This window comes from Homo sapiens, chromosome 2 (genome assembly GCF_000001405.40).
Source record: "Homo sapiens chromosome 2, GRCh38.p14 Primary Assembly".
NCBI lineage: Eukaryota > Metazoa > Chordata > Mammalia > Primates > Hominidae > Homo > Homo sapiens.
Genome location: NC_000002.12, coordinates 179,407,435 through 179,940,328, shown reverse-complemented (window position 1 = coordinate 179,940,328; position 532,894 = coordinate 179,407,435). Strand labels below are relative to the sequence as shown.

Here is a 532,894-nt window from a genome sequence, read left to right as displayed (position 1 = left end):
ACCTTTTACTTTGCTAACCTCAGTAATCCCCGCTAGCTAAATTGCTCTAAAACTTTTGTCAAGTTTTAGTTCTGCATTTCATTGGCCTACTCCCTCCTTGTAATCCAGGGATGTAAAATACAATTCGTTTTTCCTAAAATCTGCATATTTTCTAATCTCCTGCAATTGGTTCCACCAATCTCCCATCACCTGAGTTTTCATTGCTAGTCTATATCCAAATCACCAAATTGCTTTGGAAAACTTTGGCATGCACCCCTATCTTCCCACACAAACTGCTGTCACCATAGTTCTGGCCCTTTTTACTTTTTCTTTTCTGTTTCAACTGTTAGACAATAGTTTATTGTTTATCTCTGCTGTGTGTCATATACTATGCTAGTTGCTGAGGATATAGCCATGAGCAACGGGGACCTCTTCTCAGTTGAGCCTAAATTATTACAGGAGGAAGCAGAAAATAGTCAAGTTTTTTAAAAAATAAAAACTTATACTTTGAAAAATGTTAGCCATTCAGAAAAGCTGAGAGACCACTTAGGTATCATCTACCTAGATTCAGATTAATCGAAAGCATTATTTTCATCTTGTCACTGCCTTATACATTGAAGCAATGACTCTTCCAGCCCATAGGATAAATGTAAATTTCCACCCTGTTACTTTAGTTTCTTTAAAGTCCAAGTTCAACCTGTGTTTTCTTAATGTTTGCTCTAGGAGCTGCCATCCTTTAAGCAAGACGATGTGACAGGCTTGTCAGTGTCTGATTTTTACAGGAACAACTGTAAGGTAAGAGATATCCCAATTTTACAGCTTGCACGCTGGTGTTTACCCAGCTAAGACATGGCAGAGCCAGGACTGCATCAGCCACGTGATCCCGCTTGACAAATGAAAACGTTTTTTGCTGATTGCCTTGCTGCACAAACACTGCTGGACAGGGCTGGTTATTTACTGTCCTGAAAAGACATTGTTCTTTCTCATCTCTGGATGTCTGCCTCCAGTGTACCCTCCACTTGAAATATCCTTTTCTGTTTGCCTATCCAAATCTTTCAAAATTCAGCACATCTTCCTTGCTACTCTCATAAAAGTAAGCAATTCAAGCCCCATGTGTTAAAAGACCCTGTAATCAGTACTTAATGCATTGTGTATTGAGATCATTTTTATCATTTATCCTTTTTTTAAAATTTCAGCTTTTATTTTATTTTATTTTATTTTTTTCGAGACAGAGTCTCACTCTGTCGCCCAAGCTGGAGTGCAGCGGTGTGATCTTGGCTCACTGCAACCTCCGCCTCCCAGGTTCAGGTGGTTCTCCTGCCTCAGCCTCCCAAGCAGCTGAGATTACAGGCATCTGCCACCATGTCTGGCTAATTTTTGTATTTTTAGTAGAGATGGGGTTTCACCACGTTGGCGAGGCTGGTCTCAAACTCCCGACCTCATGATCTGCCTGCCTCGGCCTCCCAAACTGCTGGGATTACAGGCGTGAGCCACCCTGACTGGCCTCAGCTTTTATTTTAGATATGGGGATACACGTGTAGGACTGTTACATGGGTATGTGAGACCCAGGTAATGAGCTAGTACCCAATAGGTAGTTTTTCGACTTATGCTGCCATCCCCATCCCCTCCCTCCCCTCTCTAGTAGTCTGTGGTGTCTATTGTTCCAATGTTTATGTCCATATTAGCTCCCACTTACGACCGAGAAATGTGGTATTTGGTTTCTGTTCCTGTTATCTGCTTAGGATAATGGCCACTGGCTGCATCCATGTTGCGACAAAGGACATAATTTCATTTTTTATGGCTGTGTAATATTCCATGGTGTGTGTGTATCATGTTTGTTTTATCCAATCCACCATTGATGGACACCTAGGTTGATTCCACATCTTTGCTGTTGTGAATAGCATGGTGATGATGATATGAGTGTGTGTGTCTTTTTGGTATAATAATCTACATTATTTTGGGCATATATACCCAGTCATGGGATTGCTGGGCCAAATGATAGCTCTGTTTTATGTTCTCTGAGAAATCTCCAAACTGCTTTCCACAGTGGCTGAAGTAATTTACGTTCCCACCAACAGTGTGTAAGTGTTCTGTTTTCTCAGCCTCGTCAGCACCTGTTGTTTTTTTTTTACTTTTAATAATAGCCATTCTAACTGGTATGACATGGTATCTCATTGTGGTTTTGATTTGCATTTCTCTGATGATTGTGATATGGAGCATTTTTTTCATGTTTGTTGGTCACTTGAATGTCTCCTTTTGAGAAGTACCTGTCCATGTCTTTTGCCCATTTTTTAATGGGGTTATTTATATTTTGCTTGTTGATTTGTTTAAATTCCTTATAGATTCTGGATATTAGACCTCTGTCAGATGCATAATTTGTGAATATTTTCTCCCATTCTATAGGTTATCTGTTTACTCTGTTGATGATTTATTTTGTTCAATAAATGGTGCTGGGATAACTGGCTAGCCATATTCAGAGGAATGAAACTAGACTCTTACTTTTTACAAACTTTTTTACAAAAATTTTGCAAAAATTACCTAAAGATGGATTAAAGATTTAAGTGTAAGACCTCAATTTATAAACGTCCTAGAAGAAAAGCTAGGAAACACCCTTATCATTTATCTTACCCCCTCAAGCAGATTATACAATCATTGGGGGCAGGGGTTTTGTCTTAAACATTGCCTTTCCCTCTGCATCTTGCCATAGGCCAGAGTTTCTTAACCTCAGCACTGTTGACATTTTGCACCAGTTGATTATTTGTTGTATGGGGCTATCCTATGCAACATGGGATATTCAGCAGTGATCCTGGCATTACCTGCTAGATGCCAAGAGTACAAATCTCCCAGTCCTGTAGTACATCTCCAGATACTGCCAATTATGCCCTGGGAGGAAAGATTGTCCCAGTTCATTACCATTGTCATAGACCTAACATTTAGGAATTACTCCAGTGGATGGCAATGATGGTGCTTGTCCTACACAGCATCACTTTTGTATACTCAAATAAAGCTCTGTAGACTTATATTGCCCTCTTGTTTTTGTGAGGACAAAATTTGTTTTAAATGAGGAACTCATTTAATAGAGTGGTGTACAGCAATGTTCCAACTGTTTTTATTTGTCAAGATACTTTGATATTCTAGGGAAATAAGTAGGTTTTCTGCAAATATAAGCATTATTATTTGCCTGTTAATATGATTGTCCCATACAGGTTCTGGTTTCTTACTGTAGCTGTAACCAACTTTTATCTGAGGGACAACTAGCTGTGACTATTGAATTATTTTAATGCTATGTTAGAGAATTAGATAATTAGGTTATCTAATACCTGAATACCTTCATTTTGTTATGTCTGTATTTTTTAATGTTTTAATAGACTTAATTTTTTAAAGCAATTTTAGGTTCACAGCAATATTGAGCAAAAGGTACAGAGATTTCCCAGGTACGCTTTGCTCCTTACGTGTGCATAGCCTCCCCATTATCAACAACCCCCACCAGGGGGTGCATTTGCTACAATTGGCAAACCTACATTGACACATCATCACCCAAAGTCCATAGGTTACCTTGGAAGGTTCACTCTTGCAAGAACCTTAATTTTTTTTTTAACCATCTTTTTATTTGTAAAGACAGGGTTTTGCTATGTTGCCCAGGCTGGTCTCAAACTCCTGGGCTCAAGTGTTCCCCCCGCCTCAGCCTCCCAAGTAGCTAGAACTGCAGGCACATACCACCTCACACAGCTAACACCTTAATTTTTGATCAGACACTTCAGTGACAGTCAAGTGGTTGTTAAAGTGAATTACCTAGTTGTTTTATCAGTAATTTCATGGATTACGATACCTAAAAGATTGAGCAAATGAGATTGAATCAACTGCAAGTCAGCTTCTCTCCTGGTAACAGGAAATCCTGGAATGAGTATCTTTGGTATGAGTTAGGAGTCATTGTGAGTTCCATTCTTTATATAGCACCCTATTTTGTTTAACCATAGATCTTCCCTGCCCTAAAACTATTTTTGTGACTAATATATGTGAAGCCCCTGTGAGAGCTGTACTGAACATTTGCTGCTTTTTTGTCTGAGGATTGTTCCTCTCTCTGATGAAATGATTCTAGTGAACCAGCTAACAAAATAACTTTCTGGCCTGGCCACTCCTAGTACCCCATTCCCCTGGGCACTGTAATTGGTTCAGGAAGGAGCATATGACCTAAGCTGGGCCACAAGGAGTTCTTCTCTCGTAGTTTTTCAATTTGGCCATGAAACACATGGCCATGTCTAAAGGCATAGCAGAGCAGGAAGGGTGTTTATTGCAGCTGGAGCAGTCACTGACCCATAGAAAAAGGTAGGGTGCAGTAGGAGAGGATTAGTGCAGCTCAAAAGGAAGCAGGGCCCAGAGAGAGGAGCAGAATCTGAACAATTTTGTTTGAGTCCCTGAATTGAGTTGTGGCTGAAGTTAGCCTCCCAGTTATATGAGCCAATGAATCCTCTTTCTACTTAAGCTACTTTGGTTTGGATTGGTACCACTTGCACTAAAAGTATCTGTATTAATTCAAGGATTTTCCTGTTGATGGATAGTTTGAATCATTTGGTACAATCAGCTATTCCCACCATCCTATACTTTTGCTTGCATACTTCTGCTTGCAGCTCTTTAACTGTAGATGGAAATAAGTACAGACTCAATAAAGATGCCTATGGAAAAAATACAATAAAGGACCTTTGGGTGTCTCTTAATATTTTATGGAAACATCTAAATGAGAGATTTTTAGATGAGGTTGATTGTTTCACTAGAAATCACTGCTCCATTTTTATAAATTACAGAGAATCTCTCCTTTAACAGCACCCTTCCTGGGCTTTGAAATGCACTGCACAGGTGCAACAATTCAATTCACAAACAAAAATTGGTTTTATATTACCAGTGAGAAGGACTAAGCATAGCTATTTTGGGAGTTGTAATACCTCCTTTAAGCCACAAAGATACTTGAGCACATTACCTTAACAACCAATGTATTCTGGAGATCATTTTAGAATATGAAATACTGAACAGCAGGAACGTTGTGAACATTTTCAATCTTCTTACACAATATAAATGTAGTCTGAAAATCCCATTATACACAAGTACAACAAATACATACAGACCCTTAAAATACAGGAAAGAATGTGAAAAATAAGTATTATCACCATTCCTCAAGTTTCTAGAACAATTTTACTCTTCTCCTTAATATAATTTTTTGTCCAGAAAAGGGAAAGACTAAACTCATGGATAGTTATCCAAAGGAGAGAAGAGAAAATTGTTTGTGGTAAATGAAAGATGCTGCCTACAGTAGCACAAATAATCCCATTCATGGCTACCAGCTTGCTACGCATTGCTTACTTATGCTGCAGGCAACTATTGTTGAAATGACAGGAGGACAGGAAGGCATGAGAAAGGGGCAGACAGCTACTGATGAAAGAGTCATCAACTACTGTAGATACTTCTTGGAGATTGGAAGTTGAATTTTACATTTCTTTATATCCCCAGGTTTAATAAAAAAATTGCTTGTAGGTGTTCAATAAACATTTGATGAATGAATGGGGAACAGTTCAGTTATTTTCCTTGAATCCTAGGCAGGATGATTTGATACACTTTGGATTCTTGAGGTTTTATGAAATTTTAAATGCAAGGCAAACTACTATTTACCCAATTGAAGTCCAAATGTAAGCATTTTATGGTAAACCAGGAGAAAGTAGAAGGCAAAAATGCATTAGCTTAAAACCTAGGACACCAAAATGAAGATCAAATGTATGCATGAAAGTGTGTTAAAGAAAATCATTGCCCTGCCCTGCAGATGCTATCCTGGACTTGCCAGCCCCATAGACACAGTTGCTGTGCTGTGCCTGTACTATTGGAGCAAAGAAAAAGTGGCTATTTCTATGCTCAGTGTTCACAAACCAGTGAGCACTAAGAATGGTTTATAGCCTGACATTTCTTAGAAAAGAAGAAGAAGAAAACTGTTGCATAGTATCAGCTAAATTTGGACATAAATGTTTCCTATGATTCAGTAATTCTTTTTTTTCTTTTTCTTTTTTTTTTTTTTTTTGAGGCACCATCTCGGCTCACTGCAACCTCCACCTCCTGGGTTCAAGCACTTCTCCTTCCTCAGCCTCCTGAGTAGCTGAGATTACAGGCATCTGTCATCACACCTGGCTGATTTTTGTATTTCTTTTAGATACGGGGTTTTACCATGTTGGCCCAGCTGGTCTCAAACTCCTGACCTCATGATCCACCCGCCTCAGCTTCCCAAAGTGCTGGGATTACAGGCGTGAGCCACTGTGCTTGACCTGATTCAGCAATTCTACTCTTAGATATTTATTCAATAAAAATGTGCACACAGGTGCAACAAAAGAAATGCACAACAGCCAAAATTGAAAATAACCCAAACATTCAAATTTGTGTTATATTCATGCAATGGAATATACTATACAGTAATGAAAGTGATAAAACCACAGCTACATGCAATAACATGAATGTGTCTAACAAGCATATATGCTGAATACAGAAGTCAGACAAAGGAATGCACATTATACGATCCCATCTACACGAAGTTGTAAAACAGGCAAAACTAATAGAGTCAGAATAGTGGTTACCTTTGAGAAGGAGAGTGGGGTAATGTTGAAGAAGGGATAAATGTTGGGAAAAAACTACTGGGGTGTCAGTAATATTCTCTTCTCAGACATAAGTGTTGGTTACACAAGTGTATTCATTTTACATTGAATTGTGAATCCTTAGGATTTGTACACCTTCTGTTCAGTAGAAATAGCAAAAGAAGCTATCTAAAAGTCTCCTAGAATAACCTTTGCTTTTGACCTTCTTTTCAACTCAAATACAGCTGAAATTGTTGCCTCATCTTAACTGTAGACAAAGATGCATGAAGTGGGAGATTATAACATGGCCACAAATTTCTCTAATTCCTCTTATCATCAAGAGATATACTCCTTATCATCAAGAGATATACTCCTTATCATCAAGAGATATACTCCTTCACTTCACCCTTGGTACCAAAATAGATACCCAATACCAAATCTGAGTTTTTATCTGAACCATAATTAGAATTTCAACTTTTTTACCCCAGGAATATTTTTTCACACCTCTGTGAGAGGTTTAAATCCAGCATATGACTTAATTTGACCAATGGAACATTAGCAAGTATGATGCATGCAGAAGCTCGAATAGTTCTTGTGCATAGAGGATTGGCCTCTCCTGATGCTGGATATCCTTTCGTCACCAAGAGAATGAGCCCCAGTTAGCTTGCTGGATGATGAGAGATCATGGCCATTTTTCTAACCAACATTGGGCCAACTGCCACACACAGTAGTAAACCCACTTCAGACCAGTCAGCCTGCCAAGTGCCAGAAATGTGAGTGAGCCTTGAGCTGTCTGGCACTGACCAGAAGGACACCCAGCCAACTCTCAGAACTTCAAGAACTAATAAATGTTTGCTCTTTTAAGCCACTAGTTTTAGAGTATTTATTAATAGTTTGCTACACAACAAAAGCTGTCTGATACAAAAAATAATCCCTGAACTTTTTGCACAGCAACTAGTGTAACACCGCATAATGTTATAAACTTAAATTTATTTAATCATGAGAGAGATTTCTTCTTCTGGTCTTTTCTCCTAAGTAGTCAGTTTTGCAACCTAAAACCTCAATATTTAGCTTCACAAATGTTAAATGTTTAAAATGCCTCTTTCATTGTTTTTGTCATTGTCAGTTTTGTTTTGTTTTATATATTAGCCTCTTTGAAGGCTTCAGGAATGACCTTCAGATATGTTAAGGTTTTCCCTGAAAGCCATGGTATTACTGTTTCTATCACCATGGTTTAGAAAATAACCGTCAAAACTTGTTCAGCAGCTGCATGATTTCTTTTTAATGGATACATTTTCTGTCAGAGAAATGTTGAACAAATTGGCTATGGAGGGTTGTGGAATCTCCTATAAGCCTTTGAAAGAAAGAATTCTCTCTTATTTGAGCATGTAAGGCATCTCCTGTTTGTTTGAGCTCTTGGTCCCTACTGACCCTATGGTTTTATTGTATGCCAAAATGCAACATAAAGAAGAAGGCCAAGGCTGGGCACAGTGGCTCACGTCTGTAATCCCACCACTTTGGGAGGCCAAGGCAGGCAGATCACCTGAGGTCAGGAGTTCGAGACCAGCCTGGCCAACATGGTGAAACCCCATCTCTAGTAAAAATACCAAAAATTAGCCAGGCGTAATGGTGGGCACCTGTAATCCCAGCTACTCAGGAGGCTGAGACAGGAGAATCTCGTGAACGCATGACGTGGAGGTGCAGTAAGCTGAGATCATGCCAGCCTGGGCAACAAGAGCAAAACTCTGTCTCCAAAAAAAAAAAAAAAAAAGAAAGAAGAAGAAGAAGAAGAAGAGCATCTCTGCAGTGTAGCAGGACTGCTGTCCTACCAATTAAGAACATTAATTTTTATAATGTTCTTAACTCTAAGAGACTTGTGGTTCATAATCTGGGTTTTTAGGAGAATCCTCTGTATAATCAATCAGCTCTGTTGGCTGTGTCATTGTAGGCGATGCCCCTATCTCTTGGTTACTGTTCATCTGGTGTGTATTACTGATCAGAAGTGTAGGGTGGAGGAGATTCTGGTGAATGGTTAACATACTATATGGACACAATAAAAAACCCAACCTAAGTATATGCTCTACTGATAGAGGCGCAATAGTATCACCTTTAAAAAACAACTAGGAGTAGTGTAGGGAATGCTGCTATCTTGCTTTTCTGTTGGTCTCAAGTACTTTAATCTGAAAAGGGTAAAAACAAGTTTATGTGGTGGATGTTTTGAAATATTAAGTGATACGGTTCTCTTTCTCCTTCCATCTCCCCATTATTTTCTATTACCCAGTACTCCCTTTCTGCTTTTAAGTTATTAGACAGGGGGCCACATTGTGCTCACTGGGAGATGTCCCTATAGAACCAGAGAACAAAGATGTCAAGTCTTGGCTTTTGAGTTTCAAAAGCTGTAGTACAAGAGTAAGTCAGAGATACCTGGAGAAGAATGTTATGAGGCAGAATTCATTTTTATAACTCCAATTTAAGATAAGATTTCTCTAAACTTCAAGGGAGAACAGATGACCCCATATAAATTTGAAGTTGTCAAAGTTAATGCTATGGTTTGGCTGTGTCCCTACCCAAATCTCGAATTGAATTGTATCTCCCAAAATTGCCACATGTTATGCGAGGGACCCAGGGGGAGGTAATTGAATCATGGGGGCCAGTCTTTCCCCTGCTATTCTCGTGATAGTGAATGTGTCTCACCAAGATCTGATGGGTTTATCAGGGGTTTCTGCTTTTGCCTCTTCCTTATTTTTCTCTTGCTGCCACCATGTATGAAGTGTCTTTCACCTCCTGCCATGATTCTGAGGCTTCCCCAACCATGTGGAACTATAAATCCAATTAAACCTCTTTTTATTCCCAATTTTGGGTATGTCTTTATCAGCAGCGTGAAAACAAACTAACACAGTAAATTGATACCAGTAGAGTGGGGCATTGCTGAAAAGATACCTGAAAATGTGGAAGCGACTTTGGAACTGGGTATCACGTAGAGGCTGGAACAGTTTGGAGGGCTCAGAAGAAGTTAGGAAAATGTAAGAAAATTTGAAACTCCCTAGAGACTTGTTGAATGGCTTTGACCAAAAGCCTGATAATGATATGGACAATAAGGTCCAGGCTGAGGTAGTCTCAGATGGAGATAAGGAACTTGTTAGGTACTGGAGCAAAGGTGACTCTTGACTTTTGTTATGTTGTAACAAAGAGACTGGTGGCATTTTACCCCTGCCCTAGAGATCTGTGGAACTTTGAACTTCAGAGAGATGATTTAGGGTATCTGGCGGAAGAAATTTCTAAGCAGCAAAGCATTCAAAAGGTGACTTGGGTGCTGCTAAAGCATTCCATTTTAAAAGGGAAACAGAGCATAAAAGTTCAGAAAATTTGTAGCCTGACGATGCAGTAGAAAAGAAAAACTTAGTTTTTGAGAAGAAATTCAAGCCAGCTCTAGAAATTTGCATAAGTAGCAAGGAGCCTTAACCCCAAGACCATGGGGAAAATGTCTCCAGGCCATGTCAGACAACTTCCCAGAAGCCCCTCCCACACAGGCCCAGAGGCTCAGGAGGAAAAAATGGTTTTGTGGGCCGGGCCTGGGGTCCCCATGCTGTATGTAGCCTAGGGACCTGGTGCCCTGTGTTCCAGCCACTTCAGCCATGGCTGAAAGGGGCCAATGTAGAGCTCAGGCTGTGGCTTCAGAGGGTGGAAGCCCCAAGCCTTGGCAGCTTCCATGTGATGTTGAGCCTGTGGGTGCACGGAAGTCAAGAATTGAGGTTTGAGAACCTCCACCTAGATTTCAGAAGATGTATGGAAATGCCTGGATGCCCAGGCAAAAATTTGCTACAGGGGCAGGGCACTCATGGAGAACCTCTGCTAGGGCAGTGAGGAAAAGAAATGTGGGGTTGGAGCCCCCACACAGAGTCCCTACTGGGGCACTGCCTAGTGGAGCTGTGAGAAGAGGGCCAAGATCCTCCAGACCCCAAAATGGTAGATTCACTGGCAGCTTGTCCCATGCACCTGGAAAAGCCACAATCAGTGCCAGCCCATGAAAGCAGCCAGGAAGGAGGCTGTACCCTGAAAAGCGACAGGGGAGGAGCTGCCCAAGTCCATAGGAACCCACCTCTTGCATCAGTGTGACCCAGATGCAAGACATGGCATCAAAGGAGATCATTTTGGAGCTTAAAGGTTTGACTGCCCTGCTGGAATTCGGACTTACATTGGCCCTGTAACCCCTTTTTTTTGGCCAATTTATCCCATTTGGAATGGCTGTATTTACCCAATACCTATACCCCCATTGTATCTAGGAAGTAACTTGTTTGCTTTTGATTTTACAGGCTTATAGGTGGAAGGGACTTGCCTTGTCTTGGATGAGACTTTGGACTGTGGACTTTTAGGTTAATGCTGAAATGAGTTAAGACTTTGGGGGACTATTGGGAAGGCATGATTGGTTTTGAAATGTGAGGACATGAGATCTGGCAGGGCCAAGGGTGGAATGATATGCTTTTCCTGTGTCCCCACCCAAATCTCAACTTGAATTGTATCTCCCAGAATTCCTACATGTTGTGGGACAGACCCAGGGGGAGGTAATTGAATCATTGGGGCTGGTCTTTTCTGTGCTATTCTCATGATGGTGAATAAGTCTCATGAGATCTGATGAGTTTATCAGGGGTTTCCACTTTTGCTTCTTCCTCATTTTTCTCTTGCTGCCACCATGTAAGAAGTGCCTTTTGGCAGGGCGCCATGGCTCATGCCTATAATCCCAGCACTTTGGGAGGCCAAAGTGGGTGGATCACAAGGTCAGGAGATTGAGACCATCCTGGCCAACATGATAAAACATCGTCTCTACTAAAAATACAAAAATTAGCTAAGCATGGTGGCACATGCCTGTAATCCCAGCTACTCAGGTGGCTGAGGCAGGAAAATTGCTTGAACCTGGGAGGCGGAGGTTGTGGTGAGCCAAGATTGTGCCACTGCACTCCTGCCTGGTAACAGAGCTAGACTCTGTCTCAAAAAAAAAAAAAAAAAAAAAAGTGCCTTTTGCTTCCCAACATGATTCTGAGGCCTCCCCAGTATGTGGAACTGTAAGTCCAATTAAACCTCTTTTTGTTCCCAGTTTTTGGTATGTCTTTATCAGCTGCATGAAAACAAACTAATACAGTTAAGGAGGCTTGTATTCTGCTGCCCCTCTTGGTTGCCTAGAAAAGGACAAGCCCCACAGAATTCTTTGTATCACCATAGCACTAGAGAGTAGGTTAGAAATTTCTGAATATAATGAATAGACAGAAGAATCGTAGGAAGTCTTAGAGTCCTTGTAAGACTCAACCAGGAGACGGAAGTAGCCAAAAGACTTTTCTGTGAAGATGACACTGAGAACCTGTGAATTTGTGATGCTGGGCTTCATAACAAGGAGGAAAAAAACACAGCAGCAGATATAATGTGGAACCCATGACTAGAGGACTAATGAAAACTCAGACACTGCTGGATTTTCCAGTGTAGAAGAGTGATGATAACTGAAATATTTCAAGATAGGCCCATGACAATCAGGAATGAGACACTCAACCTAGGGGAGAAAATGAAGAGCAAGAAAATAATGAATTCACTGGATTTACCCAAAATTGACTAGATTAACTTTTCTACTACTAAACAGAAAAGAATTCAAAATAGGTGTTGAATGCAAACAAAACTGTATACCTTATGATCTAGAGCAGAGGGGTTGTAACAATAATGCAGGGCCAGATCATGAAGAGCATCGTTAACTGTGCTATGGGGAGTCATTGAAGGGCTTCAAAGACAGGGACTTACAGGATCAGCTCTGTGATTTAGTGTTTCTCTCTAAGCAATGTGCAGGCTGGATTAAAGAACAGGCATATTAGAGGAAGGTGCCTAAGTGACAGAGTAGGTGGTGGGGAGTCATTGGGAGAGAGATGATTCATTGTTGAGGGACTTGCTTAGGATAAGGTTTAATTACACTAGATCTAATTTCTATGATAGGACACAAAACTTCTATTATATTGAAAGTAACTTTATCAAGAAAAGATTGAGAATCTCTAGGATCAAATCCAAGTTAATGTAATCATAATCCTGCCTGGATATAGGAGAAATAACATAAATTTATCTGAAGAACTTAATTTTGTATAGGAAGATTTAAGAGATAGTCTTATGTTATTTGAATATGTATACTAGCTCCTTTGCATCCACTTAGGGTGTAGAATATAGAAAGTCACAAGGAAACATTGCTCCTACCCTAATAAGAATGAAAGGGGATAACAAATTCATAGGTTTGATTCAGCAAAAGAGCTGAGGATGCAAGAAAAGACTAATGAACTAAATCAAAGTGAGAGAAGAAATCCTCAGCTACTCCATCCTTGTAGAAAAGCTGGAGGAGGAGGAAGCTGCCACAAAAGCAAATAAGAAGAAAATGGCTGAGCTTTTTAACATATTTTTAAAAGCCAAATAAAGGCTGGTATGATGATTCAGAAACCCTAAGTGGCCCATATACAAAGACAGTTTGCTCGTTTCAGATGTTTTCCAAAGGCCTCCACTGAGTCATTGCTGGCAAGATTGGGGAAGGACAGAGAAGTGGAGAGATCTATCCTTCAGAAGCACAGGCTAAAGTATGAAGGAAGACAGGAGAATGGAGGGAATTCCATAAAGCACTATGGGCCTGAGAATGGGGAGCTTTCTATGGTTGGGTGAGGGGTAGGACACTTGTGAGAGATGTCACTGCTCTTCTTAGATACAGGTGTTCTGGGCCTGCTGAAACCTGAAGGTAAAGCAGGACAACTGCGAGAAAACTTCCAGGCATTTCAGGCCTCACAAGTTTAAAGCAGCAGCCTACTGGAGCTGAGAGATAAATTAAAGAGCTGACAGATAATCCCCTGAAAAACAGGTGCACTAGGCATACCAAAGGCTAAAGTCAGGGAAAGAGAACTTAGGCAAACTCTCCAATTACTCAAATCTCAAGCTGTGCTAAAGGGAATATTCTAATCCTACCCTCAAACCTTTGAAGTCTGTGCTGAACTAAATCTAGAGCATCAGAAAGTCTATACTCATCTCAATTACAGATAGTTTAAACTTCTCTCATTAACAGCCTGACTGAAAAGAAGGTACCCTTTTCTAAGTGAAAGTTTTATTTGCTTTCATCTCTATTCCTTTATACACAATGTTAGCATTTAATGAAAATTATGAGATACACAAGCAAGTAAAATGACTCATAATCAAGAAAGAAAATAGCCACTTGAATAAGACCCAAAGATGATCGAAATGTTGAACCTATCAAAGTGTTTAAAATAATCATGATAAACTAGCTAATGGTACTAGTAGAAAAGGTGAATAGTATTTGTGAAAAGATAGGAAATAACAGAAAAGCTGTAAAAACTATTTTTAAAAGAGCCTAGATATGAAAAAATATGATGACAAAGATGAAGAATTATTTTGTGGGCTTACAAGCCCAGAGTACATACCACAAGAATGATTTTGTGTACTTGAAGATAGGTCAATAGGAATTATATAAACTGATACAAAGTGAAAAATGAGAGAGGAAAAAGTGGAACACATGTCTGAGATAAGTGAAACAATATAAAATGATCAATCATACATGTAATTTGAGTTATAGAAAGAGAACAAAGAGAATGAGGTCAAAAATCCTAAACTGATGAAAATCCTCAGTGCACGTATTCAAGAAACTCAGCAAACTCTAAGCTGAATAAATACAAATTAAATTACACATAGGCACATCATAGTCAAACTGCTAAAAGAATCCAAGATAAAATGAACATCTTAAAAGCAGCCAGAAAGTAGAAAACACATTGCATACAGATTAATGACAATAAGAATGTTGACAGACTACTCATTAGAAACAACTGAAGGCTAGAAGACAATGGAACAATAGCTTCTAAGTGCTGAAAGAGTAAAACTACAATCTAGTATTCTATACCCAGCAAAAGAATCTTCAAGCATGAAGGTGAAATAAAGACATTTGCACATGTAGAAAATATGGAACGATATTCCTCTTTATCAGACCTGCAATTAAATTAATCCTAAGAGAATTTCTTAAGACTGAAGAAAAAATATTCCAGAGAGGAAAGGTACCAGATAAAAATTACCAAATAGAAATATATGTATATTCAAATTTCATTTAAAAACTATTGGTTGTTTAAATAAAAATTAATAGCAGTATATTATGGGATTCATAGCATAAATAAAAGTTGAATGTGTGAAAAGAATAGCACAAAGTGAGGGAGGGCAGTAATTAGAAGTTCTTTGTTGTAAGCTGCTTATGCTATCGATGAAGTCATAAATTAATTGCGAAGATATACTATGAAAGATAAAGATGCAGTCAGTCTTAGTCGACTCAGGCTGCCATAACAAAATATAGTAGACTGGATGGCTTAAACAACTGACATTTATTTCTTATAGTTCTGGGGGTTGAGAAGTTCAAGATCAAGGTGCCAGCCAATTTTGTTCCTGGTGAAGGCTCTCTTCCTGGCTACTTTCTCACTATGTCCCCATACAGTGGAGAGAGAAAGCAAGCAAGTTCTCTGGTCTCTTCTTACAATGGTAATAACTATATCACGAGGACCCCACCCTCATGACCTCATTTAAGCCTAATTACCTTTCAAAAGCCTCATCTCCAAATACTAACACATTGGGGGTTAGAGTTTCAATATATGAATTTTGAGGGAACACAATTCAGTCCATATAGTTGTGAATTGTAATCTCCACAAAGAGGTGCAACTAAAAAGTCAATTGAGAAGCTAAAATAGAATATATTATAAAAGACTTGATTCACTCAAGAGATGATAGAAACAGATATAAAGAGAAAATGGGACAGATAGAAAAAAAATCACAAACATGATAGAATTAAACACAAACACATCAATAATTGCATGAAAGATAAATGGAGTAGTGAGCTTTTCAGTTAAGTGAAAGCCAGTCTAGATAATTCAGACTCAATTATGCTATTTATCAGTAATAAATTTTACCTGTAAAGACACAAACAGAAAGTAAAAGAATGGAAAAGATATGTAATGCATATACTAAACATAAAGAAACTGGTATGGCTATCTAAATATCAAACTCTGTAAAACAGAGTATTCCTAGATAAAAGAGGAATATTTCATAATAATAAAAGAGGAGATAATGTCTACGCACCTAATATAAAGCTCCTAAATGCTTGAAGTAATAGTGTGAAATAGATGCAAAAATATAGTTGGAGATTTTAATACCTCAGTAATCCATAGAGCAATTGGGTAAAAAAATTAAGAAAGATATAGAAGATTAGAGAAACTCTATGAACTAAATTCACCTAATTTAGTTATAAAATAACCAAACCAAAACAATACAACTATTCTCAATTGCACATGGAAAATGTATCAAGATAGACAATACTGGGCCACAAAACAAGTTGTAATAAATTTCAGCGATTAAAATAATACAGAATATATTTCTCTGACCACCATAGTATTAAGCTAGATTAATAACAGTAAAATATCTAGAGAATCTTCAAATATTTGGAAAATAAACAAATTTTTAAGTAACTCATGGATCAAAGAAGAAATCACAAGAGAAGTAAAAAAATATTTAGCAATGAAATGGCAATTAGAATATAGCATTTGAAAATTTGTGGCATACATACTAAAGCTGAACTTAGAGATTAATCTATGGCTTTAAATGCTTATATTAGAAAAAAGAAATATATACACTAAATGATTTATGCTTTCAATTTAAGGAGCTAGAAAAATCAGAACAAATAAACACAATATAAGTAAAAGAAGTAATTTGAAATTAGTAAAGTAGAAAATGGACACAAACAAAAAAATGAACTATAAAAAATTGGTTCTTTGAAAAGATTAATGGACATTACAAATTATACAGATGTTAAAGCACAAAAAGGGACATTATAAACAATTTTACACCAATAATTTAAACAACCTCAGTACATAGACAAATTTCAAATGTCAAATTACAAAAATGAACATGACAGTGTATTGAAAACCTCCACAGCCTTATACCTATCAAAGAAATTAAAACCTTCATTTGAAACAGAATATAAAACTTGCACAGTTTCAGAAAATACAGGAAGAAGAGATGCTTCCCAAATTGCTTTAGGAGGCCAGATTGCCCCTGTATCAAGACCATACCAGGACATTCAAGGAGAGAAAATTTCAGCCCACTACCTACACAAGAATGGTTAAAATGAAAGACCAACCATACCAAATGTTGGCAAAGAGTGAATCAGCCAAAACTATCATACAGTCATGGTGGAAATATAATATAATATGATATAACCACTTTAAGAAATTGTTAGCAGTTGTTTTAAAAGCTAAATATACATTTACTTTATGATCCTGTAATTCCACACCTATGTAATCCAAAAGGATTTAAAATATATTGTTCACCAAGCTTCATACAAAAATGCCTATAGTAGCTTTATAATAGCTAAAACCTGGAATCATCCCCAAGTAGTCATCAACATAAAAATGAATATGCAAATAGTGGTGTAAAATAGAATATTTAAGAAACACTATGTTCAATGAAAGAAGCTAGACATAAGAATAAATATTCTTGATAAATATTCATGATTCTAGAAAAATCAAATCTAGTTAATGGTAACAGAAATCAGGACAGTAGTTGGATGGCATTAAGGGTTGAGGGGCAGGGCCACAAGGGAAATTTCTGAGGTGATGGAAGTAATTTATATCTTTATAGGTATTTGAATTACATAGTTGCATGAATTTGTCAAAATCAAGCAAACTTTGTACTTAATAACTGCATTTTACTGTATATCAATTATAGCTCAATAAATATGGCTGGAAACAAAAGATACTTATGACAATGTATTTATTAGTAGTATTATTATTTTGAGACATGGTCTAGCTCTGTCGCTCAGGTTGGAGTGCAGTGGTGTGATCTCTGCTCACTGCAGCCTGGACCTCCCAGGCTCAGTGATCCTCCCACCTCAGCCCCCTGGGTTGCTGAGACTAAAGGTGTGCACCACCACACCCGGCTAATTTTTTATTTTTTGTGGAGATGGGGTTTCGCCATTTTTCCAGGCTGGTATCAAACTCCTGAGCTCGAGAGATCCACCTGCCTCAGGCTCCTAAAGTGCTGGGATTACAGGTGTGAACCACTGCGCCCAGCCTGACAATTTATTTTCGATAAGTAAAATTTACTAATAAAGTTACATTTTTCAAATAGAAAGTATTCAGCCTTAAATATATTACAAAATAGCTTATTGTTTGTGTTAGAAAAATTGAAGCAACTTTCAATAAGATTATTTTAAAATTTTTATCTTTTTGTTTCTATTAAATGATTTTGCAAACTGTCATTTTGTAGCAGGTCAAATTTGGGACTTTAGAAAGTCTTTTGTCTGTCTTTAAGATTTGATTAATTACCTAGTTATTTAAAATGCTCTGGGCCAGGCTCAGTGGCTCATGCCTGTAATCTCAGCACTTTGGGAGGCTGAGGCGGGCAGATTGCTTGAGCTCAGGAGTTCAAGACCAGTCGGGGCAACATGGAAAATCCCATCTCTACCAAAAATACAAAAATTAGCTGGGTGTGGTGGTGCATGCCTGTAATTCCAGTTACTCAGGAGGCTGAGGTGGGAGGATAACTTGAGTCAGGGGAGGTCGAGGATGCAGTGAAACAAGATTGCGCTACTGCATTCCAGCCTAGGTGACCCAGCGAGACCCTGTATCAAAAAATAAAATAAAATGCTTTGAAGCCTAAACAAATTCTTTAAAAACCTACCAGTGTCAGTGCCTCTCTTACCAATGGGCCTCATTCTAACCTTTCTATACACACAGTAAGTAAAAAATTAAATCAATCTTGTCTCTGCCACAGACACTGTTTGAAACAAGTTTAAGCCTCAGCAGTCTTATTATAATTTTACCAGTCCCAGACCTCTAATTAATTTGTCATTAAATACAATTAAGAAACTGAAGTAATTCAGTTTAAGAATCTGCATAGGTTTTAAAGAGTAATTAAAAGGCTTCCTTAATTCATTAGAAACCAGAGAAAAATTGGAACCCAAAGGAGCCTTCTCACTTTGGTATGTAATATTTTAAAAATATATCTATTTATCTGTAAATAAAAGAGAAGGTCCGAGATAATAGGATCATCCAAGTTTGCTATTTTATGCAAAGATATTTATCATGTTGGAAAAAGATATGCTTCTTTTTTTAAGTGTGTTTATCATTATGTTTTTATTATAAATTTAATAGTCTCATGAAGTAATATTTCAGTATGAGAAAAGATGGGAAAATAAAATAGCCATAGTCTCATGAGTCAAATGCAGTTATAGTTAACACTGTGGAGTATTTCCTTTCCAGCTACTTTAAAAATGGTTTTTATTCAATATTGACAACTTAAAAAGGAGTATTTCTAATATACTTTAAGGCATAAGAACAATAAAAAAGAGCACCTGTACCCATCACCAATCTTAAGAAATAGAATGTTCTAGTATCTTTGAAGCCCTAAGTACCCCCACTTTATCCATGCCTCAATTTATCTCATAGGTAACCATTATCCTAAATTTGATATTTATATTCTCGTGTTTTTATTTATGGATTTACCACACATCTATTCCCTTTATCTTCCTACTATACTTCTTAATATGGCTTACGTATTTGTGACCTCTTTGTCTCATTTTTGCTGCATTCTAGAGACTTCTATTAAATCTGCCTTCTGATATTTCTAATTATCTCTTCAGCTGTGTCTAATATTCTGTTTAACCTGTCCACTGAATTTTAAATTTTTATTACTTTATTCTTATTTCTAGAATTTCCATTTGTTTTCCTTGAGTCTCTTTATCATTTTAATATACTCTCATTTCCTTCTCAGATTTACAATATTCTTTTATTTCTTTAAGTATTGAATATATTGTTTATGTTTAATTTTGTGCCTAGATTATATTTAAAATTTTTGCATGATTAATTTTGCTGTTTGTTTTTTCTTACTCAAGCTGCCATATTTTCATGAGTGTTATTTTTATTTGTTAATGTGAGCTAATATTTATTTCTGCTAATTTTTGAGGCCAAATTGTAGATGTGTTTCCACAGAAAGAATGTATGTTTGACAGAATTGCCATTTGACCCAGCAATCTTATTATTGGGTATATACCCAAGGGAAAATAAACCATTCTGCCATAAAGACACATGCACACGTATGTTTATTGCAGCACTATTCACAATAGCAAAGACATGGAATCAACCTAAATGCCTATCAACAGTAGACTGGATAAAGAAAATGTGGTACATACACACCATGTAATAGTATGCAGCCATAAAAAAAGAACAAGATCATGTCCTTTGCAGCAACATGGATGGAGCTAGATGCCATTATCCTAGGCAAATTAACATAGGAAGAGAAAGCCAAATACTACATGTTCTTACTTATAAGTGGGAGCTGAACAATGAGAACACATGAACACAGGGAGGGGAACAATACACACTGGAGCCTATTTGAGTGTGGAGGGTGGGAGGAGTGGGAGTACCTATTGAGTTCTATGCTTATTACCCCAGTGATGAAATTATCTGTACACCAAACCCCTGTGACACACAGTTTGCCTATATAACAAACCTGTATATGTACTTATATAAGAAACCTGTACATGTAAATAAAAGTTTAAAATAAAATAAAACAAAAAATAAATTCAAAGGAACTTAAAAAATATATGTTTGAATCATCCAGACACCTGGGGATACTATCAACTTGGACACTTTCAAATTCAAATTTTGGCTTAAAGTTTTGTGGACCACACTGGCAGTATGAATTTTAGGTCCTAAAATGTTTATGAGGGTGAGCTTGTGGTTTAATTTTCAAGAAGGCTCTTTTGCTCTCCACTCAGCATCAATTTGTTTCCTTGATGATTCCTTCTGTGGAGTAGGCTTATCTCTGCTCCTCTCTTATACCAAGTATGCAGCTCTTTGGGGTCCAGCTTTATGTGGGATCTACAATTAGACTCTCCATCTTCTACAGGATCCTGTGACTTTTTTTCCCTAAACTTCGCTCAGTAATGTGTTGGTAAATGCTTAAGGGCTACCTGTCTGATAAAAACATTCTGATTTGTAGTATTTGCCAATTTCTGTGTTGTAAATACATGCCAATTTCAAGCTACCAAAGTGATGTCACTGAACGTGAAGATGGGAAAAGATGAGTACAATCAGTTCTTGCGGCCAGTAATAAGCAGCTCCACCACACCACTGCTTACACTTGGCATAGCTATGAAAAATGAAGCTACATTCACCACGACTTGGCATATCTCTCTGATATGGTTTGGCTGTGTCCCCACCCAAATCTCATCTTGAATTATAGCTCCCATAATTCCCATGTGTCCTGGGAGGGACCTCATGGGAGGTAATTGAATCATGGGGGTGGGTCTTTCCCATGCTTTTCTCGTGATAGTGAGTAAGTCTCACGAGATCTGATGGTTTTATAAATGGGAGCTCCCCTTCACAAGCCCTCTTGCCTGATGCCCATGTAAGACTTAACCTTTGCACCTCATTCACCTTCAGCCATGATTGTGAGGCCTCACCAGCCATATAGAACTGTGATTCAATTAAACCTCTTTCCTTTATAAATTACCCAGTCTTGGGTATGTCTTTATTAGCAGTGTGAGAACAAACTAATACACTCTCAGAGTAAAAGACATTTGAGTAATTGTTTACCTACCTGAATTTCCATTATGACTTTGTTTTAGGCTTCTGTACATCTCTACCAGTTTGACAATATGTCTTAAAAGGAGAAGCTTACTTTGATCATTCTATTTGTTGTTTAGCCCAAAATTTCTTGTTTTCAGCAAAAGGGCCGGTTAGGGTAACTAGTCAGCCTTATTGCCAAAAATAGAAGTTCTATTCTTGGCCATCTTCTTCTCTTTTAAAAATTCAATTTTTTGCTTTTGTGTCCATAAAGATAATACATGTTAATTATAGAACACTTGAGAAATATGCAAAAGTACATAGAATAATATTAAAACTATCTGTAAGTTCATAACCGAGAGCAAAGTATTGATGACATTTGGGTGCTTATCTTTCTAATCTTTATAATATGTGTGTTCACTTAAATATTTCTGTGTGTTTTTAGCTAATGTGCATCATGGTGTATCTACTATTTTGAAATCTGGTTTTCTTTTTTGAGACGGAGTCTCGCTTTGTTGCCCAGGCTAGAGTGCAGTGGCATGATCTCTGGCTCACTGCAACCTCCGCCTGCCGGGTTCAAGGGATTCTCCTGCCTCGGCCTCCTGAGTAGCTGGGATTACAGGCGTGTACCACCACACCTGGCTAATTTTTATATTTTTTTGTTTTTTTATTTTTTTTGAGACGGAGTTTTGCTCTTGTTGCCCAGGCTGGAGTGCAATGGCATGATCTCCAGCTCACTGCAACCTCCGCCTTGCAGGTTCAAGCGATTCTTCTGCCCCAGCCTCCTGAGTAGCTGGGACTACAGGCACGCGCCACCACGCCTGGCTAATTTTTGTATTTTTAGTAGAGACAGGGTTTCACCATATTGGCCAGGCTGGTCTCGAACTCCTGAGCCCAAGTGATCCACCTGTCTCGGCCTCCCAAAGTGCTGGGATTACAGGCATGAACCACTGCACCTGGCCAAAATCTGGTTTTTACTTCTTTATATGATTTAATTGATTTTTCTCATCTTTAAATGTTTCTCTTCAACTCATTTTTATGGCTGCATTATGTTCTCTCACATGCATGAGCCAGAATGGCTGATCATGTATATTGTTTCTGTGTTTTCCCCATAAAAAATAATGCTGAAATGAACATAAAAGATGTATTTCTGGTCATCTTTCCAGGGCAATACATTTTTTTCCTCCCACCTTGGAATTGAGACAATTTTCCTATGTGGTGTTAGACTATTTTCTCCCTTTCTTATTTCTGCCTTACTCAGCTGTATCTCATTCTGCAACAATTCACTTTTCTCCTATTGTATCTCCACTTCCTCATCATTAATAATGCTATTTATAGAACTATATTTGGCTTTGTCAGCCAAATACATTAGCCATTTAAGAAATGGTGTCTTGAAAAGATATATGGTTAAACGAGAGTTTTAAAAGGCCAAAGAAAAAAAATCTGTTGTCTTTTTTTTTTCCAATTTGGTATTTACTAAAATCAATTTTGACCCTAGATGTTTATGACTCTATTAGATATAGCCACCTTGTAAACTATCAAAAGTATTGCTTCTCAGCAAATAAAGATATTGCCAATCCATTGTGGCCACTTTTGGCAAAGCTATAGAGACAGCAGAATGTGCACTCTCAGTGAAGCCAATGTTTGCAACAGGAGTGAGTCATCAGTTTATGAGAAAGTCCAATGGGGGGTCAGTTCTTTCTTCATGAGCATTCTTCATCTCTCCTGCTGCCCTGTGACTTGTTTGGATTCAATCTCCTTTGGGGCAAATCATCTATCAGGAAAGAAAAAAGCAAGAAGTGAAATAATGACTATAGGTTGACCCTGAGAAATAATAAAATATATATTTTAATATACTACAAACTTGAGGTAGGAAGACTAGGTGATGCTTCCCAAGAAATTGGTGGTCGAAAGAGAACATTCAAGCTGTCATTCTTAATAATGTAATAATAATGGACTATGGAATCTCTCTTATATTAAAACTAAGTCATCTCAACAAGTTAAGCTATAGAAATAAAAGTAACTTCACTTCTCCAAAAGAAATGATTGTTAATCTCATATGAAATCATAGTTTATTTAAATGTCAAGCTTTAGTTGTAGAAGGATTACAGATAATATTCTTGTTGAACTCAATTTTCTTTCTCCCAAGTAAGTGATGTATCTAGAAAGACTCTCTTCAGCCCATTTCCTTCTTCTCTACTCCAAAGCAAGTATCAAATTATCAGTCACATCCCTCATATTCAGTTTCATGTATTCAGACACACAGTACTCAGATACTCAAACATATAACAATGATAAATGATGTTTCTGTTTAACCAATTCTTGTTTACTCTTTACCCAACAACAAAAATAATTTTGTTAATATCAATTGTCCTACAAAGTCCTAATGTAACAGGATTATAGATGATAAGAGCACAGATATTTTTAAGAAAATTTTGATTTGAATCCCAGACTTTCACTAGTTATCTGGGTGACCTTGGTGAAATTGTCTAACATTTATTCAAGTTCTTCATTTGTAAAATGGACATGATGAAGCCAACTTCACAGGTCACCTCCAAAATTAAATGAAGTAATATATGTAAAGTACTTGGCACATTATGAGGATAAGTGTGCTAAATACTTTATTAACTATCAACACCTGTTATACATAGTAACACCCAAGTTCAATTCATCTAATATTCACTGAATACTTACGTTTGAGATAGTGGTTTGGTACACTGGAAGAGTATATGCCACATATTAGACATGAAGCTACCTTCATAAAGTTTATAGTCTAGTTGAGGAACAAGTTTTACACATTTTAAACATGTGCATAACAATGTAAGGCTCTATGTAATCAAAATACAATATGTGACAAAAGCTTTGTTTAGAAAAGTGAGTGAGATCTTTGTGGAAATCTCACTGGAGATCTGAAGAAGTGAGCAGATCTTTTTTTTTTAATTTCCAACTTTTATTTTAAGTTCAGGGGTACATGTGTAGGATGTGCAGGTTTGTTACATAGGTAAATGTGTGCCATGGTGGTCTGCAGCGCAGATCACCCCATCACCCAGATATTAAGCCCATCCACTAGCTAGTCTTCCTGACCCTCTTATCTTTCTGCTTCTCTCCCTCCTGCCAACCCCCACCCCCTACAGGCCCCAGTGTGTGTTGTTCCCCTCTGTGTGTCCATGTGCTCTCATCATTCAGCTCCCACTTATAAGTGAGAACATTTGGTATTTGGTTTTCTGTTCCTGCATTAATTTGCTGAGGATAATGGCCTCCAGCTTTACTCATGTCCCTGCAAAGGACATGATCTCATTCCTTTTATGGCTGTGAGCAGATCTTTTGAAGGAGATGGACTTAAGACTCTGAAAGACATAGTAGAGAGAGTAACAGCTCAGGTGCTAGAGTCAAATAGAACTGATGTGAATTCTAGCTTCTCCACCTCCAGCTGTGTGATCTAGGACACATTATTTAACCTCCCTATTCCTCAGTTTTCCCATCAGCAGCACGGCAAGTACCCCTAGCCATAGATTACTGTGGAATGTTAAGTGAGATTAGGCATTAGTAAGTAGAGTTCTTGACCTATGGTGAGTGCTCTATAAATATTGTGGTGGTGGTGGTGGTGGTAGTAAATACTGTAAATGAGAACAGGGAGGAAAATGAACATAGAAGCAACACAAGGATCAATTTTTAATACACCCTTATGTTGTTATTTATGTACTTGATATAGTTTTAAAGGAAGCAGATAGGAACTTAATAAATATAACTCAAAGGCTGTGATGCTTTATTTGCTATTTTTTAAATCAAACTGTAAAAACGGACTAAAAATTTTTCAGGCTATTTAAATTATTCAATTTAAGTAAGTTTCAGAGCCAAAAGATATTCGTGAATCATTTTAATTCTTTTTTGGGTATATAATTTTTTGAAAACCTTCTGTACCATAATGTTAATGTTTAAATCAATTTGTTTTCTAAAGTTATGTTTCTATTAATAGTTTTTACTTTATTCAATTCCTCTTAAATATTTTCATTTTATGTAATTTTGTCCTTCTTTTAAAAATTATATTTATTGTTCTCATAATAACAAACACACAGTTGAATACAAAACACAAAAGCCATCAACAGTGAAGTTACTAATATACCTTCAAGATAAACATGATTGGATACCAGGCATTTACATCTCTGATGGATAAACTAGATGCAAGTATGTTGAATAATAAAAATGTGTTTTGGTTCTCCATTAAGTTATTGAAAATCCAAAAGGTAAATGTTAGTATATTATAAGGCTTGAATATTCATACATCTCTGATGGATAAACTAGATGCAAGTATGTTGAATAATAAAAATGTGTTTTGGTTCTCCATTAAGTTATTGAAAATCCAAATGGTAAATGTTAGTATATTATAAGGCTTGAATATTCATTATATGCCTTCTATGTTTGTGTTTTTCTCTCACTTGACAAAAATATTATCATTTCCATAACCCTGAATATACCAAATATAATAAAGAAATATTTTTTAAGAATAATTTCATCATTAGAACTCAGCTGCTTTCTTTTAAAACCCAGCCAATTCTTCTTTTAAAAGTTTGGCCCAGGTGCAGTGGCTCATGCCTGTAATTCCAGCATTTTGAGAGGCTGAGGCAGAAGGATCTCTTGAGTCCAGGAGTTTGAGACCAGCTTGGGCAGCATAGTGAGACCTTGTCTCTACAAAATAAAAAAAAAAATTAGCCAGGCATGGTGGTGCATGTCTGTAATCCCAGCTACTTGGGAGGCTGATAAAGGAGGATCACTGGAGTCCCGGAGTTCAGGGTTGCAGTGATGTATGATTACACCACTGTGCTCCAGGCTGTGTCATAAAAAGAGGAACCATTTCTTAAAAAAAAAAAAAAAAAAAAAAAAAAAAAAAGAAGCTTGGATAACATCAGCATTTATTCCCCAATTAATGAAACTCCAATTTTGGAAGTTGAGAAGGAATTATTCAATCCTAAATTCGTAAGATATACTTGAGCAGATGAAAGGGAATTCATCTAGGAGATATAAGCAATGAGTCAAGGTTAGAACACAGCATGAACAGAAGAAAAAGAGAAATAACCAGTCACAGGCGGGGCTAGAGGTGAGGACTTTGTACACTAGAGTGTAAAAGGTGAAGAGGTGCATAGCGTGCACAGGGGCAGCACCAGGAGCAAGATGCATGGAGCCTTCTTGGTGAGCAGAGTCAGTACCAAGCCATGAAGTCGACTGCCACTGGACCCAGTTCAAATGTTTCTTAGCCTCATCACTAATATTGACTTTTAGGCTTTGTCTGATCCCTGACCTTGGATGAAATATTCACCCTCCTAGAAGAAAATCTGATTTTGAGGTGAGTGTAGCAGTTAGGAGTTTTTTATATCTAAGGAGTCTAGGTTTCTATGGACTGAGTGCAGGCTGATTTCTTCAGCTCTTTATTCTCCAGTGGTAATTTTCTTTCTCTGGGGCAAGCCCTTTCAGGTGATAGTTTTGTCCTTGAGTTTGACATTGATAGTTGTTTCTAAAATCCTGGCTCTAAAGATACTCCTTGGTAATCCATTTGAAACGCAAGGAGAAGCACTACTCTTTCAGGTCACTGGGACTACATTTATTGAATTTCTGTTTTAAGGTATTAAATGCTTAGTCAGTCAACATTTACTGAGCACACATGGAGTATCCAGCACTATATTAGAATCTGTAGGCAGACAGAAAAGACATAATAGATAAGGTTCATGCCCTAGAGTAATTTTGATACAGAAAAATAAATGTAAAAAACAAAAGAGCTCTTGAAATGAAACATATAAATGTAAAATTTAATGTAGCACATTCTTGTGTATGTACCACAGTCTACCATTTGTCACTGATATTATGTGTTTAATATTTGTCATACACATACAATGTCTAAGACCCTAGGCTGGTGCCATGATGTTGTAAACTTTGAATATAACACAGCCTGCCTATAAATTGCTCATAATCCAAAAATCGTGGTGACAAATAGACAAGTAATTATGATACTTGTGATGTGCCAAGTAACTGGATCAGATCTCATATTGGTATATTTAACAAAAATAGTATTAGAATAGATAATATTTGTATTGTACCTTAAAAGGTAAGAAAGATGAAATGAGAAAACATATACAGAGGGATTCTAGGTAGAACAAAAACTCAGAAGACAAAAACATAACATCTGTATTAATTATCTAATGCTGTGTAACAAATTTCCCAAAATTTATTTGCTTAGAATATATAATCATTTGCTATATCTCATAGTGTCTAAGAATGAGGAATTTGGGATTGGCTTGGCTGGCTGGTTCTGGTTTGGGGTCCTTAATGAGGTTGTAGTCACATGTCTGCCAGGGCTGCACCCATCTGAAGGTTTGAATGGGTTGGAGGATTTTCTTCAATGATAGCCAACTCATGAGACTGGTAAGTTGGTGCTGGCTATGGCCAGGGGCTTCAATTCTTCAAGTGGTCTATGCATAGGTCACTTTAGTGTCCTCATAGTCTGTGGCTGGCTGGTCAGCAATTCAAGAGACGAATGTGTAAGCTGTGATGCCTTTTATTACCACAGAAGTCACTTCTGTATTTTATTGGTCACACAGGCTAGCACTGATTTAATGTGGAAAGGAGCTTTAGATGAGGATAAAGACCAGGAGGTGAGGTTCACTGGAGACCATATTGGAGACTGGATACAACACCATCTGAAATTAGGATGATTTTAAAATATATATAATAGAGTTGGTTTAGGAAGCACTTGCAGGCCTTTACTGGGAGTTTGCTCATCTACCTTCTCAACTAGAATCTGAGTGCCTTGAAGGCAGAATGGTGACCTTCATTTGTGTTGTTTTTCTCAGTACATAGAATACTGCTTGGTAAATAAAAGACACTTCATATGTGATTCTTGAAGAAGTGAATGAATGAATAAATATGAATGAATATGATCTGAGAGATAAATTAAAAATATCAAAATTACAGGGTGAAGTGTTGATTCAGAAAAGTGTGGGAAGCTACATAAATGAGTCAGGGTCTACACGGAATCTAGAAAAGGAGGCAGATAATTGGAATTGTAGGTGTTAGCCAGTATTAGCCTAAACTTTGTCTGGCAGACATGATTATTCCTATCACTCAGAAAGTCTATTTTATGGTGTAGATGGGGGAGTGTACAGAGGAAATAGTACTCAGAAAAACCATAGAGTTCAGATTATTAACTCTGAATCTGATCTATCACGTCTCTGATAGGTCACTCCAAATTAGCCATCAAACACGCCTGACCTCTAAACATTGTCAAAGGGGTCACTGCACTATGTTTACTGTGGCAGATTGCCACTCTTCACGCTAGAATTTCTTTGGTGAAAATGGCAGAGAATTTGAAGTCAATTATTTGTTGAGCTATCTGTTCTTAACAACCATGACAGGCCAAGGCCAGGCCAGTTGCACTGAAGTCTAAAGTAGATTCTATGGCTCAGCCAGAACCAAAGGAAGACACATGAGATAATATCATTATGATCCATCAAGGAATCCTGAAACTGGAACCTGGAGTGATCACCTGGGTGTTGTAGACTGCTGGGCCCCTGTAACCCTTACCCAGCCTACCCCCTTTTATATAAAGTATTTAATATAAAAGACAGCACATACGTGGGCTTTTTGGACCTGGTGAATTCCTCATTCTGCATAGCTGCCAGGGCATCCCAAGGAGCAAAGGAACCCTGAGAACCACATCCACTCATACCATTGTGTATCTTTCACCTCACATAGCTTGTTTGCTGGTTCTGCACTAAACAAGGAGAAAGCAGTCTTACTTGGGATTGAGGATTCACTGAGCCCTTGAACTTGGATGAGACTTCGTGTTCTGCCCTCACTTCACCCCTGAGCACAGGACTAACTAAATCAAACCCCATTTATGTACAAACATAACTGTAAAGGTACAGAAAATGCAGACTGTTCTTATGTTCCCATAACAAGACGTTAGAGTTGTAGATCATCATTTTTTTCTTTCTCTCTCTTAGTTTATTTAAAGGAAATATTATACTTGTTCCTAATAACTCCATTAAAATAGGAGAGGTGAAATATGTTTTCTTAATGCATAATCTGCCGCTGGCAGGGATGGCATTTTAAGGTAATATCACACTTCTCACTTACATGCTGCCTTCATGAGGTGTGCTAAGAAGCTACCACCTCTCACAGGCAGCAAGTGAGTGGAAGCAAGGCCAGAGAGGACAGGGTATGCAGCCCCTCTGCTGGGGAGTCAGGGCCCCAGGTGAGACTGAGACTAAATGCTTACAGGAGGTAAAACGGAAGCTATGTATTTTCTTTTTCCTTTTTTGAAACATGGCGATTCATGGATGCAGAAGAACTTTGTGTGAGTATTTTCTTTCATTGCTAACAAGGTTACTGAAATCTTTTCAAATAAAAGGGCTAGAATTTGCTTTTGACATTATCATTACTTTTTAAAAGAAGGGAGCAACAAGGTCAGCAATGATTCCCTCTGAAATGGAAATGAAGAGAATCAGCATCTATTCACATACGCCCTCACCCCTCACCCACGCACCCTTGCTCAACTTTTCCCTGCAACCCACACTGCGCTGGAAATAGATCGATAGACTGCTTGTCAGACTTATGCAAGGCTTACAGGCTCTAATCCTCTATCAGACTGATTATCAGAGTGGGAGTCTACCCAAGGGGTTAAGAGTTGAGGTTTCACGGGGTTTCTTAGTACACAAAGAAAATATATGGAGTTGAGATGTTAATCAAACAAAGCAGACTTGGGGCCATAACAGTTTTGGGGTTCTCCATTTCCTGAGTCACCTGGCAGGTGTGCTCTCCTACCCTCTCCCCACAGCAAGTTTAACTTTGTCCCATAGTAAGACAAAGCTCTAAAAGTGATTCTGTCCTATCCAGAGTGTTGCAAATGAACACTGATAACTGATTCAGCACCATGTCAGTGCTGCTCTTGGTCTCTGACTTTGGTAACCCAGGCTTTCAGTGACTACTTTGCTGTCACTGACTCCAGCATCTATGTCCAAGGCATGAGTCCCTGTCCTGGATCTCCCTGAGTGTCCTGCCTGAACGCTGACAAGGTGGTCTCTTTCATGGCTTGCCTGACCTGGCTTAGCCTTCTGACCTCTGGCATTGCTTGTCCTTGTTTCTCAATCTGTTTGCATATCACCATTGCCTAGAGAGGGTGGCAGGTTTTATTTTGTTGTTATAGTTAAACATACATAAGGTAAAATTCACCATTTTGACCATTTTCAAGTATAAAATTCAGTGGCATTAATTACACTGATGTTGTTGTGCAACCGTCACCACTATCCATTGCCAGAATTTTATTTTTTCTCGTTTGAAACTCATTACTCATTAAACACTAATCTCCCTTTCCCCCCTTCATATTCTCTGGAAAACACACCTTTACTTTCTGTCTCTGTGAAATGGACTACTCTAGGTATCTCAGATAAATGATCATACAATATTAGTCCTTTTGCATTTGGTGTTATTTTACTTAGTATTTTCAAGCTTTATTCATGTCATAGCATGTATCAGAACTTAATTTCCTTTTATTGCTGAATAATATTCCTTTGTACGTATATACCACATTTTGTTTAACCATTCACCACTGATGGACATTTGGGTTCTGACCTTTTCACTATTGTGAATAATGCTGCTATGAACATTGGCATAAGATAACCATTTGAGTCCCTGCTTTTAATTCTTTTGACTATATAGCCAGTAGTGAAATTGCTGGTTCATTTGGTAATTCTGTGTTTAATTTTTGGAAGAACCGCCATATCATTTTTCATAGCAGCTGCACCATTTTACATTCCCCATCAGCAATGCACAAGTGTTCCAATTTCTCCACCTCCTTACCAACAGTTATTTTCTGTTTTTTATTTGTTTGCTTGTTTTTCTAATAGCCATCCTAGTGGGTGTGAAATGGTACCCAGGGAGTTTAAAAATTGCCAGTGCTCAGAGATGCTGATTTAATTGTTCAGAGACAAGGCCTTGTCAATAACTTTTTAAAAAAACTTCCCCAGGTGATGTTAATGTACAGCCAGCATTGATAACCTCTAATACATTCTTGACTTATGCTACCTGCCTACTGTCCCATATTCCCACACTGCTTTCCTGGTCTCACAAAAAGAAAGCTTAGAGAAGAATTTACCAAGTATAGACAGCAGTAACTAAGAAGATCTGTCTGCTCCAAGCCCTGTGTTCTGTCTGCTGTATTCCACTGTGCCCTAAAGTGTGATTTTATAGGGTTCCTGATGCACAGTGCCAGCACAGAGCATACTAAACTCTTGTATCTGAATCGTGGGGGTGAATTAGTTTCCCAGGGCTGCCGTAACAAATTACCACAAACTGGATGGCTTAAAACGGTGGAGATTTAGACACTTGGAGTTCTGGATGCCAGAAGTCCAAAATCAAGGAAGGGCTGGGCTGGGTCTTCCTGGAGGCTCTGAGAAAGAATTCCTTTCATGATTTTCTCTTAGGTCTTGGTGACTTCTGGCCATTCTTGGTGTTCTTTGGCTCAAAGATGCATCACTCCAAATTCTGCCTCCATCTGCATGTGGTCCTTCCCTCTCTTTGTGTCTTCTCTTCTTCCGTCTCAGAAAGATACCATTCAATTTAGGACCTCCCCTAAGTCCACGATGATCTCATCTTGAGATGCTTAACTTTATTATGCAAAGATCTTTCTTCCAAAATAAGGTCACATAGACATGTACCAGAGGTTAGAACTTGGACAGTTTTTGGGGGGAGCCCAAGTTCAATCTACTGCACGGAGTTTTCTGTTAGTCTTCCAAATTGCAATCAGTTACATTGTGATTCAAGAGTTCAACATATACCAAAGCTCAATCTGATATAATCAAGGCTGGAATAGGACTTGCATTTAAATCAGAGGGCCAAAGTGATCTGTAATCCCCACGTTCGTTGCAGCATTATTCACAATAGCAAAGTATGAAAATAACCCAACTGTCTATCAACAGATGAATAACACACACATGCCCGCGCACATGCACACACACACGCGCGCACACACACACACACACACACAGAGGAATATTATTCAGCCTTAAAAAAGAAGGAAATTCTGCCATTTGCAACAACATGGATGGACCTGGAAGACATTAAGCTAAGTGAGATAAGCCAGTCACAGAAGACATCTAAAATAGTCAAACATATGCAAGCAGACAGATAATAGAATAGTGGTCCAAGGGAATGAAGTGAGGAAGACATGAAGACTTGTTGTTCAGTGGTATAAAGTTACAGTTATACAAGATGAATGAGTTCCAGAGATCTGCTGTACAACACATTAATACAGTTAGCAAGAAGATATTGTACACTTAAAAATTTAAGAGAGTATATATCAAGTTAAGTGTTCTTACCACAAAAAAGGCAGGGCACAAAGAATCCTTTGGAGGTGATGGGTGATGGATATGTTCATTATCTTGGTGGTGATGACAGCATGAGTGCATTCATGTGTCCAAACTCACCAAATTCTATACGTTAATTATGTGAAGTTTTTGTGTACTAATTATACAATAAAGGCAGGGAAAAAAGAAAGCTGAAGTGGTCACATAAATCTTTGCCTCAGGCCAAATAAGCTGCTTGACATTTTTATTCTGGCCATCACGGGCTCTGACACAAGTCAAGTCCTTAAGATAGTTTGAGACTGCCTTGGAGCCAACAAGGTAGTGCTGAGACCCGAACTCAAGATGCCACAGGAATGCCCAGATTAGAGTTCATATCCTGCTTTCCCTCCCACTTAAAAGCACCTGCCAGAGCATAGGGTGTTGGAAGTATCTCGGGCAAAAATCAGTAGAAGGAACTACTGATAGCATCTCCTGGCTCAAACTTATTCCATCTATTCTACTGCCACCTGATGATTTCAAGGCTTCTTGGAAACTTAAAAGAAAAGAAAAGAAAATATGGAAAAGGACATGGCTGCCTATTCTGTAGAGAGATGGGAGGACTCCTTACTCATCTATCCCACTGATAAGCTAATTTAACTGTCCTGTTTGGACGTGGAAGATTTATCCTGGCCAATTTAGCTAAACCTTTCATAATCTGGGGCAGTTTTAGGGGAGGAAAGTTGCATTTAACCTCATAAATACTTCCACTCTGGACCAGAATCAAGGCAGCCTCACTTTTCCAATGGCGCAGGCATCTGGCATCCCAGGTGTAATCCTGAACTGAATTATTTTCAGTTTTGCAGTGCTTGATAAGGTGTCTGAAGTGAGAGCATTTTGCTTCTCAGCTTTGCAGAGAATTGCACACATGGTTTTCACTCTCATTTTCTTTTGATATTTGAAATGATTTTATTACAAACTATAACTTTTTTATGAGTGACTACATCTGAGAAACTAAACGCAGTCTCCCAGTGGACTCAGCCATTTGTTAAACCATCACAGAATCTCCATGCAGAGGTTTTAAGAAGTGAGAGAGGCAATTTATCAACTCTTCATGCATATTCTCCTGACTGCTGAGGAAATTAAACTTGTTCTCACCTACTGAAACCTCAACACATTTTTATTATACAAATCTAATATGTGTTTAATGCTAACCTGCAATCAATTTACCCATTATGGTGAAATCCTAGTCGTACATTTTTTTCTCATTAGAAGTTTTGTTTTAGCGTATTCATTGATCCAGTTTATGAGTCTGTATCCAATGTTTTTGTAAGTTTACAATTTTTTTTTTACATAAAGCTTCTAATCTGGTCATTTTTATATTTTAATTTCCTATCTTAAGATATTAAATTAGATGGAAAACCTCCAAGTTCAGGAACAATGTCATATTAATCTCTGCCTCCAAGGGCCAAAGGAAGTGCCTGGTTCATAGTAAGTATCCCATAAATGTTTATTGAAATGCACATATTAAAATGCATTTGTGCCTTATATACAACACAGAAGCCTAATCCATTCTGCATTTTATCAATTTTTAATAGTTCTAATATGTGCTCTAGTATAAGCCATCTCAGATATCAGCAGGATATTTTAGTTATCTATACATTAAAAAAGAATATCAAAGTTCTCTACATATAAGTGGCTAGTGGATTCATATGAAGGTGTTCTACTTAATTCAGAATTAAACAAATGCAAATTAAAACATCAAGATAATTTTGTCCATCAGCTTGATACAAATGTAAAAGCCTGATAATATTTTGAGCATTTTGATCTGATGAGGGCAATGCCATAAATTGTTGACAGGAATTGAAATAGAAACATAAATTTGGGAGGAAAATGTTCATTCCACTTAAGAGAGCCGTCTAAATGTTGGAAATGAAACCTAGGAAAATAACGATACAAGTCTGTAAATACACATGTACAAACAGCTTTAAACTAAGTAATTTGACACAACAATAAATAATTAAAGCAATTGATAAATCATTTCAATGCCCATCAGTAGAGGCATGAATAAAATCAGTGGTTCATGCAATGGAATATAACACAACCTTTTCAAAAAGCAAGGTAGATCTGCATGGTCTGAAAAGATGATCAGGATATATTGTTAAGTCACAAAATGAATTGTGAAACAATGTGGATATAGAAAAATCCTGTTTTTCATTAGAAAAAAGTGGGTATTGTGTTTGTGTGTGTATGTGTGTGTGTGTACACAAACAGGAAAAGTGGGGAAAGGTAAATATCAAAGTGTTAATAGAGGAAGTCCTAGCTAGAGAAATCAGGCAAGAGTAAGAACTAAAAGATATCCAAATAGTAAAAGAAGTCAAACTCTCTCTCTTCACTAACTATATGATTTTATACCTAGAAAGCCCTAAAGACTCCTCCAAAAGGCTCCTGGAACTGATAAACAACTTCAATAAAGTTTCAGGACACAAAAATCAATGCACAAAAATCAGCATTTCTATACATCAACATTAAAACAGCCAAATCAAGAACACAATCCCATTTACAATAGCTACAAAAAATAAATACCTTGGAATACATATAACTAAAGAGGTGAAAGATTTCTACAAAAAGAACTGCAAAACACTGCTGAAAGATATTATATAGATTACATAAACAAATGGAAAAATATGCCATGCTCATAGATTGAAAGAATCAACATCATTAGAATGGCCAAATTGCCCAAAGTAATCTACAGATTTAAAAATGTTTCTATCAAGCTACCAACACTATTTTTACAAAGCTAGAAAAAGCTATTCTAAAATTCATATGGAGGCAAAAAAAATAAAAGAGCCCAAATATCGAAAGCAATCCTAAGCAAAAGGAACAAAGCTGGAAGAATTACACTACCTGACTTGAAGCTATACTATAAGGCTACAATAACCAAAACAGCATGATACAAAACAGACACATAGGCCAGCAGAACAGAATAGAGAACCCAGAAATAAATCACACACCTGTGGCCACTTGATCACTGATAAAATAAGCAATGGGAAAGGACCCCTTATTTAATAAATGGTTCTGTGAAAGCTGGCTAGCCATAGGTGGAAGAATGAAACTGGACCCCTATATTTCACTAAATATAAAAAGTAACTCAACATGGATTAAAGACTTGTATGTAAGACCTCAAAACTATAAGAATCTTAGAGGAAAACCTAGGAAACATCATTCTGGACATCAGCCTTGGGGAAAAGTTGATGACCAAGTCCTCAAAAGCAATTGCAACAAAAACAAAAATTGACAAATAAAATCTAATTTAACTAAAGAGCTTCTGCACAGAAAAAGAAACTATCAACAGAGTACACAGAATGGGAAAAATATTTGCAAACTATGCATCCATCAGAGGTCTAATTATCCAGAATCTATAAAGAAATTAAACCAATCAACAAGCAAAAGACAAATAACCCCATTCAAAAGTGGGCAAAAGACATGAACAGACACTTCTCAGAAGAGGACATGCAAGTTTCCAACAAACATGGGAAAAAAATGTTCACATCAGTGATCATCAGAGAAATGCAAATTAAACCCACAATGAGATACCATCTCATACCAGTCAGAATGGCTATTACTAAAAATTCAAAAAATAACAGATGCTGGCAAGGCTGCAGAGATAAGGGAATGCTTATACACTGTTGGTGGGAATGTAAATTAGTTCAGCCACTGTGGAAAGCAGTGTGGAGATTTCCCAAAGAACTTAAAACAGAGTATCATTTGATCTGGCAATCCCATTACTGGGTATATATCCAAAATCGTTCTACCAAAAAGATACATGCACTTGCATGTTCATCACAGTACTGTTTATAATAGCAAAGACATGGACTCAACCTAGGTGCCTGTCAACAGTGGATTGGAGGAAGAAAATGTGGTACATATGCACTATGGAATACTATGCAGCCATAAAAAGAATACAATCATGTCATTTTCAGTAACATGGATGCAGCTGGAGGCCATTATCCTAAGCAGATTAACAAAGAAACAGAAAACCAACTACAGTGGGGAAAAAGCCTCAAAGGCATTTCAGAGAACTTTGCAGCAGCCCCTCCCATCACAGACCCAGAGGCTTAGGAGAACAGAATGGTTTTGAGGGTCAGGATCAGAGCCCCACTGCCCTTCACAGCCTCACCTCAGGACACTGCTCCATACATCCCAGTTGCTCCCGCTCCAGCCATGACTCAAAGGGGCCCAGGTGCAGCTCAGTTTGCTACATCAGAAGGGACAAGCCATAAGCCTTGGTGGCTTCCATGTAATGTTAAGCCTTCAGTGCATGGAGTACAAGAGTTGAGTCTTGGGAGCCTCCATCTAGATTTTAGAGGGTGTATGGAAAATCCTGGATGTCCAGGCAGAAACCTGCTGCAGGGGCAGAGCCCTCATAGAGAATCTCTACTAGGGCAATGTGGAGGGGAAATATGGGGTTGGACCACAAGGAATCCCCACTGGGGCACTGCCTAGTGGTGCTGTGAGAAGAGGGCTACTGTCCTCTAGACCCCAGAATGGCAGATCCACTGACAGCTTGCACCCTGCACCTGAAAAGCCATAGACATTCAGTGCCAGTCCTTGAGACCAGCCACAGGGCCTGAAGCCTAAAAAGCCACATGGGTGGAGCTGCCTAAGGCCTTGGGAGCCCACCCCTTGCATCAGTCTGCCCTGGATATGAGACATGGAGTCAAAGAAGATTGTTTTGGAGCTTTAAGATTTAATGACTGCCCTGCTGTGTTTCAGATTTGTGAGGGCCCTGCAGCCCCTTTGTTTTGGCTGATTTCTCCCTTTTGGAATGGCAATGTTTATCCAATGCCTGTATCCCCATTGTATCTTGGAAGTAACTAAATTGTTTTTTATTTTACAGGCTCATAGATAGAAGGGACTTGCCTTGTCTCAGATGAGGCTTGAGATTTTAGACCTTTGAGTTAATGCTGGAATGAATTAAGACGCTGGGGAACTGTTGGGAAGGCATGATTGTGTTTTGAAATATGTGAAGGACTTGAGATTTGGGAGGGGCCATGGGCAAAATGACATGGTTTGGATCTGTGTCCTCACCAAATCTCATGTTGAATTGTAATCCTCAGCGTTGGAGGTGGGGCCTGATGGGAGGTGACTGGATCATGGGGGAAGAGTTCTCATGAATGGTTTAACGCCATCCTCTTTGGTACTGTATAGTGAGTGACTTATCACAAGATCTGGCTGTTTTACCATTGTGGAAGACAGTGTGGCAGTTCCTTAAGGATCTGCAACCAGAAATACCATTTGACCCAACAATCCCATTACTGGGCTTATACCCAAAGGATTATAAAACATTCTACTATAAAGACACATGTACACTCATGTTTATTGCAGCACTATTCACAATAGCAAAGACTTGGAACCAACCCAAATGCCCATCAGTGATAGGCCAGATAAAGAAAATGTGCCACATATACACCATGGAGTACTATGCAGCCATAAAAAAAAAAAAAAAAAAAAAAAAAAAACACCATGGAGTTCATGTCCTTTGCAGGGACATGGATGAAGCTGGAAGCCATAATTCTCAGCAAACTAACACAGGAATGGAAAACCAAACACCATATGTTCTCACTTACAAGTGGGAGTTGAAGAATGAGAACACATGGACACAAGGAAGGAAACATCACACACTGGGGCCTGTCGGGGTGTGGTGGGCAAGGGGAGGGAGAGCATTAGGACAAATAGCTAATGCATGCAGGGCTTAAAAACTAGATGATGGGTTGATAGGTGCAGGAAACCACCATGGCACATGTATACCTATGTAACAAACCTGCACGTTCTACACACGTTTCCCAGAACTTAAAATAAATAATAATAATATACTAGAAAAAAACAACTGATTGTTTTAAAAGTGCATAGCATGTCCCCCACCCTGCACTTGCTCCTGCTCCCACCATGTGAGATACTTATCTCCCCTTTGCCTTCTGCCATGATTGTGAGTTTCCTGAGGACTACCTCCCTAGAAACCAAGCAGATGCCAGCATCATGCTTCCTGTATAGCCTGTGGAACTGTGAGCCCATTAAATCTCTTCTCTTTATAAATTACTAAGTTTCAGATATTTCTTTATAGCAGCATGAGAACAGACTGATACACTGAATTATTATAGATCATACAAACATCGGAGGATTGGTATAGAATAACCTCTTTTAATTTTTATTTTGTTAGAAATATATTTTCCCTTTTCAACCTTTGTGTTAGAGAAATAGAAATAATTTAGAGCATGTGGCTAAATTGGACACAATGATTACTAGAAGATCATTATTTTCTTACGCTTTTTGCCATGGTTTGAATGTGTCCCCCAACATTTGTGTGTTAGAAATTTAATCTCCAGTGTAACAGTGTTGAGTGGTGGGACCTCTAAGAGGTAGTTAGACAGAGCCCTCATGAATGGCTTAATGCTGTTATATTGGGAGTAGATTTCTGATGGAAGGATGAGTTTGGTTTTCTTTCTCACTCTCTCTCATCCTCTCTTGCCTTTCCACCATGGGATGATGCAGCATGAAGACCCTCACCAGATGCTGGCACCATGCTCCTGGACTTTCTAGCCTCCAGAACTGTGAGCCAAATGTATTTCTGTTCATTATAAATTACTAGTCTGTGATATTCTGTTATTGCATCATAAAACAGACTAAGACACGTTTAATATAAATTTCTTGTCACTTATTCTTTAAATCATTTTGAGAAACATTGAGAAGATGCAGGAATCTGGAAGTTATGAAGTCATTAAAAATGGAAGAAGAAAAAATAGGTACGGTCATACACCGCAAAACATTTCAGTCAACAATGGACTGCAGATGAGATGGTGGTCCCATAAGATTATAACGGAACTGAAAAATTTTTATTGCCTGGTGATGTAATAGCCATCAAAACTTCCTAGTGCAACACATTAGTCATGTGTTTATGGTGATCCTCATATAAACAAACCAGCTGTGCTGTGCTGCCAGTTGTACAGAACTATGTACACATACGATTATGTATAGTACATAATACTTGATAATGATAATAAATGGTTGATTTACTTACTATACTATACTTTTTATCATTATTTTACAGTGTTGAACTTCTACTTACAAAAAAAGTTAACGTGTAAAACAACCTCTGGCAGGTTCATCAGGAGGTATTGCAGAAGAAGGCATTGATACAAGGGATAACAGCTTCATGTGGGGTATTGCCCCTGAAAGTCTTCCAGTGGGACAAGGTGAGGTGGAAGACAGTGATATTGATGATTCTGACCCTGTGTTGGCCTAGGGCAATGAATGTGTTTGCAGCTTAGTTTTTAACAAAAAGTTTAAAAATTAAAATAGATAAAAGCTTATAGAATAAGGATATAAACATTGAAATATTTTTATACAGCTGTACAATGTTTTTGTGTTTTAAGCTGTTCTTACAAAAGAGTGAAAAAGTTAAAAACAATTAAAAAGTTTATAAAATAAAAAAGTTACAGTGATATAAGGTCAATTTAATATTAAAGAAAGTTTTAAAAATAAATTTAGTGTAGCCTAAGTGTGCTTTGTTCATAGTCTACAGTAGTGTATAGTAATGTCCTGGGCCTTCACTCAGCACTCACTCACGGACTCACCCAGATCAACTTCCAATTCTGCAAGCTCCATTCTTGGCAAATGCCCTATACAGATGTGCTGTTTGTTTTTATTTTTAATCTTTCATACCATATATTTGTTGTCTCTTTTCTATGTTTAAATACCAAATACTTCTCAGTGTGTCATAATTGCTTACAGTGTTCTGTACAGTAATTATGTGTATAGGTTTGTTGCCTAGGAGCAACAGGCTATACCATAGAGCCTAGGCGTATGGTAGGCTATACCATCTAAGTTTGTGTAAGTACACTCTATGATACTCACACAATGATGACATCACCTAACCATGCATTTCTCCAATTGTATCCCATTGTTAAGGGATGCATGACTCTATTTTAGTGACAGCTGTACAAATCTCAAAGAAAATTGGAGAAGACTAGGGCCAAGATGGAGGGGCTAATAAGTTACAATTTGAGGATGCTTACACTCCTTCATTCATTTAATCAATAATTTTTTATTCAGCATCTACTGTGTCTAATAATGTAGGCACTGTGGCTCAGTGATGGCAAAACAGGCAGGGTCTTGCTGTTAAGTGCCTTGAGCACTGTGGGGGCATCATGATCCACTCGTTCACCACTTCCTGCCAACCACCCTCCTGCTTCACAAGGTCCCTGCTCCTGTGAAGCTAGTGAGAATAGTCACAATACAGTTGATGAGAAAATAACTATATGGTATTTTAGATAGTGGTCAGAATTATAAAGAAAATAAAGCAGAGGCAATGATGGGAGTAACTGAGATGAGTTGGGTTTATGTGGGTACTTTAGACAGAGGGTTCAGGGAAGGGCTTTCTGGGAAGGGACGTTTGCCCTGAGTTCCAAGTGTTGGAAAGATGATAGCCCTGACATTGGAGAAAATATTCTAGGCAGAAGGAAAAATGTAAGAGCTCTGAAATAACTGTGCTCAGGTGCTGTGGACTGAATTGTGTTCTTCCCCAGAATTCACATGTTGAGGCGTTAGAGGCCAACGTGACTGTATTTTGGCAACAGGGCCTACAAAGTTAAAGGAGGTTGTAAGGCTGAGGCCCTGATACAATAGGGTTAGTGTCCTTATAAGAAGTGACACCAGGGTGCGCTCTCTCTCTCTCTCTCTGCCATGTGAGGACACAGCAATTAAGCAGCTATCTGCAAACCAGGAAGAGGCCTCACTGAGAATGGAACCAGTTGGCATTTTAATTTTGAACCATGAGAAAATAAATTACTGTTGTAAACAGAAAGCCACCCAGCCTGTGGTATTCTGTTATGGTAGTCTGACCGCACTAAAACATCAGTTTAGAATATATTTAAATCAGAGCTTACAGGACTTCCTCACAAATTAAATGTGCAGAGTAGGGGAAAAAAGGTCAAACATAACTTTGAGGGTTTTTTGTTTTTTGTTTTGTTTTGTTTTGTTTTGTTTTTTGCCTGAGTTACTGGGAAGATGTTGATGCATTATTAAGATGGGGGATACCAGGGTGGGGAGAGAGAATATGTGAAGTGGGAGGAAGCAGGATCAGGAGTCTCATTGCTCATTCATTAATGTTAAGATTTCTGCCTGCTACTCATTGCCATGCCATTGGACATATGAGTTAGGGCTCAGGGATGAGAATGGAAAGTTGGGAACCATCAGCATTCCCACCAGGTCTAAAGCTGTGGAACTGGGAGAGATTACCTAGTGACATGTGTCGACAGGGAGTCAGTGGCATTCCAGCATTCTGAGAGAAACCAAAGGAGTAGCCAGTGAAATTAGAAGCTTGTGAGGCAGGGACAGCACAAAAATCAAGAATGGTCCAATTGATGCTAATGTTCTAAGAGGCTGAGTGAGATGAGGAAAGAGATTGAGGACTGGATTTGGCCTATAGAGGTCACAGGGCAACTGGATAACAAAAGTTTCACCGGAATAAGGGAAGCAAAATGTCTGTTTGGAAAGAGTGAAAATGGAAGGTGAAAAAGTGGAGACAGGTTTTATGCAGAACTTTGTTCCAATAGGGAGCAGAAAAATGAAGCCGTAGACAAAAAGAGTGCAGGATCAAGAGACAAATTTAAAAAATATTTTTATGATGGAGAGTTTAAAACATGTACAAAAATAGACCTACTAGTACAGAACCCCCAAGAGTTTTTTTTGTTTTTGTTTTTGTTTTGAGATGGAGTCTCTCTGTCACTCAGGCTGGAGTGCAATTGTGCGGTCTCTGCTGACTGCAACCTCCGTCTCCCGAGTTCAAGTGATTCTCCTGCCTCAGCCCCTCGAGTAGGTGGGATTACAGGCGTGCGCCACCATGCCCAGCTAATTTTTGTAGTTTTAGTAGAGACGAGTTTCACCATGTTGGCCAGGGTGGTCTCGAACTCCTGACCTCAGATAATCTGCCCACCTCGGCCTCCCAAAGTGCTGGGATTACAGGTGTGGGCCACTGTGCCAACCAATAGTTTTAAGAGTTAACATTCTTGTTAATCCGTACTGGTATGCACTTAGCTACTTCCACATTTTTGGGGGGTAGGGGAGGTATATGATGTCTCACTATGTTGCCAAGGCTAGACTCACACTCCTGGGCTCAAGCAATTCTCCCACCTCAGCCTCCTGAGTAGCTAGAATCAAAGACACACACCACTGCACCTGGCTGTATTTCTATATTATTTTGAAGCAAATCCTAAATATCACTAATTTTTCTAGAAACATTTGAAGACTGTATCTCTAAAAGATGAGGACTTTTTGCAATAAATATAATCATAATACCCTTATGACACCTCAAAACAACTAATAATTCCTTAATATCAAATGTCCAAGAAAGGGTTCAAAGTTCAAATTGGCTCATAAATTTTATAATTCTGTAGGATTTGTTTGAATTTTCAAACAAGATTCTACCATTGAAATCCCTTTTGGCTTTCATTGCTGTGTCTTCCTTAATTTTGTTAGTCTATAAATTCTCTCTATCTTTTCCCCCCTTGCAATTTATTTTTGAAGAGACTAGGTTGTTTATTGGTAGTCTAGGTATACCTATAGTCTAGGTATTTGTCTTAGCCTGTTTCTGTTGCTATAACAGAATATCTGAGACTGGGTAACTTATTAAAAACGGAAATTTATTTCTCACAATTCTGGAGGCTGAGAAGTCCAAGATCAAGGTACTGGTAGGTTAGATGTCTGGTTCCATCATGACGCCTTCTGTATTCTCTGGAGAGGAGGAATGCTATGTCCTCACATGGCAGAAAAGCAGCAAGAAGAGAACCTGTGTCCCTCAGAATTCGTGTTTCAAACACTTAATACCCAATGCAGCATTAATTCACTTCCCAACACTTATGCATTGGGTATTTTTTAAAACATGAATTCTGGGGAACACAGTCAGACTATAGCAGAATTTCTTATTAAACTTCTGTGGTTTTGTTTAATATGTTCCTCTTCTTTTGTATTTCCCCAGCATAAACAGTTGGATGAAATAGTTGGATCAGATTCAGGTTTAATTTTTTTTTGTGGGGACGAGATTGTTTCATGGGTGGTGATATGTTTATCCATCAAGAAGAACGTAATGTCTGGTTGCTGCTCTTTCTGTGATGTTAGCAGCCACTGACGCTCGATGCTCCAATATATTCATCAACTAAATATTTCAAAATGGTGACATTCTAATTCTATCCTTCCTTCATCATTTATTAATTTGAATACTTCCTTCATCATTTATTTGCTTAGAGTTTGTTTAAGAAAGGCAGAATAAACATTGAATTCTTTCTCTTTAACAGTTTTGTGGTAGTAAATAAGTTATGTAGTATCCTCTAACAATTAGCAATTTTTAAAATATCGAACTCATGAATTTAAATATATTTAATGTGTTTCAATGTGTTGAAGTTATTATTCTTATTGACACTGAAATCATTCCTGTTTGTGTGCAGGAAAGCTTCTTCAATTTACCATCCTTTGACATGCCCTCATAGTTTATTACAGCTTTCTTGCTATCTGGTATAACAAGCTGTTCTTGGCTCACCTTGTAGAATTATTATCTTACATCTGAAATCATCTATTTCTCCAAGGAGAAGAATCTTTATTTTAAATGAGAGAGGTGGAAGCATATTTGTATATTGATGGAAATAATTCAATTGAGAGGAGAGAATTGCAGGAGCAAATTCCTTGAGTAACGGAGAGAGAATAGGGTAAATGGAACTCGTGGCCTTAGGTTGGAACAGAGACAGCTCATTACTGTAATAGTGCATTGGGCAGAGCAAAATGCTATAGAAATATAAGAGCCATATGGATGATTAGGCAATAAAACTTTGTCTATAATTCTGTGTTAAATCATCACATTTCCCACTTACAAATTCTCTTTTGTTTTTCTATAAATTCCACAATCAAGAAATCACAAAATGTATGAATATCAATGCACTAAATTTTCTAGTTTGTCCATAGATTGTCAAGAATTATTTAAAACTCAAAAGAAAAATACTTAAACATTAAGACTAAAAATTGTTTATATCTAATTATTTTTCTTTTAATGTGCAAACTGGATATTTATTCTTGATATATTTGAAAAACTGAAAAATACTGACATCATGATTTATTTGCTTTTGCTAGTTTGAATCATGACCATAGAAGGATCTTGCTTTAAGCCACAAAGTTCCCAACTAATGAATGTCCTTGACATACAAATGGCAACCCCACCTTGTCAGACTTGACTAAAGAGTTCTCCCCTCTTCTTTTTCTTTATAATCATCCCTCTCTTTGCAGAGCCTATAGCATTTCCCCTTTTCATCATTTCCTTCTCTCATCCATAATGTCCATTCCACTACATTATTAATGCTGTTAAATATTGCCTAGATATAAAAAGTGTGAACTCTCTTCTCTCATCCTTAGGCCTGTTGTAGATGTACTAAGTGAGATTGTTACTCTCGCTCTTCTCCCCACCAGAGTCCTTGTTCCCTACATTTTTGTCCAGCTGGATGGGAAGGCAATTTTGAAGAGACAGGATGGCTTTAAGTAATATCAAAGCCTGAAATACATTCTTTAGTGCATTTCAAGCAGGGGACTGAAAAAGAGGCTTTTAGGGCAAGACCCTGATGATGGAACTGGATAGGAAAGAAAGAGAAATATAGGGAGTAGAAGAGTGCTGCTGGCAAAATTTGCAGTATTGAAATATTGCTTATTACCAACCAGCAAAGATTGCAAGAGGAAACTATTCTCCTTTCTCTTCTTTCTTCCTTTAACATCGAAGGCACTCTGGTCCCAGGATCCTGAAATTGATCTACTTATTAATGGTACTAATATATTGCAGGTCACCAGCATTAGAGTTTAAAAGAATCAGTTTGGAAAACTTGACTAAAACGATTTTGATGGAAACATTTCATTCCAATTTTTCAGTAATCAATTTTCAACTCATCTTTGGAACTCAGCATAATCATAAATTGTAAATACATACATGAGCTGTATGCCAAATTGAATTTTCAAGCTACAAATTAATATCTAATCACTCAGTTTGCAGAAGTATTGACACTGATATTCCTTTAAAACAAGAACTTTGGTATTTGTTTCCAGACCATTAACTACTTGATAGAGGATCTAGGGGTGGGTTAAGCAGTCTAATGCACAAAAGTTGAAAATTGTTAGACAAAGATGAGTGAACAATAAATGTTAAATTATAAGGAGATATGAAAATAGAATTGATTTATTGATCTATATATCTTAGAAACAAATCTATTTGTGAAAATGAAGTAGAGCATTAATTGCTCACCAGGCACATAGTATAATTTTGTTGTTTTTGTTACAGAGAGTAACCAAGTATTTTCCTCTTACAACGTGAAATACTCACCAATATTTTCTTATCCCACTGTACAGATTTGCATATTATTTCATACACTTAATTGAAATGTTTATATATATATATGCATGCTAGTTATGGGAGAAGTTTAGTGTCACTCTATCACATATATCCCAGAGGGTTATTAAAATTTAATGAGCATCGGTTGGTGATAAATCCTAGAGTGATGATTTAAAACAAGATGGCAAAGTAAGGCAGTTAAGCAGGTACTTCGGGAAAATGCAGAGTTGTTTCGCTTGATGCTTCTACGTATTTTTTTAAATTTCCTCTTAGATGTAATCTAATATTTATACCACTGAGTGATTTGAGTGAGATAGAATGATTGGCATTCTGGGAAAAGTCACGGGGCAAAGTTTTTGAGCATAGACCACTCTGTTTAGTGAAGGTAACTTCTATACCGGTTTGTAGGATTGAAAGAGGAAGAAACTGGAGTGTTGGAGATGAAATAGAAGACTCTTGCATTTGCCTAATGAGCAAGAGATGAGGCTCAGAATTAGTGTAGGAGCAATGGAAATGGAAAGAGGGGGTGGTTTCTAGATTTTTACGGGGGTAGGATTGTGATAGCCTAGTGACAGACAGAGGAACACAGGATGGGGGGTGATGCAGAAGCCTCCCACATTTATGCAGAGAAAGAGAAAGGAGAGTTAGAGAAAGGTATTGGGAAGGAGAAAGTTTGAAGAAAGCCGCACAATGTTTCAGAAGTCAAAGGAGGAGAGAGCTTCAAGAAGAGGTCAACAGAAACAAATGATTCAGATAAATACTGTTAGAGGAGGACGAAGAAGACACATGGATTTAACAAGTAGAAAGTTGATGTTAGTTTTTAATAATGGGATGAGACTGGAAGCCAGCTTGTAGCAGGTTGAGGAGTAAAAGAAGTGTTAGCTTGGAGGAAACAAGAGTAAAGAATGATTTTTGAGAAGTGGTGATGAAGTGTAAATGAGAGTAGGTTATAACTCTTTAGGAAGAATAAGGTTGGGAAGATAGTTTTATTAGGATAATGGAAGTGGATTCTAAAAATACAATGAAGAGGTGGGGTAGTAGTCTCTTACATTGGTGACCCCCAATGAACTATATCTCCTGGGATTCATTCCCTGTGTATTCCACTCCCCTTGAATTTGGGATGGCCCTGTGACCAACAGAATGTGATGCTCTTAGACAGTCTTCCAAGCCAAGGTATTAAGAAGACCTGGCAGCTTCTGCTTCTTCTGCTCTTGTATTTTGGAAGAAGGCAGCTGCCATAGAAGAAGTCTGACTACCTGACACCACCCTGCTGTGGGGAAAACCTATGCTATCCATGTGGAACCACCATATGGAGAGAGAGAAAGATGTCCAGCCATCCCCCAGTTGTTCAAGGCACCCCAACTCAGGCACCAGACACAAGTGAAGAAGCCATTTTGGATTTTCCAGCTACAGACGATGCCACTTGATCACAGAGGAGCCCCCACTCTGCCTAAATTGCAGACTTGAGCAAATAAATATTGTTTTAAGCACTGATGGTTTGGGGTGATTGATATGCAGCAATATGTGACTGTAACAAGTGACTTTTTAAAATATGGATGGAGAGGTGTGGAGGGATAGAATAAAGCCCCAAAGAAGGTGAGTGGGCATAGGGTCTGGTGGAAGAACTGGTCATCTTGGAAGCGAGTAAGGACACTGGTTTTCTGAAGCATAAATAATTGAGGGTAGGGAAGGTAAAATGAAATTAAAATTAGATATGGATGGGAGGAAATTGGACCCATCCAAGTTAGACAGTGAGATATTATGTTGAGAATGAAGGCTGCACAAAGAAGCTGAGAGCTGCAGAGGAGAAAAAAGATTGTGAGTGGAATAGAGATTCATTCTGAGATGAGTAAATGGATGGATGGCAGAGGCTGTTAGAGCCCCAGTGAGTGTGATAGTCATGAATTTGTGATCAGGCCAATCAACAAGGCTTGGTGATTATTTGTGCCCATCCTTACTGAGATTGGCTTCCTTCAGTGATTTAAACTATTTAGTTAGGTTACCAGCCATTCCACTTGGTTTAGGGGATTTGGATGCCAGTTATATTAACAAATAGGAAAAATATATAGCCCAACTGAAACTTTTGAGTATTTCAGGTTTTTCAGAGACTCTTCCCAGTTTTGTATTTTAAAAAGCATGGCCCTGTTTCTTGCCCATTTGCAATACTAAAAATGATTTTCATTAGCAATTGCTGAATCATATACCTGAGATTACAGACAATGCTATTTATACTAAAGAAATTGAGTGCACATCTATTTTAGCTTCCTGCCCTATTTTCATACTTTTATCCATTTGGATTTTTGTCCCATATGTTGTCCTTAGCACCGTCTTAAGCTGCTGTCTAGTTATAGCTCAAAAAAACTTCCGTTCCAAATGGGGCTTTATTTCAGTGGGATGGTAGGGGGTGGCGGTGTACTTTCTTTCAATCTATTACTTAACGGACAGATATTGTGAAGATTAATTAGTCAATTATTAAAAGTTCTCTGTGGTAGCAAAACAAGAGTTAGTTTTTATACCCAAGAATTGTAGAGCAACTGGTTTTTTTAGCTCCTTATATGAAAAATAAATTCCTGGAGGGCTTTGGAATGTGGAAATCCAAGGCTGAAGTTATCCAATGACTTTGAGACACTAATAGGAGTTCATGATATCCCCATATCACTACTGAATAAAATCCAGTAGCTTCTACCTGATCCATTGCCTCATCTTGACCTCCAGAGGCTCCCTGCTCCTTTACCTCTTACTTTTCTGAGCCTCAAATTCATGATTAGTTTGATGGCTGGCTTTGAATACTGGGTCCTACTTATTTTTGTGCCAGGACCTAACTGTGTTGGTTCTCTCAGATCTGGCTGCTCAGTCTGACTTTATGATAGACGGCAATCAATGGATCTGAAGTTTCACCCTTTGATACACCTCTCACCAACTAGGGTGTGGCCCCACAATAAGGAAAGAACTTGCTAAGATGCAATATCCATTGACCTGTGCCATGCAATGCCTAGTTCTGTTGCTAAACACAGGGAGTACTCAGTGACATTCAGGTAAGTTTAGCAGCTACTAATTAGGTTTGTTCACCAGAAAGTCCCAACAGGCCATTTAAATGTGACAAGGCAACACAGGTTGTCACGTTAGGGTTGATGAGTAATGTTCCAATTGCATTCAGTGAGGAAATCTAGGTTAGAATTCATTACTGGTTCTTTCATTCATTAGCTAGTAACTGATTTAGGACTTCTTTAGGTTCATACCTATTTGCTGGAAGTTAATATACATTAAGACAAGCATAGAGTCACTATCAACTTAAAGAAATGACAGCCTAAAGGAAATTGAAGTTATATATCATGTTATTTGCTATGGATAAATAAGCTAAGCATTTCAATGGAAACAAAAGCACATTTTTTGCAATCCCAGTCAAACTACATGTTAAATACATTAGGAAGGAGAAAATAGAATCAAACAGATCTATGGCTTGGAAACTGGATTGGCATCAACATAGCTGGAAAATTCAGGCCAAGTTTGAGATGTGCTAAAAAACAAATTTCCTAAAGGGCTGGGAGACTTTGGCATGCAGTGTTAAGCAGTTAAATTCTAGAGCTGTTTCATTTGTGCCAGGTACTTACCATCAGGGACATCAAACTTGCATAACTACACTGCAGTTTTACTACTGAAAATAAACTTTTCTTGGCCTGAAAATGTGTAGAAGGTAAATAGCAAGAAGATGTCAAAACTGCTGTGCAAAAAGCTTAAGGGAAACATTCATAGGATGAAGCTTGAACATAAAGAACTCCTCAAAGACATCTGGCAAAACAATTTTCCTGTAAGAGGTAGCCATTACCTGGTTTGAAACAACAAACCAAGCAAACTTACTTCATGTGAGGCCTTCCAAAACGATAACTAGCAACAAGGATGCCCCAGAGATGGTCATCAGTAGCAACATTGGAACATTTAATTCCTATTATGGTATGAAAATACAACTTTTAATACAATGCTTGGAGTGGATGCTTTTATGCTCCATGTATACACCCCATTCTGGGCAAAGGTGCTCTTTCTCTCAGCTACCTAGGACACGGGCTGCTGGCAACTCAGAGCTGATTCCCTCATGCTCTGTTGAAAAGAGCTGCTTTGCCCAAGGTTATGCCCCCTCCACAGCCCATATCCAGTGACTGGTACAAAGGCCTGCCCTCCTTGTCTTGATTCAGGACAACTCTTAAGGGCCATCCCAGCTTCATATTTTCCCTCCAATACTGTGGAGGCCTCTGTTGCAACTGCCTGGAACTTCTCACTCTGTCTTATTATCCTGCTTTTCTCATGCTCAAAAAGGTGTTGTTCCTGAGAGCTAATGCAATAAACCGCTCACAGGCAAATCTCTCTCAGCGTCTCTTTCCCCAGAATTCAATGTAAGACAATGTTAATCTGATACTAACACTGTGTAATGGGACAGAAATGGCCAATGTACACTTTTTCCCAGCCTTCCTTTCCTCTACTCCTCTAAAGAGGAGTCATACTTTGCCTGCTTCATTTCTTCTCCTGAACCAACCTTCTAGGAGCAGCATACCACATTGTAGAGATTCTATAAAAGGAGAAAGGTGGTAGGGAGAAGGATTATAGTGCTGATGAGATGAGATGCAGGAGAAGCTGTGGCAAATAATAAAAGTATTTGGGATTAAAAGGAGATTTAATAAGAAATATCATTGTGTACAACGTATGAATTGAATTGTTGAGAAATTAATTTTTGTGACTTTACTGTCATTCCATTCTGAGGTTGGATTACATGTGTCACAACTTTTAAGCTTTATATTTGATTATGAGTAACTTCAGCTTTGGGTGTGAACAAATACACCAGCAAAGCCAATATTTTAGGAGTGTTTAAAAATAGGGCAAAGTTTTATATAGTCTGACCTATATTCTTTTAATCCTATGAATTTAAATAAACAAAATATAGATTTATAGGGTTCAGGATTTTAAACAATAGGGTTCATAATAAGATAAAAATAATTAAATAATGTTTTCAACCCTAACAATGAGAGATATCTATCAGGGTAACCCGCCCCCAATATTTCAACATAGGTTCTTTCTATTTTCCCTAAGTGTCGGCCGGTCTGAGAAATAAAGAGAAAGAGTACAAAGAGAGGAATTTTACAGCTGGGCTGCCAGGGGTGACATCACATATCGGTAGGTCCGTAATGCCCCACCTGAGCTGCAAAACCAGCAAGTTTTTATTAAGGATTTCAAAAGGGGAGGGGGTGTACGAACAGGGAGTAGGTCACAAAGATCACATGCTTCTGAGGCCAATAAAGATCACAAGGCGAAGGGCAAAGCAAAGATCACAAGGCAAAGTGCAAAATTAGAATTACTGATGAGGGTCTATGTTCAGCCATGCATGTATTGTCTTGATAAACATCTTAACAGAAAACAGAGTTTGAGAGCAGAGAACCAGTCTGACCAAAATTTACCAGGCTAGAATTTCCCAATCCTAGTAAGCCTGAGGGTACTGCAGGAGACCAGGGTGTATTTCAGTCCTTATCTCAACCGCATAAGATGGACACTTCCAAAGCAGCCGTTTATAGACCTCCCCCCAGGAATGCAATTGTTTTCCTAGGGTCTTAATATTTAACATTCCTCGCTAGAAGGAGAATTAAGTGATATCTCTCCTACTTGCACGTCCATTTATAGGCTCTCTGCAAGAAGAAAAATATGGCTCTTTTTGCCCGACCCCGCAGGCAGTCAGACCTTATGGTTGTCTTCACTTGTTCCCTAAAATTGCTGTAATTCTGTTCTTTTTTAAGGTGCACTGATTTCATATTGTTCAAACACACATGTTTTACAATCAGATTTCATGTTGTTCAAACACACGTTTACAATCAATTTGTACAGCTAACGCAATCATCACAGGTTACGTACAATCTCAGCTTATGAAGATAACAGGATTAAGAGATTAAAGAAAAGACAGGCATAAGAAATTTTAAGAGTATTATTTGGGAAATGATAAATGTCCATGAAATCTTCACAATTTATGTTCAGAGATTGCAGTAAAGACAGGCATAAGAAATTATAAAAGTATTAATTTTGGGAACTGATAAATGTCTATGAAATCTTCACAATTTATGTTCCTCTGCCATGGCTCCAGCCGGTCCCTCCGTTCAGAGTTCCTGACTTCCTGCAACAGACATCTAAACCCCTATTAAAACATCCTTCAAAAACATCTACAAGTGTCAGCCACATACATATGGGAGCTTGAATACCAGTATAATGGTCTATGGGGATTTAGGGACAGGAGGATTGAGACACTCCAGAAATCGGCATTTTAGATATTCAGTAAGTTACAATTATTCTAACGTCTAATACCAATGGCACATAAGTATAATTGTTCAGGCTGGAGTAAGATGCAAGAGCATGTGAAGATAAGTAGAAGTCCCTTTCCTATTAGACTCACAGCCCAGGGACCATGTCCTTATTGGATTCTCTTGAATTGGTTTTGGGTTGGTTGTGAATCAGAGCATCCTGAGTTACAAGACAAATCTTTTTTTTTTTTTTGGCTATTCAAAAAATAGGGGTAGTTAAGAATTATTAGCCAATTTTTCTCAAGATTAAATATTTCTCAAGAATAAGTCTTAAAAATATAGGTAAGTACCTTTAGTGTTACACATAGGACAAGTATTCCAAGTATATCTGATTTCAAGGAACTTGTAGTCATCATGAGCTTCAAGTAAATCTACCAAGATGCTCCAATTTGTCATCTTTCAAGGCCTAATAGACAAGCTTTCCTCTTAAAGATCTCTGTCTCTTTGATTTGGTTGCAAAGACTCCAAATTCAGGGTTGCAGAGCTTATTGGAGGAACTTAGGACAAGAAAACTAAACACCTTTTTCAGAGGAAAGGATAGAGAGTGGTGGGTTGCCCATGTCCATGTCCCCTGTATCTTCAAACCCACACAGAGATCTATTAGGTTATTTTTGAAACTGGTCCCATTTCTGTCCTATGCTCATACCCCTGGCCACCTGTGAAGTTGACCTCCAGAAATCAATACCTATAACTTTAAATTTTATTTAAAAATTTATTTTGGAATCCCAAATTTAAAAAATTGTATCAGAAACATTGACATATACTTTTTATAATGTTATTTGGTACATGATAGGTGTTTATAATTCAGAACAGAAATATGTAGAGGGTTAGTCCTTTGAATCTTACCATTCTTTAAAAAATATATTGAAATACAGCATATGTAACCACAAGTAAGTACTTTTTAAGCGTATAATGCAAGGAATTTTCACACAAGAAACACACTTGGTTAAAGAAACAGAACATTATTGGCACCCAGAAGCCCCTTGTGCCTCCTTCTAGTTGCTGCCCTGCACCAAAGATACTGCTACCTTGACTTTTTACTCCTTAGGTTGGTTTTGAGTGTTTTGTTTTTGCATTGCACATAATTGGATGCAAAAAAAGATGTATTTTTTGAGTCTGGTTTCTTTCTTCACTCAGTATTATTGTATTTATAAGATTTATCCTTATTGCTGCATGTTGCTGTAGATCATTCATTCTTATTGCAAGTATTCCATTGTATGAGAATGCAACATATTTACGCCTTCTTCTAGAAACACTGTCCCTACAACCAGCCACAGAAATCTAATTTTCTACACATGGATATAGAGTGTGAACTAATATATAAGGAAGGGTGAGAGAGTGGGAGGGAGAGAATGATAAACTAACTAATGGGTACAATGTACATTATTTGGATGATGACTTCACCAAAATCCCAGACTTCACTACTAGGCAATATATCCATGTAACAAAGCTGCACTGGTATCCTTTAAATTTATATAAATTTTTTAAAAATCTAATTCTCATTGTTTTGTCTGAATCTCTGGAGCTACTCAATGCTCTGGGGTGGGGACACTAAACTTCCCCAGGCTTTTTATCCCTTTATGACCAAAAAGCCATTCCAGCCCACTTTAAAAACCTAGAGTTGCACTTTCAAAACAGTAGTCCTTGCCCATATGTGACTATTGAACACTTGAAATGGGGGGGCTACTATTATACTATGATTTCAGATGTGCTGCATATGTAAAATACACACTGAATTTCAAAGACTTGCTATGAAAAAATAATTCAATACTTTTTATATTGATTACTTGTTGAAATAATGATTTGGCTATGTTTGACTAAATAAAATATATTCTAGCATTAATTTCACTTTTTTTAACTTTAAAAATGTGGCTACTAGAAAATTTAAAATTAGATGATATTCATTATTTTTTGCAGGGGGTAGTGTTGATCTAGATACCTATCTTATATAGGTGGCTTAGTTATTATTATTATTATTATTATTATTATTATTATTATTATTATTTTGCTAAAAGCTAGAATGTTAGACCAGGTGATCTCCCAAGTTTTTTGTTCAAAAAAATTATCTGAAGGTATACATGTCCACTGGAGCAAATACACGTAATGCCCGATTACTCCTTCCGCAATTTGAAGTTGGTCCAAGTGAGAACCAATGCATACCTGCATAGGATGCGGGTGCTACACATAGGCCTCGGGTAGCAAACGAGCATGGGTATTACATTAAGCACTGTTATCACTTTAATTAAAACTGTGAAAAGAGATGTTGATTATAGAAGTATATGAGGCTAAAATTCATGAGAGGCTTCACATTTTGAGCCTCCATAGGGAAACCAGTTTTCACTTCACTTAACACTGTTTATAGCTGCTGTTTGTTTATATGGAACATGGCAGCTAAAGTTCAAACAATTTACATATAGCAATGTAATTTATATGGAGTCATTTTGCAGGCCAGCTGAATAAAGAGTCAATTAATTTTAAAGTTTTTAGACACGTGTTTAGGTTTTATCATTTACAGACTGCATCTCAGATCAATTCCAAACATTCAAATTAAAGTAGTCTCACAAGTCCCACATCCATAAAGAAATTAAGATAATCCTAGTAAAATAGAAATATATATGTAAGAATTCTTTAAAGTGAAGATATGATTCCTAACAACATAGCTGAATTCCATATTCCACTCATATGAGAGGTTTTATTCTGATATATTGCTTTTAATCTGGTAGAATTGAGGACTGTTGAGCATTTCACTGGGCAGGTAAATTTTTTAATCTTTTGGTACATCTGAGTTTTTATTTTTTTTTACTCATTTTTGTATTCTTCTCCAGTGTCATTATTACTTATTGGTGACAAATACACACGCATGCCTCTTATCTTTAAAGTCAGAAAGCCTTTAAATTATTAACAACCCACAGAAATATGGCCTCTTCATTACGCATTATATTATGTTTCAGATTCCCCATTGCCCTAATCCTTTAATTAAAACTGGTGCAATTTAAATAATTGCAATGATGTTTTCATAATTTTATATTTTAATTGCATTTAAATGATGAATATTTGATGCCGTATATTTGTCAGACAGATAGGAATAAGAATCCTAGTTCACCAAAAGACAGTTACCATGATTTAAACTAGGGAGGCCTGATTAAAAGAATTAGGAAATTAGGCACAACATGTAAATGTGTCCAAGGGGCAAATTCAAGGACTTCATTATAAATACCTTTGTGGGAAAAAGAAAAACCATGCTGATTTCAGAAAGGATTAAATATTGAACAGGCCTCGTGTTTTCATCAGGAAATGATCTGGTTTTAGAATCTCCATTATTTTTTAAGCTACTTTGGGGACTGTTTTAGAAACAGCCTCAGCTTCTGTAGAATGACCCTGTAAGTAATGCACTGACTAGAATTTGTTTTTCTATCACTGGATCTTTACATAAAATCAGCCCATTAAAGTCCTTCTCATCATCTTGAGAAGGAATAGAAAGCATTACTTCAAAGCAAGAATGGGATGAGAGAAACGGATGGCCTGGGTGCTCCTCTGTCCCTGTCCTTGTCACACACAGAGCAGCCTGCCGAGCGGGTGAAGTTCCCACAAGGCCACTGAAGACAGGAAGCAGAGAACACAGCCATTTGGCATTCTTCTGCAGGCAGGAAATGATTGCCTACATAGAATCCAGAAGTGGTACAGCTGGAAAGGCCCTAGAGGTCATCAGCTCCAACTCCTCTCCTTATGGGGGTGCTGAGGTGGCACTCTCGTTACTGCCAGAGCATGATCTGCTTGTAAAGTACATAAAGTCACAGGAAGTAAAATGCGCGCACACACTCCACACACACGTGCGCACTCCCATCCCCCACACTCCCACCCCTGCCCTCTGTTGTCAGTAAATTCTCCCAGGGTGGTATGTAGAGAAGAGGGGAGGGGGCTCTTTACATGGACCTGGGCCTGTCCTTTGAAAAGCAACTCCTGAGAAATCCTCCTGAGGAAATTTTTCAGACCCAGTGCTGCAGTCTTGAGGGGCGGGAGACAGCTCATCTATCTTAAGCCCACAGTTGTCAATAATATGTTTTACGCAAAGAAGGATGTGTACCCTTTTTTATCAGCATTGTCTGTGGCACAAAGGACCCAGGCTTTCTTATTTTGCAATTTATACGCTGCCTGCTTCCAGACAGGCCACGTGTTTGGGTTTGTGTTGCCCTTCTCTTTAGTACCCACATACACGCAGGAAAGGAAAGACTCACCTGGAGAGCGCAGTCGTTAACTTCCAGCAGCCCTAGGATATGACTCCAATTTTTAACAGCAAATTGATACTATTGTCTGATTCAGGGATGAAATTTTCAATCAAAAATACCCCCATCCTATTTTGAGATCACCCTCTAAGTAATAAGCCTTTGAGGTTTGATTGAAAAGGCCAAACTTTTGGGCCACCTCTACAGCCCTCTGCTGTATGTTGCTCTCCCACTTCTGCTTTTCTCATCTCCCAAATCTCCACCCCCTCATTCCCTCTAACACAGGATTTCCCAGCCTCTGTACTATTGGGGCTGGATAATTCTTTCTTGTGGGAGATGTCCTGTGCAATGTGGGATGTTTAGCTACAACCCTAGCCCCTACCCACTGGATTCCAGTAGCACCCCCATCTCCAGTCATGATAATAAAAAATGTCTCCAGGCATTGCTCTCACTCAGAGCCACTGCTCATTGTGTAGGGAGGGGCTGACTGTATAATCCATGATGCCGCATAGGCATAACCTATGCAGGACCTGCGCCACACCTCACAGACTCTTTAGGGATGTCCAGTAAGAAATTCACCAAGTTCTTTTCCTGGTTTCTATGGCCGTGGTGTTTTTCTGTAGCATGCTAAGCATTTCTCTGATGAGGTTGTCCTTATTAAGAACAAGAAGGATCTCCAGAGAGCTATAGATTACTAAAGGAAGTGGAGCATGGGCACTCTTATCAGAAGATTCCCCCCTCTCCCTTCTGCCAGTGACAGAGCACTTCTTAAGCCAGCTGAGCCCTGAGTCGCATCAGAGGAGAGGAAGACTGCTTTGTGCCTAGGGGCCTAGTTCTTGGTTCTAGGGGCTGACCCACTTCCCTGATGGTATCTAAGTTCACTCTTAAAGGCACTGGGGATACATTTTTTGGGAAAAAAACTGTTCACCCCTCTAATACCATGGATTACAAATGTGTGACATCCCAATGAGTAGAAGCTATGAGTACTGGTTTGTCAAACCAACTGATTGTTGATTTCTATCAACCTAAACACATTACCATTTCCTTCCTAGCTAACTCCTTTGGTGAGAACAAGGAGTTCACAAACCAGTGCAGCTAGAGAAGAGGGTGTGTGGGAACAGGAAAAGAGTGGGAGAAGCATTTTGCAGTTTATTAAAATATCAGCACCTGGTTTTTTTTCCTGATACAAAAACAAAAAGCAATGCATATATGCATATGTAAATTCTTCTGTCTTCTGGACCATTTCCCAGTAGTGAAGATGTATATTTTATGAGAATATATATGTAAATCTATATTATATATGTAAATATATATATTTCAGTTTTTAAGCTCAAATTCACAGGGCTGTTGGTAGATTAGCAGGTACACAGATGAGAAAAATATCAGCAGACAGAATCATTTTCTTCCTTCTCTCCTTAATTTCCTTCTTTACATGCTGGAACAGAGCTTCAGTGCTTACAAAGAGATTTTAGAGGCCATTCCAGGTGAGTGCAATGAATAAATGGTAGGACAGAAGAACACCCACTGATATAAAGAGGGGAAAAAAAGCTTCTTTTTAAAATGGCTAGATCTGTTTGTATAACTCAGCATTTCTCCTCCTGGGACCAGGGCTTCTAGCAGGGTCACAGAGATGCTGGTGAGGGGTCATGGAGACTGTGCCCGAAGGGGACCTCCTGCAGCTGTTTGATGGCAACATCTCCAAAGGCAGAGAATCTGAACTGAATTCCATCACTGGCTCCTTTTCCCAGCTCCAGCCTTCTGCTTTCTCTGATGTCAGGAGGGGCATTAGATTCTGATTACTGAATTGTAAATTATAGTATGTTTATAGTAAATGGAGACAGTAAAGCTGTACCTTCGAAGTTTGATAAGATGTTAACAAATCTAAATATGAGAAATTTTTAGCTCTTTCGAAAAAGGAGGGAATTTTTCTTTTAAAGTAGGTATTATGAATCCCAATTCCATGGAGCCATCCTGTTCATGGGATTATATAACCCCCTTGAAATTCAAAATATGCACTTTCCTGAACCAGGTACTGTATCTTTTATTCAATTCTCTAAAGGGTCTGTAATTGTTGAAAGGTTCAGAACCACTGCCTCAGAGGCAGCTATGAGGGTGCTGTCTTTTGTCTAGGATTTTGGCTTGTTTCTTATCCTGTGTGTGTGTGCACGTGTGTGTTTGTTTTTGAGTTTCCTTAGATTTTCATTGGTGTTCCTCTATGAGATGTTTTCTTAGATGATGAGCCAATTTGAGATTAAAGATCCCTGGGGACTGAATTCTTAACTCTAATTGTTTTAGGTCCTGTAGAAAGTTTTTCCATTGAAATTCCACGGTGACTTCCTGTGCAAGGCAATGTTGGACTGAGAAAGAACCTTGGGGGAGGGGGGAAGAAGAGATAGAAAATTAAATACATAAGGCGTACAATCACTTTTGTATCTTTCCTTAAATGTGCCTAAGGTAATTGATTTTCTTCTGGTTTTCTGTTAAGATGCTGCCTTCATGGAAGAGGTATGCAGATCAAATGATACCCAGAGTAAGGATTTGAGACTGAAGGTGACTAACTGACACCAGGACTGGGAAACAGGGCTTTGCCCTCCCACACTGCTGTCCCTGATCACAGCATCTCTATTCCCTTGGATGCTGAAGTCCTGAAACTGGATAGGGAAGAGAATGCACCTCCTCTTCTTTAAGAGGAAAATGATTTTTCACCAATTCATTCTCTGAAGCCAAAGGCCTATTTTTTGACATCCCAGGCTCTGTCCTGCTATGGGACCTCTTGCACTTACTCCCTTTGTCTGGAACACTTATCCCTCAGAAAGTGGCACAGCTCATTCACATCTTTCAACAAATAATGACACAGAAGTCACTTGCTGAGGGAGTTCTTCCCTGGATGTCCTCGTATGTTGAAGTTTCTCTTACATTTTATATTCCTCTTCCCTGATTTATTTTTTCTTTAGCACATATCATTATTTTCTCTGTTCTATATTTCACTTATTCATGTGTTATCTTGTAGAACTTTGCTCCACTAGAATGTAAACTCCATGTAGGCATGAATGTTTTGTTCAATACTAAACTAATAACACATAGAACACTGTCTGGCTCATTGTAGACGATCAATCAATAGTCTTGATTGAATCATACCAAGAGATCTGGGGATAAAACTTGCTTATAAAAAGAGTACTACATGACCTTTAAATCTGCTAATCAGGCAGGCTGGTTTAAGTGGTCCCATAGCCCCTCTGTCTATACCTATCAAAGCACTTGTTACTCACATACCATAATCTTTAGGTTGGCTGTTTGTCTCACCAGGTTAAATTCTGCCAGAGAATGTGGATTATGTCTTTAACTCTGAGAGGAAACCTAGAGCATATAGCAGATACTCAGTAAATATGAAAAAGAATGAGTGAATGAAAAAAATACAAAAACATGCTAAGAACAGCCATTGAGGCAGATGTGAATATCTCATCAAAGGATAGAGAAGTCCTTGGTAAAATACATCCTCATTTGTTTTGATTTAAGAAATTCCTTGGAGAGGAGCTATACAGAGTAGGGAAGAAACTGCGGTCTCTGAAAAAATCTCTGGAAGCACAATTAGGCAGGACAGACAAATCACCTTGGATCAGGCTCAGACTGAAGTGCCCAGGGTGCAGCATGAAGGCGGGGGCCATGCGAGGAGTGAGTGAGAGGTGGAAATAAAAGTTCAGCAGATTTGATGGGTGTAAACCATCAAATCATTTGGAGCAATTTTCTGAGCTGTGGTAAGTGACAAGGGTAAGAATCTTAAGACAGACAGTGGGAGTGATTCCAGGGTGGTTTCCCAACAGGTCCTGGTTTCCACAGTGGTTTTAACCTTTAACATAAAGGTTTGGATATTCCATCTTTCACGTCCACAAAGTGATCACAACCCCAGTGGTATATAACTTCCAGGTCTGAATCCACTGCTTTGGGTTAATGAGACATACTATGACAAGAGACCACTGAAGGTTAATTTTTCAGATTTTTCAGTCTCATCTCCATCAGACCTTGAGCCCTGATACATTGTGGTTGGTACATTTACTCAAACTAGTGTATTCTGTAGCCTTAGCCATCATCTAACCCAGCCTTACAAACAGTCTTGCAAAACTGATATTTTTTAACCAAAATTTCATGGTGATTTTATCATAAAAGTACACCCACAATTAGCACATCTACTTTCCCCCAATCTCCGCAGCATTATTATTTATATCTTTGCAAATGGCATTTCCTTTAGAAAATATGAAGCTATACATCACTTTCCTTCTATAAAATTGTCACTTGTGTTCTAAAAACCTAACACCTTTTATCCTGCTATCTTGGAAAGAAAATATCCACATAACCAAAGCTGATCAAGATTTAGAAATCAGAAGCTGGGTACATCAATCAAGAAGTTTCTGATCCAATACAGAAGGGTTTGTGTTTCTTTTCCTTCATTGTTTTCTTCTAAGCTTTCTCTTTTCATTAAATCACAATGCCAGACAAAGTCAGGGGCATGCTGTGCCCATCATTGTGGCTTATAGATCAAACGAAAGCTGGTATTAATCATCTGGCTTGATTTTGGAACCTATTAATTTCCAAGAACAGAACCGCAATGACACAAGTCTTTTATTCTGTGATCTTATGCAGTGTCATTTCTCTTTTCTTCTCTTAGAGTAAACCTTAGAAAATGTTAGTTATGTAAAACCATTTTAAAGTCAACCATTATCTTTTCACTGGCCAATTAGATATAAGTTTTGTTTAAGAAAACTGTACTTTGCTTCTATTTTCCTCAGGAATCCTTAAAATATACTTGGTGGCCGGATGCGGTGGCTCATGCCTGTAATCCCAGCACTTTGGGAGGCCAAGGTGGGCGGATCACGAGGTCAGCAGATCGAGACCATCCTGGCTAACACGGTGAAACCCCGTCTCTACTAAAAATACAAAAACAAAATTAGCTGGGCATAGTGGCGTGCGCCTGTAGTCCCAGCTACTCGGGAGACTGAGGCGGGAGAATGACGTGAACCTGGGAGGCGGAGCTTGCTGTGAGCCGAGATCGTGCCAGGGCACTCCAGCCCGAGTGACAGAGAGAGACTCCATCTCAAAACAAAACAAATATATATATATATATATATATATATATATGGTACTCCGGGTCTAGGCCTACAATGAGAGGTCAACTTCAGTCTATTTTCTCCTTATTATGAAGAATTTTATGAAGAATAAACCAAGATCTATTCTCAAGTCTGGAATTCACAATCTTTTGGTAAGATAACTTTTTTCCAAAGTCCTTCATGACCTTGAAGTTATGAAAAGAAAGTGATGCAGAAAATAAAATCCCTGAGATACCAAAGTCCTTAGGAGAAATTCTATACATGGTGGATTCTCCATAAATATTGCTCAGTTAATCAGTGAAACTGAGAATGGGGCATACTCTACATCCTCGGCCCTTTTCCTAGAGTAAAGAGGATGGTGTAGCAACTGGGGAATGCTACCAGATATGGCCTCACTACCTCCTGATTGGAACCACTGTGTGGGTAGCTTAATACTGGGTTCTTCTGTTAAAGCTTTATTTCTGGGTAGTATATTGTCAGTGTATTCTTTGGTAATGAAATCTGTACCCTTTTACTTGGTTCCAGATAACATTGTTAAGTTAAATACTGAGTCAGAAAATATGACTCAAATGTTTCTTCATTATGAGGTTAATACAACTCTTAGGTTATAAACAGAACTAAATAAGGACTGGAAAAAGAGATCAGACTTTTTCAACTAGGATTTTAAGCCTGACAGCAATCCTCTGTGCATATGATACTATATAAATTCTAATTTATGAAAGAATTGATTTCTCTTTCGGAGTTATCTATGAAAAAAATTAGCTTTGTCCTCACTGCAAGTTTATTGTTCGTTGAGGTAAGCAAGTGGTAGAAGGACAACGTTAATCTTATTTTGCACCTGGTTTTCACTTCAACTTTTCTCTGCTTCTTCATTTACTGTTATGTTTAATACTAGCTTCTGTTTTTAGCCTGTGGGAGAGGGGAGAAGTGTAAAAGATACTTATAACATCTGTAGCAATGGACAGAAGAATGAATAATAATAGCAAATGTCTACAACATGCCATCTGGTATAAACACAGATGTGTGTTTTCTTTAAATATAAGAATCGTGTACCCTAAAAAGGGAAGATTTACAATGCTCAACAGAAAGTCAAGAGCCCATTCTTCAGTGGTTCTTAATTAACAAGAAGCAGTGCTCCCTGTTAGTTGCCAATTTATTTATACAACTATAGTGGTAGGTACTGCTCATTTCTCCTATGAATTATGAATGTAGAGGTCAAAGTGCTCTCCAAGAACAAAGGAGATACTGGATGAATTCTTTCCTATCAAATATTACATTTTTTTATACCTAGTACAGTAAATTCAAAATTAGAATATTCTGTGTTTCCTCCAAAATCTTGTCATGGAGTTTGAAACCTTCAAAGAAAGTTTAATAAAGAACAAATGAAGGACATTAGGCGGTTTTTATAAAGTTATATAATTTTAATCCTTAACTAAACAATAACCTCTACATAATAAGAGAAGACCATCTGTAAAACCAACAAATAACTTATAGAGAAGATTGCCTTTTTTTGTAAGCATTCATATATTTAGTCCCAATAATGAATTTACCAAACCTACTTAGTTTGTGGAGAATAATTCATGTTTTCTTATTAGGCAACCCACATTTCCTAAATTCAGAGAGATCATGGTGCATCTTAACAGAATAAAAGGCTCTGATGATGTACCTACCACATCTTCGAGAGGAGGTTGCCATCCAAGTTAAATTATTGCAGAGATGAAAATGAAAATATTATTGTGAATATTGGTATTATTGTGAATATTGGTATGTTGAGACTATCTCAAGGACAATCTGGAGGACATTCATGGGCCACTCAGTATGATGAAATGTCTCACGAGCATGGAAAACAATAAAAAAGAGTTATGAAATACCTTCTGTTATGAATGTTCATGAGCTCCACTTAGAAAAGGAAAGAAAAGTCTTGATCTTTTATGAATAGAATATATGCTTAGGAAGATGCCTATTTTTTAATCACCTCAGAACTTTACCTTTCAGTATAATAAAATGCATTTGGCTTGTTTGTCCAGAATAAATTTAATGTTATTTTCAAGGTCTCCTTATTTTCTACTTCTCTTTCTATGGAAAATAAATAATAAAATTGCAAAGCACCTTCTAGTTACTCAAGTATATTAGCTTTCCTTAACAGCCATTATCCCATGTACTATTTGCTTCTGCCATTCTCCCCTATAACAGAGAATAGACATAATTGGAGCTTCATATTCTGCTCGCCACCTACAGGAGCAATTTCCTGCTCACATGGGCACACATGAAGACTGGTGGTAAAGAGAATTCCCACTGAAGTTAGAGATATCCAACAATGGTAACAATCAGGCACTAGGCCTCTAACCTATTGACCTTCTGCTTTTTGTTGGTTCTGTGCTCCAACTCTTTGATTGTCTTCAAGGTTGTGCCTCATTTGGCAGATACCTGCTAACTATGTGCTCATTTGAAATATTCAGGATTAATCTGTAAAACTGACTTTACATAGGTTGTTGAATTGTCTTGTTTTGCTGGCAGTGAAAAAAAAGATACTGAAACAAAATCCAACACAACTGGGCTTCATACATAGAATCCATTTCTCCTGTTTCTGCAAAGATTTATTTTTCATTGTTTCAATAACTTTTGACAAATGAGCACTGGAGGAAAAGTGCTGACAAGTTCAACTTTAGTAGTTCAAATGTTTTCTCAATTTTGAAAACTTACAAAGCATATCTAGAAAAGAAATGATGCAAGACAGTTGTTACAGAATAATTACAGATTTACTCTTAAAGGATAGCAAAATTGCTTATGCACTACATTTAATGAATGTAAGCTCCTTCTACATAGTATAGTTAAAATAAACCATACACACCTCAGAAATGACAGGATGAGATACACTTGTGCCTACAGGGCTCATCATAACACTGCTCTGCTAGATGAAATGACAGAACAGGCAGGGATAAGAGGATCCCCACATTGTTGCTGAAGAAGGTTGCTTTAACTTGAGTAGGTAGAATTCAGACTTAAAAAGATGAGACAACAACTTCTAAACTGATGGAGGAGCTATAAATATTTGGGAAGCCACAAGCAGAAACTCCCAGCTTTGCAAATAGCTATAAGAAATGGGGCAAGTTGTTTTAAACAAAGATTCTCATCTGACTGCAAATCTGAAAAGACAAGGCAACAAAATATATACTTATCAGAGAGTGACTACTGCCTGGCCTTGAGGAGTTATCACTGTATGTGTACAGGACAGAAAGGAGGGGAGTTTCTTGTTCCGCCCTCCTCTTCGGCTGGCCATGCAGATCCTTTAGTTTCTCAATTTACTGGGGCTTTCAAACATGTTGGGCCAACTGACAGTAAGAAATACTGTTTCTATTACAGCCCAGCACATACCTACAAATATGAAACCGTAAAAGTAACCAAAATTAAAGTTCAATAAACTGGCACTTCTTTCTTATTTTTAGTATTTGCCATGCAGGCACTCTATTTTCTACTCTGTGAAACTGTCTTCTATTTCTGTAACAATAGGTAATAATTAAATGTGTAATAAAGATGTCTATACATTACAGGTAAAATTAAATACACATATATTTATCTATATAGATTCATACAGATAATATGATATTATCTATTTAAATAAGTGTTAATCATGACTCTCCAATGGGCTGTGACCACAGTTTGAAAAAAAAAATAAGAAGACACGATGACTCCTTCAACAGCATGAGAAAGCTCTCACAGGAGCTCCACTGCCTCTCACCTTCCAAAGGGGCACCTGGTGCCTTGCCCACATTCTCTCAGTACCCATACATGCCGTTTGTGCTGGCTTCATTTACACTGATTACTCTAAGTGTTCTGACATTTTCTCTTTTGCTCATTTTGTATTCTCAGCTTGAGTGAAAATTAGAACAACAGGGGCCATTCCTGCTTGACTCATGTATCTTCTTTCATAGCTCCTCCCAGGATCTAGCACAGTGTGTCCCTTCCACTGGACTGTTGATAAATGTCATTGACCGTTAAGGCAATTGCATGGCAATGCAGAAGAAGTATAATTTGATTAACTGCAAGTACTTGTAAATGCAGACTTTTTTTTTTCTTAACTAAAGGATTTTTTTTTTTTTTTTTGAGATGGAGTCTCGCTCTGTCACCCAGGCTGGAGTGCAGTGTTGCGATTTCGGCTCACTGCAACCTCCGCCTTCTAGGTTCAAGCAATTCTCCTGCCTCAGCCTCCCTAGCAGCTGGGATTATAGGAGTGCACCAGCACGCCTGGCTAATTTTTGTATTTTTGGTAGAGACGGGGTTTCACCATGCTGGGCAGGCTGGTCTTGAACTCCTGACCTCAGTTGATCCGCCTGCCTTGGCCTCCCAAAGTGCTGGGATTACAGGCATGAGCCACTGCGCCTGGCCAAGAATTTTTGTCTATAAAACGGAAGTAAATATTCAAATGAAAAATATGCACTCTGTCCATGATACTTTCTACCATTTCATTGTTCATTCGTGCCTCGAATATATTTAGTGGTTACTGTTTGCCAGAAATTGCTTTAGAAGCTGGGCATATATAGTCCATGCTCTCAAGTAATGTGGACTACAAGGCAAGTAATAGGTTTTTCTCAGAATTGCAGTTTATTCAAATGAATTGTCAATGTGTCTAATTTTGATTTGGCTGTTGCGGATTTCTTGTGTTTACTTTGTTTCCCTCAATATCATTATATAATCTAAAATATGACCTGGCTTTAAAAAAAATGCTTACCTTACCAAAGGTGCACTCAGTAAATCCCCTTTACTCCCCATCCACTGTAATCTTTGGACTTCAAGTATATAGAATTAATTATAGTCATGGGTTTATGAATACTATCATCATACGTCCATTCAAGACTCATCCATCTGTCTACCTAACTACCTATCGTATCCAAATTGATCTATAGATTTAATATTGTACCAAACATAACAACATACTATAAAGCTATTATAATTAAGGTGGTATTTAAAAGTGTCAATGGTCAGGGACACTACTTTATAAATTGACCAGTGGAACAGAACAGAGGACCTGAGGTAAATTTGTGTACCTTTTTCTTTATGTCAGAGGGGATATTGTAGATCACTGGGGAAAGGAGAGACCATTAAATAAGTTGAGCTAGGAAAAAATATGGATCATCAACATTGACTACAGATGGATTAAGAACTTAAATGTCGAAAGCTAAACTTAAAAATCTTTAGAAGAATACAGGAGAATATCTTTCTAAACTTAGGTACAGAAAATTTGTTTTGTTTTGTTTTTGAGATGGAGTCTTGCTCTGTCGCCCAGGCTGGAGTGCAGTGGCACAATCTTGACTCACTGCAACCTCTGCCAGGGTTCAAGCGATTCTCCTTCTTCAGCCTCCCGAGTAGCTGGGACTATAGGCGCGTGCCACCACGCCCGGCTAATTTTTGTATTTTTAGTAGAGATGGATTTTCACCATATTGGCCAGGCTGGTCTTGAACTCCTGACCTCATGATCTGCCTGAATCTCCTGACCTCCTCAACCTCCCAAAGTGCTGGGATTACAGGCGTGAGCCACCATGCCTGGCCAGATTTCTTAAACATGATACAAAAGTACTAATTTTGGGAAGATTAATAAATTTGACTACTCTAAAATTAAGAACTTGTGCTCATCAAGTCATGTTAAAGAAAAAAAAGACAGGCCAGATACTTGGGGAAAATGTTTGCAGCACACCTAAATGACAAGGATCAGAATTAAACCACATAAAGAATTGCCACAAATTAGAAATGATAAACAGCTGTCTTGTCTTCTATTCTCACCTACTTTCCCCTGCTCTTTTATTTTTGACTCTGATTCCCTTATCCAGCCAAAAACAAATTGGATATTGTCTGAACAAGTTGCTTACTTCTACATCTGTGCCATTTCCTTTAGCTAGACTACTTCTGCCACCACCAGCTGGACCACTGACATTCCATATACTTCTCTTATCATTCCCAAGAACCATCCTTCATGAATTCAACCCATCACTGCTATTCCCTCAGAGTTCATAGGGAATCAATTTAAATTTGGTTGCTATGTTCTCCTCTTCCTCTTCCTCCTCCTCCTCCTATCTCTCCTCCTCCTCCCCCTCCTCTCCCTCCTCCTCCCCCTCCTCCCCCTCCTCCTCCTCCTCCTTCTCCTCTTCCTCCTCCTCCTTCTCCTCCTCCTCCTTCTTGCTCTTCTATAGGCTGGCCTTGAACTCCTTGGCTCAAGCCATCCTCCTGCCTCAGCCTCCTGAGTAGCTGGGACTACAAGCATTCGCCACCATGCCTGGCTTTACATATTCTTTTGAACTGATTTTTTAGACATCCTGTCTACCCTGTTACATTTCAATTTTTCCTAAATATAAGAACTCTTGTGTTACATTCTGTTTTCATGGTCTTCCTTCTGCCTGGATTTTTTATCCCATAGCTTAGCACAGTGTTGTGCACGTGTTGGGTACCTAGCAAGTGAAAGTTTCTTTCATGGACTAACATTGCAAACATAAAGATTTTGCTGAGTTTAATCATAAACTCTTCAAAAGTAGAACAAAATGAAGGTGGATTTATCCAAGGAAGTATAAAGAAAGAAAAAGGCAGCAGTTCACACAAATAAATACCTAACAGAGATCTCAGACAAGTTATGTAGACATATGGAAGAAATTTAAAAATATCCATTTACAAAGAAATTGTGAAGTAGGAAGAAAGCTATGTAAATAAGCCAAATTAAGGAAAAATTACATATTAGGCTAGAGAAAGACAATAAGCAGCAAGTTTCAGAAAACATTTCAAATGGCAGTAAAATGTTCAAACAGGCTGGCAACAAATGAAAGTAAATGACTGGACTAATTAGGGTTATAAGCAAGAGATTGTTTGAAGATAAAAACCCAGATGTGTCTATGCCTCTTTAGAAAAAGCAGGTGGAGAGCTACCTTTTTAAGACAACAATTTTCCTGAAACAACAGGTGTAGGCAGTTTTTTTAAAAAAGTTACCTGCAAGTAAATTAGAGAAGGCAGCAATTTCAGATAACCTGAGTTCATGATTTTTATAAGAAAGGAAGAAGCATCACTGATACAGACACTTAGGTGATACGAGTCATAAGAGTTTCAAAAAGATTAGACTATAACATGATGGGAATTGATCCATCAATTAAAGGTTTTATACGTTGAGCAGTGAATTTAATCTGGGCATTTAAGGTTCTCCAATTTATTTGATTACCCAAAAATATTTGAATAAAGGTAATTATTTGTAAATTAGTACTTCACTGAAACATTACCCTCTTATAGTGAAATACAATAAAATGAGGTTTATCTGCTCTTCAGATAAAGCTTCTGAGTTACTCAGGCACCAAAAGATCCTAATTATAAAGCTGGTTTACATGTAAGGTATGTTTATGACAGGAATCCTAAAGATAGCATTTCAGCACAATGAGGTTCCATCAGTCTCACTCGGGTACCTAAGGTCTGCCATGTACTTTGCGTTGCAACTTCGACAGCAACATTTACTAGATACTAATTCCATATCTAGGGCTGCATGAAGTGCTGTCAGATGAGGTCAGAGAAAGAAAAATGTTTTCAAAGATTCTGCATTCTGTATGCAAGCATGATTGATATAGATGCATCCATTCATTCATTTAGTCAACCATGGAAGGCACCTGGGGTAGAGAGTAAGAAGTGTGGTGGCTTTGGAGTCTGAAAATATGGGAACAAGTCCAGTTTCTGTTATGCACTTGCTGGGTGACCTTGGGCAAACTGAGACTCTCTCTGAGCCTCATCTGATAAATAAAGATGGGGAATTAGGGTTGTGGTGGAATATCTCTTCTACAGGGTTATCGTGAGGATCAGTTTTGATCATATCTATGAAAACACTTTTTCAATCATTGGCAATCTCTAAAGGAAGAAAGGCCAAAGAGGATGAGAACTGAGAAGAAGTCTTGGATTTAAGAATCGATATATCCCTGATGGTGTTGGAAGTGGAAATTTGATTGAGGATGTGATGGGTCTGATTGACGAGACAGTGAGAAAGTGCAGACAGCAAGTGGAGGCAGTTTTTTTTTTCCCCAGGAAGTTTCTTGTTTCCAAAAATAGATTAAACTTTTAAATCACAGATTATGTCTTATATATTTTTATGACTAGCTCCACTCTAACTGTATAGAAGAGTATTATGTGCACACAGACTCTTAAAACATTGGTGAAATAAGTGCTGATGACAAAGGAAAGAACAAAGGAAGACAACAGCTTTAGGTAAAGAAAATTTAAGGAAGTTTTTGTTTTTAGACTTTTCTCATTTTAAAAACAGGACTCTGTTCAATATATTAATTGTAAGAGGTCAGAGTGAATAATGTAAGAAAGATGGAAGGTTTGCAGAGTTGCAGCCATTATCTCAAATGATGGAGCCAGGCAAGAGGAAGTGGGGTCAAGAATACTATGGAGGAAGGCTGTACTGAATGCAACAAGGGAAATTGGCGTTAAGACCACATAGACTAGGCCTTACCTTGGACAGAAAAAGAGAAATTCTGAGTCGTTTCTTGTCATGAGGAAGAAAGCTGATGATGCTCAAGTCAGATGGGTTCTACCTTCCAGGAATGCAAGAGTTAAGCTTTTCCTGCTGAATAGGAGGGTGGGTTGGGGTTTCTGATGTGTTTGAATTTCCATAAGAAGTTAATACGAGATAAGAAATGGATAGTTGAAAAGGACCTGGGGTAGGGATATCAGGATATCAGGAGTGATGAAAAGAGGAGACTGATTGTGAACTATAGGTTAAGAATAGCAGAGTGTGAGGGCTTAGTGGCTAGATAATTTAGTCATTTTTTAGTGCATGCAGGGCAAGAAAGGTATGCTGATGTTCCGCCAAATTTTTACCTCAGACAGCCTGACCTGATGGTATACTTTTTCTTCTTTCAATGGAAGGAGATAAGCAGGGAGCCTGGCTTGCAACTTGAAAATTGTTTACAAGAAATGAACTTTTGAAATAGAGGTGAGGAAAATCAATACGGCAAATTTGGAATTACTATGAAAAAGAAACATTCATAATTGAAATTGTCCAGAGGTGACACAGGTTGTCTTGAGAAACACAAGTTCCCAGCAATAGGGAAGGTCATCTAGGCCAGGTTATACAATAATTGGTTACAATTAAAACAAATGAAATTTAATTCCATTATTTTTTGGATAAGCTTAAGTGGCATTTTACCGCTAACCTAGCTAGGATATGCCTCTTTCTTCTGTGTACAAATGTGTTTTAATATTTGTTGGTTTTTCATTAAATAAAATTAATACATAGATAAGAAGAGATTAAATTTAGGTTTCAAAAACCCTAGGGTGTCAGCAGATATTTAAACTAGCTTGAGTGTCACAAGTCTGCTAAAGCTGATAGTGTATACTACTCATCTCTGCCAATGGCTTTTTGAAAAGCCCTTATTACTTTGATAACAAAAGTTTATCTGTGAATATATTCTACTTATAAAAAGTTTAGTTAATGCATAGTAGGATAATTTATTTTTATTATTTCTCTGTTTTTGGGCACTTAGTTTGCGTCCAAAGTTTCCTTATTCAAACTATGATATAATAAACCCCTTTGTACATACAGCTTTGCTTAGATCTGTTACTGTGACCCTAGAATAACGTGAGATTGCTGTGTTGAAGCACGTGCGCATCAATAAGGTAACTTCCCGAGAGGCTGTATCAATTTACAGTCCCATCAACAATGCATGAGAGAATCCTGGATTGTTTAATAGTCTCGTATAACGTATAACTACATCCTTAATATGATGAAGAAAATAAAATGTAAACTCCTGTCTTCCTAGATTTTTAAATCAGGAAAACTTAACATATGTGAAAGAAACATCGGATGGTATATGCCACAAAATACAATCGTGGAGATGTGTCCATGTATGTATTATGTGACTTATACAGTGTGGTTGAAATGTTGTCAATCAAAATGTTTATAAATCAATTTATATGGATGTGTTTCACATTTCTTTCAATCTTTCAGGCATTGATTTATTTTGCTTTGTTGTGATCATGCTATATTCCAGTTATCTTCTCCTTTTCTATTTTTTTTTTTTTTTTTTTTGAGACGGAGTCTTTTGCTCTGTTGCCCAGGCTGGAGTGCAGTGACGCGATCTCGGCTCGCTGCAACCTCTGCCTCCCAGGTTCACGCCATTCTCTCACCTCAGCCTCCTGAGTAGCTGGGACTACAGGTGCCCACCACCAGGCCCGGCTAATTTTTTCTATTTTTAGTAGAGATGGGGTTTCACCGTGTTAGCCAGGATGGTCTCGATCTCCTGACCTCGTGATCCGCCCGCCTCGGCCTCCCAAAGTGCTGGGATTACAGACGTGAGCCACCACACCTGGCCCTTCTCCTTTTCTTTACACATTATCATTAATAATTTTTCATGTTACTACAAATTTCTAACAAACATCATGTATGAGAATAGCTACATAACATTCCTATAATGAGATGTGTTTAACCATTCCCCTTAGATTGTCTTCAGATTTTCCTATTAATAAAGCTATGATGAATATTTTTGGTGGGCCACTTCCCCCGCATTTAACATTATTTCCATGACATATAGTTCTAGATTGAAATTGCCAACTGAGTCAACAGGAATAATCATTGTAAGAGTTTGATAAATATGGTACACTGCTCTTAGGAAAAGCAGTTGAGCCAATGAATATCAATTCTGCTAGAATTGTTATCTTAATAACTTTTTTAAAGTTTGCTAATTTGATGCTATCTCATGCTATTTTAAATCAATGTTTATTTTTAGCAGGCATGAACGTTATATATACCTTTCCTTTGTCTATAGAAAATAATCCTTTTAATTAATTTCTCAACCTTGGCTATTAATGGACATTTATTTGCTGTGGAAGGCTGTCCTATGTGTTCACATTTATTTGGCAGCATTCTGCCCTTTACAGCATCCCTGACTTGTAATAATCAAAAAATGTCTTCACATACATTGCCAATTATCCCATGGGGAACAAATCAGACCTTGTGAAGAAATTTGTTTAAGCAAATACGTTTTTAAAATGTAGTAAACTACCAATTTAGTTGATCTGTTTTGGAAGTTTAAATGTTTGTATCTAAAGTGAGAAAACTTCATTCATAAGTGTGAAAAAACCGCAAGTGAAGACAGTTCCAAATGTGAAGAGGCTCACAGAGGTCAGTTCAGAAAGTGTCATGATAGTGCCAAAGCTGAACGATAGGGAAACAGAGGCTCAGGAAATTTATTTCAAATGCCCAAGATCACTGTCCAAGAAGATGAAACTAGCATTTTTGTCCTCCGGGCTTCAGATTTTTTCATAACCCCACCCTATTGCTCATGCCACCCCTGCTCCCTGAATTATAATTCAGCTGGGTCCATCTCCTTTAAGAAACCTTTTTCAGAAAATCCACCTGAGCTACAATGATTTCTACCAGTCCCCTAGAATATGCCTATATTAGCATGGAGTTCTTCAGGTAATGTTTGATGTTTAAACGATTGTCACTTATACTCTAGCCTTGATCCTAATGGCTTGAAAACTCTTGAAAGGTGCTTGGATAAAGGGCTCTGTCCACAAAGGACTTCCATAAAATACCATCAATTAGCTCAGCTTCAATAACATTTTGTTTTTTTGTTGTTGTTGTTGCTAGGATTTTGATGGCTCCTTAAACTGGCCAAGTAGTGCCGGCCCCTTATAAAAAGAGGGAAATGAATTTTGGCCAGTAGCTGGAAACTGGAAAACGTGAGCAAAATCTATTTTCAAATTGAAAGGGTTATTAGTATATTATCTTTAATAAAAATGAGAGATGGGAAAAGGGATTGCCGAATTAGAAAATGAGGGAAGGAGCAGGGACCTGACAAGCAAAGTGAAAATGTAACATACTAAAGGGAACACAACAGGGAGATAAGTACTGGATAATAGGACAAGAAGCAACCATTGTTTGGTCTATAGTAAAACCATTATTATTTCTACAGCTTGTAAATTATAAACTCCATGTTGTTTACTATTGTATCCCTGGTGCTTAGTGGAAAGACTTGTATATTAAATACAGAATAATTATTGAAATGATTGAATGACTGCCTGGACCTGGCTTCTTGAAAGTGACTTCTTTTGTTGCAGCAGGAAATCAGATCCTGTCATTTACATGTGTGTGCATAAGACTGAAAAATTCCCAGCTGCATTTAAGCTTGCATTGAATATCTACAGCTGGTTTGGTAGTCCTAGGCACTGAAGGTAGTGCATGAATGCAAACAAAATATAAGAAATAGTTCCTAGCTTTAAGGGTCTGAAAACCTTATTGAAAAGATGAGATAGGAAATAGCTACTATCTTTAGGGAGTTGTTTAGGGAGGTCCAGCTGGTCATCCATAATCAAAAAATGTTGAGAGGTCAAAAGCTACAATGTATTCATAATTTATCAATAAATAGGGGTCTTTCTCCTCAGACTTCTCAACTTCTTTAAGGTAACCCTGCCTTAAGGAAACTAAGTTGAGAATGGCTTCAAAAGCTATGGTGACACTAGCTGTACACGTGAAGAAGAGAAAATGTAAAACCATGTACTATGCAAACGGATACTGAGCTGTTCTTTATAAGGCACTATGTATTAGGTATTATAAAAGACAAAAGAACCAATAGGATAGGATTTCTACTTTCAGCGGAACTTACAGTCTAATCAACACTTTTGATTAACCTCAAGAAGTAGCATACAAAGAACTTTTTACAGCTGAGATAAACTTGGGTTAGAATTGTGGCTCTGCCAATTTGTGATCTTGAGCATATCACAAACTTACTGATTCTCACTTTCCCCATTTGTAAAGTGGTATTAACAATTTCTCCTTCATAGGCTTCTCATAACAATAAAATGAGACAATGCACGTGTACAGTGTCTGGACACAGCATTCTTTGATAAGGGCTAAGTGTTGCCTATTTAGACATTAAAGCTTTTTGAAAGTTATTCAACACAGTAAGCTCAACATTAAATAAACATAGTTTATCTAAAATTATGATATTGGTTAAAATGGAAAACGATTTAAAAATACAATTTGAAATCAAAAGATACTAGTCATTGGGGAGCTTCCACAGTTACTAGGCAGTTATGAGTTACTTGCCCAAGGGAAGGAATTGAAAAACTGAGCCTAGAAAATAATGGAGCATTTTTGAAAGGAGTGTTACTATGTTCAGATTTATAAAAGGTGGAAGAAAAATCAAAATTGCAAATGCAGTTAAGAGAAGATTAATTATTTTATATTTATCTCAGAGCAAAGAGCCAAACTGGGGAATGTGTGTTAACCACAGTAATCACCTTGCAATCTAATCAGGAAAGGATTTGGGGTATTGTAAAATCAGTGTAGTCTTCATCTTGGGGCCCAAGGCAGTGCTGGATTAGGTTTCAAAGGGACAGATGCATAACAAGAAGCACTGTTATTACTGCAAAGCCATGGCTACAGTCTAGAAGGAATACTTTTACAATATTGATCACCTCTGGATATGAAAGATATTACTGCCCCAGAGAGGGGGCATGATGTCACAGCAAAGCACCAATTCCACTAGATCTCAAGAAAGCAAATTTATAGGAGGAAAGAGTGAAAACAAACAGCTCAGTCACACTTGAGAAAAATATTTAAATAATTAAATATCAAGATAATGAAATATCAAAATAAATCATAATGTGTTAAATGTAAAAAAGGAAGATGTATTAGTGAGCAAGGAATTTAAATACATGGCCTTTCTCTGCTAAGAGTATTCAAATAAAAAAGGAAGATGAAAGGGAACCCAATTTCCAGTTAAAAAATAATTATAGGCCAAGAGGACAATTCTTTTTCAAAGAATACTAAAGATTCACATAAAAAGAATTGCCCGACACAGAGAGAGACAAAAAGAATAGCACAGTTTCTCAAGTAGGCTTGAGATGTAAGGAGTTTTATATCCTTTCACCTTCCAAATACATATGCTACAGTTAGATTTTAAACAGATTTAAAAATGAGACAAATGTAAAACACAAATTGACAACTCAGGAACAACTTTCAGATTTACAGTTAAAATAAACTATACTTTTTCACACATTTTTAGAGATATAAGTCTAGGTCAAATTTGGAACTTCTACCTAAAATCATCTCATTAGCCTTAAAAATCTATCAATTCCATTATTTTTTTTCAAACATACAAGAAAATGATACTGAAAACTTACTGATCAATAAATCCCCATTTTTTTGTTACAATTCATTTTTATTTATTTTGAGTGGGCAGACCTCCTTAAGACAATTACTATAAGTGTCTTTGAAGAAATACTTTTTTTTTAACTGAGCCTGAGTTCGGACTGTTAAGAACAAATGTTATAAAACCTCTATCCCATTAATTTCTCACAACATGTGAACATTGAAATAAAATACAGAATTTTCTGACATTCACAAGATATTCAGGCACCCTTGTAAACAAATATAATTTAGTAGCCTATTAAGAAATGGGTTTTCTGCAGTCAAATGCTCCCCACTGAGCTATACCCCTCAACTTTGGGTTTTCTATTCCTAGGTAGTCCAGTTTTCTTCCATTGCAGGAGTGGTTTTCAAAATATGGCACCCTGCCTGGAGAACAGAGTCTCACTGATGGCTGCAAAGTGATCCAAAATGTCTGTAGGGCCTTGTTTTACAATATGACATCTTTAAAAAAAATTTCCGTAGGTTTTTGGGAGACAGGTGGTATTTGGTTTCATGAGTAAGTTCTTTAGTGGTGATTTGTGAGATTTTGGTGCACCCATCACCCGAGTAGTATACATCTTATGTATGAACTCATTTCCATTTCTCATATAGTAAAACTAAGGGAACTATGAAGTCTCCAAATTTGTTGATGTTCCTTGTTATCACCAAGTTCTTTATTCACTGGAAAGTGTAAATTTGTGAATGTAGTTAAAAGGAGTTCGTCTAGCTAAGGTCTTCAATATTTAGGAACTAATGCACTATACACTTCATAAACACAAAAGTAGAAAAAAAACCTTAAATTAATCCCTTTCTGTTATGTTCCTCCTTGATATTTGGGCTCTTTCCTTGATGAACTACCCTTCCAGTGTTGCTGCTATCCTGACCACTTTCCTAACGCCCCGAACCTAGGGCTATAGTTCTCTGAGTCGGTTTACTCCATTACTGCCAGGAGTGAGCCAGAATGTTTCCAGGAAAATGGTGCTTGGAGGCTTTGAGGACAGGAGAATCCCCTATGTCAGATAACACTGTAAAGGCATGTTCAATGACAAATTATACAATAGAAACACATTTGCATCAGAAAATCGAGACAGAAGCTGTTTTTTCTCTATATATTTAAATATTGTGTTTTTAAATTTAATGTTGTTTCCATATTGAAGTGCGTTTACAAAGGAGGCACTGCAATTGTTTTGTGCTTGGGGCTCCAGAGGCCTTAATCCTGCCTTGGCTAAGGACGTGAAGGGCAGGATTCTTAGTCAGTTATGTCACAGGTGAATAATTGGGAGTTGTCTGCATGTATTTTATGCTTCTTTCAGCTGTTAGGAAATGCAACCCTCAAATTATTCTCTGCCGTGAGTCTTAGCTATAGGTGATTAAAAATAGACAGGGAGGAGGGAAGGATATAGTTGCAGTTTGCAGGACATAAAAAATGCACATGCTGCTAAACTGTGCAAGCCACGGAGAACACTTCTCACAGGTGTTCCACTCTGCAGAGGTTACTCATTTGCCTCCAAGTGCAATCCAAGGTGTTGACTGGAGACTTTAAGGGGCCCTCACCCCTTTCTCTGCATCTTAGATTCCTGGAGATATCAATACTTACCTGAGCTCAGAGGCAACCTCGACAACCACGCTGTCCCAACTCTGAAGTGCATGGCACTGGAAGCTGGGTGTTTTTCTCATGGAAGGTTTTTGCCTCTGGAATTTCCTGCTTGTCCCAGTCTGCCAGAGCTCCATCTTACTGACCTTCAGGGACTTGTGAAAGACGTGTTTTCAACATAACCTTTATTGATGACAAGAGACCTTAAGATCATAATTTTGTGAAAGATAATTTAAGCAATTATCATAGCTCATGTTCTTTTGGGTTAAAATGATTGAATTTTGGTGCTGTCCTTCTGTAGCAACTTCAAATAAGGTACAGTTTTAAGAATAAGCACACCAATAAACGTTTGTTCTTAGTATTGAGACTGCCGACCTGGATGTGAAGATATTTGGATTCTAAAAATACAAAAACTGTAAGTCAGATTTATGCCCTTTCTCACGCTGGTACCTCAAATGTGCTGGTGCTTGCAATAACTCTACATTCCAAGGTGCTTAAAAACACAGCCTGCTCCCTTAGAAAGCTCTAGGATGGTGTGATTGTTTGTCACATCTGAAGCCCACCCTGGGAGAACAACATTGGCTTTGGCTGGACGTTAAGATATTTATTCTAGACGATTATGCCAAGACATTAACAGCTGCAGGATTATTTACGTAGTGTCAATCATCTGAGACAAGAACCAAAGAAAAATATTTTAAGATCATCTGGTTAAAAAAAAATCCCTGCTATATAACACAACTCTCTTGTCATTTATGACTATTGAACTTCTCCCCAAAGAAGTAATCTCAGAAAACTGCTCTTTTAAAATTATTTTCCCTTTCTTAAGTGTTCTAAGTGCTTTCCCTTTCAGAACCAAGCACCTTGGCCATGTTTGCACTAATTTTCAGAAGATGCCCTCTACATCAGGGTAACCGATGACAGGTTTTAGTTTTGAAAACTTAAACACGGAAAAGAAATCCGGCGAAAATGAGCCCCCCGCCCACAACCCTTTCAGATCTGCTGCGAGGCTGCGATGCCTTCTTGCGCTCCGGGCCTTCCCGGCTCCGCCAAATATGCCGAAGCTGCTAGCTGTGCTCTGCTAGCCCAGGGGTGGTCAAAGAGGAAAAACAAATAGTTGGTCTGACGATCTCCAAGAAGAGAGTTTCACTCTGGGTTGACTAATATTGGAAGCATCCGCCCCATCGCGGGGCTTGGCATCTAGGCTTTGGGACCTCTGCCATTGCCAAGGATCTCTTCGGGGACCCGAGCCCCCGGGCTGAGGACCGCGGGGGACCCCAGGTCGGGACGGAGCCTCCTCTGGCTCGCTGTGCGCGCACGCCTGGAAAGGCGGGATTTAAGGCAGCGATGCTGCGGGAGGCTCTGCAGTGTCAACGAGCCCCCGAACGGTTCCGCCTCATTCCCTCTCTGTGTGCCTCGCAAGTCTCTGCTTAGTAAACCGTCACAGCTTCGGCGCGCGAGAGTGGCGTTGGCACGTCCAAACCCCGGGGTCCTCGGCCAGGCCAGGGGGGCGGGCGTGCGGCGGGGCCGGGCCGGGCCGGGCGCGCCCAGCGGGCTCCGGGCACACGCCCCTCACCTGGGCGAGGCCCGGTGCGCAGGCGCTCAGCGCGGGGGCAGCGGCCGGGCGCTTAAGCCCGGCGCGGGCAAGAGTTGGACAGTTCAGGGGCCGCGCCGGGCCGAGCTGTCGCCCGCGCCACCTCCACCGCCGCCGCTGCTACCGCCACCGCCACCGCCTGGGCTGCAGCAGATCGCGGGAGAACGTCTGCGCGAAGCCCCGGTGCAGCCCTGGCGGGACCGCAGCAACCACCGGAGCGTGAGCAACAGCTTCCCGGCTGGAGGAGCCACTGCCCCACGCGCCCGCGGCCCGCGCGCCGAGGTAAGCTCTGGGCGCCCAGCCCAGACCGGCGCCCCCGGACTGGGCGCCCTCTGCTTGCCCGGCCCCCGCCCTCCTCCGCAGAGCGAGCCTGCACCTGGGCGCGCCGCCCGAGGGAATGGCCAGGAGCCCCCCTCCCGGTAGAGTTTGCACTTTGTCTCAAGGTCCCACTTGTAGAGGAGGGCGCCCAGGCGCCTGTGGCTTCCACGACCTAATCCTAACTCCTGCGAGTCCCTGGAGTTAGGATTAGGTCGTGGAAGCCACAGGAGCATACTCCTCTGTTCCCCAGGGTAGGCTCCAATTCCCAAGGACGGATGGAGAGGGGAAAGGACGAGGAGAGTGCCCCGCTATGTTTAGCCGCAGCGCCTCGTCACCTGGGCTGGAAGTTTGGGGTTTGTCTTTCTCTCAATGACCGGGAAATGGGTAGTTAGGGGACCGAGGTGTGTGAGGAGGGTAGCGGTCGAAGCTTGGGGTCGTGGGAGAGTTCTGCAGCAGAACCCAGATGAGATGGGGGCAGAGGAGCAGAGAGAAGGTCCCCGAAGTTTGCACTTGTTGGGAGCCCTGACGGGCGGCCTCGGCCACTAAGCGCTGGTGAAGGTGTCAGGGAAGGGTGGGAGGACACTGTGGGACTGCGGAAGGGACGAGGAGAAGGGGAGGGGGAGGACCATCTGTTTCGCCACTGTTATGTGCGGGGGCCTGTGGGGAGAAGGGAGAGCTGGCAGGACGATGCTTCCCTAGACTCTGGAGGACACACAGTTTTTATGGTGAACCTGGATAGGGAGTGCTGTTCTTCAGGGGAAATAAATTGCCAAGAAGTATCCCCCCTCTCCCCACGCCCATGAATACAAAATAACGCAGTTTTGGAATGCTCTCAAAAGTTCTTGGGTTGGGAAACGTCTTCTTTCATTTTCATACAGAGATGAGGTTTGCATTTCCTTTTGGTTTTGCTTTGCTGAGGAATATCACACCAAGGGGAATGCAAACTTTGTCAAGATGTAGTAGCAAAAGATGTTCCTATAGAAGGAACAAAACATTTCTGTTATAGGGCCTAGCCTAAAGCGTGGAAACTGGCAGCGTCCACACAATTCATGAAACGGTAGGAAATGCATTTATCTAATTAAAAAGAGGGCTTTTCATAAAGTCAATAAGCTACATCTTAGGTAAGTTAAAGGCTTTGGCTTGAAAGAACTCCCTTAAATGTTCCAAGGCCAAATTTCACTGGTTTTCAGAGTCCTTTAATCTTATTTTGATGCCATGTGTGCGTTGAGTATGTGCTGCCCCTTCCCTGTAACAGATAAATGCCTTTAGAATGCAAAATACAGCATTGCAAGTTCTGTTACTTGAGGTTTTTAAGATGAAAAAGATGCTTATTTGATCAAAGTGTTGGTTGTTTTTCAGATTCTATATTCCCATAAATTAAATATTTGTGGATTTATAATTTACACTCTTACCTATTTCCAAAAGTGATTTGAGGAAGCTTGGGATAAAAACCACAAATCAGATAGCTATTCTTGTAGATCTCCTTGACCTCTCTTGGATGCATTTGTAGTAAAATGCTTTGGGGAAGGTGAATTCTCCTAACAAAGGAAAAATTACTGTCCATGTTGGAATCATCTTGGTGATACAATGTTTTGCAGCATAGTTTCTTATGTGCTTTGTTTGCAGTATATTATTTTACATTACATAAGTAATGATCTCTTTATAGAAGTTTAATAACCACTAAGTATCATCTATATTGAAAAAAATGTTGATATTTTACAGCATTTTAACAATATACAGATTCACAGAGCAAAAAGAAAACAATGAATTTAATGTATTTTTCTTCAACTGAGGTACAAAGGAAACCAAACGGAGGTGTCTCCTCTATAGTCAAATCAGAGAGGGAATTGTCATTAGTACCTGTCACCCAAATATGGCCAATTAGTGAGACCTGTCAGCAGCTGGAAGATAACTTTAAAAAGTGTAACTATTAAATGAGGATCGATCAAAGCATATCAGGTGCTCTCAGCATTCTTTTTCTCAGGCAAGTGACCTGATTCAGAGAAAAAAAAATCTTTCAAAACAATTCTGAAAGGTGAAATGCCTGTACAGACTAATGCTATGTGGAGTTGGGCACCATGAAAAAGACAAGGATCTTAAGTCCCTGGACTGGCCACCCCGCCTCCCCTGCCCTTAGACTTTTTTTCCAAGCTGAATTTGAAGATATCATTGCTTGATTTTTCATAGCAACAATTTATATTTTAAAAATTGAGCAATTAGCTAACTTCTTACAGGAGTGAGTCTTTGTTCACATAAATAAAGGGCAAAATTTGCTCTGCTGTTCCCATAATATCCTATATGTCTTCAAAGATCTAAAGAACAGGGAGTGTGTGTCTGTCCCAGTTTCCCACCGCTTTTTATGTGTCTCTGGTTTTTATTATAACCCCTCCACGCCGTTTCATTATCTCTATTTTGCCACCACCCCAATTCCTGACTCTGTCCCCACTGTGTCTCAATATGGTCTTTTTACCTTTTCTTCTTCTTTCTTTCTTTTTTTAAAAAAATTTTTGGGGATTTCTCTTGATCTCTGTGGTTTTATAGATTATAGGTTATCTCCTTTTTGCTCTTTTGTATGTTACTTTTTATTCAGTTGTTTCTTTTTATTAGTGCTAGATTATTTCTTCCTGAAGTGACATCCTAGCTCTACTCTCCCTCCAAAATTTTATATTTACATTTTGAACCACCTAAGAGACAGCTTTATATTGCTCTTATGTGCCTCAACTCTACCAGGTTTAAGCTCTAATTAACATCTTTCTCCTAAGTGAACAAGGGTGACTTTGTGTCAATTTTAATATTTCTCCTAGTCACTGATGACCCTCCCAGTATCTTTGCTTTCCACATAAAATTCACAAAGTCCCACAGACTTCATCTCCATGATGCTTTATGATGCCTGCTTCTTCATCTTTCTATTCCCATGGTGGCTATTTTTTTCAGTCTTCTTATCTGTTTCTAGAGGCTGTCACAGTGGCTTCCTGACTCGTTTCCCATCTCCATTCTCTCCCAATTCATTTCACACTTGGTTGTGCAGAATAAGCTTCCCAAAAGAGAACCAAGCTTAATCACTGGCTAGTAAACTTTTCCTTAGTGTCCTACCAAGTGACATATAAACCCCTCCTCAAACAGTGAAGACCCTCTGCAGTCCAGCCTCAAAGTAGCTCTGCATTTTTTTTACTTTGATCTCGTTGGTTGGTTGATCCAGTCATTAATTTATTAATTTATTCAGTGAATATTTGAGTGCCTACTACATGACAAGCACGGCACTAGGTGATAATTTTAAAAGCACCATGTGTATTGGCTCCATGATACATTTCAAATATTATTTTTCAATGTTGGAATCTATTAAAATATAATCTTAAATGGTTGGAATGGGGTCCCAACAATCCCACTAGCTCCCCCTCCCTACCCTTAGTAGTCCTGAGGCATCGTCATAGAGTCCCAAGTCTCCTTGATACAATTTGAGACTTCTCTAGGCTGAAGGCAGTGTTTCCTTAACACAGCAGGTCTCTGAGCTCTGTGTCGTTGCTTATGTTGTTCCCTCTGCTAGGAAGGGCCCTCTCACTTCCCTACAATTATTTCCACTTGTCGAGAGAGTCAGTGCAATTGCACATGCTTCCTGATCTCCCTCTGCACTCCAGCTTTTGCTCCAGCAAACTCTGTTATATTTTGCTTGATCTCTTCCGTGTGGACTACGAGTCAGTGTCTTCCTGATATATATGTGCTTTGTGCATTCTCCCCTAAGGGCACTGCACCAACCTTGCCTAACATGGGACCTTCATTTCCTGAAATACCCAGCTCAGGGCCTGCCATATCATAGGACATCAACAAATAATTTAACTAGTTGGATTGAATTTTACCGAGTTCTGTAGTACCAATTTGTGTAATAACTGTCTTTTATTAACACCTCAACATGGTTTTTATAGTAGAACCAGTGCTTCTTAAACTTTAATGTGCATGTAAATCATTAAGAAAATCTTATTAAAATGCAGATTCTGGTTGAACAAGTTTAGGAATAAGCCCAGGATTATGCCTTTCTCACAAGCTCCCAGGTAATTTTGAAATAGGTGATCCTTGAACCACGCTTTGAGAAGCAAGGTGCAGTAGATGATGCTTAACAGACTTGGGATTTTCTAGCAGCCTCTGCCTCTCTGCCTGGAGATTTTCCTACAGTTTGTTTTTGCTTCAATATTATTTTCTATTTTGAAAGTACTGTGGGCTTGGATATGCTTTCTGAAGCTGAATGGAAGGTTTGTTTATTCCCTTGTATTTTTACCTCATTTTACTGATACATGATTGCAGTTGCTAGTTCTCCTTACTACATTTTTCTCTGGCCAGTTGCGTTGCTTTGTTAAATATTCCTTCTCATTTCCCTATTATTTGCAGATTGCGGATTGTGGCTGTTCTCCTTTCCCACTCTGCTTTGACTTTTTTTTTTTTTTTTTTGTCTCTGCTGTCTCTGTTTCTTAAAATTCTCTTCAGGTGCCTTGGCTGACTCTATGCCCCACCTGTTTTCCTACTGCTTCCAAAATTTTTTAGCAAAAGGAGCACTGAAATAGGGCGCAGGAGACTCAAGCTCTCCTTATTGCTAGGGTGAGATGTTGGGCACAGCTGTTTCTTTTCTGGGCTCCTGTATCACTTGTAGATGAAGGGCGTGGGTTACTTCCTGGGTCTACTTAAGCACTAAAATGCCATGTGGGATCTGCACGTGGGGCAGAAGGAGGAGCAGGTTGAGGGGAGGAAACAAAAATCTTCTGATGATCCCGGTGCTGATGTATGCCCCCGTCTGGTGTTCCTGTTTCAGGTTCCTGTTCTAGATAAACAACTTGAACTTTAGTTGTTATTCTAGCACTAATTGAAGAAATATTCTTATTTCTTAAGAAAATGAATATTCCCTGGTATCCTCTAATCCAGTTGTTCTCACTCCTGGATTCACACTGTAATCACTTCAGGAACTTTAGAAAAACAGTGATGCTCTTAGCCATTTCTAGGGGATGGTTTAATATGTCAGTATTTTAAAAATCTCCCCCTTTCCAGCCTGGATGGAGAACTATAGTACCTGGTCTGTAAAGGCAGTGTAGTGCGGTATTTAGGAATGCAGTGTTTTTCCAAGTCAAACCATGGCTTAGCCACTCACCACCAGATTTGAGAGCTTGGGGCAGGGGTTACTTAACTTCCTTGGCTTTCAATTTCTTCATCTGTGAAATGGGCTGACTTGGTTATAGGATAATGACCCTGGAGCCAGCAGTAGAGTACTGTGCACACTGTGGTTGTTCAAGAAATGGTAGTAGCTGTTTATCACCATAATCATACTATTAAAACTTACACTCACTGCATTGGTTAAGGGTCATCTTGCCTTAGCCAAGTGAACACTTTTCTTGCCCACCCTGGTCAGTTTCAAGATATTCAGCACCATGTAATCAGTCTGAAAAGAAATTTATGAGCATATTTTTTAGAAGTCAGTGAAAAAATACTGAAGAAAGTATATATACTGATACAAAACAATTGCCCTTTTGCTTTTGATCTATTTGGTGCCACATCAACTTTATGATCTCATAAATAGCAGAGATGGATTAAAAGACATATAAACTGGTACAAAAGATGACCAGGCTTTCATACCTACTTTATGAAAAATGACTTAGTCTTTTAACAAAGACAGTTCTATCATCAACAAGTAAAAAAGATTGAAATTCATGGACCTAAGAGAGCATTTTATTTTGGAAATAAAAATGAATGTACAAAGCATTTACATTTCTGAGTTTATAATGGGAAATGGAATTTAAAAATAAGAAAAGCACACAGAGAGAGATATCCTGTGCTATGCAGGCAAAAGCTAATCAACTTTTTCTTTTCTTTTTGGCTGAGATTCTGAAATAGCCATTATGTTATTATGTTATCATTATATCAGCAAAACGAAGATTAGATAAATGGACATAAACAATATTAACTGGGGACCATATTCCACTTTTTTTTTTCTGTACACATCTGAAAATAAATAAAAGAGGTGCTCTGTGATTCCAGTGGGCCTGGCAGAGCTACTCGATCATGATTATCGAGATTGTTATGCTGATATCCTTTGCATGTGAAAGAACTGTAGATGAGTACAGTTTTTCATTGTTTTCTCTTGGAATAAAAAGTTTCATTTCTGTATTTACTTTAGGATCAAGGACAATATTTGCAGTTAAATCTTCACTAACAGCCTAATGTTTATTTTCCATACTGTGATGTGATGTGTACTTTTTTAATAACACAATTAAGAAGACATAATGAAATTTTAAAAAGTAGTTTGAGCTACACTAAGAAAAGGCCCATTGTGAGAGATAATGAGCGAATTCTTCTAAATCTTTGCTTCAGTATACCAGTGTTAAAATTGTGTAAAATTCTACAGAGAGCTGTGATTTTTGATTTGCATTAGTTAAAGAGGTCCATCTGACGGATAGTGTAGTAAATAAGGTTTTCATCGTCTGGAGGCCTGGACTCTTGGTTGGTTTATACTGATTTCAAGCCAGGGCTCAGCTTCAAATTCCTCTTAGGCTTAACAGATTCCTATTCCTGTGAAATAGGTTGGTGCAAAAGTAGTTACAGTTTTTGCCTTTTTTTTTTTATGGCAGCCTAATAATAGGTAAGGATATGGAAATGACTACCATTCATTCAAAGACAATCATTAAATCAGTGTCATTGTATGTTTAGAGTTAAAAGAGATCTTTGTACAAAATCCTCACTGATAAATTAGAAAAATGAGACCCAGAGAATTTAGAATATTTAAAATTTGAGCCTAGGGAAATTAAACATTACAAGTAAGAGTAGAAAACTTCTGGCATTAACACTAGCATTTAAACTTCACAGAGAAATGGTGTAGACCCTGTGATTTCCTTAGATTTGATACTTTGGATGTGAAAAAACTTTTTCTCACAGGCTGAGGGAGAAAAATCTAATGCTTAGAATAAGAGCACAAAAATGCCATTGTTTGTATACAGATACACATACTGGTATATAAATACAGCCATTTCAATTTTATATATATGAAATTTTCTTTAAATAAATTAGCCATTGCACATGTTCTTAGACATCTGGAAATGCTGATGATTAAACACATCTTAGTCCCTGCACGTGATGCACTATTGAAGATGGGAAATAGCAGAGCCTAAATGTCGAGTTTGGTTCTGAAGTCATATTTTGTGGATGCAAATTTCAGTTCTATTTATTAGTTGTGTGACTTTGACTAAGTTACTTAACCTCTCTGTGCTTTCGTTTACCAAGTCTGAGAGATATAATGAAAGAATCTTCCATGGGGTTGTCATCAGATAAAATTAGATAATGCACATAGCATACTTCACAAAGTTCTTGGCACCTACCATACTCATACAGGTAGCCATAATTGTACATTATACAATTTAATTATTAATATTAAATACTTGCAGGTACACTGATTTCTTTGCCAAGATAACTTGTGCAACTCTGACTTTTAAACCTTCAGTTTGAAACTTACTAGGTATTTTTCAATTATATATTTTCTGTTTTCTCATCTGCCTTTCCTTGTTTACTTTAAAAGAACAATGAAATGAAAGAGCATAGAAATGTGGAATTCTAAGCACTACAAGGACTTCTGAAAATTTGTAACCATGTGAAGCACAGGTACACTTGGGTTCTTGAACTTTTGGAAGACCAAGTAACTTAACACATAGCTTCTTGTGAATGAATATGCTTTCTGAACTTGATACACATGTATAAACCTGGAATGCTTGGAAATGACCCAAGTGAGGGAGTGATCCAGGTAGAGAAGCCAGTTTATGTAAACAGGGTCTATATAACTAGGGCAGACTCATTTAAGGACAGTCTTTTTTTCAGGCACTAGAATTGTATTAATAGTTGGATAGTCACCTCTCCTGGGTTCATAGGCATTGGTTTTCACATCTAAATTTGATTTTCTAAATTGGAATATAGAAAGAAAAATAATTTGTAAGAGAAAGATATAATTGGCAAACTATGGGGAGGATTACCAAAGAGCTTAAGTCCATATATACCTCATTACTGCATGTATGGTTCTTAAGGGTCAATCTAACTTTCATAGGAGTAAAATATTTAAGACTCAAAATGAAGAAGGCAAGATATAGTCTCATTCCTCTTTTGCACAGTGGTCTTTTCTCCCATGCATGTGGTCATCAAGCTGGTTCTAAAGCCATCTCTAGTGTAGTCATTATTGGACTTTAGCATGTGAAAGAAGACCTGGGAACTGGCTAAAGATACAGATTCATGGAATTAACCCTTGAAAGCTCTGACTCACTAGGTCTGAGGCAGGACCCAGTAATCTAAGTAAGTATCCCGGGTGATCGACAGACCACACTTGGAGAACACTCCTACCTTAAGTTGCTCTGAGAAATCACCCACATGGATCCCATCATGTGTGAATTCTGGAGAACCAGTCTGTGCTCTCTCATTGGGTATTCACTGGCCTTTACTTACAGGTTTTAGTCCACGATGAGTTTCCATGCCAACGTGAACCACTGGACGCCTGCCGCAGTATCTATGTGAGCTCACTCATGGTATATGGATTCCAGGGCCCAAACCTAACCCTACAAAATCTAAAAGAGGTGGTAGGAGGTGAGGTCCTGGAGCCAGCGATTTTTGGCTCCCAAGATTATAATTATGACTACATAGAGTTTCACCTTTGCCTCCATGACTCACCGTATTTTTGTAACCACATTGATGGCAGTGACCAGGTGGATAGTATTGAGACCACTATGGCTATTGAATGTCAGCAGTGTCTCTCCCCTTGCAAGTCTGCAGGCTGCTTTTTCCTTCTCTGCATCCTAGGAAAAGCAATTTATTCTGTCCTTGTGGTTTTATGGTAAGAAATAGGCTTCTTTCTCTATGGTCCCTTCCTGCCTTCCCTTCTCCGTAGCTGCCAAGTGGAGACTGAGATGACTGTGCCAAATGTACAGATGTGGTGGTGCACATTCGAACTGCTGTTGCCCTGGCAGAGACCTCCTCTTTCAGCCCTTGCAAATCCTTGAAGTCTTTCTTGCCTCACTGTGCATAGCTTACATAAGCAAGGTTTAAATTTGTCGAGAATTTAACAGGTTTTCAGATCTGTTGTCTTTCTTTAATATTGTATTGGAAAATGAACAGTATAATGTACTCATAGCTGGCATGGGTCAAAGGTAGTCTGATCTTTAGGAAAATTTGATTCTTGAAATCACATTTCTGAATTATTAAGAAATTATTAAGAATTATAGCAAGAAAAACTGTTTACTGTGTATGGGTAACAATTCTTCTGAGTCCTTCAGTGTGTACTTCTGTAGATCCATTTACAGTTGCAAGCCATAGAATTTTTTCTTGTTGCTATATGAAATGAACAAAAATGACATTAAAAATTTTGAAGCATCTTGTCATGAATAGCTCTAACTCTGATCATTGATTATTTTAAAATCCAGCAATAGTGTTCTATCATGTGAAATAATGCTTTGTTATCTATAAAACCTCAGAGAGTGATTGAGAGGAGGGTGGCATAAAGTGACAGCTTAGCATTTTCTTGTTGTAGGGTCATGTTATGATTGAACCCTACGTTCAGCCTGATTCAGCCCTCATAGATGTCAGCTTTCTTTTCTTTTTATTTTTTAAGAGACAGGGTCTTGCTCTGTCACCCAGACTGGAATGCAGTGGTGCAATCATATTTCGCTGTAGCCTCCAACTCCTGGACTCAAGTGACCCTTCCACCTCAGCCTACAAAGTAGCTAGGACTACAGGTGTGCACCACTATGGCCAGCTAATTTAGAAAATAATGTACTGGTGATGTCTTGCCGCGTTGCACGGGCTGGTCTTGAACTCCTGGCCTCAAGCAGTCCTCCTGCCTTGTCCTCCCACAGCATTGGGGTTACAGGCGTGAGCCACTGTGTCTGGCCTCAACTTCTTTCTTTAGCTGTAGGGAAGGGCTCAATGGTAACTGAAGAGATTGGTGAAGGGGGTGATTGACATAAAGGTTGACCTACTCAGAAAATGATAAAACCAACCAAATTAAATGTGAGAGGGAACTTTGCATATAGGAGATGTCAGACTTTCCAGATCTTCTTAAGAGGCAAATTACTGGTCACATGGCAAGTTTATCTTCTAACGTTAAGGAAAAAATACAAAAGGCAACATCTGAACTGTTGCATAAGGCTAACTATGGTGGTAATTTGAGGATCCCTCCATGGGATGGATTTTTAAGAGTCTGCAGGGCCTGTGTTTAATTGGAAAGGTCATACCACACTAAGGATCTCTCGGTCTAGCCCACTTTTACTTCTCTCTCAAGCCTTATTATAAGCACGAGAAAGTGTGCACTAGGATCGTGATTTCAACACTTGTTGAAGCCACTCTAAGCAGCCTTGCATGATGAAAGACATACAGCAGAATCTTTGTGAATCTCCCACACCTCCCTGGCTGCTGTTTCTTAACCCCCTTTAGCAAGAGGACAGACAAAGCATGTGCCTCCTCATCCGGTTCCGAATAAGAAGGCTTTGAACAGACATGGTAGTTGCCTGCAAACACTTGAAGGGATGATACGTGGACAAGGAAGTAGATTCATTTTTCCAAAGTTCCAGCAGGCACAACCAGATTCAGTGGGTGGGATCATAGGGAGGCAAATTTCAACTCAATATGAGAAAGAACTTTCAGATGATTCACTGTCCAGTAATGGTATGGCTGCCTTGAAGTTTCATGCTCCCTCTAGCTGAAAATATGTGATGGATGAGAGGATCAGCCACCAGACATAACAGAAGGAATTCCTGCATTGAGTGGAAGCTCAGCTGAGCTGATTGCTACAATCTGTCCCCTTCTTGGCATTATTAATAAAATAATTTGAGGAGTGACTTTAGGGGAGAGGGATATGTAAAAAGAAAGGAAGTGAGAAAGGTGTTCCTGAACTCCTTAAAAGATGATTGAACAATTACTTCACCTTTCCCCCCCAGCTTTTTATTATTTTTCCAGCTTTTGAGCACACTGCACTTATTAAACACCTACTATATGCCACAGCATTATCTCATTTAACAGCAAAAGGCACAGATCCCAGTGTGTTCCCTCTTAGCCAGAGTTCTGCAACTGTTTGCTACCTTTCACACAAGGGTTGAGCTCTGTGGTCATCTTTGGTGACTTCTCACAGGTTGTGCTGCATACCCATCACAGCTGAGCTCAACTCCTTGATAGTCTTTTCATGTTTCTGTTTCACTTTTTCTGTGTTTCTCTTATGGTGCTTGCAATATTAGGTTGTAATGATATGTTTGTGTTGATTTTTCTCACTAGACTGTAAGCTAATTGAGGGCAGACCCCTTGACTTATTTATCAGGTTAATGACTATTCAAGTGTCTAGCAGATAGTAAATGCTAATGTTTATTGACTCAATATTTGATTGCTCCTCTCATCACACCCCTCCCTCAAAAGAAATACCGGTGATAACTTTTATCCTCAACGTTTGAAACTAAAAGGAAAAATACCGGAATATTCTTTCACTTCTGGACCCTACCTTCCCAATACTAATCACATCCTAATTGCTTACCCCACCCATTCTATTTCAGGGATGGAGGGAAAGAATTATGCCAACAAATCTCCAAAATTAGAGAAGAGAAAACCAGCTATTATGCAACTCCTTCATCTCCCCAAATAGATGTGTTGCCTTTGGCATCACTAGTGGAAGGTTGAGGAGGAATCCTCCTGCTTTTAACTAGCTGTGTGACCTGGAACTAGTCCTGTGACCACCTCATTTATTCATTCATGATGATTTTAAGGCTCAGTCAGTCTTAAATTCTGTAATTCATAACCTCGTTTCCCTTCAAAGGTTTTCTGAAGTCCTTTTGTCCTTTTCGTTTGCATGGTATTCTCCTGAATAACCACGAAGCCAGAATGATGCTGATAAGGGAAGCAGTGTTGGGCTTAGAAGTCTGTTTGGGAGGTGGCATTGGGATAAGACTGTATTCTTTGTGATCTGACACCTCCAGATTGAGTCCCTGCTGTACGGCCTTAGGCAAATTATAAACATATTTAAACTGAAGATTCCTGTATTATAAAATGGGCACAATATTATGTATCTCATAGGACTACAAAGACTCAATGAGATAATGTATATTAAGTGTTTTTCCTGTGCCAGAAACATGATAAGCCCTTAGAAACGATAGCTGCTATTATTTGGAAATAGTCCCCTCTCTTTTTTTATTCCTCTTTTCTACAACACCTGAAAGAGACCGACACCCAAGTCCTGAAGAAGCTTCCTTGGCATGGGTTTGCTCTTGATCATCATTTCTTCTTGTTGTAGACTTAGTAGAGGACAGTCAAGGTTCTTCCTGCTGAGGCATTCTGCTCCTACATGTACAATGGCCAAAGGAGCAGCCCATTTCACAGTGGTTGAGACTATATTTATTTTAACATTTGCATGGAAGACACAAATGTTACTGAGGAGACTCTGGAAATGGATGTGGGGTCGTATATCTTAATATCACATAATGTATCTCACCCAGATCAAAATTCCTTTATCTGAAAAGGCTTTGACTGAGCAATGGTGACATAGCAGCTCCTGAGCCTGACAATAAATAGACACCTTATAAAAATTTATGAAGTTCAGGTTGTAAAGAACAAACTGCACATACCGAGTAGTAGCATTCTTATTAAAATAATTTCATCTTTAAGTGTGTTGTCTCTGCTTTGCCTATAATAGAAGCTTGCGCTAGGCTAGACACCTCAACAGCCTATAAACTTTTATATGGGCTTTTGGAAAGGGATGATCGGTTTACAAGATATGATTTTCTTATCTCACCAAATTAGATTATTAGAGATACTGTCCCTGGATGTAAAATTTCAGTCCTGAGTAAACCTGTACCTCTGAGATACTGTGCAGCCTGCTAGCAGAGTGGAAATGGAGCATAATAAATTTGCCCTGAGCCCATTTCTCTCCACATAGCTCCATAATTCATTCTTTGCTTGGTATCCATGACTGCTTTTTTACAGCGAATCAGTCTACATCCAGGCTGGCTCCTTTCATGTGCAGCACCTCCTCCTTGCTCCAGACCTTGCCTCTTGTTATGCTAGACTCCTCTCATGCTTCTTTCTAGAGCTATGTTCCACCATGGACCCTCTGTCCAAGCTGTGCATGATCATATGCCAAGCAGTTACTCTAGTTATAGGCTTCTTTGTTGAAGTAGACTCTTAAAAAGATACTCTGTTTAAAGTGGATTATAACAAATAACAGCATATGTGGACCACATACGTAGGTGCAATGAATATTTCACTTATTCTTTTCTGAGTCTCCTCTGAGGGGTCAGAGAAGGGGTAATCTGCTACTAATACCACATGCTTCTTTACTCTAGTCCCTTCCACAGCATCCATCCATGCGGCCCTGTGACTCCCATGGCTTCTCTCCCTCTCCTCTGGTTCAACGTTGCTTTGGTCCAATGGCATTGCCACTATCTGCTACTACAAAACCAAAAGTGGCTGCAAGGAACTTAGGAAAAGAGAAGGGTTTAGGAAAACTTTCTCCAAGGTGGAGTGGAGACAGCCATACAAAACTGGGAATTAAATACATAGTTTCTGGTCCTGTTTCTACTCTTAATTATTGTGGTGAGATCGGGCAGGGAATTTATCTTTAGTGGACCTCACTTTTGACATGTGTGAAACAAGTAGGAATAGGTACATTTTAAGAGAAAATTGTATTAATTATGAACTATATAGACATGGAAAATTGACCTCTCTCTTTTCTTTTAATTCAATAATTAGGTGTCTTGAGAATAAGCTGGTAGAATCTGGGGCTTTGGAAGAAGAGTTACCAAAATAATTGTGCTATCCTGCAGGGTATAGTGTGGGGACCACTCAGAAATAACTTTGTGTAGAAAGTTATCAGCTATAGCCTGGTCATAGGGCAGGCACATAGCACAGCAGTTTTATGAAGAATATAAGAATAGAATGTGTAGCAGACAAGAAGCAGTGGCACCCAATTTGTCAGTTTTAGGGGAAGAGTATATTTGTGTTCTTCAGCGATTTTAAACACTGTTAACTAAGTAGCTTGTTAAACTTTTTAAGAATGCTTTCACCTGCATTTATTTATTCACATTCTCTTTAACTCTTTGAATTTGGTAAGAGCCTTTATTTCTTGCCTAATTTTATTGTGGAGAAAACTGAAGCACTGACATGCTATAATGTGCTCAAATGGCACAGCTGTATGGTGGCAGAGCAGGAGTCATGTCTCACTGAGGAGCATGGTCTCCTAGCTGCTCTAGGTGAGTCCACGGACCAGCAGCACCAGGATCACTTGGAAGCATGTTAGAAATGCAGAATCTTAGCCCCTGCCTGAAAGCTACAGAATCAGGATCTCTACTTTAAACCTTCAGGGGTTTTGTTTGCACATTAAATTCTGAGAAATACAGTAATCTAGTGGATACTGTTGTCTCCACTAAAGATTCTTCTCTGTTTCTTGCTGGGGGGCCCTCTGGGTTCACTGAGAGGCCAGCCTGTAGAGGGGAAGCATGCCTGAGGTACCCCCAGGACAGCTTTCTGGACTTGGTATGTGAAATAAAACAAAAAGAGTTGTCTTTATTTTCCACGCAGGTAAATGGGCTATTTAGAACCACACAAATAGATAAGCAGGATACGGAATTCTTGTCTCATTCAGAGGCCTTGTGAGTTAGCTCCTGGGCAACCCCGTTTCTAACATCACCACCTTGTGTCGGCAAATTTCCATTTGAAAATATGCAAATGTAACAGAACAAGCCAGCAACATATCTGATTAAACATCTGAGTGATTAGAACAATTTAAATTAAATCTTGTACCTGTGTTTCTAAAATGACTTCAGATGCTGAGACTGTTGAAACACATTCTATTGGTTCATGGTTCCAAATTCTGAAAATAGCCTTTACAGATGTTTTATAAGACTATGGGTCTGAAATGTAAACATAAAAATAACTGAATAGCATCAAATTTGGGACCTAAAAATGCTGTAATTACTATTTTGATAGTCAGCAAAAGTCATCAGCTCCTCCAAGGCGATGACTTTCCATAGCCAACCAAAAGTATGTATTCAGTCATTACCATGTGCAAGTATGCCAGTGAAGAGAATGTAGTCTAAGAGAGAATCTCTGAAACGTCCCCTTTATCTTTCAAAAGAACAGGTTGGCTTTGAAAAAGTCCTGCTAGCCACATGACATGACAACTTTTAATAGTGTCCCGATAATTAAATGGGATGGACAATAGTGATCCATTTTGTTCTAAGATATCCAGACCACCTTAAACATACTTTAAATTCTAGGGCATCTAATATATCAAGTTGTAAATATGGGATAATGGATGATTTTGTTCTTGCATTCCTTAGGAGGTCTCTAGGATCTCCCAAATAGTGAAACTCTTGCCAGTTTCCTATCGTGACCATCTGAAAGGGTCATGTGTACACATGTTGCTTTGCATATACAAGCTCAGAAAATGGAACAAGGGCTGCAAATCTTTGCAAATGAGTTTTGAAAAATATGATGTATGTGATCCATATATTTCTTTTGTATGTGAGGCAGGTGTGACATGCCCTTTGGATGATGACTTTATCCTTGATCCTTGTCCCTGTCAATTTTGGTGGCACTTGCTCTCAGATTTACAAGTAGAATGACATTTTTGTACTGGCAGAGTACCCTGGGTTGAACTGCCTACGCTAACCACAGCCCACCTACTGTTGAGATTTTTCATCTTTTTAGACTGGCATTATATTATGCCACATTGTATATCACTGGTTCTTTAATTTTTTTCTTACCTGTCTTATATCCCCTCACCCTTCTTCAATTTATTGTATTGCACCCAGTCAGCTCATATGACCCACTAAAGAATTGAACTGGGAAAAGGCTGAATATTTAAGTAAACCTGTAGGAATAATTTGCTGTCAGCATATATATTTATATGGAGAAAATATTCTATGATGGACTTCAGTTTATTCTTCTGATCATCTTAAGGCATTTCTACGTGTAGGGCTATTAGAGTAGTTTCTGGATTGAGATAATCAATTGTATTGGAGCATCAGTCTTGTATGGTGTTTGGGTAGTGATCATTATGCTCCTGACATATGGAAAAAAAGAATATCCCAGGTATATGGATACTGTACATGTCACCAAGACAAGGTTACAAAGAAAGACAATGGGATAAATAAGTCCTGGACATGGTTCTTTAAGTTTAATAGTTTATAGATGTTATCACTCACGAGAGAGTTATGATTTTACCCAACGCTCTTTGTATTTGGAGGACCCTTTCTTATTGGATTTTCAAGTTCTGAGAGTGATAGAGCTTGATATAAGTAGTGTTGCCTTCTTTTTTAGGGCCACAATTAAACATCCTGTACATTTTTACTTGCTTGGAGAGTCATATTGATTATTTACTCTCTCTCCCAACCTTTTTGCAGTATCAGTGAATCAAAGGTTTAATTTTTTTTATTCAGATAATTCTTTTGGCTGAACAATTATGATGTTTTCACCTTGGTTTCCTTTTCTTCCTTGCTTCTTTCTTTAATTTTAAATCTTGCTGAAGTAGAAATAACACCAGTGGTAGCAACCAGAGACTATGGGGTGCTTGACTGTGTGTAGTAGTGTTTTAAGCCCAGAACATGTATTATATCATTTAATAGCAAGGCAGACATTATCATAGTCCCCATTTTGAAACTGATGCTTAGAAAGTTGAGAAATCTTTTTAAGTCATAAGACTATAGTGACTGACAGGATATGACTGTGAACCAAGGCCTCATTGACTCTAGAACCCACCTTTATTGTGAGAACCATACTGCAAGAGCAGAAAGGAAATTTAAAAATCATTTAGTTCAAACTATTTTTTTTACAGATGAAGAAATAGGTCAAGAGAAGTTAAATTCTTTACCCAAAGTTCATACAACAAGCAAATGGAGGAGGCGGTTTCAATCGATGTCCGTTTTTAAGGAGGTTACGCAGGCATTTTCTGTTCTATCTAATAGACCAACTTGGATCACGAATCATCTCTGGACCGATCTGCTATAAAAAGGAGTATGGGCTCATTGTACAGAATTGTTCAAAATGGCTTGCTCGCTTCTTTCTGGGGGTTAAGAGGAAGGAATTCTTGTAGCTGGGCAGACTCTGCAAAAGCTGTTCACTGAATGGGGTTGCTGTCTCCCAAGGCTGGAAGCCCAGTTCTAGGCAGACTCCTGCAAAGGGAATTTTCCATGTTATTAGAATTCCTTTTTCCCCTCAAAGTAGATAAAATTCAGGGTGAAACCAGCCTGACTTTATTGTTCTTTACTCAGTCCAGTCTCCAGGCCCTGCCTGTATGTTGAAGGTAGATTGAGTTTGACAGATGGAAAAACAGCAGCAGTCCTGAGACTGGCTGCCAAATGGGACAGAAAAGGAGGTGATCTGATGGGTTGTAGCATTGAACTGGAAGGGCACATATACCAATGCACAAATGAAGACAATGAATGGTGACCCTTCTGAGGAAATAGCAGCATTTTCCATCACTGATTTAACAGCATTGAAGATTTGGAAAAGAGAGAGGCAGTTACTGTGTGAGGTACTGCTTTTGGTATATACCTATGTCACAAGTATATGGATAATATATAACTCAGTTAATATTTATCTTGTGTAGTAATGCTTCTATATAGATGTGTGTCTTGATTGGACTTAAAAAATATTCTATTTTTCTGTTAACAAAATGAATCTAAACTTATTCAAGGAAGGTACGAAGAAAGAAGTTCCGATTCACTGAGATATATATGCAGGTGGAAGGGTGATTGGCTGTGATTTTTACTCTAGATGTACACTTCTTTTCCCTTTCCACATAGGTAGCTAGTTCCCCTGTGCTCCCTTTGCCTCAGGGGAGAGTTGTGTTGCAGAAAGGAAAGAGAAATTGTCCATACTAGAAGAGAAATGGCTTTGGTGTGTTAGAGGCCCCTTGAGGGGATTCTATCCTGGGAGGTAGGAGGAGCAGAGACCTTTGGGAAGGTAAACAGGAAGGTATGAAAGAATGGAAGAGAGAGATTGATTTTCTAAGGTTAATGGATACAATGGTCTGCATCTTTGGAGCACCCTCAATGCTGTGGCAGAGTTTTGGGGTGGGGGCGGTGACACCTAGGGAAGCTGTATATCCCTAGCTTTGGCAAAGAATCCTACAGCACCTGAGGCAGGCTCCCTCCACACCAAAGTCTGGAGAGGCCTTTAGTCCATCAGTTTCCTTTTAAGAATGCAAATCCAAGCATGTTTCCCAGTAAAAGACCACTCCGATGGCTTCTTATCTGCAGGAAATTGACAAGAATATTTTAAGCAGATGAAATAGCATGTGCAAAACTATGAGGCTAACGGCACATGGACTCTACCAGTGACTCTTCATCTGGATCACAGGGGCTTTGCTGAACAGCTGGAGGGAGGGGTAAGGGCTGCTCATGGTGGCCTCGACTGCCATCTGGTGGGGTCTCTGTGGGCCAGTGACATTTTGTAGGAACATATGAATTTTTCAAATAAAATCTTACAAGGAAACTCAATCTATGAAAGAGTTAATCATGGAGAAGCACACCAGAGTTTCATGCCATGCCCTCCCCATACAACCCTGAGTTCTTGAGCATCTCTGTGGGACCATAGCTGTGGATAATGGAAAACTCATATGTGATCAGATTTAAGATTTTATTAGATGAGCACAATGGTGGTATGAAGATACATTAAGGGACAAAGACAGGGAAGTTTAGACTGCATGCAAAGAGACCAGTGAATGAGGAGAAATTTCTGAACACAAACTGGTTTTGTAAAAATAACTTTATTTTTAGTTTCAGTTTCATAGAATAGTGTGAACCTATTTGATCTGATGGCAGAAGTTTAGTTATATTAATAATTCAGGGTCACATTCTCCTTCTCTGACTTGGAACTAATCCCAGGGGTGTTTATATACATAGTAAAAACCACCACTTACTCAAAATTTAATTAAATAAAGAGCAAGTACTTCACAAAATTTAACTCATTTAATTATCATTGTAACCCTGTGTGGTATGTACTGTCATTATCTCCATCTCACAGATATGAGGAAACTGAGGTCCAGAAAGTTGAGTGATTCCTGGGATTTAAAGGTAGGCAGCCTGGCTTCCAGTATGCTCTGGTATCTGTGTTCTTAAGTAATTTAGCTGCAATGTGGAAGTATTTGTGGGGAGTGTGTCATTTTGTTCTTGAGAGTGATCAGTCCTCTCAGGCGTCCATTGCCATTGGGGTGTTTTGCTTTTAATCTCATCTGGTTCTAGGACATCATCCAAGTATGTTGCCCTGGATCTTCTCAAATGATTCTTTCTACTACTCATGACCTGTGCTAGGATAGGAAGAAATTCTCTCTAGGATTTTACCTAAACCAGTGGCTCTCAATGGAGATTTTGCCCCCAGGAGACATTTGGTAATGTCTAGAAACATGTTTAGTAGTTACAACTGGGGATGGGGAGTATGTTACAAGCATCTGGAGGGCAGAGGCCAGGGAAGCTGTTAAATATTCTACAACCCACATGAGGATCCCACAGCAAAAAATTATCCAGACCAAAATATCAATAGTGCTGAGATTGAGAATTCCTAATACAGACACAAATTACATTTCAGCAATTTTATTTGTAAAGTCTTGCTTTCTTCCCAGAGCTCTGTCTTGCTGGGTAGGCACAGGTTCCTTTTGTTCTTAGATCCCACCAAACCATCCTGGGGTTTCTGATTCCTTTTCCTCCATCAGGGCTCAGTGCAGGGCTGGTGAGTGGGTTGGGACCTGGGCCCTCTTAATCTCTTGTATCAAAACTCTCCACTTAATGTCAACCATTTTCCCCCTTTCTTCCTTTTATCTAGTCTGAATATAGAAAGCTTTGCTCCTACTGATCTTAGTCTTTCAAATATATGGCCCATGAATTATTGTTCCCTTAACTTTTGAAATCCAAACTGTAAGAATTGATTACCTTTTTCTCTGCCTTGTACGATGTGATCCCTTTCCTGGGGGCAATACATGCAGAAAGTCAGCAGACTGAAAGAAGTTTTGCAGAAATGCAGAGAAAAACCTTTATTTGTCCATGTCAGCATTTTACAATCTGTATTCTGAGGACCACTGGAGATGTTAATAGGCTTTCTATGAAAAGAGGGAACTTCTCTCTAGGAATTCCCAAGTCATGTAAGCATTCTTTAAAGCTCAGAAAAGCAACCTATTTAAATTTGTTTATCCCAGGGCTTCACAAAGTGTTTGACAAGAAAACTTTTCTTTTTTTCATGGAATCCCTAAGAACATTTTGTGCATAGTTGAGAAATGTTAGTCTATGTGATAAATGTGGCCTTTATCAATGCATTGGCAGAGAGAAGAGTACAGGTTCTCGAGATATTAAAAGTTAGACTCACTAGTACTTGATGAATGATTGGTTATGGGAGGTAAGGAAGCAAGAGAAATCAATGGAAAAATAAATACAGAAACTTCAAAGTTGAAGGAACAAATTTTGTATCATTCCTTATATATCACAAAATATTAGGCACCAGGGATTTTTAAAAGTGTAAACCACCAAATGCTGGTACTGAATTTATCTCTCTCCTGGATTATGGTAATGGCTTTCTAAATGGTCTCCTAGCTTTCATTCACTTCCTTTTCTAATTTCAGCTCCACAAGGTCAACAAAAAAATCTTTCCAAACAAAGACATAATCATGACGTTGCTCTTATCATTGAACTTTGATGGTTCAATTTTGCACAGACAATCCAAGCTCCTTTGCATAGTATTCAGAGGTCCCTGTCAATGTCTTCTTGAATATGGATATATAGAACTTAGGGTGGCAAGAAATGAGGGGCTCTTACTCAGCAAGGCCTCACTGTGTACTGCCAGTGCTTATGTGCCTTTAAGGGACTTTGGGGGACAAGGCAGGCTGTGCCGGGGGATCACACATCTGTTCCTGTCCTGTGTGAATGCCTTGATTCCATATGCATTATAAATATATCTGTAATGTGACCTAATCATAGAATGAAGATGTGTGTGGTCCATCTCTGCCTATGCAGGTATCTTCCATTTGCCCTTCCAGATCGACCCTCACCCTTGTCTACCCTGTGCTCTGGGAAGCTGACCTCTTTGTATTCCTCTGCCCACTGTCTTAACACTTAAAATGGGTTTGGCTAATGAGAAATGTTGGCGGGAGATGGGAGGGAGGGAAGAGATTGAGATCAGGGTGTTTATTCCCCAGATCCCTCCCTGGAAGGGCACCACATCATGGCTGTGTCTTGTGATGGCCTCTGTTTCTCTCAAGGTGGCCTCTCCCACCATATTTTCTCTTCTCCAGGTTTGAGTAACTACCATCTCCTCTTCTCCCCTTGGGCGTAGGGGTGGTAAAACACCCCTTCTTTAGTCCTTGGTTCCTGCAGTATCCTTGTGGCTCCTCTACACTCTGACTGTGTGCTTGTAAATAGTTCTTTAAATAAACCCTCTTCAGACTGCTCCAACTTGAATGTTGTATTTCCTTCCCACTGGGACCCTAACTTATATAGGTGGCCGTCTGAAACACTGAGATTTTTGAGTGTCTGTGAATGGTAAAGATTTAAATGATGAAGAACTAGAATAAACAGATACATTATGAAATGTCCATTTTAATGTTTTACCTCATATTTCAAATATCATAAAATTATGGCATGGAATATTAAGTTTAAAAATAACTTTGAATAAGGATAGTATGCCTTTTCTGGCCCAGAAAGGTCATTTCTTTTGTGATCCATTGACTAATAAAAATTAATGGAAGAGAGCTCCAAGTTGGTGTGAGTGGTGGGGAAGACTCCAACTGCTCACAGTTCTCTCTGGTAAGGTCCTCGAGATTAGGTATGTTGGGAGGTTAATTGGAGTGCAAAGACCCAGGAATCATGTAATGGCTCACTGGCTACAGCTTTTGTAGCTGGTTTTTAATGAATGCCAAATACGCTTTCAAGGATAGGTGAGAGAGGCTGTCAGCTGACTACAGCTAAGCAGTTCTCTTCTGGATCCAGGTGTGAATCTTCTTTAGAAGAATTCTCCAGAAAGAATTCAGATTGAAGGCTGATTCTAGATATTTTTCCTCCTTCAGACTGTTTATAGGATTCTTTGTTTTTCTGAGTTAAGACAGAATATATAGTGCCGGGGCTAAAAGGACCACACTTTTGCAAGGAGCAGCAAAATGCCCCCCCCCCTTTTTTTTTGGTTTACAGTAATAACTCATATTTAGCTCTAGTTTAATTATTATTGGTTCATATTTTAAGCAAAACTTGTATTTTGAAGGTAGTTTTATATAATTTCACCTTTCATGATTCTAGTCATGAAAAAATTACAAATTGCTGATTATTTTTCAGAGAAGAGTGAATAGTGCTTGAATATGACAGACTGGAGATATCATGAAGCTTCCAGTATTCTTGTTAGCTATTTTTTGCTTATAGATCTAGCCATATAGATATTTATATATCTATCTATATATAGCTTTACATCCCAGAGAAGCATGTGCTTTCCTTTCCCGAGGAATCTTGTTTTGGAAATGGCAACATAGCAAGCATTTCCTTTGGAGTTGCAGAGGGGAAGGAGCTGTATGTATTGTAACAATGATACTGGGATGATGTGGAGCAAAGAATAGTAACCAAAAGGATAGTAACCACACCTTCCATGTGATTAGAAGTTAGGCGCTCCATGTGTATGAAGATTGTGGTGTGAGGGGTAAAAAGATAAATCTATTGTATAAGCAGCATTTGCTGTGCAGGCTTTCTTGTTTTGTACAAACTGAAGTACTAGCGTTGTAATCAGTGGTTCATGCTTGGGACATGTGATTAGGGAAGATCCAAGTAATCTTTTGAATATGTTTTTCTCAGACTGTGGTTTCTTTTAGTCTCCCATAGTTATTTGATCATGGAGAGAAATGTTTATCATTTTATTTGAAAAAAAGGATTTAAAAACAAGCACAGCATTGGAACCTTGATCTGTATAACACAAGAATTCTTATTTTATTCACCTCTGTATTCCAGAGTGAAAGACTTTTTTTTCTACACTGGGCCTTGAATAAGAAATATCAGAGATTTATGTTTTTAAAGAATTAATAAATTGTAGGTATATTGTGCACTTAAAATTTTAGTTTCTTTTAGCTGTGATTCTGAAGTAGTATTAAAGTTAAAAGATAAAATTTCAATTATAATGCAACAACTCTGAAAATGCAGCTTATTTTTTTGGTTATTAAATTATAGTGATGATAGAACGTTATTACCTTTCTTCTTTTAAATAACCTTAGTGTTTATATCTAACTCTACTGTTCTCTATGTGTTAGATTACACGCCTTATTTTATAACTATAAAGAGCTTTAAAAGGAAAATAGGCTTGATATTTATTGTTGTGTCTAAGTAAGATAATGAGTGTTTTCTTTTAAAACCATGCAAGCACTTTGTTGTGAGGAGGGCAAATATAAAATGCGTAAACTCGAATACCCTCAAAATACCTTTTAGATGAAGCAGTATATTTGGAGGAGGGAAAACCACGGTGAGTCAGCTGTCTCTTCAGGCTTTGCTTTCAAAACAGTTGCTGACTTGTTTAGTGACCTTGGCCATGTTGGTCTTATTCCATTTTAGTTTTCCTTTTGACAAGTGAATTTCTTTCTACTAACCTGCTTTTCCTGAATGTGCTTTAGAAAAGAGATGCTATATAAATACTAACTAACAATAATACTTTCTATGTCAGGAGTGAATTTCAATCTGAAATGAGAACACAATTTGTTGATATTTCTTTTGACCTTGTAATCCTTACCAAAAATATAAAAGAAATAAAATCCAAGCACATCGTAATGAAGTATGCTAGGGTAAATGATTGATAGTTCATTATCATAGAAATATTATATTCCACATAGTTTACTTTAAATATTGGCAGCTTGAAATTTGGCTTAGCAAATTGGCAGCTTGAAAATCCCTGCTTTATTAGTTAGCAAATGATTCTGAGTTTTATCACATTTTATTGTCAATCTCAGTTTTTAGGTGCCTAGGAATTAAAAATTATATGCTCAGCTGACCCTTTAATTAGCTCTCATTCTGTCTTACGTGATTTATAGCCTGGTGGCTTACATGTAAAAATGATGTATGATTTAATGAGCTGGAAAGGCAGAATAGTTTCCCACCTCTGATCGTTTAATGCTTTTCTCTGGCTGGTGACTGGGGTGCTGGGGGCAAGTGAAGCAGCAATTGGATTCCCTCATTTATTTATTGTTACAAGGACAGGAAGGCCCAGTTTGCTGTGATTGTTTGCAAGTATACTTTTGTTTCATTAGAAAACACAAGGCCGTGCGCGGTGGCTCACGCCTGTAATCCCAGCACTTTGGGAGGCCGAGGCGGGTGGATCATGAGGTCAGGAGATCGAGACCATCCTGGCTAACAAGGTGAAACCCCGTCTCTACTAAAAATACAAAAAATTAGCCGGGCACGGTGGCGGGCGCCTGTAGTCCCAGCTACTCGGGAGGCTGAGGCAGGAGAATGGCGTGAACCCGGGAAGCGGAGCTTGCAGTGAGCCGAGATTGCGCCACTGCAGTCCGCAGTCTGGCCTGGGCGACAGAGCGAGACTCCGTCTCAAAAAAAAAAAAAAAAGAAAACGCAAGAACCTTGATTCAGATATCTTGAAATAGTTTTTTACAAGAAATATGAGAGAGGCTTCTGACTCAAATTCTCTTATTTTACATTTTTATTTTATTGCTCTAAATGCAAATATTCCAGTAGAAGCAATACAGAGTTTAACCTGCAGGGTTTGGCAGTGTTTTAACACTGTGGGTCTATGAAGTCCACAGGTGTTTATGAAATACATTAAACTGAGGATTGGGCTTACAGCAGTGGATAAGAGAGGCAAGATCCCTTCATCAGAGGACAGACAACAAATGATAAGTAAATGCATAAACATGATAATTTCTCACTGTGTAATGTGGTGAGTATTATGGAAAACAACTTTATGAAATTATTTCAGAAACCTCACGTAAGTGGAATCATGCAATATTTTTGTCTTTTGGTGACTGACTTATTTAACCTAGCTTGATATCCTCAAGGTTCATCCATGTTGTTGCCTATTTCAGAATTTCCTTATATTTTTTAAGGCTAAATAGAATTCCATTGTATGTATGTATCACATTTTATTTATCCGTTCACTTATAGGCAATAGTATGTATTATACACTTAACGATTTGTGAAGAGGGTGTATCTCATGTGGAGTGTTCTTACTACAAAATAATAATCATAATAACAACTTTAAACAAGGTGCTCTGAGACATGTGCCAGAAGTGAGGGGCTAGAGTAGAATTGGTGTCAGAGAAAGCCTGCCAAGAGAGTGACACCCCAGCCAGGACCCACATGATATGAAGGGTCTAGAGGCAGAACTTCCCAAGCACAGGGCACAGAGAACACCAGTTCCAGGAAAGAACAAGCTTAACAATAATGACAAACAGAAGAAGGAAGTGGGGATGGGGACTAATGCATAAGGGTGAGAAGAGGTAGGAATTGAGAACTGACAGGGGCAGATAGTGCAGTGGTTGGTATGGCCATAGTGAGGAATGTTAGCAAGCGTCGTATTCCTTAGACCTTTGCCATAGTTTTCCTGGCCCCCCCACCACCAGCACATCGAAGGTGCTATGGTGCACGTATTTAGCTTATGTGTATTCCATTAGGTCTAGGCCCTACCTGAATAATATGGGCTAGAAAGTTCTAAGGCCAGAACATATAAAAAGTGTCCTATTACCTCAAGGGTTTCCACCTTCCCCCTGCCCAACATTTTACTTTGAAAAGTTACAAATAGATGGAAAAGTTGCGTAAACCCTTCACTAGGTTCAACAATTGGAAACAGTTTGCCACTTTTGCTTTATCTCTTTTCTTTCTGTATACACATTTGGTTTTGTTTTTGCTAAAGCGTTTCAAAGCTAGTTGTAGACATCATGACATTTCACCCTTAAATACTTCAGTGTGTATCCGGTCATGTCCAGGAAATTTAACAATACAATACTTCTATCTACTATCCAGCCTATGCTTACATTTTCCAGATAGTCCCAATTTTGTCCTTTATAGCTCATTTTTCTGTTGTCCTATTTCTTTAGTCTCCTCTAATTCAGAGTAGTCCCCCAGCCTTCTTTGTTCCTTATGATATTGACATTTTTGAAGAGACAAGCCAACTGCTCTGCAGAGTATCTCTCAATTTTGACGTGTCTGAAGTTTCCTCCTGAGTAGATTTTGGCTAAATGTATTAGGCATCCTTCATGGGCGTTGTTGTGTCCTTCATAGTATATAATACCAGGAGGCTTATGATGTTAGTTTGTTGATGATATTAAACTTGATTATTTGGTAAAGGTGTATTTGCCAGATTTCCCCATTGTAAAGATATCTTTTTCTCTTTTGCAATCAATAACTAAGATTCTGAATATCTTGTTTTCTAATAGCCTTTCACCTAATGAGGTTAGCATCCACAGGTGCATCTTTCCAGAATCAGTTGTTACTATGGTGGTTGTAAAAATGATGACTCTCCATTTCTCTTGTTCCCTGTACACTCATTATTTGACTTCCCTTTGTGAAGAAAAACTTTCCCCCCGTCTTTCGTTTTAAAATATCAGTATGGACTCAGTAATTTTTAAAAAAGTCATTATTTATCATTCACTCCTATCATAATACATTCTGATGTTGTAATTGTCCCAAATTTGACTAGTAAGAGCCCCTTCAGGCTGATATTTTTAATTAGTTATTGAGCACTCTCCCCAAGCCACTTTTTTTGGTCTAGCTTAGAAGGAGGTTCAGGCTCACTTTGTACTTTCCCTGCTCAAGACCAGTAATCACTGATTTCTCCAAAAGGTTCTGGCTTCTTCTAATGGGGAGTGGTATTTAGAAACCAAAATCTGGGAACTAGCTATGTTTATTACTATGGGGATGTTATTGCTTCCAGGATGGGGGTATCATTGCTTTTAGTACTATTCAGTGCACACACATACATATATAAGATTATGAGTACTTACTGACACCTCTAATTCTAATCCCATACCACAGCATTCTTTTTCTCCTTCCCTCATTCTGTAGCTGTATCTCCTCCCACAGAGAAAACCATGATTCCAATAACATGAATGTATTAATATTTACTTGTTTGTGGCTACAATAACCCACTCCCTAATTTTAGAATTGCTACACCAATATCAATACCAACAACAAACTCACTGAGTTCAAGATCTCTGCAGTTCTTTTTGCCCTTAGAATGTATTTCATTGATGATATAAAGTCATACGCTATGTCCACAAGTTACCTGCATTCTTTTTCTATTTTCTTCTGTACAGTTATGTTATTTATTGGATATATAATTAGGTTCATTTTTTTCTGAGTGAATTCAATTTTAGTTTCTCCCATCCTTTCTTATTTAAATTTAACTTTTTAATATGTAAAACATTAACCTGATTCAAAAGTCAAAAATGTATAAAAAGGCATATTCAGTACTACCAGGTGTTTTAAAAAAATTAGTCATTTTTAGCTTTAAAATGTAATAAGGCAACTGTGTATAGTAACCACCAGTGAATAGGACAGCTTTATCAAACGGCATAAGGGGTATCAGTACATTTGTAGAACTCTAAAGGGCCATCCAAATAATAATTCTTCTTGGTTTGATTCTGCATTATTACTTTCTTCTTTAATTGTAAATCTTTTAAATTTATATCTGAGAGTTGTATACTAATTTTTAGCAGAATACTGTGTATACGTTTTTATTGTTTTTTTAGGTATACATCATCTATAGAGCAGTGTTTTTCTAGCTACCACATCTTATTTGTGAGATCTGAAATAGTTTCAAAGAAAACTTAAAAGAACATTTTATTTGTGTGGTTTTTCTGTGTATTCTCCTGAAATAGTCAAAATATGGGCACATTTGGGGAAACAAAAACTGAAAATTGAAAAATCTGGTCAAATATTCAATTGTGCCTAAATAAAATTATAACCAAGTATCTGATTGAATATATATACACCTATACATACATACATTTATACATATATATACACACATATACATGTACATACACACACTTTTTCTCTGGATACTTTGTCTCTGTATAATAAGGACTATATTAAAAAGTGATATACTCTGAGAAATGTGAAATAATGGGTTGTGCAGATTTTAAAGAAGCTATAAATTAACCTTGAAAAATATTTTATATAACATTGTTATTTTCACCCCAAAGCAGAGGAATTTCGAATGAATAAAACATTTCTTGTTGAAGGTAATGTCAGCAAAATCACTTCAATTCAGCATGGTTCATTTACTCATGCAACAAAAATTAATTGCATAATGTGTATTCGGTTAGGTCTTGACTATTTTCTCTAAGCATATCTTATTTTAATTCTAGGATGCTTTGATTTAGTGTGGAATGTGATGATTATTATAAAATGTATACTTGGCCATTTAAGTTGGTTATTTAAATCATTAGCCTGAAGATCATGCATACCCTGGAATCTCACAGGGTGGCTAGAATGTGGATTTGTAAGCTTTTGAAAATGAGGTGGTGGGTTGCTTGACATCTGGATTTGCTTTCTGACTTGGTAGACTAAGGCAAGATGCCTAGAATAGTGCCCTTTCCTTTCCTAAAACCTAATAATTATTTTTGAAAGTTCCACAAAACTTGCTTTTATCTAAATTCCACTTTTGAAAGGTTTATATACATTAACTTTTTTTACATGCAAATACTGACCCTGGAAGTGTTAAGCTCCTTTCAGTCATTTATACTGTAGTCTGATGCATTTTAATCTGATTGCTTTCCTTCTAAATCCTAGAAGAGCTGTAGTGAGACTGCATTTTAAAAGGAGAAGTGAATCTGTTGTAGCACGTAGGGAACTTCAAGGAATATCCTGGAATGGATGCCTAGTGTCCTGGGGAACCAAGGTGGGAGGAGGGGGAGAGGGCGTGGTAGGAGAAGGAAGATTCCTTTGTAAATATAGCAAAAGGCCAGACTTGTCCAACTCTCATCTTCCTAATCCTGACACAGTTTAATTAATCTGACTGCTGTGCTTGCTACTGAGACTTGTCGATGGAAGGAGGCTCTGCCACATATCCTCAGACCCACAGCTGGATGTTATATGCGGGCAGTCTTGCCTAAATTGAAATGAAACTCCACACCCTATCATAATTTGTTCATGCCTTATGCCTGAACTATTTCTTTCTGTCACAAGAATTAATAATCTTCAAGCTTCCAAATGCATGAATCAGAAAAATAGCAGGGAGTCAGAGATTTTCTCTATCAGTCTCTTTATGAGTCCATAAATTGAGATCTCAAGAGACAGATGTGCTTGGCACAGGAGTGGCAGAGCTTGGACTACAATAATGGCCTCCCCACTCCTGATCCAGGGCTTGGACCCTTTGCCCAAATACCCAGTACTTGCTACTGCTGAACTGACTTTCCTTTCTTCTCTTGGAAGGAGCATTTAAGCAAAGTTATGGGCCCATGAGAGCACTGGTATCTGCTTGCAAGGAGGTTTACTTCTGGAAAATTAGAGATTATATTTTCATTTGATGCACGTATTTCCAAGTGTATGTATTTCTAAAGATAGATTTTTTAAAAACAAAAAATCTTAATTTAGATGATAAGCGATTTTTACCTTTTTTTTTTTTTCAAAGCAACTTGATCCTGTAAGTTTTGGCATCTTAAGTGGAAATGTTCATGCAGTTTTGCTGGATCTTCGCTATGGCAGTAAAATGCAATACAGCACTGTGGTTAAGAGTGCAGAACGGAGTCAGTCAGCCTGCTAACTATTTACTAGCTATGTGAATTGGAGAAAGCTCCTGTTTCCTTAGAAAACAAGGATACCTACCTCATAAGGTTATGTGAGAATTAAATTAGTGTATAAAATTTGCAGCACAGTACCTGGCACTTTGTAAATGCATAGTAACTATTATCTATCATCATTATTATCATAATTATTACTACTGATACTGCCTGGAAAAGGAAGTCCATACAATCCAGGCATTTTTAGTTCAAGATTCATGTGCAACTTCTCTGTTTCCCATTTCATGAGTATTACAAATATTTTTACATATCTTTAACTGCCTGAAAATAAAAAATAAAAGTAATAGACTTTATTTTTAAGAGAAATTTTAGATTTACAGAAAAGTTGAGCAGAAAGTATAGAGAGTTCTTCTGTACTCCCTCTTTTCCCCTCAGTTTCCCTTATTGTTAGCAACTTGCATTGGTATGATCCATTTGTTATAGTTGTTGACACAATGTTGATGCATTATTATTAACTAAAGGCCCTTGTTTGCATTAATGTTCACTCTTTGTGTTGTACAGTCTATGGATTTTGCGAGATACATATTGTCATGTGTATACCATTACAATATCCTACAGAAGAGTTTCACTGCCCCAAAATTCCCATGTTCCACCTATTCATCTCTGCCTCCCCATCCACCGGAAACCACTGATCTTTTATTGTCTCTCTAGTTTTGCCTTTTCCAGAATGTAATATAGTTTGAATCATAGAGTGCATAGCCTTCTCAGATGGGTGTTTTTACTTAGTAATATGCATTTAAAGTCCCACTAAGTCTTTTGTGGCTTGACAGCTCATTTCTTTTTATTGCTGAATAATATTACATTGGATTTACATGTTATCTGTTCACCTTTTGAAGGACATCTAGGTTGCTTTCAAGTTTGGGCAATTCTGAATAAAACCTCCATAATCATTTTTTATGCAGGGTTTTGTGTGGACATAAATTATCAACTCATTTAAGTAAATATCCAGGAGTGCAATTGATGGATCCCATGGTAAGACAATGCTTGGCTTTGTAAGAAACTGCCAACTATTTTTCAAAGTGCCTGAACCATTTTGCATCTCCACAGCAATGAATGAGAGTATCTGTTTCTCCACATCCTTACCAGCATACAGTATGGTCAGTTTTTTAGCCATCCTAACAGAATTTTATTCATAGCTATTCTAATAGATATGTAGTGGTATCTCTTTGTTGTTTTAATTTGCATCTCCCCAGTGACATGATACGGAGTCTTTCAATATGCCTATCATCTGCATATCTTCTTTGGCGAGGTGCCTATGCAGATCATTTTGCTCTTTTTCAGTTGGGCTCTTTTGTTGAGTGTTGAAGAGTTTTTTATATTTTGGATACAAGTTCTTTATCACATATATGTTTTGCTGATATTTTCTTCCAATCTCTGGTTTGTCTTTTCATTCTCTTAAAAATATCTTCTCAGAGCCAAAGTTTTAAATTTCAGTTAAGTTTCTTCTATCATTATTTTTCTTTCATGGATTGTGCTTTTGGTGTTGCATCTAAAAAGTCATATCCAGGCCGGGCGCGGTGGGTCACGCCTGTAATCCCAGCACTTTGGGAGGCCAAGGCGGGCAGATCACGAGGTCAGGAGATCGAGACCATCGTGGCTAACACGGTGAAACCCCGTCTCTACTAAAAATACAAAAAATTGGCCGGGCATGGTGGCGGGCGCCTGTAGTCCCAGCTACTTGGGAGGCTGAGGCAGGAGAGTGGCCTGAACCCAGGAGGCGGAGCTTGCAGTGAGCCGAGATAGCACCACTGCACTCCAGCCTGGGCGACAGAGCAAGACCCTGTCTCAAAAAAAAGAAAAAAAAAGTCATATCCAAACCCAAGGTTACCTAGATTTTCCCCCATGTTATCTTCTAGAAGTTTTATAGTTTTGTGATTTACATTTACTTCTATGATCAATTTTGAGTTAATTTTTGTTAAAGGTGTAAGGTCAATGTCTAGATTATTATTAATATTTTTCTATATGTATGTACAGTTGTTTAATTTTCACTCTGGTAAGTGAATTTACATTATTCTTGGATATATTTATAGGAAGATATTTTAATCACTGAAGACCTAGGAGAATATTGTTTTTCAGCTAATAGTCTCTTCACTATGAAGAGAAATATTATTAGAACATAAAATTGTTTTCTCAGTGAGGTATTTTGACATTTGGTCTTTTACTGTATTTTGGGACGTTTTGGAAAGACTAGAATGGTGTGTATGATTTGGAGCTGGTTGTATTCCTTAATTAAAATGTTTGGTACTGCTCTTGTTTAAATAGTTGTGCTCTCTTAAAACTTTTTTTTTTTTTAATCCATCCCATCCTTTGAGTTACTGGTTTGGAAGATTGTTAAAATGAACCTGGCTTCCTTTCTTTTCTTTTTCTCTTCTTCTTTCTTTCTCATTCTCTTTCTTTCTTTTTAAATCACTGTACTTGGCTAACAAACCTTAACATCTGCTGACATTGTTGATCCTAGGAATAAAAACGTGAGATGATCTCTGGAAATATTTCTAGGCACAGGGCCCAGGCAATCCATAAAACCCATATATTTCAAATCATGCCAGTTTTGTGAAATATTTTCAGAAATACAGTTGTCAGTGATTTGGTTACATAGGCCTGTTTAAAGAAAAGATTTTAAAGTTCTTGAAGTGATTCGTAATTTTCATACTCTCAAACTTCATGAAAACCAGGAGCCTTTTCTTATCCAAATCTTCCCTTTTTGATTGTCTTGGTATTCTTTTTTCCAATAATGTAGCCACTCACATTATGATGGTTTGCTTAGTATTAAACCAAATCATCTGAAACAAAAAGTGAATAAAGGATTTATTTCTTTTAAAAAAATTTACTTAAGCTACAAAGCAGAAATGAGGTCATGTTTTTACTTTTAATAAGGAGTTTTCAAATACAGGCCATTATTGCTAAATGTTGTGTGTAATATGGTGGGCTCATGGTGAAGGAATTAATGGGCAATTTAATGATTAGCATTTGGATTTTGTTTAGCTGTCCTTTGTAGGATGTATTTTTACCTCTTATCCTATTATATAGTTTCCCACATATCATTATCTCACACTTGCCCTCTGTCTAAAAGTATTGACATTACAAAAAATAAATAAGGTAGACCCAGCAATTCCATAGGCATATGTACCTATGTTCCACCAAACACAAGAATGTTCATAGCAGCATCATTTATAACACCCTCAACTGAAAAATACTCAAATATCAATTGATAGTAGACTAGATAAATAAATGATATATTTATAAAATATTCATAAAATGATATATTCATAAAAACACAATACTTTACATAAATGAAAACAAATAATTTACAGTTATACCCAGCAACACAGACAAAACTCACAAAAGAATAAATTCTACATAACTGCATTTATAGGAAGTTTAAAAACAGGCAAATATAACCCATGGTATCAAAAGTCAGGATAGTGGTTACCCTTGAGGCAGGTAATGATTATAAGGGGGCATGAGAAGGCATCTGGGGTTTTGGTAATCTTGTCGATCTTGATGCTAGCTACATGGGACACGTTCACGTCGTGACAATTCATAGGTTCTATGATGTTTGCTTGTATGCATGTATGTTATGTTTTAACAGCATGCTAGAAGAAAGGCAATGTTTACATCAACTTTGGCTCCAGTGAAGGCAGCATTTAATAGGGAGCAGTTAATGATAGGAACCTAGGAAATGCGGGGCAGTTCTGGTTGTAAGAGATATGTGAGGTTTATTTTTTAAAGATTATTTAACATTATTTAAATTATTTACATTTTGCATTTGAGAATTATATTTTTCAAATAAATAATTATTTATATTTACATAAATATAAAACACAGATTTCCCACTGATAGAAATACATAATCATTTCATTAAAATGGTATTTGTGTTGTTATGAAATCAACTATCAGATATTTGAATTAATAGAAGAGAGATCCTTGCTTAAAAGTCTTTTGTGACTTATTGCTTACGGGACAGAATTCTGATTTCCTGGGAAAGAATAGAAGGCCCAAGGTGATCTGGATTCTCCCCAAGTCTATTTACCCCTTCTTCCCCAACCCTCCCTATCACACTGTCTCCAAAATACCCAGCTTCTTGCAGCTCCTCGGACATTGGTTTTTCCACACGAACTAGTCTTTGCTCTAGCTGCTCCTTCTCCCCTGCATGCCTATCATATTTACATATTTCTGACTAATGTATTTCTAGTGCTTAATAAAGTATCTGGTACTTGATGGGATGTCAGTTAATTGAAGACAGCTTGAAGACTCTATCAGTCTCTTATAGTGTACTGTATCATCTTAAATTCTTAGATAATTTTGTGCCTCTTTGTTAGGTTTAAGACTCAGTGTAGGGTGAGTTTCCAGTTTGTCTTTATTCTACTGTAGTATTTAGACCATGCTAGGAACTTAAGTGTGGAATGGACAAAAGATTTGAAGTTTTGAATTGATACAGACACCAAAGTCAACTGGATTTGTCTTTGATGTATGCCTTATAAATTTTTAGCTTCAAATTTACCTTTCTTATTGCATTATTTATAGATGCAAAAGCAGTTGGTATTTATTTTTAGTATATGTTTTGTGGGGAGGTGCTAGGCAGTGAGAGAAATCCAGGCAAGTTAAAGAATTTTTTTTCTGAATAATTTACAAAGCAAATTAAAAAAAAGAATGAAACAAAACCTACCTGTTCATTTTAGGTCCATTTAGATCTATTGTGTGCATTGTGGAGAAATATCTTGCTGCTGACCCCCTGCTTTAAGGGAGAGTGCTGCATAGTTTAAAGGTGCCTATTGGGAGTATTTTCGCTTCTCTGCAGGGCTATCAATAGCCCTCTTTGCTTCACAGAGATGGATGGGGCTGGGGTAAGTGGTGTCTGAGTATTCTAAAAGGAATGAAATCAGTCATCAAGTGAGAGTTAGAATGGTGTCTTTTCATTGTTAACAAGCCAGCCTTCTACCTCTATCCCTGAAGAAAACCCGTGAGGGCATCAAAGCTCTTGCATGCTTTGTTGTTGTTTTATTTGTGGCTTTATAGAGTTGTATCAAGAAACAGAGCACTATCAGTCTTTGTTAAAATACTCCTCCCCTTCCCGATACCTTTCGAAAAGTTTCTTCCTTGTCTATTTAAACATTGAACTCCATTCTTGTTTGACAATTCCAAACCCTAAACTCTGTTGTACGTGAGGGTGGTAGCTGAATTTTCGACAGCTGTTTTTCATAATTTGGTAACTTATTTACCTATTCTCTTCTAATTTTAGGCTCTCATTTGCTGGTCAGGTGGCTCACAGAGGTGATGTAAAAAGGAGGACAAAAGAGGTGTTAAAAAGGAGAATACCCAAAATTTAGTGTCAATAAAGCTGCCGAGCTGAGGAAGGGGATGGCATCAGAATACTGACAATGATTCCTAGAATCATGGGAGGACAGAGATGGGGGGGCAATCCTGAAGTGGTAAACGGGAAGAAAGTTGGGGTTCGCAGATGGTGGAAGCCATGAGTTAAGGAAGGGAGGAGTTGTTGTCATCAGTGGTATTTTACTCCCTCATTTCCTTGAAAATGGCGTCCTATTTCAGAGACTCACAGTGAAGCAAGACTTGACAACACTGTAATGAAACTCCAAGAGGCAGAAAGGTCCATTCTCAGATGGCTTGGTGAGTCATCTTGTGGGGACTTCTGCTTTAAAACATCATTACTCCTTAACTGATAAAGCCTAGGCACAGCTAACTAATCTGAGCTTCAAGATAACCTTACAAGTAATTTGGGAAAGAGGAAATGAGATGCTTTTAAATCTTGCCTTTAAACTGTTAGAATACTGGGGGGTGGTTATTTTGTTAATCTTTATTCTTTAGAAGGAGAAGAATTGTGTTTCTGTAGTAACACATTTTAGACTATCAAAAAAGAAGTGCTTTGACCACTGCTCAAAACCACCAAGTATTTTTTACACTAACTTTAGATTGAGTGAATTTAAAATTTATTTTGATATCTGTCACTCAAAAATTGAAAAACAAAACAAAACAGGAAATGGTGAATAGATAGCCATTGGGAACTAGACTGGCTTTGCTTTTGTAAATGGGGGATTAGGATTCATCTGTCCTATAAAGGACACACAGCATTTAGATTAGACATAATCTGATTGTATTGTAATACAAAGGCCATTCAAGTCAGTTCAGTGTTCAGGGTCTGTAAACACCATATGACCACTGATTGGTCCAGGGGAGAGTATTAACAGAAAGATAATAATGAGTTTTAATCCAAATCCCTAAAGCACAACAGCTGTGGCTTCAAATGAATTTTCTTTCGTATGTTAGAAGCAGTGCTGTGTTTCTTACAACATGATAAATTGAACTATTTCTTTGCTCACACAAAGAGTATGCCTATTTAACTTCACTTTTATTTGATTAGGTACTTCCCTTGTCTCAGATTTCTTTAGGATATACATGTTGCCAAAATGTTTTTTTTTTTTAAATCAGACTACCCACATAAGAGCAAAGCATAAACCAGGCATCTCCTCAGCAAACTAGCTTATATGGCCACCCTGTTTAAAAGTTGTATCTTTAAATATTAAAAAAATTCTCCAATAAAATGATGAAGTCACACTTAAGATATTAGGGAACCATATGCCCTTCCATATGTGTTCAAAATATATGGTGCTTTGGAAATGAAAAAAACAAAAACAAAATTAAACAAAACAAACACAGACCTATGTTCACAATGAGTATTTAAAATGCCAAGTTTATTTAAATATTATTCATAAATTTTATTTTCTTCTTGTCATTTTGAAATGTATTGCATTAGGAAGCATTTATTCTCTGTATTTTTATGTTTTACTAATGTCATTATTCATATTGCACCTACTGTGTAGTGAATGCTATGCTGTTCTGTGTAGGATATTATAAAACATAAAAAGTGCAGAAGAGTCACAATCTGATAAATGTCAAAGATTTACTTTTGTAGTTAACATTTGTTGTCTGACTCCCAAGCACCCTTTCTCTTTCTAAAGTACAGTGCCCCAAATTTTCTGAGCAATTTGGGTAACATAGACTTCTCTTCTAGCTCCAAAAGGGCTCTCATTGGTTTAAGCATCAGTGTGCCCCATCCCTTTAGCCACAGTGATATCTTTTTAGTGATGGTCACATGGACCAGACATGCACAACTGGAGTAGATACTAGCATTTCAATAGAGCTGCTGTAAAAACAGGCTCTGACTTTCCTGCTGGAAGTAGTTGAACTTGTACCCTTAGGAGGTAGGGGAGACCATCTAAAGATTTTTAAAAAGCCTTAGGTGAATACAGCATCTAAGATCTTCATACTAAGGTATGAAGATAGTCTTGGTGACACTGTTCAGCTGGATCAAGCCAAACCCTGTCACTGGAATTTTCCATTACACCAACTAGTAAATACCTGTAATTGCTCAAGCCTTTTAAATTTGAGTTTCAGTTACTTGCAACCAAAAACAATTCTAACTGAAACAAGACTTAAAAATAACTGCAAACCATTGTGTTTGCAAATATTTGGAAACCATCATTTTTGAGAAGAATGACATGCTATTTCAATGATTGACAGAGGAAGATCTTAGAGTTGGATGTTGGGTCATGGAGGTAGAGAAGAATGAACAGTAAAATATAAGAAAAGTTGTCTAAGAATGCCTCTGTCAAAATTATTCTTGGCAGACAAATGCATATTTATAGGAAAATTCATCATCCTACAGGATTTTATTATTTAAAAATATAATTTGAAAATGAGTGAAACATTAAATTCTAGACAATTGGGAGGAAAAAAAATCCTGAAACAAAGTAATACCAATAAACAGAACTTAGGTAGATTAGTATTCTGTACTAAGAGAAAAAATGGGAACAAATAAAAATTTGTGTTAAGGAAAATGTTACTTGATAGTGAACCAAATTTTGACAAAAGGCAAAGGAGGATTTATAAATGAGCTCAGCTTTGTGGCCTTGGATAGCCTGGAAAAGAAAAGTAGGTATAAAATTAAACTTGCTATGTTGAGACACAGCAAACATTTTCATCTTTTTATCTAGAACTAAAATTCACCTGTTTGTGAAACTTGTGCTGCAGCTTTGTAATACAGCATAGCAGTTCTATGTGGTATTTTATGGTAACTGAAGAATTTGATATGGGGGGATAAGACCCAGGCAGAAGAGTAGGTCTCACTTTTTATCACCTCAACTGCTTTATCTCACTCATGGAATCAAGGTTAGTGAATTGGAATATTTTTTCGGCTAGAACTTTCTGACCAGTGCAAAGTTATCTTTGATTCAGCGTGAATTTTGAGCTCTTGAACACTTACTGTTTTTCTCCCCTCCGAAAAGAAGAGAACCCATCTTTAGATGAAAATTTCCAAACAAAGCCTGAAATCTGCTTTGTATCCCTCACAACGGTCAGAGTTATATAATAACTAATAGAACTTTGACATCTTTATAGCTGTTTTTACAGAAAATTTCTACAAAAAGTCCAGGACTGGTATGCCTTATATGTAATGGATGGCTTACTCCCATAAGCACAGAATTCCTATTATTATGTGTTTATTTTTGTGTGCAAAGAATAATTCTTTAGAATGGAAAAAGGTATTCCAATGACGTCATTTTTTAAGGCTTAATGATCTGGGCTCTTTGGCCTTTCACTTAAGGGGGAGATGTGTAGGTTTGCTACCTCTATACCCAAATGGTAAACACATGCCAGCCTCAGTTACAAATTAAAATTCAAAAGTCTAGGGAGGGTCTTTAGGTTCATGATGTGGAGATGACATTCACAGTGCAAATGTCCTCCACAGCTTAGGAGTGGCACTTTCGGTGAGTGCAGGACTCCATCAGACTCTGTTGACCACCAAGGTCTATGTTGCTGCTGTTGCTGCTGATAATTAAGAATATGTTGAATCAGATATAATATTATAATTTTCATCATTATTACCATCATTAAATGGTAGTATTTATTTTTGAATGTTAAAGTACTTTAGCAAAATAAATGTTTTACACGTTAGTGTATTGCCTTTTATAACAGCTAGTTTTGGGTGAAGTGATGTATTAAGCTCTGCTAATTTAAGAAACTAAACAGTGAAATGACCTCCCACTTGGAAAATGTGTGGTTAATAAGTTGACAGGCAATCTACCTCTAAGGGAAGGCTAAGAAAAAGAAGGACAAAAGCCTGTGCTCAATGGACTCCTATTTAACTTATTGCCTTAATAAAATTTGTATTTTAGGAACCTATTGTGTAGGAAATTTTTTTCATGGAGAAACAAGAATATTTTAAATAAGAGTTCTGTTGGCTTCTTTGAAGGTGATCATTTTCTTCAAAAAGAGGAACATAATGTGTTTCTTGCTTTTACTTTTTTACAGAAAACCTTGCACTATGCAGCAGAACATAGTGAATTTTAAGCATATGCTATTGCTAATGAATTATCTCAGCTTTGTCTCTTTGGACACTATAGAAGTACTCTTTTTTCTTGCATCCTATTTTTGTCACTGCAGTCAGATTAATGAATTATGAACTGTACCATTTCATTAGGATAATCAGAATTAAGAGATGATGTTTTCCTTGGGGACTTCTGCTTGGATATATCATTAATCATATTCTGCAATCTATAGTCAAGGCAGAACTGAGAATGCTAGTTTATCTGACATATACTAAGAGGGGAAACAGGTGTCATTTAGTCTATCTTGGGTAAAGCACGTCTTGGTAAAATGGCTAGATAAGGAATGACATCTTAAAATTGCTTCTTATTTAGATCTCTGTCATAGGCCTGAAGAATCTCCTGGGAAACTGTGAAGTGTCCTTACCAAAAGTAAAAGTCATTACTCGAGAGTATTGTTTTTAGTTTTATTTATGGCTTTTAAACCAAGGGGTGTGGTATAAAATGTAAAAGAACGGAACTCTCATTTGGAGGCTTTATTTATTTTCTCTGCAGCTCCTACGTTGTTCTCAACCTCCTGAACTCCCCACTGCATCCTTTGTTGGAGGGAATCCAACTGTCTGAGAGGACATTTTTAATGGGTAATATGAGCATTTCTGATATTAAATGGCTTTAAAGAAATTCACTCACAAAGATCTTTTCAACTGCCCCCAAATGACTCCATTTATGATGACTACTTAAGAAGTGGTATAGATAGTTGGAAAGAGAGGAGGGCATGGCAACAGGAGAGAGAATTCCCTGTGCCCTGACAGTTGGGAGTTTGTGTCCACTGGTCAGCTGCAGGAAGATTTGAGGGCTACCTGTAAAGATTGGCAATTTTTCTTTAATATGTACTTTGAGTAGGAAAAAGAAAAAAGTATTCATTGAAAACTTTTGCCAAAAGTTCCATTCAAATTTTATTAGTTTTGATAGGTTGCTCTGAAGTGCACAAATAGGAAATTTTAGCATTATTTCTAGAATAGGAATATGAAAAATAAATGTGGCATAGTAAGTGTAGACTTACCAATAGCTAATAATGTCATTAAGGTTTTAATGTCTTAGCTAGAACTTCCATTTACAAAACTCCTTTTTCTGACTTAGAATATTTACAAGAAAAAGCAAACATCCACCATTTATCTTCTCTTGTAAAACCCTTGAAATTCATTACTATAAGGAAATTCCTTATAGTAAGTGAGGAAATAAAAAATACAATTATAGCCTTTTAAGAAAATAATCAAAGAAGTAAGTTTCATGTCAAAATTATTCTTGGCAGACAAATGCATATTTATAGAAAAATTCATCACCCTATGAGATTTCATTATTTAAAAATATAATTTGAAAATGAGTGAAACATTAAATTCTAGACAATTGGGAGGAAAAAAAATCCTGAAACAAAGTAATACCAATAAACAGAACTTAGGCAGATAAGAGTATGTTAAGAGTAAAGATAGAACACAGAATTTAATGTTAGAAGATGGAAAAACAATAGAACTGACTAAGCCTGGTTTAAAATCAAACAATGATATGAACATTTGGTAAACTAAATTTTAAAAAGAGAAGGAGAAAGAGAAAATACAAATCAACAAATTTAGAAATGAGAAAAGGGCTATAGTCAGAGTCAAAGAAGATTACAAATTATGCAAATACCTTTATGCAAATATACTTAAAAATTAAGTAATGAAATCTACGTGTTATTCCACATTAACAAAACCAAAGGTACATAGTAAACTGGAAAAGAGATTTTTAAGTAGGTATTATAGAAAATTATCAAACTTTTATTTTAAAAAATTCTTACCACTTAAGAAAACACATCAATGAAAAAAATTTGAGTAGTATATAAATAAATATATGTATATACACACACACATATACACACACATATTCTCATGTACATACATAAACATTCTAAGGGTGTTTGAAAAGTCTGGAAACATAAGATAAACTTATTTTTGACAGTGTGCTAATGACATTTTTTTAAAATGTGCTATGATTTCGATCTATCTCCAGACATCTTGTTAGGGGAAGTACCTCGTGCAATATGTCTAATTGTTAATATGAAAAAAGTATAATACAATCGTATACTACAGTGTGTCCAGAAAGTCTGTAAACCAAGGCAAAAATAGTGTAATAATAGAATTTGACAACATGGCTGCTGTGGACTAAAATGTACCTTTTCCCCATCCTCCCAGAAAGGAGAGGCCAAAAGACCTTTGACCTGTCCTTGAGGTTTGGACACCATCATCTCAATAGTGACTATGACAGACTGAAAGCCATAAGCCCATCCTCAACTTTCGGAGGGCCTGAGCACCTCACAGTGTTCTGCCCATCTTTCCAAGGGGAAAAGTAAAGATTGTCTGTATTTATCTTCTGGGACAGCATTGAATTAGGTTGGCCAAGAAGGAATGAAGTTTCAAGGCTTGGAAGGGGTGGAAAGGTCTCACCCAGAGTTTTGGATTATGAAGCACAGTGGCAGGTCCACTCTGAATCCTGTGGGGCATCCCAGGAAGTGCTAGGGTCTGTGGGTGATAGATGGATGATGTGGTAGAGGGGGAGGTGATGTCATGAGGGAGGCCACTGTGTTCCAGGCACTTAAAGATTCCAAGGTCTGCACTGGCTCGGAAGTGGAGCCACCCACCTGTCCTTGGGGTTTGAAAACCAACATCTCAATGGTGACCACAACATATTGAAAGCCATAAGTCCCTTCTCAAGTTTGCTGAATTTCCTGGTGCTCTCACAGGGCCAGAGCAGGAAAGGGTATGGAATACCAAATAACACTGTTAGCAAATGGATACTCGGAGTCATACTTTATTTGATTTAGAAAAATAAAGCAAGGTGACATTAAGTTCTATTTTGTGGAGTAAATTGTGTGTGTGTGTGTGTGTGTGTGTGTGTGTGTGTGTGTGTATTTATAAACATGCACATATTTATACATATATATCTATGAGGTATTGGCAAAAAAACACCAAAATAATAGCCGAATTCCAAAAAGAAAGCCTACCTTAGTTACTTTCTACCCAGTGAAGAGGCCATTGGAACTGGCACTCTGGGGAAGAGCAGCTCCCCTGGACTAGTTTGATGTTTTTCCAGGTTTATCTTGGGTTTTATAAAATCTGATGAGCATTAGGGCCAGCACTGAGGATGAGAACCTTTCTATTCTTCTTTCCATTGAGTAGACAGACGGTGAGTCACTTGTGTGATGTGTTTCCTCCTAGTCAGCTCTGGATAGTGAGGCCGAACGAACTGACCGGAAGTGTGTTGTGGGAATCAAAAAACAAGTTGTAGTCCAGCATACCGTGTCAGTGCTTCGTGGTACTTAGTTTTGAAAGCTGAAACGTTTCTTGCAATGTTGTATTTTATGATTATGTGTAATATTAACACTCTAGCGAGAGATTAATCATGATTGTTCAGAAATTATCTGTTAAACCTTAATTTAAAATAAAATGATGTTTAATTGAGAGACATCAGTTGTAATACTGATTTAAAGAGCCACTTAGTGAAGGAAAAATTAGTTAATTATATCAGGTTATTTTAAACTGAAAGAAAAATAGCATTCTGCTAACTTATAAAGTGGCAATGTTTAAATTGACTGAATCCTCCATGCCCTGCTGCTAAATCATTTTAGGATATTTTCACACCTAATTTCTACTGAGGTTAATTAACATACTTGGAGGGACCTGTCATTATGTCGGAAAGGCAAATTTTAATAAAACTGCACTTGTATGATTTTTTAAGAAATCTCTCCTACCACATAGGATCCAGGGAAATAAAAAGTCTCTCTAGTTCCTCCTCCCAGATAGATGCTGATATATGCACACCCACACATGCACACACTCACTTGGGCTGACACACACAACATATTACACACATGCAACATACTACACACACACATTCACACACATTCAGTCTGCCACACACAGTCTTCTCCCTTCTCCCCATACATGGTTGCTTGTTTGAGCTGACACATACATAAACACACACACTCTTGCTCAGGCTGACACACCTACACAACATAAAAGTTTGTGTAGCCAACAGTGTTCTACCCACTTTTCCAAGGGGAAAATTGCGTATGCGCATGAACTTTCTCTTTCTCAGATTGACACACATAAACTCACATTGTCTCCTGCAGGCCAACATGCATGCACACACACAGACACACATGCACATGCTCAAGCTGACATGCACACATACCTATGCAGACACACACACAGCCAGTCATGTGAACATAACCACATAGACCCATTCAGATTGACACACACACACACACACACACACAGAGGGTTACACACACAGACAGTGATGTCTACTCACACACAGTTAAGCTCTGGCTTTCTTCCCCGGTGTTTTGTTGCTGACCTCTGACTTTTCTGCCTTTGATTTACATTCTCTTGATCTTTAACTTAGAGGTGGGTGACTCAGACCAATTATTTCATGTGATTACATTTGGAGTGAAATTAATGGTTTTGATACTGGCTCACTTTTATTATTTGCATGTAGTTTAAGAAAACTTCATGGATTTATTCTGCTTTAATATGTGAAAGTGAAAGTTGAGAGATTACATAAGTAGATAAGAAATTGCCTTTTAATATATACCTGGTGAGTCTACAGGGTGAAATGGGAAATTGGCAAACAATATATCATGAAATTCAAGAAACAATTCTCTATTTTGCCAAATTGTAGATCAATGTTCTTATGTCACTTTGTGCTACTTTCAGTTACTTGCTTTCATTGATTATAATAATAAACACTATGCACAATAACAATGATACAATTTAGTATTTCAATAGGAGACAATGAAAAGGTGGGCAGTTGGGTTGCTTTTCTGAAATTGAGAGCTTTCTGTTTGTGAATATATAAGGACAGATATTTGTCCTTCTTCGATTTTCAACAGAACATTGAAAATGCCTAGTGTTATTCACAATGAAGCTTTTACACAATGTGTAAAAGATTGGAAAGCAACATTTGGGACACATCAGATGTTTGTTTCTTGAAGAGAATCTGGAAATCATACTTCTGGGATTTTGTTACTAATGAAGAAAAAGGGAAAAAAATCTTCCATAAACCACACTGGTCCGTTGGTGCATATCTTTTGAAAAGTAAAATGAGATGAGAGAATGGCAATTAGAGTACAGTATATTATATTCTGAAAGGAACAACTAATATTTCTGAAATTTCATGTTTAAAAATGTGAGCTTTTATTTAGATATTTATTTTATTCAGTCACTTTCTTAGTCTTACTAGTTAGATAAGAGAACTTTAGGAAACCGTACCTAGGACAAACATTGAACTTCTATTTGAGGAAGCCCCCATTAGGTATAGTGTTTAGAGAAATTGTCTCCCATGTGGAAACCTAGGCAGAAGATCCTCCTGCTCTCTGCCCTCTTCCCAGGAAGCCTAATCAGGTAGGGCCTTAAGGTCTTCATAAAGACTTTGATTTTTACTCTAAGTGAAATACGAAGTCATTAGAGACTTGTGAGCAGAAGAGTGACATGATCTAACTTACGTTTGTTTTTAAGGAATCACTCCCATTACAATGGGGAGAACAGATTGCAGGGGCTTAACAGATGACGGAAAAGGTCCCTTCGGCGGGGACCAAGGCATTCCAGAGGAGAAATGACTGTGGCTTAAACTAGAATGAAAGTGGAGAGAAGTGATTAGATCCTGGTGTATTTTGAAAACAGGGTAAATAGAATTTGCAGCTCTATTTGAAGTGGGCAAAAAGAAATGGAGACCCGTTGATGATTCCAAGGTTTTTAGCCGAACAGCTTGATGAATGAAGTTTCCGTTTAGTTAAATGGGTAATTTGGGGATGAGGAGTACTTGGGGTGGGGGTTGCTTCTTGGCAGTTTGATAGACATTCAGGTAGAGTAGGCAGTTCTGACTGAGTCTGAAGTTTAGGTGAGACATTGAATCTGCAGGTGTGTGTGTGTGTGTGTGTTATATGTAAGTTGTCAGTGTACAAACATATTTAAAGAAAAGAGCCTGAATGAGATCACCTTGTGAATAAATGGATGTAAGAGGCACAAAGACTGACCCTTGGAGCATTTTAACATTTATAATCAGATAGATGAAAAGGTACCAGCAAAGGCATCTAAGAAGGGTTAATAGTACAGTGGAGTGGTGTCCTGGAAACAAATACATTATAATTTTCAAGAATGAAGGATTCCTAAATGTGTACTGTAACACATAACAAATGTCAAATAACATGAGGACTGTGAATTGACCACTGAATTTGCAAATGTCGGGGGCATTAGTGACCTGGTTAAGCGCTAGAGTAGTGTTGAATGAATCAAAGAATCTAAATCAATGAATCAAGCAATCAATCAAGATATGGCATAGACATGTTAAAAGAATTGTTCTCTGGTAAAGAAGATAGTAACTGTATTTGGTTCCTGAAACAAAATGATTTCATGATCTTGACATGTGTTTAGGTAAACAGAAATACCGGTATAGTTCTTTTCCCTATTTTCAATTAGCTCCTGCTCCCATTCAGTTTCCATAATCTTTATCATTCTTCTCAAGTTCTATTTCAGTCTCAGCTGATGAGCTTCCCTCATGCTTGACTTAGGTAATAAAAGTGAACATCTCCGAGTTCAGTGAATGTTCTGCTCCCATTACCTGCATATAAATCTATCTGTATTTGCACCTCTCCAGTACTTCCTCCTCACAGGTATCAAATGAAAGATGTCCCTCCTAGACAAGTCTCTCTACCTATTCTCTTGATGTCTCTTTTCTGCAGGATCCTGGTGACATTCATTGTTCCTTTCTTTTAAGCCTTTGTCCTCTTCCTCTCTCTATTGCTTCTCCCAGCTCATCGATTTGTTTGCTCATAGCTCTTCCCGTTTTGAAAGCACAGGCCTTTCCCCAATTTGTATTCCCGTCTAACTAGACAAAAACGATAGAGACATACTGTGAAGTATTTTAGAAATAAGGGAATGAAGAATGAAGAAAATCATAATCACCCATAATCTTATTCTCAGAGATGATCATTATGTGTTTACTTAAATTTTTTTATATGCATTTTTACCAACTGTGATGCAACTATATATACACTTTTAAAATCTTCCTTTCATTCAGTTAACATCAGTGTTATTATTTTTCTTCATGTGTTTGTTTATTTCAGCTAGTTAAGGCCATGTAGTAAATTGTATCTCAGAAGTCCTCCAGCCCTGGACTTCATGTACTTTTCCAAAGGCTTGAAATAGTTTAAAAGGTTTCTACATGAAAAGGCCTCCACAACATTTATCCACACAGCCTGAGGGCGCTTCAGTATCTGGACTTGGTGGAGTAGTTTTTGGGGACAAGACCAGGTCGCCACCATTGAGGGCCCTACAGTCCACGGTCTCTATGATGTCGACCATCTCCTGCTTGTCCTCCATGGCCCAGTTAATCTTGTTGTTGCCAGTCCCCAAGACAACCATGATGTGCTTGTTCCTGAAGAAAAACATGATAGTGCATGGATCATATAACTCATACATTTTGTTGAAGTCAGGTACTTTGGTAATATTCACAAGAAAAATAACTGCAAAATCTTTAACCTTCTCAATGATGCTGTACAAGACCTTATCCATTTTCATGCATGTGGGGTCCCAGCCGTGGCCGAAGCGAATGACAGCCATGCAGTCCTCTCCTGGGAGGATGGCCTGGTCCACCTGCCAGCTGCTGTGGAGGTGCAGGAGCATGTGTGACATGATGGCCCACATACTTGCCACTGCCCAAGGCCAGGTGCCAATGAGGGCCCTGCGTGAGAAGCACAGCCGGCCCCTCACTCCCCAGCCCCTTCTGCCCCTGAGGTCCCTGAAGACCCCCAGGGCCTGCCCATAACCCCCCAGCAACACTGGGCCTGCCTCATTCACATAACTTTGTAACACTTTCCACATGTTGTTAAACAGGTTTGTAAATAACTATTTTAAATAGCTAGAGTATTTGATACTGTGGTTATGCTATGATTTATATATTCATTATTTTACTGGATTTTTTAACCTACTTTCTATTTTTGATTTAAATAAAACTAAGGTGAATGTCTTTGTGTATAAATCTTTTACTACATTCCACATTATTTTCTAGGCTAGAGTCTGAAGGAAATTGCTGAGTCAAAGGATGTATACTGTTTTATGACTCTTGTTTGCTATTGCCAGATTGTTTTTAAAAATCATTCTTCCAATTTATATGCCTGCTGGGAAGTGTAAGAATGCCTTTCTCCTGAGATTCTTAACTTTAAAGAGATTTTAAAAGTTGCTTTATGAGACAGTCCTTGCTAATTGGACAATTTAATAAGTGTTATCTAATTTTTTAAACATATTTATTTGACTACTATAGGGTGGATGTCACTTTACCATGTTTACAGTAGTCATTTATTTTTCTATTATGAATTTTCCCTGCTTATCCTTTACCCATCTTCCACCTTCCCTGAAGACGTTTTGGTAGTTTTTTGTTGACTTGTATGATTTATCATATTAATGTTGTCAACCATTTGTCTGTCATAGTGGCTGTAATAATTTTTTCCAGTTTTCTGCCTTTTACTTTCACGCATTTATTAATTAAAAATTTTAGGAGTCAAATGACCAATTTAAAATTAAACTGTCCACAAAATTGGAAGCCCCAAAATAGACCCAAGTAAATAAGATAAACTGGCATATGTTTAAGGTATTTAATACATTGGGGACAGATGTCCAAATCTGGGGGCAAACACTGTTAGAATTCTTTCTCATATGTCATACCAAAATAAATTTCAAGTAGACTAAGATTCAAATGTTAAAAAACCCAAAAGGCATAAGAGCATGTGAAAGAATGTAAGTAGATATTTATATAATCATGAGATAGTGATGATCTTTATCAGTACGTCAATAAAGGTAGAAACCATTAGAGTAAATATTTTTAAATGTGACTAATTTGAAAGCTTCCACACAATAAAAATTAACAAAGATAAAATACAAATGACAAGCAGGAAAAAATAGTTATAAAAATATGGAAACTATTGATTTTGTAAATATTATAGGAGAGCTCTCTTGCAAATAAATTTTAAAATTCCAAATAGAACATTGATCAAAGAACATGAAGGAATAACTTAGAAAAGAAGAAATATTAATGACTAAGAAATATTTAAAAAATCAAACTTTACTAGCTTTCAAAGAAAGTAAAATAAATACATAATCTTTGGAAATATATAAATGTGCTTTGTTTTTGATACTTTCTAGTAAGTGAATGACTCACATACTGAGTCATTCAGTAAGGTCTTTAGGTACTGAGCATAGTACTCAATAGTTTGTCAACCCTTTCCCCCTTCTCTCCCTCTGTGCTCTAGTGGTTGCCGGTTTTTATTGTTGCCATCTTTATTTCCATGAGTACCTAATGTTTAGCTCCCACTTATAAGTGAGAACATGCAATGTTTGGTTTTCAGTTGGTGTGTTACTTCACTTAGATTAATGGCCTCCAGCTGCATCCATATTGTGGCAAAACACATTATTTCATTCCTTTTTTATGGCCACATAGTATTCCATGATGTATGTGTACCGCGTTTCTTTATCCAGTCCACCACTGATGGACACCTAGTTTGAATTCCATGTCTTTGCTATCGTGAACAGTGCTGCAATGAACATGTGAGTACATCAGTGTTTTTGGTAGAAGAATTAATTTTCTTTTGGCTAGATACCCAGTAATGGGATTGCTGGGTTAAACGGTAGTTCTGTTTTAGGTTCTTTGAGAAACCTCCAAACTGCTTTCCCCAGTTGCTGAACGAATTTACATTCCCTCCAACAGTGTATAAGCATTCCCCTTTCTCTGCAACCCCGCCTGCACCTGTTGGTTTTTGACTTTTTAATAATAGCCGTTCTGATTGGTGTAACATAGTGTTGTCATTGTGGTTTTAATTTGCATTTCTCTGATGATTAGTGATATTGAGCATTTTTCATAGTTTATTGGCCACTTGTATGTCTTCTTTTGAGAAATGTCTGTTCATGTCTTTTGCCCATTTTTAAATGGGTTGTTTTTTGCTTGTTCAATTAAGTTCCCTATAGACTGGATATTAGACATTTGTCAGATGCATAGTTTATAAATAAGTTCTTCCCTTTTGTAGGTTGTCTGTTTATTCTGTTGATAGTTTCTTTTGCTGTGTGGAAGGTCTTTATTTTAATTAGGTCCCACTCGTCAATTTTTTTTTGTGTGTGTGGCAGTTGCTTTTGAGGTTTTAGTCATAAATTTTTTCCCAAGGCCAATGTCCAGGATGGTGTTTCCTAGGTTTTTTTCTAGGATTCTTATCGTTTGAGGTCTTACATTTAAATAATCCATGTTGTGTTAATTTTTGTACATGTTAAAATGTAGAGGTCTAGTTTTATTCTTCTTCATATGGCTAGCCAGCTATCTCAGCACCATTTACTGAATAGGGAGTCCTTTTCCCATTGCTTATTTTTGTCAACTTTGTCAAAGATCAAAAGGCTGTAGGTGTGGAGCTTTATTTCTGGGTTCTCTATTCAGTTACATTGATCTGTGAATCTGTTTTTGTACCACACTGTTTTGGTTATTACAGCCATATAGTATAGTTTGAAGTCAGGTAATGCAATATCTATGACTTTGTTCTTTTTGCTTAGGATTGCTTTCAATATTTGGGCTCTTTTTTGGTTCTATATGAATTTAATAATAGTTCTTTTTAGTTCTGTGAAAAATGATGCTGGTAGTGGGATAGAATTAATGTTGACTCTGCAGATTGTTTTGGGTGATATGGTTATTTTAACAATATTAATTCTTCTAACCCATGATCATGGAATATTTTTCCATTTGTACCATCTCTGATTTCTTTCAGCAGTGTTTTGAAGTTATCACTATGAAAATCTTTTACATCCTTGGTTAGATGTATTCCTAGGTATTTTATTTTTGTGTGTGTGGCTATTGTAAATGAGATTGCATTCTTGATTTGGCTCTCAGCTTGAACATTATTGATGTATAGAAATGCTACTGATTTTTCTACATTGATTTTGTGTCTGAAACTTTACTGAAGTCATCTATCAGTTCTGGGAACCTTTTGATGGAGTCTGCAGGGTTTTCTAGGTATAAAATCATATCTTCAGTGAGGAGGGACAGTTTGACTTCTTATATTCCCATTTTCCTTCTTGAATGAAAGCTCACTTAATCTTTATGCACTATCTTGTTATTTCCAAAAGGCCGAGGCATGTTAAAAGCCTCTATTCCACCATCTTGGAAGAGAAAACAACCAAAATTGACTTTTACACCAGTAGTTGAAAGAGAAAATTGGTTTTATTTGTGTTTACTTCCAAAAGTTTTATTTTAATAGAATAAGATATTTTAATAGAATAAGATATTTTGTAGTGATTGGAAATGATGATGATGATGATGACAATGTGGATCCATATTTATTTACATGGAACACACTCCTTAATGTAGAAATTAAAAACTTTAAATTATAAGGCAACTACAATCCCATTCACGAAATAATTTTTGTGATTTTTTGTATATATATTTGTGTCAATGTATATAAACACATACTAAAAAAATAAAGAATATATTCTGAAATGTAACAATATTTTCTCTTGATTGTTAGTAAAATCAACAAACTTTCTTGTTTATTTTTATATGCATTTTAAGATTTCAGATTTTCTCACAAATTACTTTTATAATTATAAAAATGTATTTGCATTTTGAAATTGTCTGTTTTTCTTTTCTTCTTTTTAAAGTCATTTTGCTCTATGCTTAACGTCCTTCCTTTATAAAACAATCACTTAAAAATTTTTTTTAAAAGCTCTTCCTATCTGGAATTTATTTGATATATAGTTTCAGATGAGATTATAAATTCCCCTAAGAAGACAATATTCAAAATAGTTGACCAAGTATTTCAGTAACATTTATTAGATAATTACATATTGACTCCTGATGTTCCCTTTTCAAAGATTACTGACATATATCAATCTTTCTGTTTGAAGATAATTCTGTTCCATTGGTCTCATTATTTTTGTGGTATTACCTCACTCTTTTCATTATTATCTCATTACATTGTATCTTAAAACTGATAAGACAAATGTTATTTTTTTCAGAACATGCTTACATATTTGTTTTTCTGGATGAATGTTAGAATCAGTGGCTTAAAGTCATTTTCCCACAGTTCTTAAGGTATACTGAATAAATATAATTTTTTTTCTCGATAATTCAGGGTCATGATTCATTGTGAATCATCATAAGTATTATAGCATTTTTGTGAGTTATTTAGATACGATGGATTTTTTGCTCGTGTCCCACGTGACCCATTAGGTTTTTCAAAATTTCTGTAATAAATTTGTATTTTTCCCATGTTTCTTTAATGATACTTCCAGATGTCATACTTATGTCTTTTTAAACAGCTTTTATCTGTAGTTGAATCTATGATTAAATTTTTTAGCACTGTATGTAGCATAAGACTCAACGATAGAACTCTGTGACTTGTATTTTGATTGTTCTTGGGTCTTATGTGTATATTTCCTTGGCCATGTTTCATGTAATTTAGATTGCCATGTTAATGACTAGTTAAGTGGGGCATTACTATGTTTGCACGTGAATATGAAGATATACAAAATAGAATAAGCTATAAAGGTAACAGAGCATAATTCAATGGCAAGAAACACAAAGATAGAAGAGAGAGAGTTTTACTGAAACTCTTTACGAGTTCTCTTCATGAGACAAAGTTCTTTACATGCCATAACTTCTTGATCCGTCCTTCCATGTAACTGAATCTCAGATTAGATTACTTTTTCCTGAAACTTAGATGGTGTAATATAAATGAACAGAGTAAGGGGCCAGTAAACTAATACATGGATACTAAGTGATTTTTTTTCTTTGCCCTTGAGCTTTTATGTTTTCATATTCTAGAGGCAGTAATCATAGCTTGACAGCTATCAACCTGATTCAAAATTATTAATCCTGAATGTTTTCTCTTCTACATGGAGGAGAAACTACCAATTCTCTATTAAATGGTAGTTAAAGAATATTTCATTTATCTATTTCACCTATTGTTATCTGTCTGTCCTATGGCATATTTTTCCAGGTTAGGAGGAACACATTGCTGATATTTTCATAAACATGTTGCCACTGACTTTATTTTCCTGTTAATCATAATATGTGTTTTGTTGTTTTTTTGCAAAGCTGTAATGTTATTGCTGTAGTAGAAACAATTTCTTTTGTTAAGGCTCTAAAGGGAGGTAGGACCCATCAAAGTTAAGGGCCTAGACACAGTAACAGATGCTCCTGTAAAGCAATGTTTCTCAAAAAAGGTCTTCGATGAAATATATGTAAATCTCCTCTTTGTCATTTATTTTTGGAATGTTCTCTGTTTTACCACACTTCATTTGTTTTTATATTTTTATTATGAAATACTTGAAATATAGAGACAAGTATACAAACTAGCTTACCACCATGCACCTGCCACCCAATTTTATTAAACCTCAACATATTTGCCTTAGTTATTTTTTTTAGGCCAGCACTACATTACAGCTACAGCTGATGTTTCTGTGTGCCTTTGCTTTATCCCTTTCTCTTCACAGGTAACCATAGCTTTGAATTTAGTGTGTACCATCTCCATTCTTGAGTGTGCACTTTACTTTGCATGCATGTATCATATAAAAATTATAGGCCGGGTGCGGTGGCTCACGCCTGTAATCCCAGCACTTTGGGAGGCCAAGGCGGGCGGATCACAAGGTCAGGAGATCGAGACCATCCTGGCTAACACGGTGAAACCCCGTCTCTACTGAAAATACAAAAAATTAGCCAGGCGTGGCGGCGTGCGCCTGTAGTCCCAGCTGCTGGGGAGGCTAAGGCAGGAGAATGGCGTGAACCTGGGAGGCGGAGCTTGCATTGAGCTGAGATCCCGCCACTGCACTCCAGCCTGGGCGACAGAGCAAGACTCCGTCACAAACAAACAAACAAACAAACAAAAAGAATTATATACGATATTATAAATGATATTTGTATGTTGTTTAACTTTATATAAATGGTAGCCTGCTGTATTCTTTCCTTCCTTCCTTCCTTCCTTCTTTCTTTCTTTCTTTCTTTCTTTCTTTCTTTCTTTCAGACGGAGTCTCGCTCTGTCGCCCAGGTTGGAGTGCAGTGGCGTGATCTCAGCTCACTGCAAGCTCCACCTCCCGGGTTCAGGCCATTCTCCTGCCTCAACCTCCTGAGTAGCTGGGACTACAGGCGCCTGCCACCACGCCCAGCTAATTTTTTGTATTTTTAGTAGAGACGGGGTTTCACCGTGTTAGCCAGGATGGTCTCGATCTCCTGACCTTATGATCCGCCCACCTTGGCCTCCTAAAGTGCTGGGATTACAGGCGTGAGCCACCGCACCTGGCCTTTTTTTACTCTTTTTTGAGGGGCGGGGGAGGGGATGGAGTCTCCCTCTGTCACCCAGGCTGGAGAGCAGTGGTAAGATCTTGGCTCACTGCAACCTCTGCCTCCTGGGTTCAAGCGATTCTCTGGCCTCAGCCTCCCAAGGCACACGCCACAACGCCTAGCTAATTTTTGTATTTTTAGTAGAGATGGTGTTTCACCATGTTGGCCAGGCTGGTCTCGAACTCTTGACCTCAGGTGATCTGCCCACCTCGGCCTCCCAAAGTGCTGGGATTATAGATGTGAGCCACCGTGCCCAGCCTTATTCTTTAATTTACTTTTTAATTTGACATTATAATTTTAGGATTTATCTATGATACAGCTAGTAGTTTCAACTTATTCATTTCAGCTGTTGAATAGCATTCCATTGTGTGAGCATACCAAATTTATCTAGTCATTCACTTATAGACATTTATATAAATGTAAATAATATTTCATATCCATTTACCAATGCAAACATGGTAGAAACGGACATTTCTCTGTTTATTTCCTTGGCAAGTATTTTCTCAACCGTATACCTAGAAGTGAAACTGCTCTGTCATTAAGAATACATATCTTCCGAATGCCTCCTGATAGTGTTTGTACCAATTTATAAGCCCTCTAGAAGCGTATGGATTGCCATTGCTCTACATCCTCATAGTATTCATTGTTAGACTTTTAAATGTTCTGTCGTTCTGTATATGGCGTGAAATTGAATTCTGCAATTTTGTATTTCCCTGATTACTAGTCAGATTGAGCATCTTTTCATGTATCATATGTTTGGAGGCAATAATAGTATTGGGTTAAGAGCTGGATGTAAAAGCCAGATAACTTGGTTTTAAATCTTGACTCTTCTGGGTGACCTTGGGCTTGCCACCATTTTGTGGCTCATTGACAAATTAGGAATAATAATCATACCAACATTGTGGGGTTTTTCTGAGTTAACATGTGAGAATGTCTTACAAGTGTGTTGAGCCTTAAGTAAGATATCAGTGTTACAAAACATTACCAAGATGTGATAAGTGGGGTGTAAAAATTTAGTGATGTAAAATATCAGGTTACGTTATTGAAAGGTTAACGGCTCTAATCAGCCTTATCTGCAAAGACCGGGATGGAAAAATTCTGGGGACTGGGGGAGCCTAGGCTTCCCTTCATGACCTCCATGCCTCACCAACTTCTCCCTCTTCTTATTCAAAAGATAACTTTAGCTGAAGACCCAGGCAGAAGACAAGGAGCCAATTACAAAGCATGAAATATCCTATTATTTAAAATTGAGGGGCATGTTGTCTTAGAATTTTATTATATTATTAACTGTTTGGTTTTTCCTTATGCAAATAGCTTGTTTATCATCTTGTACATTTTGTATTGGGTTATTTGCTTTTTATTATTAATTAGAATGAGTTCTTTACATATTTTGGACATTAATCTGGGTAAATTTATTTTCCCAGTTTCTGGCTTGTCTTTTAACATTGTTTATGGCATTTTTTTGTCTGTTTGTTGGTACAAAATTTAAAATTTTTAGTATGGTTATATTTAACAATCTTCCTTAATGATTTCTGCTTTTTCATCAGGTTTAAGATATTTTTCCCTGTAAGCCAAGCTATTAAAGATACTCTCCCATATTTTCCTCTAAATGTTATGAAGTTTTTGTGTTTTAAAAGCAAAATTCTCTCTGGAATTTATTTTTATGTCTAGCATAATAAGTTAGAGAGCTAATTGTCCAAGCACTATTTATTGTAGGACTCCAGTGTCCTCTTTGTCTATCCATTATGTAAAATGACACTGCCTTTGTTACTGTGTCTTTATAATAGCAGAAGGAGGAGGAACAGCAGCAGTAGCAGCTAACCATTATATAGGTCTTACTGAATGCCAGGCACCATTCTATGTTTTTTACATATTCATTTAATCCTTAACTGGATCCTATGAAGTAGGAACTCTCATTATTTCCATTTTATAAATAAGGAAACTAAGAGGCACAGGCAAGTTAGGTAATTTGCCACATAAACCTATAGCTGGGATTCAAACCCACGCCTTGAAACCAGGAGAAGACACAGACATAAAAAGAAATAATTATAATAATATAATTTGTTAAGTTACAGATTAGAATTATGAGAGCTTAATCTAAGAAATACCTACCCTGTCCAGGAGTTTCATGAATGGTGTTTTGGTTTCATCTTGCTATAACAACCCAAAACTTAGTGGCTTAAAACCACAATCATTTTATTATGCCTTACACATCTATGGGCTAAAATCTATTGAGCATGTGATGATGCCTAGAGTTGCATTCATTTGGGACTTGGCTGGACCGGACCATCCAGGATGTTTCATTCACATGGCTGATGGTTGGTCCTGGCATAGGCTGGGAGCTAATCTGGAGTGTTTAACCAGTACGCCTTGGTTCCCCCCATGTAACCTCTCCATATGGCATGGTTTTTTCCTAGTACAGTGGCCGGGTTCCAAGAACAGAAAGTGAAGACTGAGAATTCTCTTATGGCCTAGGCTTGAGAGTTCCAGGATATCACTTTCACCTCATTCTGTAGTCCAAGCCAGTCCCAAGGCCAGATTCAACATGAGGGAATTGAATTGCCCACCTCTTGATGAGAAGAGTGTCATGAGTATATTGAACTGGAGGAATTGTTGGAAGCCCCTCTAGAGATTATCAATGACAGAGGGCATTGCTCCAAAAGGAAATTTGTTCTGAACTTTGAGGAATGAGAAGGGCTTCACTAGAAAGTATTAGGGGAAGAAGATCCAGGCAGTGGGTAAGAACAGAGGCACAAAGGAGCATAATGTGTTTGGATAGGAGTTTTGTGCTGTGGAGTCACAAGGGATGTAGTTGATAAGGTGTGTTCGAAGTAGTAAGAAAATAATAGCTAAAATTCAAGTGCTCACTGTGTGCCCAGCACATCCTGCTCTTTGAATGATTTATTTCTTTTATCCTCATAACAATCCTGTGAAGGAGAGACTACTATTATCTCAATTTTCTTGACAAGGAAACTGAGGTACAGATAGGTTAAATAACTTGCACATGGTCACATACCTTGAAAGCATCAGAGTTAAATTTGAACACAGGTAATACGCCTTTAGAGTACCTTCTCCCCCACTGCTCCATTCAGGCTCCTGTAGATCATGAAAACGTTTATGCCATATTATATCTTGCCTCCCACAGACTGTGTATGTCATGTTATGGAAATCAGGCTCTGAGTAAGAAACTGGAGCAATCCCACTGGCATTCTAATTGCTGTATTCTTAACACTGGTCCAGATGTCTTAGAAGCACTTGAGTCTTTGAGTCCCTCAGGTGTTGATAGTGGCTCCATGGTTTCAGGAGGTGTAGGTCAAGTGAAGAGGTCTTCCCTCTATGTGAGTACATCTTCTGGTAATGCTGAAGGTGGTATTTGTGAGAAAGCTCAGCCCAGCAATAATGGTAGTAGCAAAACTGACAATAAGGTTCCCTTTGGATACACACAGAGAGAGAAGCAGTTGAAAACAAAAACCAGTGTTGGAGAGAAGCAAAGATGATGATAAGCAGAACAGGGATAAACAGATTTGTGTTGGTAACACAGTTGCCAGAGCTGCTTTGGATCCCAAATGACCTTCCGATCTTGAACCCATTTCTGTCTCTCCAAGCCTGAGTTGAGTTCTTGGGTGCTCTAATTATGTGGTGGAAATGCCTGTCTTTCTTATTTCCAGATACAGGATTATAATCAATCTCCATTGTGTAGCACAACCTGAGTGAATTTTTACTCTTATAATCGAAAGATCCCAACTAAGTTGGATATTTAGTTCTTAGCAGATGCTCTGTTACTGGCTGTATTTTTTTTTTTAAGAAAGGGGCTGAGCCTCTTTACATCTGAATTATCTTTCTTTGATGCTTTATAGACTCTAGTCCAGGGCTTTGCACTCAGTAAATGCTACTGATATTTGCTGATTGATTGTTCTGTCCATTGAGATTTGTAACATGTATGTTGGTCATAGTCAAATAATGATAATGTGCAAAATATCATGCACAGTTTATAAATCTTATAATATCGTGCTTCTACCTCTGAGCTGTTCCATTAATTAGACAAGAGAATTGGTCTAAACATTATTTGAGTCTTTAAAATAATTTTATATAAACAGCTGATGTTTATATTAAGACTGTTTTTTAGATTTAAAAACATTTTTATTCAAAATCAGGCATATATAGTCATGCACTAGTAAAAATGGTCTCAGCAGTTTATTGCTTCCCATGGGTGGCACATTAATACCACACTGATTACTTTGTCTGTTTTTTTGTTAAGTATAACGAAACATTACTGTGGAAATGTTCATATTTACTAAAACTGTGTTACCTTAGAAGACATATGCCCTGTGTCACAAAGATTAATCTACTGAACTATTTATAATATAATAAATGTCATGATGAACAACACTGACTCTGAAGCCAGATTCTCTGAATTTTAATTTCATCCAAATCATGTATGACTTTGGGCAAGTTACTTAAGCTCTCTGGCCTCAGTTTCTTCATCGTAACATGAGGATGATAAAAATGTTTCCCTCACAACAGTATTCTAAAGATTGAATATGTCAACTGTTGAATGAGTTAATTTACTGTTAAAGCACGTGACATGTAGTCAGTGATATGTAAATAAGGCTTAGCTATTGCGTTTTTTTAATTTACTGTTAGTTTCTAAGGCTGGCAAAGACATTTTATTTTAAGTTCCATTTTACCAGTAGTTTTATCTGCCAAACCTTTTGGGTAGCAGTAAAAGAAAGCAGAACAGCAGACCTTATAACAAGCAGCATAGTATCATGGAGAACACTCCTTCTCTGGGACCAGTCACTTTACCTCTCAGAAATTTCCTCTAGTTTTGTAAGTTGTAAGCATGCCTGTTTGAATCACTGTCATTCAGCTTCAAAACAGCTGTACCATTCTAAAGTATCAGAGGGTGACATAATGGTAGAACACAGAACACTTGTAGAAATACTTGAGGAATGAGTCTGTGAGGTTTAATTTGTGCTAAAAATTCATCAACACATCTAGAGCAACGCAAATCTTCCCAAGACAGATGGAGACTGTTTTAAGGTTGGTTTCATGATTCTGATTGGGACTGTTTTAATTTTATCATTGGATACTTCAAATGAAGGGATGAAATGTAGGGTAAATTATTATCTAAAATAGCCCTTCTGTTAAGATGTAGAGAGCAGAATGTGAATTTGAGAGGGGGAAGGAATTAATGTAGTAAATGGGACTGGAGACATTAACAGAAGGGGCTTAGAAAGAGGTGAAGCTAAGGAATGTAGCATTTTAAATGGATGATTTAAAATGATGAATTACATAAACGAACATGCCCAACAGGATGCATAAGGAAGAGTGTGAAGAGGGCTGTCTATTTTAAAGATTGGAATAAGCAGTACATATTTGGAGGGTCTCAGAGTATATAAAGAGATCTGGTTAGCATGGCAGCCAGCTGCTTACCTCTGATGAAATAAGAAATATGCTTAAGCTGAAGTGTAAAGGATTTGGGGTAGGCTTTTTAAACAATAAAGATTGTTAAGCATTGATTTGAATTACGTTATTTCAGTCCTGGTAATACTGAGAAATAGCTTAACTGCTAATCAACCAGAGATGTTCCCATGCAAAGATTAAGTGATGGATCTATGACATCTTAACTACAATTTGGTTTGCTTTATATTTTAGTATTTCATAGCAATTTCTTACTTGAAAGTATAAAATTTTCTCAGACTCTTTCCTTCTGCCACCCTTTGTTTCTGTCAGACATTCTGTAATTTTGTATATTGCAACTTTCCATTTCTTAGTTCCTCCACAGTGCTGTGATTTTGTGTAGATGCATTAGAAGACCACTCTCAGAAAAATGATATGCCTGCCTCTTAAATCACACTCTAAAAATGTGATGTGTAATTGTTCCATTTCATTTTTTATTTTACAAATTTTTATATGGCAGGGGCCGTGATAAGCCCTAGAGGTTCAAAATTGAATTAGGCATAATTTCTCTACCATTGGGATTTACTGTGTAATGGGTTGAAGATAGACATGACTACAATAAAATGCTAGAAGTTATGTAATTGAAATGTGACCTGGCACCTTAGCACAGAGGAGGGAGTTGGGAACTTTGTCTTGGGAGGATGTGTACACCAACAAATATGCCCTCATTCCACATCTAGGTACAGGGAAGTACAGGAAGTACAGGAGATGTACAGGGAGTACATCTAGGTAAGGGGAAGTTACTGGGAACATTTGTCATTGGAGCCTATCTCTACCCCAGACCAGGAGAAACTTGGTCTAAAGCACTGGAAAATACTTTAGATCAACCTTGATCATTATGGTTCATATAATCACTCCTTGGCAAGGCCTCCGTGAGCAGCTACTTCCTAGTAACAACTCCATAGTATGAAGGAGAAATCACAAGTTTTAGCAGAAAAGTGCCTATATTTGCCTCATTACCTCCTGAGGATATTTTGAGATTAGGTAATAAACACAAAAGCACCTAGCAAGAAATAGACACTGAAGAAATATGTATTGAAAGAAAGGAAGGGATACCAAATGGAAGGTGTAGGCTTTGTTTGGATTCTAACTTGAACATACCAACCCTGAGGTGACTATTTTGAAGCAATTAGGAAACTTTGCTTATGAATTGGGTAACAGATGAAATCAAGGAACCACTGGCAACTTTAGAATGGTTGAAATAACATTGTAGTTATGTAAGAAATTGTCTATCCTTTTAAGAGATATAAGCTGAAGTGTGTCTGAAGTCTGAGCTTTGCTTTAAAAGGCTTCAGCAAAACATTAAAGAAGAGATGATGTAAATGTGGCAAATTCTTTATATTGTTAAATCTGAGTGATGGATATGTGGAGGCTCATTGACCTATTCTCTCTGCTTCTGAGTGTGTTTGAAAAGTTTCATAGCTAAACTCCTCTGCTCTTCCTCCCCCAGTGAGTGTTCATAACTAGATTGGTAGCTTAGATATACAAGTATTGGCAGCATGCAAGATTTAATTGAAAAGAAGAAAATAATAGGCAACTGCAAAATTCAGAACTAAAAATTCTATATACAATATATATTTTTATTTTTACATGTGAGCTTAGGTATACCCCTTCAATGTGCAATCCCTAAAGCAGATATCCATTTAAAAGCAGAATGGCAAATTTCCTCAGCTTTGATTTCAAACTGAAATCATGTTCAGAGCTCATAGGCAAGAATGAACAATTTTAATGGATATGATTTGTAGTGTCCAAAAAGGGCAACTATAAATAAATCTCTTATTTATTCCCATTGCTTTATTATTTGCAGAATCACTTTTCAAAGTTTATGTCATATAATATTCTTTCTTTAACAAAGTTTATGCCTGTTTAAAATATTTTCAAAAAATGATTAATTTCATTGTTTTATTTTCCCTTAATATAAAATATAGATACATTTTATTTCCAACTTAGATTACATAAAAGCTTTGGAGATGAATTTTCAGAAATGGGTTTTTATCTGAAGATGTATTTTCTATATTGAATAATCAGAGATGGAATTAAAAGTCACTTGAGATTAGCAGGTTGCTTTATTCGAAAATGTTTTATCTGCTTTTAGAGTTTTAGCTCTTGGATGTCAGATCAAAATTCTGAAGCATGTTCGATTCATTTCAGAATTGAATGTCAAATCCAAAGACAGATATTTATAACTGAGTTCTGCTCAGGCAAAAACTCAGTTTCTGGACTGCCGCTTGGATGATTGCAAAGCTCTCATTCACAGTTGACGTTACCATCATTTTAAACAAACAAATTAAAACTTTGAGATTGGATTTTAGCAAACCAGCCATTTAATTCCCTGCTTATTATGCTTTAAGTTTGCAGAATGCTTTGGGGTCTATATATTGCTTTCAAATAATTATTTTTTCCCACAATAGTACTCTGGCATTGGTGGTAGTATTTTCACTTGACTGTAAGAAAACTGAAGTTCTGAGAAGTGAAATGACTTGCCTAAAGTCATTCAGCTACTTAGCAGTTTAGCTAAGATTTCCATCCAGTTCTTCTGACTACGAGTTTTTCCATTTTAATATTTCTATTATAAATTTCTACAAGCAAGAAACCGGTAAAAAGAAAAATAACTTACATGCTTTTTACATACCAATATTTCAACATTTTAATCAATGGAATATTTGTTCCTGCAGATGCCTAAAGAGGAGATGAAAATTCATCTACTAATTTTCAGCAGATTTTAATGTAAAGGAATACAACACTGACTCTAGCAGAAATAGCCAGCTTTTAAAAAAAGTAGATTATGGTTGTTCCCTTTTAACATTGATGCCTTAAATGAAAGCTTGAGGTATGCTTTTAAAACTAATCATCAATGGATATTTCACCATGAAGCAGGACACCTTTTTCGTTCGACTATGTTGCTGAATCAGTATAATCATTATATAGTTGTATATAATTATGTAATTGTATAATTAACAATAGAATTCAGTATAAATGAGAAAAGCTGTACAATGCAGGAACTATTGAGTAAAATAAGCATGACAAATAAATGTATATATAGTGTACTACTCTTACCAATCACCTGAAATGGGAGTGTGTTGATTAGGTTAAAATCAAATATCTAAATATCACCAAATCACTAAAATAGAATGGATAAACCATTAATATAAAATATTATTCTTTTAGGGAAAGAAAGGGCAAGTAGCTAAGTTAGAATTCCCTGAATAAAACCTTTTATGTAGATAAAATTTGGAAACAACATAAATGTTTTAAATAATTATAAAACAATATTAAATGTACAAAGCCATTCCTAAAAGTCAAAAGCAAAGTGAAATAAACAACCGTGTAACAAGTACATGGCATACCACACGGAAAAGAGCTTCTTAAAGCTTTAACCACAGTAATTTGACTATACTTACCAAGGAATATATACCATGGGAACAAAATAAAAGGTAAAAAGAATTTAAATTATTTACAGTGAGTGTGTTATTGGGGTTAGTAATCATATTGTGATCCTGACACTAGTATTGTGAGATAAAGCAGATGAGTAATTATGTTTGTGTCCTTGCATACTGGAATTTTGGGCATTGGAGAAGGAAGATAAAGATGAAGATCAGTGAAGATGAATGAGGTTGATAGAAAACTTGTAGTCCTGAATTTGAATTACAGTATCAGTATGAACTTGTGATGTATTTTATTTAAAAAATATTTTCTAGCTCTATCCACTGAAATGGCCTACAAACAATGACTGTATAATATTGAGCACTCCTAGCCACCAGACTTGTAGTATTTAAAAGGCGTGTCCCACTCTGAGGAATGGGGTGTCCTTGGAGAAATGGTTGATTCTAGGGCTGGGGCAGGAAATAAAGAAGAGATAGGAAGCAAGGAAGCTATAAAGGCTACTAGATTTGTGTCTCAGGAGTCCATTTGAACAGGCTCTTACTAACCAAAGATGGAACAATTTGATTATAAATTCAAATAATATCAGTAATAGATCGAAACACATGAGATATGTTAGAATCCATAAGTTGGTAATGATACTTAAAAAAAGATCCCTCCGTGGCCACCTGTGGAAGATTCTAGTGGCCCAACTCAGTACTTTGAAATAAACACAGGGAAAAAAAATGAAGCATTTTCCTCTTTTCTCTATAAACTGTACCTCAGGATAATCAAGAATTGATGACAGGATTTTCTTTTTGTAAGAGTATATTAGCTCATAAATGAATGAATGGTAGGATTAGAGTATTACTATCGCACAATAACAGATTGAGGTAATGACCACTAAGCAGCTGGTCATGTCAGAAAAAGACGTGAAGACATCATATGCCTCCTGATGAAGTCCCATAACTTATTGGTGACAAAGATTAGATCTCAATTTGATCAAGCCTCTAGATCTGACTATCGGTTTTCAGAAGGAAAAGAAAAATGAATGAATGCATTAAAATATACCATAGGGATACAATCAGCAAAACCTAGCCTGTGGAAAACTCTGAAGTACCAATAATCTGGTTTCTTTCACAAATAAATTGCAAGAAAAAAATGTGAAGAGGAACTATAGGCTAAAATAGTCTTAAAAGACATATCAACCAACTGAACTATTTGGACCTTATTCAGATCCTGATTCAGGAAATAACTGGGGAAAAACATGCAGATGAAAATTGGGGAAGCTTAAACACTGACTGGTTATTTGATGCTATGAAGGAATTGTTATTAATTTTAAAAGTGTGATGACATATTGTGTGGTTATGTATTTTTTAATTTACATCTTTTAGAGACATACTAAAATATTTATAGGTAAAATGATATCATTCTTGGTTTGCTTCAAAATAATATGGAGAGAGGAGACGTGGCAGGGAGTATATATGAAACACAAGATGTTAATTTGTCAAAATTGGGAGTGAACTATACTATTTTTACTACTTTTGTGTAGGTTTTAAATTTTCTACAATAAGATTTTAAATAAAAGTGTACTTAAGATGGACCTCAGAGGTTGTATTATGGAGAAAAGTAATTGTTTCTGTGAAACAGTTATTATATTAAGAAGAATCACTGGTTAGGGTTTTTTTTTAAACCCCATTCCCAAAAGTACATTCATAATAAAATGTAGTTAACATTTCTTAAATATCAAGTATGTGCCAGACAGTTGCTCTAGTCACTTTACATGTATTATCTTGCTTAAAATTTACCAGAATCCTGTGAAGAAATTCTACTGTCTTCACTTTTCAGATCATTCCGAGAGATTAAATGTCTTTAACCAAGACACAGCTGGTAGAGGGTGCTGTCTTGGAATGCTGCCCTTTGGCTTTCGGTGCTGGGGTGCTCAAGCCTACTCTGTTCAGCCTGAACAGTCCACAGGAGTGGAGGCTTTGAGTGACAGTGTCTGCTGTTATACCTTTTACATTTTCTTGATCAGCACTCTTTGCCCAGACTCAAGACTTTTTGGAGAGATTATAATTTGCATTTCGGCTAAATAAGAGACTCCAAAACTAGTCAGCCTGCTGCAAGGCAGTACTAGCCACTCTCTGAATCCTTAATGAGGCGAGCTGTTTCCCTTCCCCACAAGATGGGGGGAAAAGAAAGCACAATTTTAGTTTTCACATTTTTCTTGATCAATTGTTCCAAAGTGGTTTTCCTTAGTATAGTGTATTCAAATGGACTGCTGTCTTTAGGCAGTGCTAGGATGGTGCATCCTAATGTGAGACATTCTCCTTATCATGCATGTGCACACAGGAGTGGGGGAATCTAGTAAGAAACAGCAATTTCAGTACTAAGAAATGAAAACAGCCCTTAGGTAAAACTGATGTTGCCCCAGGGGGATAGCTCCCTCATCTTGGATCTAGGGGAGCTTATAACATCTTTTAAAAGGCGAAAATTCAAGTTATCTGTGGACTGTCAGAACATTTTGCATAAGTCATCCCCAGGTGAGTAAATTAAAAACCTCAAGTTAGTAAAATCTTCTGCAAAGTGATCCTCTCTTGTAAAGTTGCTGCTGCTTGCTATAAATTTCCTCAAGATTGGTATAAGAGTACATGCTCTTCAATCTTAAAATAAGTTGTTTCCCCACCTTTTTTTGTGGGTGGATTTTTCTATACCCCAAGCAAGCATAGTCAAGTTAAACCCTCCATAGTTTCTGTTTCATGGAAAAAAGAGGGAAATAAATTGGCATAGTCTATAGTAGTCTATTTTTTTGGTTTAAATGGAAAAATTACCTTTATGACTGGAGATACTTCTCACTGTGTGTAGGTGCTGAATGGCTTCAAGATATATGGACGTTCAAAAAGAGATTCAATTAAACTGGGGATTGCTTCATAATTTAAAATATGATTACTTCTAACAGGAATTTAATGTCAGCTTTCTGATATTAATTATTGTAAAATTTGTGTCTTATTAAAGTCAGCCAACTCAAGTCACTGAGACCATTCCTTATTTCAAAACACTGTAATAACAACTGAAATTAGCGAAAATAAATTCTTAAGTGTTGGTTCACATAGAAAAAAAAATGTAAGAGAATGAAAACTGGGATTTCTTTCTAGATCTTTAGATATATCTAGACTTTACATTATTTATAATTTATGAGGGAGAAGCTATGGCTATCTCTTTGTATCAAATTTATAATCTCATTATATAAAAATGATTTATAATGCACACACCACAGTGCACCCATAGATGTTGCAGATAGCACTGACAACATACAAAACTCCCCACCACAGTTAAACAGGGTATTCTCATCTACCTCTACTCTCTTTTTGCCTTCAAGGGATGATCTCACCCCCATAAAATGAAAATCGTAGAAACCTTCTAGGGTTAGTTCCTTTCTATAACTCTAACTTTTCCCAACAGTTCCCTGCGTCTATATTTTTCTGCTTTTTTTCCCCTGAAAGTTTTTTCTTCCCTCTAAAGCTTTCTTACCTACTATATTTGACATCCCTTCGGCACCTCCTTCTTCTGAGAACTTTCTACCCTAGTTACCCCTCTTTTCTTTTTTAGCTTCCTTGATTTCAGGCTCTTTGTATTATATCTTCAAAGTCACTCAAATTTTTTCTCTCTAGAAAACATTTTTCACTTGCTTCCACTGGCCTCTTCCTTTCTTAGCCAGAATCCTTTAATGCAAGACATATTACTGTTCTCTGCTATTCCTTATTTTCTCATTCATTTTTTAAAAATTCTCCTCCTCACATACTCTTCCCATTACACATTCTCATGGCTTCAGATCCTATCTTTACACTGATGATACCCCCAGATGTATCTCCACCCATAACCTCTCTCTGTGTTTAAGGACCAATTTCTTCTCTTTAATACCTAATCAGATCCTGCTCAGCGGTGTCCCCATCTCATCCAAGATGACTCCTGAAGTCACATTGATCCCTCTTTCCTCTATTATGATTGCAGATTCAAGGTAACTAGGCCTAAAGTTATGGACAAGTGGATGTTGGTTCTTATTTCCCCAGTAAGACTTTAAGTTTCTCAAGACCGTATCTTATGTTTCTCTTTCCTATCTCTACGCCAAATCAAATCTAGAGAAATCGTAAGAATCAAACAGTTATTAATATTAGGAGGCAATAAATGTGTCCTTTGGGGGAAGAAAACGTCACTTACATGACGAGAGAATTTTAGAGTTACTGACCTACAAAATTGTGGCTGTTTTATTATTATTTTAGTAATAAATGCTCATTGAACCTTTCCATGGTAAATAGCATTTTATTAGGTTATAGAATTTCTAGTTTTAGAATATTCTGACACCTCCAGAAACTGATAATCTGTTTACAAATTTAGCTACAATATATACACTCTACTAGACTAAACAACACAGGTATGGGTGCATAAATAATAAATATTATCTATCATAAATTTATAAATACCTGTGGAGGTTGGGTGGGCATAATGGTAAGGTGTCAAGTAGAAGCTGATGTTGAGTTAACCAGAGTGATTTCCCAGAGGGAGATGGATTTCTATAGATTCTGGTTTAAGATTGTAAAAACAGAAGACTGGCCTCATAAGAACAGCTTGAGTTAAGGATCAAATATAGAAGGCAGTCATTGGAGGCAACACAGAAAGGCATAATGGATACAAATCCAGAGATGTAGGTTTAAACTAGAAAACAGTCTCACTCCAAAATGTTGTTCTTTCCTCTCCAAACTAAATTATTGCCAAAACTATAAATATGTCATTTGTTCATATAATAGCTAACATTGACATAATGGTTGCATATCTCATTTTGAGTTTTAAACTGTAAAGTAAAGCCATTGCATGTGCAAAGCATTACTTTCTTCCTACCTCCTGAATTGTTCTGCCTCCTCTCCTCCCTGCCAACTCCAGTATTTCTGTTATCTTTTCTTTTTACCTGTATGCACCACTGACTCACATCTGCCCCCAGCCACCTGCCATGGCAGCTGTTGCCAACTGTATTAGTCCACTGTCACACCACTATAAAGAACTACCTGAGACTGGGCAATTTATAAAGAAAAGAGGTTTAATTGACTCACAGTTCCGCATGGCTGAGGAGGCCTCAGGAAACTTACAATCATGATGGAAGTGAAAGCAGGCACGTCTTACATGATGGCGGGCAAGAGAGCATGTGTGTGGGAAGTAAAAGGGGAAGAGCCTCTTATAAAACCATCAGACCTCATGAGAAGTCACTATCAGGAGAACAGCATGGCAGAAACTATCCCCATGATCCAATCACCTCCCACCAGGTCTCTCCTTCACCACCTGGGGATTACAATTCAGTAGATTTGGGCAGGGACAAAAGCCTAACCTTATCACCCACTAACATTTTAGCCACAGCTGGATTCCTTCAGACAGTCTTGTGACCTTGCTGAGTGGTAGTGCTCACTGAACAAATGCATCCATTTCTTTTCTCTTGCAAGTTTCAGAGTACAGTGGAAAGAGCCTGAGATTTGGAGTTAGACAGATCTGGGTTCATGTCTGATTTTTCCAATCATTCAACATGTGAATTTGCAATTTCCTTATTGTCTTGGAATTTTTCTCCTCATATGCAAAGAAAAGGGGCCATTAATTCTTACTTTTAAGGCTATGAAGGGGGATTATGACAAAATGTGTTCCAGATAATAGCACAGTTTCTGCCAGAATGGATGCTTTTCCTCAAAGTTTCTCAATGTATGGTCCCTAGAACACTTGGATCAGAACCACTTAAAATGAAGACACTGGGTGATACCCTCAGCCTGTTTAATTTAAAACTGCAGGTATCTATATTTTAAGCAAATTTACCAGTTCAGCCTTATGCAAACAGAGCTCAAAAATCTCCAGGATATGTACTCATGTTCTTCCCTTTCCCTTTCCCTTTCCCTTCCCTTCCCTTCTTTTTCTCTTTACCTCAGTTAACAAGAAAATGTACAGGAAGCATAAGAATTTTAAGGTACTAACTGCATTAGGTTTTTTGTCAAGTTATTTTCACGTTTCAGAGTTTCATTTTTCTCTTATGTAAAAAGGAAATGGGCCGGGCGTGGTGGCTCACGCCTGTAATCCCAGCACTTTGGGAGGCCAAGGCAGGTGGATCACCTGAGGTCAGGAGTTTGAGACCAGCCTGGCCAACATGGTGAAACTCTGTCTCTACTAAAAATACAAAAAATTAGCCAGGCATGGTGGGTACACCTGTAATCCCAGCTACTCAGGAGACTGAGACAGGAGAATTGCTTGAACCTGGGAGGCAGTGGTTGCAGTGAGCCAAGATGGTGCCACTGCACTCCAGCCTGGGCAACAAGAGCAAAACTCTGTCTCAAAAAAAAAAAAAAAAGAAAAGAAAATGAAATGGCCTACTTCTTCAGTCACTGCTTGAATAAATTATTATTAAAGTGGTATCAATCACTCAGAAAAGGCACACACAAATGGTAACTATAATAAAAATAATTAGAGTTGTGGGGGTCCCTCTTTATTAAGAATAAGAAGCAGTAATGTTTATCTTGGCTTATAACAGAACATAGAGTTATCCTAGGGCTGGGATGAAGGTGAAAGAAAAAGGCACTTGTCTTGAGTGAACACTTTAGGGGGTGCCAAAAGTCCAGTAATCAGGAGAAATAATATTTTGATATTTTAGAAAATAAAAAGTAAAGCCGGGCACGGTGGCTCATGTCTGTAATCCCAGCACTTTGGAAGGCCAAGGCAGGTGGGTCACTTGAGGTCAGGAGTTTGAGACCAGCCTGGCCAACATGGTGAAACCCTGCCTCTACTAAAAATACAAAAAACAATTAGCTGGGCATGGTGGCAAGGCACCTGTAATCTCAGCTGCTAGGGAGGCTAAGGCAGGAGAATCATTTGAACCTCGAAGGTGGAGGTTGCACTGAGCCAAAATCGTGCCATTGCACTCCAGCCTGGGAGACAGCAAAACTCCATCTCAAAATAAAAGGAAAAAGTAATGCAAATAACTCATTAAGAACAAAAAATCAAAATTTTAAATAAAGATAGGCTCAGTATTATTTTTCTTTTTGTTTCCGCTTCCAATGGCTTGCCATGGCACTGTTACTGTCTAAAAATACTGCATTAAAATATTGCTTATCTTGATTGCTGAGGTTTTTAAATTTCACACTTAAGACAAGCGCCTCACCTGCCTCACTAGCCTGGCCTTGGTTTATCTTCATGCTGAATCATTTCATATTTAATTAGCTAAAACAGAATGGTTCATTTTCATGCACTTTCTTGGAGAATCTCCACTTACACTTTTAAGTGACATTTGTACAAATATTCTACTTTTGATACAAATATTGGAAAATATCCACATTTTGAGGATGTCAGTATAGCTCTCAGGGTTTCAGATAAGTCTTCAAAAGTTACATGATTTTGCAAATGACAGTGTCACTAAAAGACTGTATTAGGTAGAGAAGTAGCAAGACTATAAATCTAAGGGCTTGCTACTGTTTATTTGTTTGGGGCTCATTTCCGATTATTTGCAATGAAAACTGGAAAACCAGGAGTCAACAAAAAAGGAAAAATGTTCATGTAGATCGGAATCATCCTGGCAAGAGAAGTGATCACGGAAGGAGATTTTTGTATAATTAAATGTCAGTTTGCATTTTGAAATATTGCCTGCTGCCTCCCACTCAATCACCAAGTGAGATGAGAAGGAATAATCTCTATGCAAACCCAGAACTGACAGGAGCACTTGTTGGGTTCCCCGTGAAGGATGAGCTATAGATCAGAAGGATCAGAGCAAATCATTTTCCCAAGGCAATAAAATGCAGCTGATAAATTACAGCATAAATAGGGGGACATTATAATTTTCCCCTCTAAGAAAAGCAAATAACAAACAAAGCTGTGTAAACCTTTGGAATTTTAGAACAGGGAGGAATTTTAGAGGTCATCTGGTTCATTCTCCTCCTTTTACAGAGGAGGAATTTGATGCCCAGACAGATGCCTGGTTTCTCAAGATTACTATCAAGTGACTGACAGAGCTGTCACTTTTTTCCACATGACCATGAGAGTATTTGTTAGGTGGTGGAACAGGTGAGTGGTACAATAGGGAGTAGTACTGTTCTCCTGTTCCTAGTAGGAGAATGGCTTAGAAGTCTTTACATCTGATATAGTGGGACTGGGAAGTGGAGAGACACTATTGGATAACTACTCAGAACCATCTGAACACACAAGTTTCTTAGCATTTCAAGAAGTACTTTTATTTCTTTCTGCCCCATTCCATCAATTACACAAATGCCAAATTTACTGAATCAGACACTACAGGCCTGGGCATGTGGATTTGGGTAAAAGCTTACTGGGTGTTTCTGATGTGTACTTGCATTAAACACAGCTGCACTGGAGAGTCATTTCTTTCTGACAAATATGTCACTGTCAGTCAATAACAACAATGTGAATTAATTCAGGGGTGAGCTTGAGTGGTAGTGCAGGGTGAAGCATAAGAGCATTAGGAAATAAATATATGAAAAGGCAAAAGAGGAGAAATCTTCCAAAGCAAATATTTCCTCTTTTCAATTTTGTTTCATTAGTGTAAGAATGGAAGGAACTGAGATCCATAGTTAGCAACACCTCAGGGAGTTTTCTCACTTGTTCTGCTTATAACCAGACTAAGCTACTTAATGCCCTACTTAGAGCTAATCAAGAATCTTACATGGGCCAGTTGTCATGGAACATAATACTACAATATTCATCATCAAGGAATGATTTCAAAGGAAAAGTTGTTTCTGATCTTTTTTTCTTTTTTCTAACCTCAGATGTAGAGAACTGAGTTAATTATGCTCCTCAAATCATAACATGTTAATACTCATTACTGGTTCATGAGAGGCTCTTTTCTTATATTTATTTCCTTATATTTCCATTTCCGCCCTCCCATCCCCAAATAGGCAAACTTCTCTTATGTTTGGCACGAGTCCTTTTAAAATTATCCCAACATGCTACAAATAGTTTAGTATTTTAGTATGTTTTATGCTCCTCATCTGCGTCATTGAGGTGAGAGGAGAGAGGAAAGAAGTTTGACAGATGCTTCAATGTGCTTTCACCAGGCAGGCATTTGGATGCTTCATTTCAAAATGGTTTACAGTCCTCTCAATTTTTCTTGGTTGTATAATACCATTTAAATTTTGCTTGTTGATATGAACATGGTATCCCAAGAATTCAAAACAACAAATTCAGTCCAGTTTATTCTTGCCTGTCATCTTCTCTATAGTCCCTAGGTGATTGGATGGTTGACTGCCAGCTGCCTATATATTGAAAATACCTTGTACCCATTTATATATTTGAAAATCATGAAATTGGTCTACAGTCTGATATAGTCACCCGAGGATATTAAGATTTGTTTCAGTGGCTGAACAAATTCTATGCATGCTGTTCTTTCTCAAAGTTTTTTCTATGTGTAAGTCACAGTGATTTTAACAACTTCTTAACTTTGATTTAAGAACCTATCTAAAAATAGTGGGGAATGTACTTTATGAACATTTTTAGAGTAGATTTAACAATTACACTTAGGGGCAACAAGTAAGTTTGTTTTTCACTATTTTCCAGGGTTTTTTTTTCTATAATAGAATTAAGTCAAAGTCGACCACTTCTTTTATGGGGAAAGTGAGAACATGAAGACTTTAAATGTCATCAAATGTAACATTAGAGGCAGTGGAGATATTTGACAAGGAAACTTTTAAAAGATCAATTATAAAAGGACAAAAGACTATTCAAAAGAAAATCAATATGGAAAGAACAGGTAGCAGGAGTGACAATAAATTAAAAGTTCAAGCAAAATCAGCTTTTCATCAGGCTCTTGTTCCACACATCCTCTTTCTGGGCAGCCTTCTCTATTTCACATCAACTCCAACTTGCAGCGGGGTGATGACAAAATGAACAGGTCACAGGAGCATCCTCTTTTGTTTGCAGCCTGGAGAGTGGGTCATGCCCCAGGACCATCATAACACTGATGTTCAACAAGGCATTTTCTTCTGTTCTCTTCTGAACAGTCTCGGATTTTGATTCTTAGAATCAAATGTCTGACAATCTCAATTGCTCTGATATTGAGTCTTTGTGGCCTGTTCTCATCATTGTCTTTTATATACCTGACCTTCTTCTCAGTAATTGGGCCATCTTCTGACTGTAGTACTTTTGGGAATAATTTCTTCAGCAAAGTTTGCAGGTTCATTTCCTGACAGCCATATCATACCCACCAAAGCTGCCCACTTTTAGTCTTGACCTGGTGTTCTGAACTCTCAAGGGAGCCTCAGGAATTGCTATTTTCTTCTCATGTTACTCTTGAGCATGTTACATTTGCTGCATGCTTTGACCCAATAGAACAAAGTCTCTGGTCTAAATCTATCTTTGTTACTTATTAGTTGCAGTAGCTTGTAATAGGGTAACTGCAAGGGGAAGATAAGAACCTGCCAAAGGACCAGAAAATATTGCTCACAGGAGGTACTGACTTCAAACTCACTGATGTTTCCAAATTAACTGTTACCTAATTATGTGTGTGTGCGTGTGTGTGTGCACGCATGTGTGTACATCCAACATTGTATTTTCAATTCTTCCAGACCAAGTTTTAAAATATTGTAACAGAGGAAAAGAATGAAAATCACGTTAGTGTCATAAGTTACACTTTTTGACCTGAAGAAGCTTATCAGAAAGCTTATATTCTCTCTATGTTTAAATGATTACAGATAAAACCTTGCATCTGCTACACAATTAATACAACTTCTGTGACTTTTAAAAAGAACAAGTGGTAAATGATACCTAAAATTTGTTTCAGTGAATTAATTATAGAGCCATTCCTTTATCTGATAGTTGCTGTGTTTCACAATTTATCTTTTAGCTTTCAGAGCAGTGAAATAGGCAAACCCCTAGTGTCCACAGCTTGCAGGTGAAGTAAGGAGAGAAGTATATTGGAAAAGCTGGACAGATGTTACTGATTGAACATGTGTTCAGCTCCTTTAGAGTCAGAGCCCTAGAATGGAAACTGGACAGCCCTGTTCTGCTTCTGATAAGATTACACTGGAATGGTCTCCAAGATACAGCCTAGACCGTTTCAACGAGTTGAAGAGGAGGACAGTCTTTAAGAAGAAATATTTTACTAGTGTCTAACAAGAAGCTTTCATTCTATTATCTTCCCCCTTCCCGATTGGCTTTCAATGTAAATACCCAATAGTGGCCACAGCCATTTACACAGTAGTCCAAGATGCCATATGTCCTTATAAGAGATATTGTATTGGTTTTAATATTAAGAGATATTGTATTGGTTTTAAGGCTTCTATACCAATATTAAGAGATATTGTATTGGTTTTAAGGCTTCTATACTTCTATATATTTTCTACTACGTACCATGTTTAAAACTATAATGACAAATATAAAATTATTTTTAAATATTAAGAATTTTTATAACATAGAGCAGGGAACAATTTTTCTAAGCTGAAGGCAGAGGTCAAAAATGAAAAGGTGGGTAGATTTGAATATATTAAAAATAAAAACTTAAATACATCCATAATGATCCAAAAATCATTACGAACAAAATTAAAGATAAATGGGATAATGTTTGTAAATATTTGAGAGACAGAGTTTATGTGTTAAATATACAAAAAAAATCCATCATAATAATGAAATATAAGTTCCAGTGGGGAAAAAAACAAAGGTCATGAATAGGAAATTCACAAATAAAAGCTATAATACATGGTTAATACGTGTGTGAAAAACTACTCAATTATTGCAAATAAGTGCGTTTGAAAATATGCTGTGCTTTTCAGATTGACTGAGTTCTTTAACCAGCTTTCTCAGTATTGTGAGAGTAAGAAATAAACACTCTCATACACTGCTGATAGAAGTGTAAATTGGTATAGCTAATCTAGAGATCAAATTGGCAATATATATTAAAAGTACACCTAGGAATTCTACTTCCAAAAACTTATCCTAAGGGAATAATCATGGATATACATGAAGGCACAAATACAAAAACAAAAAATATTCTAAATATCTTTAAATAGTCAAAAATGAAAAAAAAAAAAGAAAAAGAAAGAAACCTGTCATATCACTGCCTTTAGGCTCCAGGGAAGATGAAGTGGTTTTAGGTGGTCCCTAAGCCTCTTACATCTGAAGGTATTTGGGACAAGTGGCTACCAGTGCCTTAGGGGGGTTACCTAAGATTCTCTAGTCTTACCCGTGTTCTTTCCTCCTAGGGTCCCTACAACCCAGGAATCAGACCTCAGTTTGGCTAAATTATCTCTATATTGTATTTTGTTGTTCTTATGATGTTGAACATGAATATTTAATGCATGGAAAGATATTCATAATTGAAAAAGTGGAAAACAAAATCATATGCAGAGCAATCGGATTTTTGTAAATATATAATTACATTTATAAAACTAGACAAATATACTCTAAAAATACAGCAATACCTCAGATATATCATGGGTTGGATTCCAGACCACCACAGTATAAATAACAACTATCCTAATAAAGCAAGCCACACAGATTTATTGGTTTCTCAGCACATGTAAAAGTTATGCTTATGCTATAATCTAATCACATCTAAAAAATGTACATACCTTAATTGAAAAATATTGCTACAAAATGCTAATGATCATCTGAGCCTTCAGTGAGTCATAATGTTTTTGCTGGTGGAGGGTTTTACCTCAGTGTTGACTGCTGCTGACTGATCAGGGTGGTGCTTGCTGAAGGTTGGGGTGGCAGTGGCAATTTCTTAAACCACAACAATGAAATTTGCTACATCGATGTACTCTTTCTTTCACAAAAGATTTCTCTGTAGCATGCAATGCTGTTTGATAACAATTTATCCACATTAGAACTTCTTTCAAAATTGCAGTCAATTTTCTCAAAACCTGCTGCTGCTTTATCAGGTAAATTTATGAAATATTCTAAACTATTTAATGTCATTTCAGCGATGTTCACAGCATCTTTACCAAGATTCCATCTCAAGAAACCACTTTCTTTGCTCATCCGTAAGAAGCAACTCCTCATTCATTAAAATTTTGTTATGAGATTGTAGCAGTTCAGTCACATTTTCAGCCTCCACTTCTAATTCTACTTCTCTTGCTATTTCCGTCACGCCTGCAGTTACTTCCTCCACTTAAGTGTTTCTTGAACCCCTCAAAGTTATCCATGAGGATTAGAATTAACTTCTTCCAAATTCCTGTGAATGTTGATATTTTGAGCTCCTCTTATGAATCACAAATGTTCTTAATGGCATCGAAATGGCAAATCCTTTCCAGATTTATTTTCTTTGGATTCACCAGAGGACTCACTATTGATGGCAGCCATAGCCTTTCAAAATGTATTTCTTAAATAATACGTTTTCTTTGTGAGCATATAGATTTTAAAAATTTTATTGAAGTATAGTTTATATCCAGAAATGTATGCCTGTTGTAAATGTATAGATCAATGGATTTCTACAAATTGAGTATACCTCAATTTGAACATGTATCAGTCTGCTTTGTGCTTACTTCAAGTCATTAACCTTCCCTTTGAACCTCCACTCCTCGAAGCTAATGACTAGCCTGACTTCTAAGAGCATTGATTTGTTTTACATGTTTTCATGCTTTATGTAAATAGATGAAATTGTATAATTTGTAAACTTCTGGACTGGCTTATTTTGCTCAATATTTATCTTGAGATTCTGTGAATGGGTAAATACATTATATTATGTCTGGGTACTTTTGAGTTTGGAACTATTATGAGTAGTGCTTCTATGAACATTATAGTGAATATGTATCCATTTGGTGAATATATCTACATATTTCTGTTGGATATAGTATACCTAAGAATAAAATTGCTGGGTCTTAGAGGATACATATGCTTAGCTTAGTAGACATTGGCAATTTCCAAAATGGCTGTACCACTTTATACTTCCACCGGCGTATACAAGTTTTGGTTGCTGCACATCTTCATGAAACACATATTTTCTGTCATTTTTACTTTAACCATTCTGGTGAAGATAATCATATCACATTGTGGCTTTAATTTGCATTTCCCCGATGACAAATGAGGTGGAGTGCCTTTTCACATGCTTATTTGCCATTGGGATGTCTTTTCTGAATTCACAGTTTTTGTTCATTTTTCTGTTGGGTTTTCTGCTTGTTGATTTAAAGTTTTCATATGAGAGTAATTTGTTGTATATATGTATTGCAAATATCTTTTTCCACTCTGGGAGTTGTCTCTTAAATATCTGAATGGTGTATTCAGATGAAGCAACAGTTTTTTTTTCTTTTTTTAGTTTGTATTTTGGGTTCGAGGGTACATGTGAAAGTATGTTACATAGGTAAACACATGAACAAGGGTTTGTTGTACAGATTATTTCACCACTCATGTATTAAACCCAGTACCTAATAGTTAGCTTTTCTGCTGCTCTCCCTCTTCCCATTCTTCCCCCTAAAGTAGACCCGAGTGTCTGCTGTTTCCTTGTTTGTGTTCACAAGTTCTTATCATCTCACTTATAAGTGAGAACATGCAGTATTCCGTTTTCTGTTCTTGCATTACTTTGCTAAGGATGATAGCCTCCAGCTCCATCCATGTTCCCACAAAAGACATGACCTCATTCTTTTTTACAGCTGCATAATATTCCATGGCATACATTTACCACGTTTTCTTTATCCAATCTGTCATTGATGGGCATTTAGGTTAATTCCATGTCTTTACTATTGTGAATAGTGTTGCAGTGAATATTCATGTGCATTTGTCTTTAAGACAGAATGATTTATATTCCTTTTGGTATATACCCAGTAATGGGATTGCTGGGTCAAATGGTAGTTCTGCTTTTAGCTCTTTGAGGAATCACCATGCTGTGTTCCACAATGGTTGAACTAATTTACCCTCCCAGCAACAGTATATATAAGTGTTCCTTTTTTCTGCAACCTCATCAGCATCTGTTATTTTGTGACTGTTTAATAATTACCATTCTGACTGGTGTAAGATGGTATCTCATTTTGATTGGCATTTCTCTAATGACCAGTCACATTGAGCTTTTTTTCATATGCTTCTTGGCTGCATGTATGTCTTCTTTTGAGAAGTGACTGGTATGTCCTTTGCCCACTTTTAATGGAGTTGTTTTTCTCTTGTAAATTTGTTTAAATTCCTTATAGATGCTAGATACTAGACCTTTGTCAGATGTATAGTTTGCAGATATTTTCTCCCATACTGTAGGTTGTCTGTTTACTCTGTTGATAGTTTCTTTTGCTGTGCAGAAGCTCTTCAGTTTAATTAGATCCCACTTGGCAATTTTTGTTTTTGTTGTGATTGCTTTTGATGTCATTGTCATGAAATCTTTGCCAGTTCCTATGTCCAGGATGGTATTGCCTAGGTTGTCTTCCAGGGTTTTTATAGTCTTTGCTTTTACATTTAAGTCTTTAATCCATCTTGGGTTGATTTTTGTTGATGGTATAAGGAAGGGATCCAGCTTCAATCTTCTACATATGGCTAGCAAGTTATCGCAGCACAATTTATCGAATAGGGACTCTACTCCCCATTGCTTGTTTTTGTCAGCTTTGTCAAAGATCAGATGGTTGTAGGTGTACGGCCTTATTTCTGGGCTCTATATTCTGGTCCATTGGTCAAAGCACCTGTTTTTGTACCAGTCCTATGCTATTTGGTTACTGTAGTCCTGTAGGATAATTTGAAGTTGGGTAATGTGATGCTTCCAGCTTTGCTCTTTTTGCTTAAGATTGCCTTGGCCATTCGGGCTATTTTTTGGTTCCATATGAATTTTAAAAGATTGTTTTCTAGTTCTCTGAAGAATGTCATTCGTAGTTTGATAGGAATAGCGTTGAATCTGTAAATTGCTTTGGGCAGTATAGCCATTTGAATGATACTGATTCTTCCTATCCATGAGCATGGGATGTTTTTCCATTAATTTGTTTCTTCTCTCATTTCTTTGAGCAGTGTTTTATAATTCTCATCATAGAGATCCTCCACCTCCCTGGTTAAAGGTATTCCTAGATATTTTAATTCTTTTTGTGGCAGTTGTAAATGGGACTGCCTTTCTGATTTGGCTCTCAATTTGGCTATTATTGGTGTATAAGAATGCTAGTGATTTTTGTACATTGATTTTATATCCTGAAACTTTGCTGAAGTTGTTTATCAGCTGAAGGAGATTTTGGCTGAGACTATGGAGTTTTCTAGATATAGAATCATATCATCTGCAAACAGATAGTTTGACTTCCTCTTTTCCTATTTGGATGCCGTTTATTTTGTTCCCTTGTCTGATTGCTCTGGCTAGGACTTCCAATACTATGTTGAATAGAAACGGTGAGAGAGGGCATCCTTGTCTTGTGCTGGTTTTTAATGAGAATGCTTCCAGCTTTTGCCCATTCAGTAAAATGTTGCTGTGGGTTTGTCATAGATGGCTCTTATTATTTGGAGATATGTTCCTTCAATACCTAGTTTATTGCAGGTTTTTAACATGAAGGGGTGTTGAAGTTTATCAAAACCCTTTTCTGTGTCTATTGAGATAATCATGTGTTTTTTCTTTTTAGTTCTGTTTATGTGATGAATCACATTTATTGATTTGCATGTGTTGAACCAACCTTACATCCCAGGGATGAAGCCTACTTTATCATGGTAGATTCGCTTTTTGAAGTACTGCTGGATTCAGTTTGCAAGTATTTTGTTGAGGATGTTTGCATCAATGTTCACCAAGGATATTGTCCTGAAAGTTTCCTTTTCTGTGTATGTGCCTGTGCCAGGTTTTGGTATCAAGATGATGCTGGCCTCACAGAATGAGCTGGGGAGGAGTCTCTCCTCCTCAATTTTTTGGAATAGTTTCTATAGGAATTGTACCAGCTCTTCTTTGTATATCTGGTAGAATTTGGCTGTGAATCCATCAGGTCCTGGGCTTTATTGTTGTTGTTATTGATATGCTATTTACAACTGATTCAATTTCAGAGTTTGTTATTGGTTTGTTCATGGAATCAATATCTTCCTGGCTCAGTCTTGGCAGGATGAATGTGTCCAGGAATTTATTCATCTCTTCTAGGCTTTCTACTTTGTGTATATAGAGTATATAGAGGTGTTCGTAGTAGTTTATGTTGGTTGTTTTTCTTTGAAGAAACAATTTTAATTTTAGTGTATCCCAATTTTTTCTCTTATAGTTAATACTTTCTATGTCTTTGCCTACTCCAGAGTCATGAAGATGTTCTCTTTTCCTTTAAAAACTTTATTATTTTTTCTTTAACATTTAGATTTGCAATCCTTCTGGAATTGACATACAGTGAAGGTAAAGATCAAGATAATTTGTCCAATATGTATATTCAAGCAACTTACTCCATTCATTGAAATTACTATCCTTTTACCACTTTGTCGTAAGTTACCTTTGTCAGTATTGTCATAAATCAGGTGAATATATGTATGTCGGTGTGTGTGTGTGTTTGGACTCTTCCTTCTGTTCCATTGGTCAGGTTACTTTTCCTTGGGCCAAAACCAGACTGTCTTAATTAATAGAGCCTCATAATATGCTGTGATGTCTCTTAGTGTAAGTCCTGCATCTTCATTGTTCTTCAGAATTGCCCTGGCTATTCTTGGTTCCTTTACCTTTTATATACATTTCAGAATCATGTTGTCAGTTTCCAAAAAGTAAACCTGCCAGGACTTTGGTTAAGATTGCATTGAATCTACAGATTAATTGGGGAGAATAAATAAGTTAGTTTTGTAATATGAAAATGCAAAGTAATTTTGAGCATAGGGTGACCACATGCTCCATTTTACCTGGGGCAGTCCCAGTTTAATCTGTTGACTGGGCATTTTGTTCAATTTAGCATTTTCCCTGGGAAAAGTGTTATTTATCTGATTAGTCATTTGACTAGCCTGTGTAAGTTTGATTATTTTATTACAAGTACAATATAAATTTATTGCCTAAGAAAACAGTTGTCTTTGGGAATAAGTTATCCTAAATTAAAATTTCTCAAATATTTCTAAATGTCAGTTTTGGAAAAATTATCCTTACATATACTTGATTTTCTAAATACATATTGTCAGCAAACCTTTCAGGAGGAGTTAGGAAGAATACCCTATTGTGATGTTTGGAATAAAAAATTTTCTTAGAGAGAAAGGAATTAGTAGGGAAGTTGTCTACAATCAAGGATGAAGTCCAAACGAGATCATGGCACATTTAATTTAGTTCCAGGTATGTGTTGGGAACCAAGTGAAAATTACTGCAAGGAGGCAGAATGGAATGTGGAAAACAGAAAACGGAAGGAAGCAGAGAGGCAGTGTGATGTTTACTCAAAGAAATTCTGCAAATTAGAGAATGAGAGCTGGGCTTAGCTCCTGAGAATTTTATATGGGACTCTAGCTTCCCAGCCATGATGTGGGTCAGGAGGCCCCATCCTGCCAGCCCTCTGGGACTCCTGTGCCTTAGAGATGAGAGGGAAGCATCTATGATCTGAGAAGAGGGTTCTGGGACAAACAGCCTGGACTTTTGTGTCTTTTCTAGGGGCTAAGGAGACCCTGGAAGTACTGCTGTTCATTCTCTAACATGAAGCAATCAAATGCTCTTTCCACATCTTGTTGGTGGCAGGGTAAAGTCTGTTGGTGGCTGCCTAGTAGAGTCTCAGACTAGAAAAGAACCTACTCTCAAATAGCGGCAATCTTTAGCGCAGTGGTTCTCAACATTGGCTGCCCATTAGAATCACCTGGGAAGGTTTATGCTCCTAGGCCCAGCTGCCGCAACCACTTACCCTCTCCTCCAACCCCAGCAGCAGACCAATTAAATCAGAATCTCTAGAGATGGGAATCTGGCATCAATATTTTTAAAAACTGTCCTAGGTACTTAAAAATTATTTCTTTAATGAATAAAAAAATATATAAACATCATATTTTAATATATGGGTACATTGTGGAATGGCTAACTTAAGGTAAGTAACATATCAATTACCTCACACACTCATCATTTTTTTGTGCCCAGGTACTTTCAAGACCCAATCGGGTTAGAACCATGGAGTCATCCCTGACACTAGTCTCTCCCTCTGCCCCCAGGCCCAGCTAATCCACCAGCAAGACATGTGGATGGGATGTTTCTTCTCCAAGTGTTTGGAATTCATCCACTTTTTCCACTGCTGTCACAATCACCCTCCAGGTCCAGGTGCCATTTTCTCTTGCCTGGAAAATTGTAATAGTCCTGAACTTGTCCACATCCACATGACACCCTCTCTACTCTGCACCCTGTTTTTGAATCCAGTTGTGATTTTTTTCACAGCTGAAATCTGATCATATCAGGCCCCCAGTTTAAGGCACTTCTGCACTTTCCCTAGACTGACAGCTCACATTGCCTGCAAAGGCCTGCATGACCAACCAGGCCCTGCTCTGCTCTGCAGCTTTATTTCACATCTCATTCTGCCCTGCTCTCTCTGCTCTAGATGAACTGGGCTGCTTTTAGTTTGTCACATCTGCCATCTTTCGTCTTGCTTCCGGACCTGTGCACATAGGATCTCCTTTGCCTGCAGTGTTTTTCCCTCTACTGCTCTTCATTCTTTAGCTCTTGGTTTCATCATCATCACATCTTGTCTGACTGCCCTGACCAAGGCAACCCCTGTTACAGCACTGTGTTTTTTAGAATACTGGTTATAGCTGCATTTGATCTATACCAGAGGAAAAAAGAACATCAACTTCTTGTTAATGAAATTGATGAAATTGTAGGTAAATATAATCAATTTAAGAGCTCAGCCCCAATACGTTTATGTATTTCAACCCTTGGCAAGTCTGTGTTGTTTAACCAGAACTCTGTGAAAATCATATGCATGTTTAAAAGGCTAGAAATAAACATGAATGATTATTATGTATCAATTATAAATGAAAAAGACCAGAAGTAAACATGTAATGTTTGTGGTTCACCTTTTTTTGTTGTTGTTATGCACATGTAACAAACTGTGGTTCACTTTGGTAGGAATATGGAAGATTTTTCTCCAATCTTTTTTATGTTGTTTGTATTTTCCAAAATTTCTAGAATGATAAAAATTATTTTTATAATAAATAAAAATGCAATAATTTCAAAAATGTGTCTAGATGGACTACATGGAAATTATGACTGGAAATAATACTAAGCTATGTAATGTGTTCTCTTTGACTCTACCTGTACTTTCCCACAAAACAAAATCCAGAGAATACCATTCTTGTTTGTAAACTTGTAAAGATGACATGAGAATTCAAAGAACTGAAAATATTACTTCTTTGATGGATGGGTCTGTCTTGTAGGAATCCATCCATTCAATTGCCTATGTTGCCTTCCACCCCTAGAATGTTCCATAGCAGGTAGAGCTCGGTCCCACCTCCCAGGAAGACTCAGCTGTTGACTTGCTGGAGTGCTTCCTGGACCCTCTTAGAAAAGTGTTTATGGTTACATTCCAGCCCTGGCAGTCGTAGTGGGAGGAACAGAGCTGCGAGATCTGCCCTTGCCCAGGTTTTTATGTTGGTTATGTTTTGCAGTTTGCTGTCTTGTGCTCTGCTGCTGTTTCATGCTGCACAGCAGTGCCATGCAGGGCAGATGGAGAATGGAATCTAGACTTCCTCATATAAAGAAGACTATGGAGCCCAGCCAATAAAGATTGTTCTTTCTCATAGCTAGAGGTATACCGTATACACATTTTGGTTGAATACCAAAAGCTAAGTGTTAAAATCAATATTTGACTAAGAATAAAGCCCAATTCTATGATTAAAAAAAACCTCTTGACAGGGAGGCTGAGGTGGGCAGATCACTTGAGGTCAGGTGTTTGAGACCAGCCCAGACAACATGGTGAAGCCGTCTCTACTAAAAATACAAAAATTAGCCGGGCATGGTGGCACATGCCTGTAATTCCAGCTACTCATGAGGCTGAGGCGGGAGAATTGCTTGAACCCAGGAGGCAGAGGTTGCAGTGTGCCGAGATCGTGCCACTGCCTGCCAGCCTGGGCAGCGGAGCAAGCATCCATCCCAAAAAGAAAAAAAAAAAAAAACCTCTTGATATAAGGAAGTAAAACTTGTATTATGAGTTAAGTATTACTTAATTATCTCTTTGAGGTAATAATTTATTTAGAGGTAGCAAAGCTGGTCTTTTGCTTTTAATTCATCTTTAAAAGATGAGAATAATTCTCAAATAGATTCCTTTTTTCCTAGAAAAGTTAATGCCATCATGAAATTAAAAAATATAGTGCTTAAGTATTTATTTATTATCATTACAAATATTAGTTATAGTATAATCTGATTTCCATCCTAATAGTATTTGTTTATAGATATGTGTATTTCAAAGTATGTATATGTTTTGTCCATAGTTATTTAGCTAGTGCTACATTTAGCTGTCAATTTATTTTTCTATTTAACTAATTAAGAATTTTTGTAATTGTTTTTTCATGAAATTAATAGCTTTCATGTTAATTATTGTGACATTTTATGTTTGTAAGAAGAAATATTTTTCCTTCTACTGATAGAGTCTCAATGTCATAAGCATAAATTAGTACTTTCAATTCTAGTTTTATCTGAAATACACATATACAATTGATATTCTTGCATTAAAAATAAAATCCATTCCTTGTTCTCATTATTGACATCATTACGCTATTTGTATATGATCATAACTTGAGATACTTTGATGATCAAGTATGCCAGAAAAGATACTGATTTACATAGACATTAAACAGTTGGGTCTTCTGAAGGCCAGGAACAAATTAACTATCAGCTTTTGGCTGAAGCTGAACTGTAGCTGAATTAATCATAGCACTTATTTTATTTTGTCAAAGATTTATGGAGAACCTTCTAAGTGCTAGACATCTGATTGGCTTTGGATCTACAATAATAAGTGAGAATAAAGTAAACTTATCTTCTTTACATTTAGGTAACATAAATGTCCCAGCCTGTTTGCCCATCATATTACCTAATTCAAAAAATAGTTCAAATATCTCCCCTACTAGCTGCAAGAATTCCAATGTTTTATCAGTTTTCCCGCCCTGAACATTTTTTGAGCCCCTGAGATATCCCAAGCCAGTTGTTGTTCAACATCTTAACCAGCTGTGTAGCTTTGGACCACTGCCTTCCTTGTTGTTGGTCACGAGCATCCCTCAGCCCATTGCTCCTACTCTCCCATATATGGCTTTCACCCCAGATGCCATCCCAGACTCTTGCACAATTCCCCCACTAATAGGAAGACCAACTGTGATGTTTGCATGACTTCACAGTTATGGTTTGAAGATTTTTTTAAAAGGTGCGGGATGTTATACAAGAGGATAATTCAACAATTGTAAATAGATATGGGGGTTCCCTGAGTTCATGGACTAAAACCCTCCTTAGGTGTTTTGTATTGTGCAAAGTCTTCTCTGCCCAGTCTCAGGCCTGTCACCCCATTTCAAGGGTCAGCTTACCCTTCCACAGCAGGAATGCCTGGAACAAGATTCACATGTCTAGATCCTAGGCCTCCTGTTCCCTCAGGCCCAGAGACAGTCATAGTCTCATACCTCTCAGTGTCCATTTCCTGCCCCCTGTCAATCTTCTGGTAAGACTGACAGTGAAAACATCTCTTCCTTCTCGCACCCATCCACAGAGGTGTGATCTTTCTCTTTAGTTCTTAGGATAATTCAGAACAACATCACTGCTTTCTCCAAAGTTGGGTTTATTCAATCAGGAATGACCCCAAATATGAGGTTCATGCAATATAGTCCAGTTTGAGCTTCAACAGTTCCAGGCTGTTCTTTCAGAGGTAAGATGTGGTCATGTTCTTGCAGCTTCCAGTCTCCACTGATCTCCTGTAGTTAACTGCTTGAACACATTCATCTCCCAGTATCTAACAAAAACTTTCAGGGACGATACAATTTAAATCCACTTGCAGGAAAGAAATATTTTATGAAAGAAAAGATAATTTGCAGAGAAGCAGCTGTGTCACAGTGAAGACAACCTTTCATATGATTGTGGAAAGCAGTTTAAGTTCCTTGGAGCTATATTATCTCCAGAGTCTCCATTACAGAATAGAGTCTATGCTTTACCTTCACATAATACGAAGATCCTCTAAGATGCTTTTTCCAAAATAAAGAAGCAGTGTGCCTCCAAAGCTGAGTTCAAAATTTTTCCCCAAGGGAAACAAACTGCTAGAAACATTTAAATGTCAGTTTTTCTGACTCAGCCATTGATGTCAAATAATCCCAATCTCTTGGGATTCACACTAGACCAGAGCACCCCAATTAAAATCTATTTCACTAGCACTCAATAAAGTGCCAGTAAGTACTTGGGGAAAAAAATGAGACCAATGAACTGTCTAGTGAAATCAATTGCTAAGGAATAATTTCATTCCAATGTAAGAAGTTCAAAGTATTTTGGGGACTGTTATGCAGAGAGTTCTCCACAGTCACTTTCCTAAACAATGAGTAGCAGAAGGATTGCCTCTTCTGGTTTATTACAAGCTTTTTATTTTTTAAGGTTCTTAATTTTATACATTTCTTTTACCATAGGGCCAAGTATAGCATATTGTCTATAATCAGTGTTTAATAAATGATTAGTTGAATTGGATCAAATATAGCCTTCCATATCTGAATCCTATTATGAAATATACCAAAACATTCAATGAAATGAACCCTCTCTACTGACCTTTTAGTTTTCTCTGAAACTCTATTTTGGGGAAAGGAATTGTGTATAATCTGGTACTCAGAACTCAACTTTTTGCCTCCCTTTGCAGCAGAAGATCAGGAGGCAGTACAAGGCATTTCAACATAGTTAAATGGGTAAAAAGCAATGCCAGAGCCCTATATCTTCTCCATCTATGTGTTTTAATCTTCAGAAAGTATTCCCCAAACTTTCCCACAATACCCAGTGTTCCATTTCCTGAGAAAGTTGGTTGCAGGAAAGGGCTAATGTCACATGGATGCTGACACAATATACCCATGTTTTGTCAGAATTTGAACTTTAAGCCTTATTTTTAATTACAAGATGAAAGACTGTCCTAAACAGTTGGGATTTTAGTTTGCAGATGAGTGATGATACTTTTTCCTTGGGGAGCACACCGTTATTACCATTCCTGATCTCAAAATGCAAACAGCTGTGGGCTTAGCCCACATACAAGCTAAAATAATTAGAAAACATTGACCTTGGCCGGGTGCGGTGGCTCACACTTGTAATCCCAGCACTTTGGGAGGCTGAGGCAGGTGGATCACAAGGTCAGGAGATCAAGACCATCCTGGCCAACGTTGAAACCCTGTCTCTACTAAGAATACAAAAATTAGCTGGGCGTGGTGGTGTGCCCCTGTAGTCCCAGTTACTCAGGAGGCTGAGGAAGGAGAATTGCTTGAACCCAGGAGGCAGAGGTTGCAATGAGCCAAGATGGCACCACTACACTCCAGCCTGGGCGACAGAGCGAGACTCCATCTTAAAACAAACAAAAAAAAGAAAACATTGACCTTGGTTACTGTGTTCACAACCAGTGCTACACACGTATACACCCATGCCCATACCACACACATATTACACATGCCACATATACCACACACACACACCCTCCACTATACCCACATATCCCCTACACTCCCCGTACATCCCACACACAGACCACACACACACTACATATACTACATACCCCATGCACACCACATTCATACACATCACAGTCACATATACCATACACAAACCACACACATATCACACACACTCCACACCTATACACCCCCGCACATACCACACACACCCCACACGCAAACCACACATCACATGTACCACAGACCACAAACACATAAAGCACATATACACACACATCACACTCACCTCCCATCCCGCTCACCTTAAACCCTCCCACACAAATACAGCCATTCATTTATTCAGCCAACATTTATTAAGTGCCTATTTTATACAAAACACAATCTTAGATGCTGAGGATACAAAGATGAATAAAACATAGTTTTTATACTCAAGGAGCTTGAAAACTAGCAAGGGAGGAAAATGTATACCTTTCCAAAGAATTTATTGTAGTTTATTGTAATTTCTTGTTTTCTCCTCTGTATTTCTCATTGGATTGTTTGGTCCCCTGAGACATCTCCTTGACCGTGTTCACTGTTTTCTCCCTGGCGTCTTGCCCTCTGCCTACCTATTCTGTAACAATATACTGAAATGAGTGAGTCAATAAGTAAAACCATATATATGTCATAAAACTATATAAATAATTAAACCAATAATATAAGAATTGTGTGTTGTGCTAACTTTGTGAACACAATGCCTCAGGAGTGCAGAGGTGAGAAGAGACTCGAGCGAGGGAGCATCACGAGGACATCAGGAAAAGTGGGGAGGAAGGAAACTGCCATCTTGGAATTGGCAATTAGAAGTGTTTATAGTGACTTTGCAAAGACAAGCACTACCTGTGGAAAGGAGTTGCAAGCCAAGTTGTTAGGGGTTAAGGAATGAATGGGAAGTGGATAAAACCGATTGACTTGAGTTGAGGAATGAGCCTTTTCACACTTACATAGAAGGGAGGCAGTTTCTTGTTCTCCATCTGATGTGGCCACTCTTGAGTCAAAGAATGTATTGCTGTACATATGCAACAGAGATGTCTTTACCTCTGGATCAGTTTCCTTTTTTTTTCAAATTATTATAGAAAACAATTGGATAACAATGCAGGTCAGGGAAAATCCTAGGGAAAGTTGTAACATTGGAAAATTTCCTGACGGATTGCATCCTAGTGATTTAAAATCACTCCTGTGGAAATTCCCTGACTGTCCAGTTTGAATTCATCAGCTCTTTCCTCCAAAAGCAGCAACTCAAGGACCAACATTTTCTCATTCTTTTGCCTGCACTAAAATGTCTTATTCTCTTATGAATGTTAAGTTGTTGGTCATCTAATCTGGTAAAATAATACAAAAAAAAGCATAGAGTTTTTGGTTCAGTTGTCCTGACTTTTCTTACACTCATTCCTGGCAGTCCAAAGCACAGTGCTGCCCACTGCTCTGTTTAAAATCAGACACCCCCGAAGGTCCTTCTCTCCCACTCAAGTGAAACATGTAATTAAGATAGTCTGATGAAAAAATTTAAAATAGAAAGTGAGATTTTTCTCTCTTCTTCCATTTAAACTCACTGTTAGTTTCCCCTTAGCAAGAAAGCTGACATTATAAATGTTATCACATTCACACATATTATAAGCCTAGAAATTATATCATCTCAGGCCAAAAGTGGATGCTGAGACTCTGATATCTTGCCTCTCTGCCACCTCTAGGTCATTTTCCCAAGACCTCTGCAGCTAAATATACTTTGGTTGCAAGTGGCTGTTAACAGAAGCTGATCTTATTTTTCCCCTGAGAAAGAGGGAAGTGTGAAGCCAGAACTAGGACTAATAAATTGGGATTTGGTGAACAGAATGCATACCCCACCCCCAGGCATTGGGTCTTTTCTAGAGTGGCCCATGAATGCGGTGTTGGAGGTTTGGGAGACCACTTGTGAGAATAACTCTTGGAGAAGGTAAAATAGGGTTGAAAAGTTATGGAGGATGCTGGTACTCTGAAGAGGTTACAGAATTCTAGAAGAGCCATTTATTTTTTATGGAAGATATCTTTCTTCCTACTTAAAATATGTATATTTAAATAAATCAAAAGTAGAATAATTTCCAGGATAAATGGCAATCATAAAAGCACAGGTAACATGGCTTTATTTTTAATAAGGTAATGCAAACAAAAAAGTCATAGGAACATTATAATGTGTGTCTTGTGTCTATGAAATACCGTGTGTTAATCTGCAATATGGACAAGCCTGGGCACCTCCAGGTTAAATTTTCAGATGAAAGTGTCAACAGTTCTCCTCTGAGTCAAGGATCTTGCTTCCTTGAGTTGAAATATAAGCTTAGGTTTCAATGATTGAGTACGATGGTGCCTGGCCTCGTTCTGCAAGGTTAAACGTTATTGGCTTTTCTTATGTTTCACAGTGGATTAGTTTTCTAGATAGTGCAAAATGTTAGTAATGAGCTTATTTTAAAAATCACTTACTTATTTCAACTAATTCTTATGATATGTTTTAATATTTTAAGAGAAGATATAGATATTTGAACATAACTAATATGGCACTGATATTTTCTTAAGGTGTATGAGAAAAGTGACTTTGTGATAACATAATATCTTAGGTTTAAAGAATAAAAGCAAAAATATTTATGTGCAGTTCAAACCCCATTTCAATTATAGCTGAATTATTTTCTGTAGCTTAGCTACAGGAACTGCTTAAACCTGATTTCTGCATAGTTTGAGCAGATTTTAAGGCAGGAGCTAAAAGGAATAGATTGACTTGGAAAATTTTGTGTATGAGAGTTCTTTAAAATGGCATTATCAGGTTAAAGTATTAAAAGGGACAAGTAGGTTTTGCATATCAAAATTAACAGTGTTCAGACAACCTTCACAATTGGATGTATGGGTATAAACAAGGAGATTTTTTGGCATACTATACATTAGAATCAATATCTGGTTTTATGGTCATACCTTTTCCGAATTTTAAACATCCTGCTTGTGAACACTCCAGATAGGGTCTTGTCTCTAGTAGCTCCTTCCTTTTCTTAGAGCTCTGAGACAACTTGGATCAAAAGGACTGTTGAAAGCCAATACCTTGCATTCCCCCTGAGTTTGTTCTATAAGAAGTCCCTTACAAGCCATGATCCTTCCTTCATATAAACCCCTCATCTCTTATGGCACAGCACTGCCACCTCAGCCATTCTTTCCCACACATACCCCTTTCCCTTAATTTTTGCCAAATTCCCCTCCCCTTTCTTTTTGGGAAGTGTCTTTTTATTTATTCGAATTGTAAACCAAAATATTGTTATAATCCCACTGATAATTTTGAAAATGCTGGTATTCCTGGTATTAACTAAAATGAAAAATTACATAAAATGGCACTGAAAAAAATAAAATGGCAAGGCAATCTTCATCAACCAAGGGTCTCAAAGTACTGAAAATCCCTTTCGAATCTTCCCTTAGTTTATAATCTACGTCTGTACTCTTATCTAAACAAACGAAGAAAACATCAACACTTAAAAATATAAAAAATTATTTCTTATTCTATTTCATTCCTTTTCAATTACCAGTTTACTAAAATTTTATATTATTTTGTATTTCAGATGTTCTACATTTCAACTCCATCAAATATTAAATTGATGTTTATGGGCTAACCTGGAAACCGAAAAACAGTTTGTTTCACTACAAGAATAAGAAAATATGTCCAAATTCCTGTCAGCTGACTTATAAAGGGACTTTTAGAACACAACCCAATGTAAGTTGCAGGCATACAGTATTTTGTTCTTTGTTACCTGCCCTGCAGTTAAGGCATGTATCTGTTTGTATATGCCCAGGTGTATGCTGATTGTATATATATTTGTGTCTACACATGAATATTTTCACAATTCCAGATTCATGACATCATTTATTCCTTTCTTCAATAAAATTTGAATGCCTATTATGTAACAGGTGCAGTTGTAGGCCTAAGGGATATCCAGAGACGAGGTGACTGTCCTCATAGAGCTCATACTGTAATGGGGAGACAGACATAAGCCAAGTAATTGCACAATTGCCTAAGAAATGCATACTCTGATAGGTGTCACATAGCACTATGTGAGCATATAACCAGATCTTGCCTTGTGTCCAGGGTCAGAAAGGGTTTCATGAGGAAGGTAATTTGCCAGCTGAGATCTCATGGGTGGGAAGTTAAGAGAGTAAAGAGGGTGGGAGGTGATGGGAAGAGGGGCAAGGATGGGGTATAAAGTGCTCCAGGTGAAAGGAACTTCTGTTCAAAAACCCCCAGGCACAAGGAACTCACATTCAAAGACCATACTTGCTTACTTAGGTACTTTTGATGATTTTTTTTCTAGTAGTAACCACTGGGTAGCTGGGCAACTTTTAGCTTAAACAAACCCTTAAAGATTAATTGTAATCATACTAGAAAATAAGGCATATATCATTTCAGAAGCACTTGTACTTGTTTTGTTTTTCAGGCATGAGGTACTCCTTAAGCCCTGACAACCATCTTGAAGATGGAATCATGAATATGGCAAATTTTCTACGGGGCTTTGAAGAAAAGGGGATAAAGAACGACAGGCCTGAGGACCAGTTGAGCAAAGAGAAAAAGAAAATTCTTTTCTCCTTCTGTGAGGTGTGCAACATCCAGCTGAACTCTGCAGCCCAGGCTCAGGTGCATTCCAACGGCAAATCCCACCGCAAACGAGTGAAGCAGCTGAGTGATGGGCAGCCCCCACCACCCGCCCAGGCCAGCCCCAGCAGCAACAGCAGCACAGGTAGGAGGCAGGGTCCCGGGTTCCATGTGCTGCGGGGAGAGATGGTCCTGGTCTGGAAAATGAAGGATTTAGAACAAGACTTAATTTTTACCTTAAAACTGGGCTACCATGATAACATGTACTCTTTCTCCTACAGGTAAAATACATGAGCTGTTTGTCACCTCTCGAAATATTTGTTACACCCACTGACATACACACTGGCACACACACATACACACATATGCACAATTTGTATATGGGTCCAGAGACTTCCTGTATCCCCACAATGTGTGAACACTTCTGAATGTATTTTGAAATGTGTTTAAAATGCATCAGTGATGTCATTTTTTCCCTCTCTTAAAATTAGCTTTCCTGGGTTTCCTTTATCTGCTTTCTATTGGGTGGCATACCACTTGATAGTATATAAAAAGCTACAGCTTTATTTATAACATCCTGTGATGCAGGAGAGGAGCATTAATCTTGCATGTTAAACTTGTCATATTCTTTTAGAGAGTTGCCAGCAGTGTGCTGGGTGTTCTAACAATAGGAACAGGCATTGCCAAAACCAACAAGGCTTCCCTCTGAAATCCAGCACCATCATCCATCGCTTTCACTTGCCTCTCACCCTTTCCTTGTGGGCTGGATAGAAGCAGAAGCTCAGGAATTTTTGCATTTCTGCCTCTGCCCTGAATTCTAAACAATCTTTCAAATCCTTTATCTTATCCTTGGGCAGCCCCTCCTCTTCCACATTGCTGGTCACTGGGTATCTTCACTGTGACAGAATTAAAGAAAAATGTGAAATTTATTGTTATCCATGGTGAAGATTTCTACAAAAGACAGTCTTCCTCCCAAGGTTTGAGGTGGGAGGCCAAGATAAGCCTCCTCCCAAATGTGGGGGAAGAGCTCCAAATTCTACTCTAGCAAGGGTTTGCTCTGTAATGAGGCCCCAGCTTGAAGTGAGATGATACAGAGAAAACATTTGTTGGAATTTCACTCAGTGCTGTTACATGGTTCTTGGTGTGTTGTAAATAAATTATTTTTATATTTCAAGCCAAATCTAACTACTTTTTACTCAGTTGATGATTTAATTTCATTAAATTGTTTTCTTAAGTCAATATTTAACATGCTGTGAAAGAAAGTAAAGGGGCTTACAGCATTTAAGGTACACACTTATAATAGTAGAAAAATTATTTTTCCATTTTCTATTTATTATAATTATTCCAAGGTGTATTCATTTACCTATAGTTATATATTAAAAATATAGTTAATGTTATGGCCGGGCGCAGTGGCTCACGCCTGTAATCCCAGCACTTTGGGAGGCCAAGGCAGGCAGATCGCTTGAGGTCAGGAGTTCAAGACCCTCCTGGGCAACATGGTGAAACCCTGTATCTACTAAAATTACAAAATTTAGTCAGGTGTGGTGGCACACACCTGTAATCCCAGCTACTCAGGAGTCTGAGGCAGGAAAATCACTTGAACCCAGGAGGTAGAGGTTGCATTGAGCTGAGATCACGCCACTGTGCTCCAGCCTGAGCAATAGAGCGAGACTCCATCTCAAAAAGCAAAATATATATATAAAATATATAATATTATATTATTAATAATATTATATATATATTTAGTGTTAGGTTCAAAACTGATACCTAAGTTAGAGCACACATAGCCTGAGTAAAAGTTTGAATTACATCTGTTATGGTGTAAATGTCTATAAATACCATAGTCATTAAAAATTATATTTCTGAAGAATATCTCATGATAGAGGAAATTGTCCAGGATATAATGCTAAGTGAAACAGCAGGAACTAAAGCGGAATATACCTAGTGCTATCATGTGTGCATGCGTACACTATCTACTGTTTAGAGCCTCCACTGAATGAGGTTCAAGCCTGACATCATTTCATTTTTTTTGGTCACTTTCCTCACTTTTGATCTATCAAATTTGTGTTTCCTGCTGGGTAGCAACTCTCTTAACACTCTCTCAACTCATAACTTCTCACTTTTGTGTATTCAGAAAGATTCTTTGATTTAGAAGATTCGGTTCTATTTATAAAAACATCATTTTATTGCCAAATTAAGATTTGTCTAGATGGACTCTAGAACTTAGAGTGGAGGGCTGGGCACATGAGCTTCTACCCTCCCCCTGCCTCAGCCTGCTCTTCAGCCTAGTGGTGGGAAACCATAGAAGGATAGAAAGGCGGAGGTTTACCTTACCTTACAGCCTCTGCAAGGTGGCAATGCTGTTCTTAATTGATGACTACTATTTTGGCTGTCTCTGTGGGACATACATCGTCTTAACAGACCCTGTGGATGAAGGGATCCCCCAGATTGTCCCTTAGGCATTGAGAGTCCCTTGTGAGATAGCTGCATCTTCCAGCTTACTCATAGTTGTTAGCAGAAGCCTTCATTCCTTGACTGTATGTGCCTCTTTCTTCCACACTGTGTTAGTCCTGGCAAGATTGTGTCGTCTGTTCTCATATGCCTCAATGCTGGGGGATTGAGGTCAGAATCCATCTGAGAATGAACATTCCTCTTGAAAACCTGGAACTGCTGGGGCCCAGGCAAGTACAGGTGGAGTGGACTGCGGGGGGCTTTTCTTTCCTGCTCAGGTAACACAGGGGAGGCTGGCAAGCCCACTGACAAAGCAAGCGCCTAAATAAGAAACAAAATGCCAGTCTTCCTTTTTTGCCCATCACTTGGCTTCAGAGAATATTGTGGGTTGAATTGTGTTTCTTCACACACACACAAAAAAATATATTGGAATTCTAACCCCCAGTACCTCAGAATATGACCTTATTTAGAGCTAGGGTCTTTACAGAGGTAATTAAGTTAAAATGAAGTCATTAGGATGGGCTGTAATCCAATATGACTGATAACCTTACAAAAAAACGGAAATTCGGACACAGAGACAGATATGCACAGAGAGGGAAGATGATGTGAGAAGAGATACAGGGAGAAGACAGCCATCTACAAGCCAAGGAGAGAGCCCTAGAATAGATCCTTCCCTCACAGCCCTCAGAAGGAACCAACCCAAGTAACACATTGATTTTTTATACTTCTAGCCTCTAGAACTATAAGATGATAAATTTCTGTAGTGTAAGCCACTAGTTTATAGTACTTTGTTACAACAGCCCCAGAGAACAAACACAGGGAAGAAAATCGAAGCCCATTTCATGCCCACAGAGAAAAATATGTGGTAGTAGATGTTCTTCCCAAGAACTGTTAATTTAAGAGGTGACTTCCCCTCTTCTGGGTCGGTTTTGTAGTGTTGGAGTTGGCATCGATGGGAATTGGGTCCACAGGGTGATGGTTGAGACTTGTTTCTAGTAATAAAAGGTGGCTGACCCCTAACCACTGGAAGTTCTTCTGCCAAATTTAGTATTCAGGGTATTTACAGAACTTTTAGATCTGAGCTTTAGAACAACAGGAAGATTCTTAGAGTGTACCTGAAACCAGTCTGCTGTGTGTGTGTGTGTGTGTGTGTGTGTGTGTGTGTGATCAATGTACCAAAGTGAGCAAGGGACTTGTGAAAAGTAGCAGCAAAATCCTTTTCCCAGCAGTGTCTCCCTAGCCAAATGTTTTATGAATACTCTGGGCGGTGAAAGAGAGACTCAAAGGGGAAGCAAAAAGAGCTGAGGTAACTTAGTTTGCATATAAAAGATCCCTAATGCTTTCCCCATCCAGTTCCAAGGGGTAAGTGGAAATAACAGAAACCGCAGATGGGTCTTGGCTTCCAGAAAGGAAAAAGTAGTTGTGAGTTTCTTTGTCTCACAGGGTCCACAAAGGCAGTAAGATCCTGGTGTTCCTGGCCCCTAGCAAGGGTGGGCAGATGGACCTGAGGCTGTCTCATAATTTCTTATGGGTTTAGGGAGTACAGAAGCTGCTGGTTGAACCTGGGAACCACAGGGACATAGTCTTTTCTGTTAGACTGGGACAGTGGCAGGACAATATTTTACATGTACCACAGCAAAGAAATACCTCACAGTTCCTGCATGAACTAATGACTAAATATCAGACAGAAATAAACATGCCTCAGCAGATGTCCATGTGCAGAAGTGACAGCCAGGCCATAAACACTGCTACCTGAGCCCTGGAACCATGTAAGCCCATAAGTACCCTCCTCAACCCACCCCAAATCTGGATGCAGCTCTGGGGAAAGTCACTCCATACTGCCTGAAATTAAATATCTATCATCACATGAGTTGGAGTTTGTACTAGGCAGCATAAATTATCATTAGCAGGTTTATACTTAAATATTGGCTAAAGGAAAATTTTCAACTAGAAAGGAAATGAAAATGAATCTTGGAGCTTTGAGAAGGAAAGAAGAAAGAACAATGGAAAGAATAGAAATATGGTACATAATAAACTACCTGTAGTAGGGTTCTCCAGAGAAGCAGAACCAGTAGGAGAAAGGAATTAGCTCACACAATTATGGAGGCCTCCAATTTTCAAGATCTGTAGGAAATCTGAAGACCCAGGACAGCCAATGGTGTTATTCCAGCATAAGTCCAAAAAACATGAGATTCAGAAGAATTGATGGTATAGTTCTAGTCTGAGGACTGGCTGGCTCAAGACCCAAGAGGAGCTGATGTTTCAATTTGAGTCTGAAGGCAGGAAAAGAAACTAATGTCACAGGTGGAAGGCAGTGAGGCAGGAAGAAATACGCAGAATAATGTGTAACCAAATATCTGAACATCCAGTGACCCAGTCAAGTTGACACATAAAATTAATCTTTACATTATCATTTTCTTCATGAGTTTTGTAAATCATATTTGATGACTGAAACAAAATATAATCATCTGATGCTAAAAACAGTGATATTTGAAAGTAGGAAAGTTAAATGCTGATACCAATAAATTGTCTGCCATAAGTCACATGTGTATATCATTATAATATTAATGGCAACCACTATGAAAACTATACAAAGAGATACAACCAAAATATAAATAAATAAAGATGGAGTCCTAAAAAGTGTTCAAGTAAACCACAGGACAGAAAGAAGAGAGAAACAGAGGACCAAGAAGCAAAGGAAAAAACAGAAAGCAAATAATAAAATGTCAAACTTAAAGGCTAACATCAATAATTACTTTAAGTGTAAATAGCCTAAATAAGCCAATCAAAAGAAAAAATGCATTAAAAAAAAACCCAACTATATGCTGCTTACAAGAAACTCACTTCAAAATCAATAAGAGGTATGTTGAAAGTAAAAGGATGGAAAAGAATATATCATGCAAACAGTAATTTAAAAAATAAAGGCAGGGGTAGCTATATTAATATCTGATGAAGTAGGGAGTAAAGAAATTTACTAGGGACAGAGTAAGACATTATGTACTGATAAGATATTCAACTCACCAGGAAGACCTAATGATCCTAAATGTTCATGCACCAGACAACAGAGCCTCAAAATACATGAAGCAAAAACTGATAGAGCAGAAAAAAGAAATGGATAAATTTACAATTGCAGTTGGGGACCTACTCTCAGCAACTGATAGGATTATTAAACAAAATAAGCAAGAATATAGAGGATCTGAACAATATAATCAACTAAAAGGATCTAATTAATTTATATAGACCTCTACTCAATAACAGTATAACACTATTTTTTCCAAGTGCCTATACAGCTATTCACAAAGGTAGACCATATATTGGACCATAACACAAACCTTAATGCGTTTGAAGGAACTGTAATCATATACAATATTTTCTCTGACCATAATGAAATCAAGTAGAAATTAGTAGTAGAAAAACAACAGGAAAATTAAACAATATATCTCTTAAATAATCTATGAATCAAAGAAGAAGTCTCAAAGGAAAAACTAGATGAAAATTAAAGCACAACATAGTAAAATATGTGGGATGAAGCTAAAGCAGTGCTGAGCTGGAAATTTATAGCCTTAAATGCTTATATTTGAAATGAAACAAAGTTCTCAAATAAGTAAGTTCCCGACCAAGAAGCTAGAAAAGAATAGATAAACCAAACCACAAGCAAATGGAAGGAAGAAAGTAATAAAGACCTAAACCAACAATCTGTGAAGTTGAAAATAGGAAAGCAATAGAGGAAAAGTCCATAAAACAAAAAGCTTATTCTTTAAGAAAGAAAAATCAATGAAATTTGTAAGCTTTTAGCAAGACTGATGAGTACAAGAAGAAAGAAGAAGATACCAATGAGATACATGATATTATGACACAACTTGCAGCAATTAAAAATATAATAAGCAAATACTAAAAACTTGTGTTTATAAATTTGACAAGTGAGAAGGATGAACCAGTCCTTCAGAAACCATAAATAACTAAAATTCAACTAAAATAAAAATAGACTATCTGGGCCAGGTGTGGCAGCTCACCCCTGTAATCCCAGCACTTTGGGAGGCTGAGGTGGGCAGATCACTTGAGGTCAGGTGTTGATACCAGCCTGGCCAACATGGTGAAACTCCACCTCTATTAAAAATACAAAAATTTACCTAGCATGGTGACAAGTGCCTGGATTCCCAGCTATTCTGGAGGTTGAGACAGGAGAATCGCTGGAACCCAGGAGGCACAGGTTGTGGTGAGCCAAGATTGTGCCATTGCACTCCAGCCTGGGAGACAGAGCAAGACTCCATCTCAAATAAACATAAACATAAATTTAAAAGTAGACAATCTGAATAGGCCTATAGCCATCAAATAAGCTGAATTTATCATTACAAAGCACTTGAAAAACAAATTTCTGGATTCATATGGTTTCAGTGGAGAATTCTACCAAGGATTTTTTAAACTGACACCAATTTTATACAGTTGCTTTCAGAAAATAGAAGAAGAGGAAACACTGCCCAACTTATTTTATGAGGCTAGTATTATCCTAATACCCAAATCAGACAACACATTATTTTTAGAAACCCTACAGAATAGTATCTCATAAACTTAGAGTAAAAAATTATCAACAAAATGTGAGCAAATTGAATCCAGCAATGTATCAAAAGAATTATATACCATAACTAAGTGGGATTTATTCCAGGTATGCAAAACTGGCTTACCATTTAAAAATTAATAATCTACCACCTGGGCATGGTGGCTCACACCTGTAATCCCAGCACTTTGGGAGGCTGAAGTGGGCATAGCACCTGAGGTCAGCAGTTTGAGACCAGCCTGGCCAACGTGGCAAAACCCCGTCTCTACTAAAAATATTAAAAAATTAGCTGGGCATAGTAGTGAGTGCCTGTAATCCCAGCTACTCAGGAGGCTGAGGCAGGAGAATCACTTGAACCTGGGAGGTGGAGGTTGCAGTGAGCCGAAATCACGCCACTGCACTCCAGCCTGGGCAACAGAGCAGGACTCCATCTCTAAAAACCAAAACAAAAACAAAAAAATCTACCATATCAACAAGCTAAAGAAGAGAAGTCACATGATCACATCCATTAATGCAGTAAAAACATTTGAGAAAACCCAACACACATTTTCAGCAAGCTAGGAATAGAGGGAAACTACCTTGATTTAAAGAAGCATCTAAACAAAGCCTACAGGTAACATCATACTTAATGGTGAAAGACCGAATGTTTTTCTCCTAAGACCAAGAGCAGGGGAAGGATGTCCACTCTCAATTCTCTTATTCAAAATGGTGCTGGAAGTTCTAGCCATTATAATAAGGCAAGAAAAACAAATAAAAATAAAAGCCTGTAATCCCAGTACTTTGGGAGACTGAGAAAAGAGGATCACTTGAGCCTAGGAGTTCAAGACCAGCCTGGGCAACACAACCTGTCTCTAAAAAGCAAAAAAAAAAAAAAAAAAAAGAAAAGAAAAAAAATGTTAGCCAGGCATGGTGGTGCACACCTGTAGTCCCAGCTACTCAGGAGGCTGTGGTGGGAGGATTGCTTGGGCTCAAGAGGTCGAGGCTGCAGTGAGCTGCAATCACACCACTGTACTCCAGACTGCGTGACAGAGTGAGAACCTGTCTCAAAAAAAAAAAATCAATTGCATATTATATTTATATACTAAAAATGAACATATGGAAATCAAAATTTTAAAATGCAAATACCATTTATAATCACTTCCTAATAAAATGAAATACTTATATACTTTAAAAAACATGTGTAGGATCTGTATGCTGAAAATTACAAAATGCTGAGAAAAGAAATGGAAGACCTAAATAAATGGAGAGACATACCACGTGTTTAGAAATCAGGATTAGAAAACTCAACAAGATTAAGATGCCAGTTCTCCTTAAACTGATCTATAATTTTCATGCAATTTCTATCAAAATCCCAGCAAGTTCTTTTTGTAGACATAGACAAGATTATGCTAACATTTATATGAAAAAGCACAGACCTTTTAGCTAGTTTAGCTACTAGCTAAAACTTGACAAAGAAGAAAAAAGGAGGGATCTCTCTACCCAATATTGAGGCTTACTATATGTTAAAGTAATCAAGACAGTGGTTTTATTGGAGAGAGAGAGAGAGAGATGAAAAAGACTAGAGAACCCAGACATAGATCCACACACACATACTCAATTGATTTTTTGATAAAGGTACAAAAGCAAGTCAATGGAGAAAGAATACCTTTTCAACAAATGGTCCTGGAGTAATTGAACAGCTATAGGCAACAAAACAAATAAACTTAGGCCTAAATTCTGACACCATATAAAAATATTAACTCAAAGTGAATTATAGATTTAAATGTAAAAAACATAAAAATTTAAAACTTCTGGTGGCTGCCCTAGAATTCCTGGGCCTGTGGCTGCATCACTCCAGTCTCTGCTTGTGTTTTCACAACATCTTCTGCTCTGTGTGTCTATGTCTTTTCTTCAGATCTCCTTTCTCCTCATCTCATAAGGATGCTTGCCGTTGGGTTTAGAGCTCACCTGTATAATCCTGGATTGTTTCCTCATCTCAAGATTCCTAGCAATCACATCTGCAATGAGCCTTTTTGTAAAAAAGATAGCACTCACGGGTTCCAAGGATTTGACATGCATATCTTTTGGGGGTGACTTGTTAAATTGTGGTACATCTGTACTAAGGAATACTACTCAACAATAAAAAGGAATGAACCCTTGATACATGCAACAACTTGGATGGATCTTCAGGGAATTATACTGAGTGGAAAAAGCCAATCCCCAAAGTAACATACTGTATGAATTCCATTTATACAACATTTCTGAAATAGCAAAATTGTAGAAGTAGAGGACAAATTAGTGGTTGGTAAGGGATAGGGGTGAGTTTCAAGAAGGAAGTAGATATGGGTACAAAACTGCAACATGAGAGATCCCTGGTGGGGGATACATGAATCTACACAGGTCATACACACACACACACACACACACACACACACACACGCACACAGGAATCCAGGTAATACTGGAGAAATCTGAATAAGCTTTGTACATCAGATCAATGTCAATATCCTGATTACACTATTATTCTATAGCTTTAAAAAATTTTGAGATCACGCCACTGCACTCCAGCCTGGGTGACAGAGTGAGACTCCGTCTCAAAAAAAAAAAAAAAATTTTTACTATGGGTAGAAGCTGGGCAAGGTGTTCAAGAAAACTCCATAATTTCTTACAACTGCATGTGAATCTCTGATTATCTTGATAAAAATTTCAGTTAAAATTTATAATAATGATGACCACCTAAACCCCCCAGTTTTCTAGTAGCATAATTAGAGATAATAGGAAACAGAACCCTTGGGGATTTTTCTTATTTTAAATATTACCAAGTTCCTATTTTACAGAGATTAACAGAACAATGTCTTAAGTATCAAGAGAAAATAAATATTTAAATAAGTGAATTGCAATATGGTATGCTAAGAACAATGACAGATCTACATGTAACGTAGATGTGGCACAGAAAAAGGAATGATTAACTTTATGGAGGTCAAGGAAGGCTTCTCAGAGGAGGTGATCTTTGAGATGAGTACTCAAAGATGAGTTTCAAATTATTCAAGAAAAAACATTCCAGGTATAGGCAATGGCAATGCAGATGCATGTAGGAACAAACTATAAATAGTTTCTTATTATTGGAGTGAAGTATGATTTGGGGGAAAAGAGGAAGATCCCTTTGCAAAGGTAGAAAGGAATCAGAACAGGAAAAAGGGTTTTCTGGTCCTATGGGAACAGAGGTACAGGAAAAACAGCTGCAAAGACATAGATAAGAAAGTCACAGGCAGCTGCTGGAATTCAGAGCTAAGTTGTCCTGAGTTCTCTCTGTCATTCTGGTTTATGTTAACTAGGAGCCTCTGCATCAATTCCAGACATCTCACTTAGGTATTGCTTCCCCAGGGTACCACACAATTGCAGAGCTTATTTTCCATGACCCATCCACAGCTTCCCAAGTCCAGATAAAACTGACCATATTAGTTCTCTATGTAGAACTAATATAGCTAGTGACTGACATCCTGCTCTCTGCTATCCATTCTCATTTAATATTAAAATTTTAAGACTAAAAAAAAGTTAGTCAAGCAAAGAGAATGGAGAAAAGTGATCCAAAGGGAATGAAGAGAATGCTCAAAATCTCAACTTGAGGAAAAGCTTGGTGTGTCTAAAAAGCTGAGATGTGGCTGAAACTGAGTAAGACAATTATTAATAGAAGGAAACACAAGAGAAGTTTGGAAAGGTCGGCAGAAGCTTTCAGAAAAAATTTTAAAACAATGTTTTTTTAATTATGATTCTGTGGGTCAGAAATGTGGGCTGGGCTCAGCTAGGTGGTTCTTGTGCCGGACTCATTGGTGCACACCCGTGGAGCTGCAGGCTGCTACAGAGTAACTGTCTTAGATGGTTTTAGATGGCTTCACACATGCATGTGGCAGTTGCTGCTGGCTGTAGGCTGGATAATTCTTACCAGTAGACCCCTCTTCAAGGAGATTAGACCAGGCTTTGTTACCTAGCAGTCACAGAGCAGTGTTGCAAGACAGCAAGAACAGAAGCTGCAACTTACTGCATTCTTTTGGTCAGAGCTAGTCACAAGGTGCTATGGTTTGAATGTTTGTGTCTCTCTAAAATTCATACATTAGAACTTAAACCCCAACGTGACAGTATTAAGAGGTGGTGCCTTTGAGAGGTGATTAGGCCATGAGGGTGCCACTATTATGAATGGGATTAGTGCTCTTATAAAAGAGGCTTCAAGATCTGCCTGCTCCTTCTGCTTTTTGACCAAGTTGAGGACACAGTGTTGGTTTCCTCTGGAGGATGCAGCAACAAGGCGTCATCTTGGAAGGAGAGAGCAAGCACTTACCAGTCACCAAATCTGCTGATACCTTGATCTTGGACTTCTTAGCCTTCATAACTGTGAGAAATAAATTTCTATTATTTAAAAATCACCTCAGTCTGTGGTATTCTGTTATAGCAGCAGGAATGGCCTAAGACACAATGCCAGCTCAAATTAGAGGGGTGGAAAAATAGACCCTGCCTTGTGATTCAAGAAGTGGCATCTTTTATTTGGCCTTAGAAATTTTAAACTAGCAAGATGGCCAAATAGGAACAGCTCCACTCTATAGCTCCCAGCGTGAGTGATGCAGAAGATGGGTGATTTCTGCATTTCCAACTGAGGTACGGGGTTAATCTCACTGGGGCTTGTTGGACAGTGGGTGCGGGACAGTGAGTGCAGCCCACCGAGCGTGAGCCAAAGCAGGGTGAGGCATCGCCTCACCTGGGAAGCACAAGGGGTCAGGGAATTCCCTTTCCTAGCCAAGGGAAACTGTGACAGATGGCACCTGGAAAATTGGGTCACTCCCACCCTAATACTGTGCTTTTCCAACAGTCTTAGCAAACGGCACACCAGGAGATTATATCCCGCACCTGGCTTGGAGGGTCCCACGCCCACGGAGCCTCGCTCATTGCTAGCACAGCAGTCTGAGATCAAACTGCAAGGTGGCAGCAAGACTGGGGGAGGGGCGCCTTCCAATGCTGAGGCTTAAGTAGGTAAACAAAGTGGCCAGGAAGCTTGAACTGGGTGGAGCCCGCTGCAGTTCAAGGAGGCCTGCATGCCTCTGTAGACTCCACCTCTGGGGGCAGGGCATAGCCAAACAAAAGGCAGCAGAAACCTCTGCAGACTTAAATGTCCCTGTCTGACAGCTTTGAAGAGACTAGTGGTTCTCCCAGCATGGAGTTTGAGACCTGAGAACGGGCAGACTGCCTCCTCAAGTGGGTCCCTGACCCCGAGTAGCCTAACTGGGAGGCACCCCCCAGTAGGGGCAGACTGACACCTCACACAGCTGGGTACCCCTCTGAGACAAAGCTTCCAGAGGAACGATCAGGCAGCAACATTTGCTGTTCAGCAGTATTCACTGTTCTGCAGCCTCCGCTGCTGATACCCAGGCAAACAGGGTCTGGAGTGGACCTCCAGCAAACTCCAACAGACCTGCAGCTGAGGGTCCTGACTGTTAGAAGGAAAACTAACAAACAGAAAGGACATCCACACCAAAACCCCATCTGTACGTCACCATCATCAAAGACCAAAGGTAGATAAAACCACAAAGATGGGGATAAAACAGAGCAGAAAAGCTGAAAATTCTAAAAATCAGAGCACCTCTCCCCCTCCAAAGGAACACAGCTCCTTGCCAGCAACAGAACAAAGCTGGACAGAGAATGACGTTGATGAGTTGAGAGAAAAAGGCTTCAGGTGGTCAAACTTCTCGGAGCTAAAGGAGAAAGTTCAAACCCATTGTAAAGAAGCTAAAAACCTTGAAAAAAGATTACACAAATGGCTAACTAGAATAACCAGTGTAGAGAAGTCCTTAAATGACCTGATGGAGCTGAAAACCATGGCATGAGAACTGCACAAGCCTCACTAGCCGATTCGATCAACTGGAAGAAAGGGTATCAGTCATTGAAGATCAAATGAATGAAATGAAGTGAGAAGTGTAGAGAAAAAAGAGTAAAAAGAAACAAACAAAGCCTCGAAGGTATATGGGACTAGGTGAAAAGACCAAATCTACGTTTGATTGGTGTACCTGAAAGTGATGGGGAGAATGGAAGCAAGTTGGAAAACACTCTTCAGGATATTATCCAGGAGAACTTCCCCAACCTAGCAAGGCAGGCCAACATTCAAATTCAGGAAATACAGAGAATGCCACAAAGATACTCCTTGAGAAGAGCAACTCCAAGACACATAATTGTCACATTCACCAAAGTTGAAATGAAGGAAAAAATGTTAAGGGCAGCCAGAGAGAAAGGTCGGGTTACCCACAAAGGAAGCCCATCAGACTAACAGCGGATCTCTTGGCAGAAACTCTACAAGCCAGAAGAGAGTGGGTGCCAATATTTGACATTCTTAAAGAAAAGAATTTTCAACCCAGAATTTCATATCCAGCCAAACTAAGCTTCATAAGTGAAGGAGAAATAAAATCCTTTACAGACAAGCAAATGCTGAGAGATTTTGTCACCACCAGGCCTGCCCTAAAAGAGCTCCTGAAGGAAGCACTAAACATGGAAAGGAACAACGGGTACCAGCCACTACAAAAACATGCCAAATTGTAAAGACCATTGAGGCTAGGAAGAAACTGCAAAAACATGCCAAATTGTAAAGACCACTGAGGCTGGGAAGAAACTGCATCAACTAATGAGCAAAATAACCAGCTAACATCATAATGACAGGATCAAATTCACACATAACAATATTAACCTTAAATGTAAATGGGCTAAATGCTCCAATTAAAAGACACAGACTAGCAAATTGGATAAAGATTCAAGACCTATCAGTGTGCTGTATTCAGGAGACCCATCTCACGTGCAGAGACACACATAGGCTCAAAATAAAGGGATGGAGGAAGATCTACCAAGCAAATGGAAAACAGAAAAAGGCAGGGGTTGCAATCCTAGTCTCCGATAAAACAGACTTTAAACCAACAAAGATCAAAAGAGACATAGAAGGCCATTACATAATGGTAAAGGGATCAATTCAACAAGAAGAGCTAACTCTCCTAAATATATATGCACCCAATACAGGAGCACCCACATTCATAAAGCAAGTCCTTAGAGACCTACAAAGAGACTTAGACTCCCACAAAATAATAATGAGAGACTTTAACACCCCACTGTCAACATTAGACACATCAATGAGACAGAAGGTTAACAAGGATATCCAGGACTTTGGCTCAGCTCTGCACCAAGCAGACCTAATAGACATCTACAGAACTCTCCTCCCCAAATCAACAGAATATACATTCTTCTCAGCACCACATTGCACTTATTCCAAAATTGACCACATAGTTGGAAGTAAAGCACTCCTCAGCAAATGTAAAAGAACAGAAATTATAACAAACTGTCTCTCAGACCACAGTGCAATCAAACTAGAATTCAGGATTAAGAAACTCACTCAAAACTACTCAACTACATGGAAACTGAACAACCTGCTCCTGAATGACTACTGGGTACATAATGAAATGAAGGCAGAAATAAAGATGTTCTTTGAAACCAATGAGAACAAAGACACAACATACCAGAATCTCTGGGACACATTTAAAGCAGTGTGTAGAGGGAAATTTATAGCACTAAATGCCCACAAGAGAAAGCAGGAAACATCTAAAATTGACACCCTAACATCACAATCGAAAGAACTAGAGAAGCAAGAGCAAACACATTCAAAAGCTAGCAGAAGGCAAGAAATAAGTAAGATCAGAGCAGAAGTGAAGGAGATAGAGACACAAAAAACCCTTCAAAAAACCAATGAATCCAAGAGCTGGTTTTTTGAAAAGATCAACAAAATTGATAGACCACTAGCAAGACTAATAAAGAAGAAAAGAGAGAAGAATCAAATAGACATAATAAAAAATGATAAAGGGGATATCACCACCGATCCCAAAGAAATACAAACTACCATCAGAGAATACTATAAACACCTGTATGCAAATAAACTAGAAAATCTAGAAGAAATGGATAAATTCCTGGACACATACACCCTCCCAAGACTAAACCAGGAAGAAGTTCAATCTCTGAAGAGACCAATAACAGGCTCTGAAATTGAGGCAATATTTAATAGCCTATCAACCAAAAAAAGTCCAGGACAGATGGATTTACAGCCAAATTCTACCAGAGGTACAAGGAGGAACTGGTACCATTCCTTCTGAAATTATTCCAATCAATAGAAAAAGAGGGAATCCTCCCTAACTCATTTTATGAGGACAGCATTATCCTGACAGCAAAGCCTGGTAGAGGCACAGCAAAAAAGAGAATTTTAGACCAATATCCCTGATGAATATCAATGCAAAAATCCTCAATAAAATACTGGCACACCGAATTCAGCAGCACATCAAAAAGCTTATCCACCATGATCAACTGGGCTTCATCCCTGGGATGCAAGGCTGGTTCAACATATGCAAATCAATAAATGTAATACAGCATATAAACAGAACCAAAGACAAAAACCACATGATTATCCCAGTAGATGCAGAAAAGGCCTTTGACAAAATTCGACAGCCCTTCATGCTAAAAACTCTCAATAAATTAGGTATTGATGGGACGTATCTGAAAATAATAAGAGCTATTTATGACAAACCCACAGCCAATATCATACTGAATGGGCAAAAACTGGAAGCATTCCCTTTGAAAACTGGCACAAGACAGGGATGCCCTCTCTCACCACTCCTATTCAACACAGTGTTGGAAGTTCTGGCCAGGGAAATCAGGCAGGAGAAAGAAATAAAGAGTATTCAATTAGGAAAAGAGGAAGTCAAATTGTCCCTGTTTGCAGATGACATGATTGTGTCTTTAGAAAACCCCATCGTCTCAGCCCAAAATCTCCTTAAGCTGATAAGCATCTTCAGCAAAGTCTCAGGATATAAAATCAATGTGCAAAAATCGCAAGCATTCTTATACACCAATAACAGACAGAGAGCCAAATCATGAGTGAACTCCCATTTACAATTGCTTCAAAGAAAATAAAATTCCTAGGAATCCATCTTAGAAGGGATGTGAAGGACCTCTTCAAGGAGAACTACAAACCACTGCTCAACGAAATGAAAGAGGAAACAAACAAATGGAAGAATTCCATGGTCATGGATAGGAATAATAAATATCGTGACAATGGCCATAAAGCCCAAGGTAATTTATAGATTTAATGCTATCCCTATCAAGCTACCAGTGACTTTCTTCACAGAATTGGAAAAAACTACTTTAAAGTTCATATGGAACCAAAAAAGAGCCCACATTGCCAAGACAATCCTAAGCCAAAAGAGCAAAGCTGGAGGCATCACGCTACCTGACTTCAAACTATACTACAAGGCCACAGTAACCAAAACAGCATGGTACTGGTACCAAAACAGAGATATATATAGACCAATGGAACAGAACAGAGCCCTCAGAAATAATACAACACATTTACAACTATCTGATCTTTGACAAACCTGACAAAAACAAGAAATGGGGAAATGATTCCCTATTTAACAAATGGTGCTGGGCAAATTGGCTAACCATATGTAGAAAGCTGAAACTAGATCCCTTCCTTACACCTTATACAAAAATTAATTCAAGATAGATTAAAGACTTAAATGTTAGACCTAAAACCATAAAAACCCTAGAAGAAAACCTAGGCAATACCATTCAGGACATAGGCTTGGGCAAAGACTTCATGACTAAAACACCAAAAGCAATGGCAACAAAAGCCAGAATTGACAAATGGGATCTAATTAAACTAAAGAGCTTCTGCACAGCAAAAGAAACTACCATCAGAGTGAATAGGCAACCCACAGAATGGGAGAAAATTTTTGCAATCTACTCATCTGACAAAGGGCTAATATCCAGAATCTACAAAGAACTCCCAACAAATTTACAAGAAAAAAACAAACAACCCCATCACAAAGTGGGTGAAGTATATGAACAGACACTTCTCAAAAGAAGACAATTATGCAGCCAGACAAATGAAAAAATGCTCATCATCACTGGACATCAGAGAAATGCAAATCAAAACCACAATGAGATACCATCTCACACCAGTTAGAATGGCGATCATTAAAAAGTCAGGAAACAACAGGTGCTGGAGAGGATGTGGAGAAACAGGAACACTTTTACACTGTTGGTGGGACTGTAAACTAGTTCAACCATTGTGGAAGATAGTGTGGCAATTCCTCAAGGATCTAGAACTAGAAATACCATTTGACCCAGCTATCCCATTACTGGGTATATACCCAAAGGATTATAAATCCTGCTGCTATAAAGGCACATGCACACATATGTTTATTGTGGCACTATTCACAATAGCAAAGACTTGGAACCAACCCAAATGTCCATCAATGATAGACTGGATTAAGAAAATGTGGCATATATACACCATGGAATACTATGCAGCCATAAAAAATGATGAGTTCACGTCCTTTGAAGGGACATGGATGAAGCTGGAAACCATCATTCTCAGCAAACTATCACATGGACAAAAAAGCAAACACCACGTGTTCTCACTCATAGGTGGGAATTGAACAATGAGAACACTTGGACACAGGAAGGGGAACATCACACACCGGGGCCTGTCGTGGGGTGGGGAGAGGGGGAGGGATAACATTAGGAGATATACCTAATGTAAATGACGAGTTAATGGGTGCAGCACACGAACATGGCACATGTATACATATGTAAGAAACCTGCACGTTGTGCACATGTGCCCTAGAACTTAAAGTATAATAATAAAAAGAAACTAAAATTCAATTAGTAAATAAATTAAAAAAAGAGATTTTAAAATGAGCTTGAGTAGATTTTAAAGTCAGGACATTTTGGATGGGGGAGAAGATAAGGGTAATAAAACCTGGGTATTTTGCAGCAGGAAGTGGAGTAGTAGTTTGGATGTGGGAATGGACAGCAGGATTGGAAAATGGGTTGTCAGTTGGAGTGTTATACATAATTTTATTTTTTTCTTGCTGCTATAGTCTGTACTGTTCTTTGACGCCCCCAGGATCCTCTGTTATTGTTTTCCCCGTCTCCCTTAAAGATTTCTTAATTTCATTCCTATTCTACATTCAAGAAACAGTTATTGGTATTAAATGGCTTCTGGGGTCAGGACATTAATGATAGGTATTATAACTCTTAAAATATGTGTGTAGGGTTTTAAATACATAGGCCAGATTTATCACATTGCATCTCATGCATATTTAAAATGTTAAATTTATCCTCAAATATGTTTTCCCAGAAATTTTTGAAGAACTTTAAAAATTAAACTTGAAAACGCGATACCACAGAATTACCACAAGATGGTGCCATGAGTATATTGAAAGTATGATAGTTTCTTCACTCCCTTGCCCACATCAATATTCTGATGGAACTTATTATTAATGAGTATGGAAAGCAAGAAATACCACACCAAGGAGTGAGGATGTGTGGACATGCATGTGTGGGCAGGATCATGCTCATTTGAAAGACTGAGCACCTTGTATGCAGTAGGCAGAATCTGTAGGGGAGACATGGCAGGGGGTGGGGAGGGTGGGAAGAGCAGGAGAGATCTTTCTTTAGTTTTCAGGAATAAAAATTACTACTTAAATATATTAATATTGTCCATGTCTGGAAAAAATCTCCATTTTAAGAGATATCAGGAATGAACATTAATTTTAAATGATGCAACCTTTGGTTTGCATGACAGATTTAGAGACAAGGCTAGAATGCATCAGTATGATAATGTATTTTACCTTTTCAGTAGAAACACATAGTTTTAAATGCTTGCTTTCACTTAATTTTTGATGAATCAACTTGCCATTTATCATTCAACCAAAATATCTGACTTTTGCAAATATAATTACCATGGTGAATGTATAACAAATCATTGCGTTTCTACCAGTAAGTGCACTAGATAAGTAAATCATTTCAGTGTGAGGTAGGTGGGTTAAAGTATTTACAATATACTTATTTCTTTAAACCTCTTAATTAGTAAGTTCAGAAAACTCGTTTCATAGAATAATTATTATACAATCCATGTATTGGATAGAGCCCATATGACTTATGGTTTTTAGTGAAGGGACAGACTTAGAAGGGGAAAAGGCCTTGGTCAAAATATGTCAGATTACACCTTTGAAAATAGGGCATCCGCTTTTCTTTGTATAAGTCACAGGTCCTTATAAGAGCACTCAGGAATTGTCTCTCACTTGTAGTACTTCAGACCTGGTGATGATACATATAGTAGAAGGAATACTGATATACTTTTCTAAGTCATTGTCTTACTGAGAATTGATCACTGTTTAGTTTCCAAGTATTTTACAAAATCCTGACTCTATTCTTCAAAGCAAGGATAAGAGTTGGTACCCTTTATCTGTTCTCCCCAGATAAATTTAATTGAGACTGATATTGTAGGGTTTATTGAGATTGAAGTTCCTTGGGAATGAGAGTAGAGAATTTTGGAAATAGGATGAAGTCTCAAGTTACAACTCTAACCACCTCCTGCTGCACAAATGCTTTGAATTTGAGACAGAGCTCCAGCCGTTTTCAATGGTGTCAGAAATCTAAAACTATACCTGACATAGACTTGGCAAAGTCATTATAGAACATCTCCATATTCTGTACATGTGGTTAAAAACTGTCAAACAAGGGTGTGGATTATACAAGTGTGTGGATTAAGTACAGAACTCTAAGGGATTGATACATAAAAGAGTTTGAATGGAAGTTTGATAAAATGATTAAAAGGAGTGGTTGACCCTTTTTTAGTGAAGGACGGATTATCTTTTTCTTTAAGAATGCTTCTGAATATAAACTTTTACATATTATATGTATTAAAAGATAAGAGTTGCTTAATATTAAGTCTTGGTTTTTAGATTTTGAAAACCAAATACACCTTTCAGTGTGGAAACTGAGTCTTAGACAATCATGGCAAGTGTTTACATGTCTGAGTGATTTAAATCATCAAAGGCATATTTAAAACCTTGGTGTCTGCCTGGAATAGAAGTGTTACCCATTTTAAACTAATCTGGGGAGAAGGGTTTTCAGTAGTGAGCCAAGCCCAGTGGTAATTAGTGAGTTCAATTTCCACTGGGGGGATGAATGTATTTTCACTTGGACTGACCAGCTTTCTTCACACAGACATTTGACTTTCACATCTTAACAGTGTTACAGCCAAGGAGGCTGTTGGACAGTGTTCTGGGTTAGACATCCCTCTGGAATGTTACAGCTGACCATATGGTTGGTATATGTCCTTGGCACCTAATGGTTTTTCTCGAGCTGGTTTTTGGGCCAGCTGTGAAACATATTTGCTCTTCTGATTACATGGAGTTTGGAGGAGGTGGAAGGGCTGGATATTGTACTTTTTAATGGGCAGAGTGTGCTGGCACTCACACATAATGTTAACACACTTCATTTCAAGAGCTTGCCCTCTGGTGAGCCTGCACTGCAATCCAGAGACTGTTGTCCTGTAGACACTGAGTATTTATCTATTATTTAATGGACTTGATGTGAAAGGTATAGGGAGCTTTTTTTTTAAATCATAGCCCTGAAGTGTTACTCATCTTATAGGATAGTAAGTTACTTTTGGAAGCTGCTGTAACTCCATCAAACCTTCAGGGCACCATTTTGGTTGCTAAAAAAAAGAAGAATTCACCAAATTATGTTGTATTGTCAAAAAAATAAATGCAGTTTCCTTCTTCAGATAGAAAATGACTTTGTGATTGTGTTCTAGATACTAAGAGCCACACATTCCAGTCTAGTTTGTTCAGTGAATAGAAAGACCCCTCTTCACATAAATGCCACCTGGACACTTCCCCAGTGCAGGTCTAGGCCCCAAAAGGCACCCAGGAAATGCTCTTTGAAGACAGCGGATGTTCTATTGACCCAAAATCTTAAGTGTAGTGTCAATGCTCTGCTATATTAAAGTTCTTTAATGTACTGAAAGAAAAGTATTTATTTGGGAAGTGTAGTCATAAGAAAGACTCCAAGCAAATGCAACACATTATTCTTGTTTTTTGAGAACATTTGTTTTTAAAATGGATTTTAAAACTAAACAGTTGGCTCTTGATGGCAGAAAATATTGCTACTTTTTTCTAAAACTGATTTTAAAGAACCTCTATTGCAAGTAGTTTATAGCATATACAAATAAAACAGAAATCTTTACTTCATAAGGCAAAGGTTATTTTTTTGTTTGTGTCTGACAGTGTCACATGCACTGTTTAACATTATGGATATTTTGCTTTTGGGTACAATGAGAAGAGGGTGAGATAACCCAATGTTTTGCCTCCCTCTGAAATACATGTGTCCTTTTAAAATTTCCTTTTGAAAATTAAGGTAGGTTGCTAAAAAAATACTTATGTCAAGTGCCTTTCACACTAGTGGGTATAGAGTTTAGGTGATCAATGAGTACTATTATTATTATGTTTTGTATTTTTTTTTGATTCAGTCATTTTAAGTGGCTTCTTCTTGCCTATCTTTTCCATGTCCTAGTTTTGTCATCGTGCATTATTGCCACATATCTGCTCTGCTTTGTGTCTCATTCTTAACAGCACCTTCCCTCATATTTTTGCCCATCCATTAAAGTAACACTACCCTCCAGATTTCTTGCCTAAGCAAGAGAACATCTGCTTAGGTACCATTTCCCAATCCATAACTTTCTAGCAGTTTAGGTAAACATTTATACAGTCCACAATCTCTTACTTGCAATTTCCGAAATCCAAGAAGCAGTGAGAACTGGAAGATTTTATAATTCATATTGATGGGAAAACGTGACATGAACTAATGTGAGCTTAAATTATAGCATTTATTTATCCCAATGAGTATGAATATGCACAGGTTTTGCTATAGAATGTTAATGTGTCTGATTATAGAGTTGTTGCCCCAGACCCCAGTGCGGCATTATATAACATCTGCCACTGGAGGCATTATATAATTCCTGGCATACGTAGAGTATTACCTTTCTAAAATCTGAAAACGTTTGAATTCTGAAATGCATCAAGCCCGAAGGGTTTTAGATAAGGGATTGGCGTATAATCAAATATCCTGGTTTAATTTTAAACTTTTATCTTATTACTAGGGAGCTTCATGTGTGGTAATAATAAAAAGATTTTTAGGCATACAATCTCTCATGAACTATTCCTATGACTATTTTCGAAGGAAAGTTTATGTGTGTGTTGGGTGAGGCAGAGAGGACAGAAGAGAGAGAGGACACTGAACAATTGCAAAGTCAATGATGCCCAATGCCTTTTCTCATAATACATTCAAATGTTGCCCTAGGGGCTTCAGGTGACAAATAGAATTCAGGTGGCAAAAGTGACTGTGAGGGGCAATTGTGTTCAATGGCATAGGTATATGTATACGCACACGCATGTGCATATCCAATCGTGTGTCTAATCTGTCTCCAAGCAAGGGCATCTAACCAGCAGCCCGTAAGGAGTCAACTTTCCATATGGGGACATAGTGAGAATGCCCATGAGAGTGCTGTGTTTAATGTTGCTCCAGAATGCTGTGTTACGTAAATGTGTGCTGCTTAGTTTTACACAGATGTTTCATATTGTAGACACTTCTAAATGTGTCATCTCAGAGCTGGTAGGATTACTAGAACTGAACCCAGTCATTTATAGGAGATCCTCAAATCAGGAATTGCCTTTACTGGATTCTAGTTTGTCTGGCCTTCAGAGTCTCAATGAGAACCTAAAACCCTTTTTAAAAAATTGAATAGAACCTTAAATGTGTTGTCAATGTTGCCTCCTAGGAATTTCTTCCAGTTTACTTTTGTGATTTTTAATAAACATTTTATTTCTTTTTTGCTTTGCAGTTTGCATGCACATGTCAAATCTGTATATTTTGTGATCTCAAAGCACTGCTACTGCTTTCTGGGGTATATGTATTTCTGGGGTATATCTAATACTGCTTTCTGACCTTGTGTCTTCTAAAGACGATGTCCAGTAGCTCTTGCATCTTATATTTTAGTAACAAAACAGAAAGGATTATAAAAAGCAAAAGTATAAATTTGGGGGTAGTTGGGATAAAAATACATGGGTTTAATGAACTATAGATTTTTTAAAATAATGAGCAAAGATTATAGTGTTAAAATATCTATCTTGCATGTTTATTGTTACACAGAATAGATTTAAATCTCTATTGTTTATGAAATTATCTTAGAATAAAATTGATGGTATTTTGTCCTGGTGCTAGCATAGCATCGCACATTTTTAACTATCACCATTATTTTAATTTAGAGATGGGCACTTAGGAGTTAAAGGATGTTTGATTTGCCCTTTAATGGACATCTATGTCAAATATATGGAATTATTTTTGTTATAATTGTCATAGTCTCCAGTGATTTCATTTGTCTATAGCGAAGTCCCAGGAACCTACAGCTATTTTGATTTATGCAGCCTTTATAAGTCCTCGTAATATAGACTACTGATTTCTTCCCTGTATCCTGCTCATTGTTGAAAAGCCAGAGCTATTTTTAACATTTACACAATTTCAATAGATGATTCTTTATTCCACAAGGTTTGGTGCTAAATCTGTGGAGACTTTCATAATCACATCCTTCTTGTGGTTTGCTTGAATTTGATCACAGTGGCTGATTTCATGCATTGATAATGAAGGCTTAGGTTGCCTGTTTCTCAGCATAAATCCACCTCAGACTTGTACATTGACAGTGCTTCTGGTTTCAGCACACATGGAGATATAGAATTGAAATTGCTCTGCTTTCTTTACAAATGACTCAGAGTGTGCTTGTCCTTCCCTAAAATGTTGCCAGCATGTAAAGGATTTTCAATGAGCAGTGCAATAAGCCAGCAACTGGGAAGGCTTGGAGCGGCACTGATATAACGTGGTGCTGTCACACAGATAATCAGGGCTGGAGCCAAGTCTCGGTAGCGCTGTGCATTATCCTGGTCACATACTGGAAGTTTTGTTTATCCAACTTGGTTGCTCTTGAAGCTGGTGAGAGCCCTGCCAGGATGTGGAGTGGACTTCCTAGCAGAGGTGAGCGTTTTTATTCTAAAACTTGGATGCTGGGGTCTGGGATGTCAGTAACAGATTCTTTTGTATGTTATGCTGAATCCTGTGGAGTCCTCAATTGTGTTTATCACATTGTGCTGACACATCTGAAGGAGCAAAGCTGAAGAGCAAAATATATGATTCTTTAATTTTGTTGCGAAGTAACTCCTTACATGGGTGTGATAACCATCCCTTTCTTTCTGTGCTAGCTGTTTGCCGAGGACATCTTACCAGTAGGTGACTTCCTTTGCATTTTAAACATTCTGAACAAGTCAGTGATATTATGCAATTTGCTACCATTACTGAAAGTAGGTAATTAGCAGTGTTATTATGTGTTTCAGATGTTATTAAAAAGGCTATAAACAAAATGTACTTTGTAGAATCTTTGACATGAAAGACAGATAGGAGGAGACAAGTCATGTTTCGAGATAACTAAGAAAGTAAGTGATGTGGATTACATACTGGAGTTGACAACTTGTGAAGCTAGACATTATTAATAATTAAAAGTTATGACCGGTCATGTACTGGACAACCAACAGTAATTAATTTCTAACGACTGTGTGCCGAATGAGAATGGGAGGAAATTAACAGTATTTCTTCATGAAGTGTGTTCTTATTAGCTGAGATGCTTTAAATGTAGCAGATTGTATCATTTAAATATAAATAAAATACCTGTGCTCACCTGGAGAGGTTAAATTACTAGATCATCATGCTTGGAAAGGTTTGATGTAGCCTTGTAAGTATATGGTATTTGAAAGCCAACTAGATAAGGGCAGACACAAAGTTAGCCTCCAAGTAGATGGAGTGCTATTGCTTAGGCTTGGCTAAACTCTAATTCTGGTGTTTCTAAGCATGAATGGAGTGTGAGGGTTATAATGTATTAAATAGCATTGTGCTTATTAAGTGTCTGTTTAGTATATTAGGTTGGCAGGGGAATCTATTTTTCTTTGATTGGAAGCAGCTAGCATGGCACATGGGGTGTGTATGTATATAAGTGTATGTGTTTTTCCTGCTATATTTATTTGAGGCAGCTGTTTTATAGCTTTCAGCTTTAAAGTTATAGCTAAGTGTGTATTTGTTTGATAGAAGGCTCGAGAACCTCTTTTACTGCCAGTACACGTAAAGCTTGGCTAAGCAGACGCATCAGGAGCAAACCATTTGTGTTCACCAATCTGTCTCGGCAAGTCCCAGGGCCACTATCTTGCTAGAAGCCACTGTGTGCTTTTGAAAGCATGAAATTAGTTTTATACTGAGCACATGGTTTCTCGTTTAGCAGCTCTTTTTATGGTAATGGTCAATTTATGGTTCACTGCCAGGATTTCGGTGTACTGTCAAAGCCGATAGCTTCTGCTAAGGCGTCTCTATGATTTAAAAAAAAAAAAAAATGGAGAGATGGGAAGAACCTAATTAGACCCTCAAGAATAGACTCTTACCTTCAACCTCATCTGTGCTCTAGATGCATTGTCATTTCTCTCAAGTTCCTTTATATTGTTTAATCCAGGACCTACAGATTTAAAGTTGCTAATATCTGCCACTTTGTCCTTTGCTAACATGTGACATCCAAATAGTTATGTTCTGAAATGTGAAGTATTTATTTTTTGCAATACATTTGTAGAAAACCACTCTATTAATGTTGGCCATATTATGCAATTCATCATTACACTTATCTGCTTGCCTGGTAATGCATCCTAGAGCACTGTTGGAGAGAGGGAAAGGCTTTAATACATCTTATATTTGATATAAGCGATTTGTACTTAGTTGTACGTGTATGTGCTATGAGTACGGCGAGTTAAATAATGAAATTAAAACAACCTGTAGATACATTGGAAATTTGACCCAAAAAATGCCTTCTTTCATGCAATCATCTCATTTAGAAAAGCAAAAGCTCTCAAATGCTAAAATGATATTAATATTAAATACAGTTTTTGTTTGTTTCCACATAATAAAAATGAAATGCATTTGTCAATGTGCTAAGAATGCTTTCCTTAACCTTCTCTTTCTATCAGAAGATAACCCTGGTTGAATAATGCATTTTGAAATAGAGGTGATCAAAATTACCAGGACATTTAGTGGAGTATTTATTTTTGTGCTGATTCTTTGCATTGTGGTAATGGATATGCAGGTGGAATAGAGTACATATTTGGATGTTGCTATTATACTTTTTCCCTCATGTGGTCTTGACAAGGGAACTGAAAACACTTCATAAATCCTGAATTTCATGATTTTTTTCTTGTTAATTATTAGATCTTTGCCTGGGTTAAGTGATTACACATGTAAAGAGTCAAGATAAAATATTATTGAAATACAGAGTGTAATATGTGCCATTATAATTAGAAAACAATTTTGTGTTTTTAGATGAAGCAAAATGTGAAACTTTTTTTTCTTCTTTTGGGAATGTTATGTCACAAATCATCATCAGATTGTCAGGGGGACTCAGTTTTAGATTTTGACTTACAAATAAATATCTCATATTTATTAATTCCCCAAAGCCCATGAAACAAATTGAATTTGTGGGTTGAGAATTAGAAACTTAGAGGGCATTGACATTTTCTCTTTGAAATTCCTGATGATATAACATGTTTAATAAATGAAAATCTTTTTAAAAAAGTTTTAGAATGTTAGAATTCTCTTAGAATAGTGACATTTGTCGTATTACATAGAACATAGGACATTCACTCAGAAGAAAGAAGGGATTAATTTGGCATATCTGCCTGAAGTCTTAGTAGCAATTTCTCCTTCAGAAGTAGTAGGATTTATGAAATCATGAGGATATAAATCTCAGTGATTTGCCTGCATCTTTTCACTTTTGTATTAAGGTATAGCATCTTGAATTATTCTTCAGCAGTTCTTAAAAATGACTAGTTACAAAAAATAGCAGATACAAACCTGTTTTAGTTGAGAAACATGATTGCAAAATGAAAGTACTATCCAAATTTGGCTTTCCTGATTGTATAAATCCAACAATAATTTGGGCAATTTATAGAGTTTGTACTTTCTTTTGAGGTATGTTGCTAAGATGAGTATACTTTAGTGAGAAAGTTGCTTCTTACCTTAAAGCTTTATTTACTTTCAGTCTTTTCACTTACTTTTTTTCCTACTTCCTATTAATGAACTAGGAACTTCAAGTTTTAGGGTTTCCAGATTTAGTATATAAAAATATCGAACTCTGAGTTAAATTTGAATTTTAGCTAAAACAATAAATAATATTTTAGTATATATCCAATGCAATATTTGGGACATACTTAATATTGAAAATTGTTAGTTGTTTAGCTGAAATTCAACTTGGACTAAGTGTCTTGTATTGCATCTGGAAACTCTACCTACTTTCTAAATAAAAAAGTGAGTCTCCAGTAATGGCCTAGAAAATTGGTTTTACCAGTGCCAAAATGGAGGCTGCACATTCCTGTAAAAGTGATCAGTTTTAACTGTTAGGGTTTATGCCTGAAAACTCCTAGGGAAAGAAAGTTACTATCTGAGAAACTTAAAATGGTGTCAAGAAATAAAGGACTGATGGAATCTAAATTACAAATAATAAATGAAAGCCTTCTATAATTACTAGTATAATAAAGGCAGCACATTAAATAAGTATCAGTAACATTTTGAATAATTAATGAGTATTATACAATTAATTTCTAATTGTCATCCCTTGTCAACTAGAATATTTTCGGGATTTTCCTTCTTTAGCAGGTTTGAGATACTTATTAATTCATTTTGTTTTGTTGTAGTTAAGATGCGTAATGTCAGGTGCCTCTTTCAATGCCTTCTCCCCTACCCGTTCATCTGGCCTTTATTTAAATATTTGTTACCCTTTTGATTTTAGGACTTAGTTCTGACTGCCACCCACTAGATTTCTCCGAGAGGCAGAGTAACTTGCAAACTTGACCTAGAAGAAAATCTTTGGAATCCTTTAATTATTCCATTTACCATAGCTGAATAAAATAGAATAGATACAATATTTATTATATACCTACTGTGTGCCTCATATGATGTCAAAATATTTATAGGTAGATTTTTATTGAATTCTTTTAACAACTTTATAACATATTAATATAATATTAATTGTGCACATGCTCAGCTGTTTACCAAAACTCCATTCCCACACCCAAGCTATCCCAATTTTAACCACACTGGAACAGAACAGAATGTTCTATCCTGGATCTGAATGTTACTCTTAGATATTGGGCAACCTCCCTGTGGAATAAAGGGTCCTTTGCTGAGAGTGTTCATGTCACTTCAGGCCATATTGCAAAATCCCCTTTGCCCACTCAGCTTCTGTATTACCTTTCTTCTCTTTTCTCACTTACTAATATTCCCCTCCTCCTTTTTGTTAATATCCTTAACAGTCAAAACTAGACATCAGTGTATAATTTGATTCTCAAAATGAGAAAAAAAATCACAGAAGTGAACCACATGTACTATAACAGAATGTGGTGTTAGGAGAACCTGCAGTTGATTAACAAATAATATGGACAACATATTTGGAGTAATTTCTTAAACCTAACCTTTCTGTTTCCAGTCTAAAATGCCACCTCAGTTCTCTGTCAGTTATGCAACATTCAAACCAGGAACCTGTTTTGAGCCTGAATTGATCAGTTGAATGTGAGTGCCATTAACCCAAGTTTTGGAAATGGATTAAGTCTACCATCCCAAGAAAGTACTTCTTACAAAACCATATCTTCTTTGAATTAAATGTTACTCCCACCAAATAATCTAGTTCATTTTTCAGTGTCTATTGCCCTAGTGGACAAATTCCTGTTTTCTTCCCTTTTTTTCTTGTCTGTTAACACTATACCCTTATTTCAATCTGATCATTTTAAATCTCTCAAGATATTTTTTGCCTCCACTCATCAATCTGTTTCCCACTTTTGACTAGTCATAAACGTTATTGTGTTATGCGTTACTTCTTCTACTAGTTTAAACTGATGTTGGTGGCCTTTTCTTGTATTTAAACTATGCTCTTTAGGAAAAGATTCTGATCCCTTTTTACCTTAAATAGTCTACTCCCGTCCCCATGTTGGCATCAATGTCCTCCTACTTACTTCAGTCCTATTTGGTTGTGTGACGTGTTTGTTATCGCAAAATACCAATGTGAATCCATAATCTAAATTTCAATCCCTAAAGATCTTCCAACAACGTTTGTCCTCAAATTTTTGGAAAAGGTGCTGAAAGGTAAGTTAAAGTTCCTAATTTGAAGAATTCTATTTCTTTTAATTTCTTAAAAGGTGATGCTGGTCAATAGCTATCTTTTCTTGGCAAATGGCAATTGAATGACAAAAAGATGCCTCCCCCAGGGAACACCTAGACTGTCAGAGATGAGGAGCCCTCTGTCCCTGACTTCTTCCAGGGACTCTGAAATGCCACTGGGACATTTAGCAAATCATCTTTTTGCTCACATTTCAAATTTGATGTGTGAATTTCACTTGGAGATCTATAGTACTGCCAGTTTTCTGTTTCTCTGATTCATTTTCCATTAGTGGTGGTTTTTAAGCAGACAATGGAAGAAATGACTTTACATCTAGAACTCTCCCTTCCTTCCAGCAAGTTAAAGGGGAATTTCTTTACTCAGGATTCTTGGGTGCTGGGAGAGGGCAGGCTACATTTTGAAGAAATTTCAAAATATCCAGGAGTAAGCAGATTCAGAAATGAATCTGTAAGGGCTTCTTTTTCTGTCATTTTTCCATACTTTCTGTATTTTTTATTATTGCACAATGGGTAATAGTATAGTTATAATAAATTAGTTAACTCTTAATCTAGGAGCTTTTGGATTTTGTGTAATTTAAGTACGTAGCTACTTTTGTGTGATTTAGTAAGGTAAGCAATGAATACCACTCTTGCAGTAGTTAGAAATCCTGTAATGGGCTCTGAATCATGCTTTAATGGGGGTAAGGAGAAAATGGGTATGGCTTGGAAATGATCTCTGATGCTTATCACTTGCTTCAGCTACAACTGATTTAACCAGCAATAACCAAAAGTTTGATTAAGCTATACTAATACTCCAGGGTTGGTAAATTTTGTGCCAGCCACCATGATCATACGATTAACCCAAACTAATAAAATCTGGTGAAAAGCGTGTTTAAGGTAAACCTACAGTAAAGCTAAACTCCGTCTAAGCTGTAAAAAGCTTCAACTGAAGTAAAAATAAACTACAAAAGTGACTTTAACACCCTGAAAACACGATAGCTAAGACTCAAACTGGGATTAGATACCCCACTATGCTTAGTTCTAAACCCAAATAGTTCAACCAACAAAACTATTCACCAGAGTACTACAAGCAACAGCTTAAGACTCAAAAGACTTGGCAGTGCTTTATATCCCTCTAGAGGAGCCTGTTCTATAATCGATAAACCCCGAGGTACCTCATCATCTCTCACCACTCAGCCTATATACCGCATCAGATCAGCTCTCCAGCAGCAAATATTATCATTGTCCTTTTAAAATGGAGTGGATGCAATAAATGGTGTATAATGAGACTTAATAATAACAGGAATGATAGTTGACTTTCAAGCTAACCATATGCAAGACGTTTTATATGTATAAACTCATTTAATCTTTACAACAATCCTATAGGTAAGCATTAGGGAAACTGAAGTACAGAGAGATTAAGGTACCTTCCCAAAGTAATCTAGCTAGCTCAGCTGAGATTTGAATTTGCAGTGGTGGTGGAATCCATGCTTTTAACCAGTGCCCTAGACTAGTTCTCTGTGAGATATTTAACAAAGTCTTTGTTGATATTATTTTGTGAACAAAGTAGAAAACTCTGGACTGAATGACAGTGTAATTTCGTGGATTTGTAACTGGTTGAATATCTATACCTAAAATCTACCTGGCCAATATTAACTTAAGGGAAGGCTCCAGGACTCTGCAATGACTTGGTGAGAACATTGATGACTTAGCCATTAAATCTGTAGATGTTATCAAACTGGGATAATACATATATAGGAAGACACAATTGATGTAAATCCTGAGCCACCTCCCACACTAAATAAATTAGAATTTCTGCAGCTGCTATCTAGGAATCAGTATTTTTAAAGCTCCCAACGTGATTCTAATGTGCAGCCTCAGTTAAAACCACTATTCTAGAAAAGTGGCCCAACTCCAACATGATCAGTTTCAACTAACAGTAAGTGGAGGAAGTAGTGAAAAACGATGTAGGAATATTGATAAAATGTAAACTCATCATATGAGTCAAAAGCGTGATATGATTGTTTCACACAATCTTAGTGGTCTCTTAGATGGGAATTGTAGAAATAGAGTATCTATAACAATGAAGGTTGGAGTCCTGCTCTTTGCTCAGCTGGGCAGGAGCGTGCCTGGAGTTTGGGTGAAATGCAGAGGAGGGCCTTAGGTGTTTTCATTTGAAGGTGACCAGCCTGGTCAAGGTGCACTGAGTACCTTATCAAGGGGAAGAGATTATCAGGGGACTTATTTTATGTAACATTCGAATTATATTTTTTCAATAAAGCTCTTGGGTAAAATTAATGTCAGTAGACAGAGTTTTCAAGAAGAAAGATTTTTGCTTGATATAAAGAACTTCCCAATAGAGCAGTCTGAAGATGAAGGCGTTCCTTTTTTCTTTGGACATGGTACAGATACCTCATGGGTGTTACTGAAGCAAAAGGCAGATTGTGACTTAGGCATATGATAAAGGAGGTTTAAGGGTTGGATAGATCATTAAAGTAGATGATCTTCTAACTTCAGACTCTATGATTATATGAGCATGTTAAATTTCAAAGGTAATGCATGAGTGACCATTTGTTCATTACATTAGTTCTGCATTCAGGAGAAGCAGTGGAGTAGTGGAGTTATGGAACAGTTTCTGAGGCATTCAAAGCGCAGCTCCACCACAATTTAGCTGTGTGATCATGGACAAATTACTTCACTTTCCAAGTCTCGGTTTCCTTATCTGTAAAACAAGAATAATAATAGACTCAATTTTATTTGTTGCAAAGATTAAGTGAGAATAATATATATAAAGGTTTTTGCATAGCAAGTGGAGAGAACATGCGGGGAATATGATGTAATCAGAAATTATCCTAGTAAAAGCTGTGGGGTTGCAATTGAATTTATGATTTGGCATGTGGTAAAGTACTCAATAAATTCAGCTGTTGTTATTTTTAGATTCTTTTTTCAATCATAGATGTCTTAATAAAAGTTAGGGTCTGAAAGTTAAAACCTAAAACAGGTAGATATTGATGGGCGATATGGAGCCGGATTACAGGAGACACAAGTTAGATGGCACAACATGTGAGGTTTTGAGTAGGTGGGGGCCACATAAAGAATGGGCCTGGGCAGGAAAAAAAAAGGGAGTTTCTGAAAGGGAATTGAGGAACTTTATTGCTTTTAACTCTTTACCCATTTCCAACTATTATTTCATTTGATCCTTACTATAACCCTGAGAAGTAGAGAAAAGTAACATTTTCTCGTTATACTTGATAATAAATAAGCATCATCAAAAAGGTAAGTGACTCGCTGAAGACAGGATAACTGGAAGTTAAACCTAGACCTCTCAAGCCCCACACCGCCACTCAACAGCTTTCATATGTCACACCAAATTCTGCCCAGTTCCATGTGCAACCCAGCTTGAATGTTTGCATTTGAATGACAACTTAACAGTAAAGACTATAAATAAACAATGTGATGAGGTTTGGAAATGAAGGCAAGACGTGAAAAGAGAACAGCATTAGTGAGTTGCATTTACTCCAGTATAAAGTTTTGTTTTGTTTTGTTTGGAGACGGAGCCTCGCTCTGTCGCCAGGCTGGAGTGCAGTGGCATGATCTCTGCTCACTCCAAGTTCCGCCTCTCGAGTTCAAGTGATTCTCCTGCCTCAGCCTCCTGAGTAGCTGGGACTACAGGTGCTCACCACCATGCCTGGCTAATTTTTTGTATTTTAGTAGAGATGGGGTTTCACCATGTTGCCCAGGCTGGTCTCGAACTCCTGAGCTCAGGCAATCCACCCACCTGGGCCTTCCAAAGTGCTAGGATTACAGACGTGAGCCTACACGCCTGGCCCTGGTATAAAGTTTTAAAGTGTTTCTATTGATTGGAAGACAGCATTTAAAGAAGTCTGGAATGATGATTAAAAGCTCAAGAAGTAGCTTTACCAGTCAATGATGTTAACGTTATTATCACATTTTATCATATCTGACTACTGAAAGGGCTTTCTGTGTAATACGATTAACTGTCCTTGACACACCTCATGCTAAACGGCAAACTTCTTTAGCATGACATAGCAAATCCAATAGTTAATAAGAATCACCATATAGTAAAAGCTTAATGGTCCAATGAGTTGAGGGAGGACCAACAACAGGGACTAAAGTTTGTGCTTTGATTTGTCAAGCAAAATAAGAGCTAAAAAAAAATCTGCAAAATTGATAGAGAAAAAAAAGTCCCATTATTTATTTTTTAGACAAAGTTGTAAGCTCCCAAAGCAAGTATCAAGTAAGATGGAGAGTTTTATAAATTATTCTGCCTACTCTTATTTTAATAAATATAGATGAGTAGTAAGTAAAAATAGTCCTTCACCTAATCAGAACCTATAATTATTAGCTGTAATTGTCACAGTCATGGTTCTTGCTGGCCAAGGTATTTATTTTTCTTTTTCACATTTAAATATATTTACATAAAAATAATAAAATAAGGTATATTTAAGGAACAGGCTTTTTTTTATTATTATACTTTAAGTTTTAGGGTACATGTGCACATTGTGCAGGTTACATACGTGTACATGTGCCATGCTGGTGCACTGCACCCACTAACTCGTCATCTAGCATTAGGTATATCTCCCAATGCTATCCCTCCCCCCTCCCCCCACCCCACAACAGTCCCCAGAGTGTGATGTTCCCATTCCTGTGTCCATGTGATCTCATTGTTCAATTCCCACCTATGAGTGAGAATATGCGGTGTTTGGTTTTTAGTTCTTGAGATAGTTTACTGAGAATGATGATTTCCAATTTCATCCATGTCCCTACAAAGGACATGAACTCATCATTTTTTATGGCTGCATAGTATTCCATTGTGTATATGTGCCACATTTTCTTAATCCAGTCTATCATTGTTGGACATTTGGGCTGGTTCCAAGTCTTTGCTATTGTGAATAATGCTGCAATAAACATACGTGTGCATGTGTCTTTATAGCAGCATGATTTATAGTCCTTTGGGTATATACCCAGTAATGGGATGGCTGGGTCAAATGGTATTTCTAGTTCTAGATCCCTGAGGAATCGCCACACTGACTTCCACAATGGTTGAACTAGTTTACAGTCCCACCAACAGTGTAAAAGTGTTCCTATTTCTCCACATCCTCTCCAGCACCTGTTGTTTCCTGACTTTTTAATGATTGCCATTCTAACTGGTGTGAGATGGTATCTCATAGTGGTTTTGATTTGCATTTCTCTGATGGCCAGTGATGATGAGCAATTTTTCATGTGTTTTTTGGCTGCATAAATGTCTTCTTTTGAGAAGTGTCTGTTCATGTCCTTTGCCCACTTTTTGATGGGGTTGTTTGTTTTTTTCTTGTAAATTTGTTTGAGTTCATTGTAGATCCTGGATATTAGCCCTTTGTCAGATGAGTGGGTTGCGAAAATTTTCTCCCATTCTGTAGGTTGCCTGTTCACTCTGATGGTAGTTTCTTTTGCTGTGCAGAAGCTCTTTAGTTTAATTAGATCCCATTTGTCAATTTTGGCTTTTGTTGCCATTGCTTTTGGTGTTTTAGACATGAAGTCCTTGCCCATGCCTATGTCCTGAATGGTAATGCCTAGGTTTTCTTCTAGGGTTTTTATGGTTTTAGGTCTGACGTTTAAGTCTTTAATCCATCTTGAATTGATTTTTCTATAAGGTGTAAGGAAGGGATCCAGTTTCAGCTTTCTACATATGGCTAAGGAACAGGCTTTTTTAGTCCATAGCCACTTTTACACTCAGGCAGTATACATATTCTATTATTGTACTTATACTGTGTATTATTTATTTTACAATATCTTTCTCACCTGTTAGTATATGAGTACTTTGAGGATAGGGTCTATGTCTTGAGTCTTTAAATATGTGACTCTCAATATAATACCTGGCATATGATAATAAGTCATAGACTTAAAATGTTGACTAAAGGACAGAACACTTGAATATAGAATCTGTGAATACTTGTGCAGAACTCAATACTTTATTTGATATTGCTGTTCATAAAAAGATTCATTCTTCAATTAAAACATGCTATTTTACTTACCTGTCAGATGGATAAGATCAAACCGTATGGTAGCACAATGAGCTACCTAGTATGTGGGCATGGGGCACTCTCATACATTGTTATGTGGAGTATGAATTGATTCATTTAATATTTGCAGGGCAATGTGGTAATAACTATTAAAACTTAAAAGGTGTATCTCTTTTGACCCAGCAATTTCACTACCAGATTTAGTTAACAGATATACTTGCATATGTATACAAAGACACATAAAATAATAAATTTCCTTGCATGTGTGTATATACATATACATAAAGATTTTATTGCAATGTTATTTGTAGTAGAAAAATACAGGAAAAAATACTCAGCAATAGATGATAATAATTATGGTTCATCCATGCCATGTGATATTATGCAGTAATTTAAAATAATAAGATATGTCTGTAAGAACTGATATGGAATAATGTGCAAAATATAAGAAAAATTTGCAATATGCAGAACAAAGTATATATTGTTTGTGTAAAAGGTGTGTATGTTTGTATGTGTGTATGTACATATATACATACATATGGGGGAAGGAGGAGGGGATCAGGAAAAAGAAGAAAAGAATGAATTTATTTCATGGGAGACTGGGGAATGGGTTCAAGGTAGAATTACTTTAAACTGTATGCTCTTTGTGCTGTTTGAAGTAGACTTATATTTAACTATTATACTCTTGTACTTTTTTTTTTTTTTTTTTTTGAGACGGAGTCTCGCTCTGTCACTCAGGCTGGAGGGCAGTGGCACAACCTCGGCTTACTGCAAGCTCCGCCTCCCGGGTTCATGCCATTCTCCGGCCTCCGCCTCCGGAGTAGCTGGGACTACAGGCACCCGCCACCGCGCCCGGCTAATTGTTTTGTATTTTTAGTAGAGACGGGGTTTCACCCTGTTAGCCAGGATAGTCTCAATCTCCTGACCTCGTGATCCGCCCGCCTCGGCCTCCCAAAGTGCTGGGATTACAGGTGTGAGCCACCAACTCTTGTACTTTTAAACTTTTTAACATACACATGGCTCACTTTGAGAATAACAAATATATTCACATTAAAAAGAAGGTAACAGATGAAAGAAGTGGAGGGGAAATGGAAGGAATGTGATGTGATCAAAAGTTATCACAGAAAAAGCTTGTAGAGTTGCTAGATGATGACTTTGTGGTTTCTAGTCACAGTTAATGGATGGGAAAAGATATAGAGGAGAAGTCATCCCACCAGGTAACTGGATGATGATCCAGCCTGTTGCCCTTGTCCTCCTAAGTGTATGTTGCCTAGAAGGTCAAGACAGAAAGCTGGTGTTTGGTCAAGTCCTGAGCAGGAGTTGCGCTGACCCTCTATGATCATTTCTGGTATCTAGGTTTAGCCTAACTGATAATGCATGTTTACCTTCCATACTTGCTGGAAATAACTCTGCAAGAATTCATGATTGTACATAGTCATCTGAATGTCCCTCCTTTAAAACTTCTACTTTTCTTACTTTTGAGTGTCTATGTAAAACATTAAGGGTCTTGGGGAATTTCAGCTTTGTGTTGGAAATGAAAATTTTCAAGGTAGCTCAATGCAAGTCACACCACCATATTAAAAAATAAAGGAAGAATGACCAAAACCACATTAAAATAATAATAAAGCATACCTTAAATCTGCAAATGTGACAGTATTCAATGCTGCACTGAGCTCACCGTGTTGTTTTTTAATCTCATACATTTAGTTCTCTGTTGGAGAAACGCATAACACTGGGTGATCTTACCTTTGGGGTTGTAATACAGAATCATGATGAGATGATGGACATTTTATGATGAATTCTCTTGCTTCTAGGAGTTTAATGCTGAGTTAGAATGTTAATTTAACTCATTCTTTTTGTTTAATAAGCTCAAAATCCCAGCTGAGCCCAAATGGGAGTGATTTTATCTTATATTCAACATCAGCTTGCAGAACTGAAGCATGAAAGGTTTGATTAATATTATGATCAGCTGACTATTGATTATCTAGCTATTTTCCTTCTGTCTTCTAATTGGTCCAAATTGGCTGGACTGCTGCTCTTTGAAATATGTTCTTCTTTGCATTTCAAGATGATGCTATTGGATTTTCACCAAGTCATACATACCCTTTTCCTATTATGATCAGCTGCATAATTGCTGGCATTTATGTATTTCCTACACAGGATTAAGGGTAAAGTTAGTGTTTGTGAATCTATAAAGAGCCAACTGGACAACAGAAAAGCCATGATATTAGTCTCAGTGCCATGCTCTAAATTGGCTGAGCCAATGGGACACAATCAGTTGACCTAATTCTAAAATTCTGTGAATTTCCATCTTTCTTTGCCTCATGAAAAATGACAGCAAAAACAGAGCAGGAAAAGATACTTCATTAAACTCCTGCTGTGAGACAGTTTTAATAGGTTCAGAGACTATAACCTCAAACTATAAAGGCTGAGCATTTGTGCAAAAAAGAGAGCGATCTTAATCCAAAAAAGTTTCTTTCCTTTGCTAGGCATTCTTTCTTTACATACAGATTAGTGCCAAATGGTGGTCTGTTCGTGTCATGCCTAGAGGGTGTGGTGGCTTTGTGGGACTGTCAAGAAATAAGAGTTGGCAAAGCAGGCAAGCTGGTTGCAGAGGGCCTGGTGTGCACATTTCCGGTAGTCTTCCCAGCTCTGGCAACATGTTAGAATCAGCTGGGAAACTTTTATTGTTTGTTTGTTTATTTTAGAAACAGGGTCTTGCTATGATGCCCACGTGGGAGTGCCATGGCACAATCACAGCTCACTGCTTCCTTGAACTCCTGGGCTCAAATGATCCTCTCACTCCAACCTCCTGAGTAGCTGGGAATACAGGCATGAGGCACCACTTCTGGCAGGAGATTTTTAAGTGATACCATGCCCACACTCCACCCTGATCAATTAAATCAGAATTGCTGGCATGGGTGTTATTAAGAGCTCCTCAGTTTGTTCTAAAGTTACCTTTGAGAATCACCGGTTAAAGGGGTTGATTTGCGCTCTGCAGTGCAGGTGCTGGAGAGTTTTTGAAAGAAGCACCACAAATGAATTGATTGTGAAGAAACAGTTACGAGTGAATTAAGAAAGTACACATGGCAAAGATTTTGTGACTTGGTATCAGGCAGCCACAGGTTCGAACACTGACCCTGACTCTTGCTATCTGTGTGGGAAAGTTCTCTTACCTCCCTAAACTCAGTTTTCTCATTTATGAAATGTACCTCATCCAGTAGGTATGATGATCAAATGAAGTTACATATGCCACAGAATATAGCACAATGCTTAGAAACGTGGTAATTGTGGGAAAAAGTAAAAGCAGAGGTACACCTTTCTAAGTTTGAATTCTTGGCTACCTCTTTTTACAAAGTGGGAACAGTACTAGCCAAATCTGAACATACAGGTTGAAACCAAATGTATACATATTTTGCTTGAAGAAATAGTTGCATTTTGGTCAGGTAAATGTGTATTTTCAAAGCCTTAATCTATGTTAACATGTGACTTTTATGATAAAGTCTGAGTTATATTTTGATGGTGTTTGGTAAAAAGGTGGAAAAAGGTCCCAGTAAACTGAGTTTATAACTTTTGTTGCTTTAGAATATGCTGGTCATTGTGGACAATCAGTGTGTGGCAAGGACTCTTTCAAATTTAATTATACTTTTGATTTTAGGCTGCTTCTCCTCTATCTTGTTACCATTCTATTTCCCTTTGTATCATAATAATTTTTCTATTACTTCACACTAAGCTGCATGTACATATATTTGTTTCTGAATTGTTCATTCATTCACATGATCATTCAATATCATTTATTGAGCTTAAATTTTGTACTAAATTATTTATCAGTATAGAAGTAGTACATAATTTACAAATGGACTTTATTGCAATAATTGATTTGGAAGTTAATTAGTGGCTTTGAAGCATTTTCTCATACATTTACTATTTTAAATTAGGCATAGACTTCCAAGCTAGCTAAGGATGGAGGAAGAATCTTGCAGAAAGGAGTAGTGCACAATTTCCATAGGAAGAACTAAAGTTTATACTGCTAATAGAAAGTAATGAAGAAACGGGGACAGGAGATAGAACGTAAGAAGTCAAGGTATATATTGAAATGTTCCTATTATGGTGAGGTCAACATTTAACTCCTTTTCTAGAATTATATAACATGGAAGAATGTCTTCTTGAAGACCAGAAGAATGAGAGAAGAGGTAACTTAAATTTCTTCACAGGTGGTGGTAATATGATTTGTCATTGAAATTAGACACTTTTAAGAGTTATTAATGATTAAGCCAGGACCCGGGCATAAACTTAGTGTTACCTCATGCTGGAATGTGTGGTCACTCTAAGCAGGGTGTAATCAATCTTAAAATTGTCCCAATGCAGTGTTAAATAGATTGAGCAAGTGTCCAGATATATTTAGATTTAACAATTTAGAATTAACAACTAAAGCAACCCTAGCCTGGGGATACTATGGTGTATTAGTCTGTTTCTGCACTGCTATAAAGACACACTTGAGACTGGGTAATTTATAAAGAAAAGAGGTTTAATTGACTCACAGTTCCAGATGGCTGGGGAGGCCTCAGGAAACTTGCAATTATGGCGGAAGGGGAAGCAGATACATCTTACACGGTGGCAGGCAAGAGAGAGTGTGTGAAGAAGGAACTGTCAAACACTTATAAAACCATCAGATCTCATGAGAATTCACTCACTATCATGAAAACAGCTTGGGGGAACCGCCCCCATGATCCAATCACCTCCCACCTGGTCTCTGCCTCGACACATGGGCATTATGGGGATTACAGTTTGAGATGAGATTTGTGTGGGGACACAGAGCCCAACCATATCATATGGTATTTAATCTTCTGCCTTCCTGAAAACTAATAGTAATGTGACCCTTGGAATATTTACAAAATTGGTGAAGATGAGTACTTCATGTAAGCATTAATGCAACTTGAAATGTAAGAACAAGACCAGGCAAGAAGCTACAAGTTAATAATATATCTCTGAACTTGAAAATGCAAGGTTTATCCTTTTGGTTTTCACTCTGATTTTGTCCCCGTGGTCTTGAAACTTCTGAGAGGTTTACATCTGTTTACAAATTCTGTTTGTCTAACACCATTTTGCACTCATAAGATTCTGTTTCCTTGGAATTTACTACTAGATTGGGTCCACCTCCAGCTGTCTCAAATTGTGTTTAATCACCAGGAAAGTTCTGTTGATTGTCAATGATGTTTGCTTGATTAATTCAGCTCTAACTGTGTTTCGTTTTTACCTGTGTCTTTCAGGATGTCCTAGAAAATTAAATGTTTCCTTTTGGGATTTTCAGGGAACTGGAACTAAAAAGAAAGTTAATTTCCTTGGTTTTTTTTTTTTTTTTTTTGAGAATAGAATATTTTCATTAGTTTTCTTTAATACAGTTTTGACTTTAGAGTAAATATTTTATGTGAACTAAATTTTCTTTGAAGTCGTGTTTTTACTTCACTATGTCATTAGAATTTGGCCTATTATTTGGCTAATACTCTAAAGCATAATCTACTTGAATCTTTTTAAAAGACATTACTTTGGGAGTTGGATTTAAGAAAAATTTAAAAAGTACTTGTGCTACCTGAGTTTTTAATAATTTTCAATAGTTTCCTGACTTAATCTTTTATCAAGAATCCATAATGGGCTTTAAAGTTATAAATATATAAAATGGAATGGCTTTTTCTGAGGAATATTTTCCCATTGATTTCTATTACTCGTTCTTCAGTGTTGTTTTCTTCCTGTCCCAAAGTCTTCCCTAAAGATTAGAGTTTGCAAACCAGTATTAAAGATTTTTTGATGACATCAGTCCTTTGGGAAGAAAGTGCAATATACTGGGACCAGCTAATAGTAAATTTAAAATCAAAGTTTTAAAAAATTTTGGGCTAAAAACATATTAACTATGGGAAACATAAATTTTCAAGACCCAAGATCCACAAATGTGTATTTTTCACACTCACTGCTCTCTTCCATATAAAAGAGGTCATGGTGTGGTGGAAAGAACACCAGATCAGAGTTGGGTTTTCTGGATTCTCATCTTGAGCTACCAATGGATTTTGATACCTTCAGTAAGTCACGTAGTTATGTGGGTGTTAAAGTCCTCATCTCCAAAACAAGGAATTGAGACTAATTTTTTTTAGTATCCTTTAAGAGCCACTTTTGCTGGAAAATTCTAAGGAAACTTTTTATGTGATTTTGTAGGTGCTTGAAGTTCGGCTGCACTCACAGTTTAAAAAGAGAGAAGAAAATGGGTAATGTTTTTTATTTTCTCCAGAATTAGCTGTTCTAAGAACACAAAGGATTATATGGAGATTATTATTGAGATAACTACATTCAGAGGGTTTAATCATATGCATTTTATTCAGACAACTTTCTCATTGATTTTTGTCTGAAAGAGTCAAATCTGACAAAAAGGCAGTTGCTCTCTGGGAATGGGAATGAGCTACATTTGTTTCAAGAGTCGGGGCATTTTTTGTGATTATGATGTTCTACAGAAACATCTTGAAGTGCCCATATTGTTTGTTATTATCAATATTCATGCATTTTACTATTAAACATTCTTTTTATAGACTTCACAAAAATGCCCCAGTGATATGATTTGTCACCCAGTGAAAACCTGCTGCCTCCAAGCTAGTCTGGGCATCTGCTCACAAATAAGATTTCCTCAATGTTCAAAATAAATCTTTTCTGTCACTTTATGGTATCTTTTGATGCACTCCATATGTCTTAAATACATAGGATTTAGGTGTGACATGTTGTTTTTCCATAGTGGTTATTCAAATCAGTTTTTATTTGGTCATATTCATTGGTTACATTTTTAATCATGTAATTCCCAGTTTATTCTTATGTTGTATATAATTCTAAGTTTGTAGCAAGAAAAATATATCTAAGCAGAATGGCTACACTGCTATGGTCTACTTAAGTAGATTATAAATGTTTTGAGGTGGCAAACGTTGTTGCTGTTTCCCATGATTACTCCTTAAAAGGGCAGATGTAGCCATTTATAGCTGTAGCAATCACACATTTTTCAGATATTATTTTCCTTATTATATAGGACTTCCCAAGTGTGTCATTATAAGATAGCTCATGCTGCAAGATCCTAAGATTGCTTAGATAGCACAACTCCTTTGAAAATTCTGTGGACAAGAAATTAAATCGGTGGTATTTTATATTGTTTGGAGATTAATTTTTGGAAAGCTGAAACTGATGGATTTCCAAAAGTGGGATAATTGAAATGAGGATTTATTTTAAAATATTTTAAGTTTATAAAAATAATAAAGTCATAAAATTGAGTGGTTATCAGATAAAATACCTTGCTTCTGATTCATTCAACTCATCTTTAAAGGCAGCTGAGATCTCTTTTTAATGTTGAGTATCTGTTCATCTCATCTGAACTCATCGCTATAGTCTGAGTGCTCCCTGAAACACACACACGGAACTCTACTTGCACCACAAGATGACTATTTCAAGACAATGTGATATACTCATTTAAGTCACACATTGTGGTTAAAGTACTCGGGTTAAAGTAATGTGGATTCTAATCTCCATTCTTCATTAACTAGCTCAATGTCCAGTCAACATCCAGTTGCACTACTTAACATCTCTGTGTTTTATCTCATGCTTCAAATAAGAAAAATGCTATACATCTACAAAACTGACAGATATCCTATGTGCATTACATAAGATGATGTCTATAGATGTGTAAAGCACAAATGCAGTAATAGTACTATATTATCTCCTCCTCATCATTGTCACAAGTTATTTATTAAACAGAAGTAGCCCACAATTTTTTGACTACTTGTGTGTTGATATTGGACTTTGTCAATGTGAAATGATGTAGAAAGCCTAGAACAGGAGCACTCAAGGGTGACTTGTAATAAAAACACTAGGCCGCCACCACTACAGTGTATTGAAGTCTTACCCTGTGCCAACTACTATGTTAAGTGCTTTATGTATAATCACATTTACCGTATGAAAAATTGCTTCAGTATAGTACTAATACTCCCATATCCTAATGAGCAACAGAGGCCCAGAAAATAACTGCCTCTAGGTCTTACAGCTAGTAAGTGAAAGAGTGAGGACATGTGATTCCAAACTTATATAATTATATTTTTAAAACAATATCCAGAATTGGAATGGGCCGATGATAGAAGGAAACACACAAAGGATATGGAGAGGTGCAAGACATGCATTAAGAAGATAAAAAGAGGCATGAAGCCCTCAAATAATGGTAACTGGTTTGTTAGGGCAATAAATCAATGAGATTTTAATGAAGGGAAAGATACAGGACACCAAAGGTGAACCTACCACACTACTCCTTTTTTTAAACTGGTATTTCATACTTGTTGTAAAGGAAGTTGAGAAGGTTGTTGTGGAGAGAAAGTTTGAAATGACAGTTGTCCACAAGAATGCAAAAGTAGGAGCTACCACTTTAGGGAGATATGCAGAAGCTATGACTCTAAGATTTCATTTTAAGAACACTGTAGATCTTTTCCTATAAGGTGGGAAGGTAGTGTGCTATTGTCTAGATTTATCTCTCTCTCTGTATATACACATATATATATATATATATATATACACACACAAACACATATATTCATATATATATCATGTATGTATATATGAGATATATGATATATGTATATATGATATATCTGAGATGTATATCTATATAGGTTCATATATTTAAAAGAATCTGGGTTTCTTTGAAACATCTTATCAGTTGGAACATAGTCATTGCTATCAAATATCTACCTTTTAGCCTTTCTCAAACAATTTGCATAGTAATTTTTTGTTAAATTTCTGTGCTTTCAGTTGTCAGTTTTGCACCATTTCTTGTCAATTTCACACTGTAGAGCAGTGTGAAACTGACAAAGCTAGAGAAATACAGAACATTATGAATACATATCAAAACTATACTGTGAAAAAGACAACACTTAATTTATAGAATCCAAAGAAAATGTCTAAAAATTACCTTCATGTATATATAATATATATGACATTTATATATCTTGGAAGAAAATGTGTGTATATATATATTCATAAATATATATACATGCACGTATGTGTTTTTATATATATGTGATGAGTAATTTTAAGGTAACTGAACCTTGTTTTTGTTGACTATACAAAGTATGTCATAGAGAAGTATAGTTAAAGCAGTTTTTCATTTATAACTAACCTATTAATTGAAAATCTACAACTTTCCTAGGCTGGAGTAATTTCACTTGACATTTCTGAATACGTAGGTGTTTAGAAATTAGATTACTTGATTGAACAGTATACACTGAACCTTTGATCACACAAGCCTCTTTTCTTACTATGTTTTGAAAAATAGCTGTGGCTCCTGATCTGATAGGTGAAATTAAATATACATTATATAAGTTTAATTACTGTTGTGTAGTTTCCCATAAATGTACAGTAGTGATAGTATTTATTACAATGCTTATTTTTTATGTGAATTATGTAATTTTTCTCAAGTTAAATACTAATATTTATGGATGCCTACCAACAGCAACATAGATTTAGAATTTACTTTCAAAATAAGCTAAATTCATAGCAAAATGGTTTAAATTATAAAAATCTTACATTAATTTCTATAAAAATCATTCATTTATTTGTGCAGACACTATTGTATGCATCAAGGATGACAGACACATTCCCATCCTCCCTAGCTTCCCAGCTTACTGTCTAGAGAACAGTTATTTATTAGAATTTGTCTTAAAGAGTCAAAATAATTATCAACCTCTAAAAAGGAGCTTCTATTTCAATATTTTTATCCTGCAAAGTATCACCTTAGCTTCTTGTGCTAGTCTTAAACTAAAATTATGTTAGAATAATGTTCACTAAATATGATTTGTAACATTGTAACTGCTGTGCTGAGTCAGCCTATATGAATGGCTTTCCATTAGATAAACTCTTACAAAGTATTTTCTAACATTTTAGTGAATTTTGAGGCTTAATTCTTAATAGGGTAAATTATAGAGTGATTCTACCTTGATTGGCATGTCTTTGGAAGAATTTACATAACTAAAATATTTTTGAGAACCAATTTAATTGAAGATTTAGACAGTTTCTTTCAATACTGTAGATTTCGTTCTTGATAACCACATATTATCACAAAGCCTTCATTTAGTTTTCTGATGCCTTTGTTAATTAATTTATTATTATTATTTTACTGAGATGGAGTCTTGCTCTGTCACCCAGGCTGGAGTGCAGTGGCGCAATCTTGGCTCACTGCAAACTTCACCTCCCAGGTTCAAGAGATTCTCCTGCCTTGGCCTCCTAAGTAGCTGGGATTGCAGGCGCCCGCCACCATGCCCGGTGAATTTTTGTATTTTTCGTAGAGATGGGGTTTCACCATATTGATCAGGCTGGTCTTGAACTCCTGACCTCAAGTGATCTGCCTGCGTTGGCCTCCCAAAGTGCTGTGATTACAGGCGTGAGCCACTGTGCCCCACCCAATGCCTTTAAATTGCTTCTTTTAATTTTCACTAACATAAGATTGTACTAATTGGTAATACTAGAATATACTAGTTTTTATATGATGTATGAGCAGTGACATTTGTGAGTCCTTGATTTTACTACTTTATTGTTTTGGTCCCAATTGATAACCAAGCAAAGAAACTTAGCCTAATTAGTATGTTAAGAATGTAGAGTATTTTTAAATGAAAAATATATAATATTTTCAGAAAGTATATAAAAACTTACGTAGCTTTGAAAAATTAGGCATCAATGTATCTAGCCCCTTATTCAAAAATAAAACCTTAACCTCAGATAACCCTTGCTTCTTCCTTAGTTCCCAGAAGTAATTCCTGTCTGGAATTGTGTGTTAATTATTCTCTTGCTTTTCTTTAGTTTACCACTAAATATGCGTGTTTTAAAATATATTTAGTTTTTGCCTACTGTCACATACTCATCCATAATATAATTTTTAAGATTCATACTTTTTGATGTGTAGCTGTATTTCATTCATTTTGAATGCTTATTTAGTACGGCAAAAACCGCAATTACTTTTGCATCAACCTAATATATTTTGTATATCCTACATTTCAATTTATTTATATATTCTACTGATAATCCACATTTTGGTTATTACCTTTCTTAATTTAATTAGAAGCAATACTGGTTTGAACATTCACGTATATACATATGTACAGCTTTCTCTGAGTTATATAATTATACTCTGAGGGCATATAATCTCCAGGAAGTGAGTTTCAGGTTTAAGAGATGTGCATGTTCAACTTGAAATTTTTTTTTCTGTTTTATGCTATAGCCCCAGAATACTGCCAGATGCATTGTAAATAGTCAATTATTATATATTAAGTGAATGAATGAATGCCAAAGTATTTCCCTAAGTTATAGTATCAGTTTACACTCTGACCAGCAGCAGATGATCAGTCTATTGTGTCACATCCTCTGCAACACTTGAGACTGTCTGACTTTTTAAAATTGTTGACAATCTGGTGGTTGTGAAATGCTATCTCATTGGGGATTTAATTTGCATATCCCTGGTAACTAATGAGGCTGAGCATCTTTTCATGTTTTTTGGCCATTTGTGTTTCCTCTTTGGTGAAATTCCTATTCATATCATGTGACCATTTTAATAGAATCACTAATTTAAAAAAATTATTTGTAGTAGTCATATAGTAGAGCTAATTCTTTTTCAGTTTTCTATGTTGCAGATAAATTCTCACGTGGAATGGCTTGGGTTTTTATTATTTTTGGTGACTCTTAGTAAAATTAATCTTTAATTTTAATATAATCAAGTATTTTTATTGCTTTTATGAATTGTGCTTTTTAATACTCCATTTAAGAAGTGTTTCTCTACCTTGAGATTATATGGATCCCAAATATATTAATCTACAATTGCTATAATTTGGCTTTAAATCTTGAATTTACCAGTAACTGTTTTTGTGCAGTCAATTTTATGCATTTTTCTTTCTTCTGTATAGATAACCAGTTGTTCCAGAGTCATTTAGTGAATAGTTTCTTCTTCCCCTCTGGCTTTCAGTATTCACTGTACCAAAAACCAAGTTTCTGTGTATGTGCAAGTTTCTTTTTATACTCTATTCCATTCCATTGAATTGTTTGTCTCTACACCAATGTCATAATATGTTAATATCTGTGAATGTATAAAAATTCTTCACAGCTGACTGAGCAAAGCACTACACATTGTTTTTCTTCTTTAGGAATGATATCTATCTTGGCCATTTGCTTTTCCATGCAAATGTTGAGTCTTTTTATCTAAGTGCATGGTTTACTTCTCCATAAATTTATATCTTCCTTAAAATCTTCATATGTGTTTTATAACTTTCTTCAAAAATGGCTCACACATCTCGTTATATATACTTCTAGGTATTTTACATGCTCTGCTGCTATTTTAAGTGATATCTTTTTATAACATCTGTTTACTAATTGATCATTGTTAATACATAGAGAGGCAATTGACTTTGTTTATTTGTATTCATCTTGTTAAATTGTCCAATAATTCTAATATTTATCTTTAGACTATTTTATATTGTATATAAATATAAATCATGTAATCTACAAATGTTAAGTGTCTTTGTTTCATCTTCTCTATTTCTTAGACCTTGTATTGTTTTTTGTTTGTTTGTTTTTGTCTTATTCCACTGGCCACAACCTTTAGCAACTTAAATGGAAATGGTCAAAGTATGCATTATTGCCTTTATTCTTTACTTTATAGGGAATACTTTCAAGTTTCATCAATAGGTATGAGTTTTTTTAATAGCTATCCTATAAATATTATGAAATTTTCTTACTAGTATACTAACAATTTTTGTTATAAAAAATATTGCATTTTATTAAATACTTTTTCTCTCTTTATTGAAATAATTGTATGGTTTTACATATATTTAGTTCACAATATTTAATTTTTAATCCATTGCTGAATTCAGTGTGCTGATGATTTTGTTCAACCTGTTATGAGGAAGAATGAAATAATTTCTTGTATTTTGCTGATATGGTTTTGTTATAGTATGTAATAGCCTGATAAGTAAGTTAAGAAATATGTCTTCCTTTTTCATTCTTTGGATGAAAATTTGTGAGATTGAATTTATTCCTTAAAAGATTAGAAAAACTCACCTTTATAACCAATCTTACATAAATGATTTGGGTTTTCTAGTTCTACTTGAGTCAATTTTGGTTAAGTTGTATTTTCCTCAGAATGTTTTCATTGCGTTTATGTTTTCCACATTGTATTATAAATTTATTAATTATAGCCCTTAATAGCCAACTTAAAATTTTGAAACATCTCTATGTTTTTCTTTTCATTGCTAACATTGTTGATTTGTGTATTCCTTTGTAATGTATTGAAATTTTATCATTACTTACCTTTTCATCTGTAGTAATTCCTTGGCCTTAAAGTCTATTTGGGACATTAATATAGTTACTTCAAGGGGCTGGGCATAGTGGCTCATTTCTGTAGTCCCAGTGCTTTGGGAGGCTGAAGTGGGGGGATCACTTAAGGCTAGGTGTTTGAGATAAGCTTGGGCAACATACCAGGACCTTGTCTCTCCAAAAAAAAAAAAAAAAAAAAAAAACAGCCAGGCATGGTGGCACACAACTGTAGTCACAGCTACTTGGGAGGCTGAGGCAGGAGTATCACTTGAGCCCAGGAATTCAAGGTTATAGTAAGTGTGATTACATCACTGCATTCCAGCCTGGGTGTCAGAGCAAACTCTGTAATAATAATAATAAAACTACTTAAAGGTTCTTTGGTATTTTCTTTTATATTTCTTATAAAGAGCATATAACTTTGTTATGCTTTTATGTTTTATATTTAACCTAATATTTATTTTGAATTGAATCCAAATAGTTGAGTCCATTTATGCTGATAGAGATAATTGATATGCTTGGATTTCTCTTCTACCATCTTATGTGTTTTCTCTTTCCCTTCTTTCCTCCCTCCCTCTCCTCCCCTTGCCTCCCCTCCCATTCCCTCCTCTCCTCCTCCCTTTCTTCCCCTCCCCTCCTTCTCTCCCCTCATCCCTGCTCTCCTTTCCTCTCCCCTCCCCTCCCCTCTCCCCTGCTCTCCTTTCCTTTCCCCTCCCCTCCTCCCCTCCCCTCTCCCCTGCTCTCTTTTCCTCTACTCCTTTTTCATGCTTTTGGATGGAATACCCTGTGTCTGTTCTTAAAATTTCATTTCAGCTTTCTACATGTTTGGAAATTTTTATTCTAAATGTATTCTTTTGGTGGTTACTCCAGATATTTTAATTTCAGGCTATTTCTCCCAAAAATTAGGCATTATTATCACTATTTTAAATTGTTGATATGTTTTTGGATTTACCCTTTGAGAGAAGGCATTATTGAGCCTAAATCTGTTTTGCATGAGATGACCGTCGCTTTACCCTCTCCCAATGTTGTTTCCTTAGGAACATACTTATTTAAGATAAGTTTGGAACATTAGCTCTGTTCAATACTGTTTACTGTGAAAACAACTCCTGATTTGGACTGAAAGAACTGTTAATTAACATACAGACCTGGGAGCTCATCTGATTACGAATATATGAAAATCTGTTGAAGAAAACATAACCTCAGCTTCCTTGGATGGTTCCCTCTTAACTGAGTGTATACCTTGCGGGGACTTGGAAAATACATTCACAGGTAATTAGAAGATATGGTCCCCTTCATGTATGAAACTTCCTTATGTAGAGTAGCCTGCATATATTTGTGAGATCTCATTTCTTAAAATTCACTTGAGCATATTTTTATAGGATCAGGAAAGCAATAGCTAGGCTGCTGCAAGAACATCTATTGAAGATGTATTTGATGCAATCATGTTAACATGCTGTTCCCACTGCTGTTATCTTTCTTAGTAAACCTGGTGGCAGTTAAAATCTATTATTTCCTGTATGAAAGTTAGTCTGAATCCAAACCACTGCTGGTCATACCAAGTGGGCAATGCAGCCCGTATATTTGCCAATAGCTTTGGTTTTCCCTTCTTGAAGCTCAGATGTTAGTAAGCTAGTATTTCCTTGTCCTTCGTCTGCCGTTATAGCCTCTGGGGAAAACATAGTGTAAAATGTCAGCTTACAAAGAGGGAGCATGATGTATTTGTAATGGATATATAATGAAAGAGGAGGTGGAGAAACTACACCTTTCACCTGGGTGCAGGGAGCACTGAAAGTGACAGGTAAAGTTAAAGGTGGCAAGGGGTTCATAGGTATTGTGATTGCCTCCTCTCCAGCTTGGTCGGCTCATGCAATAGGAATGGTCATCTTAAATAGGTTAGTAGGAAAGCCAGAAAACAATGGATGTTTACCCTGGATGTCCTTTGAAACCTGGGGTGGGCTCATGGGTGGAGGCAGGAAGGGGAGACTTACTAGACTAGGTTGTCCATGGGCAACATATAGAAACTTAGGAGACTGAAAATGGTGGCATGGTATGGTTAGGAGGGCGAGACATGCAGAAGTTCCTGGCAGTTCATGATAAGCTGGCTTGTGAGGAGGATTTCTGAGGAAGATCAGGTAGATTATAGAAAAAAAAAATATATATACACACACACACACACACACAGAGTTTTAAAGTGTGAGTAGATTTGTAATCTTCACATTATCTTCTCCTTCTGCTGTCTGCTTCTATGAGTGATTACCTTTAAAATGAAAATAGAAATTTGGCTTTTGGGTTTTTTTTTTTTAATAGATACAGGGTCTCACTATGTTGACCAGGCTGTTCTCGAACTCCTAGCCTCTTCTCTAGGTCTACCAAAGTGCTGTGATTACAGGCATGAGGCACCACATTTGGCTGAAAATAGAAATTTGTAAAGAAATGATATATGTAGAAGGAGTCATTTAAAAGCCAGGCATTCATAATTCTCAATGTTTAATTTGATAATTTAGTGTGTACTGAACTGTAAAAGTAGTACATTTAAGTATAGCTCAAAGTACAGATGTTAGAATCGTCCTATACTGGAAGAAATATATATATCTCTCTCTCTTTATGATAATATATATAATATATAATGATTATATATAATATATAAAGATATATATGATTATATGTCTTTGATCATAAAGTAAGGAATATGCTGGAAGAAATATATATATCTTTATGATAATAAATGATTATATGTAGGATTATAATATATAATATATAAGATAAAAAGATATAAATGATTATATATATATCTTTATGATAATATATATCATTGATTATAAAGTAAGCAAAACACTTTTAAGACCCAGTATTTAAAATTCTCACTATTGATGTGTCAACATGCGTGTGGATAAATAAAATCTTAGATAAATGCTTTCTACATTAAAGAACAATATCCTTTGCAATAGTAGTAAAGATTATTCTTAAGAAATACTGATGCTTCATATCATATTCTATTTAAAATATTGGTAGAATAATGAAGTCTCATTAATTCAGGATTTACTAAATGAGATATTATGAATGTCATTGGCTCAGCATAGCATAAACATTAGGCTACCTAATGAGAAACCTGTTTGCCAAGAAATTTAGTAGCAAAAATGTCTTCGGATGACAATATTAATTTATGTAAGGAAAAGTCACTTTCAAGGATTCTGATACATTTATGCAAGTAATAACAGCTAATAAACAACATATGATGTAATAACAAATAATTACATACAACGTAATAACAAATTATATATGATGTCCTATGCTTTTCGCTTTCCTCATCCTCATAATTGTTTTTGTAGGTATAATGAGAGGTAGGAAACAACTCAGAAACAGTTGAAACTATCATGAGAAGGTTTTTGTTTGTTTATTTGTTTGAGACAGGGTCTCACTCTGTCACCCAGGCAGGAGGGCCATGGCATGACCACAGCTCACTGCAGCGTCAAGCTCCTGGGCTCAGTTGATCCTCCACCTCTTAATAGCTGGGACTACAGGCGTGTACCACCTAGCCTGGCTAGCTTCTAAAAAATAATTTATAGAAACAGGGTCTCACTATGTTGCCCAGACTGGTCTCAAACTCCGGGGCTCAAGTAATCCTCCCACCTTGGCATCCCAAAATGTTAGGATTACAGGCATGAGCCACTGTGCCCAGCCATACTTTCTTATTCTCTCTTTCTGTCTCTCCCTCTCTCCCTCCCTCTCTCCACCTATCCATCTATCTTGGCAGAACAAGGTAGAAGTGCTGCCATTAAGCAGGGGAAAATATTTACATAAAATCTAAAGAAAATTGGTGTCTATCTCCTCAAAAGATTAAGCTTTAGAATGTGTATATTTGTTTGACTTTGTTACCTTCATGGAAGCCAAAAATGGAAACTTTCTTGCTATGAGAAAATAAGCAGTCACTTGGAAATAATTTTTGATTTCTCATTTTATATAAACATTTCTACTTTTGTTCTAATTTTTTTTTGAATATTCATTTTGAGGGCCTAAACATTTAAACAGTTTTTTCCCAGTTACCATTGCTGCATAACAGAGTACCGCAAAACTTGGTAGCTTAATGTGCAGCAGTCATTTAATTATATCTCAGAGTATCTGTGGGTTGGTAATTCAAGAAAAATTCAACAAAAATTCAGCTGGGCAGTTCAGACTCAGAGGCTGACATATGGTTATAGGTAGGCAGTAGCTGGTGCTAGAACAGCTGGAAACAAGCTGGATGTCTCTCTGTTTTGCTCAGGTTGTCTCAGCTATGTGGTCTCTTCATACAGGCTAGTGTGGGTTTCCTTACTGCATGGTGGCCTTAGGAGAATCTGATTGTTGATACGGTGGCTCAGGGGTCCAAGCCAAAGTGTTTCAGCTTATATCTCAGCTTCATCACCTTTAATGACCTAGCCTCAGAAAGACATTCACTGCCACTTTTACCACATTCTGTTGGTTAAAAGCAACTTGCCAATTCACCCAGAATAAAAAAGAGAGGAATTAGACTACCTTTTAGAATTGAAGGTTCTAGAAGAGACTGTGGAATAAAAGGGACAAGATATCTTTGGAATATACTGTTTGCTACACAATTTTTAAGTAAATCAGATACATAATTTATATGCAACATTTTTATGAACATAATCTAACTCAAGTTTTTTTAGTGCCTCTAAAGCATTTTCCCAAGAAAATATGGAAACTGTCTAGATTACCCTGTAATAGAACTACAACAGAAAATGGAAAATAGGTCAGGGATTACACATAGATTTATAAGCATGTAAGATTTATTGAAGACATATTTCTTCACAACTGAGATTTTAAGAATGAAAAAATATGACCTACTCTATTATGAAAACCATTATTTAAGCCAAAATGAGAATTTCATGATGCCTCTCCTCTTACTTAAACCTTTTCTCTGGGCCTATTTGTCACTAGAGCATTGACTGGCTCAGTTCTTTAGATGAATTTGGTAAGGATAAAAAAAATAGTGACTGATGTCTCCAAATGCAACTCCTCAAAAGCAAGAAGATAAACACAACCCATTGAACTTAACAAAATCATGTGTTTGCTAGGATTGATGGAGTGTTAGACAAAATGTTTGAGGTGGTCCTTATTATGCCTTGCATTGCATTATGTAGCTATTATGGGCCATGGAATTCAACGATATTGAAAAGCAGACAAAATACAGGCATAAATTATTTAAATGGGCATACCACTCCCACATTTTTAATGAAAGGAAGAATAAAAGCAAAATTTAACAATATATATTTATTCATGATGGGTATTTATCATTACTTTATGATGGGTAAATAATGAATAGTCATTTACCCATCATAAAGTAAAACTTAATATTTATTTAACATTATTTAATAGTTTAATATTTATTTATGATGGGCATTTATCATTATTTTATAATGGGTAAATATTAATTTACCCTTATAAAGTAAAAGGGTATTTTGCATATATCAACCTTAATTTAGTATTTTATCACACAGGGCAAAGAAATTGTGTTCATATGTCCTAGATTTTATTACATGTTCACTGCAGTAGACTCTGAACTTATTATAAATATCGAGGTATGGGATATTCATTAGCATACATTCTTAACTCATGGAACCAGCTGTAAATGTTATTTTTGGTCCCAGTGCTTTCTCAGTAAATCCCTTTTTCTGGAGTTACCTACAATCCTCATGCAAACACACTTCTAATATTATGATTGTGGTTTGTGGTTGTTTACTCTGTATATGACATCTTAGACATTTAGACTAAAGAGCAAATATCTGGAAGTTAAGAAATCAGAGGTGGGGTATGGACTCTGGGATTATCAGTGGTTCCAAGTGAGATGTGAATTTGGAAGTCATCACCTATGGTGGTGGGACATGGGCAGTTTGGGGGAGGGTTCAAGTAGTACTAAGAGTATAGGATTTGGCATGAGCTGTTATCACATAAAAGTTATCCTTATTCTCCTGAGAGTTAGAATTAGGTTATTTGTGAGTGAGTGAGGTTATTTGTCTTAATGGCTTGCATGTGTATAGATGTGTTTAATTTTGTCAGCAATAACAGATGACTTGGATGTGCATGGTTTGGGGGTAGGTATAAACAGGAAAATTTTTGACAGATATGGGAGACAAAACTGCCAGCATTAGAACAGTTCTACATTCAGGAAACTGTTTTTTTTTTTTTTTTTTTGAGATAGAATCTCGCTTTGTTACCCAGGCTGGAGTGCAGTGGTGCTGTTCAGCCCACAGCAACCTCTACCTCCCGGGCTCAAATGTGCCTCAGCCTGCTGAGTAGCTGGGATTACAGGCAAGTGCCACCACATCTGGCTAATTTTTTTTTTGTAGTTTTAGTAGAGATAGGTTTTCACCATGTTGGCCAGGTTGGTCTGGAATTCCTGACCTCAGGTGATCCGCCCGCCTCCCCCTCCCAAAGTGCTGGGATTACAGGCGTGAGCCACCACGCCTGGGCAGGAAATTCTTTTTAAAAGCATGAAGATTTAAGGTTTGGGAAGGATCATAGATGTTGTCCTAAATTTTAACCTTCCTAAGGGTGATTCTTCTGGCTGTTACCCTAACCTTTTAACAGCCATAGCTTTTGACCCCACAGCCTTTTTATTGTTGTATAATACAACACTTGCCCAGATCTGCCTTTCCTAACCTATCTCCTTTGTTAAGGAGGCATTGCATGGTTGAAAATAAAGCTGACTGCTGGGTGTAAATCCTAGCTCTACCACCTACTTATTGGATATTCTTCGATAAGTAACTTAAGAGCTCTTTGCCTCAGTTGCCATGTACATAAAATGGGAATAACAATAGTCCTTGCTTATGAAGGTATCATGGAATTAACTGAGATAATGTTGCTGGAATAACAGACGTTGGCACATGTACTCAATAAATATTAACTCTGGTCATTGTTATTGTTATTATTTGTAGTGGTATTATTCCAGCCCCTTACTTTTTCCATGGTCCTTCCTATTCCTCCTCCTATGCCTTAGACTTTCTAAGTAGCTCAGTTCTTCATAGGTTTGTCTGACTGGGCATGGCTCTCTGCAGGGCAGAGTAAACTGACTTGGCATTTTGCTTGACTTTCCAACATTCAAATGTTTACCACTGTACCCATTTTGCTTAGAACCTTTCCTGACATGATAAGTATTTATCAAGGAATATTATTTTATGATATCTATTCTGGAGGCTAGATTATTAAGAAAATTAGTATGTCCTAACCTTATATAGGGCAAAAATAGGGGACTGGAATTACAAGAAAATTCTTACACTGTGAGTGGACCAATATAAAGATTTATGAGTTAAGCAGGAAACACACAGCTCAGTGTTTTAGATAACACTTAGGATTCATCTAATCCCATTCCTTACCCAACTAGAGGCTTTTATAACATGCATTTATTCAGTCAATCATTAATACTTATTAAGAACCTATTTTGTGCCAAGCCTTATGTTAGGCGGTGAAGATACATGGTAAGTAAAGCAGATTTGGACCTTGCCCTGATGGAGCTTACAGTGAAATGGGTGCAGCCAATATTAATCAAATAATCATGCAATTATGTGATAGGTACTGTGAAGAAAGCACCTAGGGAAAAATTAGAATAAATAGCAGGGAGAATGAGTCTAGGTTACAGGGAGAGGGAATAGTTATAGTGGTCAGAGAGGAAATTAGCTGAGATTGAAGATTAAATAGGAGCTAACTAGTTGAAAAAAGAAATACGCATTCTAAGGAGAAGGAGAAAGTGTGATGATGTATTTGAAGAACTAAAGAAGACCATCGTGGCTGGAGCCGAGAGAGAGGAACAGGAGTCAGAAATGATGTAGGAGAGGTAAATATAGGTAAGAACTAAATCCATTTCATCCAATGCATTTATCCTATTTTCCACTCTTGAAAATATAAATGTTCCTTGATTTAGGATGAGGTTGCATCCCCAAAAACCCATCTTAGGTGAAAATATTGTAAGTTGAAAATGCATTTAATACACCTAACTTACTGAACATCATATCTTAGCCTAGACTACCTTAAATATGCGCAGAACACTTTTATTAGCCTACAGTTGGGTAAAATCATCTGGCAACACAGTCCACTGTGGAGTGTGGGTTGTTTACCCTCCTGATCACGTGGTTGACTGGATGCTGTGGCTCACTGCTGTTGCCCAGCCTCACGAAAGGGTATAGTGCTGCATATTACTAGCCCAGAAAAAGATCAGAAGTCAAAATTTGAAGTATGACTTTTATTGAACGTGATTCACTTTTACACCATAACAAAGTCTAAATATTGTGTTAATAAGCCAAACCATTATAAGTTGAGGACTGTCTACACAATGGATTGAAGGGAGGGCAAGAAAAGTTAGTAGGAGACTATTAGGAGAGATGCTTCTCAAATTTTAATGTTCCTATAAAGCATCTGGGGGTCTTGTTAAAGTGCAAATTCTGATTTAGTACATCAGATACGAAGCCTGAGAATCTGCCTTTCTAACAAGCCCTCAGTGATGCTGGCGATTCTTGTCCTGAGATTTCACTCTGAGCAATGAGTACCTGGATGAAACTACACTAGTGGTGGTGGAGATGGAAAGGGACAGATTCAAGACAGATTAGAGAAACAAAAGCAACAGAGCCTATTGAAGAAGAAGATGAGAGCCATGGTGAAAAGAGGAGATATCAAGGACGGTGTCTGTATTTCGGGCTTATACAACTGGCTGTGGATAGTGCTACTCACTCCAGAATGCTTAGGGAGTTTAACATATTCTGTTTCGTGCATGAACAAGGAGGCTAGTAGTAGGGTAGAATTCTTGAGAAAAGTGGAAATGGTTTGAAGTTGCTACCAGGGAGTATTGAAGAGAACATGGATTAAGAAAATGTAGAAAGTTTACTATGAAATTTTGAAGATTGGGGATTGGAGACTAGAAATCATAGTATTATCAGTGGGAGAAAGCATAATTTTATCCAACAAAACTTAGCAACCCAGAAGTAGAGAATGTAATAGTTGAATTAGTGTAAGATTTAAATTTTTCTGTGAATGTTGACCAAAGATAGTGTATCATTAGAGTTATCCATGTTAATGAGTGTCATGCCAGAACCTATTGACTTCAATAGGGATGGCACCATGTTTGAGAGGCCAAAGAAGGGACCCAGAGCCGGCAACCAAAACACAGAGTTTATCGAGGGGACTTACATACATGGCAGTCCAGTGGCAGTAGGCCGAACAGAACTGCTACCATTTGTAAAAAAAAAAAAAAAAAAAAAAAAAATGCAGTTTATATAGCATTTTTGCAGTAGGCTGAACAGAACTGCTACTGCTTGTTAAAAAAAATGCAGTTTATATAGCATTTTTGCAGTAGGGAACAGAACTGCTACCACTTATTTAAAAAAATGCAGTTTATATACCATTTTCACTTAGCATCCTCCCCCTAGCAACCTCTACCTGGCAACCTTCATTTAACCCAAAACAAAGGGCCTTGATTCCCTCTATAGCCTGTGTTCCATGGGATGGGCCGGGATTTAGATGTTCCTGATAAATAAGGAATGAATCTCTGGGTTGGCCACTCCCAGATTCTTTAGCTTGGATTCTGAACACACATTCTTTTTATACCATGGAGTCATTCTCCGCATATGCTTAAGTTAAACTCTTGCTATCAGGTACATCTGCCGTACATTCCACCCCAGCATACCCTCGAATGGACCTCACATTCTTTTCATGTCATTCTTCCACTATTTCCCTGGGGCCAGGTATATAAAGAGGAGCATTGCAGTCAGACATTGCAGCAGCAATACAAACTACAACAACAGAAAAAAATAACGTATATAATAATAGTCTTAGAAAGTTTTGTCAAGTGTTGGGGAATTGATTAAACCACATGGTTATAGGGCTGCAAGACAGAGATTCTATAGCAGGAATATGTATACCTAGGGCCTGCATGGCTTGGGTTACATTGCGAGAGTAAATCAGTGATAGATATATCACATTTGGTGTTAATTATTGCTCAGGTTCCACCTGGGCGGCAGTTAAGATGTCCAGGGCCATGTGATTTTGCTAAGAATGGTGCACATCCCACTACCTGTATCTGCTCTGCCATTATCCACCCTGTCCCATCATGTACAGCCTACCCCACAGTGGGGGTAACATTAACTTGCTTCCATACTAGGAGGAAAATATGTTGTCTCATCTTGTTGATGGTGGGAAACTCACTACACGAGGTGCAATTGTCACTAAAGGGAAATAGATGAGGGTCATTATACTAAGTACAGAAGTGGCTCCAGGTACTCAGGTGAGGTGCTTGGAGCAGGCCTGTGATGGAAGAGAGTGGCAGCTCTCTGCAGTCACAACAGTCTGTTTGTTATAGGGAGAGACCAGCATCTGTGCTCAGTCGGTGAAGAGGTTTGCTGCACACCACACCGTCTATGGGTGGACGGGGAGATGTTTAGTGGGTACAAGAAAGGGCAAGTCATGGCCATTTAACAAGACACAAGAAGTTCTGTCATTTTGAGACCAACACCACTGGTAGCAGCCTGGTGCCTGGATTACAATACCAAATGGACTGGCCCCCGCTCTTCAGCACATGGTAGGAGGACAGAATAAGACAATGGAAGTATTAAAATGTTCCGTAATGGGAGGATGACAGTCCTCTTGCACAAGGGAGGACTAACATTCATTATTTTAATCGTACGACGGGGAGTAGGATGTAAAATAGATGTGATCTGTATATTCTGTTCTAGGCCCTTCCTCCATGGAGTGGAAGTACCATACGATTGGGGAATGGTTTGCTATTTCCAGGGCCATTTAATGATGTGCTCCTGGGTAGGTAGTCCTGTGGCAAGGGCAATAGAGGTTTCCTTGAGTCCCAGGTTGGGGCAAAGGTATACTGTCCCTCAAACTGTCTACCTGGATCCCAAGGGTGGCATCTAGTCCTTGTGTCAGGAGAGTGTAAGCGCTGGGGTGATGAGACATGCATGTTCATCCAGGGTACAAGTAGCTGCTGGTAAGTGGCATGTCCATCCACAGAGCCAGAGAACACATCTTCTCCGGAGTCGTTGCATCAACAGTCCGTTCATCCATTCAATCAGCCCCACTGCTGTAGGATTGTGTGGCAGGTGGAAATGTCAGTGAATATCCAGGGCCTCCATCCATTCCTGCACTTTGTGTCTGGTAAAGTGTGAGCCCTGGTTACTGTTGAAATCCGTGGGGATGCCGTAGGTCACACACAGCTGCACTAGTCCTACTATGGTACTTTTCTGTGTGGCATGCTTGCTGGGATATGCCTGCAGTAGCTCTGTGCAGGTGTACACACAAGTCAAGGCATAGCAATCAGGTAGAGGCAAAGGTTCTAGGTAGTCTCCCTGCCACTGTTGCACTGGGCTCTGGCCCCAAGTGATCTGTGCCTATCATGTGGCAAGGGCCTGGAGGCCTCCCTGTGCACAAGTAGAACATTACTGTCAGACACCTACTATGTTTTTATTTAGTAGTAGCAGGCCCCAGTTCTTCACTGTGGCTCAAAGGGTACATTGTCCCCAGTGTCATCTTATGTAGCCAATGGGCCACGTCTTCTGTGGGAACTTCCTCAAGAAGACATATGCAGGCTAGCTCATCTGCCTGTTGATTTCCAGGTGGTGTAGATGCAGTGTGGGCATCCTCATGGTAGACTGTTATATGCATGCCCTGGATATAATGGGGAATGTCCTTCCATGTGTCAGCACCCCAAAGGGGGTGCCCTACTACCATTCAGTTTTACAATCCTGAGCTTCCTATTGCAGTGGCCACCTGGTGAGTCCCTTAAAGGAGGCCTATACCTTACCCATAATGGCAGACAGAACAACATTAGTCTTACTGACCAAGTGAAACAGCAAGGTGGGGGCTGCAGTTTGTAAGCTGGAAAAAGACTCAGAAGTTAGCATGATGTCATCAGTGTAACAGAAACACATACCCGCTCAGGGTGGTTCATCCGCTGAGATCTGTGGCCACTAGGCTAAGACAGATAGTAGGGACTATGTAAATATTCCTGGGGCAAGATGATAAAGGTTCATTGTTCTCCTTCCCAGGTGAATGCAAATTGGTCTTCACTCTCTGGGGCAAGGGGGATGCTGAAGAAGGCATTGGCTAAATCTACAACAAAATGGTATGTGCCAAACGCCTCTCTTATCATCAGATGGGAGGCAGTATTGGAAACAGCTGCATACATTGCAGAGACCACCTTATTTAATTCCCAGTAATCTACTATTGTTCTCCATGTCCCATCAGGCTTCCACAGGGGCCATACAGGGCTGTTTTGTTTGGGGTATGTTCTGGCCCTATAATGCCTAAATTCTTAACAATCCTTGTGATTCCATCATGCCCCCTCACCTGCCTGGCAGTGAGTATTGGTATTGTTTCAGTGCCACTCTTCACCATGGGACTGGCAGCTGTACTACAGTGTCCATTTCACATTTCCCTGAATCCCATGCTTCACCATCCTAACTCTCACTTGAATTCCCAGGCCCATTGTTTAGAGAGTCAGACTTGATAAGTTATCAATTTCCAAGAGGTATTCCAAGATGAGAGCCATGTATACTAAATATGGTTTTGGTAGCGGTCTTCCCACTTACAATGCTAGTTGAACCTGTTGATCACAGCCACCCTCCCTAACCATCTATTGCTATTATAGGCCCTTGGAACTGATGATGAAGGTCACCATGTGTGAGAGTGCATTTGGCTCTTGTATTAGTCTGTTTTCACATTGCTATAAAGGTACTACCTAAGACTGGGTAATTTATAAAGGAAACAGGTTTTATTGACTCATAGTTCCACATGGCTGGGGAGGGTGGAAGGCAAAGAAGAAGCAAGTACTTTCTTCACAAGGCAGCAGGAGAGAGGAGAGCATGTGAAGGAGGAATTGTCAAACACTCACTATCAAGAGAACAGCGTGGGGGAAACCACCCCTGTGATCCAATCACCTCCTACCAGGTCCCTCCCTCGACATGTGGGGATTCTAGGGGTTACAGTTTGAGATGAGATTTGGGTGGGGACACAGAGCCAAACCATATCAGCTTCAGTATCCAGTAAGGGCATGCACAATCTGCCTATTCTTAGGTGACCAATATGTAGCTAGTTCCACCTGTGGCCTCTGACCCCTGGACACCCTGGCAACCACTGCTCTTATTGAGATTCTGGAGCCTTGGCCTTCATCCTAGTCTAACGGGTTGGTGCCTGCTATTCCTCTGCAGAAGGGGTAGTGGGCTGAACTTGAGGCTCCTTAGCGATCCACTGTTCTGGCTTGAGCTTCTGCCCCAGTCTGACCAGAAAAGCATTAGGCTGTTTATCTATTTTCTCAGCAGGTGTCCCTGCCACTACCAGGTCATAACACATTTGTTGCCAGACCACCCTGGTGGATCCTTTAGCTGTCTCCTTTCCTTTGGCTCCTTTGTCTTTCTTGCTGGCAGCGCATACCCTGTGCCTATGCAGTTTCTCCATTTCCCCTAAGTTGGGGGCTGCTTGGGCTGCCCAAGACACTGGCTGTCCTACCAGGGCACTTAGGATAGACACTGGTGAACTATACTATTGGTTGGGTGCCAACTAAGATAGTGTCTTTCATGCTGGCAGTGAAAAGCTCATTGGAGCTTGGTAATGCCCAGCATAGATAGCATGCTTCATCTCTAATTCTTGGGGGATGTCCTGCAATTCCTCCATAGTCTGTAATTACAAAGGAGATGTGAGGATGTTGCTCTCATTTAGCCAGGCTTCCTTGCAGCCCACAGCCACTCAGCTAAGAGGGGGATGGCTGGTCCTCATTATTGGCATCATAGAGGTGCTTCCTCAGGGCCAGGTGGTTTGTGATGGATGCCATTTTAACTCATCTTGAGTCTGGAGAGTATAATACTCTCCGCCCCCATGTCCCATAGATGGAGAAGCCACCACAATAGACTCTCTTCCCTTCTTCCTGAACCTATTTCGCAGCTCCACTAATTCCACGGGCGTGCAGTACTGCATTGTAGTGTGCTGCCGTCTTTTAGATGCGGGCAAGTCTTATGGGGTTACCCCCTGTAAGTGCAGCTGATCAGCTTTTATCTTGATGGTGACTACTGGATGTGCAGCTAGGACAGGAACCTTTATGGGCTCATCTCACCCCTCTCTTTTCTCCCCACTGATAGCACATCATGGGGGTCCCAGGTATCTTGGGGTCCCAGGATGATTTAGTCATAATAGCCCTAACTCATTGCTGTGGGGGTCAGCAACCCTTCAAACAGGCTACCCAACAAGCCAGGGTCTCCATTTTGTCATCCCGTGTCCATAGGTGAGACAGCAAGGTCTCTGATGTTTCAGCCTGAGCTAATCTGGCATCTCTTTCTAGTCATAGCTCATCTTGTAACTGACCAATCCCCACCTATGCTGCAAGCTCAGCTTCAGTGACTGCTCAGAGTGCAGTCAGAAACAGCCAGTGAACCACAGTTGCCACTACTCAGGCATCTGACCCTTGCTCAGTCAGTTTCAACCCCTGTAACAGCTCTTTCTGAACCTTCAGTGTTTTCAGGGCATCCCTGTACTCATGCGGTGGGAACCAACCATCAAGGACAGCAGCTGTTGTCCTTGATGGATGGAAAGCAGGCAGAGACAGAGACCCACATAGACATGGATGGCCAGCCCAGGATTTGCCCCATGGATTTCCCCTTCCCCAATCCCATCATCTTGATGCTCATAGGATTTTCTTTGATGCCCTAGTTGTCATGTCAATTGTTATGCCAAACCCCTATTGACTTCAAATAGGGATGGCACCATGGTCAAGAGGACCCAGTGTTTATTGAGGGGACTTACATACAGGGGACTCCAGTGGCAGTGAGCTGGACAGGAGAACTGCTACCGCTTGTAAAAAACATGCAAGTTTATATGGCATTTTCACTTAGCATCCTCTCCCTAGCAAAACCTCTACAAAAACCTCTACCTGGCAACCTTCATTTAACCCAAAAAGGGGACTTGATCCCTTGTACAGACTGAATTCCATGGGATCAACCGAGGTCTGGTATTCCCCGTAAATAAGAAATGAGTCTCTGGGTTGGCCACTTCCAGATTTCTCTGCTTGGAATTGCAAACACACATTCTTTTTATACCATAGGGCCATTCTTAGGGTTAACCTATTGCTTTCAGGAGCATCTGCTGTACAATGAAAGAATGCTGGAGGTAGGGACTAAAAGGAGGATTAGGAATCAATAGATAAGGAGAAAGGGGACAGAGAGAGGGAAGAACATGATCTGTTTCAGTGGTCACCAAACTATAGCCTGTGTGCCAAACTCAACTCACTGCTTATGTATGTACATCAAGTTTATTGGAACAGACTTGCCTATTGGTTTAGTATTCATCCTCTGTGGCTGCTTTTGCACTAGAATGGCAGAATTGAGTAGTTGCAACAATAGGTTGGCAAAGCCTAAGATATTTGCTCTCTGATCTGTTATAGACAAAGTGTGCTAACCCTTGGTCGGTTTCATCTTCTTCATTTCTCTTACTGAGGTCAAAGAACATACATAATGTCTAAGGGAAAAGAATAGGAAGATGAGGTAAAATAGAAAAGAGCAAAAGTTTCTAGGGGTTACCACAGCCCAGGGTGATCTAGAGAATAGACAGGTGAGGTGAAGTTGAGTCTCTGAAATTCCTCAAATTTTTCTTCAATAAAGGACCTGAGAGTATGAAATGGGCTGCCCATGTGGATGTTGAAATCATGTAGGATACTGATGGTTTTGTGGGTGGTGAGAAAGATGGTGAACCCAACACCAAAGTCTTGGAAACAAATGTTTGGTAAGTCTTTGGAAACCAGAAACAAGGAAGGATGGAAGAAGATATGGCCTGTTAACATAAACTGTGTTTACAGACAGAGTGAGAACTAGTAGTCCTAAGGTATAATTGAGGAGCAATGAGGACAGGAACCCACTCCTAGCCCAGAGATGAGTGGTACTCATTGAGAGGGGCCCAGGAGAGCAATGCCTTCAGAGATCTAGGCTTCCTTTGGGGCAGGAAGTGAAGGAAGACTTAAGGGCAGAGATGGAGGATAGTAGGGAGTTTTTTTGTCTTATTTTCTATGGAATGAGAATTCTGAAACAAAAAAAAATAGATTTATGAATGAGATACCTTCCATGGGTTTAGGCCAGGGGAAAAAAAGGGGGCAGAGCAGTATAGGTATGAGAATACAGGAAAGAATAGATAGCAGGGTGTGCTTCTGTATGGAGGTGACCAAGTGTTAGATAGCTGCAAGTATTCTAAGGAATTGGCACCAAGGATTGTCTGGTGGGCACAGAGGAATAGTCTGGTTTTATAAAAACACTGTACTCAAAAATGCCTGGAGGGATTGTACCATATGGTAATCCCAGCCAGCTGAGCAGGCAGGCCATGATATTAGTTAATTCCTACAATTCTAAGTTGGTGTTACACATTGACAACAGATCCTGGTGGAGAAGAAACTTTGGCATCTTCAGAGTACCTTTGGCCCTGGCATCTGCTCATTGGTCAATAACTCTACCAAACACATAGCTGCTCAAGCTGGAAATCTTACAATCACCTGTACCTCCAGTCTACCTTCTTCATTTCTTTATATTTCATCTTCACATTCTCCCTGGATTCACTGTCATGGTGTCTTAGTAGGCCTTTCTTCTTTAGCCTAATCTCCCAGAGGTGTTTCCTTTTGTTACTCTCCAAAATGAAAAGTCTATTTTTTTCTTATCAAAGCCATACATGCTTCCTGTAAAATCAACTCAGATAACACAGAAGGTATAATAAAGAATGCAAAATTATCACAAATCCTACATCCTAGAGTTACTACTATTAACATTTTTCTATATGTCTTTACAGACTTTCTCTATGCAGATACATTTTTTAAAAATGTAGTGGAACCGTATTATATGAGCACTTTCTTAAAATTTATTATTTTCTAACAGTGGATTATCAAACTCTTTCAATAAATATTTATATCATTTTTAAAGCCAACAGTATTCTGGTATAGGGCTTTATCATGATTTATTATCCAATTCCATATCACTGGATTTGGTTTATATTTATTTGCTACTATATGTAACAATATAATGAACATTCTTATACTAATGACTTTTATAAAACAAAAATCTGATCATGTCATAGTTTCTTGCTCGAAATTCATCAGTGTCTCTCTAGCCTGTGACTTTTGGGATTAAATTCAATCACTTAGCATGACAGAAAAGGTCATTTATCATCTGACTTGGTCTGTTTCTAGCCTGATTTCTCAATACACCTCCACACCTGCTACTGTGGTCAGGAGCCCTGCTTAAGTGCCCATTAATACCTCCATCATGAGGCATTATCAATGTGTGTTTACAACTTCCCAGCTGCACTGTAAACTCTTTAAGGGACTATGTATTTTATCTCTGAGAATAGTTATATGTGGGCACTCAATATTTGTTTGGTTGCAAGAAAGGCAATGAATGCATGCACACATGTGTATTTTATTCCTTATTTCTCATTCTCCTTCCCTGGAGGTATTTTAACCAGTACTGTCTTTTTTATTATAGATTATGTTTTCTTGTAATCTTGAATTTGCTCATTCTTTAGTTCATTCCATTTAACAAAAGCAGATCGAGCACCTACTATATGCCAGACACTGTTATAGGTATTGGAAAGCAGTGAACAAAACCTTCTGGACCTGACATTTTAATGGGGAGACAGACAATATACAAGGTAAATAAATGACATATATACTATGTTAAAGAGTGGTGAGTACTAAGGAAAGAAAATTAAGGAAGAGGGTTTTGAAGTGCGTGTATGTTGAAAGAGTGGGGTTGATAGTTAAGACAGGCTGGGAGGGCAAGTCTGTTTCCTTAAGGGAGGAAGCTAGTCATGTAGTTTCTGGGGAAGTGCATTCTAAGCTGAGAAAAGAGTTTAGGTGCTAAGGTCTTGAGGCAGGTGCATATCAGATAGGTTGGAGGAGTAGCAAAGAGGCTAGTGGTGCTGCTTCAGAGAGAACTAGAGGGCGAGTAGATGAAGTCAGAGTGCAGACAGCAAGCCAGATGGCTATAGCATTGTTAGAACTTTGGCCTTTGCCCTGGCTAAAAAGAAGAGCCAAGGTTATAACATAACTTTCTTTTTAACAGAATCTTCCTGGCTACTGTGTTGAAAAGAGGCTGAAGGTGAACAGTTAGGCTGTTGCAATCATTCAGACAGAAGTTTTTGTTGTCAGAACCAAGATGGTGGCAGTGAGAGTGACAGTGAATGACTGAATTGTGGATTCCTTTTGAAGATGTTTGTTTATGATACTGACACGGGATGCGGGAGAAAGAGCAGAATCACAGATAACACCAAGAGTCTCCATCCCTCAAAACTTAAAAACAATAAAAATTCTATTTACCGAGCAATTACTTATTTTTGCTCCATTGGCCTAATTTCAGACTCATACTTAACCAATCTTAACTATATTTAATGGAAATTGTCCCATAAAGAACTCTGTTTTTGAATACTTTTGTTTTTGTTTATGTGGTGTCACTGTAACCTGTGGAGACTATTTTGGCTATGTGTATCTTACAGGAACCAGTCTCATTATTTGATAAGCATATCACATACAATACCCAAATCTAGTTTTGATATTTGTCATAAAATGTCTTGGACCATGGTGCTCTAGTAATACAATTTTCCTGAATTTTGTAACTGCACTTGTTTAGCACGTGGATCGCTTTTCAATAAACGAGTCCAGATGACTCTAAATGAATTTATTGATAAAGCAAGCCTGCCTTTTACTCACAAATTTTCTAGTGACTATATTAATAATATTAATAGCTATAAATTGAAATAAAGTACGTACAATAATCATTGTTTTCTATTTTGATTAAATTACTTTAAGCAATCACAGAATTGCAAGTTTTAAAATACAGAGTAATATTAATAGATTTTCACTAGCATGTATTTTAAAATAATTTGGGTATGATTTATTTAGAAATACAAGATGAAAATCATCTTTTTTTAAAATTATCTAAATGTTAAAATACCCTGAAAACATTTTTTTATTATACTTTAAGTTTTAGGGTACATGTGCACAACGTGCAGGTTTGTTACATATGTATACATCTTAATTCAAGGAATGTCACTTTAAAAAAAAATGAAAACGTGAAAAGTCTTTTGAAGCAGCAATCTGGTCTCTTTGGGCACTGCTAGATACAACGGGTATTTGTCTGCTTTCACTCACATTCCTTAGCTGAGGATTCATCTCTGGGAGGCTTAGGATGGAACAGACAGTTTATACTTGGATTGGTGCCCATTCCTTTCCACGGGATACCTTTATATGTGGAAGAGCTAGAGATGTACCTATTTTCTAGGTGTGACAGAATGGCTTCCAGTGGATTTTCAAATTTTGGCTTTAAAAACATTGTTGAGATGCCAGTTACTGAATTGAAATGTCCAAGGTACCCAGCAAAGGCACCTGAGGTGGCAGAAATCTCAGGCATGACTAACAAATGCCAGGCATTTCTGAGGAACAATATGCATGCTGTTCACTTCTTTAGAATATTTAAAAAATGATGAAATAAAAAATGAAAATAACTCACGTGTGGAAAATAATACTGACATTTTAAACTGATGCTTAAGAGTGTGATCTGGCATTTCTATGATTTTGGACAATGTCGGGGTGAACTTGGGTAAGCTTCTTAATATCTTTTTTGCTTTCTTTACACTGTATATTAAATATGAATAATAATTGTTTCTACTACACAAGATTGTTGTGAAGATGAACAGTTTAGTTTCTAGCACACTGTAAATTCTCAGTAGTCATTAGTTATTATTGTCTAAGAATACAATGGAACTCTTGAGTTTACCTATAAATTGCATCTTAAGAAGAATGTGTAGAAAGATGAGAAACAGAGAAAGAAAATAGCTCCGGGGAATCCTTACCCTGGCTATTTTTAGTGGATTGTTTTATATTCATCACTGGGTGATATTCTTGCCAGAAGCCAGGTGGGGAGGATGTCTAACCTTCATATGAGACTTTCAAAGTGTATGACTTATAAAAGTTTCTATCAATGTTAACAAAATATTAGACAATTAATAGTGGTTTGTATTGTAACGATTTTTAGTTCTGAAAAATAAACATGATATAGATGATACCAATGAGTGTTTTTTTGTTTTGTTTTTGTTTTTGTTTTGTTTTTTTGAAATGGAGTCTTGCTCTGTCGCCCAGGCTGGAGTGCAGTGGCACGATCTCGGCTCACTGCAAGCTCCGCCTTCCCGGTCAAGAGATTCTCTTGCCTCAGCCTCCCGAGTAGCTGCGACTACAAGCGCGTGCCACCATGTGCGACTAATTTTTTTGTATTTTTAGTAGGGACGGGGTTTCACCGTGTTAACCAGGATGGTCTCAATCTCTTGTCCTCGTGATCCGCCTGCCTCAGCCTTCCAAAGCGTTGGGATTACAGGTGTGAGCCACCGGGCCTGGCCAATACCAATGAGCTTTATTGTAAAAATGGCACTCATGATTTACTCTGAAAATTGGGACACATTGTCTCTGCTTTATCATTTCCACCATTCTTGAAACTGAATTTATTCAGCATTCCACAAAGACGAATTGTCTTTCTTTGCTATAGCACTCTACTCTCTATCATCATCTCTGAGTGTCTCCAGGTTCTTTAGGTAAAGATATATAATCTGAAGATCAAAAGATGACATTAAAGAGAGCAACATTAAAGAAAGCAACATTTACTCAAGACCAGGGAGCCCCTGGCACATAGCATATTGATGTGGCAGTTTGGATTTAAGAATAAGGATGCAAAACCTAGAGTGAATGAATATGGTATATACTCAGGCATTGGAAAAGTTAGATGGAAAGGATTCCATACCATACGAGCGATGGAATGTGGATCCAGTGGAATAAACGTGACCTGTGAGGACACAGTCAGCAATTTGTTCATAATACAAGGGTACATTTTGAAGTCATGGGCTGCAGAACTTGAGGAGTTAGTACAGAGAAGGATCATTTAAGACAGATAGATATATGCTCCCTTCCATTCAGGGAAAGTCATTTGCATAAGGTGCTTTTTGGAGGCTTTTTTGATGAAAATGGTAACTTTTTTTTTTGGCAAGATCTGTTTTGTTTGTGTGTGTGTGTGTGTGTTTTTCTGTTTGTGTATGTTTTGAAAAACATGTTATTTAAATTTTCTCCTCAATGAAGAGAGCAGGGAATGGGGAATTGTTATTTAATGGAGTGAGTTACAGTTTGAGAAAATGAAAAAGTTCTGAAGGTGAGTGGTGTCGATGATTGTATAACAATCTGACATTTATGAGCAACTCTTTCTTCCTCGTTTATTTCTTAAGTTAGTTTTTACTGCCAATTATTGAATTTCCCTGTTCATACACCATTTCTGGTATTCATCTACTCACAAATATATGCCATCAACCGCCAACAGAGGATACGTGATATGGAAGTATAGATGAACTCATATAAATATATAGCCACCTTTAGGGAAATTACACAAGAAACCTCCCTGCTCAAGTGGATCAGGGTTGTCATGTGGGTATCATGTCAAGTGGATCAGGGTGTCATGTACTGTTTATAGCCACACCCCCTACATATATTCTGCATCTTTTGTTGAAAGCAGGAATTATCCAATCAAATAAGAAATTATTCTTTACTATTTACATATTTAATAATTGTGTAGTGAAAAACCCAAAATATATAACTGCTCTGTAACATCCACAATTATGTCTACAAATGGCGTGTGTCACTAGTGCCAGCAATATTTCAACAAATGACTATGTTAAATCATTGTTTCTAAAGTGCAAAACAGAAATACTAGAGCCCTTTGAGGATTTCTGCTTGAGTGTTATTCCAGCTTATGAGTGTATGTTTTGAGTGTATGTTATTTAAATTTTCTCCTCAATGAAGAGAGCAGGGAATGCAGAAATATTATTTAATGGAGTGAGTTTCAGTTTGAGAAAATGAAAAAGTTCTAGAAGTGAATGGTGGTGATGATTGTATAACAATATGAATATACTTAATGCCATTGCACTGTACATTTAAAAATGGTTAAAATGGTAAATTTTATATATATATATTTTAACACAAAATTTTTAATTGTCTCCCAAAGAGCTTTCCAGCATATTTATAACATTATTTGATAATATCATTTTCCTTGAAATGACTTTAAATCCAATATGAATATGCAAGTAAAAAATGCATTAACAAAAAACATTTGTCAAACTTCAATAGTGAAATTATTTAAATAAACTGGTCTTGGTATTGAGAAGAAAAACACTAAAGCATTAGTTAGCTGGGATCAGAAGATGATCTTTTGATTTTATTCTTATCTTCATGAACTTGTAGTTTAATGTAATGGTTGCTAGCTTGACTGCAAAGTTTAGAGATGACTTTTTATTGACTTTAGTCAGAGAAGGAGATTATTCAATAAAAACCATAAACATTAAACTTCTGATATCTGGAAGTTGTATTAGATTGAATTTCTGGTATTATGTGCAGAATAAAGTGCTTTTATTATGATCACTCCTCTTTTCAACTCTATATATTTCCAGTTTAATGGCATAATAACAGTATGACTGGGATTTACCAGCCAGAGTTATAAATATGTAACATTCATTTCTAGGTAATATATTACACAATTCTTTTATGAAGAAGTAGTTGCCCTTGATTTAAAAATGGATATTTGATTTGAATAAATGATGCTGGAATTTATGGGATACTCTAAGTTATTCTGCCCTTTCAGATGCTGAAATGCTTTTTTGAGATGTCAGAGTTGGATAAATAATAATTGCCTTCTAGAATCTTCAGTATAATTATGGTTATTTTAAAACCCAATTTAAAACCTTTGTGATAGAAATAATTTTTACCATACCTATTGCTTTAACCGTGTTTTACTGAAAGATAGCTAGCTGTGTATTCTAATATCAAACTATGTTTCCTTCTGAAAGGACTCACTAAAAACTATCTTTTGTATATGTAAATGGTTATCTGGTTAGCATGTTCTTTTTTTTTTTAATTATACTTTAAGTTCTACAGTACATGTGCACAACGTGCAGGTTTGTTACATGTGCCATGTTGGTGTGCTGCACCCATTAACTCGTCATTTACATTAGGTATATCTCCTAATGCTATCCCTCCCCCCTCACTCCACTCCACGACAGGCCCTGGTGTATGATGTTCCCCACCCTGTGTCCAAGTGTTCTCATTGTTCAATTCCCACCTATGAGTGAGAACATGCGGTGTTTGGTTTTCTGTCCTTGCAATAGTTTGCTGAGAATGATGGTTTCCAGCTTCATCCATGTCCCTACAAAGGACATGAACTCATCCTTTTTTATGGCTGCATAGTATTCCATGGTGTATATGTGCCACATTTTCTTAATCCAGTCTATCAAGCATGTTCTTTTTAATGATTTCATTCCTTACAGAATTCAACTGTACAATTCCCACATTTACAAATTTCGTTTCCATTTACCAAAAAAAAGGAAAAGAGCACATCCTTTCTTTTGATTAGGATCATCTTAAAACAAGTAGGGATCAGATAGCACAGGCAGGGATCTTCCATTCTAATCTCCAGTTGGACTGTGGAGAAAGCCAAAAGCCTTAGCTTACTGTATTAGTCCATTCTCACATTGCTATAAGAACTGCCCGAGACTGTGTAATTTATAAAGGAAAAAGGTTTAACTGACTCACAGTTCAGCATGGCTGGGTAAGCCTCAGGAAACTCACAATCACAGTGGAAGGCGAAGGGGAAACAAGGCATCTTCTTCCCAAGGCAGCAGGAAGGAGAAGTGCATGACAGCACAGGAAAAACTACCATTTATAAAACCATCAGATCTCATGAGAGTTCACTCACTATCATGAGAACAGCAGTGGGGAGACAGCCCGCATAATCCAATCACTTTCCATCAGGTTCCTCCCTTAACACCTGGGGAATACAATTCAAGAGGAGGTTTGGGTGGGAACACAAAACAGTCATAGTCAGATGGACATAGGTAGTGGACCGAGTATGAATTTTACTTCACAAAATCAGTTGTCCAAAACAAAAAAGGCACATATGCTTATTTTCGTAAGCAAAATTAAATCAGACTTCAAGGGGTGGGGACACTTAATCCTAATTAACTGGAGGCTCCCACACACCCCGAAGATCTCTGGAAAATACCAAATTCTTACACAGAGAAACTAGGGAATGGGAATGTTGTTTTGGTCTTTGATTATCACTGGTCCTTGCTGTGAGCTTCTGTCTGTGACCATGCCAAGCTTCGGCATTGTGGTTCGACTATTGTTGTCCCTTTCCTTCTTTACGGGGCTGAATTAAGAATGGTAGATGGTCCCAGCATTGAGAATATTATAATTAACATAAGAGTCATACTAAGCTTTCCAAACCTAGTATATCAATGTTGAGTTCTGTTGGATTTCAGGTAGTGATATATAATACGTATGTTGATATGAAAATAGCTTCCTTCTATAGTTTTTTTAAATGCAAAGTTCTTGAAAAGTTTATTAAAACCAAACCTGGATTTGTGTGTACTCTAAGCACATGCTTAAGCTACCTGTTAGGTGGGCCAGTGCTGCTCATAGGTGTATTAAAAGTAGCCTAGGGGCTACTGTGCATGGGAGTATCACTAAGTGACTACAAATTATTTCTTCTTATTTGAAGACATTTTCCTAGCCATTTCATTAGGATATATTGTTTTACTTGTGCTTTCAAAACAGTATTAGTATAGCTATTAGAACTGATCAGGCTTTCTCACCACCAGTCCTTCTCCAGAAGAGTGGAAAGTAGTTGGTCAGACACTTGGGTGAGGTTAGAGGTGAGTCAAAATGCATCCAAATTTGCCTAGGATGCAAAAAAAAAAAAAAAAAAAAAAAGTCCCAGTTTGTACCTAGTGTCCCAGTATAATTTCTTTTCTTTTTAAACATATTTAGTGAAATATAATGTATGTGACATACAATTTTGTGTTTTTTAGTATATTCACAGATACATACGATCATCACCACAGTAAGTTTTACAATATTTTCATAACCTCAAAAAGAAACCCTGTACCCTTGACCTACCACCTGCTTATCCCCTGTCTCCACTCCCCACAACACCTTCAATGCTAAGGAAACACTGATCTTTCTGTCTCTATAGATTTTCCTATTCTGGACTTTCATATAAATGGATTAATACAGTGTCTGGTCTTTCGTGACTGACTTCTTTCATTTAGCGTAAGGCTTTTAAGACCTAGCCATGTTGTGGCACGTATCCACACACCATTCCTTTTTATGGCTGAATACTATTCCATTGTATACATATACCACATTTTGTATACATATGCCACATTTTGTTTATTCACTTGTCTGTTGATTGACATTTGGGTTGTTTCCACATTTTGGCTGTTATGAACAATGCCGCTGTAAACAATTGCATACAAGCTTTTGTGTGTGTCTGTGGCTGCATCATTTTGCATTCACAGTAGTACTGCATGAGGGTTCCAATTCTCTATGTTCTCATGAAAACTTATTATTTGACTTATTAATTCTGGGCATCTGGGTGTAAAGTGATATCTCATTGTGGTTTTCATTTGTATTTCCCTAATGACTAACCAGGTCAAACATTTTTAAAATGTGCTTTTTGGCCTTTTATATATCTTCCTTGGGGAAATATCTGTTTAAATCTCTCTCCCATTTTCCAATTGTACTTTTTGGTTTTTTTATTCTTGAGTTATAATAAATATATAATACCTTTATATATTCTAGAAACAAGTTTCTTTCAGTTATATAATTTAAATATATTTTTTCCCATTCTGTGAGTTGTCTTTTCACTTTCTTGATGGTGTCATTTGAGGCACAACATTGTTTAGTTTTGATGAAGTCCAGTTTATCTATTTTTTTCTTTTGTTGCTCATATTTTTGGTATCATATCTAAAAATCCTTTACCAAATTCAAACTGGTTGTGTGGTAAATTATATGGTCACCCTAATTAGCAGTGCAGTCAATGAAGTACAGTAAAACTCCCTGATCTATGATGATATCATAACTCTAGTTGTAATCTCAAGAGCATCATACTCTAATGTGGTTTACCAACTCAAATTAACCACATATAAAAGTAAGAGTCATATGACACTAAGGAAATATAGAGAAAACCATTTTTATAATAGATAGAATGCATCAGAGGGTAAGAAGAGAAACCAAAGCTCACAGACGTCCTCCTTCTTCTTTTTCTTCTCCTCCTCCTCCTCCTCCTCCTCCTCCTCCTCTTCTTTCTTTTTTCTTTTTTCTTTTTTGAGATGGAGTCTCACTCTGTCACCCAGGCTGGAGTGCAGTGGTGCAATCTCGGCTCACTGCAACCTCCACCTCCCAGGTTCAAGAGATTCTCCTGCCTCAGCCTCCCGAGTAGCTGGGACTACAGGCCCACACCATCACACTGGCTAATTTTTGTATTTTTTAGTAGAGATGGGGTTTTGCCATGTTGGCCAGGCTGGTCTTGAACTCCTGACCTCAAATGATCTGCCTACCTTGACCTCCCAAATTGCTGGGATTACAGGCATGAGCCACATTGCCCAGCCCAGATGTCTTCTTTCAAAAGCCTATAACTATACTTTAAAGCCTCAAAGTCCAATCCCTTTTTTATTCCTAGAATATTGTATTCAATTTTTGCTGTTGAAACAGTGTGGCTATGTGTCAACATGCTCAGTAGGGTGTCTATTAACTTTAAAATGTCAGTTTAAAGGCAATTTTGTATTTTCTCTTAAGTAATTTAAATATATTTTACAAGTGAATTTCATAATTTGCTGGAATTAGTGACTAATAGTTACACAGCTAGCTTTAGTGATATAAATTCGCAGTCAAAAAAAAAAAAAAAGCTTAATGCAGCTAAGCTGAGGGCTATTCCAAATTCTAGATGTGTCATCTCTCTACCAGTTCTAAGGATATCAGCTTCATTGTCCTAACTGTATAACTCCACTGAATGAATTACAGTATTGAAGTTTAGACCTGATAAACAATCTACATGGCTATGAATTGGTTATCAGGTCAACTTAGTTATGAGTTAACGATGGCATGTGGTAAACTCCTGTTTAGAATTTAATGACAATAATAAATTTAAATATTTAAGAAGTGTTTCCCCATTTCTAACATATAGTTTAAAACAGATAAAGTTCTATATTTGAAGATAAATGAGTCTATTAATCATTGTATTAGTATTTTCAGGCTTCATATAAAATTGGGTCACATACTTTTGATGACATTGCTCTGATTGTAAGAAAAAAATGTGTTTTTATTTTTGATTCTGCAAACTTGAGTTATTTAAGGATTTAGTCTAGAGCAGAATTCTTTTTCTGTCTTTTGGTATAAAATCCAAAGATTAATATTACAATCAGACAAACATCTGATTATTTCACATTTGCTTGACTTTGTCCCCTGGGGCTGAAGGAGATGGAGGGACCAAATGTGTAATTTACCAAGACAGGCAGTTATTGCTTTCTTGGTTCTGTCAATCTGTTCGTACCTGTGATTATTTCATAAAAAGTATTTTGAATGATGTTACATGTTTATCAGTTTCAGGAACAGCTCTCTGGAGCAGGACACCAATGTCAAAAAAACGTAGCCAATGAAACTCTGGATTTTTTTAATTAGTTATCGAACTCTAAGAACTTTGAAATTATGTTTTTAAGTTATTCTTTAAACATTTCTGTGTCAGAAATAATTCATTATTGCATTATTCTCTCCATTTTTATATTGGGTCTATTTATTTGGCCCTGTCAGACAGCCAGTAGGAATAGAAGATCATAATTCATATTTCTCTATTCATATATTTAGAGAATAGTGTTACAGATATTGAGACATGGTGGCCATGTTTCTGCCCCCTTCTCCCTTCAGTCATTCAGCATCCCACCTGATTAACTAAAAGAGTATAACTCACAAAAGGAACATGTGTGGTGGGTTAGATGAGAATTGCTAACATAAGTGAGCCTCTCTTCTTTAAATGAGTGTGCGTTATCCTGACAGTTGGTAGAAACAAGGTTAGGAGCCATTGCTCCTGGGATAGGCTAATAAATATGGACCAAATTAAACACTTCTGATCTCTTAGAAAAATATGAAAAAATTGTGCCTGACTAGAGTTGTTCTAAATCAGTGCTTCTCAAACTTAAAAAGGCAAGCTCTGATTTAATAGTTCTTGAGTGAAGTCCAAGATTGCATTTTCTAACAAACTTCCAGGAGATAGACACTGCTGGTGCAGGGACCACACCGAGTAGCCAGGGTCTATGAGGTCCAGGTTTGCAGTGGTCCCCTTAGGGTACTGGAGTTGAAAGGTGAAATGACAGGGCCTGCTGCAGGAGGAGGCAAGTACTTGCTCCTGTGAACAGAAGGGGCAAGGAGGAAGCTCCAGCAAGCACTGAGGGAGAGGCACTAACCATGGAAGAGTGATGAGTCAGAATCCCTGCAAAATCTTCACCAATGAGAGCAGACTTCTTTTGAGAGATGGTCTCTCAGAAAGTTGCTAATATTTGGAGAGGTAAATGAGAAACATTATTTACACAGTGGCATGAAAGACAACTTTAGCAACCAGCTTCTGAGTGAAATACAGGAAATTGGCATATCAAAGTGCAGTAATACATGTGAAAGCACTTTGTGAAACGTAAAGTGCTACTCAAATATAGGGCACTTATCATTAATCTAATAGCCTTGGGCAAATCAACTGACATGGGGTTGGGGAGGTCACATCAAGATTATCTATAAGGGATACTGAGGGAAACGGGGATTTGGAGCAGTAATGAACAGCTAGTTTTAAAGTCCACGTAGAGAATGGAGGAGTGGGAAGGATACATGTGGTGACAAGATCTTTTGCTTGGGGAAGAACTGGAACCAGGGAGCTATAAGGGACCTTAAATGTCTCTTGAGGCAGATCCCACACTTTATATGTGAGCAAACTGAGGTCCAGGAAAGCTAAATTATGTGCACAAAATGACTCAGCAAGTGGGGAGCAGAGCAGTGACCCACCCCTTCAGCACTTGGAGATAGAGAGCAGAATGATGGGTCACCAGAGGCCAGGGGTAGAGGGGTAAGAAGGGATGTGGTGAGTGGGTACACAAATACAGTTAGATAGAAGGAATAAGATCTAGTGTTTGGTAGTACAATAAGGTGACTATGGTTAATAATAATTTATTGCATATTTCAAAATAACTAAAAGAGTGGAATTGGAATGTTCCTACCACAAAGATATAATAAATGCTTGAGGAGATGGATACCCAAGTTAGCCTGATTTGATCATTACACATTGTATGCTTGCATTAAAATATCACATGTATACCATAAATATGTACAACTATTATGTATTCATAATAATTTTAAAAATATTTTTTTAAAAAAATAAAACATTTTAAAAACAATAAGATACCCAGTTAAACTTGAATTTCAGATAAACAAAAATAATTTTTAGTTTAAATGTGTCCAATGAACACCTCTCATAAGGCCCAGTATATGTGATATACTGAAAAATTACTTGTTTTTGCTCTGAAATTCACATTTAGTTGGACATCCTATATTTTACCTGGCAATACTAGACTCATTGAAACTTCAGTACTTTTTAGTAAGTAGAGATATGCGATGAGGAAAATAAATTTCTTGAGCTGCTATTCACCTTGTATTTAGGATACAACTTTCATCAGGATGTGAGGTTCTGTGTGTTTTTGTTCCTCGGAGTTTCTCCAGTATCTAGATCACTCATAGCATTTGGTAAATATTTATTGAATGAGACAGTGAAATGGTAATGGTTAAAATATTGTGGCATGCAGGATGCTTAACATAATAAACAACAGAACTGACATTTAGATATTTCTTCTTAAAGAATATTCTCTGGGGCTCATATTTCATTTTTTTTATCAGAGCAGATCTTGGGTGAACTTCTCAAGAATGTTCACTGTAACATAAATGATACAAAGGATAGATTTTGAAAATGAACTTTTGAGTTCGTTTTCATAGGGTTTGAAAGTTCTGGATGACTAGTTTATTAGAATTACAAGATTAATTCTTAGGACTTTAATTGATTAATAACCTAAGGATTTAAGATGTGGCATATAGCACAAATCAATGTGATTTGGGATGTATTTCTAAAAAGAAAAAACAAAACAGTTCAGAACTCATTTTTCACCAAAGGGAAACATGACAGAGGTGCTGATAGCTGGAGCCTTGTCACTGCCTCCCTGCCAGCAAGGTAGGTGCAGATGGAGTAGATCAGAGTCATCTTCACCTTCCTCTAGATCTAAATCAGTGTTCAGGAAACTGATCGAGTGCACCCAGATTCAAGCACCTTTGATAAAACCATAATCTTGTAAGAATTCTTAAACTGAGACTTGTGGCAGAAAAGGATTTGGTGAAGTGCACGAATAATTACAACTGTCATTTGTTAAGGATTTACTGTGAGCAAGCATGATTTCATTTAATTTCATAAGACTCCTGCGAAGAAGGTGTGACCCCATATTTCAGATGAGAAAACTGAGGCATAGAAAAATGAAGTGACTTGACATAGTAAGTGGTGAAAATGGAATTTGACCCTAAGTTTCTTTCTATGCTACAACACTGCATATCAACTAATTCTTAGAATAATACAGTCCTGCAAAATATTGCCTTATTTTTAAAAAATCAGCAATTGAACACAATTACAATTGGCCCTTGAACAGCATGATTTTGAACTGCATAGTCCACTTATACATGGCTTTTTCCAACCAAATGCAGATCAAAATACAGTATTAATGGGATATAAAACCTGCATATGAGGAGGACCAACTTTCCTTATATACAAGTTCTGCAGGGCCAACTGTGAGACTTGAGTATGCACAGACGTGAATGGTCCTGGAAGCAATCCCCTATTTATACTGAGGGACTACTGTACAATTAGATCACTTTTCCGTGAAGCTAGCTCCGAGTTCACATGAAGATAATAAGCATCCTCTAACCCAAGGTCATCAGTCCAGTATCTCAGTTCTCTCTCTTTTTTTTCCCCTCTGTCATCTCTAGGAAGGCGACACACTCCCTCTGCATTTTCTCATTGTGCCGTTATCATCTTACCTGGGTCTATCAGCTGGTGCCTGGGCAAGCAACAGATGGTATATTCAAATAGAGTAATTGAAGAGAGTTTAATGAAGTTAATATTTTCTAAGGTATGGGCAGAGTTAGGAGAACCAATGGAAGAGTGAAGAACCAGAGACTAGCAATGCTGGAATCAATTATTGTTCCTAGACTCTGACGTTACTAGAAGACAAAGAGAGCTTTAGCTATAGGAGAGAGAAAACCAACAGGTAAGGAGCTGCTGTCTTCCAGGAAAGGATACAGCTAATTCATTGACATCAGGAAAGTGTAGAACCAAAGTCTGGGATAAAAACAAATAAACACACACACACACACACACACACACACACACACACACACACATGCCCCTGCCCTCACGCTCTTCTTCATGTAGTCTTGTCTTTTGCTGGTGGCTAACATTAATGGAACTCAATGAGAAACCAGAGCAGAAAGGAGGCACTGATGTAGTCAGTCTCCTGGGCACAGTGCAGGGTGAGGAATGGGGAATATTCGATCTAGAAGGGCAAATGGAAAATATCCATTGCATAGAGCTTCACTGCCATGGTCCTGTAGACCAATAAGCTTACCTTCCTTTCTCCTACACTCTTGTTTTCCATGTTCCCTTCCTTTTCTCTCCCAAGTTCTCTCTCCTGCAGTTGTCCCTCCATGCGCTGCTCTGCACGAGGGCCATTAGTGCTCTGTCCTTCACTTAAGTGATGTTAGCCCAATACTGGACTGAGTGTCCACAAAGCTTCAGGTTCTTTCCAACTCTGTTCTTAAGTCCATGCAGAGATGCATATGCATATGCTGTGGCAGTTCTCACTAGGAGCCCCCTCCACCATCACCTAATTCCTTGGTTCTCGGCTTTTACCCGTAAAGCTTTTCTTCCTTGTCATAACCATTGGCAGACTGTTTATCTGCCTCAGCATACCCTAGAGTGTTAGAGTCCTAAAGGTGTTTCCCTCCAATAGCCACACTCCTAGGAAATTAAGTAGACTCTGTCTCCATGGCAGTCCTGATTTCCTACATTTCATTTTAAAACTACATTTATTTTATTATGCACTGAAGTATTATTGACACATCATCCTCTAAATATAGATCTCACTGCGGTTAGAGGCAATGTCATACACTTCTGCTCATCACCAAAAGCCCAGGAAGAGTTCTCTTCCCATACAAATATTCAACATATTTCTTTAGGTTGATTGTTACAATAAATGCAAGAATTCAGAATGATAATATATTTTTAAAACCTAGTCTTTTTAAATAATTGACGATAAAATTGTATGTATTTATCATGGTTACCAGGGTCTAGGGCAATTGGTAGGGGTTGGGAAGATGTTGGTCAAAGTATACAAAATTTCAGTTACAGAGGAGGAGTACATTCAAGAGATCTATTGTACAACATGGTAACTATAATTAATAACAATGTATTGTATCCTCAAAAAATGCTAGAGGGTCGATATTAAGTGTCCTGTGACATTTCTGTCCCAGGAACAGTGGAAGTCCCTCTGCCTTTAACTTATTGCCCAGTAGTATCCAGGACACATTTGGCACAGCCTCAGAGCATTGGCACTCAAAGGAGATAGTTCAACAATGAAAGGCTTGTCTTTCTTCTTTCTTTCTGTTTTTGTTGTTGTTGTTGTTGTTGTTGTTGTTTTGCAGGGGGACAGGGTGGGGTTGTGGGGTGGTCTCACTTTGTTGCCCAGGCTGGTCTTGAACTTCTGGGCTCAAGAGATCCTCTCGCCTCAGCCTCCCAAGTAGCTGGGATTTCAGATGGGCACTACTGCTCCTGGAAGCTCTTTTTAAAAATAAAGGTTTTTACTTACTTTCCTTGAATATTCTGAAAAGGATCCATAACCCCCCACTCCAAACTTTGTACTTCCCTAAACTTCTGTGTACATCCCTTAAATCCTTAGGCATCTTTTCTCTAATTGTCCCCAAGCCCCTTCCCCACCTCTAACTCATATACCTGCTTTCTTTCTACTCTTCCCTCTTTCTTTCATTTCTAGACCACAGAAGTCCTGGAGAACTTGCCAGGCAACAAAACCCTCCTTGAGGGTAGAAAAGGGACAGAAACTGAGCTGGCAGAGTCAGAGTCCCAGTTTGTAGCTAGAGGATTAGAAAGACCACCCTAATGTTCAAACCAAATCTATGGGGTAGATGGTACTATCTCCAGCTTATAAATGAAGAAGTTGAAATACAGAGCCATGATTTGAACTAATTATGACTCCAGTATGTGCCATTTTCATGAATAATAGCAATATAGTAGCTTCTAGTAATTGAACAAATACTTTCACTAGTCCTGTGCTATCATGCATGTTTCATTTTAAATTTTCACATAAACCCCATGAGGTAGTAGTATTGTTACTACTATTTTATGCATGAAGATACTAAGGTATGGAAAAATTTTGACACTTTGTTGGCCACACAGATGGTGTGCTTCAGAGCCACAACTTGAACTAAGGCCTATCTTACTCCAGATCTGACTCCAAATCACTGCTCAATGTTCCCATGATACCCGCTTTATGATATTACATACTAGGAACATAGGGATAATATAGTAGCTCCTTTTTCATCCCCTGGATAATTCTAGATAATTCACTGGGGTTGGGGGATATTTTTAAGAGGTGAGAAAAAATCAGTGTGGTAGGTCCTACTGAGCTATAGCTTGAAGTAATGCAAGCCAGTTAGTCATACAACAAAGTCCATGCCCATAATTGAAATAGAGAAATTTGGAGTTTATAATGTGAATGAAGAGAATCAGAAATAGCAGATGAGTCTGTGGACCTGGAACTAGAAGAAAAATTACAAAATGTAGATTCCTCAAGTTGATGTTTATCAGTTAGCCCATTCTCAGATTTGGAAGAGGTTGAAGATTCACAATATTCCTTTAAAGATCATCTAGTAATAGTCGTCTTCCCCCTGGAGAGTTTCCCAGTTGTGTGGATCATTTCCTCCATGATTGGCTCCTGTTTTGTGCTGGACTGCACTCAAGCACCCATGGGTATTCTTGACAGCTCTTAGTCACACCAAATAATATCAGAGTAGAAGGTAAGGAAGTATACTGCATTCAGTTGAAAATATGGCTGTGATAATTTTGTGGAAGATGAGTCATGACACTGAAATTAGCCTACTAATTCTGAAGTGAATAAAATATGAAGATATTTTGAAAAAAAAAAAAACAGTACAAATTTTGGCTAGGCTAGTCAGTTACCTCGAGAGAATTGACACACACACAAAAGTTGTGAAATAAATCTCAGGAGCCCACAGATGAACTGTGCTGTAGAGTTCAGGTAATTTTCTAAGATATGTATTTCTAAACAAAATTTCAATTTTTTTAGTTGAAAGGTATTCAGTTTTTAGTAGATTAAGATAATTTTTAGTGTTAAAATAGAAATACTTTTTAGCTGATTTCTCACAAGATTCATGGAGCATTCAGGTTTTCTCTCCTGATTTTAGGAGCGAAGAGGTTGAAGGAACCATGCTTTTGGGATCATGGAAAGGTATACTAAATCATAAACTCAAAACATTGTCCTAACTGCCGACCAGTCATTCACATTGTTTACCCTTCTGCCTGTCCTACCACCTAACTTTACAGGTGAAGGAAGTGAGACTCAGGGACATAGTGTATAAAAGAGCACATGGTAGAACCCAGATCTCCTTCAGCCTTCCTTTCCCCAAGCCAATTTCTAATGTAAATCCTCCCCTTTCCAGGCTAACGTCTCTTTTCAATGTCAATTTTATTGAATTTTTATAACATCGTAGGCACTGTGGCAAGCACTTAGAATATAGAGAGCATGGAGTGCTCCAGAAGCTCACAATATGGGGCAGTTGTTTTTAAGAACAGCCCAAAGACCACAGCTCAGTGACACTGGGGCTGCTTATAATATAGAGGCCTAAGGAATCAGCACCTATGGAGAGGTTGTCCCTCACTACAGCTGTTAAAGGGGACACAGCAACATGAACAACTGATGGTTAGTGCTCAAGTAAAGGGAGGGAAATATGTTTATATAAATGGATTTGTAAACTCTTCCTGTCATGTTAGCTGAAGGTTTTTTTATGACCCTTGATTCAAGTGGGCAAATGAAAGAAAGCATGTATCTGAAAGGAGCAGTGGTGCTGAAAGGGAAGAAGGGAAAATAGAGAGGAGGTGGTCTCCACTCCCTTCCCAATTAATAGAAGGCAGCCAGGTCAGAGCCTTCCATATCATCTTTACACTGGGTCTTATTGGCCTTTGATGCCAGCTAATGTGGAACATATATGTGATGGTGTGTGTAGTCCATCCTGGTTATCAACTTTTTATTAGGAATCTACCAGACCTATCTTTGCTAAATATGGTTTGCTCTTCAAAATCATGTAATGTTTAGCATCAGAGGGTGATTAAGTTGTAGGTACACAGGCTAAGCCTAGCAAATGAGAAGTGGGAACTGACTTTTTTTATTTTTTTTTTTAGCACTTTCTGTGTCAGGCCCTGTGCTGGGCACTTAAAATGTAGCATTTATCAATAGGCAGTAAAAAATTGTGCTGTCTGTACAGTCAGGATGATAGCAGTTACTATACTCCATCTATAGTCCATGAATGGGTATTGACTTCCATTTCTCCTTCCTAATGATTATATAACTATTGCACTTTTAATTAGGAGGGCAGTGATGCTGATACCAAGAAATTCAATGCAATGAACTTTTTATTATTAGAGATAAAAATTAAACCTCAATTCCTTTGGCCTTTTAATTGTTAACTATGGAATCAGTCAAATGTGGAGGCTGAAGAAGCATCAAGGGATAATGTAATTGCAACACTTCAAACAATTGTATCTGTCTGGAGAATGAAGATTGATGATCTGGAAAATAGATCTCATTGTTTCAGTAGTAGAGTTATGGGTTTTGCCAGTGGCTATTAAGAGAGCCTCTCTAAGAAACTTTTTACCGAAAGAAAAAAAGTGATACTTGTTAAATGAAGAAAATTTAATTCAGCCACTTTTCATTAAGCAAGGCCAGAAACTCTAATTCCCAAGTTCATAGTTGATGAAAGGCCCCAAAGCAGTAATTACCCATTTTTCAAGTTTCTTGATAGAAAACTCTTCAATTAGATATAGACAAGGGGAAAATTATAGTATAAGGCAGAGTATTTTGTCCTTTCTAAAGAGCACTAGGAAAATACAGACAAATCTAACAACGTTAAGACATAATTATTTTAAATAAGTTAAGCACTTTGAATTATCTTAAAAGATGTTATATTATTTTCAGTATTGCTATTTCACTTAAAGTGCCTAAAATTTTAGCTCAGAAAGTAAACTTGCATTCAGTGTTCATGTATGTTTCCTAAATCCTCGGAGAGGGTAGGTTGCCTTGGGTGTCTTTGGACATTCCTTGGGGAAATAGGTTATTGTGGATGAACTAGGTAGGGTTTGCTGTTCAAAGTCCCAGTGAACGTTGGAAGTGTGATTCGGTATGTCACGATGTTAGGAATATTGATTAGTTGTCTCACTTGTTGGTTCTAATATCACTTGACAAGCATCATTTGCACAATAATGATTTTTTTCTTCCTTCCTCATTCATAAATAAGGTAGATGTGAGTGTAAATTATTGACTTGGTATAAGCCTATGGACAATCATGGATTAATATGTGTAAGAGGAAATGCCTTCCTCTTTGTTAAACCACATAATGGTAGCACATGAATATTTTATTTTACCTTTTTGAAGTGAAACAAGTTTAGAAGGTGAGTTTAGGTAACCTAAGGCTTTCTTGTTTTCTTTAGGAGATAGTGTTTCTTGTTATTTGCTACTAACCAGAGAATGAAGATGTAATTGTTTACCTCAACAGGATAAAATGAAAACCACTCCGATTGTGGTTCACCAACAAGCTAAACTCTGAGTACAAATATGTCCAGGAATTATTTCTAATGTGAACACAAAGGCGATTCAGAACACACATTGAGAATGATTAGAAATAGTCACTGATATTCTTTATGATTTTGATATGCTAACGGAGGCTCCTGATAGCAGATTGTGAATTTAAATGGGAGGTTTCTAAAATCTCAGTCTTGAAAACTAAATTGTATGTGCTCATTATTATTAGACGGCTCCAAGGTCCATCTTTCAGAAATGAGAAAAAAACTACTTTACCTTAAATTTATAACGTTTCTTATTTTAAAGTAAAAAAAATTAATATGAGAATAGTGCTAAAATGTGATGAAATTGGGGAATCAGGGAAAATTGAAAACAGAAAAAAACAAATTTAAGCCCTTAGCACAGTTTGTTCAGGGCATTTGAGATAAAGTTGCCAATGACATGGTTAGAAAACAAACAAACAAACATAAATGTTTTCTAATGGTAACAGTAATGCAGTTTTGTTGTTATAAAACATTTCAAGGCCAGGCACCGTGGCTCACGCCTGTAATCCTAGCACTTTGGGAGGCCGAGGCGGGTGGATCACCTGATGTCAGGAGTTCGAGACTAGCCTAGCCAACATGGTAAAACCCCATCTGTACTAAAAATACAAAAATTAGCCGGGTATTATGGCAGGCACCTGTAATCCCAGCTACTCGGGAGACTGAGGCAGGAGAATCACTTGAACCCGGGAGGCAGATGTTACAGTGAGCTGAGACTGCGCCATTGCACTCCAGCCTGGGCAACAAGAGATAAACGCCATCTAAAAAAAAAAAAAAAATTCAAAAATGTAAACATGAAACCACAACAACGGTCCTACTGTGCTTCTTACACACCACTCAGAGATAGCCACTCTTAGCTCCTTTTTTTCTTTTTTGAGACACTCTGTTGCCCAGGCTGGAGTGCAGTGCCATGATCTCGACTCACTGAAACCTCCACCTCCCAGGTTCAAGTGATTCTCGTGCCTCAGCCTCCTGAGTAGCTGCGATTACAGGTGCCAGCTACCACATCCAGCTAATTTTTTTGTATTTTTAGTACAGACAGGGTTTCACCGTGTTGGCCAGGCTGGTTTCGAACTCTTGACCTCAGGTGATCCGCCCGCCTCGGCCTCCCAAAGTGCTGGGATAACAGGTGTGAGCCACCGGCGCCTGGCCTGGTGTTTCTCATCTTAACTTTATGTGTGACTGTGGGGGACTTTTTTTAATTGTACCTAATATTTGGCAGGTACTTTCTGTCCCATCTAATTATTTGCTATTATTGGTTTATATTACGTCATTAAAACACATTCAAAAAGAGAAACTGAGAGAGAAGGAAGCTGGGAATTTGCATAGCCAGGCTGCTCCTCTACCAGCTAAAGGGATGACTGTGCTTCCTGACCAGGAACCCTTAACCTACAGTACACAAGCTGTGATCTCAGCTGTGAAGTTCAGAGACCCGAAGTATGGATTCAACCTCATGGGGCAGTGAAGTCAATTTTTAAAAAATGTCTGTGTGTGTATGTGTGTGTGTGTGTGTACTTATATATCACATACATACAAATGTAAGAGGATTGGAGACCCCAATCCTCGGAGGAGGGTAGTAGGTTTATTTTCTTCTTGGATTCAGGAGGAATAAAAACTCAGTGAAACTATCACAAACCCAATGCTAGGAAGGAGATTACACAGGCCTGTGCCATAATCAGTCTAAATTCTGTTACATAAATTTGTTCAGAGACAGAGTTAAACCACAGTGAGAAGGCAAAAGTCATCTGAATGTGGTAAGTGAACACGGAAATGATTGCCAGGATTTTGGGATCAGAACATAAAGGAACAGAAAGAAGGCATAAAAGAGATCAGTTTTAAAAATAATTTGAGAAAAGGATATTTACTTTGCAGTTATAACAGGAACAGTAGGAAATAGAAGCTAGGAGGACATGTAGACCCAGCAAATCCTGTTTGCCCTGCATGTGGAAATAGAGGGAAAGATCTTAAATAAAGCAGAGCATAAATTCAAAAATTGCATTCTGGATCTGCTGAAAGAGAAGAGAGTCACAGAAAGGGGAAGGTGGGGAAGAGGAACACTATAATAAGTAAAAGCAGGTCCTACTGATGCAGGACAAAGGTGTCAGCAAGAACAGTTTCTGCTGTCATGTATTGAAAATTATGGGAGCCTTAGCATAATGTATTCCTTTACTTGACCCTGGCATGTGTGCATATATGACCTTTGGTGGCATTACAGGTAAACAGTGACTGGTTGAGGACACGATTTGAGTATTATTGGTTTGCCCAGCCAAATGCTATATCTTTACTATTATAAATTATGCTACAGCAAACATCCTCATATGTAAATCTTACAAGATTATAGGCATGTCATTAGTTGTTTTCTTTGAATAATTCTTATAAATTGAGTTACAGGGCCATAAGTCATGCACATTTTCAACTGTTAATACTTCTGGCCAAACGTTCTTCCATAAAGTTTGTGCCACTGCATACTGCCATCAACAATGGAATTGCATCCATTTCCCACAGTCAAAGATGAGACTGCCAACACATGATCAGTTTTATAAAACTCTGAATTATTTTTTCTAATAATGTAGAAGATGTCAATTAAGTTACATGAACTCTTTTTCCTGATACCCATTGTGATCAAAAGTATGCAATTTTAAAATACCTGGGGGTTATTAGAATTGTATTCTATAGTGATTGAAGAGTATTTAAGCTATACAAAGGGATCACAGTCATTAAATTATTTTATTACCAAAGTATTTCAATCCATTTGTCTAACCATAATGTAAAACACTTATTTTTCTTTCATACTTCTTATTGTGTAGCCACATTAAGGAAATTAACAATTCTTTCTTGCCCTAAGACTAGAAAAATGAACTAAAGAACTTCAGAACATAGAGTCCCTGAACAGTTTGGTTATGCTACCATGATTCAGCTTTAAAAGAGCGTCCAAAACAGAATCCTACCTGTAACTGAAATTTTTTACTGTTATTTAACAAAATATGAAACATTGTTCATGTACGTTATTTAATGTGAAAAAAATAAAAATAAATGGAAAATGTCCTTTCTGTTATTGACCTTAATAAATTTATGTAGTTTTAAAAACGAAGAGGTTTAGGAGAAAATATCAATGCCAGTTTTGAAGACTCACAATGAGTCTAGTTAGAATCAAAAGTTTCAAAAAAAAAAAAAAACAGTTGTTTAAGTCATAGATAATTTATTCTGGTCTCACATTATTTTAAACAGCTGCATGTATAATAGAAAGGATCCAGGGATCAAGAATTGAAGTGTTAGACTTAACACTGCCACTTTCTAGATGTGTGAACTTGGGGAACAAAATTTGACCATCTCTGAGTCTCAGTTCATATATCTATATTTAGAAGACAATTTTCAGTGCTTCTTATCTCTCACAGGATGGTTCTGAGTATTGAGATAAAGGACTGATAATTTGTGAACTGTTTTACACCTCTAATATTACTTACTACTTTTAATAATTAGGGTAAGATATTTTCTCTCAAGACATCAAGATCTTAGATTTTAATATTTAACATTCTTAAGTTAAAACCAGTAAAGGTGAGAGGAAATTGAAGGAAAGTCAAAAAAGAAGAATATTTTAAGTAAGCTTTATATTGAAGTATAACATACCTGCGAACAGTTTATAAATCCTAATCGTTTGTCCTAATTAATTATAACAAAGTTAACAAACTTAAGTAACTACTAGCCAGGTCAAGAAATAGAACATTACCAGCAATCAGAAGGTCCCCGTATGCTCTGTTATAAACCAATAACTACTATCCTATTTTCCAAAGATAACTACTATCCTGACTTCTAACTTTATAATGTAGGGTTGCCTTTTCTTGACTTTTATATAAATGGAATTATACAATATGTATTTTAAAAATCAGCCTTTTAGAGATGTTATGTATAACCATAGTTGAGTCATCTTTATTACTAAACAGTATTTCATATTTCAAATATACTATAATCTGTTCAGAAATACTTTTTCAAATTAAGGAAGTTCCATTTTATTTATAGTTTACTAAGCTTTTTTGTCAAAAGTGGAAGTTTCACTTTTTAAAATGCCTTTTCTACATTTCTTGAGATGATCACATGATTTTTCTCCTCTATTCTGTTGAAATAGTAAGAATTAGATTGATTTTGGAATGTTTAACCAATCTTGCATTCCTAAAATAAACATAACTTCATTATCCAAAGTAAATGGTACAAATTTTATAATTATTTCAAAGTGAAAAGTTTATTTCTTAAAAGAAAGAAAGTGAGAAAGAAAGTGGAGCCATTTATTAGCCAGGTTTAGTTGTGGTCAAAACTAACGTACAGTCACTTTAAAGTCGTGAGTTTCAAATGAAGTTAAAACAAAATGGAGAGAAATCAGGGATCAGGTTTAGACTGATGGGGTAGGCAAAAGCATAAATAAGAAACATAAACAGTCAGTTTAAAACTGTTAAGTCTCAGAATTTCAGAATCAGTTGATAAACTGTGAACAGCACATTAGAAGGCATAACTGGGTGGGAATCTTTAGGGGTGGGAGGTGATTCACCTGACTTAGTGACCCCGCCATGGGTCGAAAGCATAGGAATCTCCACCAACCATTCTGCTGTTCTTCTTTGCTATAATAACAACAACAACAACAACAACAACAACAACAACAACAATAATAGCTGTTAATAAGAAATAAAATGGAAGAAGGCTTAGAATTTTAATGGAAGCTCAGAATGATTACCATTACCATTTAGTCCAAGATCCAGTGGTACATCTGTAAGCCAGGGTCAGTTTAGGACAGTTTTTCACTGGTGCTGACAGAAATTAAGGAACTCAGTCTTCTCGCTGAATTTGCCAGATTAGAAGTATTTTTCAGTTGCTTGAAACAAAATTACAGTCATGCATCACTTAATGATGGGGATACATTCTGTGAAATATGTCATTAGGCGATTTTGCAGTGGGAACATCATAGAGTGTAGTTACATAAACCTAGATGGTATAGCCTGGTAAATATTTGTGTATCTAAAAGTTTCTAAACATGAAAAAGGTACTATAAAAATACATTATTATAATCTTATTGGACCACCATTTAAAATGGGATCTGTCATTCTGTCATTGACTGGTGTCTTTGAACTGCAGTTCAGTCATTGACTGAAATGTCATTATGTGGTACTTGACTGTAGTTCCTTCTATATATTAGACTACTGACAATTACATGAGCGTCTAACACTGCAAAGCATTGAGAATACAAAGTGTTCTTTGTATTCTAAGAAAGCACAATTTCTAACCTTAAGGAAATTATAATTTGGTTGTGGGAACATTGGTTAAATTCAAATTAATAAATTTTCATACACATTATTGTTAATGCTCAACATCATGTGGGAATGTGTGGATAGCAAATCTTAGTTCAATGTAGAGGGAAATTTCCGTGGGGATAGGAGGTTGGATGACTTCCCAAAGAGCATATAACCTTAACTCCACTGATAACTGTTTAAAACTTAAAATAACAGAGAGTATGGCAGAGGACACAGCTGGTTAGGAAAGTGGACTTGAGAAGGCATTGTGTTTGTTTAGATTAAGGTCATCTATACTGACAGAAAACCCAAAATAACAATGGCTTAAGCAAAACAGAAATGTATTTCTTCTTTTCCTAGTTTGTCAATCATCTGTGTCTGGCATGATATTCCAAGGTATCAGGAAACCAGGTTCCTACTTTCTTTTGCTCTGATATCTTCAAGCACACAGTTTCACCTCAGTGTCCTGTATGGCTTCTCAGGCACCAGTAATTACATCCCAAGCACTAGAAGGAAAGAAGCACAGGCACTTCCTCTTCCTTTAAGGAAATATAGTACCTAGAAGTCCTTCATGGCCTGAGCTTTGTCACATGGCACACTTGCCTGAAAGAGAGGCTGGGAAATATAGGCTTTATTCCAGGTAGCCATGCACCTAACTAAAGATTAGTGATCTATTTATAAAGAAGGAACAAACATATACTGAGAGAGTAAGAGAACTCTGCCAAAGTTATTGGCACAGGAGCGTAGGTGTGAGGAATGTTGGACAAGTGTGAGGAGACAGATTGACTGAAACAGATAATTTTTGTATCTCATATATCCAACACAAGAAAATAACTTGGTCATGAGTGAAGGGAATCACAGATATTTCTCTTAAAGAAAAATCCAGCCTTATTCAGTTTGACTTTAACAATGAAGTCACTCTTTTTTTCTTTTTGGTTTGTGGCCCCTTGATAGAAAAAAAAAGAGCTATTTATATCATCCTTGCTAAGGGGGACTAATTCTGCAAGGTCTCTAGGTTCATTCTTCTGTGGTATGTATCTGCTCAGATTATTACACAATGCAAATTGGAAGTACTGAGAACTCTACTAGAAGGAATGCATCTTGAACTAGAATTTCAGAAAATAACACAATTCTGTAAAAAAAATCTCAAATGGTGTTTTAGAAGAAGGACCCTGTGAAGTGGACGGGGAAAAAATGGAATCTCTTCAGGTTAGTCTGCTTTTTGTTTATGTAGAAGAGAGATTAAACATATAAATGAAGGCATGAGGCACCATCCTCATCTTTTCCCATTTTCAGGCATAGGTTTGGCTCTGCCCTTCCCATCTCAACTATTATCTAAGTCACATGCTAGGCAATTAGTAGATCTTTTCAAATAAAAAATGTTTATTTGCCTTTCTGATTTACCATTGTAACACTAGAACTCAGAGAAAGCATTTTAACTTTTATAGTAAACAATAAAAAAGCCTCATAAAGCTTCTCACAACAACTTCATTCGTTTCAGAAGTTAAGATATATTCCTTATGAATACCAACATTGTGACATTTGTGTTGCCAATTATTTTCTCTGGAATCATTCTTTTAACTTCACTTCCTGTTGTTTGGGAAGACTTTGCAGAGAACATATTTTTAATAGGCTATAATCACACGGGCAACAGAGATCTTGGCAAGTAGCTATTAACGGTATAGACAGAAACTTGGAGTGTGATGGTTTTAGACTTCCTGTGCTTCATGATGCTATTTTAATGCACTAAGAGTATAAACTAAATTTAGATCCTGCTGACTGTTGCTGGAGTGAGTGCATGTCTCTTTTGCAGACAATGCTAGATTTAGTTTCTGTGTATTTTTGTCAAGCTGGGAATGCAGTTTGAAGCTCCCAGCCCTTCTAAGCATTTTTATAGCTATACATATGTATTTCATGACTGCTTTGATTTGCAACTGGTCACTTAAGTTTTGTTGTTCTTAAAGCGGTTACTGACACTTGTGGTGTTTCGTGTGTGTGTTCATTGCATTTTATTTTAATAAATCCTGGGGTTATACTAAAAGTTAATTTCTGACATTAAGCCCATATTACTCCCTGAGTATTTCTCTATTCCACAGTTTTTCAACCTCAGCACCATTTGGCATGTTTAGCAGCATCCTTGGCCTCTACTCATTAGATACCAGTAAGCACTTCTCTCCACCTCAGTGGTGACAACAAAAATGCCTCAGACATTACCAATTGACCCCTGAGGGACAAAATCCCCCCCAGTGAAGAACCACTTTCCACTCTAATCCGTCCACTTCTTTCCAACTCCTTCACTACTGCCACAGTCCAGGCTACTGTCATCTCTCAGCAGATGATGGCAACAGCTCCCTGTGGGCCTGTTCTGCCTGTCCCCCCGCTGCTCTCCAGGTCATTCTCCATATTGTAGCCAGAATGATCTTTTCAGAACTCAAATCTCATCATGTTACTCCCTTTAAAAATACTGTCGGCCTCACGCCTGTAATCCCAGCACTTTGGGAGGCCAAGGTGGGCAGATTACGAGGTCAGGAGATCGAGACCATCCTGGCTAACACGGTGAAACCCCATCTCTACTAAAAATACAAAAAAATTAGGCTGGGCGTGGTGGCTCACGCCTGTAATCCCAGCACTTTGGGAGGCCGAGGCAGGCGGATCATGACGTCGGGAGATCGAGACCATCCTGGCTAACACGGTGAAACCCCATCTCTACTAAAAATACAAAAAATTAGCCGGGTGTGTTGGTGGGCGCCTGTAGTCCCAGCTACTCGGGAGGCTGAGGCAGGAGAATGGCATGAACCCGGGAGGTAGAGCTTGCAGTGAGCAGAGATCGTGCCACTGCACTCCAGCCTGGGCGGCAAAGCGAAACTCCGTCTCAAAGAAAAAAAATACTGTTGGCCAGGCGCAGTGGCTCATGCCTGTAATCCCAGCACTGTGGGAGGCTGAGGGTGGGCCAATCACGAGGTCAGGAGTTCGAGACCAGCCTGGCCAACATGGTGAAACCCCGTCTCTACTAAAAATACAAAAAATTAGCCGGGTGTGGTGGTGGGCGCCTGTAACCCCAGCTACTTGGGAGGCTGAGGCAGGAGAATCACTTGAACCCAGGAGGCGGAGGTTGCAATGAGCGGAGATCATGCCACTGCACTCTAGCCTGGTGACAGAATGAGACTCCATCTCAAAAAAAAAAAAAAATTACTGTCAGTATTTTTCAATGACTTAGTACACAGATACAACTCTTGAAAGTGGCCTACCAAATTCATCCTAGTTGGACACAAAGCACTCCTTGGCCTCACCTCAACCCACTTTCTCATACCAGTTCAGGCCCTTATACCTGCCCTTTTCCTCCTGCTCTTGCCTTACTCCACCTGTTTCCTCTCACCTGCATGACTCACACTCACTCTTCAGTTCTGCCTTCAGCCTCAAGCTGCCAGTGTATTCTTATTTGACGATGTAGGAACAAATCAGATTGACAAGGTACTGGTAATTCTAGGTCAATTGGATTAGAGTCAATTATCCGAAAACTACTTTATCAAAAGACCCGATTATTGAACTAAGTCAGCAAATACAGTTGACCCTTGAACAATGTGGGATAGGACTGCATGGGTCCACTTACATGCAGATTTTCTTCCACCTCTGCCAGCCTGAGACAGCAAGCCAGTGCCTCCTCTTCCTCTTCCTCCTCAGCCTACTCTACATGAGGACGACTAAGGTGAAGAACCATATGATGATCCACTTCTACTTAATGAATAGTAAATATATTTTTCTTCCTTATTTTCTAAATAAGATTTTCTTTTCTCTAGCTTACCTTATTGCAAAAATATAATGTATAATACATCTGCTATATAAAATATTTGTTAACCAAATGTGTTATCAGTAAGGCTTTTGGTCAACAGTAGACTATTAGCAGTTAGATTTTTGGGAGTTGAAGTTACTTGTGAATTTTTGACTGCATGGGGGTTGCTGCCCCTAACTCCCATAGTATTCAAGGGTAACTGTATACAAATTTAACACAACCTTGATTTTCTTTTTACTCTGTATAGTGTTTCCTACAGTGAGTTTTGCATGGGTTAGATAGGATTTTAGGGAACTATGAGGATTGTGAGGAGTTAGTATTTGGGGATTTGGGGGTTATAAGGCTTTCTCCCTACCTGTGAGCCCTGTCCCTCTATTCAGTTTTCCCTCTCTGGGACTAGACCACCCATGTGCTGACCTGTGTCTCCATCTAGCAGACAGCTGGAGTCAGAATCAAGTTTAAAATTCCTTAAAATGCAGTAATGGTAACATAAGGAAAAGAAGAAATCTTCAAAATCTATTAAAATATTTCACATAATATGTGTGACTTCATAGTTTGTAAGCAGATAAAAACACAATTTGCTAAATTGTTGAAGCTGATAAATTCAGTTTGTCTTTTGGAGTTATAAGGAAAGGATCCTGAAAATTCTAGAATATTGGCAAGATTGATAATGACTTTAAAATAATTCAATAGAAATCAGTATCAGGTGAAGGTTTCCCATGTGAAATTTGGGTTATATTTATAAGAATGAATTCATTCATAAGACTAAACCACCCACTGCCCCCTAACTTTTGACAAATTAAATATTATTTTAAAAGGTCATAAAGCCAATGTATTTTTACTACAGTCAAGAAAAATACGTCATAGTTGCTCAATTACAATTCTACATTTACTTGATTAATAATAATCCGTCTCCTTCACTACATTAAAAGCTCCATGAGAGCAGGAATTGCGACCATTTTTTGCTCATTAATTATCTACAGTGCATATTGTAGTACCAGGCATAGAGTAGATGTTCATTTAAATCTTGTTAAATAGATAAATACTTTTTTTCAAAGGAATGCAATATTAGCCTTTAATATATAATAATAGCATTGCAAGTTGTCCCTGGCCTTACAAAAACTATTGATAATTTAGGATATAGTTCTGTATAAACAATGATATATAATAACATATATAGTAACTGTGCTTCTAAGATCAATACATCTAATTTAATCTTTTGATAGTTATATCAAACATTTCATTTTCAGATAAAAGTCTGCATGATTTTATGTTGCATAAAAAGGTTTATAAATCTTATTTACTGCTGTAAATGAAATAATGTGGTTCTTTATTAAGTTTAAGAAATATTCCATTGTGAGAGTATTTTAAAAAGTTATGAAATAGTATCTTCAAATAAAACTAGAATATGAGTATTGTCTTTAGATTAAACAGATTCCACTTAATTGTTGGCAGTGATGCTTTTGTAGTTTGAGTTGATGTCATTCTGAGATGAGTCAGAATACATATGAATATAGTAGGCTTTCCAAAGGGGCTGGAGAAGAGGAAAGTCAAGTGAAGGAGGCAGAAGGAAGGGGGGCAACAGGTAGGCCTGAGAGAAAAATTGCCTTTTTAATTTTATTCAGGGTCTTGTTTGAAAACTGCCATAATTCCAACACATGTTCTCATTTTTTCTTCTAAATTCTTCTTCCACATAAAACATTAATACCAGTTATTTAATCTCTTAATGATCATTATGGGGTCTACTATCCATAATTCTTCAATTATTTCATATTTTGTATACTATACTTTATAACTTTAATTAAGAGATTTGTGAAAAGCGTATGATGTTTTCTGTTTCTGTCTTTTGCTCATGGTGGCTCATAATTTTGGATTGTGAGCTCATGTTCCACTGGGCTTTCTCTGTGGGAACTTCAAGCCATGGGTTGAGGATGCACTTCTTTAGAAAGAATCACTTTAGTTACTTCCAGGTGCTCTAGGATGCAACCAACCCTGGAACATATATGTTACTTCGCTTGGCTTGGGGTTTCTTGGACCAGGAAGATAGTGAATATCTAAATCCTGAACCATGTAAGGGTAGGACTATGGTTATAAATTCTCAGAAAGCCACTCTCTCCCCTCAATATCTAACCAAAACAGACGGCTTTTCTTGCCGTCTCGCTTTGCTGTTGAGTAGATTTCTCTGCAAAGGATTTGGCCTTGAGTTTCATTTTTTAACTCCCCACCTTGCAGAGGAGCAGAGCCTTGATTTTTGCTTCTATTCAGCTGTCAGACCTAAGTCTCTAGGATACCCACATTGGAATGCCCTCAGCTGTCTTAGTTCATTTTGGCTACTATAACAAAAAAATGTCTTAAACTTGGTGGCTTATAAACGACAGAAATTTATTTCTCACAGTTCTGAGGCTGGGAATTCCAAGATCAAGGGGCTAGCAGATTCTGTGTCTGGTAAGGACCCACTTCATCATAGATGAAAAAGAGTTTTCTCTGCATCCTCACTTGGTGGAAGAGGTAAGGAGTCTCTCAGACATCTTTTATAAGGGCACTAATTCCATTCATCGGGCCTCTACTCCCAGATGTCTCCCAAAGGCCTCACCTCCTAATACCATCGCCTTGGGGGTTAGGATTTCAACATAAAATTTGGGAGGGACACAAACATTCAGACCATAGCATTCTACCTCTCACTCCTCCCCTAAACCTCATGTCTTTCTTCCATACAAAATACATTCATCCCATCCCAAGAGAACCGAAAGTCTTGACTTGTTTCAGCATTGACTCAAAAGTCTAAAGTCCAAAGTCTCATCTAAATATTATCAAAATCAGATATGGGTGAGACTTAAGGTATGATTTATTCTGAGGCAAATTCCCCTTCAGCTGTGAGCCTCTGAAATCAAACAGGTTTTGTGCTTCTAAACTGTAGTGGTGGGGTAGGCACTGGACAAACATTCCTATTCCAAAAGAGAGAAATAGGAAAGAAGAAATAAGTGATAAATTCTGAGTGAGAACAAAATCTTAAGGCTCAAGAATAATCTTTGATTCAAAGCTCTGCCTTCCAGACCCACTGGAGCTGTGGTCCCACCTTCTGGACACATTGGGGCAGAGGTTGGATCTGCAGGATTCCAAGCAGCCCTGTCCACACTGCTTTGTAGGGCATAGCCCATGTCACAGCTCTCAAGAGTTTGAATTGGACACCTGCAGTTCTCTTGAGCTGGAATCTTACCCGGGTGTCTCTACCACCCCAGGGTATCAGGAGCAGCCATTTTGTCCCAGTTCTGCTAGGCCTTGCCCTAGTAGGGGCTCTGTGCAGTGGTGCTGTCCTGGTGACAGTTCTTTGCCTGGTTCCCACAGTCCTCCAGGGCATCCAAATCTAGGTGGAGGCAGCCACACCCCCACTGCTTTGCTGGCTGCAGTGCATGCTACATCTGGGGCAGCTGGGGAACATAGGATGGAGTTCAGAGAGTGGAGTGCAGGTGGCAGAGCCTTGAGACAGAGGGGCTGGGGGAACAGGGCTACAATGAAGTTTCATGTGTGCCTGTAGCCCCTTCGTTGAAATTGTACTACCTACCTCCCTTCTACTGTGTGCCTATGATGAGGGTGGCAGCCCTGATGATTTCTGAATTGCTTTTGGAGTCATTTGTTTTAGCATCTTGGACAATAATAGGTCCTGGATTTTGTTTAGACAGCTGACTCATCTTCTTGGATCATCATCATTTGGCCACACCCTTCGTGTTTTGTCTTGAATATGCTTTTCAATATAATAGGTTCTGAATTTCGCAAAGGTTTAAGTTCTGCTTCCCTTTTATTAATAATTCCATTTTTAAATTAGCTCTCTCTTCTCACATTTTACTAAAATCCCTCAAGAGGGACCAGATTGCATCCATGGTGCAGGCTAATCAGAAAAAGAGAATATTTTTGAGCTGAGCTGGAAATCACATGCAGGAATTCAGTATTTCAAGCGGGAGGAGCATAAGAAAAGCCAAAGACACTCTTGGAAGTTCTTATTGTGTTGAGGAACATTAAGCAGCTGACAGTCGCCAGAACCATCTCAAATAGACAAAGTTTTTATACTTGAAGGCACTTTGATACAATAGTGGTAGCTAATATTCACCAAGCATTTGCTGTGTGCCAGTCACTGTTGCAAGTGCTTCACATGTAGTATCTCATTTAATTCTTTCAACAATTCTGTGAGGTGGGTGCCATTATCATCACATTCCATAGATGGAGAAACTATAGATAAGTGACTTTTCCAAGGTCACAGAGTTACAGATGGGCAAGCTAGGAAAACTAAGTCCAGTTATTCTGACCCAGAGCCCACACTCTTAGCCTTTATCCTCCACTGCTCACAATGAAGGCTGGATTTGCTCTGGAGGATTTAATCAAAAGTTCTCATTTTTGAGAAATCTCAATTAATGAAGAAAATTTATCTCTTTAGACTGTATGTACCCCCTAAATTCACTCATTCTTGTTCAAATTATTTAATTAAATATTGTCCTTCTCCAAGAAAACTCCGTGATTAAACGGATGCCTTTTCAGTGGTATGTTGGACCAGCTCATGAGAACCAATCATTAGCTTTTCAGAACTTTTGCCAGTTATTAAATATAGCTGTTTTTAAAATAAATTATATAAATGTACATTAAATGAATTGTATTTCAAAGTGAGTAACAAATTTTCAAGACCTATTAGTTCCTATTTTTTTTTGTTTGTTTTTGTTTTTACGTTCTACTGCTATCCATGCTCTTGAGTTTTTCTTATGACTGTTACATCTGTATGGTGGAAGTACTAGAGAGTAGCATGCTACTGTACATCTCCTCCCAATTCCACACTCAATAATGTCATGCTGTTAGCTGTCAATTGGCAATGGTGAAAGTATTAGCACCATGATTTTTTTTTTTTTTTTTTTTGAGACGGAGTCTCGCTCTGTGGCCCAGGCGAGAGTGCAGTGGCGCAATCTCGGCCCACTGCAAGCTCCGCCTCCCGGGTTCACGCCATTCTCCTGCCTCAGCCTCCCGAGTAGCTGGGACTACAGGCGCCCGCCATCACGCCCGGCTAATTTTTTTGTATTTTTAGTAGAGACGGGGTTTCACCGTGTTAGCCAGGATGGTCTCGATCTCCTGACCTCGTGATCCGCCCGCCTCGGCCTCCCAAAGTGCTGGGATTACAAGCGTGAGCCACCGCGCCCGGCCAGCACCATGATTTTGTAAACACTGCTAATCAGGGATTTTCCCTCACCTCCAGAGAGCTGGTTGCTCAACATGTACCACCACACCACCACCATTATCTCTTCTTTAAAACATTTCACCTTAAGTTGATTCTCAGGAGGGCTCTGTATTATATAGAGGGTTTAACTTGTGAGACCTCTGGTGTCTAAACTGTATTAGTTCTTCAGTACCTAAAAGAAGTTTGGAAATGTTCATCAGTTTCTCATTAACATAATTATTTCAGAAAATTGAGAATCCATCTTAGCTTTAATAACCTCCAAAGAAACCCCATCCTTGTGTTTCATGATCACCAGTGAATGAAAGCTTCTTGGTTTAAGAAACTCAAATTCATTACTCCAGAGTAAAAATGTGTTTTTTCATTTTCCCCCTCAATTTGCTGAAGCTGGGAGCCACTATCATGTAGAGGAAAAAGTCAAGATACCTAGAGGCTGCTTCTGGCTAGGCCACTAAATAGCCAGGTGATCTGGGCTTAGTGGTCACTTTGCACTTTAGAATCATCTGGAGACTTAAAAAATATGCTGGGAATTTTAAATATGCTGATGACAGGCCCCACCTAAGCCCATTAAGTCTGAATCTTTGGGAGTTCGAGCCTATGTGTTGGTGTACTTTGAAATGCTCCTGAGATGGTTTTAATATGTAACCAATTTGAGAACTACTGTTCAAGATATTTACAGAGGATGGACAGTCTGTGATTAAAGGGTCCGGCTGCAGGGCCAGAACTCCTGCTTTCAAATCCCCACTCCTCAACTTCCCCTAGCTATGTAACCTTGGGTAAGTTACCTAGAGTCTCTGGGCTTCAGTTTCCTCATGTGTAAAATTAGAATAATCATAATATATTAGTTAATACAGATAGAACCTTTAAAGCATCTTCTGACACTCAAGTATTTTTTGACAGTAGTACAACTAAATATAAATATGCTCTCTTCATAGTTCTGTGTTGTCTCTATGCTTTGTAACATACAGCCATTTACATACTTGAAGCTGTACCTTGATATTCTTTTTACTATACTTTTTAAGCTTTCCTTTTGTTTTCTAGCCTTTTAATTATATCAATATTTCCCCTTTTAACTGCCCAAAATTCTTTATTTTCCTTTTAGTTGGAAAACCCCAGACAGGGTAAAGTGCTTCAGATGGCTCCAAGCCATTGCTGCACAATATCTACTGTATCATTTTAATAAATCTTTAGAATTAAAACTATGATTTGGCTAAAAATGATGTTTCCTTTACATCACAAAAAATTAAAATTGTCCCTTTTTTCCCCTAGCTTATGAGGTAGTAGCAATGAATTTTTGTAGACCCTCCTCTCAGCAGAAACTAATCAAATATAGAAAGTTAAAAAAAAAAAAAAAAAGAAAGGTGTTGGCTCCAGGAACTGTGTGATAAGATGAACTTGTAGAGCAAAACACTTTAACCAAATCTTTATGTGCAAACAAAAATAGAGAAAATGCACTGTTTCCATCCATTTAGCTTAAGGAGGGTTAATGACTAATGAAATAGAAATAAAGGAGGAACCCATCATGAATATACTATTTTAGGAGCAAAATTCACTGGAAGAAGTAGCTAAAAAGTAGTTTGATAAAGGAGAATATGAGGGCATGGCAAATCAAAAGGACAGACTACTGTATATTGTGGTCTCTTCAGATGCCTGTTTTTCAGCACCTTTGATAGAGAAAAGGGAAAAATTAAGGTAACTATATGAGTATTACCAACAAATATTTTGAGGTTAAAAAATGGAAAAGATTAATTCAGTACTATGGTCTTCTGTGACCCTCATAATTTTATATATAGAAGGTTGTAGAAATTATTAAATATCATGGTGTCATTAATATTAATGCATATTAACCAGTACTCCAAATTGACTTATGGATAGGATGATCCTTCAGAGACTTAAGAGGAATTGAGTACCATCACTTGTGATTAACTTTTGCTCTTTTCTTGTGGAGAAAACTAAGTCTAGATACGTGAAAAGTCATTTTCTCTTGATTAGGATTTGTTTGGTTGCAAGGAATAGACAGACTCAGGCCAACTTAAGGAGGAGGAGGTCTGTTTTGAGAATACAACAGTGAATCTCAAGAAATCTAAGGTCAGTGATTGTAGCTGGCTGGGACTTAAATACAACTGATGTCAGTTACCTGGAAAATCATAGGGAATCATCTTTTCCCTCAAGTCAGTGTATACCTCTCTTATGATATCTGGTCATCTCTGCACTGTATGTTGTATTCTCCTCTCTCTAGGGACCTTTCCTTCTTCCCTATAAACTCTGGCTTAAACATAGCTGCCAATGAAGCTGTTCAGAGCTTGGCACTTTCCAGCATTTACTCCACTGTTCCACATCTTCCCAGTTCCTGAGGGATGGATTAGCACATCGTTTTGAACCAGGCCACCAGTCACATTGTGTCTGATTAGCTGCCCCGAAATCAGTGACCCACACCTGGTCCAGTCAGCTATGGCTGGAATGGGATAGAGTCATGTGGTACAAAAAGGGGTTAGATTAGGTAGAAGAGGCTGGGGGCTGGCAAGCACTGGACACATTTCTTGTATTCTGCCTTAACTACAAAATGGTGGGGGGGAGGGAGACTAAGTTTTTTCCAGGTAAAAGTTGCAGCACATGCATAGTACATGATTTCTGCAGAATATTAGTGACAAAAACTCAGAAGTCTTCCTGGTTTACTACTGTGTTTCCAGACTGTTTTAAGCTCACTCGATACTATATGGCTATTCTCTAAATTATTTTGTTGCATTACTGAATGTTAATGTAGGTATTAAGATTGAGTTGGGGAAAAAAATCCACAGAAATAGCATATCAATATCTCTGAATTTCAGAATCTTTCCCTTTTGGTGGGGGGAAGAGGGCAGCAGAGATGAAAAACTAAAATTTTGCCAATTGTATTATGCCACCAAACCCAAAAAATGTTAATTAATATAAGAAATGTAATACATATTTTATTATGCAAGTTGTTAACTGAAAGACACATAAAGACCTGGGAGTTTTCATCTTAATATGGATAAATGTGATAATCTTCAAAAAATAACCATGATAAATGAATCTAGATAAAACAAAAAACAACAACAACAGCTACAGGTATTTTTGTCAGATGTTGGAGTCTGTTCATACATTTTGTAGATTAGCCCTTTTGGTGAGAGAAATATGTGAGCAAATGAAAAGAGCTCTGTGATCAGAATCAGGAAACATTAGTCTAACATAAGTTCCATGAGAGCAAGAGCTCCCGTAGCCTCAGCACTCAGAGCAGGGCCTGGCCCAGAATGGAAACTCAATAAAGATTAAAAGAATGAATAAATATTCTTATGATTATTTGACAAAAAAAAAAGATGATTTTCCTCTCTTGGTGTCAGTTTCTTCATTAATAAAATGAGATGGTTTTGGAGTCATTTTAAGAATTGAGATTCTATGATTATATAACATGTATTCAAAATTTTGAAACATCTGTTTGTTAAATCTTTTCTTAAAACTATATTCTCCATTTGAAAGCAAGTAATTCCCCTGAATGAAGCAATCCTTTATCTTTTCATTAGTAAGATGGTTTGGAATTTATATGTGTGAATTATCTTGGAAAACAGTATATTACTGATAAAAATATTTTATAGCTAATTTAACAATGTTAAATCACAGGAGGGGAAGCTATTGCCATATGCCTCTCAGACGATATTTCAGCAGTTTTGACTTCAGCTAACTCAACTCTTATAAAATACATGATTTTCAGTCTCATAGGCAAACATCTATTGTAACCAACTCTGGAAATAAAACAAAAACCTATGGTGATTTCCTTAATGAAATTTTTTTTAGATTTTATGTTAATAGGGAGCAAATCTTAAAATCTTTTTGGGCTTTCATCTCCCAACATTAGATGTATCTTAACATTTTTGTTTGCAAAATATCATCTCACTACAAAACTGTGCGACTTGTACAAAGTTTCATGGTCTTGTCCATCTCCCTCTGAATATATGCCATGGGCAAACTAGGAAAAACACATTCCTCCCAGCTGGCAATCACTCACATGGGATAAACAGTCAGAGCATTTTGCTGCCCTAGGCAAACTCTGCCTGAGAGGACCAGCTGGCTTTGCATAGAAATAAGCAAGGTAGAGTGGGTATACATTGAGCAGGTAGAGATTTTTTTTTAAATGAAAAGAAAAAAAAAAAAGATAGCACTTCTAATTTAACCCTGTTGAAAAACTTGACATATCTGAGCATCTATTTTAGGAAAACCTACATTGCGTTATTTGAACGTCTGCTATCCAGTGTAGGAAGGGAGCTGGTGCTCTGTCTGGTGGCATCACTGATGACATAATACAATTATTTTGATGTGTCCAGTTGTGCAAAGATGTGACTAGTTCGAACCATGTTGATTATACAGCGTGATGTTGTCATGGAAATCTGATGACACTGATAGAGAATAAATAGTTTAATGAGGGCCAGGTTATAAAGGTTTCTGGGGAGCCGCAGCTTCCAAACGTATAAATTATTGCCTTTGTCCAAGTTAAATGTCTGGGTAGAAATGGCATTGTCACCGTAGTGGTGAAAAAGATTTAGTGCCTTGAAAAAAATCATGCATGTAAGCCAGTCTCTGAGCTGGATTCTCGTCATCACCTCTCTGAAAGCTTCTGATGCTCATCTATATGGATGCAGAGATGCAGATACTACAGGTGAAAAGATTAAGTCACTGAGGAGTTGCGGGAATTGATCATTGTAGCTCACTATAAATATTGTATTATCATTATCCTCATTTCCTTTATGTTGTTTATTTCACACCACTTACTATACATTAGCATTGTGACAGTGATCAGTGTGAGCCTCCCGTGTGTCTTTAGTCCACGTGCTTGCACAGGCCTAGCACCTTACTCCTGTGGAACCAGAGGATCAGTACGGCCCAGAAGAAACCTGGGAATTTGTCTAGTTCTCAAGATTTACTTACTATAAAGTTTTTAAATGGGATTATTTAAATTAGCTAATTCTGAATCCAAGTTTTTATAAACTGTTTAAAATTTTTTTCATAGTCAAACACTTCCCACTATCATTTTTTAAATGAGGGTTTTTATAATTTAGTGCAAAAAAAGTAAAAACACAGAAAATGGTAAATAATAAACAAAAATCCTGCAATGTTAACAGATTTTGGAGTACTTCCTTCCAAATATGTTTCTGTAAATGTGCACAAACATTTACATCAATATATGATATGTATATTTTTACATAGTTGACTTCTATTATATATCCAGTTCTACATTATTTTCCCCACTTGTTACATAGTGTATGTACATTTTCTTATATCACTTAATATATTTTATAATATTTCATAATACAAGACACATCCAGTCTTCTGCTGTTGGACATTTAGGATGTGTCCATATGTTTGTGATTATACATAATGTAATGAACATTTTCACTCACACAACAATTTTTTTCTTTTTGTTCTTTATTTTTCTCTTCTGGATTTTCAGACTCAGAACTCATGTAACTCCCTCAATGTTCAATCTATTCAAATAAGTAGTAGCCTAGTTAATAGCAATTATCTGTATCTACAGAGAGCTGTACTTGTGAAAAATTGAAAAACTATTCGGCTACAATTTTTCCTCAGTTAAGCATAATTTCACCAGAAATAATATTAGTTAATGCCTTTAGATGGTCTTAAGTGAAGCCTAAGTATTAAAATGAATGCAATTGAACAATTTACACTTATTTTAGACAATAAATATGAAATATTAATGGATAATTCAAGAACTTAATATTTAGCATTATAGAAAAATGTGAAATATTGGTGTGGTTTAAACAATCTACTCTTAGATACTTTAGTTCTACTCTGAAGAGGGGAATAAAAGAAAAAAAAATCCCCTGAAGGAAAAAAAAAAAGCCAAAGAGAAACCAAAAGAACCACTTGCTTTTTTGAAAAAAAAAAAATATTTTTTACTTAAAACTATTTATAATTCCAAAAAATATGAAATTTTACATTCTCTGGAAATCATTACAGAAAAACTTTAGTTTAATTCTGCTGCCTCAATTCTCTGGATTTTACAAGGAGGAAGCTGGGTAGGACCACTGGATTTGAAGATTTGTGACCCTGGACAATTTGCTTGTGCTATCTTGGTCTCATTGGCTTAATCTGTACAATGACTGTATGAGAACTGAATGTAAAGTCCCCGGAAGGATGCCTGACGCATAGCTAGCACTTAGTTTCTTCTGTTCCTGCTTTTAAATGATAATGAGAGATTCTTTCATGAGATTTTTTTTTTTTTTTTTTTTTTTTTGAGACGGAGTCTCGCTCTGTCGCCCAGGCTGGATGGAATGCAGCGGCGCGATCTCGGCTCACTGCAAGCTCCGCCTCCCGAGTTCACGCCATTCTCCTACCTCAGCCTCCCGATTAGCTGGGACTACAGGCGCCCGCCACCACGCCCGTCTAATTTTTTGTATTTTTAGTAGAGACGGGTTTTCACCATGTTAGCCAGGATGGTCTCGATCTCCTGACCTCATGATCCGCCTGCCTCGGCCTCCCAAAGTGCTGGGATTACAGGCGTGAGCCACCGCGCCTAGCGTTCATGAGATAAATTTTTAAAATAATTGCTCTCCTTGATGAAAGACAGCAACTAAAACTGAGTGCTAGTAGGTGAATGGTTATCATTTTTCCATAAAATCATAAACCTGTAGACAACTTGAGGGATGACTGATAATACACTAAACATAAATGAAGAATTAAAATTCAGTTAAGCAATTCTGGTGTCCCTAAGGTACTCTGATATTTTTGTGTGTAGCTAATTGGTCAAAAAATAATGAAAACAATAACTTAAATATGTGTAGCAATTTATGGTTTCAAGTACCATCATATTTAGTTGGTTTGATCCTCACACCGTCAATATTACAGAAGTTCATGCAAGGTGAGTAATTGGCCTTAGGCAAAAACAACTAATTAATATTAAAGACAGAATTGAAAGATACCTTGTTATTTCTCTCTCAGTTAAGTCTTTTAACCATCAAGTAAGGAGAGAAGAGGAAAATCAAAACTAAAATGATAGAGTATCTAAAAGTTAATGGAAGGGAAAACTTCTTATTAAAACTGTGCTCCTCAATGATTTTTAGTATTTAATAAAAAACAAAAATTGAAAATAAATGAGCCATGTATGCATCATAAAAACTAGAAAAAGTTTATCAAAGTAAAAGAACTTGGAAGCAGACATTAATAAAGATAAAAAGCAAATATTAGTGGAATGGAAAACAGAAGAAATAAAAATAAAGCAAGTATTTTAAAAAGCAGCTGATTCTTTTGGGGGGGATTCACTTAAATAGACATCCATGGCCAACCTGATTAAGGAAGAATTAAGGAGAGTACAAATGGAAAACATCCCAGTTCCATCTAACCTTCCAAAAACAGATAATCCTACTGCTATTCAAACTTGTTAGAGAAAGAGCCGGATGCTCAGTTCTCCATTTCCTTTTATGAAATTAGCATATACTTAATATCAAGCGCCTGGTAAAGATGCTGTATTAGTTTGCTAAGGCTGTGGTAATAAAGTACCACAGACTGAATGCCTTAAACAACAGAAATGTATTGTTTCAAAGTTCTAGAGGCAAGAAGTACCCACTGCCCACCAAAAAAAAAAAAAAAAAATTACCCATAAACTATAACACAGACGTTTAAAAAAGCCCCTCTGGATCTGTTATTCACACCAGCCACTTATCTTTTTGATATTTCTATTCAGAAGGATTAGCAATTTCTTCTGCCTTCAGTTAGCTGCATTGCTGGGCCTGTGATAGGCAAACTTTTGTATATACCACAGCTTCCTCCACTTGTGGTTACCTTTCTCCTGTCCTTTCATGCAATGGATTGCTACTTTGCAAGACAATCTGAAACTGCTGTAATTCCTCCAATAATGAACATCTGCTTCACTAATAACAAATCTATATCCCACACCTGTTTATATGCTGGCTTAGTATTTAATGACTTTTATTATTAAAGCCAAATCACAGTGGTTTTTAAAAAGTGACTTTAATGCCAAATCATAGTACTTCTTTTTAAGTGTAAATTTTCAAAACCATTTTTAAATGGCAATTAAACTCAATACATGGTATATGACTCAAAAGTGATGTCATTTATGTGATTCAAAAATGATATCACTCAACTGAGGGAACAATATGAACAGCTATGACACAAGTTCATGCACACACTGATATTGACCACCACAGTCGTGAATACTTCCTTGTGGGTAGTTATTATAAGACGCAAATGATTATGGATGCACACTGATTTAGAGCTGTGAAAATGTGTTTGAAAAGTCTTAGATTCTAATTAATATGGCAATAAAACAATTTATAATGGATATTATCCTCATCCTAGATGTTAGGGTAACCTAATAAGGTAGAGCAATGGTTCTCAAAGTGTAGTCCCAGGACAAGTAATACCAGCATCACCTGGTATATTAGACAGGGTTCTCCAGAGATACAGAATCAATAAGATATAGATGTAGATATCAGATATAGATATATGAGGGGGATTAAGGGAATTGGCTCAACAATTATAGAGGCTGAGAAGTCTATGACAGGCTGTCTGCAAGCTGGAGACCCAGGATGCTAGTGGCATGGCTCAGTTCAAGTTCAAGGCCTCAGAACCAGGGAATATACATATATTTGATGTATCTATTGAATATGCAAGAGGCCTGAATTTCATAATGGCAAAAATAGGCCTTGGTCTCTTTTGTAATTGTCATCCTTAGCCATTTCTCTTTCTTTGTTCCCTTTGCTTTAAATTATCCTGTTTTCATAGTCCTTCCCCATTTTCCTTTTACCAACTTAGATTCATTTCCCTTTTACAGTTTTCTGAAACTTTCTTTCCCTCAGTTTTCCTATTTTTAACTTTTTAACCTTGCTTTAACCAAAATAAAAGTAACTAGTCATGTTAACATTGAATCTCCAAATTAAGGAATAGAGAAATATAGAAATATGAACAAGTACCGATAAAACTTCACTATTAGGACTCTGGGAAGCTAAACTGCTGTACTCTGTCATTATAACAAGTAAAAGATAGTATCTATTGGAGGATAATATAAAAACAATTGCTAAAATATGCTAATATTTGTGCATGTCATTTTATTTTCTATTTTAGAAAACATAGTCTCAGAAATCACATTCATCTCATTGGCTTTAGTGCTGGCTTGCATGCTATGTATTCTTCTTTTGGGCCCAGACAAATTTTCTTTTTTAAAAATTGTTAATACACATGCCTGTAACTGTAAGGCTTGTTCTTCTCTCAGGAGAAGCCTATTTCAGAAATAATTATCTTTGTATTGGAGTCAAACAAACAATCCATCATGAAACTGAAATATCATTGGAGGTTCAAGCTCATAGCACCGAATAATAAATATATCTGTATTTTCTTATCATTGGTGAGATAAGATGCATCATAAAAACTGGAAAAAGTTTATCAAAGTAAAAGAACTTGGAAGCAGACATTAATAAAGATAAGCAAATATTAGTGGAATGGAAAACAGAAGAAATAAAAATAAAGCAAGTATTTTAAAAATACTTTGTGAATTGAGTAGAAAATTTTACTTGGGAATTTTAAAGAAACAGCATGATCAATTCAGAATTTACATCTCAAACTCCAGTGAAGTAACTTACTTTTCCATAATTTTTGTTGGCTCTGTAGACTGAGGAGGCAACATCTACTGACAGTCACTGTATTGTTTGTTAGTTTCAAACGAAGTACACAGTGAGTGAGTGGAGTCAGGCCAGTACTCCAGCAGACTTAAGATACAAGGAGGAGTTTGTGAAGGCTCACACTCAATCTGCAATAAAACCGGTGGCAGGTTAATGTACCTCTCAGCTCCTGATACATTTATTATACAGAAATTATAGACCGGCTGACTTAACTATTGCTAAGAAACATGCTTCTTGGTAAGTAGCATAATTTACAAATGTTGATTTGTTTTAAAATGATAGGAGATATACATATTTGGCTTTTGTTGTAATTTTCCAGAGTTATACAGATTTCATACAGTGCTGGGCAATGTTGTGTTTAGTATTATTTGTCCTACTAGATTTTTAGGTGACAAGGTTTGGCAATTTAGAATAATCTTGGAAATGTGTATATAAGTTAAAGAAGCAGTCATGATCAGTATTTGACCTGTATTTTTTAGTTCCATTAAAATCAGCATAACATTTTTGGGTTTAATCAGTAGTTGTTAAAGACAATAGAGTCTTCATGATCTAAGTGTTAGCACAACTTCTTGTTTAAAATATTTTGGACGTCTATATGTTGTTAAATGCTCTGATACGTATTCTAAAAAGGACTGGTTCTATGTGATTATTATAATACTTAAGATAAATGGAAATCCCTAGATTGTCAGTTTTAAAATTAGTTTCAAGTAGTGGAACAATGAAAAGGTAAAATTTTAATATGCTGTATATTTTTAGTAATATTCATAATTGTATATTATACAATATAAAATATTTTTAAATATAACATTTGCATGCATTAGTCTTAATAGAAATCTGACAAACCTTTCAAAGAAGATGATATAGGAAGCTTTCTCATTTTATAAAAGAGCATAATAAGAATTTCATTGGAAAATATATAAATGTTTTAAAAATGCTTCATTGATAAAATGCTTCTTTTACTATCAAGTTAATATTGTAAAATACTAGTGAAATTTTAGGGCTTGGATTATTTATTTGGAAAACAAACATTTTCGTAAGAGAATCTATTGGTAAGTACACATTGAGTTGAGGAATTTTCCAGTTAATAAAGGCTAAACAGATATCTGAAATCTCCAGGAAATTTAGGTGAAAATATATTTTATTGCAGTGATTATACTTCGAACAGTTGTGAACACTACCTCATGTGTGAGAACAATTTCAGTCTTTATTTTGGAGGTATAAAGAATGTCACTATTTTGGCCAGGCATGGTGGCTCGCGCCTGCAATCCCAGCACTTGGAGAGGCTGAGGCAGGCGGATCACCTGAGGTCAGGAGTTCAAGACCAGCCTGGCCAACATGGTGAAGCCCCATCTCTACTAAAATACAAAAATTAGCTGGCTGTGGTGGTATGTGCCTGTAATCCCAGCTACTCAGGAGGCTGAAGCAAGAGAATCACTTGAAGCGGGGAGGCGAAAGTTGCGGTGAGCTGAGATTGCGCCACTGCACTCCAGCCTGGGAAACGAGTGAAACCCCATCTCAAAAAAAAATAAGAATGTAACTATTTTAAGGAATGTTTGATAACCTATTGGGGATATAGTAAACATAACTATATTAGTAGCTTAAATGATACTTTTACTTTTCAGTGTATTTAAGTAATTAACATATTAGGTCAATCTGCACAGAGAAAGTCTATAATTGATTATGTATTTGCAGTTCAAGTTTTGCCTTAATTTCAAGCCCACTATTCTACTTGGTAACAGTATTATAAGTAAAGAAGAGTACTAGTCTAGGAAATAGGAGACCCAGGTTTTCATCGTGGCTCCTCAAGACTGCTTCTAACCATTGGGTCATTTCCTGTATGAAATGATTTCTTAAAGTTTTACTCTATTTTTGCAAATCCACTTCTGCCTTCTTGGCTTCCATTATCCTGTGATATTGGCAACACTGTATACCTGTGTAAAATGCATTGGAGATTTTAAACAAGGACAGTCTTTTCACATGGAAACTCCCTTTAGGTCATAAGGTTCAGTGCCATTGGTGGGGAAATAAGTGATGTTGGTGATTTAGGAGAATGATCCCTGCCTCTGGAAAGAGCACCTACGCTTGTGTGAAGTGTTCACCATTTTGTTTATCATTTACCAAGGTCCTGAGACATGCTGTTTCATGACCTTCAAAGAAAATTCTGACCAATACCCACCTTGAAGATACATATTTTTTAAAAGGGATCCTGCAGTTGAATTCATCTATGCAGTAGCTTCTCACATGCAAAATCATAAAATATTTTCATATCATATCCATGACCTCTTCATTTGCCCAAGGTTTCCTCCCTTTGATTGAAAATTTAAGGTTTGCAGACTTGAGTTTTCCATCATTTCACTGTGGTGAGATGGCAAAGCATGAGCTTGAGATGATGGGAGTTCAAAACCCTTCTCCTCCACTTCCAAGTGGTTTCACGAAAACTACTTGTCCTTTCTGCACTCATTTTCTTTGTAAATAAGGATACCAATATTAAAGATTGCTGTAACGATTAAATAGGTAATATTTATAAAGTGTCAAGCATAATACTTTAACCAATAAATGGTAGACAATTATTGTTGTCTTACTAAATTATTTTATCAACTGTCTTATTAATTTATCAACTGTTTCTATTTGGATTCACAACACTTTCTAGGATTGCTGAAACTGTATGGGTTTTATAAAGTTATTTACGTCAATGTTCCAGTAAGATGAGTGAATTATTTTCCTGTGTGAATTTAGAATCAACCAGATCTAACTTTAAATTATAGTTGTGAGCTATAATTACTTCAATGGTTAAGACCATTTTGGCCTGGAGGAGTAAAAAGTTATATTTTGCAGTGCATGTGAAAGAAGTGTTTGTGAATTCATTTCTGCCTTCTATTCATATCTTAGTTAAAATGAGCCACGGTTTTGAGCAGTTTCTTTGGAACGTTACATAAACTTACTTATTCTTGGCCACATAGCAGTTGGGAACACGCAAACAGGCCTGAAAGGAACCAAACAGCAAATTCTTTACAAGCAGGAAACCTAATATTTACACAATAATAGGGTGATGGCCACTAAGGTGGCTTATGACTAAGTTTTCTTGTTCATCATGAATAGGAGCTAGCATCTTTTCTTCAAATACTTGTGTTAATATGTTCAACGGGACTGGACTGAAGTACAGTTGTGACGCAGGCATTTCAACACCAGAGGCTCTCCGCTCTTCCCCTTCCCTGCCCCAATACAGAGTGACCTCCCATTCTTCTCCTTTCCCTTATCAAACTGGCTTTCTGAGCTTCTATTTTACACCAGGATACAAATGGCTTGTTGTGGTTCATCAACGTTTTCTATATATTTGCATTTTAACACACTGAAAAACTTTAAGCTAAAAATCTAAAGCTCTAAGCCCATACAATTGTAAGCAATAAGAGTGACTTGAAAGGTTTTGGAGAAACATAGAGGTATAATATCTAAATCATACATATTCATTGCTCCCAAAGGGCAAAAAAATTATTCTAAGGAGCAAAAACTTATTCTTTTTATGTATGAGCACAGATATACATATGGTACATAGATATATGGTATATCTATAGTATTAAAATTTCTTGGGAGACAAGTATGAAAAAAATGTCTAAGAAGGTCCCTTAGGAGAGCAACAATGAATAAAAAGGTTGAGAAACACTGCTGTAGATGAGGGTATCAAAGCACTCTATGATCCTGCAGAGTACGAATTTTTGCTGAATTGTTTTTTAATGTTTTTAGTAGGAAGGAACTGATGCCTGATTTAGTACTTATATTTGACACCAGTATTTATGTTTTAATACATCAAATATGATTAGCTGCTGTGCCATTACCCTTTTTAGTTTTAGTAGGAAATAAAGAGGAAAGACTTGAGGACAAGATATACTTAAATTTGAATCCAGCTGTACCTCTTACTTGTTCTGTGACCCTTGGCAAATCACTTACCCTCTTTAAGCCTCAGTTTTCTTCTCTTTAGTTTACTTGGGAATCAAAATGCCTACCTGATGGAATTCCAATGTCATAAAGATTAATAAAAATAATATACATAAAACTTTCTGCAAATTGCCTACTGTATAATAAATACATGCCCATTAGTAGCTATAATTTTATTTGTTGCATCTTTTTACATCAATTACTGGTTTAAAACTTACTATAGAAAAAGAAATCTAGATTTAGCAGGTAAAGGTATTATCCATGAAGGGCAGAACTCCCTCTAAGACAAATGTTAATCTATTTGTAAAAATAAAAGATAAACTTCTAATATTTCTTTAAACCAGTAACCAAACCTATTAACATAAATAAAAAACAGAATAAAATCCAAATTAACATATCTAGACTAATATAATCTCTGTTAAATGTTGAATAATTGTCTGGGCTATTCTATTGAAATACCTTTTCTTTAAATACTACATTGCACTGAGCTGTAAAGTAATTGTTTTATTCCCCTAGAACCATGACTCAGTATTACTTGGAATTCCCATCTGTTTGTGACATCACTTTTGCCTCGAATGTTATTCCCTTACTGGGTAAACATATTTGCCTTTAGATTTCATGACATGTAATTGTAGGATAGATGAGTTAATTGAAAGGAAATAGTATTTCTTACGAGGATTCACATGGAGTTAGTCCAATTTAAGTATTAATGCAACTCTGTGGAAAATTTTGTTTCTTTAAAAGGAGGGTCCACAATTTACCCCACCTCTCTCTCTCTCTCCCTCTTTCTCTCTCTTCCTGTTTTTTTCCTCCAAGTACTTATTCTGCTTTTGTGATTTGCTCTTAAAACCCTAACCTATTAACATGTGTTCAGGGTTTTTTTTTTTTGCTTTCTTTTCTTTATAAGATTAATATTTAATACCTCTAGAGACAAAACTCCAATGGAGAAGGGAAGTGCTTCAGTTGTATGCATTGTTATGGCAAAATAGCATAAATGAGCAACTTTGATATGTATGATATATTTTCCATTGCCTTTTCAGCTTATCTTCTATTTTGGTAATTTATCTCCTCCACAATGTTTTCACTTTTCTGTACTACAGGTCATTAAGGATGAGTAACTGTAGAGTAGTATTCTCCATGCCAAAGTGTGGCTTTGTAATTCTTGACTTGACAACAGAAAATATAGGATTTTGAGAAGCAGGGTTAAGAGAATACTGTATGTAGGCAACACATTTATCCAGCAGAAGTAGCCCACAAGTAGTGGAATCCAAAAACTACCCATGATACAATTATTCAAAACCTTTCCTAGCTTTCCAGAGAGTTGAAACGGCAGAGTTTTCCAGGGTAGACAAACATCACATTTCAAAAGCATGTGAGAAATCAAAGAGCCTCATTTGGAATAAAATATATTGGCTCAGATTCTGTCTCCATATGCCTCAAAAATCATACTGCAAAAGGACTATGGAAGTTTTGACTTTAAAAAGCCATTAGGCTGCAAGTTGGGTTAAGAATACACGCATACTAAATGACATCCTGCAAGTTGGGTGCACTATAGGTAGTCTCTAATCCATGTAGCATTGTCTTAAGTTTACTTAATGCCATTTCAATGAAAGAATCTGAGTTTTTAAGACAGTAAGAGGCAAATGTTTTAGCAGATATTTGAAATAGAGCTCCTTTGAGAACCTCCCAGTGAAATAATTTCCCCAAACCTGGAAATCTAAAAGTGCCATCCCCAAGAGGTTAGAATGATGTTCACATACTTGAACTTGGAACTAAAGTATCATGAAGAATTAATATGGTATTCTTCATTCCTATTTATTTTAGTTAAGACAGGGAAAGTGACCTAATCAAGATGTCTTATCTAGGAATTTTTGAATTAAAATACAGTCTTCTTTCCAAACATTTATTCTGCTTCCCTCTGTTCCTACGTAGTAGGCTGGACAAGAGCCCTGGCCCATGTGACAGGCTCCTATCCTCCTGCACTCGAAGGGGGTAGGGGGATAGGAAATAGGAGACCTAAGTTTTCATCCTGGCTTCTCAAGACTCCTTCTAACCATTGGGTCACTTCTTTTATGAAACTTCTTAATGTTTTACTCTATTTTTGCAATTCCACTTCTGCCTTCTTGGCTTCCATGATCCTGTCATGTTGGAGACACGGTATACCTGTGTACAATACACAGGATATTTTAAACAAGGACAACCTTTTCACATGGGATCTCCCTTTAGGTTAAGATTCAGTGCCATTGGTGAGAAATAAGTGATGTTGGTGATTTAGGAGAATGATCCTAAATCCATCCGTTGATTCTGTTTGCACCTCTGTCACCAAATCCAAGGTCTTTCCTCCTGTGAAATATACTAAAAAATTAATTGAGGCAGACCCATAACCCTTCTCTATTAAAACTGTTTTTGTTTCTCCTTACCATTGTGCATCTCTATGTCTTTCTCTGGAAATATTTCAAAATAATTTGGAGAAACATTGTCAACTATTTTTCATTCCTTTAGAAAGATTAAAGTGGCCTTGGCTAGTGTGGGGAAGGCACTGGCTCGTCTGAGTTTGTTCGCTAGCTGGGGTATTGTTAAATGAGTGAACACTTGTCACTGCTGCTCGTTGTCCTTTTTTTCTCCTTTACAACTGTCTCAGGCCTTTTAGGGTACTTCAGTGTGGTAGAAGGAAATAGATGGCTTGATAATTGATTTGTTCCTGCTATATTGGTTCTATGTCTCTTATAAAGTAGCAGGACCTGATTCTATTGTATGTGGTATCAGTCAGAGTTTTGACTGAACACTGAAGGCATAAACAGCCAGATTTTCAATTAGAATTTAAGGACCTACTTACAGAGATGTGGACAGGTTTAGGGGAGTGAGTAGCTGATGTTAAGGTACTTATTAACCCGCCATAAGTCTCCCCATTCCTGAAAAGGAAGGGGAGGTAATGGAGTTGCCTAAGTTTATTAAGAGCTGAAACTGGAGGCTGTATAGAAACTACTCAACAAGAGCTGTTCTTCTAGAGAGAGGCCATTGCCAGAATGCAGGCACAGAAGGAACTCAAAAGAAATACCCTGACTTCTCTCTTCTTCTGTGCAGCAGTAGTGCACGGGGTCTAGTGAGGGAGATCTATTGGCTCCTGAAAGAAATGGTCCCAACTTGTCCTTTTGCATTTTGATATGCTTTTTGATGGTCTCCTGATGTTCTATGACATCAATCAGCTGGCATGTGTCACAGCCAGCCATGAACCTGTCTATAGCAGCACCAGCTCCTAGTTCTGAACTCAACTGTTTTCGTTCTTCTATGCATTTAGAACAGAGATAACCATTACTTTAGTCAATTACTTAAAAAATTTTTATTGAGCATATATTATGGGCTAAATACAATGTTAGGAAGGCCCCAAGGATATCAAAGTGAACGAAGCAGGAAAGAACCCTGTCCTTAAGCAGTTTACGTCTCAATTTTTTTTTCCCTGCCTAAACTAAGACTTTAAGAACTCAGAGACTCTTCTAGAAATCCTTAATCTTCTGATGATTTTTTTTTTTTTTTGGTGCTTTGCTCAATTCTAAACAATTGAGATGACCAAATCAATAGGTAAGGTATTTATTTATAGTACTCTATTATGTATCGTTGTCATTCATTCATTCAAAAAATTACTTCTGATCATCTACTATGGTTAGTATATGTAGAAATTGATAAATTAGTAAAATATCTTAGGGTTTAGGGTTCTGCTCATCTAGCTAAAAGCAGATATGCAAATAACTACAATGGCAAAGTGTCAAGAGCAAGGGACTAGCAAATGATTCCATTGTTTTGGATGAGGGTGACTGAGAGTTATGGTAATAACCATAACACCCAATTTCCTGGCTGCTCAGACGAGCAGTTTAAAGACTCACTGCTAGTAATGTGTGCTTTTATTTAATGGGAATCCCGTAAGTACTCACTTGTAAAAAGCAGGGTTTCCCAGAATCCATTGGCACAAACTGTTCAACTCCTTGACATACACACAGAACAATTCAGTCACAGTGTTAACACTGTTTGGGATAAACTATGTGACTGTGAATTAGGGAGGTCAGAAGAAAGTATGTTTTTAGACATCATTGGATGTATACTTTTTATTCGTCCTATAGCCTATACTTTAGAACCATACTCATTGAAACTGTGAAAAATGAAACCACATCATGAAAAAGTTTTCCTGATAATAGCATTATTTGTGTATCTTAACGGTAGCTATGGACTCTTTATAGCTACTTAGGAAATAGCTCTTGTCATGTTTCCAAATCTATATCTTAAAATGCTTTGTCTAGACAAGAGTTTGCTGATCCTCTGACATATTAAAAATGGAGCTCAGTTCTGTTTTTTAATCTGGGACTAAAAATTTTCTCTGGCAGTACAGTTTTGGCACACAATTTGGCTCTTTCTGTCTTCTCTAAATGACTTTTTGATTCTCTTTTCCGTTCCGTTGTTTTCTGGAGAAAAGGTGTCCCTGATAAAGATAAGGGAAATGAATCTTAGCCATTTTCCGTTAGGAGCACTATCTTCTTCAGGTTCACCACAACATCCACAGAGACTGGATTCATACCTTAGCTCTGACTTTGTTAACACCAGCTCATCATACAGATGGTTTAGTACTCAGACACCAAGGAGGTCTCTGCAAGGCAACATTCAGATTCTCCTCATCCACTTACAGATCCATATTTGGAGGTTCTCATAAAAATCAGTCTCGGGGACTGTCTTATTGGAATTTGGGGTTTTATTTTTAAAATATTTTTATTTGTAGTGAACGAGGTTGAGTGTTTATATACTGTAGAATGTACAGTCTATTCAAGTAACTGGGAAACAGTGTAAACTTATTTTTATATAGTATGTTGGTTATATTTTAAAATATTATGCGTGGTGTGTTTTCTTTTGTCTCCAGACAGCTTTTCCAGTGAAGGACCTTTAAATGTAAAGCCATTTGTCAAATTATTAATCTAAAAAAGTGAAACAAATATCTTATTTTTCCTGTTTCTGGACTTTTTGGACATTCTTAGTGTTTGTTGATCAACTTTCTTTTTCAGATGAACCATTGAATGAATGCACTGCTTTACGTTTATTGATCCCTCACCTGAAAATATATTATTGAACATTTTGTTTCAAAATATAGCATATACAGTATTGAAAAATAAGTGTATCCTGTGTCAGTTACCTAATTTGAAGGCAACTTGTGTGATTTTACCCTTTTGCCAGATTTTCCTTACGTGGTTAAAAAAAAAAATCTTGGGAGAAAACATGTATTCTGAAGACATTGAAGTCAGAATTATTTAAACAATTCTATGTCTGTCTCTTACATTATGCAGTTAAGGTAAGTCATGTCCTTTCTTCGAGTAATACCAGCGGCACAGGGGACTCAAAAGGCATTGTTTCCAAATGTTTGCCATTTTGATGCTAATGATAACTATTATGATATTTTACCTTAATAAATTCTTACATTGTAATAGGGTATGATTGTATCAATTGTCTAGTGGATTTAATGCGTCTTAACTGTCTGGTAAGGCAGGGAAAGGATTACCTATCAGTCAGCCAAGTCTTGTGCTGTGACACATTGAATCAAAGAAAATTCATAATGTTGTATAGATAAACACAAAAGACTTTTGTTTCTTGGTTTCTCACTGCCCTACCTTATTGATTTGCTTTTCTTCTACTTCTGATAAAGGCAATGAAATATCTATCCTGTATGGAATAGATGTGAGTTACTGATATAACCAAATGACTGCCAAAGGCACAGTGCCACTCTCCACATGACAGCTTGTTACAGGATTCATCTTTCAACAATAAAACCCTACAGCCTTTGCACTAAGCTCAAGCATGAAGGATATCATGTTATCCTTTCAGCATTTCATAGTATCTTTTACTTGGGCTTTTATTTGTCTCCAAGTATCCCTTATCTTGAATAATGTATGTCACTTTCTCTCATACATACCTATTTTTGTGATTTCCTCTGAATAAACCTTATTTATCAAGGAAACATTCTCCATGGACCAGTGTCCTGAACATGAAGCTTTGATATAATGGAACTAAATGTAAATTAGAATTTATTTCCTTTTCTCCTACTTCAAACACATGCATCCTTTCCCAAAATATGTATATATATACCAAATCTTTCCAGGTGAAATCTCTCACTCTACTTGTTTAGTGTTCTAGAATCTCCTAGAGAACTGTTTTGAGTGTAGTCTACATGTTACATACATGACAGTAAACACAGGTAGGTGCTTCAAAAATGTTGAAATCACACATTTGTGAACTGGCTATGTATATGAGGTACTGGCTTATGCATTTATTTAACCATATGTCATTATTGCCCGCCTTGTGCCAGGCTCTGTGCTGAGCACTGGGTCTCCAGGCATGACATTTCTTTTCTCTTAGCAAAGTGGACAGCAGGAAAAGGAAGGGTGCTAATACTGGGAAACGTAAACAGGTCTTATGATTAGAATTATGTTCTTAAAATGTATTTTGTACTGAATTTATTTTATTAAACTTAACATTACTTTTTTTTTCAAATTAAAGCAAAATGTAACATGGTAAAACTTAAGAATCTAGAAAGAAATGTAACAAAAAGCAAAACTTTCTTTTCTCTTCCCCAAACCTCCAATGCTTATTTCCCCAAATAAATTTTGCTAATGGATTTTGTGCTTTGTTTCAGAGTAAAACAAAATAAATCAAAACTAAAAACACACAACATGCAAACATATATACATGCACACAAATTGTATTATATGATATATTCTGCACCTTTATATTTTTACTTAGTACTATATCTGGTGTATCATCTTGTAGCCTTTTTCATAGTATGACATATTTACCCCATAAGATAATTTTAAAATTTTGAAACGATCTCAAAATTACAGAAAATCTGCAATATAGAACCAATAAGCTTTTTCTTTTCTAAGTGAGTTACCCTATCACCCTGGAGCGCTGTGGTATGGATTTTTTATAAGCAAGACAATCTCCTATACAACTACTAAAACAATCATCAAAATAGACATAGATACATCCTATACCCAATCCTCAGACCTCATTCAGGTTTTGGCATTTGCCCTAATATAGATAGATATAGAATCCATTTCAAAATCACTGATTATGTGTCATTGTCATGCCTATCCAGCCTTCTTTAGTCTGGAAAATTCCTCTGCATTTTGTTCTGTGGTGTTGTTGTTTTTTAATTTTCATGATCTTGACTCTTGAAAATTACTGCCCAGTTTGTGTTTCCTGCTGTTTCCTCTTGATTGACTTCAGGTTGTGTATCTTTGGTAGGAATATCATGAAAATGATGCTATATTCCTTTTACTATATCCTATCAGATCTCAGGTAATTTTAATTTCTCCCATTACTGATAATGTTCACTTTGGTCCCTTGTTAAAGCTCATATTTTCCAGGCTTTTCTACCATAATCTTTTCATCCTTTATAATTAATAAGCATTTTATGCAGAGGTATTTGAAACCTTATGAATATCTCATTCTTTGTCAAACTTTCCATTTACTCATTTATTTCTATCCATATGGATGATGGCTTCCTGTTTTATTCAATGAGTTATAACCCCTTACTATCATCAATTATTTTGATGTGCAAATTTTCCCAGATTGGGCCAGAGGGAGTTCCTTCAAGCTGCCTCCTGTGTCCTTTTGACTCAGGAGCCTTGTCATTTTTTGAGCACTTCCTTGCTATCTGTTCACAGTAAGACATTTCAGGCTCATTTTGTACTTTCCTTATCCCAGCCCTGATGTCAGCCTTTCTCTAAGAAGTCCTGGTTGTTTGTAATGGAGGGTAGTATTTGGAAACCAAGATTTGGGTGTTTTCGGGGGTGTTGCTGCTCTCAAACCTTCTTAGTGGCCAGTGCTCGGAGCAAACGTATATATGTGCATGCACATACACAAACATGTGCACATGTGCATCCATTTATATCTGTCAGTGTATGTTGAAAACCATGACTTTACACTGATACCTCCAATCTGACACCACAGAGTATACTCTTATTTTCTCCCTTTCCCTATTTATAACTTCTCCAAGATTGAGAAGCTGGTTCTCATTATCCTAATATATTTATGAAATTGATCAACACCCCTATGTAACCATCTCTCGTTGCCACTGCCACCTTTCCTTATTAGATGCCTCCTCATCCCAACTGGGCTCTGACACACCACATGGGGCTGCCAGCACCCTACTCTTCTACCCCCATGTGGAAGTCCTCTCTATTCCACCCATGCACCAATACCCCATGGCAAGCTGAGTCCCACCCCCTAGCATGGACATCCTCCTCACTCCACTCGGGTTGCCCCCATGTGTGGATACTTTCATTGTCCTCTGGAGGCCCTGACTCCCCATGCTGGGCACTGCTCTGCCACAGTCACCTTTCTCTGTTCTGTTCTGACCCCCCTTTTCTAAGTCCCCAAGGGTCCCCCACCCCCATGGTGAAGCAGACTATACCTTGCTCTGTTTCATCTAATAACTTTAGAAAGGAATTGCTCAAGAAAATTAAGGAGAGAGTGAATTCCTATAAGATCATTGTCTGCCAGTATTTTAATTTGAATAATGATAAAGGAGGAATAAAAAAAGTGGCTTAGACCACCTCATCTCTCTTTTCTGAGTCTCTTTCTCTCCCCACAGTGAGAGTAATCAGTGATTAGTGATGTTGTTAGTGTATGTTTTGCCTTTTTAATGTAGGTAGTCCTTAACTTATGAACCCTATAGGAACATTCTGTATACTTGAATATCTTCTCCTGGTTTCCCCTATCCCTGGGAACTCCTAGCCACATACCTGCTCTTTTTGTTTCTGGTATAGCTGCTATTAAGGGAAACCTCATTCCAATACCATATTCACTAACGCAGGAGACTGTGGTCCTCTTTTGTCACTTCTTACTTATTTAGAGCTCAGTGATCTCCTGGTCAGACTCAGGACCAGGACTCAGCAGTATGGTATAGAGGCATATGGCCGGGGTTGGGTAGGAGGGCTCTAGACAGCTCTAAGTAGCAATGGGCTGGACACTTCAGGGCATCCATAGCATGGTTTGATTTTGTTATATGCATGTAACAAAATGTTGATGTACCACATAAATATGTGCAAATATTATGTATCAAAAAAAAAAGATTAAAGGAACTTCAGGGCTCAGGGAATTTGAGAGTTCCCAGATAGTATAGTGACAACTTTAGCCACATTAAGGTTTGTTAGATTCTTTCATGCTAACTATGGAACATAGGCAATTGTATCTGGGGAATGCTGCAGACTGCAATAGAAGTTTGCAGCTGTTGGGTGTTCTATTCACATATAGATAATACATGGTGTGGGAGGTTTGTGCTGCTGGGTGAGTTTGTGTCAGCCTGACCCGGAGGGCAGGCAGTCTGTTTCTGTCTGTCTAAAAGTCAAAGCTGTGACATCTGACACTGATAACAAAAAGTAATGTTTGTATGAAATTTTAATCCCTAAAAGTTTGCTGCTCATGGGTTATAGCTTTATCTATGTCTCTGATTGCATATTAAATAGTTTATAAATTTATTCATGCAATAGATCACAGAAAATTTTCCCCAGAGTAGGACACTCTTGCCATTTTAAGCAAATTCAAAAATCACATACCTATTGACCTGATTGTAATCTGTTTATTCATGACATTTAAACTAGGAGCACATTTTTATAAATGTACTCACTTTGCAAATTGTAGGCTACGATTTTAATTTGGCATGTTAAAGTGTCTTTCATTACACCAAATAAAGTGCCAAGCCCGTAGGCTCAGAGAACCTGAAGGTTTTACAGGCAGCAAGTCAGGGAGATTTATTTTGGGCCCTGGGCTGAGGGCTCAGGCTGTCAGCAGGAGCTCATTTATTCATTCACTTATTCAGTGGATATTAATGAGCACCTCCTGTGCTCAAAATACTGTTAAGTAGGTAACAGGATACAGAGAAGTATGACATCAGGTTCAGGGTTTTTTGCTTATTTGTTTGTTTGTTTTTTGAGACGTAGTCTCGTTCTTGTCATCCACGCTGGATTGCAGTGGCGCAATCTCGGCTCACTGCAACCTCTGCCTCCCAGGTTCAAGCTATTTTGCCTCAGCCTGCTGAGTAGCTGGGTTTCCAGGTGCCTGCCACCATATCCAGCTAATTTTTGTACTTTTAGTAGAGATGGGCTTTCACCATGTTGGCCAGGCTGGTCTTGAACTACTGACCTCAGGTGATCTGCCCGCCTCGGCCTCCCAAAGTGCTGGGATTACAGGCATGAGCCACCACACTCAGCCAGGTTTAGGTTTTAAAAGATCACTCTGGCAGCATTGTGGAGGATGGAATTCAGGAGAGGTAGTCAAAGGCAGGAGAGCCAGCTAGAGATCATTACAGTGTTTGGGGGAAGAAGCTGGCTTGAGGTGGGGATGGCAATGGAAAGAAGGAGACAGATTATACCCTATGTGGTTCTTAAACTTCCCCAGGGTTGTGAGCCACTCTCATCATCAGATGAAAACCTTTGACCTCTACAGAGAGAAGAGTGCATATGGGCATGAAAAAAAATACAGTTTCACAAGGCCTGCCCTTCGTTATCCCCATCAGGAAAACAGGGCACAGGCCTGGATTCTAGAGGTCTCAACTGAGACCCATCAATGAGCCCTGCCCTATAGGACTTCAGGAAAGGAGAGCACGCATCAGGCTGGGCTCATGAGAAAGAAAGCCCCACAGAGGAAGGGGTACATGAGCTAGGACCTGAGATGAGGATGGAGAAGGCACTTTAGATCGCATAAGCAGTCTCCAGGCTTTTAGCACTGTGTAAGTCTTCATGAACTATATTGGGAGAACCATAAAGCTCGAGTCTTAAGAGTAATTGGTTCCCAGGGGCCACCTCAGAATTCTTCCTCATTACATTATGTAATAGTGCAAATGAAACCCATAATATATTGCCTGTTAGGTAGGCCTCAGTCAATATTAGTTCTTTTTATTATTAAGTACATCAAAATACATAAAAGATTTGTGATGTGTGGATGTTTTTCCAGATTGATAGTTATTTGACAGTGATGGCTTAATTGTATCAGCAGTCCCCAGTATTAGGAATAAAAATGGGTTAAGAGCCAGCCCTGGAAGGCTTAACATTTCTCAAACACACTGTCAGAAATTACAAAGTTCTGCTTTGTAAGATTGGGTGTCACAATACATGATTCCTGGAAGTGACAGAATTTGTTCCAGCTGCCGTGCTGAGCCACATTAAAGTTAGACGTTTCTTTCATTTGCTGTAAGTCTAATAAAGTGGTAATTTGGAGTGTACCTGTAGTATTTTAATGTTTTTCACAAACTTCTCTGCCACTAAAATTCTGACAACCCCTTCTCTGACAAGAGTTCTAGAGATGGATGACACTGCCTCAGCATAAAGCCATCTCTTGCCAATAAATAATAATGGGAAATTATAGTATGTATATATGTTACATTTTTAAAACAGGTTATAACAAACTTTGAACAAATTATGTGGTCTATATGAGATGTAACAAAGTATATAAAATGGGACTGTAAGACAGGAAGTTTTACAAAGTGAAATCACCATTTCAAACACACTGTGGTCAGAGAGATGCTCAAAGGGATGCTTTTTAGGAAAATAAGAAAAAGGAGACACAGCAAGTGATGGAGTCTGTGAGTAATGAGCATGTTTATTTGATCAGGTGATGGGCTGAGACTTTCTTCAGGTTTTATTTTAGTCTAACGTCCCAGTCCTACCACCTATAATTCAGGAAATTATAGGAATAAAAAGTTGCCAAAATTATCTTTGGAAAAGTTGGCAACTTGATTTGAACTTTCACAATGAGAGTAAGTCTTTCACTGGAAACTGTTTGAAATACATATCTCTCTTAAATTGAGTTTTAAAAGATTTGTGGCTCATAGAATATATAACAAAGGGCAGCTTTTCTGTTACATCTATTTTTGGTAAATATCAACAAGTTGATAACTTCGATGCAGAGCATGTTTTGTACAGTGGCTGTGTGCATGCATTTTGTAGTCTGATTGCGATCTAGCTATATGACAGTAAAAGTTTAGGACCTAACTGGTAGGATTGTTCTGAGGTTTAAATGAGATAATTGGGTGTAAACCTTGGCAAGGGGCTGAAGATAGCAATCATTCAAGGCAAGTGAACTGCTAACATTACCTTCATCGAATGCTGGTGGCACTAACAAAGCGAGCTTCAAAATATCTAGGATATTTTGAAGTGATGATAGAATGGATTATGTCTGCTTTCCTATATAGTAGTTAGAAGCCAAACTGGAAGCAAACTCCAGGATTTCAGATTCCATATTCTTTTTGCCAGACTAGCAGTTCTCAAATATGGTTAAACTTTAGTATCGTCAGGGAAAATAGTTGTGGGGTGGGGGGTGTTTTGTTTGTAAGAGTAGAATCTTCTCAGAGAATCAAATTAAGCAGATTTAGAGTGGTGCGCAGGATTTTGAATGTTTTTAACATTTATAAACATAACATTTATTGAAGTATCATCTGTGAGCTAACATTGTGCTATATGATTTCTTTTCATTTTTTAATAAACAATAAAATGAACTTTTTTGAACTAGGAGTTTTGATACATATATATAGAGAGAGATTCATGAAACTACCACCACAGTCACAATTCAAACAGTTCCATCACTCTAAAAACTTATTTTGTCCTATACCCTTGTACTTACTTACACTGTCTCTCCATCCCTCACCCTTGGCAACAACTATGCTCTTCTCCACCACTATAGTTTTACCTTTTCCAGAATGTTACATATATGGAATCATACCGTATGCTACCTTTTGAAACTGGCCTCTTTTGCTCAGCACAAACTCTTTGAGATTCATCCTTGTTTTTGCAGGTATAAATAGTTCATTCCTTTTTTATTGCTGAGCAGTATTTCATTCCATTTGATAACACAGTGGAACTAGATGAGTGGTCCTTTTGGAAACCTCAGTAACAATCTGGAATCTGAAACTGTCTCAGTGAATTTTCATACTTTATTACATTAAATGCATTGGTCTGTCTGCATTTTGAATGGATCTTTTAACTATGTTTGATACTGTAATTTCTTGCATTGATCATTTGAAGAATATTGGTTTTCTGAAACACACAGATCATCTAAATGTTGATACATTTCCTTATGTAATACTGAAAACAATCACATTATTGACATCATCAATGTATTTAAGTATTGAGAGGTTGTCAGGCTCACTGTGGTGAATACTAGTTATTCAAAATCTTGTTGCTTTAAAGTCCGAATGTTGTAATTGACCAAAAAAAAACAAAAATAGTTTCCCTTGAAGTGATAGATTCACTTCATTTATTTTTGAGAAAATGTCTGTCAAATATCCAAATCTTAATAACCATAGCTTGTCTGTGAATCACTGTTTTGAGAGAAAATTGTGTTCTATCAGAAAAGGATCTAGGTCAGCTCACAACTGAAACAGTCATTCAAGGGCTTTTTGTTGAGACAGTCATGATACTTCCGCATGATACACAGCAGAGATACTTAGTGCATACTTTCCATTTTGCCACACAGAATATTCAAAATAGGTTTACTGAAGGGTTGAGATTTAATGAAATTAATCATTTTTACTACTTTATCCAAGGACATTCTTAAGAGAAATTTCTTTTTCTGTTTAAAATTATAAGTATATGGTGATAAAGACAAAAACTATTAGTAGGTTGGCAGCTCTGCCTTTACTCTTCCTAAGGCACCAGCAGTTTTACACACTATTGTTTTTGTATGATCAGCACAAATAGTAACAGTGAAAAAGACAAATAAAAACAGTGTTATTATGAAAATGGTTTTCTCTTTGAAGAACTTCTGAAGGTGTCTCGGAACCCTTCAGGGTCTACAGACTACACTTGCAAAATTGCTAGATTATGCTTCATGCTGGTTCGAACAAGAGTAACTAAGATTAATATAGAAAATAGTTTCTATGAGAAAAAAAAGAGGAATGGAGTTGTTGAGACAGGAGAGGACATGGATGAAGGAGTGGCTTGATTCATGTCTTCAGGTGTATGAGTTAGTTGAAGATCACTTGTTCTCCATGTTTGAGGATGTAAATGAAACTAGAGGAAGAACATTATTGACCATCAGAAGGGAAGCTGATGTGTCTTATGCCCTAGAGATCTTCAAAACAGACTCCCATTTACTCCCTTAAGACATCTGTTATTTTAAATATCTGAAGGTAGAAGACAAGACCAAATGATTCCGTGAGATTCTAATATTGTGATTTTGTGGTACTAAGGATGTGTGGCTTATAAGTATACCTATCTTTATTGTAGACATTTTTTTCTTTCAGACCAAAGTTTTCAATATCTCTGAAAACTCAATTTCATTCTAAATCAGTCGTCAGTTTCATATGGTTTCTCAGAGCCCCTTGCAAGATGCTGTGCTTAATAACTTGCCCATTAAAATTGAATCAAACCTTGAGACAGACAGTGCTGCTAAGGGAGCCACACGTTGTTCCCACACATGCTAAGGAATAATGGGAAACAGATAATCATTAACAGATGTACCTTCTTCCCACCTTCATCGAAAGCATCTCAGGACACAAGAGAGCCTCTGATCATTGTCCATTCTACACTGTGGCTTCTGGGACAAAAGGGCTCGTCCTTCCTTTAGCTCAGCTACTTCAAGGGCTGAACAAGATTTGCTCTGGTAAGATTTCCCTACAGGGACCAGTTGGCTGTAAATTGATTTTTTTTTTACTTAAGGGTTATGTCATAGAATTAAAAGTATCATAAGTAGATTCTGAATGTTTAGGAACCATAGAGGTTCAATTTTGTTGTATGCATGTGAAACATAATGCTTTTAGGGGAGAAAATCTAAATTATATTTTATATTTATAAAATGGTAATTTCCAAGAGTCCATTTCTGCTTCAAGAAAAGTCCTACAGTTTGTCCCTTGAACTAACAAGCTGAAGTACAGCTGCAAACAAAGCTGTCAGAAATTATCTGAGTCTGGGAAATGAAACTGTAAATGCACCTTAGCCTGTATAAAGAGACTTGGAGAAATAAGTTCTATTTCAGTTGTTTTGCCTGCAGAAAAATATAACTGCATGGGGAAGGTGTGAGAAGGGCAATTAAAAGTGAGTGGGTGACATTGAAGTGGCAATAACCAGACTGATTAAAAAGATTAGAATGTCGTTCCTTCAGGCTAAAAAAACAAAGGAATATGATTGAAGACTATAAAACGTTTTATAGCAGATGGCTAGGACCAAACACACCTGTTCATCAAATCTCTGTAAAGCAGCACAAAGAAAAACCTGTGGAGTTCTAAGTCAGAAAATAAAATATAACAAATAAAAAGAATCTTTTTTATGCAGTGGTCACATTATGGACATAATGTAGATACAGACCTCTAAAAAAGATTCAAAGAGGATTTAGGAAAATTTGTGCTGAATAGATCCATAATAAAAGTTAAGGGAAAATAACTCTTTTCAGAGAGAAAGTACATTCATAACTTTGAAACTGGAAATCGGAGAAAAGAATTTTGTGCCAAATGATCCATGTGTTTGACATAGGTGGTGTTTATTATACCATTGTGTTCACAAAGAAGAAACTGAAAATTGTTCAGGCTAACGTTAAAATATGTTACTTAAGATTTTTTTTGTTGTTGTTCTGTTTTTTACTCAATTAACCAAGTGTAATACCAAACGGGACCTCCTGAGTTCATTAGTTTATTCCACTGCTCCCCATAAGCTGTTTCAAAGCAGCAGTTGTCTTATTCTTTCCACTTAGCAATTTGCTGATCATCATTTTCAAATTGAATTTAAATGGCTTCCATTATAATTTTCTTTTTATTTTGATCAATTTCAAACCATATCCTACTGCAAGAATTGTACAAGAAAATACCCATATACTCCCTCATATAACTTTATTAAATATTAGTTTTTCCACACTTGCATTTGTTCTCTTACTCTCTCGAACTCTATAGAATGTTGATTAATGTTTCATATAGTTTTGTTCATACATTTATATATCATTAATATGCGTATATACTCATGCTGAATCATTTGAGAATTATTACAGATAACAAGACACTTCACTCCCAAATTCTTCAGCATGGACATCCTAAGAACAAGAACATTCTCTGCAAAATACCTGGGAATATTGATAAAGTAGTAGTGATAGAGTACTACTATATAGCCTGCCGTTTTGTCACATTTCCTCAATTGCTACAATAATATCATTTAAGTAATTGTTTTCCAACCTAGGATCCAATCCAGGATTACGCTCTACATTTAATGGTCAGGTCTTTGTGATCTCCTTTAAACTAAACAGTTCTTCAACTTTTGTTGTTGTTGTTGTTCTGTATAACATTTACATTTTTCAAAAATCTAGGCTATTTGTTTTGCAAAATGTCCTTCCTTTTGGATTTGTTTGATTCTTTCCTCATGATTAGATTAAGATTAAGCATTTTTGGCAGGCTATCTGCACAGGTAATGCTGTGTCCTTCCCAGTGTCATTCTCAGAGTATGTAAGATGTCAATGTGTTTCATTACTGGCAATGTTGAGATAAAGATAGTGTCTGCATGATTGCTTCATTGTAAAGAAACTTTTTAAAAATTCAAACATTATCTGCACAGTGATACTTTGAAACTTTGTGAATATTCTGTTTCCCAGATTTTTCCCTAGTGGTTTTAGCATCCATTGATGATCATTGCCTGAATTGGCTATTACTATGTGATAGTGAAATTCTAGTTTTCTGTTTCTACCATTACTTTTACATGTATTAGTTCATTTGCCTGGCTTTCCCTCCTTCCTCTACCCTTAAATTTTTAGAATCACTGTGTACTTATGGATATATTTTTTCTTTTTTACTATTACTTTTTTAGCTTGATAATTTTGTTTTTTCTCAGATTTATTAAGGTATAATTGGCAAGTAACTTGTACAATATTATATTTTGATATCTGTATACATTGTGAAATGATTAAATCACACTAACACATTCATCAACTCTCACATACTTATTTTTTGTGGTGAAAAGATTTACAGTCTACTCCTTTAGCAATTTCAAGTATATAATACATTATTATTAACTGTAGTCACCATGCTATACAATAGATCTCTGGGACTCCATCCTGTCTAACTAAACCTTGATACCCTTTGACCATTTTTGATCATTTCATTTTTTTCTTTTCTTTCTCCCCCTTTTTTTTTTTTTTTTTTTTTTTGAGGCAGGATCTCACTCTGTCCCCAGACTGGAGTACAGCGGCACCATCTTGGCTCACTGCGGCCTTAACCTTAACATTCTGGACTCAGGTGATCCTCCCACCTCAGCCTTCTGGGTAGCTGGGACTACAAGCACATACCACCACTCTTGGAACAATTTTTTGTATTTTTTGTAGAGATGGGATTGTTGTCATGTTGCCCAGGCTGGTCTCAAATTCCTGAGCTCAACCAATCAGGCTGCCTTAATCTCCCAAAGTGTTTGAATTACAGACATGAGCCACTGACCCTGACCATTTCCCAATTCAATAGTATTATAATCCATTTCTGTAATTTTTCATTTTGATACTCAAATTGTGCCAGATGTGATCATCAGCAGGAGCCCTTCTGAGTTGGCTTGTTTCTTTTCAACTTGTTCTCATCAGTTTGAGCTCATCCCCCATGGTACATTCAGATACTTCAGCCCTAACTTGGTCCCATCCCTGGTCCCTTTTAGTAGGGAGGGAATGGTATTCAGAAACCCAAATCTAGATAGTCGGTTTGCGTATTGCTCCTGGAGTGGCTTGCTTCTAGGTCCTCTCAGTGGATAATAGAATGAACACACACATACACAGCAGTATTATAGCCATATGGTATAGTGTTGCTATACTGCTACCCTCAATTTCATTTCAGCATTACTGGGTCTACATTTCATATTTGCATTTCCATTCTCCCAAGTAAGAATCCTGGTACACCACAATATCAACATATTTATTTATTTCCTCAGTCCTACAACACACACGAAATAGTTTCAGATTTGCTACACCGGGACTGCTACCAAGAACAAACTTACTGAGCCAGATTCGAAAATTCTTAAAATTCTTTTTGTCCTTAGAATATTTGTCTCTCTACATATAGTCAGAAGATTTTTAAAAAATAAACTTGTAAATTAGTTCTTCCTTTTTCTTCTAACAAGTTGATAGAGGCTTAGGGGTTTTGTTGTCATTGTTTTCATTTGATTTTGTTGTGATAAGAACACTTAATGTGAGATCGACACTCAACAAATTTTAAGTGCACAATATAGTATTGTAACTATAGGTACAATGTTGTACAGAAGACCTCTCGAATTTATTCATCTTTCATAATCAATTTTTCTCATATTTGTTTTTTAATATAGTCTATTGAAGAATTTTTTCCAACGTTGTTGATTTAATCTGTTTTGAATATGCAGATAAATGCTGCTTTTAAGTGATAAGAAATCTAAATGTTACATTGCCAGCTATACGAAAATCCAGTCCAAATTCAGTGTTGTCTTCATACGTGTGATCTATTTAGAAACTTAAGAAAGAGAAAGCATAAATATTTTTCTTACTTGTACTAACAAAGATTTTAATTATTATTACCTCTCCAACTTTAAAATCAAGAGTTTTTTCAAGCATACTAATACTGCAGGGCAATATGGAGCGGTGATTAACAATCTGTCTCTGGGATTAGATTGCCTAAAGGCAAATCCTGGTCCCCACCCCACCCCACCCCACATTTGCTAGTTGCAACCAGGTCAAGTTTGTTATCCTTTCACTGCCTTGTCCTCTTCATCTGTAAAATCAGGATACTGCAGGCATTCGGTGCGATGCTTGATGAATAGTAAGTCCCAAATAAATGTTACCTGTGATTTCAGTGGTGATGATGTTCAATTTGAAACTGTATTCTAGATATCCAGAGTTCCTAATACTAAATTAAAGACTTTTTTTTTTTCTTGGTAACTGGGCTTTCTGTGGGTTTGGGAGTTGTTTGTTTTTCTCTATCTCAGTACTTTTGATGCATAAGGAAAAGTCAAAGCTTAACTAGAAGTTTTGGCATTGAGAATGACCTTGTTCTTGTGTTGAAGTGTCTGAAAAATAAAAATAAAAACTCCCCCTATAAAATCCCAGTCAGTTGCTGCTGCTGGTCCTAGGGCAGGCTATCTGTGTCGGGATGCCGAGCATTACTGCCACTATAATCACTGAGGCATCTGCCAGAGATCTCATGGCTGAAAACTAGGTAGGAAAGTCTGTATTATATCTAATAATAGCTCTGGAAATTTTCCTGAAATATTTGCTGGCAACTCCCAGGCTTGACAGACATAGATTACTATAACTAGAGCAAGGACATCATTTCTCCTCTTGCTAGTGAGTATGCTAGAGTACTAATCAAAATAATAACTAGAAATTACTTGCTATGAGTTTTTTATGTTTTTACTTGTAGTGCTCTTGGGTTTCAGCCAAGAGTGGCTAGATATATTTATATAGATGTATTTTTAATACACAAATAGCTTTTTATAAGCTGTAGATTCATATTAACTATTCACTCCACCAATGCAATAAGAAAAAAACTATATCGACATGATTACTCTTTTATTCCACAAACAGTGTAAAATTATGTGCTTGGCTTCTGTGTGTGTGTACTGAGGACTCCTGAGGATGCAGTCAAAGAGTCAAAGTTAAATATTAAAGGAATTGTCAAAACATTCGAGATAGGAAGGTCAAAATGCTTTGATTAACCATTGGAAAAGATTCAACAGTGAGGTGATGATTCTCTCAAGACAAATGATTGCTGTGAAGCCAATGAAGCTTAAACTTCAGGGGCCCTCACTTGTATGGGTTCTTCCAAGGCCCTGAGAGGGCCTGAGAAGTGTGTCCACGTGATCATATGTTTTCGTAATATTTGCTAAAGTGAGGGATTTTAACCACAACTGGCTAAGACAACTGTTTTGTTCCATTCCAGCTTTTCCTTCATCTCACTTTTCCTCATGTTGGGTGGTATTGGGGGTAGCTTTGGGCAGAAGAGACTAAGGGTCGCAGATATATTTACTCAGAGTTTAGTGGGATGTGCATAAATTCTGCAGTCACTTCTGTGTATAATTAAGCTATTGCCAGCCATGCCAGCGAAGGAATGGCTTCTAGATTCTACCACACACTCAGCTGACTCTCCCAGCAAGGACAGTGGCTATGTTGTATTATGAATGTACTCTACAGCACCCAGTCCTAGAAGTATGTAGTCAGTAAAGGAGAAATGGTTATTGCAATGTACAGAACCAGAAGCTATTCTGTGGAAAATTTTCAACCACCAAACATGTAAACTTGCAACTGGATGATTTTGTTCTAATTGATCTCTAATAAAAATGTAAGTTCTCACCTATCAAAAATATGCTAGATAACATGCTGGTGTATACAATTATAAATGCATCATACATTTTTTCTTTGGGGGTTATTGCTTAAAATAGAATTTACATATTTTATAAAACTTTATATGATTTTAAATAAATTTATAGGATAAAATTTCTGATAAGGCACAAACCATAAGAGTCCTACAAATAAGAGTATGTTTGTGTAGGTCACAAGATCTTATGTGTTCCAACTATCAAAAATTTAGGTCTGGTCAATCGCACCAGAGGAAAGACTGAATTATCTTTCTCATATCTTTAAAGAGTGATATCACAAAATTATTACAATATGAAAAGGGGATCAAAGAGTAGGCAACCAAAAAATGTAGGAATAATATAGAAGTATAGCAGGCAATACATTTATAAAAATATTTTTCATATTTTGTGATTTCTATATTTCTAGCTTTTTTATATTTAAATAACTTGCTATGATTTCTTTCCCTCAACCTTAATAAATATTCACTTTCTTGCCTAATTTTGTATTTGGGATTTCATGTTAATTTTCTTTTTTTATTATTATTATACTTTAAGTTCTAGGGTACATGTGCATAACATGCAGGTTTGATACATAGGTATACGTGTGCCATATTGGTTTGCTGCACCCATCAATTCATCATTCACATTAGGTATTTCTCCTAATGCTATTCCTCCCCCAGCCCCCCCACCCCCCAACAGGCCCCAGTGTGATGTTCCTCACTCTGTGTCCAAGTGATCTCATTGTTCAATTCCCACATATGAGTGAGAACATGCGGTGTTTGGCTTTCTGTGCTCATGACAGTTTGCTGAGAATGATGGTTTCCAGCTTCATCCATGTCCCTGTAAAGGACATGAACTCGTACTTTTTTATGGCTGCATAGTATTCCATGGTGTATATGTGTCACATTTTCTTTCTTTCTTTTTTTTTTTTCTGAGACGGAGTTTCGCTCTGTTGCCCAGGCTGGAGTGCAGTGGCGCAATCTCAGCTCACTGCAAGCTCCACCTCCTGGGTTCATGCCATTCTCCTGCCTCAGCCTCCCAAGTAGCTGGGAATACAGGCACCTGCCACCACGCCTGGCTATTTTTTTTTTTTTTTTTTTTGTATTTTTAGTAGAGACAGGGTATCACCATGTTAGCCAGGAAGGTCTGAATCTCCTGACCTTGTGATCTGCCTGCCTCAGCCTCCCAAAGTGCTGAGATTACAGGCGTGAGCCATGGCGACCGGCCATGTGCCACATTTTCTTAATCCAGTCTATCATTGAGGGACATCTGGGTTGGTTCCAAGTCTTTCCTATTGTGAATAGTGGCGCAATAAACATACGTGTGCATGTGTCTTTATACTAGCATGATTTATAATCCTTTGGGTATATACCCAGTAATGGGATTGCTGGGTCAAATGGTATTTCTAGTTCTAGATCCTTGAGGAATCGCCACACTGTCTTCCACAATGGTTGAACTAATTTACACTCCCACCAACAGTGTAAAAGCGTTCCCATTTCTCCACATCCTCTCCAGCATCTGTTGTTTCCTGACTTTTTAATGATTACTATTCTAACTACTGTGAGATGGTATCTCATTGTGGTTTTCATTTGCATTTCTCTGATGACCAGTGATGATGAGCATTTTTTCATGTGTCTGTTGGCTGCATAGATGTCTTCTTTTTAGAAGTGTCTGTTCATATCTTTTGCCCACTTGTTGATGGGGTTGATTTTTTTTTCTTGTAAATTTGCTTAAGTTCTTTGTAGATTCTGGATGTTAGCCCTTTGTCAGATGAGTAGATGGTAAAAATTTTCTCCCATTCTGTAGGTTGCCTGATCACTCTGATAGTAGTTTCTTTTGCTGTGCAGAGCTCTTTAATTAGATCCCATTTGTCAATTTTGGCTTTTGTTGCCATTGCTTTTGGTGTTTTAGTCATGAAGTCCTTGCCCATGCCTGTGTCCTGAATGGTATTGCCTAGGTTATCTTCTAGGTTTTTTTATGGTTTTAGGTCTAACATTTAAGTCTTTGATCCATCTTGAATTAATTTTTGTATAAGGTGTAAGGAAGGGATCCAGTTTCAGCTTTCTACATATGGCTAGCCAGTTTTCCCAGCACCATTTATTAAATAGGGAATCCTTTTCCCATTGCTTGTTTTTCTCAGGTTTGTCAAAGATCAGATGGTTGTAGATGTGTGGTATTATTTCTGAGGCCTGTGTCCTATTCCATTGGTCTATATCTCTGTTTTGGTACCAGTACCATGCTGTTTTGGTTACTGTAGCCTCTTGGTTACTGTAGCTTCTAAATATACAATCATGTCATCTGCAAACAGGGACAATTTGACTTCCTCTTTTCCTAATTGAATACCCTTTATTTCTTTCCCTTGCCTGATTGCCCTGGCCAGAACTTCTAACACTATGTTGAATAGGAGTGGTGAGAGGGGGCATCCTTGTCTTATGCCAGTTTTCAAAGGGAATACTTCCTGGTTTTGCCCATTCAGTATGATATTGGCTGTGGGTTTGTCATAAATAGCTTTTATTATTTTGACGTACATTCCATCAATACCTAATTTATTGAGAGTTTTTAGCATGAAGGTCTGCTGAATTTTGTTGAAGGCCTTTTCTGTATCTATTGAGATAATCAGGTGTTTTTGTCATTGGTTCTGTTTATGTGATGGAGTACGTTTATTGATTTGCATATGTTGAACCAGCCTTTCATCCCAGGGATGAAGCTGACTTGATCGTGGTGGATAAGCTTTTTGATGTGCTGCTGGATTCAGTTTGCCAGTATCTTATTGAGGATTTTTGCATCGACATTCATCAGGGAGATTGGTCTAAAATTCTCTTTATTTGGTGTGTCTCTGCCAGACTTTGGTATCAGGATGATGTTGGTCTCATAAAATGAGTTAGGAAGGATTTCCTCTTTTTCTATTGATTGGAATAGTTTCAGAAGGAATGGTACCAGCTCCTCTTTGTACCTCTGGTAGAATTCAGCTGTGAATCTGTCTGGTCCTGGACATTTTTTAGTTGGTAGGCTATCAATTATTACCTCAATTTCAGAGCCTGTTATTGGTCTATTCAGAGATTCAACTTCTTCCTGGTTTAGTCTTGGGAGGGTCTATGCGTCCAGGAATTTATCCATTTCTTCTGGATTTTCTAGTTTATTTGCATATAGGTGTTTATAGTATTCTCTGATGGTAGTTTGTATTTCTGTGGGATCAGTGGTGATATCCCCTTTATCATTTTTTATTGTGTCTATTTGATTCTTCTCTCTTTTCGTCTTTATTAGTCTTGCTAGTGGTCTATCAATTTTCTTGATCTTTTCAAAAAATCAGCTCCTGGATTAATTGATTTTTTGAAGGGTTTTTTTGTGTCTCCATCTCTTTCAGTTCTGCTCTGATCTTAGTTATTTCTTACCTTCTGCTAGCTTTTGAATGTGTTTGCTCTTGCTTCTCTAGTTCTTTCAATTGTGATGTTAGGGTGTCAATTTGAGATCTTTCCTGCCTTCTCTTGTGGGCATTTAGTGCTATAAATTTCCCTCTACACACTGCTTTAAATGTGTCCCAGAGATTCTGGTATGTTGTGTCTTTGTTCTCATTGGATTCAAAAAACATCTTTATTTCTGCCTTCATTTCCTTATTTACCCAGTAGTCATTCAGGAGCAGGCTGTTCAGTTTCCATGTAATTGTGTGGTTTTGAGTGAGTTTCTTAATCCTGAGTTCTAATTTGATTGCACTGTGGTCTGAGAGACAGTTTGTTGTGATATCAATTCTTTTACATTTGCTGAGGAGTGCTTTACTTCCGATTATGTGGTCATTTTTAGAACAAGTGTGATGTGGTGCTGAGAAGAATGTATATTCTGTTGATTTGAGGTGGAGAGTTCTGTAGATGTCTATTAGGTCTACTTGTTGCAGAGCTGAGTCAAAGTCCTGGATATCCTTGTTAACCTTCTGTCTCATTGATCTGTCTAATATTGACAGTGGGGTGTTAAAGTCTCTCATTATTATTGTGTGGGAGTCTAAGTCTCTTTGTAGGTCTCTAAGGATTTGCTTAGAGACCTGGGTCTCTGGGTGCTCTTGAAATGGGTGCATATATATTTAGGATAGTTAGCTCGTCTTGTTGAATTGATCCCTTTACCATTATGTGTTGGCCTTCTTTGTCTCTTTTGATCTTTGTTGGTTTAAAGTCTGTTTTATCAGATACTAGGATTGCAACCACTGTTTGTTTTTTTTGTTTGTTTTTGTGTTTTTTTTGCTTTCTATTTGCCTGGTAGATCTTCCTCCATCCCTTTATTTTGAGCCTACATGTGAGTTTGCACATGAGCTGGGTCTCCTGAATACAGCACACCGATGGGTCTTGACTCTTTATCCAATTTGCCAGTCTGTTTTTTAATTGGGGCATTTAGCCTATTTACTTTTAAGGTTAATATTGTTATGTGTGAATTTGATCCTGTCATTATGATGTTCACCGTTTATTTTGCTCCTTAGTTGATGCAGTTTCTTCATAGCATCAATGGGTCTTTACAATTTGGCATGTTTTTGCAGTGGCTGGTACCAGTTGTTTCTTTCCATGTTTAGTGCTTCCTTCAGGAGCTCTTGTAAGGCAGGCCTGGTGGTGACAGAATCTCTCAGCATTTGCTTGTCTGTAAAGGATTTTATTTTTCCTTCACTTATGAAGCTTAGTTTGGCTGGATATGAAATTCTGGGTTGAAAATTCTTTTCTCTAATAATGTTGAATATTGACCGCTACTCTCTTCTGGCTTGTAGGGTTTGTGCAGAGAGATCCACTGTTAGTCTGATGGGCTTCTCTTTGTAGGTAATTTGACCTTTCTCTCTGGCTGCCCTTAACACTTCTTCCTTCATTTCAACCTTGTTGAATCTGACAATTACATGTCCTGTGGTTGCTCGTGTCGAGGAGTATCTTTGTGGTGTTCTCTGTATTTCCTGAATTTGAATGTTGGCCTGCCTTGCTAGGTTGGGGAAGTTCTCCTGGATGATATCCTGAAGAATGTTTTCCAACTTGGTTCCATTCTCCCTGTCACTTTTAGGTACACCAATCAAACGTAGATTTGGTCTTTTCACATAGCCCCCTGTTTCTTGGAGGCTTTGTTCATTTCTTTTTACTCTTTTTTCTCTAACCTTGTCTTCTCACTTTATTTCATTCATTTGATTTTCAATCACTGATATCCTTTCTTCCACTTGATCAAATCAGCTATTGAAGCTTGTGCATGTGTCACGAAGTTCTCATGCCATGGTTTTCAGCTCCATCAGGTCATTTAAGGTATTCTCTACACTTTTTATTCTAGTTAGCCATTCCTCTAATCTTTTTTCAAGGTTTTTAGCTTCCTTGCGATGGGTTCGAACACCCTCCTTTAGCTCGGAGAAGTTTATGACCGACCTTCTGAAGCCTACTTCCGTCAGTTCATGAAAGTCTTTTTCTGTCCAGCTTTGTTCCATTGCTGGCGAGGAGCTGCGATCCTTTGGAGGATAAGAGGCACTCTGATTTTTAGAATTTTCAGCTTTTCTGCTCTGGTTTCTCCCCATCTTTGTGGTTCCTCTACCTTTGGTCTTTGATGTTGGTGACCTACAGATGGGGTTTTGGTGTAGATGACCTTTTTGTTTATGTCAATGCTATTCCTTTCTGTTTATTAGTTTTCCTTCTAATAGTCAGGTCCCTCAGCTGCAGATCTGTTGGCATTTGCTGGAGGTCCACTCCAGACACTGTTTGTCTGGGTATCACCAGCAGAGCTGCAGAACAGCAAATATTGCTGCCTGATCCTTCCTCTGGAAGCTTTATTCCAGAGTGGCAGCCACCTATGTGAGGTGTCTGTCAGCCCCTACTGGGAGGTGTCTCCCAGTTAGGCTGCACAGGAGTCAGGGACCCATTTGAGGAGGCATTCTGTCCATTCTCAGAGCTCAAACGCCATGCTTGGAGAACCACTGCTCTCTTCTGAGCTGTCAGACAGGGACATTTAAGTCTGCAGAAGTTGTCTGCTGCCTTTTGTTCAGCCATGCCCTGCCCGCAGAGGCAGAGTCTAGAGGCAGTAGGCCTTGTTGAGCTGCAGTGGGCTCCGCCCAGTTTGAGCTTCTTGGCCACTTTGTTTACCTACTCAAGCCTCAGCAATGGCAGACACCCCTCCCCCAGCCAGGCTGCTGCCTCGCAATTCAATCTCAGACTGCTGTGCTAGCAGTGAACAAGGCTCCATGGGTGTGGGACCCGCTGAGCCAGGCATGGTAGAGAATCTGCTTGTCTGCCAGTTGCTAAGACCTTGGGAAAAGCGCAGTATTTGGGCAGGAGTGTCCTGTTTTTCCAGGTAGTCTGTGACGGCTTCCCTTGGCTAGGAAAGGGAAATCCCCCAGCCCCTTGTGCTTCCTGGGTGAGGTGATGCCCCACCCTGCTTTGGCTCATCCTCCATGGGCTGCACCCACTGTCCAACCAGTCCCAATGAGATGAACCAGGTACCTCAGTTGAAAATGTGGAAATCACCCGTCTTCTGCATTGATCACGCTGGGAGCTGCAGACTGGAGCTGTTCCTTTTCGGCCATCTTGCAATTTCATGTTAATTTTCTAAAAGAGGGTACCCCAAAAATTGTTTAGACTTCAGGTCTCTGAAAATCTGAATTTGCCCAATGCTCTATTCATATATAAGGGATGCATACAGTGTAGTTTTTTAGACAGCCACTCATTCATATGTTTGAGGTTATCAGTAAAATGTTAGGTTATGAGTAAAGATTATATTGTATACTTTACCATGACAGATCCTGTAATAAATTGGCAACATTTGCTCTAAGTAATAAAATTTCAGATGCTGGCTGACAGTACTCTGTAGGTGTCATCTGTGTTCTGTGAGGGCTCGGCCTGTTCTGGCTGAGAATTTCTCCTAGACATAATCAGTTTCAATGGTGGGCAGAGCCACTTCCCATTGTAAGAAATCAGTCTCCTCCTAAAAATGTCTATTTCTAGGACTGGGTCTGGAAATTTATAAGAGCCTGGAATATACCTGAAAGCAAGGAAACTATCAGAAATACTGGGGTCATGTCAAAAAGACACAGGAAATAATTTCCAATAATCAAAAAAATAATGACTGCAATTTATGGAAACACATCAAACTTATTAACATCTGTTAGTGCATAATGATAGCAAAAAGTTTTAAAAAAGAAAATAAGCTTTCTGTTACCCTTGAAGGATATGAGGGTATAAATTCATTCTGTAAACTGATGAGTAAAGGGAAAGAAAACATTTATGCTGTCGTTCCTGTACAAACTGTAATTCAGTTTGTTAACCAAATAGTTGATACGTAAAATGTCTGCTCTACAGAAGAATTCCAGCCAATACATGGAGAAGGAAAAAAAGACCTAAACCATCACTCTTTTGTCACGGTTTCTCAACTAATGAATCTAGGAAATGATCATCAATTACTGCCCATACAATTAAATGAAAGGTTGATGGAGAATTTTTATAAGATGAATTAGGATGAGAAGAACAAAACCTACTAATTAGCAAAAGAAAGACAGCAGAAATTACTCACCTTCTGATGTGATATAGAAGTACAACCCCACTCATGAAATATACTTGCCAAAAAATAGGACATGTATCTGTTCAAACCTCTAGGTCTACCCATTTTCAAGAAACTCAGAAGAAAGAGGAAGATGTCACATGACACCATGGAAACCAATCAGCAAAATCCAAAATGTAAGACATTCTACAGGACAAATGACTGAAATAAGTGGCAAAAGATAAAAAAGGGGGAGGACTATCAAAAAATTAATTAACAGATTAAAATAAATTAATACTTAAAGACATTTCATCCAGATAGTCTGGATCTTGATTTGAACAAAGCAACTTTGTAAAAAAGAACTTTGAGGGAGTCAGAGAAGGTTAAATATGGACCAATTATTAGATAATATTAAAGAATTACTGATAATTTTAACATGCGATAATAGTATTGTGATAATGGTTAAAATGAGCTTATCTCTTAGAAATACAAACTGATGTATTTACAAATAAAATGATATAATGTCTGAGATTTGCTTGAAAATAATCCAGCTGGGGAGAAGGAAAAAAACATGTTTGAAAAGTACAATGAAATAAGGTTGGCCATATGTTGATAAATATTAAATCTCGATAACAGAGGCATGAGGATTTCTATTATTGTAACTACTTTTAGATAACTAAAATATCTAAGTTTGTTTCATGGTAGGCAAAGAGACATAGAAAGTAAATGTGGGAAGCAAATGCTGAAATATACTCTACCTACACTTTCTTGCTACTATTTGTTTTTGGAAAAAAAAAACTTGATCAATAGAAACACCCAATTTTGACATTTGTAAAATATTAAATACAAATATTATAGGCAGTAGTGTGCTAGTAAATAGCTCTCTGAAGAAAAAAGCCCTGATTTGTAGTATTTACCAGTTTGCAACATGTGAATACTCCCACCAAGGCTGATTTCAAGCTATTGATGGGACCTCGTGGAATGTGGAGTTGAGAAGAGATGTGTACTCTGAGCAGCCAGCTCCAGCCCACATCTGGAGAGATGACAGATAAGCATTAGTTTCTGGAATCACATTATGGATCTTGGGTAAGATCCCAGCTCTAAAGTGAACCCTCTGTTTCCTCTTGTTCAGCTAAGTTTTTCTGAGCATTAGTTTCCCCCTCTTAAAATGAGGATAATTCCTACTACATCAAGACAAGGATTAAATCAGATCATCCATGTTATGGACCTAGTATGGTTCCAGTTGCAATGAGTGATCCTTCATGCTAATATCGTTTCTTCTCTTCAGGTTAAAATAGAAGGGAGAAGAACTCTTGGTCTGGGGCAGTTTCAAAGTTTCAAATGAAGGGAATGAAGCTGATCATCTTTTCAGAAGGCTTCCTGCCCAGAATTTCTATAATTAGTTAAAATTACAGGTTTCAGGCACAGTGTCACAAACCTGCCAGAAACTCACCAAGCTCTAATTTGGTTGGATATTAATTGGTAGGCTAAGAAGTGAATGTGATATGATTGCAGCTAGAATAGAACTATTTGTTAAAGGTAGGGGTTTCTGTCCAATGTGATCTGGAATTGCAAGTACACAGTAACAATTAAGTATTATCTTAGACTTGACATGGTGAAAAGATTATAACTTTCCTAATCTTCTTCTGGGGAATGTTGAGGCCCAGAGGAGATGTTTCTGGCATGAATAAGCCTAAGGGTTATATTGGAACATTGGAAGTGTTTCCATTCATAATTTTGATCATGTTTCAACAGAATTATTAATAATAGCATTTTACTTCCCAAATTCTTTAAGTTGGGTGATTAACAACGTCTCAGTTCATGAAAGAGGGTTGGGTCTTTTTTTTCTTTTGCTTTGCTTGCTGAATAATTTATTTCTTTAGTGAAGAAATCTAAGGTTAAGGTAATCACTGATTAGTCTCTAATAATGCAGTTTTCAAGATTACTGAATTATATGCATATACAAATGTTTTTCAGTTTATTATAACTCAGGCTGGAGAAAATCTGAATTATAAGTTAAGCCCATTTTTACAATCTGCAGACACTAATACTAAAAGCATTTGAAATTTGATTTACGTATCTGGGTTGATGTGTTCCTACTGGGAATACAACTTAAGGATGTATTTTCCCCTCTAAGGAAGAGTTGCATGAATCATAAATCTACGTATTTTGGATTTCTGAGCAAATACTTAGGAGATAAGAAGCAGTATGCTGTATCCTCCATCTGAGGCAGTGTGCTGTATCATCTATCCCATCTCCTTTGATCTTTAAAAGAATAGTTTTACCCTCAGAAAATTAAAATATTTGGCCATTGGAAATTTGAACTTCCTGTTTTCTTAAAACAGTACTATTTATCATAAATTCAGTGGCTCCTAAGAAGTATGTTTTAAGAAAGAAAATGGAACAAAATAGAAAATATTAGTATGCCACACATAGAAAAGATACTGTTTTGTGAAACTTATGTTTCAGGTGTGCATGCATGTCTATGTGTATACATTCTGAGTTGTGAAGTAAAATTTACTTCTGAGGCATGTTAAAACATTGATGCTTTAAAATGTACAATAAGAAAAGTTACTGAAAATAAAATAACAGTTCTCCATTTTGTGATCTATACATCCTTGAAATTTTTAAAATAAAGTCATCCTAGATTTAGAAGTGGGCAGGGTACTGCCTAGGCATTAGGAGACAGCAGAGAATGAGAGGGGAGTTGCACTCTTTAGGAGACATGTTTGTGAAGATGCATCTTGTGTCTGTTTTTATTTTATCCTTTTAGGCAGGAAGGATCTTACTACATGACCTGTCCATCCATTTTATATTTATGTAGATATATATGTAATTTATATACACATACATAATTTAGTATAACATAGTTATGATATCGTTTTCCTTGTACCAGCCCTATTATCTCAATTACATTTCAAGACTTTTGAGGTCAGGGACTTTGCCTTAGGGATCTGGCATCTTTCCACCCATCAAGCACCTCACACACACAGTAGTATATACTTACTAACTGATTATTGTTAATAGTGAAAATGGCTAAAGTTCACCCAACATTATTTAGCCACCTTTATTCATCTGTTTATATATTTATGCATATAAAAGGATTGTAGCCGCTTATTAAGGCATGAATAAATAAGAAAATAATGGCTGAATTGTCAATACAAATAACCATAATATATAAAAATATATACATATGTAAATATATATGTATTTATAGATCATAAAATAAGTAAGGCTAGAGGAAAAAAATATAAATAATCAGGCTCTAAGTTATTTCATAGTTCTCTCTCTCTTAGTCTTATTCTTGCATCTGAACTTCCCAGTAGGCAAAGTGATAAAGACTGCATATCAGTTACATGAATTCTTATTAAAGAAAAAGAGAGACACTCTCAGGGAAAACAAAGATTTTCATTGTATACATGGCCAAAAATCATTTCTCACATGAAGTTTTATGGAGGAGACAGTGAGTCTGGACTAGAAAATATCTACATCACCACTCCAGGTAATGGATTTTATTTCTCAGTTTCTTCTGCTCCTCTGTAAATGCTGAAGACTATGATAAAATCCAGCAATCTATAAGAAGACAGGAAATTATGGTCCAGTATAGAATCTTTTGCCTATTCTAATATCACTTGAACATTTAGAAGAAATTGTTCAAACAATTCTCCCCAGATACCACCTATCACAACCAGAATTTAACGGAACTGGATGGTAGAGAGTATAAGATTACATTCCCTAGCAAGGGCCTAGATGATAGGCATTTATGATTGTTGGTTGAAAGCAAATTCATCTGCTTTAGAAAAAATCATGACTAGGGGTTCTGGTCAATATCCTTTGGTAGAAATTAGCAAGTTTACCGACTTCCCTATCTGAGTGATGGGATGAGCAATTCTACCTCCACACAAAGATGAGCCATTCTGCAACAAATGTTTTGAAGGCTTGAATCCACAGTATCATTTCAGGGCAGTTTCAAAGCACATGGGAATAATTTTTTACTCGTATTTTGCTTTATCTCTTCTCTAGATTACTGCTAATCACCAGCTTTTGCTGATTCTAGTAGTACTATTCTTGCTTCATGTATGTGAGGAGGTCCTATTAGTTTTCCTACAACAATCCACAATTGAGTTAGCAGTAAACTAGAAAGACAGAAGACCTAGTATTTGGAGCACCAAACAGAAATATTAAAATGGTTAGGTATTTGTGAAATGTCTACTTTGTGCAGAGGTAGAAGAATCACTTCTACACCTTGAAAGTTCATAGTAAAGAACATCCTAGTAAAGATAAGCCACAAAATGCGGGTGATGGTGGGGAGTTCCAGACCCTTCTGGGAAGAATCACTGTAAGAAGCCAGGGATTAAGCACAGCTGATGGGGTACAGGGTGTTGGACTTGGGGAAGTGGAAAGATAGCAAATACCTAGAGAAAATAAATAAAGGTGTATATATAGGAAAGACCTGATAAATGTTACTGCTAATTTACTTGAAGTGCAAGTAGGCTCTTAAAAATGAGAGGTGAGAGAGAAAGGAAGAGATGATGAAATGAGTTGTACTTGGGCTGGTTCTAGTGAACCTAAGGAGAGGTGATCTTGAGGAAAGCATAGAAACAACTACCAGGCTGCCAATTTTTAAAAAATATGGTTGCAGATGAAAGCCCCTTTAGAAGGAAACATAGGATATTCTCTAACTTTTTTAAGTCTAACAACTCTTTTGAAAAAGAAAATGTTTGGCTATAATTTATTTGTAAAATCAGAAGGTTTAGTTGTTAGCCAAGAAACTGACTGGCTGTTTGCAGCAGAAAAGAAATTTGTTGAAAAGGCCTTGGGGAGCTCATGGAAACACTAGAAGCCTGCAGAACCAGGTTCAGGACATTGGAGAAAGCAAAGGTAAGCAGGGAAGTAGAACCAGAGCCTGGATTCATGCCATGAAACCCATCTGGTAAGAGCAGGGCTGCTGATGCCACTGAGTACTGCCTACCACAGTTGCACCCCACCACTGGACTACATTCCTGCCCCGACCGTATCTTGGAGATAGGATGCATCTGCTGCTACTGTGCCGTCTTCAAAATGGCATCTTCCCTGTTCCTGCCTCTTGATATCACTAGTTCAGGATTCACGGGGTGGAGGATCAGGGAAGGGGGATAAAATATGTCCGATCAGCTGAGTCTAAGTCATGTACTCACATCTTAGCCTCAAGGATCCCTGAGAAAGTGAGAGTTTAGCCATTTGTGCTCTCATAGTGAGAAGTGTAGTTTGTCTTCTCTCAAAACTTATGAAGGTGCAGAATTCCTAGGGAGACATAGGTTTAAATTCTGGGAATCCAGGTTAAAAAAAAAAAAGACAAATGTCCACTAGAATTTCCTCTCAAGCTTTCATTTACTCTTGAGTTCTTGATTGATTTTTGGAGCTAAATTCTCCGGACCTAGAAAAGGCAATCCAGTGAATCTTGATTTTCTGTTCTAGTTTAAATAATGCAATCCAAACATGCCTCAAGCCATTGCCAGTTTGAAGATCCAGTTAAGCCTCAAGTGCATCACAACTTCTTAGCGCCAAGTGCCAACATTTTCAGTTTTGACATTAAATTTATTCTTTTGTTGGTGCTTATATTTTAAGTGGCATAATTGAAAATGAATCTAAATGTGTGAGATTTTAGCTTGTGTGTGCCCTCTGAAGGCTTTCACGAAAGCCTTGATAATGATGGTAGTGCATGAACTGGCCCTCACAGGTGCCAGTGTTGTAGGCATGTCCCTCCCTTTGCTAGGCACCCTGCCAGCCACCACTGTCCTCTCTACAGCTGCTTCTCTTTCAGAGTACAGGCAAAGCTCCTTTCTGTCTCCTCTTAGTTGACAATGCCAGTTACAGAAATTCATGCCAGACCACACTCCAATGTGATAGTTGTACAAGTGGAGACATGGAAAGATTATCAAACTAGTTGTGATTAAAAATTTTTATTCTTATATGTGTGGCTTAAAATAACACAAGGTTCTGGAAATGCAGAGTAAATAACTGCTATAAGATTCTAAAATACATAGCTGGAACCTAAGTAACTTCTATAACCCTTCCTGGGAAGATGCCCTCCCAAGCCATTCTAGCCTAAACTTAGAAAATAAGGTTTATTTTTAACTTTGTTACCTCTCTGAGTTATTCCAGGAAGATTTTTCTTAGGGATTTTCCAGTGTCATTAGATACCACAGACAGAGTATGTGCTGCACAAAGCCAGATTTTTTCTGCATTATCCTTGAAGATAAATCCAGGAAACTCCATGGGCTTACTGTTTATACCAACCCAAGCTAGGCTAAAAGATGTCAGGGTGATGATACATCTGAGAATGACGACCCTGAATGAGTTCTGGGACTGGGCTGTTATACTACATTTTTATTAATAGTTGCACATCTTGAGATCTGATTCATTTCTAGTCATAGGCCTTTGAGCCTTACTAATTTGCATAAGGGCTCAGAGCCATGCTAATTTTTTCTTTTTATTTGAGTATATTTTGTGTTAAGGGAAAACAAGCAAATAGATTTTTGATAAGCAAATGGTGGCCAGGCTGAGGAGCTGTAACTTGTAACTAAAAAGTTACAGCTTAGTATACAGTGGAAGAGATAAAAATCCTGGTAAATTGGTGACTTCAGTGTCTCCCTTGTATAATTTTGTAGTTTTTGCAAGATTCAGAGATGCTAAACTCTCATCATGTTGTCAAATTGAAGGTAATATTTAACATGAGGCAAGTCTTTCTACCATTTTCATCAGTGGCCTAAAAGAAGATAGTGGATTTTCATTTTGTTTCCGAAGTAATTATTGGATTTTCAGGTTGCACTGAAAAATGTGATCAAAGGTGTGACACGGAGGTGATTCACTGTCCCCAAAACATAATCCCAAAGGGGCGACTGAGGAGCAGAATTCCAGATGAAATCTTGTTTCTTATGTGCCCTCTCACCTAGACCTGCTGTAACAGGGAGGAAGTAAAGGAAGGTAGGGAGAAAGGGAACTTACAGGGGTGTGATGAAACCAGCTCTCACTGGCTTGGGGGAACCAATTGCATGCATTTCTTTGCAAACTTACGTTAAGTGACATGTTGATCTTTAAAATCAGCCATGATGGGAATAATTTACACTATAGACATTGGCAGTGCTACAAATCACGGCTCCCTCTTCCCAAATACTTTGTTGTTAACATTTATTAGCTTTCCACTGGTGACCTGCTGTTAAAAGGAACATTGTGTGTCACAACCTTAACATTATTACCACTTCTTGATTCTGAGTTTTCAAGGTATGTAAAATTTATAAAGACCTAGACTATAGCCTATCTTTCTTATACCTTTGTGTACTAAAGATATTCCAGGTTGGAAGAATTTGTTCTCTATTTTAAAATTATCCAGTATGCCTTTGTTTCCTGTGCTATTTTAACTTGCTAGATTTCCTCAATTGCATAGTTATCTTTTTCCCCCTCCCCTTTTTTTCTACCCCATTCTTGGTTATCCTTTCATGATTTCTTGGTCTTCTCAGTGTAGACCCTGATATATTATGAAGTATTTGTATGCATACCACCTGGTTAGTATGATCCAAGACATCAAGTAGTATTATAGACTCTTTCAATTCAGCAAACACACTAACTATCTCCTTTGCCTAAGACACTGTGCCAGAGAAAATAAAGGACAGTATCTAGTCCTCAAACAACTTGAAATCTAGGGAAAACACCAGACATGTATACAACTAAGACTAGTGCAGAGCATAATGTGAAAGATGCTTTTTAAAAAAGTACAAAGAAAATGCAAACTGAAGCACAGAGAAAAGAGATTATTTCTGAATGCAAAAATTAGAGAAGGCCTCAGGAATACAAAGCCATCTCAACAAAGTCTTAAATAATTGGTATGCATATTGAAGCTGAACTTTTTAGTTTTTTATGAATATATGACTGTAAGACTCACATTAAAGTAGTTAGTAAATTAGTTCATATTCTTTACCGATCTGCCAAAATTAGCTTATTGTCATAGGAGTTAGGAAAACTTAGCAAAAATAAGATTTTAAAGTCCTAAATACATGGAACTGATACTAGATTCAGAAGATGCCAATTTAGAGAATGCATTTTTCTCATCTTTGTGGCCTCCATAGGTTATTCTCAGAGCACTGTTTATAGAAGGTCTGTAATAAAAGTTTATAATTACCAATGACTAATTGTATGTCAGGCACTTTTTCATATATGATATTGTCAAATACTAAAACCAGAAAAGTTCATCTTTTTCAGGATATCACAATAAGGAGAGTGCCCCAGATCCGAAGATCAGAGTATCACTGCAGAGTGGTGTTGCATTAGACTTTTATAGATAGGAGTCAACAAGTTACAAGTGAGAGGATCTACAGTAGGGATTTTGCAATCAGGGGAAGCCTCAATCAGCTAGATGAACAGGAAAAGTTTATCTCTGTGTCTAGCTAGTTTCTGGGGGAAAAGCAATCATAATCTTAGCTAATCACTCAAGAGACAAAGAACAGGAAGTTGACTAGGGGCAAAATGAGAAGGGTCTGTGGCTAGCCTTGTCATCAGGTTTAGGCAAAAGGAGAAAGGCCTGTGACTCTGTCAATATTTAAACCACAGAGTTACTCTGAAATATATTAACACCAAAAGTCAGAAATTGACATTCAGAGAGGTTGAGAAACTTGCTAAGGTCACATAGCTAGTAAATGACAGAATTTCATCCTATATCTTTCTGGCTTTCTCTTTTTATCATGCCACATTACTCACATTGTGTTGGATGAATGCTTAAACAGTAATTTTTATGGTTAATGTGACTTTTATTTATTTTCTATGTATTTATACACATACTACCTAGTTTGGAAATAATGGTCTTCAGAGAACTAGGTGTAAATGTTTAGAAATGACAGGTATCTGTTCACAAGCTGGTTTATAGTAAGAACATGCCTCGTTCCCCATAAGAAAATCTACCTTTTCAGTGACTGCATAGGGAGAAATATAGGATTCTAGTGTGTTAATATTTAGAGTGATTACTTTTGCTATAAATCAATAAGCTGTAGTGATAGAAAGTATCACTGTTTCTTTTTCAGCTCTGCTGTGTGGAACCCTAGAGGTTTTGCAGGAGGTGCTTTGAGATCCTCACATAAGTTTTTGGCTGGATGGGGGAGCAGGACAGGAATCCGTCAGGGCTTGGTTCCCCAGCTTCAGCCTAAGCTATTGGGTATACATGTTGAATTCGAAAGTTAAAAAAGACTCAGTAAAGAAGGTAATAAAAATGTGAAAACTATTAATCTGAGAGAATCAGTTATTTTAATAAAACAAAGCCTGTATATGTATATTTCTCTTGGAAGACTTAAGTTCATAAGTGTATTGGCTATTATCAGCTTCATGGAGACCCTTGCTGTGTTTTCAGTATTCACAGCAATGCAATGTTTTCATGCACCTGAAGTGTTCATCAACACAGCAGAGGAATCTAACCTGTCTGGCCTGAATCATTTGGCATCTATTCCATGCTCAAATTTTTGTGGTAATTATGAGTGTGAAGTGATAATTTGTTGTTGAGTTTTGTCCTGGGGCTGAGTCATTTAATTCTTTTTTTTAAATCATGTTTTAAAATTTTTTGTTAGTAAACAGACCAGGTGTTGTTTCATAGTAACTGCATTATATTCGCTGAACACTGAAGCAAAAATTGAAGCAAAACAAAAGCCACTACACTTCTGTCTGTGCTACCTTCCTAACCATAGTAACTGTGTCTATTGTAAGTAGAAGAGAAGAAGGAGCAGTTTAAGCTTAGGATCTGGGGGCTGCTGAAGCCAAGAACTTTTGAGGTACCTTGTCACTACTGGCAGCAGAAACATGGAAGTTTTAGCTTAGAGGCAAGCAAAGCGAAGTTTAGTGCTTTCCTGATTCCTCTTGTTCTCCTATTTAGGGATAACCTGGCTGCCCCTACTCCATGCATCACATGCCAAGAAGTTCAGGCAGTGACAGGAGATGCTATCATTAGCTTTGATTCTCTCCATAACCTCCTGGTTTTAGATAGGAGTGCTATGGTTACAGGAAGATGGCAAAATGAAAAATAAGACAAATCAACCAGAAGATACCAGAAAATAGGAGAAAATGAGATAAGGAACTATGAACTGGAAAGCAAAACAAGTGAATTATTTGTAGCAGTCAAAGTTTCTAGACATTTTGGAGGAAATTGAATCTTAGGAAACTGTTCTGAAAGGAGTTATGAATATGAATAAACAGGAAAGAGTGACATTTAAGGCTGGGGGACTGCAAGTGCAAAAGCTTATAGTGGAAATGAACCATAGATATTGACCATGAAAAGGTATGTAGGGCTGAGAAATAAGTAGGCAAGAATACAGAGGTTGGCAATAGTAGAGCTCAGTTTTAGACTTTGCTACTAAAATTATAATCATTAGTAAACTGATAATCTCTCTAAGGTAACAGATAAAATGTTTTTTTATTCTTCCTTGATAAGGCTTGGGAATTTAATGAGTATAAGAGTGATCATTTTCTTGGTCCCTGAAACAGGGAGGAAAAATTAGTATTATTAATGCTAAAGTAGGAGCCTTCTAATCACATGTTTCTTTTGTTCCCTCTTTCTCAGGCTACAATTGGCAGACATGAGTAATAATAATCAGGAAGAAGAAGAGAGAGTGAGCACGGGAGAAACGTGTGATTAGAAGGCTCCTAGCATAGCTAATGCTAACTTTCCTCCCTATTTAGGGGGATCAAGTTCTCAAGATTCTTATGGGTACATTCTTTAAGAGTAGTTCTCTCTAGAAGGGTTGAAAATTACCTCCTTGGTATAATGGCCAATATTTGGATGATGGGTATACTAGAAGCCCAACCCCCACCAGTATGCAGGTAATACTCATGTAACAAACAAGCACATGTACCCCCTGAATCTACATTTTTTAAAGAATAGTTCTCAAATTGATGTCCCTGAACTAGCAGCATCAGTACCACATGAGGACTTGTAAGAAAGGCCAGTTTTCAGGCCTCCTCCTAGGCGTACAGAAGCATAAACTCTGAAGTGGAACCCACCAGTCTGTGTTTTAATAAGCCTTCCAGGTGATTCTCATGCACACTAAAATCGAAAAACACTGCCTTAAAGCTTTTTTTCAATATAAAAGTACTCCAGAAAATAGAAAGTTGATGCATTTTTCTTCCAAGCTCCTTTTCTCAATGCTTTACAATTTTCTGATTAAATCTAGGAGAAATAAAAAGAACCCAATCAGGTGGTACTAGGCTTTCAACACACACTATTCTTCCTTTGAAAAAGAAAGGCGTAGCTGTGCTCCAGACCTAAAAACAGCAACTGCAAGAGCACCCAGCTGGGGTGCATCAGGTGCAGCATCAGTCCCTGCCTTGGATTTACAAACCCAGAAAGAATATTTTTTAAATCAATTATTAACCGGAGACTCAGAAGTCTTCTATTTGACAGAGCTTCAGAAACTGAATCATTAATTATATCCAAGACAAACATATAGCTGTTGATGCTGAACTTTTAAGAGAATTTAGCAGCTGTTTATTAAATGCCAAGAGAAAATTGGTAGTTGCAACTTTGGGGATCAAATAAAAATGGCAAAGGTAACAGACACCACACTAAAAGGGGGACAAGTGGAAATATGAAGGCTGTAGTCACTAAATGTAAGGAGAACTGAGATGCAGCTTTTTGTAAAGAGGAGGGAGAGTGGAGTGAGAGTCACAGCAAGAAATAAGAGGCAGATGAGGGGAGCGGGAGTCTAATTACAATAAAAACTGATTGATTGGGCCAGGTGCGGTGGCTCACGCCTATAATCCCAGCATTTTGGGAGGCTAAGGCAGGAGGATTTCTTGGGCCCAGAGGTTCAAGATGAGCCTGGGCAACATAGCGAGACCCTGTCTTCCCAGAAAATAAAAAAAATTAGCCGGGCCTGGCAGCATGCAACTGTGGTACCAGCTACTCAGGAGGCTGAGGTGAGAAGATTGTTTGATCCCAGGAGTTAAAGGCTGCAGGGAGCTATGATCGCACCACTGCACTCCAGCCTGGGTGACACAGTGGGACACTGTCTGAAAAAAACAAACCTAATTGATTCATTGATTAATATGTCTTTTAGAGAAAGCCCCATCTCTACTAAAAATACAAAAAATTAGCCCGGCGTGGTGACATACACCTGTAGTCTCAGCTACTCAGGAGGCTGAGGCGAGAGAATCGTTTGTACCTGGGAGGTGGAGGTTGCAGTGAGCCAAGATTGTGCCACTGCACTCCAGCCTGGGTGACAGAGCAAGACTCTGTCTCAAAAAGAGAAGGAGAGTAAGACTAGCTATAAAACATACTGTCATAAAAAACCATAAAATGTAGATATCCTTGTATTACTAGTAACTAACATTTTGAGTTCTCATTGTGTGCCAAGCATTGTACTAAGTACTCTCATTTGATTCCCACAATAGCCCTATGAAACAAACACTATTATTACTATCTCTGCTTAAGAGATGAGGAAACTGAGGTTCTTAGAAGGGAAGTTACACAGCTAATATGTAAGCCTCTAGGATTTGAACCAGACAATCCTACTCCAGGATCTGAGTTCTTCACATATAAACTCCTCAATTTATCAGATCTCCAAGATGATTAAATACTATTCTATATGCTATCGTCCTTTTAAAATAATTGTCTTATTATTGTTTTCTGATTATAAAATGAATATGCGATCATTGCATCTAACTCAGAAAATTCAAAAATGTTTATAAAATAAAGATCATTCTTGGTCCCATCACCCAGAGATTACTGATGGTAACTAACATGTGCTGTACTTTATTTTTATACTTGGTGCCTCAGAACCATCTAAGGTGCCCTTTAGCAGGAAATCAGCTCCAGCCCAGACAGTCTGATTCCCTAGGTCTGGGTAAGGTCAAGGCTTGTGTATTTTCAATAAGTACCTCTTCTACAGAGCCATAGTTCAAGCCCAGTGCTAAAAACACTGTTCTATAACTTACAAGCCCGGTTCTAAAAACACTGTTCTATAACAGATTTTCAAAAATTTCTGTGCAGAATATCCTGTATTTAGTTTATCTCTAGATTCTAGAGCACCTTGATTTTTCCCATTAAAGCTATTTTATTTTAGAACCAGGAAAATACCTAATACAGAAGTAGTTTTCAAACATTAGTCTGCATCAGGATTACTTAGAGGACTTGTTAAAACATGGACTACAGAGTTTCTGATTTGTTAGGTCTGGGATGGAGCCCAATAACATGCATTTTTAACAAGTTCTGGGATATTGCTTCTCCTGCTGGTACAAGGACCACACTTTAAGAAACACTATATAATAGAGAATACTTCCAAATAAGAGTTCCTGGTAGAAACTCTTCTTATCGTCTTTGGAAATCCCTTAAGATTCAAGTACAAGATCCTGACCTTGATGCCATCATTTAGAAACAAATTTAGTGACATATACTAGCATGATTAATATCATCCCTTCCTCAGGAACTCCATATGTGAAAACTATTCAGCTGCTTCCATGTCTCTATGACAGCAGTAAAAGTGTAACAAGAAAAGGATAGCTGCTGACGTTGTCAGCTAAAAAATCTTAAATGTCCAGATGATTGTTGGTAGTGATGGAAGGGACAGGAGGACAAGGTCAGTTGCACCCAATAGCAGGCATAACACCTATCACAGAAGTCTAATATGTGACATTTCTTAAGTAGGACAAATACCAGAGGAGGATGTTGATGCTACTGGCAGTTTTTATGAATTATACATGATGCACTATTTTAAAATTCAGCAGAAAACTGCCATTTACCCTCTATAATAAAAGGTATTGTATGAAAAATGAAGTGCTGGGTGTGTAAATATGAGATGCTACTGATATAATGGATCTTAAGCATACTTCACACTTCTCTTTGCTCTCTAGCCCCTGACGGAAGACCAAGCTTTTAAGAGTAGGGTTGACCTTTGGAAATCCAGCAGAAGCATTCATGAACTAGATACCTCAGTACTGTCAATCTGTGCTTTCATACCAGCAACCAAATTCTAAATGTAACTCTACCATTTTATTGGCTTTTGGCTTTACCTCCTTGATACTGGAGTAATACAAGTGTATAGCTATATTTGGCATTTGACATTTACTTGTCAATCAGCAGAAAAACAGAAAACCCCTTTCAGACAATATAATTTACCCTAGAAGTTTAAATGTTAAAATTAGAAATGTTCATTATGACTACAAACTGCTAAAAGTCATCTAGGAAAATTCATTCATTTATGATTCAGTCAACAAGTATCTATAGAGCACTTCCAACATTCCAAGCATTGTTGTAGATTCAGGGGATAGAACAGTGAGAAAAAAAATACAGAAGTGGAGCAAGGTGGCCGACTAGAAGCCCTCGTCAGTTGCTCTCCCCACAGGAACACCAAATTGAACAACTATTCACACAAAAAACACCTTCATAAAAGCAAAAAATCCGGGGAGTGATCACAGCTCCTGATTTTAACTTCATATCACTGAAAGAGGCACTGAAGAGGGTAGGAAAGATAATCTTGAGTAGCCAGCACCACCCTTCCTCCATCCCTTGGCAGCAGCCGTGTGTCACAGAAAGAGAATCTGTGCATTTGCGGGAGGGAGACCATAGTGATATAGGACTTTGCATTGGAACTCAGTGCTGCCCTGTCACAACAGAAAACAACACCAGGCAGAACTCAGCTGGCGCCCAAGGAGGGAGCGTTTAGACCAGCCCTAGCCAGAGGGCAATCATACATCTCAGCAGTCAGAAGCTGAGTTCTGGCAAGCCTTGCCACCACAGAATAAAGTGTTCTGGGGTTCTAAATAAACTTAAAAGGCAGTCTAGGTCACCAAGAATGCAATTCTTGGGCAAGTCCTGGTGCTAGTGAGGAATGAGCTGGGTTGGCCAAGGAAGTGCTTGCACTACCCCTCCCCCAATCACAGACAGTGCAGTTTGCAGTTTTGGAGAGACTCCTTTCCTCCACTTGAGAGAAGAAGGAAGAGTAAAGAGGACTTTCTTTTGCAACTTGGACACCAACTCCACCATAGTAGGATAGGGCACCAAGCAGAGTCCTAAGGCCCCATTCTAGTCCTTAGCTTCTGGATGACATTTCTAGACACACCCTGGTTCAGAAGGGGAACCTACTGCCTTGAAGGAAAGGACCCAGACCTGTCAGGATGCATCACCTGCTGACTAAAGAGCCCTTGGGCCCTGAATAATCAGCAGTGACCCAGGTAGTACTTGCCGTGGGCCTTGGGTGAGACTCAGAGATGGGCCTTGGGTGAGACTCAAAGATGTGCTGGCTTCAGGTGTGATCCATTACATTCCCAGCTGTGGTCGCTATGGAGAGACACTCCTGCTTGAGAAAAGGAGAGGGAAGAGTAAAGGAGACTTTGTCTTGGAGCTTAGGTACCAGCTCGGCCACAGTTGGTAGAACACCAAGAGGGCTCTTGGGTCCTCAGTTCCAGGGTTTGGCTCTGGAAAAGCATTTCTGGACCTTCCCTGGGCCATAGGGGAGCCCATTGCCCAGAAGGGAGAATCCCAGGCTTGGCCGCATTCACCATGAGATCACTGAAGAGCTCTTAAGATTTGAGTGAACATTGGCAGTAGCCAGCCGATACTTGTTGTGGATATAGGACAGTGATGGCTACAGGGAGAGACTCTTCTGCTTATGCGAAGGGAAAGGAAGAATGGGAAAGATTTTTTTCTTGTGGCTTGGCTTTCAGCTCAGCCTCATAGCATAGAACACCAAGTAGATTCCTAAGGTTTCTGACTCAGATCCTGGCTCCTGGATGGCATCTCTAGACGTTCCCAGGGCTGCAGAGAACTCACTACTTTGAAGGGAAGGACATAAGCCTGGCTGGCTTTGCCGCCAGCCCACCTGGGGCTGATTTTAGAGCCCCAGGGCATTGAGCAAACATAGGTGATAGCCAGGCAGTGGTTACTGCAGGCCTTCTGCAAGACCCAGCACCATGCTGGCTTCAGGTCTGACACAGCGCAGTCCCAGTGGTGGTGCTTGTGTCACCCATCCCCCAGCTCCAGATAACTCAGCACAGAGAGGGAGAGACTCCATTAGTTTGTGAGAAAGTAAGGGAAGAGAACAAGAGTATCTGCCTGATAATCCAGAGAATTCTTTTACATCTTATCCAAGACCACCAAGACAGTGCCCCTACAAGTCTGCAAGAGCTACAGCATTACTGGGCTTGGAGTGCCCCTTAATTCAGACAGGCTGCAGAGACCAAAAACTTAGATTACAACAGCCAAGTTCTTCAAATACTTGGAAAGCCTCTCCAAGAAGGATGCATACAAACAAACTCAGACTGTGAAGACTGCAATAAATACTTAGCTCTTAAATACCAGACACTGGCAAACATCCACACGCATTAAGGCCATCCAGGAAAACATGACCTCACCAAACAAACTAAATAAGGCATCAAGGACCAATCCTGGAGAGATAGAGATATATGACCTTTCAGACAGAGAACTAAAAATAGCAGTTTTGAAGAAACTCAATGAAATTTAAGATAACACTGAAAAGGAATTCAGAATCCTAGGAGGTAAATTTAACAAATAAATTAAAATGATTAAGAATCAGAAATTCTGGAATTAAAAAATGCAATTGAAATACTGCAGTATTTATCAGAATCTCTCACCAGACTAAACAAAAGAACAAGAAGAGGAGAAGAAGTAGGAGGTGGAAGAGGAGATGGGGGAGAATAAGAAGGGAGAGAAAGGGAAGGAGGAAGAGACCCAAATAAATAAAATTAGAGGTGGAAAAGGAGACATTACAATCGATACCACAAAAACTCAAGGGATCATTAGAGGCTACTATCAGCAACTATATGCTGATAAATTGGAAAGCCTAGAATAAATCAATAAATTCCTAGACACATACAACCTACCAAGATTGAACCATGAGGAAATTCAAAACCTGAACAGACCAATAACAAGTAATGAGATCAAAGCCATAATAAAGTCTCCCAGCAAAGGAAAGCCTGAGACAACTGATGAATTTTACTAAACATTTAAAGAACTAATACCAATCCTATTCAAACTATTCAAAACAAATAGGAGGAGGAAATACTTCCAAACTCATTCCACGAGGCCAGTATTACCCTGATACAAAAACCAGTCAAAGACACATCAGTAACAGAGAACTATCGGCCAATATTCCTGATAAACGTGGATGCAGAAAACCTCAACAAAATGTTAGCAAACTGAATTCAATGACAATGATAAAAATTATCCATGATGACCAAGTGGGGTTTATCCCAGGGATTCAAGGATGGTTTAACATACGCAAATCAATCAATGTGATATATCAAGAGAATGAATGACAAAAACCATAAACCATATGATCATGTCAACTGATGCTGAAAAAGCATGTGATAACATTCAACATCTCTTCGTGATAGAAACCTTCAAAAAACTGGATATGAAAAGAGTATACTTCAACACAATAAAAGCCATATATGACAGACCCACAGCTAGTATCAAAATGAATGGGGAAAAACTGAAATCCTTTTCTCTAAAATATGGAACATGAAAAGGATGCTTACTTTCACCACTGTTATTCAACATAGTACTGGAAGTCCTAGACAGAGCAATCAGACAAGAGAATAAAAGAAAGGGCGTCTAAATTGGAAAGGAAGAAGTCAAATTATCCTTGTTTACAGATGATATAATCTTATACTTGGAAAATCCTAAAGAGTCCACCAAAAAACTAGTACAACTGATAAACAAATTCAATAAAGTTGCAGGATACAAAATCAACATACAAAAATTAGTAGCACTTCTATATGCCAAAAGAGATCAATCTAAAAATGAAATCAAGAAAATAATCTTATTTACAATGGCTACAAATTAAATACCTAGGAATTAACCAAGGAAGTGAAAGATCTCTACAATGAAAACTATACAACATTGAAGAGTAGACACACAAATACACACACAGGGAAAGATATTTCATGTTCATGGATTGGAATAATCATATTGTTAAGATGTCCATACTACCCAAAGCAATCTACAGAGTCAATGCAATCCCCAGCAAAATATCAATGATATTCTTCACAGAAATAGAAAAACTATCCTAAAATTTACATGAAATCACAAAAGACCCAGATTAGCCAATGATATCCTGAGCAACAGAAGCAAAACTAGAGAAATCACAGTATCTAACTTCAAATTATATTACAGATCTATAGTAACCAAAACAACAAGATACTGGCATAAAAATAGACACATAGACCAATGGAACAGAATAGAGATCCTAGAAACAAATCCATTAAGTCTGTAGGGAACTCATTTTGACAAAAATGCAAAGAACAGAGATTGGGGAAAGAATAATCTCTTCAATAAATTGTGCTGAGAAAATTGAATATACATATGCAGAAGAATGAAACTAGACCCCTATCTCTTGCCATATACAAAAATAAAATCAAAATGAATTAAAGACTACGACCTTAACCTATGAAACTAGTAAAATAAAACATAGGGGAAACTATCCAAGACAATGGATTAGGCAAAGATTTCTTGAGTAATAGCCAACAAGCACAGGCAACCAAAGCAAAAATGAACAAATGAGATCATACCAAGTTAAAAAGCTTCTGTACAGCAAAGCAAACAATCAACAAGGTGAGGAGATTACCCACAAAATGGAAGAAAATATTTGCGAAGTATCCATCTGACATGGGATTAATAACCAGAATATATATGGAACTCAAGCAATTCTATAGAAAAATTCTGATTAAAAATGGGCAAAAGATCTGAATAGACATTTCTCAAAGGAAGACATACAAATGGCACACAAGTATATGAAATGGTGCTCAACATCATTGATCATCAGAGAACTGCAAATCAAAACTGCAATGAAATATCTCCAGTAAAAATGGCTTTTATTCAAAAGACAGGCAAGAACAAATGCTGGCAAGGATATGGAGAGAAGCGACTCTTTGTACACTGTTGGTGGGAATGCACATTAGTACAGCTACTATGGAGGATAGTTTGTAGATTTCTCAAAAAACTAAAAATAGAGCTACCATGTGATTCAACAATCCCACTGCTAGGTATATAACCAAAAGAAAGGAAATCAGTCTATGGAGGAGTTTCCTGTGCTCCCATGTTTATTGCACCACTGTTCACAATAGCCAAGATTTGGAACCAACCTAAGTGTCCATTGACAGATTAATGGATAAGAAAATGTGGTACATATACACAATGCACAATGGAGTACTAATCAGTCATAGAAAAGAATGAGATCCTGTCATCTGCAACAACATGGATGGAGCTGGAGGACATTAAGTGAAATAAGCCAGGCACAGAAAAGCAAACGTCACATGTTCTCACATATCTGTGGGAGCTAAAAATTAACACAATTGAACTCATGGAGACAGAGAGTAGAATGATGAGTGGTCACCAGAGGCTGGGAAGGGTAGTAGGGTTGGGGAGGGGAAGTGGGGATGGTTAATGGGTACAAAAATGTAGTTAGATAGAATGAATACAATCTAGTATTTGATAGCACAACCGAATGATTACAGTTTACAATAATATCATACTCTTATAAAGAGTATAATAAGATATTTGTAACACAAAGAAAGAATAAATGCTCAAGGTGATGGATATCCCATTTACCTTAATATTATTATTAGGCATTATATTTCTATATCAAAATATCTCATGTACCCCATAAATATATACACCTACTTTGTACTCATAAAAATTTTTTTTAAAGAAAATAAAGCCAGGTCATTTGAAATTAAATACACACACACACACACACACACACACACACACACACACACACACACACACACAGTCTTGGCCCTTCAGGAACTTACATTGTAATGGTGATGAGGTCTGTCTTATTCTCATCTTTGAGAACTTTGCTATGTAAAAAACCAACAGTGAGTCATCACTTAGGGGCTTGTTAAAATGCAGAGTCTCAGGTCCATTTCCAGATGTCCTGAAACAGAATCTGTATGTTATTTTATGATATCCCCGAGTGATTTGCATCCACATTAAAATCTGAGAATCGCTGTTCTAGAAAAGAGCCTGAGGTAAAGATTAAAATTCTGATTTTATTTAGAAGCACAAGCCCAGGAGAGTAAAAATAGGGGAAAAGATAAATGAAGAAAAGGAAGCTGTAAAACGATGAAATATTGTGCTGGCTATGACTTCAAAATGAGTCTGGAAGGGGCACAGCAGGTCACTCAGCAGGTGGGTTTGTTCTGCATGTGAAACTTCTCCTTCTGCACACAGTTGGCAAGGAAGATTTCCACCAAACTCTTTCTCCTGAATCCTGCTTTCTACAGATTGAAGTTCACACCACTGCATGGTTTCTGCACCCCTTCTATTCTGGATTACTAAGTCCAGCTCTGAAAGTGGAACAGCAGGTGCAGACCAAGAAAAAGAAAAAGAAGGGAGCAGTTAAGAGTTTCTGAGAAGGGCCTGCACAGTGGCTTATGCCTGTAATCCCAGCATTTTGGGAGGCTGAGGTGGGTGGATCAGCTGAGGTCAGGAGTTCAAGACCAGCCTGGCCAATGTGGTGAAACCCCATCCCTACTAAAAATATGAAAATTAGCTGGGCATGGTGGTGCACGCCTGTAATCCCAGCTACTCGGAGACTGAGGCAGGAGAATCGCTCAAACCCAGGAGGCAGAGATTACAGTGAGCCAGGATTGCGCCATTGCACTCCAGCCTGGGCAACAAGAGTAAAACTCCCATCTCAAAAAAAAAAAAAAAAAAAAAAGAGTTTCTGAGAAGACAAAGTTTGTGTCTCAAAATAGTGTACATGGGAAATTCCATCCAGATAAGTTTGTATAAGTAAATCGAAGTAATATTTATTTGTCTGTCAGCAGAAACACAGAAAACCCTCTCTGCCAGACAAGGTAATTCACCATAAAATTGTGAATGTTATATTAGAAATTATTATCATGACTAGGAGTTACTGGTCTTTCTTGACATTCATGAGTACTCCCTGACTCCCTGACTATGACCTCCTGTTCCTTTGAGACCACTCAGGATTTCCGCATAACCATTATTAGCTCCTCCTCTATCTCCAGGTTTCTAGTTTTATTAGCCCATTTTCACACTGCTATAAAGAACTACCTGAGACTGGGTAATTTATAAAGAAAAGAGGTTTAATTGACTCACAGTTCCACATGGCTGGGGAGGCCTCAGGAAACTTACAATCATGGCAGCAGAAGGTGAAGGGGAAGCAAGGCACATCTTACATGCTGGCAGGAGAGACAGTGAGGGAGGAGGTGCCACAGTTTTAAACCATCAGATCTCATGAGAACTCTCTCACTATCATGAGAACAGCATGGGGAAAATCCACCCCCATGATCCAATCACTTCCCACCAGGTCCCTCCCCTAACACATGGGGATTACAATTCAAGATAGGATTTGGGTGGGGACACAGAGCCAAACCATATCACTCACCCTGCTTCCCCACATTTATTGATACATGTGGTGCATTTGTGAATCTCGAATACTCAGGCCCATTCTTATTCATCCCATGTCCTGATCCAAACCACACCCTGCACACGTCTATTTTGATATCATCATGCTGACATCCTCCCTGGATAAGCCAAAAATCAGGTCCAGACGTAACCAAATAATCTGGATCGATAAATCCAGATAAGCAAATGGGAGGAGGTATCAAAGGAGAAGCCACAGATCCCAGAGTGGGGCAAGTCCAAGACCCAGGAGATACATAGCACACACTCCCCAAGGTGTGTGCCCTCCCAGAGTACTCCCACTATGAGAAATTCTCATCCAGACCATCCAGATTTGACTTGGTCTGTAATCTATGAAAATTACAAAAATGTAACCAATACCTAAATGTCATGAATAGTTATCCCTAGCAATGAGAATATAGATTTTCTCTTTCATTTTTATCATTTCCTCTGCTTTTCAAAATTTCGGTGATAAAGCTGTACTGCTTTTATAATGAGGAACTCTTCCATTATTTTTATGAAATAATATATTTTGGCAAGGAGACTCTCTTAAAAACAGAATAAGGAAAAACCAGAATGACATGTAGCTATTAAATTTTAAATTATGTGCATGTTCATAGATAGTAAATCTCCCCAAACTTTAGAGTTTAGGAAACTCTAAATTTCCACAGCACCCACAACCTAAAGGAAAAAATATTTTCCTTAGACCAAAAGGGGATAAATATGTGAAGAGTCAGAAAGCAGAAATTGTGCTTTCTGAAGGCAATACTGTACTGCCAAATGTCTAATGAGGCATTTCAAGAAAGTCTGTAACTTCCTTGTACTTGTGAAACACAGGCAGTCTACTGTCCAGCCCTAAAGTAATGAGAAGGGCCTTTAGAAATGTCGGCACGTGATGTTGGTCAGCTCTAAACTCTAGACACCTTTTAAAGAAGTGCTTAGTGTCCTTTCCAAATTCTACTTCAAATTCCAGTCTTAACCTACATACTGCACAACTAGCAGAACCATGTTTTCTGCTAGTTGATCATTTTATCAACTCTGATCAGATGTCAGAGTTAATTTTGTGTAAATGTTAACAGATATGGTTAGTTTATTCCTACAAATTTTTTGACTGCCAGCTACTACTTCTACTTCCTATGCTATTACAAAAATATAATAATTTGTACTCAGATTTATGAGATAATGGATCCTTATCTTCCAAACATAGTTTCTAAAACAGTTCAGAATTCACTGGTGCTGAAAAGCCCTTCTCAGCTAGATATTAATGTTCACCTTAAATTTCTTACGTCTCAGGTTACTATCTCTGTGAAAAGGAAGGAAAGTTGGCTTTCTCATTGTGTCTACTGCCTTGATTTGGGACCCTAGAGGTTTCCAGCCTCTAATCCTGTTAATCTTTGATAGTGAAAGCTGGTTAATTCACTTGAGATACCATACTTAAGGACATGAATTAGTAATGGGCATTTGACCTCTCTGTAATTATTATGCTCACATGATAATTTATGAAAATAAATGCGTCTTAAGAGATAATGATTTCTGACAATTCACTTTTCATATTGAATCAAATCACGCAGTAAATATAGCTATTCAGAGCCTGCCACTGCATACATATTATAGCCATTGGGACCTGCTGCTATTCTATTTGTTAAACAGTGAACTATGGAATTCATTTTGATGACTCAATGTGAATGAGTTTTTAGATCCCACCTTCCTAACTGACTATGCATAAATACACTCCAAACTCATGTCTTGGCCTCTCATTTAAAAAAATACTTATTAACAATTGATGATTCTAATACAATTTTCAGTTTTTTTCACATTTAGAAAGTGACACTTCAAGTTTGTAGATATTTCAGGCTAGTTTATAAACCAGAGCATATGACAGAAATGAAATAGCACAGGAAGCAGTGTGTCTTGATATCCTATTTTAATCAGAAAGTAAATCTTACTGAAAAAAAAATCATGTTTCTAGTGAATCTAAGAGAAGTAGGTAAAGTGGCATGTGGTAAAATTAAAATACTTCTATAAAAAATCTGTTATTAACATTTAACATGTCAAAATACATTGCTGTGCATTTTGAAAAATCATATTGTGTGTTTTAAACATGTCTCTCTCAGGCATCCAAAATCCTTGAGATAGGGGAGACAGACGTTATTATATTAAAGATATAGGATATACTTTCAATAAATAAGGAGCCAGAAACAAACAACATCATATGAGTACTTCTTAAAATTTGCAATGTGGGAAACAAATTACTTGTCAGTTATGTACCTTGCTTGAAAAGAAAACACTTATTACTCTCTTGTGCTACTGAAAATAAAATGTTCTTGGATTCAGTTAAAAGGTATTTGTAGGCACAGTGACATTTCACAATTGTAAATGTTATAGCACTCTGTGGAAATATAGTTGGAGACATTCCCTCCAGAAACCACTTTGACAAGGATAGTATTTATAAGTAGACAAGAAAGTTTGCTCAAAAACAGCCTTGCCATTTTACTTTGCAACAAATTAATATCTATATAAGTCTTGTAATACAGTTTATAAATATTTATAATATATAAAAATATTTACTTAGGAAAAACCTCTCTGGATAGCAAGACCTACTTGTAGATTATTTGCATTTTAATTTGTGTGATGAACAGGATTCAAAAAAGATTACCAACATAAATATTTTTAAATTGCAGAAATGATTGTTGGGAGTTCTGGGTTCCAACTAGTTATCTTTTGGCAGTTAATTCCAAGTTCTAGATAATAGGACATTCTTTTATTGGGCCAGAATTATTTTTGTATTTTTTTTTCAGTTATTCCCCTTCTTAAAATTGCTCCTTTTTCCTAGCCATCATTAGCCCCGTCTTAGGAATCCACTTAAAAATTTTTATGTCTTAAATTTTTAATAGTTCTATACTTTAAAGTTTTTTATTTTTGTTTTGCTTTTTCCAGTCAGCTTTTAAATTTATTGAGAGCAGAGTCTCTGCAACCTTGCTTTGATTTCTCCCACCAGGTCAGGTGCTGTGCCAATCCTTAGAGAAGGCTTTTGATAAAAGTGTTCAGAATGGACTTGGCTTTAAAACTGGTCACAAATTACCACAAAAGCACTTTCTGAATGGATACTTGGATTTCATTTCCAATAAATTATCTGCAGTAGAAGAAATATTGGTGAAGAATGTAGCATTATTTTTTAAAATAAGCTCATTAAAATAGTCTGATCCTATTTGTACCTTTTATTAGTAGATTCTTCTGTGTATTGAATAAATGTCTGTGAAAATCCTAATATATCACACTATAGTTATTTTTTCTTTCTTGTAGAATCTACTACAAAGAGGCATTTAATTTTATTTGATGCATTCCTGTTTACTCTCCCATAAATATAGAATTATTGTAGTTCATTTGGAGAGCGAGTATATGGAGGAATTACTGGCCTAAGATAAAGTACTGAATCTAGTCCTATTTTCATCAGTGACTAACCCTGTGAGATTTTTCAAGTAACTACTGTCAATCTGTTTTTATCATGGGTCAACTGGAGACACTATTTTCTTTACCTTCCTCAGAGAATTGTTGCTACAATCACATGATATAATATAGGAGCTAGCACTCTGAATACTATAAAGAACCATACGAATCTACACTGTGATTATGCCAGTCTCCACCATGATACACTGAAAGCTATAAAACAAAATTGTTGTTTAAAGATCCTGGGTCATTGTCTTGGTTTTGGGATGGAAAAGAATTTCTTTTGAAAAATGAGATTCTGAAACCCTATTTTAAAAGACCAAAGCTTTACCAATGTTTATATACTGAACCAGACCCTACTGCAACCAAACTAATCTGGGCTGCCTTGGAAGATCGCTAACATATATTGAGTGTGTGCACTCTGCTAAGCCCTGTGTGGCTTTAAATGAGAGACACGCTATCTCTCAATCAATGCAGCCCTATAAAGATGGGTAATACTGTTATCCTTACTTCATAGGTGAGGAAATTGTGGCTTAGATAGACTGATGTGTCTGGGGCCCCCAGATCAAAAAACGCAGAGCCAAACTTGAATCCACATTTGTCCTACTTCAGCACCAATGTGTTCCTCCTCTTTTCTGTCCTGGCAATACTGTTACCTAAGGCCCAGTCAATTTTAGAGAAATCCAAATCGATGAGGAAGAAAATTAAATAGTAAGAATCACATTGTTTAATTTCAAATTGGTTTGAAAATACTTGTGGAATTATATTGATCTTTAGAGGTATTTAAGGAAAATTTTAACATCTTTACACAGAAAAAGCTTTTAAAATACTAATCAACAGTGAAAAATAAATACCAAAAAGCACTCCTTTAATGAGTTATTGCTTAAGACATACCTGTGGCAATGCATGTACCTTTCAAGTATGTAATGTTTGTTCCCGTGTCAAGAGTTTGTTCTCTAATGTAACATTTGAATTATCATAACTTCTATTAAAAAATAAAATTACTCCATTGGAAAATCATTCTGGTTTCCCAGACTCTCATTTGTTGCCAATATATATGATGTTTTCTCTTGAAAACTTACGTGGTATTTACCACTGTAGAAGGCAAAAATGTCTGAGTCATTTAGTCATTTACATGAGCTAATAGAAAAACAAACCCTTGCGTAGTTTAAAAAATGTAATTCCAATTAGCAGTCTTAGGTGATTTATGCTAAGTAGAATGTTCATAATTATTTTAACTTAAAAAAAAAAGAAGCTGGGTGCGATGGCTCACACCTGTAATCCCAGCACTTTGGGAGGAGGCCAAGGCAGGTGGATCACCTGAGGTCAGGAGTTTGAGACCAGCCTGGCCAACATGGTGAAACCCTGTCTCTACTAAAAATACAAAAATTAGCCAGGCGTGGTGGCACATGCCTGTAATCCTAGCTACTCAGGAGGCTGAGCACGAGAATCGCTTGAACCCAGGGCGACAGAGCCTTTGTCTCAAGAAAGAAAGCATACATGTTGTGTTTTAGTTAATGAGACTGAACCTATAATTGTATGGTGTCTTTAAAATAAGCTCATACAAATAGTCTAATTCTAATTGCACCTTTTCTTAGTGGACAGTTCTGAGTATTGCATAAATATCTTTGAAAATTTTGATATACTATGTTTATATTTTTCTTTCTTGTAGAATATACTACAAAGAGACATTTAATTTTATTTGATGCCATAGACTTTATATACATTTCCCATCAATGTGATGAGAATTGTAGGTTAGTTACTAAGCAGTAAAAACAGAATCATTTTAATTCTGCCCCTAAAATCTTTTTCTTGTTGACTCTGAGAGCTTGTCATAGTGAAAAGCATAGCAGATCATAGCTTTAACAGGAGAAATTCAGATAGTCCTCATGGCATATTTGGGGCAAAAGGTGTTTAAAAGCTGAAACTTTTTCTTTGATCATTACATTTTAGTGTAATAATATTGCTGGCTCTCTTGATTCTTTAAGGGACCTTATAGTTATTGACCTCAAAGAATATTTGTAATGAGTACATTGCAATTAATACAAAATTTCAAGTAACTCATATATATAAATGTAAATATATACATTGCTAAAATAGTGTCCCAAATTCAAGTGGTAACTGTAATTTGAAAGTGAAGGATTCTTCAAGTCACTGGGGCACAAGGCAAGATTAGTTTTTATATCAGGTTCTATTTTATACACAATGCCAGAGCTATGAAAAAGTAGAACTAGCAACATAAAACTGCAAACTATTATCATACTTAGATTTAGAAACTTTATAGTGTAGTTGCTATTATGTTAAAAGTCAGAAAAAAATGTTTACTCTATAGCTGTTACCCAGTCTCATAAGGCATAAAAATGATAATCCTATATTATAACCAAGAATTTTATACATAAAATGAATATTTCATTATTGCTTTGAGATATTTTCAGAATTTGCTTAGTGAACTTCAAAATCTCATTCTTGCTTCACCCAGCCCAAAACGCTTACTCCTCTTCCCTCAGCATAAAGCTATCAAATAAGCTGGCTGCATCCCCAAACCTAAATGCAGCTTTTAGATGTTGCTTTAGAAATATACCCAGGGTCTCTAATGTATATATTTCAAAGGTTTGTAAGAATATGCATTTTTGTCTTTTATATACAAGAAAATGATGCTGACTGGGATACCCAACTGGGTTATATGCATTCATTCATCCAAGAATGAAATGGCCTATGTGTTTATAATGTCACCTTCACTTTGTCCTCTTTTCTATCCACATATATTTATAAAACTTTTGAGAAACTCATCTGTACTACACCATTTCCTTCAGTGAGAGTCTAAATGCTGCTATTATGTAAGAAAGTCAGAGTTGGAAATGTTTTTTTCTAAATGTAATGTGGGTCTTTCTACTAGAGTAATATAATTCTGGGAACTTTCTTTAGGCACTCTGTAATGGAGGAAGAAAAGTAAATAACACGGGGTTGGTTCTTGTCTTCAAGGAGCTCACAATGAAGTAGTTAAGACTGACAAATGGAATCATACAAAATAATAATTGCAAGACTATTACTTTAGCTCTGTTAAGCAACTTAAATGGCAATGCCCCTGTAGGACCAAAAATAAAATATTACATTAATTATTCTTTCAGTATGAAGGAGTCTCCCTGTGCAGAGATTTGAGAGATAAATTATTTGACCCAGAAGATATAGAAATGGATACCTTGGCTTACATATTCAGAGAAATATTTTCTCATTTGGAGTAGCTACCTTAGGAAGCTATGCAACTCTCCTTTGACTAGAATATTATTAGATTTCCTTGTTGACTTGCCTGCAGAAGTAATTCACTTTATTGTCAAACTTGTCAGCATCCAACTTACATTTGTAGTTTTTTTAGTCACGATGCTAAACCTCCTTCTTTAATTGCATATCAAAATGATATTTTAAAGAAATGTCAATTGTTTTTAAGTGATGTCTTTAGTTCTCAACATGCTGGCGTTTCTTTATTGAGCCCATTGTTGCAATTCAGATTATATCTGTCATTATATAACCCTTATGTTTGCAGACATTTTCTAAGCAATGATGGTTGGCCTTAGGCTAAGCCAGACCATTAAATCTGTTCTGGGCTGGAAGATTGGCACAATTGAAGAATCAGACATCATTTAGAGTTGTTTCCATTTAGGTTTACTAATGAACCAATAAACAAATGAGAGATCACAATACAGGTTAGTGGATGCAGTTCATGATTACTTCTTTCTTCCACATAGTCATAATGGCATATTCAAAATGGTTAACGCAATCCATGTACCATGAAGCATCCACCTGGACAGAGCAGCCCAGAGCCAGCAGCTTTGCCTCGTAGCCCAATAGGATGGGGGAAGGGTGTTTACGCCTCACCATAGAAGAAATTTCTTCCTGAATCACTGATATATACTTCCATATTCTATTTTTTACTAAGTCATCAAACCTGGCTACCATCAGTCTTCAGAATGTTATTTGAATTTTCAAGAGACTGCTTGGTTCTCTTATTTCTCTTCTACACAATCACTTGTTTGATCTAGTTAGTACTGGTATCCTTGTTGGTGTTTTAAGGAATGCCCAGGATCTGCTTTTGTCTTTCAGCATGTTTATTGGGTACCTACTTAAGGAAAAACACTGTATCGACATGGAAGGCCATGACATTTAAATAACTTAATGGAGATATTTTAACAGACAGAAAGCTGGAGAGAAAACAGTTCCACATAAAACTATAAAAACATTCTTATTTTTAAGTTATTTTAATGAAATATTAATTAAGGAAGATTAAAGCATTTCCCTAAGTTTTCTCCCATTAATTCTGTTGTGACTGATACATTTTGGCAATTAGTTGAAACTAAACATTTGTTTATCAAAAATTATCACTTTGTTTCCATTGCTTTTTACTGTTTTAAATACTTCCCATCTACACAAACTTGACATTAAGTCACAAAAGTGGCAAGTTGTATAGAACTGTGATTTTCGGAATCAGAAGATCTGGGTCTGATATTCTGATCATGAAACTCAAAGGGCATAGTTCTGAGCAAGTCCCTTAGTCTTCTTGGACCTCTGTTTCTAAATCCAGAAACTTTGGTGTATCTAAGCATAGAAAAGGTACAGCAAAAAAGCAGTATTATATAATCTTAAGGGACCATTGTATATGCAATCTATCATTGACAGAATCATTACGCGACTCATGACTGTATAGATTAAATCATGATTCCTCACATATTTTAGAATTCTTCACAATAAATGTCTTTAATTAGGGATCATTCTCTTCTTTTTACTGTAAACATCTAAAGCACTTAATATAAAAATCTGTTGCTTATAGCAAGGTGTCCCACTAATTTATTAAAAGAATCAATATAACAAATCCTTTTTGTTTCCAAAATAAAATTTCTGAACCATAAGAATTAGTAAATTCTTTTTAGAAAGTTGAACAATAAAGTTAAGGCTAATATTTTTATGTACCAAACATCCAGGTATAAGATGTCACAATTTCAAAAGTTCTTGTGCAGGCAAAACCTTAGTTTCATGGAATTTATTATGGCATTTATTACAACTTTATGGGATTTTCAGAATCCAAATTCTAATATATGATTCATGCTTTTGGTGTATCGTGCATATTTTCACCACCACCTCATACATAGAGGTTTTATTTTTTAATAAATACATATCAGAATATTACAGGTTTTATATATATAATAAATGGACTTCATATTTGACATATTCAAATATATCACGATTTACTCATCAAAAAAAGTCTGTAACATGCTTTGAACACTTAAGACTAAAGCACGTTAGAACCATGCCATGATGAGGAGGATATAGAACAAGGAAACATCTGTAGTGAGCTGCATAATGTAACAACAATTAACCTTAATCACAGAAAAGCCCAGTCCATACCCCATTCAAGATAGTATTTCTCATCACGGTGGAGCAGGATGCAGACTAGAAAACACATGAACTAGAGCGCCACAAACAAACACGGCAGGGGAGGCAGTTGAGTCGTCTCAGGAATATTAAGAAAACAAGCTCATTTTAATGGGTTTTAGTTTGGGCTGTATTTTTAAAATATCTTTCTGAAAGCATGTCACAATTTACTAATATTATTTTTTAGTTTTCAAAACTTTGTATTCATTGAGTATGTCTTCATCCTAAAGAATCTAATATAAAAAAAAGCACTTTACTAACCACAAACTAGTTTGTAACAGGGTATACTGTAATTACCATGGCAATTATATTAGACATCTTTTTTTATTCTTGCTAACTTGGAATTATTTCAAGATTTTCTCTTTGGACTGACATTTTCAAATCTTGAGCTCTAGTGAAGATGATTTTTACTTCTTCACATTGTGAAAGTTGAATTAATCTTTTCAGAGAGTTTTTCATATGGTTAATTTTTGGTATTGGGACACTTCAACTTAGAATTTGAACTTCAAACCAAGAAAAAAAGACTTATGGGGCAATAATATTATTTATCTTTCTTTTTCTGACTGTAAGACATGAACATAATATATATTTCATATCAACCTCATAAAACATTCCAATGTTCCCAGGCCACATTAAAATGCAAAATAAGATGGTATTATATAACTTGTATCAATAGGACCCATGAATAATTGGCACAAAGATATCTGTGCGTATGTCGTGTGAAAAGCTCAGATGGAGTGACTACAAGAAAGGTGGATGGAAGGAACATGAAAGACTAATGAAATCATAATTTCAAGAGTAAAGCTACTGACTGTGAAGGATACAGATTAACTTTGTATATGCAGTCATTGACATATTAAGTTATGCCTGTATCCAAACTTAGGTGTCAACATAGTACATTTTATATGTAAAAAACAGTCAAAGTAATATATACATCCTAGACTTTGGCTACCACTAAACTGTATTAAAGTGTTGCTGTACCTTTTAAGACAAAATGATGCAGTAAACTCACCATAAAAATATAAAACCCAGATTTGTGGCTGTTAAAAATATAACCACCAAGGGAAGTAGAACTTTTCTGAAGATATAAATTAGGTACCTGAAGTGGCGTGCTGCCATAACAAGTAGCTAAAAATGTAAGAAATCAGAAAGTGGATAGAGGCTGGAACAATTTAGAGGAGCATGATAGAAAAATCCTTGATTGCTTTGAACAGACTTAGTAGAAATATGGACATTAAAGACTCTGCTGGTAGGGGCTCAGTAAGATATGGGAAACAAATTATTGGGAACTGAAAGAATGGAGATAGATCCTTGTTACATAGTGGCAAAAAGGCTTAGTGGAATTGTCTCCTTCAGTTATGTGGAAAAGAGAACCTGTGAAAGATGAGCAAGGATATCTAGCTAAGGAAATTTTCAAGCAAAGTGTTGAAAATGTGGCCTGCTCAGAGTTTTACTCTTTTACTACCATTTTACTCTTGCTGCTTAGAGTAAAATGTCAGAGAGATAAATTGGGGTAAACTATTAAACAAAAAGAAACTCAGTCTTGACAATTTGAGATATTATCAGTCTATTCAGATGACAAAAGATGGTAAAAGTAAGAGATTGCTTCTGAAAGTGTGGCATAGGAAAAAGAAAAGCCAAGGGTGTGGTTGTACAACTCTTTGCTGAAACTTTGAAAGATCAAAAGATTAGTGTTTGGCCCTAAGACACTAAAGTTGTGCCTAATAGATACCAACTTAGAGGGCTTCAGTAAACCTTAAGAATGTTGCCCTCAGCCATCTCAACAGAAGCCAACGATAGAGGAAGTCTCAAAAAGATTTGTAGATGTGGCCTCAGTCTGATAGAGAACATCTCTGTGTCATCCACAAGAGATTCACTAAGTTTTTGAGAAAATTATATCAGCAGAAAACTGCCAGCTTGGACTGAAAGGAACAGGGAGACTACAAAGTGAAAAAAAGGCTGTTAGATACCAAAATTCCACTTGCAGAAAGCAGGCTGATAAAACTACTTAGTTTCAAACTACTGTTCAAAAAAGATGAATGACTCAGCAAGCAGAACCAGTAGTCCAGGGGAAAGAATTGAGAGCCTGTAAGTAAGAGTCTATCCTGTTCAACGCCTGTGACATCCTAAGCAGAGAATCCAGTCACACCCACTCAGACTTCTAACCTACAGAACTATGAGGTAATAAATGGGTATTGTTCCAAGCCACTGATTTTTTCTTGAGTAATTTGTTATGCAGCAATAGAAACCTATTAGAGATATTAAAAGTCCATCCACTAAAGATTTTGAAGAATTTAGTAGAGAAAATAGTAGTTCCTTGAAATTTTTATATATACCCACTCCTAAATTGTTTACAAAATGCTTGCTCTGAAAACAATTTTTTTAAAATGCTGTATTCTGTAGATAGTTTCTATGAAGTTATAAATGCACATATTCCTGGATTCAGGAACTCACCAGTTATTTTCTTTTTCTTTTTTTTTTAGACAGGGTCTCACTCTGTTGCTCAGGCTGGAGTGCGGAGCGCAATGGTGCGATAACGTGCCTAATGTGCTTGTGGTTCCAGCTACTTGGGGGTGGGTTGCACTTAGGTATGCAGATCGCTGGAGCCCAGGAGGTCAAGATTGTAGTGAGCTGTGATCATACTACTTCACTCCAGCCTGGGCAACAGAGTGAGACCCTGTCTCTGGAAGAAAAAAAAAAAAAGAATATCTGGGATGGCTGAAAAACAACCTTTAGCTTGAGTTTCTAGATATGACTTCTAAAGCCCTATCAGAGAACTGGGCTGCTCAAAGAGCTGCAGCTGCTGCCACCATTAGGAAGCATCACCACCCTGCACCTCTGCCACAGCCCACAGCATTACAGCCAGATCTTAGGCCCATGTGACCTATTTTAGCATTCCTGAATGATGGAACCCAAACCATCCATGGGAGAACATATAGGAAATGTAGTTTTTAAGCTTTACAGGAAGAAACATTAGAAGAAAGTTGGCATAGTTGTTGAATAATCCATAAGTATCTCCCACAGGGACATAATGATTTAAATTAAAAAGGCCTTAGAAAGCCATTTCATTGAGGAAGGCAAAATTTTTCATTTTGGAAGTAGTAATAAAAAGATCAGATACCCTATGGATGATTTTTTTCCTTTGAATCTTCCTAGTTTCAGATCTTCATTAATTCTTTTAAGTGATAGTTTTCATTTTTTTCACTATAAATTTCCTATTGGGTGATTAATAGTAAAGTAAGTAAAGATAAAAGATTATTTTTATTGGCATTTATCTTATGCCTACATAAAATTTGCTTTATCATATTATCACAGGTCTACAAAGTTTTTTTCTAGTCGTTTCTAACTTAAGTTCACTAGCTGCACATGGGCATATGTGCCTGTACCCAGCTACTCAGAATGCTGAGGTGGAGGGATTGCTTAAGTCCAGGAGGTTGAGCCTGCAGTAAACCATGATTAGGCCACTGCACTGAGCTGGGGTGAAAGAATGAGACCTTGTCTAAAAAAAACAAAACAGAAAAAAAAAAAAAGAGTTTACCTATATCAACTGAGACAATGGCTTGGTATCATGGTTTGAATAAGATATTGTTGTCCTGAGAGGAGAGTCCTACTTACTTACAAGCATGTTTTGGCACTGAGCCTCCTCTTTATCTGAACTGGCTTCAAAAATACTAGTGTCAAAAATAACATCAGCATATAATGGGCTTACAGCAGTGATGGTAGTTTTAGTAACTGAGTCAACCTTAGGCCAAGTGCCATTTGCTGGCTCAAGTCATATGTTAGGGTATTATTTTCTGTGACTTACAATCAGAACATTGGGGCTTAGATATAGGTAGTCACAAAGAAGAGTAGAAATCAGTAGTGGTGAACAGTCTCTTCCCTGCTGTAACATACGCAAAAAAGTAGGTATATTATAAAGTGTATGATGATGAGTTGACCATGACTAAATTAGCATACTGCCATTTGAGAGCACTGGACCATTTTCAGTAGCTTTGAGTACTGTTCATTAATGAAACTTGATGGAATTAACCACTTCTTATTCTAATGTTTATTTAGATGTATTTGTGTGACTGCCAAATTAAGTTGAAGTTACAACTGCTGTATAACAATAACAAATTACTAATCTAAACGAACTACTAATCTATACTACTAGGCTAAGAGCTAAAAGGAAAGCAAAAACAAGCTGAAAACAAATAATTGGGGGAGTGAAGTGAATTTTTTTAACTTTTGCCTTCCCTTAGTAACTGATTTTGCTTTCCTTGGTCTTCTGTTTCTTTTTGCCTACTTTTCTTTTACAAAGTTGAAAGAAGTCTGCCTGATCTTCCCTCCCCTATTCCCTTTCTCATCTTGACTTATATGCCCTGGAAATGAAAATTGTAATTGGGAGAAGGGGACTACTTCATGTGTACACTCTTGACAGGAGAAAGATTATGAAGGGGGATGGCTATAACTAAGGTGACCATTTAGCTTGATTTTCTTGGGGCCTTCCTGGCCTATGACTATTAATAAGCATCCCCTTTCATTCTCTAAACTTTCCTGGTTTGGATAATAAATTACATCGTCACCCTAGTTATAACTTGGATGAGTTAAAGGATGGTATAGATAAGCGTAAGAACTTTCTCTAAAAATGTTGACAGTAGTTGACATTTTGGTAGAAGCAGGCTTAGCTAGTCTCTTGTTAATAACCATAAGGACAGAATTGCTTTTCTTGATACTTGAGTACCTGTGTACTCTTCAGAACTATGTTATCTTTTGGGAGTGTTTTAAAGCATTTAAGTAATTGTTCTACGCATGAAAATTGAACTACTCAGCATTCTTGTACATGTATAATAAATGAGAGGATATGTTCAATTTAGTAATTTAAGAAAAATAATCCTAGTGAGAATTCTTATTTGAAATTGTATTTCAGAAATATAAATGGAGATTTCATCAAACGTATTCCTTGTGGCTTTTTAAAAAATAAGTTGTTCAAGAATACCATTGTTGCTAATAATTTTTGGTAAGGAAAAACTATTGAAATGGAAAACTGAATATTTGGAATGTTCAGCAAACAGAATAACAATTAATAATGTCTTTTTCAGAAACTTTAATATTTTTTTCATTTACAATTTCTGAATGTTATTTTTTGTTTTATTTCAGTGTTTATTATAGTTTTTCAAAAAAGTGTTTCTTCCCTCAATCCAGGTTTTGCTATCATTCCCGTTGACAGCAAGTAATCCATTTTTATCATAATTGAAGGCAATCTTAATGTTTGGGGAAAATTCTATTCAATCCTGGGGAAGTTATTTCCTTTGTCTTCCCTTTGAACAGTAACTTTTTATGGTGGGTTGGATAGATAAAGCTCACTGCAAAAGTTTAGGTTTTAGAATCCCCAAGTAGGTTGTAACAGACCATATTCCCATATGAAAATTGACATTCCCTTATAATGTACTTAATATAAGGTCGTAGAGACTTTTGAGAATCCATTGGGGCCTGCTCTCAATAACAAAAAAGACACAGAGAAATAAAGTATATGAGGATTAGAGTTGCCAAAAACCTTCCATGAGCAGTTTAGACATACGGCCTTCAAGTAGAACTAACATACTTCCGTTTAATTTTTTTAATCTTGTTAATAATTAACATAATGCAACAACCCCATATGGACCATGAAACAATAGAACATAATTCCAAAGCAGTTTTCATATTATATTCTTTTCTGTAAAAAAAAATAGTGTCCAAACATCTTACGGTATACTTTTCTTCAGTGTTCTTCCCAATTAATAAGTATTAGCACTTTCCTAGGGTAGAATTTGCTGTGAGTTCCTGCTGTGGTAAAGACGACATGGAGTTAATCACAGTGTCATGCTTTCATTCTCAGTTTTTTAGTGAGGTGTACTTATTACCAAAGGAAAGCCTTCTACGAAAATAGTACAGCCCATGTTATGATTGAATTGTGTATTTTAGCCATCCAGCTAACTGAGGCTATTAAATTACAGTGGTCAGTGCTATACTTATGAGTTATAAAAATGGCATTTAAGTTATTTAAATGAACAGGGTTTTTTTTTCCAAATAGACTTTATATTTGCCTGCTTGAACATCCAGAGGAAGAGGGTGTAGAGAGCTCTTAACTGCACCACTGCTGAGAGAGCAACGTGTTTTCTGGAAGACAGTGTAAAGGGGTAGAAGAGCAGGGAAAGAGAATCTGCCAGTCTTGAGATTTGTCTCAGTGTTTAGAGGATTCGTAGCTATTTATTCTTCATAAATGGAGCATGTGCAGGTTTAGTGGTGTAACTTTTGAAAAGATATTGTTTCTGCCTAATTTGTAATCACAAGATACCTAATTATATTGCTGTTAACAACACCTCATTTTCACACTATGGACTATATAGGGCATGCTCTGGGCCTGTTTTTCACTAAGGAAAAAGAAAATGAGCTGCTACCTGAAGTCACTGGGGCGGAAGGATCCCTGGGGTCCAAGTGATCTTACAGAATGGCCCTGGAGGGAAGCTCAAGATTCAACCTACAGCTCTGACACTTGATAAATCACAGAAAGGTTCTGCCTGAGCCTCAGTTTATCTATTAATGAGGACAGTCCACACATTCCATCATATCCAATTTATGGGGGGAAAAAAGAGAGAATCTAATGTTAGCTAGGCAAAGTATAAACCAAGCAGAGAGAGAAAGTTCAGTGGCTTTACTCTCTACCCTGAAGCCTCACCAAGTACTGAGGTCACCATTTGGACTGAACAGTTTTGAGGTGCTTTTAAATTAGCCCTGTTTAGAAAAGATTAAGTTAAAATTTCATCAGCAAAGAACAGCTTTCTAGAGATGAACATTAAATGACTTTTAAGAAAAGTCATTTAAGAAAAGCAGTATTAGCCAGGCCAACCCCTTCCTCCCACTGGGTTCTGTAATACTGCTTGGGAGTCATATACCCAAAGCCCTTTCATTGCTCTCTGTATTTCCTTGGTCAATAAGGTATATATTCTATTCAAAGTAAGACATGTTCTAATATAAATATTCCCATTTTTCCTTAATCTAAGAACTACTGGAAAGCTGAAAAAAAAAGTTTTGAAACCACACTATACAGATAATATAGAAAGAACAGAGGGAACGTTTGTAATCATATGAAAATAATAGGAAATATACAATTAAAAGAAGTTTAAAAATAACATAAAATAATTTTCTATTATTACAAAGAAACTTTCTAGGGGTTTGAATTGTGTGTGTGTGTGTGTGTGTGTAAATGAATCATGAACCACTCTGGGACTAAGATACTTTATCTTTGTAACAGGTAGTGAATAATTAGAAAATCCCAAACATCCCATTAAACCTTAACTTTCTAGGACTGTTGGTACTATAGTCATTATAAGTAAATGTAGGTCAGTGTATTAGTTCATTTTCATACTGCTATAAAGATACTACCTGAGACTGGATAATTATAAAGGAAAGAGTTTTAATTGACTCAGTTCCACATGGTGGGGGAAGCCTCAGGAAACTTACAATCATGGTGGAAGGCAAGGGGTGTGTAAGGGACATCTTACATGGCAGCAGGAGAGAGAGAGGGAGCGCAAAGGAAACTGCCACTTTTAAGCAATCAGATCTCCTGAGAACTCCCTATCATGAGAACAGCATGGGGGAAACCACCCCCATGATCCAATCACCTCCCACAAGGTCCCTCCCTTGACACACAGGGATTACAATTCAAGATGAGATTTGGGTGAGGATGCAGAGCCAAACCATATCAGTCAGGTAAAAACATTTATCTCAAGGGGAAGCTGAAATAACCGAATGATATTTGTGTAGCATTAAACACGTAAAATTCTCAGGAGTGCAGAAAAAGAATCTAAAATGGAGAAATAAAGAAATAAAGCCACAAATTAGTGAATACTAGTATATTCTGGATGGTAAAATAATGGTAACAACAGTCACAGGTAAAATAGGCAAAATGGCGCAGGTAGAAGTACCAGTTGCCAGGCATTGGGCTTAAACCCCATGTATACATTGTCTCGTTTAATCCCATGAAACAAATTCTAACATAACCCGTCTCTTACAAATGAGAGATCAGAGACACAAAGAGGTTCACTCCCTTGCCTAAGCTGTCTGAAGTTGAGGAACATTAGTTCAAGTCCCAGTGGTCTGACTCCAGGGTATGTGCCCTCTCTTGTTCAATGCTGATAACCCTATAAGATGAGCACAACCCACTGAGGTAAATAATGGTTTCCCCATTACAGGGAATGGCAGCAGAAGATCAGAGAAGTTAGGTGACTTCTCCAGGGTCACATACAGACCCCACACAATAGCAGAGATGTTAACCCAGGCCTTTTTAAACATGTATTTTCTGCTATGCCATGCTAAATTTTTTCCCATTGTCATTTTTATCACTTTGGTGACGGTTTAATGAATACAGAATTGTATATCTGACTATAATTAGATCTGCCTCACAAAAGAAAAATTAGCAGATCAACAGTAGGTTTCAGACTAGTAATAAGCATTCACATCACAATAACATCCTCTTTTCAAGTTGGCCCAATACATAGCTTTCCATAAGACATGCACAGTGGGACTTTTCACAAACCTGCTTGTATCCAGTGACTAAACTGATGGTGTCTCATTGACATTTTTCCTTTTAATCATAGAGCTAGTGAGGTAAAGTGAGACTTGGTTAATTATTTTAAAACTCTGGGACCCTCTAAGATAGTCACATATTAGGCTCAGCATCAGTGGGTATATACAAATAGGAAATAGGCATGTAATCTAGGCTTTTACTGGTGTAAGAGAGAGCTACCATTTCTTTCCCCTTCTCTGCGCAACAGGTAAGAGCTGTGGATTAAAGAAATCTTCACACTACTTCTCAACTAGCCCACTTTAAAAATAAATTCATCCCTCCCTTTTCCGAGACTTCTTTTGTTCTCCTCTTTGGTGTTCTTCTTTCCCTATGGAATACATGTGTCTGGGCATCCCTACCTGGTTTGGACTTGATGGGATAATGGACAGGAAGCTGGATCATTCAGTCTCTGGCTCTCTGCTGATACAAGCAGAAACTGAGCCAGTTAGACCAGAGTTAAGCCTCCTATTCATTTCATGTATGCCATTGAGCAGCTAGAGAGTAATGATGATTTTTATTCCCTCCTGGTATTAAGTCTGAGAGGCAAACTGACAAGTAACAAGAAAATTCAAAATTAAAGCTGACATACCTTCCTTAATTCTTCCCAAGGTGCTTGGGTATGATTATTATTTAATGCTTCTTTGTCACTGAAAAGATATGGGGTACCAGTTAACTCATGAAACAGTTTCAGATAATAGAAATTGGCCTGAAAACTAAGACCAAAATGTGAAAAATACCACAGAGGCAAGAGGTTTCAGGTCAGGTGGAAGCAGGTTTCTGAAATCCTAACATGTAGACTGTTGCAGAGCTCTCTCTACAGTGCTGGGCAGCATTTTGCAAGAGTTCTTGTTTTTTGTGACATTTGCCTTCTGTGTATAGCCGCTAAAGCTCAGCCCTATTGTATCATCACATTTTCCTTTTCAGACTCACCACCATTGATGGTGGGTCAGAAACATCATCCACATACACAAAGGGCAGTGCATTGTAACATTTGAAGATGGAAAAGAAAAGAATCTTCAGTCACTAGGCAGGCTGACCTCAGGGCTGTCAAGCAAATTATGGCAGTCCGGGATGTCTGCTCAGAGGATCACTGTGGTGTGGCATATGATAAATGAGTGGTTTTCATGGCCTCGGGCTCCTTCCCAGGAGAGAGAGTCTAAGTTGGAAAATGATTTTAGCAATCATGGTGGGTAAGTGTGACAGAACTCAAATACCACCCCCTTTCTCCCTGCTTGCATGGGGAATGGCAGGACTGAGTCTTAACTTCTAGCATGTTCAATAAAAGATGAGTAAAATAATCTTCCCTATTCATTCCCCCTCTTTGAGATAAAAGTTTGCCCAGGCAGAATAGCATTTTTTTAATATCAGAAGTTTTGCTCATTAAGAGAGAAGGGGGAGGACGAGGCGGGCGGATCACGAGGTCAGGAGATTGAGACCATGCTCGCTAACACGGTGAAACGCCGTCTCTGCTAAAAATACAAAAAATTAGCCGGGCATGGTGGCGGGCGCCTGTATTCCCAGCTACTCGGGAGGCTGAGGCAGGAGAATGGCGTGAACCCAGGAGGCGGAGCTTGCAGTGAGCCGAGATGGTGCCACTGCACTCCAGCCTGGGCGACAGAGCGAGACTCTGTCTTGGGGGGAAAAAAAATAAAAGAGAGAAGGGCCTGCCAAATGCTTGCCTTTCCGATGGAGGTTAGAAACTGGCATTGACAAATGGCCCTCATTTTTTCACCTCACCTCAGTATGTCAGGTCTTTGTATTCAAGTGCTATCAACTCCTAAAGGAATATGAAAGACCATTTTATCTTTTGAGAGACCCTAAGCATGGGGCAAGTTTGTTTTATTTCACAGATTAAAGAACGGGACTTATTATTAGGAGAAAATAGAAGTTAAATGTTCATAGTACCCTTGATCTTCTTATGAACAGAAGACTTGAAACAAGCCTGGGCTTGGAGGGAATTTTTTAAATCTTCTCTTTTTTCCTGTGCTTCTGGGAGTGATGTTTAAGTTCTGCCATCTGTAGGACATGTGCATTTTAAACCTTTTACTTAGAGCTTCAGCTTTTTGGGAAAGTTTTTATTTTTGTTTATGGTACCTAAACAACAGAAATTAGCCTCCATCTGAGATAGTCTCTGCATTATTAAAATGCAGCTTGTTGTGCAGTGTTTTAATGGGCTCTTTAAGGTCTTTACATATTAATGTTATATACCAAGAACTATTAAAACATTCCAAATAAAACAGATTCATCAGTTAAGTGCTCTGTTTTACTGTGGTCATGAACGAAAAGGACAAACTAGTTATCGTCATGGTCACTTAAAAAATTGTAATCTATTCCAAAGACAGTTTTCTCATAAAAAGCCACTTAGTCACATAATTCTGGGGAAGTCCTAGAGAGTTTATTACTCTCTCATTTTTATTCATATGTTTTAGAAGCCAAATAAATTAAAACAATTTAACCTATTATAGGTTATTTTATGAAATATTTAGAGTAACTTCTTAATCTGAGACAAGTATTTCTTCTGCCAACAAGAATGTGGTAACATATTAGTTTGTCTTCAGCTGGTATGTATTTAAAGATTTTGAAGGCCTTTAAAAATACCTAAGTGCTAATTGGTAAGGTCAACCAGGTGGAAGGGAGTGGGGAGTAGGGAGGAAGGTGAATATAAAGTAAAATTATACATAATTTTTTTTGTTTGTTTTTTTGAGATGGAGTCTCACTCTGTTGCCCAGGCTGGAGTGCAATGGCATGATCTCGGCTCACTACAACCTCCACCTCCCAGGTTCAAGCAGTTCTTCTGCCTCAGCCTCCTGAGTAGCTGGGACTACAGGCACGTGCCACCACGCCCGGCTAATTTTTTTGTATTTTTAGTAGAGACAGGGTTTCACCATGTTGATCAGGCTGGTCTCGAACTCCTGACCTCGTGATCCGCCCGCCTCGGCCTCCCAGAGTGCTGGGATTACAGGCATGAGCCACCATGCCCAGCCAATAATACATCATTTTAAAATGATCTAGCTCACTGTTTCTTTCAACCAAAAAAGAGTAATAGCTCCTCATTAAATATTTACTTAAATATTTCACATTAAAACCTTCTTGAACCAAGTTGGCAACCTACAGAGCTGGGCCCTGGGTGCCCTCCTTTTAAGTCAATGGGGTGGCAGCCGAATATAACACAAGAGCTGTAAGTCAGGCAACAGCTACAGCTTCTATTCTTCACTTAGCCACTCATTAGATGAGTGACCTTAGGCGAGTCATTTAGCTTCTTTCGGGCCTTGTTTCCTTATTGGTAATAATAGAGGCTTAGACTAAATTCCTTTAAACAGATACTACAGGGCTGCTGATATGCCATGTTTTGGTGAGACATAAAAATGTAAAAAGCAGCCCCTGTCTTCAAGGAAGTGACAGTTTAATAGAAAAGACATCTATAAAAACAAATGCATGCAAAAAAGTGGTTTCGAGACTGTTACATAAATTTGTACTATGTACATTGGGGGCACCAAAAGAAAAGTTGTCAATCCTATCTGGGTTTAGGTGAGAGAGATGAAATTCACAAAGACTTAACAGATGAAATGCTTGAACTGAGTTTGAATGCCACTACCCAGATGAACATGGGGATGGAAACTATAAGAGCACCCGTCTATAGAAGTGAGTCAGCATAAAGCCCCAGGACCTAACAGTGGTCCTTTATGGCTGGAATATAAGTATAAGATAAAATATGCAAAGGATCATTGGAACAAATGGAAAAGTCTTTCTGTGACATAAGGATTCCAGAATTTGTGAGACGCTATGACAGGGTTCTAAGTAGAATTTGTGAACTGTTCGTATATGTGTTCTAGAGAGATCATTCTTGCAAAGTATGGCAAAGGCTTGGCAAAGGTGAGCAAGGAAACCATTCAGGAGGCTATTACAGAGGTACATGGAAGAGATGATAAAGGTCACAGTGTAGCCATCGAGTAGAAGGAACAGAACTATAAGATGTGAGGAAAGTGATTCCTATCAAATCACTGATTAAATGAGGGTTGAGGGAAGAGGAGGAAAGTCTGTAACATCCTTTCAGTTTTCATCTCCCATGAGTCAATTATTCCAAGACTGTTAGATTACATACTGAAACCTCTCAATTCAAGGAAGGATTTTCATAAACACACTTAATGGAAATATATTTTTAGATCTTGACAGATATAATGGCATATTGTTTTGAATTCATTGCTTTTCAACTTTGGAGTCATTCTCTTTTTAAAGGGAGCCCTATAATCATAGTGCAGAATGAGTCAGGTATTAAAGTTAATTTGTCATTTAGAAGACATACCGTAGGCAAGTAAATAGGTACTATAAAGACACCCTGAATCATGTGGTGCTCTGTTAAAAGGCAAAAACAATCCATTGGTGCTTACATTCAGAAATTCCATGAGGTAGGTCAATATAAATACCCAGGAGACTCTGAGAGCCAGAAACAAGAGCAGCCTCTAAACAGTATCCACATAACCTGAAGACAGAACTCATGCTAATGTTTTCCTTTTTTACTCTGGGCACATTTGTTACTTATCCTACCATAAGCACTGTCTTTACATCATTCCATTACTTTCTGCCAAATGTCTTGAAGGTATCTCTCTTTTATCCCATGCCATTGATTCCAGCCCACTGTAAGCTGGCTGCCACCCAGAACATACCAATAAGGTACTTCTGGCAAAGGTCACCAATGTCTTCCTAATTTCCAAATCCAGTGGATGTGTGTCACTCCTCATCTTACTTGACCTTTATGCTATGTTATGAAACTCTCCTCATTTGCTCTCTGTGTGTGACATCAGGACTGCCCTGATTTTCCTTCACCTCTGTCTCCCTTGTCACTGTCAGGTCCATGGGCTCCTCTTTCAAACACTACACTCTCCCTGGGTCATTTCATTTATACATATGGCATCTATATATAGGTGGTGTTCATTCTTCTGGCCTGAGTCATGCCCCTATGTTTCAGAAATGGAAATCTAACTGTCTTTTGGACATCTACACCTGGTTGTCCCTCAGGCAACTCAAATTCAACATATCCAAAACTGAACCCCTTCTTTCTTCTCCTCTGCATTCCTCGGTAGGCATATGTAGGTTTTCCTACTTACCTCATGCATACTTCCCCACTCCATGCCTTCTAAGCCACCTTTAGTCCTCCAGATATGTTGTACTCATTATAAACTCTGAGTCTTTGCACATGCTCAGAGGCCTTCCTGATACACATATGAAATATATATTTTCTTCATCTGGCTGAATTTTATGGAACTTTCAGGCCTTTGTGAAGGTGTTGCCTCCTTCAGAAAACTTTCCTGCCCCTAGACTCATGTTGTTCGATGCCCGTCTTTCTTTTGTCATTTTATAGTATTTTATACTGCATTGCAGCAGTTCTCAGTGGCTTAGGGAGTGAGAGGATAGGTGGTAGGAGGATTATTTTGCCCTCCCCACCCCACCAGGGACTTTTGACAATGTCTGGAGATATTTTTTGTTATAACAAGGGGTTAGGATGCTAGTGGCATCTAGTAGGTAGAGGCCAGGGATGCTGCCTACATCCCTATAATATTCTACAGTGCATAGCACCCCACAACACTGAATTATTCAGTTCAAAATGTCATTAATGCCAAGGTTGAAAAACTCTGCTCTAATGTAATTACCTACTTATTTTTCTGTTTCTCCCAGTAGACTATAAGCTTTTGGAAAACAGGGACTATGTCTTCTTCAACAATGTGTACACAACAAGTAGCAGGTTGTTTGGCACATGGCAGATGCTCGGTAAATATGAATGTATGAACTGAGTGGGTATGTTGATGGATGGTTTGAATGGTTTTTCATTCTGGCCCAGAGAGAAAATGTATAATTTATATGTGGACTGAGGGCAGTAAGATCTGAGGTTTCACTCCTGAAATGGCCCTGCTGCCAGTTCCACTGTTTGAGATACTGATCATGGGGATAGTAGGAAGACTGAAACTATGGATGTGTGTCTCTATTTTGTTGTCTATTTAAGGATATATAATTGTATTTATTTAGATATTTACCTGTATTACTTGCTGAGTGAGGTATAACTATGTACATGTTTGTATCCATTGCTAGTAACCACTAATAGGTCTGAGTACCTATTATATGCAAAATATTTTAGCATGCTGTTATGGGAAAACAAAGTTTGGTTTAAATTCTGGCTTAGTTTGAAAACTGAGCCATATAACCCTAAGCAAGAATCTTAGCCTCACTAATCTTCAGTATTCTCAACTAATAAGCATAGAGTTGTTTTGATGATTACATAAATGAAAATATATAAAGTACTTAATATATAGCAAGTCCTCAATAAATGTTACTTCCTTCTGCCTCTTCTCCAAACTCTCTATATTAGTTAGAAATTGCATTTGACACAGAAGCACAGCCCTGATAATAATGGCTTAAATTGATAGTTTATTTTTCTCCCACATAAAAGAAGTCTGGAGGTCTGAAATACAGGATTGCTTTGATGACTCCTCAGAGTCATTAAGAAATCCCAGCCCTTTTTAGCCTCAACATTTTACTATGCCTAAAGTGTGACCGTGGTACTCAAAATGCCTGTCATGTCTATGTGGCAAGCAGCAGACTATAGGACAGGGTGAAGAAGGTCATGCCTCCTCTCTTTGAAAGAACCTTCCAGGTGGATCACCTGAGGTCAGGAGTTTGAGACCAGCCTGACCAACATGGTGAAACCCCCGTCTCTACTAAAAATGCAAAATTAGCCAGGCGAGATGGCTCATGCCTGTAATCCCAGATAATCAGCAGGCTGAGGCAGGAGAATCGCTTGAACCCAGGAGGCAGAGGTTGCAGTGAACTGAGACTGCATGACTGCACTCCAGCCTGGGCAATAACAGCGAAACTCCATCTCAAAAAACAACAACAACAAAAAATATTGGTTTCTTAATGACAAAACTACCATGATAACATAAGATGTTGACATTAGCAGAAATGAGGTAAGGAGTATATGAGAACCCTCTGTTTACTATCTTTGTAATTTTTCTATAAATTTAAAATTATTCCAAATTACAAAGTTTATTTTTAAAATGCAAATTACTGGCACACATTGAAAACTTGTTAATTTTTGTAGGGCATTATCTATAGTGGATGCATTTGAGTATAATCTCCATGTGTGTAGGGACTTTGTCTAACTTGTTCCTTGATGTCTCCTCAAGAACTAAAGGAGTACCTAAGGATAATACCGGGGAAGAGAGCGCACACTCAAAAAACCCCATCTGATCTGTTTCTGAGTTATCGTGCATGCTCAGTGTATTATTCTGTAAATTGTTATAGCATCCTGACTAGCAGCTCTCCATTTCATAGTCCAGGAGAATCAGCATACTTTTTCTCCATAATTTTCCTAATGGAACATTTTATGAAATATAAGTCCTGGAGGAGCTGGTAACCAACTGCTAGACACTTTATTAGAAAAATAAGGGTCTGTAGCACTAATGCTAATCTAAGGAAATTAAAGTCTTTTTATAATCCTGTGAGATTAATAGATCAGGGGTTGAAAACTGCACAGTTCTAATTTTCTATAAATTAGTCTTTTCTCTCTATTAGTGTAAAAAATATCTAATGAGAAAAGTACTTGATTTAAAAACCAGCCTCACCACTTACTACCGAAGTGGTTATGAGGAAGTTTTAAAATCTCTCTAAGCCTAAATTTGCTAGCAAACTTGGAGTAGTGAGACTTTACAAGGCATATGTACAGTCCTCTATTAATGAAAATACAGGATAGTTTACTATAACAAGAGCACAATAATAAAGTGGTTTTCATAAGACAGAGGCTTGTTTCTGTCTCACCTAACAATTCAGAAATGGTATTACAGCTTATCGGGAGCCCAGTCTACTCCATGTTGTTGCTTAGGCACTTCTGGTGTGCACTTCCACATTCCAGATTACAGGAAGGAAAAAAGGAGGAAACACACCTTTCTAAGGGCATGACCTGGAAGTTATCACTTCTACTCATATCCCATTGGCCAGAACCCAGTCATGTGGTCCCAGCTAGCTGCAAGGAATTCTGGGAAATGCTTTCTGTATCTGGGAAGCAATTTGCTGAGCTCATACTTCTGATATTTTGGAGATTGGAAAGACAACTAGCAGTGCCTACCATAAGTACCTAGAGTAGTGCCTTACATGGAATAAATGCTCACCAAATGACATTCTCATTAAATCATCTGGAAGATAATTAGTGTGAAAGGAATAGGTAAGGAGAAACGTTTTACCAGCTATGACTTTTAAATCACTCAGAATTAAAGATAGACCTTCCTAGGAAACTATGTTTGCATTTGAAAATTTGCTCATCTTCTTGTAAATTAAAACACAGCTTTACAAAAAATAAGATCTTCTATTCAGCCTGAGGAAAATAAGCTGCAGAAGTAATTTTTTTAACTGTACTTGTTTTTATATGTAACAACTAGTTTCCCTTCTAGTTCAGGAAACTCTAGTAGAATTAGAAGGAACCATGCTTGGTAAAAAAGGAAAGATACAAAGTAAACTGTTACTTATTTTTAATGTAGAAATTCTTTTGTTGCACAGTTGTAAATTCTGTAATCATAATTTTGCTCCTGTCTACTCTTTGCATGGATTCAGTTTCAAGCTTTTGCCATAATTTGTATTTACATACATGGGACTGCACCTTTAAGGATCTATTTCCATTTTTCTTGGTTTGGTTTAATTATTTCCTAAGGATATTTACAGTAACCTGCTGAACTTGGACAGTTTCATTCCAGGGAAAGTAGTTTATACTGAACCCCATTCATGCTAACCTTGCCTAGGACATTCTTACATTCCATAGGCCACAACTCCAGGTTGTCAGCCCCTCATGTGATTTGTCAGACCACACTGCTCCCTAGCTGGCAGCTCGACAGAGTTCAGTTGGCCCTGCTCTTTGCAATGTGACGGATGAACATGATACCAGCTATATTAGTTTGCTTGGGCAGCTGTAACAAAATGCCATAGACTTGCTTAACAAATTTTTCATAGTTCTGAAGACTGAGAAGTCCAAGAACAAGTCTTCAGGCAATTCAGTTTCTGGTGAGGGCTCTTTTCCTGGCTTGCAGATGCCCCCTTCTCACTGTGTGCTCCAATGTTAAGAGAGTGCTCTGATATCTCTTTCTACTTATAAGGGAACTAGCCCTATTAGATTAGGGCCCACCTTTATTACCTCATTTGACCTTTATCACGTTCTTACCTGGCCTCCTGGCCTGTCTACAAATACAGTCACGTTGGTGGTTAGGACTTTAAAATATGAATTATGGGGGTAAGGGGGACATAAATACTCAGTCCATAACACTGGTCTTTCTTTCATTTATTATGATACCCACAAAGAGTGAGTGTTTTTTCTAGTATTTTCCCTATGCCATTCTGGGCAACCTGCCTAAAGTTTTCTATGGTGGAAGATTACGTTAGTGGCTTCCTAAACTCTCTTTTTCTAATGAGATCTCTGGTTTAATGGCAGTGTTTGGACCCACAGAATACCCTGGGAGTTATAAGATGTTAAGAAATTAAAATGTGATAAAATGATGTTTGTAGAGCACTCTGCACTTTTCTTGCTTACATTATTTATTTAATCCTCATGGTAATTTGGTGAAAATGATTGGGATGGTGCAGTGGCTCTATTTTATATATTAGAAAATTGAAGTTTGGAATGTTCAATATTTCTCTAAGGTCTTAGGACTAATAGTTGATTAACACTGAGATTCCATTCCAGGCCTTCAAATTTCTAAACCACATTAAACCAAATATGAGCTGAATTTGGCTCTGGAGCCACTAAAATTTGGTTTCAATCCAAGTTCTGTCACTTATTAACAGTAAGTGGGCAAGTTACTTAACTCACTAAAATTTCTCAATCTTCTCTGTGACATGCAAATAATAGAGTCCACCTTATAGTGTTCTAATGAAAATCAAATTATATAATGCATAGAAATAACAAAACATCTGCTACATAGAAAATTGTTCAAAATTGTTGGTTATTATTTTTAAGCACATATCAAATCCTATTCATTAAATTTAACTCTGAATTTATGTTTTATTGGACTTTAGGATAAAGTGTTATTTAAATTATATGAGCTATTGACAGATCTCCAAACACTTTACAAGTTTATAAATGTTATAAAATTTATGATATGGATTTTATTGAGATATGAGCATCTTAATGATCAACATTTGTGCACATTTATTTATATATTTATTCATGTATATATTCATGCCTGGTCAAGCAACAGATTAAAGCAATTAACAATTAGCAGATATTTTAAACAGCTGTCAGTTATACTTTAAGCAAGCCAGTGGGATTTTTTAGTTATCTAACTTTGGTATGAGGTCATTTAGTTATCTAGTTTTAGATTGAGGTCATTTTGTTCTCATTAATAAAAGAAGCTGAGTTTGGTATTCTTAGTTTTTATCTCACACCAGTAAGCCAGTAACACTCAGTATATGCTAATAATTATGATTAAAGAAATATTAAGGAAACAAAGATTTAGCTGCTTGAAATTTGGTATACTGAAAAGCCTAATTAATAAAATTTTCAGTTTTTCTCCACATTAGCCAGGATTTAATCTCCATCAAAATACATATTTTTCTATTAGTCTAATTCTACAAACCCAACATAAGAGGTCATTGTCACACAGTCTTATGTCAACCATAATGACTGGAAGGTGCTCTCCTAGTGTTCCCAGATTTGTCAGGTAATTTACTGTGTATGTCAGGATAAAGTAACAACACATATTTTAATTTGTTTTGCACATCATTCCTGATTCTCATATGGAAATAATTAGGGAATTTCATGCACTTCTAGATTTAATATGAGTGTGTGTTTATGGATATATAAGTAAGAGAATGTTCAGATTTCATAGAGGAGGTCAAATAAGCTTTTCTCAGGTAGAAGAAACTATACCAAACCAAGAGTTAACACACTTGATGCAAAGTTTATTAGCAATGTAAATGTCATTACCTCTGATTCGTGATCAGCTGAACAAACAGTGAAGGGCCACTGTGACTTTCAAGCTTTAGGAACAGAATCTAATGACCTTAAAAGGCAAAAGAACTGTTTCCCACTAGGTATGGATGGAAGTGATTCAATTCTGAGCATCATCATGATTGGCAATTAATAATGCAAATGACTTGTGTTGATCCAAAATGGTTCTCAGTATCTGGGCAAGGCAACTATGAATGTGTATATGAGTGAGGTAGATTATAACAAAATTATTTTCATTCTATGCCTCATAGTCTCAGAGTGACTGTATACACATAGGCACCACACACATCCTCTAACCATCTTGATTTGAGAGGGCAAGATGAATGTGCCTACTACATTAGTTTGCTTTTGTGTATAATTGTTACAGTTTTAAGATATGGCTTAACTTGTAGTGTGTACTCAGAAAGGAGAGTTACTCATTACCTTGTACATAACTCATTTATTGCCCTTGTAACATATTTGTTTTCTTTTCCCAACTACCTCTTAAGAGCAGGGACCCTGTCTTCGTTAGAATGAACACAGGCACTGGTTCATAGTAGATGCTTAAGAAATATTTGAATGAATTTATAAATGAATTAGAGCTTCTGAATGGAAGTCTATAGTACTTAAATGTGCAACATACATAAATATAAACATTATCCAAAGAATCTATCAATGTGTATATGGATGCACAAACACACATATACATCCCACGTTCAGAGTACTGTCACTAGTTGAGGAAAGTGATTAATGTCTAAGGTGCCTAGCCAACAATAATAGCATATGATTATGTAATTAAGTAATAAGTAATTGTGAAGGAAGGAAAAACTATTTAGATACTTACTGATTGCTTAATATAAAAAATGGATATATGTTAGCTTAAAAACATTATGAGAGTTAAATATATCAGCCTATGAAAAATAACAGAAAAGCAAACACATTGACACTTATTCATAGTCATCAGTATTTTTTTTTAGTAAAGACAGCACAAACCACTAAACAATTAGTTTATTCATTGTTTTCCTTACTGTGGCCATAACTAGTATTCATATTAGTAATTTATTAGGAATACTGACACATAATTATCCAAACTTTTGTAAAAAGCGATTATAGTTTTTTTCTGATAAGAAAAAGAAAATTTTCAATTTATAAGGTTTTAATAAGCCCTTAAATTATTTTTCCCCAAGATTAATAATTATAAAGGAGCATAGGTCCACTTATCACATTTTCTACCAGAAATATACTGGGCATGCATGGGCAATGTTTCTCTTTAAAGTAGATGCTGACACTATATAATTAGAGAATTACAATAATGGGTCTTACAGAAGAAAAGGAACCATATTCATATATACTTTTTGGCATACACTATTAGAGAAACTTTATGTTTCAGTGTGAGATTTATATATCTGATACATAATCAACTTTATATCAAGTATTCTCTAATGAGTTCTAATGAACTAGAAGTAGCTTTAAATGGAAAAAATATTATTCTAGCATCTCAGAAAATAGTTTTGGCTTATTCCCTATTAATTTTGACCTTAAAAAAATAAGATCCCTTTAGTCCACCTGGGCCTGGGTGGCCTGCTTATTTTCTCATAGAGGGTTCTAAAGCTTCTTGGAAAGTCTTAGGTTTTACTCTATTAGCCCAATGTTACAGGGCTCTTCTCCATGCCACAAATATTCATTTGCAGATAATGATACTTTCTACTGCCTCAATATATTTTTATATCCAGTTTTCTCCTGGATTCCTTATATCTTATCTGAGGAATGCTTAAAGCCGTCTGTTGTGAGATTTTCCTCAAACTTTCTCTAGCAAAAGGACCGGTTTTTATCATAACATACTTAATTAACACCTTGATCAAGGAGGCAAACAGTGCAGCAGAGATTCCTGGAACAAGATGATCAATTGGACTTACCCTGTGTTTGTTGAACTGCCTGAATTTTATAAGCCCATGTGGATATGGCTTAGAGCTGAGATCCAAACAGCTCCTGCTTCCTGGTCTCTTCCCTGAATTACATCTCTGTATTATCGGTATCTCTTGCCACCAGTTTTCTCTGAAGTCATTATAGACTATATAGAATTTATGAATCATGTTCAAATTTGTTAGTCATTAAATATTTGTCCAGAACTGGGTATATGATTGTGCACTTATAGAAAGATGCTCACAGTATAATGCAGTAACTACGGTGATGTGGAATATAGGTATTACAGGAACAAAGTGAAGGAATACTTCATCCAACCTTAGTGAGTCAAAAAGATACTTCCTCTCTTAAAAATGCATAGAAATAGTCAGATTTATGACCATGTAGGCCATGTTAGTGTAAATGACATGATGAAGGTGAAGCTCCATGGGCATGGGTACCCCAACTGTCTTGTTTAGGCCACATTCCCAACATCACGCATAGATGTGGCTCATAGGCCCTAACCCTCAGGACATATGTGTCAAATGGATAAATGGAAAAAAAGGATTCTAAGTAGAGGAGTAATGTGGTTCACTTTTGATTTTTAGATACGTTGATCTGGCAGCGGCATGGGAGATGGATCCAAAGAGATTAAAACTGGAGTGAAGGAGTCCAGTAATGATGTGAAGAGATGAGGGTCTGAACTAGGACAGAAGTCAGTCACAGGGATGGATTTGAGACGTTTTGGAGGGTTACACATGTAAGACCTGGTAACTGTGTGCCTGTGGGAAGAAAAGGAGAGGTACGGGGCAAGTGTTGTGCCAGAGTTGCCATCGTCTAACTTAAAGAATACAAGGAGAGGAGTTATCTAAGGGAAGAAACAAGTTAAAGTTTTTATGCAACATATTATCATTTAAATGTATTCCAACTTTTACTTTTAAAATGAACCCTTGAGGAAATTCTAATAGATTTTTAATGAAAATCTTGTAGCACTTTAAAATTTTTAACTATCCCATGGGCATTATACCAGCACTGGGTCAAGAATATAAACTAAAAACATGGGTACCTCCCTTTAAAAAAAAACAAAAGTCTTTTAAGAATACCAAAACACTTGGGCATAACTACCACTTATTCTTCATGCAGAAATTTTGGTAGAGAGAGAACTATATTAATTCTTTCCTCCCTTTTGCTTTCTTTTTTTTCTTGATATTCTTCCCCTGGGTCTGGCATTCTGCAGTAAAGTAGGTAGAATCAGCTACCACATGGAGCCTCACTCCCAGACAAGTGGCCTTTGAAAGCTTCTCCTGTAGGAAGAAAAGCTTTCCAAGGAAAGGAGCAATGCTTGCAGGCCAATGAGAATTCCAAATAAATAGCATTTCGACTTCTGCTTCTCAATCTGGTTTTAACATTTGGTGAGGGGCAAAACAAACCCAACCAAAGTGCTATCATTCATTTGAACTTAAAGTTCAAATAATGTTACATTTAATTTGTAATCAGATCATTATAACTATAGTTGAAATATATAATTCTGGTATAGTGAAGATTTGTACGAAATCTTGTTTTTATTTTTTTCTCACTTTTTGGCACTGACTCTCTTCTTCTTCTACATATATGTTTTATTATCACAGGATGAGTAATTTTATTGTCATATCGCAGAGCGAATTCTCCCAGCCCAAATAAATTTGGCTTTCAGCGTGGTTCTGGGACATCCAGTTGGCAATACCCAGGAGGTATCTGCATATACAGAGCTGAGGCCTGGGGCAGAGGCCTGAGCTCTGAGTAGCAGTCATTGGCAGAGAGATAATACCCTGAGAGGCAAGCAGACCATCCAGAGAGGGTAGAGGGCCACCAGCAGAAGACCGATGTTGGTACCTGAGCAGCATCAACATACACAGAAACGAAAGAAGGGCAGTTCTAAAAAGAGAAAGCAATTTGATTAGAGAGACTGGAGGAGGGCCTGGAGAGAGAAATATCCTAGAAGGCAGGGCTTTAAGAAGTTCAAGAAGGAAGGAGTGAGAGAGCAAGGGAAGCAAGGAGCTTCTCTCCTTAGGTAAAGCCCTTCCCCCCTAACATCCCTCCTTCCTTCCCTAACTCTTCAGAATCTTAAGAGAAGGCAGTAGTTAGTTGTTGTTGTGTCCATACTTATAAATGTTCACAATCTATGCTATGTGAAGAATATAATTTCTTCAATGTACAAGTATGACTTCAGATTAACTTCCTTAGTATTGCTTCCATCTAGTTAGTTTCTAGGCTTTGTGGCTTTTAATGGTCTTTTCCTGTAAGTAGCTACAGTTGATTTGACTGTAATGCCAGTGCTTCAATATTCATTATTTTAGTAGTTACCCAGCAGATTTTATCATTGTTTATTCAGAGATATTTTTTAGCCCACGCTGCTCCTTATTCAGGATAAAGCAGATAAATATCTTGCTCAGAGCCAAACAGGGATACTTTAGATTCTGCTTCCATAGACTTTGTACTTTGTTGTTTGCACTGGCTCCTAAAAATATTGAGAAGGATAAACAGAAAAGTTCATTTAATTGTACTGAGTTCATTTATTGTTCTGAGCAAGTACAATACTCCCTATCTGATTAGTATCACTTCTGATCTGTATTTTAACCACAGAAAGGTACAGTTTTGTTTTTCCCCAAATAGATTGTGGTTTACCTATATTTTCCCTATTGTAAAATGCAGTTTATGTGCAGGATTCAAACCCCTTAATTCAGGCCTGAGTCATACTTCTATCATCACCCTCAAATTGTTAATTTTTATTTGCCCGTTCCTCATGAGTAAAGATTTTGTTACGGATCTTAAACAGCATTATAGTAAAGGAGTGATTTTGAAAGTCATTCCTTTGGGTTCACAAGGATACCCTTCTGTGGAAAGAGAAAATGAAATAGATATTATAATAATAATGCTATACTTTTTATCAAGTTATGTCAGAACTCATAATTAACCTTATTTTTATGGCATTTTGGTGAGTTTGTTTTTATTCTAGTTCTCGTATTCACAGAGACTGAAATGTAAAAAAAATTAAGACTTTATCCAAAGCCACATAGGCATTAGATCTGAGTAACTTTGGCACTGCTGACACACAACTTGTCTTTTTCCTCTGAGCTTACTTAAAATACTTATGAAGCCTTGAAAGCTTTCTCATCCGTTTTTTATTTTTCCCTTACAGAGTATTGATTTCTATTTTTTTAACTTCAAAAATTCACATAGCACAATTGTTAAAAAGTTCAAAAGTAACTTTCTTAAATTTAGCTTTTAATCTAAATTTTTTATTTTTAAAAAGACCTAACTTTACAGCACATGACATAACTAATAAATAAAACAAACAAATATTCATCAATATTGAGCAAAATGATAAATTTTACTTTTGAAAAGTTTGTTTTCAAGAAAAACTGAACCTATCCTTTAGTTTTTTGTTTTTTTGGTTTTTCTTTTTTCCTGATAGCTGCTGGCCTCACAAAGTATTGTTAGCATATCAGTTTGGTGTTTTGGCAAAATAAAAATTAAAAATTATACTATTCCTTTCATCCAAGTCTAGGTGCTATTGCTTAAAATTTTTCTTCCAGAATTTTTCATGTGAAATTCTTGGAGATTGAGAAAAGATAATAATTCAGATCTATTAATAAAGATTAATTGCTGCTAGAGATATACTGTGAAATGCATATGCAACGTCTGAAAAGATATGTTACAGAAGATATGAATTCGCCATTCCTAAGTCACTTTCTTCAACTTTAAAGTATCAACATTTATTAGGTTAACATTAAATACTTGAGAGCAGATTCTTGAAATATTGACTAAATCTGAATTCTTGCTATAAGATTTGAAATATCTGAAAATCAAATATAATTGGGAAAATTCTGCTACTTTATTATTTATTAAATAGTCCTAGTAACTTTAATGATAGCCACATATTTTAAACAAATGATTATCTTTGACAGAGGAATTATAAATGAGAGCCTCATTCAAGAATTCCCTTTATTCATGGCTGTTGTTTGTCTGCCCTTCTTTTTGGCGGTACAGAATAAACAGGGCTTAGTGGGAAGGGGAGGACCATACAGTCTAGCACACAGGCCTTGCACAACCTCAGTCTTTGTGGTAGTATGGGTAGGTAGAAACCAAAATCCCTGAGTTGGAGGGGTTTTCAGGTCAAAGCTTAGAAATGACATTTCCCTCCAAACTGACCTCTCGTTCTGTGTTCTTTCTCCATGATAGGCCCTTCCATCTACCCAAGCTGGGAGCCTTGCTGAATAGTCCATTGGATATTAGCCCTGTCTCCAATCAGTTGTCATGTCCTGTTGAGTCTACCTCTTTTGTCTGTATTCTTTTCTCACTACAGCCTAACCCTCGGTTCATACTCAAATTGTCTCTCACATAGGTTACTATGATGCCTTCTACTTGAACTTCTTAGCTCTATCAGCCTCTCTTTTCCCACCCAGCCTTTGCCATATCAGTGTTTTTCCTATTGCCACACTAGCACTCTGTATCTTAAATGTCTGTGTGTTCAGGTAAACCCTTCACGAGGCAGTTAGCTCCATGAAGGCAGGGACTGAAGGTTTCTGGTCCATCATTATATACTTAACACCTAGTACACTATGTGGCTTTTAGCCATCGTTGAAAATCAGTTGGATTTTGAATACATGGATTTTTTTATTCATAAATATCTGAGAAGGCCAGGTATTATTTTAGAATTCCTAGACACCTCAAAGTTCTCTGCCAGAACATGGAAGCACAAAGTGGCTCCTGGCCCACCTCCTGTCCTGTTCAACAAGAAGGTAGACACCCTAGTCCTCACTGCCAACCTCCAACTACATTTCCTGAAAATAGCCACCCTGAGGCCACTCCCAGGCCCCCACAGGCGTTTTCCACCTCACAGGAAGGGATCTGGAAAAGAGACCTACACAGGACTTGGAAGTAGTCCGAGGGCCATTAGGGCATCAACTTACAGAATCCCAGGAACCCAGGATGTGGTCTAGAAGGAGGGGTAGGGAAGGCATAGACAATGTGGGCCGATCCCTTTGGCCTACGAACTGGGTAGGAATATGGCCAGAGGAGGGTTGTGTCTAAGAGCCCTACTACAAGCAGGAGATGATCTGGATTTGTTCTAGAGATTGTACTCCTAGTGTATATTTGTGAAAGTGTAGCATTAGCAAGAACTGTCTAATATTGTATTTGAGAAACGCCATGTGAAAATATGAATAGAACTTAAAGGTTGTAACTGAATCTTTCCTAACTAACCTTTTAATTGTTTGTATTTCAAGACCACATGACTCTCTGTTCTGTTGTGTTCTGTGAAGCAGTTTCAAGTACTGATTAAGAGTACAATGTGGAAAGCCAAAACAGGGATATGAGTTGTGAGCTGGATTTTGTTCTAAGTTGTCCCTTTGCTGGCTATGGAGCCCTGGGCAGAGTGCCTCATCTGCTGAATAGAGGTAATCTTCCTTCGGGCTTGTAGTGAAAGTACATGAGGTTAGACTCTTTAAAAGACTTAGCTTAAGTAAATGCTCAATAGATCACAGTGCTGTCATCATCATCATAATCACTGTCATTATTTTTACAGCTGTTATTCCTTATTGTCCATAACTGTTGTAATGACCTTGGGCAAGTCACATAACCTCTCAGAACCTCAATTTCTTCCTCCATAAAAAGATGTTTGGAGCAGAGGATAACAAAGACTTTGTCCAGTTAAGAGCAAGGACTTTCTGGAATTCTTTCAGTGTACACTGAACTTGAACTTGACCCCACAAGCAGTGTTTAAATTGTTAATGAAAGTTAGCTACTATGCATGTAATATCACTATATATTCTACTTTAATCAAATGTAGTATGCAAAAAACCTGGATTAAATATGCAGTTTATGAAACAAGTATTTGCTTTATAGAAAGATTCACTGTAGAGTCCCTTTTACTCACAGGCTCTTCTAGTACATTAAAAATAAAATTTGATTTAAAAAAAGATATTCGGTTTGCCTGCAACTTTTCAGAAACATATGCAGACATTTTTAATCCGTTTGAATCACAGAATCCCTTGTGAATTGATTAACTCTGATTCCTCTCTCTGAGAAATGAACATGGTTGCAAATATTTGCATACAATTCCTGGAGAGGGGGTGGTCCATGGATCCTAATTTAAGAAGCCCTGGCATAAAGCCAAAATAAAGAGAAAACCAATAAAAATGGAATATGTTGAGGATATTATAGGCATTTCTAAATGCCAGCCTCCAAACAACTGGCTCTCTTCAGAATCAGAGAAACAAAGAGAGAACTAACATTTATTGAATGCGAACTGTGCCAGACACTGTGTTAAGCATTGTATAAGTGTCCTTCCCCTTCCAAATCTAAAAAAGACAGATATTATTTCTGATGAGAAAATTGAGGCTCAGAGAATAAGCACTTCTCCAAAGTCTTTTCACTATTAAATGGTAAAAGCAAAATTTGAACTGGGGTCTGGCTCTAAGGCTACATACACTGTGATAAAAGGCCCTAAGTTCCTTCACATTTGTTCCCAAGCCCCCAGATTTTTATTAAAGAATAGATCACAGAAATGTACAGATTTTTATGCCTTAGTGAACTCACAAAGGAACCAGCTTCATGTTGAGAGCCCATCCTTTCCCCCTCCCATGTTCTGTGTCATCAGAGCTGGGAGGACTTGCAGGAGTGGTACGTTGGTGTTGGGATGGGTCAGGGCAGCAGAGAGCTGAGAGATGATGGACTCTCTTGGCTGGATATGATTCAAAAGTTCTGATCCCCTACATGCCCCAGTAAAGTTTTCTGGCTGACATCTGTGTTGAAGAGTTGTCAGCTGAGGAGCAGAGAAGTGTCCAGTCAGACTCAGAATACCTCATTTGCCAAGTATCACATGAGAATAGTGAAGACAGGCCCCATTTGGAAAAGAACTGCTTCTAGGAAGATTTATTACATAGGGGTCATGTTGCATAACTATGTTCAGGATACTCAACTCCTCCTTGACTCATTCACATTTCATAAGACAGATACTCCCTTCAAAAAGGAGGGACTAAATGAGGAAATAAATGAAGGGCCTTATATGAATGGCAGAACAACCTAAGTCTTATTGGAATTCTTTCTTGGACTGTATCTATAGCCTTGGTGCTATAAGCCAATATTGACCTTTCTTCATAAACAGCTTGACCCAATACTGTGCAGAAAGCACTGTGCTTTGCACACTTAAAGACCTTATATAGTAAGGTGAGTTCTGTGTCCTCATGTTCTAACCTGTCAAAACAAAACATTTGTGGTGATTTGGGAATATGCTCACAAATACATTTTTGGTTTCAAGTCATTTTAAGATATGCTATCTTATCACCTCAGCCTTCACAACATGTCCTAGAAAATTATGCTGTTTTCACAGTGATATTAAAGGCACCGTGAGATTTGGTATTTTATTTAGATTTTCCTCATGATTTCCCACATGATATAGAACTGCTTCATAAAGTTACTTGCTGTGAAGTATTTCAGAGCTTTATTTGGCGGTAATCAGGAAGATACTACTTAATGTTTAAAAGTAAAATATGCATATTTAGGAGTAACTGACATCTGATAAGCAATTTTTCTTGTATGCTATGGATGGTGCAAAAGATATTTTATTAGTGTAAATTTGATACCTCCTTATATCAGCAAGGCAGCATAACATAGTGGTAAAAGTATGGACTCTAGAGCCAAACTACGTGTGTTTGAACCCCAGCTCTGACGCTTGCCTGCTTTAGGATCTTGGGGAAGATATTTTGTCTTTCTGTGCCCTGTTTCCTCATCTAGAGAATGCAGGTAATAGCAAGTTCTTCCTTTACTGTGTTAATTTGAAAATTGGGTGAATTAATATACATAAGTGTATAGAACAGTGTTGGTGCATAATAAATGTTATGTAAGTGTTAGACATTGTTATACAAATGAGTAAAGATGACTAATAAACTCTAGGTGTTAGATGGTTTAAAAAATAAGTTAGTTTATCCTCAGTTTAGGATAAGTGTTTAAATAGAGTTTATTCTCATATTGGTCTTAAGAAAGCTCTAGCTAAGACCTCTGCCATTCCTTCTGTCCTCTTATATCAAATCTGAGTATCAATTAATGGCTTCACTGACATCTGTGGGCTGAGGATCCTCACATACCTGTAAATGGAAATGTGTACTAAGTTTAATAGATTTCAGTTTGACAGATTGAATAAATACCATTTCTCACACACACCCAACATATTTTTGCCAAATGTATGTCAGCCCTGCTGTGATAATGAAATACCACCATACTTTAAATGTTGCTAACTTCATAACAGCTTTGAATATGATCAGTGAATACTGAGGGAAAAAATAACACTAATACTATGTGAGAAGTCCTTGAAACTATTTGATGCTAAAATTGTATTTTCACATTTGAAAATGCTGGAAAAGTATGGTCATTCATTCATTCAAAATATGTATTGAGTACCTACCATAGGCCTGGCCCTGCTCTAGAAACTGGGAATATAGTTTTTATCCCTGTGGAGATTATATTTTAGTAACAGGAGATAATGAACAAGTAAACAAGTAAAACATGATCATTTTAGAGACAAGTAAGTGCCATGAAGTAAATAAACCGAGCAGTGTAATAGAGGGAGGGGCTCACTGAGATGATAACTGAGCTGAGGCACAACTGAAATGGGAGCAGGGAGTTTCATGCTGAGGGAACAGCAGAGGCAAAAGCCTGAGACAGAGTGAATGTGATGTGTTTGGGAAAGAGAGAGGAAGGACGCTTAGATCTTGGGGGAAGAGAGGCAGTACTCAGTGAGGTTTTGGAGCAGGCAGGGGCTTAATTAAACATGTGGTGACTGCAGGCCATAGCAAGGGGTTTGATTTTATTCCAGGTGCTGTGGGAAACTGTTCCACTGGAGTGACATGATCAGATTTGTATTTTTAAACAGTTTGCTTGGCTGCTGTGTGAGAACCAAATGTCGGAGACCGTAAGTGGTCCCGGAAAGATCCCTTAAGAGCCATTAGCTGTAGTCCAGACAAATGTTGGTGTCTCGGACTAGTATGTGACAGTGACATGGATGGAAGCAGGAAGATTTGCAGCCTATGTTGGAATTGGAGACAACACGACTTGCCAATAGTCTGGATGTAGGTGGAAGCTAAGGAGGAATCAAAGAATCACAAATTTTAAGGTCTTGCTCAAGTCCTGCCTTCACAGTGAAACTTTCTCCAGCTCTTCTAGCCCACTTTTGTCTCTCCTTTGATTGCAGTGGCTTTGAGCTGACAATATGTGCAAGGCATTGTTCCTGGTGCTTAGGATACATTAGTGAATGAAACAAAGCTTCCTGCCCTGTGGATGTTATGATCTGTCCTGTACCACTTCTATATCTGTGCCACTAATTTGCATTAAATTTTATGTGTCTTTGTATTAGTCTCTAATTGTTTTGGATATATTATTTTTGTTCTCTAAATAGAAAAGCACCTTTAGGACCAGTGACCCCACTTTTCAATTTACCATAATGTCTTGCTCAGTGATGGTGGAAGCAAAAGTAACAGTGAAAATATGTTTGTTTGTTTTTCCCCCCACAGATAGCTTGTTTCTAGGTTTGCCTGCTGCTTTAAATAAGTAAACTTGTGAAAATCCAAAATTGCAATTCAGATGACTAGAAGGGCCATAATTTTTTCATTAAAAAAGATTATGGGCCTGGCACGGTGGCTCAATGCCTGTAATCCCAGCAATTTGGGAGGCCAAGGCAGGTGGATCACTTGAGGTCAGGAGTTCGAGACCAGCCTGGCCAACATGGCGAAACCCTGTCTCAACTAAAAATACAAAATTAGCCAGGTGTGGTGGCTGGTGCCTGTAATCTCAGCTACTCGGGAGGCGGAAGCAGGGAGAATCACTTAAACCCAGGAGGCGGAGGTTGCAGTGAGCCGAGATCGCACCACTGCACTCCAGCCTGGGTGACAGAGTGAGACCCCGTCTCAAAAAAAAAAAAAAAAAAGAAAAGAAAAGAAAAAGATTATATAGTCACTCAAGAGTTACTCTAAAATAACAGTTCCCCTCCCCAATGAATGTAATTAAAAATTTGTCAACAAGTCATTATGCATTTGTCAGGGGGATTCGGATGAAGGAACTGAAGCTGAAGAATCAGAAGCCATAGTCCATTTAAAATTAATTCAAAGTGAAGACATCAAAACTATAATTTAGAATTGTAAATTAAAAAGAAAATTATTTCTGAGTTCTAAAAATTCAAATATGTGGACTTTATAGAGGACTTCCATTTTCTACATTTACAATTTATAATCAACAGTTATAAATTAATTCTTTAACCAAGTCACGTTCATCCTAGCAATGAAAAGTAACCATTCGAATACACAACTAAGTTGGCTTCAGGTTATGGCTTTCTGAGTTTGTCTTAAAATATAAAAAAGAAAACAAAAGTCATGGCTTTATGTTTTGCAAGGAAGACTGAGTATCCTCATAAACACTCATAGGCTATTGACTCCTTTTCAAGACCCCTTATAGTAGGGTTGGCATTGAGGTGCTATTGCTAATGCAATGCTGTATCTTACACAGCTGTCCTGCAGGTTAATTAAGCTTTTGAGGACTATCCCAGGAATTATTATTTCCATGAAAAATGCTTCTGGATTCTAGAGTACTGACTTAAAGCCAAAATTAGGAACATACTTCATTTATAAGAGGTCTTAAACTTGTTTCTGTAATTCTCATAATCCATGTACTCTTTGAAGATGATCATAATTATCAATGAGCAATAAAACCTTTAATCAGGTAGTATGCAGCAGCACAGTTCTTATATTAAAAACACAGATGCTATTCCCTTACGCCTACATTCACTCAACACATTCATTAAGTGCCTTCTCTGGGCAGGGCCCTAGACAAACAGCAGTAAATTAAGTCTGGTCTCTAAGCCAGAAGAGCTTAGAGCTCTTTGGGGAAGAAGACACATGCACAAGTAATACACAATCAACATTCTTAAGTGTTGTAATGAAGATGTAAATAAAATGCATTGCAGGTTATCAACAGTCTTAAGTACTGTAATGGAGATGTGAATAAAATGCATTGCAGCTTCGGAGGAAATCAAAATGCTTTCTTCTGAAAAAAGAGGGAAGGCTTCGTGGAAGAGATGGCATTTAAAATGTCACTTGAAAATCGAGAGAATTTAAAAGGAGACAAAAAGGGACGAGCATCCTGGGAGGCATGACAGCATGAGAAAAGTGATAGAACGCATAAAGTGTGTATGTCCAAGAACCAGCTAGTGCTTCGTGCAGTGAACATTTCTGGAGCAACTACGAAGTGTAAGGCACTGCCTAAGGGGCCAGAGACAAAAAGACAAATAAGATGTGGGTCCTGTCCTTGAGAGAGAATTTGGTTTAATAAATCTTACAAAGTGTGAGAAAACAGTTTTCATTTAAGTTTGAGGATGGTGTTGGATGCTGAACTGCGGCATTTGAATTGGATTCTGTGGTGATGGTAATAATAATGCTCACCATTCACTAAATCCTTCAGTGTTCTAGCCACCATAGTAAGAATTTACATGCATTATTTCCTTCAGAGCTCCTCATGAGATATGATTACTGTTTTATTCCTACTTGTGAGCTGAGAAAATTGGGGCTAAGTCAATTAATGTATGTCATGTTTCCCAGCTGGTAAGTAGCCGAGTAGAGATTTAGACAGGTGTATAGTATTACAGAGCCTGTAACTCACTGAGAGAAGCCACAGGAGATGTTTGAGTAGGATAATGATTGATTTGAGCTGTTCTTCTTAAGAATTCATTTGACTACAAGGTGAATACAATGATTAAGGAATTATGCTTGTGAACAGCTAATAAGGACCTAAATGAAGGTAATGGCAATGGGTATGAAAAAGGAAAGGAGGTGACAGATGTCATAAAGCTTACTAACTGGATTCAGGGACAAGGAAGAGGGAGAAGTCAAATACAGCTTCAAGTTTTAGAGTCTGCATGTAAGGAAGTAAAGACCAGCAGAGAAGAAATATCCTTTAGGGAGTGAGGTGAGGGGATAGGGGCAGGGAGGCTGGGATAAGTAGTTTAATTTTGTACAAGTTGAACTTGAGGTGCCAATGGGATACAGGTGGGAGGGAAAATGCAAAAGTTAAGGTTAGAAATACAAAAGTTGAGCTTGGAAAAGAGGTGATTTAGAAATGGGATTATATTCTACCAATGGTAGAGAGGTCAAGGAGGACTGATAGAGGCCTTCAGAACCCTAGTTTTATTTTGCTGGAGAAATCATAAGCCAGATTACAGTGTTTATGAAGTAAGGGGATAGTAAAAAATAAAGGAAGGGTAGGCTACTCTAAAAGAAGTTAAAAGGTAAGAGCAAATAGTTGGTAGACTAAGAGGCTAACAAGAATGGAGCAAGTTTTGTTTCCTTAAGAATGGACTGACTAAAGAAAGACGGTGATTGATAGGGTAAGGTCTTATAGAGAGGGCGGGCTGTATTAACTAACTCAAGGTGATGACTTAGCTAGGTAAGAGATGCCTGGTGCCTCCTTTGGATCCATCCAAGCTCTTCTCATTTTTTAGATAACCATTTAAATGTCACCTCTCTGTGGAGCCTCTGTCTCTCCTGTAGTTTTCCCCGTAGAGGCTTAAGTGTTCCTTATCCCATTCTCCCACTGGTCTTGGTACATACCTGCACTATGGACCAGTGGTTCTCAAACATCAGCATGTTTCAGGTCATGTAGGGGGCTGGCTAAAACACAGATTACTGGGCCCCATCCCCAGTGTTTATGATTCTGTAGATCTGGAGTGAGGCCTCAGAATTTGCTTTTCTAACAAGTTCTCAGGTGATGCTGATGCTGCTGGTCTGAGGACCACACTTTGTGTACTACTGAACTAAACTAAAAATATGTGAGACGTACAAATAAAGAGCTTGGGAGTTCAAGGATGCACTAGTATTCCAGACCGGGAAATGTTCTAGAAAAAATACTCCAAGAATCAGTCATGATTCAACAGCAGGTAAGAAAGAATGAAACACTTCTTCATGAAAGAAAAATATTTTGAAGAGGCCATCAACATAATCTCTACAGAGCAGAGGTTTCTTAGGGGAGAGCTATCATAGATGAAGACTTTTTTTTGAGTGAAAACCACAGCCATGACTATAATTATACTGTAATCATAAGGAATGCCCAGTTGTTATTTGGGGGGAAGTAAGTATAGAGCTAGCATACTATGTTTCATTTAGAATATTATTTTGTTATTATTCATAACTTAGATGATTGAGACTGGAAAAAATGTACCATTTCTAAGAGCTGGTTTTATAATTACCATTTTCTTTGCTGCATCTAATTATTCACTTAGGTTTACCTGTCCCTGATAGTTACTGTGCAAATCTGACATAAGCAGATATACTAAATCTCAGAACTTGGATAAATATAATTTTTTCTGTACGTCACTAAAGTGTTGGCTGTGGTTAGTAAATGTGCTAAGTTGCCCAACCAAAGGTGCAAAATCCTTCCTGACATTTGCAAGCATCAGTCATTTCAAGTTTCTTTTATTCATTCAAATGCCCACTAAGCTAACTCATCAGTATCAATGACAATCAGCTTAGCATAAGCAAAACAACCATTCAGTCATAGCCACACTGTGTAACATGGATATATCAGATGCTTTATTCTGACAACATGGTCAGATGCCACTAGATGCAAAGTTAAATTAATTAGATATGAGAGCAATAATAAATCAGTTTAGTTCCAAGCCTGTATAACTTCAATTTTACCATAATACCCTATATAACTGAAATTAGGTTTTTGAGTTGAGATGCATACACGTCCCTATTAATTTTATCAACATCAAATTGACATCTGCCCTAGTCTTTTTGAACTATATGAATCTTTATTTAAAACCTAAAAATCCATGGGAAAGGAAACAAATTCTTCAGGCCTAATAGAATGCAAATAAATTATTCTAGTCTAACAGAATATAAATAAAGTTTGTTGTGAGAACACATTTCTCTTTGAAATAAAAAGCAATTTTAAAAGATTTAGTTGCCCACCTGAGGGGGAATAATCCCTTGACATATAAGTGATACTGAAAATTCCAAACTGTTGTGATAAGTAGATATTTTGAGAGAATTGAATTGTTTTGTTAGGAGGGAGATGTGGGTGTCAGTTTGCTTTATTTCCATTTTACTATGACAGAGTGGTAGTTTTTGAGTAGCTGGGGGATACTCAGAAAAATTACATGAAAGAAAGCCACTTGTCAGTCTTTTAGGATATATTTGGTTCTGTGTCATCAGAAGGTTTTCTGCCCTCTCCCTGGAATCAAGTTGCAAACACGATCCTCAATAGTAATTAGAGCTAAGCGGCAATTACAGGACGTATGATTTGTTCAGAAGCACTGCCTGCCGGCTGTTTCCTAGCACCACATTTCACGGGAGCACCAGGTTGAGATGATGGAATTATTTACTTTTAAATGTAACATCTCGTACAGTGCTCAAATGCAGACGTGAACGTGGACTGTAACCTTAAAAACAAAGGTAAGCACTGCTAACTGACCCACATTTACATCTTAAGGAACTTTCTTATGAAATATGTGACAAAAATATAAAACAGGTCAAATGAATTTCAGAAAAAGAGAAAAGTATCAGAATTAAGACAAATAGAATTTGCTAATTTTGCAACTCCTTTGTCTAATGGTATCTTGACTTTCCTAGCCTGTTTGTATTTCATTTGTACTACTGAGCCACTTTACTAACTATAATGACGAGGTAACTGATTTCCCACATTTCTTTAATCTTTATAAGCTACCGTTCCCCTTTCTTTCAGAGTTTGTGTGGGAATAACTACTAGGTAAAAATGAGATTCATGTTCAATTCAACTATGTTAGAACTCTCTCTCCTTTTTATCTTCTTTTCAGAAAGTATATTTAAGCTGTTGATTATAAATGTCCAAGAATCCACATTCAGATTGACAGAATAGTGGCTGGTAGCCTGTAATCAAATTGAGTGACGTGGGAGATTTGCACTCTTGTCACATGATTTTTATGATAGGCACCATTTCAAGTTTTAATGTTCCATCTAGTTCACGTCAAAGCTCAATGGTTTCATGTTTGTTTAGACCCTTGGGCATAGAAATCTCTCTGGAAACCAGGTAAGTTTAGCTCCTCAAGAGGGAGTATTGTCTGTTATAAGAGTAGGTATAATTTGTATGTATACAGTAGGTACTTGTGAAATTCTCATTTCTGTTTTAATGTTATCACTTTATTTTCCCCCACCTTTTATTTACCCCACCTTACTCCCCACCTTTTTTTTTTTCAATTTTGCCATTTGTAAAACATGGATAAATATATTATCAGAAAAGGACTTAAGAACTCTTGGCACCAGGAAGATATTTTTATCTCATAGTCTCCAGTGGGATTTCAGGTGGCTTGAAAAATATTGAAAGAGCATTGACTTCTTTTATTCTATCTTATTCATGGGTTAGAGGTGTAAACACTGAGGGTTCAGTGGACTTGCAAAAAATGAATAGGTTAAAGCCAGAAATTGATTAATTTTTCCAAGGTCCTTGAGACACTGATGTGTGACCTCTTGGCAGACAATATTGCTCAGTTTAGTTATTACATACCTGATTTAGGGAAAATTTTTTGTAGTGCTGTATTCATCATGGCCTTTGTTTTCTATGTTTGCTTTTCATAGAATTATTTATCCCAAGCATCATTTTCTTCATCAGAAAAACAGGGGATGATCATAAGCCATGTAAAGTTTAGAAAACTACTTATTGTGGTGTGTGTAAAATATATGTAAAAAGCTACTTAATATATGTAAAAGCACCTTGTGCTGTCCAATGAAATGGTATAGTATTTGTATAACCCAGGACACAATGATGAATTTCCGTAAAAATATACTGTAAAATTCTATGGTGCACTCAGGTTTCTAACTTGTCCCTGTCCTTCACATGTATGGCAGATACCGTCGTGGGAGCACGTAATAAAAACAATCCTCACTTGTTGCAATTGACATGACTACTGGAGACAGAACTAGAGATATGGTCTAATTTGTTAAATCTTGTCACAGGGACAAACTTGTCCTGAAGCAAATATTAAAAAGAAAACTAATACAATGTAGTTGCAAAATAAGGCAAATGACAAATTTTATGAGTGCTTTCTAGTTCCCTGGAAGTATTATGGTGGGAGCCAAAGACAAAGAGATGAAAGAGGCACACAGACAGGTACGCAAATGTACAGAAACAGAGAGAGACAGAGACAGAGATGCTACATACAGGAGAGAAACAGGAGAGATGAGAGAGGCAGAAAAGACAGGTGGGAAAGAGGGAGACTATGGAAACAGTGATTAGAGAGAGTTAGAGAAAGAGGTGTTACAGAAAAGGAGACAGAGATACAAGTCAATCAGAGTTTGGAAAGTTGTAGAGATTGTGCAGTTTTGGAACTTTGGATTCTTTTTGCATTTCTTTTAGCTGGAAACATGCTTTCTCAAGTTAAATACATTGAGCACTAGGTCCATTTTTGTGAATTGTTTACTTTCCTTTGGTGTCTTTTAAAGCAAAGGGAACTTAACAGTCTGTTTGAAGTTCAGAAGAGACCAATAGTTAAAACAAATGTTTTAAAAGAAAATATCTCCATTCCTTTGTTGCTTTATAAAGCAAATCATTGAAAAGGAAAATAATGAGTGCTGTGAAGAAATGCTCTACTTTCAGGGGGACTTCTTATGAAGAAGTCATTATGGCCTTGACTTTTGGTGTTCATTGCTGGGATAGGAGGGAATTATTTGGGGAGCCAAAATGAAATTCCATATAAAGAATATTATTCAGATTTTAAAAAGAAGATCCTACCATTTGCAACAACATGGATGAGACTGGAAGACATTACGTTAAATGAAATAAGCCAGAAAAAAAATACTGCATGATCTCTCTTATATGTAGACTTTTTTAAAATGTCAAATATATAGAAACAGAGAATAGAAAGGTGGCTGTCAGACTGTGGGAGAGAGGGGAATATGGGGAGATGTAGGCCAATATTGTCAAAAGGTAGAAAGTTGTAATTATGTAGGATGACTATATCTAGAGATCTAAGGTACAGCATGAGGACAGTAGTTAATATATTTTGTATGTTAGAAAATTTCTAAGAGTGGATTTTAGGTACTCTTACCACACACACAAGTAACCATGTGAGATAATGGATATGTCAAATGGCTTTACTATGTGATCACTTCACTATATATATATGCATCAAAATATCACATTGTACACTATAAATTTTATATGATATTAAAAAAAACCCGACAGTCAAGTTGTAAAGTAAAAATTTTGATGACTATGTTAAAAAATAAAGAAAAAGAAATTTCATGTAAGAAAGTCTAGTACAAGGTCAGTATAATAGTACAAGAGTAACATGATGCACAGGGCTGGGGCAGTCATTTATGATGAGGGCCTTCATGTGCAGAAAATACTTGGGTGTTCATTGGAGATGTTTTGCACATCGCTAGTGCCCCAGAAGCTGCCTACCTGACTGAAGCTCTAGGATGTCAGGAGAATGGCAGAGTTTCAAGAAGCCAGGCCAACTATTGGCCCAATCTGTTAAATACCCACTAGAGACCTTTTAGAGTACCAGCATTCCTTGGGTCACAGAACACTCCATGTTTCTCAGGAAAAGGGTGAGCTCACATTGTCTTCCAGTCGCCCACAGGAGTGTTTGAAGAACTTAGATGCCCTGCTTCACTAGGTTGTTCCTGCTCATGCAGTTTTTGCTCTACTCTACTTCATTTTATACAGATTTCTGTCATACAGTGAAGAGGCGAAAGGGAGGAAAATCATTTTGGGAGTAAGATATTAGGAAATTTCTAACAAGAAATTCGTACTAATTCTAATCCACTTTGCAAAACTAAGCCAAACTCACTGCTCTTTCTTCCTTCTCCAGATCATCCCTCACCATTTTTTCCCATTGTAGCTCCAATTTTACCCCATACTCACAGTCTCTGCTCACTCTGGCCTTGGCATGGCCAGATCAGGCACCCCATACCAGGTTTCCATAGGGATGGAACAGGGGCTTTCATGCTGTTTGCACAGCAACCTTGGCTGCCAGGTGGAAGCCATCTCTGCCGCTCCTGGGTGAGAATGGCTTATTTGCTGATAGAGGACCAAGAGTGGCCTTTTCTATGATGGCCACCATGACTATCATACTTTACTAGAATTTTTTATGAACACTCTATAGTGCATTGTAATTCTGGTGGCCTTGGGATACATATGCAAAAAGGGTTTAGAGCAGATTTTACTGTTTCTATTTATTCCCAAGTTGTGCTTTCTGGGATTTTATTACTTTTTTTTGTTATTTTTAACATGGGCACCTACTTTTGAATAGCTATGAAGTGTTTGGTTAATATTTAAGCTAAAGAAACCTTTTTTCTCTGCCAAAGTGGGAGTAGAAAGCACTAGCAGAGCAAATATTAACTCTGTTTTCTCAAATTAAACAGGCTTGGGATGGGGGAAATATCCTTTTAAAAAGGATAATTTGTATAAACCACTATTCTTTTCTTTTCCCTCCTTTTGTTTCTTAAATACCACAGCCTAGACATTGAAAGCAGGAATTGAAATTCTCTGAAACTAGGAGAAAAAACATTTTGTGCCCTAGAGCTAGAATTTATAGCAGCAGCTGGGTGCACTGACCTCAGAGTTGCTGTATCCAGATCCCTTTAGCCTGGCTCTTAGTGTGAACTGCAGAGGAGAGGCCTAAAGACAGAGCCAGAGGTCTAAATAGGCCTGCTGCTTTGATCTCAAATAGAAGGTCAGTTGCCATTACTTGAAAAAATGTGTCTTCTCAGATAGCATTTTTGTTGTTGTGATTGTGATAGTACTTCGGTATAAAAACCAACAACACAAATGTGAGTGTGCCTCCTACCATGAGGCTATTTAAATTAGTTATATTGATCAAAACAGTATGGTTAAAGCATAGTTGTAATGAGCTTTGTTCATCTCTTTTTTTCCCCATAGGGAATATTAAAAGAAGTATTAAAATGAGGCATTATACTGGAGATTCCAAAAGCAGGGAGGGAGTGAGGGGGACAAGGGTTGAAAACCTATCAGGTACTATGTTCATTACTTGGGCAACAGGATCATTAGCAGCCCAAACCTCAGCATCATACAATATACCCATTATATAAACCTATACATGTACCCTATGAATCTAAAATATGTATATATACTTAAAAACATGTATATGACATATATACATATATAGCATGTATATGTTATATACATGTATATAACATACATATATAACATGTATATATGTTATATACATGTATATAACATACATATATAACATGTATATATGTTATATACATGTATATAACATACATATATAACATGTATATATGTTATATACATGTATATAACATACACATATAACATGTATATATGTTATATACACATATGTTTTATATATGTAATAAAATAAAATAAACTGTTATAATCAATCTTGTGCTATTTTATAAATTGGAAAGAAATGTTGGCTTTTGGCCACACTGGCTTTTCTTTCATTGAATTTCTCCCATTAATCATGTTGATAAAACAGTAAAATTAAAATCTCATTTAATTAAATGAATACTCTCTTTAAAATGTCAGTCAAAATTGAAAAAGAAAACACACCAAATGCTAATCTTGAATTTTTAAAGAAGGTAATGATGACAATATATGATTCTTGTACATCTTTGATTGTACAGACTTAAATATTCAAAACAGTGTTCATGGGCAGTGAGCTCTAGGTTTGGTTCTAACATCAGTCAGGTACCATGGTAGATTAAGCTCTCCAAATCCCATTTTTGTTATACAAAATGAAGGGTAGATTCCTAATTATGCTTACCTCTAAAATTTTATTAAATATAATTCTTTTAGAACTATTCAGTGACTTGAGTAACATTGTTACACTTTTCCTAGGAAAAGTTGTATTTTTTAGGGAGGTTTCCAAAATAAATGATAGTTCTGCACTGCCGTTAGGTCTTTAGCATGCTATAGACTGCCATCATAACTGCCAATTGTTGGATTTTATAGACTCAGAGTTCTAGATATACATTTTTCTTTTTGGCATCACTAGAGTCTGTGTTAGTCTCCCCTATTCACCTCCTAAATTCAGCAAAGAAGCATCAGCATCAGAGACAACACGTAGTTCCTCTGTTTGTAATAGAAAGAGGCTTCAGACTTCAAGAAAGGGTCTTAATGCCATTGAGGAGAGTCACCAGGCAAATGTAGCTCAGGACCATCGCCCCAGGTCTTTTTGCCAGTAAATTTCATCAGGCGCTGTGACCTCCCAATCCGTTCTCGACCTCAGACAATTTTAGTAAAGCCCTGTCTGGAGATAATTTTGGCTTCTCCAAAGACTTAGTAATTTAGAAACTAAGCACATGACATTCCCTTTTGATAAGTCAGGTGTTTAAAAATTATTGCAGAAAACTTGAGAAAGCATTTGTTAGAATACCGTTTTTTCTTCTTTCAATTTCCTTTTTTTGCATGATCATGCTTAATACTATTGGGTTATAAGCTGAGAAACTACGATAAAGGAAAAATATTTTAAATTCAGTTTTAACCCCATAAATTTATTTAAATTCTTAAATTCTCATACTTTTCAACGCTGCTTTGAAAAAGGATTGCAGCCAGTGAAGTATGTCACATGTTTGACGAAACTATAGTTTGTACAGTATAGCAAATAAATCTTATCCATTTTTTTTAACAACACTTAAATGTAAGAAATCCAAGTGGGCAAGATATTCAGGTATAAATGAATCACCACTTGGCTGTACATATTCTATTGCCACAGCATCTGAAAAGCCATCTGTTGCATCTCGGTGAAAGATTCATCGTTTTGTGTAAAAGCTGGTGTATTACTACAAAACCCAAAGGACATTGTGGCTTTAAATCCCTCCTGATGCGGCTTCTTTGATGTTTTTTGATGCAGCACTTCATTATTGCTTATCAACTTCAGTGCAGTGCTCAAAAGGATTTATTTTTAAATGTAACATTCTGCCAGGCTGCTGCCATGGTGGCTGCTGTCGGAGCTCTTTAGGGAGAACCCTGAGCTTCCCTAAGGGAAATTCAGGCACGTAACTGCCAATTGTTAGATTTTATAGACTCAGAGTTCTAGATATACATTTTTCTCTTTGGCATCACTAGAGTCTGTGTTAGTCTCCCCTATTCACTTCCTAAATTCAGCAAGGAAGCATCAGCATTAAAGAGAAATTTTATTTGCTCACAAATCATTTTGAGCAAAATCAAGCTGGCAGTAGAAAAAAAAGAACTCAAAAAGCATCATTGTCATCCTAAAATTATACAAACTTGACAGTATTTGAAGATATTCTTATTGGGAAATTTTGCCTATATTTGTCAAAACATTTTATTAGAATTAATAGCATTGACTGCATTTTTTAAAAATTCTGCTCATTTATAACATACAGAAAAGTGCACATAAGTGTGCAGTTGAATGAATGTACACAAATATAGCATACATGTGTAGCTGGCCCCCCAGATCAAGGAAAGAACATTTCTGGCATCCTAGAAGACACTCTGAATGCCCTGTTTTAGTCCTCTCACCCTCCACCTCATCCCATCCTTTCTATAAGGAAAGCCACTATCCTAACAGAATAAATTACTTTGCCTGGTTTTACGCTTTATATAAATGGTATCATACAGCATGTACTCCTTTATTTTAGTTCTTTTCTTCAACGTTATGCTTGCAAGATCTATTGGTTGTTGCATGTAAGAATGTGCCATTTGTTCTCATTGCTGTATGTCATTGCATGAATGTTTCATCATGCAAACATACAAAAATTATTCTTTCTATTGTTGATAGATTAACTGGCTAGTTTCCAGTTTGAGGCTATTATGAAGAATATTGCCATAAGCATTCTAGCACAAATCATTTTTGTTAGTTATATACCTAGAAGTGAAATTTCTGGGTCATAGGGTATTTATATATTCAGCTTAAATAGATATTGCCAGGTAGTTTTTCAAAGTAGCTGTGACAATTTACACTTTAATATAGAGTTCTAGTTGCTCTGTATCCTTGTCGACACTTAATATTATCTTCATCTTTCTTCATCAAATTGAACCATTCTTGTGGATATGTAGTGATACCTCATTGTAGTTGTAATTCACATATTCCTAACTACTAATGAAGTTAAGCACCGTTTTTGTATGTTTATTGGCCATTTTAATATATGCTTTTGTGAAGTATCCAACTCTTTTGCCCATTTATCTAGTGTTATCATTTTCTTATTGATCTGTAGGAGTTCTACATTCTTACTAATAGAATATATTCATCAATTTTTTTCTTTTATGATTAACATCTTTTGTTTCCTGTTTAAGAGACCTTCGCTTAGTCCAAGGTCACAAAGATACTCTGTTTTTCTATTTTCGGTTTTACCTTTTAATCCAGAAACCCTAAGAATACCTTGAAAGCCTAAAAAAAGTTAACCTCAACATGTTCTGTTTTCTCTATACTTTTTGTTTATACAGTTCCGCTCCACCATTCTTCCATATATACCCCTCAAACACAAGCCATTCCTCAAAGTTTATCTTAAGAGATATCTCATCTGTCGAAACATTTATGAACCCCATTTATGAACCAGATGCAATTTCTTTCTCTCTTGAACCTACTTAACATTTTTTTGATAACACATGACCCCTGCCGTTTATGGTAAGTATTAATAGATTTAATTATTCATGCTCTCCTGGGATATGGCATAGTGTCAAGGATTAGGAGTAGTTAGTAACCACAGTAACTGAAGCTTATACAATACTGGCTATGTATCAGGCACAGGTTGAGGAAATTTGCATAGAAAAACCTCAGTTAGTTTTCCCACCCATCCTATGATATAGCTACTCTTATTTTTCTTAATTATAGAAAAGACAGTGGAGGTATAAATAAGTAAAATAACTTGTCCAAGGTTGCACAAGAAAGCAGTGCTCCCAGGAGTCTTCAGCTTCTAACATATCTGTCTGCTGAGTTGGTGCTTTTAACAGGTGTAGAACAGTGTTGCCTGTGTCATCTTAATTTAAAAAAAAATTTAAGGCTTGATTCTATGCTAAAAAAATTGAGGGAAGAAATTTTTTCTGCCTAGATGTCCACAGTGCCTGTTAGTATATTAAAAACTCTAAGATGCGTTGCAGAAAAGAACCGCTTTAAGCTTTGTTGAAGCAACATTTTCTAAATGTATTTGATGACAGAATCTTTTTCATGTAACAGCTTTACATATAACCTACTTTAGGGAATGATGACATGGGCTTTAAAGTCAGATGGACAGGAGTTTGGACCCAGGCTCTGCCACATACTGAGTGATTTTAATCACTCTAAACCTCACCTTTCTCATCTGTAAAATGGGAATAATAATATAAATATCATAGAGTTGCATTATAATTTAATAAGAATAAGGGACATAAATCACTTAGCACGTTACCTGGCATGCAGTAAAATCTCATTAAATGGTAGCAGTTGTTATTATTATTTTCTTATCTTAAAAAGTAAAATAAGTTCTGACACAGTTCATAATCCCTGTCATTGCTAGCACTGTGCCTTGTTAGTCCCTCATAAGTATTTATTGAATCAAATAATACTATTATTTGGGGAAGATTCTTTTTAGATAAATATATTCATTATATATCTTGGTTATTTAAGTATCAGATACTACACTAAGGTCAAATAAGTTTCAACTAATTCCCAGTTGAATACTATATCTGTTTGGAGGTCCAGTATTTTAAATCTCTCAGGTTTATGGTAAAATGCTTCTCCCTCAGCTGGAGAATGTATCTATATGACTGGAATGTTTTCACCTATACAATTTGGTGACCATAGCATGGTAGTGAAAAGCAGAATTCAGAAGTCAAATAGCCTGGGTTGTAATTCTGGCTCCTCTACATACAAACTATATGAAGTTGGGCTTAATCTCTCTGTGCCTCAGTTTCTCATCTGTAAAATGGGGCTAATACCTTGTTAATCAGATTGCAAGGACTAAATATGTATAAGTATATATATGAGTATATGTAAATGAGTATATATACCTACAATTGTAATGAACTTAGGATAGTGCCTGTTACATAGTATGTTCTATAAAAATGTTATCTCTGTTATTGCTATTATGAGACCTTTTCAAAGGCAAAATCCTTTATCAGTCACCTCCCCTATTCATATAGCCACCTCTTAGTGGCCATGCTTTGATAGTCTCTTGGTAAATTATTTTCTTCACCTAGCAGATTTATGAAAGAAAAGAAATGCTGAGAGAAGTGGAGGAGATGCGGTGATGGCAATTATCCTGATGAGAGAAAAAATATACAGTATTAGGTGTAACAAAGCTGGGAAAGCAATGAAAAAAGAAAACTGAGTATGGCAGAAAATCTGAAATGCCACTCATTTAAATTTCTTTAAAGAAATCTTTTGGAGTTCTATAATTGATGTTGCCTCCCCTAACAGGTTTTTATAATACGTTAAGTTTTTAATTTCAGTACTCACTGATGGGAACATGCATAATAATGGCATAAGAAGAAACTACTCCTGCAGGATATAGAATATATACAGATTTGATCTCATTCTGCAAATGCTTCTTCATGCATATTTGTTGACTCTGGCATACTCTTTTGAAGAATGAGGTGTTTTCTTTGCTTCTGTTTTGGCATATAAAGAAGAGCCACTAGGAAGTCTCAAAGTTATAATCTAAATGGGCTTTTAAGATTATATATCTAAAGGCCAAAGACTAAGGCAATAATTTCAGGTGTCATCTGTCCTTAAGTAAGGTTGTATTGTGATGTATTATGACATAATCCATTAACATAATAAGGTACCTATTATGTTACAGAGGCAGTTGGCTGAAATAATAGTTTTCTTATGATCATATTAGGAAATTGTCTTTTACATATTATTGGTTTCATAGCTATAGATGAATCAACTTGTATTTTACCATCAAAGTGAAATGTATGCAAGAAATTTAATTACATTCTAATGGGAATTCATATTCATATGAATACATGGAATTTCCATGATAAGAGTGAAACTGGTGGACTAAAGGAGATCCCCAAATGCCTGTGAGACCTGGACTCTGTCTGGTGTCCAGACTCTCGATGCTGTTGTGAGAAGGAATTCAAGGACAAATTGGGATAGAGTGAAAGTACAGATTTATTGCAAAGTGAAAAGTACACACTTAAGGAAGGGGATTGTGGGCATACTCAAGAGAAGTGAGTCACACCACAGGGTTTGGAGTTTCTATATTTATGGGTATCTTTAATCAAGTGGTGGGATATTCATGAAGATTCCTGGAAAGATATGAAGATTTCTTGGAACTGTGTGCTACCCATTTTTACACCCAATATGGGTGGTCTCAGAACTGTCATTACACTGGTGGGTGTGTGATTTAGTATGTTAATGAGAGTATAATGAGATCTTAGGTGAAACCTAGGTCAAATCCAGTGCCATGTTGGGTCCAGTTAGTCTTAGCCAGCTTGGCCCACACCTTCGTTTTTCAGGGTCTTATCAGCCCCTACCTTATGCAGCTATTTCAACAGTTTTCTTCTGCTAAACATGTGAAACTGCTGTCTGGAATTTTCTATTCTCCTGTGACCACCTTGTATTACTCCTGTCTCAAGAGTGTTAAATTATTCCTGTTAAATTTTTGGAGTATGCCTGCTTATATATGTGTATTTCATTTTAGTACAGGAAGTTTGATAAATATATGCATTCAGTGACATGAAAAGTTTTATTATCAAATAGGGCGGCACCCTATTTTGATTTTATTCATTATGACTTTATTCATTATGATATATACCAGATTATATACTATGTTCTGAAACAGAACTACAAATAGGAGGTGTCTTACGTAATATTGCCAGATAGTTTATACAAAAGTCAAAGGTTGGTTCTGTCCCATGAGAATAGCAACGTAATGGGTATATTGTATCACCTTTTGCATTGAAATGCCTGCTCATTATATTTTCAACATTTTTTTCTCAGCAAGTCCTTCACTTTTAGAGAAATTAAGCATTTTCTTTCAGAGTGCAATGCATTTTGGCCAAATTTCCGCTTGTAACTCCTGCTGACTTTCAGGCACCCAGAGGTGAGAAGAAAGGATTCTTAGCAGCAGCAGCAGCAGCAGCAAAATCTGAAATATGAAGACAGAGAGATCAGAGCATGAAATAACTTGTTCAAAAAAATGCACTTTGTCCCTATTTATTTACCATTTGCAAAAACAAGCAATAAGTCCTGGTGAAGCAGTATTAAAAAGTAGGTTTTAAAATTGAAAACAGCAAGGTTGAGGTGAAGGATTAATGAAAGTATAGTTTATATTTATTCAGAAGATCTACCAGTACTTTAAAACAATCTGTGTTTAACATGGCAAATTGTCTGTCATTAAAATGCTAATGAAATGGTAAACAGCTGCTAAGTTTTTTATGCTAATGAGTAGTGGCAGCTAAGTAGTTCTCAAGCCTTGTCTTTATTAGCATAGAGATTTGATTGGGTAAGGGGGATCATTGCGCATTCCAACCTTTGTTGATGGAGTAATCTGTTTGTGAAGTTCCCTGTTGCATTCTATTTGATTTGGGTTTGTTATTACAAAGTGACTCTCACCAGGCCCTAGGGAGCCATGTATTACACAGTATTATCAGAGCCACCATTGTGGGCTTAGAGAAAGAACTTTGCTTCCCTCCAGGAGACTCACAATGGCAAAATAATTACACATTTGTTTATCATTCAGCTTTAAGTACAATTAGTCTATACCTTACTTTAGACTTTTAATGATTATAGTAATAATAAAATAGGCCATTGGGCTAACATAAGAAATATCTCTGTTTTTTAATTTAGCTAAGAGTTTAAAGCAAAACTTTTAAAATATTTTAATAAGTGCCCCTGCAACATTTGATATATTTATATAATACATCATCTTAGATCTACAAGCACTGAAGTTAACATTACCTAATTTGAAGAGTAATGTGTAATTAAATACAGGGTGGTTATATGAATGACAGGCTGAGATCAGAGTATTTACTTGAGCATCAGAAAAAAAAAAATTACTCTCAATCTATACTTTTGGCTGGTTCTATTTTTGCTGAATGCTACTCTGTCTTCCCTAATGGATGGGGCTGACCTGAAGACTTGCCATTACAGATAAATGCTTCAGGCACCCTTCTCTCTTTTTTCTCTTCTGTTTTTAGGATCAATGTAAATGAAGTATGACAGTCCATTAAACACTATTGCCAATAATGTTCTGGAACGATTTGAAATATGATGCAGAGTTTATTAAGAAAATTCATTACCAAAAAGGATCATTGAAATAGAAATTTTAATGAGTCTGGGAAACTGTGTAAAACATTGGTGGAAATTTTAATAGTTGGAGCATTATCTCATACTGTTCATTTCTCCTTGAAGTCAATAGGGGATGTTAGGTATATAATTATTGTGTGGTCCTGTATAGGCAGGCCAGGAAAAATTGGAACCCTCCTACACTGATAGTAATCATGTAAAATGTTTCAGACCCTTTGGAAAACAGCCTGCCACTTCCTCAAAATATTAAGCCATTTAGTTATCAGATGACCAAACAATTTCCAAAATTTGACACCTAAGTATATACCTGAAAGAACTGAAAACATATATCCACATAAGAACTTGTACATGAATATTCAAAGTAGCATTGTTTATAATAGCAAAATAGTGGGAGTAATTCAAATGCCTATCAATTGATGAATGGATAAGCAAAATTTGGGAAATCCATACAATGGAATATTATTAAGCCTTAAAAATGAATGAAATTCTGATACGTGCTACAACATAGATAAACCTCAAAAACATTATGTCAGATGAAAGAAGTGAGTCACAAAAGACCACATCACACATTATATGATTTCATTTAAATGAAATGTCTAGAATAGAGAAACCTAAAGATAAAGAAAATAGATTAGTGGTTGCCAGGAGCTAGGGATATTAGGAGGAAATGGGGAGTGACTGCTAACGGATAAGTTTCCCTTAGATGTCATGAAAATGTTCTAAAATTGATTGTGGTGATGGTTCTACAATTGATTTGGTTTAGCCCAAACCTCATCTTGAATTATAGCTCCCACAATCCCCACATGTCATGGAAGAGACCTGGTGGGAGGTAATTGAATCATGGGGGCAGGTTTTTCCCGTGCTGTTCTTGTGATAGTGAATAAGTCTCATGAGATCTGATGGTTTCATAAAAGGCAGTTTCCCTGCACACACTCTCTTGCCTGCCACCATGTGAGACATGTCTTTGCTCCTCCTTTGCCTTCCACTATGGTTGTGAGGCCTCTCCAGCCATGTAGAACTGTGAGTCCATTAAACCTCTTTTTCTTTATAAATTACACAGTCTCAGGTATTTCTTCATAGCAGTATGAAAATGGAATAATATAACAACTCTGTTAATATGCTAAAAATAATTGAATTCTACAATTCAGATGAATTGTCTGGTATATGAGTTATACCTCAATAAAGTTGTTATATTAAAACAAACAAACAAACAAACAAACCTTACATGCCAGAGTCTGCCTACCAGAGAGCTACCTGCACCAGCAGTTACTTTTCTATACTACATGAAAGTTATACACTAAAGAAGGATGCTTGTTACTGGAGAGGAGCATTATAAATCTTCTACTCATGCATTAAACCAGATATCTAAAGAGGTGATAGCAGAAGTTCTAGCCAGAGTATTTAGACAAGAGAAAGAAATAAAGGGCATCAGATTGGAAAGGAAAAAGTCAAATTATCATTATTTGCAGATGGTATCATCTTATATTTGGAAAAAACTGAAGATTCCACCAAAGAACTAGAACTGATAAACAAAATTAGTAAAGTTACAGGATACAAAATCAACATACAAAAATCAGTAGCATTTCTATGTACCAACAGCAAACAATCTGAAAAAGAAATCAAGAAGGTAATCCTATTTATAATAGCTATAACTAAAATTAAATGCCTAGGAATTAATTTAACCAAAGAAGTAAAAAATCTCTACAATGAAAACTATGAAACATTGATGAAAGAAATTGAAGAGGACACACACAAGGAAATGGAAGAATATTCCATGTTCATGGATTGGAAGAATCAATATTGTTAAAATGTCCATACTACCCAAAGCAATCTACAGATTCAATGCAATCCCTATCAAAATACCAATGACAACATTCTTCACAGACATAGAACAGACTATCCTAAAATGTATATGGAAGCACAAAGGATCCAGAATAGCCAAAGCTATTCTAAACAAAAAGAACAAAACTGGAGGAATCACATTACCTGACTTCGAATTATTCTGCAGAGCTATAGTAACCAAAACATCATGGTACTGGCATAAAAACAGACACATAGACCAATGGAACAGAATAGAGAACCCAGAAATAAAGCTGTACATCTACAGTGAACTCATTTTTGACAAAGGTGTCAAAAATATACATAGAGGAAAGGACAGTCTCTTCAATAAATGGTGCTGGGAAAACTGAATATCCATATGCAGAAGAATGAAAGTAGACCCCTATCTGTCACCATATACAAAAATAAAATCAAAATGTATTAAAGACTTAAATCTATGACCTCAAACTATGAAACTACTATGTGAAAAAATTGGGGAAATTCTCCAGGATATTGGAGTGGGCAAAAATTTCTTGAGTAATACCCTCCAAGCACAGGCAAGGAAAGCAAAAATGGACAAATGAGATCACAAGTTACAAAGCTTCTGCACAGCAATGAAAACAGTCAACAAAGTGAAGAGGCAACCCACAGAATGGGAGAAAATATTTGCAAACTATCCATCTGATATGGGATTATAACCAGACTCTATAAGGAGCTCAAACAAGTCTATTTTAAAAACCTGAATAAAAAATGGGCAAAAGATCGGAAAAGACATTTCTCAAAAGAAGACATACAAATGGCAAACAGGTATATGAAAATGTGTTCAATCATTATTGATCTTCAAAAACAGACAAATCAAAACTATAATGAGATATCATCTCACCCCAGTTAAAATGGCTTTTATTCAAAAGACAGAATAACAAATGTTGGCAAGGATGTGGAGAAAGAGGAACCCTCCTCCACTGTTGGTGGAAAGGTAAATTAACACAGCCACTAAGGAAAACAGTTTGGTTATTCCTCAAAAAACTAAAAGTTGGGCTACCATATGACCCAACAATCCCACTGCTAGGTGGGTATATACCCCAAAGAAAGAAAATCAGTATATCGAACACATATCTGCACTCCCAAGTTTATAGCAACACTATTCACAATAGCCAAGATTTGGAAGCAAACTAAGTGTCCATCAACAGATGAATGGAAAAAGAAAATGAGTTACATATATACAGTAGAGTACTATTCAGCCATAAAAAGAATGAGATCCTGGCATTTGTAACAACATGGATGAAACTAGAGGACGTTATGTTAAGTGAAATAAGCCAGGCACAGAAAGACAAACTTCACATGTTCCCACTTATTTGTGGAGCTAAAAATTAAAACAATTGAACTGGACACAGAGAATAGAATGATGATTACTAGAGGATGGGAAGAGGGCAGGGGAGTGAGAATGGTTAATAGGTACAAAAATATAGTTAGAGGCTGGGTGTGGTGGCTCACACCTGTAATTCCAGCACTTTGGGAGGTCGAGACTGATGGGTTGCTTGAGCCTAGGAGTTCGAGACCAGCGTGGGCAATGTGGCAAAAACCCCATCTCTACAAAAAATACAAAAATTAGCCAGGTGTGGTGGCATGTACCTGTAGTCCCAGCTACTTGGAAGACTGAAGTTGGGGGCTCACCAGAGCCCAGGGAGGTCGGGGCTACAGTGAACCATGATCACACCACTGCACTCCAGCCTGGGTGACAGAGTGAGACCTTGTCTTTAAAAATAGTAATAATAAAGTTAAATTAAAATTAAAAAAATAAAAATATAGTTAGAATGGATAAGATCTAGTATTTGATAGCACAACAAGCTGACTATAGTCAACAATAACTTACTGTGCATTTCAAAATAACTAAAAGAGTATAATTGGATTGTTTGTAATGCAGAGAAAGGATAAATGCTTGAGGGGATGGATACTTCATTTACCCTGAGGTGATTATTATGCATTGTGTGCCTGTATGAAAATATCTTGTGTGCCTCATAAATGTAGGTACCTATTATGTGCCCACAAAAGTTAAAACAAAATTTAAAAATAGTCAACAAAACAAATAGAGGTGACAGTTAATTTAACTGCTAAAAAGGATATTTGCTACAATAATACAAAACAAATTAGAAATAAAAAGTTGAAAACAAAAATTTGAATCCCTGTCCTAACTACTACCTGTCCCCCAACACCCTGTCTGAAGCCAAGCCATAATCAACCCTTTTAGTCTTTAACTATCCAATGTCTAGACTACCCATTTACTTCAAAGTAAGAGCAACTTTCAGAAAGTTTGTTTTTTTTTTAAGAGAACAAGTTGAATCATAACTTTGAGAGCAGACAGTAACTATACAGGTTCAAGTTTTCTTTTTCTTGTAAAAACCCTATATTTATCTCTGATTTGCATAAAACCTGTCCACTAGCCATTCAGTAATTCTTAATAGCAAAGAGTGTCTGGCTTCAAGGGGTTCCTCCCCTCTTCTCTCCTGCACTTTTGGCGAGTCAGAGGCAAAGCGTTGGCCAACAGGACATTCTCATTCTGTCTGACCCTCCTGCCAGTAGGATCTGTCTACTAGGTGTCCTGGCTGAATCTGAGCACCCCTCAGCCCTTGCCCATAGGGAAGCATTGTGCACCACTGTCTTGGATAATGAGGAGGAAGATCCTTTTTATTGTGTTTACTACTCCTGTGCCATTTGCTTACTTACAGCATAACTCTCTTGCTTGCAAGTTGCAGCTCAACAGACTTGTTCTTGCACTGTAGGTTTGGGAGGGAGATGGATGTGAGCAAGAAATTGAATTCATTTTTGTTTTGTTCTTGGCAGGCAGTACATGCCACACTACTACCCTTCCTGCTCTTGTGCGCACACCTACCCTGATGATGCAGCCTTCACTGGATATCAAACCATTTATGTCTTTTCCAGTGGACAGTAGTTCTGCTGTTGGGCTCTTTCCAAATTTTAACACAGTGAGTAAATTCATTTCTATTTTATTTGTGTCCTCCTCCATCAATTTCATTACATTTGTGAATAGTCAATAGATACAGCCTGTTTCCAAAGTGTGTAATTTTAGACCATATATTGGTTATGCTGCTCAGTTGTGCTATGAAAGATGATGCTTCACCCATGGGAGTAGCCCAAACAATAGCCAGTATGTTTATTATACAAATATTTCCACAGAAAATATTTTCTGAAAAATTTTCACCTGTTGTGTTGCACAATTTTCATAGAATTTCCAGTGGCTTTAGAACATACATCATTTCTGGGATGTTATTCACATGCTCAGGAATACAATTTAGAGATACCAAGACTCATTGATTTTTCCCTTCTCTTAGAAAAAAAAAAATGACTGTAGGATTTATCTCTCTGGCTGCATTTTTATTTGGGAGATACTTTAGATAAAATGTGAATCCTACACAAACAAAATTTCTATTTGGGGGCTATTGTAGATGACGTGAATTTGACTCTATTAAGAAAAAGAAAAACACTCATTTTAAATCTACATACTAGTGATCTGCAAGACACTTTGACATTTTAAAACATAGGATAAGTGTTAGTGAATTACCTATAATTACTGATGTGCTTCAGCTCAGCTGACCTTCTTTTATTTGAATGAAAAACATTTGTAGGTGTGTCAAGTGGAGCATGACATCTTTCAACAATATAATTTAGCATAAAATCAATCTGTAGCCAGATTCTAAACCTTATAGTAAAATAAAATGTTCACAGTTCAGGTGAATGCATACATTGTCTGCTTGATTGTTAAATACAGTTAGTTGGGGCATGACAGTCTACATTAATGATACAGCATTGTAAATGCTGCTGTAATAAAAAAAAATTGCATTATCAACACCACCAGACAGCAAGCATCTGAAGTACTGCCAAATGTTTCATTTTGCAAACCTATCTTCTGTATGAAGTGAAAACAGCAAGAGGATTTTTCCTTAAGGATTGTCAATAAAATCTGCTGACAGGCCCTCTGTCAGGGCTTAGTGCTGGAAGGTAATTAGGGGGTAGGGCATCAGCCAGCTTTTTACAGAGCACTGGCCTTGATGTAGTGAGTAAACAGTTAAATGTTTTTGTCTTCTTTGAGCTTTTCAGAGACAAGTCAAACAGTTAAAAAAAAAAAAGTTACAAAAGGCGAGCATTGTTCCTAGAGCAGTGGAGTGGCTCAATAGGATAAATCATGCCTGCCTTGGTTTCATTGATCCACCCGCTGCATCCCAGAACACCACATTACGCCATTTCAAAGAATGCAAACTTGAGGATGCCAGTGGTATCCTCTATTCAAACATGTGTGACACATTCCAATCATAACTGAATTAAGCTATACTTCATAGAACATTTATGAGGTATTTGTGTTTTGATTAATGTGCCTTTGGAAGTTAGCATTTATAGCCATTGCTGAAGTCTAGTTGCTGTCAGGAAGCAGCATTCATGATGCAAGTAGTCATAAATGGCTTACTGTGGCTCACCTCTCTTTATTTTATTTTCTTTTACTTTTTATTTTATTTATTTATTCATTTGAGACAGCCTTGCTCTGTCGCCCAGGCTGTAGTGAAATGGCACGATCTTGGCTCACTGCAGCCTCCACCTTCCAGGTTCAAGTGATTCTTGTGTCTCAGCCTCCTGAGTAGCTGGGATTACAGGCGCCTGCCACCACACCTGGCTAATTTTTGTGTTTTTAATAGAGACAGGGTTTCGCCATGTTGGCCAGGCTGTTCTCAGACTCCTGGCCTCAGGTGATTCACCCTCCTCGGCCTCCCAAACTGCTGGGGTTACAGATGTGAGCCATTGCTCTGACCTCTTTATTTATTTATTTTTTTAACATAAATAATACATGAATACTTACTCCAAAAATTCAAATAAAACTTTAGCATTTGAGGTAAAATTAGAAAGTCATATTCCATACCCCTGCACATACTTTTACTTCCTTCACTAGCGGAAGGTGGTCAGCAACTGGTATCCATCCTTCTAATCCCCTTCTGGAAGTATGTTATACATATACCTAAAAGGTACCCAGTCACAGTTTTTTTTTACAATTGCGATCATATGATTAGCACTAATCTGTTAGTCACTTTTTTTGTTATCAAAATGTCTTACATCTGCCTCTCTGTTTTGAAGAGCTGTAAAACAAAAATGGAGAGAATACCTTCATAAAGGATTTTTAAAGATAAAATTACAATTTCATAATGGTTTGTTCATGTTGCATAGAGGGTACAGATGCACTAACATGTCATTTGGTTTGTTTGATTAATTGTACACAGCAATTAATCTTATGATATATTTGAGAAAACCCAAAGAATAATTATATTAATAGAAGTTCATTTTTTTTCCTTCTTGGAAGAGTATAAACATAATTTTCAAATAAAAATACTATTTGGCTAAGGTGAAGAATACCACAAAGAACTACATGAAATAATTATTTTACTCTCCCTGTATTACATGTGTGGCATTTATCAAACAGGAGCCCTTCTAGTAGTGTATTAAATATTAAGTCATTCCAAGTGGCACCCTCTATCATCTTGCAGGAAATAAATTTATGAGATCATTGGGTGACCTATGATTTTTCCCTGTGAGTTGCAATTTAAATTACTCTTAATTCTTTTCCTACAGACATTTCCATTCTAGTGTCCAACTCACCCAATAGAATACCTAAGGGAATGTCATGAAAGTTATTGTCCACATTTTCCTAGGAAAACGCTATTACATCACCACTAATAAGTATACTGGATTATTGTATATTTGTGATGTTTTACATCTCTCAAAGTACTTAGACCTTGAAACACTTTGGCAGGCAGTCATTATTACTCTTATTGTCTAGAGGAAGAAAGAGAGTTATTGAAGGAAGAACTGAGACTTGAATTAGAATCTTTTTAACTTCAAAATTCATATTCGGGCTCTTTACGTCCTTGAGTCTTTTGGCCCATATCACCTTCCACCTCATTCATTGTGAACAAAGCTCAATCAGAAATCTTTGTGCTCTTTTCTGGAAGTGTGGAAGGCAATTTTCAGCAGAATCATTAACTAGAAGGAGGAAATGGTTTTTTTGAATGTGTATAATAGACCTCTACAAACAACACGAAGCAGAATATATTTGAAAAACAGCTATAATTTCTTGTTGGCAAATTTTTAAAGTATATTGTACTCAATTGTCCACTTGTTCTTTGAAAACTAGGTGAAATCTACCTTATCGTTTTATTTTTAACCAAGGTTAATATTAGCAAATATAAGAAATGAGGTCAGTTTTAATCTTATAATTATTATCAGAAGAATGAAAACACTATGCTCTGAGACCATAGTTGAAAGTTTTGGAGGTTTGATGTTTTGTTATTCTCTTTAAGTAGATTTTTAAAAACATAATGTTTTCCTCTTTCTTATAGTGAAGTATGATAACATTATATGATAAACATAGCAAGAATGAAATGAGATCTTATTGTATTCCAAAATAGAACAGATGCCTGTTCTATGCTAAGTTGTACCTGATGAAGAAATATGCTTCATGGTGTTCTTTTAGTGGTTGCCTTGCCTTATGCACCACAACTGACAGAATCTCTCTCAATGCATATGTATGTAAAAATAAGCAAAAAATTTTAGTCTTTGTATAAGCAGAGTTTAAAGAGACATGATAAGGAAGACGGAGTTTGAATCGTTGATGATTTATGATGGAGTACATGTCAAGGACACATGCTTGGAGGATGATGATGTTAACTCTGTGCTTCAGCAGTGTACTTTACAGAGACACAGTTTTGAGTCATTTATAGGTAAAAGCCTGTGTGGACCAAAACATAAAGTTTTAAAGATCTTGATCTTAATATTCCAAAGCCTGTGCCTGGCTACCCACTAATGCTCATTTTCACCATTGCTACCCCACCTTCAACTATGTGTCATTCAAAGTTCAACTTAGATATCACCTCCTTCCCAGAAAGTCTTCTGTGACTCTTCAAGTCTGAATTAAGTCCCACCCTTTGTGTTTCCAAAGTAGCCCCAGATTACATTAATTATAGCAGTTGTCACACCATAGTTTAATTACCTGTTAATCTGTCTTCTTCACTAGAACATCAGATCCTTGAGGACAGGGGCTCTATCTTATTCATTTTAGTATGATGGGTGTCTGACACAGGTGCTCAACAACATTTTTTGGAAGAGAGGAAAGGGTCCCAGTTCCTTGGTTTTCAATGTTCATACTCCCCCATCTATTAAAGGGAATAATAACATTTATGAGTCCCTTCTAAGACCAGGCGATAAGCCCAAGTGTTTAACTTAATTTATATTTTCCTGAAAACTGTGGTTTTTTTTGTTGTTGTTGTTGTTGTTTGGTTGGTGTTTTGTTTTGTTTTTGTTTGTTTGAGACAGAGTTTCACTCTTGTTGCCCAGGCTGCAGTGCAATGGCAGGATCTCGGCTCACCGCAACCTCTGCCTCCCGGGTTCAAGCGATTCTCTTGCCTCAGCCTCCCGAGTAGCTGGGATTACAGTCATGCGCCACCACACCTGGCTAATCTTGTATTTTTAGTAGAGATGGGGTTTCTCCATGTTGGTCAGGCTGGTCTCCAACTCCCAACCTCAGGTGATCCTTCCCACCTTAGCCTCCCAAAGTGCTGGGATTACAAGAGTGAGCCACTGCGCCTGGCCAAACTGTCACTGTTTTTTAATCTAAAGGCAATAGTTATAAACTGTCTTCCAGCTATAGTGCCCAGCTCTCTCTGTTTGGCTGGTGTATGAATATTGGCAAGTATTTACTACATTCTTTGTCCCAGACCCCAGCTTTAAGAGTATTTAGTTAAAAACAAAATTGTTAGTTACTGAGTTTTATTGAAAATATATGTAATAAAGAGTGTTGGGTTTGGGGAGAAGATAAGCAAATTAAATAAAACAAAAACCCCCTTGTGCCCAATAAACTTATAAGGAAAAAATGAAGTAAACAGACTTGATAAAGCAAGATAAAAACCAAGAAACATCAGCAAACTGAAAATCGCTACCAAAGTTTATAGTGTTCAAGAAACAACAGAAAAAATCTTTTTTTCTATCTTAGTAGAGATGTTTTCATTTTTTGTTATTAATTTTTCTTTAGATTTGCCAATTTATCCATGGTCATTCTTTAATGACTGTATATAATGTTGTGGGAGCTGCCAAAATACACACAATTGTTTCTTACATTAGAATTAGGATCTCCTATTTCCTTTATTGTGGATTAAATTTTCATCTTTGTTCACAAACAACTGGGATAATACTTGGTGTTTAGTTCCCCTTAAGAAGAGACTTCTTCTGAATTGAAATAAATTGAATACTTACCAAGATGGATAATATTAATTTAATATGATAAAGTAAGTACATTTATAAGACATATTTACATATGTAGATTGCTATGAACTGAATGTTTATGTCCCCTCAAAATTCATATGTTGAAGTCATAACCCCCAATTTGATAGTGATGGTATCTGGAGATAGAGCCTTTGGAGGTAATTAGTGTTAGTTGAGGTCATGAGGGTGGGGCCCTCATGATGGGATTAGTGCCCTATAAGAAGAGCATAGAGAGCTTTCCCTCCTCTTTGCCATGGGAACACACAGTAAGAAGGCAGCCAGCTGCAAGCCCAGGAAGACAGCCCTCACTCGGAACCCCACCATACTGGCACCTTGATCTTGGACCTCCAGCATCCAGAACTATGAGAGAATAAATTTCTGTTTTTTAAGCTACCCAGTATATGGTATTTGGTAATGACAGCCTGAGCAGACTGAAACACATACCCAACTTACATGATGTGACAGTAAGTAAGTGAAGTTTATTTTTAGCACCTGCACATTGTGTACATGCATATGTATTTGTGTAACTGTTCAGAGCTATAGCTATAATCAAGAGCTGACTTGGGACCACAGCCACCTGTCAATTTCTCTGCCAATTGGCAGGTGTTTTATGTGCCTATTTATTTGAAATGTTTTTGTGAGTCCTGCCATGTTTTTACAACTGCTCTAGGAAAGCACAAGTACAAGGGCAGTCACTACTACTTTATTGCAGGAGGCTCAACAATCTTAATTTTGTGAAAAATAATCTGATTTTTACTGCCTACCTTGAAATTATTTTTTTCCTGAGACATGAGCAAATATGTGGGACAGGATAAAGATGATTTCAAAGTATAAAGTTCCAAACCACTGTATGATTCTGTGAATCATCCATGACAAGTTATGAAATGATTTATATGATTACCATTTATTTTATCATTCTAGAACCTCTGAGATTCTGACTCATTTGTGGTTTGGCAATATTGATGAATATTTTTTAAAAATTTTTTTCTTGTAGTATAAATAATAATATATTCATCAGAGAGTTTCTAAATAAAGAAATTGGGAATCAAATTCACATTTGCTTTGCTTTTAATTCGTGCTATGCTTCCCATGAAGTGTTGTTGTAAGGAAACCTAAAGCTAGGACATTTAACTTTTTACCCTGCCTTTAATATCTTTATCTATTTAATGAAGTCTTTATTTAAACATATGAATATGTATTTTTCTCTTATTTGTATATTTTTAAATTTAAGTAGAATACTTTTGCAACCCAAATGTTAATTTTTGCCCTTTGAGTCTTCGTCACTCTAATAGTGCTTGCTGTCATTAAAAATTATGTATTCCATATTTCTTAGGATACTAGTATGTCCAACTGACTCTGCTTGAACTGACACATTTATCCCAGTCAAATAAAAAAGAAAATATGGTTGAGTTTTTATTTTTTGTGACATGCTTTTAAATATATTGAAGGATTATCTTGTTCTATGTTTTCTAAAGGAGTGCATAGAACTAAAATATGCCAAGATGAAATTTTCCATGGTTACTCAAAATCACTTGAAGAGGGGAGAGGTTGATGGCCTATTGTTAGGCTTAGATAACTCAACAGCAACATTCCCCAGATCATTAGAAAAAAAAATAGTTATAGGGAATCTTTGAAATGTGGTACAAAACTAACAAAGATTTTGTACAAATATTTAAGCATTGATTTCTATGCCTAGAAAATTTTACATTTCTATTAATTTTTTTTTTTGTTTGTTTGTTTGTTTGTTTGTTTTTGAGACAGAGTCTTGCTCTGTCACCTAGGCTAGCATGCAGTGGTACAATCTCAGCTCACTGCAGCCTCCACCTGCCAGATTCAAGCTATTCTTCTGCGTCAGCCTCCCAGGTAGCTGGAACTACAGATGCACGCCACCACACCTGGCTAATTTTTGTATTTTTTGGTAGAGACAGAGTTTCACCATGTTGCCCAGACTGGTCTCGAACTCCTGAGCTCAGGCAATCCGCCTGTCTCAGCCTCCCAAAGTGCTGGGATTACAGGTGTGAGCCACCATGCCCGGCCCATTTCTATTAAATTTGACAGAGAGAAAAAGTATGTAAATATACCATGGATGGGGAAAAAACACATAGTGACCATCTGCACTATTGTGTCCCTCACCCTTTCTTTTTCCTTTTCTTTTCTTTTTTATTTTTTTTTTATTTATTTTTTTTTTTTTGAGACAGAGGTTTTGCTCATGTTGCCCAGGCTAGAGTACAATGGCACAATCTTGGCTCACGGCAACCTCCACCTCCCAGGTTCAAGCGATTCTCTTGCCTCAGCCTCCCTAGTAGCTGGAATTACAGGCATGTGCCCGGTTAATTTTGTATTTTTAGTAGAGACAGGGTTTCTCCATGTTCATCAGGCTTGTCTCGAACTCTCGACCTCAGGTGATCCTCCCGCCTCAGCCTCCCAAAGTGCTAGGATTGCAGGCATGAGCCACCTATCCCGGCCGTCCCTCACCCTTTCAAACTACATGTCCTTTTAAACTTTAACTCATGTCCCTTGCCTTACTCAAAAGCCTCAAGATTTATCTTACTAAGGGCTTTGTTTTCAAATCTCCCTCTTCTCTACTTACTCTTGAAACACCTTTAGAGTATGCAGATGTTATTTATATGGTATGTATTTATTGTATGTTTGTATAATGCATAGTCACATTTTTTTCTCTTTAATAAATTGCTTTTTCAGGGCATCTAGTAAAAGTCACTCATTCACAACCATTTACTGCATGTCTACATGTCCCTGGCATTGTGCTAAGGAGAAAGGTTATTGTGATGAATTAGACAGAAGTTGCTCTCTGTCTAATAGAAATTGCTTCCTCTTGTATAATTCACCATAACATAATAGAGGATTGTGGTCATAGTGAACAGTCAATTCATTTCATAAAAGCTGCCTAAAAATATCAGATTGAGACTTTGATGGTCCTTTATGAGGTAAAAGAATGTAAAATTTCAGGAGCCTGTGAAAAGAGGCATCTGTAGACCCACCATGCTGTGTCCTCTTGTATGTCCCTTTCTTTATCCTAGTCCCAATGTCACATGGTTCTGGGGCCTCATCTTCAGTGCTAGAGTTTCAAGGATTATGTGTACTTGGAGGGGACATCAGATTTTCTGGCAAGACAAGTCTTTAGTCTTGGCGCTGTCCCAGGTCAGCATTTTTCAAGAGTAGAGTCAACTTGGAAAAAGTGTCTATGTTGGGCCCTCTTCTTAAAAATTTGTATCTTATTCTACACTAATATTCTTAACAAATCTACAGATAATTAAAAAAAAGAATTAGAAGAAGAAGAGGAAACAGGAAAATTTTAAGAGAAAAATTCTTAGCTTCTCTCAGTGACCAAAACTTTATGTCTCTGTGGTATGGTAGCCAAGCCTAATAAATACAAAAAAGTAGCAAAATGTTATTGTATAAAACATTCCCACCAGCTCAGAAAATGTATTTCTAAATTAGTTGCTCTATAAACTTTAATCAGTGATAGTGGCCTCTGAAAAACTTTTATCAAAAGCTTGCGAACCCATCCAACAACGCAGATCTGTTTTTACTTCCACCTTCTAGATTTTTGTGTTTAGAATTAAGTCTCACATCCCTTGGGGGTTGGAGAGACATGCTTTGGAATATTCTGGTTCCTTTACTTTTATAGTTGCTTTTGAGGGTGCTAAAGATGAATTGGAGTGCTGTTTAGCAATCTGTGAAGTTTCAACATCTTTGTAGAGCTCAGTAGGAATCTTGAAAAAACACTTTTTACAGATTTGCTTTCAATTTAGGTTTACCTTCCTTTTTATGTTCTGATACTTGAAATTTTTGAAAGACACAAATCATATAAATGATACCATTTTCATGAAATTCTAGTATCAGAGGGATTTAGCATATTTCAAAGACGTTTTACATTGATTCTTTTAATGTACCCACATATGAAATAGATTACATGTGTCATTGTTGTGCCCTTTTTGCAAATCAGAAGATTGAAGAATAGAATTGAGTCTTCTCATTTATTCTAGTAGAGAGCCCTACCACTGAAAAGGAAAAACAAAAAATCTAAATATCAGAAAAGCAAAAGCTGGTCTCCACCATACTATATCTTGAACTTAAATATGTGTACTTCTCTCAGGTTATTCATGTGCGAAATATTTTTTTAAGTACCCAATAATTCCCATGGCTTCTAAAGTCAAGTTGAAAATTCTCCTTTGCAGTGTATTTGATTCAGGAGATAGATTCATCTTGTCAGCCTGTACTTGTTTTCTCTTATTGTGAATACAGTTTCTTGAGCCAACTAAAGATCTGAGTGGTATTATAGAAAATATACCCGATATTTTTCACAGGCTTATGATTTACAAATAAGTAGAGGTGCATAGAATGAAATTCTCAAAACACATGTCTGGGGCCTACTTAATTTCTGTGTTTTTCCCAGGTAGACCCAAACTTCTCTATATAAGATGGTCCATTGCCATTATAGTATGATCAAATCCATAAATATCTACATTTCCCAAAATGAGCTGAAGCTGTTAGATGCTAAAATGATTATGAATGACTGCTATCACATGGCACATTTTTGAAGCACTTACCTTTTGAAGGAACTAGTAGCATTTATTTATTTAGTCAGTCACTCATTCATCAACTATATCCTACCTTCTCCAAAAAGCCATTTGGAGAGTTCTTTGGGACCTCAGAAAAGTAACTCTACTTACTTTGTTCTAAAGTAAACTTCTGACCGTCCTACCTGGGCTTGCCTCTGTTCATGCTGTCCGGGGAAGCAGAAACCAGAATAAAGGGGAGAACAAGGTAGGTGATTCACTTCATTGTATAGGGAAAAAAAGCACCGGACTAGGAGTTAGAAGACTGATGTCTAGACTCATAGTCTTTGATCTCAAGAAAGTCACTTTGTGCCAGTTTTCCTCATTTTCATGATGTAATACCTTCCTATTTTTACATCATGAAGATTTGAGTTTATTATATTTATGAGGAATTGAGGGTATATGACTGAATATTTAGAAAATTTTTGGAATTTAATGAGAGGCTGTGAAAAAATTATAAGTATATAACATATCCCCATGCTATTTCTAATAACTTAAAATACCTATAAATATCAAATGAGATTATGTTTACGAAAGGATACTTAAAACAGCAAAGCTCTATTCTTACAATATTGATAGTTTAATTAATATTTCTATCCCTTTTATCTCTTTTTCCTAATTACCTCAAATAAACCAAGTTTTATATTTATCACTTGGGCTGGCTGTGTACATTACAGCAATCCTAATTAAGGTAGATGCTAAAGATATATATATGGCTAAGACCTTGAGTTTAAGAACATAACACTCCAGTTTAAAATAGTTATTCCTGGTACTTAGCAGGTGCTCATTTTATGTTAGCTGAATGAGATAATGCTAGAGCATACTTAAAGATCACAGTCACTTGACTGCCTGGAAACAGTACAGAGGTGCTGCCGCTGAATTTGGAGCAGGGATTGGAAGAGAATATATTAAGTGGAGGTTGGGAATAAGCACAACCAGTTTGAATGGATTCTATTTTACCCTATTTACCTCCAGTGATATTTAGGTTTCAAAGGCTACATGCCATTTTGAACCTGAGAGCTGTGTCCCTATGATACATTGTCATAGAGTAGTAAGACATAATGTTTCTTGCTATATTTTTAAAATACTGTTGACTTCCAAATATAGACCCCTTATTCCCATGTTATTCATTAATCAAATTGCAACTAGGTTAAAATGGCAATTTAAAACACATTTTAAACTAAGTCATAATAATCAATATATCAAATTATCCTTCATGTATTGATAATAGAAATTTATTCCAAAAATCCCTTGAACTTTGACTCTTACACATCTCCCTTTACCCTACCCACTCCTCCCCCTCCCACACACCTGTTTTCCTGAATTTAAATTGCCAATCACATGAAAAGGACCCCCTTAACCTGTGCTCCGAGCATGGCGTCTAATTGTAAGTTCGCTGCCTACTCAAAAAAGATTAGTAGTCTTAGATTCTATCCCAAAGTATTATATAGACCTCAAGGGTATGTACATATGCATAAAAAATATTTTTTCTCAGAATGCAAATATCAGCCTAAATAAAAAATTTTAAATTACACAGACTAAGATATTCATAGCTCTACAGCTGTTAGAACAGCAGATAAATCTACCAGTCTTTAGACTTCTGAGGTGGTGGGGGGAGTAAAACTGATACATCTTACATCAGTTCCCTCAGAAAAGAACTAGGTAGAAAGACAGCCTGTAGCATAGAGCTCATTACTTCTTGTGCAATCAGACCTTCCATTGTTTTCAGAGAGTGCTGCTGCCTCACAGGCCTGGCCCCTTTAATGGATGAGTAGCTTCTAAAGAAGCATTGTGACACCCAGATGTAGAGTTCTTTGAAGCTATGCATCTGGGGAACCTTCATTTTGTTACAGTGCAAGGGTAATGTCAGAATTTCCTGGAGTCGGTCATCACAGGAAATTATCAGCAATTCATAGACTCCCTTTTACATTTGCTTCAGCCTCTAGGGTAATCACAAAAGATTACAGTCTCCATTTCAGCTCTCATATCACTGAAATATCCTCTGCCGAGAGCATGATTGATTTCCAGAGGCCAGCTTTTAACCTCAGCTTTGGGAGGGCCAATGGAACTGTAGTGGTTTGATAACTGCCAACAACTGACATTGTGATATTGTTCTATTGTGAGGCAGAAATTTGGTGATTCTTGACTAATTATACAAAATCTTTTTAATAAAGTGGCATATCAGCGTCTTGTGTTGTCAGGTGTAGGTATTTGTCTGATTATAATTAGTATTACAGGTTGTGGGGAGGCAGAAAGGTGAATAAAAATTTCAGATGAGTTTCATGAAGACTGAAGGGCCAAGCATCCTGCTAGACTGAATTTCAGGAAAGAAAGCAGAATAATTCAGAAACATTTCTGAAAATCTTTATAAGGAGTGAATAGATTGTAAATACAAATGATTTTTGCCTCTTAACAGCCTTTTTGTGAATGTTACGGAGACACTTGACATGTTTCATGACAACTTGCTACGTGGTTCATGTAGGTTTCTCTTCATTGTTTGATTAGGAATTCTTGGTGCCGTATCCATGGCCAACATATAAGCAAACTGGATGTGTTTTTAACTTGGTGATTTCATTTGCTCTATTTATTTTCCTCTTACATATGTGTTAGTCTATTCAGAACATATAGAGGCAGAGAGGGCTTTGCGTATATTTGAAATAAATTTGGTAAATGAAATAGTTTTGCCTGGAAGTAACTACATTTCCTTACAAATTCAGAAGAAAAGACAGTTCAATTTAAACTACTTTTGGTTTGAACCATAGCCTCCTTGCAGTCACGTGAGAATAATTATAAATCAAATGGACAAATGTTGAATGTCAAGCTGAACCATTAACAGAGCCTTATTCGATAAAGCGATTATCACTGCAGAGCAGAGTGAAGCACTCTATTAAAGGTCTTTATTTTACTTTACAACTATTGTATATTTTGTACACTATAAATGCAGAGACAAATTTAAACCAAAAATGTTTTCCACTAAGAAGAGCTATTATGTGTACACATACCTATTTATACAAAAGGGCAATAGCAGATGAACAGAAGACATAAAATATTTTTGCTATCAACTTTCCACAGAACCACTCAAGGACCACTTTCCTAGCTAAAGCCCTAAAATGTTAAGTGTGACAAAGTGAGCCTGTGAGGAGGAGAAGCAGTAGAATCAACATTGATATCACTGTGACATCCTTGGGTGGGAATCAGGGAAGGGGAAACAGCTCTAACTATAGGATACCCAGTTAAAAAGGATATTTATTTATATATTTCTATTTATTTATTTATTTTTGAGATGGAGTCTCACTATGTCACCCAGGCTGGAGTGCAGTGGCATGATCTCGGCTCACTGCACTTGAACCTCCCAGGTTCAAGCGATTCTCCTGCCTCAGCCTCCCCAGTAGCTGGGATTACAGGTGCCCACCACCACACCCAGCTGATTTTTGTATTTTTACTAGAGATGGGGTTTTGCCATGTTGGCCAGGCTGATCTCAAACTCCTGACCTCAGGTGATCCTCCCACCTCGGTCTCCCAAAGTGCTGGGATTACAGGCATGAGCCCTACTGCACCCAGACTAAAGAGGAGTTTTAGATAAACAGCAAACAAATCATTTTTAATGTCAGTATGTGCCATGCAATGTTTGGCACATACTTTTTTAAATTATTTGCTGTTTACCCCTAAAATTCCACTTTAACTGGACATCTTATATTATTACTTGCTAAATCTGGCAAACATAGAAGGAGATCTGGGTTCAGGTGTTACCTGAGGAGGCTCAAACAAGTCACTAAAATTCTCCAAATCTTTCTTCATTTTCAAGCGAGAAAGACTAAAATCAGGCTGGTAGATCTGGGGCCTGATCTGTCTGCTTTCACCAGAACTCAGTTTCTAAAAACTGAGTTTTATTCTATTGAGTTTCCAGTTAGGATTTTGTTTGGGTGGGTGGGGAGGTTCTGGGGCTTAAACGAAAACAATTTTTTTTTGAAGTTTGAAAATGTAGATGATCCCTGACATTTTACCACTGTGTAACGGTTATGTGGCATGTGGAATTAAGGGCCCAAAATGTTTAAGATTAGAACACTGCACATTTGTTAATTTGTCTAGAGCTTTACTAGTGCTCAATTGTCATATTTCTTCTTAGTGAAAGGGTAAGAAATGTGTTGGCCCCCATTATGGGGAAAAATGCTTCATTTCCACTTAGCTTTGCAAAATGAAGAAATATATTCGAACAGAAATATATTCAAAGGTCCAGGTTTCTCTTTTGCACTTCTTCCTGCCTGGAGGAGTTTTCTTTTCATGTTACACATTTTTAATTTTTGTCATGGACCTCAGCATCAGGATATATCTGATTAGTTACTGAACAGCCTTTCAAACTTAGCTTTGACAGAATGGTTTTGAAAGGATGTCAGTTAATGCATGTGGCTGTTCAGGAGATGTATTGATTTTTAGATCGAGAAAGTTTATTATTCCTCTAGTCTCTTAGAAAGCCCTTGTAACATATTTTTGAGCTCGTTTACCAAAAAACAAGCAATTGTATCCTATTTGGATTTGGAGATTTAGCACCAGTGTTTTTTTAAACTACATCTATAAGTATCAGCAAGTATTCTTCAGTTACTCGTATACTTTTTTTCCTCTCCTAAAAAATAAAGAATCCTATTTTATAAAAAGATATTTCTCAGATTTATTTTTGGCACTGAATTTTATGTTATGGAAATTTAATTTGAGGACAATTTTGGGGATTGTTTTCAAGTCACTATTTAAAAAGAAAACAAAAGGCCAAAAACTGTTTACTGTCTTTTAGCTCAGATATTTGGCCTGTCCTTTCAAACTTTGGGATGGATCTCTCTTCACATGTGCTATGGAATAACCATTTCTCATGACCTACACTCCAGTGAATCTCTATTTCACATTTTACACATCTACTGAAAAATTATTTTTTAGTCTGTATTCCTGAAATATTTCTCATTTCATTTCACCCGAAGGAGATACAATACTAAATAAGGAAACACCCAACCCATTTTATTTAGATTATCTTGGTGAATCTAGTTTCTGTTCCTATCACTCAGAATAGTATACTATAACCAGTTTTGTTCATATTTATCTTTGGGTGATAGAGTTTATTGTCAATTATATAAGTCTTGAGCTATTCGTTGTTGCTGTTTAAATATGAATATATCTCACTGAGAAGTATAAAGTATAAGTACTTTGAGGACAGTAACTTCTCCACATACAAAACATATTGATAGCACTTATCATCATTTTAGTTCTTCTTCTAGGCTACTAAAATTCACAACAGAGGTAAATTCTTATTAATTCCCTGAAAGATTTCCAGGTAGTTTTTCATTTTGCTTGAAACACCTATAATTTTCTCATATTTTTTTCAAAAGGGCATCTACTAATATCATATGAACTTTTTGTTATGCATGATCTTTGAAAGATGTTACAGATCTTTAAAATCTTATGTATACTTTGACCAAAAATTAGGAACATCAAATCTTGAAGATAAAATGAAAACCCTATCAAGAACTTTCTTAGCATCCTGATGGAAAAATACCTGTCTCCCCTAAAGATTTCCAGTCATATCTAAGCATTTGCTTATTCAAGAATGGAAACAAACAAAGAAAAGCACAGAGTTTTCTTAGAAGACATAATTCGGCTCATTACCTTAATTCTTTTTCCCTACATTGAAAACAGCAGTTGCATTTGGGGTTGAGGGTGGTCTGGGCTTCTTTAATAAATCACATTAACCAACCAGACCTTTCAGTGTGCATTTAAAACCTGAATATGAACACCTATGCGATAGAATTTCAGTTATTTAGTTTACTCATTTAAAACTCAAATAGGAACATCAACGCCAAAAACATTGCTGGGTGTTGTGTGTTAGTGACTATGAGGTATAAGTAAACATTTAATTAAGTCCCATACCCATTTCAGAAATAAACTGAAAGTCTTATTTGTTAAACTGAACTTTTTGAAAAGCTCTTTGAAGTGGCTTCTTAAATTACCCAGCAGCATAACTACAGCTTTGCTGCATCACTCTTGATCCCCGCAGCATGGAAAGTCACCAGGCATGTAGAGCTAGCCAGGAAAATGGAACATTTTAACATTTGGACTGACCATATTTGTTACACACAAGGATCTACTGTGAGAGTTAGACATTCAGCTCCAGTCAGGTACCCAGGCCTAACCTTATGGCATCTCCTATTAACAAAGTAACTATTGTCTGAAGAAGAACTTAAGAATTTTTTTTTCTACTCAGAACAGTTTAAAAGTTATCTGTCGAAAGCATTACTAGGTTTCCACTAAAGAGAAGGAGATGGTGAAATCACCAGTTCATTTGCTTTTAGCTTTTTTACTTTTACCATTTGGTAACTCCTTATGGTTCTAAAAGTATAAAAGATGAAAAACATTATTTTGTTGTAATATCCTCACACAAAACTGTTAGCTCTTAGACAACATATGTATTTATTTTAAAGACAAAAGAAGTAACTCATGATCATTTTGCTATTCACTCACCAAGTTCCAGGCCAACCACGCTGTGCAGAAACCTGTTAGAAAGGTCTCCAGATGAAAGGTGTCTAGTACTTAGTACTCATCCTTAGAGAACTTTCAAAATGCAGATTACTTTAGTTTACCTTTCTTCTTGGGATTATGATGATGGTGGTAGCTCTGAGATCAGTTGTCTTGCTACTTGGTAGTTGAAAAAATCCTCTGCAGACATCTCACAGACTGACAGACTGTGTTGGAAGCTGAGGAGCGTGTCTCTTAGTCTACAGGTTTTACCACTTGTATGAGTCTGGATTCTGTATCAACTTCTCTAAATCATGGAAGAGTGTTTTTTTGTTTTGTTTTGTTTTTTTGCATATTTGGTATGACTTTACATGTAAAAGTATCTGAATTACAGTGGGTATCAAGGCAACAAAAATGTGTTTTTAAAAATTTTCCTGGTAAAATATTGTTTCTTTCCCATTCTTCTATTTTATTTTATTTTTCAATGCTACTTACAACCCTCTGAAAATACCTTATTTATTATGTTAGAGATTTGGGTCTGGGTCTTCCCAACTAGAATGTTGGATATTTGAAAGCCTATTCTCCACTGTATGTCAAGCTCCTAAAACAATGTATGATAGGTACTTAATAAACTTTTATTATGTGAATAAAATTTCAAGAAAAATATAGTAAATATATAAACAAATTGGAAGTCATACATTTATAAATGTGTAATATGTTGAAAAGGAGCAAAAATTCCTAAGGAGAGAACTGAATATTTAAAGTTGATATGAAACCCTTACCTCTGAAAGAGTTGCACTTCTTACAACCAGAGTCATCTAGAAAAAGGACATTATTTTATGACAGAAACCCCAAAATAAAATGAAGATGAAATTTCTCCAAAAAAAAAAATGACCAGAAAATACAGAGTTCAGTCTTCTTTTCAAAACAGATCTTCAAGATACATCACAGGATTTTTTTTTTCTTGACTTTAGTCATCCTTTCTGTCAATGGAATATACAAATATTGTTTGGTGAATCCCAGAGCTTTTCAAAGGAGACCTAACAATATGGAATTAGAGTGAAATATATCAAGCTTTCTAAATTCATAGTTTAGAAAACAGAGGAAAAAAATGAAATGCTATTCTGTACTCTACTCTGATAGGCTGCCTCATCTCTGGGCTGACTCCCTTGTGTTTTCTATCGGGAATATATACTGCCATTAAGGAAGCCCTAGAAAATTGGGAAAAACTGAAATCCTGGGGTCCTGCTTAATTTCAGCAGCTATTAGATGTTGCCTGTAGTCAACCAGCCTCAAAATACTTAAAAGCCTGCAACATTTTGATAAAATAGTAGTAGTAGCAATAGTAATGAAGCTTCACTGGATCCAGGACTTAGATGTAATGTAACCTGTCTGTTAGTTTCTGAAGTATGTGTTGTGTTGTTATTGCCTTTATAACAGTTCTGAGTGACTGGTTAACTTTCTGCCTGGGTAGTTGTATCCCAGTGAAAGAGGGGACCAGTTAATGTTGCAAGCCACAACCAATATGTGGTTTCAGCAAAGAGCTGGGGATTCTTGAAGAAACCATCTCCCCAAACATTTGACCCTTGGTTTAATAAACGGTTTGTGGAGAGAGTGACATGCCATTCATCTTCCTTTCAGCAGAACTGATAGCATTCAGGTGGACCCTTGTCAGGGTGCTCTGGGTAGGAGAAGCAGTGTCAGCAAGGCAAGCCTCAGCTTTTACACGCTCCAGATGCAAACATGCAGATCCCATGGTGCATGCACTCCCTGTGTAATGTTCTATTTACTGTATTTTTTTTTCTTTATTTCTCTTTTTTTCTTGAGACAGAGTTTCGCTCTTGTTGCCCAGGTTGGAGTGCAATGGTGCAATCTTGGCTCACTGCAACCTCTGCCTCCTGGGTTCAAGCGATTCTCCTGCCTCAGCCTCCCGAGTAGCTGGGATTGCAGGCATGTGCCACCATGCCTGGCTAATTCTGTATTTTTTTTTTTAGTAGAGACAGGGTTTCTCCATGTTGGTCAGGCTGGTCTTGAACTCCTGACCTGAGGTGATCCGCCTGCCTCAACATCCCAAAGTGCTGGGATTATAGGCGTGAGCCACCGCGCCTGGCCATATGGTGTATTTTTAATGAGCCTTCTGAATTGAAATCCAAAATAGTACAAAGTTCTATAGTTCCAGCCTGGGCAACATGGTGAAACCCTGTCTCTACAAAAAATTAGCTGGGTATGGTGGCACATACCTGGAATCCCAGCTACCCAGAAGGCTGAGTTGGGAGAATCACTTGAGCCCAAGAGGCAGAGGTTGCAGTGACCCAGACTGAGCCACTGCACTCCAGCCTGGGTGACAGAAGAGACACTGTGTAAAAAAAAAAAAAAAAAAAAATCTGTGGTTAAACTAGTGTTGCCAACAATATGCAATCATTTGTATTTCTTGATCTTTAAGAGAAAAAAATTATCTTTGTTGTTGCTGTATCTGTTTTCTTTCTATTGAAGTTTTCAAGGATTTTTAAAAAGTAAAACATCAACATAAAAGCATATGGTCAGAGTCTTTAAATATGAAAGACAAAACCCATTTTAAAGTAACTTTAGAGAAATATTGCTCTTTAGCGACACAGCTATCACTTAAACATGTTCTTTCATGAATATTTGAAGTTCTGTTGAGACCCTATGGTCACATCCTTTCCCATAAGGCTGATATTCAAGAAGGAAGGGATAAAAAATAGTTATTCTCTTTGTACTACTGTAATAATAATAACGATACTGATAATAATCATGTCTGCCTCATGTGATGATGGAGACTGTAATACCACAATATCACAGTTTAAAAGTTGATACTTAGCCAAACTTCCAGAAGGCCCAAAGTCACAAGGGTTTGTAGCTGCGGTCTGCTTAGCAGCAAATCAAGGACAGGTGCAAATGATGACTGCCACTTGCAAACACGTAATTTCTAAATATTCCCAGGACTTTTTTTTTCTGTGTGCAAACCCAACAGTTATAATGAGGAAAGAGGACAGGACAGCCCAAATTTTTATTTATGGCTTTCCTGAAGTTGCACAGGAAGTAATGGGCTTATCCTAAGAATATGAGAAATAGGTCAGAAAGACAAAACCTAGACTCGCTTTTCCAGAAAACTTTTCCTTAAGCACCTTAGGTTTGTGTAGGCAGCAACCTTCCAGACTGCAGAAGTTCCAGGAAGTCTTATCCATTCTTCTCCAAACCCATACCCTTTAGCAGTGCGATGCAATACACTCATGATTCTGGCAGTGTTTCTTTAGCAGGGAACAATGTTGGGGGAGATTCCTACCTGTGTTTGAATGCCGACCTATGAACTTGAGGGTGATTCATTATTGAACCTCTCAAAGCCTTTGATTCCTCGTTTGTTAAAGGAGGATAATAATCATGTCTGCCTCGAGTGATGATGGAGACTACAGGAGGTAATTCCTTAGTATAGTTCCCAGCAAACCTCAGTAAATCAAAGCTCCTCTTACAATGATGTTTATTATTGTTATTACACAGCTAGAAAAAAGAAAAAGAAAATACCCCTGGGAGAATAACACATGGATGTCACTGTCAGAGGGGAAAAAAAACCCAAAGTATGGGTGGGGGAAGAGGAGACAGACCTTTTTGTGCCTCTCATGCCTCATTGTTTTGCTTAATGGCAACTTCTTTTCCCAGCCTCCAATTGAGTAGAGTTTGTACTACCTTTTTCACTTTTTAACTTTTTAAATTATGCCCTTTTTTGTGTTTTACTCATTTTCCTATCCAGTCTGAGACAGCATCTAAAACATATTGGACCTCTAGAAATATTTGCTCGATGGCTGACTTTAAATTTTTTTTTTTTTTTTTTTTTTTTTTTTTTTTTTTTTTTGAGACGGAGTCTCGCTCTGTCACCCAGGCTGGACGGCAGTGGCACGATCTCGGCTCACTGCAAGCTCTGCCTCCCAGGTTCACGTCATTCTCCTGCCTCAGCCTCCCGAGTAGCTGGGACTACAGGCGCCCACCACCACGCCCGGCTAATTTTTTTTATTTTTAGTAGAGACGGGGTTTTACCTTGTTAGCCAGGATTGTCGCTATCTCCTGACCTCGTGATCCGCCGGCCTCAGCTTCCCAAAGTGCTGGGATTGCAGGCGTCAGCCACCGTGCCCGGCCGACTTTAAATTTTAAAAGTAAAGAACCTGATTTCTATTTCTGTTTAATAGAAGAGCTACCAGGGCCTACTATACTGGATAAGTAATAAATGCCTACCAAATGCTTTTTAGAACATTGGTTAAAATAGTTCGTTAAGTTTAAGGTAAGATTTCCCCATCTTTACAAATAGTATGGGCTGGGCAGGGTGGCTCACGTCTGTAATCCCAGCACTTTGAAAGGCTAAGGCAGGAGGATCACATGAGGCCAGAAGTTCAAGACCAGCCTGGGCAACATAGTGAGACCCTGTCTCTATAATAAATAAATAAAAATTTAAAAAAAAACTTAGCTGGGCACAGTGGCACATGCCTGTAGTCCTAGCTACTTGGGAGGCTGAAGTGAGAGGATCATTTGATCCTATGAGTTTAAGGCTTCAGTCATGCCACTGCTCTCCAGACTGAGCAACACAATAAGTCTCTGAGAATAAAATAAATAGTACAGATAAAAGAAAGTCCTGTACAATTCTCGAGTGGTCTTTTTGTTTCGTAATGGGGGTGATGCCCAGTTCCCATCCCAGTGTTACCTGATGGCTAGTTAAATCCTTTTAAGACTCTTATAAGAATAGAACTCAAATTTCATGCCTCTTGAAAAGTACTGGGATAGTTGAACAAGTTTATAATTCTATTTTCTCTGCCTAAAGTCCCATGTAGCAGAATTTTCTAGAGTCTAAATATAATCTAGTATTATGTCAAGTCGCTTGAGCACACAGCCCCCATCTTAGATTCATCCTACCTTTAGTGAAGTGCTGCAGTGTGTTTATTTTCCCTGTGTCTAGGTTTCACTTGCAGCTGCATATTTTTATATGACTTTTTACACTGTGGAGATGTAAATTACTTTTTGGTTTACCCAGAGAAAGTAATGCTCTTTAAAAAAAAAAAAAAAAAAACGCACACAGATTTGTAGTCTCTGTAATCTTGAAGACACCAAAAAAAAAAAATTGTTCTTATTTTGATATTGAAAATATGATAGATGATATAAGGCCAGCTTCATTAATTTGTTTTATAAGTACTACAGTATAATTGTTAATTTGTCTGTACATGGCCTCCAATTACCTCCTCAGTTCCTGGTAACAGCTGCAACCTCATCTTTCACTTTTATTACCTACCAGTTAATTGCACTAATAGGTCTTGCTTTTCATTTCTGCATGATTTTCATTAGAAAAAGTGGCAAGTGTTAACTTTTGCTGCCTTTTAGTTAGTGTTTCAGGCTTTTTACTCAAAGAAAAGCAAGGAAAATGGGTCTTTAAATTTTCATGTAATTGTGCTTCCTAGCCTCAAAATTCCAGATGACTGCTTCTAACTTTTACTTTTTTAGAAAAGAAGAGGCTTATTTGAGACCAATAAATTTTGCCAGGTAAGGAATATTGGTAGCTAGATCTATGTGATAGGGTATTTTTTTCTTTAAAAAAGCATCTTTAGTATTATTTCCTAATGAATTATACTTTTCTCAATCCATAGACAGCTTTATTTGCACAATGTGAACTAACATGAGCTAATTTAATATGACTACTTAATAAGACATTTGTTAATGTAAAAGATATATTATAAACATTTAAGAAATATTTTTGAAAGTACTTGTTCATTTTTAACAATCGAATGTCTATAAAATGCCAAATGAATCTTTAAAAATCAGAATTTGTTATGTAGTTGCAGTACCTCCAGTAATTTTTGAGTAGTCTACACATGAAATCATTATGATATAGAACATAGTTTTGACTGTACTAAAATGAGTTACTTGCATTTATCACATTTTAAGATTTATGATAATGTTTTTATTAATCCTGAACTTTTTATTCATCCTGAAACTTAGTGATAGAATAAAAGAATTATCATCGATTTAGTTACATGCATCTCATTATGACTACAGAGAACTAGTAATGCACTAGCAAAGGAAAAAATTTAAGTTAACATAAATTAACATCATAGTTATTTTATCTAGCTTTTAGAGCATTGTACTAATGCTGAGAACAAAAATTGAGAATTTTACCACTTTATACTTTTTAAAAAGGTATCTGAAAGCCCTCTTCATTACTGTCACATTTGGATCCCATTGAAATGACTCGAGTATTTGTAGTTATTGCATCAGAGGGCAAATACTCAAAACATTAGCTTGACAGTGTCTGTTTCAAAATCAGATAAAGTGACAAGTGGGGCATTCTTTTTTATTCCAATTAAAGTCTCTATTCAACTAAATCATCTAAATCATGTCCCCCAAAATGACATTTAAATATAAAAATATAACTATAGAATTTAATAATAAACAGCAGAAGAAGAGATTTAGACTAGAAGAAAAAGTGAATCTTTTCCAGAAACCTTAAGGAAATACAGAATCAAGAGGAAAATAAAGGAAATCTGTTCCAAGTGAGACAGATGGGGGTACAATCTTGATACAATTAGTGATAAGTTATCCAAAGGATGAAAAGGCAGAAAAAGTTAATGACAAGTAGCAAAGAAAGTGTAAAAGGGCTGTGCTTATTTAGTTGATTTTATGAGAAAAATTAGGATTACATATATAAACTGGAGGAGCCAATTCTGAGGAGAGTTTCATGAAGGAACCTTCTTAATCTGGTGCTTTTTAGAGAGCAGATGGATGGAAACTTGCCTACCTTTCTATTTGGAGTGCTCAGTCTCAACTTACCTTTCAGGATGGAGAGCTCTCAGCCTTGGGGACACAAAGGCATATTTTCAGGCCAATGTGGTGCAAATGTGAGATTTGGGCAGAATAAAACTATTAGGGGCCGGGCACAATGGCTCACACCGGTAATCCCAGCACTTTGGGAGGCCAAGTCAGGCGGATCGCCTGAGGTCAGGAGTTCGAGACCAGCCTGGCCAATATGACGAAACCCAGTCTCTACTAAAAATACAAAAAAAAAAAAAAAAAACTGGCCAGGTGCGGTGGTGGGTGCCTATAATCCCAGCCACTCAGGAGGCTGAGACAGGAGAATTGCTTGAACTCAGGAAGCAGAGGTTTCAGTGAGCTGATATCGCACCACTACACTCCAGCCTGGGCCACGGAGCAAGACTCTGCCTCAAAACAAAAACAAAAACAAAAACAAAAACAAAAAAAACTGTATTAGGAGTTATGTAAAAAATTATGTAGGCAGCTAACAATTTTTAAAACTTAATGGGAATATTTATTTTCAAAGATTTTTTTGGAGATGTCAATAGATACAATAGTCTACTAAGAACTTGAAACTAGATATTCGTAAATGTATCTTTTGTCTTTCTATGTTTGGGCATGGAAACAGCTAGGATATGTGGATTCACTTTGAGGAAAGTTTTAATTTTGATGTTAATTTCAATGTATTTTTTGAAAGGAGTAATAGGAAAGTGTACATTATTTCTATGATTTATTGTTTAAGTGTACTTCAATTTGATTTAAAGAAAAATATTAGTGTATGGATATGGCAAAAAATAATGAAAATAGCATGCATAAAACCGGTATTTAGGGAATATTCATATAGTTTAATCCCATGTAGTTCACATATCACCAGATGGGAAGTATTTTTCAGAGCCTGAGATCAGAAACTATCTCAATAAAATGCTCTTGTTTTTTAACTTTGCAAAACAGTGGGCTTCTTTCATCCTGCCAAGATAAGTTAGCCTGTTTTATTTTTAAGCCTGCATAAACTGATTCGCCATGTCTGGTAACTGTCAGAAAGTATAGTTTCCTATTTTGCAAATAGATAGATGGGATTTAAGTATTTGTGTTTGTGAATAAAATAAGAAAGTGAACTAGGAATTTATTTTCTGACCTTTTGAGATTTTCTTTGTCACATAGTTTTTTAAATTATTATTCTCATTGAATAAAATTTAATACAATCAGTTATGACCTTCAACAGTATGAATCCCTAGATTTTCCAGTAATGATATGTTAGATTTAGTAGTTAAACATAATAATGTTAAGAAGGTTTTTCTTTTTTACTTATTAAATTATAATATATAAAATTGACCTTTTGAGGGGGAAAGGTCTATGAATTTAATATATGTATAGATTTGTGTAACCATCACATTATAGTTAGGCTATCTCTCCAGAAAACTCCCCTCTTAGCATTTTTTTTTTTAAGATGGAGACAGGGTCTTGCTGTGTTGCCCAGTCTGGTCTCAAACTCCTAAGCTCAAGTGATCCTCCTGCCTCAGCCTCCCAAAGTGCTGGGATTATAGGCATAAGCCCCTGCACCTGGAACCCTCTTAAAATTTTTAAGTGTCCCAAATCACCATAACTGTTCTTTATAATAGGAATACATTGTCCTGTCATCTTTCTTGAAATTGTAGCCAAAAAATAGATTAATTTATTATTCAATAACTCTTCAATCCACTTGCCTTTCTAATGTATTTAGCTTCTTCTAATGGCTAATTTTGCATTTTGTCGATTTATAATCATGATCAGAGATAGTATTCATTTCTCCTCTCTATCAAATATCATCAACTAATCCAATCTTAATCTCTAACCTCAGGAGATTTCCTAGACAATGGTATCAATAGATCTGTCCTCATTCATATTACATCTGTTATGTAATGTTTTGCTCATCATCTGCATTGTTTTTTGAACTACCAGTTGTCTGATGTAAATGTTGGAGATTATTATCTGGAGTACACAAGAGAATCACTGCTGTGTCTCTTTTCATAGGCTCTGCAGATCTAGGTGTTTCTTTTCCTGAGTGTTTTAATGACTATGTGCCATACTTTTTCTGTTGGAGTACTTGTATCACTGTATATTTCTCTGAATATATATAATACATGCAAGCCAAAAGGGGAAAATCACAAGCTATAAATCAAAACTTTACTTGATTAATATTTAACCAAGGGTTGCATGTCAGCCAATCTATTTTAGGCATTTAAGTGTACAGTTCTGACATGCATTTTCAGTAGAATGAATTTCAGTCTATAGCACATGAAAGTTAACAAATTATTTTAAAATATATATTCAGTCAATACTTTCTGTGCTCTGATAAGAGCCTGTCATTTATGACTTTACCATAAATCAAAAATTAAGAAGCATAAATATATGTGTAATAATTGTCATTGACATCATTTGAGGCCATCTTAAGTATTGTTGCCTCATACAGGGAAAACATTAACATTTTTAGCTGGGCATAGTGTGGCACATGCCTGTAGTCCCAGCTACTCGGGCGGCTGAAACAAGAGGATCACTTGAGCTCAGGAGGTTGAGGCTGCAGTGAACTATGATCACGCCACTGCATTCCAGCTTGAGCAACAGAGCAAGATCCTGTCTCAAGAAAAATAAAAGTTAATTTTAACCTTGACCTTTGGATCTTAAGTTTTCTTGTTTTATGATTCTTCTAAGGTTTTTCAAGGCTCCTTCTAGAGACATTAGGTTTCTGGAAATATGGTGATTCTCTCGTGGTTTTTTCTGAGTTATGTTTTCAAAGCCATTTTTTGTTTTCATTTTTGTCATTTGTTTTTGTTTTTAATTTTTGGAGACAAATATATTACTGTTGAAGGAGACTCTTTATTATCTTTGTTTAGGAACTAAAAGTTTAAACTTTATGGAATATTTCAACTACTGTTATTTGCTCACACTGTTGTCTTTTCTTTGAAGTTACAAATTGACTATTTTTTCATTTGTTCTTCAGATGGATCCTGTGCAAAAAGCGGTTATTAACCATACATTTGGAGTATCCATTCCCCCAAAGAAGAAACAAGTTATTTCTTGTAATGTCTGTCAGCTTCGCTTTAACTCAGATGTGAGTATCACCTTTTCATTATTCTCTGTAGTTTGTCAGAGCTAAAAGTCTGATTGATCTAAATACGTACATTTCTTCATATTTACATACTGTAGCAGCCACTCCTATTGGTAGCCCACTAATTTCAGGATGCCAGATTTCCAAAGGATTTGGGTTCAATGCCTAAAACTTGAACAATAGAGTATGGTTGGCCCTCTGAATCCACAGGGTCCATATCCATGGATTCAACCTAGATCACATCGAAAATATTTTTTAGAATAACATTACAACAATAAAAAATAATACAAATTTTAAAACCAATAGAGGATTATAGACAATAGTCTATAAGTGGCTAAGATCAAAAATTAAGAATTTATCTATGCAATCAGTCTCAACTATACCATTTTACAATTAATCTCACTAATTATATTCACTTGTCAAAAATGCTTGAATATCAGAAAATATGAAAAAAGTTTTAAAATGCAATGAAGAGATTTTAAAAATTAAAATGCAATAAATGTGGAAGAAAACCATTTTTACTATTTGATATCAATTGCCACATTTCATGTTTGTGTCAAATTTTGTTAAATACCTAAAAGAATTACTAATTTCCTATATTTTTCCCAGAACATAAAATATAGAGAAAGTTTCATAAACTATTTTATCTGTCAAGCATAACCATCCTGCTAAACAAAGATAACAAGAAAATGGAACAAATCACTCTCTTTTATGAAAATGGGTTTTTAAATTTATAAACAAAATAGCAGGAAAGCAAAATAAACAATATTAGAATATTTGCAATATCCAATTACCAAGTAAAGCCAATGACCGATGTAAATCAGAATCCGAAGGCTGCATATAATATGTGGTATTTCCTGAGTTACTTGACCCCTGTAGCCATTTTGCAAAGAGCTTGTTACAGAATTAATGTTGTTTAGAAATACTAAAATAATAATCTCTCTTGTTTGCATATACCATTAAATTATGTTTCGATAATTCTACATAGGAAGCATAATAAAAAATCATAGTCATTGGAAAAGAGATGTTTATCATGATTTATGAAATTATATTTAATATAATTTTAATCAAAAGTCCAATGAATTTTTTGGTACATGATAAAACTTCATGTTCAGGAATCAAAATGTACCTAAATAAACTGAGAAATATACAGTGTTAATTCATTTGAAGTCTTAATATTGTTAAGATGTTAGTTCTTCCCCAATTGATCTATAGATCCAGCACAATCCTGATCAAAATCTCAAAATGTTTTTTTATTATGGAAAATGGCAAGCTGTTTCTTAAATATACATAGAAAAGAAAAGCCCTAGAATAGTCAAAACATTTTTTTAAAGGTCAAATTTTGAAGACTTAATGCTTCCTGATTTTAATACTTACTCTAAAATCTACAATAATCAAGACTGTGAAACTGGTGAAAGAATGGTAGACACATGGATCAATGGAACAGAACAGAGTCCAGAAATAGACTCACACCAATATAGTCAGTTGATTTTCAACAAAGTTGCAGAGTGAATTCAATGAAGAAAGGCTAATCTTTTCAACAAACAGTGCTAGAAGAAGTACGTATTCATATGTAAATTCAAAAAACGCCTTGACTACTACCTGATACAAAACATAAAAATTAATTCAATAGGATCATTCATAAAATAAAAACTTTAAAAAAACTATTAAACTTCTAGATGAAAACAGTAGAAAATCTATTTGGCTTTGCATTAGGCAAAGATTTCTTAGAAAATAAAGAAGTGTGAATATTGATATATTGGACTTTATCAAAATTTAAAACTTCTACTCTTTAGAGACACTTTTACACTGTTCAGAAAATGAAAAAACAAGCTATAGACTACTAGAAAGTATTTGTATCTGCTTAAGAAATTGCATACAGATATAAATAATTTATAACTCAATAATAAATGATAAAATGGGAAAACAATTTTAACAGGCATTTTACCAAAGAAGAAATATGAATGATGAATAAGCACATAAAAAAATGCTCAACATGTTTAACGATTAAGGAAATACAAAGTAAAACCAAAATCAGATAGCACTACACCTATTAGAATGGTGAAAATTAAACAAATTGATAGGATCAAATGGCTAGGATGAGGAGCAACTGGACCTCTCATACATTGTCAGTGAGAATACAAAATGGTACAGCCACTTTGGAAAACAATTTAGCAATTATTAATAAGAAACTTTATAAAGTTGTACATACGTTTCCCATATGATCCAGCAGTCCCACTTCTAAGTATATCCCCAAGGCAAATGAAAACATATATTAATCCATATGTGCTGCTTAATTTTATTCATAATTGCCCAAAACTGGAATTGACCCAAATGTCCATCAACTGATCAATAAACAAACTATGTTAAAGCCATACAATGGAAATAAAGAAATAAAAGTAAATAGAAATAAAGTAAAAGTAAAAAGAAAGTACTGATACATGCTACAATGTGGATGAATCTCAAAGACAGTATGCTAAGTGAGAGAAGTAAGACACAAAGACTATATGCCATTTGATTGCACTCGGATAACTTTCTGCAGAAGATGAAACTATGGGGATAGTCAGATCAGTGTAGTTAACAGGGGCTAAGGGTTAAGTTAGGGAATTGACCAGAAAGGGAAATGCAGGAACGTTTTTGAATGATGAAAATATTTTATAACTTTATTGTTGTGATGTTTACATGACAGTCTTTGTTTTTCAAAATTCATTAAGCTGAATACCTGAAAAAAATTTTACTATATATAGAGTATACCTTAGTAAACCTAACTAGAAAAAAATTAATGATATGAGCCACAAAATATTTTATAAATAGGAGACTAATTTATGATAGAGATATAACTACTAAAGTATATTAAACTACAATTTTACTACTAGAATGAAAGTATGATAAGACTTTTGTAAGAATAGACACAATAATAAATACTGAAATAGATTCAAGTAAATTTTACAGTATTGCTCAGTTATTGTTCAAATTTTTAGAGTTATACGGAGAAATTAAAGTCTGTTGTTATATAAATATGACATGAAAATGTTTACTACTTACCTGACCACTTATAAAACAAATGCCCACCTAAAGACATGCTGCATCTTTAACACTGGCATTCTCAGTGCCATAAGGCCAGATGCTTGAAAACATCTCTCAGTACAATGCAAATAATAGATTTCAGAATTAAATTGCAAAAATCGTGCAAAAGATGCACCATTTTATGAAGTCCACTAATGTAATAGAGAACTGCTTGGTTTAAAGCCACTCACAAATAAGGATTTGCCTATTAGAAGAGTTAATTTAAGAAGAGTAAAATAACAAGGTTGATGATAGATAGATTCTTCAAAACAAGAGATGTTGAACACTGACTGAATAATAGGGGTTTAGGGACAATTATGAATCTCTCAAATTAAAAAATAACATATTCATAGTTCAAAATCATGATAATATTAAAAAACATATTGAGGCTGGGTGCAATGGCTCACGCCTGTAATCCCAGCACTTTGGAAGGCCGAGGCGGGTGGATCACTTGAGGTCAGGAGTTCGAGACCAGCCTGACCAACATGGTGAAACCCTGTCTCTACTAAAAATACAAAATTAGCCAGGCGTGATTGTGCACACCTGAAATCCCAGCTACTTGGGAGGCTGAGGCAGGAGAATCGCTTGAACCCAGGTGGCAGAGGTTGCAGTGAGCTGAGATTGTACCATTGCACTCCAGCCTGAGCAATAAGAACAAAATTCCATCTAAAAAAAAAAAAAAAAAACCACCACACATTGAAAAAACTATCCCTTTCCTCATCTTCCCAACCTCCATGTCATTCCCTATTTGTAATCACTTTAATTTTTTTGCATATCTTTATATCTTTCCAGGGCTTGCTTATGCAAATATAACTAAGTATGAATACATATTATTTCTTCCCTTTTCTATGTAAATGGTAGCATACTATTGACACTCTTCTTTGCCTTGCATTTTTTATGTAACAATATATGCTGAAGAATTTTTTTCTATCAGAACATAGCGAGCTCCCATACTCTTTTTATAGATGTGGTAGGCAAAGATGCCCATATCCTAATTTCTGGAACCTGTTAATATATCTTACATAGCAAAGCAGAATTAAGGTAGTAGATGGAATTAAGGGAGCTAATATTCTGACCTCATGATAAAAGGATTGTCCTGGATCATCCCATGGTCCCAAGGTAATCACAAGGTCTTTAAAAGTAGAAGAGAGATGCAGAATAGGCAGTCAGAGTGATGCTATCTGACAAGGAGTCCACTGGCCATTGCTGGCTTTGTAGGGGAAGGAAGGAGCCGCAAGCCAAGGAATGTGGGCAACCTCTAGAAGCTGGAAAAGACAAAGAAATGGATTTTCCCTTAAAGCCTCCAGAAGGAATGCAGCCCTGCTGACACCTCGATGTTAGCCCAGTGAGATCCATACCAGACTTCTGACCTCCAGAACTGTAAGATAATAAGCTTTTAAGCCACTAAGTTTATAAAAATTTGTGATGAAAGCAACAGAAAACTAATACAGTAGTTTATTTGTGCACGTTTCATAGTTTAACTCATCCCTTACAGGTGGACACTTAAATTGGTTCTCATCTTTTGACATCTCCTAGATTTTCAGTCAATAAATGGCAGAGCTAGGACATAAGTCTGGATCTCTTGCCTCTAAATCCACAGCTCTTCCTATTATATTATGTTGCCTCACAAAACTTTACTCATTTCCTAAGCATTTACTGAACTCCTCCTGTATGATAAGCACTTTGCTAATCTCTACAATGTGGCCTAAAATGAACCACATGATCTTTGGAAGGACCATTGAAGTTCCATAATTAAAAATCATTTCCACAGTACCTCTGTCAGGAGGATAGGATATAAACATCTCCGTCTTACAAGTCAACAGCTAAGACCCAGAAAGAATGACTATGAATTTTGTTTTTTATTTGTGTAATGGGTTGGGTTGTGGAAGGCATAAGAATTTCTTTCGAGCCCCACAATTACTCCAGGAGTACATCCACTTTTGTCTTAAGCTCCATTTGATGTCAGCCATTTTCTTTGTACTTACTAATAGGGATGTGGACATATGTGCACACATAAGCATATGACCAGCAGCCTCCTTGCTATAGCTCCAAAGTTCCTTTGATAATGAAGAAAGAAATTAGACTTCTGAGTCATTCTTAGACTCTGGGCAGTAAAGCCACAAAGTCTGGATGGCAAATTCACAAATGTGACATGTACTTGTTCTCAGTGTTTAGTAATGGTGCTATAATCTGCATAACCAAGCTCTGAAACTGAGCATTTTTTATTTGGGGGGGAGTTTATTATTTTATAATTACCCTATTTACATTTTAATGTAAGAATTAAGAAGATGCTCATCCTTATTTTTAATAACATTTCTAAATCAGCCTGAAACTGAAATTGGCTTCACTCTTCAGTGTAGAAAATACGTTTATTGAAAAATATGGAAGGCAGATGCACAGTAAACAGACTGCATTTTGCGGTTCTTCATTATCCATATAAAATGTACCAGAGTTGGCTTCATGCATTAAAATTCAATATGACCTAGTTTAAGTTCCTGTACCCCCCTTTGTCTAGCTTATATCATCTCAGTAGAACTACCCTGTTGAAAAGCAAAATGCTACAGCTTTATTTACACAATACACAGTTATGTAAATGAGCAAGCATTAATCACAAACATTTCCCAAATGAACCTTTACAAATTAACACCATTAACTTTGCCAGGGAGCAGGCATTGCAGTCCAGGAATAATATGCTTTCCAACTGAGTCCCAGACATTTGCACAAATGTGTGTATCACCTCAAGCCCTGCTTTCTTCTTGACCACCTTTTTTCTAACATGGTGTATCTAAGCTGAATGGGGCTGTCTAACCCTGAATGTTTCTTTATTCTCCAGTAACTGAGTATACTGCAACTGCAGTATGGTCATAAATTGATAAGCCTAAATCTGAATCCTGATCTTTTAGCTGGAAAATGCCATTTCCAAAGTTAAGCTTTGCCGGGGAAATGAGCTAACATACACTTCAGAAAATTTTTTGAGACTAACATTTATCTCATTTTGGCTAAGTTGAAATTGGCAGATCCCAAATAATTTCTAATTTACATATTCATTTCAATTCCTTGGAGGATAGTAGCAGAAGGATGAAAGAAAGTGATTCTTACACAAAATCAAATCTTTATACAAAATTGAATCAAAATCAAATTCTTAAACAGATTCTTACACAAAACAGGGCAACTTGATTCTCTTAAATGTTTAAAAACAGAGATTATATTATTATTATTATTAATATTGATCTCAGAACAGTTTATTATAAATACCCTTAATGTATTTCTGAGTCTTTTATGCCTTATAAGCAAATCAAAATGAAAGCATGGTGATCTTTTTAGTCAAGTTTTATATACTCTAAGTCAGAATTGACCCTGAAATTTTGGTACTCAGCATTAATACCACAAGTAATTAAGCATGAGATACATTGTCCCTAAATGTTGACCCCATAGGCTTTTATTACTCATTTGGAGCTAGCCCATTTGATTTTTCAAATTTACATTATTATCTTTGAATAACATAATAAACATTGAATCACTTAGAGTTTATATTTTATTTTGTATGGTACCTCTAGGTTTGTGATCTGTTGATATTTTTTATTTTGTTTTTTGGTGTCAGGTTATCCAATATCCCTATCTCTCATTTTAGCCTTCTGTTCTTTTTGCTGTGCTCTATTTTCTCATGTCTGAAGACATAAGGTGACAACCTCATGCCATTTCATTGATTTACATTAGAATGATTAAGTACAAATAGACAGAATATTAAGGGTTTGCTTAGAAGTTAAAATGGTAGGGTAATCAACCACTTGTATAAACATTTCTGTGGGTGACCTGACTGTGCTACTCTTTACTATAAATCTCTATAAGATTTCAGAAACTGCAGTCGTTCAATGACCTCCCTCAATTCCCATGTGCTACAGTTAGTGTGTAATTGGTACATCCATAATACCACCTCACTATGCATTTTGTGTCTGTCATCTCAGCAGTTTTCATTTGGATAAGGCAATTTAGGTTATGCCCTCCTCGGTCTTTCTGCCTATATCTCTTCTTTGGTTTTAATTTTATTCCAATTTCCTGGTTTCTTTAGCAGTTAATATAATACAATACCAACTCATATTTGTCTTGCCTGAACAAACTTCCCCATCTACCATCTGCCATTTAGAAGGCCTTAGTGCTGTCTCTGCTAGAGGCGCTGGCATTCTCTGTCACCCAGCAGAGACCTCAGCAGTCAAGAGATTAGGAAGGAAGCCACAACTTTGGGTTCCACATAACTCCCTTTCCACACGCTATTGGCTGATTTTGCATCTTCCTTTGCCACCAGACCTAACTCCACCTCTCTCCACCAGCTGCCATGAGGCAGCAAGTCCCTGCAGCAGCTATGTTTTTTCCTGAGAAATCAGATCAACTGGGAAACAGGAACCCCATTAGACACCATGTTTGAAGATGTCCCTTGCAGCAAAAGCAAAAGAGGCACACAGCTGCAAGGGTACCCACTTGGGTTTTCTGAAGGATCAAGCTTTTTATTTGTCATTATGTAACATTCTCCTAGGGGATTCCACATTTGGCTATTGACTGCCTGGTGCTTGCTTTTAACTCTAGAAATTCTATCTGCATGTTATGTTTCTCTTCCCCTGTGTTTTCTTCTAAACTATCACATTTCTTCTTCCTTTCTTCTCTACTCAATTTTCTCTTCTCTCTCTCCTCCAACTCTTCTCCTTTATCCCTTGTTCCTCTTTTTCTGGCACAAAAATGCAACAAATGCAATTTCCCCTGTCTTTCTTGGACATTTGTAATTTATTTATGAAGTTTTTTTAGCTTAACAACTGGATTCATTGTTTTAAATCAGAGGTATTTTACTTAAAAAGGCCTTTAGAGGGTTAAAAAATATATTGAGCATGTTACTTGAAACTCAAACCAACATACTATTTAAAAAATAAATTTACCTTATATTTTCTGAATATTCAGATACTCTGTAGTTGATGGTAGTTTACCCTAATGGGTTTGTCAAAAAAAAACTTTGAACATTCACTTTTATGTATATATTATACATTCACCTATATATATATGTATATTCACATATATAAACATTCACCTATGTACACACACATACACACATATACACATTCACTGCCTGCCACACATACACATCTACTGTGTTTCTCTTGAAAGCCCTTAAGATAGATAGCAGCTTCACATATATGAACATATAAGATAGATAGCATATTCACATATATGAACATTCACATATATATACACACATGTATATCTACACACACTCACTGCAGGCCACACATACACATCAACTGCATTTCTCTTGAAATCCCTTAAGATAGATAGCAGCTTCTTTAGTGTATACACTTGTAGCATATTTATATAATTCTAGATTGTATATACACAATTTCATATAAAGTGTATGTATATGTGTGTGTATGTTCAAGAATACTAGTGACTAAGCTATTAGATTTCACCCATGCAAATAGTAGCCTCTCATGCAAAACCTAAATAAGCCAAGGAAGTTGACCCTCACAGAAAAGTGACCTTATGATAAGGGGATTTGGAGAAAGTCACATATAAACTGAACTCTGCAGCAGGTGATTAAATAAAGAGATAACCACAGTAGTGATAATTTCATTGCTGGGTTAGGAACCAAAAAGCTAGTTGCAAAGTTTACATCTGCTGTTCAGCAGTACAAATTGTTGAATAAATGAATAATACTGTAAGTTTGAAAAAACCAACTGATTCTGTCAAGAAATATAATACTGAAAATAGAATCAATAGCATCAGATGGAAATCTAGAAAATGATAACCTGCTTTTGTCAAACATTTTACATTTTTGCCATAAATAAGACTATTTATATTGATTCTTAGGTTTAAAGAGTAGTGAAGCAGATAGGAGGTAATTAAAAGCATAAATCTCAGGAACTTGGGAAGGTAATTCTCTGCTTTGCAGACAGAGCTGACAAAATGATGAACATTTTTTGCTTCAATATGACAGAATTATAGCATGATTACAGGGAGCAGGGACATATTGTGCTAAAAGTTTCATTCAATAGCGGCTGTTTAACAAGCTCATAACAAAGTTCAGTCATCTTTTTTGAAGCATATAGTAGTCACTTATTAAATATAAACTTGTTTCCAAAGCAGCACTATAATATTATTTAAAAAGTCACAGCCTTTCTCAGCATTACCTTATTTTAAATGGGTATTTGGATAATTTAGGATTGATATTAAACTTATCAATGAAAAAAAAGAAAAGACTAGGTTAAATGTGAAGTTTAAAAAAGTGATTATGATGGATCACGACGTCAGGAGATCGAGACCATCCTGGTTAACATGGTGAAACCCCATCTCTACTAAAAATACAAAAAATTAATCTGGCGTAGTGGTGGGTGCCTGTAGTCCCAGCTACTTGGGAGGCTGAGGCAGGAGAATGGCATGAGCCTGGGAGGCAGGGCTTACAGTGAGCCCAGATCACACCACTACACTCCAGCCTGAGCGACAGAGCGAGACTCTGTCTCAAAAAAAAAAAAAAAAGTGATTATGATGACGCATAAATGTTCATCAAATCTTATATTTAACTAACAAGGAAATATACAATACACATCATTCAATATTTTTCTGGCTTTTCTTTAAATACATAGATGTCTAACATGATATGTTATTTTAGCTATTTATATGTGTTCAATGATATTCAAAGTTGGTGATCAGCCTAATATGATGTTATGAAAAAAAGAAAATATGAACATTACTAGGAAAGTAGCAATACTCACCCTCACTTATTATAATACAGTCTCAACAGAAAATGATTATCCATGATTCACCATCGAAATTGCAAGTTTTGGTACATTTCCATTAAATATTAGTTTGCTGATCAAACATTAATAACAGCTTTGAAAGTACTATGGGTTTTCTTTTTTCCTGTGTAAAATTCCTGTGTTAATAACTCTTTTAGTCAAAAGTAAAAGATTCCTGGAAGGATTTTTAAGTCATTTTTGTCAGTGACCTTTCTCAGCCAAAACTTGTCTCGCCACTTGGGAGTTGGAAAAAGATTGTTGAGGGTTTGTGTATTTTCCTTCTTTACTTGGTATGGATTTCTTTAGTGAAGGTTTGTTGCAGAATCCTTAACAATAAGATGTTTCATTATATATTTGTGGTTTGGGATTCTTCAGCTGAAAATTTATTCAACATACAATTAACAACAGGTAGAATTGCTAGACTGAACACCTGTAGCCTTCCAAAATGATTAGTTGCTGGTTTTAAGTTTAAATTCAGGCTTTAAGACATACTTGGTTTGCTGTAGCTTGTCTTTTATTCAGTATGCTTGAGCAGGCATTTGGCTATAGTTTTTACAGTTTAAGACAAAAACAAAAGTGAAGCTGAATGGAACAAAAAAAATAAGTTTACTACACTGCTTTCAAGTAAGAGACTAATTTAATACCGTTTAGAACATTCTGCAGAAGAGGTACCCTTTAGCTACTTTCATCTCTCAAGCGCTCTTTAAATGAAGCGACAGCATTTTGCCCTGGAAGCCATGAACTTTAGTTGTGGTGGGTCAGCATAAAGAGCAGTTTTTTGGGAAAGTCTGACTGGCTGTAAGGAACTTTATGATGTGTGGCTTGGGGATGGGGTGGAGGTGGAGACAGCATATGAGGAAGTATCACCTTAGCCAATTTTAAAATTTCAAGCTAAGAAGATGTTGTTGGCAAAATACTGTAGCTGGTTAACATGAGTTATTTAAGGAGAGTAAAAAAGCAGTGAACTTGAACAGGGAGTTAGGAGAAGAGAGTCAAAGTAGTTCCTGCCTTGAAAGGAAGATCTGAGAAATACCCTCCTATATCTGGTTATCTAGCTAGGGAAACAAAACTAATACAATTATAAATACTGCTGAACTGTATGATGTTAATACAGTAATATAAATTTAATTATAAATTTAGTAATGGAGACAGCACATGGGATAGAATAATCACACAAGTGGAAAGCTATCATTTGATTAATGCCTTCTCTTCTGCCAGGCCCTGTACTAGGTATTCTCTACATGTTATCCTTGTATTTGCACAAAGGTTCCTGGTGGAGGTAAACTGAGAAAGACTTGAGAGATGGTCAGGATTTAAAGGAGAGAGAATTGAAGACATAAAATATTAGAGCTAAACCAGGGCTTGTTGAGGATATGGCCCATGAATAGGCTGCAGGGGGCCTATGGGCTCCCTAAAACTATGTAAAATTTTGTGTGTCTGCATATCTGGAATGATGATCACTTAAGACATATGACTGAATCTTCCCTTCTCACAGGATGAATGTTCCACAGCTTCCTTTGGCAACATATTCTAGGATTTAATCACTTTTAGTTATTAATACTCCATCTTACCTAAATCTTTTTTTAAAAAAATGAAAAGAAATCTTTGTCTTTATTTCTCTCACTTTAGTTCTGCATTCTAGGGCTCATAGCAAATTTTGGGTTTGCTACTTAGAAAACATGTCAATGACAAGGACCCCGGAGAATATATGACCCTGTTAAGGCTCTTACTTTGGGGGCTGAGAATATGATTCAACTCATTAGTTTGTGCTTCCTTCAAATTAGAAAATGTGTTTTAGTTCTAATAAATAATAATTTCCTTACTTTATCAGTGGTATACCTAACATATCTGACACTCCCATTGCAGGTCATTTTTAATACTCCTTCCTCTCTAGGAAAAAGGCATTTTCAGAAATAATTGTGAAATTACATGACTAGTAACAATAGCCACAAAAAAACTCATAAACTTTTTTTAAATTAAAGTTTGAATACAGTACTATGCCACTAAATATTACCAGTGCACAAAAGAGAAAAAGGTAAACAGTTAATCTTTGTGTTACATTAATGTATTTTATAAATGGAGAAAAATATGTATATTAGTCCATCACAGTAATGAATAATACCATTATAGTAACAAATAAGTGAATTTTAATACAATCAAAATTATACAATATAGAGTTTAGATAACTATTAATTATACCACTGATATTACATTTTATTTTCGTTTATTTCTTATTTTTAAAGCACATAACTTTAAAAGATGCATACATTTCCATTTTAATGCTACCAGCCAAAATCGGTAAAATATTTTATGTATGAGCTACAATTTATATTTACCAAATAAGTTAATACACCTTACAGTTGCCACTGTCTCACTTAAGTCTAAAACACAAAAATTCCAAGTAATCACAAAATGAAAGAATTGAAATTCTGAAGTTTTGTTTCTTTGCCTTTAAATTCACTATACTATCATTATTGATTTCAAATCAACTATTAAATGCAAGAATCTGAGTGGCACAAGGTTTGCAAACTTGAACTGCATCTGAAACAAGCTTGAAGGATTCCTCACCATTAGGAACTTATACTAAATGGATGTAGAGGAGTCACTGTGAATTGGAAGTTCCGTCATGTAACTACAAGTTCTCTGTATTAACTTCCATGTAGTTAATTTAAAAATTTGAAAAAGCTCTCATTTTAGTCTTACATATATATTATTAAAACTCAACTGCAATCACAGCAATCATTTATTTAAAACTTAGACCAATAAAAAACTGTTTTTCAGAGAAAACTATTTTATTATTCGTTAAAACTACCAGTATGTTATGATGATAAAAAGTAGACTGATTTTTGGTCCGTTTTTTTATTGTTTTTAAACAAATGCAAACCCTATTTCCTGCACCTGAAGTGAACTGTCCCACATCCCTACCTTCCGTATACCAGTGACATTTGTTATTCGATTAATAGGAATTCTAGTTCTGCTTTAAATACGTGTTACATTTAGCACAGGAGGTACGTAGTGCTAACTTATAATCACCAAATAGTTTCCTTTTTATCTTCAATAATTCTCACTGAATGTTCTCTGAAAAGTAATTTTCATTATCTCTCAACTGTGAGCTTAAGGTGGTTACCCAGTTTTTCCTTGGAAAGAAATAACATTCTATAATATGAGGGACAGCTATGAAATCTTTTTATGTGATGATTTATTTTTATATGTCATGAATTTTTTTGGCCCTTTCTTATATCATTTGAGAGGAATGGAAAAGGCTAGATTCACTAAAGGAGTAGTTAGGTTGTTATAGTTTTGTAATTTAAATTGTTTAGGCCAACAAAATGTCCTATATACACTGCTAAACTAAAAATACTAACAATCTCCTTTTTTTTTTATAGTTGCTTTACAGTTTTTATTACACTTTTAAATTAAGATGTAATTTACATACAGTAAAATTCACTCCTTTTCAGTATACAAAAGTTTGTGAGATTCATGAATATGAGTTTGACGAATGTATACAGTCAAGTAACCTCTGCCACGGTCAAGATATAGAACAATTTCGTCATCCTCTCAAATTCCCCTGCGGCCCTCTGTATTCAACCATCCTCAAATCCCAGATTCTGGAAACTGCTGATCTGTTGGCTGTTCCTAAAGTTTTGTTTTTGCAAGAATTTCATATAAATGGAATTATACAGTGATGTGGTTTGGATCTGTGTCCCCACCCAATCTCTTGTTGACTCCTAATCCCCAGTGTTGCATGTGGGACCTGGTAGGAGGTGATTGCATCATGGGGGAGGATTTCTCATGAATGGTTTAGCACCATCCCCCTTGGTGCTGTCCTCATGATACTGAGTGAGTTCTCCTGAGATCTGGTTTTTTTTTTTTTCTTTAAATTATACTTTAAGTTTTAGGGTACATGTGCACAACGTGCGGGTTTGTTACATATGTATACATGTGCCATGTTGGTGTGCTGCACCCATTAACTTGTCATTTAACATTAGGTATATCTCCTAATGCTATCCCTCCCCCCTCTCCCCACCCCACAACAGGCCCTGAAAAAATGCTCATCATCACTGGCCATCAGAGAAATGCAAATCAAAACCACTATGAGATACCATCTCACACCAGTTAGAATGGCAATCATTAAAAAGTCAGGAAACAACAGGTGCTGGAGAGGATGTGGAGAAATAGGAACACTTTTACACTGTTGGTGGGACTGTAAACTGGTGCAACCATTGTGGAAGTCAGTGTGGCGATTCCTCAGGGATCTAGAACTAGAAATACCATTTGACCCAGCCATCCCATTACTGGATATATACCCAAAGGACTATAAATCATGCTGCTATAAAGACACATGCACACGTATGTTTATTGCGGCATTATTCACAATAGCAAAGACTTGGAACCAACCCAAATGTCCAACAATGATAGACTGGATTAAGAAAATGTGGCACATATACACCATGGTTTACTATGCAGCCATAAAAAATGATGAGTTCATGTCCTTTGTAGGGACATGGATGAAATTGGAAATCATCATTCTCAGTAAACTATCGCAAGAACAAAAAACCAAACACCACATATTCTCACTCATAGGTGGGAATTGAACAATGAGATCACATGGACACAGGAAGGGGACTATCACACTCTGGGGACTGTGGTGGGGTGGGGAGAGGGGGGAGGGATAGCACTGGGAGATATACCTAATGCTAGATGACGAGTTAGTGGGTGCAGCGCACCAGCATGGCACATGTATACATATGTAACTAACCTGCACAATGTGCACATGTACCCTAAAACTTAAAGTATAAAAAAAAAAAAAGAATGAAAAAAAAAAAAAGAAAATGTGGCACATATACACCATGGAATACTATGCAGCCATAAAAAATGATGAGTTCATGTCCTTTGTAGGGACATGGATGAAGCTGGAAACCATCATTCTCAGCAAACTATCACAAGGACAAAAAAACAAACACCGCATGTTCTCACTCATAGGTGGGAATTGAACAATGAGAACACTTGGACACAGGAAGGGGAACATCACAATCTCTTTTTAAGACTTAAACATTTACACAGATAGTTATAGAAGGGGATATTCATTAAAATCTGTAAATGTTGAGCAAATGATGAATGTCTATATTTGTAAAATAGAATAGAATTACTGAATTTGCAGATGTAGATACAAAAATATAAAATTTGAATATGTGGAAGACATTCTTTGTAAGCTAGCTTTCTAGAGATTTAAACATTGAATAATTGTCTTTTGCATTAGTTTTCATTTTCATAAATGCAGTAAATTCTTATTAAATTGGACTACATTAATTAGGGATTTGTGATCATTCAGGTGTAGGCAAATTGTACTTTTATTGGTCCAAATTCTTTCTTCAAAGATAATGCAAATGATTGTCGCAAAGGAGGTTGAAGCATAGAGATTTAGAGCACCAGCAGAACCACTTTTTCAATCATACTTAAGCACTTAAGGGCACTAATTAAAACACAAACAAAGATATGATACAAAATAATTCTTACCAGGCACAGTGGCTCATGCCTGTCTTCCCAACACTTGGGGAAGCTGAGACAGTCAGATCACTTGAGCCCAGGAGTTCCAGACCAGCCTAGGCAACATGGTAAAACCCCATCTCTATAAAAAATACAAAAATTAGCAGAGCCTGGCGACAAGTACCTGTAGTCCCAGCTACTTGGTAGGCTGAGGTGGGGAGATTGCTTTGACCCCGGGAGGTCAAGCCTGCAGTGAGCCATGATCCCACCACTGCACTGCAGCCTGGTTGAAACAAAAGATGATGGCAGTTTGAACCAAAATTGTTGTGGTAGAGATCTAAAGAATCAGCTTGAGTAGATAAATATTTAGGAGGTAAAATCTATTGGACTTGGTGATGGATTGAATGTGGGGGTGAAGGTAGAATGTGGCAATGAAGACACTCCCTGGATTTGGTTCCTTCAACAGATGCAGAGTGTATTAGTCCATTCTCATACTGCTATAAAGACATATCTGAGACTGGGAAATTTATGAAGAAAAGAGAATTAATCAACTAATGGTTCTGCAGGCTGTACAGGCTTCTGCTTCTGGGGAGGCCTCAGGAAACTTACAATCATGGCAGAAGGCAAAGGGGAAGCAAGCACGTCTTCACATGGATGGCAGGAGAGGGAAAGAGAAAGGGGAAGTGTTACAGACTTTCAAACAACCAGATCTCATGAGAACTCTAACATAAGAACAGCAAAGGAGAAGTCCGCCCCCAAGATTCAATCACCTCCCATTAGGCCTCTCCTCCAACACTGGAAATTACAATTCAACATGAGATTTGTGTGGGGACAAAGAGCCAAACCATATTATTCCTCCCCTGGCCTCTGCCAAATCTCATCTCCTTCTCACATTTCAAAGCACAATCATGCCTTCCCAACAGTCTCCCAAAGTCTTAACTCACTCTAGCGTTAATTCAAAAGTCCAAGTCCATAGTCTCACCTGAGACAAGGCAAGTCCCTTCCACCTGTAAGCCTGTCAAATAAAAAACAAGTTAGTTATTTTTAAGATACAGTGGAAGTACAGGAATTGGATAAATGCTGCCATTCCAAAATGGAGAAATTGGCCAAAACAAAGGGGCTATAGGCACCACCCAAGTCCAAAACCCAGCAGGGCAGTCAGGATCTAATGCCAATTTTGTATAATGATGGCACAACTTTGTATAATGTTTTGTATAATGATAGCACAACTTTGGAAACAACATATATATCCACCAGTAAGGGATTATTGAATAAATTATTGTTCATTCATATAAAATTTATTTATTTGCTTTTATTTTTATTTTGTGGGTATATAGTAGGTGTATAAGTTTATGAGGTACATGAGATGTTTTGATATGGGCATGCAATGTGAAATAAGCACATTGTGGAGAATGGGGTAGCTATCCCCTCAAGCATTTATCCTTTGAGTTACAAACAATACGATTATACTTTTAAGTAATTTTAAAATGTACAATTAAGTTACTATTAACTATAGTCACCCTATCGTGCTGTCAAACACTAGGTCTTATTCATTCTTTGTATTTTCTTTTTGGTACCTATTAACCATCCCTCACCTCTCTCCCAGCTCCCCGCTACCCTTCCAGCCTCTGGTAACCATCCTTCTACTCTCTGTGTCCATGACTTTAATTGTTTTAATTTTTAGATCCCACAAATAAGTGAGAAATGTGATGTTTGTCTTTCTGTGGCTGCCTTATTTTACTTAACATAATCCATCCATGTTGTTGCAAATGACTGGGCCTTATTCTTTTTAATGGCTGAATAGTACTCCATTCTGTATACATCCCACATTTTCTTCACCCATTCATCAGTTGATGGACTCTTACATTGCTCCCAAATCGTAGCTATTGTAAAGAGTGCTGCAACAAACATAGGAGTGCACTTATCTGTATGATGTACTGATTTCCTTCCTTTTGGGTATATACCCAGCAATGGGATTGCTGGATCATGTGGTAGCTCAATTTTTAGTTTTTCAGTAACCTCCCAACTGTTCTCCATAGTGGCTGTACTAATTTACATTCCCACCAATAGTGCACAAGGGTTCCCTTTTCTCTACATCCTTACCAGCATTTATTGCCTGTCTTTTGGATATAAGCCATTTCAACTGGGGTGAGATGATATCTCATTATAATTTTGATTTGCATTTCTCTGATGATCAATGATGTTGAACACCTTTTCATATGCCTGTTTGCCATTTGTAAGTCTTCTTTTAAGAAATGTCTATTCAAATCTTTTGCCCATTTTTTGATTGGGTTATTTGATTTCTTCCTATAGAGTTGTTTGAGATCCTTATGTATTCTAGTTATTAATCCCTTGTCAGATAGGTAGTTTGCAGATGTTTTATCCCATTCTATGGGTTGTCTCTTCACTTTATTGATTGTTTCTTCTGTGCAGAAGCTTAACTTGATGTGATCCCATTTGTCCATTTTTGCTTTGGTTGCCTGTGCTTGTGGGGTATTGTTCAACAAATCTTTGCCAAGACCAATGTCCTGGAGATTTTCCCCATTGTTAGTCTTGTAGCAGTTTTATAGTTTGAGGTCTTAGATTTAAGTCTTTAATCCATTTTGATTTCATTTTTATATATGGCAAGAGATGGGGTCTGGTTTCATTCTTCTGCATATGGATAACGAGTTTTCCCAACACCATTTACTGAAGAGACTCCCTTTTCCCTGGTGTATGTTATTGGCACCTTTGTTAAAAATGAGTTCACTGTAGATATCTGAGTTTGTTTCTGGGTTCTCTAGTCTGTCACATTAGTCTATATATCTGCTTGTATGCCAGTAGCAGCTCTGTAGTATATAATTTGAAGTTAGATAATGTGATTCCTCCAGTTTTGTTCTTTTGGTGTAGGATAGCTTTGGTGATTCTGGGTCTTTTGTGATTGCATATAAATGTTAGGATAGTTTTTTTTATTTCTGTGAAAAATGTGATTGCAATGAATCTGTAGATTGCTTTGGGTAGTATGGACACTTTAACAATATTAATTCTTCCAATCCATGAACATGGAATATCCTTTCACTTTTTGTGTCCTCTTCAATTTTTTTCATCAATTTTACAGTTTTCTTTGTAAAGAATTTTCACTTCTTTGGTTAAATCTTAGATATTTAATTTTATGTGTGGCTATTGTAAATGGGATTACTTTTTTATATCTTTTTCACATTGTTCACTGTTCACATATAAAAATGCTACAGATTTTTGTATGTTAATTTTGTATCCTGCAACTTGACTGAATTTTTTTTATCAGTCCTAATAGGTTTTTATGTGGAGAGTCTTTATTTACAAATATAAGATAATATTATCTGCAAATAAGGATAATTTGACAGTTTTCTTTCCAATTTGGAGGTCCTTTATATCCTTCTCTTGTCTGATCACTCTAGCTAGGACTTCAAGTACTATGTTGAATAACAGTGGTAACAGTGGGCATCTTTGTCATGTTCCAGATCTTAGAGGAAAGGTTTTAAGTTTCTCCCCATTCAGTATAATACTAGCCATAGGTCTGTAGTATATGGCTTTTATTATTAGGTGTGTTCCTTCTATCCTCTGTTTTCTTAGGGTTTTTATCATGAAGGGATGTTGAATTTTTCAAATGCTTTTTTAGCATCAATTGAAATGATCATATAGTTCTAATCCTTCATCTTGTTGATATGATGTATCACACTGATTGATTTGCATATGTTGAATCATCCTTGTATCCTAGGGATAAATCCCACTTGTCATGATGAATGATCTTTCTAATGTATTGTCTAATTCAATTTCCTAGTATTTTATTGAGGATTTTTGCATTGATATTCATCAGAGATATTGGCACACAATTTTTTTATGTCTTTGTAATGTGTAATACTGGCCTTGTAGAACGAGTTTGGAGTATTCCCTCCTCTTCTATTTTTGGAATAATTTGAGTAGGATTAATATTAGTTCTTTCAATGTTTGGTAGAATCTATTAGTGAAGCTATGGGGTCCCAGGCTTTTCTTTACTGGGGAGCTTTTTGTTACAGTTTCTATCTCATTACTTGTTGTTGGTCTTTTTAGGTTTGGGATTTTTTCCTGGTTCAACATTAGTAGTTAGTATGTATCTAAGAATTTTTACATTTCTTCTAGATTTTCCAATTTGTTGCTTTATAGTTTCTTATAGTAGCCACTAATGACCCTTTAACTTTCTGCAGAATCAGTTGTAATGTCTCCTTTTTCATTTCTGATTTTACTTATTTGGATCTTCTGTCTTTTTTTCTTAGTATGGCTAAATGTTTGCCAATTTTCCGTAACATTTTTCAAAGTCAAATTTTTGTTTCATTGATTTTTTTTGTATTGGTTTTTCATGTCAATTTTATTTATTTCTACTCTATTCTTTTTTTCTACAAAATGTGGGTTTGGTCTGCTCTTGCTTCTCTGTTTCTTTAAGATGCATCATTAGATTGTGTATTTGAAGTTTTTCTCTTTTTTGATGTAGGCACTTAAAACTATAAACTCTCTTAGTACTGCTTTTGCAGTATCCCATGGTTTGGGTATGTTGTGTTTCCATTATCATTTGTTTCAAGAAACTTTTTCATTTCTTCTTAATTTGTTCATTGAACCACTCATCATTCAGGAACATATTGTTTAATTTCCATATATTTGTATAGTTTCCAAAATTCCTTTTGTTATGAATTTCTAGTTTTATTCCATTGTGGTCAGAGAAGGTGCTCAAAATTATTTCATTTTTTTGATGTTTTAAGGCTTGTTATATGAGTTTTTTAAATCTGTTCTTGAGAATGATCCATGTGTTGAGGAAAAGAATATATATTCTACAGCCATTAGATTAAATGTTCTGTAAATATCTAATAGGCCCATTTGGTCTATATGTAGACTTGTTATATGTAGTTTTTTTGTGGTCTGTTCTTGAGAATGAGCCATGTGTTGAGGAAAAGAATATGTATTCTACAGCCATTAGATTAATTGTTCTGTAAATATCTAACAGGTCCATTTGGTCTATAGTATAGACTAAGTCTTATGTTTCTTTATTGATTTTCTGTCTGGAAAGATCAGCCCAGTGCTGAAAGTGGGTTGTTGAAGTCTCCAAGTATTATTGTATTGGGGCCTCTCTCTTTAGCTCTAATAACATTTCCTTTATTTATCTGGGTGCTCCCATGTTGGGTGCATGTATATTAAAATTTTTATATTTTGCTGCATTGACCCCTTTATCACTATATAGTGACCTTCTTTGTCTCTTATAGTTTTTGGCTTGAGATCTACTTTTTCTAATATAAGATATAGCAACTCCTACTATTTCTTTAGTTTCCAGTAGTGTGGAATATCTTTACATCCCTTAATTTTCAATCTGTGTGTCTTTACAGGTGAAGTGTGTTTTTTGTAGGCAGCAGATCAATGGGTTTTGTTTCTTCATCCATTCAGCCAGTCTGTGTCTTTTGATTGGAGAGTTCAGTGTATTTACATTCAATGTTATTGATAAGTAAGGACTTACTCCTGCCATTTTTTTATGTGTTTTCTGGTTGTTTTATGGTCTTCTCTTCCTTCCTTCCTTCTTTCTTTCCTTTTTGTGTTCCTCTAGTGAAGTCAATTTTCTCTGGTGATATGATTGAGTTTCTTCCTTTTTATTTTTTTGTATATTCATTGTATTTTTTTTTTGGTTTGAGTTTACCATGAGGTTTGCAAATAGTATCTTATAACCTATTATTTTAACCTGAAAAGAAGTTAACTCTATTTGCATAAACATACAAGCAAAAAGAAAACTAATAAAAAACTTAATGTCTTAATTTATCCCCCCACTTTTTAACTTTTTGTTGTTTCTATTTATATCTTATTGTACTATGTCTTGAAAAGTTGTTGTAGCTGTTATTTTTCATTGATTCATTGCTTAGTCTTTCTACTTAGGCTAAGAGTAGTTTACATACCACAGTTACAGTGTTATCTTATTCTGTGTTTTTCTGTGTATTTACTATTACAAGTGAGTTTTGTACCTTCACGTGATTATTTATTGTTCATCAATGTCCTTTTCTTTCTGACATACTCTCTTTAGCATTTCTTACAGAATAGGTCTGATCTTGATGAAATACCTCAGCTTTTGTTTGTCTGGGAAAGTCTTTGTTTCTCTGTTTGTTTGTTCATTTGTTTGTTTTTGAGACAGATTCTCACTCTGTTGCCCAGGCTGGAATGCAGTGGTGTGATCTCAGCTCACTGCAACCTCTGCCTCTCAGGTTCAAGTGATTCCTGAGCCTCAGCCTCTCAAGTAGCTGGGATTACAGATTTGCATCACCACACCCAGCTGATTTTTGTGTTTTCAGTAGAGACAAGGTTTTGCCATGTTGGCCAGGCTGGTCTCGAACACCTGGCCTCAAGTGATCCATCCTCCTCAGCCTCCCAAAGTGCTGAGATTACAGGCATGAGCCAACACTCCTGGCCTCTCCATCATGTTTGAAGGATATTTTTGTCAGATAGACTATTCTAGGATAAAAGATTTTTTTCCTTCAGTTCTATAAATATGTCATGCCACTCTTTCCTGGCCTTTAAGATTTCTACTGAAAAGTCTGCTGGCAGATGTATTGGAGCTCTGTTGTATGTGATTTGTTTATTTTCTCTTGCTGCTTTTAGAATCTTTATTTTTAACCTTTGGGACTTTGATTATTAAGTGCCTTGAGGTAGTCTTTTTGGGTTAAATCTACTTGGTGTTCTAAACCTTCTTGTACTTGTATATTGATATCTTTCTCTATGTTTGGGAAGTTCTCTGCTATTATGTCTTTGAATAAACTTTCTATCCCTGTCTCTTTTTCTACCTCCCCTTTAAGGCCAATAACTCTTAGATTTGCCCTTTCGAGGCTATGTTTTTAGATCCTGTGGGTATACTTCATTGTTTTTTTAATTCTTTTTTCTGTTGTCTCCTCTCTCCATGTATTTTCAAATAGCCCATTTTCAAGCTCACTAATTCTTTCTTCTGCTTCATCAATTCTGCTATTAAAGAACTCTGATGAATTCTTCAGAATGCCAGTTGCATTTTTCAGCTCCAGAATTTCTGCTTGATTCCTTTTAATTACTTCAGTCTCTTTGTTAAATTTATCTAATATAATTCTGAATTCCTTCTCTGTGTTGTCTTGAATTTCTTTATGTTTCCTCAACACAGTTACAATTCTGTGTCTGAAACTGTTTTTCTAGGATTGGTGCCTGATGTCTTATTTAGTTCATTTGGTGAAGTCATGTTTTCCTGGATAGTGTTGATACTAATAGATGTTCTTTGGGCATTGAAGAGTTAGGTATTTAGGTAGTCTTCACTGCCTGGGCTTATTTGTAGCCGTCCTTCTTGGGAAGGCTTTGCAGATATTTGAAAGGACTTGGGTATTGTGATCTAAGCTGTAACTGCTTTAGGGGCACCCCAATCCCTATAACGCTGCAGTGCTTGCAGACTCATAGAGGTACCACCTTGATGGTCTTGGACAGGATCTGGGAAGATTCTCTGGATTACCAAGCAGAGACTTGTCCTTTTCCCTTAATTTCTCCCAAACATATAGGGTCTCTCTCCATTCTAAACCACCTAAAGCTGGGGGTAGCATGACAAGCACCCGTGTGGCCACTACCACTGTGACTGTGCTGGGTGAGACCTAGAGCCAGCACAGCACTGGGTCTTACCCAAGGCCTGTTGCAGCCACTCCATGGCTGCTGCCTATGTTTACGCAAGGCCCTGGGGACTTTACAATAAGCCGGTGGCAAAGCCAACCAGGCCTGTTTTCTTCCCTTTAGGGCGGTGAGGTCCCCCAGTTCCCAGGTGGGTCCAGAAGTGCCATCTGTCAGTTGAGTACTAGAGTCAAAAACCTTAGAAGTCTACCTGGTGTTCTATTGTATTGAGGCTGAGCTGGCACACAAACCACAAAATACAGTTCTTCCTTCCTATTTCCAAAAGCAGAGGAGACTCACCTCATAGCCACCACCACCTTAGGCCATGAGGGGTACTGCCAGATTTCTGTCAATGTTCCCTTAAGGCCCAGGATCTCTTAAGTCAGCTTGTCATGAAGGCTGCCTGGCCTGGGACTCACCATTAAAGGCAGTGGGCTCCCCTTCTGGCACAAGGCAGGTCCCGAAATGCTATCCAAGAGTCCAGTCCTGGATCTGGGGACCCCAGGAGTACACGTGGTGCTCTATCCCTCTGTGGCCGTGCTGATATCTAAGGTGCAAGACAAAGTCGCCTTTACTTTTCCCTCTGTTTTTCTCAAGCAGAAGGAATTTTGCCCTGTAGCTACCACACAATAATAAAATAAATATACACAACCACTTTAAAAAATTAGAAAACTTTTTAATTACTCATATGAAATATCTTTAAAACCTATTGCTAAATAGAAAAGGCAAAGTGCAGAACAGCATATGTAGTGTGTAGGCACTTGTCTACAAATAAAAGAAAGAAAAAATACACATATATGTATACATTTGCTTGATAGGCATGTAAACAATCCCTGGCAGGATACACAACAAAGTGATAACAACTGGTTGCTGAATCTAAGAGGTAACTTTTCTCTGCTTTTTTTTTTATACTTTTAACTACGTAATTGTTTTACATAGATTTTTAAAAATACAATTTAAATTTAAAAGAAACAAAAGTAATTGCTAGCTAGCTGAACATAAAATTCCATCAAAATTATGGATGATTTATGTCCAAAAATTGCAGATATGTGAAAAATTATAAATATCCGTTAAGAAAATTATGTTTTTGAAGCCTTTCTGATTGGTCAGTGGGATTTAATTTTGAACCCTTTTCATCTCTTTCCTGGATGAGCCTCCTCTTCTACTTTGCCTCACCCCGAGCCTCTCCACTGTACACACATGGTTGGTTCTCCATACAGCAACCAAAGTGATCCTTTAATAAATGGAAGCCAAACAAGGTTGCTCTTCTGACTTAAAACACCCCTGTGATTCTGCATCTACTCAGAATAAAAATCAAAATCCTTACAATGGATATTTGGTGTTCCCTGAACCTGAAGTACTCTTCTCCCAGATATCTACCTGGTTAACTCCCTTACTTCATTCAGGTCTCTGTGAAAATGCTCTCTCAACAGAGTTTCCTTGATACTTAAAATGGCACGTTACACCATAGTCTACCCCTTACTTGTCTTTATTTTTTTATAGCATTATATAACATGTTCATAGGTGTATCACTTATCTGTTAACACTAATATATATATAAAAATTTATAATTTCTTATCTATGTCCCCATATTAGAACACAAGTTTCAGTAGACCTGTATTCCACAGCACTTAGAATAATGCCTAGAATACAATATGTATTCAATAGATATTTGTTGCATTGAACAATGGATGGACCCTTAGTGTTACATTCCTCCTTTTAGAATGTTTTTCTCCCTCTGCTATATATATATGTATATATACATATATGTATACATATGTGTATATACATATATGTATACATATATGTATATACACATATGTATACATATATGTATATACGTATATGCATATGTGTATACATATATGTATATATGTGTATATGTATATGCATATGCATATACATATATGTATACGCATATGTGTATACATATGCGTATACATATATGTACGTACATATATGTATACGCATATATGTACACATACACATATGTATACGCATATATGTGCATGTACACGTATGTATACGCATATATGTACACACATATGTATACGCATATATGTACACACACGTTTATACATATGTGTACACATGCATATATGTACACACATGTACACATGCATATACGTACATATATGTACACATGCATTTGTGTACATATATGTATGCATACATATATGTGCGCGCGCACACAAACCTACATATATATATACATGCCATATACATGCCATATGTACACATATACATGCCATATGCCTATATATGGTATTCACTTTTGTTATCCTCTACACAAGATTATAAGCTCCTAGAAGTCACAAAGCATGTCTTCTGAAACACCTATTACATGATACATAATAAAACAGTGCTAAATTGAGTTGAATTAAAACAATTCACATTGATGATATCATATATTATATGTATGACTTTTGTTATGACTATTATTGGTGAGTAGAACTTTTAGACAATATCACACAGAATCAGAAAGTGGAAACCCACTAGCATTTGTTGATTCTATTAAAATATTTTAGATTTTATCGGTGAATCAAAGTTATAGATACTATTATTTTAGTTTTGCCTCCAGCAGACCAATCTCTTATATGTGGAAGATTGACCCAATTAATTTTGAATGAAAACTTCTAGTTTAATCTGGCACTTTACTACAGAAACGGCCTTAGCATGACTCAGATGGGCTAAGCGACTACTAAAGATGTGTTTTCATTATTTTCTCTTAGTTATATTGTGTTTTGAAGGTATCTGTTATTAGTCTTCACATTTACATATTCCACTTAATTTTGAATTATAAGATATCTTCTAGGTTTTAGTAATTGGTTTCGGTTTTGGAGTATGAATTTTACAAAAACCTGTTTTGTGAAACAGGTTTTCAAATGAGTAATGATAAATAACTAATATATTAAACATATATAAAATATTACTAATGCTATTTGTCAACCAATTCTCTGAGCATTGAACTTTCAAAGTTACTTTGCCACTTTCATCTACATTAAGGATATTGTTTGTCAAACAAAAGGAGACACAATGTAAATTCTAATTTCAGATTTATTTTGTATTATTTATGTAAATTTCCTTAAAGTGGAAATCAAAGTAAGTGTAATACCTTCTGGACTGATTAAAAATTAATGTGTGGAAGCCTGGGAGCCTAATTTAAAAGACCATCAGAAGACTTGAATCAGTTAGCTATAGAGTCACAGCTTTAATGCATAAACTTGAATTATATTGCATTACTTATCATTGAGTAACAAAAATTGCTCTTATGAAGCACACAATGGCAGTCTGTTTTCCCACTGAAAGATAGCAGTACTCTCAAACACATTAGCAACTTGGGATATAACTGTGAAAACACTATAAACTCTGAAATATCCTCCTTTGTATGTCAAAGTAGCTGAGAATTATCAACTAAGATTTCCCAGTTTAAAATAAGATGTGAATTAATTTGAGGGAGATGGGCAATTTCTATTTTTAAATCCTTTTGGGAAAATCATAAAATAATTCAAAAATAGTAATTACAAATTATAATATTTTGTGTCATATTATAAAATAAAAGATGGCCAGGCATGGTGTTGCACACCTGAATCTCAGCGCTTTAGGAGGGCAAGGCAGTAGGATCACTCGAGACCAGGAGTTTAAGGCCAGCCTGAGCAATATAGCAAGACCTCACCTCTCCAAAAAATTTTTTAAAAATAGCCAGGAATGGTGGCATGTACCTGTACTCCCAGCTACTTGGGAGGCTAAAGCAGGAGGACAGCGTGAGCCCAGGAGTCTGAGGTTGCAGCAAGCTATGATGGCCCCTCTGTACTCCAAGCTGGGTAACAGAGTGAGACCCTGTCTCTAAAATAAATAAATAAGCGAATGAAAAATAAAAGATATTATCCATGTGTTTTATTAAATCTCTAAAGGTCAGAACTTCTAAAAGATGAGGTCCTTATATACATAATTCTTTGAGAAAATTAGATATTTTTATAAATTATAATGGTTCCCATTATTTCATATTTAAGATTATGTTAGTAGACAGAGAACTCATTTTCTCACTCTGGTATAACAAAGAATATAGTTCATCAAGTGCATTATTCATGAAGTTTGTGATTTGCCTCCTCTTATGATTTGAGAGAGTGGCTAAAGGCATGCTTTGCCAGGTTTCATTTACTTCATGTGGCCTCCCTTAAGATGTAGTGCATATACTAAGAGTTTACATATACATTTGTCATTAAATTGACTCAGATATTGATCCCAATCCAGAAGGTGAAGTAAATATACCTCTTAGAAATTCTAAAATTGTAATATAATTTAAATGGAGAGTTAAGCAGTCTTGCTTTCTTAAGCAAGATACTTCTTGATGAATTCTTAAATAAATTGTGATGATGTTAAATTGTGACATTAAATAAAAATCATTTTATTACTCATTACCTATGTTGAAAAATTCATATAAAACTACTTCCATTAGGTTTGTGAGAGAAAAATCTTTTTAAAAATAAAATGTCTATAATTTACAGTATTCATTCATAGAATTAAGGAACTAATCATCTGAGATTAACTTTACCTTGGTATATATATAATAAACTTATTTATAAAAGAAGATGATTTTTCATTATGGCCTGATTTGAAATACAGGAGAGAACTAGAGGAGAGAGAGAGCACAGAATTGAACAAATGGAAAGATTTGTGTTCAGATCACAGTTGATACAGCCAAGCTTAAATAATTGTCTCTCTTATGCGCTGTGCTACTCAACCCCAAACTAGTAACATATAGCATCAGTGAATATCTAGGGGAAGAAATGTAGATTGCTGGGAATCATCTAAATTAATAATCTGCCTTCCAGTAATTGAAAGTGAAATATAAAACTTACTGGGAAAATGAGACAAAATTTTATTCACTTGAAACTCCATTGTAAGAAATGATTTTATTTTTTAAAAGCACTTTTTTTTTTTTACTATATTCCAGCTGATTTTTAACTCAAACTGCAGCACCTTTCTAATTCATCATGTAAATTCTGTTGTAGTTATTTGGTCCATTTATAACTTCTCCATGTTTCTGTGTGTAAGTAATTCCACCAATGAGTCATGGGCAAGAAACATGAGCATCAAGACTGTTGGCTGATGAATAAACACATTTGAAAAATTAATTTCAAGCCCTCTAAAGATCTCAGCATTTTAAGAAGTGAATTTTGCCTACATTGAAGTTTTCTGATAATGTGATTGAACATATATATGTGTGTGTGTGTGTGTGTGTGTTTGTGTGTGTAATGCTCATATATTCAAATAGTGGTATTTCAAAGCAGCCATAACACAAGAATTGTAATTCTATCTTATAATATTGTTAGAATCTAAATTGGGCCCAAAAAGAATTAGCAGTCTAGAGTACACATCATTTTCTTCTTAGAAAGCAACCACTTTCACTTTAGTAACATAGAAATATTTGGAGTTGATGGGTTTATTTACATCTATATTATAAAGCCAATAAATATAGAATGTCATAGGTACAACTCTGGCCTGGCACAATCCAGAAGATACTACGAATGTTGAAATATATGTGAATAGTGCCCTGCAGAGTTATGCAGTGTGATGGCCCTAGACAGGCCATAGCAACTTGTAGCGTTTCACTAGCTATAAATTAGCAATTAGCAAAGACATTATACCTTTTTAAGCTAAAAAGCTCATAATAGTTATAATTTTGTCTGGACTTTGTTTTCAACAATCCCAATAGATGAGAATTGAATGAAGTGAATATCAAAGCCAATAGTATGTCATTACTGATATTGCAGGCCTTACAATTGCAAATATCAGCAGAAAAACTTACTAGCAACCTTTGGATATGTAAGCCTTTCTCTTGGGTATAGCTCATGCTTCCTATATTGTAGCTTTGTCTCTGAGAGTGTGTGATCTTATGAATGCCAGAAATATATGCAGAAAGCATTGTAATAGTAAAAACAGTTTTATCTTGAAACAGTGACTCAAGTAATTATTTATTTCTCAGAAAACTTTAGTTTCTTAGTATGTTTAACTATAGCATTTTAAGTGCCTTGCTTTTATCTCAAATAATTATTAAAGCTTCAATATAAATAACTTAATTAATTTAATGTAAGATTATGGTTTGGAGCAGAGGATAAAATCTGTGATGTAAGAGCAGCATCTTACATCCTAATCATTTTCTATACAAAATGCCTACAAATAGAATATTTGATTTTTAATTGAAAACACTATGGTATGTTTTTGTGGTACAGGGAACCATTTTCAAGGTAGCACAACGTAGCAACCTTTCCCTGTTTTTCCCTTAATATGTCTATTCTAGTGAAACTGAAAAGTGTATGTGCCCAGGAAACACTGTATAATACACAGGACTCAGTGCCCTAGCACATGTTGTTCCCTTTGCCCGTAATACCTTCATCTCCATTCTGCCACTTCGGAGCCCGGCCCTTGCAGCAGAACCCAGCTCTGATACCCTCTTTTCATGGAGCTTCCTTGATTTCCTCAATCTGAAGAGATTTACCTCTCTCCTGATTCTCATATTCTTTGTTTCTTGGTACCTCCCATTTTATAATTCTGCCTTCTGCTTTGGATTATAGTTATTTGTATGCTTGTCTTTTCTTCCAACCACCATTCTGGCAAGTAGGGGTCTTTGTTTTTAATCGTTTACAATATCTAGCCCATGGCAGGTACTAAATAATTTTTTGCAGAATAAATCATCAGGTTTCCCCTTTGTTAGTTTAGCCTGTTTTATGGTCGCTCATTTGACATATGTTTTATTTGGCATTTTAGTATATTGGGTTTTCCTGAAAATTAGCTGACCTTTGCTATTTCCCTTATAACACTGCTTAACACATTGAAATCTAAGGTCTCAGGAAAAAAACAGATGCCAGTAGTTTTAATTATGCACTTTCTTTAATTAAGGGAACAGTTCTAATTACTTTTTAAAATGCAAAAAAAGGTTGGTTCTATTGGTAAATATATAGGTAAGTACTTTCTCCAGGGCCATTGTCTTTCCCCAGTCACTTTGTGAGTTTTTCCTTCGACTGTTTTTTCCATGCAAAGTGAGCACAGTTTAATGTCCTCATTCAAGATTCTAGCCATGTCTCTGAAGTCCAAATTAGAAATAAGGTAAAAATCAGGCCGTGCGCAGTGGCTCTCGCCTGTAATCCCAGCACTTTGGGAGACCGAGGCGGGCGGATCACGAGGTCAGGAGATAGAGACCAGCCTGGCCAACAGGGTGAAACCCCTTCTCTACTAAAATACAAAAAAATTAGCCGGGCGTGGTGGCACATGCCTGTAGTCCCAGCTACTCAGGAGGCTGAAGCAGGGGAATCACTTGAACCCGGGAGGTGGAGGTTGCAGTAAGGCTGAGATTGCACCACTGCACTCCAGCCTGGCAACAGAGTGAGGCTCCGTCTCAAAAAAAAAAGAAAAGAAAAGAAATAAGTAAGGTAAAAATCAGAAATGAGAGCACAGTGAAGTTTAGAAGTTTTTGGGTTACATTTTTGTTTTTGAAGCACTAAGTTATCTCATTCTTTATCTTTTTTGTTTGCAACAATGGGGTTCTAAGAAATTCAGAGGATTTGAGAAAGTGAAGAGCTTTAGCAACAAAGGTTATTAATGGAAGAAAACATTCCAAGTTGTCATTTCCTATCAAAGCTGTTCTTCTTTCAGTGGGTGTCAGGTAATTACCAGAGTGGCCTTCAGAGAAGAACCTATATGCTGATGAATTCTTATGTGAAGGTCAGTGTAGTGGTTTGGGCGACTCTTTCTAATTCTGGCAATTCTTGTGAAGAGGTTTCTTTGGTCACTGCCAGTTAGGGGCACAGCAGCACTTTAGGAGGGGAAGCAGAATGCAAGCCATTACTGCTAGACAAGCATGTGTCTGCTAATTACTCATTGGGTATAAAGTAAGTCAGCTTGGCCAACCTAGTCTCTTAGAAGTGTCACAAGAGCCATTGTTGATGGGCTTGACGTGTGTTGCCTAGTTCATGGGTTTTCTGGCTCCTGTCCTTGTTTCTTTCACTCCTCAATTAAGAAGATTCCTAGATAATGAAGTCAGGTTAATCTTTTGCTACTTAACAGTGTCTCAGTTTCACTTGAAGATTTGCCCAGCATTTAGAAACTGTTGACACTGCCTCAGACACAGTACTAGGGATAGCAAAGTGCCACTACTAAGAATACCACAGGAGAATGGGAAAGATGCCAAATATAAGGAAGTGGCACTTGCCATTCTGTCTTTATTTCACAGTCTTCCACTCCATTTTTCCCAAACAACAGTCAATAAAAGCTAAAAAGCCTTGTTGCACTTCTCTCCCTGACCCTGAACTCGAAGCAGAAGTGGATCATGGCTATGGAGAGTTTTTTCCATCTTGGCCAGTGAAGTGTCACTTAGCTGGATCCTCATCCCAAGTGTTAATTGACGCTGTTAACTTTCGGCACTGATGCCAAGAAATAGTAATGAGGAAATGACACTGTTTATCTTGTACTTGGAGGTTTTATTTAGAGAACCATATGTTTCTTTAGCCAAAGGGCACTAAAGTAACGCTGCACTATTTAGTGTACTGTGAAAGATGAGTTTTTAGCAGGTCTTATGATACGTTGTAGAAATTGTTGTATATTTAAAAAGTTGAACTTTTTTTTGTTTTTTGTTTTTTGTTTTTTTTGAGACGGAGTCTCATTCTGTTGCCCGGGCCAGAGTGCAGTGGCACAATCAGGGCTCACTACAGCCTCGACTTCCCAGGCTCAAGTGATCCACCCACCTCCTCCCCACAAGAAGTTGGGACTACAGGCATGTGCCATCATGTTCAGCTAATTTTTTTGAATTTTGGTAGAAACAAGGTCTCGTAATGTTGCCTAGGCTGATCCCAAACTCCCAAGCTCAGGCGATACTCCTTCCTGGGCCTCCCAAAGTGCCGGGCTTACAGGCACTGCACCTGGCCTAAAAGTGGAACTTTCTTTACTCAACAGAAGGATCAGACCTGGTGTTTAATATTAGCATATTTCCCATGAATTAAGTACGTATTTCCTACTCATAGAAATTTCTATAGGATTAAGTTATAATCCTTCTCTGAGTCATTAAAAGCAGCATGCTATCTTTGTGTATATTTTTTACTTCTAATAAAATTATAACATTAACTTAGTGTAGGTATGTATATGTATAATGTGGGTATATAATTAAATAGGGATATGCTTGTAAGCATTTTATATCTACCATGGCTTCTCCACCCACCTGTGTGGCTTTTTATAAGTTATTTAACTTCTCTATTCCCAGTTTCCCGTTTGTAAAGTGCTGGCCAATAATGCCTATTTCATAGGATATTATAAGGATTAAATGATCTAAAATATGTAATGCATTTAGAATTGTGCCTGAAAGAGTAAGCTCAGTAATATTAATCATTATTATATTATTATACTACATTATCAATTTTTAATTTTTATTTGCATATTTTCTTAATGTATAACTACCAAACTATATTAGTTGGATTCAAACATTCTTGGTTGGTAATAAATAAAGGCCCTAAAATAATGTTACACTTTTCTCCCCACGTGATTATTTTTTTTTCCAACTTGACAGAGAACAACATGAGAAGTCCTTGAGCAAACCAAGTAAGAGCAATGCCAAGTCAATGAAGATCTAAAAAGATATGTATGAAAAGATATTCAGGAAGTTAGGGACCATGTATAGTCAGTAAAAGGCTATAGACCTTGGGTGACCTGGGTTATATGCTAGGGAAATCACTAATATGTCCAAAACCTATCCTTAGATTACACTACTACCAAAGCAATATTTTTTTCCCCAGCCACCTCCCGCCCTACAAGAAATAACACAGCAGAATCAAGGTACACTGAAAAACAGACTGTGGCATGAATCTATCACCAAGCTTCCATTTAAATGGGAGAGCAAATATATAGATATGATGTTTAACTCACTGCATGACCCTTAACACTTGTGACTATATCATCTATAATATTTGGCATGAATAAATTCATCATCATCATTTATAAGCTTAGGATAAAGTAGGCCTATCACCCACCAAGATCTGGAAGTAATGCTGGCATTGAAGTGGTGCTCACCATCACCAGTTCTGCTGAACTAGCTATGGCTGGATGTCTGAAGATAGCAAAGCAACATGTCCTGGTAAGCTGGAGTGAAACAAGCAGGAAAGTCAGAAGAAACACTTCAACAACACACAATAATCAACCTTAGATGGCTTAATCTAATCATGGCATGTTAAAAGAGTGCTTTGTCTCTAGTAGTTAGTAGTGAAATGGTTCCACTTAAGCAAAGGGCAGAAGGAGGATTGATAATAACCAAGGCTTCAAGCAATCAATGATATTATTATAAAAGGGACTTTATTATAGTCATACTCTCCACTAATGATCTTACCAGAAGAATCATATATTCTTTCTGCTGCCTTCCTTTCTGTGTCATCTCTTTTCTCTCATATTCAATCCAACAAACATGTAATAAATAGCTGTTGCAGAAGTCTTCCCCATTTGGAATTTGTGTGTATCATCAGGCCTCTGCTTGAGAATCTCACCTCAGTGGTGACCTTCTCTACATAACTACACATCTAGTTTCCTTAACCTCATGTTGATGATGTTCCACCAAGAGGCCTATGTAAGCACTTCTCCAGCTATAGCCCTCACTGTTCCGGCACTCTAGCGTCAGTACTTTCCTTAGGCCTGCATCCTCCAACTAGAAACGTACTCTTTGCTACTAGTGTATATGCATCCCTTTCCTCAAATCTCAAATCAAAAGTTACCCATTTAGGAAGTCTTCATTAATACCACTCCCCTCTGGTCCATTTTTTTGTTGTCCTGTATCTCCCATAGCATGCATCTTTCGCTGTTTTAGCTTACCCTTGTATATGGATAGCTCTCCATTGAACTTCTTACCTCATGTATGTGTGAAACCTCATTGGACCCTAAAGACAGAGACCCATTCTGTCTGTCCAACTATCGCTTCCAACTACCAACCTACACACACACTTATCACCTGTATTCTGCTTGTTGAGGAGAATGAGTGGAAAGGTTCATTTAATCCTCTTCAAACACATACAAGTATATAAAGAAAACTGATGGTTTTTAAAGTTATTATTTCTTTAGAAATCCTCTAACAAAAGTTCATCTTGCTTTGCATAAGATTTGTCATCCATTTCACTTTATAACTAAGCTAATATACCATTTATGTTTAGTTTTGTTTCTTTTCACTAAATACATGTTTATGTTTTTTCAGAGTCTTTTCAAAATTCAATTCAAGTGAATATATTTAGATTATTTTGTTAATGTATATATTAATACTAGATGCCAATAAGAGAAAAGCCTTGTTGTTTAGGCAGAGGAAAATTTTCCAAATGTCAGTAAGTTGATTAAATGTTTTCAAGGCTTGTTGTAATTTGTTTTTGTGTTTTGTCTTGCTCTTTCTTTTTCCTTTTGATCTAGTACTGAAGTTAGAGTTCTACATATGCTTTGTGTATAAATGAATTTAACACTAACAACTTAGGCTTCAGAATCACATCTGAGATCAGAAACAAGGGTTTTTTCCTACCTCCTTTGTGGCTTACATTATCTGTTCTTGTAACTGGAATCATCAAAATGGTACATGAAGTGCATGTAGAGCTTACCAAAAAATTCAGTGTCATTTTCACTCAGTAGCACCTATTAACATGTTTTATCACACCAGTTGGTCTCAGAGCAGAGCCCAGAAGAAAGTAGACACGTGGCAAACAGGATTTTAGTTGAAGGGAAATGACTGTGGAAGGTCATACCCACAGGCATGGGTAGGACACTCAAAGCCCCTGCTGCCAGCCAATGTTTGAAAAGTAGCCCCAATGGGCACTGGTGGGAGGGCACTGATGACAAAGCTCACCTGTGTCACAGTTTTGCCCTAATCCTTTTGTCCACTCATATAATGTCTGGTTTTTTAAAGATGCAGGTCCTTTGTATTGTATAGGAGGTTTTGATATGCTACACCCTCTTAGGAACTGGTCTACCATTTCATGAAGTGCCAAAAACATAGTCAGGTACTGAGTTGTAAATGTCTGTGGTGCCTATGATAGAATGTATTTTTCTCCTGCATGATCATCCACTGTGGTGTTTGTAATTAGCAAAAAAATGAGCCTGATTTGTTCTCCTTTGTAGAGCCAGGCCGAGGCCCACTACAAAGGAAGTAAACATGCCAAGAAGGTCAAAGCACTAGACGCAACGAAAAATAAACCCAAAATGGTTCCTTCCAAGGACAGCGCAAAGGCTAATCCCAGCTGCTCCATCACTCCAATCACAGGCAACAACTCTGACAAATCAGGTCAATGACACTTTTTGTTCTTTACATTCTTTGTGTTTCTCCTGTTCCCCTGCCCTGACCCCGTTTTCCTGCCCTCAGTTGTTGCATGTTACTCTCCATGATTTGTTTTTGTGATATTAATATGTTTTCTTCACGGGAAGGATTATATGTTTGCACAGAATCTAAGCATTTGATATGTTTCCATTCCATGTTATTAAATATATACGTTTAAGTATATATGTGTATATGTAAATATATATATATATAAGTATATATGCATGAAAACAAGTAGAGACTACTTGATCACAATGTGTTCAGACTAAAATCAGGAAATGGATCTAAAATACTGAGCTTATTACTTCTTTCTATTTATTTTATGTGTGTTTTTTACTATAGACTTTTTTATTGAAGGACTCCTTAAACTTGTTTACTAATAGATATTTTTATGTTCTCTTACTGTAGTAAAAAGGAGTTGAGGAGCCAAAGGGGGGAACTTTCTGAGAGAGTAGCATTACTAAATGAATCTGGAAATGTGCTTAGTAATAAAAGATGATGCTTTTTGAAGATCTTCAGAGTTCCCCTCAGAGTTACAAATGGACTTACATATTTTAAGGGAATGATTTCCAACGTTACAAACTGATTAACAGAAGACCTTTATATATAAATGGAAATGGATTACTAGGTGAAATGCCTCTGAAGAAGAGTCTATATTTCATAGTCCCAGTGAATCGGCAGAATTTCTGAGTAGGTTCATTCAGTGGAAAGAGAAAAAAAATTCATTTTTGTAGCATGGATACCATGAAATTGGATGTTTAATAGGCTTCCACAATTCTCACATCTGCCCCTCTGGGCCCATGACGGATATGTCATCTTGTTTCAGTGACTCTTTGAGGAACAGTGTCTGTTAAAGGAGACTGAGAGAATATGTCCCTTTTTCTTATGTTTGATGTTCTCTTTAGGGGCCTCCCTCTTGTGGGAAACACACACATTTCTGATTCTTTTCTACTTCTCAAATCATTGGAGAATTTTTGAAGGAGACTTAAGACTGCTTTCCCGTGGCTTTTGGAGATGATCAAATCCATTACTGTAAGAGGAAGGTTCAGAAAATCTGTTCAAACAAAGAGACTATGGAAAAAGGGACCATTATTGATTAGGCCCTGTAGATGCTGGCTCCAAAAGCTCTTCAGCGTAGAAGGATTGAGCTAAGCTAAATTTGGTAATAAAGACTTTTTGTTCTTTGTACAATAGGATCACTAAATCATGTTATCTGATGAACAGATATAGTCATAAATGCCAGATTATTACATAGTATGTCTCCCTCTGTAAAGAACAAAACCTTCTGACATATATTATCTAATTAGTCTTTAATCAATATCTATCAGGTATAATATCAAATATTATCTCTATTTTTCAAAATTGCAAACTGGTGAGGTACACAATGTGGCAGTTATTTGCTGGAGGCTACCCAATGTTTGGAAGAGCAGGAGCCTGCTGACTTCTTGCCTGGTTTCGTTTAATGCAGGATATCACTGCCTTTATGGAATAATACTCTGCAAAAGGTTTTGTTATCTAAATTATGCTCTTTACCTTCCAGCAAAACATATAAGTAAAATGATAAAACAATGGAGGTTAGTGCCACTCTATTCTTTCAGCTAATAGAACAGTTGGTAGGTACCATACATGTTACAACGTTGCTACTGAGTGAACTCAGTGTTCCACTTAAGTTATATTATTATTTGAAAATTGGGTTGGCTGTAGGGATAATAGTAAAAGTAATAAGCAGAAAATAGTGTCAAAATCAGAAATAGAGATGGAACAATCAGAGAAGAATCCATTTTTTAAAAAAGCAGATAATTAAAGGGAGAAGGAAAGGTGTGGAAGAAGAGAAAAAAATAGAAAAAAAAAAGTCAAAGATGAGGAGATAAAACCAAGCAAAGAGCAATACGGAAATAGAAAATCGAAATAAAGGGGCCCGGATTATAGTTACAGCATGCCTTATACCTATGAGATGACCAATTTCAATGAGTATATTTTGAAATAAAGTTTAAGGATTCAAGGCTTTCATTCCAATACTCAAATGTTAGCGGGTGCTCAGTAAAACAAAGACACTTTCTAAGCAGTTGTGTTTGCCTACAGAGCATTTGGAAAACACCAGGATAAAGCATACCAGTGGTGTGAACAAGGAACGAGAATTAAGATCTAAAACCCAGGAGAGAGGAAAACAAATCTCAACCACAGCATCTCTTCTTCAGTACCTATGTGGTGGTCTTTCTTCCTGCATTCTCTGCTTCCTCTGCCACTCTTTTACCCACCTCCTAGTACCTGTAGTCTAACAGTATTGATGTCACTCACTTTGTGACTACAGATTTGGACTAGAAGTAATAGAAACCACCTATATTTGGAGGTTATCTCATTTTTCATGTTTCCTTACTCAAAATCTGTATAAATTATTTGGTAACTCATTTGCTGGGCCATTACTTTTTGTTTCTCTGTGTTTGGTATAAGTATTAATACTAACAAAATATTGTATTTGTTCTATTATACTTATAAAAGCTACACCAAAGTCATTGAAAGATGGCACTTAAAAAAAAAAAAGGAGTGCATTTGCTAAATAGATACATGTTCTTTTGTCACCATCAACCATATGTCAGCTTCTAAGCAAGAATTCCCACATGAGTTTTATGGAATTTTCAAGTTGGAAAATTAAAAGCTTTGCCCAGATGGGAAATCTGGTCCAAACAACGTAATACCTAATGTATTGTTAATTGCCTGTTTCTAAATTCTTGAAAAGCTCCCACAGCTTTGTCAGAGTCATAGATTTTTGTTGATATCTGGCTTTCATTTCATTTAAAATCCTGTTTTAGAAAAACACAAGACACAAAAATCAGTGCTTCACAAAAGGTCTAGGTAAAATGTAAGGAGAAAGAAGGTGGGAAGAGGAATGGTGACTGTGATAATTGACTGAAATGTTTTATTTCAGACAATGTTGCTTTAAGGAGTCAGACAAAAATTAGAGTAAAAGTCACAGTGAAAATTCATGGCTCACTTGCAAATCTCATGGGACTGAAATTCCCCAGCATTGGTCTTTTTCTTCTGAATGAAGAGTTCCTGTCAAGTGGGCTTAAGTAGTATCTGTGATTCTCAGATATTTAAATGAAAAGTGAAAATGTTACTCACGTGATGTTTCAGCTGCCAGATTTCAACTATGCAGGCACTCACAACATCCATAGGCTTGACTAATTCCATTTCCATTCTCGCGTTTTAGCATCAGTAGCTGAGCAGCAGAGTTTTGTTTACATTTTGAAAGAGAGGGAATAGCCAGGAGTTAACAGAGGGAGCTTCTGGGAGAGCAGCATTCTGGGAACATCCTTTAAGGCAAGGTGTGATTTCAGGGTATTCAACAAGAAACTTGTGACCCACAGATGAACTTTTTTATTTATTTATTTATTTTTTTGAGACAGAGTCTCGCTCTGTTGCCCAGGCTGGAGTGTAGTGGTGTCATCTTGGCTCACTGCAAACTCTACCTCCCACATTCAAGCAATTCTCATGCCTCAGCCTCCGAGGAGCTGGGATTACAGGTGCCCACCACTAAGCCAGGCTAATTTTTGTATTTTTAGTAGAGTTGGGGTTTCACCATCTTGGCCAGGCTGGTCTTCAACTCCTGACCTCAAGTGATCCGCCTGCCACGGCCTCCTAAAATGCTGGGATTACAGGTATGTGCTACTGTGCCCAGCTGGTGAACTCTTTCTGCTCCTCGAGAGCACACATTATTTATTCTAAGAAGTAATCTAAAAGGCTTCCAAGAGCTAAGGAAGCCCTCTTACCTGCTATTTTGGCACTTGGCACAACCATTTTTCTCTTTTATGTTACTTTTGGAGACATAATTTGGTTCATGTTGTATCCAGATCTGTACAATGCAAAGAGATTTGTTATAATGGAGCTATTGTGTATAAAAATTTCGGGATATCATGGCAAGCTTTCTTTTTTTTCTTTCAGGTCAGTAAACAAAATGGGTTTAAACTATAATAGCATGAATTGCATTTATCATAAGAAGTTCTAACTACATGATTCAAAAAATTAGATATATTTCATTAAAGCTATTCTTCAGTTATGCAAAATAGCTGTCCATTCACTTTTTGGAAGTTGAGGTAGAGTTACATGTAAAATCCAAATAAATGGCTTTATAGTCTCCCAGGATCTGTCCCAACTTTTAATGATGCATCAGAGGAAGTTGGAAACATAATGGGAGGGAGGAAAAATATGCTTTGGGAGAATTGGGGTCAAAACACAGCAAGCATTAGGCAGCTTCAGGAAGATGGCTAGAACATATTGGCCAGACACTCTACCCAAATTTCCCCCTGGAGTTCAAGTGTCATAATGCCATATGACAATACACTTCCCTGTGATAATATGCCCAATACATCAAATTGAAGGCTCTCTTGTGACAGCATTTAACAACTCACACCAGGTTAAAAAAATACAGAGCCTCCAGAAAAATCCTGTTTCTTAAAAATAATAAAATGTTATGAGAGTCAACCTAATAGTCCATATGTCTGGGCTTTCGCATTGGATTTTTTAAAAAAATTAATTAGATATCAATATGAGGAAATGACATTTCTAGTTTAAAGTATGTAAAGCTACTTAGAGCTAAACAGCCTTTAATCAGTTGCTGTCTAAACAGATGAATGCATATAGAATGATTCGAAATGCCACAGATGTATTTATAAATGCAATTAAGAGCAAAGATAATTGAGCCAGCATCTTCTGTTGAAATATAACAATAGAAACACCTTAAATTTGTTCAGCTTACAAGACGCAGTTACATATATGTTTTCACTTGACTTTCTTAACCCTTTGATGGATAGGGCTGAAATTAGTATCCATTGTTTGTTCATTCATGCAACGAACTTGATATCCATTTATTCACTCAACAAATATTGATTATCTATACTAAATAGCATAGTACATATGGGTGCAACAGTGAACAGAAGGACATTTGTCGCCCTCAAAAACTTTCAACCTAGTGATGTTTTTTATTGTCATTGTTGGATATATCGGATTTAAAGAGAAATAATATGTAGTCATCACCTTCAAGCTGCTCCCAAAACTATAGTAACAATGAAGAACCTGGGTTATGGGAAGGTTAGGTGGTTTATGTCAGGTTGCACAACTCAAATCCCAGTAGAGTCAGGATGGAAACTTGGGGTTTCTTGTTTCACGCTTGTTTCATTATTCCAATTACTTCTAAACTTCTGTGACTTGGAGGAGTAAATGCACGTATTCCAATGGGCAAAGGAAGAAACCACTAACCATTTTCTAAATAATTGATGAGTAGGACCATATATGACTTTTAAATTTCTTGCTGACCGTTTTGGTATAAGCTGTGGCAGTGAAGGGACCATCAAGGCTTTGTTTCATTGATAATCCTTAATTTCTATGCGGGACATTATCTGTAGTGTTTCAGTGTAGTAGAAGAAAAGTTTTAGAAGTTACAAATTTCTTCAAGAACAAATTTGAATAACAGCACTCATTTTAGGTAAATGGCAAATGATAAATATTCTCAAAGTTCCTGCTTGACAGTTACAGACTTTACATGTCTAGAGCCAAATGTACTCACTGAAATAGAGGCTAACACTGAGACAGGGCATTGCAGCATGTTAGAAGGCATGCCCTGCCTCCAAAGGGGTACTCTTGAGCTCTCTTGAACACGCTCCCCATTTTCAATGCATTTTGAATCATTTTACCTAAAATATTTCCACTGAGGGCAGGGAGATAGTTTTATTTATCCCACACCCATGCCCTATGGAGACCGTGAGGTAACAGTGTTAGAAAAGACATGAGAAGAAGAGAAAGAAGATAAGACACCTTGAAGCAGCTCATTTTAGTTTTCAGTATATTGTGCTTTTGCATGGTGGCAGTTCTTCAGGTGTAAACCCAGAGTCGTTATCAATGAGTATATCAGTATGATTTGCCTCAAAAGCAGCAGTTTAGCTTTTTGTGGTCACCCTGTTGCCATATGAAAGTGCATTTTCAATTTTGTCTAAGGTTTTTCCACCATAGATACAAATGGAGACCCTCGCCTCATCATTTTTATGGGTTCCCCTGTGTACTTCATAGTTTTTATGTGTTGTTACAAATGGGGCCAAGTTTTCCAATTGACAATTTCTCATTTCTGTTGACTGCCACAGGACTCCATCAGTTAGCCAGCAAGGTCTTCTTAGCTGCCTCCTCACCCTTATCTGCCTCTAGTAACAGGACCTTGTGATGTTGAATGGAAGAAAAATAGTTTTCTGCTTTGGCAGCATCTGTCATTTATAGAAAAGCACCCTCATAAATTTGGCATACATCTATCTAAATCCGAGAGGCCAAAATTTCATATCCTTCATAAAATAATAGATTAACAATATTTATAACATCTTAAGTCTGAAGTTCTGGGGTATAGTCATGTAGAACATAAATGAGTCCCATCTGTCTAAAGAGAACAGACCATTATTCTAAAGCTCATATTTTCATGAAATACACATATATCATTATGACTTTCAAGGTCAACTTAAAAAAATAGAACTGCCTCCATCTTTACCCATGCACCTTGAATTTGACAGTAGCATCCCTCCAGGTAAGGCTGAAGATTCTTAGTAGTTAAATGTTTGTCATCCTCTGGGAACTAACTTCTGAAACTTTACAGCATTTTATATTGCTTTCAAATAATGCTGAACATTTACTGTCAGTTTCTTCACTTTTGAAAGCTATTTTTTAGTGTTGGTCTAAGAAAAGTGAACCAAAAGTTGAGGCTGATTTGTGATTTACTGAGTGTCTGTTAACTTAGGATTTACTGAGGATACATTAAAAACCACTCCAAAAAGCAAAGCCTTAAATTACTTGTTGTTAAAGCTTATATCACTATTAAAAACTTTTTTCACCCTCATTCGAATTTATTTTAACTAGTATTTATCTCTTTTTATTACATTTATATACAACTTTCCTTCCTTAAAAAGATATTGGAATATAAAAGGATTTTGTATGTACATTGAATAATTCTGTAAATGTATAACCATAAATGCCCTTGAGATTTCAACAAAGGTTATTACTTACATTTTTATGACACTCTACTTACTTGCTTCAGGAAGAATTCTCTTACATGACATATTTTTCTGACACAGGTGGATGATCAAATAGAGCTCCTCAATAAATACGTGTATATTCTGTGTGCGAGGCACATGTGGCAGGCATTTTGGGGGATTCTGGGTCCGCTTTTTTTTTTTTTTTTTTTTTTTTTGAGACAGAGGCTCACTCTGTTGCCCAGGCTGGAGTGCAGTGGCATGATCTTGGCTCACTGCAAACTCTGCCTCCCAAATTCAAGTGATTCTCCTGCCTCTGCCTCCCAAGTAGCTGGGATTACAAGTGTGCCCCACCATGTCCAGCTAGTTTTTGTATTTTTAGTAGAGACAGGGTTTACCCATGTTAGCCAGGCTGGTCTCGAACTCCTGACCTCAAGTGATCTGCCCACCTCAGCCTCCCAAAGTGCTTTAGACTTTCGACATGTTTCAGTGAAAAACACTTTAAGCCTTATAGTATAATGCTTAAAGTGTTTTTCAATGAAACATGTGTAAAGTCTGTTCCTCTTCCCTGACTCTTTCCTTGAGGCTCAGGTTCCCTGTTGTGAACACAGGGCATAATATTATGCAGTAATGGATTGGTGCTCTCATTTCTATAGACCAGCACTGTCTAATAAAACATTGTGTGGGCCAGGCATGGTGGCTCACGCCTGTAATCCCAGCACTTTGGAAGGCTGAGGCGGATGGATCACAAGGTCAGGAGTTCAAGACCAGCCTGGCCAATGTGGTGAAACCCTGTCTTTACTAAAAATACAAAAATTAGCTGGGCATGGTGGCGGGCGCCTGTAGTCCCAGCTACTCAGGAGGCTGAGGCAGGAGAATCGCTCAAACCCTAGGAGGTGGAGGTTGCAGTGAGCCGAGTTCGCACCACTGCACTCCAGCCTGGGTAACAGAGCGAGATTCTGTCAAAAAAAAAAAAAAAAAAATTGTGCGATAATGGAAATGGTCTATAATCTGTGTTGTCCAGCATGGCTATGACTAACAGCATGTAACAGCATGTGACTTTTTAGCACTTGAAATGTGCCTCATGTTACTGAGAAAGTCAATATTTCATTGTATTTCATTTCAATTAATTCTAAGTAGCCGCATAAGGCTAGTGGCTACCATATTGTACAACATAACTCTACTCTTTGATACTCCTTGCTCTTTTAACTAGCTGTGATTCCAGAGAAGTTACTCAATTCTCTGAGCCCCTCTTTTCTAATCTGTAAAGTGGAAATAATGCCCTCTCTACTTCACAGCAGTAGGGAGTATGGATATGTTGTATGGATCAAATGAAATGATTGTAAAAGAGGTTTACAAAACATAGATTTTAACAGAAATGCCTGTTATTGATGTTCTCGCAGATTTTTTTTCCTTCCTTTTCCTGTGATGCTTATTTTAGCTACCCTTCTTTCTGTTTTTTGCAAAAGATGACAGCGACACCTTGTAGTGGTCAGCTATCATCATCTTTCATTATGCAGCACCTAATATCCTATATTCTAGAAAAGTAGATCCAAGTTTGTTAGACTTATATGCAAAAAATAATTTTAATAGCAATACTAATAATAACATGTAACTGAATGAGCATTGTGTGCTTTATAGCATGCTAAATATTTTATATGTACTATCTTATTTAATGATTATAATAGTATTCTGATGGATATTAGAAAGTGACACCCAGAGAGGGGAAAACAATGGCCCAGAGTTATTCAGATAGAAAGTATTAGGTTAATGCAAAAGTAATCATGGTTTTTGCCATTAAAAGTAATGTTAAGTAACATACTAATTATGTTACTACTATGTAAAGATAGTAATTTTTGCCATTAAAAGTAATGGCAAAAACCTCAATTACTTTTGCACCAACCAAATATTTTCAATGCCAGAGTCTCACTCGGGCTGTCCATCAAACTTACTACCATTATACATATACTCACTACATCTGGATGAAGGTTTGTGAACTTACACTTACTGCTTATGCTTTTTGAAGGCTGTTTGAGATTTATTTACTAGATGACACTTCTGGAAGTCTGACATCCCAGAAATGTGTGTTTCTTTCCCTACCCTATTTTACAACTGTTTTTTTTTTTAAATCAAATTGTGAGAGGCCTTATATAAAGCTATATTAATGAAGGTATGATTCCCGAGTGCCATTTACCTACTTTACATCCATAGCATAGTAGAATGAGCATGAGCTTGAAGTCGGACAGATTAGCTCTGCCTCTCACTGAACTCATATAACCTTGACTAAGTCATGCTCATGGAGCTTCTGTTTCTTCATCTGTAAAGTGGGGGTGCCACATATACACCATGGAATACTATGCAGCCATAAAAAAGAATGAGTTCACATCCTTTGCAGGGACATGGATGAAGGTGGAAACCATCATTCTCAGCAAACTAACACAGGAACAGAAAACCAAACACCGCATCTTCTCACTCATAAGTGGGAGTTCAACAACGAGAACACACACATGGTCACAGGGAGGGAAACATCACACACTGGGGCCTGTCAGAGGGTAGGGGCAATGGGGGGGGATGACATTAGGAGAAATATCTAATGTAGATGATGGGTTGATAGGTGCAGCAAACCACCATGGCACAGGTATACCTATGTAACAAACCTGCACGTTCTGCACGTGTATCCCAGAACTTAAAGCATAATTTTTTTTCAGAAATGGGAGTGCTAATACCTACCTCCTAGGATTGTTGTAAGGATTAATGAACTAATACATGGAAGCTGCCTGGCTCAATGCCTGTCATGCCACAGACACTCAGTAAATTGGTAGCCATAAAAAGTAACCATTTGTTCAAAGAAATTTCCAGGTCCTGCCTATATTTTGACTCTATGATCGTTTCATGACATGCTGGCATGCAACAGTGACCTGCACTTACATTCCTCTTTATGTACTTGTTTTCTTGCCTCATAGTAATTATTTGCACTTGTGGTTTCATTTCAGGATATTAAGGTTTCATGAGCCTGACTTTTTCAGTGACACATTTAAAGATGCGGAAGGGCCTTCTTGGTCTTCCTCACCTTTATATGAAATGGTGGAGATGTCTTTCTATCCTTCCACTGGTTAATGTGTCTCGTCTGTTATGTCCCCTGCAGCCCCTGGCACTCTATTCTTTCATAGTAGTAACATAATTAGCACATATTAAGTGAATATCATTAAGTGGCATGCAAGAGGGAAGCTCTGGTGCCCTCCCTAGAATATGGACAGAGGAAGAAGACACTGTCTTAGCTCTTTTTCTTTGTTTTCATTAAGGTGGATGCCCACCTCACAGGTTGACAGGTTGCTGTATGTACAGCCATAGTATTGAAAGAACGATCTAACACATCCCCATCTGTGGAAAGAGAATACTGGATGCCACATGTGGGGAAGCAGCCCTGCCTGGAGACAGGGTTGGCTACTGAGATCCAAAAGGCTAGGGAGGGGGGGTATGATCCAAATGAGAAGCACACCCCTGCCTGAAAAGTCCCTGCTGAATTTATGTCAGTAAAAAAGCAGAAACTTGTCAGCCCGTATATTTGACTTCCAGCTTTTGCAAAACACTTTCCTTGGTAAACAATTTTTTGGTAATCCTTGTCGGCTATTAATTACTTAGCTTCTAAAAAATACATGCTTGTTTCCTTTGAATATAAAATATCAAACACTAGAAGTTCTTACCACAGTAGAGATTATCTTATTCGTTGCTTTGAAATATATGAACTTCTATCAGTGTCTTATGATTTTTGCCCATTTAACAAGCAAAATGGCCATATCCACATTAAAAATAATTTGTCTTCCCTAGCACAATATCATTGTTCTTAGTTCCCTGTTAAAAAGTAAAATAATTCTACTCAATTTGGAAATTAATTCATATACTGCATTTTTAGATTAGGAAAAGTTATTTGCTTATTTCTTTTCAGCCAAAATTTTACCCAATCCTTTGACTAACCTGTAGGACATATGATTAATATCCAATAGAAGTTTTGTAAGTACTTTGAAAAATCATTAGCAGCTGTCCTGCTTATATCACTTACAGTATTTTTAAATTGAGAGAACCCTTTTGGAAGGCAACTTCATAGAATAAATCAAGAACCATAATGATGTGTATTCCATTAGACCAGTTAATTCCTCTTCCCGGATTCTATACCAAGGTAATAATCCTAAATACAAAGCAAGAAAAATAAAATATTATGCATTAAGATGCCTAATGTAGCATTCGTATCAATGAAAAATGGAAACAAGATTATTAGTACTAGGGGAATTACTTAAAGTACTAGTATTATGCAGCTTTAAAGTAAATAAAAGAAGCAACATAGAAAAAGCAAGTAACATATTAGGGCAGAATGAAATGACGGGCACAGACACAGAGGTTCTTAACCTCTGTTTGTGCCATGGATGCCTGTGGCTGGCTAGTGAAGCCTATTCTCAAACTATAAAATCTATAAAATGAAATTTACAGCTTTTCAAAGAAAATGAATTCTATTGAAATCCAATTGTCAGTTTTTAGTTATGATATAGTAATATAGCAATAATGCATTAAATAAGATTTATCAGTGGGTCTAATATCTACTGTAATTTTGAAGTGGTGAAGAGTATAAATATTTCAAGCATTCTATGACAACTGTAATGTCTGATGAGAATATCTGATTTGTGTTGGTGACAAAGTTACAGGTACTGCTAGGACTACTATAGTTTGTCACCCTCAAGTATAATTGAAGAAAGTGCTAAATTTCCATTGAGAAAAAAAGAAAATAAAAATGTGTTTTTAGCCATCCAAGTTATTGGATCCCTTGAATTCATGGGCCTCTTGGAAGTCCACAGAGCCCAGTTTGAAAACTCCTGTTTAGTGTGACAAGATTATGAGTTATTTTTCTCTATTCTCCATGTGAAGTTATTTTTATAATAACTTCTAATGTCTTGATGAGGTATGTATCATGGGGCAAAGGTAGGATAGGCAAGAAACTCTTAGTCATTTATGTTATGTTATTGTGAGTTTCATAGTTTGCAATGCAACGTCATATCTATTTCTTGCCCAATTCTTTATGGTCACAATTGCAAAGCCATAAATCTCCATATAACAACGTTCCTAAGAGACCTAGCATGATAACAAACCCCTAAGCCCCCTTGAGGAACCAGCCCTCTTAAAATAATATCATTTTAAGGCTTTTAACTGCTCAAGATGATTTTTGGAGCTATGTATGACATGAACTCCAAAATTCCTGTCCTCTGGGTGGCAAAGACCAAGAGAAAGTACTACCATATGGTTACAAGTCAAGCTCTCAAGGACATAAAACAAGAGGAGAGGGAAACCTCATCCAGTTTGTTTGTTTGTTTGTTTGTTTCAGGGACATACAGCAAAGTTTGTAACTGACCAGCTTGCTGGGCTGGCTTGAACAGCAGGCTTACAGGGGTCCTAGATCCACATTTTATTCTAGGGTACCTTTTTTATGACAGAACAAAGCAGAAAGATAAATTCATACGGTAAAGCACATCAGATTTGCTACAGGCTAACACTAGCCTCACAAATCCTTTTTCCCATGAATCAAAACTTTACAGGAGACAAACAGTGATTTTTACCATTCCTTCAACCAGTTTGCACAGAGAGAGAGGCTAGAAGGCTGACTGGTAAGAAATTCTCACCTTTCACCAGCATGCTAGGTTTCTGGGTTCCTTCTCCCTGAGTGGCCCTAGCGACCCTGCTTCTTGCACCATAGCCCGGGGGGGCCAAACCATATCACAAAGGAAAATCATCTTTTTTCAGTTTCATGGGACCATAGGCAAAAAATCCTCTCAGTTTTGCAAGATGCGGCCCAACAGGCTGCACGGAGGAAGTGGATTAACATTTTCTTTTCCAGCCAGAGCAAAATATGCATGACAAAACATAGACATTAGCCACTCCACTTAGCACCCAATATCAAACTGGCAAGGTTAAAACTTGCCCTGGTTGATGCCTGTCATCCTTAATCCATTCAAAGTGGGATGGAATGACCTCAGACTAGAAGTTTCAACATGTGGTCTCTGTACAAGATGGAAGAGCAGACAGTGTCCCCAAGTAACAGAAAAGACAGAACAGGGAAAGGAGAGAAAGTGAGAGAAAAGCATGGCCTGCGGTGGGGTAGGGAAGGCAAGGAATTCAGGGAGGCCAGGGAAAGACCCACAGATCCCAACGACACTGAGTCAAAAGTTCAGGCGGCCGCTTGTCAGTTGCAAAGGAATCTCTTCCAGCAGTCCCATCAGCCATCAAGTTTCCCCCATTGGGGAGAAAAAAGCTGCCCATGTCTTATGATCTGTACATGCCTAATCCAGTCACCCACAGCTGACAGCGAAGGGCACAAGGCAGATTAATCTAAAGAGAATAGTGGTTAACAGCTCATAGCGCCAAGTCCATTTTTAATCAAAGAGAGACTTTACTGAGGTGGGCCTTTAACCCCTTAACATTTTAGAAAGGACTCTACCCTTCCTAAGTTGGGCCTCAAACCCAAGTTCGGTCAAGCATCCTTGTTTTTTACTAAGAAGGGCCTTTAACCTTCTCTGTATTAGGAGGGACTCTAACTCTCCTAAATTGGACCTCTAACCCAATCCCATCCTTTTCCTGGGTAAAATGTACCCCACCACTTACCCAAAGTCGGCCAATTTGTGCTTTGCTGATGATTTTCCTTTGGGTCAGGGATCTCTTAATAGTGTAGTCCCTTCGTGGTTTGCCAGGAAGATATTACCAGAAAGGGGTCCTGATCCAGACCCCAAGAGAGAGTTCTTAGACCTCACACAAGAAAGAATTCGGGGCAAGTCCATAGAACAAGCTTGTCCAACCCACAGCCCACAGGCCACATGCAGCCCAAGACTTTGAATGCAATCCAACACGAATTTGTAAACTTTCTTAAAACATTATGAGATTTTTTTGCGATTTAATTTTTTTAGTTTATCAGCTATCGTTAGTGTTAGTATAACTTATGTGTGGCCCAAGACAATTCTTCTTCTTCCAGTGTGGCCCAGGGAAGCCCAAAGATGGGACAACACTGCCTTAGAAAAAAGTGAAAGCAAGTTTATTAAGAAAGAAGCAAAAAGAATGGCTACTCCATAGGCAGAGCAGAGCAGCTTGATACCACTTTTTAAAGGAGACTTCCTATGGCCAACAGACTTTCTCCTGTAACCTCTAGGTCTTAAATATAAAGCCCGCTTTAACAACGTTGTAATAAGGCTGCAGATTGAATTTAAATACATTAGAATTTTTTTATAATTGGCTTTTAGAAATATATTTTTAAAGGATTGGTATCTTTCTTATGCCTGGGCAGTCCAACCCCTGAATGTCCACATAGTCTCCTTTGAGCAGGCAGTAAGTACGTAGGTCCATAAAGAGTAAGAACCTGGTACCTGAGTCCCTGAAGCAGCCTGAGGCAAAAAGCTTGTCTCCTGGAAGTTTCCCTGACTAGATGAAGAAAGACTCAGTTTCCTCCCTAGCTCTCAGGCTGACTTTTCCATTGCCAGTGTCCACCTCATCCTGCCTGAAGTATCAAAGCTAAAACCCTTTGCTGTTTTCTGAATCTAGAGAGGAAAGAGGGTGAGGAGACCCGAATTCAAATGTTTTACTTGTACCTTGTGAATCTGTTTCCTCTATAAAGAGCCATTCATTTCAAAGAAAAAGAACCTTTTCTCATTTCACCTAGAAAATTAGTTTTTAATCTTACTCCCAGCTTTTGAATCTCTACTGAACCTACTCCCTGAGGAATTTGATTTGAGCGACATGAGTTACTCATTCTATTTTCCATAATAAAGCTGCCTCAGAAATAACTGTTTCACATCTCTTGGTGACAAATTGGAAAAGGGGCAGTTTTTCAACCCGGAGAAGTTGAAATATGATTTCTCTATTCTGCAAGTCAAATGGCTGGAAAAACTACACAAAATAAGAGAAAGCTGTTCATTAGATTCAAACTCTAGTAAACAAGCCCTTTTTTATGCTCACTCAGAAAAGCTGACAAGTTCACTAACATCGGTGCCAGTTCACTGATACAGAAGGTAGGCTGCCAGCTTTCAACATGGAGATAGTTGGAGATGCCATTGTTTTATCTGAGTGTGAGGCTGGCAGCTTGTGCTTCCAAAGTGGCACAAGGTACAACAGGGTAGTTGTCATATGATGCTTAGACAAGGAGGGCAATGGCTGACTTTCTATTGAACCACAGAATCTCTGCAGGCCATGAACCAATGGCCAGAACCTGATTGATAGAGGCTTTCAAATGGAAAGAGCAGTGACATCCTAAGTCAGGATTGTAGCCTGGCAGAGAATTACCAGAAGATGTGAGTATGATGCAGGGCTGGTTTTAGACTTTTGAAGTTCACTGCCTAACTTTTATGGGTCCTAAGTTACTTAAAATGAATATGCTTTTTATTTTGTTGTTTTTTTTTTTCTAAAGGACATGCAGATTCTGATTCAGTGAAGAGTCACTTTATAGACAATTTTCCCTGCTTTCAGGATTAGTCTAAAAGTCAAGATATGAAAATTAGACATAAATGTAGCTAATTAGGATTTAGCAAGCTTCACAGTCATGAACCATGCTTGAAGAGAGAGGGTTTCTGGAATTTAGCTACAGGCATGATAATGTGGGCACTGGATAAGAAGGGCCTGACTGCCTTAGATTGACCCAATGTGTAATATTATAATGCTCGGAGAATTTCAAAAACTAGCTTTAAGTTCCATGTCTGTCCTTGGCTACTCAGTATTTCTGGGCTTATGACTTAAGTATTCTGTTTTGTTTTCCACTTCTACAAAATGGCAGACACCATATAGAAAATGTTTTCTGTTTCCAAAGGTGGTCCAGTAGTTCACCCTCCAGTGAGGAATTGAGATGAGACATTTCCAACAGGAAATCCTATGACTAATAAAGCAAGTCAGCTAACTAGTGGGTGTTATGAGCTAAAGCAGCCTGTACTATACTATACTAGGTAACCCTTGGGGACATTTGGAATTAGACCAAGTTTAAATGAGGCATCTAGTTGGAGGAAGCCTAAATGGATAGACTGAAGGATTCCCAATGTACTTCAGAATCACTCTTGGGCCACCAGATGTAAAATTATGCACCTGGGGATATGGGTTAATTGTGAGTGGTACCATCGCCAACACACGAAGTCTTTATAATGACACCCTCAGTAATGCACATCTATTACCTAAAGAGTAGGGGAAATTAAATAATGCCACAGGACATTCTATGTGGAATTTCTTCCCTCCCTTCCCCTCCCCTCCCTTTCCCTTCCCTTCCCTTTCTCTCTCTCTTTTTTTTTTTTTTTTTTTTTTTTTTTTTGACAGTCTTGCTCTGTTGCCAGGCTGGAATACAGTGGCACGTTCTCAGCTCACTGCAATCTCTGCCTCCTGGGTTCAGGCAATTCTTCTGCCTCAGCCTCCCAAGTAGCTGGGATTACAGATGTGTGCCACCATACCTGGCTAATTTTTGTATTTTTAGTAGAAACAGAGTTGCATCACGTTAGCCAGGCTAGTCTTGAATTCCTGACCTCAAATGATCTGCCCACCTTGGCCTCCCATAGTGCTGGGATTACAGGTATGAGCCACCACACCTGGTGGGATTTCTTAAAGAGTATTATTACACAAGTATATCAACCATGTAATCGTTGATAACACAAATGGATATTGTATAATATAATTTAATATTGACTATATAGACCATTGCAGAGATGGGTTCTTGGGCTAGAAGCCTCTGATGAATTTCCAAACAGAATACCTATAGTTTCAAGAGAAATCTTGCCAAAGAACAGAACATGAGTTTAGCTGCAAAGAGGAATGGCTATATTTTGGTGATTTTTTTTTTCACATGTGCTTCAGATTGTCAGGCAGAGGTATATGCCTTAGCTATATCGTTATCAGAGGTACATTTTTTATCTATATGTATGTTTGTATAGGATTTATAACAAAGGAGATAATCACAGATTTGTTCATTTCATCAAACATCAAAATACTAGACCTGCCACAAAGGAATGTGTTTGTTGTTATGACCCTGTCTAGTACATCGCAAGGAGATCCACTCAAGAGAATTGTTTTAACCTCAAGTGACATTAAATATATATTGCGAATATATAGACTTGACAACAATGATATGCGTAATTTACATAGTCAACAGCTAAAATGCATTTATGTGTCTGTTCTATGTATATTTGTTTTACTAGTTATGATTCAGCTATTAGCAGTGAATTTTTCTTATATTTTTATTTCTGAGGCTAGAGAGCACTGCCTTGAATTGGACATTCCTTATTTCAGCAAACGTATTGCTCACCTATGGCTTTCTGTACATTGGGCATAAAGGTAAATCAAGACATGATTCCAGGACTCAAGAATCTCTCCTGGTAATAATTTTTAAGTGCAAATAAATAATTATAATTAATGGAAGATCATAATATAATTATGTGAAGAGGATTATAAAGGTATGGAGTAGGGAAGAAGGGAAGACATGGGCTCAGAGACTAGAATGGTCAAGATCAGTAAAGAAATTTCATGGTAATCCAGAGAGAATAGATTAGGGCCTAAAATGAGGTAGTGGCACATAGTAAATGCTGAATAAATGCTAGTTTAAACGGTGAATAAGGCTGATAGATGAGGATAATTAGTTAACTGCAGAATGTAAGAGAGAGAATTTAAGAATCATTGCTGACAGTTCTAATATATAACTGGCAATACCATCAATTGACGTGAGGACTACTTGGAAAGGCCCCTGTGTGGAGCAGCTTATACATTCAGTATCAGGCATGTTGAGTTTGAAATACCCATGAAATATCTAAAAGCAGACATCCTATAGAGTATTGGTGGAAAAGGGTCTTGATCTTGAGAGAAAAGTAGAGAATTTACCTCTTGATTTAGGAATCTATGTCAGTGTGGTAGAGGAAGTCATTGAATTGAATTAGATCATGTAATGCCCAAGAAAAAGACTAGAGTATGATCTTGAGGAATGCCAACATTTAGGGACAGGCAGAAGAATAGGAGATGGTGAAGGGGTCTAGAACGAGCTGTTGTAGAAGCTAAAGGAGAACCAGTCAGGGGAAATTTCATGAACATCAAAGGTGAAAAATATTGTGGACATTGAAGGGAAAAAGTTTCCAGAAAAAAATCATGTCCAGTTCAAGAGAAGACAGAAGAGACACCTTTGCCTTTGACAGGAGGATAAGGATGGATAGGAAGACAGGAAGCAGAAAGGCATATTTCACACACCCACTTCCAGTTCAGCACCAGAGAGAAGATAGGTGGGAAGCCCTGGGAGTAAACTGAGTTAAGGAGTGACTTTTAGAACATGGAGATTTCAGCATTTGTAGACAGAAAAAAAGAATCAAGTGTAAAGGAAGTAGTTGAAGCTATAGGAAAGAGGTTTTATCCAAAAAAGAGCCCACATAGCCAAGACAATCCTGGGCAAGAAGAACAAAGCTGGAGGCATCATGCTACCTGACTTCAAACTATACTACAAGGCTACAGTAACCAAAACGGCATGGTACTGGTACCAAAACAGAGATATAGACTAATGGAACAGAACAGAGGCCTCAGAAATAACACCACACATCTACAACTATCTGATCTTTGACAAACCTGACACAAACAAGAATGGGGAAAAGATTCCCTACTTAATAAATGGTGTTGGGAAAACTGGCTAGCCATATGCAGAAAACTGAAACTGGACCCCTTCCTTACACCTTATACAAAAATCAACTCAAGATGGATCAAAGACTTAAACATAAGACCTAGGACCATAAAAATCCTAGAGGAAAACCTGGGCAATACCATTCAGGACATAGGCATGGGCAAAGACTTCATGTCTAAAACACCGAAAGCAATGGCAACAAAAGCCAAAATTGACAAATGGGATATAATTAAACTAAAGAGCTTCTGCACAGCAAAAGAAACTACCATCAGAGTGAACAGGCAACCTACAGAATGGGAGAAAATTTTTGCAATCTAGCCATCTGACAAAGGGCTAATATCCAGAATCTACAAAGAATTTAAACAAATTTACAAGAAAAGAAACAATCCCATCAAAAAGTCAGCAAAGGATATGAACAGACACTTCTCAAAAGAAGTCATTTATGCAGCTAACAAATATATGAAAAAATGCTCATCATCACTGGTCATTAGAGAAATGCAAATCAAAACCACAGTGAGATACCATCTCACGCCAGTTAGAATGGCAATCATTAAAAAGTCAGGAAACAACAGGTGCTGGAGAGGATGTGGAGAAATAGGGATGCTTTTACACTGTTGGTGGGAGTAAAAATCAGTTCAACCATTGGAAGACAGTGTGACAATTCCTCAAGGATCTGGAACTAGAAATACCATTTGACCCAGCAATCCCATTACTGGGTATATACCCAAAGGATTATAAATCATTCTACTATAAAGACACGTGCACACGTATGTTTATTGCAGCACTATTCACAATAGCAAAGACTTGGAACCAACCCAAATGTTCATCAATATTAGACTGGATAAAGAAAATGTGGCACATATACACCATGGAATACTATGCAGCCATAAAAAAGATGAGTTCATGTCCTTTGCAGGGACATAGATGAAGCTGGAAACCATCATTCTCAGCAAACTATCACAAGAACAGAAAATCAAACACCGCATGTTCTCACTCATAAGTGGGAGTTGAACAATGAGAACACATGGACATGGGGCGGGGAACATCACACTCTGGGGCCTGTTGGGGAGTTGGGGGCTAGGGGAGGGATAACATTAGGAGAAATACCTAATGTAGGTGATGAGTTGATGGGTGCAGCAAACCACCATGGCACATGTATACCTACGTAACAAAACTGCACGTTCTGCACATGTACCCCATAACTTAAAGCATAATAAGAATAAAAAAAAGAAATAGAGAGGCCAAGTGGAAGCATACACCTTTTCCTCAGAGATGTGAAGAAAATGGGTGCAGATGGAAGAAATTGTAATATTGAGGTGATCTCATCCAGCTTCCCCATTTCTCTAAGGAAAAGGAGACCAGACATTAGCTCATAAGAGATTTGGAGCAATGGTAGGGACTTTAGAACAAGGATAAAACTTCCATGCAGAAGTTTTATCTGCATGGACTATACACACTGATTGATGTGTATATATAATCATTTTATATAATCATGTCTTTATATAATCATTTCTCCCTGTTTTATTTATTGACCTCTTCTGAGGTATATATAACTTTTTATTATATATGTTTCTAATTTAAGCAAATCTAATCCATATGAATATAGAATTTTAAAATAATTGTGTGTGATTATTGCACTGCCAAGAAAGCTCTATTTTCACAAACACACACACACACACATCTTTTAAATAGTGCGTTCAAATTATCACTAAATTTTCCAAGATCTTTATGCACATAACCTTTCAGGAAAATATCTAATAAAGTAAGGCAATCTGAGAGTTGTATCTGATCATTATCTGCAATGTTGGCCTTTTCTTCCTGCTCCTTTAGATAGGTGTAGTCCCATTACACTACAAATGAATACTCCTTTTTTGTGCATCTAACAATATAGTGATGATACTCTAGCATCTTTACATCTCTTACAACATTTTATTTTGCAGAGAACTCCAAGGTACTGAATTCATTTGTTCATCTTGCAGCCTGTGTGCTTTTTTTTTTAATCCATTAACTATCTTAATGGAATTCTACCTTAAACTTTTAAAATATATGTCATCAGTTGGTGGCTTCTATCAGTTGTATTTTGTCAAATGTGTAGGTAAGGAGGAGACGAACAAGGCAAAGGCTTAAGTCTCCTGCAGCACACCAGTTTACATACATACAGGTTTGCAGTGTGGTTTTTCCCCCTTTTGTCTGCTGTAGAGCCCCCTGAGCTTTTCAGCTTTATTTCTCACAAGACTGCACAATTGGAAGAAAGTAGGTACTCTGACTGATGCCCATTAATTTCTTATTATTTAGAAAGTGGAAAGATAAAGCAGAGAATGATTTCAGAATTCCTTATCAAAGTGAGCTAACTTGGTTTAATGAGTGTTAAACAGTAATATGGGCATTGCTTTGTTTTTTGGAATAATAATGAGATGTTGTACAAGGTGCTTGTGAATACAGGAAAGAATGTGACCATCAGTCCTTTCACTGCATGCCTCTGTTTAGTGCAATATTAAGTATAAAAAGGAAAAATTCATTGTATTAGTTGACAAGCATTATTCTTCAGAGACCTCAGAAAGCACAAAGTGCAATTCTATTGAAATTGTGGCCTTGGTGACCTGAGAACTTTTTTCAAGTTTTGGGGCTTCTTTGCTATTCTGGAAGGCTTATTTCAGAAGATGTCAACAGGTATCAGTGAGCCTAATGAGTCCTCCCTGATAAATGGCATGGATTTAGAAATTCACAGGTCCTGGGGAGTGTGGAATAGAATTCATGACCCTGGCCTCATTATCTGAGCTTACTTCTTACAACTATTACCTTTCCATTGCATTTTCCACCTGAAGCCCTCACTTCACTTTTACAGTGTTCTTGGTTCTTAAAGTCAATAAGAAAAGGGTAGTATTTTGCACATGTAAGCATTAAGGTCCCAATCACATAAATCACTTGCTTAAGATGACTCAATCAGTCAAAAATGGAATTAGAAATAGCCAGGTTTTTCTGGCTAAAAGGCCAGGAAGTTTTATTAGCATCCTAAATACTGTTATCTCAAATCTTAGTAAATGACATCACCCACTATTTTTCAAGTGCTCATGCTAAAACCATGGTAATGAGACTTGATTCCTCTCTTTCTTTAATGTCCCACACCTAATGAATAAGTCTAGTTGGTTCTACATACAAATATATTCTGAAACCACTGCTCAATTCTCTACCACTACCACCTTTGTCTAAGCAACCATTAGCTCTCTCATGGGCAACTGCAGTCGTTTCTTGACTGATCTCCTCATGTTTATCCTTTCACAGTCTATTCTCCACGCAAGAGGCAAAATGGTCTTATGAAGACAGGAATCAGATCATCTCTCTCCCCTACTCAGCAAACATACTTATGTTACATCCAAATTTCTCTCATGCTCTACCAGGCTGTATGTGATCTGGTGCCTCCAACTCCTCCACCTCACATCCTGCAATCAGACCCCAGTCTCACTGACTTTCTTGTCCTTGTTTGTTCCCGCTTCAAGGTTTTTAGACTTACTATGCTTTCTTCCTGGAACACTCTTTCTCCCAGAACTCCTATTATTTCATTCACATATCTGTTAAATATTGTAATTGCCTAACAGGTTCATCTTGCTTGCTGCACAGATAAAACCAATCCACTGAGAGCAGTACTGTGGTAGGAAAAGTTTAATAGTTGCAAGGCTAGCCAAGTGAGAGGATGGGAGTAATTACTCGAATCAGCTGCCCTGAAAGCTTGGAGGTTAGAGTTTTTCAAGGATAGTTTCATGGGCAGGGGGCTAGGGAATGGGAAATGCTGATTGTTTGGCAATGAAATCGTAGAGGTATGGAAAACTGTCCTCGTGGCTGAGTCAGCCTCTGAGTCAGGACCACAGGACTGGTTGAGTCATGAGTCATGGGTCTGAGTGGAGTCAGTCAGTTGAAAAGTCTGAAAAACATCTCAAAAAACCCATCTTAGGTTCTACAACAGTGATGTTGTCTATAAGAAAGATTGGGAAAGTCACAAATCTTGTAACTTCTGGCCACAGGACTTCTGAGCAGTAAGGGATTGTAGAAAAGCAAGCTAAGAAACAATGGCTGGTTATCGTTTAACTACACCTATATCTTAGCAGAATTCAGGCCCCTTTAATACTCTTAATCTTATCACCTTTCAGTAGACTTACAAAACAAGGCAGGGAGGGTCAATTTTAGGGAGGAACTATTATCATCCTTGCTTCAAAGTTAAACTGTAAACTAAATTCCTGCCATGGTTAGCTTGGCCTACACCCAGGACTGAGTGAGGACAGCCAGCCTGTGAGAATAGAAGCAAGATGGAGTCAGCCATGTTAGATATCTCTGTCTCAATCTTTGCAAAGGAGGTTTCAATATCACCTCTTCAGATAGGCCTGAGCTGACTCTTTACCATGACCAGCTTTATTTTTCTTCTTAGTGCACTTACTACTATGAGACATTATATATTTTTTTTTCTTTTCTTTTCTTTTCTTTTTGAGACAGAGTCTTACTCTGTTGCCCAGGCTGGAGTGCAGTGGCAAGATCTCGGCTCACCGCAACCTCTGCCTCCCAGGTTCAAGCAATCCTCTTGCCTCAGCCCCCCTAGTAGCTGGGATTACAGGCACGTGCCACCATGCTCAGCTAATTTTTGTATTTTTAGTAGAGACGGGGTTTCACCATGTTAGCCAGGCTGGTCTTGAACTCCTGACCTCAGGTGATCCACCCGCCTCAGCTTCCCAAAGTGCTGGGATTACAGGCGTGAGCCACCACGCCTGGCCGCTATATATATTTTTTACATATATAATTTATATATAGTTTTATATATGTTTTGAATATATGTGCTTTGATATTTATTACATATAATAAAAGTTTATGCATTTATTATTATAATGCACATTTTTTATTTAATAAATAGACTTATAAATTAAGATTTACATTTAAATTAATTAAAATACATTTGTATATATAAATCCACACACACATACACACACACACACACACACACACACACTTATTTTCTCTCTCCCCCACTAGATGATTAATTCCACTGAGTCAGAGACTTGGTATTTTTACTGCTAACTTCCATGCCTGATATAGTATATAGCACATAATAGGTGCTCAATCAGTAGTTGTTGAATGGATGGATGTTTATTTCCTTAGGACAGATTTCTAGAGGGAGACTTTCTTGGTGAAATGATATTAATTTCATATATTGTTTAACAACAGTTATACTACTTTTCCACTCCACCAAGCCCAGATGCCTATATTGTATCTGCCCCACTTATTGTAATTTCTAAATCTTTGCCATCTCTCAGAGGCAGAAAATGATACTTCTTAGTGGCCTTAATTAAACCAACTTAATAAACCAAGACATACATTATCAAAAACAAAAATGCAAAGAAATTTTTATCTAATATAGGGAATCAGAGACCTCCTTTTGAGTGTCCATTAATTCTTCTGGGAATCAGAGAAGACCTGAAAATTCAGAGAAAACACCTATGCAAAATTTTTCTTAAAAGAAGCTTTTGAAGACTATTGTCATTTACTTTCTTAGGTACATGCAAACTTGCAACTATAGGGGAGGAAAAAATAATTTTCTCTCCTTCTGAGTTCTTGGTTGGGACCGATCCCTGTAACAAAAGACAGATTAACATGAAAACAAAGAAGTTTATTAACATGTATACCTCATGTATTGATGGGAGGTACCCAGAGAAATGAGTAAATCTCCAAGAGGTGACTTTGAATTCAGGCTTAAATACAATCTTAAGCTATAACAAAGAAGGGTGTAGGGAGGCCAGTAATGAGGAAGTAACTAGGAAAAACACAGTAAACAAGGGTAAGGTTTGTTAAGTGGATTTAAATCAGTGCCTTCTCCATTTACTAAGAGTGTCTGGAGGCTAGAGTCATTCCTTCTTTTCTTGGTAGAGTGAGGGAGACACCCCAACAGATAAGAGGTTTTTTTAATAGATATATACTTCTCTTACAAAAGAGTGACCTCTACTCTGGTTTCAGAGCTTCTGTAGCTGCTACAAGGATGACATACTCTAGGCCTGCTACACAACCATTAAAGAATCACATCAAAGCAGACTTATTTATCTGGTTCTCTACAAGACGTGCCTGTAATATTCTGTATTAGTCCATTTTCATGCTGCTGATAAAGGCAATTTATAAATGAAAGACATTTAATGGATTTACAGTTCCACATGGCTGGAGAGGACTCACAATCATGGCAGAAGGCAAGGAGGAGCAAGTCATGTCTTACATGGATGTCAGCAGGTAAAGAGAGAGCTTGTGCAGGGAAACTCTCCCTTATATAACCATCAGATCTCGTGAGACTTATTCACTATCACGAGAACAGCATGAGAAAGACCTGCCCACGTGATTCAATTACCTCCCACTAGGTCCCTCCCACAACACATGGGAATTCAAGATGAGATTGGGTGGCGACACAGCCAAACCATATCATATGGTATGCTTTCTATGGCATCATGTAACTTAGATATACGAAGATATTACCATCCATTCACCTTTAGTCAACATGACAAACATTCAAGAAGGTATTTCTAAAACTAAGCATTCTTAGTCTAATATTCCTTAAAACAGAAGAGCAATAAGAGCACTGGCTCAGGGTTCGGGAAGCCTTTGTTTGAATCCATGCTCTATCATTTATTGAATGACTACAGGCAAGTTGCTTACTCTATTTAAGCCTTGGGGCTTTGTCTTTTTAAACAATTGGGGTTATCATAAGACAACATTTAGAGAGTGAAAAGCATGCCACAACCTGGAAGATGACTTGTGATGTGTATATCTGACAAAGGACTCCTGTTCAGGCTATATTTAAAGACTTCCTATAAATCAATAATGAAAAAGCTGACAACCCAGTTTTAAAAATGGGCTAAAGATATGAACAAACGCTCACAAAATATACAATTGGCCAATAAAAAAAAGAAAAGGAGCTCATTATCACTAGCTATTGGGGAAATACAAATTAAAACCACAAGAAGATACCACCACACCTCCACTAGAATGGCTAAAATCAAAAGGACTGACAATACTGATACCATGGATTAGACAAGATGTGAAACAATTGAAATTTTCATACATTGCTGATAGAAATATATATTGGTACAATCAGTTTGGAAGACTGTTTTCAGAATCTACTAAAGCTAGATATGAATATCTTGTGGCCCAATAATTCTACTATGTATATATACATAACAAAAATGAGTATTTATGTCTACCAAAAAACACTTAAAAGAATGTACATAGTAGAATTATTCAAAATGGCCAAAAACTGAAAACATTTTAAATTTTCATCGGTAGCAAAATAAATAAATAAATAGTGGCATACTCATACAATGGGGTACTACCCAGCAGTGAAAAAATATCCTTCTGTCTATAATAATACAGATGAATCTTACAGACATAATGTTGAGTGAAAGAAGCCAGACACAAAAGAAATATATTGTGTGATTTCCTTATATGAAGCTTAAAAATAGATAAAACTGATCTAGGTTAATAGAGGTGGTTATCTTTGGGGGAAATCTCAACTGGTAGGGGTTCAAGGGAGCTTCTAGGGTGGTGAAAACACTCTATATCATCAGGTGTATTGTATTTACGTGAATGTATACATACATTAAAATGTATTAAATTTATATATTTTATAGTACATGCTATATCGCAATTAAAAGAAAAAGAAAAAAGTTTAAAAGTACAGATAGTAACAGTTTCTATCTCATAGTGTTTGAAAAATAAATTAGATAATGACTATAAATTCTTAAAATAGTGCTTGGTCTATAGTGAGTGCTCAATTACTATGAGTGGTTGATTTGTGATTATTATTGTTACATTTACCATTATTGTAAGATATAATTGCCTGGAACAGCCATTAGGCTAGTATTTTTGCTCTGCGTAAAGCAAATTTTCAAATAATGACTGCAATACTGATTTCAGCTTTTAAGAACAATGGTTCAACCAACTTAACATTATTAGGTTTGTATAAAGGAAGTTTATTATTATAAAGTTTTTTACTTTAGTGTACAATGTTTTAACATTTAAAACTGTATTTAAGATTTTTGTTTCCTTTCAGAGTAATAAAAATTTTTAAAATTACGTTGAGGTACAAAGCATCATTAATCTTACAAAACAATATTCTTCTGTTTTAGTGATAAAATAAATACCAATCAAATTAACAATGAGATACCATATTATGTCTGTTGGATAGGTAAAGGCAATAGATAATTAGGCTGATAAAGGCACAGGGAAGCCATGATCTTTTGTGACACTCCTAAGAGTATTCATTTGTATGACCATTCTGGAGGGCAATTTGGTATATGCATCAAAAGCTCAGAAATGTACACGATCTTTGTCCCAGCAATTTTTCTTCAAAGTTCATGTCCTGAGGAAATTATCAGATGAGTTTTCAGAGATGTCTGAATATAATGCTGTTTATATAACTGGTTTATTGAATATATGAATTCAATGAGGTACAAACATGATAGCCTTTACAGCCATGTGTTGCTTAACAATGCAGATACATTCCGAGATATGCATTTTTAGGCTATTTTGTCATTGTGCAAACATCATTCAGTGTATAGTACTCACACACATCTAGGCAGTACAGCCTACTACAGGCCTAAGCTAAATAGTTTTAGTTCCTTCTCACATTGTTAATAAAGACATACCCGAGACTGGATAATTTTTTTTTTTTTTTTTTTTTTGAGATGCAGTCTCGCTCTATCTCCCAGTGGCACAATCTTGGCTCACGGCAACCTCTGCCTCCTGGGTTCAAGAGATTCTCCTGCCTCAGGCTCCCAAGTAGCTGGGATTACAGGCATGCGCCAACATGCCTAGCTAATTTTTTTTTGTATTTTTGGTAGAGACGGGATTTCATCATGTTGGCCAGGCTGGTCTCATACTGACCTCGAGTGATCTGCCTGCCTCAGCCTCCCAAAGTATTGGGATTACAGGTGTGAGCCACTGCGCCTGGCCGAGACTAGGTAATTTATAAACGAAAGAGGTTTATTTGATTCACAGCTCAGCATGGCTGGGGAGGCCTCAGGAAACTTACCACCATGGTGGAAGGGGAAACAAACATGCCCTTCTTCACATGGTGGCAGCAAGGAGACGTGCCGAGCAAAAGGGGGAAAAAACTCTTATGAAACCATCAGATCTCATGAGAACTCACTCACAATCATGAGAACCAGCAGCATGGAGGTAATCATGCCCCCATGATTCAATTACCTCCCACCGGCTCCAGCCCATGACACACAGAGATTATGGGAACTATAACTCAAGATGAGATCTCGGTGGGGACACAGCCAAACCATATGAACTATTTAGCTCCTATGCTACACACCTATATAACAGGTTACTGTACTAAATACTGTAGGCAATTGCAACACAACAATAAGCATTTGTGTATCTAAACATAGGAAAGGTACCATAAAAATATTGTATAAAAGATAAAAAAATGGCATACTTGTATAGAGCATTTACCATGAATGGAACTTGTAGAGGTGGAAGTTGCTGTGGGTGAGTCAGTGAGTGAGTGGTGAATGTGAAGGCCCAGGACATTCCTATACACTTACTGTACTAGGATATTACTGTAGACTTTATAAGCACTATATGCTCAGGCTACACTAAATTTATTTTTAGAAAAATTCTTTCTTCAGCAATAAATTAACCTCAGCTTAATGTAACCTTTTTACTTTATAAACTCCAAATGTTTTTAAACTTTTGACTTTTTTGTAATAACACTTAGCTTAAAACATAAACACACTGTAGAGTGCTACAAAAATTCTTTATATTCTTATTCTCTAAGCTCTTTTCTATCTTTAAATTTATTTATTTATTTCACTTTTTACACTCTTTTATTAAAGACTATGACACAAACACCCATATTAGCCTAGGCCTACACAGGGTCAGGATCATTAATGTCACTGTCCTCCACTTCCACATCTTAACCCACTGGAAGGTCTCCAGGCACAATTACACAGTGGAGCTGTCATAAATGATAACAATGCCTTCTTCTAGAATACCTCTTGAAGAACCTGCCTGAGGCCATTTTACAGATAACTTTAATTTTTTTATAAATGGAAGGAGTACACTCTAAAATAATTATTATAAAAAGCATAGTATAGTAAATATATAAACTAGTAACACAGTCATTTATTATTATCAAGTATTATATACCTTACATAATTGTGTGTGCTATACTTTTATATGACTGGTAGCACAGTAGGTTTGTTCACACCAGAATCACCATAAGCACATGAGTAATGTGTTGCACTACAACATCATGACAGCTACCACATCTCTAGGCAATAGGAATTTTTCAGCTCCTTTATAATCTTATGGGACCACCATTGTATATGCAGTCTATCATTGACTGAAATGTCATTATGTGACACATGACTGTACACTCTGTTGAATCTCCCTTTCTCATTCCTCAAAGACATTGTCAGATATCAGAAAGTCTGGTCTTATTTGAAACTTTAGGCTCTTATCCAATTGAACACTCCCTTTTTTCTGGCTCAGGTTGAACCATGAAAAGGGGCATGGTCTGCTCTTTCTTCCGTGTTCCATGCTTTCTGATTCTTGCGCTTTCCATTGTTAGGGATAAGAGGAGGAATTAGAGGAGAAAAAGGGGCAAATGCTTTTGTACTTAATGACAATTATGGTTGTCCTCTGAGTGACAGATGTCCAGATGCTGTCTGACTCTCTCAGGGACAATGTGTGAATTCTTCATAAGGCTTGTTCCCTGACCTCTTACAACCCTTCCTCAGCTTGTGCCACTAAAGGTCCACACTTCAGCCTCTTGCTGCCAAGGTCCTAGTGATCAGACTTCTTACGTTGGGCACTAACAACATGATTTGAGCCAGGCCACCTTTCAAATCATCCTGTTGGCCCAAAGAAATCTTACTCAACTTTGTTATGCCAAACTGAGATTATAGGTTCTTCTCCTTCTTACCTTTCTTGCTCCAACACAATCTCCCTCCGACCACAAGTGAGGAACAAATTGCCAAGACCTGCAGTAGTCTAACTGGGGAATGAAATCCCAGTGTCCCCTTCTTACCTCCATTTCTAGCTTTATTAGTTTGGGATTCAGAAGCTCCCAACCAGACCAGAAATTCATGACTCTAGTGAGTCCTCCCATCTTCAGACTACTTTATAAGGCCTGGACAGGTGGGTGATAGGGTGCTGGCAGCTGGACCAGTTCTACTAAATTTTATAAATCCTGCAGGACTGTGTTGGGGGTTTCTGAGGAACTTTCTCTAACATGCTGTAATACTAAATACCAGTTGCTTTCAATTCTCAGTTGTGTCCTTCATTGAGGCCACAGAAGTCTCGTTCGGTATCCTTTTAACATTAACAAAAGTGCAAACCAGAGATAACCAAAATATCAAAAGAAGATTGCTGAATATAGTACATTCATATAAATAAATATCATTTGGTGTTAGAAATCTTAATCCAGTTCTGCATTTATTGACATGGAAAATGTTCTTGATTTATTCCTAAGTGAAAAATATTAGTTACAGAACAGTATGTTTCTGTATATTCATATTTGCTATTATGTAAAAAATAGTGTAGAGTAATGTATACCAAAATATCATAATGCTAGTTCAAAACTATTGCCTGTGATCCAAATATTGCCTGCCACCTATTTTCATAAGTAAAATTTTACTGGATCACAGCCATGCCAGTGGCTGCTTTCCTGCTACAAAGCAGAGTTGAGTAGTTACAACAGAGACAGTATAGCCACAAAGCTTAACGTGTCTTCTGGGGCTGTACAGAAAAAGTTTACCAACTTTTATTCTAGATGATAGAATCATGAGTAATTTTAATAATTTAAAATTTTTGTCTGACTTCATTTTTTAAATTTTCTGCAGTGAGCATGAATTTATTGTATAAAATATGTATCTGTTATTAACCACTGAATTCTGATTAGAAAATCTTATTACATAAATAAAATTAAACTCAAAAGCAAATCTTACAAGTCAAATAATAAAAATTTGATTACAGCTTTCAAAGTTCTAATTCAAAATATAGGACCTACATTGTAGGTAGAATATTAATTTTTTATTGTTTTTAAAATTAAGACCTAGGTATGGACATGACTCTTCCATATGCCAAGAGGATTGGTTTCTTAAAACTTCTTTTTAGAGCTTCTGGTATATTCTTTTTATCTTAGCATATTAGTCTTCTGAGGCTGTGTTTGAGTAGTATAGTGCTAAGTTTGATGAATAAGGTGGATTAATTTGAGTAAAGATTTTGGAGTAAGAAATAAGGGTGATACATTTTGAAGACTGGTTTTCTTTACATGGCTTATGAAGTGGACATAAAAGGAGTATCAAAGAAAAGAGTTTTCAAGCATTTGGAGCTTTGGAAAATAAATGAATCAGTATGGAACTTCCCAAGGACACTACTTTGAAGAAATAAATTCACTTGGATGCATAAATTATGGATATTTGTTACAACGAACAATTCTGATGTAGCTAAGCAAATTTTCCTTCAAAATCCTGTAGGATAAAGCCTTCTAAATGTGTTTGAGTAATCAAGAAATAATTAGGACAGTCAGAAAACCTGCTAATTAACATTAGGTGAGGGAATACTTGAAAATGGATTTCATCTTAACCAGAAGTTCCAGATGACATGCATCTTTATTAAGAGAAACAGAAGTAAACAGTACATTAATTAAACTTTCAAATACACGAAGAGGCTTTTAAAATACCAGTAAGGAATGAGGAATAATACAATGGATTTTCATAAAAATATCAAGCAATTAAGATAAGAAATAATAAGATTAGGCTTTGAAGTTTATACATTTGCATATTGAGAAAGAATGCCACTATTCAAATATATAAATATATCAGTGACTTTTCAAATTTTAGGATCTGTTTTATTGACTAGATAGTATCTATCCAATAACAGAATTTCCTAAATAGGGTAAAATCATTTACACATTTCCAAAGTCAACATTTTTCCTTAATATTCTCAAAGATTAAGACTCTGGCCTATCTGAGAAAAAAAATTTAAAACATAATTTATCTGAATTTTAGACCATGTAAGTGTTAAACATACTATACATCTCAATTTTAAAAGGAAAGTGTCTGCCCTTAGTATATGTTTTAATAGTTTTAAGATATTCTCTGCCTTCTGGCTCAATTGACATCTATAATAATATCTCCCATTACACTTGTTGCCAGCTCTATGCTCAACTACCAGGTATTCACCAAGAAAACCCCAAGATTTCTAATACCTAGGTATTTCCTTATGTTTCTGCTTCCAACCATTCACTTCCCACTCATTTTCTTCCCACTCATTTTCTTTCTTTTTTTTTTTTTTTAATTATACTTTAAGTTTTAGGGTACATGTGCACAACGTGCAGGTTAGTTACATATGTATACATGTGCCATGTTGGTGTGCTGAACCCACTAACTCGTCATTTAACATTAGGTATATCTCCTAATGCTATCCCTCCCCCCTCCCCCCACCTCACAACAGTCCCCAGTGTGTGATGTTCCCCTTCCTGTGTCCATGTGTTATCATTGTTCAATTCCCACCTATGAGTGAGAACATGTGGTGTTTGGTTTTTTGTCCTTGCGATAGTTTGCTGAGAATGATGGTTTCCAGCTTCATCCATGTCCCTGCAAAGGACATGAACTCATCACTTTTTATGGCTGCATAGTATTCCATGGTGTATATGTGCCACATTTTCTTAATCCAGTCTATCATTGTTGGACATTTAGGTTGGTTCCAAGTCTTTGCTATTGTGAATAGTGCCACAATAAACATACATGTGCATATGTCTTTATAGCAGCATGATTTATAATCCTTTGGGTATATACCCAGTAATAGGATGGCTGGGTCAAATGGTATTTCTAGTTCTAGATCCCTGAGGAATCGCCACACTGACTTCCACAATGGTTGAACTAGTTTACAGTCCCACCAACAGTGTAAAAGTGTTCCTATTTCTCCACATCCTCTCCAGCACCTGTTGTTTCCTGACTTTTTAATGATCGCCATTCTAACTGGTGTGAGATGGTATCTCACTGTGGTTTTGATTTGCATTTCTCTGATGGCCAGTGATGATGAGCATTTTTTCATTTGTCTTTTGGCTGTATAAATGTCTTCTTTTGAGAAGTGTCTGTTCATATCCTTCGCCCACTTTTTGATGGGGTTGTTTGTTTTTTTGTAAATTTGTTGGAGTTCGTTGTAGATTCTGGATATTAGCCCTTTGTCAGATGAGTAGGTTGCAAATATTTTCTCCCATTCTGTAGGTTGCCTGTTCGCTCTGATGGTAGTTTCTTTTGCTGTGCAGAAGCTCTTGAGTTTAATTAGATCCCATTTGTCAATTTTGGCTTTTGTTGCCATTGCTTTTGGTGTTTTAGACATGAAGTCCTTGCCCATGCCTATGTCCTGAATGGTATTGCCTAGGTTTTCTTCTAGGGTTTTTATGGTTTTAGGTCTAACATTTAAGTCTTTAATCCATCTTGAATTAATTTTTGTATAAGGTGTAAGGAAGGGATCCAGTTTCAGCTTTCTACATATGGCTAGCCAGTTTTCCCAGCACCATTTATTAAATAGGGAATCATTTCCCCATTTCTTGTTTTTGTCAGGTTTGTCAAAGATCAGATGGTTGTAGATATGCGGCATTATTTCTGAGGGCTCTGTTCTGTTCCATTGGTCTATATCTCTGTTTTGGTACCAGTACCATGCTGTTTTGGTTACTGTAGCCTTGTGGTATAGTTTGAAGTCAGGTAGCATGATGCCTCCAGCTTTGTTCTTTTGGCTTAGGATTGACTTGGCGATGCGGGCTCTTTTTTGGTTCCATGTGAACTTTAAAGTAGTATTTTCCAATTCTGTGAAGAAAGTCATTGGTAGCTCGATGGGGATGGCATTGAATCTATAAATTACCTTGGGCAGTATGGCCATTTTCACGATATTGATTCTTCCTACCCATGAGCATGGAATGTTCTTCCATTTGTTTGTATCCTCTTTTATTTCATTGAGCAGTGGTTTCTAGTTCTCCTTGAAGAGGTCCTTCATGTCCCTTGTAAGTTGGATTCCTAGGTATTTTATTCTCTTTGAAGCAATTGTGAATGGGAGTTCACTAATGATTTGGCTCTCTGTTTGTCTGTTATTGGTGTATAAGAATGCTTGTGATTTTTGCACATTGATTTTGTATCCTGAGACTTTGCTGAAGTTACCTATCAGCTTAAGGAGATTTTGGGCTGAGACGATGGCCTTCTCACTCATTTTCAACCCTATTCTATGCTTATCCAAATCTGACCTTCGAAACCTTAAAAATGTCACTTCTTTAATGAAAAATGTCTCATTCTTCCCAAGCGGAAGTAATCATTTTCTGCTCTATGCTCTCACGCCTCTTACCAGTTTCTGTTGTAAATTAGAGATCTTTGAATGACTGTCTCATTTCCTCCTGCTATGCTGTAATTTTCTTATAGTCCATACTTACTTTATTTACTATTCTCTTTAGTGTCTAGCACATTGTCAGCAATTAACATATTGTTAATATGTACTTGTTAATTCATAAATTACCCCTTTGAAAACAAGATATGAAAAGGAAATCTTTTTCTTAAAGAAATAGGAACATAGAGAAAATATATAATTTTATACATGTTCTCAATATAACCTAAATCAAATGATTGTTGAGCAGGATAGATATTTTCACTTACGCCAAATAAATATACTTTAAAAACTAACCTACAATTGTAAAACAAAGCAACTGCTATTTCACATCTAGGGTGACTGTTGTGTACTTTTATATCACTAGTGATATATTAAGTCCTCCTTTTGTGCTGAAATATTAGTGTACCACAGACTGATCAGTTAGAGAAAACATCATGCTCATTTATGCCACTTACTAATCTGTGGGACATTATTTAATTTTGAAAAGGCTCAGTTTCCTCATCTTTAAGATAGGAATAATCATTTTGAGCCTTACCTATTTCACAAGTTTTCTGTGAGAGCTAATAAGACAATGTAAGTGATAGCACTTTGTAAACTGTAAAGTTCTATATAAATTTAAGGGTTTATGAGGGACATTAGTATAAGGGACATTATTAGTAATATGAGAGAATGCTGTCAATGGCTGAAACAGATCAGATTCTTTTAGATCAAATTCATATGAAATGCTTGAAGCAAGGAAAGATTTTAGTATGTAATAACTTTAATTTTCATCGCAAGAAACTGAGTAATTCCAAATATTAAGATTACTGAATTATTTTGCTGCTTTATGAGTTCTGTAAGATTGCAAATTCAATCTGAGGGATCCTTATAGATGAGAGGGTTCCAGGCCTAAAATATTATCCAATCTAATTTGCTGACTATTACCAATTAGGAAGAATCATTTTATGTCCTTCTCTCACACTATACAGGTCAGTTTAATAAAAGTCTAAGAGCTTTTCCATCATATTTTTTGTCATCCTGAAGTTTTAGTACAGTCACTGAAAGGGAATATGGAATGTGCAACCTAAGAATAAAAAAGAATCTCAGTATTCATTTATTCTAAGTAAACCCAGATTTGGAATCCCTCCATAGCACCCTCTAGCTGTGTCTAGTCTCAACCTGAATGGATCCAACTCAAAAAAAAAAAAAAGGATGGAAATCAACTGCTGATTCCTAAATCAATTTGGCTTTTCTTTATGTAATATTTTAGTAGAAATATGATCTCCCATCATTTGCAATGTGTTCTAAAAGCTTAGGTTTACCCATATACAGAACCTTGTAACATACACACAGAAACACACACCACATTGCTGTTGCCTAGTCTCTCCTTCCCTCTTAGTCTTCTAGGCCAATGGTATACAATTCCAAATTAGCTAAGGCAATTAGCAAATATATTCTCAGATTTAATTCCCTTTCTCTCTTTATGAGAGTTAATCAGCATATCTATAGACATTTTCTAAGAGTACCAGCTCTACTAGGATTAAATGTGTGATGGATTTTGCTGTTGCTTACAAAGCCCCAGTTTGTTTCCCAAAGGAGTCACTGAACAGAGCCTGTCTTGAATAGCAAATGAACTTCAATGAGTTAGATTCTGTTAAAGTCACTCTAACTCTCATAGCCTGCACATGGGCCTTGAGGATTATAAGCATTTAATAGCTACATGATCAAACTGCCAAAATGTCTTTAAATGACTTGGCTAATCTTCATATTGTGCTTATGGTTAATGTCATTATTTAAAACTTTTGATTTAGACTGGTGGTAATTAATAAAGATAATGAATGGAAGCTTGGTCTCTTATATTTTGGATAAATTGCATTGCCATCCACAGAGCAGCAAAAACTTAACTAATCATAATCAAAATTAACCATGTTTCTTCTATCCCACAATCCACAGTTAAAATTTTAACTTGGTATAAAAATTAAGTTTAACTTATCTCTGTCATAATTAAACATAAGTAGTCAAATGAAACTAACATGGCCTAATGGCTTCTTTCATGTTACCTTCATATCATGTAATTGTATCAGAGGGAAGGTGGTTTTGTTTAATAATAAATATTTCCTTGTAGAGTAATTTATGACTCAAGGATTTCAGACAGAAAGTTACCTGCTCCAACTGGGAGAACAAAGTCATTTTTCATAAGTCATCCTTATCTTGGGATGACCTAATATGGAAACTGATGGCATAGTGTTCTGTTTGATTTAAACATAGAGGTTGATTTAACCTCTATAAACTGAAATCTATGCTGCAATAAAAACTTCACATAAGAATCAAATTTCTATTTTTAATTCATCTATGGTGATTTATCTTTGTTTATATGATATATGAGGCTTCAATAAGATCTCTCTGTGTTTCTCTTAGAAGATAAAGGGAAGTTAAAAGCCAGCAGTTCCAGTCAGCCATCAAGCTCTGAAAGTGGCTCATTTCTCCTCAAATCTGGCACAACACCCCTGCCACCTGGAGCAGCCACTTCTCCCTCCAAGAGCACAAATGGAGCTCCCGGTACTGTTGTTGAATCAGAAGAAGAAAAAGCCAAAAAATTACTTTATTGTTCACTATGCAAAGTGGCTGTGAACTCCCTGTCACAGCTAGAGGCACACAACACAGGTTAGCAGCTATCTTTTGCATTTAAATAATGTTTATAACAAAACCCAACTTTTCCCATCAGAATACCATATCTTTTGTTGTTCAGACCTTAGGTTTGTTCCATGCTTCTCTACTTTTTTGATTCAAAGGAGTGATTTTAGAAAAGTATGATCATATGACTTTGGAACTAGCAAGACAAAAGCAGTTTGGAGATCAAACTTGTTCTATTCTTTATTTTCTTAAAAACATCTAATACTGTCCAAAACTCATTTTGATGAAGTGACAAAGATGAAGATAAATATTTATGCACAGTGTTCACTGCAATACACTTAAAAGAGAAAAAAATGGAAACAACCTAAAGCCCACCAGTAGGGAAATACTGAATATAGTAACCCAATATGATACATGTTAATCAGCCATTAAAACATAATGATCAGAAAATATGTACATGATTTGCTATGTGAAATTTTCAGGATATTTAATTAGTATGATCCCCATTATGAAAACTGTTTTTAGTACATTAAAAAAAAGAAACTGACAAGAAATACCCTAGAATGATAATAGTGGTTACCTCTGAGTAGTGAAAATATGAGTCATCTTTATTTCCTTATGTTTCTGTATATTTTCTTTATTATATACGCTTACATTTTTCCATTTTTTACAATAACGTGTTAAATTTAAAATCAGCATTAAAGTGATCATTTTTAAAAAAGCATTGGGAATTTTAGCCTGCAGGTAAACTTCTCAAGGATAAGAAAACAAAGAGCTTTATATAATTCTTGGATAGCTATTTAATATGTGTCTCTTTCTGTCTTAGGATCTAAACACAAGACCATGGTTGAAGCTCGTAATGGGGCTGGTCCAATTAAATCCTATCCTAGACCTGGATCAAGATTAAAGATGCAGAATGGCAGTAAGGGGTCAGGACTACAGAACAAGACATTTCATTGTGAAATCTGTGATGTTCATGTTAATTCAGAAATTCAACTCAAACAGGTAACGTATCCTGAATTAGTAAACATTATTGTTTTAGGTCACCACTTGACTGTGTATCTTCTCATCTATAGAATGGTTTTTACTGTGCTCACAGTTAAGTTGACTAACTTTTGTAGGATGCAGACAATATGCAACATATAGGTGCTAACATGGAAGAAAAAGTCAGTATGAAATATTTGAGCATCTACTGTTACTATATGTCAGGTTCCAGGCTAGATGTTGGAGAGATAGGAACAGTAGTCACTGGAGCCTACAGTTGAGCAGGAGCTTCTGGTAAGGTAAGATGTTAAGCCTATCTTCCAAAGGCTCAAAATCTGATTAGAGAGACTCATCAGTAACAGTGGTAATACCAGGCAAAATCTGATAAGGGCTATAGAGAACAGGAGGGGGACAGAGGGGCATTACAATTGAGGGAGGACTAAGTCTTAATTTAGAAATCATAATGATTTTACCCACACCATCGTGGAACTATGGACCTAGAGTTGGCAATGGAGAAAATAGCTACCTAGAAATACGTTTTACATGGAATAAGACTCACATTTCAGTCCAGCTAATGCATCAAACTTTTTCAGCACATTTCTAGCCGAAGGCATAAAGATCGAGTTGCAGGGAAACCACTGAAGCCAAAATACAGCCCTTACAACAAACTCCAGCGGAGCCCGAGTATTCTAGCAGTAAGTTTACCTCACCTGCTCACCTGTTTTGTGGGGCAGCCTTGCTGGGTTGGGCAGCCATTGTGGGCAAGGAGGGCATAGAGTCTAATGTCATGAAAGGTTTCAAATTTAAATAGCCCTCATAGACAGAAGTTTTAGAATGAACTGCTTAGTTCCTGCTATAGGGCAACTTACTTAGAAAACAGAAACTGAACCTCTTTAAGAGCTAATATTTTACTCTTTACCAAGTTGTTTTCAAAAGACTATCCTCTTTAGCATATAAAGTAAAGGCTCAAGAACAAGGACAAGTGATGCCTAAGGAATCCTGGAATGCTGAACCTGGAAAGAGGGATTTCTTTCATAAAACAAAAATCCATCCATTTAATTTAATATCCTCATGCTTTCTGTTTTTTATTATTATTATTATTTGGCATGAGAAGGTAAAGCGGTGTCTGTATCGTGTGCTCTCTCCATTCTAGCAGGCATGTTGGTAATTAGCCTGTTTTATCTGCTCTCAATATGTGCTATTTTCAGTGTCTTTGCAAAAACACCTAGGGACTCCAGCAATAAGTGTCATATAAATACCAAGATGGATAGATTTCACAATCTCCCTGGGACTGGGCCCAGTGCAGTGTTCAGTCTGAGGATGAAGCTGAGCTTGTCCAGCTGGAGGCAATTCTGAGATTACCTTCCAGCTTCTCCAAAGCCTCTGTCTGATGCTGCAAGCAGGTGTTACCTGCATTAAGCAAATCCAGCTTGCAATGCTCCTCCTGATTGCAAGAGAGAGAAATTAAGGATTGATTTCTTCACAGGAGGATTCCATCCTGGCATTCCGTTAAATAGAGAGTTTCTACCCACTTACAATCATTCTCAACAACAGAAATTTGATTTAGCTGTGATTTTTCAAGGACTACTCATTAAGTAGCCAGTGAGAGAGGTGTGAACTGACTGTTTTCTTGACTCTTCAGGGTCCCTAAAGTCCTGAACTCATTACCTAACCTCAATGCAGCTTATCTAAGAGAAGGGAAGGATCACACTTATTCTCAAAAAACAAAACAAAAGTCTCTAGGTCTCGTCATGGTTTAAGACAAGCCTGAATTTTGCATTGAACTTCATCATCTAAGCAGGAAACTTCTGGGCATGTTTTTTTTCCTGGTGAGCAGCAGCATAAAATAGCTTTAGAATTTATTCAGAGGCCTTTCCCTGTGCCCTAGCACACAGGAGCAAAGACCACCAAATAAAAGAAAGCTATGCCATGAGCCACTGAAACCAGCATTGTGAAAATAATGATTTCTTGACTTCTGAGAGTGAAGATTTTCAAAATTTAAGACTTCTTAATGTTGGTGTTTTACTTATGAAAAGATGCCTGTGGTGCTGTTATTCAAAAACAGGATCTCCACCCCATTCCTGGTTTTCTCCCTCCCTTAGGCAAAACTTGCATTCCAGAAAGATATGATGAAGCCTTTGGCCCCAGCCTTCCTGTCCTCACCTCTCGCAGCGGCGGCAGCCGTGTCCTCAGCGCTGTCACTCCCACCCCGGCCCTCTGCCTCGCTCTTCCAGGCTCCAGCCATTCCTCCAGCTCTTCTGAGGCCTGGGCATGGGCCCATCCGCGCCACTCCTGCCTCCATCCTCTTTGCTCCGTACTAACGTCTGCAAACCCCAAGACGTTTGAGGCCAGTAGGAAGTTGAGAAAGAAAGCCACAAGGATTCAGCAATTTAAGCAGTTTGTGTTGCAGTACCCCCCATTCACCCACAAAATGCAGCCCACCACCCAGTCCCCCAATTCCAGAGAGAAACACATCACTAGATTGACGAGGGCTTTTAGAGACTGCTCCTATAATTGAGGAATCAGCAGCATAGGCTTTATCTCCCTACTTCCTCCCCCACCCTACCGCGTTCAATTTGTGTATCTCAGATATTTGATTTCTTGAGCATGTATTGGTCAGAAAGAAAAAGAAAGAAAACCATTCTCTATTTTTCCATGGGTATGATCTGGCTTAAAACAATATGGAATATTTTCCTGACAGACTTGAAAACTAGGATCTTCCTCAGATGTCTGTAAATAACTCTGGTATCCAACTGGGTGTATTCTAGTGTGGAACAAAAAACAGTGAACACAAGTGCTTACTTGTGGATACTATCTTACCAACGGATCACAAAGTTCTCTTTTTGGTGTACTGTTGTTGACAGGGATTGTGTACTGTTTCGACCCAAGTACTGCTGTATCCTGTGTAGTACTAGATCTGTATCTCTTGTCTGAATTAAACATTTTTAGTTGCTGTGTAAATGTTAGGAAGCAAAGTAGCTTTGAATTTTCTCTGTAAGAGAATAAAAGATAAAATAATGTATTTTCTTTATTTCACATTTTATTTGGAGATATTTAAATGAAATAGAAAGCCATATAACATAGCTATAATTACTACCTGTTTGCTATTTTTGTTTAACTTATTTTGTAGCTTCCTCACTGGTTTGTGTTGCTAAGCAAACGTATACAAACAGAAAAAGAGCTTCCTAAATTGCACATTTTTGCACCTCTTGTGCATTCTGCAAGAAGACAATGAATCCATGTATTTCTATATAAGTATCTTCTTCATTTTTAACCTGTTTTCATTTGTAATGATGCTACATAATTTTGTGGCTCCCTAATGCAATAATGTACAGAAGATAAAAAAATTTATAATTGAACAATTTGTCTTTCTGTTCGCTGAATATATTGCAGGTCATGCTCCCATGCCCCCCTTTCTAAGCCGATATCAACAAGACTGGAATGTTTGTGATATCAGGGGCAAGAGTTATCATAGAACAACAAAATAGAGTGGACTCTTTTAGAGCATCTATATCTGCAACCTGTAAATGGTAAAATGTCTGTGTATTTTTTTAAATGTACCTTTTCAATAAAAGTACAAAAAATAAAATCTGTTTGTATTTTCAGTGTTTTTTTTCTCCTGAGACACCTCCAATTTGAAATCATCTGATGAAAGATTTTTAGTAGGTGCAAAGATTGCTTCTTACATAGCATTTTTAGCTCTTGTTTGCAGCATATTTATTTGTCATGTTTATTCATTACTGTTCACAGCATCTGCATGAGGTGAAATTTTACTGCCATTTTCTCTCTGAATCTCTAAGAAGTTGGGCCAAAGTTGTTGAGTCACCCAAAATCACAGTAGCAGCCTGCAAAAAACTTTGGACTCGGATTTTTTTTAACTTACTGTGGGTCCTCTAAATCTCTAGTTCATCTTTTATTGGTGTCCGTGGCATTTATGATCTCTTTTCAGAGAATTTTTTCCACTTCTCCTCCTTTGCCTTCTCCAATCAGCACATCCTCCTTTTCTTCCACCTCATTCTGTTGCTTTTAAGTACAAAGATCAATATATCACTGTGTGTTCTGGTAAATTATTGCTGCTTACAAGACTGCTCTAAAACTTAGTAGCTTAAAATAATAGCCATTTGATAACTAGTTATATCAGAATTTCATGGGTCAAGAATTCCAGCAGGGTTTGGCCGGGCTGTTCTTCTCTTCCCGGTGGCATCAATAGAGTACCTTTGTTAGTATTCGGCTCTCAGGCGGGCTGGGCTGGAGGGCCCAGGATGACTTCACTCATATGTCTGCCCAGTCAAAAATGACTGCAAGGTTGAGCCTTACTGGAACCATCTACCAAAGGACTTCCATGTGGCCTCCGCAGCATCCTCCTTGTTGTAGCAGCTAGTTACATAGTAGCAGAGAGAACATTTTAAGAGTCCTGGGTAAAAATCAAGAAGTAGTGTTGAAACTCCCAGCACGTCTTCTGCTGCATTCCATTGATCATGCAAGTCACTAAGACCAATTCAGATTCAAGGGGAAGAAAATTAGACGTCGTTTCCCAATGTGAAGAAGAAAAAGAGTTTGCCACCATCTTTAATCGACCACACTGTTATAGAATTTGGAGGGGAGTGGCTACAAAACCATTACAGATCCTGTTTCTCCCTACCCTGCATGCAAACCCTGTCAGTTTTTAAAAATGAGAATTAGTGGGACTTAGATTCTCATTTCTAAAAATTTAAGGCCAGTAGGTGGCAGTGTAGCTGTGATGCATGGCAATAGACTTCCTCTTTGAGTTTATCCAACTGAAAATTGTTGACCTTAATATTTTAGTCTTATAATCAGGTTTCTTTCAGACTCTAGTAAGATTTCAGTTTGATATTCAGAATTTGGTGTTTTTTAAAAATATGACTCATTTGAAGTCTAACAATACTAGTTACACTTAACCTTGGTTGGACCTTCAGTTGTGATTTATAGACAGCATGCCCTGAAGGAATTGTGTTTCCATTTAACACTTTGGAGTACTTTTTATTTTTATTTTTAGGGACTTCAGTGGCCATGATATTTTGTTTACCTTTCATTATCCTACATTTCATTAAAGCTTACTGCAATCCTCAAAAATTTGTAAATGGCAGTATTTAAATAGACTCAGGAAATTACTGATTAGATCTATAGAGTCAAGATTTGTTAAAATTACCTCAGGGAAGAAGTACAAAAGAATGCCAGTTAATTAAAATGAATGCTTTCAAAAGAAGCCGTGAGTAGCTTCAAGCAATTATTTATAAAACACTATTAAACACATATATCTCATCGTCCACCCTGATTCTGAAGTGCTAGTGTGGGTCAACCCTGGAAAGGATATACGTATTTGAACTAACACCTCTTCCTATGCTATTTCTAATGAGAAAAGAGTGCCACTCTACTTCACTTATTGTGAAAGTTAAAAAACATACTGCTTCCTCTGACACAGTCTAGTTCTGGTCTCTGTAGAATCGGAAAACCGGTCTCAGGTAGGGTTGCCAGATAAAACATAAACTACCCAGTTAAATTTGAATTTCAAATAAACAATGAATAATTGTTTGGTGTAATATTTTAAATAATGTTTAGTACAATATTGCACATTGCAGAAGTATGTTTCATAAATACACATGCAATATTTGGGACCTACTTATACTAGAAGATTATTTATTGTTTATCTAAAAGTCAAATTTAAGTGGGCATCCTATATTTTTATTTGCTAAATGTGGCAACCTTTTTCTCAGGAGGATTTCTCCTCATCTCAAGAACCATGATGCTTTAGGAGAGAAACAACCTCTTGAGTATTAAAAAGAAAATAATGAGTTTTTTAAAGGCACATTGTAATATATACTCACAAATAGGCAGAGGAAGGAACCTGCGTGAAGTAAAAGTCAATGATATATTGACTTTGCATAGGACCAGCAAGGGGGAAAATGTAACTGCAGATGCCTCTTACTTAAAGCTACAGTGATAGCTGTCTATCAAAATTAAACTATTGTAAAAGGAAAAAACAATTTTAATTTGTCTTATTCACCATCCACAGCACCGTTGATTTTCTTTTCTACCCTAAATGAATTCTGGCTTTTCAGAGCAGAAATAGATACGGTTATGTCGAATTTTTCTCTCAGATAGTGTTTAAAACAAAACGCAAAAAAACTATACTGCATTCAATGTCACTGGGAAAGAGAACCAAGAAAATTCCCACTGGAAAAACGAACAAACGAAGGAGAAAGACCTGGCAGAGCATCAGATGGAAATCCTGTTGTGCAGACTCCCAAAGGGAGCCTAAAGAGACTGACCAAGGAGATTGAATTTGGGGATCTTTTGGAAAATGGGCACCCACTGCCTGGGGTGCCATCAGGGAGAAGAAACATGCGGGGAGGAAAGAAGTGTCCAGGAGCTGTTTGACGGATAAAGATTAAGTTAGCCTCAAGGAATATACACCGTAGATAAGCACAGGCATCTTCAGGTGACAGGGTGAAGGATTTCACTCCATCTCTGCAGGTCTGTGTGGATTCTGGCTTTTCTTAACAGTGTTTCTTCCATCTGATCCTTGTTTTGTTAATATGATGTCCCTCGATGTCAGAGGTGTCATGTCTCTTTGGGAAAATATTAGTTTCTAGTACCGTGGTGGGTTGAGGAGAAGCTGTGCAGTGCAAGAGCAAATTCCACAGGGGATGCTACGTTTGCCTCCTTCCCTCCTCCATGTAATTAGCTCCATAGGGGAATTCATCAAGGACATGTCATTGCAGGTTCTCAGCAGCTATGGAGTGTGACTTGGTAATTGCCTTTATGTCTTTGGCTAACATTTCTACAGCCAGAATGACTGATGTATTCTTCTATTCCTAGCTAAGTGCTCAAAATGCATAAAACCTCTAGTCGTCAGAATTCCTTCTGTAGGTGCAATGAAAATATCTTCATGTCATATTTTTCATTTTAAGAAGTCACTTAACAGATAATTCGACAAGCTTGACATTAAGCATCTGCTGTTTATTTTTATTATAGTGAAAAAGTAAAATTAGGATATAGCAGAAGTAAATAAGAAAAATACATAATTTGCAAAGACCTGAATTCAAATCCTGATCATGTCATACGCACATTAGTTCAGTGATCTTATGTCAGAAAAATATTGTATGTTGTTTCCCCAAAGCCTCAGTTTTTCACATATATAAAATAGATATAATAGTATTCAACTCACAGGGTGATTCTAAGAAGCACATATAACTAAACATGTGAGAATGTTTTTTGTACATTATTACATGCTATATAAATTTGCATAGTAAATGGATAAGTCAAATAATTTTTTTCATTTTAAATTTGTAAATTATAAGATTCTCTCAAATTAGCCAACTTTTTGCTACCTTGCATTTATTTATTTTATTATAGGTTCAGTGGATACATGTGTAGGTTTGTTATATATATATAAAACATTTTATATATATAACATTATATATATTTTATATATATAACGTTATATATATTTTATATATATAACAAATATATATATTTGTTATATATATATAATAAATATATATTATATTTATTATATATATATAACAAATATAATATATATTATATATATATAACAAATATAATATATATTTATATATTATATATATAATATTTTATATATATATGGCATGATGCTGGGGTTTGGGCTTCTAATGAACAAATATATATATAAAATATATATTTATATATTATATATAATAATTTTATATATATATGTATGGCATGATGCTGGGGGTTTGGGCTTCTAATGAACATAGGACCCAATAGGCAGTTTTTCAACTTGCCCCCCCTCCCTTCTTCCCCACTTATGGAGTCCCCAGTGCCTGGTGTTTCCATCTTTATGTCCATGTGTACTCATCGTTTAGCTCCCAAGTGAAAATATGCAGAATCTGATTTTCTGTTTCTGCGTTATTTCACTTAGGATAATGCCCTCCAGCTGCACCGAGGTTGCTGCAAGGAACATGATTTCATTCTTTTTTATGTCAAATTAGCCAATTTTAAGTCTTTAGTGGTGACCTAGACTCAGAGAAAAATTTATCTGTAAAGAAGAAATAACAAATTCATCAATTGTATGTTTATGCTCCTAGTCTCAAAGGTATAATCCAAATTGAAGTAATAAGATAACAGAGCCAAAGTAAATGCAAAATGTTTGCTTATCACAAGAATGTTTGAATTTTATATCTTATATTCCACATAAGAAAAACATAATCTCAAGTTTTAAAAAATAAAAAACTTCCTTACATTGTAAAAAAAATCACAACTCCTGTTACGAAAAATAAAAAACTCATCACTGATGTAAAAACCTGTAAAACACTGTGTAAAAACACTGTTTTAAAAAACTTAAAATACTATGAAGACTATTTAAACATACAAAACAAACTAGGGAAAATATTTACAATCCTTTTGACTTACAAAGGTTCATATTCGTATACAGAGAACTCATAAAATGCGGTAGGTGAACTCTTTCAAAAAAGAAATTATCTCATAGAAAACCAGACAAAAAGGCAAACCAAAAAAGATAAAATATACACAAATGCCTAATAGGAGAAGATGTTTCTCCTTACTGAAGTAATATGAATGAAATCAACATGTTTTTGATCTAGCATATTAGCAAATAAATTTTCTAATTTTTTTAAACCTGGTATTAAAGAGGGTAGGGAAATAGACATATCCATACACTGTTCGTAGTAAATGAAAATTGCTTCAACTTTTCTGGAAGGATGGTTGGTCGTATGTATCAATCATCATGTTAGTTATGCCTAAATTTTGGCCCAGAAATTCCATGTCCAAGATTTTATTCTAAGACTATAACTATGTAAATTTAAAAAGATTTATGCACAAGTATGCTTTGAAATAGGAAAAAATAAGTTCATGCCTAGGACAGGAGTTAAAAAAAAAACTAGGGAACAAACATGCAGTCGGAAACAACAAGGCCATTAAAAATGACAACATCTCCAATTATTGACATGAAAAGATATCAATCATATATGTCTAAGTGGGAAAAATAAATGGTTGCAGAATGCATCCTGAGTGTGATCACATTCCCGTTAATTTTTTTTTGGAGTTTCGCTCTTGTCACCCACGCTGGAGTGCAGTGGCACTGATCTTGGCTCACTGCAACCTCCACCTCCCGGGTTCAAGCGATTCTCCTGCCTCAGCTTCCCAAGTAGCTAGGATTACAGGCACCCACCACCACTCCTGGCTAATTGTTTGTATTTTTAGTAGAGAAGGGGTTTTGGCATGTTGGGCAGGCTGTTCTCAAACCCATGACCTCAGGAGATCCGCCTGCCTCAGCCTCCTAAATTGCTCAGATTACAGGCGTAAGCCACTGCACCTGGCCTAAATTTTAAAACTACACCTGCGTGTTTGTATTTATGCATGGAGAGATGTCTGATAAAAGTGGTTAATCCTCACTGATAAAAGAAGTTACCCTTGAGTTGTAGATTTCTCTATGGCTTTATATTTTGATTATAATTTTTGGTACAGTTTGAATTTTTTACAATGAATATGTCACTGTTTCAGAATCACGCAAATATAATCAGTTGTCCCACTGTAATAAAAACATATACTTTTCACTTATAGTGACACAGTGACAATTTCAAAGGACTCTATGAAATTATAATTAGAAAATAAGCATATAATAAATATCAAATAAGAATGGTTGGTTATAAATATAAAAAGCAAGTTAAGACGTTTAGTGTTACTTCAGATTTTTTTTTTTTCTGTTTTCCTTACAAGTTAAGAAACTGTAATACAGTTACTATGAAAGAGGAAACACCCAATTTGCTTAAATAATGTAAATGGTTTCTTGAGGCCTATGACTCTCAATGCCATTCACACGGACTTTTCCCACATTTCTCCTAGGTTCTGGGCTTTTCTCTTGCCCCAACAATGCCATGCTTTTTATAACTAAGCACCAGTTTTTTGGGAATTGTATAACCAGGGCATAGTTTCATATGGCTCTATTTTTAAAAACTGAGAAATTGTGCCTATTTATGCTAATAATGACATTGTTATTAGAATAAAATACATTTGTCTTTTACTGTTGATTGGAAGTGCATTTGTACTATAAAATATATAGTTTGGTGAACTGGAAAAAAAAAGGCAGCCTTTCTTTTTCCTCTTTGAGATGCCTACCATCTTAGGCATATTTGTCTGACATGAAAAGAGCACGGACTAGAGGAGTGCAAATAGCTGGTAAAATCTCCTTGAAGAGCAACTGACAACATTTAACCTACAGGACCCAAAAGTTTCAAATGATAAAAGGATGTTGTAAAACACAAGCTCTCTTTCCTTCAAGGAGTCGGAATTCCATTCGGATGCCCTCCCTAAGAGAATTCACAATTTGGATGCCAATGATGGTTTCACTTTCCACTAAATATAAACACATGGCACGTATGAGACTGAATGTTAAAATCAAAGCTTGCATGATAAATAAGAGAACCCTCTAGTGAAGAAACACTTTGCATTTTGATTTCTAGCTCTTCAGGATAAAGATCAGTAGACTCTTCCTCATGGCTCCTGGTAATAAGAGTCTCTCCTGAGAGGCAGTATCATTATGGATAGCTGGTAGCCAAGTTCACGCCTTTGTTAAAACAAAAGGCTAGCTTTAACTCTCACTCTTAGAATTCCCAACATGGCTGAGCCCATTTTAAAATCAATATAGCGGGCAGCTAAGCACTGAAATCAGTTTGGAAGCAGAACACCAAGTAAGAGTGCAAAAGTACCACTCTCAGGCCAGAGCGCGAGAACTTTTCAATAGGGTGGTTGTTTGCTTCATCTACAGGCAAAAAACATAAACTGACCCACTAGTCACTGAGGTGCAAAATACAACCTGGATCACAGATTCTCAAAGATAGTGTGTAGAACAATCACCTGGAAAGATTATTAAAATGCAGATGCCAGAGTCCCACCCTAGAGATTATTATTCAGGAAGGTGTAAGTGGCTCCCAGAAATCTGCATCATAGCAGGTGCCCCCTAGTGTAACCAGGAGAAGGCAGAACAGTCTAGCTCATAAGATTAAAGAAGCTTTATTAGCTTCATTTGAAAGGATACCTATTATACTGCCGCATCTAGGCAGTGCTGTATGTGAGGCCCAGATTAAAGCAATAAACATTTCCAAAGATTATACTGAGTAGACCCAACTTCAGACTAGGGCTCCAAGGAGGTCCATCTCAAACAACCAAATATTTTTTGGTAAAAAATAAAGATTTTTTAATGCCCTGGGAATCAATTCACTTGTTTCCCCCTCACAAACAGAATCTGGTTTATAGCCCTTACTTTAAAAAAACAAACAAACAACAACAAAAAAAAAAAAAAACAAAAAAAACCAGGCCAGGCACAGTTGCTCATGCCTGTAATCCCAACATTTTGGGAGGCTAAGGCAGGTGGATCACGAGGTTAGGAGATCGAGACCATCCTGGCCTACATGGTGAAACCCTGTCTCTACTAAAAATACAAAAATTAGCCAGGTGTGGTGATGGGTGCCTGTGGTCCCAGCTACTCAGAGGCTGAGGCAGGAGAATCACTTGAACCCAGGAGGCAGAGGTTGCAGTGACCCGAGATTGTGCCACCACACTCCAGCCTGGTGACAGAGCGAGACTCCATCTCAAAACAAAACAAAAAAAAAATAGTTTATAATATGGAAGAGGACCCAGTGAGTCAAGACAAGTAAAGGAACCAGATAACCTCTAATTTAAGAATAGAAATAAAAGAAAAGTGGTTTTAGGTATTTATGAAAGATTTAGGCTAGTTCTTAGGTAGCAATTCTAGAAAACTAACAGGAGGATTACTGAAGACGGCTTTCAATGCAAGGTCTCTAAAATTTGCCCATTGCTATTATGGACTAGGCAAAGCATGACTTTAACTAAAGGACAATCAGTAATTGAGAACACAACTGAAGGAACCTCTCTGTCCTATTATCCTAATTTCTTAATAAATCTACTACAATAATACTAAAATTTGGCTATAATAATACTTGATTTATAACTCAGGGGATAAGGTGTTCAGTGTAAGCTTATTTTTTATAATACATGAATCTTAGTCCCTTCAGAACTTCTTTTCTCTTGGTTTTATTTAAACTTTTGGCTGGAACACTTTCTAAAAGTTATTACCTATGGTCTTGCCTGTGCAGTATATTATAGCAAGTATATCATTTGCAACATGGTATACTGGCTACAATCTTTTCTTGATGAGTCAAGTTCATCATTAAAACCATAATTTGTGGCACATATGTGGATGTCATATAGTCATGGAAAAAACAATGAACTAAAAATCAGAATTTCTAAGTTTTTGTCAGCAGAACCAGTACTTACCGGGCATGTTACCTTAAGCCAGTTTGAGACTCCACGTCCTCCTCTATAAAATGGGAATACTACTACTTGCCTTGCATTTGCCAAAATGTATTGTGGAGATCAAATAAAAACAATTATAGTAAGTGCTCAATACATTTTTAGCTATTCTATCTTTGGCATGTCAGGCACTGCACATATCCAAAAAACAGACAAGGAATCAAGGCTCACAGAAACTAAAACTTTTACAAATTTATCCCAGGCAGCTCATGCCATCTCCAATGCTCCCCATGACTTTGCCGTATCACTGTCAGAGCATCATATTCCACGGCCAAATCCTGGAAACCATTTGTAAAAACACAGAGCTTGTGAACTACGTACAGAGACTCCTGCTGAGACATGACATCTGAGTTACAAAAATGGAAAAATGAATGGAAAAGAGCTTTTAATTTAGTTCCATTCAACTGTCACTTATTGTTTATATCAAACACTGAAAAGATGGTAAACAGATGATTCCCACCTTCTGGTTTCTTAAAATGCTGGGAAGTAGGAAAGGAAGAAGGGCAGTGGAGAGGAGGAAGTGACCATGAAAGTAAACACATATGAACATTATTTCAATGTATGGTAAGATAAAAGGGAAGATAACTAGCCTAGCTAGGTGGTTGGCATATGTGTGGCTTGAGTAGGTGCTGAGAAAAACTTCCTGGAGATTCAGGTAGCTAAAATGGCAAGAAGAAAAGGCATCCAGTGAGAAAGCATGGCATGAAGATAGTACAGTGTATGGAGAGAACCAGAGCAGTTCATAGAGCTTGAAATGAGAAGTAGGAGAGGTACAAGGAGGCTGGGAGATAGATATGGATCAATCATGAAGAGACTTATACAGTGGTCTATGCTAAATCCTGTAGCTTGTGGGGATTGCTAGAGGTTTCTAATTGGTACTAATATGATGGGATTTGCATTTAGGGAGATCTTTCTGGAAGCAATATAAAAGAGGGATTGGAGGAAGTTATACGTATCAGAGAAAGAGTTCTGAGGCCATGAGAATGGCCTGAACTAGGGCCTCAGTAATAAAAACTATGAAATGTTTTGGACAACAAAAACCAAGCAGCAGCAGTAGCAGCAGTGATGACAGCATCATGTTTATAATGTTATTACACTTGAAGCATCTCAAGAGCAAGAACACTGGGGCCTGGTACTAGGTAGAAGCTCACTTGATACTCATTCAAAGAGTTTATTTTTATAATCTCCATGTATCCAGCATGATTGTAATATTCTCTGAGTTCCACTATTTACTTTTTTTTTTTTTTTTTGAGATGGAGTCTCGCTTTGTTGCCCAGGCTGGAGTGCAGCGATGTGCTCTCAGCTCACTAAAACCTCCACCTCCCAGGTTCAAGCAATTCTTCTGCCTCAGCCTCCCAAGTAGCTGGGAGTACAGGCACCTGCCACCATGCCCGGCTAATTTTTGTATTTTTAGTAGAGACGGGGTTCACTATATTGGCCAGGCTGGTCTCGAACTCCTGACCTTGTGATCCGCCCACCTCGGCCTCCCAAAGTGCTGGGATTATAGGCGTGAGCCACCATGCCCGGCCCTATTTACTTTTATAATGCATAATTTTTTTAGTGTCAAATTGCAAAGTAGTCATTTTTTTACCCTTTTTAGTTTCTACGAATGGAGAAATCAGAGAAGAAGACTGTTAAAACTGTGTGTAAAAAAGGAACAGAGCTCCCAGAGCAGCCTGAGGGATGCTCCCAGAAATAAAGTGTACTAGAATCATCCTAGTCTTTTTGACATCTATTTTGGCTGCTCAACAGCATTTCTTTTCTTTCTTACTTTTCGTTGTTCCATAGTGTTTGTAAGTTGAGGATGTCATATAAATGATTTCTGGAAATTTATTATGAATCACTATTATAACATGAAAATAAATCATAATCTTCTTAATTCATTCTACAAATAAAATGTTCAGGTGCTGTGCTAAGAATACTGAAATAAATGAGACTCCCACCTGGCTCTGAAGGATATTATTAAGACTCCCAAAGAAAGCAAAGTCAGTTATTGGGGTAGTAGGCTCCTTTTACCTTCATTTGCCTCTTTGTTTTAACTTGAACTGATTTATTCTCCTTCTGATAATGCTGAAATGAGTTTAATCTAGGGGCTCTCAACCTAGCTAAGAATTACCTGTGAAGATTCCAAAAAATATCAAAGCCATGCCCTCATCATTAGATCAACTAAATCCTAATCTAAAATGATGAGCCCCTGGCATTGACAGGAAAACAAAGAGACTCCCCAGGTGACCTTCATGAGCAGACCTAACAATCATCAAAAGGCTTGAAACCCTCTGTTATTCAGAGCAGAAGAAGGACCACAAATATAAAGCCCAGAGGCATTTGGTGCCCCAGATCACTTCTATTTGAGAGCAAAATGTGTCTCCCAAGCTCAGGGGAAAAAATAAATAAACCTGGTAAGTAGGTGTGTGAGTGGTGGGAGAGGAGAATAGATTTTGATTAAATGATTTTTGCTTTTCTTAATCAGATTATCTTCCAATTTTACCCATGTGTGGGCTTCCAGACCATTCTTATTTGGCGTTGTGTCCATGAGGACTTGGAAAGAAGAACATTTTTATTAATTACTAAACTGATGGAAAAGAATAAACTCTAGGAACTAGTCTGCTAAAATGATTTATATAAACATAAAATTCCTAAAGTGGTACAGAGTAATCTGTCCCACCATTGATGGCAGTACAACAAAAAAAATTAATTAACTCCCACAATTGACACATTCCTATATGGTTGGCTCCAAAAATTACCAGAGGAATTTTTAAGAATATCTTATTGTAAATCAACAATTTATAATTGTATAAGTTTATGGGGTACAAAGTGATTTCATGATTTATAAATCCAATGTGGAATAATTAAATCAAGCTAGTTAACATATTTGTCACCTCAAATAAGTAACATTTTTTATGGTCAGAACATTTAAAATTTACTGTCTTAGCAATTTTGAAATGTTCAGTACTCTTATTATTAACTATATTCACCACACTGTTCAATAGATCTCAAAAAAAAAAAAAGAAAAAAACAGTATTCCTTCTGAGATTTTGCACCCTTTCGCCATCGTCTCCCCATTCCCTCCACCCACCAGCCTCTGTAACCAGCATTCTACTGGGAAATTGGCATGTATTAAATTTATGAAAATCGTGAATTGGTTTTCATGAAATGGCTTTCTGATCACATAGCAGTATTTGGATACCCTAGTCCATTTGCTATATCTTTATGGTGATGAAGGTAGGGAAAGATGATCCCACATATTTAATAAATAATAGTAAATGACGACTGGAGACACTAATGCTAAAAAGTCATAGATGCTTCTGAATCATGATGTCTGTTGAAATCTCGAACAGGTTAAAAATCATCTCTATCTGCTTTGAGTGTGAATTTTGCTTCCATGGGGTGATGTCATCTGGTTTTCTTTCTGAAACCTCATGCCATTATCAGATTCTATAAAGTGAGCCACAGGGGGAACCTCACACAGAGCATGACAACAGCAGGACAGTAACCATATTTTATGAGACAGAGACTCTCTCCCTCCTTTCTCTTTCCTTCTTTTGAATTTTGCTAGCCAAATACAAACCCTTGGCAAAGGGCTTTCTCATTTAGGGACATCCCTGATAACTCTAATATGTTGTGCTCTGGCCATGACTATCTCAGAGAAATGCAGGGTGATTCCCTTTTCTGCATCCCTTAGAACATTTTCTAAAATAAAGCTGGAAACATGCATTGCAGACGGAAATGCAATCCTGTTCACCGAGAACTCCATGCCTGGACTCCCATTACAGAGCCCCCGGGCAAATTAGCCACTGAAGAGAGAAACCAACAGATAATGGAAGGATGCCGTGCACGTGTTTGCATACCGTCACACCCAGAAGTTAAGACCCATCATCTGTGAGTGCCAGGACCTGGAGGGGGAGAGCAGGTTTCCAGCCAACTAATAAAGCCGGTAGATGTAAGCTGCCTGGCATCCCCAAACAGGTGGAGCTGCTGTGGGGGCCTCCGCGAGCAGGGAGGCAGAAGTGGGGGTTGATTTGCTAGTAACTGAGGCAGGAGGCAGTCATCCACAGGTGTCCCAGTCGGTGTTGATTCCACGCAACCTGCTCGCCTACTCTCACTATCTGGAGACGTAGGTAAAATACTGCTCATTAAAAGCAAACACAGGGAGTGGAGCTAAGCTATTAGGCAATGCTGGAACTTGACAATTTAGGATAAGTCAAAATCCTTAGAGACAAGACCAGTTTGGCATTTAGGAAGATCAGGAGTCATTTTCGACGAGCAGGGGGTGCACTGTTTTAGCTGCTAGAGCTTTGACGCTGGTAAGCTTGACTTCCCGGCACAGCTCCCTCCTAAGAGCAGTTCAGTCGATAAAGGGACCCGTCTGGAGCAATTGCAAATGCGCTTGGCTCTAATTTCAATAATCAGTGTGAAACCTTGATCCAGCATGTGTTGAATGCAATGCAGTTTTCTTTTTCTTCTCTAGGAAGCAGATGGGAACTGTTACAACAAAAACAGCCAAAGGAAAAAGAAAGCCTGTTGTTTTGCTGCCCCTGCAAGTAAGTGGGAAGCAGTTTCCTGCTTTCTCCAGAGATGTTTGGAAGAAAATAGGATGTTCTAGGACATAAGTCTGAAAAGGTAAACAAGCCATTTAATTAACTGAACCACTTCAAAGCAAAAAAACAGGGAAAGGGTGGGATTAAGTACAAATCAATACAAACTATAGAAATATGAGATTCTTATCGACATAGTGTTTCCTCCCAAATTTTATACTGGCCTCTGCCCCCTCCCATCACCAACTACTCCAACATAAAGGTGCCTTCTCCCAGGCAGGAGCCATTTTATTGCTTTAAACCGGTGTGTGCAATCCCTTTAGACTTTGGTTTCAGAGGGCCCATGGCAGGTGTGCCTCTGAATCCTGGGACCTAAAACCTTCTTAGTATTATTTGAACTGTGCCTTGCACAGTGGCTTCCATTATTTAGTAAGTTCCTTCTGACTTGATTGTGGGGATCACGAAGATGAACTGCTACCATTTTATTTAGTTATTTTACCTGTTCCCAGGCGATGCAGATAGGCAGTAAAACTAATTAAATCAACACTCTCCATTACCACTCTTGCTATTTCCCCAGAATAAGTTGTCACTCTCTCTAAGAAAAAGAATTTTTTCCCCAAGGCTGTTTTAAAATGATAATACAACCTCTGCTACAAACGCAGGAGGGCTGGCAATAAGATGTGCAAACCTACCTTTCTAAATTTAATTAAACTCATGTAGCAAGGATGTCTTTTGGAGCCATAGTTTTCTATTGGGTTCAGGCATATTTAGGCATATTTGGAGAATTTGCAGGGAGGAATCTCTTTGCAGAGCAGAGCAAATGGCCTTCTCTCACAGTCAGCTGTCCCAAAGAGGAAGGGCCCAAAGGACCCCTGGCAAGTGAGGAAGCAGCTATGGGTTGAGAAGCTTAACCTGATAGCAAAGCCTTGGAGGGGGAGACAGTCCTTAATCTTTTTGGCTCATAGACCCCTTTGAGAACCTGCTGAAAGTATTGGTATTGGACCCTGTCCAATACCACAGAAAACATTTACCTATGCATTTGCAACACTCAATTTCTTATACCACACCAGATGTATTCTCAGATTCCAGCAAACCCATCTGTGGATCACCACTGATGGTTCTGTGGACTCAGGGAAACACTTTCCTTAGAGTTTCTGCTTCTCAAGAATTAACTGGAAATAGCTCAGCATCCCTACCCTGTCTCCAGCCCACTTCCCTGGATGCAGGTCTGGTCCTGGACAGAAAGGAGGCCACTGTTCTCAATTCAGTAGCACTGGCCACCAAGTGACACTGCTTTGGCCTCCTGTGTCTGGATTCATTCCAAGGAGAAAGATTTGGTCTCCCCCACTTCACCTCAGGCACTCGTAGGACAGCCACCAGAAGTGGACATCTATGCCCAGCAGAGAGGTGGGACAGTGCACGTGCCATGGAGGTGCCACACATGTGGAACACTTCTGGGAGAACCCACCAAAGCCTGGGGAGCTGGGGACTCACCCAGGCAAGGGCACCTGCACCAAGCCAACCAAATGTGAGTATAATGGTACAGTGATCTCATTTGTACATTATACCTGATAATTACCTCCTTTACATCATTATTTGGGATTTGGTACTGGACAATGTTAGTCTAAGATACAGGGGCATTTCTGGAGTAAAGTTCTTTCAAAACTTCAGTTTATTACAACTAATTATTTTTTTAGCATTTATTTATTTCATATTGTCATGACGGTTAAACACTGAAAGCATCCCTTGAGGCAGACATCTCCGAACACAACTCTGAGAAGGGTGGTGGAGTAAGTGGCTGTGTTTCCAAGGTGAGAATACTGAAGGGCTAGGCATGTAGATAAGTGTGTTGGAGGGGATGGGAGTGGGAGGCAGTCTTGGATAATACATGCAGATGTTCCCCCTGGTCCAGTGGTAGGAAGCTGCACTGACTTGCTGAATCTTAGGAATATATCTGCACCCAAAAGCAGGCTCAGTACTTGAGAGATTGTTGTCTTTTTGCTTCTATATTCATGTATTTACCTCTTCTAGTCTACTGGCATTTTGTTTCTTTCAATGTATTGAACTACCTTATAAAGGTGTTGGCAAAAAACAGAATTACAACAAAATTATTAGAATCTATGCTTTCCATATAATGGTGGGGGATGTTGCAGGGGTGCTGCTATCAATATCTTAAATAGAACAAATTAATATTCAATGACTAAAATAGAACAAATTTAGACTCTACTTTAGGTCACCTGTAAACTTGAGCAAGTCAGTTAACCCGTCCTGTTCCCTTAGACGCAAAATAGGATTTCAGCTAGATTATCTCTAATGTACATTCTGTTGAAAAATATTATTCATGCCTGTAATCCCAGCACTTTGGAAGGCCAAGGTAGGAGGATCACTTGAGCCTAGAAGTTTTGAAACCAGCCTGGGAAACATAGGAAGACTCTGTCTCTACAGAAAATTTTAAAATCAGCCAGTTGAGCATACCTATAGCCCCAGCTGCTCAGGAGGCTGGGGTGGGAGGATCACTTGAGTCTGGGAGGTCAAGGTTGCTGTGAGTCATGATCCTATCACTGCACTCCAGCCTGAGCAACAGAGTAAGACCTTGTCTCAGAAAAAAATAGTACTGTAGATATAACCATGATCATAATACCTTGATTTTGTATGGATCTTTGATACTCACAGAGCACTTTCTTTACTTTAATGTAGCTTATTTAGTGGTTGAGAACATAGGTTCTGGAGGCAGACTGCCTGTCTGGAACTTCTGGTTCCACCACCTACTGTGTGGCCTACAGCAAAGTATTAACCTCTCTGTGCCTTGGTTTCCTCATCTGTAAGTGACAATAATAATTCCTTCCTCATAGGATTGATATGAGGATTAAATGAATTGTCGCATACAATGAGCTTAGAACAATGCATGGTATATCACAACTGCTCAATAAATATAAATGTTAATTGTATTTATTTAAAAACTTAATATGTGAGTTGGTGCTTTCTTTTAATTTTTCATTTGATTTACCTCTTTTGCTTTTTTCTTATACATCTTTTTTACTCCATTTAATCTCTTGTGAAATAATTTAATATGGTCAACAAATTTGAATTTGTGATGGCCAACTTAAGGGCATCCTTTAGTTGTGTGCTGAGATACTGTTTAAAGCTGATACTCATTGAGATGTCATTTGAAACTATTCTTTTCTCCCACTTGTACCAGTCATATGTCTCCAAGTGTCTTAAGTAGTTTATTTTGCTCATAAATAGAATCCATCCAATAGTTCAACTTATTTATGGAACCCACCGACTCTTCCATGAAGGTAAGATGGCTAAGCACCTATAAAGTGACATTTAAGGGTCACTAAGAAGCTGCCTATTTCAAATAGGTCCCACTAACCACCTCATCCTTCTATCGGCATCAGTGTTTCTTTCTCTTCCTATTTTGTCTGAAACAAACACTGTGACTGCTTTGGTGACTAAGGTATAACTTACTGCTTTGGGGCAATAGGGAAGGTACTGCTTCTAGAAAGTACAAGCACTGTACACACAACATTTACTTTTCAAGGCATTTTAATGTGATTATTCTCATATGCACCTTCCAATGCACCTGAAGGACCAGGTAATCTTATCACAATCTACAGATGAGGAAACAGAGAAGCTGAGAGGTGGCCAAAATTACAAACATACTTATTGACTTGCTGAGCAATTAATAAGTGCTCAGCTTGGTCTTCTTTGGGGGCTTAAAATAGAAGACCTACATTTAGAGGAGTTTACAATTTAACTTTCTTTTTTTCCCTTGGAGGTTAGGAATTGTGTTTAAAATTTCTAGATTTCTAGATTAGCTGTTGCCTTGAAAAACAGAGAGAACCTACGACAGAGAACAAGAAACCAAAAACAGCTGAGTTTCAGAAAGAAAGTGAAATGGAAGAAGATACCAGTACATGATTCAAATGATCGAAACAGCCAACAGTGATGGTCTTTAGTAATGCAGAACTAAGATGAAAAAGCAGCTGAGGAAAAATGGGCCCTGAATGCAGGGTTAGATTCCCGATAATTCACTGAAAATAAGTAAAACCAACAGTGGTCAGTTTGTCCTGGGACCAGCCCTAGATCTCACACAGCCCATGATATTATAAAGACAAGGATCTCTAGATGCTGAATTACACATAGCAACTGGAACTTCCTCATTCTGAGTGGAGGATCAGATGAGGGCGTATTCATCATCAGGAAAACTGCTCCCTGATATTGTCATAAAGTCGTGTGAGATTTTATTTATTTATTTTTTACAGTTTCAGGGCTGCAAAAGCTATGAAGACATTTTAGTTCCACTCTCTTTCAAAAATTAGCAATTTATATTGCACCCTTATTTACCATTTGATTTATTTTCTCTGGCTTTCCTGCCTCATCTCGCTCCAGATCCTCTTGAGCACCTGCTTCACATCACACATTATTTCTCAAGAATATCTTGTTTAGTGCATGTCCTGCCTAGCAGTCATTTCCCCTAATTACTAATGCTGGTAATCAGCACCTGGCCATCACCTGAGACTTCCATCTCCCCATCTGTGTAGTGTAGGTATGCCTAGGCCACCACTGGCTACATTGGGTATGTGATCCAAGTTCATGCTGCTAAACTGGAGCTTGAGAAATGGAGAGAATTAGGGATCCTTCATTGGGCAGTGGTGTCCTGAAAGCATTTCCCACTAGTTGTTGTCTCTAGATCCCTGAAACTGTCCTTCCCAAGACCCAGCCTCTCATCTTTTCTTAGATTCTGTAAGTAGTTCTGTCTTCTCCTACCAATAAATTCCCATTTCCCTTTGTGCTAGCCAGGATCAATTTCTATAGCTTACATCCAAGAATTCATAACTGATACAGTGCTTCAGACACATCAGAGCAAAAAAAAATTGCTTTCCCTGTAACCATTAAGCTTTAATATGTTTAAAAATCCAAGACCTTTTGCTATGTTGAGAGACAATATGTCATATAATGAGTAAGAAGCATGCGCCCTTCCTGGTTTGAATCCAAGTTTCATCCCTCACTGTCAGTTGAGGGCACATAACCTCTCTGGTCCTCAGTTTTTCCCTCTGATAATAATAGTTTCTACCTCATTGAAGTCTTAAAGGTCTAAATGATCTAATAGGATCTTTGTATGTATTTAGTACAGCTAGTACAGAATCTAGGACTTAATAAGCTCTCAATAAGAGCATCCATTATATTTCTTGCTCTCCATATCCAGTAAGTTCATATTAAATCAGGATGAATAGGCTAAGCGTTCAGAATTTGAATAATTTCCTTTCAAGCCACTACACCAACATATTGTGTGATTTCTGTGTTGCCTCCATCTTTTTGCTATAAAATGAAGTAGAACAGATGGATTGTGAGATAATGAGTGTATAAAGCACTATGAAATCCTTAGATAAAAGGGGCCCCTGAGCATCATTATCACATGACAAGAAATCGACTGTTACTTTAGGTCAGGTTTTATATTTTTAATATATTTTAAACGCATTTCTGGGTCAACATGTGAGATGAGGAAAACAAGTGGTGTTTGAACAGAAGCTCATGAACAGTGGTATAATTACTTCCTGACCTGCACTGCCTTACTGTAGTCAACTGACTGCACAAAGAGTTTGAAAAACAAAAATCCTAATTTTTCTGAGGTTTACAATTTTTGGGACCTAGTTCTGATAAATAAGGCCATGCCAAGTCTACTTCTGTGACTTGGATAGGCTCAAGCACTTGTAAGTAAATCATAGAACATTCAGCTATTCATTTTTTAATAAACATCAAGCCAGAATCAGTATCCTTTCTCAATAGAGCTGTTTTTAGAGTATCTCAAAATTCCTTGATACTTCCAAGGACACCAACATCATCTAATTTGTGAATTGCAAAGATTATCTCCCTTTCAGTCATTACGGGGAATATAATAAAAATAACCATAATTATGCCCAATGAATGATAGACAATTCCATGGGTAGCATGGTTTGGAATTGAACCTGGATTTTAGTTGTCTCTGGCACTCATTAGCTATGTGACTTTGACAAATTACTTACATTATTTTTTTTAGTTAAACAAGATAACACATAATTTATAAGCTACTGTGTGAAAAACATCTAACCCAATATCTAGCACATAATACATATTTCTTCTCCTTAGGGCCCTGAGATAAAAGATTCTATAACCTTGGTGCAATCCTAGAGCCCTCAGGTTTTCAGGTTATTCTCTTGAGGGTTAAACTGAGTTTATAAGAACATAGGAGAGTGGTAATTTTCCTATCTGCTCCTGAGATCTCCAACGGAATTAACAGGAACTCCTGAAACTGTTTTCTTTCTCAAATTACCCACATAGGAAGTCTATATAGTAATGAGAAATAATGGGACTGAAAACGGGACCCAGGTAAACTTCTATTCCTAAATCTGCTATCAACATCTGCCGGCCAGGACGCAAGCAAACTCACAGCTTTCTGGTGCCCCCTGGAGGCTACCAACACTGTGCCTCATAATGCAAGGAACTTGTCTCTAAGGGCAAAAAAGGGAAATTCGGTCTCACTCCTACACATGTTAAAGTAAAAAAAAATAAAAAATAAAAAAATATAAAAAAATAGGAAACTTCACTACACTAAGCATTTGAAATATATTGACATTTGTAATTTTTACTACAGTCTATAAGATTGTTAAAATTATCATACCCATTTCTAGATGAAGAAGGCCAAAACCCAGAGAGGTTTACTAAGTTCACAGTGTCCCACAGTTAAATGAGTAATAGAGCTAGAATTCAAACCCAAATAGCCTGATCTAAAGCTAGACATATTAGCCATTATTTTATACCTTTAATATGGACATAGTAACCATTACTTTATAACCTTATACTTTTTACGTAGTCTTTGGATACTTTGGTTTGTATCTAAAGACTAAGTGCTAATACCTTGGAAAGTCACAAAAATATAAGGATTGGCCTATGCTTTTTACCAAAGTGTTAAACGTGTTGAAATTTCTCAGCATATTCCATGTATATAATAAATTAGGTACTAATTTTTGTTTCTTTTATTTCTGGCATATCATGTTCTGTGTATTTTTTCCCATAAAAACTAAGTAAAACAAAACAAAACAAAAAATTTTCTCAAGCTTTTGTCGTCTGATACTAAATTCATTTTTATTTTCTCATATAGAGTAGTTATCTTTATTTCTATGCTCATTAACATTCTATGTCTGAATCCTTTAGAAGAAATAATAACAAATATTGCAGACAAGGTCATAAAAATGATATTCCAGAGAAAGGCAAATCAAAACCACAATGAGACATCACTTCAAATGCGTCAGCATGGCTACTATTAAAAAAAGAGAAAATAACAAGTGTTGGTGAGGATGTGGAGAAATCGGAATCCTTATGCACTGCAGGTGGGATGTAAAGTGACATACCTGCTATGAAAAACAATTTGTCAGTTCCTCAAAAATTAAAAAATAGAAATACCATATGATCTAGCAACTCCACTTCTGGGTATATATATCCAAAAGAATTGAAAACAGGAACACAAACATATATGTATACCCATATGCATAGCAACATTATTCACAATAGCCAAAAGGTGAAAGCAACCCATATCCTTTGATGGGTGAATGGATAAACAAAATGTGGTTTATGTATACAAATGTATACACACATACATACACACACTGAAATATTATTAAGCCTTGCAAATTAAGGAAATTCTAACACATGCTACAACATGCATAAACCCTTAAAGACATTATGCTAAGTGAAATAAGCCAGTCACAAAAAGACAAATACTGTATGATTCTTCAAGTAAGGGTACTTGGAGTACTCAAATTCATACAGAAAGTAGAATGTTAGTTGCCCAGGGTTGGGCACAGAGAAAAATGGAGAATTATTGTATAATGGATACAGAGTTTCAATTGTATAAGATGAAAAATTCTGGAGAGGGATGGTGATGATGGCTGTACAACAATGTCATTGTATTTAATGCCTTTGAACTATACATTTAAAAATAGAATGGTAAATTTTATGTTATATATTTTACCATAATATTTTAAAATAAATTAATTAAGAAGACTGTTTTTTATCTTTTAAGTTCAGGGGTACATGTGCAGGTTTGTTTTATAGGTAAACTTGTATCCTGGGGGTTTGTTGTACAGATTATTTCATCACCCATGTATTTAGCCTACTACCCTTAGTTTTTTTCCTGATCCTCTCCCTCCTCCCACCCTCCACCCGCTGATAGAACCCAGTGTCTGTTGTTCCCCTTTGTGTCTATGTGCCCTCATCATTTAGCTCCCACTTATAAGCAAGAACATGGGTAATTTGGTTTCCTGTTTCTACATTAGTTTGTTAAGGATAATAGCCTCCAGCTTCAGCCATGTCCCTGCAAAGGACATGGTCTTTCTTTTTTATGGCTGCAGAGTATTCCATAGTATATATGTACCACATTTTCTTTACCCAGTCTATCATTGATGGACATTTAAGTTGATTCCATGTCTTTGCTATTGTGAATAGTGCTGCAGTGGGCATATGTGTTCATGTGTCTTTACAACAGAACAAATTATATTCCTTTGGGTATATACCTAGTAATGGGATTGCTGGGTCAAATGGTATTTCTGTCTTTAGGTCTTTGAGGTCATTGCCACACTGTCTTCCACATTGGCTTAACTAATTTACACTCCCACTAACAGTGTATAAGCGTTCCTTTTTCTCCACAACCTCACCAGCACCAGTTATTTTTTGACTTTTTAATAATAGCCACTCTGACCCTTAGATAGTATCTCATTGTGGTTTTGATTTGCATTTCTCTAATGATCAGTGATGTTGAGCTTTTTTTCATTGATTGTTGGCTGCATGTGTGTTTTCTTTTGAAAAGTGTCTGTTCATGTTCTTTGCCTACTTTTTCAGGGAGTTGTTTATTTTTTTCTTGTAAATTTGTTTGAGTTTCTTATAGATGCTGGATATTAGACCCTTGTCTGATATATAGTTTGCAAAAATTGTCTGCTATTCTGCAAGTTGCCTGTTTACTCTGTTGATACCTTCTTTTGCTGTGCAGAAGTTCTTAAGTTTAATTAGATCCCATTTGTCAATTTTTGTTTTGTTGCAATTGCTTTTGGCATCTTCGTCATGAGATCTTTGCCCATGCCTATGTCCTGAATGGTATTTCCTAAGTTATCTTCCAGGGTTTGTATGGTTTTGGGTTTTACATTTAAGTCTTTAATCCATCTTGAGTTAATTTTTGTACATGGTATAAGGAAGGGGTCAAGTTTAAATCTTCTGCATATGGCTAGCCAGTTATCCCAGCACCATTTATTGAACAGGGAATCCTTTCACCGTTGCTTGTTTTTGTCAGGTTTGTTGAAGATCAAATAGTTGCAGCATGTGGTGTTATTTCTGGGTTTTCTATTAACTGTAGTTAATACCACAATGGGCAATAGATCTCTTGAACTTATTCCTCCTACCTAACTGAAATTTTGTGTCCTTTGACAAACAGCTCCCCAGTACCCCTCCCCTCCAGCGTAAAAATGTTCACAATAACATTTTTAGGTAATCACCATTTTACTCTCTGTTTCAATGAGTTAGACTTTTTAATACTCTACATGTAAGTAAGTATTCAGCTTTCTGCATCCAGCTTATTTCAATCAACCTAATATCCTCCTAATTCATCCATGTTGTCACAAATGACAGGATTTTCTTCTTTTTAAAGGCTGAATAGTATTCCATTGTGCATATATACCACATTTTCTTATCCATTCACCTATTAATAAACACTTAGGTTGATACCATATTTTGCCTATTGTGACTAATCCTGCAATAAACATGGGAGTGCAGATATCACTTCAATATACTGATTTCATATTCTTTGAACATATACCCAGCAATGAGATTGTTAGATAATATGGTAGCTCTATTTTTAATTTTTAAAGGAACCTTCATACTATTTTCTGTAACGGCTGTGCTACTTTATATTCCCACCAACAGTATGCAAGTGTTCCCTTTTCTCCACATCCTTACCAATACTTTCTATCTTTTGTCTTTTATGTTTGTTTGTTTTCAAGAGACAAGGTCTCATTCCATGGCCCAGGTTGGAGTACAGTGGCATGATTATGGCTCACTGCAGCCTTGAACTCCTAGGCCCAAGCAATCCTCCTGCCTCAGCCTCCCAAGTAGCTAGGACTACAGGCACATGCCACGATGCCTAGGTAATTCTTTTGTCTTTTTGATAATAACCATTCTAACAGGTATGATGTAATATCTCATTGTTTTAATTTGCATTTCCCTGATGATTAGTAATGTTGAGCATTTTTTTCATATACTTGTTGGTCTTTCATATGTCTTTCTTTGAGAAATTTCTATTCAGGTGCTTAGCCCATTTTTTAATTGGATTTTTCATTTTCTTGCTATTGATCTGTTTGAGTTCCTTATATATTTTGGATATTAACCCCTTAACGGATTTATCGTTTACAAATATTTTTTCCCATTCTGTAAGTTCTCTCTTCACTCTGTTGATTGTTTCCTTTGCTGCACAGAAGATTTTTTGGTTTGATGCAACCCCCAACAGTCTATTTTTGCTTTTGTTATCTGTGCAAACATGTTACATGTTAGGGATCATATCCAAAAAAAATCTGTCTAGACCAAGGTCATGGAGCTTTTCCCCTATGTTTACTTCTAATAGCTTTACAGTTTCAGGTCTTACATTTAAATCCTTAATCTGTTTTGAGCTGATTTTTGCATATGGTGTGAGATAAGGATCTAGTTTCATTCTTCTGCATGTGGATATCTAGTTTTCCTCGGACTGTTTATTGAATAAACTGTTCTTTCCCCATTGTGTGTTCTTGGCATCTTTGTCAAAAATCAATTGACCATAAATGCATGGATTTATTTCTAGGCTCTCTATTCAGTTCCATTAATCTGTGTCTGCTTTTATGTCAGTACCATGCTGTGTTAATTATTATAACTTTAATTATCTATTTTTGTGAAACACAATCTTATGGTTTAAAACCACATGATTTGTTATTTCTTATGATCCTGTGAGTCAAGAATTTGCATGGCTCACCTGGCTTGTTCTGCATGACATGATGTCAGCTACTGAACCTGCATTTATCTGGAATCTGGACTGGGGCTGACATCTGAGATGCTCTTCCACCCCTAGCATTTCTCTCCTTGTAGCCACTAATCATTTATTAGTCCAGCCTATACTTCCTTATAGCATGGTGGCAGGGATCCAAAGGAAAAAAAAGCGGAGGTTGCCAGAACTCTTAAGAACTTGTCTTAGAAGTCCTAGAATATTATTATTTTCAGCACATCTTATTTGTAAGACTCAAGGGGAGAAAAAGTAGACTCAGCTTCTTGATGTGAGGGGCAACATACAAGAGTGGGGGAATTGCCAGCAGCTATATTTGGAGATTTTCTACCACAATAACATTTTTAGGAGATTATTTTATTTAAATTTTTTTTATTATTTTAGATTCAGGGAATACTTGTACAGATTTGTTACATGGGTATATTGTATGATGCTGAGGTTTGAGCTCCTAATGATCCCATTGCCCAAGCAATGAACATGATACCTGATAGATAGTTTTTCAAGCCTTTTCTCCCTCTCTCCTTTCCCCCTTCTGGGATCCCTGGTGTCTATTGTTTTTACCTTTGTGTTCATGTGTACCCAATGTTTAGCTCCCACTTAGAAGTGAAAATATGTAGTATTTAGTCTTCTGTTTCTGCATCAATTTACTCAGAATAACTGCCTCCAGCTGCATCGATGCTGCTGCAAAGTACATGACTTTGTTCTTTTTTATGGCTGCATAGTATTTCATGGTGTCATATGTACCACATTTTCTTTATCCATTTCATCATTGATGGACACCTGGGTTGATTCCATGTCTTTGCTATTATGAATAGTGCTGTGATAAATATGCAAATACATGTGTCTTTTTGGTAGAACAATTTATTATCTTTGGGTATATACCCAGTAATGGGATTGCTGAGTCAAATGGTAATTCTCTTTTTATTTCCTTGAGAAATCTCCAAACTATTTTCCACAGGGGCTGAACTAATTTACATTCCCACCAACAGTGTATAAGTGTTCTCTTTTCTCTGCAACATTGCTAACACCCGTTATCATTATTATTATTTTTTTTTACTTTTTAATATAAGCCATTCTAACTTGTGTGAGGTAGTATCTCATTGTGGCTTTTATTTGTATCTCTCTCATGATTAGTGATGGTCTCTATTTTTTTCATATTTCTTGGCCACTTATATGTCTGCTTTTGAAAAATATCTGTTCATGTCCTTTGCCCACTTTTTAATAGGGTTGTTTGTTTCTTGTTGATTTGTTTAAGTTCCTTATAGATTCTTGATATTAGGCTTTTTTTTTTTTTTTTTTTTGAGACTGAATCTCACTCTGTCACCCAGGCTGGAGTGTAGTGGAGCTATCTTGGCTCACTGCAACCTCCGCCTCCCAGGTTCGAGCAATTCGCCTGCTTTAGCCTCCTGAGCAGCTGGTATTACAGGCGGGCGCCACCACACCTGGCTAATTCTTTTGTATTTTGAGTAGAAATGGGGTTTCACCATGTTGGCCAGGCTGGTCTCAAATTCCTGAACTCAGGTGATCCTCCTGCCTCGGCCTCTCTAAGTGCTGGGATCACAGGCATGAGCCACCATGCCCAGCCTTGGATATTAGACTTTGTGGGGTGCATACTTCGTAAATATTTTTTTTCCGATTCTGTAGGTTGTCTGTCTATGCTATTGATAATTTCATTTGCTGTGCAGAAGCTCTTTAGTTTAATTAGATCCCAATTTTCAATTTTTGTTTTTGTTGCATTTGCTTTTGAGGACTTAGTCAAAAATTTTTTGCCTAGGCCAGTGTCTAGAAGAGTATTTCCTACTTCCTACTTTTTTCTAGAATTTTTACAGTTTTAGGTTTTATATTTAAATCTTTATTCCAGCTCGGGTTAATTTTTTTTTATACAGTGATAGGTAGAGGTCCAGTTTCATTCTTCTGCATACAGTTAGCTGGTTTTCCCACCACCATTTATTGAATAGAATATCCTTTCCCCATTGTTTATTTTTGTCAACTTTGTCAAAGATCAGTTGGTTGTAGGAATGCAGCTTTATTTCAGTGATCTCGACTCTGTTCCATTGTTTTATGTGTCTATTTTTGTGCCAGTGCCATGTTGTTTTGGTTACTGTAGCCTTGTAGTATGATTTGAAGTCAGGTAGAGTGATGTCTCCAGCTTTGTTGTGTTTGTTTAGGATTGCCTTGGCTATTTGGGCTCTTTTGGGGTTCCATATGAATTTTAGAATAGTTTTTTCTAAAAATGACTTTGGTAATATGTTGGGGATAGCACCAAATTCATAAATTGCTTTGGGTAGTATAGACATTTTAAAAATATTGATTATTCTAATCCATAAGCATGGGATTTTTTCTATTTGTTTGTGTTGCCTATGATTTCTTTCAGCAGTGTTTTGTAGTTCTACTTGTAGAAATCTTTCACCTCCTTGATTAGATGTATTCCTAGGTATTTTATTTTTTGTTAATTGGGATTACAATTTTGATTTGGCTGTCAGCTTGAATGTTATTGATGTATAGAAATGCTACTGATTTTTGTATGTTGATTTTTGTAGTCTAAGACTTTACTGAAGTCATTTATCAGGTCTAGGAGTCCTTTGGTGAAATCTTCAGGTTTTCTAGGTATAGAATTATATCATCAGCAAAGAGATAATTTGACTTCCTATTTTCCTATTTGGATGCCTTTCATTTCTTTCTCTTACCTGATTGCTCTGGCTAGGACTTCCAGTACCATATTCAATAGAAGAAGTAAGAGTGGACATCCTTGTCTTGTTCTTAGGTGGAATTCTTCCAAATTGTATTTGTTCAGTATGATGTTGGCTATGGGTTTGTCATAGATGGCTTTTACTATTTTGAGTTATGTTTCATCAATGTTCAGTTTGAGGGTTTTACCATGAAGGGATGTTGGAGTTTACTGAATGTTTTTCTGCGTCTATTGAAATAATCATACAGTTTTTGTTTTTTATTCTGTTTATGTGGTTTATCATATTTATTGATTTGCACATGTTGACCTATCCTTGCATCCCACTAATAAAGCTCACTTGATCGTTTCACCACGATGAATTAACTTTTTGATGTGCGAAGGCTGGATTCAGTTTACTAGTACTTTGTTAAGGATTTTTGCATCTAGGTTTATCAGGGATATTGGACTGAAGTGTTCTTTTTTGTTGTTGTTGTTGCATCTTTGCAAGATTTTGGTATTAGGATGATATTGGTTTCATTGAATGAATTAAAGAGGAGTCTCATCTTTGAGTTTTTGAAATAGTTTAAGTAGGATTGGTGCCAGCTCTTTTTGTACGTCTAGTAAAATTTGGCTATGAATCCATCTTGTCCAGGGCTTTTTGTAGTTGGTAGTTTATTTTAATCAGTGATTCAATTTCATTACTCATTATTGGTCTATTCTGGATTTCTGTTTCTTCCTAGTTCAGTCTTGGGGGATTGTGTATTTCCAAGTATTTATCCATTTCCTCTAGATTTTCTAGTTTGTGTGCATAGAGGTGTTCATAATAGTCTCTGAGGATCTTTTGTATTTCTGTGGGATTGGTGTGATGTCACCTTTGTCATTTCTGATTGTACTTATTTGAATCATCCCTCTTTTTTTCTTTATTAATCTAACTAGTGCTCTATCAATCTTGCTTATCCTTTCGAAAAACCAACTTTCAATTTGTTGGTCCTATTTTTTTTTTTTTTTTTTGGTTCTCAATTTCATTTTGTTCTGCTCTGATTTTTAGTTATTTATTCCGCTAACTTTGAATCTAGTTTGTTCTTGTTTTTCTAGTTCCTTTAGGGGTAAGGTTAAGTTGTTCATTTGAAGTTGTTCTATTGGGTACTCATGGACACAAAGATGGAAACATAAACACTGGGGATTCCAAAAGGGGGAAAGAGGTGAGGGAGTTGGGGAAGGTTTGAAAAACTACTTACCAGGTGCTATGTTTTCTACTTGAGTGATAGGATCACTGGAAGCCCAAACCTCAGCATCAGGCAAAAAAGAAAAAGGGAGAGAGTGGTAAATTTTATAAACTGGCAATTCAGAGAAAATAATACTTGAATGGCCAATAAGCATATGAAAATATGCTATATATTTCTTCATAATCAGGGAATATAATTAACATGACAATAATATACTATTACTGAACTCACATCCATTGTGGGTTTACCAGAATTCATGCTCATTCTATATAAACACACCTAAGACTCTAAGAGTAAGTGGGGACCCTGAGAGTCCGTGCTATTAATTTAAACCAGAACTTGCTTCAAACAAAGAAAGTAATCCAAATAACTAATCTAAAAACACAAATATCCAAAGAATGCTATCATATCCTTTCTTATTCACATTACTTCCCTGTGTTAGCTAAAGTTTACATTAAAAAAAAAAAAAATATATATATATATATATATATATATATATATATATATATATATTTTTTTTTTTTTTTTTTTTTTTTTTCAGACAGAGTCTCGCTCTGTCACCCAGGCTGGAATGCAGTGGTGCGATCTTGGCTCACTGCAAGCTCTGCCGTCTGGGTTCACGCCATTCTCCTGCCTCAGCCTCCAGAGTAGCTGGGACTACTAGGCACCCGCCACCGCGCCTGGCTAAAATTTTTTGTATTTTTAGTAGAGACAGGGTTTCACCATGTTAGCTAGGATGGTCTCGATCTCCTGACCTCGTGCTCTGCCCGCCTCAGCCTCCCAAAGTGCTGGTATTACAGGCATAAGCCACTGCACCCGGCCTAAAAATATTTTTAAAGGAAAAGATAGAATAACCTAAAGTTTCTTTTTCTTTGAGATATTTCTTATTCATCAGTGAGTCAAAGATAGAATGTTGGCAGAATGTGTGTGTAACAAGAAGTGAATAGAGCAATTTTTTTTGTATTTCAACTGTTCAGGCAGGAATTAAACACATATGCATACACGAACTACAAAATACTGGTAATTCTGCAAATGAGTTAAATACACTTATTAAAACTGGCATTGCATAATATCAAGTTGAATAGTTAAATTTATGCTAATAACTTAAAATTTTTCTTAAAATGATGATTACCCCTATTGGGTATCATAATTAATAAAATTACTTCAAAAGGAAAAGCTTTATATATTAGTATTTTCAATGGAAATCTTTCCTGCTTTTGAGCAAGAGGCCCACATTCTTATTGCCCTGAGCCCCAGACACAATATAGCCAGGCTTGTTAAAATCTGAACTATTCTAACTGTGACAAAAGTTTATTTTCTTATTTATTCAACCAACCTAGAGCTTTTTATCTTTCCACAAGCACCAAGTTTCAGCTGTTACTGAGAAATTGGAGAAGGGGGAGGGTAAAGCAACCAAGGGAGATGAGTAAGCAGTAGAACACAAAATTAATGCTGAAAGGCTGAAGTCATCGACCTGTTTAAGAGTAGGTTAAATGCCTTCATTTACATCTTAGCGTTATTGTAACAAGGATGTGAACACACCTTTTGATCTCATATCCACTACACCCCAGTGGGTGTGTAGTGAGATACTCATGGCACTTCTGTTGCTGCGCATGGGGATACCCCCTTTTCCCCCATCTACATCTTCCTGTCCTGTGTCATACCTGCTGTGGGGGTTAACAGATAACCAACCTTACTCCCAGCCTAAAACTCCAACATCCAGGTAATTAAACATTTTGTGTTTCAGGCCGGGCACAGTGGTTCAGACATGTAAGCCCAGCACTTTGGGAGGCAGGGGCGGGTGGATCATTTGAGGTCCGGAGTTTAAGACCAGCCTGGCCAACATGGTGAAACCCCACCTCTACCAAAAATACAAAAAATTAGCTGGGTGTGGTGGTGCACACCTGTAGTCCCAGCTACTAGGGAAGCTGAGGCAGGAGAATCACTTGAACCTGGGAGGCAGAGGTTGCAGTGAGCCCAAGTCGTGCCACTGCACTCCAGTCTGAGAGACAGAGTGAGACTCCACCTTAAAAAAAAAATACTCTGCCTTTCAGTTAAATATTTCCGGTTCTTTTCAGAGAGGGAAGTTTGCTACATCTGTTCATGTTCCTCTCCTTTCTTCCCTTCTACTTTGTTTGAAGGTCACTAAGTAGACCTTCTACTTAGTGAGCAGGTCTCTTCTTGAGTGTGCCTAACCCATCACAAACTTGGGAGCTGGGAGAAAGGGGACTTCCCAGGGAGCAAACGTAAGGATCGAATCCTGGCCCCTTACAAGTCCTGTCTAGAAAGTGACTCCATTTTGTCTTTAAGTCATGTCACTCTTCACCACAGTTGAGACAAACTTGGGGCTATTTCCCACCTCCAAAGTTCTGTGCAGCTCAAGAATGATTACCGAAGCTGTCTCAACCACAGAAGAGTTTGAAAAATGCCTATTGAGTGGTAGAGAAACTTATGATCCCCCTGTGACACATCGTGCCCCACTGTCAGCCTGGTCAGTGTTGAGACACCTACCTGGGAGCCCCACTTTAATAGGAGAGGAAGAATACCGGCCTCACTGGCTGTGCTTCAAGATGGCTCTGTTGCCTGGATCCCAAATCGCGGTTCAACATTAGCATTCAAGAGCTTCAGGGCTCCAAGCACCACACTATTGCCCCCTGGTGGATGATAGAGTAAAGTAGCTTTTCCAGGCTGAACATCTAGATGGAATATTTCTTCAAGTTTGGTTATTAATTTCATACATGAATTGCAGTAACTGCCTACTCTAACCTACGCTCTCTCTAGAACAGTGAAGTATTTTGCCATAGACCAGGCAGTTTAGACCCTCATTTAACTGGCAGTATTTCTCAATCATCAGCAGTTTCCACAACTTATCATTTATTGATGTTTCTACTGTCCACTGTAAGTCTACTTCTCCAGTCCCTAGCATGCTACTTTTTGAAAAAACAAAAAAGTCCCAAATAGCAATTACTGAACACTGCAAGAGCCGCTAAGTGTCTAGGGGATCCAGTACCCAGCAGTGGGGCTGGCCAGAAACTTCTAATTATAAGAGCAGTTAAGTCACCAACTTCCTCTTTCCTTCCATGAATGATATCGATTTCTTCAGAACTAGGTGAGTGTGGAGTTTGGGTAAAAAAAATGAATGTTCAAGCATTCTCACTAACTAGATAAATCTAAAGTCTCCTCCTGCTAGAAAACAACCAGATACTAGAAAATTCATGTAAAAAATATACTTCCTCATCTGAAAAATTGTATCTACCAAAAACTACTCAATGGCATTCTTAAAGGATAAATTTTCTCAAAGGAGAAATTTTATAAATTTTTCACTTAAAAATCAGTATTGAGAAAAAAGATAACTACTATAAACACTTCTATTCAACATGATGCTTGGGTTCTTGCACATTGAGATACCCCTTCCTAGCCCACCTATATTGTCCTCTTTTAGCACAGTAAGGGAAGAAAATAAATAAAAACAAATAAGGATTGGAAATTAAGAAAATGAATTGTTTATTCACAGATGATATTAAGATACAAATATTTTTAAAGAAATTATTTTAATTAATAATAATAATTCAAGGCTCCACGCACCACACTATTGCCCCATGGTGGGTGATACAGTATTACTGTCCACTCTATCCATCACTGGGCAACATGTCCATCACTGGGCAACAGAGCTAGACCCTGTCTCTGAAAAAAAAAAAAACAACAAAAATCAACCCCTTCTCTTTTTCATAGTGTCCTTTTTCACAATAGTTCCTATTCCTTTTTAACTCTAAGTATTTTGAAAGTCTTATGTTAATTCTTTTTGGATTAGTATCTGCAATTCTCAAGGTCTTAATTATCTTGTTTGTTGTATTTGCTGATGCTCAGCTAATTTATTTTGTGTGTCATTTATATTTTTTATTGTGAGATAATCTCCAGAAGGAGTTATTATTATTATTATTGAATTCTTTTGTCATGAAAGTATCTTACAGAATAGTTTTACACTTGTTTCTTCTAGAACCCAATAGATTTCAAAGATTCAACTATGTTTTTATGTTATGTTCTCCGCTGTGAGTTCCCAAGCCATGAAGTACTACAAATGTATACCCCATATCTAAGTGTGGTACAAACTTGAGGTTATAATTTCTAATACATGACTTCTTTTCTACTGAAAACACAGGACAAATAAAAACATTTTCACTCTTTCTCCCAGTCAAGGGCAGAGTTTTTCTGGTCCCCCTTTAACAAATAGGGCAGTACATCCAAGATCCAACATTTATCCAGCAGTGTCAGTTCCATTTTCTGTATCTTCTCAGGACTGAGGCCATGTCACCTGCTCTAAGGAAGCATTAGAATCCCAGCAGAAGCTTCAGTCTGGTTACAGTCTTTGCTCACTGCTTTAGTTTTGATTTTTCTCTTTTCATCTGGTACACAGATTTCTCTTTATTTTGAGCTTGATTATATATTACAAATGTTTTAAGTGTATCTTTTATCAAACATTTTTATGGGTTATATTATGAAGACCTCATCTATGTTAATGTAGATCACCGTGTTGGTAGAAGTTTCATCAATGAATTTTCTTTTTTAATATGTTTTAATACTCACTCAGTCTTTTGAGTGCTAGTTTGCCTTTAATTTTAATGTTTTGAATCCTTCTTATAAAATAAGATATATATACAGGAACAAAGAATAATGCAACAAACACAAATGTCCCCACTACCCATCTTAAGAAAAAAGTGCTAATAGAGGTTATGCCACTGAGTACCTACCTCAAATAGGATACCCTTCTCTTCTTCCCAGCAATAACCCTTTTCATAATTTTAGTATTGATTATTTCCATATATTTCTTTATTCTTTTACTATATTCTTAAATAGCCTTAATGGCATGGTTATACATATTTTAAACTTTATGTATATATAAATTTTGTATATATCTAAACTTTATATATATAATATATATAAATATTATATATTTATATTTTTATATATACTTTATATGTATATAAACTTTATATACATATAAAGTTTAAAATATATATATACACATATATGTGTGTGTATGTGTTTGTGTGAATGCATATAGTACCACATTAAGTTGCTTCATTTTATTCAACACTATGTTTTTGGATTCAGTCATGTTAAAATATGTAGCTCTGGCTCACTAATTTTCACTACTGTATAGTGTTCCTTTTTATGACCATTTCACAATTATTTATCTATTCTCATAGGCTATGGTTTGAATGTGTCTTCCAAAGTTCATATATTAGAAACTTAATCCCTAATGCAACAGTGTTGAGAAGTAGAATCTTTCAGAGGTGATGAACAGATGCCCTCATGAATGGATTATTGCTGTTATGGGAATGGGTTAGTTACCATGGGAGTGGTTCCTTATAAAAGAATGAGTTTGGCGCTCTCTCTCTTTCTCTTTCTCTCTCTCTTCTCTCTCTCACATGCTGTGTCACCATGCAATGTCTTCCACCGTCTTACAATGCAGCAAGAAATTCTTCATCAGATGCAGATCCTTAATCTTGGACTTGCTAGCCTTCAGAATTGTGAGCCAAATAAACTTCTATTACTTGTAAATTACCCAGGCTGTGATATTCTGTTATATTAACACAAAACACTAAGACCTCACATCAACAGATATCTATGGTATTTCCAATATTTTGCTACTGCTGACAATGCTGCTATGAACGTTTTTGTGTATGTGTACGTGAATTCTACAGGAGTGAATATACTGACTTGTAGAACATTTGCATTTTTAGCTTTACTAAAAATTGACAGATTTATGTAAAGTTGTTATATAAAATTTACATTTAGTGCCTCCTCTATGTATTGTAAACATCTTACAAATTCTCCTTCCCTTTTGTTTCCCTCTCAATACCTTCCACATGGATTACAGATGCTTTACTAAACTCTTTCTCCTGTTCTAAAGTCCCAACTCCCAAATCTCTGCATGTTCTTATCAACGTTCTGCAGGTCTTTTACTCTCATAGGCTGAAACTCTTTAGGATAGCAGGAGTACTTGGTTGGCTTCACCACCTTCCATTTGCCCTTGACCCGTGAAGGTAAAGGTAAACATCCCAGCCACCTCGTAAGTAAAGATTTTTTTCTCCTTTTCTAACTCATTTTAATATAGGAAATTCTCTCATGAATAAAATTATTTAAATTCTTACACAAGTGACTTCCCAAGTTAATACATAAATGTGTGTGTTCTCTTAGGTATGTTTTGTATGTTCATTTCAACACATATTCTAGAGGAAATATGAATTCTTTTGTTTAGTATACAAAGGGACTTACTCTGATACAAAACTTCTG

At 37.1% G+C, this 532,894-nt stretch overlaps 1 protein-coding gene, 1 long non-coding RNA gene, 2 other non-coding genes and 1 pseudogene across 27 annotated transcripts, besides 4 other annotated features; 3 read left to right on the top strand and 2 right to left on the bottom strand.

Moving 5' to 3' along the window:
• The first annotated feature begins 5,790 nt into the window (after positions 1–5,790).
• LOC124900526 (small nucleolar RNA SNORA43) lies at positions 5,791–5,928 on the top strand. Its single transcript, XR_007088719.1, has one exon. It is a non-coding gene; the product is annotated as a small nucleolar RNA SNORA43 (small nucleolar RNA).
• A 72,788-nt stretch (positions 5,929–78,716) lies between these two features.
• ZNF385B (zinc finger protein 385B) lies at positions 78,717–498,347 on the top strand. Of its 21 annotated transcripts, NR_104234.2 has the most exons (13): positions 354,423–354,461; positions 356,262–356,354; positions 364,062–364,213; positions 395,360–395,502; positions 405,541–405,622; positions 421,691–421,801; positions 426,083–426,244; positions 456,895–457,057; positions 493,559–493,804; positions 494,601–494,779; positions 495,363–495,453; positions 496,861–497,105; positions 498,152–498,347. NR_104234.2 is itself a non-coding variant. In NM_001352810.2 (11 exons), exons 3-11 carry the CDS (start codon positions 170,529–170,531, stop codon positions 497,077–497,079), a joined length of 1,542 nt encoding a protein of 513 aa, NP_001339739.1. In that variant the 5' UTR covers positions 78,717–79,228; positions 169,657–169,808; positions 170,527–170,528; the 3' UTR covers positions 497,080–498,347. The 21 variants fall into 21 exon arrangements, 14 of the variants coding, with proteins under 14 accessions (NP_001339739.1, NP_001339740.1, NP_001339738.1 ...); NR_148058.2 differs by lacking the exons at positions 354,423–354,461; positions 356,262–356,354; positions 364,062–364,213; positions 405,541–405,622; positions 426,083–426,244 and adding exons at positions 78,717–79,228; positions 169,657–169,808; positions 170,527–170,826; positions 417,409–417,447 and having other exon boundaries at positions 496,861–498,347; NM_001352810.2 differs by lacking the exons at positions 354,423–354,461; positions 356,262–356,354; positions 364,062–364,213; positions 405,541–405,622; positions 426,083–426,244 and adding exons at positions 78,717–79,228; positions 169,657–169,808; positions 170,527–170,826; positions 474,346–474,426 and having other exon boundaries at positions 495,352–495,453; positions 496,861–498,347.
• Positions 79,421–79,493, top strand: MIR1258 (microRNA 1258). The gene has a single exon (NR_031659.1). It is a non-coding gene; the product is annotated as a microRNA 1258 (primary transcript).
• Positions 118,521–118,721: a silencer, noted in NCBI's record as "peak3953 fragment used in MPRA reporter construct". NCBI's record gives its function as "represses an SCP1 promoter by STARR-seq MPRAs in K562 erythroleukemia cells {active_cell/tissue: K562}" and the evidence as "EXISTENCE:reporter gene assay evidence [ECO:0000049][PMID:32103011]".
• TXNL4AP1 (TXNL4A pseudogene 1) lies at positions 125,491–126,235 on the bottom strand (annotated as a pseudogene).
• Positions 279,882–284,530, bottom strand: LOC101927073 (uncharacterized). Of its 4 annotated transcripts, none has more exons than XR_007087323.1 (5): positions 284,408–284,530; positions 283,961–284,016; positions 282,958–282,998; positions 282,192–282,512; positions 279,882–280,143 (listed from the first exon to the last, which is right to left on the bottom strand). It is a non-coding gene; the product is annotated as an uncharacterized LOC101927073 (long non-coding RNA). The 4 variants fall into 4 exon arrangements; XR_007087324.1 differs by having other exon boundaries at positions 282,192–282,479; XR_007087326.1 differs by having other exon boundaries at positions 282,192–282,370.
• Positions 479,194–480,393: an enhancer, noted in NCBI's record as "P300/CBP strongly-dependent group 1 enhancer chr2:180324663-180325862 (GRCh37/hg19 assembly coordinates)". NCBI's record gives its function as "activates an origin of replication core promoter dependent on BRD2, BRD4, P300/CBP, MED14 and CDK7 cofactors, with strong dependence on P300/CBP, by STARR-seq in HCT116 cells {active_cell/tissue: HCT116}" and the evidence as "EXISTENCE:reporter gene assay evidence [ECO:0000049][PMID:35650434]".
• Positions 496,793–497,087: a silencer, noted in NCBI's record as "tiled region #1228; HepG2 Repressive non-DNase unmatched - State 23:Low, and K562 Repressive non-DNase unmatched - State 24:Quies". NCBI's record gives its function as "represses a minimal TATA promoter and a strong SV40 promoter by Sharpr-MPRA in HepG2 and K562 cells {active_cell/tissue: HepG2 | K562}" and the evidence as "EXISTENCE:reporter gene assay evidence [ECO:0000049][PMID:27701403]".
• Positions 510,597–511,097: an enhancer, noted in NCBI's record as "H3K27ac hESC enhancer chr2:180293959-180294459 (GRCh37/hg19 assembly coordinates)". NCBI's record gives its function as "activates a minimal SCP1, AML or CMV promoter by ChIP-STARR-seq in naive H9 embryonic stem cells {active_cell/tissue: H9 hESC(naive)}" and the evidence as "EXISTENCE:reporter gene assay evidence [ECO:0000049][PMID:30033119]".

Excerpts from the sequence above, each read along its gene's own strand:
- ZNF385B (NM_001352809.2), top strand. The coding sequence starts at position 170,529 with ATGAGGTACTCCTTAAGCCCTGACAACCATCTTGAAGATGGAATCATG. Across the intron at positions 395,503-421,690 it reads TCTTTCCAAATTTTAACACA|ATGGATCCTGTGCAAAAAGC; the intron begins GTGAGTAAATTC and ends TTTGTTCTTCAG. Across the intron at positions 495,454-496,860 it reads GGAGCCCGAGTATTCTAGCA|GCAAAACTTGCATTCCAGAA; the intron begins GTAAGTTTACCT and ends TCCCTCCCTTAG.